Genomic DNA, 441,454 nt, shown 5'->3' on the forward strand with positions numbered 1-441,454 from the left:
TGTATAAGGCAATGGTCAGGCCACACCTTGAGTACTGCGTACAGGTCTGGAGGCCTCATTTTAGGAAGGATGTCGATTTGCTTGAGCCTGTACAGAGAAGGGCAACAAGATTGTTGAGGGGAATGAAGGGATCCTCTTACCAAGAGAAGCTAAAGTTCTGCAAATTGCAGTGGCTGGAGACTAGGCAATTGCGCTGTGATCTGATTGAGGTGTATAAGGCCTTGAATGGGTTGAGCACGCTGAATTCTGATGGGATCCTTCCACTTGTTCAGATTACGATACTAAGGGAGCATAAATTCAAATTAAGAAAAGACATGTAGAATAGGTGTGCGTAAATTTGCCTTTAGCCAGCGGGTGGTTAATTGTTGGAACAAACTTCCATCTGTCGTTGTGGAAGTTGATAGGTTGAATAAATTTAAGGAGGAACTGGACAGGCATTTGGAGGGAATGGTGTGATTTTTTTTTTTTTTTTTTTTGGCTGATGCTGCATAAGCTCATACACTTGCTTTCTTGCATCACATGCCACTACTACTACTATTACATGGAAACAGTCACAAAATGTCTGTGACTGTATCATCTGTTCAAAGGCAGGGCCCCATTTCAACTGCATGAAATCTATGGCAGTCAAAATGTATGTTAACTGTAATCTGGCTAAAGGATAAATTCTGTATAAGAAAGTGAATCTGAACTTTCCTCTGCAACTAGATCCAAAATTGTGGCTTAATTTCATAACAAGTTTTAATCATAATCCTGATCCAAACTCAGATATGGCTCTCTAATGGAACCCACCCAGTGTGAAGTGTTGAATACCATTCAGGTAACAAAACAATAGCTGATCATAGCCATTAATTGTCTACCAGCCTTGTCAACTGCTGCTGATAATGGAGTTCTCCAAATCATGCTTAAATGCCTAGGTCCATACATTATTCAGCCACTTTTAATTATCTTCAACCAGTTACTCCCAAACCAGATTTTCCCACAACAGTGGGAAAACTATCTCATCAGTCCTGTAACTAAAGTACAGTTGCCATCGCAACCTAAACCCATATCCAACTCCTCTATCCTGCTGAAGCTTCTGTAGAAGGTCTTACTCCCCATCCTCATTAAGCAATCTTGCCCAGCAATCAACCCCAAATTCACTATTCCCTTCAAAACAGATCAACGATCAGCAACCTACTAGCAGCCACTAGTATAATCTTGTCAGCATTTAAGCATAGACAAGAACTAGCTATTATATACTTAGACATTGAGGCTGCATTAGATGCCATCGAAGTAAACCAACTTCTAACCCTCCTGCAATGCCACTTCCTGATCAGAGGGAACATACCATGCTTCTCTCTTCTGCATGACAGGGTAGTAAAGCTTCATACAGGAAATTGCACCCTTACAAGATCCATCACTGCAGGAGTCCCACAAGGAGTCATCATCTCTCCACTAGTTGCACACACTCAGTGTCTATTGAGCTTGCAAATGATATCAAAATACTCACTCCCATTATCCTGTGAAGACCTAGATCTGGTAAGAGTGGAAATTACAACACACTCACTGCAGTTGCATCTTACCTCTGCCAGTTCATTCTCAAGATCAAACCTGCTAAGTTCAAATTCATGATGTATTGACCGAAACAAAATCCATCATCACTCCAGCCTTCAGGTTAGCATCCTCATCCCAATTGTGTCCAGCCATTGTGATCTAGAGGTTGTGTTTAACTCAAACTTCGATTTAAATCCCATTTAGACATGCCCCTTGCATGTGCTTCAAGACTCCGGTGGATAGCAAAGCAACATCTCCTACATATCACTAATAAAAAGACAAATTTTGTGAGGTACATTAGAACAGTTATCTTTCCACCTTTACGTTGCTGAAATTTGGGCCCCAAGGGCATTGTCAATAAAGAAAGCTCTCTTTGCAACAGAATTTTTGCTCCTAAAGTGGACTAACAGGAAGCACAACCTTCCAGCTATGATTTTCACCACGCAGCTTGCTGACTCTCTGGGGATTCCACGGCTTCCCACCTTAATTGACAACCAGTGTCTCCTAACAACAGTCAAGATAATAACAGGCATAATTGCCTGTTATTATCACCATAATTGTCTGTTATTATCACCTTTATACCTGTGGCTGAGGGACTTCCCCTGCTACCCTAAGGGCCAATTCCAAGCTCTACCTGCGTTCAGTACAAATCTATCTCCTGGACAGGTTTATCCCTCAGCAGATGCATCAAGCAGAATCTTGATGCTGACCTGAACAAATTTGTCACTGATTAGAGATATAGAAAAAAATTCTCAGTAGCAGGACTAATCAGCCCTAACTCAAGCTGTCTGATTGAGCTTGTGCTCTTATCTTGATGTTAAGCCAGCTCAATCCAACCTAACTATTGTGAGGAGTTCTCTCCTTTGTATAGTGACCTTTGTTTTCATGTTTTAAATAATTATTTTAGAATCTTGGACGTATTGGAAGGCTGTGAACCCCTGGATTTATGGCTGTGAAGGGCAACCAGCAATGTTTTGCAATAAGATTCTCTCTCTCTCTCTCTCTCTCTCTCTCTCTCTCTCTCTCTCTCTCTCTCTCTCTCTCTCTCTCTCTCTGATTATCCCATTGTATAAAGCAGTGGTCAGGGCACATCTTGAGTACTGCATACAGGTCTGGAGGCCGGCCTCATTTTAGGAAGAATGTAGAGCTGCTGGAATGAGTACAAAGAAGGGCAATGAAATTGGTGAGGGGCATAAAGAGGTTCTCTTACCAAGAAAGGCTTCAGTTCTGCAAATTGCAGCATCTGGAGCACCTGTGGGGTGATCTAATTGAGGTTTTTACGGCTTTTAATGGATTGAGCAAGCTCGTTGCTGATTGGATTCTTTCCATTGCTCAGACTGCACGAATGAGGGGTACAAATTCAAATTGAGGCAGGATGGTTGCAGAATAGATGTGCGGAAGTTTACCTTTGGTCAGCGGGTGGTTGATTGCTGGAACAAACTTCCATCTGTTGTTTTGGAAGTTGATAGCTTAGATAAATTCAAAGAAGAACTAGACAAACTATTGGAGGAAATGAATAGGTGAAATGGAAAGTGCTGTGTGTTGTTTTTTTTTGGCTGACACTGTATAAGCTTACGTTCTGCATTATTTGCCATTGCTGATGCTAATCACAGATATTACTCCATTTTCAATTGAAGAATGACTTGTTGTTGCAGTTATGGTTTCTTCAAATCACAACTGCAGCAAAAGGAACTTCTGAATCTCCCTCACATATGCAAAATAGTGATGGAGATTCAAAATGATTTTTGAGAATGGTTTGTAATGCAGTACAATCAAAGTTGAATTTTTGGGAGATGAAAGCGGTTTCACTCGGTCCATTACAAATATGAAGTGGAGTGGCAGACCCAGGTCATCTTTTACAACTGCCATGCATTGTGAAAAATCTGCCCCACGATTCCTGAAAAAAATCTGTTTGCTCAAGGATCAGCTGAATAAAAAAAAAAAAAAAAAAATAACCCATCAAACATTATATTGCACTATGGCAGAAGACCTGAAACTTGAGTCCATGCAAGACAACAGTTATTTATGAGTTGTCAGATGCAGATTATGAAAGGTGTAATGCTCGTAAAGCACTGTCATTCACTTTAGCATGCTTCCAAAGAAGTACCAGTTTCTCTTTAGTAATGAATGCACTATGCCAGGAATTCAGAGCCTTGTTTACTTCTGGAGTGATGTAAACCCACATTATATGGTGGAAATTTAGGATCATCCTCTGCATGTCATGGTGTGAGTTGCATTTTTAGCTCATTACCTCATTGGATCACACTTTGACAGACCAGTGAATCAGCACAGCTACTGTATTTGCACAAGTTGAAAAATTATTTAGCACTTTTGCTGTTGGCTTTTCTGACAATGGTTTTCACTTAGGATTGGAAAAAACCATGGGATTAAGTCAATGTGGATTGGAAAGGGCAGAAACATTTATGGGCTTTTTCTTCTCACCATGTATGAATTAATCAGCCTCCAGTGAAGGTTGCTTGACAAAAATATTCGGTTTTTCTCGTATCAAAGGGTAAGAAAAAGTTCTAAAAATAGGGTGGTTTCTCCCCCAAGTGGATTAAAATCTGAGCTGCATATTTGCATTCAGGAAGCAGTGAATCTGTTAATGCCAGAGTTGGATAAATGTAACATTGTTGGTGGCTTTTATTGTTAGGGCAGTGGGGGTACTGGCTCATCATGTAACTTCTGTTCACATCGTTTGGTCTTCACCTATATTACAGTTATCTCCATAGAGCCTGAATTTGACAACTTGTGATAAGTCTTTGTGGGATTGTATTAAAGAAAATTTTACAGCACCATCTGGCCTGATAATCTGAATGAGTATTTTGCATCTACATTCACACCTGAGCAGTTATTAAGGGAGGAAAATGCCAGACGTTTATCAAGCTGTAAGAGGGTCTTAATGATTTTGTAATAACTGAGAGTAAAGTGGAGGAGAAATTGTTGAAGTTAAACATAAGAAGGGCACCTGGGATGGATTGGAGCTATCCAGTTATATTAAAGGAGGTGGCAAAGGAAGTAAGCAAACCCTTAGCCATAATTATGAGGGCATCCTTGGACTTAGAAGTCCCTGTGGACTGGAGATGTGCAAATGTATCCCCAATTCACAAAGGGAGATCTAAGGGTGACACAAGTAATTACAGACCAGTTAGTTTAACTTCTGTTCCAGGAAAAATAATGGAGTTACTGGTTAAAGATGCATTGCAGGATTATCTAGACAAGACTGCAGTAATAACTCAGACACAGCATGGGTTTGTTGAGGGAAAGTCTTGTCTGACAAATTTGGGTACTATGATGTGGTTACAAAGGAACTGGATGCAAAAAATAATTTTGATATCATATACTTTAATATCAGCATTTAAACACTAATATAAATAATAAACATGATTTATTAAAAACATTTTATTTTTCAAATGAATAATAACAAAAATTACAGTAAGTTAGCATACTCACCAGTGCATGATGCATGCCTGAACATACTAAACTTGGCAGCATTGAGAGAGAAGATTGGATTTACTGGTAAGATGGTGGACCAGATTGTGATAGATCCTTCTTTTTGAAAAAGTCTTCAAGGCTGATTGATCAGCAACCACTCTCTTCATTTTAGTGCTGCAGTCAAAATTTGTGTAATTTTCAGCAGTGAGATCCAGGGCATTCATTGAGGTGGCATGTCAAAACTCATGTTGTAAGATTTATATCAGATACATTATCATTGTCCTCAGTAGAACAATGCTTTTCGGCTCTGGTGAGACTAGGGTAGCTCTTGCATGTTGTTGTTGATGCCAACTTCATTCATTCCTAGTTGATTGGCAAGCTCGACAGTGTCATTGGTAACCATTACTTCATTCTCTTCAAATCCTCTGAAGACATGACATGACATGCTACTGTCCATAGTGTCTTCCATCTACTGTTCATACAAATTGTTGTCACTTCCTCCCAGCCTGCAGTATAATGTTTATGATGCTCTTCATAATGTTGAAGTTCTTCCACCCATACCCTGATTGATTGCTTATCTTTATTATCTGTTTCCTTGACCAGTTCCTTAAAGGTGAATAACAGGTTTGCAGGTAGTAGAGCTCCCAAGTGATGTTCTTATCCATTGGTTGAATCAGTGAAGTCATGTTTGATGGAAGGAACACCTTTTCCACAGGAAGTAAAGATCCTAGGCTGTCCAAGTTCTCAGGGTGGCTAGAGGCATTGTTGAGCACCACCAACAACACTCTGGGTTCCAGGTCATTTTCCTTGCAATAATGCTGCATTGCTGGAAGATGTCTCTTATCCACCAGGCTTTTCTTAGACTTCAGATGACAATCAGGTCATTTGGAAGTCAAAAGGGTATTCCAGGTCTCCTTAGAATAAGGAAACCTGGAATACCCTTTGACTTTAATTGCCCAGTGTCATTGAGTGTTTCATAAGCATGGGCTTCAGCCAAATACTGTGCTTGCACCTTCACGATGGTGGGACTGTTAGTAATCCTGGGTATAACCTCCATGCACAAGCACACTATGGGTGACCACCCAGGTGTGAACCAACGTAAGCAGGGGGTTGAGGTGTGTTACCCACACCACATGGAGGAATGCCACCCCTCTCTGCCAGGCAATACTAGGTGATAGATGACTCTCATCAATCAGTGCAATACCACCACTTTGCTTATTGGAGGCTTGAAGTGGTGGAACCCATGTTTAGTCTCCAGAGCTAAGTTCCGGTCAACCCTTCCCCATCTCTTCCATCATGTAGTATGACTTTTGAGGTTATGATGAACATCATGGTGAGATCCAATCTTCCTTACATTTCGAGGGTACAGCTCTAAAATGGTGTTCACATTCCGTCTGCTAGTTAGTATACACTGGACCGAACCTATTGGTAACTCTTTAGGAAGCTTCTGGATCAGCTAGTATATAATCTTGTTACCTCTAGTCTGCCAGATAGTGACTGGAGGGAGTCTGAGTAGTGTGGGGACATAACGTGGCCTCGACAATGCGGGGAGCATTGTCGAGGCCACGTTATGTCAAGGATCTGGCTATATTCTTACCATGTGTACGCCATATCCAAAAATTTCATTACTTCATACAGCATGTCCCCCCCCCCACTTTTTCTTACTATTGAATACACCATGAATTGTCAAACTAATAGAGTAAGCTTATCTGTAAAAAAAAGATCTAAACCTCCCAAACACTTCCTAGTTCATTTCACAAATATACGTGGTCTCAATTCTAATCTCAACAATGTCCATTTTCACTTGCAGTCTGCCAAACCCCATGTACTTTTTCTGACAGAATTTTAGTTATTGGTTGATTCAACTACTGCTCACCTCAGTTGCCCAAATCTTGACTTGACTCGGTGAGTCAAGGAAGCTCCAATGCGCTAACTAAGGCTGTCATTCTGTGCTGAGAGGGCAAACTGGATTTCCAATTGGCCCACTTTAGTAGCCAATATTTAAATGCCATGAGAGGTTTTTTGGTCGTGGGGGGGGAGCCAAACCCCATACTTCTGAAGCATATAATAATGGTGGGTAGACAATGGTTCTGATGTATTTTTTGATGATTTCAGGGTCTTTAATATGCAGCAGATTTTATTTTGTTGTCAAATGCAGACTTGAGGCCCATGAGGTGAGGTTATCCATGTGAATACTAAAACAGAGTTCTGGGTTAAATATTACACTCCAGTTGGAGTGAGCACAACAACAGGGATTGGGTGTTAACCAAAGTGAGGGTGATCGCTGTACAACTGGTCTTCAGCGAGAATATCATCATCTTGGCCTTCTCGGGGTTTCATTGGGCCAAAGTGCTGAAGAAAAGATGCAATTTTCATTAGACTATTACTGATGTGGTTAGTGGTCAGGACTGGACCCAATTGGTTAGAATCTTCAGATCATTTTCATAGAAGATGATCTGTTTGTTGTTCCATATCATTTGAGCTATAATTTCCATGAATAACAATCCTGAGAGGATGCCACCTTGGGGGACTCCAGCAGTTACAACCCTTCTATAGCATCTAGCTTTTGTGTCCAACTGCAACAACCTCTTACCAAGAGGGAGAGATCTACAAGAACCTCTCCTGAATCCAAGAGTGCTCTCAAAATTATGCCAAAGATTTGCTTACTTCCTTTGCTGCCTCCCTTAATATAATTGGATAAATCCCATTCAATCTAGGTGTCTTTTTTACATTCAGGTTTAACAACTTCTCTTCCACTTTCTTCTCAGTTATCACAAAATCATTTAGCTACCTATTAATATATTTCCTCAATTTATTAAATTTCTGGTGTTCCCATGCCTAAAAAATCCTCCTGCATGAATATATATATGCAAAATATCTATTCGGTTTTCAGCAACTTGAGCTGGATCATCAACAGTTAAACCATTCATATCTAGTGGATTAATATGATTCATCTCCTTTATCCTAGTTTACATAAGTAATTTGCTGCTTCTTTGCATTCTAGTTTATATTTACTCTAAGACTTCTGTATCATCCAATAATTTAAATGCAACCCACATATATTTCTTCTCTGCCAAGAAAATCTCATCAGTATATCTGACACATTTTTAAGAACAAGTGAGGAAATAGCATCACGATCTGAAACTTTCTTGGCATCAAGACTGTTTAGAATTCCTCTTAAATATCCTTTTGTAGGAAGACTTAAGGGAGGCACTGGGTGGGGTGTATTTCATATGGCAGGAGGTGATTTACCTTGCACCATACCAAATACATGATATATCACATGAGTTCATTGTTAAAAATTTAGGGATTATCCAAGTCCAATATTAAAAAAATTAGTCTGACAAAATGTAACATACTACATTAATTAGGGATGTCCCTTAACTAAAATACATCAAGTGAGCTCATTGCTAAAAAATTGCAGCACACCCCTAAATGATTTTAGTGTTTGAGATAAACCTTACAATCCTATTGTGGCAGTAGGATTGGAAAAAAAAAAAAAAAGTCACAAAAGCATGCACTCTCTATGCTCATTCCTCAATATTTCTGGAATAATGACAAGAAATTGTGCAATTTAAAAGTTGCCTGTTCCCTATACTTCTGTATGTTGCCACAGTATGGTCCTCTGCCTCATAGATACCCATTAAACCGGCACAACCAATAAAGCTTGCAATCAAAGGTTGTATATGACAGATGCCACTTAATCAGGTTAAAGTTAATTCCTGAAATTTTCGGTGGAGAAATCAGAGAAAACATTTTCAAAAACAGCTATTAGGAGCTTCAACTGCGTGGACAGAGCAAATGAAGAGCACAAATCACTGAAATATTGTCTAGGGCTCATCGAACCCACAAAACAAGCTTGCAATTAAGAAATACATGAGCATGGAATACTGAATGATTTTATATAATACATACAGTATAGGGAATATGTAAAATAGAAAGAAATTGGTGTTTGGAAATTATTAATTGAATAAAACACATAAATCTGAAAAAAAAAAAACAAACAAACTGAAGTGCTCTGGCAAGCCCTTGTATGGTCGACTATCCTTGGAAAAATATTTAAGTTCCCGATTTTTGAGCTTTTATTGCCTAAACTTAAGGCAATAGGAATACTAAATCAAATTTTAAAAAAATTATATTCATCCTTCAAGGTACCATTTATTTGCTCACACATTCAGACAGAAAGTGCCTTTGTTCAGTCAGTCAATCAGAGGAATCCGAAGACAGCTGAAGAAGTATACTGTAACACTGCAGTGTACGTCCTCTGTTCAATATCGGTAATCAGAGTGCACAGATGGGAGCTAACTTTTAAGCATTTTATGCAGAACTCATGAGTGGCAAAGGCTGTCAGATGCAGTCCATATCCCTCTATTAATACTCAAACAAAGCTTTTTTAAAAATACTGTGGCATGGGTAGTAGCAAAAACTAGTCAAAGTCACACTATCATACTAGGAAACTTACCGCTCCCCAAGACGAACAAACTATAACACTGACATTTTTTTTTATGAAAACCCCAAACACGAAAGGTATCAAAACCTATAGTACTTAGTACCGTGCATGGGTTGAAGGAGAAGTATGGGGGGAGGGGGATGCCGAAAACTTTGCTCTAGAGACTAAACATGGGTTTCACCACTTCAAGCCTCCAATAAGCAAAGTGGTGGTATTTCACCGGTTGATGAAAGTCATCTACCACCTACTGATCTGGAAGCCTTCCACCTTACACAAGCAGACAGCTTGTCTATCCCCTTCCAGAAATAAGATTATTCCAAGAAGACTTACAACCTCAAACTCCAATCATGTCACCTACATTTAGCTTTCTTCCCATAGAAGACATTCAATGAAATAAAAGTCAGTGAAACAGCCGTCTTGGATAACTAAACAGGTCATATTCATTGCTGGAGAATGTTGTGCAAAAGCTATATGTTATCACCTCACAGTTATAGCCTGATGGGGAAGTCTAGGATAGTCTCAACAGTTAGTGTTAGTACTTGCAACATGATACAAGGACACAAAGTTTATAAGCACATATGGCAGGGGAATACACATCAGGTGGAAGTTTTATTCTACACATTGAGTATACTTTTTGACCAAATGCAACTTTCTGTACATCTACTCTGAAACCATCCTTTTTCAGTTTATGTCCCCTTTGTATCTGTTCACCTGAGAAATATTAAAGACGCCATTAGCATTTAGTTTACTTAACCTTTTAAAGCTTTACACACTTCAATTAAATTTAAGTCACCATGCAGATATAGTTTCCAGAACCAATCTTTCTTGATAAGAATCCTTTTGTGCCACAATTACTCTTGTTGCTCTTCTCTGATCCTTTCCAACAGATCTATGTCCAGAGCTGCACCAAAGATGATGCAACATGCACATCCAAGTAGCATCCATGCAGCTAACTATGTATAGTGCAGAATTGTAATTGGCAGCTAAGATTCGCTGACAATCACCATACCATACTGTTAAGTAGTTTATACAACTGAAAAAAAATTGAGAACTAAAATCAACAGATTTGTAATTTATGAATGTGTGGAAACGGCTTCTTTTTTTTTTTTTTTTTTTTTTATGTTCTTGTTGTAAATGAATTTATTGGGGATTTATTGGTACATTACTGATAATTATTATTGACATGTTTGTAAAATTTGCTAAAAGCTATGGCAGTGTAAAATGTGAAAATATCTGACCAGAAGAAACATATTCTAGAATGAATCTGATTAGGTGGTGGAGGCTGGGAAGAGTGAATAAATGTATTTTCTGTAAAATTAAAAATAAGTGAAATTAGCTCTAGATGTGAGTAGAGAGACTTAAGTCATTAATATTAACAGAGTAATTGTTGTTACTGTTGTAATATACTTATCAAAATTACACTATTCTCATTGTTTCTTCTTTTTTGAGATGGCCATCCAAGTATTCTGTAACTTTTAAATTATAAAAGCTGTTTTATTTGTCGTTACTTATTTCACTATTATCTTTTACGTAGTTTTATTAATAAGAGATCCTAATAGATGTCAGCTGAAAATTAAAAGAAATCTCAGCTTTCAAAATTTCGATGGTTCAACTGTTGATGATCCTGCTCAGGTAGGTAACAAACTGAATGAGTATTTTGCATCTACATTTACGCATGAGGAGTTATTGGGGGCAAGGATGCCAGTGGTGTATTAAACTCTGGCAGTGAACTAAATGATTTTGTAATAACTCAGAGCAGGATGGAGGAGAAATTGTTGAAGATACACATAAGAAAGGCACCAGAGGTGGATGGGATCTATCCAGTTATATTAAAGCAAAGGAAGTAAGCAAACCCTTAGCCATAATTATGAGAGCTACCTTGGACTGGAGGGAATTAGCCATTGATTGGAGATGTGCAAATTTGACACCAATTCATAAAGGAGGATCAAAGGTGACACAAGTATTTATAGACATGTTAGTTTAACTTCTGTTCCAGAGAAATTAATGAAGGTACTGGTTAAAGAAGCACTGCAGGATCATTTAGACAAGACTTTATAGTTCAGGCACAGCATGGATTTAAGGGGAACTCATGTCTGACCAATCTGATTGGATACTATGATGTGATCAAAAAGGAACTGGATGCAAGGAATAATTTTGATATCATATACTTGGATCTTAGGAAGGCTTTTGATTCTGTTGCACATAGAAGTCTGCTGCACAAATTGGAACAGTGTGGCATTGAAAGCAAACTGCTGCTATGGATAAAGGGATGGTTGAGTGGAAGAAGACAGAGTTGTAATCAATGGTCTCTGCTCTTCATGGACTAATGTTATTAGTAGAGTCCCCCAGGTTCAGCGTTGTTTTCTGTATTTATTAATGATATTATTGATGGAATATCAGGCTTAATGTCTAAGTTTGCAGATGATATGAAGGTTGGCAGGGTTGTTAATTACTAATGACATTACAATTCTGCAACAGGATCTAGAAAAGTTGAGCAGATGGGCTGAGAGATGGCAACTGAAGTTTAACATTGACAAATGTTAGGTACTGCATATGGGTAGCAGTAACCACAGAGTAACATATCAACTTTGTGGTACTACACCGATGGTGATAGAGAATGAAAAGGACCTGGGGCTAATTGTGCAGATATGAAGTTTTCTGAGCAGTGCAGATGGTCTGCAAGAGTAGCTCATGGTGTCTTGTCAATGATATACAGGAATTTTTCTAGCAGGGAAAAGGAGGTATCCCCTTGTATAAGGCAATGGTCAGGCCACACTTTGATACTGTATAGGGGTCTGGAGGCCTCATTTTAGGAAGGATGTAGAGCTGCTGGAACAAGTACAAAGAAGGGCAACAAGATTAGTGAATGGAACGAAGGCTTAAGTTTTGCAAATTACAGTGTTTGGAAACTAGGCACCTGCGAGGTGATCTGATTGAAGTGTGTCTTGAATGGTTTGAGCATGCTCAATGCTGATGGGATTCTTCCTCTTGCCCAGATTAATCGCCTGAGGGGTCATAAATTGAAATTGAGGAAAACAGTTGTAGCATAGATGTGCGGAAACTTGCCTCTAGCCAGTGGGTGGTTGACTGCTGGAACAAACTTCCATCTGTTGTAGAAGTTGACATCTTAAAAAAATTCAAGGCAGAACTAGACAAACATTTGGAGCAAATGGATGGGAAGGTGGCTGTGTTTTTTTTTAGGCTGATGCTATATAAGCATGCTTTCTTGCATCATATGCCTCTGCTAATGCTAAATCAATAATTAATATAAAAGAAAAAGCAAACGTTACCTTCAACAATTAATTTATTTAACTCAAAGCCTATTGATACTAATTATATTGCGATTTTAAAATGAAATTATCAAAATTTTCAGATATTAAAATTTCTTTACAAATTTTTGTACAAAGGAAATTCTTTCTCTGACTATTGCTACTGAATGTTATTATTCTAAATTAAAATTTATAAAAAAAATCATTTTTGGTTTTATCAGATTCAGCAATAATATCTACAGAAAATGAAATATATGGCCTTGATAATTATTAGCCAATAATTATTAGCCATAGAATTATTAGCCAAAGGCAGAAAACTAGTTTCCTTTAAATTTAGTTAATATAGTACTGCCCTTACTTTTATTTTTATAACCAAATATATTATTTATATAATTTTTTTTTCCATTATTGTTATTCTGTATTTTTTTGAGTAAGTGCATGTTTTTTTTTTTTCTTTTGTTTTTATGAAAACCCGAAACATGAGAGGTATTAGAATCTATAATACTCAGTACTGTTGGAGGTTGAGAAGACGAAAGAAGATATTTGTTGACATTAGACTTGAACTTCTGTAGACTGTAATTTTCAGGAAATTATTATTATTATTATTATTACCTATAAGGTGCAAGGAAGCCTGAGGCTTATGCTGCACCAGCCAAAAAAAAAAAAATTTCTGAATTTTTTTTTTTTTTTTTTACCCCTGAGAGAGAGAGAGAGAGAGAGAGAGAGAGAGAGAGAGAGAGAGAGAGAGAGAGAGAGAGAGAGAGAGAGAGAGAGAGTCAGAAGTAGAAGGGAATCACCAGGAAAGAGAAGAATGATGATATCCAGCTGAAGACCTGGGTGTACCAAGCCCATACTCACCAGATGTGAGCCCCTGTGGTTGATAATACGTATGAAGGAGAGGCGCCTCTGTAGCCAGGTGGGAAGGAGCAGCAGTGTGTAGCACACGCTTCTTGATTAGACGGGGTTCGAGCCCATCACCACCAAATACGGAGGATGCGAAAAGGTCAGGGAATGACCACCGCATATCCCGGAGCAATATGGCCTTAGTTGCTAATGCTCCTAAAATCCAAATAACAAACAAACAAACAAATGTATGAAGGAAGGTTGTCCCAGAAAGCGGCAGTTGAATGAATAAACGAGGAAGAGGAAAAGTTGGTTCTGTGAGTTTGAAGTTGGACAGTAAATGGATGTTGGCTGGTGACAGCACGTGTTTGGACTGCTTTGAAAGACAGAGCGGGAATTATAGAAGCCAATTCAGAAGAACAGTGCCCATGGAAGTATCTGTAGAAAAGGCATATGGCAGAAACAGTACTTCTATGAGATAGTGAGTGGAGAGATTCTGTTAGGGAGGAGCCATTAATTAACCTAACTGCCCTCTTCTGAATGGAATCTAGAAGCCTGAGAGAGGTTTTGAGTGAACTGCCCCAGATTTGGGAACAATATTCCATGGTAGGGCGGATTTGTGATTTGTACAGAGTGAACAGCTGTTTGGAAGAAAAGTAACGCCGAGAGCAAAAGAGAAAACCAAGTTTTTTAGATGCAGAGGAATCAATATTTGTAATGTGCTTGTGCCAAGAGAGATTAGGGGTCAGGGTAATCCCCAAAAGAGATATATCATTTTGCCTAGAAATCGGAGTGTCACCAAAGATAAGCATAGGAGCAGAAGAATCCTTTTTGTGAGATATAAGACAAGACTGAGTTTTAGAAGGATTGAAATCAACTAAGTTGTGTTTGCCCCACTGGAGGATTACCTGGAGATTGGCATTTAAATTCCTATAAATCATTGACAAAACCCCATGTGGTGCCCTGGCAGCTTGTCTGCACTGCCCAGAGAACTTCATATCTGGCTACACAGATTTTTCATTACAGTAATACCCCGACTTACGCAAACTCCGAGTTACGCGGTTCTTGATTTTTTCTTGCTGTGATACGCATTGGACGTGTTTCGCGTGAGCTCTACGTGCACAATTACGATTCTGCTATCAATGAAAGTTAAGATTGTTTGTTATATGTTTTCTAAACCCTTAAAAAAACTGTCATTCAAACGAAGTAAATCTGATTCTCCTGCACCTAGTAAGAAAAGGAAAACGATATCTTTGGAATGTAAACTTAACATTATCAAGGATTTTGATAGCAGAATGAAAATTTGTGAATTGGCAAAGACGTTTGAGCTACCGGAATCCACAGTAAGAACAATCATAAAAGATAAAGCAAGAATTCTCAAAGCGGTGAAAATTGCTCAATCCTTGAACTCAAGCATAATTCGTAAACATCATGATATTATTGCTGAGATGGAAACAATGCTGAAATTATGGTGTGATGATAATCAAGTAAAAGTGAACAATTGTCCAGTCGATCAAAACACTGTGTGCTATCAAGCCAAGTTGATTTTTGAGAGGTTGAAAGAAGAAGCTGGGGAGGCGGGCAAAGATTAAAACTTTGTAGCTAGTAACGGTTGGTTCAACTGATTTAAAACTCGCTGTAACTGGCACAGTATCGCGGAGAATGGAGAGGCGGCAAGTGCTGATAAAGAAGCTGCGTCTTCTTTTCCTGAGACACTGAAGGCTATGATAGAAGAAGGTGACTATAGCAGTGAAACTGTATTTAACATGGATGAGACTGGCCTGTTCTGGAAGAAGATGCCCAAAAGAACTTTTATCACGCGTGAAGAAAAAACTTTCCAGTCTTTAAGGTTTCCAAAGACCGATTGACAGTGATGGTTGGCAGGAATGCAGCTGGTGACTGCAAATTAAAACCTCCCTTAATTTATTGCTCCGAAAACCCAAGAGTTTTAAAAAATATATCTAAAATTAGTTTACCAGTGATTTGGAAGTCAAATCATAAAGCTTGGGTGACAGCTTTCGTTTTTGAGGACTGGTTTGGTCACCACTTCATATCCGAAGTCGAACGTTACTGCAAGTCTAAACAGATTCCATTTAAAGTGATGCTTCTTATTGACAATGCACCCGGTCACCCTCCTGCCACCCTAATTAATTTCGACCCACATGTGAAAGTTGTGTTTTTGCCTCCAAACACAACCAGTTTGCTTCAACCGATGGACCAGGGAGTCTTCAAAACATTCAAGGCTTACTACACGAGGCGTTCGTTTGCACGTCTGAATGAAGTTATGAGACAAAATAGTGAGATATCTGTTAAAGACTTTTGGAAACAATTCAATGTTTTAGATGCCGTAAGAATCATTGAAGAATCTTGGGATGAAATTCACAAAAAAACATTGAATGGTTTCTGGAAGAAACTTTGTCCATTTTTTTTCAAAAACGAGACGAAAACAATGCCAGAAACTGATCATGTCGCTCATGTGATAGAAGTTGTTAATCTTGCCAGGCAATTAGATTTGGAAGTCAATGGTGATGATGTCAACGAGCTGTTGGATTCAAATAGTCAGGAGCTGACAATGAATGAGCTCACTGAAGTATCTGACACTTCAGACCCAGTTCCACCATAAAAGCACATAACAATTGCAAGCTTGACAGAAGGTCTCAGCTTAATTGAAAAGGGCTTAAAAATTTTAGAAAACATAGACTCCAACGAAGAACGTGTTATAGCTACAAAGCAAGGAATAAAAAAATTATTAGCTTGCTACGAAGAAATTCAGCTTGAAAAAAAAGAAGGCGCTGTGTCGTCAGACAAATTTTTAGATTTTATGAAGCCGTCGACATCGAAATAACTTTTTTACGTAACTCATTTATTTTTTTAATACATATTTTGTATTAATATGTATAAAGAACTGCAATTTTATTAAACATTTTTCTTCTAAACTAGTGTTTTTGTTCTAAACTAGTCCTTGGTCCAAATTAAACAAAATTTATATGTATTTATATGCAAAGTTGTACCTCGACTTACGCGAATTCGACTTAAGCAATTTTCGTCGGACCTCCTATCGCGTAACTTCGGGGTATTACTGTAGTCACTACCGTGAGTGTGGTACCACACACTTGGTACATTAGTGTGGGATTACTACTACTCATATGCTGCACCTTGCATTTGTCAATGTTAAACTTCAGTTGCCACTTCTCAGTTAATCTGCCTAATTTTCCTAGATCTTTCTGCAATACCAAAACCTGATTACTCTCATTAACCAACCTTCATATGATATGCAAACTTAGACATCAAGCCTGATATTCCTCCATCATTATTATTAATAAACAGAGAAAACAATTATGAGCCCTGCACTGAACACTGGGGCACTCCCCTGATAACATTATTCCATTAAGAGCAGTGCCCACCCATTGATAACTATGCCTTCTCCCACCAAACTATCCCTTTAACCATAGTTGTAACTTGCCCTTAATGTCAGACTGCTCCAATTTGTACAGTATTCCTTTATATGGCACAGTATCAAAAGCTTTTCTGAAATGTAAGTATATTGTGGGGGGGGTGTGGAAAAGAATGATTGATAATTGTTTATATATTTAGTTATTGTTTTATTGTTCTTATTTCGTTTTGTTCCCTATTATGTGTTTGTCCACTTTATTCTTATTTTCCCCACTTATGCATCTGACTTTACTTCCTAGGAGAATTCCAGATTCGTGGGAACTTCTCAATCGTGTATAATTCCCTTCGGAAAGGCTGAGTGTTCAGGAATAACAAACTCACAAATTAATAAACAACAAAGTTTATTTACATATGTATATACAACAAAATATACAATTGAAATAAAAAAAACATGTAATATGCATACAAGGTTAAGTCAAGGATACCTTGCACATATTATTCTTATATTAACAATCAATATGCTATTTTCATCAGTATACTCTGTGTTCTCACCATTCGGTTACAATACACTGAAGACCAATCATAACTTTCCTAAAGTCTCTATTTGTTATTAGTCTTTCAGTTGGACCAACAATTCTTCACCAATACAACACTATTCAATTATCTATCCTTAAAACATAGTCCAAACTTCGCATATAAACTTTATTATCCTTCTAACACATTATAATCATTTGAACAACAATTTAATCTATTACTTATCTTTCGTTTCTCTTGCATTTTACAATAACCTTTTTTTTAAGTAATTAAACTCTGCTAGTAGATATATAATTTACTTAAGAGATAATTTATCTATCAATTTACTTCTAATGCTATCCTTTTTTTATTAATTAATCACTATACTGTTTCACTAACAGTCCTTCTTAACTTACAGTACTTACTGTTATCTTTTTTCTTTCCTTTGCTTTCCGGGGCGGTTTCAAACTTCCATTTTTGGCTCACTGAGGATCTCCTTCATCTGCTTTCACCTGAATTTGCTACAGATAATTTTTTTAGGAACTCTTGGCTGCATGGGACTGGCGTTCTTTCTCCACCTTATTCGGGCTACCATCCATTCGCTGCTTCCTTCCTTCTCGTCGAGCTACTAATTTTGCATTTTCGCTCCTTTCTCTCGAGCTACTGATTCTGCGGATTTCGCTCCCGTTCTCTCCACCTTATTAAAACCTATCACAAGAAAAACTCATAGGGCATCTCACTCTAACTCCTTCTCCACTCCACTTTATTAAAACTTATCACAAGGAAAAACTCATAGGGCATCTCACACTATCTCCTTCTCCACTCCACTTTATTAAAACTTATCACAAGGAAAACTCATAGAGCATCTCACACTAACTCCTTCTCCACTCCACTTTATTAAAACTTATCACAAGGAAAACTCATAGGGCATCTCACACTAGCTCCTTCTCCACTCCACTTTATTAAAACTTATCACAAGGAAAAACTCATAGGGTGCTACCCTCGTTTTTCCTCTCCACCTATTAAGAACTTTTTTAAGAAGAAAACTTCCGAGGGCGCTACCCTTCTCTTTTCCCACCACGTCCAAACACTCCAATGTTAACTGACACATATTTCCTATCACAACAGAACCCTCAACTGTCCATGTTACTAACTCATTTTACTTATCTCGACGAAAATCTCGACTGCTGTGTCCGCTGACTATTACATTTTCCCTAGCACCTACATAAACTCAACTTAGAATCCCACTAACTCATTTTCTTAAACACCCACATAACTCAACTCGGGGATCTGTCTATCTCATTTTCCCAAGCACCGACAAGAATCTCAACTTCGTCTCCCTCCTAACTCATTTCCATAAACACCCACATAACTCAACTCGGGGATCTGTGTCTAACTCATCTTCGCAAAACACTCCCAAATTCTCAACTCTGTGTCCTCTCTCTCCCCGTTCACTCACTTTTTGTTCATCTCCTTTTCTGTACCGCCTACATATGTCATATCCGCCCTAGCTTTCAGTTTAACCAATCCCACTCATTTCATCAACTTTCTCTCTCTTCTTATTTGCCCATTTTATTTTCTCAATCTGATTCCTTGTTGCTCGATCTAACTTCTTATTTTAAGAAATTTGTAAAATTTCTCAGGCTGTCAGTACCTTTGAAGTCAGCCGCTTATAGTTATACTGTAGCAGACTAATTTCCCACGATCTAAATACTTGCCATCACTGCCAGCCAGACAGACTTAAATCTAATTCCCAGCATTTGTTCTGTTTTTACTGTCCAGGTGTCACCGATTAAAGAAATGTCCCGATAGCACATGGTCCCCCGCTCTATCGTTTACCAGAGTTGACACCTTCTACTAATAGCCGTTGCTACTGGTTTCCATTGTTCTGGTTTACTTGTGTGAGCTGGGAGTCGAGTTTACCCAGGTCGCTAATAGCTTTTCACTTACCGCTCCCCTTGTATAGACGTTGTCTAATTTAATCCCTTGGCTTGTAAGGTTCGTCCCCCATATTGCCATATTATAAGTTTTACTTTAAATAAATCTCCCTTTTCTATAAAATATTATATTTGTAAGATTTTACATCTTACAAATATAATATTTGTAAGATGTAAAATGCTCTGTAGCCAGGTGGGCAGGAGCAGTAGTGCATAGCACACGCTTCTTGATTTGACTGGGGTTCGAGCCTGTGCCCACCAAATACAGAGGATGCGGAAAGGTCAGGAAATGACCACTGCATATCCCCGGAGCAATATGGCCTTAGTTGCTAATGCTCCTAAAAACCAAATAATAACAATAACTCCACACCATGACAGCTATCCCCATAAAAAAAGGTAAACTGCAGCCATTATCAACCCACTGCAGGATGGAAGCCTCCACAACGATTCATGCTGAGGGAAATAGACTATAATCTGCCACGCTGGTCCAGTGTGGGTTGGCAGATCGACTGTATTTAGCAGTCAGGGGCCTTAACCCCAGTCTACTCAAAGAGCGTGTGTTACTGCACTCCCGCTTCTGACCACTCGTCTATGGAGGCCGTTATTGGGGTGGAATTGCACAATCTGACTCAGTAATGCTTGCTGGGAAGCAGGCCTCTGCCGTAGGCTCCCCAGCAGAGAATCACTCGCTAACCCTTAGATGGTAGGATATCAACCACTCCGGGGACCCACCACTTGGTGGACTTGCTGACCCTTTCCAGGGTGGGATTGACTTATTGTCCATTACTACTATCTGTATTCTTTTACTACTCTCATCACTTAGTTTTCTAGGGAATGCCTTCTCCCATTCCCAAATTACTGTCCTCTTATCCCCCCCCCTCCACTCAAACATCCCAAACTTCTTCCACTATCACCAGCTCCTTTCACTTACTATTTGGGGGTTCCCAGCTACCATGGGGATGCCAGTAGCAGAACGTATTCTGTTGTTGACTGGAAGTAATGGCTTGGGCTCTGCCCAGTACTGAGGACTCAGCGGAGAATGGGGGGAAACCCTGGAGCCCACAACAATGATACTAGGCATGTGAATCTGATGCTTTAATCATATGCACAACTACTAATACTAATCTTACAGTTTTCCATCTGTTTTTTGCAATTGGGTATTCTTATTCAGTACTCACTGCAGTTTTGGTAAATAGCGCTCTTCCTTCTAATTTTTCTACTGACACTTGTTTTCCCTGAGTTTCACTTCTTTTCCACTATCTTCCTCTTGTATGTTAATGATCTTTCACTGAATTTTCAAATCCTATCCATGGTTTTGTTTATGGTAACACACTACGTTCCACCTTCTAGTTTCAGAAATCCTGCCTTGAACAAACACCTGAAACTTCTTGAATATCCCCCTTATAGTTCTTTAAATGCTGATCAAATATATGATATCAAAAGAATAATTTTGATATCATATATTTGAATCTTAGAAAGGCTTTTTATACTGTTGCATATGGAAGACTGCTGCACAAATTGTGGACACTGCTCTTCGTGGACTAATGCTATCAGTGGAGTCCCCCAGGGTTCAGTGTTGGGTCCATTGTTGTTTCCGTATTTATTAATGATAATGATGATGGTTTATCAGCTTAAGGTCCAAGTTTGCAGACGATACAAAGGTTGGCAGGGTTTGTTAATGACACTAATGACAATACGCTGTTGCAACAGGATCAGGAAAAGTTGAGCAGATGAGCTGAGAAGTGGCAACTGAAGTTTAACATTGACACGTTAAGTATGGCACATGGGAAGCAGCAACCCCAGAACAATGTATCAACTCTGTGGTGCTACACTGACATAGTGTGCATAGTATTAGGGTCAGGCACCACCTGTGGTTTCCCACATCTGCGCCATATGTTCGCTGTGAAGGAATACAGTACTACTGTAAATGCCAGAAAAGTGTTGTGCGTTGTATATGACATATTGCATTAGGTTCTGTTGTGTGTCCTGGCATTTGGCCGCAGGGCCCCTGGTGGGACTCCACATTGCCCGCACACACCACTAGGAGGTAGCCAGTCTGCCCATTATTCTCTGGCTTGTCTCCGCCAGGGTCGCCAGAGCTTCCTGGACGGAGACAAAAAAAAAAAAAAAAAAAAGGTAGAGTCAGGGAAGTACAGAGTGTACGCAAGAAAGGAGGGTATAGCTAGAAATATGGAGGATGTAGGTGAAGGTATCCTCCAGGTTATCAATGGAGCAATAAGTGCCATCAGTTGAAAGGGGAACCCGGGAAGGATGATAAATAAGACAGCAAGAGAGCCGTGTGCAAGTTGCCACTGAGGAATGAGGTGGTCCATACGCCAGTTGATCCTATCCAGGTTAAGATCGGTTGGCCAGTTAGGTTAGGATCAGATGTTTGGGTTGTTCCTATTTTGTGTTGGCAATAGGGTGCTCCATCTTGTGAAGAGGGCTTGTGCAAACTTGGTAAACTCATAGTAGTAGTTTTCTTCTGTGATGAATAAGTGTTCATTTCCTTGAGGGTTATCTTGTATACGAGTAAACAGGATGCATGCTGCGTAGGTCCTCATAGTGTTGACAGGTATATACTAGATGGTTCCGGTCTTCTATTTCACCACATGCACAGTAAGGGTTGTCAATGATTCCCATTGATGTTAATTTATGGTTTATTGATCCGTGTCCAGAAAGAGGTAGGTGTTATAAAGACCAGAAGAAAACCAATTTGGAGATTTAGGAAATACGGCATTCACATAAGGTATAAATTTCTTGGTGATTGGGCCCTTGTCGGTAGCAGTCCATCTGTCCTGCCAGGTCTGAAATAGTAGGATGGCAATTTTTTTCTTTTCCTGCCTGATTTCATTCAGGTTAATGATGGAGTGTCCAAGGATAGTTTCTGGTATACCCCTGGATAAACAGTAGTGGAGGCCCCTTCGAATAACCTCCAGATCAAGCGGAAGGACGCCCGCAAGAACTTGAAGGGCTGGGTTGCTAACTGTGCAGCATGCCCTTGTAATAGTAAGAAGGATGGTGCGCTGGATGGTTCCCAGTTTACATTTGTTGTTGTAAAGAGTTGCCCTGCGAAACCAGACCCCTGATCCATACATTATGAAGGGAAGGAAGATTGATTTGTACAGAATCTTAAAGGTGCGTCGGATCAATCCCCAATCACGACGACTCACCCGTGCAATGAGAGCAGTGTAGTTTCTCACTTTCGCGTGGAGGTGTGCAAGATGCGGAGAGAAAGTGAGCTTAGGGTCAAGTACTATTCCCAGTAGTTTTAACATAGAAACTAGCTTGACGGTTTGGCCTTGAAGTTTGATAGTGGGGTTTCTAGTAGGCTGCAGTGATCCCTTCAAAGTATGGCTTCAGGAGAATGGATTGTGTCTTTTGGGGTGAGAGTCTTAGTTTGTGTAGGGCTGCCCAGTTCTGAAGGATTTGAAGTGCCTGGTTTCCTCTGGCTTCCAGAGAAGTTCTGCTGTCAGCCTCAATCGAGATGGTCACATCATCAGCAAAGGCTTGTATAGCTACAGGACCTAGGTCCAGTCCAAGGAGCTCATCCAGGACAATGTTCCACAAAAAAGACCAATGACTGAACCCTGGGGGCAACCTCTGTAGATTGACTTGGTAATTCTTCGGTACGTTGAGGAGATTGTAATTTTCCTATTTGATAAGTAGTTTTCGATGCATTTGTATAAATTTAATGGAATATTTGCTTGCCTAAGTCTGCGAAGGATACTTGCCCACCAGAGCCTGTCGAATGCTCCTGCGAAATCTATTGCTATTAGTAGGTAGTATTTGGAGGTAGAAGTTGAGACTGCAGAGATGATCCTTTGCAGTGCATCTTTTGTGCAACGCCCCGGTCGAAATCCAAACTGGAAGTTGGACTGGAGCCCAGCTTTGGTGTAATGGTCTTGGAGCTGTACTAGAAGTAGTCGTTCAAACAGTTTACTGACCATGGATAAAAGGGCAATGGGTCGATGTGACTCTGGTTGTTGGAGTGGTTTAGACAGATTTTTTATGATCAGTTTTGCATTGGCGTTTTTCCATTCTTCTGGGAAAGATCCATGGGACAAGCACTTATTGAAGAGGTTGAGTAGAAACTGGATGTTTTTTTAAGGACTTCGGGTTGAATGAGGTCTGTTCCGGGACATTTCCTCTCTTTCATTTTGGTAAGAGCCTGCTGCAGTTCATCGGTGGTAAATTGGTCTTCTACAGCATTGTTGAAGTAGATGTTGTTTGCCTGGCATATTTCTTGCTGTTGTACTGTCAGAGGATCAGTATCTGTACCAAAAAGTGTGTCCAGAATATTGGCCATAGACTGCTCCCACGATGTAGTCATAGTGCCCTTTGGTGTGAGAGTGGATTGGATAACTTCACCCCTTGGGAGCTTGTTGGTGGTGATGTGGTACACCCCCCCTCCCCAGGATTCAGTATTGCCAGTCGTTTTCACGAGTCGTTCCCAAGATGATCTTTTACGCTGCCTTATAAGGGAGGTGTAGTCGTTTCTGACTCTTCGATATTCTTCACGGAGGGTGTTGACCTCATTTGGGGCCCAAGAGGTACAGCTCTCTGAAAGGCTTTTCTTTTGGAGTGTACAATTCGGCGAAGGTGCTCCAGCTCTGGGGACCACCATGGAACGGCATTAGGCATTGGTCTTTTCTTTCTAATTGATTGATTGCAGGCCTGGATGATGATTTCTGTTGTGAGCTTTTGATGTTAGTTGGGGTCCCAGTGCTGGAAGATCAGAAGAGTTGTGGTTCTGGATCATGGTCTGCAGCTTGGAGCAAAAGATTTCCCAATTGGCTTTGTTAATGGCATAGCGACTAATATTGTAGTGAGGTGGTGGAGTTGGATCAATGGATCTTGTGAGTTGAAATGTAATAGCTCTGTGATCTGACGTGGTCCAGGCCTCATTGACCTGTCACACAGAAATTTTGCTGGAAATGGATCGTGTAGCTATGGAGATATCTATTGTGGATTCCCACAGAGTGCTGGAATAGGTAGACAGGTTATTGGGCTTGTTCAGAACCAGGAAGGGAGAAGTGGCCAGGAAATCTTCAAGAAGCTGCCCATTGTGGCACCCAGAGCGATCAGTGGTCAGGCTGTACCAGGTAGGAGAGCGGCAATTTACATCTGCCCCAAGGATAATCTTGCTGTTGGGAAGTGTAGCAAGGACTGTACGTAGATAATTTATTGCTGGAGTGATATCTTGGCCAGGCCTGCAGTAGAGGGAGATGAGGTAGAAGGCTCCCAACGGGCAAATTACATGGGCACACACTGCCCATGCAGTGCATAGGGAGCAAATCCTTGTAACCATGATGTTAGGGTTACGGACAGCTATGGCAGCCCAGGGCGTGTCTTCATCTGTATGTATGATTTTGAAAGTCAGAGGGTATCCCCTGACTAGCTTTGAATGGGTATATGGCTCCTGTAGAATTAATATGTCATCATTTTCCTCTTCAGCCCTGATTCTAATCTGGGCACTTACTGCACGGGCTCGCTGGGCATTTAGTTGGATAAACTTTATGATATTGCTGTTGAATGATTTAGGGCTTGCTGCCATAATCGGTCTTTATTTGTTGGTTCCTCTTAGCTTTTAGATAAACAGGGCACTTACTGTCCCTGAGAGAATGTGATGTATCGTGCTTTGCAGTTTGCACAAACTGCATCTGTGGATCCGTTTGGGCAAGAATTATAGTCATGCCCTTTTTGGGCACAGTGCCCACAGGTAGACACGGTTTGCATGCATGTGTGGGTGGTGTGCCCAAAATGGCAGCATTGGAAGCACTTTGGAACAGGCACGTGCTCCTTGAAGCGGTGACTGCTCCAACCCATAAAGACTCTGTCCTGTAGTTTGAGGATGTTCCATGCCTGTGGAGAAAGCTCCACCACCCAATTGTATAGCTGGGGAGACTTGGAGCTAGTGTGATATTTTGGTTTGATGTGTTCCTTGGCATTACTGATGTCAGTTAATTCTTGGAAGTTTCTGTTGAAGAGTTCATCTGTAATGTTCTTTGGAGTGATATCCTTGCCCACATCAAATATACGTATGGATGGGCCTCTCTTTTTAGGGATTTCTGCTGTAAGACCTAGGGTATTGATTGTTGGATTGGTAATGATAGAGTGAACCTCTTGTTTAGTTGCTGTTTCAATGATTACTCCAACATTTGTTTTTCGGATGGACTTGATTCTTGTGGTTTTAAAGTCCTTGGCCAATTTCTGGACAACGGTAGTTTTTACTGCTTCGCTACTGTCTATAGTCAGATGTGGCGTGCTGAGTAGTGTTTTCTTCTTTGTTGATGGTAGTTTCATGCTTGCGGTTGTATCTGGAGTTGTCCTCAGCGCTTGGTCTTAGGATAGGGGGTGCTGTGGCATTTCTTTCCCACTTCCTTCAAGGTAAGCTTCTAGCTTAGCCTTCGTTCTCTCATGTTCTACATGAAGATTTACCAGAACATGCTCCATTCGTGACCATACTTCTATGATTTCTCCTCTGACAATGGTAGTATTACACTGACAGTGGTAGAGAATGAAAAGGACCTGGCGGTAATTATGCACGCAGATTTGAAGTTTTATGAGCAGTGCAGATGATTTGCAAGAGCAGCTCGTGGTGTTTTGTCAGTGACATACAGGAAATTTTCTAGCAGGTATAAGGAGGTGATTATCTTCCACTTATATAAGGCGATGGCCAGGCCACACCTTTAATACTGTATACAGGTCTGGAGGCCTCAATTTAAGAAGGATGTAGAGCTGCTGGAATGAGTACAGAGAAGGGAAACAAGATTAGTGAATGGAACAAAGGGTTGCTCTTATGAAGAAAGGCTTAAGTTTTGCAAATTACAGTGCCTGGAGACTAGGCACCTGTTTAGTGATCTGATCGAGGTGTATAAATCGGCATTGAGCATGCTCAGTGCTGATGAGATTCTTCTTATTGCTCAGAATAATTGCCAGAGAGGGCATAAATTCAAATTGAGGAAAGACAGTTGTAGGATAGATGTGCATAAGTTTGCCTTTAGCCAGTGAGTGGTTGATTGCTGGAACAAACTTCCATCTGTCGTAGAATTCGATAGCTTAAATAGATTCAAGGCAGAACTAGACAAACATTTGTATCAAGTGGATGGGTGAAATAAGGAGGTTTTTTTTTGTTTTTTTTTGGCTGATGCTATATAAGCTAGCTTGTTTGCATTATGTGTCTTTACTAATGCTAAATTTGAAATTTCTACAGTCAGTGGCCAGCTGCTTAAAAGAAAAATAATAAAGAGAGCAAAAAAGGAAATCATTTCTTTTTTTTTTTTTTTTCAATGCAGAAGCAGTATTTGTGATGCTATTATGCCAGGAGATTAGAAGTCAAGTAATTCCTGATAAATATAATCTTTTCCAGAAATATTACTGTCGAAGTGAGAATGGAAGCAGTAGACTTTTTTCCTTTTTTGAGGAGAAATGAGACAGGAGTGAGTTTTAAGATGATTGAATTTACCTAAGTTTTCTTTGTTCCATTAGAGAATTATCTCTCATAATTATGGCTAAGAGTTTGTTTACTTCCTTTGCTGCCTCCTTTAATATAACTGGATATATATTATCCACCCCAGTTGCCTTTCTTATGTTTAATTTCTCCTCCACTTTGCTCTCAGTTATTACAAAATCATCTAGCTCATTGCTAGAGTTTAATTCACATCTGGCATCCCGTCCCAGAATAACTCCTCATGTGTGAATGTAGTTGCAAAATACTCATTTAGTTTGTTATCTACCTGAGCAGGATCATCAACAGTTGAACCATCGATATCAAGTGGACCAATCGGATTCATCCTCTTCCTTCTAGAGTTTACATAAGTAAAGAACTCTTTGCTGTTTTTCTTTGCATCCTTTGCCAAAAATTTCTTGTAATCTTCCTTTGCCTGCCTAGCCTCCTTTGTGACTTGGTTCCAGACCAGCTTATATATATCATAGGCTTCCATGTCACTTGTTAATTAACAGGAGAGATTGCTTCTACAGGGATGGGATACACTTAAATAGAAAGGGTACAAGAATATTTGCTGATGCTATCGAGGCAGTGTTAGGTGGGTCGGAAAACTGCTAGCTTGGGGGGAGACAAAGACCAATAGATTGACAGTAGCCACTGGCAGAGGTGAAAGAGATTCTTGCACTGCTTCTATTAGAATGAGCAGAAGCCTGAAAAACAAGATGCATGGTATTTCAGAGACTGCTGGGAGCCATTGCGGTACAAGTAAACACGTGGGTTGTGTTAGGGTAGCTAAGAATAGAAACAGGTGCAGGTACACTTGCGTGTACACCAATGCTAGGAGTTTAGTAAATAAATTTGATGAATTTGAGGTATTGCTCAAAACATCGAAGGCAGATATTGTTGGGATATCAGAGACGTGGTGTCACACAGATATAAGGGATGCGGAACTGCAATTTGGGGAGTACAACGTCTACAGAAAGGATAGACAGGATAGGAAGGGGGGAGGTGTTATGCTATTAGTTAAGAAACACATAAAAACCAAGGAAGTGAAGCCAGTCGACATCGCTGGACAGTGCAGTGTGGAGTCAGTTTGGTGTGACATAAACATTGGGAGATCAAAATTGAGAGTAGGAGTGTGCTATAGGCCTAATGACTCTAATGAGTATAATAAGATACTGTACAGGGAAATAGTGGGCCAGTAAATCAGTCTTATAATGGGAGATTTTAATTTCCCAGATATTGACTGGAATTTGGCGGCTGGTCACTCCCACACACACTAGCAAGGCTTTTGTGGATTTATTGGATGATTGTTTTCTACCTCAGCATGTTCAGGAGGCAACTAGAGGGAAGAATACTCTTGATTTGATTATCAGCAGTGATTCATCATGCATTAAGAATCTGCAGATAAATGAACCACTAGGTGGCAGTGATCACAGTGTGCTGAAGTGGGATTTACTCAAAGAGGTAACTACCATTAGGGGTAAAGGGAAGGGTTATTGCTTCCGTAAAGGCGACTACGATGGACTGAGACAGTATTTAAATTCTATACAGTGGGACCAACTGATGATGTTACCAACAGCAAATTCAAAATGGGAAGCATTCAAAGAACTTATCTTGGAAGCTACTAGGCTTTACATACCAACTAAGAAATATTGTTCAAGGTTTAGGCCAAAATGGATGTCAGATGAACTAATGAGGCATATGGCAGAGAAGAAAAATGCATGGGATATATACAAATTAACACGACACAGAAGCCTATGATAGATACAAGTTGATACTCTTGATTTGATTATCCTATTTCAAAGGAGGTTAGGCAGGTGAAGGCAGATTACGAGAAATCCTTGGCAAGGGATGCAAAGAAAAACAGCAAAGAGTTCTTTACTTATGTAAACTCTAGAAGGAAGGGGATGAATCAGATTGGTCCACTTGATATTGATGGGTCAAGTGTTGATGATCCTGCTCAGGTAGCTAACAAACTAAATGAATATTTTGCATCGACATTCACACATGAGGAGTTATTCAGCGAGGGGAATGCCAGAGGTGTATTCAACTCTAGCAGTAAGTTACAGAATCTTGAAATAACTGGGAGTAAAGTGGAGGAGAAACTGTTGAAGATAAACACAAGAAAGGCACCCGGGGTGGATGGGATCTATCCAGTTATATTAAAGGAGGCAGCAAAGGAAGTAAGCAAACCCTTAGCCATAATTATGAGAGCTTCCTTGGACTCAGGGGAGGTACCCATAGACTGGAAATGTGCAAATGTGACCCCAATTCACAAAGGAGGATCAAAGGCTGACACAAGTAATTATAGACCTGTGAGCTTAACTTCTGTTCCAGGAAAATTAATGGAGGCACTGGTTAAAGAAGCACTGCAGGATCATTTAGACAAGACTTCAGTTATAGCTCAGACACAGCATGGTTTTGTTAAGGGGAAGTCTTGCCTGACCAACTTGATTGGATACTATGATGCAGTCACAAAAGAACTGGATGCAGGGAATAACTTTGATATTATATACTTGGATCTTAGAAAGGCTTTTGATACTGTTGCACATGGAAGACTGCTACACAAATTGGAGCAGTGTGACATTGGAGGCAAATTGCTGCTATGGATAAAGGGGTGGTTGAGGGGGAGAAGACAGAGAGTGGTAATCAATGGACACTGCTCATCGTGGACTGATGTTATTATTGGAGTCCCTCAGGGCTCAGTGTTGGGTCCATTATTGTTTTCTGTATTTATAAATGATATTGATGATGGTATATCGGGCTTAATGTCCACGTTTGCAGACGATACAAAGGTTGGCAGGGTTGTCAAGGAAACTGCTGACACTATGCTGCTGCAACAGGATCTGGAAAGGTTGAGCAGATGGGCTGAGAGGTGGCAAATGAAGTTTAACATTGACAAATGTAAAGTACTACACATGGGAAACAGCAACCCCAGAGCAACGTATCAACTCTGTGGTACTACACTGACAGTGGTAGAGAATGAAAGGGACTTGGGGGTGGTTGTGCAGGCAGATATGAAGTTCTCTGAGCAGTGCAGATGGGCTGCAAGAGTAGCTCATGGAGTATTGTCAATGATGTACAGGAATTTTTCCAGCAGGGATAAGGAGGTGATTATTCCATTGTATAAGGCGATGGTCAGGCCACACCTAGAGTACTGTATACAGGTCTGGAGGCCTCATTTCAAGAAGCATGTAGAGCTGCTAGAACGAGTACAGAGAAGGGCAACAAGATTAGTGAATGGAACAAAGGGTTGCTCTTACGAAGAAAGGCTTAAGTTTTGCAAATTACGGTGTCTGGAGACTAGGCACCAGCGAGGTGATCTGATAGGGGTGTATAAAGCCTTGAATGGTTTAAGCATGCTCAATGCTGATGGGATTCTTCCTCTAGCTCAGAAAAATCACCTGAGAGGGCATAAATTCAAATTGAGGAAAGATAGATGTAGGATAGACGTGCGGAAATTTGCCTTTAGCCAGCGGGTGGTTGGTTGGTGGAACAGACTTCCATCCCTTGTGGTGGAGGTTGATAGCCTAAATAAGTTTAAGGCTCAGCTGGACAGGTATTTTGAACGAACAGAGGGGTGAAGTGGAAGTGGTTTTTTTTTTTTTTTTTTTTTGGCTGATGCTGCATAAGCTTGCTTTCTTGCATCAAATGCCTATGCTAATGTATCCCATGCAATTTTCTTCTCTGCGCATGTCTCATTAGTTCATCTGACATTCGTTTAGGCCTAAACTTTGAAAAATATTTCTTAGTTATTATGAAAAGCCTAGTAGCCTCCAAGATTAATTCTTTGAATGCTTCCCATTTGGAATTTTCTGTTGGTAACATCATTAAATTTACAATAATAATTTTCTTGTTTAATACTGTGGTACATATTATAAATAAGATTATGCTATATTGTATTAGTAGAATTGCATTAAATGTTTAAACTTTTACTGTTTTGTTGCTGATTTTATGAATGATCTATATAACATCCTTCTGATATAATGACTGTTTTTCTCATTCTCCTAAGAGATCATTATATAACGCTTCAGCTGTAATTAATAATTATCATTTTTAAATTGTGGATACATACTTTTTCTAGTACTAGTCTCCAAAATTCAGTTGTTGAGTGTGGAATCATAATTGATTAAATCATCCTGAAATACATTTATAAGAAAGGTGATATGTGATTTTAAATTCTTCGCATCATCAAGCCTAACTACAAAATCGTCATACAATTCTTGTACAGTAGAGTATCAATAATTTGAACTAATTGGGACCGGGGGCAGTGTACCTGCCTGGCAACCCAAAGGTCGCGGGTTCGATTCCCGCCTCGGGCTTGGATCAAAGTACTGCAAAAACCTTGGGAGGTGCAATATGGCCACAGAAGCCGATGCGCCAACAACTACCAAAGCAAAAAAAAAAAAAAAACCGGGGCCAGTTCAGGCTTCTGATTTGTTCAGATTTTCGAACTTATCAAAAATACTGTTCTGGAGACTCAAAAAAAAAAAAAAAAAAAAAAAGAGGTTTAGGAATAAGAACACTAGCTTTAAAATCTGAGGTACTGCCTCATTTTTTTTTGTTAAAATCCAGCACCTTTTCGCACAACAAAGGTCCAGATATGGGTTCTCCTAAACTTCGTCTCTGTGTGAACGACAAATAAACGGCATCTTCGAGGGATGGGTCATTAGATATTCTCACAGTTTTTTTTTTTTTTTTTTTTTTGCACCATCTGAATCAAGTTTCGATGCAAACTAAAATTTTTTCCTTGTTTTTGATGTCTGCTATCATTGACTTTCCAACCTCATAAAATTTTTGCTAACGAAGACCTGCTTGCCATTTTGAAAGTGTTTAGAATTCCAATCTTGGATTCAGTTGTTAAAAATTTCTGCTTACTTTTATAAGACGAATAAAACTATAGTACAGTAAAATAAAACTCTGTTCAGGATCTTTATACTCCTTATCTCACTTGTGCGTATCGTGTTAATTGTAATTTCTGCATGCCATGTTCTTTGTTATTGATTGGCTCATCTTTTTTTTTTACTGTTTTAGATCTTACAACTCCCCAAAAAAAAAAAAAAAAAAATTGTCAGTGAACAAGAAATACAGTCAGTTCTGCTATAACACACATTTTAGCAACTCAAATTTGACATATATTAGGGAGCATAGCAACTCCAATGTGACATACATTAGGGAACAAAATCGAGTTACAAGTGTAACGCGATTTTCCCTTTGGCTCATGCGGAATTTCGTCTGCGAGTAACACCAGGTGAATGCAAAACCCAGCACCAAGCTGAATGTAGCAACCTGTGCAGCAATGCATAGTTCAGTTAGCATTAGCATTAGTAGAGGCATTTGATGCAAGAAAGCAAGCTTATGCAGCATCAGCCAAAAAAAAAAAAAAAAAACCCACTTCCACTTCACCCCTCTGTTCGTTCAAAATACCTGTCCAGCTGAGCCTTAAACTTATTTAGGCTATCAACCTCCACCACAAGGGATGGAAGTCTGTTCCACCAACCAACCACCCGCTGGCTAAAGGCAAATTTCTGCACGTCTATCCTACAACTGTCTTTCCTCAATTTGAATTTATGCCCTCTCAGGTGATTTTTCTGAGCTAGAGGAAGAATCCCATCAGCATTGAGCATGCTTAAACCATTCAAGGCTTTATACACCTCTATCAGATGACCTCGCTGGTGCCTAGTCTTCAGACACTGTAATTTGCAAAACTTAAGCCTTTCTTCGTAAGAGCAACCCTTTGTTCCATTCACTAATCTTGTTGCCCTTCTCTGTACTCGTTCCAGCAGCTCTACATCTTTCTTGAAATGAGGCCTCCAGACCTGTACAGTACTCTAGGTGTGGCCTGACCATTGCCTTATACAACAGAATAATCACCTCCTTATCCCTGCTGGAAAAATTCCTGTATATCATTGACAATACTCCATGAGCTACTCTTGCAGCCCGTCTGCACTGCTCAGAGAACTTCATATCTGCCTGCACAACCACCCCCAAGTCCCTTTCATTCTCTACCACTGTCAGTGTAGTACCACAGAGTTGATACGTTGCTCTGGGGTTGCTGTTTCCCATGTGTAGTACTTTACATTTGTCAATGTTAAACTTCATTTGCCACCTCTCAGCCCATCTGCTCAACCTTTCCAGATCCTGTTGCAGCAGCATAGTGTCAGTAGTGTCCTTGACAACCCTGCCAACCTTTGTATCGTCTGCAAACTTGGACATTAAGCTTGATATACCATCATCAATATCATTTATAAATACAGAAAACAATAATGGACCCAACACTGAGCCCTGAGGGACTCCACTAATAACATTAGTCCAAGATGAGCAGTGTCCATTGATTACCACTCTCTGTCTTCTCCCCCTCAACCACCCCTTTATCCATAGCAGCAATTTGCCTCCAATGTCACACTGCTCCAATTTGTGTAGCAGTCTTCCATGTACAACAATATCAAAAGCCTTTCTAAGATCCAAGTATATAATATCAAAGTTATTCCCTGCATCCAGTTCTTTTGTGACTGCATCATAGTATCCAATCAAGTTGGTCAGGCAAGACTTCCCCTTAACGAAACCATGCTGTGTCTGAGCTATAACTGAAGTCTTGTCCAAATGATCCTGCATTGCTTCTTTAACCAGTGCCTCCATTAATTTTCCTGGAACAGAAGTTAAGCTCACAGGTCTATAATTACTTGTGTAAGCCTTTGATCCTCCTTTGTGAATTGGGGTCACATTTGCACATTTTCAGTCTATGGGTACCTCCCCTGAGTCCAAGGAAGCTCTCATAATTATGGCTAAGGGTTTGCTTACTTCCTTTGCTGCCTCCTTTAATATAACTGGATAGATCCCATCCACCCCGGGTGCCTTTCTTGTGTTAATACATAATTTCAGTTAAACTTCAGTTAATACATAAGTTTACGAAGCTTAAAAAATATCAAATGTGTGAGAGCTATATTTCCCATTTACTGTAGTTGTATTTGTCAGAGACACACTGTTGTCATTGGCTATATTCACAAGACAACAGGTGATATTGTAGACGACTTATGTTTTCAGCAGCTCACATTTTTCTTTTCGAACAGAAATATCATGAGGCATGATACTGTTGCACATGGAAGACTGCTGTACAGGTTGGAGCAGTATGCTATTAAGGGCAAGTTGCTGTTAAGGATAAATGGATGGTTGAGTGGGGGAAGACGGAGTGGTAATTAGTGGTAATGTAAATAGTTCAAAATAATGTAAGTTGGATACCTAGTAATAGTAAAAGCTGAAACTAGTTATAAGACTCTGTGACCATGGGAAATTATGGAATGGTTGTTCAGGGAGTGTTGTACCTAATCAACTATCCAATTAGAAAATTCCCAGTGAAAGCACTCTTCCATACAAGTACATGAGATGTTAGAATTACCAAAAATTTAAAAAGAATTTGAATTATACTTTGAATGTTAACCTACAAACTGAGGTTTGTATGTTAACATTGAAAGTATACTTTAAAAATTTGAAGAAGCCAAACTACTAGTTAAATCATCAAATGCTACATAATGGGAGTATCAAAAACATGGTGCTATCTGATATGTCAGATGCAGAATTTAAATATGGTAAGTACAAATATACAGGAAAAGTTAATGTGACAAAGGGAAGAGAGGGTATTCTTCTGATCAGAAAGCACGTGGATTCAAGAAAGTATATTTAAAGAATTCAAGGAAGTATATTTATTGAACGAGGAACATCGTAATAACATTGAATCAGTCTGGTGTGTTGTAAAGTTGGAACAATAAAACTGGAAATCAGGATGTGCTACAAACCTGAGGAATGGATTGAGTATGATAATATATATACAATTAGAGTAGACAAGCAATTCAGAATGTCTTGTGGGAGGATATGAACTATTTGGACAGATTGGAACTTATTGATAGGATTGTTAAACAGAATTGAGTATTTCTGCAAAATTTTTCTTTTCGGGACCCCCAGCAATGAATCGGTGACCAATCCTGAAATTATTCAAGCTTTCGTCTCATCCCCTCCCTGCACAAACTGTCACCTTTCAGATTTCTCTATGCTGCAGTCATTACACTAAACCCACTGTTAAAATCCAAGGCCACTCTCCAGTTCAAGTTGTATGATGTAACATTCCAAGCTTGTTCTTCACATTCTTCAACTGTGGGACTACCGAGTATCCAAAGCCTTGCCCAACAAATACTGTCAGTCAGTCTTCTATTGCTTCTTCTTTTGAATGTGAAATTGTGAAAGAGTCCATCCAGATGGATCACACTGGCTGTATGCATACAGCCAGTGTATGCATACCATATGCAGAGTTCAGGCATTACAAGCAGGAGATTCATGTGCACATGAGCAATTTTGTTTATGGATACTTAATTGTATCAACAGCCTTGACTTTCTTGTCACTGTCTTGTGGACCAATGAGTCAACATTTACATGAGATGGAATATTCGATGTGCACAATTTCCACACATGGTCTGTAGAAAGTCTTCACACAATCCAGCAATCTCATTTACAAGTGGGGCTTAGTATCAGTATGTGGGCCAGCATTGTAGGAGAAAGCTTTATTCATCACAAGTTCCTTGCCTGCCTAAATGCTGATGAATGTCCTCTGCAAAAACTTAGTTTTTGCAGAGGATGTTGCCAACACTTCTGGAAGATGTTCCTTTAAGTGTATGTGCCAACATATGGTTTCAGCATGATGGAGAGCCTCCACATTTTGGGAGACAAGTAAGAACATTCTTAAGTGATTCTTACTGGAATCACTGCATTGTTCAGTGTCATCATGCTCTTCTGACCTTAACACATTGGACTTTTATGTGTGGAGTCACATGAAACAGTGTATGCTACAGAGGTTAATAGCCGAGATGACTTGTTGAATCGCATCCATGAAGCTGCTGCTGCTGCTGCTGCTGTGCTACTTGCACATGTATGGGATTCCTTCTCATGCTGTGTTGAAGCGTGTCTACTGTCACGTGGCACTCATTTCGAACATCTTTGCGATATTTCGATTATGCTTCAGTTTGATTGTAGTACTAATAAAATTCATTTACTCCTGCTGTACAACATTATTGAGTTTCTGACTGCTCTTCAATTCATAGCTAAATTTTAATCATTGAACATTTATTGTTCTGGATTTATTGATAACCATATAGAGTACAAGTAACATAGTCTTACACATCATTTGAGTATACAGATAATTCTAGATACTATGCACAGTTTTCATATCTTTAAAAAGATTTGGTGTAAACCGAAATGTATTACTAAATAATTAATGAAATTATTACCAACAAATTGCAAAGAAAGCTGCATGAGACAGCTACAGATTTTCAATTGACTGTTCAGTTTGGAATGCGTGTTGGTCGGTAATCAAGTTATACAGCCAATGGACTGTCTAAGGCAGATTATGAAAAGGATTTGGCAAACATTTCCAAGAAAAATAGTAAAGAATTCTCTGCACATTTGAAAAATGAAAGAGTAGAAATGAACCATGTTTGGCCACTACTTAGGCGGGGGGGGGGCTCAACATCTGGTGAGTATGGGCTTGGCAAACCCAGGATCCGGAGGATATCATCATTCTTCTCTTTCTTGGTGATTCCTTTCTACTTCTCTCTCTCTCTCTCTCTCTCTCTCTCTCTCTCTCTCTCTCTCTCTCTCTCTCTCTCTCTCTCTCTCTCTCTCTCTCAGGGGGTAATTCGGGAATTTTTTTTTTTTTTTTTTTTTTGGCTGGTGCAGCATAAGCCTCAGGCTTCCTTGTACCATATGGCTATTAATAATAATAATAATCAGTTGGTCTCACGGTATAGAATTAAAATACTGTCTTAGACCACTGTAGTTACCTTTGCGAAAGGAAAAAACCCATCTCTTTAACCCCGATGGTATCCCTTTGAGTAATTTCCACTTCAGCACACTAGATCACTACAGATAATCAGATCAAGAGTATTACACCCTGTAGTTGCCTCCCAAACATGCTGCTGTAGAAAACAATCATCCAATAAATCCCCAAAGGCCTTGCTAATGTGAGTGACCAACCCACAAATTTCAGTCAATATCTTGGGGAAATTAAAATTCCCCATTATAAGACACTCTGATTTACTGGCCCACTGTTTCTCTGTACAGTTGTTTATTATACTCATCAGTGTCATTAGGCCTATAACACACTCTTCCTCTCAAATTTCCTTTCCCAGTGCTTATGTCACACTAACTAACTCAACACTGCACTGTCCAGCCATTTTGACTGGCTGTACTTCCTTGAATTTTATGTTTCTTAACTAATAGCATAACCTCTCCTCCCTTTTTATCCTTCCTGTATACATTGTACTCCCCAAATTCCAGTTCTGTATTCCTTATATCTGTGTGGCACCACGTCTCTGATATTAAAACAATATCTGCCTTTCATGTTTAGACCAACACCCCAAATTCATCAAATTTATTTACTAAACTCCTAGCATTGGTGTACAAGCAAGTATACATGTACCTGTTCCTATTCTTAGCTACCCTAACATAGCCCATGTACTTAAAAGAGGCCTCTGGGGTTGGGTAAATTCATATTGTGATTTTAAATGTTTCTCACCAACCACATATTAAAATAAGACACGAAAACTGGACTTTTAGAAAAATTATGTGTTTACGTCTATATATTTACAATTAAAATAACTTTACAACTAAAAAGGATAAAATGCATAAAATATATATATACATCAAATAAAATACATTAAAACAACCGGGCTAAGAGCTTTAAAACCAACCGTAGCTTTCAAAGGCTTCCTTCTTCAGCGGTAGCTTCCTTGTACTGCAGTGCATCTTAAGTACCAGCAGGTTCATGGTCTAAATCACGTGTTTCATCGCCACGTGTACTATTTTCCTGTGTACTGAGACTGGAAGCGGCATGGGAACGTGTCATATGAAATCGTTCATCCCTTCTGAGGATTGTAGCCTCAAAGAGGGGATGAATCCACAAACCTTTTGTCCCTATTGATGTTCTCTGTCGAACTAATCTGCAAACTCTCGAGCCACTTGTGGTCCCAGAACCCATGTGCCCGATCAGTGATGATAGCTTTATCCGGGGAGATCTGATGTTGCTTCTCCCAAAAATGCTCGGCCACAGCGGACTTTCCATAATCTGTATTCTTTATTGCCTTAGTGTGCTCCCCCAGCCGTTCTTTGAGACGGCGCTTTGTTTCCCCCTACATAACATTCCCCACAATCCGGGCATTTAATACTATAAACGACCCCACTAACATTCTCTTTTTGCATGGGTTCTTTTACTTGTGACACGATTGTGTGCAGCTTCCGGCCTGGAATCTGCACACAACATGTCTGATAATTTCTTAGTACCCTAGTTATATGCTCAGTTAAGCCTGGATAGTAGGGAATGTATGCAGTGGCTATTGGAGTGAAGGGTTCACCTCTCCTCTGATTTTCTCTAATATACTTTTGTATATTCTATCCCCTCTGGGGGTAGCCACACTTTGTAAGATCTGCAGTGACATGTTCATATTCTTCTTTCCTATCCTCGGAGGTACTACAGTGCGATTTTGCCCTGTCTATTAACACTCTGACCACACTGTTCCTATGATGATTGGTCTGAGCAGAATTATAGTGTGAGTACTGGCCTTTACACATCGGTTTCCTATAGACTTTAGTTTTTAGTTGTTGGCCTTTTCTACAGACCAATACATCTAGGAACGACAAAATTCCTTCTTCCTCTACCTCCGAGGTAAATTGTAAGAATGGGAAGAAGCCATTTAAAAAATTTACCACTTCATTTTCACTCCCCTTTTGAATAATTGAGAATGTATCATCCACATATCTCTTCCATGGGAGCATAGGGAGATCTCGACCATTAAATATTCTAGCCTCGAGCTCCTCCGTAGCTAGATTAGCTATAACCACAGTAATGGGGAGCCCATGGCTGTACCGTTAACCTGCTTATACATGATATTACCAAAAATCATGGTGGTGCTTGAGAGGCATAGTTCTATACCTTTGCAAATATCTTCTAAGTTTAATTGCGTTCTACTACTCAAGGCGGTATCATTCTGTAAGGCCATGTGTGCACAAAGTACCCCATGGTCGATAGGGATACACGTAAAAAGCGATGTCACATCGATAGATATCATAGTTTCATTTTCTTCTATGTGCTGACTTCTTATGAAGCGCACAAAATCTTTACCATCTTTGACGCTGAATTTGGAAGTTCCTACTAATGGAGACAGTATTTTGGCCAGGAAACCAGACAAGGCATATGTGAGACTATCAATAAATGAAACTATAGGCCTAAGTGGGACACCCACTTTGTGTATTTTTGGTAAGCCATAAAATCTCGGTATCTGGCTCCCTGTAGCATGTAATGTCCAATACTGCTCTTTGGGAATTTTGTTGGACTTTAACCAACTCGGAACCATTCTATTTACCTGACGTTCCAAATTCATCAATGGGCTTTTTTGAATGACCTTATAAGTTGTTTGATCATTCAATAGATCTAACGCTTTACTTAGATATGCTTCTTTATCAAGGACCACCATTAGTCTACCTTTGTCCGCTGGTAAGACCACAATACTGTCATCTTGTTTGAGGCTCCTAAGTGCTAATTTCTGTTTCACACTAAGACTGAGGCATATGGGGAAGTTTGAGAAACTCAGAGAGCAAACCATGTTCAGAAACAATAGTGATAATACTGCTAATAATTTTATATTGAACATGAGCAGCAAACAACTAACCAAAGAACAGATAGAGGTTTTAAATTTAGGACCAAAATTTGCTATGATTCCGCTTAAAATACCCATTGCAGAAATAGCGATGGGTGTGGAAAGAGCGATAAATAAGTTGCCTGAAGATAGAGCAAATGAAATTTGAGTAAAAACAGCAGCCATTCTGAGTCAAGCCAAGAGAGCCCCCTGCTAATCTTAGTGTGAAACAGAAATTAGCACTTAGGTGCCTCAAACAAGATGACAGTATTGTGGTCTTACCAGCGGACAAGGGTAGACTAACAGTGGTCCTCCTTGATGAAGAAGCATATCTAAGTAAAGCGTTAGATCTATTGAATGATCAAATAACGTATAAGGTCATTCTAAACATGAATATGGTTAAAACAAAAGTAATGATGATTAACAAGTATGCCACAGAAATGGACATAATGATTGAAGGAGCAGTAATTGAAAAGATGGAGTCATATACTTATCTGGGACAAGTTATTAGCTGTAATAATGATAAATGGTTGGAAGTCAAGAGAAGAATACATTTTGGATAGCATTCAAGAAATGTGGTCACATACTGAGGAGCAATATCCCAATTTGTCTGAAACGTGAAATAATGATCCAATGTATACTATCCACCATGACTTATGGAAGTGAAACTTGGGCACTCACCAAAAGAATGGAAGAGAAGCTGAGAACTACACAGTGAAGAATGAAACAAATTATATTGGGAATCAGACTGTTAGATAAGAAGAGAAACATATGGATTAGGCAGCAAACTCAAGTAAAGGACATTCTTATCAAAACTAAAGAACTAAAATAGTCTTGGGCAGGATACATAGTTCGAAGACATGATGACAGATGGACTAAGAAAATAAATGAATGGTACCCAAGAGGAGCTAGAAGAAAACCTGGAAGACAACGGTGGAGATAGATAGATGAAATTCATGAGTTTGTGGGTAGTAAATGGATGGCCATTGCACAAAACAGGAGGAATTGAAAAGTTGCTGGAGAGGCCTTCATCCTGCAGTGGATTGAAAATGGCTGATGATGAAGAAGATGATGATATATATATTTAAAATATGTATATCAACTCCCGTTATAACACTCCTGTTTATGATGTTATGCTGTTTTGCACACTTTCTTTCTTTCTTTTTTTTTGATCCACTTTGTCCATGATCGATCCTGTTAAGTACAACGCATTTTTTAAAGTTCCAGGAAGGAATAAATCCAAGCATAAGTCTCCTTCCTCTTCAGATTTGCCATTTTGGAAAATTGATAATGGTGAATAAAGTGTAGGAATTGTTTTTTGCTGCAGTTTGAATACTTTATAGAAATAATTTCCAGTGTAGTTGACATTTGTTTATTTCATATTAAACTTAAACATTTGAAGGTAGAAAACCTGTTCTTTTTAACTTGGTGGCCTCCCATTTATCTTGACATTAAGCATGCTCTTTTTTTTAATGTAGTATTGTTTTTCTGCTCTCCTTGCTGATACAATAATCAGGGTTTTGTGTGTGTGTGTGTGTGTGTGTGTGTGTGTGTGTGTGTGTGTGTGTGTGTGTGTGTGTGTGTGTGTGTGTGTGTTTTCAACATTTCATCAATAAATTTCATTAATAACATTATTATTATTAGTATATATTAATATTACATTGACCACCCCTGTTTACACAAGTAGATGCATTCTACAACACCTAGGAGTGATATCACTGCCTTGCACAGCATATATAGTGATGGCATGAGTAGAGCCTGTCAGTTTTTTGGTGTACAAAGCTGTGCAATGGAAAAAGAGGACCTGATCGATATATAGGCGCCTCCGTAGCCAGGTGGGAAGGAGCAGCAGTGCGTAGTACACGCTTCTTGATTAGACTAGGGTTCGAGCCCGTCACCACCAAATACGAAGGATCCGGAAATGTCAGGGAATGCCCGGAGCAATATGGCCTTAGTTGGTAATGCTCCTAAAAACCAAATAACAACAACAATGATGGATATGAATTGGGTATGATTTTCAGTGCTAGGAACTGCAGGCATTGTCAGCTGTTACTGTAGTGAAGGTATGGTGGGAATGATCCAAAGAGTCATATACAACCACCCAGTGTACTGTGATGGTGAAGTCTGCTGGTTGACAGTTGAGGTGAAAAACAGATAGCATTTGCTGTCTGGGACAACAAATGGCTCACAATCCTCGAATTAATGGCAGACTATAACCAAGGCAACAGAGAAAAGAGTCAGCATGCAATCCAGTGGTTGCTCTTTTGGATATGCCTATTGAGTAGGCAGCCTGTTAATGTGCCCACTTTGACTGTCATCGACCTCTGCCTGCAGTGGGCATCAAAGCTCCATTCCTGGATGAAGAGAAAAGAGTCAACTGGTCTAATGAATCAAGGGTCCAGCTCCTCCATCATGCCAGTAGATGCATGCATACTAGATGGCAAGCAGATGACCAACTGCAACCAGGTGGATGAAAACAGGCTGACAATGGTAACATCATGGTTTGGGGGATATTTTCGTGAACATCATTGGGTCCCCTCATTCCTATTGAACACATCCTCACTGCCAGATTCTATCTCAGCATTTTTTCACACCAGGTTTGCCATGCGTGGTGACCATGTATTTGAATGGTACTGGGCTCTTTCAACAAGACAACGTCCTGTGCCACAAGGCTTACATTGTACAGGAATGGTTCGAGGATCACGTCCAAGCATTTCATTATGCTCTCCTGACCACTAATTGCCCCCCACCCCCACCCCCCGACATTAGTTCCATTGAGCATTTGTGGGGTTCAAAGGAATGCAACATTCGCCAATATATAGAAGTACCTTGCTCCATTGCCAAACTTTTGGACATCCTTCTGTCCAGCTATTCCAGGATACCCAAGGACACCTGCGGTTTTGTGGAGTCGATGCTATGCTGGGTGCAAGCAGTTATGGCGAAAGACAGCCCAACATGCTAATATTGTGGTTCATGAATGTACAATGATACTCAAGATATGTTTAATTTAATAAAATTTTTTTAAGTCTTCATTCTTTTTAACAACATTCAGTTTAGTGTCCTTAACTGCATGTTGTTAAAAATAGCCTTTAAAAAGGAGCAGTCCCACTTATTACATTTTCTCATATACATTGCTCTTTGAGGCTGATCCCCTTTGAAAGTGTTATAATGGGATTTACTACACACACCACACCATACAGGGTGTTTCGATTCAAAGAAATCATGGTCTGTTTTGCTTATTTTTTGTTAAGGCTGTTTGTTTGTTTTTGGGGATTTTGAAATTTTTCTGAAATATTTGAATCTGATATTAAATTTGAATTAGAGTGACTATTTAGATTATACAATTTTTAAATTAAAATTTTGCATAATCATTTGCATTTTTCTCATTGTCCATGTGTGTGTGTGTGTTCTCTTTCCCTAGTTTAATCTAAAAACATCATTGGCATGCATAATCTTAATCATTATATATGTCCAAACAAATTTTAGCATTAAATTAAAAGGGGTCTGTGTGTGTGTGACTTTATATAGTAATGATAATAAGAATTACATTAATAATAATTTATTATTATAATCTATAGCTGCAGATGACTGTTGAGAATATTTTTTATGACATCCAGGTTTAGCCATCAGTCAATATTTTAAATATTTTTTTACTTAGAATACAGTGTGTAACTTTGTCTTCCTCAGATTGTTCTGTTGGAGAAGTGCATTTGTTCTTGAAGTGCAGTCCATCAGCATGTAATGATAGACAACAAACATTCTTTAGATGATCTGGGGGGGCTAGAATAAGATACAAGTTGCTCGATAGGCAGTGTGAGTTTTTGTCTGCTGAGTTTTTCAGTGCCAAGTGGGAATGAGTGTGGTGGATGAACTTGTAGGTCATTCTGCCTACTATGGTGGCTTGTGGGACAAAGAAAAATGTGTGAGAAACACTTGACTAGATACTTGATAGAAGCAGAGTGTCATTATTATAAAATTTAAATAAATATGTGAATTATGTTTAATCAAATCTTCTAGTAAACAGTGTTTAGGTGATGTGGAACTAGATGCAGGTCTCTAATAGGAGTGCGAGGTTTTTGTCTGGGAAGTTTTTCAGTTCCAAGTGGGAATAAGTGTGGCAGATGAACTTTTAGGTCATCTTGCTTGCCACAGTATCTTGTGGGGCAAAAAGTGTGACGAACACATGTATAGAAACTCATTAGAAGGACAGTGCCATTGTTGTAAAATGTAAATAAGTATGTGAATTAAGTTTAATCTAATTTTCTAATAAGAGTAATTTATTTCTGTTAGGAGACAGAATATGAAGATGGCTTCATCATCATCATTTCTAAGTGACTAAAGAAATGGGAGAATTGCAGTGTACTTTGGAATTTTCTGTAGAAATACAGAGATTTATAAATGTTGATCTTTTTCAGAGAGGGTAAGTTACTAAGCTATTGATTGATAATTAATATTAGGTGAAAGTTTATGAAATTCATTGAGTAATGACATTTGTTATGGTGTAGGAAGTGGAGGGATGTCTAGGGAAGTAGATGTTAAAAGGTGTGAACAGTGTTCCACCAATCCATTCCTTACCAGCTTTTTACTATTAGCAATGGCCACATGGTGCAAGGAACCCTATGGCTTATGCTGCACAAGTCAAAAATAAAAAAATAGTAATAATAAAATAACAAATATTAATAAATAAAATAAGAAGAAAATGAAAAAATAATAATAATTAATAAGAGAAAAGGAAATAAACAACCTGTGCATTTCCCTCCTCCTGTAGGTAATTATCCAACTGACCTTTGAATTTCCCCAAACTGTCAGCCTCTACCACCCATGTAGGTAACTTATTCCAGCAATTTATAATTCGCTGGATAAAATAAAACTTCCTGCAATCCAGAACTTCCTACAATCCAAACATCTCACCCTGTAACTTGAAATTATGGTATGCCATAATTTCAAGTTACAGGGTGTTCTAGACCCCTTGTTCTAGAATCATTTATAACTGTGAAAATTTAATACTTATTCATTTTGCTTATACCTCTCAGAGCCTTAAACACCTGTCAAGCCTCCTCTAAGGTGCCTAGTTTCCAAGCTCTGCAACCCAGGTTGTAGATGACTCTCATCAACCGGTGAAATACCACCACTTTGCTCATTAGAGGCTTGAAGTGGTGGAACCCATGTTTAGTCTCTAGAGCTAAGTTCCGGCCAACCCTTCCCTATCTCTTCCATCATGCAGTATGATTGATGATTTTTGAGGTTATGATGAATGTCGTGGCGAGATCCAATATTCCTTACATTTCGAGGGTACAGCTCTAAAACGGTGTTCGCAGGCCGGCCGCTAGTTAGTACACCGGACTGAACCTATTGGTAACTCTCTAGGAAGCTTCCGGATCAGCTAGTGTATAATCTTACTACCTCTACTCTGCCAGATAGTGACTGGAGGGAGTCCGAGTAGTGTGTATGCGGGGAGCATTGTCGAGGCCATGTTATGTCAAGGATCTGGGTATATTCTTACCACATGTATGCCACATCCAAAAATTTCATTACTTCATACAGCATGTCCCACCCACTTTTTCTTACTATTGAATACACCATGAATTGTCAAAATAATAGAGCAAGCTTATCTGCGAAAAGATCTAAACCTCCCAAGGACTTCCTAATTCATTTCACAAATATACATGGTCTCAATTCTAATCTCAACGATGTCCATTTCCACTTGCAGTCTTCCAAACCCCATGTACTTTTTCTGACTGAATCTCAGTTATCAGTTGATTCAACTACTGCTCATCTCAGATGTCCAAATTATTTGCTGTATGATTCCTTTCGCCTCAAAGGTGGTACTTGTGCATATGTCCGTTCTGATATTCCCTGTCAGAGACTTGGCAATTTGGAATCTCCTCTCTTTCATCTTCTCTGGCTTAAAATCTCTCTACCTCATTGTGTAAAATTCATCTGTTGTCTCTACCGTTCTCCCAACTCCACTAATCACTTGGAGCTCTTTGACTTCCTCTCTTTGCAACTTGACTTTCTCCAGTCCAACTTTCCTAACAGTGAGGTAATTTTCCTTGGTGATTTTAACGTTCACAACTCCAGCTGGCTTCCGTTTTCTAGTCACACCGACCCAGCAGGTCGAGATGCTGAGGCTTTTGCAATTACTAATGACCTAGCACAGATTGTTCATTTACCTACAAGAATACCGGACAATCCTAATCATACAGCCAATACGCTTGATCTTTTTCTCACAAACAACCCTTCTAAGTACAAGGTTGAAGTGAGAGGTCCTTTAGGCACTTCAGATCACAACTTGGTGATTGTCTCTTCTCCAATGGAACCTTTATCTCATGCCTATTCCCAACCTCGTATTGTTTGGCATTACAAGAATGCAAAATGGGATGACCTGCGAGACTTCTTTTCTTCTTTTCCTTGGTCTGATTACTGTTTCAAAACTTCTGATGTCAACGTTTGCTCAGATCGTGTCAGTGAAATTATTCTTGCAGGAATGGAATCCTTTATCCCACACTCCACTTTAAAATCTCGTCCTTTATCTAAACCTTGGTTTTCCAATAAATGTGCTAAGGCTGTCCAAGAGAAGAACGTTGCATATCGTAATTGGCTTGTTTCTAATTCTTCAGTTTCATTTTCTGCCTACACCAAAGCTCGCAACAATTGTAAAGCAGTTATTAATCAGTCCAAACTAGAGTTTGAACAGGCTAAGAGTAGAAAACTTGCTTCTTGCCTTAATGGTAGCCAAGCATTCTGGTCTCTTGCCAAAGCTATTGGCCGCAACTTTTGCCCATCTCTGCTCCCACCTCTGTCCAAACCAGATGGTTCTGTTGTCACTTCAGCCAAGGATAAAGCTGACCTGCTAGCATCCCATTTTTCTTCGAGCTCATGTATTAATGATCTTGGTAAAACACCTCCCACCATTCCTAACACGCTCCATTCAATGCCTCCTGTGGTCTTCCGTCAAAAGGATATCAGAAGGATTTTGATGAATCTTGATGCTAAGAAAGCTCCAGGTCCGGATGGTATTTCTCCACTTGTTCTCAAAACCTGTGCTCCTGAACTTACTCCTATTCTTTGCCGCCTTTTTTCACTTTCTTATTCCAAAGGTGTTTTTCCTTCTGCTTGGAAATTTGCTCATATCCAGCCAGTTCCTAAAAAGGGTGACAAATCCCCCCATCCAATTATCGTCCCATTGCAATTACTTCTACTCTTTCTAAAGTAATGGAGAAATCAATTAATCGCCAACTCTTAAACTACCTAGAAACCTTCCGTCTGATCAACGATCGCCAGTATGGATTCCGTCAGTGTCGATCCACTGGTGATATTCTGGCTTATGTTACCCATTTATGGACTAATTCAATGGAAAGGTTCGGTGAAACACAAGTAGTTGCTCTTGACATCTCAAAGGCTTTTGATCGTGTTTGGCATAAAGGTCTTCTAAGCAAGCTTCCATCTTATGGTTTTCCAACTGTTTTTAGTATTTGGTTATCCAGTTTTCTCTCTGATCGCTCACTGAAGGTGATGGCAGATGGCTCTCTGTCTTCTAACTTCTCCACTAATGCCGGTGTCCCCCAAGGTTCAGTTCTTTCCCCCACTCTTTTCCTCTTGTATATCAATTCTTCCATTGACTGGAAATCCTATCCATAGTTTTGCCGATGATAGCACATTGCATTCAACTTTCCATTTTGAGAAACCTTGTCCAGCTCAATCAGCTTCAAGTTCTCGAAAATCTGCTGCCAATTCCTTAAATGCCGATCTTCAGGTAATTCTCCAGTGGGGCAAAGACAACTTAGTTGATTTCAACCCTTCTAAAACTCAATCTTGTCTTATATCTCGCAAAAAGGATTCTTCTGCTCCTATGCTTATCTTTAGTGACACTCCGATTTCTAGGCAAAATGATATATCTCTTTTGGGGATTACCCTGACTTCTAATCTCTCTTGGCACAAGCACATTACAAATATTGCTTCCTCTGCATCTAAAAAACTTGGTTTTCTCTTTCGCTCTCGGCGTTACTTTTCTTCCAAACAGCTGCTCACTCTGTATAAATCGCAAATCCGCCCTGCCATGGAATATTGTTCCCACATCTGGGGTGGTGCCCCCAAAACCTCTCTCAGGCTTCTTGATTCCATTCAGAAGAGGGCAGTTAGGTTAATTAATGGTTCATCCCTAACAGAGTCTCTCCACTCGCTTTCTCATAGACGCACTGTTTCTGCTGCATGCCTCTTCTACAGATACTTTCATGGGCACTGTTCTTCTGAATTGGCTTCTATAATTCCCGCTCTCTCTTTCAAAACAGTCCGTACACGTGCCGCCACCAGCCAACATCCATTTACTGTCCAACTTCAAACCCACAGAACCAACTTTTCATCTTCCTCATTTATTCATTCAACTGCCGTTTTCTGGAACAACCTTCCTTCATATGTATTTCCTGAAAATTACAATCTACAGAAGTTCAAGTCCAATATCAACAAATATCTTCTTTCGTCTTCTCAACCTCCAACCCAAGCACGGTACTAAGTACTATAGGTTATAATACCTCTCGTGTTTGGGGTTCTCATAAAAAAAAAAAAAAAAAAAACCACATATTTGAAGCCTTTCCTCATACGGACACTCTTTTACGAATCTCACCAGGCGAGTTACCTATCTCTGGACCCTTTCAAGAAGCACAATGTCTTTCTTTAGGTGTTGTCTCCAAACTTGAACACAGTATTCCAAGTGTAATAATAAGTGCCTTATAATAATGGGATTATGACGTCCTTATCTCTACTAGCAAATGTTCAATAAATCATCGATAGGACATCATGGGCCCCTCCTTGCAATCAGTCTACAATGCTTGGAGAACTTCATGTCTGACCGTATTGTAACACCCAAGTCCCTTTCCTCGACTACCAGCTTTAGTTCAACTCTGCCAAGTGCATACATTATTTTGGGGTTACTGTTCCCCAAGTGCAATACCTTACACTTTGCTGGATTAAAGCATAGTTGCCATTTTTCTGACCATCCTTAGTTTCTATTCCTACACTGCAGGTCCTGTCTGGCAAGTTACATGCCAGACAGGACCTGCAGTGAAAGCACATCACACCATCCTCCTGATAACCTCTAGGGTCTGCAGAACAGTTTCTACTCCTGCACTGCAGGTCCTCTCTGGCAAGTTACCCCTTCATCTCGAGGTGGCATACCATAAGAGATTGAACCTCCCCTGCAGCAACAACAACATAGCGTTGCACCTGAACAACACCATCCAAGAAGAGAAGAAAAGAATTAAAAGTGAACTGATCTCCATCTGGCAGAATTCCTGGGCCACCAACCCACTTGGAAGAACCACCCATGAGTACATGTCAACAGTGCAGGAGCACCCCAAACAATTCAAGAAATGGTTCATACCAAGCTTACACGCGACTTTTCTACTAACTGGACATGAAGCCTCAATTCAAAACTTCATGCGTTGGGCCTGGTACAAAACCTTGCCTGCACCTGTGGAATGCCAGAGACAGCCCAGCACATTACCTTCACCTGTCTGATTTACCAAGATCTGTGAATGCCTCTTCAAACTGTCATGGAGGCATATGCACCAGAACAGGCACCTCTACTTATACAAACAAAGGAAAACTTTGCAGCATTCAATGAATTTGCAGAACATGTATTCAAATGGCGATGACATCTGATGGCTCACCTGAACTAGGATCTGCCTGGACATGTCTGGCCTGTGGGTTCCATCATGTCTTAGCAGAATTCCTACAAGAGGAACCCACCGACAATGACTACCAAACTCAGAAGACATTCCAGACCACGACAGCTAAACCCATACTGGGGTGGGATTACACAATCTGACTCGGTGATGCTGAGTGGGAAACAGGCCTCGGCCTAGTAGGCTCCCTACCATAGAACCACTCGCTAACCCTTAGTGGGTAGAATATCAACCCATTCCAGGTACCCACCATTAGGTGGATTTGCTGACCCATTTACCGAGTGGGATTGACTCAGTGTCCATCACTACAATTTGTATTCTTTTACTACTCTCATCACTTAGTTTTCTAGGGAATGCCTTCTCCCATTCCCAAATTACTGTCCTCTTATCCCCCCCCCCTCCACTCAAACATCCCAAACTTCTCCCACTATCACCAACTCCTTTCTCTCACTACTTGGGGCCCTCCTGCTACCCTGGGACCCCGGTAAAGAGCCATCGATAGTCGAACTTGGTGTGCCTCTACTTGGCTAGGGATAGGGTCAGGGAGCGCTAGACCTAGTGTCTGGTGCACCCTGGCTGCTGTTGTACACCTGTTAGGTCTGGCCAATGGCAGAACATGTTCTGTTGTTGGCTGGAAGAAATGGCTTCAGCTATGCCCAGTACTGAGGACTCAGCAGAGAATGGGAGGAACCGTGGAGCCCACAAAAATGATACTAGACTTCTGAATCTGACTATCCTTGAAGTCTATCTAGGTCACTTTGAAGAAGCTCTGCTTGGCAGTGATCATTACCTACTCTAGCAATCGATGTCATTTATGAAATTCAAAAACAACAGTGGTCCTAATACTAATCCATGGGGGACCCCACTTCTTACAACAACCTAATCTGAGGAAGAGGAATAACCATTTATCACACCCCTCTGCCTTCTGCCCTGAAGCCATCCAGCTGTCCATCTAAGGATTTTCTCTGTGATTCTAACCTATTCCAGCTTATAAAGTAACTGCTCATGTGGGACTGAGTCAAGTGCTTTTCTGAAATCCAAGTAAACAATGTCGAAATTATTCCCTTAGTCCAGCTTGTGAATGACCCTGTCAAAATAGCTAACCAGATTAGTTAAACATGCTTTTCCCTTTACAAAACCATGCTGAGTATCCTTCAGAATTCCATTCTATCTAAATGATTCTGAATGCCACCTTTGATCATTGTCTCCATGATTTTCCCTACTACTTAAGTTCAATTAACCGGCCAGTAATTTCCCACTGCACACTTAGAACCATCCTTATGTATTGGAGAAAATTACTATTAGTAAGTCCAAAAAAATAAATAAAATAATACAAATAATAAAAAAAAAAACATAATATTCATATTATGCCCATTCTTGCAAAGTAACTATCCAATTTGCCCTTATGGGTAGCACAGTGGTAGGATTGCCGTCCTCCCAACACCAGGTCCAATTAAGAAATACTGTTCAAGGTTTAGGCCTAAATGGATGTCAGATGAATTAATGAGGCTAGTGGCAGAGAAGAAAAGAATGTATGGGATGCATATAAAGTATCAGGTGACACAGAAGCCTATGGCAGGTATAAACTATTCTGTAATCAAGTCACTAGGAGGTTAGGCAGGCGAAGGAAGATTATGAGAAATCTTTGGCAAAGGAAAACAGCAAGAAGTTCTTTACTTATGTAAACTCTAGAAGGAAAGGGATGAATCAGATTGGACTACTTAACATAGATGGGTTGGCTATTGATGATCATGCTCATGTAGCTGATAAACTGAATGAGTATTTTGCATATACATTCACACATAAGGAGTTATTCAATGAGGGGAGTGCCAGAAGTTTATCAAATGCTAACAGGGAACTAAGTGATTTTGTAATAACTGAGAGCAAAGTGGAGGAGAAATTGTTGAAGGTGAATATAAGGAAGGCACCTGGGGCGGACGGGATCTATCCAGTTACATTAAAGGAGCCAGCAAAGGAAGTAAGCAAACCCTTAGCCATAATTATGAGAGTTTCCTTGGACTCAGGGGAGGTCCCCACGGACTGGAGGTGTGCAAATGTATCACCAATTCACAAAGGAGGTTCAAAAGGTGACACAAGCAACTACAGACCTGTTAGTTTAACTTGTGTTCTGAGGAAAATAATGGACTCACTGGTTAAAGAAGCATTGCAGGATCATCTAGACAAAACTCAGTAAAAGTCTAGACACAGCGTGGGTTTGTCAAAGGGAGGTCTTGTCTGACCAATTTGATTGGTTACTATGATGTGGTCACAAAGGAACTGAATACCAAAAATAATTTTGATATCATATACTTGGATTTTAGGAAAACTTTTGATACTGTTGCACATAGAACACTGCTGTTCAAATTGGAGAGATATGGCATCAAGGGTAAGCTGCTACAATAGATGAAGGGATGGTTGAATGGGAGAACAGAGAGTGGTAATCAATGGACACTGCTCTTCGTGTACAAATGTTATTAGTGGAGTTCCCCAGTTCCCCAGAGTTCGGTGTTGGGCCCATTGTTGTTTTGCATATTTATCAGTGATCTTGATGAAGATATATCAGGTTTAATGTCTAAGTTTGCAGATGATACAAAGGTTGGCAGAGTTGTTAACGGCAGTAATGACAGTATGCTACTCTAACTGGATCTAGATAAGGTGAGAAAATGGGCTGAGAAGTGGCAACTGGAGTGTAACATTCACAAATGCAAAGTACTGCATATGTGTAGCAATAACTGAAGAGAAACGTACCAACTGGGTGTTACTACACTCAGGAAAGTGGGAAGTGAATACCGGGGGGGGGTATTTGTGCAGCCAAATATGAAGTTCACTGAGCAGTGCAGATGGGCTGCCAGGGCAGGCATGGAGTCTTGTCAATGATATATAGGAATTTTTCTAGCAGGGACAGGGAGGTGATAATCCTGTTATACAAGGCAATGGTCAGGCCACACCTAGAGTACTGTGTACAGGTCTGGAGGACTCATTTTAGGAAGGATGTAGTGTTGCTAGAACGAGTACAAAGAAGGGCAACAAGATTGGTGAGGGGAACAAAGGGGTGCTCTTACCAAGAAAGTCTTAAGTTCTGCAAATTGCAGCATCTAGTGAGTAGGCACCTGCGAGGTGATCTGATTGAGGTGTATAAGGACTTGAATGGGTTGGGTAAGCTGAATGCTGATGGGATTCTTCGTCTTGCTCAGACTAAGAACCTGAGGGGGCACAGTTTCAAAAATGAGGAAAGATTGTTGTAGAATAGATGTGTGGAAATTTGCTTTTAGCCAGCGGGTAGTTGATTGGTGGAACAGGCTTCCATCTTTTGTTGTGGAAGCTAATAGCCTAAATAAATTTAAGGCTGAGCTGGACAGGCATTTGCAATCAATGGAGGGATGAAATGGGCAGGGTTTTTTTTTTTGGCTGATGCTGAATAAGCTTGCTTCTTGCATCGTATGCCTCTAATAATGCAAATGCTAAAAGACCTCAGTTGGAATCCCCTTGATGATGGGTGGAATTTTTATGGGTCTTTTTCACAATATGACTGAGTTATTCAGTCTCAGGCTAGCATGGTATTTTCTTCCAGAAACTCTGATTTTTCGTCCAGCAAAAGAGAAAATCGACGTCAGAAACAAGCAGTTTACAGACAATATACATGGAGCAACATGGCCTTAGTTGCCAATGCTCCTAAAACCCAATAACAACAACAATCCTATTTCTCTGCTTTGAACTTTTCCACACTCACTACCTTTGCCATTTTGAGGCACTTATTCCAGTTTGACAACTTGTTGCCATAGATAAACTTGATGAGATCCAATCTTCTGTTATTTCCTGAGATTTTATATTTGTGTGCCTGGTCTTTCAGTATTCTGGAGGTAGGCTGAAGATGCCCATAATGAGACAATTATACCAGCCTATTCAATCTTCTAAAAGAGATTTTTGTCATATCCCACAGATTCATATGGCTTGTAACATACCCTACTGTCATCTTCTCTTTACTGTAAATCATTTCATACCACACTGGCTCAACATCTGCATTACCTTGGTAATGCAGATGTTGTGGTATGGGACAGTCATTGTGGTTTGGAATTCAACATCTGTATTTCCTTGGTAATACAGATGTTGAATCCCCTCCCCAGTCCCTCATAGTATTCAACAAAATGGAATTCTTCATTTCATATCTCTGAATGGCACTGTCTCAGTATGCCTAGCTACATTAGCATTAGTTGACTTGACCAAATGTTCAAATTCATTTAATTTGTTTACAGTACTCCTGGCTGTGTCTTAAAGATTTAGATTCTTAAAGTGCAATTTATTAGTATAATCAATTTTAGGGCAACACCAGGTTCACCTAAAATTGGAACTTACTAAAAAATCGAAGAACCAGCTGTGCTACTGGTATATATCAGCAGCACAGAACCAAATAAAACAAGGATAAAATAAACAATAATTCAAGCAACAGCTAAGCTCAGTGGTCAGATTTTGGTGCAGATATCTGCACTACCTAGAATCTGGTTATAGTGTTTTTCTATTAGGTCAGTTATTCGATTATCTTCAGTTAATACAGTTAAGTTCTGTTATGATACTGTCCTTTCACACCATATGGAAAAGGCTGGGTTTGAATTCCATCTCGGGTGTAACTTTTATTAGTCTGAGAAAATAATGCTACTCTGTGTTATGTTTTTCAGTCTTTACTGCTAGAGAATACTATTGTCCCACCATTGACAGTGATGGAGCGTGGGCTTATGCTGCCTAGAAATTACTGCATTTATCCATGAGTTGACATAAAGTAACTAGTATCATTTTTAATTGAATAACATCCAAGAAAGTGGATCTGTTATTCATTAAATTAGAAGGCACTGTGATGACTGGTTTCAGAATTTCAGGCAGTTTCTGATTTACATTGCCACCATATTATGTTGTTCAATATAAAAACATAATTTGGATGGCAAAATTAAATTATATTGCTTTTTATATCTTTAAAATTTGAAATTCTAAATTTAAAAACATTCACTTCTTATCTCTCCTCATCAAGAAATGTTGTAAAGAAGCAATCACAGCAACAGTGTTTTGTTTCTTTTTGACGTGACTGACCAATACTGTTAATAGTGAAGACCCGGAATTTTCATTGAAGACAACTAATTTTCACACCATAAATTACTCTTTGTTGCAAATGACAGACCCCACAGGGTGACAGTAACATTTGATTATTGCTGACAGACCTTGAAAAAATTGATTGCCAAGACAGACAGTGATGACAGTTGATCAGTTTGGGATTTCTAGAGGGAATATAATGTTAAGAATGCCACATACATATACATTGTGGGAAAAAGTTGCTTGGTCTACAATGAATGATGATGGCAGTGCTATAATATATATATACTTTGTTTATGTTTAACTTTTGGAGTGCCATGTACTGTTTGTGTTCATTAGCTAGTCCTTTTTAAGCTTTCATTTGTTAATTTAACTTTACTTTTTGGTTAACTTGTAATTCCATATTAAATGTTAATTTGTCATCAATACTTAATATTGGTGTTATTGTGACCTAAGCTACTCTATAAAAATTTTACCTTAATATAAATGGCTGCACCACTACATTTTCATTTATCTAAAAATCAAAAAAAAAAAAAAAAAAAAAAAAAGGCAAAATTAACACCAAAGTCTTAATACTCTTAGTTAAATTACTTAACTAAGAGTATTATGATTTTCACACTCATATAAAACAAGAGAATAACTGAGTTTATTTACATGTCCTTGTGTGTGTGACACTGAACACATATATATATATATATATATATATATACTGAAATACAACTCAAAAATCAAGAGAATTTTAGTCATCAGTACACCAGTATTTATTAATACACAAGTTGGAGGTCTCTTCACTTACACACACTTTATGTAGGTTAATTGATAGATGAATAAACAGTAACATACCAGCCAAAATGTTACTGCTTATGCAACAGTTCATAAGCTCTAATTTTCTGAAAATCTGAAATCCTCCAACTTTATTTTAGGATAGCATGAATGCAAACAGTTTCCTCTTGACTGTCTGCTCTAGAAAGCTAGTACCTCTGTAGAAAACGATGTTCTATCAGCTGAATTGTAGTTATTTCGAATACTGTAAAAAAGTGGAATTGTACCTGAAAGTTGAATACTTAGAATATTGTGTCCAGGTATGGAGACCGCATCTAAAAAAAATGGCAGTGAGCTTCTTGAAAGGGTCCAAAGATGGGCAACATGCTTGTTGAGATCTGTAAAAGAGCACCTGTGTGAGCAAAGACTTAAAATATTTGGGCTTACAGAACTGGGCAGCCAGCCATCTTAGAGGGGACCTGATTGAGGACTATAAAGCAGATTTATCTACTTATTATTATTACTTTTGTATTATATACAGTAAATTCTGTAAAATCTGGCACAGTTTACAATCTGTAAATATTAAGAAAGCAATATCCAGCACTTGCATCAACAATCATATTTATCTTTAACAATTCATGCAAAATAGAGTGACGTTTCTCTTTTTATAAGATGGTTCCAAGACTATCTCATCCCTCCCTTAATCGATTTTTGTGGCAGGTTGTTACAGCAGGATTTAAACTACACAAATAATGCAGTAGCATTAATTCTCACAGCAGAAAAGAACTCATCTTTGCATGGAGTTACCCTGGTATTACAATACTTTACAACAATGGTATTACAACTGGTATTAAACTGGTATTACAACAATGGCTTGCCAAAAGGTCAATTGACCGTTTCTTTAAATAATGAGTGCTATGTTAGCCTGTTTTAAGAGTATCTGATCTCTCATTAGATAGCAGGTGGTCTCTAATGACTAATATGCAAACATAATGGTTGTAAAGAAGTTTTGATGTGAGCTCCTGGTCAAAGTTGTAATATAACTAAAATTATCTTTTGAAAGTAGTGTGATATCAGAAAATCTCATTACAAAGGGAAGTTTGTTCTGCTGTGAGAATTAAGACCATTGCATTATTCATTTTTTTTTTTTTTTTAAATGAAAAACGCAACACAAGAGGTATTAGAACCAATAATACTGGGTTGATGGTTGAGAAGATGAAAGAAGATACTTGTTGACATCAGATTTGAATTTCTGAAGATTGTGATTTTCAGGAAATATGCATGTTTGGGAGGTTGTTCCAGAAAATGGAAGTTGGAGGAATAAATGAGGAAAAAGTAAAGCTGGTTCTGTGAGTTTGAAGTTGCACAGTAAAAGAATGCTGACTGGTTGTGACACGTGTTCAGACTGGTTTGGGAGAGAGAGAGAGAGAGAGAGAGTGTGTGAATTATAGAAGCCAACTCAGAAGAATGGTGTCCATTAGCAGAGGCATACAATGCAAGAAAGCAAGCTTATGCTGCATCAGCCAAAAAAAAACCCATTTCACCCCTCCATTCGTTCCAAATGGCTGTCCAGCTCAACTTCCACAACAAAAGATGGAAGTCTGTTCCACCAATCAACTACCTGCTGGCTAAAGGCAAATTTCTGCACATCTACAACTATCTTTTCTCAGTTTGAAATTGTGTCCCCTCAGGTTCTTCATCTGAGCAAGAGGAAGCATCCTCTCAGTATTCAGCTTGCTCAACCCATTCAAGGCTTATATACTTCAATCAGATCACCTCGCAGGTGCCTACTCTCCAGGTGCTGAAATTTGCAGAACTTAAGCCTTTCTTGGTAAGAGCACCCATTTGTTCCCCTCACCAATCTTGTTGCCCTTCTTTGTACTGGTTCTAGCAACTCTATATCCTTCCTAAAATGAGACCTCCTGACCTGTACATAGTACTCTAGGTGTGGTCAGTTGTGGCCTGACCATTGCCTTGTATAACGGGATAATCACCTCCCTGTCCCTGATAGCAAAATTCCTATATATCATTGACAAGACTCTATGACCTGCCCTGGCAGCCCCTCTGAACTGCTTAGCGAACTTCATATTTGACTGCACAATTACCCCCAGTGCTTTTTCACTTTCCAATTCCCTGAGTGTAGTACCACACAGTTTGTACATTTCTCTTTGGTTATTGCTATCCATATGCAGTACTTTGCATTTGTCAAGGTTTAACTTCAGTTGCCACTTCTCAACTCATTTGCCCAACATATCTAGATCCAGTTGGAGTAGCATAGTGTCTTTACTGTCATTAACAACCCTGCCAACTTTGTATCATCTGCAAACTTGGACATTAAACCTGGACACCCCTCCGTTCGTTCGAAATACCTGTCCAGCTGAGCCTTAAATTTATTTAGGCTATCAACTTCCACAACAAGGGACGGAATTCTGTTCCACCAACCAACTACCCGCTGGCTAAAGGCAAATTTCCGGACATCTATCCTACATCTGTCTTTCCTCAATTTGAATTTATGCCCTCTCAGGTGATTATTCTGAGCAAGAGGCAGAATCCCATCAGCATTGAGCATGCTCAAACCATTCAAGGCTTTGTACACCTCTATCAGATCACCTCGCGGATGCCTAGTCTCCAGACACTGAAATTTGCAAAACTTAAGCCTTTCTTCGTAAGAGCAACCCTTTTTTTTCATTCACTAACCTTGTTGCCCTTCTCTGTACTCGTTCCAGCAGCTCTACATCCTTCTTAAAATGAGGCCTCCAGAGCTGTATACAGTACTTAAGGTGTGGCCTGACCATTGCCTTATACAAGGAAATAATCACCTCCTTATCCCAGCAAGAAAAATTCCTGTACATCATTGATAAGACACCATGAGTTACTCTTGCAGCCTGTCTGCATTGCTCAGAGAACTTCATATCTTCACAATTAGCCCCAGGTCCTTTTCATTCTCTACCACTGTCAGTGTAGTACCACAGAGTTGATACGTTGCTCTGGGGTTGCTGTTTCCCATATGTAGTATTTACAATTATCAATGTTAAACTTCATTTGCCACCTCTCAGCCCATCTGCTCAACCTTTCCAGATCCTGTTGCAGCAGCATAGCGTCAGTAGTGTCCTTAACAACTGTGCCAACTTTTGCATCATCTGCAAACTTGGACATTAAGCTTGATATACTGTCATCAATATTATTTATAAATACAGAAAACAGTAATGGACCCAACACTGAACCCTGAGGTACTCCACTGATAACATTAGCCCACGGTGAGCAGTGTCCATTGATTACCACTCTCTGTCTTCTCCCCCTCAACCACCCCTTTATCCATAGCAGCAATTTGCCTCCAATGCCACACTGCTCCAATTTGTGCAGCAGTCTTCCATGTGCAACAGTATCAAAAGCCTTTCTAAGATCTAAGTATATAATATCAAAGTTATTCCCTGCATCCAGTTCTTTTGTGACTGCATCATAGTATCCAATCAAATTGGTCAGGCAAGATGTCCCCTTAACAAAACCATGCTGTGTCCGAACTATAACTGAAGTCTTGTCTAGATGATCCTGCAGTGCTTCTTTAACCAGTGCCTACATTAATTTTCCTGAAACTGAAGTTAAACTCACAGGTCTATAATTACTTGTGTCAGCCTTTGATCCTCCTTTGTGAATTGGGGTCGCATTTGTACATCTCCAGTCTATGGGTACCTCCCCTGAGTCCAAGGAAGCTCTCATAATTATGGCTAAGGGTTTGCTTACTTCCTTTGCTGCCTCCTTTAATATAACTGGATAGATCCCATCCATCCCAGGTGCCTTTCTTGTGTTTATCTTCAACAATTTCTCCTCCACTTTATTCTCAGTTATTACAAGATTATCTAGCTTACTGCCAGAGTTCAATACACCTCTGGCATTCCATTCACTAAATAACTCCTCATGTGTGAATGTCGATGCAGAATATTCATTTAGTTTGTTAGCTACCTGAGCAGGTCATCAACAGTTGAACCATCGATATCAAGTGGACCAATCTGATTCATCCCCTTCCTTCTAGAGTTTACATAAGTAAAGAACTCTTTGCTGTTTTTCTTTGCATCCCTTGCCAAAGATTTCTCGTAATCTGCCTTCGCCTGCCTAACCTCCTTTGTAACTTGGTTACAGATCAACTTATATCTATTACAGGCTTCTGTGTCATGTGTTAATTTATATGTATCACCAGCATTTTTCTTCTCTGCCATATGTCTCATTAGTTCATCTGACATCCGTTTAGGCATAAACCTTGAACAATATTTCTTAGTTGGTATGTAAAGCCTAGTAGCTTCCAAGATAAGTTCTTTGAATGCTTCCCATTTTGAATTTGCTGTTGGTAACATCATCAGTTGGTCCCACTGTATAGAATTTAAATACTGTCTCAGACCATCGTAGTCATCTTTACGAAAGCAGTAACCGTTCCCTTTACCCCTGATGGTAGTTACCTCTTTGAGTAAATCCCACTTCAGCACACTGTGATCACTGCCACCTAGTGGTTCCTCTATCTGCAGATTCTTAATGCATGAAGAATCACTACCGGTAATCAAATCAAGAGTATTACTCCCTCTAGTTGCCTCCCGAACATTTTGTATATTTATCAATATCATTGATAAATATACAAAACAACAGTGGGCCCAAAACCGAACCCTGGGGAACTCCACTAATAACATTTGTCCACAAAGAGCAGTGTCTATTGATTACCACTCTCTGTCGTCTCCTACTCAACCATCCCTTTATCCATTGTAGCAGCTTACCAATTTGTACAGCAGTCTTCTATGTGCAACAGTATCAAAAGCTTTCCTGAAATCCAAGTATATGATATCAAAATTATTTTTGGCATTCAGTTCCTTTGGTACTACATCATAGTATCCAATCAAATTGGTCAGACAAGACCTTCCTTTAACAAATCCATGCTGTCTTAACTATTAGTGCAGGCTTGTCTAGATGATCCTGCAATGCTTCTTTAACCAGTGATTCCATTATTTTCCCAGAAATACAAGTTAAACTAACAGGTCTATAGTTACTTGCGTCACCTTTTGAACCCCCTTTGTGAATTGGTGATACATTTGCACACCTCTAGTCCATGGCGACTCCCCCCCGAGTCCAAGGAAGCTCTCATAATTATGGCTAAGGGTTTGCTTACTTCCTTTGTTGCCTCCTTCATTATAACTGGATAGATCCCGTCCACCCCGGGTGCCTTCCTTATGTTTAACTTCAACAATTTCTCCTCCACTTTGCTCTCAGTTATTACAAAATACTTAGCTCCCTGTTAGAGTTTGATAAACATCTGGCATTCCCCTCATTGAATAACTCCTTGTGGAAGTATCTATAGGAAAGGCATGCAGCAGAAACATGTCTATGACATGTTTCTGCTGCATGCCTGAAATGGGTTATTCATTGCCTGATTTCTCTTTTGAATGGAGTCTAGAAGCCTGAGAAAAGTTTTGGGGCCACTGCCATATCTAGAAACACTATTCAATGGTAGGGCAGATTTGAGATTTGTACAGAGTGAGCAGCTGTTTGGAAGAAAAGCAGTGCTGAGTGCGAAAGAGAAAACCCAGTTTTTTAGGTGCAGAGGAAGCAATATTTGTGATATGCTTATGCCAAGAAAGATTAGAAGTCAGGGTAATCTCTAATAGAGATATGTGATCATGTCTTGAAATCTGAGTGTCATCGAAGATAAGCATAGGAGCAGAAGAATCTTTTACATGAGATCTAAGAAAGGTTGAGTTTTAGAAGGATTGAAAATAAGTAAGTTATCTTTGGTTCATTAGAGAATTAACTGGGAATCAGCATTTAAGGAATTGGTAGTGGATATTCGAGAAGTTGAAGCTGTTTGTGCAAGGCAAGGTTTCTCAAACTGGAAGGTGCATTGCAATGTGTTATCATCAGCAAAAGTATGGATAGGACTTCTGGTCAATGGTAGGAGGAAAAGGGTGGGAGCAAGAACTGAACCTTGGGGAATACCAGCATTAGTGGAGAAATTAGAAGACAGAGGTCTACTGTCACTTGCAGTGAGTGGTCAGAGAGAGAGAGAAAATTGGATATCCAATTATAAAAAAACATTTGGCAAACCATAAGATGGATGCTTATTTAGGAGACCTTTATGCCAAACATGATCAAAAGCTTTTGAAATGTCTGAGTTTCACCAAACTTTTCCATTGAATTTTTTTGTAGATGGGTAAAATAACCCAGTATATCACCAATATGCATGAAATTTGAATCTTTGCCTCCAAAAACAGATGAAAGGACATTATAGTCATTAAAATGTTTGCAGGTGTAAGTAAGGTTAGTTGTTTGTTCTTAATATTTAGTGAAATGCACTCCTCTAAAAGAATACTCAACTGCTGGATAAAATCCAGAAAATTTTAAAGAGTTTATTTTACTTTTTTTCCTTTTATATGTTTATTTACTATTGATTTAAAATCACTATTTCAGTAAAATAAAGTAAAATTTACTACTTATATATTTCAAAATTGCAGCAAAATTTATTTGAGCAAATATGAATTCTTTTGAAATAATTTTTGGCAGTATTTATTAGAACAAAATTTTAGTATTATTCATACACCTTGACAAATTCTATGTAACAAATTTATTGTGCATATAATTTTTGTGGTATTGAGTTGGGTGAGATTAGCTTTAAAGATTTTCTGTGTATTTTCTTTACACGAATAATACCTGATGGAAGACTATTACAGACAGAATATATTGCACTGCTCTACAAAGCCATGTTGTGGAAAACCAGTCACTAATATTCATGATATCACATGTGATATAACCAAGCATGTGTGCATGAAAGAGAAATGACTCATGAACAAGGAATAGAATTACCAGATTATTTAACAAGCATCATAATGGGATAAAATTAGGAATGGCATAATTGAATGATTTTATAATCAATAATCAAAATAATTGATTATATGCAGATTATATATATATATATATATATATATATAAAAACTAAAATGAAACTGCTGTTAGCAATTGGCCAGTAGTTCCATTCAATCACTTTATATATATAGAGTATGGCTAAATGGAACTATTTGATGAGTTGTAATGGTTTATCTTTAATTTTGAAAACATCAGATTGAATCTCTCCATCTCTTTTTTTTTTTTTTTTTTAATGTTGATTTTGTAATCACCTGATTTGCATATAATTGATTATTTCAATTATGGCTCTCAATTTTGCACAGTGTAAAAGTAGGTAAAACCCCTGACATTATGTATAATAAATACAGCCACGTTTTGAACCTGTGATACAGCTGCACGTTGAAACTGAAACAGCAAAAACCTTGGACTAAACACTGCATGACCTACAAGATGCTATTATTGTTTGCTTAATCACTTAAAAGAAATGCTCACTTTGTATGGCTTAACATCCTTAGCAAGTTGAGATATATTTGTATGTGTTGCAGCACATCAAGCTGTATGCGTGGAGATGTCAGCAGAGTGTGCAGGACCTGGTGGCCATTAGGTCCTGTACACTCCATTGCCTTAGTTTTACCCAAAGAAAGAAATCCATGAGATTAAGGGCAAAATATGTCGGCACCCCACAATTCTAGAACTGCAGCACACTGATCTGGCAAAGGTTGGTTGCCTGCTAACCTTTGCAGAGTGATGTTTAGAAATACATAATACTAGTTTTGCATTTAAGCTGCCTGGGAGCAGACAGAGACCAAATAGAATGTCATTAACAATTCCTGCCTATATGTTAATATTCAGCAGTATTTGATGATGTTTCTATATCTGTGATGAGAATTTCTGTGTGGCCATATGTGATTGTTATGCTAGTTTAATAAACTATTTATTGTTTGCTGTCATGTGTATGGTTCCTTTCTCCTTACATATTGCATGTCTACACCAAATGGCATCACAAATGCATGATTCACCTATTTATCTGAAGTCAAAAATGCCAAACTCAGTCTGAATTAGCACACATTGAACAGAAGGTGTTTTGTTTGTCTCATTTTAAAATGAGTGATTTTAATCAGTAGTGAATTTGCATCAGGGTTGTGTTTAAAATCAGGGAAAGTTCAGTGGAAATCCATAAAATGTTTAATTCAGCTTTTGGAAAAGGTGCTGTGTTCAAAGACTTTTCGGTGGTTAACAAAATTAGAGGACCGCTCTTGTCAAAAATGGGCCTTCTAGCTGCTTGTCAACTTCAAAAACCAGTAATTCAATTGCCTGCATTTGTGATCTGATCAGGAGCAATCAACATTTAACTAATCATGAAATTAACATCTGTAATAGAGCATGTCGGTCAGTTTTAACACAAAATTTAAGAATGTGATGATTTCTGCCAAATTTGTGCCTCATAGCCTCATTGATCTTTGTCAAAGAGCTGCTGCCAACCCACATTTTGTTGCTTCCATCATCACTGATGATGAATCCTGGGTGCATGTCTGTGACCTGGAAATAAAGGCGTCTTCCTCTCAATGAAAGAGAGTCTTCTACTCTGCCCATAAAAAAAAAAAACAAAAAAAAAAAAAAAAACGCCAATCTCAGTCAAATGTGAAGATACTTAGCTTATTATATTTTTTGAATCAAAATCAAAATGAATTACACTGGGTGTCATTCATTTTGATTTTGTCGTTAGCATTCCTAGTTCACTGCCAAACAGTGAACAACGAATACTAAGAAACAGTTCAATGGAAATTGCATGATGTGCTCTGAGAAAATAGCTGGGAAGGGAACTTTAGCATTAGTAGAGGCATACAATGCAAGAAAGCAAGCTTATGCAGCATCAGCCAAAAAAATAAAACCAAACCCTCCCATTGATTCCAAATGCCTGTCCAGCTCAGCCTTAAATTTATTTAAGCTATTAGCTTTCACAACAAAGGATTGAAGTCTGTTCCATCAATCAACTATCCACTGGCTAAAGGCAAATTTCCGCACATCTTTTCTACAACTATCTTTCCTCAATTTGAAACTGTGCCTCCTCAGGTTCTTAGTCTGAGCAAGAGGAAGAATCCCATCAGCATTCAGCTTGCTCAACCCATTCAAGACCTTATACACCTCAATCAGATCACCTCACAGGTGTTTACTCTCCAGGTGCTGCAATTTGCTGAACTTAAGTGGTAAGAGCAACCCTTTGTTCCCCTCACCAATCTAGTTGCCCTTCTTTGTACTCGTTCTACAACTCTACATCCTTCCTAAAATGAGGCCTCCGGACCTGTACACAGTACTCTAGGTGTGGCCTATAAAAATTGCCTTGTATAACGAGATAATCACCTCCCTGTCCCTGCTAGCAAAATCCCTATATATCATTGACAAGACTCCATAACCTGCCCTGGCAGCCCGTCTACACTGCTCAGCGAACTGCACAATTACCCCCAGGTCTTTTTCACTTTCCACCTCCCTGAGTGTAGTACCACAGTTGGTATGTTTCTCTTCAGTTATTGAAGAGAAACATACAAACATCCCATATACAGAACTTTGCATTTGTCAATGTTAAATTTCAGTTGCCACTTCTCAGCCCATTTTCCCAACTAACCTAGATCCAGTTGGAGTAGCAATCTGTCTTTACCGTCGTTAACAACCCTGCCACCCTTTGTATCATCTGCAAACTTGGACATTACACCTGATATAAACTTCGTCAATATCATTGATAAATGTACGAAACAACAATGGGCTCAACTCTGAACCCTGGGGAACTCCACTAATAACATTTGTCTACGAAGAGCGGTGTCCATTGATTACCGCTCTCTGTCGTCTCCCACTCAACCATTCCTTTATACACTGTAGCTACTTACCCTTAATGCCATACCTCTCCAATTTGTACAGCAGTCTTCCATGTGCAATAATATTAAAAGCTTTCCTGAAATCCAAGTATATGATATCAGAATTATTTTTGGCATTCAGTTCCTTTGTGACCACATCATAGTATCCAATCAAATTGGTCAGACAAGACCTCCCTTTAACAAACCCATGCCGTGTCTTAACTATTAGTGCACTCTTCTCTAGATGATCCTGCAATGCTTCTTTAACCAGTGATTCCAACAGGTCTATAGTTCCTTTATGTCACCTTTTGAACTCCCTTTCTGAATTGGTGATACATTTGCACACCTCCAGTCCATGGGGACCTCCCCTGAGTCCAAGGAAGCCCTCATAATTATGGCTAAGGGTTTGCTTACTTCTTTTGCTGCCTCATTTAATATAACTGGATAGATCCCATCCACCCCAGGTGCCTTCCTTATGTTTAACTTCAACAATTTCTCCTCCACTTTGCTCTCAGTTATTTCAAAATCATTTAGCTCCTTGTTAGTGTTTGATAAACTTCTGGCACTGCCCTCATTGAATGACTCCTCATGTGTGAATGCAGATGCAAAATACTCATTCAGTTTATCAGCATCCCTTTCCGTCTAGAGCCGTGGTGGCGAACCAATGACACGTGCGTCAGATACTGACCCACGAAGGCTTTGTAAGTAACCCACACGCACGCGTTTATTGTAATATTGTCCTACTTTTTTTAATTATAACAGAGAGAAAAGATTATTAAAAAATTATAAAATATAAATATGTAATGTCAGATTTATAAAAAAATATATAAATAAAAATAAAATATATAAATAAAAAATAACAAAAATGCAACTGGAATGTGGACGTCGCGCGTCGGCGAACAGTGTTCTATTGTATTAAACTACGCGTGTGGATGACTCATTACATAAACTTGGTGCGATTTGTCGTTGCATTGAAGAACGGAGATGTATCGGGCTAGTACAAACTCGCACTCTCGCAGTATTGGACTAAGAGGCAGACTTGATGTACGCGTCTAGATATGTTAATAATAAATTGATTATAACTTAATTTTTCTATTGTCAAATTTTCTCAGCTACATAACCGATGTAAGTATATTAAGTGGGCCTACGTTTATAAAAGTTCATCTAAAATTATTACATCCTACGTATATAATATATATGTAGGTTATAAAAATATATATATTATATATATTTTTTGCAGGCGTAGCCCTGAACTATGTCAGTGGTTAAAAAAATGAAAACTAACGGTACAAGCTCCAGACCATATCAAACAGAATGGTTTGATAAATATGGTGTGATTGAAAAGAATAAAACAACTCTGTGTGTTATTTGTAACGAAAAAGTCACCTCTTGTACATTGAATGTAAAAAGACATTTTGAAAGGTTGCATTCAAATCTCAGCTTCTCAACAGACGAAGAAAGGAGAGAATATTTTTTACAAAAGAAAAAACAGAATGATTCACAAACAAATGTTTTAAAAACTTTTTTGACTCCGAAAAATAATATTACAGCTGCTAGTTTTCAAGTAGCCCATTGCATTGCTCGCCATGGGAAACCTCTTTCAGAAGGAGAGTTTGTAAAACAAGCATTTTTAGAATGTAGTGCTACTCTGTTTTCAGATTTTAAAGAAAAAGACTTGATTATAAAGCGTATAAATGAGTTACCAATAAGTCGCAATACTATTAAAGATCGAGTAATAGAATTAGAAAGAAATATTTCTTCTCAAATACATAACGACTTAAAGTCTGTAGAAATGTATTCGATTGCTTTAGATGAGAGTATTGATGTAAATGGTTATGCACAACTAGCAGTTTTTGCTCGATATAATGCAGGCAATATAATGAAAGAAGAGTTAATAAAACTAATAACATTGAAAGGAAGGTGTACCGGTCTTGATATTTTTAAATATTTTGATAATACATTTAAAAAAATGGAAATTGACCTACAAAAAATTGTTTCTGTAACAACAGACGGTGCTCCCAATATGGTGCGAAAAAACATTGGTTTTATTCAGCAGCTTAAGAAAAATATTAGACATTCTCTGATAGAATTTCATTGTATAATACACCAGCAAGTTCTATGTGCGAAGCAAGGTTTAAAAACATTTTCTAATGTAATGCCAGTTGTAATTAAAGTTATTAACTTTATAAACGCAAGAGGTCTTAATAAGCGAGAATTTGCACAATTATTAGAGGAAATTGAGTGCCAATATTCTGGGATTTTGACATATAATAATGTTCAATGGCTCAGTTGTGGCCAAGTTCTTAATCGGTTTGTCATTTTATTAGACGAAATAAAGCTCTTTCTGAATGAAAAAAACAATAGTTATGACGAATTTTCAAATATAGATTGGCTAAATGATTTAATGTTCTTATGTGATATCACTCAGCATTTCAATGAACTGAATAAAAAACTTCAGGGACATGGACAAATTGCATTAATGATGTTTGAAAATATCAAAATATTTATGAAAAAACTTGACATCTTTACTAAAGATTTGGAAATGAGCACCATGAAATATTTTCCTCAATTACAAAAACATTTTCAAAACACTAAAGATTTTGAAAATATTCTTGACATTCAAGAAAATGCAATTAAAAAATATTTAACCATTTTGCAAGAAATAAAACAAGCTTTCCATGAGAGATATAATCAATTTAAAAGTTTGGAAAATACATTTCGCTTTATTTTATGCCCACATAAAGCAGAGTATGATACAATGCAGCTAAACGATTTTATGTGGCTAGGTATCACTAACTTAGAAATGGAATTAATTGAATTCCAAAGCAGCATAGTGTGGAAAAATAAATTTGAAAACTTGATTTTCGAAGTAGAAGGAAAAATTTCAGAAAGTAATGCAGATAGGCCTAATGAAGATCCCACACTGAAAGTTGAAAATATTATATTAAACGCATGGTATTCTTTACCGAACAATTTTACATGTATGAGGAAACTGGCTAACGCTCTTCTCACAATGTTCGGGTCCACATATTCATGTGAAAAATTGTTTTCCTCAATGAATTTTGTTAAATCTTCCAACAGGAATAAACTTGGAAATGAATTGACTGCAAAATGTATTAAAGTAATGAACACGAAGTATGTACCTAATATTAAGAAACTGTCTGAAAGTAAGCAACAACAAATTTCGCATTAAATATACTTTTATCAACTTTATTACACATACTGTATCTGTAATTATGTTAATTATTAATAAAGAATATTTCAAAATAAAAGCGTTTTCTTTTATTCCTTGCTCATTCAAATACTTTGTGCAGAGGCAATACTGGTGCCACCTGGTCATGATGTCACCTGGTGCAGTACAAGGTATCAAATCAAGCTTCAATATTTACTTTTTTTTTAGCTCTTCACTTGCAAAAGTTAAAGTTATAAATCAAAAAAGGAAACAAAAACCTTTTTTGGATTATTTCAAAAGTGAGAACCAAAAAGTGTCAACTTTATCTCTTAACAAAATGTTTGATGTTTCCAAATAATTGGCACCCTTTTTACCCCCCCCCCCCTTTCTAATTGAGGCCACTAACTTATGACTCATGGGCTAGTATTTAAAAAAAGAAATAAAAATAATTGACCCACTCTTCAAAAAGGTTCGCCATCACTGGTCTAGAGCATAGGTTTCCAAAGTGGGCGGTACCGCCCCCCAGTGGGTGCTGAAACCTTCTAGGGGGGCGATAGTGGGTTCAGAAGCAATTGGGGGCGTTCAGGTGGTCTAGGGGTTAGTGGCTCCTTATCCATATTTTTATCTCCTCGGGTCCAGTGGACTCAGTTTAAAAGTCAACTAATAAATTCTATAATTTTTACTCTTTGGACACAGCTGAAATTCGTTATAGGTGAAGCCAGAACTATTTTCTTCGATTTTCCCACTTCAGTTTTCAAAACCTTCTATTGAATTTCACGCAAATGACAAAAATGTGACATCAAGTGTGTATTTTTTTAGGCCTTTTTCTGTTATTTTTCTAAACCCACCCTAATTAGCCTAGGGCCTTTGAAACATAACAACGCGAGCTACTGTGAGTTGACATAAGAAGTAATAAAGTGAAACAGTAGCAACAACTGTTTTTTAAAGGTGTATTGCTCCTACGAACAGAAAATCAGGGAAATTCATCTTTTAGAAACGAGAAAAACTGGTGTAAAATTGATAACACTGCAATGCGCATTTGATAAAAAAAAAAAGTTTGCTTTATTGTAATTGCTTTTAGTAAATAATATCGGAACAGCAGTTTCCTGGGTTTGATCTTCTAACGAAATTTCGAGAAAATATTTCTATTTGTAACTGTGTTATAAACTTCGAAAACTGGTGTGCAAAAGAAGAAAAAAAATCATCCGCTATGAATAACGGATTGTTTCTTGAAATGTGTATTCTTCACAAAACTGCAATATTTTCTAACAGTACAAAGCTAACAGACTGCGACTAACGGCTGCTCAAAAAGTATTCTTAGAAGATATTTGCTTGTTATTCTTTGATGTCATCGCAAAGGGAGAAATTCTGTTTTAGTACAGAAGCCGAATAAATTCACTATCCATGATCATAATGTTGTTCTGAACTGCAATAAACAGATAAACCCCGCTGAAAAATAGATTTTCTCCCCATCACTTCTCTTGCTTTGCTGTGATTTTTGGCAAGCAATTTCACACAATCAAGTCAGTGACTGCTATAAATGCGATGTAGTTTCTTGTATTCTCTCTCTCTATTTCGGGATCTCTGACCGTGTGGTCATCCCGGAGTATAAACAGAAAATTTGTTAGTCGGAATGCTGTCCACCAATTATCAACTCTTTTACTGTCCTTCTAATTTTCAATATGTGCAGATAATCGACTTGGGCAAAATTCAAAAGTGCTACTTCAATTAGGAGCAAAAACCGTTTGTCCAAACATAACGAATTACTTTAGGTATAATAAAGGACGACTACTGATGATTTTTCTGACTGGAAGGAAGTGTCCACAACTGTACAAGGCAGTCACTCTGTAGTCATTTGTATTCAAGGACAAGCTATACGGTGATGTTTGAAATGTATAATGCAGTTCACTGGCTAATATTTCCAGGGGAATTATTGCAACATATTGTTCCGAAAAACAATTACAATAAAGCAAAGAGGGTTTTTTATCGAATGCACCCTGGACAAAAATCGGACTAATCTGAACTTAGGCATCCTACAATGAAGCTGACTTATTAGAACTTTAGCATCTGTTGTGAAACTGAATGCAATAAAGAAATACTTTCAAATCCACGATGAAACTGACCTACTAGAACTTCAGCATCTGTGATGAAAGTTACAGTTGTGGACCTTTGACAATCTCCTAGCCTTCTTCCCACCAAAAGAGTATTTTTATTTCTTTCTCTCTGTCTCTTTCCCTTAGAGTCAGACTAGAAAGGGTGAACTCCCTCCCCTAAGGAGTTTTTTTCCCCCAAGTGGAAATTTCAGGAAAATGAACCCCGTTTTCCTTCATTCGGAAAATAGCAGCTCTGTCAGCGCAAGGAAGTGAAATTACATATGCAGCCCAGAATGGAATTCAAGCAAGCAAACACGACACTTTATGGTGAATTTTTCGGGTGTGTGTGTGATAGTGAAAATTCAATTTTTCCCTCAAATTTTTTGATAGTATGAAATGCATATAAAACAACCCGTTACTCGTAGCATATATATATACACAGGGTGATTCACTACCAGTGCGACAAACTTGCAGGAGGTGTAGGGAGCACAAAGATGAATCGGAATCACATAGCATTGCAGGGTCCGAAATGCCTTCGTCAATGAGCGGTAGAGGATGTTGAATGGGAGGTCGCGTGAACAGCGATCTCGCTGGAAGTCAGCATTTGCAAACCGGTTCCCGAGGCAGTAGGATGGACGAGTATTCAAACGTTGAACTGGCCAACATGCACCTCGCGTATGGAGCTGCAGACTGTAATGGGCGTGCCGCTCTGCGCTTGTACCAGGAACGTTTCCCGCACAGGCATGCTCCTCATCATACAATTTTCGCACGTGTGCACAGAAGGTTACATGAGACTGGTTGTTTCACGAGAGGTACCATGAATCGAGAGTGAACGATGAGGACGCCAGACAATGAGGAGAATGTCCTACATCTTGCAGAAGGCAATCCGAGTACGAGTACTCGAGCGATAGGCCAACGATTGGGTATTTCCCAATCCACTGTATGGAGGATACGGTCAACAAACCAAATGAGTTCATACCATCTGCAACTTATCCAATCATTGGAGCCTGCAGATTATCCACTCCAGAGGACTTTTGCCACTTGGTTTCTTCAGCAGAAATGGTTTGGAAATGCTGACTTCCAGCGGGATCGCTGTTCGCGCGGCCTCCCATTCAACGTCCTCTACCGCATGACGAAGGCATTTCGGACCCTACAATGCTATGTGATTCTGATTCGTCTTTGTGTCCCCTACACCTCCTGCAAGTTTGTCGTACTGGTAGTGAATCACCCTGTATATTTCGTTTGCACACCAAGTAAGATGCATGTGAAGTTCCTTTGCAACATTTGGTTGCGAAGAATTTAAGTGAATGCCTGCATACGTCACTCCTTTATGTTATTAGAGCAGTCAACAAGATTAGAAGCAATTCATTGAGTGACAGATTGTTTAGCCAACTTTGTAGTGAAAATGATGAAGATTTCAATCGTTTGCTGCTTCACACAGAAGTTTGTTGGCTTTCAAAGGGTATTTGTCTGAATAGATTTTACAATTTGGTTGATTCAGTACTAGAGTTCCTAGAAAACAGAGACGACAGATTGCGGGCTAACCTGATTACATCCAAAAATGACATCGCTTATTTGACAGACCTCTATAAATATTTAATGAAGTCAATCTACAATTACAAGGTGATGAATGGAATTTAATTAAAACAAAAAAAAACGTTATTGCCGCTTCTGTGGGGAAACTTCTTCTGTTCAAGCGGAATCTAGGCCGAGGGGAATATAGCCACTTTTCAAATTTATCAGCAGTGTCTCTCAAAAAGGAAGATTTAACTCACATACTACCAACACTTGGAGGTTCTCCATGCTGATTTTAATGAGCGATTCAAGGATATTCTAAACATCAATATACCAAATTGGGTTATAAATCCTTTCTCACATGTTAAACACAGCAGGATCATCAAATTTAGAAGAGGAATTCATAGAACTCACAACAAATTAAGAACTAAAAGTAAAATTCAAAAATGGATACCAAGAGTTCTGGCTTCAGAAATCAATACCGATACTGTACCCTGGATTATGGGAAATAGTGCAGAAATTTTTAATTGCATTTCCATCTTCTTATTTGGCTGAACGTGGGTTTAGTGCTGTAGTGAATTTACTATCTAAGAAAAGGAACCAATTGCATATAACTGAGCGTGGCGATTTACGGCTGTTTTTAATGAAAGTTGAACCCGATATTAACAAATTTTTAAAAATGCATCAGGCTCATCCTTCACATTAATTTGTTATTTTTTCTTTGTATTTTTACTTTGTAAGTTCGAAATAAACAATTTTCTAATACATTTGATGGTGTTTTAATTATTACAATAAGATTCTTACTAATGTAATACAATCTCCTAAAATGTATTGCAAATTTTCATTTTTAAACCATTGTATTAATTTGTTATTTTTGCTTTGTATTTTTACTTTATAAGTTTGAAATAAACAATTTTGTAATATATTTGGTGGTGTTTTAATTATTACAATAAGATTCTTACTAATGCATTGGCAATCTCTTAATATGTATTCCGAATTTTCATATTTAAACCATTGTATGAAACTGCATAATGTTATTCGAGCATACACTTTACAATCTTTACATATGGGCTATGTTTCATCAAAATCGGTATAGCAATAACTGTGTTCAAGATGAAGCACATATTGCCCATTACTTTTTCAAAAATTTAACGGCATAAGCAGTAATGTATCATTAGTTGCTATTTACGTCGAAAATATCAAATGGCTTGAATGCAGAAAACTGTTATAATGGGGGGGGCGTTACAAAATTTGTCTTGCAAAGTGGGCGGTGGCCTGAAAAAGTTTGGGAACCTATGGTCTAGAGTTTACATAAGTAAAGAACTCTTTGCTGTTTTTCTTTGCATCCTTTGCCAAAGATTTCTTGTAATCTGCCTTTGCTCCCTAACTTCCTTTGTGACTTGATTACAGACTAGTTTATACCTGCCATAGGCTTCTGTGTCACCTGATACTTTATTTGCATCCCATACATTCTTCTACTCTGCCACGAGCCTCATTAATTCATCTGACATCCATTTAGGCCTAAACCTAGGCATTTCATTCCAACTAAACCTTATTAGTTGGAATGAAATGCCTAGTAGCCTCCAAAATTAAGTTCCTGAAGACTTCCCATTTAGAATTGGTAACATCATCAGTTGATCCCACTGTACAGAATTTAAAAACTGTCTGAGACCTCTGTAATCACCTTTATGAAAGCAAAAGCCCTTCCTTTTAGCCTTGATGGTAGTTAAATCTTTAAGTAATTCTCACATCACTACATTGTGATCACTGTCACCCAGTGGTTCCTTTATCTGCAAATTCTTAATGCATGAATATTCACTGCTGATAATCAGGTCAAGAGTATTACTCCCTCTGGTTGCCTCTCTAACATTTTGCTGTAGAAAACAGTCATCCAAGAAAAAGTCATTGAAGTGTGCGTGTGACCAACCCACAAGTTCAAGTCAGAGTCAAAGTTAAAATCTCCCATTATAAGATATTCTGATTTACTGGCCAACTCTATTTCTCTGCACAATGGCTCATTGTACTCATCAGATTCATTGGGCCTATAACACATACCTATTCTCATTTTTCCTTTCCCAGTGCTTACTTCACACGAAACAGACTTAACACTGCATTGTCCACCAACATCAGTTGGATGCACCTCCTTAGATTTTGTGTTTCTTAACTAACAGTATAACCCCTCCTCCCTTCCTGTCCTGTCCTGTCTATCCTTCCTGTACACATTGTACTCCCCAAATTCCAATTCTGTACTGCTTATATCTGTGTGACACCACATCTCTGATATCCCAACAGTATCTGCCTTTGATTCTGTCATCTGTCATTAGTTCATCTGTCATCAGATGAACTAATGATTGTCTCATTAGTTCATCTGACATCCATTTTGGCCTAAACCTTGAACAATATTTCTTAGTTGGTATGTAAAGCCTAGTAGCTTCCAAGATAAGTTCTTTGAATGCTTCCCATTTTGAATTTGCTGTTGGTAACATCATCAGTTGGTCCCACTGTATAGAATTTAAATACTGTCTCAGTCCATCGTAGTCGCCTTTACGGAAGCAATAACCCTTCCCTTTACCCCTAATGGTAGTTACCTCTTTGAGTAAATCCCACTTCAGCACACTGTGATCACTGCTACCTAGTGGTTCCTTTATCTGTAGATTCTTAATGCATGAAGAATCACTACTGATAATCAGATCAAGAGTATTACTCCCTCTAGTTGTCTCCCGAACATGCTGATGTAGAAAACAATCATCCAATAAATCCACAAAAGCCTTGCTAGTGTGTGAGTGACCAACCCACAAATTCCAGTCAATATCTGGGAAATTAAAATCCCCCATTATAAGTCTCTCTGATTTATTGGCCCACTCTATTTCCCTGTACAGTTTCTTATTATGCTCACAGAGTCATTATATCAAGGAAACTATTTCAAAGTGGCTAGTCATATTGACTAGTCATTAAGCTTCATCTCCCAAATTTATATTTCATTCTCCAAAGATTTTTGATCACAATTCATTAAGGCCCCCCGTAGCCTAGTGTCAGGCACCTGGGTGCATAAGTACACGTGCCTTGAGTGACCGGGGTTCAAGCCCGTGACTGCTGAATATGGTGCTGTTCCTTGTATTCTATGTATCTTGCAAACTTCTCTGACCGTTTGGTCGTCCCGGAGTATAAATAGAAAATTTATTTATTATTTATTTATATTTAGTGAGTTTAGATTGGCAGATTTAGTAGGCATTGAATGATGTGTTCGCTTTCTAGCTGGACTTTGATGTAAAATTTTGGAGATATTTTCTATAGAATTATACATTTAGTAATGACTTCTCTTGTACCACATGAATATTAAGATAATTTTTAAGTTAATAATTAAATTCCTATGCATTAAAGTGATGTTTCGGGAAACTTGCTGGCACCCCTGCCTGTTAGCCCCCTACTTGCTGAATGTGGTGATCCCTACTGTGTATTCTGTAGGAGGTGCTGGCAACAGGTTATTTATACTTGAGGATTTCAATCGTCCAATAGTAGAGTGCCAGGTAAGGCATTCTGAATACAGTGTTGGATTATAGCCTTGATGTGGATGGCCTAACCTCAATTTCAGGTCTTTGGGGGTTGTTTGGCTGACTAGTTCCAGTTCTGTATATGAGGAGGAGGGTGGTAATTGGCTGTTCTGTTTTTTGAGGTCTTCTTCTGCTGTTTTTTAAATAAGTTGAAGTATTGTGGATTAAATTCAAATCCTTGTTTTCTGTTAACAGATGTGACTTTGTACAATTTTATGTAAAATGCTTCCTTTTCTCTTGTTATATTGTTGGTCGGTGGAAAAAAACTCTGGTGTGGTTGAATTGCAATATATCTTTTCACTAATGCAGGATATATGTGGCCTGCAGATTGTTGGTTTCTTGATATTGCTAGGTTGTTTGAAGGTTTTATGGCCTTCAGCTATTATTTTCTTTATGATGTGTAGAGAGAATCCATTGTTTAAGGCTAGATTGGTTATATCTTCTAGTTCTTGTTGGAGGTCTTTTTTCTTGCAGATTTGGTATGCTCGTAGGATGAAGGAATTTATTACTCCAATTTTTGTTGAATTGGGTGGAAAGATTTGTAATTAAGGAAGATCCCTGTATCTGTAGGCTTCTTGTATACTTTCGTCTGTAACTCTATAGGTTTTCTGTTGATAAGGATGTCCAAGAAAGCTAGTATGCCATTGTTTTCCATTTTGATTTTGAACTTTATCTTGTGGCGGAAGTTGTTTAGAGCATAAAAAAATGTGTGAAGTTCTAGTATACAAGTACTTGATTTTGGTATTAAAAGGAAATTATTAGGTTGGCAGAACTTTGGGATATTTCTGGGTTGAAAAAAAAAAAAAAAAAAAAAGAGAGACATACAAATCAGTTTTTTCTTTTACTAAAGAACCAATTAAAAAAAATGCATTCATTTTTAGGAACGTTAATGGCTAAGTTTGTTGCTTTGATTTCTCCTTGCAGATATTATCAAGTTAGGACAGGGTTAAAGGTGAATCCAAAACTACCAGCCAAAATTGAAGTTAGTCTACCACGTAACTCCTGTAAGTTCAGTATGCATTACCATTTTGCTGCTTTTTAAGTATTATAATATGGTATTTTATATGGCAGTTACCCACCATAAGCAAACTTTTTTTAAGTCTCTTTTATGTTATGTGAAAGAAAATATACACTTCAAGGTTTATATCAATTGATTTACCTTTTGGTCTTTTAACTTAGCATGTTCACTGGTCTTTCCTGCATGCATTGTTAATGGCACAGCAGTCAGTAAAACATTTCAAATACTCTACAAAAATGAAGAAGTACAACTGGATGATTTGGTTGCATTCAAGCTACACTTGCTTGTGGATGGACACAGGGTATGTATTGAGTATTAAAAGGGTAAATATTTAGAAATTGCTTCTTTTGAGATGGTGTGATATCTTCAGTATATTCATCTACATGTCAAAACTTGACTCCTAATTGGATTTTCATGAAATTTTATATTTTGCTCCATTGGAAAGATTTCATAAGTCATCTCACAAATTTTACTGAAGTTGGACAAATAGAAATCCAACTTTTTATTTATTTATTTTTCATGCATGTTTTGAGTTATCCTTGTATTTAATTGAAAGTGTGTGTATGTATCATTATATTTAAATGAAAGTTTAGGTTCATTTCTAATTCCACAGTTTTCTGTAAAGTGCATACCACTTTTACAGGTATAGAAGGGGAAGGTTAAGGTGTATATAGGAAAAGGCTGTGAGATGTTCAATAAGTAAATTATTGAACATTTGGTTTCTTGCACCCTCCCCCACACAGAAATCTGTATACAAAATTATCTAATTAAAGTGAAACCCACTTTCATTTAAACAAGGTTTTATTAAAAACAAATACAGAAATTAATTGTGATAAAAACAGATCTTGTGTAGACATGCATTAATCTTTTGTGTGTGTGTGTGTGAGAGAGAGAGAGAGAGAGAGAGAGATGAACTCTATGAAGAATGTGTACAGGCCTGCTGGATATTTATTATTGAGTGTTTCTTTGCATTGCAAAAAAAATGATTTGGATAGGTAACATTCTAAAAAAATGCATACTTTTCTTGGGGTAAACTCACGTTATGCACTGTGCTGATAAATGATGTAGTACTCCACGAATATCTCTGCTATCACAGCAAAGCCACCATCTGCTGCCTGTCAGAAAATATCTTGCTGTGTATCCCATGACATCATGTATCTGTTGCCATAGTTATCCTGGTATATCACATTGGCCATTCACTTTAATAAATGAGAAACCTTACATAAATGAAAGTGTTTCAGATACTAGGTATTGCTCAAAGGAAAAGCCATTGACTCCAAATTTTCAGCATATGTGTTCTGTTGGTCCCTGAGATGTAAAGATGTGCTCTTAAGAAAGATGAAAATCAAATGACTTAAATTGAAATGCTGAAATTTTCCCTTAAATAGTTGGTATAAATAGTGGATATGCTCAGAGATGCTGTCTGTTCATAATTTGGGCATGTGGATTAATTTTCATCATTTGTTGGTGTTTTTTTTTATGAAAAGCCTAAACACGAAAGGTTTTAGAATCTGTAATACCTAGTACTATGTGTGGGCTAAAAGTTGAGAAGATGAAAGAAGATACTTGTTGACATTAGACTTGAATTTCTGTATAGCTCAGCTGAGATGAGCAGTGGTTAAATCAACTGATAATTGAGATTGTAACTCAGATCACATATATATGTGAAATGAATAAGAAAGTGTTTGAGAGGTTTAGATATTTTTGCAGATAAGTTTGTTCTATTAATTTAACTATTCATGATGTATTCAGTAGTAAAGAAAAGGTCTGGTGGCAGACATGTTATATAAACTGATAGAATTTTTGGATATGGCATACACACAGCAAGAATATATCTAATTCCCTGATATAATGTGGCCTAGATAATGCCCCCCCTGCATACACACTACTTGGATCCCCCTCCAGTCACTATTTTTTGGATGCTTCCTAGAGAGTTATGAATAGGTTTGGTCTGGTGGACTGTCTAGCGGCTGGCTTGCAAACACCATTTTAGAGTTGTACCTTTGAAATGTAAGGAAGATTGGAACTCGCCATGTTTCCCATCATAACCCCAAAATATATCAGTCATACTGCATGATGGAAGAGATGGGGGGGGGGTGTCAGAGCTTTGTTCTGGTGACTAAACATGGATTTCATCACTTCAAGCCTCCAATAAGCAGAGTGGTGATATTTCACCTGTTGATGATAGTCACTGCTTCCTAGTATTGTCTGGTAACACCACACCTTGACCCCTTTTTGCATTGGTTCACACCTGGGTGGTTACCTCCAATATACTATGTGCCAAATTTTGGGACTTGCATATGGTGCTTAACAGTCCCACCATTGTGAAGGTGCAAGTAGAGCATTTGTTCATTGCAGAATGACTGCCAAAATTCAGTCCACTTCTCACCATGGATAAGCTTGCTCTATTTTCATGTCATCTAAATATCAGTTCCATCAGCATTTAGGCTCCCATTTAGTAAGCTACAGCTTGTTATACCTGGGACAAGTCTGTAACAAGCCTCAAGGTCCAAGTTTGGCTAGCTAATGGTGTGGAGGCAGTAGCCACTGTCAAAATATGACAATTACTCCCAGGTACATTAGTTTTAGTATGAAAGTTGGTGTCAAAAACACAATGCAAACATTGTCAATTCGATTCTCCAAACTATGTGAATGTCTAGATGGGTTATCTAGCATGAGCAAGGATTTTTTTGTACTAGTTAGGTGTGGTTGCACATGCATAAAGCATCTGTTGTCTTTGCCATGTCTATTCATCTGTTTGCATGTAACAACTCAATTTCCAGTGGACTTAATTTTATGAAATTTTGTATTTGGCTCTTTTATAATGATTTGTTATATTGTTCCAAATTTTATTAAAATTAAACAAACAGAAATCCATTAATTCTTCTTCTTCTTATTATTATTTTTTCATGCATATCATATAGATTATCCATATACTATATATTCATCATCCATATCTATCAAATCTATAAATAGATTTGGATGATTATAGTATTTGATAATGGAAGTAATTATTATTTGATTTTTTTTAAATGTAAATAGTTGTGTGGTTGGTTGTGATTTTCATACCATAGTCTTTAAAAAACCTAAAGTGAAGCTGCATATAAATATTTCTTATTTTTTTTTTGTTATTTTTGTTTTCTAATCAGTAATATGGTAAACTTAAAAATAGTGAAACTTTCAAAAAATAATTGTTACTTTTGATTATAATTTTTATATCAAAAAGGACTTTGCTAAACTTCAGTTATATTTTATCAAAAAAAAAAACAACAGTATCACCACAGTGGGATAAAAATGTAGACATGTATTAGTGCCTTGCTTCATGGTCATGCTGTACAATAACCTGTTTGTATTTAACTGACAACTGCATTTCTTTGTATTTTCAAAATAATAGAGAAAAATTGGGAAGATTGAAAATTTCAGCCATTGATATAATACTTCTTTCATAAAAATAATTTTCTGTTCTATGTTTTAGTTGAAAAAAAGAAAGCAACCAAGAATTTAAACTAAAACATTGTAATGGCTGATAATGGGGAAACACCCTCCATCTGGCAGTTAGCATAATTTTTACATAAAATGTCAAGGGAGTGGGAATGCTTATTTCTTAATTTTTCATATCACAGTTTGAAAATGCATGCTATAGTAACAAAAAAAAAAAAATATATATATATATATATATATATATATATATATATATATATATTGTTATTGAAACTGAATCAAAATCATGCCTCAGAGCAGCAAAGCAAAAGGATCAAGCTAGTGGGAGTGCTGTGGCTCAGGGGAGAACTGAGGGGATTGGTTGTCCTCTAAATCACAGCCTTTTGAAATGTACTGCTTGTTTGATGTTTGTGGAACAATCAGGAACAGGCATGATATTGCCAAGGGGAATGTCTTTGTGTGTGCTCGATGTAAGAAGTGTGAGGAAATCAGGTGGAAACTCAGAGTTGTTATGGGCCTATATGAGAGCTTGAAGAATAGGGTAGATGCCTTCAAAGGATTTAAATTGAGGGGCCCATCAAGCTCTCATCTGCCACACATCAACGCTAGAGCTTGCAATTGAACATCAGGAAACACAGCAGCAATCTCCAAGGCAGAATGCACTGGTCCCACAGGAACTAGTTTTTGTTGGTGACTCTATTGTCAGGGAAATGGGGAATTTATTGTGCAAAAAGGATAGGTGGAACAGGACCAGGGTATGTCTGCCAGGGGGAAAAGGTTGATGATGTTGTTGTAGAGCAGATATCATCTTTTAAGGGCACAAAAGGTGATAATGTTTTACGAGTCGGCACTAATGGTATTAAGAATTAACAAGTACAGGTCAATGTTGAAGACAGAATTAACAAGTACAGGTCAATGTTGGAAAAAAGCCGTGAATTAGGTTGAATTTGAAAGTGTCTGCATTTTGCCCACACACTAGAGAAGGAAGTATGTGACGAGAGCCTTGTCATTCAGTTCGGCCCTGGAGAGATTGTTCAAGGTTCATGGGGTAGAATTTTTCTCAGCCTTGTCTGTGCTTGTTAACAGGAGATATTGCTTCTACAGGGAAGGGATAACTTAATTAGAAGGGGTGCAAGAATATTTGCTGATGCTATCCAGGCAGTGTTAGGGGAGTTGGAAAACTGCTAGATTGGTCGAATACACGGACTAATTGATTAACAGTAGCCACTGGCAGAGGTGAAAGTGATTCTTGCATTGCTTCTACTGGAATCAGCAGCAGCCTGGAAAACAAGGTGCGGGGGAATTCAGAGACTGCTGGGTGTCTTCATGGAAAGAGTAAATGCATGGGCTGTGTTAGGGTAGCTAATAATTGGAACAGGTGCATCTATACTTGTGTGTATACCAATGCTAGGAGTTTGGTAAATAAATTTATTGAATTTGAGGTGTTGGTCAAAACATCAAAGGCAGATATTGTTGGAATATCAGAGCAGATATAAGGAATGCAGAATTGGAATTTGGGGAGTACAATGTGTACAAAAAGATTAGACAGGATAGGAAGGGAGGAAGTGCAGGCAGTTGACATGGGTGCAGTCTCGAGTCAGTTTGGTGTGACATAAGCACTGGGAAAGCAAAATTGAGAGTAGGAGTGTGTTATAGGCCTAATGACTCTGATGAATATAATAAACAGCTATACAGAGAAATAGAGTAGGCCAGTAAATTGGATTGTCTTATAATGGGGAATTTTAATTTCCTAGATATTGACTGGAACTTGTGGGTTAGTCACTCACACACTGTAGCCGAGTGGGCAGGAGCGGGAGTGCAGTAGCACACGCTCTTTGAGTAGACTGGGGTTCAACCCCCTGACTGCTGAATACGGTCGATCTGCCAACCCGCACTGGACCAGCGTGGCAGATTATGGTCCATTTCCCTCAGCATGAATTGTTGAGGAGGCTTCCATCCTGCAGTGGGTTGATAATGGCTGCACTTTACTTTTTTTTACACTAGTAAGGTTTTTGTGGATTCATTGCATGATTATTTTCTACAGCAGCATGTTCGGGAGGAAACTAGACGGAGTAATACTCTTGATCTGATTATCAGCAGCGATTCTTCATGGATTAAGAATCTGCGTATAAAGGAGGCAGTGGTGGATGTTATCACAGTGTGCTGAAGTGGGATTTACTCAGAAGTAACTAACATCAAGGGCAAAGGGAAGGGTTTTTACTTATGTAAAGGTGACTATGGTGGTCTGAGACAGTTTTTAAATTCTATACAGTGAGACCAAGTGACGATGTTACCAACAGCAAATTCTAAATGAGAAGTGTTCAAATAATTAATCTTGGGAGCTACTAGGCTTTTCACACCAACTAACAAATATTGTTCAAGGTTTAGGTCTGAATGGATGTCAGATGAACTGAGACATGTGGCAGAGAAGAAAAATACATAGGATATATATATATTAATAGGTGACAGTAAAGCCTATAGTAGATATAAGCTGGTCTATAATCAAGTCACAGAGGAAGTTAGGCAGGCAAAGGCAGATTATGAGAAATCTTGGGCAAAGGATGCAAAGAAAAACAGCAAAGAGTTCTTTACTTATGTAAACTCTTCAGATTGGTCCACTTGATATCAATGGTTCAACTATTGATGATCCTGCTCAGGTAGCTAACAAGCTGAATGAGTATTTTGCATCTATATTTACACATGAGTTATTCAGGGAGGGGAATTCCAGAGGTGAATTAAACTCTGGCAGTGAGCTAAATGATATTTTGTAATAACTCAGAGCAAAGTGGAGGAGAAATCGTTGAAGATAAACGTAAGAAAGGCACCTGTGGTGGATGGATGGAATCTATCCAGTTATATTAAAGAAGGCAGAAAAGGAAGTAAGCAAACTCTTGGTGATAACTATGAGAGCTTGCTTGGACTCAGGGGAGGAAGTATGCATGGACTGGAGATGTGCAAATGTGACCCCGATTCATAAAGGAGGATCAAATGGTGACATAAGTAATTACAGACCTGTTAGTTTAACTTCTATTCCGGGGAAATTAATGGAGGCACTGGTTAAAGAAGCACTGCGCGATCATCTAGAGAAGACATCAGTTTTAGTTCACACAGAGCATGGGTTTGTTAAGGGAAAGTCTTGTCTGACCAACTTGATTTGATACTATGATGTGGCCACAAAGAAACTGAATGCAAAGAATAATTTTGATATAACATAATTGGATCTTAGGAAGGCTTTTGATTCTGTTGCACATGGAAGTCTGCTGCACAACTTGTGGCAGTGTGGCATTGGAGGCAAATTTCTGCTATGGATAAAGGGATGGTTGAGTGGGAGAAGACAGAGAGTGGTAATCAATAGACACTACTCTCTTTGTGAAGTAATGTTATTAGTGGAGTCCCCCAGGGTTCAGTGTTGGGTCCATTGTTGTTTTCTGTATTTATTAATGATATTGATGATGGTATATCAGGCTTAATGTCTAAGTTTGCAGATGACATGAAGGTTGGCAGGGTTATTAATGAAAATAATGACAGTACGCTACTGCAATAGGATCCAGAAATGTTGAGCAGATGGGCTGAGAGGTAGCAACTGAAGTTTAACATTGACAAATGTGAATTCCTCCATATGGGTAGCATATGCAGTATAACGTATCAAGTGTGTGGTACTACACCTGAGGGTGGTAGAGAATGAAAAGGACCTGGGGGTATGAAGTTTTCTGAGTAGTACAGACGGTCTTCAAGAGTAGCTCATGGTGTCTTGTTAATGATATACGGGAATTTTTCTAGCAGGGAAAAGGAGGTGATTATTATCTTGTATAAGGCAATGGTCAGGGCACAAATTGAGTACTGTGTTGAGGTCTGGAGGGCTCATTTTAGGAAGGAGGTAGAGCTGCTGGAACGAGTACAGAGAAGGGGGAACAAGTTAACTGAATGGAATAAAGGGCTGCTGTTAAGAAGAAAGGCTTAAGTTTTGCAAATCACAGTGTCTGGAGAATAGGCACCTGGAAGGTGATCTGATTGAGGTGTATAAAGCCTAATAGTTTGAGCGTGCTCAATGCTAATGGAATTCTTCCTCTTGCTCAGAATAATCGCCTGAGAGGGCATAAATTCAAAATGAGGAAAGACAGTTGTAGGATAGATGTGCAGAGGTTTGCCTTTAGCCAGCGGGTGTTGATTGCTTAAACAAACTTCCATCTGTCACTGTAGCAGTTGATAGCTTAAATAGATTCAAGGCAGAACTATACAAACATTTGGAACGAATGGATGGGTGAAATGAGAAGGTGTTTTTTTTTTGGCTGATGTTATATAAGTTTGCTTTCTTGCATCATGTGCCTTTGCTAATGCTTCTGCAACTTCTAGAAGCATTCCAGATAAGCTTATTTTGGTAATGCCTTTAGCAAACTTCCATCTGTTGTAGAAGTCGACACAAACATTTGGAGCGAATGGATGGGTGAAATTGATAGATTTTTTTCTTCTAATTCTAACATGAATGCAAAATGGTTATTCCACCCCAACCCCCAAACCAATGAAAAATTCATTGTTAAATTATTAGAATTCACTCCTCGTTTTTTGGTGTAAATTGATATAATTGGTATTTAACTTAGTGTAGGTGTCTATATAATGTCATTCATTAAAGAAGCTTTAGTATTTATTTAAAATGATTGTGCATATTAATTTACACAAGGTTTACTGTGGTTATAAATTTATATATATTCATTACTGTTGGTTTATTTAATAGACAAATTTATTGTATGAATTTCTTTCAGGTGAGAGAAATGCTCCATAAATCAGATATTCAACTTATTATTGAATTATGGTTTACTGATCAAAGCTTTGGGTAAGTGTAAGTTCATAATTCAAATATTTTTGTACTGTGGAAATACATGCTCCTATTATCTTGCATAATTTTTTAAAATTTTATATGGAAATTAGATCCATTAGTAGTGATTTATTAGTAGTAGCGCTATATTTTTCTTCCTATTTACCTCTACAGCAGGCATGCAAAAATAAATAGCACAAGCAGGCAGCGTATTACCATTTTCACTGTGTATTAGTATTAGCAATGGCCACATGGTGGAAGGAAGCCTTTGGCTTATGCTGCACCAGCCAAAAAAAAAATAATAAAATAATAATAATAATAATAAAAAATAATAAAAAAATAGATAAGAATAAAAATAAAATTATAAGAATAAAATAATAACAATAAGAAGAAAAAAAAAATAATTGATAAATAAGAGAAAAGGAAATGAACAACCTAAGCATTTCCCTCCTTCCGTAGGTAATTATCCAGCTGACCTTTGAATTTCCCCAATCTGTCAGCCTCTACCACCCATGTAGGCAACTTATTCCAGTAATTTATAACTCACTGGCTAAAATAAAACTTCCTGCGATCCAGTCTAAACATCTCCCCCTGTAACTTGAAATTATGGCCCCTAGTTCTAGAATCATTTATAACTGTGAAAATTTCATTCTCATTCATTTTGCTTATGTCGCTCATAGCCTTAAACACCTTAATCAAGTCACCTCTAAGGTGCATAGTTTCTAAGCTCTGCAACCCACATATTTGAAGCCTTTCCTCATACGGACACTCTTTTACCAATCTCACCAGGCGAGTTACCTATCTCTGGACCCTTTCAAGAAGCACAATGCCTTTCTTTAGGTGTTGTCTCCAAGCTTGAACACAGTATTCCAAGTGTAATAATAAGTGCCTTATAATAATGGGATTATGACGTCCTTATCTCTACTAGCAAATGTTCAATAAATCATCGATAGGACATCATGGGCCCCTCCTTGCAATCAGTCTACAATGCTTGGAGAACTTCATGTCTGACCGTATTGTAACACCCAAGTCCCTTTCCTCGACTACCAGCTTTAGTTCAACTCTGCCAAGTGTATAAGTTATTTTGGGGTTGCTGTTCCCCAGGTGCAATACCTTACACTTTGCTGGATTACAGCATAGCTGCCATTTTCTGACCATCCCTGAAGTCTGTTTAGGTCTCTCTCTGAAGAAGCTCTGCTTTGGCAGTGATCATTAACTACTCTACCAACCTTTGCATCATCTACAAATTTAGACATCACGCCGTCTCTCCTTCATCGATGTCATTTATGAAAATCAAAAACAACAGTGGTCCTAATACTGATCCTTGGGGAACCCCACTTCTTACATCAACCCAATCTGAGGAATAACCATTTATTACAACCCTCTGCCTCTTGCCCTAAAGCCATCCAACTATCCATCTAAGGATTTTCCCTGTGATTCCAACTTGTTCCAGTTTATAAAGTAACCTTTCATGTGGGACTGAGTCAAATGCTTTGCTGAAATCCAAATAAACAATATCAAAATTATTCATAGTCCAGCTCTTGAGTGACCCTGTCAAAATAGCTAACCAGATTAGTTAAACATGATTTTTCCTTTATAAAACCATGCTGAGTATCCTGTAGAATTCCATTTCTATCTAAATGATGCTGAATTCCAACTTTGATCATTGTCTCCACAATATTCCCTACTACTGAAGTTGGACTAACCGGTCGGTAATTTCCCACTTCACTCTTAGAACTGCCTTATGTATTGGAGACACATTTTCTAATCCAACGGAATCACTCCTGAGTCCAGTGATGCTCGCATAATTAGCCTCAATGGTTCGATGCACTCACTTTCCGCTTCCCTTAAGATTATAGGGCATATGCCATCAACCCAGAAGCCTTACTGGCCTGTAGGCTCGAAAGTTTTTTTTATTAAATAAACATGTGAAATTTCAGCATCATTAATTACATTTATTTCAACTTCACTCCCATAATTTCTCACTAACATAAAGGGTTTTTCTTCTGTAAATATCGATGCAAAGTAACTGTTGAGTTCATCTGCAACTTCAGCTGGGGTATCTAATACTATCCCAAATCCATTACATAAGGGTCCAATCTGGTTTGTTCTTATCTTCTCTTCTTTGCATTTATATATGTGAAGAATTCCTTATCCCCCCCTCTCTCTTTGCCAGCAGATTTCTCATAATCTGCCTTTGCCAGCCTAACCTTTTCTGTGGCACTATTACAGATCAATTTGTAGCTGTTATATGCTTCTGTACATATTTCAATTTTTTGTATCAATTTGTAGCTGTTATATGCTTCTGTACATATTTCAATTTTTTGTATCAATTTGTAGCTGTTATGTGCTTCTGGACATGTATTGCATATTAACAGGTGGAACAGGACCAGAGTATGTCTGCCAGGGGCAAAAGTTGATGACGTTGTAGAGCAGATATCATCTTTTCAGGGTGCAAAAGGTGATATTGTTGTACACGTTGGAACTAATGACATTAAAAGTAAGATATCTGCAGATTTACTCAACAAGTACAGGTCAATGTTGAAAAAAAATCGCGAGTTAGGGTTGAATGTGAAAGTGTCTGCAATTCTGCCCAGACATGATAGGAGGGAGTATACGATGAGAACCTTGTCGATCAGTTCGGCCCTAGAGATATTGTGCAAGGCTCAAGGGATAGAATTTTTTTCAGCCTGGCCTGTGCTTGTTGACAGGAGAGACTGCTTCTGCAGGGATGGGGTGCATTAAATAGAAAGGGTGCAAGAATGTTTGCTGATGTTATCGAGACAGTATTAGGTGAGTCGGAAAACTGCTAGTTTGGGGGGGGGATAAACAGACTAAAAGGTTAACAGTGGCTGCAAGCAGAGGCAAAAGTGATTCTTGCACTGCTTCTATTAGAATGGGCAGCAGACTGGAAAGCAAGGTAATGGAGATTTCCAGGACTGCTGGGAGTCATAGCAGAACAAGTAATTACGTGGGCTGTGTTAGGGTGGCTATGAGCAGGAACAGATGCTTGTATACTTGCATGTACAATGCTAACTCCTAGCATTGGTGTATACTTGCATGTACACCAATGCTAGGAGTATAGTTAATAAATTTGATGAGCTTGAAGTGCTAGTCAAGACATCAAAGGCAGATATTGTTGGGATATCAGAGACATGGTGTCACACATATAGGCAGTGCAGAGTTGGAATTTGGGGAGTACAATTTGTATAGGGAGGATAGGAAGGGAGGAGGGGTTATGCTGCTGTTAGTTAAGAAACATAAAATCTAAGGAATTAAAATCACCCATAATATGACATTAACGCTTACTTGCCCATTCCATTTGCATGTAGAGGCTCTCATCATAATCTTCACAATCACCTGGCCTGTAGAATACTCCCACTCTCATTATACCCTTGCTTCCAACTATCTCACACCATACAGATTCTATATTAATATGCGAAATGTCTTAATCCGTGAAGGCTTTTGTCGCACTCACGCTGCTTTTGATAAGAAGCATGACCCCACCACCCCTTCTATCTTTCCTATCCTTCCTAAATACATTATACATACCATACTGAAACTTGTCATCCCCTATCTCCAGCTGGCACCAAATTTCCGTAAGCCCTATCATGACAGTATTAATGTCCTAACAAGCAGTTTGAATTCACTCATTTTATTGACGACACTTCTGACATTACTGTACAAACAATTAAGACTTAGTGTTCTTGTATAGTTAACTACCCTGACACACCTCTTAAAGTTATTTAAGCTCGCTTCCCTGGTATTTGAAACGTTTCTGTTTGCCCGCTCATTTGAAACGTTTCTGTCCTCAGAACATCTTGCTAATATGTTCTGTTGCAATAACAAACAAGAACTCTTGAGGTATGTGCAAGCGTTAATTTGACCAATATTATCAGATAAACGTGTATCTATATTACCCTTGACTCCCTAAACTAGCAGTTTCCCTCAACCTTTAATATATCCTCAATAATACTGATAAAACTCTTGCACCACCTTTGTTTAAATGTATCCAATCTCTACAAAACAGATTCCTTCTCCCTACAAGTGTGGGCCAAGCTGATATAAATTTATCCACAAAAGCCTTGCAGAGTTCTTCAAGTCTTGAGTTAATCTACAAGGCTTTCAGCATATAATCCCTCCTGTCATGCCTGGGCAGAATTGCAGACATATAGACATTGTGATCTAGTTAGTACCCATTACCCAGTTAGTATATATATAATTGGAATAAAAACAAGACAGTTTAAAATTGTGTATTTTTGAATGCTGTTGTTTATTTTGGCATTATATATCATACATGAGCAAATAATATACAATAAAATCTCATAAATTTGGCATTTAAAACTCTGGCACTTTTAGAAAATTTTCCAAAATAAAAACTTCCTGGAACATGCGTTTCTCACTTCCTGGAGCATGTAATTCTCAGTGTTAATCAGACTTTGAGATGCATCACAATTTATTAAATTTTATTTTATTAGAGACATGCCAATGACAAGGAAACACTTATCCATTACAGGTCTCTGAACTTGATATAAACAGCTAGTTTTTTTTCTTTTTGGATTAAAATTCATACTGATATAACTTTTTTGTGGATTATAAATTCTAGAGGTTTATCTTTCTGTTTTCTACGACCCTAGTGTATAAATCTTTTATTAGTAATATGATTTCATTCTGAATTAATAATGATATATCAGATTAAACACTTTATCATCTATGGACATTGCTGCAACATATTGCACTTGTGAGGTGCTACTGTGTCCATGTGCACTCTGATCAGTAGTTGCACCTTATCTTTACAGGATTCCCTAGTATTGGTTCTTGCTGGCTAATGATAACTACAAAAGTAAAGAAATTTGATTTCTTTTGTTTTGTAGTTTCATTGTTGTTTTTTAAATTTTGTTTCTTTATTTATGAAACCAAATAGTTATGCAGGTTATTCCAAAAGTAATGCACAAAAGTGGCTAACTTAAAATGAATTTATTTTATAACATATTTGCATTAAAAATCTTAAATTTGGTCTCTTTCATGCCTTATGACTACTTTCCAAAATTTGGATAATTTTTGAATGCTCTTTAACTGCAAAATTACACTGCTATACTGCTACCCATATGCAAAGTACTGCATATGGGTAGCAGTAACCAATGAGAAATGTACCAACTGTGTGGTACCTACACTCAGGAAAGTGGAGAGTGAAAAAGACCTCGGGGTAATTGTGCAGTCAGATAGGAAGTTCGCTGTGCAGTGCAGATGGGCTGCCAGAGCAGGTCATAGAGTCTTGTCAATGATATATAGGAATTTTGCTAGCAGGGACAGGGAGATGATAATCCCGTTATACAAGGCAATGGTCAGGCCACACCTAGAGTACTGTGTACAGGTCTGGGCGTCTCATTTTAGGAAGGATGTAGAGTTGCTAGAACGAGTACAAAGAAGGGCAACAGGATTGATGAGGGGAACAAAGGGGTGCTCTTACCGAGAAAGGCTTAAGTTCTGCAAATTGCAGCGCCTGGAGAGTAGGCACAAGGTAATCTGATTGAGATGTATAAGGCCTTGAATGGGTTGAGCAAGCTGAATGCTGATGGGATTCAGCATTCAGCTTGCTTCCCACAAAAATTCATAAATTTGTATTTGATCACAAAGTTTCAAATTTGGTAAAAGATCTTTTATCTGAAACTAATCTGGCATGAAGCAATATCACTATCCATTTTTAAGTATATTAGCATATATGCATAATGCACCTATTGTCCATCCACACATAACTCCCATTTGACAGTTTTACATGAAATTTCTTATTTGGGCATTTTAAAAATACTTGTTAAGCCATTCCAAATTTCATTTAAATCGGACCAATCTAGCAATTATTTCTTTTTTTTTTTTCCATTCTAATATGATAACTTGACACCCAGTGGATGGATTTTCATGAAGTGTTATATTTGGGCCTTTTAGAAATATTTGTCAGGCTCTCCCAAATTTCATTATAATCAGACCAATAGAAATCTAGCCAATATTATTTCTTTGTCCATCTGTCTGCATGTAATAACTTGGCTCTTGTTGAATAAATTTTTGTGAAATTTTATATATGGCTCATTTGGAATGATTAGCTTTTGAAATTTAATTAAAATGGACCAATAAAAATCCAGCAATTATTATTTCTCCCCCCCCCCCCCAATTCACAGAGGCTATCCATATATGGTATATTATAGCCGAAGCACTGAATATTATGTTTGTTACTGTGCACTGGTTGAAGGAATGAATAGACAATGTGGAGAATGTACAGAGAAATTTTCCCGGTTCGTGCATATCTGGCTTTTTCGCTCCTTTTCTTTTTTGTTATAAATCATGAATTATTATTTGCTAATGCACCTGAAATGTAATACATTGCATACATTAACTTGTTAAAGGCCTCTGCACAAACGTTCAGTGCAGGAACTCTGTTTCAAACACATTACTATTGAGGTTAAACTTCACGTTATTATCCTGATCGTGTCAGTTGTGCTGGCATATGGAACGAGGAGCATGTGTGCAGTGTGCATTACTTTTAGGATAACTCTCCTATTTACTGTGGTTAGATTTTCAAGTTTTGATTAAACCTTACTCTGTATTTATGATTAGTTTATTTGTTGTTTATAGGTTTATACATTATAATTATGTGAAGTATATTTTTGAAAGTTCTTTATTTATTATAATTAGAAGGCTGAGTTAAATAATAGACTGAATTGGTTAATTTTTGCTGCTTATAAGTAGAATACAGTTTTTTATTTAGAATTACTTCATCATTTTTATAATTCTGTAAATGTTTTGTAATGCAGTTCTGTACTTAAAAGTACTTCATTATTTTATAATTTCAGTATATTGATATTTTTGTAATTTCAATTAAAATTTTATCTACCAGCAAATATGATTTACACTAGAAATGGTAAGCATAGCATTGTCCACTGACTTCTGGTCAAAAAAAAAAAGTAAGGATATATTGGTATCAGTTCTTAGGGGAACTAGTGGGACCACAGTTACCATGCAGGAACTGATGATGTAGAGCAAAATAGTGCTGAAAGCTTGGCTGCAAAATATAAGGTCATGCTGGACAGTGTTGCAAGATAGATCAAAATTTTATTGTCTGTAATTCTGTCTAGACTGCACACAGGTTGCATTTTATGATGAGAGCCTTATTGATTAACTCTAGATTTGGAGGGACTCTGCACTGCTTATGGAAGTAAATTTTTTTCAGTGTAACGTGCCCTAGTTAGTAGAAATAAATTGTAAAGTAAAGATAGAATTTGTTTGAACAGAGGAGGTGCAGGTAGTCTTTGCTGATAGTAGACTTTAAGGGTTCGGTAAAACTTTTAATTGGAGTTTGGGCAGTTGGCTGTTAGGAGAGTCATTGGAGTTAATGGCATGGACCAAGATAACTCTTACAACCTTTTTGAGTATAAGTTTATCTTCTGTTAGGTAGCTGGGTCATGGAATTTCATTATGGTGAATACATGTATATAGAAGAGAAAGGGGTGGCTGGGGGAAGTATGTCTTATCAAAAGCTGCCCAAAAACAACCAAACAGTATTTAAAATTTGACCCAGGTGGATATTGAGTCTGTGTGTTGCAGGGTGACTAGTGGTGAAGGAAAGGTGATAGTGGTGGTGTGTTACTGGCCAAACAACTACAAGGAATATGATAAAAAATCTCTTTAGGAAAACTTGATTGGGCAAGCAAGTGTGATTTCTTTGTTATGGAATCGTTTCCTCTAATTTACATTTTAATGACTGGCAATTGTGAACAAGTAGTACACTAAGTAGGATCAAATTTTTGAACTGACTAGATGACTTTTTCATTCCAGCATGTATGAGAGGGAACAAGGGGCTCAATTATCCTTGATATCATACTTACAAAAGGATCTGGGTATTTTCAGGGATATGATGGTGCAGGAGCCTAGTGACTATAAGGTTTTAAAATGAGTAGCATCCAAAATAATCACATTAGTCAAAAGAGGGACAGGTGAAGGCTTCACTTTTCTTGGGGTTTGTTATATCAAATTGAAGTATTTCTTGGGCTCTATTAATAAGGGGTGGAACTGTCTGCTATAGGATATGAATGCATATTATGGGAAATGTTTAAGGGATTTATCCAAAAAGTTACTAATACAGTTTCATCCCATTGTAGAAGTACCACAACAGAAAGATGCCAAAATGGATGGTTTAATGGAGAAAAATAAAAAAGCATGGGATAGTTACAAACTGTTATAATGCACAGTTATATATGACAATTGTAAGCATATTTGTAAAAAAAAAAAAATATATATATATATATATATGTAGGGGATTAAGACAGTCAAAAGCTAAGTACAAGATCTCCTTGACCAAGAAATCTGAAGAATAGTGACAAGTTCTATTCATATATGGAAATAAGAATGAAGAGAGTTAAGTCAAATAAGTGGTATTGTTAAAAGATAGGTTAGACTGGTGGTGGTACCCTTAAAAGATGGTTGGTATAGTGGAATCATAGACAATTTATACTAATGTGGCAAATGAGCTGAACAGATACTTCACAACGATCTTTGCAATTGAAAGCACATCTTAACTAGGAGGAAACAGTGAAGAGGACTTAGGTTCAAGCTTTCCTTGTAAATTTAGTGATTAACTATCTCTGAAAAGCATTCTTCAGTAAAGTTACTTAGACTGAAAGGGGATAAGACCCCAGAGTAAATAGAATATATTCAGTTATACTAAAAAAGGAAGCAGGTAAGTGTCTCAAACCATTAGTAATGACAAAGAGAACATAAAATTGTAGATAAACATTGAATGCATTTATTTGGGGATCAAAATCATTTATATAGAAAGTAATAATGTAGGGGAAGTTGGCATGACATTTAGGAGCTGCCTTGCTCATTTCTTCTTGAGACTAAGTAAATAAAGGAATATATAACAAGAAAGTATTTACCTTAAAAAATAATAATAACAAATTATTACACTTAGAATTAGAATTTAATGATATGGGGGGGATGAGGTTGTGTAACCATTATTGGGAACAGGTATTTATTTTAAACCCAGCCATAAAATTAATTTTAGGAGAATAGCTATTTCTGCACTTTGTATACTTAAAGAGTGAAGGAAACATGGTTGTCTGTATTCCATTATTAAGAAAAATGAGATATTTAAACATATTAGCCATAAGGTGAAATAGATCTTAGAAATAGTATGTTTGTGGGGGGGGGTGAATAGTTATCTGTGTTACATTAATCATGACAGTGGTTATTGGATACAGTATTTAATATAAGCTAGAGCAGGAGTGGCCAACTTAATTTGTGATGCGATCTACTTTTTTTCCTTCAAAATGTGCTGCGATCTACCATCTCAAAAATTTCATTGCACAAGGTGCACAAATCGAGGGATGACTGTATATTTAAAATTCGTCATGATCGACCGAAATTAAATCTGCAATCGACTCGTTGGCCATCCCTGAGCTAGAGCAAAAGCTGAATTTTTGTGGCTGGAAAGTACAAATGCTTCAGTACAGGGTAACGAGCTGCTGGAACTTGACGGTACAGGGAATAAAATATACAACTAGTCAGATTTTTAAAATTAAAGGGTGGCAAATGATGTAAAGAAGCAAACTCATTTATTATCACAAAAATAAAAACCAACCACCTCATCTGTACATTCCCTCTAATAAATTGACTGATTCTTCAATTTATTCAAACTACCCATAATACCAGATGGAAGTTTGTTCCAACAGTCAGCAACTTTGGCTGAAAGCAGAGTAATTGAAACAAATTTTTGCACATCTCCTGCAACCATTCATTTTCAGTTTAAAATTTGTCCACTTGTGCATTGTTTGAGAAAGAATAAGTATGCCCTAAGCATTTCACTTCTTTGGATGCCTAGTTTTCAGATGCTGCAGTTTGCAGAACTGAAGTCTATTTTGGTGAGAGTGCTACTCTTTTGTGTCCTCAATTAATCGTGTTTCTCTTTGCATCTGTTCCACCAAATTCACATCCTTCTTAAAATAAGGCTCTTCTAGACCTGTATGCAGTACTCAAGATGCAGCCCAATCATTGCCTTATACAATGGAATAATCATTTTCATTTACAGAACGGTGCAAAGAAGAACGTTTATGTACCACCAGCCAAATAATATATATATACATATATATATAAAAAAAAAAAAAAAAGAGTAAATCAAACTTAATTTAAAAAATAAAGTAAGAAATGCTGTATTCCTTCATTGCTTTCATTTATCTATTTCTTTAAGTGTTTATCCAATTCCAACCATAAATTTAGATACTCTTTGAACTTAAGAGTTTAATTTTATTTTTCAATTTTCCCTCTTTGATGGAGGGAAAATTTTTGGACATCAAGTATACAATTTTCAACTACTGCTCATTTCAATTGCCTAAATTATTTGCTGTATAATTCCTTTTGCCTCAAAGGTGGTACTTGTGCATATGTCCGTTCCGATATTCCCTGTTGGAGACTTGGTAATTTGGAATCTCCTCTTTTCGATCTTCTCTGGCTTAAAATCTCTCTCCCTCATTGTGTCAAATTCATCTGTTTTCTCTACTGTTCTCCCCACTCCACTAATCACTTGGAGCTCTTCGACTTCCTCTCTTTGCAACTTGACTCTCTCCAGTCCAACTTTCCTAACAGTGAGGTAATTTTCCTTGGTGATTTTAATGTTCACAAATCCAGCTGGTCGAGATGCTGAGGCTTTTGCAGTTACTAATGACCTCGCACAGATTGTTCATTTACCTACAAGAATACTGGACAATCCTATCCATACAGCCAACACACTTGATCTTTTTCTTACAAACAACCCTTCTAGTTACGCGATCGAAGTGCGTGAGTGTTCCTTTAGGCACCCCACATCACAACTTGGTGATTGTCTCTTCTCCAATGGAGCCTTTATCTCATGGCTATTCCCAACCTCGTGTTGTTTGGCATTACAAGAATGCAAAATGGGACGACCTGCGAGATTTCTTTTCTTTTCCTTGGTCTGACTATGGTTTCAAAACTTCTGATGTCATCGTTTGCTCAGATCGTGTCAGTGAAATTATTCTTGTAGGAATGGAATCATTTATCCCACACTCCACTTTAAAATCTCTTCCTGAGGTGCCTAAAGGACTACCTTGGTTTTACAATAAATGTGCTAAGGCTGTTCTAGAGAAGAATGTTGCATATTATAATTGGTTTGTTTCCAATTCTTCAGTTTCATTTTCTGCCTGCACCAAAGCTCGCAACAATTTTAAAGCAGTTATTAATCAGTCCAAACTAGATTTTGAACAGGCTACAAGTAGAAAACTTACTTCTTGCCCTAATGGTAGCCGAGCATTCTAGTCTCTTGCCAAAGCTATTGGCCGCAACTTTTGCCCATCTCTGCTCCAACCTCTGTCAAAACCAGATAGTTCTGTTGTCACTTCAGCCAAGAATAAAGCTGACCTGCTAGCATCCCATTTTTCTTCCAACTCATGTATTAATGATTTTGGTAAAATACCTCCCACCATTCCCAACACGCTCCATTCAATGCTTCCTGTGGTCTTGTCAAAAGGATGTTAGAAGGATTTTGACGAATCTCTATGCTAAGAAAGCTCCAGGTCCTGATGGTATTTATCCACTTGTTCTCAAAACCTGTGCTCCTGAACTTACTCCTGTTCTTTGCCACCTTTTGTCACTTTCTTATTCCAAAGGTGTTTTTCCTTCTGCTTGGAAATTTGCTGATATCCAGTCAGTTCCTAAAAAAAAAAAGGTGAAAAATCCCTCTCATCCATTTACCAATTATCATCCCATTGCAATTACTTCTACTTTTTCTAAAGTAATGTAGAAATCAATTAACTGTCAACTCTTAAACTACCTAAGCACCTTCCATCTGATCAACAATTGCCAGTATGGATTCCATCAGTGTCGATCCACTGGTGATATTCTGGCTTATGTTACCCATTTATGGACAAATTCAATGGAAAAGTTTGGTGAAACACAAGCAGCTGCTCTTTACATCTCAAAGGCTTTCAATTGTTTTTGGCACAAAGGTCTTCTAAACAAGCTTCCATCCTCATCATCATCATCATCATCGTCAGCCATTTTCAATCCACTGTAGGATGAAGGCTTCTCTAGCAACTTTCCATTTCCTTCTGTTTTGTGCAATGGCCATCCATTTTCTACCTACAAACTCATGAATTTCATCTATCCATTTCTGCTGTTGTCTTCCAGGTTTTCTTCTAGCTCCTCTTGGTTACCATTCTGTTTTTTTTTTTCTTAGTCCATCTGTCATCATACCTTCGAGCTATGTTTCCTGCCCAAGACCATTTTAGTTCTTTAGTTTTGATAAGAATCTCCTTTACTTGAGTTTGCTGCCTAATCCATGTGTTTCTCTTCTTATCTAACAGTGTGATTCCCAATATAATTCGTTCCATTCTTTGCTGTGTAATTCTCAGCTTCTCTTCCATTCTTTTGTTGAGTGCCCAAGTTTCACTTCCGTAAGTCATGGTGGATAGTATATATTGGTTCATTATTTTACGTTTCAGACAAACTGGGATATTGCTCTTCAGTATGTGACTATATTTCCTCAATGCTATCCATCCAAAATTTATTTTTCTCATGACTTCCATCCATTTATCATTATTACGGCTAATGACTTGTCCCAGATAAGTATATGACTCCACCTTTTCAATTACTGCTCCTTCAATCATTATGTCCATTTTTGTGGCATACTTGTTCATCATTACTTTTATTTTAGCCATATTCATCTTTAGTCCAAAATCCTTACTAACTGTGCATAACTGATTAAGATTTTCGTCTAATTCTTTGGGATCGTGGCTTATGACCACAATGTCATCTGTAAATGGTTTAGGTACTCTCCATTCACATTGACTCCTTTCTGCAACCAGTCTAATCTTCTGAAAGCTTCCTCAAGTGCAGCAGTAAACCGCTTCAGAGATATTGTCTCCCCTTGTCGAATTCCTTTCTCAATTTTAAATTTCCTACTGTCTTTGTTTAGTCTAATAAAGGAGGTAGTGTTCTCATATATTTTCTTCAAAATCATAATAAATGGGATATCTATGCCTGAAACATTGCCTTATGCTGTATGGAGTCAAATGCCTTTTCATAATCCACAAATGCCAGGCATAATGGTGTTTTATATTCATTTGCTTCTCCATTAGCTGTGATATTACGTGAAGGTGATCCATAGTTGAGAATCCTGTCTTAAAGCCAGTTTGCTCTTTCAGTTGATTCTAATCAAGTATTCTGTCTAATCTGTTAGTAATGACCCTTGTGAACAACTTGTAGATGTGGGATAACAAGCTAATTGGTCTATAATTTCCAATTTCTGATTTGTCTCCTTTCTTATGCAGCAAAACAAAGATTGCATTATTCCACTGCTTTGGCATCACACCTTTTCTAATGTGTGAAGAGCCTTGCCAGTTTTTGTGTTATGTCTCTTCCTCCCAATTTTAACAACTCTGCAGTAACTTCATCTTCCCCCTAGGCTTTTTGATTCTTCATTGTTTCAACGCATGTTCTACCTCATCAGGAAGAATATCAGGTATATCGTATGTGTTGCTAAGTTGCGATCCATCTTCCCCACTGCTGGCATCATTCCCTCGCTCTATTGTAGTCTTCTGCTATTTGAATTAGTAGTAGTAGTAGTAGTAGTAGTAGTAGTGGCGTGTGATGCAAGAAAGCAAATGTATGAGCTTATGCAGCATCAGCCAAAAAAAAAAAAAAAAAAATCACACCATTCCCTCCAAATGCCTGTCCAGTTCCTCCTTAAATTTATTCAACCTATCAACTTCCACAACGACAGATGGAAGTTTGTTCCAGCAATTAACCACCCGCTGGCTAAAGGCGAATTTCCACACATCTATTCTACATCTGTCTTTTCTTAATTTGAATTTATGCCCCCTTAGGTTCGTAATCTGAACAAGTGGAAGGATCCCATCAGAATTCAGCGTGCTCAACCCATTTAAGGCCGTATATACCTCAATCAGATCACCGCGCAGGTGCCTAGTCTCCAGCCACTGCAATTTGCAGAACTTAAGCCTCTCTTGGTAAGAGGATCCCTTCATTCCCTTCACCAATCTTGTTGCCCTTCTCTGTACACGCTCAAGCAAATCTACATCCTTCCTAAAATGAGGCCTCCAGACCTGTACGCAGTACTCAAGGCGTGGCCTGACCATTGCCTTATACAGAGGGATAATCACCTCCTTTTCCCTGCTAGCAAAATTCCTCTATATCATTGACAAAACCCCATGACCTGCCCTGGCAGCCTGTCTACATTGCTCAGAGAACTTCATATCTGACTGCACAATTACTCCCAGGTCTTTTTCATTTTCTACCACCTTAAGTGTAGTACCACACAGTTGGTACGTTTCTCTGGGGTTACTTCTACCCATATGCAGTACTTTGCCTTCTATTTATAAGTACACCATCGCTATTCTTCAGTTTCAGTATCATTTGTCTTTCTGTATTACTGCTCGTGGCTGCTGATTTAAGTCCTTTTTCCCCTTAATGCTTGTTCTACTTTTCTTGTGTTAAATCGTATGTCCTCTCTGAGTCTCTTTCTAATGGCTTTGCATAACCCAGTATACTCAATTTTCTCCTTGTCAGTGTTTATCACGCTCTTCATTTGTCGCCTTCAGTTCATCATCAGTGTTTCTTGACTAATTTTTTCTTCTTTGGATTTATTTTTCCCTATAGGTTTCTTGGGCTTTATCACTTTCAGAAAGTCATAATATTCCTTGTCGATATCTTGGTCCTGAGCAGTCTGCAGAAGCTCAAACTTGTTCTTAAGTTACTGTACATACTGCTTTTTCTCCACTTCTTTTATCTCAAAGACTTGTGTATTATTTACTCGAGTCGTTTTTTTTCCTTTCTTATATCTATATCAAGTGTGCATCTTACCATTCTGTGATCAGTTCCAGCATTTACCTTATTCAGGACGGTAACATCATTCACTATATATCTTCTGTTAGTGAGGATGAAGTTGATTTCGTTAGTTGTTAATCCCTTTGGACTCTTCCATGTTCAATTTCTGTTCACCCTTTTCTTGAAAAAAAGTGTTCATTACTGACAATCCTTGAGATTCTGCAAATTCCTCAAGTCGTTCATCTTATGGTTTGCCAACTGTTTTTTGTAATTGGTTATCCAGTTTTCTCTCTGATCGCTCACTCAGGGTGATGGTAGATGGCTTTCTGTCTTCTAACTTCTCCACTAATGCTGGTGGCCTTCTTAACATTAATGGCCTTCTTCCATTGACTGGAAATCCTATCCATAGTGTTGCCGATGATAGCACATTGCATTCCACTTACCATTTTGAGAAACCTTGCCCTGCTCAATCAGCTTCAACTTCTCGAATATCTGCTACAAATTCCTTAAATGCTGATCTCCAGGTAATTCTCCAGTGTGGCAAAGACAACTTAGTTGATTTCAATCCTTCTAAAACTCAGTCTTGTCTTATATCTCGCAAAAAGGATTCTTTTGCTCCTTTGGTGACACTCCAATTTCTAGGCAAGTTGATATATCTCTTTTGGGGATTACCCTGACTTCTAATGTCTCTTGACACAAGCACATCACAAATAATGCTTCCTCTGCATCTATAAAACTTGGTTTTCTCTTTTGCTCTCTGTGTTACTTTTCTTCCAAACAGCCGTTCACTCTGTATGAATTGCAAATCTGCCCTACCATGGAATATTGTTCCCACATCTGGGATAGTGCCCTCCAAAACCCCTCTCAGGTTTTTAGATTCCATTCAGAAGAGGGCAGTTAGGTTAATAAATGACTCATCTCTAACAGTGTTTCTCCACTCACTATCTCATAGAAGTACTGTTTCTGCTGTATGCCTTTTCTGCAGAAACTTCCATGGGCACTGTTCTTCTGAATTGCTTCTATATTTCCCACTCTGTCTTTCAAAACAGTCCGAACATGTGCTGCCAACATCTATTTACCGTCCAACTTCAAACTCACAGAACCAACTTTTCTGCTTCATTATTTATTCATTCAACTGCCTTTTTCTGGAACAACCTTCCTTCATATGTATTGCCTGAAAATTACAGTCTACAGAAGTTCAAGTCTAAAGTCACAAAATATCTTCTCTCGTCTTCTCAACCTACAACCCAAGCATGGTTCTAAGTCCTATAGGTTCTAATACCTCTTGTGTTTGGGGTTTTCATAAAAAAAAAAAAAAAAAAAAAAAAAAAACTGACCTTGTCACGTTTTTCTGTATCATTTTCAACAAGTACACAACTTTCCCGAAATTGGTCTCCAAGCCTGTATGCAGCATTCAAGTGTTGGTAAGGCCTGTATGTGGCTTGATCATCCATCTACAGTATATAAAGTATACTAGCAAAGTACCTACATATCATTATCAAAACCTGTCTACACAGTTCGGTAAACTTCTTATCAATTTGTTTAGTACAACCAAGTCTGTTCATTATCTACAGTCACAAGTTTGGTGGTGCCTAATTGGTACATTGTTCTAGGATGATTGCTACCCAGATGTAAGACCTTGCATTTTCTAGTATTAAATGTCAGCTGTCATTTCTCATCTCATCCAAATAATTTAAGTTGAAGTAGCATATCTTGATTACTGTTATTAATTACCATACCCACCTTTGTATCATTAGCAAACCTAGAGATTAAACTTGAATTAATGAATGTTATAAACAGTAAGGAACCAACCATGTTATATTCACTCATAACATTAGTCTTTGAAGAGCAGTGGTCATTTTACCTCTATACCATCTCTTTATCCATAGTGGTAATTTGCCTTAATGCCACATTTCTCTGATTTATACAACAGTCATTCATGTGGAAATGTATCAGAAGCTTTATTGACAACCTCATAGCAACTAATTAGATTAGACAGACATGATGTGCCCTTAATAAAGCTGTGCTATGATTTCCTTATAGTTCCATAACCGACCAGATGACCTTGTATTGCCTCTTAATCAGGACTCCATAACTGACAGGTCTACAGTTTCTCATTTTATCCTTTTGTAGATGGCTCAAAGGGATGAGAGATTTTTGCACATCTGCAGTCTGAGGACAGTCTCTGAATCCAAGAATGCTCTTATTAATACAGCAAAAAGTTTGCTTATACCTTCTGCTACTTCCTTCAGTATAATTTGACAGATTCTGTCAGCTCCTGGTGCCTTGTTCACTTAAAATTTTAATTTCATTGTTAATTAATTTCAGTGGTGCCTTGTTCACTTCTATTCCCTTCTCACTTATCATAAAATCATTCAACTCTCAATTACTATTAGCCAGACTACTGGTATCTTCAACTTTAAAATCTTCCTCACATGTGAATATGGATGCAAAATATTTCTTCAGCTTATCAGCATCCAGTTCAGGATTGCCAGTACTGTTACCACAAATAACAACTGGACCAATATTACTGCTTCCTTTCCTTTCCTTTCCTTTCCTTATATTGCTAACATAAGCAAAGATATCCTTGTAACTGTTCTCTGCTCTCTTAGCTAAGAACTCGTAACTTGCCGTAGCATTCTTCACCTCTCTGAGTAACTTGGTTATGGACTCATATTTACTGTAGGATTTAGGATTCCTTGATAATATATGTTCATCCTATGCATCTTTCTTCTCTGCTGCTAAGGTTATCAGTTCTTTTGTCATCTGTTTTTTTGTTGTTTTTTTTGGTATAAAAAGATTAGTAGCATCCAGAATAACTTTCTTAAACATTTCCTATTTGTATTTGTTAAAGTTTCCATTTGGTCCCACTCAAAAGAACTTATATGATATGTAAGATCTTACCTTAAGAATACTAAGGCATGGCTACATGACCTACAGATGCTGAAAAGTCATTACTGTCCTACTTGTGAGATGAAGAGCAATACAGATAAAGGCTTCGTTTGTTGAAGCCATGAGGCTGTCACTTAATTGTCTGGAGTATCCCTGCTGACCAATAAAAGCAGACAGCTGCCCTAAGGCAAAAGGTAGTGCCAAGAGCAGATGTGAGCCCTCCTGCAATGGGAGGTTGATTTTTCCAATAAACATCAGTGTACAGGAATATGAAGGATATACACACTCCAACATCACTGCCAGAGAGGGGGAATTGGTAAAGAGTGCAGGATCCACTTCTTTCTGAAGGGATCTCATCATGGGGTCGGTCCATTTGACCTCACTTCACTCTTCCCATACTCTGGCAGTGGTGCTGCAAACCATGTGCCCTGTCACTGCTGTTATCAGTAATGTCATCCTGCTCATTTATGGTCCAGAGCAGGGTAGGGGGCTCTGGATCATTGTATGACTGCCACATAACTTAAATGAACAGGAAGCCTTTATTTGTTTTACCCTGTCCACAAGTAGGACAGTAGTGCCTTTTCAACATCTCTACATCTTTGAAGCGATCCATACCTTAGGCTTTTTAAGGCAAAACCTGATTGTTTATATTTTTTATTTCCTAGACCAGAGATTCCCAAACTTTTATACTTTGTGCCTCCTTAAAATATTTCTTAATTTTCATCTCCCCCTCCCCCCAGTCTTCCAGAACAAATGCAAATAAACAGATCTGACATAATTTAGCTGTGGGTATACATACCTTTAAGTTTAAGTGTATTGAAGTATATTTTCATAAATGAAAATATACTTCAATACACTTAATCTCAAAAATTGATATAAAGTACACATCATGCCTGTATTAGTGGGATGGTTTGTCCATATTTTGTTCAATTGCTCCATAAAAATGTGCCCTCCCCCCAAAAGAAGTTCTCAAAGTGTGGAGTGTGCTCTCCAGGGGCCACACCCCACATTTTGAGAATCTCTGCTTTCGGCTTCATTTCCAGCAGGTTTGTAGCTCTCTAAACTGCACATACTTCAGTGTATATACTTTCCAGCCGAAAAAAAAATTGTTTTTTGATCTGATTCGTATGTTTAAATAACCATTGTTGGGATTAATGTAATATAGAAAACTGTTTCATGTTCTGACTGATAGGTTTAAATAACTTGTTTTTGTTAATGATGGAACGTAGAGTGAACAACCATATTCTTCCCCATTTCTTTGGTATTCCAAGGTATATACTTGAATGCAACTCAAAAATTATATAAATGGATTCTATATATATTATATAAATTATTTATATAGAATCCAATGGAAATTATATAAAAAATTTTATGAATGGATTCAAAAATACCTGTGTTGTTAATGATTCAATAGGTTGGCACCTTGATTGTTAGACAACCTCACTCTGATTTCTGATAATTTGAAGTTTGGGATTAAGAACCAGAACCAGACTATGCTGCTTCAAAGTGCCTTTGAACAAATATGGTCTGAAAAATGGCAACTAAAGTTTAATGCTACTAAAGGTAAGGTTTTACACCTGAGGAATAGAAACTTAGGAGTAACTTAGACTTTGAGAGGGGTGGGAGTAAAGATGTTTTAGGAAAAGCATGGCTTCTATTTTGTTTTCTGTGCACCGTAAGAGGCAATTGGGAATACATATAGTGCCCTTTTAACTGCTTTTCAGACCTTTGCAAACAGGGAAAAATATTGTTCCTTTGTATGGAATAATGGTGACTGTTGTTGGAAAATTGTTATCACATGTGGTGGCTGCATCTAAAAATAAAAATAAAACTTCTAGAGAGGGCTTTTGAACCCTCTCTAGAAGAAGTTTATTTTATTTTTTTCCTTTCTCTTTTTGTTTCAGAAGTTTATCAAAGTCTTGTTGGGGAATGTGATTAGCTTGTATAAGCCCCTGAAATGAGTGATTTAAATGAATGAAGACGGTATGTTCTCACAGCAAGGCAATTAATAACTGGGGGATGGAAAAATATAAAATATTAGAGTAACAAAAGCTTGAGTGATTGTGTTTTTTTTTTGTTTTTTTTTAATTTTAATGCAAAATAAGTTTGCTTTTTTATATTATTTGGCTATTTCAGTACTGATATCCTATGATATTACTACAGTATTAGATATGTATATTGCAGTTTGGTTTTAATTAAAACCCTCTTCCTGTAATCAGATTATTAATTTCTTTTTATGCATTGATTTGGAACTTGACCCTTTACAATTTAGTCTTGGGTTTGTAATTTGTCCAAAATATCACCCAGTAAAAGATACCATCATTAAAATACAACTTAACTAAACAGTGTATTTTTCAACAGCTAAACAGAATTCCTAACTCAGAAATAAAATACAAACCCAACTTAAATTTTTCACTATTACACACATTGAAAACACTTAGAATAACCAGGTAGTTTTACATACAAAAGATTGACAAAGGTGACAAATTGTCTTAATAGATGGAATCAATAAATTGGACCAAATCATCTAGGATTTGGGTACCTATAAAGTAGACTTTGTTTAGCATTAGCATTAGCATTAGCATTAGTAGAGGCATATGATGCAAGAAAGCAAGCTTATTCAGCATCAGCCATAAAAAAAAAAGAAAAAAAAAAAAAAAAAAAAAAACAACCACTACTCCCATTTCACCCCTCAATTCGTTTGAAATACCTGTCCAGCTGAGCCTTAAATTTGTTTAGGCTATCAACTTCAACAACAAGCGATGGAAGTCTATTCCACAAACCAACTGCCCGCTGGCTAAAGGCGAATTTCCGCACATCGATCCGACATCCGTCCTTCCTCAATTTGAATTTATGCCCTCTCAGGTGATTATTCTGAGCAAGAGGAAGAATTCCATCGGCATTGAGCATGCTCAAGCCATTCAAAGCCTTGTACGCCTCTATCAGATCACCTCGGCGATGGGCGCCTCCGTAGCCAGGTGGGAAGGAGCAGCGGTGCGTTAGCACACGCTTCTTGATTAGACCGGGGTTCGAGCCCGTCACCACCAAATATGGAGGATGCGGAAAGGTCAGGGAATGACCACCGCATATCCCGGAGCAATATGGCCTTAGTTGCTAATGCTCCTAAAAACCAAATAACAACAACAATAACAACAACAACCTCGGCGATGCCTAGTCTCCAGGCTCTGTAATTTGCAAAACTTAAGCCTTTCTTCGTAAGAGCAACCCTTTGTTCCATTCACTAATCTTGTTGCCCTTCTCTGTACTCGTTCCAGCAGCTCTACATCCTTCTTGAAATGAGGCCTCCAGACCTGTATACAGTAAAACACACCTGTAAAAAACACCTGTATACAGTTTAGTAAAACACTGATCAAAAACAAAGTTGATACCTTTCTTAGAGATTTAAGAAAACAAGGAAAAATTAGTTTATCTGTGAGACAAAACATTGGTTTATAGAATATGGCAATTTCCTTTTTGTTTAGAATCATGAAAATTCATAAACCAAGCCATCTGTTACATCCAGTCATTCATATATTTTCAGATTTTTTCAGTCTCTCTTTCTATCCTTTTAGTGGTAGCTAAGGGGATATAAAGAGACATGTTTAGAATAAGTAAATATGTAAACATTTACTAATGCTAAATGTGTAAATTCTAATTGTTATTTAGAATTAGAATAATTATTCTAATTATTCTAAATAAGATAATAAATCTAATTAGTTTAATTATTCTAATTAAAGTACTTATTTAGAATTAGAATAATTAAATTCTAATTCTCAATTAGAATTTACTAATTCTAAATGTGTAAACATGTAATTAGTAGTATACATGTTTAAAATTAAACATTTAGAAAAAATTGAATTTAATTCAATATTCAGTACCCACATTTAGAATTAACAACACAGAAGATGTCTTCCAGAAACTAATGCATGTCATGCTTAGTCCATGAGCTCATCTTGGCATGATACAAATGTCATTTTTCTCTATGCCATGATTTACTTTGAAGAAAATATTTAAGCTATTAAGATGATACCACTGTAAAATATTGTACGAAATTGACCCCAGAGGAACATTATTAGCATTACCAAAGGCAGATATGATGCAAGAAAACAAGCTTATATAGCATCAGCCAAAAAAAAAAAAAAAAAAAAACCCCTTCTCATTTCACCCATCCACTTGCTCCAAATGTTTGTCTAGTCCTGCCTTAAATCAATTTAAGCTATCAACTTCTACAACGACAGATGGAAGTTTGTTTCAGCAATCAACCACCTGCTGGCTAAAGGCAAACTTCTGCACCTACAACTGTCTTTCCTCAATTTGAATTTATGCCCTCTCAGGCGACTATTCTGAGCAAGAGGAAGAATCCTATCAGCATTGAGTATGCCCAAACCATTCAAGGCTTTATACACCCCAATCAGACAACCTTGCAGGTGCCTAGTCTCCAGACACTGTAATTTGCAAAACTTAAACCTTTCTTCATAAGAGCAACCCTTTGTTCCATTCACTAACCTTGTTGCCCTTCTCTGTACTCGTTCCAGCAGCTCTACATCCTTCTTGAAATGAGGCCTCCAGACCTGTATACAGTACTCAAGGTGTGGCCTGACCATTGCCTTATACAAGGGGATAATCACCTCCTTATCCCTGCTAGGAAAATTCCTGTATATCATTGACAAGACACCATGAACTACTCTCGCAGACCATCTGTTGGCGCCTCTGTAGCCAGGTGGGAAGGAGCAGCAGTGCGTGGCACATGCTTCTTGATTAGACTGGGGTTCGAGCCCGTCACCACCAAATACGGAGGATACCACTGCATATTCCCGGAGCAATATGGCCTTAGTTGCTAATGCTCCTAAAAAAAAACCAAATAACAAAAAAAAAAGCAGACCATCTGCACTGCTCAGAAAACTTCATATCTGCCTGCACAATTACCCCCAGGCCCTTTTCATTCTCTACCACTGTCAGTGTAGTCTCACACCCAGTTAATACGTTACTCTGGGGTTACTGCTTCCCATATGCAGTATTTTACATTTGTCAGTGTTAAACTTCAGTTGCCACCTCTCAGCCCATCTGCTAAACTATTCTAGATCCTGTTGCAACATCTTACTGTCATTAACAACCCTGCCGACCTTCGTATCGTCTGCAAACTTGGACATTAAGCCTGATATACCATAACCAATATCAATAAATATAGAAAACAGCGGACCCAACACTGAACCCTGAGGGACTCCACTAATGACATTACCCCATGAAGAGCAGTGTCCATTGATTACCACTCTGTCTTCTCCCACTCAACCATCCCTTTGTCCATAGCAGCAATTTGCCTCCAATGTCACACTGCTCTAATTTGTGCAGCAGTCTTCAGTGTGCAACAGTATCAAAAGCCTTTCTAAGATCCAAATATATGATATCAAAATTATTCTTTGCATCCAGTTCCTTTGTGACTATATCATAGTTATCCAATCAAATTGGTCAGACAAGACTTCCACTTAACAAACCCATGCTGTGTTCGATGTATAACTGAAGTCTTGTCTAGATCCTGCAGTGCTTCTTTAACCAGTGCCTCCATTATTTTTCCTGGAACAGAAGTTAAACAAACATGTCTGTAATTACTTGTGTCGCCCTTTGATCCTCCTTTGAATTTTGGGTTACATTTGCACATTTCCAGTCGATGAATACCTCCCCTGATTCCAAAGAAGCTCTTATAATTATGGCCAAGGGTTTGCTTACTTGCTTTGCTGTCTCCTTTAATATACCTGGAAAAATCCCATCCACCCCAGGTTCCTTTCTTATGTTTATCTTCAACAATTTCTCCTCCACTTTGCTCTCAGTTATTACAAAATCATCTAGCTCACTGCCAGAGTTTAATTCACCTCTGGCATTCCCCTCCCTGAATAACTCCTTGTGTGAATATAGATGCAAAATACTCATTTAGTTTTATTAAACTAACTTCTTTTCTTTTGCTAGAAAATTCCCTTTGTGCACAAATTCTTGACTTCTAAGTAGATTTGGGCGCCCATAGGCTTAGTGGTGTCAGCTCTGATTTCAGTTATTTTTTTTATTTTCAAGATTTTGTAAGATTTTTTATTTAAAAATTTCTCTCTAATGGAAGTTTAAATCCAAGCAGAATAAAGAGGTGAGTTACCTTTATAGAAGTTCCTAAATAATTATTATTTAGACTGGAATGTGTATGATAAAATTCTTTTGCTATGTAAATCAAATTGTTTGTGATTAACAGTAAATTGCGCATTGTTTTTTTTTTTTTATTTTATTATTATTTATTATCATTGAATGCTTTTTTAGCAGAAGTAAAGTAAAGATCTCTTTTTAGGCCTGATCAACATAATTCCATTCAGTGTGTTAGTACTCGCATACTTCAGTTACACTTGGATCCAGCAAAGGGGCTCCATCATAATCTTCCTATACTTTTTGATTATTTTCATCTTTGTGCTGTCACTCTCACCATCCATGCCTCCATCCTGGCCTTGTGTCAACCTTACCTCAGGTAAGCTTAGCATCACTATGGCATGCATAATGTTTCAGTAAAATATGGATTTAATCTAGTTATATAGTTACACCTAAAGCGATTTTCTGTAGTAGTATCATAAACAGAAGATTTATGATAATACTTGCATTACAAATCATTGAGATACATTACATGTGACTTTACCTTTTAATACTAGAACTTATTAAAATATTAATTAAATTTATGTTAAAATGATTGTGATGCAATGTAACTTCTAAAAGACATCACATAGGGACTTCTGGACTCTTCTGTAATAGATTTTATGGAAAAAATTTAGCATATTCAAATCATTTTCCTGGTTAATGTTAATATGAGACATATCTGATTATATCGAAATACCTGTGTATCGAAATCAGGCAACAACTCAGCGTTCTTATGGGCCTATATGAGAGCTTGAAGGACAGGGTGGATGCCCTCAAAAGGACTAAATTGAGGGGTCCATCAAACTCTCAGCTGCCCACATCAACGCCAGAGCTTGCACTTGGTCATCACGCAACATAGCGGCAACCCCCAAGGCAGAATGCCCTGGTCCCAAAGGAACTAGTAGTTGTTGGTGACTCTATTGTCAGGAAAACGGGGAACATGCTTTGTAAAAAGGATAGGTGGAACAGGACCAGGGTATGTCTGCCAGGGGCAAAGGTTGATGACGTTGTAGAGCAGATATCTTTTAAGGGCACAAAAGGTGATATAGTTGTACACGTTGGCACTAATGATATCAAGAGTAGGAGACTGGCAGAATTGCTTAACAAGTACAGGTCACTGTTGAAAAAAAGCCATGAAATAGGGTTGAATTTGAAAGTGTCTGCAATTCTGCCCAGACACTATAGGAGGGAGTATATGATGAGAGCCTTGTCGATGAATTTGGCCCTGGAAAGATTGTGCAAGGCTCAAGGGGTAGAATTTTTTTCAGCCTGGACTGTACTTGTTAACAGGAGAGATTGCTTCTACAGGGATGGGATACACTTAAATAGAAAGGGTGCAATAATATTTGCTGATGCTATCGAGGCAGTGTTAGGTGGGTCGGAAAACTGCTAGCTTGGGGGGGGGAGACAAAGACGAATAGATTAAGAGTAGCCACTGGCAGAGGTGAAAGGGATTCTTGCACTGCTTCTATTGGAATGAGCAGAAGCCTGAAAAACAAGATGCAGGATATTTCAGAGACTGCCGAGAGTCATTGCGGTACAAGTAAACACATGGGTTGTGTAAGGGTAGCTAAGAATAGAAATAGGTGCATGTATACTTGCGTGTACACCAATGCTATGAGTTTAGTAAATAAATTTGATGAATTTGAGGTATTGCTCAAAACATCAAAGGCAGATATTGTTGGGATATCAGAGACGTGGTGTCGCACAGATATAAGGAATGCAGAACTGGAATTTGGGGAGTACAACGTCTACAGAAAGGATAGGAATGGAGGAGGGGATATGCTATTAGTTAAGAAATACATAAAATCCAAGGAAGTGAAGCCAGTGGACATCGCTGGACAGTGCAGTGTCGAGTCAGTTTGGTGTGACATAAGCATTGGGAGATCAAAATTGAGAGTAGGAGTGTGCCATAGGCCTAATGACTCTAATGAGTATAATAAGATACTGTACAGGGAAATAGAGTGGGCCAGTAAATCAGAGTCTTATAATGGGAGATTTTAATTTCCCAGATATTGACTGGAATTTGGGGGCTGGTCACTCCCACACACACTAGCAAGGCTTTTGTGGATTTATTGGATGATTGTTTTCTACCTCAGCATGTTCAAGAGGCAACTAGAGGGAAGAATACTCTTGATTTGATTATCAGCAGTGATTCTTCATGCATTAAGAATCTGCAGATAAATGAACCACTAGGTGGCAGTGATCACAGTGTGCTGAAGTGGTATTTACTCAAAGCAGTAACTACCATTAGGGGTAAAGGGAAGGGTTATTGCTTTCGTAAAGGCGACTACGATGGACTGAGACAGTATTTAAATTCTATACAGTGGGACCAACTGATGATGTTACCAACAGCAAATGCAAAATGGGAAGCATTCAAAGAACTTATCTTGGAAGCTACTAGGCTATACATACCAACTAAGAAATATTGTTCAAGGTTTAGGCCTAAATGGATGTCAGATGAACTGATGAGGCATATGGCAGAGAAGAAACATGCATGGGATACATAGAAATTAACACATGACACAGAAGCCTATGATAGATACAAGTTAATCTGTAACCAAGTTACAAAGGAGGTTAGGCAGGCAAAGGCAGATTACGAGAAATCTTTGGCAAGGGATGCAAAGAAAAACAGCAAAGAGTTCCTTACTTATGTAAACTCTAGAAGGAAGGGGATGAATCAGATTGGTCCACTTGATATCGATGGGTCAACTGTTTATGATCCTGCTATGGTAGCTAACAAACTAAATGAATATTTTGCATCGACATTCACACATGAGGAGTTATTTAGCGAGGGGAAAGCCAGAGGTGTATTCAACTCTAGCAGTAAGCTAGAGAATCTTGTAATAACTGAGAGTAAAGCGGAGGAGAAATTGTTGAAGATTAACACAAGAAAGGCACCTGGGGTGGTTGGGATCTATCCAGTTATATTAAAGGAGGCAGCAAAGGAAGTAAGCAAACCCTTAGCCATAATTATGAGAGCTTCCTTGGACTCAGGGGAGGTACCCACAGACTGGAGATGTGCAAATGTCACCCCAATTCACAAAGGAGGATCAAAGACTGACACAAGTAATTATAGACCTGTGAGTTTAACTTCTGTTCGTGGAAAATTAATTGAGGCACTAGTTAAAGAAGCACTGCAGGATCATTTAGACAAGACTTCAGCTATAGCTCGGACACAGCATGGTTTTGTTAAGGGGAAGTCTTGCCTGACAATTTGATTGGATACTATGATGCAGTCACAAAGGAACTGGATGCAGGGAATAACTTTGATATTATATACTTGGATCTTAGAAAGGCTTTTGATACTGTTGCACATGGAAGACTGCTGCACAAATTGGAGCAGTGTGGCATTGGAGGCAAATTGCTGCTGTGGATAAAGGGGTGGCTGAGGGGGAGAAGACAGAGAGTGGTAATCAATGGACACTGCTTGTCGTGGACTAATGTTATTAGTGGAGTCCCTCAGGGCTCAGTGTTGGGTCCATTATTGTTTTCTGTATTCATAAATGATATTGATGAGGGTATATCAAGCTTAATGTCGAAGTTTGCAGACGATACAAAGGTAGGCAGGGTTGTCAAGGACACTACTGACACTATGCTGCTGCAACAGGATCTGGAATGGTTGAGCAGATGGGCTGAGAGGTGGCAAATGAAGTTGAACATTGATAATTGTAAAGTACTACATATGAGAAACAGCAACCCCAGAGCAACGTATCAACTCTGTGGTACTACACTGACAGTGGTAGAGAATGAAAGGGACCTGGGGGTGGTTGTGCAGGCAAATATGAAGTTCTCTGAGCAGTGCAGATGGGCTGCAAGAGTTGCTCATGGTGTATTGTCAGTGATATACACCTAATTCTGTTTTTACACGATAGATACGTTCCTGAAAAATACGTGTAAAAAAAAATTCGTGTAAAAAAAAACATTGTATTTATGAAAGAAAATAAGATTGGTTCCGGATCTAAAAAACCAGTAAAAATAATTTCAAAAAAACACATAAAAATATTAGTTTTAAGCTTATTATTTTATTTCAACAAATACACATGTAATAATATGTAATGAAAACGTATTAAAGTAAATTTGTATGCATATGAAATGAAAATAATTCCTCATGAACAAAAAAAATCTGTTTTACACATAACAAGATTTTATTCATTTTCACTTAATGATAATAAACGGCGCATACGTTTGCGCACAACTGGAATATCACTGCTATCACTAGAAATGTTGTGGACATCGTCTTCTTCCTCTATTAATGAAATTCTTTCTGTGATCTCTTGAGCAAAATCAGCACGAGTCTCCTCTGGTGCTGATGTTTCACCGGTTTTACGAACGAATTCAGTTATTAATCGTTGTGTTCGTGTTTTGGTTACGCCGTTATATAATTCTCTGTAAGAGGCTGTCAACAACTTCAGTTCACGTTGAAACTTCCCAGCGCGTTCCTCATTAGGGTCATTTTTGACAAAATGATTACCTAATTTTCTGCCCAGTTCCAGACCTTCTTTTATTAAATCTGCATTTAGAACAGGATCATTTTCTTCATTATCACTACGTTCTGTGGGATAAGGAGTTCCAATGACAACCTCTAATATTTCATCTTCGCTTAGGGCTTTGTCGGTTAACAATTCATCAATAGCCGACCGGGCTAGCCGGTTGGGTAAAGTACTTGCCTGGTAACCCAAAGGTCGCGGGTTCGAATCCCGCCTCGGGCTTGAATCAAAGTACTGCAAAAACCTTGGGAGGTGCATTATGACCACAGATGCCGATGCGCCAACAACTACCAAAAAAAAAAAAAATTCATCAATATCTTCAAACAATAGATCATCGAATCCTACTCTACCAATTTTGTGTGCCATTGTAATGATGTTGGGAAATTCGGTCGTATTAGGGATGATGGGATCTTTGCTTTTTACACATTGTGGCCAAACCGCTTTCCAATACGCATTTAAAGTTGCTGGTTTTAATTCAGTTAACGCTAATCCAACTTGATTGATACAATCCATAATTGAGAATTTCTTGCACACATCAATGACTGTTAGTGTTTCGTCATTCAGTTTGTCCAAAACGTGTTGGAATGTTCGTTTTACGTAGTATATTTTAATTGTCGCAATTATACCTTGGTCTAGCGGTTGTATCAAAGATGTAGTATTAGGTGGTAGAAATAAAATTTGTACATTTGGGTGTTCCAAGACAGGATGGCCGGGTGCATTGTCAACAATCAGAAGAACTTTAAATTCGAGACCTTTCAAATTCATATAACGTCTGACTTCTGGGACGAAACATTTGTTGAACCATTCTGTAAAGATAGTAGTGGTCACCCAGGCCTTCTTGTTTGCCATCCAGTGAACAGGCAGTTTATTGATATCTACACCTTTCATTGAACGTGGGTTTAGGGCTCGATTTACCAGCAGTGCTACCTTAAAACCACCAACAGTTTTCTGCGATTTGGCTACATACGTTCTGTTCGGCATTCGTTTCCAGAAGAAACTAGTTTCATCTACATTCCACACTTGATCAGGAGTGTATCCTCCATCTTCAATAATTTTTGCAAGTTCCTGCGGGAATACTTTAGCAGCCGATTCATCTGCAGATGCAATTTCAACTTTAATTTTTATATTATGAAGAGCATTCCTTTTAAGAAACCCTGTCATCCAACCTGTACTGGCAGAAAATTCATACTTTCTGTTTAACTGAGATGAAGTGCTTGGCTCCTTTTCTTTAATCTGTCTGTAAATTCTTAGTGCTGTTTGCTTGATGGCATTTCCATCTACTGGTACTCGTTTTTGTGACTGATCTTCTATCCATATTACCAGAGCCTTTTCCATTTTTTTCCTTGACAATATCTCTTGTATATGATGATGAATTAACATTTACTTTTGTTCCAGAACATACCGACTTCCTAATTGAAGCTTCATTTTTCTTAATAGTTCTTACGGTAGCTTCTTGTACACCAAAATGCTTTCCTACAGACGTAGCCCCTTGTCCAGTTGCAAGATGATCTAAAATTTGAATTTTAAGTTCCAAAGAAATCGCTTTCCTTTTCATTTTGGTAATAGGCGAATTATTCAACATTATATAAGGGCTACCGAAAAATATCTCAGTTATAATTAATAAAAAAAGGTATGAAAAATTTGTAAACGTACAATTTATTGACTATCGGCAAAATTAATAAATTTATGTGCACAAATTTCACTAAAGATTCTTTCACTTTGAAATAGAGCTTACTACTAAATGTCTTCCGAAGATACAATGAACGAATACCGTAGATATGCAAAAAAATTCAATAAAAACGTTGATGATTCATTGATACCTAGATGTACACATTGGTAAACAAAAGCACGCGTTTCAAACCGCACACACTAGCTGTTATCCAATCTATTGGTGCGTGTAATATACAAATGATACTAATATGCCACAAATAAAAAAAAAATTTCTTAGAATTTAGGCAAAAAAAAAATTCATAGAAATCGTGTTAAATCAAAATGACTCGTGTAAAAAGAGAATGAAATATTTATTTTGAATTCGTGTTAAATCAAATTCGTGTAAAAAAAGTTCGTGCAAAAACAGAATTAGGTGTAGGAATTTTTCTAGCAGGGATAAGGAGGTGATTATTCCCTTGTATACGGCAATGGTCAGGCCACACCTAGGGTACTGTATACAGGTCTGGAGGCCTCATTTCAAGAAGGATGTAGAGCTGCTGGAACGAGTACAGAGAAGGGCAACAAGATTAGTGAATGGAACAAAGGGGTGCTCTTATGAAGAAAGGCTTAAGTTTTGCAAATTACAGTGTCTGGAGACTAGGCACCAGCAAGGTGATCTGATAGAGGTGTATAAAGCCTTGAATGGTTTGAGCATGCTCAATGCTGATGGGATTCTTCCTCTCGCTCAGAATAATCACCTGAGAGGGCATAAATTCAAATTGAGGAAAGACAGATGTAGGATAGACGTGCGCAAATTTGCCTTTAGCCAGCGGGTGGTTGGTTGGTGGAACAGACTTCCATCCCTTGTCGTGGAAGTTGATAGCCTAAATAAGTTTAAGGCTCAGCTGGACAGATATTTTGAACGAACAGAGGGGTGAAGTGGAAGTGGTTTTTTTTTTTTTTTTGGCTGATTCTGCATAAGCTTGCTTTCTTGCATCAAATGCCTCTACTAATGCTAATATCTTCTCTAGGCACAGTGGTGGCCAGAAAAGTTTTTACAACTTCACAATAACTTTTATTGCAGTTGATATACCAGCACAAAGGACTTTACATTTTTTCTGCTAGCATATACACTTTAAGTGGGTACAATTTTTCTCTCTCTCTCTCTCTCTCTCAGTCGCCTCCGTAGCCAGGCGGGCAGGAGCAGCAGTGCGTAGCACACGCTTCTTGATTAGAATGGGGTTCGACCCCGTGACCACCAAATACGGAGGATGCTGAAAGGTCAGGGAATGACCACCGCATATCCCCGGAGAAATATGGCCTTAGCAATTTATTAGCAACTAAAAAATTTTAGTTGCTAATGCTCCTAAAAACCAAATAACAAACAAATTTTCTCTCTCTCTCTCTCTCTCTCTCTCTCTCTCTCTCTCTCTCTCTCTCTCTCTCTCTCTCTCTCTCTCTCTCTCTCTCTCATTGATGAGATGATAAATGTAGGGTGTGAAGTTTATTTGAAAACTTTCTGTTTGCCGTATGTATAAAGAATGAAGCATTGGTAGGTGATTATAATCAAAGTGGTTCCATACTGTATCCCATTGTGGTGACCTTTTGTAAAAAAGAAAAAATCAAATTAAAAGCACATTGCTCTCGGTGCCAGCATCGGAAGATGACGCTACAGGTTACAATATTGGGCATCTCCTGAACAATCTTAACAAGAACTTATGCATGTGCATAAGTTCTCTGTTGTGGTAGGCCAAAAAACTAGAGTAGCAAAGGTGTTGTGCATTTGATGGTAATAGGCTGTCCTTGTCTCCTAATTCATTTGGGTACTGAAAAGGGGACTGCATGTCATCCTCTGAAAGTGGATGAATACTGTCTAGAAAAAATTGCTAAGAGGAAAGATAGGTTGAAAGAGGAGTAATTAATACATGCCACTGAAGTGAAAAAAGGTTTTGAAGCATGTGTGTACACACTGTCTTTAGTTAAATGTGTAACTAGGCTGGTAGAAAAGTGGCAACTTGTAACAGGTCTATGAAGTTAGATTCAGAAATAATGTCTCTTAGTTAATAACCTTAGTCTAGGTGGCACCGAAAGTTAGTCAGGTGCTCTGTGTTGTTTATGATTAATAAATGGGCTTTAATGTTTCTGTGTTGTTATTTGTTTATGAGTTTGGGCTTTAATGTTTCTGTGTTGTTATTTGTTTATGAGTTTGGGCTTTAATGTTTCTGTGTTGTTATTTGTTTATGAGTTATGCTGTTTTATATAGAAGCATTTTTGAACACTGGGTTAAAATAGCATGCAGTTATTGAGCTTCTGACTGCCAAAAATGACCTATTATAAGTATTAGTTGGATTTAAAAGCTTGCCAAAGGTAGCAAATTTGGTTACACTATAGTCAATTCAGATCAGTCAAAGTCCACGCATCACTCTGGCAGAGTGATGTTGACTTTTGTATTCAGTGATATTATTCATATGAAATTTTTGGAAGAGAGACCACAATCAATTCAATCTGGTGCATTGAACAAGCTCAAAAAAAATTATCAAATGAATAAGGCGCATAAATTTAGCAATGTTGGTTTAACATAACAGTGTATGACCTTACTGCATCTATGGAACATTGGAAAGAATTTTGTCTCTGGGATTTTAAGTTCTGCATTTTCCTATAGCTGTGATTTAGCCCCAAGAAACTTTCTCCCCCCCCCCCATTCCCAAGCTTTAAAGAACATCGCTGAGGCAACAGATATTGCTGCTGAAGAAGGTAAAGTAGTTGTGAGAAGTTGGTTGGCCTCTCAGATGAAAGAATTTTACCTCTTATGGTATAAAAATTATTGAATGCTGGCTGGATGAAATGTATTGAGTTAGGTAGGGTAAAAAAAAAGAAGTAAAGTGCAGCCATTATCAACCCACTGCAGGATGGAAGCTTCCTCAACAATTCATATTGAGGGAAAATGGACCATAATCTGCCACGCTGGTCCAGTGCGGGTTGGCAGATCGACCGTATTCAGCAGTCAGGGGCTTGAACCCCGGTCCACTCAAAGAGCGTGTGCTACTGCACTCCCGCTCCTGCCCACTCGTTATGCATGCATAAAATTTGTAGGGAACTTTTTTTTATCTACTGATATATATATATACATTTTTTTTGCTTTTACTCTGTTCCTTGAGAAGTTAATTTTAAAGAGGCATTACTTTTTAGACCATCCTCATATTTAAAGGAGAGATAAAAGTGGCGAAAAAGCCACATGAACAATTTTAAAAGTTACTAAATGGAAAAGTACAATAAGTATTCACTAGTATTGGTACTGACTCATGTCAAAATCTGGTTTGTGGGCCAGAAGTCTTGAAAGAAGACAAACTGATGCACTCCACTAGGAAAAGAGGTTAGAATCACCAACTTCTGGTGCCATCCTAAACAATCCAGTATAGTTGGCAACTCTGGGCTGGTTATTCTCATGTGTACAGAAAATCTATTGATATTTGTCTTCTGGCTTGAATAAAGCATTTGGATTTTTTTCATTTTAAATGTTATGCCAACATTTAAAAATCCCAACATAACTCTTCAGTCAAATGTGTCTTCATCTGTATACTGAGGCTGTTACTCTTTGATATGTTAAAGTATGATGTGTAAATACATAAGTTGACTAGCAGTTGTTAAATCTTTCTATTTTGGAAGTTGATTACCATAGTAGACTAACAGGCCGGATGAACAATGGGCACAACATACTACATAGTACATGTCCCACACACTTTTAAATCTCTGGCTTGACCGATACAGAGAACATATGCTGAGATGGGAGAAATCCCAGGAACCGTTAGACCCTCAACGTACCAAATACCATAGTAGACTAAATCAGAAGGATGAGTCTAGTATAGTCACACACAAAACTTTGACTCAGCATTTCCGAAGAGGGTATAGTCTGCAGCGGTATCTTTGTTGAAGCAATCATAACCAGTTGTTAGTGTCTAACGGACAATCCAAGGGAATCAGAAGGAAATCCACAGACAGAAAAATCCTAGTGCTAATGCTAGAAAGCATACTGTACTGGTAAACAATCATGTAGTATCTTAATATAAAATATTTTCGGAGAAATTTAATTTCAAATCCAAAGTCTGGATTTTAAAACAATCTTACTTTTATAGGTAAAAGGTCGACAGCTACGTAAACAAAATTGCTGGAATCAGAAAATAATCTTGCTTGATTCAGTTGCAGATATATTTTAAAGAAGATATGTATTTTACGTATGCAGGCATATTTTTAATTAGAAATACATTTGTTTGTTTCTATTATAAGTCAGAAATAAATTTCTGACAAATCATTAAAAGTAAATTTGAGTTATACAAAATTGTTTTGGCACTAATATCTATTGCTTATGACTGACTTTACATATTCTCTTATGTAGTGATTTGTTTGTGATTATTGATAATCATGTACATATCTCTTAATATGCTTCAGGAAGGGAGTGGTTTCTCCACCCCAACAGTCCAGGTAAGCACATAATATATATATATCAAAATGATTTTTGGTGATGTGTTTATAGTAGATAAACGGTAATCCTGCACTTTAGTGTCGCGAGTCACGGTCAGCCATCCAGTCACCGCAGCTCGGAACTATCGTGAATCATATTATGACAGGCAGTTCCGACTTGACTGAGCATGTGCAACACCCACTCAATCTCCCGATTGCTGCTGTGTCTGCCAGTCTGCGTACTGGGAATTGTCACAGAGCATGCGCGACACTCTCCGTATCTGCCAGTCCATATATTCTGACGGAGAAGTTCCGACTTCACTGAGCATGCGCAACACTAACTATATCTGCTTGTCTGTGTGCTGCGAATTGTCACAGAGCATGTGCGTCACTCACTATACACTGGCAATGTACTACGTACGCGCAGTATTTTATTTTTATATTTTTCGTTTTCAATAAGAATAAAAAACAATTTTCTGACTACATAAAAGAATTTGATTTTAAAAATGAGAGTAGACAGCTATAAAACTATAAAGGAAATAAGTAATTATTGTTAATTTTTAATTATTATTTTCAGAACCCCCAGTGGAACACCACCTTGTCCGCCACCCCCGCTGGGAGATGAGCTAGGCTGTCCGCAGTACTCTGGCTGCTCTCCGTCAGGGATCGCCTGAGCTTCCTGATGGAGAACAAAAAAAAAAAAAAAAAAAAACAACAGACAGCATTAGTGAGGGAGATAGCTGAAAGATAGGGGTTAAAAGGCATCAACTGTGAACACTGTTTTTTCTTCACTTTAAACGTTTGAATTAACTCAATGCTTATGCTGCACCAGCCAAAAGAAAAATTTCTGAATTACCCTGAGAGAGAGAAGGAAATCACCAATAAAGCAAAAAAAGAAAAGAGTGATGATATCCAGCTGAATACCCTGGGTTTGCCAAGCCCATACTCACCATATGTGATCCCTGGGGTCTTCTTTGGCTTCCACTAAACTTGTGTGTCGTAAGAGTTTTGTAAAAGAAATGAAGGTGAGATGAAAAAGAAAAAAAAGTGAGACAAAAAGTGTTCCGTGACTAAAAAAAGTTTGGGAAACGTTGCCCTAATCAGTTCCCTAAGCTCTGGATCAAGTGAAATATTTTGAAGGGCTTGGCATAATTCCTTTCTTGGAACAGCCTTTTCTAAATTGATGAAAGCAAAGAAGGTATTGTTATTCTTTGCTTTTCTTTTCTCTGCTAGCCTAGAGAAAAACAGCATTCTGTTAATTCAAACGTTTAAAGTGAAGAAAAAACAGTGCTCGCAGTTGACGCCTTTTTATCCACATCTTTCAGCTATCTTCCTCAATAATGCTCTTTTTTTTCTTTTTTTTTTGTTCTCCATCAGGAAGCTCAAGCAATCCCTGAAAGAGAGAAGCCAGAGTACCGTGGAGAGCCTGGCTCACCTCCCAGCAGTGGTGGCGGACAACACGGAGTTCCATTAGGGGCTCTGCGGTCAAGAAGCCAGATCAGAACCCGACACAAAACTACACATAAAACACACAACACTTTTCTGGCTTTTACAGAAGTTCTGTATTCATCACAAGAGTGCTGATGGTGCAGATGTGGGAGACCACAGGTGGTACCTGACCCAAACACTATGCCACAACACACAGAACTGACTATGCTGAATTGGCTCAGCATATCCCTTTGAACTTAAATTTAATCGGCCTGTATACCCATTAAATTTAAGTACAAAGTACAAATTTAAGTATAAAGTTATTACTAGATTAATTTTCAGCACTCGCCTCACGAAAATTAAGCTAAGCTATACCTACGATCTAGTCATTACATCACAGCACATAAGGACTCCTTATTTTATCATCAGTATAAAGTTATGTGTTTTTTTCCTTCACAAGGACCTTATGACAGAAAGGTAAGTGTCGCTCACAGGACCTTACGATTGAAAGGAAAGTGTGTCTTTTATGTTAATTGGTAACCCTGCAATGTGCGATGTGTACAAATTATTACAAATAATCACAAAATATACTGATATTATTATTTTCAGGCAAAACAAAACATATTACCTGAAAATAATAATTAAAAATTAACAATAATTACTTATTTCCTTTATAGTTTTATAGTTGTCTACTTTCATTTTTAAAATCAAATTCTGTTATGTAGTCAGAAAATTGTTTTTTATTCTTTCTGAAAACGAAAAAAATAAAAATAAAATACTGCGCGTACATAGTACATTGCCAGTGAGTGGCGTGCATTCTCCTTGATAATTTGCAGCACATAGACCAGAGACCAGCAGATATAGTTAGTGTCGCGCATGCTCTGTGACAATTCCCAGCACATAGACTGGCAAACACAGCAGCAATCGGGAGATAGAGTGAGTGTTGCACATGCTCAGTCAAGTTGAAACTGCCCATCATAATACGATTCACGACAGTTCCGAGCTGCGGTGACTGGATGGCTGACCGTGACTCACGACACTAAAGTGCAGGATTACCGATAAACAGCCTTTATTGGTATTCATTGTGAAATCATAAACTTTGTGATACCCACACATTGTAAATATTTATTAGCCTTCAGATATGAAAAGTACAGTATTTATCCATTTATCAATCTTATTGGATAAATGGATAATCTATTCTAAATTTTATCCCTGTGTAATTTTCCATTTGTAAGACTTCAGAATGACAGTGTTTAATAATAATCATCCTATATGTACAGTCAGACCTCTATTTAACAAACTTCCATATAGTGAGAATTTTTTTGATTTCCTCTTGGTCATTATATTGGAAATAGTTTCTATATAATGAAGAAAATTTCCATATAATGAACTCTGGCCTTTAGGCAATAGAAATGATGCTGTAGAAAGCTCGAATTAAGAGCTAAAGGGATTAATTCTTAAGACACTAATTAAGAGCTAAAAATTCCACAATTTAGTGGTGCCTGTAAAACCTATACAGCTGCCTCTACTGTACTGCACAGTTTCACTGGTCAACTGCTATCTATGTGCCCACAGCCATTGGCAAAGATTAAGCCGTATTGCCAGTGCAGACATTGGCTCTGGTCAATCTGTTTTCTGCTGTAAGCACCCTATTAGAGAATTAGGAGATTATGATTTTCCTTTATCTGAGAAATTCATCTGTTATTTCCAGAAATGAGTCATTCACACTTTCAATAAATTTCAGTTGTCTCTGTTTACATGGTAGGTACAATGGTCCATAAATTAGTTTTTCTTTAGCTGCTATGCAGGCAAGCTTGCAATGTCTAAGAGAAAATATGTAGTGTAGTAGAAAAAGTGGAAGTGCTTAATAGCATAGATTGGGGCATTAAAAAAAAAAAAGAAATCTCTTTAAAATTTGGTATCCTTGCCAGTAGTGTGTCAACCATTCTGAAAAACTTTCAATTCTCAAACTGTTCCTCAAACCATTTGGAAGTGTGCAAAAATATGCTTGTATTAAGATGTAGATGAAGCCGCTTTTGAGTGGTTGAAGTTGATTTGAGACCAAAACATGCTGATATTAGGGCCATTAATAAAAGAAAAGGCTATGGAGTGCACATCTTTTCTGGGGCATAAAACATTCCAAGCCAGTTCTGGTTGGCTGAACAAATTTAAAAACTGCCATGGCTTACTCAAAAAAGTTATTTTTGGTGAAAGTGGGGTTGTAATTGAAGAAGACTGTACCTACCCATTGGAAAGAAACAGTTTTGAAAAAAATTATGGAGGATTATGAGCCTAAAGACATTCAATGTTGATGAAACAGGTCTATTTTTTAAAATTTTTCCCCAACAGTACACTGACTTTTAAAGGTAATAAATGTTAGGTGGTAAATATAGTAAGGAGAGAATTACCATCTTGGTTGGTGCAAATATGGTTGGTAAAAAAAAACTGAAGCTTTTGGTAATAGGCAAAAGCAACTAACTCCAATGTTTCAAAGGAGTAAAATCGTTAGAGTTGGACTACAACTACAATAAAAAACTTGGATGACAAGTGAAATTTTTGAACAGTGGATTTTGAATTTCGATAGAAAGATGACAAAAGAAAACAGAAAAATCAGTTTGATTGTTGACAACTGACCTGCCCACCACGTAATTTTCATGTAATTTTGAAACTTACATGTGAAGTTTTTTTCAAAATTAAAAACATGTGAAGTTTCAAAATTAAGAGACATGTGAAGCTTGTTTTCTTCCCTCCAAATTCTTCATCTAAACAAGGCATTAAAAAGATAATGCCTTGGTCAGTGGACCAAGGCATTATCAAGAATTTGAAAATGCACTACTGATAGCATATACTGAAAAAAAATTATACTGAGAATAGAAATCAACCAACCTATAGATCAGCATTTCCCAAACTTTTTTAGCCGCGGAACACTTTTCATCTCAGAAGATATTCATGGAACACTTACGAAACACAAGTTTAGCAGGAGCCAAAGAACTGTTTGCTAATATTTTATTACACATGATGCACTGTGCATCAGGAGCATCTTTATTTCCAACACATGTAAAGCTGAAATTCAAATAACTGTCATTTTACTTTCGTTTTGGTCTTTTATTAGTAGGTTCCTTTTTTTCCCCTTCGGGTTTTTGGGAAACAAAAGGCTGTGATGGTTCATCCTCACTTGGAAGTGTGACAATATTGTGTTCGTTTTCATCGACCACAGTTGCACTACAAGAAGTACTTTGCTTCTAGTTTTAAAGTTCCTTTTATCAACCACAAATCCATGATCATTTATTTTCGTAATAATATTTTGAAATACTAATAATTATCAAAAAAAATTTATACAAGGAATTGAGTTTAGTTATGATATCAGTTTGCTTCCTCCTCTCCTTCAACCCATGTACTGTACTCCAGGCTAAATCGCATACTAGATCACTATATTGCTACTTTTTCGTAGGTGTCATTACCTCTACGCATATTTCTTTACTCAAAGCCCACCAAAATAAAGTGTTCTGCAGTCTATTTGGTTATTAGTCTATGCCAGTATATTAATAATCAAAAAAATTATGTTAAATATTATAATGATACAAAAGTGGTGTATGCTACAAATATGCAAAATTTATTTATTTTATTTTTTTAATTAGTAATTACGATTTTTCATGCAATGCTTGTTCACATCTCGCTGTACACTAGTGTTCCGCGGAACACAGTTTGGGAAATGCTGCTATAGATTGTTATAGATTTGCAGATGTGCATACCAGAGTTGACGAAAGTGTGGAGTCAAGATGTGACAGAAACGATGATTAAGTATTGTTTCGCAAAAGCAGGTTTTGCTAAAATGCCAATTAACAGCGATAAGAGGGATGAACTACTACAAGATATTGAGCAATCTTGGGAAGAACTCCAAGCAAGAGGTTTGATCAGTGGAGAAATTATTATTGATGAATTTTTAGGAGTTGATAATTATGTCATTGAAGCTGAATATCTGAGTGACTCCAACATTTTGGAGAGTACTCAAAGAACTAGCAACAATATTGACGATGAGTTGGATGGAAATGAGGGCAATATTAAACCTTCCAAACAAGAAAAGTTGGCAGCATTTTTATGAAAGGCGTGCAGTAAAATCCAGTGTACATCAAAAAATAACCAAATATTTTACGAAATAATATGTTAGAAATTTTATTCGTTCCCATGTATTTCTGATTTATTTCCGTCTTTTACTATATTTCTGAATGTTGAATTGTGGTATTTTTCTTGTTAGCAAGGTCATATTTCTTTATAATGAAATTTCTGTTTAACGAATTTTTTCAAGCAGTTGATCGATTTTGTTATGTAGAGGTCTGACTGTATATACCGGGTGGTTATAAAATGTTTCCCTATTCAGGAGACCCTAATTTCAAAACGGTTAGAGATAGCACTGTGAAAATCGGTGGGTATGTCATTTAGGGTATGGAGAAGCGATTTGTAGAATTTAAAAAATTAATTCAGATTTCTGCCACCAGGGGAGAAATTGGCACTGTAAACATGAGATGGAATACTTAACCTAGGATTAGATTTTAATATCAGAACAGATATTATTCTATGTGCTTTCCTTCACTTGAGATGACATTCTGAAAACAGAGGACTGTGTGAAACCCAGTTTTGCATAGCATTTCATTGGGGATGTTGGCTACATGCTGTTTAATGCTTGCTTTCAAATCGACAGGCATCTGTATGCCACCACGGTAAACTCTGTCTTTCAGGTATCCCCATATTAACCAGAAATTGATTGGGCTGGCCAGAACTGTGGAAAGTCTCTAGAAATTATGCGATCATTTCCGAATATTGAATGTTCCGAATGTTCCCTCACTTGTCGACCAACGTGGGGAGGGGCACCATCTTGCATGAACACTACAGTCTCCACACATTGCCTTTCTGCAGAGTGGGAATAATGTGATCTCTTAGAAGAGTGCAGTACCGTGCACTAGTTACCGTACACCTTACGGGGCCATGAGATGTAGACTCTTCAAAGAAAAATGGTCCGATTATAAACTCTACTGTGAATCCATGCCATACTGTAACGTATGGACTTTGTAGTGGTCTTTCATGCGCAGCAGATGGACGAGAAGTTTCCCATATTCAGCAGTTTTGTGCATTTACAGCCCAATGAAGAGTGAATTGTGCCTTATCAGACCGCAAGATCATTCGAGCCCATGTATTACCAAGTTCCATATGAGCCAGAAACTGTAGAGCAAAGTTTATTCGTTGTTGCCGATCACAAGACTAGTTCTTGCACTACATGAATCTTGTATGGGAACCAGTGTAAAATTATTCGAAGCACTTTACATACAGTAGACTAAGGAAGGTTCAAGTCTCTTGACACACCTCTGGCACTACTGATGTAGTGTTTCGCATTCTGACCATTGCAACCGCCATTTCATAGACTCCCTCTGTTTCAATACATGGTGTCCCCTGCCCGGAATTACACCGAACTCCCTGGTCACTTCAGATTTCTTTATTAGTTTTCAAAGCCCCACTGACATCAAAGGTTCTTTACGCAAACCGTTAAGTTTCCGATATTCATGTAGTGCTGCATTAGCATTACTATTATTCTGATAGAACAGTTTTACTAAAAGAGCATATTCCCTTTTTGTAAGAGCCATAATGGTTATTGATGATGGTATTGGCCTTTCTGCTTTTATCTAAGAGGATGTCATTTGCATAAGCAACGTGTCTTGAAGTAAATGACAACTTTTACATATGTGCAGTGCCCTGCGCATATGTGCATTTCCCTTGGTGGTGGAAATTTGAACTAATTTTTTTCTTCTACAAATCGCTTCTCCATACCCTAAACGATATGCCCACCGATTTTCACAGCACTAATTCTTTGACACTAGGGTCTCCCAAATAGGGAAACTTATTTTGTGTGTGTGTGTGTGTGTGTGTGAGTGAGTGAGAAATAAGTATATTCGGTATATTCGGTGATGGAGAGATAGAAATAAAAAATAAAAGATATGACAAATGCACCTGAGCACACAAGGCAGCAACAAAGGATACAAAAGTGTATATATGCAAGGCGGAATTAATAGGTCTGTTTAAAAAAAATGAAGATGGGAGTGTAAATTACATAAAATGCCAAAAATAATAGAAGGATAGCAGAAAAGGAAGTATTGTAGGCATGAAAAGAGAATGTGAAAATTCTATTTGTTATAATGAATTAAGCAAAATTATAAGCCGAATTGAAAAGCTGATTAGAGAGAAGATAACTGTAAAGCAAAAAATTATTAAATTAAAATAAGCAGTGATAGCCGGCATCAGCTATGGGTGAATAATTTTGGTTAAGGTCCAAAAAGGGGTAGAGCAAATATAAAATTCAAATCTGATATTAGCTAAATGTAAAAATTGATACATTGAAACCCAGTCCTTGATACAAGATCGGATGTAGTCACCTGTTGAAGTACCTGATCGTGTATCAGTTTTTACTTTTAGCTAATATCAGATTTGAATTTTATATTTACTCTATCCTTTTTTGGACCTTAATCAAAATTATCCATCCATATCTGCTGCTGCCTATCACTCCTTATTTTAATTTAATCATATTTACTTAATTATTTTTTGCTTTACAGTTACCTTCTCTCTAATTGGCTTTTCAATTTGGCCTATAATTTTGCTTAATTCATTATAACAAATAGGATTTTCACATTCTTTCTCTTTTTCACTCCTACAATACTTCCTTTTCTGCTATCCTTCTATTAGTTTTGCATTTTGTGTAATTTATGATCCCATCTTCACCTCTTTTTTTTAATAGACCTATTAATTCTCCACCTTGCATATGTATCATGTAAAAATAGATAAGTCTGATAAAGTTTGCATAGATGGAGGTGAAAATTACACAAAGTGCCAAGGACTAGAAGGACAAGGATAGTAGAAAAAAGAAGTATTGTAGATTTGAAAAAGGCAAAAGAATGTTAATATCCTAAAAGTTATAATGCATTAAGAAAATTATGGGCTGAATTGCAAAGCCAAATTTGGAGGTGAAGGAACTGTAAAGTAAAATTGTTGATACCAAATGATTAAACAAAATAAAGTAAAACATAATAAAATGTGTCATCAGAAATGGGTGGGCAAATTTAGTTATAAGTCGAATACAGGGATAGCAAAAATGCCAAGTCTGATATCAGCTGAAGTAAATATTGGTACATGGTCAGGTAATTCAACAGGGGGACTACACCTGACAATGTATCAGGAACTGAGTTTCTATACTTATCCATAACGGTAGAAGAAATGTGAAATATAGCCAAAAAGCAAAAAGAATAAAATTAGCACATTCTTTTACAGTATGGACAAGGTAGTCCCAATGCAGTGTCAACTGCATTGGTTCGGGTTATGAAAATTAGTAAGGTAAAAATAAGAATAAGGCTAAAAAAAATATATATATATATATATATATATATATATATATATATTATAATTAAGTGTTTTCAGAGTGGGAACAATATGTAGAATTTTGGAAAAATATTTTAGTGTTGGAATTTTGTGGAAAATGAGAAGAATTAAAATAAATAGGAACAAGGAATATTAAATGGAGGATGGGGAAGGGATAAAACCATAGTTAAATAAAGACGAAAATAGCGATAGAATGAGGATAGTTGGAACATTTATATCACCTTCGTATCACACTCATAGCTCTACGAATGGGAAGAAAGGTAGAAATAGAAAGGTAAAAAAGTATAGAAAAAGTAATTAAAACATTCTGAGCTAGCTGGGATTGTAAAGCCCAACCTTTTAGTAAAGGCTCTGGCTTTGTAAGTGTTAGTATAAAAAGGAGATGATTACCAAATGCTTGTACTGCAGGGAAAAAGCAGGCAAAAAAATATGTAAGTCAAAACAGACCTAGAAACAAACCGAAAGTATAATAAGGGGAACGATGCTTGGAGTTTTCAAGGTATTACGGAGTGGAAGGAAGACAGTGGGAAAATAAAGTGCACCTATTTAGAAGAATAGATAACTGTATCTTTTAGATACATTTATCTATGTAATAGTAATTACGAGTTTTTTTTTTTTCAAACAGGCCTATGGGGCTGGGAAATTCTATACTGCAATAATTACACTAAAACACCAGCCAAGAGATTAAAAATTTTACTATAAAATAGGATAAAATACAAAAATATAATAAAATTCTATGATACAATATCGGGAGACTAAACTATTACAATAAAATAAAATAAGTTACGATAAAACAATTAAAAACAATACTAAAATCGTTAAAATTTTGCTAAAATATCAAAGCTTTCAGAGACTGCTGTCTCTTTCTTCAACAGCGTATACTATTACTGCAGTGACACATCCTTAAGTAGCAGACCCATGGCACTCAAACACGTGATTCACCAGGCACGTGGTCGGCATTCCCCACATGCACATCGGAAACGGAAGTGGCTCGGGACCGTGTCAAATGGAACCGGTCATCCTATCGGAGGACAACCGCCTCAAACAGGGAGTGTAAACACATACCCCTGTCCCTGTTAATAGTATTATGACCGGATGAACCGATTCACAAGCTCTCGAGCCACTTGCGTTCCCAAAATCCATGGGCATGGTCAGTAATGACCGCATCCTCAGGGGAGATCCAATGTTGCTTCTCCCAGGAATGTTCTGCCACAGCAGATCTCACATAGTTTGCAGTCTTAATAGCGGTCATGTGCTCCCCCAGACAGTCTTTTAAACCCCTCCCCGTCTCCCCACACAACACTCCTCACAATCCGGGCACTTGATCTCATGGACCACACTACTAGTAGAGTCTTGGGCTATGGGATCTTTGACTTGAGACACCACTGTGTGCAACCTGTGTCTTGGAAGTTGCACACAGTGGTGTCAGACCCGCAATGCCCGTAAAACACGTTTTGAAAGGCCCAGATAGTAAGGAATGTATGCGGTAGCCACAGGGGCAGGCGACTCCCTATGATTGGACTCTACCCTATTAATATATTTGTCTAAGACCCTCTGGGGGGGGGTACCCACACTTGCTGAGGTCTGCTGTGACTCTACAAATTTCCATTTCTTTATCCTCGGGGATACTACAGTGGGTCCACACCAACGCCCTGGCTACACTATTCTTATGTTGATAAGCCTGTGCCGAGCTGCAATGAACATACTGGATACGGCACATTGGCTTTCTATAGATTGTTGTCTTTATTCTAGGCCCATCTCTGCTAACCAGGACATCCAGAAACGGGAGGGACCCAGCTGTTTCCACCTCCGAGATAAATTGTATAAATGGGGAGAAGCTATTAAGTAAATTGAGCACTTCATCTTCCTTCCCCTTTTTTGTAATGGTGAACGTATCGTCCACATATCTCCTCCACTCGTGCATGGGGAAATCCAACTGATGGAAATTGGCCACAATGGCACTGATGGGGGAACCCATGGCTGTGCCATGGACCTACTTGTACATAACATTTTAAAAAATCATGGTAGTGCTAGCGAGGCAGAACTCTATGCCTTTACAGATATTATCGATACTTAATAAACATCTAGCACTTAAGGTATCATCCTGTTCCAAGGCCAATTTTACACAATGCGCCCCATGTCTAATGGAGATACACGTGAACAAAGATACCACGTCAAAAGAGATCACAAGTTCATATTCACCTATAAACTGGCTTCTGGGTAGAGTCCAATCGTAAGGAGTTGCCTGCCCCTGTGGCTACTGCATACATTCCTTACTATCTGGGCCTTTCAGAACGTCTTGTACGGGCATTGCGGGAGTGTCAGACCCACTGTGTGCAACTTCCGGGACAGAGGTTGCACACAGTGGTGTCTCAAGTCAAAGATCCCATAGCCCAAGACTCTACTAGTGGTGTGGTCTATGAGATCAAGTGCCTGGATTTTCAGGAGTGTTATGTGGGGGAGACGGGGAGGCGTTTAAAAGACCGTCTGGGGGAGCACATGACAGTACGTTTAAAAGACCGTACATGCTATTAAGACTGCAAACTATGTGAGGTCTGCTGTGGCAGAGCATTTCTGGGAGAAGCAACATCGGATCTCCCCTGAGGATGCGGTCATTACTGACCATGCCCATGGATTTTAGGAATGCAAGTGGCTCGAGAGCTTGCGGATTGGTTCATCCAGTCATAATACTATTAACAGGGACAGGGGTATGTGTTTACACCCCCTGTTTGAGGCGGTTGTCCTCCGACGGGATGACCAGTTCCATTTGACACGCTCCCGAGCCACTTCCGTTTCCGATGTGCATGTGGGGAATGCCGACCATGTGCCTGGTGAATCAGGTGTTTGAGTGCCATGGGTTTGCTACTTAAGGATGTGTCACTGCAGTAATAGTACACTGTTGAAGAAGGAGACAGCAGTCTCCCAAAGCTTTGGTATTTTAGTAAATTTTAACAATTTTAGTATTGTTTTTAATTGTTTTATCGTAACTTACTTTATTTTATTGTAATAATTTAGTCTCCCAATATTGTATCATAGTATTTTATTATATTTTATTTTTGTACAGGTGACCCCCGCTTAACGCTGATCATTCGTTCCGGAAAAACAGAGCGCTAAGTGAATCCGCGCTAAGCGAGCGCCGCTTTCCCATAAGGTAACATATGTATTTGTGAGCTGCGGTCGGTGCCATAGGATATTTCCTAATCAATAATAAACGGTAATGAAAAGATGCACAAATGTCGGTCAAAATATTTAATATTCAAATATTTGCACATATAAAATATTCTCCATTACATACGTATAATTATGTGGTAACTACTTGCGTCTCAAAAGTAAACAAAATTCCAATTAAAATAATGAATTTAATTGATTTAATGGATGAATTTAATCATGAAAAATGTGTGGATTTTGAGTTTAACTTTGGCCCTCTTCCAAATAAACTAAAAGGGGTATTAATTTTAAATGGCCCGCAGCGTTACCACCCAACAATAAAGTCAACCGATCCTTCGCCGCTTTGAAACTTGGCATGTTTTTTGTTCTTTCAATATGAAACTTCTTTTAGGCATTCGTTTCCACAAAAGTCCTGCTCGGCGCCTCCGTAGCCAGGTGGGAAGGAGCAGCAGTGCGTAGCACACGCTTCTTGATTAGACCGGGGTTCGAGCCCGTCACCACCAAATACGGAGGATGCGGAAAGGTTAAGGAATGACCACCGCATATCCTGGAGCAATATGGCCTTAGTTGCTAATGCTCCTAAAAACCAAACAACAACAACAACAACAAAAGTCCTGCTTCATCTATGTTAAAAACTTGTTGAGAAGTATAACACATAATACCCCTCTTCAATAATTTTAACAAGTTCTTTTTTGAAAGTTTCGGCTCCTTAATCTGCACTAGCGGCTTCTCCCGGGATTTTAAATCTATTCTACCAGTTTTAAATGGTTCCACATTTTTTTTTTTTAGGCGAGTTTTCTTCAGATCATCGTATTGGCTAATCTCTTTCTCTCCCTCTCTCTTTTTTTAATATTTAACTTAACTGAATTCTGCATTGGAATATTATCTTCAAAAAAATTAGTCTTTCCATTTCAATCCTAATAGCCGGTCTAGTCCTAGTTGCTTGCAGTGGAACAGCTATCTTTCCCGCTGCTAAAATTAATTCTTTATTTTTTCATAATTGTTCTTACAGTTAAATTTGCGAGTCCTAAATTATGGCACACATCCGCTTGTCGTTGACCGGAATCGATTCGCTTCAAAACGTCTAATTTAATTTTCAAATTCAGTCTTTTTCTTACATTTATAGTCTTCGTACTGCGCCCAGACGTTGTTGCATTTTCATTCCTGTCGGTCATTATTAGCTCTTCGAAAATATAACTGCGTTGGTTGAATTAATTATGATACAATGTTCAAGTAAACTGTCCGTTACGCACGATGTCTAATACTGTACTGAGTGATAACTAGACTTCGGATAAATGCATATAACGCAAATATTACAAGCAATATATTTGATCATTTTTTAAAATGTTGATCTCAGAACTACGTAACAAGTGACTGTACTTAAATTAGCGTGAGAGAAAATTTCACTGAGCGTGGGAAAATTGCTCAAGTCGGCGTGGGAAACGTTTTAATGCTGTTTTGCTATTCATTTTCAAGCTATCGACTCCATCAAATGAAACGATTTCGTTAAATATGTCAAAAATGTAATCTGTAAAAGAGCGTTATAGCGAATTAGCGTAAAGCGAACCGCGTTATAACGGGGGCCTGCTGTATTTTATCTTATTTTATAGTAAAATTTTTAATCGCTTGGCTGGTGTTTGAGTGTAGTTACGAGATCTGCCTTAAACACGTCACAGGGTATCGTGACTCACACGGAAATAGCCGATGGTGATTTATGGGTGCACCGATCTTAAATTACAATTTGGTGCACTAATGGAACAATTTGAGTCACTGAAAAAACGGGTGCTTGCCCTCGAGAATAATGCATCTGGGAGCTCGTCAGGGATTCAAGACTCCAGCAATTTATCAAGTGATGCACTCCCGATTCAGGCCTCAAAACAGAAAAACCAAGTGCAAACTACTCTGGTTCAAAAGGACTTGGTTTTATTAGGAGACTCTATTATCAGGGAAATGGGGAATATTTTTTGTAATAAGGATAGGTGGAGTAGAACCAGGCTATGTCTGCCGGGAGCAACTATTAATGATTACCCCCGGGGGCTCACATCTAGTGAGCATGGGCTTGGCACACCCAGGGTCCTGAGCTGGATATCGTCATTCTTCTCTTTCTTGGTGATTCTCTTCTACTTTTCTCTCTCTCTCTCTCTCTCTCTCTCTCTCTCTTTTTTTTGCTTGGTGCAGCATAAGCCTCAAGCTTCCTTACACCATATGGCTAATAATAATAAAAAATGTCACCAACAGATTGTCAGATTTTAAGGGGAGGTAAAGAGAATATTATTCATGTGGGGACTAATGACATTAAACATACACTATCTGACGATTTGTTGGAAAAATACAGGACCATGCTGAGGAAATGCCGTGAGCTAGATCACAATGTCTATATGTCTGCAATTCTGCCCAGGCATGACAGGAGGAATTACATGTTAAAAGCTTTGTGGATTAACTCAAGACTTGAAGGACTCGGCAAGGCTTTAGGGGGGGGGAAATTTCTATCAGCTTGGCCCACACTTATAGGTAGAAGGAATTTGTTTTGTAGAGATGGGATACACTTAAACAAAGGTGGTGCAAAAGTTTTTGCCAGTATTATTGAGGATACCTTAAAGGTTCAGGGAAACTGCTAGTTAGGGAGGATATGGGTAATACTGACATGTAATGCATTTATCTGATAATATTGGTCAAAGTAACTCTTGCACATACCTCAAGAGTTCTTATCTGTTACCCCAACTGACCCCAACTGGACATATTATCTAGATGTTCTGGGGGCAGAAACGTTTCAAGTGAGCGGGTAGCTAATGCCAGGGAAGAGAGCCTAAAAAACTTCAATGTTAAACTTCAGGGTTGTGTTAGGGTTGTTAAATATACAAGAACAGTAAGTCTTAATTGTTTATATATAGTAATGTTAGAAGTGTCATCAATAAAATGAGCGAATTCAAACTGCTGGTTTAAAACAAGTAACGCAGACATAATAGGGCTTGTGGAAACATGGTGCCACCCGGAAATAGGAGATGATGAGTTTCAGTATGGCTTGTATAATGTATTTAGGAAGGATATGGTAGATAGAAGGGGTGGTGGGGTAATGCTTCTTATCAGAAGCAGCCTGAGTGCGACGATAGCTTTCCCAGATTCAAACGTTTCATGTGCTAGTATAGAATCTATGGTGTGAGATAATTGGAAACAAAGGTATAATGTGAGTAGGAGTAATCTACAGACCAGGTGTTTGTGAAGATTATGATGAAAGCCTCTACTTGAAAATGGAAAGGCTTTCATCATGGTGTTTGTGAAGATTATGACGAAAGCCTCTACATGCAAATGGAATGGGCAAGTAAGCGTCAATGTCTTATTATGGGTGATTTCAATTTGCCTCTAATTGATTGGAGTAAATGGGAAGGAAACTTGACATGGGGAACAAAATTTTTAAGTCAACAAGATGACTGTTATTTGTATCAACATGTCAGGGAAAGTACTAGAGAAAAAAATATCCTAGACCTCATCATCACCCATGAATCAGATAACATAACAAGGCTGACAGTATAGGAACCAGTAGCAGGAAGTGATCACGGAGTTCTATTGTGGATGATGAAGAGAGAGGTAGCAGTAGTAAAAGGCAAAGGAATGGGTTATAATTTCAGAAAAGGAAATTACGATGCCTTAATGTGCTACATGGCCTCTATTAACTGGGTAGATATCACACAGAGAATGAATACAATTGAACTGTGGTATGCTTTTAAAACATTAATCACAGAAGCCTTGAATGCATATTTACCATTAAAAAAATACTCCACGAGAAGGGTTCCAAGTTGGATGAATATTGAAGTTGCCACATTACTTGAGCAGAAAAAGGTAGCATGGAAAAGTTAGAGCAATAAAAAGTATTGAAGCCTATAACAGCTACAAGATGATCTGTAATTGAGCCACAGAAAAGGTTCAACAGGCAAACAGAGCAAAGGGGGGGGGGGATAAGGAATTCTTCACATATGTAAATGCTAAGAAGAGCAGGACAAATCAGATCGGACCTTTACTTAAGGGAAAGGGGATAGTATTAAATACATCAGCTGCTGTTGTAGATGAACTCAACAGTTATTTTGCATCGATATTTACAGAGAAAAACCTTTTGTGGCAATGGGAAATTGTGGGAGATAAGTTGAAAAATATGTAATTAATGATATTGAAATTTCCCAAGATTATTTAATGAAAAACTTTCGAACCTACAGGCGAGTAAGGCTCCTGGAGTTGATGGAATATACCCTATAATCTTAAGGGAGGCAGCAAGTGAGTGCATTGAACCATTGAGGCTAATTATGCAAGCATCACTAGACTCTGGGGAGATTCCGTTGGATTGGAAAAGTGCCAATGTATCTCCCATACATAAGGGTGGTTCTAAGAGTGAAGTTAGAAATTATCGACTTGTCAGTCTGACTTCAGTGGTAGGGAAAATCATGGAGGCAATGATCAAGGGTGGAATTCAGGATCATTTGGATAGAACTGAAATTCTTAAGGATACTCAGCATGTTTTTGTAAAGGGAAAATTATGTTTAACAAATCTGGTTCGCTATTTTGAAAGGGTCACTCATGAGCTAGATTTAGGGAATAATTTCAACATTGTTTATTTAGATTTCAGCAAAGCTTTTGACTCAGTCCCACATGAGCGGTTGCTTTATAAGCTGGAACAGGTTGGAATCACTGGGAAAATCCTTAGATGGATAGCAGGATGGCTTCAGGGCAGGAGGCAGAGGGTTGTGATAAATGTCTATTCCTCAGATTGGGTTGATGTAAGAAGTGGGGTTCCCCAAGGATCAGTATTAGGACCGCTGTTGTTTTTAATTTTCATAAACGACATTGATGAAGGGATAGAGGGTGTGATGTCTAAATTTGCAGATGATATTAAAATTGGTAGAGTAGTTAATGATCACTGTCAAGCTGAGCTTCTTCAGAAAGACCTAGATAGACTTCAGGAATGGTCAGAAAAATGGCAGCTATGCTTTAATCCAACAAAGTGTAAGGTATTACACCTGGGAAACAGTAATCCCAAAATTACTTATTCACTTGCTGGAGTTCAACTGAACCCAGTACTGGAGGAAAGGGACTTGAGTGTTACAGTATGGCCAGACATGAAATTCTCTGAGCATTGTAAACAGGTTGCAAGGAAGGCCCATGGTGTCCTATCGATGATCAATCGAACTTTTGCAAGTAGAGATAGGGACGTGATAATCCCCTTATATAAGGCTTATGTTAGACCACACTTGGAATACTGTGTTCAAGTATTGAGACTGCACCCAAAGAAAGACATCGAGCTTCTTGAAAGGGTGCAAAGATGGGTAACTCGCCTGGTGAGATCGGCAAAAGGGTGTCCTTATGAAGAAAGACTTTGAATATGTGGGTTGCAGAGTTTGGAAACTAGACACTTTAGAGGAGATTTGATTGAGGTGTTTAAGGCTCTGAGAGGCATCAGTAAAATGAATGAGGACGAAATTTTCAAGATTATAAATTATGCTAGAACTAGGGGACATAAATTCAAATTGCAGGGGGGAGATGCTTAGATTGGACTGCAGGAAGCTTTATTTTAGCCAGCAAGTTATAAATTACTGGAATAAGTTGCCTACGTGCGTGGTAGAGGCAACAGTTTGATTAAATTCAAAGGTCACCTGGATAGTACCTTCACGTGAGGGAAATGCATAGGATGATAGGTTTAATTTCCTTTTCTTTTATTAATTATTATTATTATTTTTTTTTTATCATTGTTTTATTCAGGTTTTTTTTTTGGCTGGTGCAGCTTAAGCCATAGGCTTTCTTGCACCATGCGGCTAATACTAAATACTAATTCTACTCTTGAGAATTTATCTATACTTGAAAACTCCAGGTATCGTTCCCCTCTCTTATTATGCTTTCGGTTCGTTTCTAGGCCTGTTTTGACAAGTATAGAAACACAGTTCCTGATACATCGTCAGGTGTAGTCCTTTGTTGAATTACCTGAACTGCTGGTTCCCATGTATCAATATTTACTTCAGCTGATATTAGACTTTGCATTTTTGCCATCCCTATATTTGACTTATAACCAAATTTGCCCACCCATATCTGATGACAGCTCTACCACCTTTTTATTATATTTTACTTTATTTTGTTTAATCATTTGGTATTAATAATTTTACTTTACAGTTATTCACCTCCAAATTGGCTTTGCAATTCAGCCCATAATTTTCTTAATTAATCTTAACTTTTAGGATATTGACATCTTTTGCCTTTTTCAAATTTATAATACATCTTTTTTCTACTATCCTTATCCTTCTAGTCCTTGGCACTTTGTGTAATTTTCACTTCCATCTATGCAAACTTTATCAGACTTATATATTTTTGCATCCTTTACTGCTGCTATGCACGTTTTGGTGCATTTGTCATACCTTGCTTATTTTTTATTTTTTTCATCAACTGTAACTTTGATTTTAAATTACATTTAATATATATACATACAGGGTGCCCCAAAAGCCACTGCGTATCTTGGTGAAAGAGTGTGATTTTCAAATAAATTTCACTACACCAAGTATATTCTTTTTTACATGATAGAGATGTTATTATAATTTTTATTAATTTTTTAATGTTTTCTTTTCAGACCCATAATTCATGATGAATGTTCAAGAGCGTATTTTTGTTGTAACATTCCGCATTGGGATGTTACAACAAAAATACGCTCTTGAACATTCAACTTGGATTTCAGGAAATCTTTTGACACTATTGCCCATGGAAGACTACTGTACAAATTGGAGCAGTATGGTATTAAGGGCAAGTTGCCACAATGGATAAAAGGGTGGTTGGGTGGGAGAAGACAGAGAGTAGTAATCAATGGATGCTGCTCTTCGTGGACTAATCCCTCCCAGGATTCGTGTTGGGCCCACTGTTTTTTTGTATATTTATCAATGATATTGATGAAGGTATATCAGGCTTAATGTCAAAGTTTGCAGATGATACAAAGGTTGACAGGGTTGTTAATGACAGTAATGGCAGTGTGCTACTGCAACAGGATCTATAAAAGTTGGGCAGATGTGCTGAGAAATGGCAACTGAAGTTGACACTTCTCAGTTGACAAATGCAAAGTACTGCATATGGGTAGAAGTAACCCCAGAGTAACGTGCCAACTGTATGGTACTACACTTAGGGTGGTAGAAAATGAAAAAGACTTGGGAGTAATTGTGCAGTCAGATATGAAGTTTTCTGAGCAGTACAGACCGGCTGCCAGAGCAGGTCATGGGGTATTGTCAATAATATACAGGAATTTTGCTAGTAGGGAAAAGGAGGTGATTATCCCTTTGTACAAAGCAATGGTCAGGCCATGCCTTGAGTACTGCATACAGGTCTGGAGGCCTTATCTTAGGAAGGATGTAGAGTTGCTTGAGCAAGTATAGAGAAGGGCAACAAGATTGGAGAGGGGAATGAAGGCACAATCTTACCAAGAAAGGCCTAAGTTCTGCAAGTTACAGCATCCGGAGACAGGCACCTGCGAGGTGATCTGATTGAGATGAAAGACAGTTATAGGATAGATGTTCAGAAATTTTCCTTTAGCCAGAGGGTTGTTGATTGCTGGAACAAGCTTCCATCTGTTGTGGAAGTTGATAGCCTAAATAAATTCTAGGAGGAACTGGACAAACATTTAGAGTGATTGTATGTGTGAAATGGTTTTTTTTGGCTAATGCTACATTATTATTATTATTAGCCATATGGTGCAAGGAAGCCTGAGGCTTATGCTGCACCAGCTAAAAAAAAAAAAAAAAAATTCCCTTGTTAACCTGATAGAGAGAATGAGAAGGGAATCACCAAGAAAGCAAGAAAGAGAAGAATGATGATATCCAGCTTACGACTCTGGGTTTGCCAAGCCCATACTCACCAGATGTAAGCCCCTAAGCTTGCTTTCTTGCATCATATGCCTCTACTAATTCAAATCAAAAGAGTCTATGAAGCCCAATAAGTCCTATTATTATAATCATCTTAAATTATAGGTGAAAACCTCCTACATTTTTAGTAGGACTGTTAATCTCTCAACACTCAATTGCGAATGATTATAATATGAACTTACCCCCCGTGCATAGTCATAAATAAATCATGTTAAAATAGCTATTAATTAAAATAATATAATCATGCCTTACACTCTCATATCATGTCAAGGGAATCTGAAAGAATTACGGAAAGACTGTGGCCACCAACCTCCAAAAACCATGAGAATTGTAAAACAGTTGTCACAAAATTCTAAAAATGATGAAACAGATGAATTAATTGACACATAAATTGAACTTTAAAACTGTTTTTTAACTTCTTTTAAGAGACCACCTTATCCGGTTTGTTACTGTGTTCACAAGAAGTACAAAAGTGATTCACGAATGATGTTCTTCCCCCCCCCCCTGTTTTATATAAAATTAACGACACCTGACACAAGATTATGTATATAAACCAATGTATGAATTACTATTCATGCATGCATGTAAGCATCCATGAGTCCAAAATATAAGGTCTGCGTATATTAATAAAGTTAACATTTAATCTCATTTCTAATGTTTTGGCAATATAGGAAGCCAACAAATACTGGAAAATTTTTGCACTGTTCGAGCTACTACCCTTCATATAAAAGGAGCATTATTTTTAATCAGTTTCATAATGCATGTAGATACAGCTGTACTCAAGAATCCTTATCGGATGAGCTCATGGAACTGACAAAAAGATTTTTAAATAGTGGTTGTTCATCAGGTAGTATTATGCGGAGGTAGTCAACAGGCGAAATATAAATTAGAGACGGGTACAACAAATGACAGGCGGATCACAAACATTTTATTAACATATTTAAGAACACTGAATTTAAGATTATTCCACAACCCATGAGTAAGCTTCATGCCGTCTTGAAATATAGGGCATATGTAGTTCCTTTCATGGAAGCTCGCAATATTGTTTACAATATTTCTTGTGGTGGGTGCAATTCTATGTATATTGGCTTGGCCCAAAATTTACTTTTGGTAAGGATACAGCAGCATTTGACATTAGTTAGGGCAGGTAGGACAGGTGCCTTTGAGCTTAGGTTTCATGCGATCACTGTTGGACATGTGTTCCTTTTTAATGAATCGAAGATCCTTAATAAACAGCGGGAATATTTTAAATTATTAATTGCCGAAACATTAGAAATGAGATTAAATGTTAACTCTATTAATATACGCAGACCTTATAATATTTCGGACTCGTGGACGCTTACGTGCATGCATGAATAGAAATTCATACATTGGTTTATATAAATAATCTCATGTCAGGTGTCGTTAATTTTATATAAAACGGGGGATATCATTCGCGAATCACTTTTGTACTTCTTGTGAACATGGTAACAAACTGAATAAGGTAGTCTCTTAAAAGAAGTTAAAAAACGGTTTTAAAGTTTAATTTATGTGTCAATTAATTTATTTTTCGTCGTTTTTAGAATTTGGCCACAATTGTCTTCCAATTCTCATGATGGCTTGTGATGTTGGTTTTTGGAGGTAAGTGGCCGCTGTCTTTCCATAATTCTTTCCGATTCCCTTAATGTGATATGAGAGTTGAAGGCATGATTGTTTTAAGTAATAGCTATTTTAACTTTATGACAATGCACAGGGGGTAAGTTCATATTATAATCATTTGCAATTGAGTATTGAGAGATTAACAGTCCTACTAAAAAGGCATGAGGTTTTCACCTATAATTTAAGGCTAATTCTACTGCATCAAAGGAATGAAGTTTTGTGAAATTAGGGAAAGATTTTCAAGGAGATTTCATATTGTGTTCCATTAAGCTATTATTTTGGATTGATCAACAAGTTCTGCACACATTGCTGCTCGACATTGAAAATATTCAAGCAGGTCATGCAACAGTTGGATGTGGTAGGACTTTTTCATCAGTGTTGGAATGCAAAATTCTGTGAACTGATGTCTTGGGTATGTTCAGTCTTTGAGATATCTCCCTAACTGATAATTTTGGGTCCTCTTTGAACATTTCTCGAATTGATTCAATGCTTTCGTGTGCTGTCCTTGGGCTTCCACATCTCTAGTCGTCACGTGCAGACCCATTTCTTTTAAACTTATTCACCAGTGCAGGAATTGAATTGTCTGTGGGACTGGAACTATGAAAACTCCTTAAATCTTTCTTTATTTTCACAAACCTTCATTCCTCTGATGCGGGATGTTACAACAAAAATTCACTCTTGAATATTCATCATGAATTATGGGTGTGAAATGAAAACATTAAAAAATTAATAAAAATTATAATAACATCTCTAACGCATTACAAATACTTATGTTTTATGTAAAAAAGAATAAATCTACTTATCATAATAAAATTTATTTGAAAATCACACTGTTTCACCAAAATACGCAGTGACTTTGGTGTCCCAAAGTTCACTGCGTATTTTGGTGTTATATATATATATATATGTATATAACAGATAATTCATATAAAAATAAAAATAAAATTAATACATATGCCAGCAGCATGGCAAAACTGTAGAGCAAAAATTAACATAAAAATTAAATCAACAGGGAGGGGGAAAGTAAAGGTAACAAGACTGAACCTGTAGCCGAAAGCCTCCAAATAATTTAGAAATTCAGTTAAATCCAATTAATAGTAAATCCATATTAAAATTTAAAATATAAAGCCAATTATATAGAAATTTAACGGCAATCCCCTTGTAAAGTACCAGTTCCGAGAGACATGAAATATCACCAAAAAGGGGACTAAACAAACTACTAAAATAAAACAAAGTAACAAAATAATAGACTGACCATTATGCCACATATCGACGGAGGACCATGAGGCCCATAATGGTCATGAAATTGCTGCATTTCAATCACTAGACATATCGTTGCAAAGGCGAACTGATCAAAGGACCAAACCATCCCTTCATCCTCCGATCAAATCACAAATGCAGAGGATTTGCATAGCAGTGGTCCTTATGCAGCGAGAAATAAACTATAGAACAGACAGCATTCCAGAGCAGAGCCACACCACACCACCAACATAATATAAGCTTATGCAGTTTATTTCTCGCTGCATAAGGACCACCGCTATACAAATCCTCTGCATTTTTGGTTCGATCGGAGGATGGAGGGGTGATTTGGTCCTTCAATCAGTTCACCTTTGTGATGATATGTCTAGTGATTGAAATGCAGCAATTCCATGACCATTATTAGCCTCGTGGTCCTCCGTCGATACGGGGCATAATGGTCAATCTATTATTTTGTTACTTTGTTTTATTTTAGTAGTTCATTTAGTCCCCTTTTGGTGATATTTCACATCTCTCAGAACTGGTACTTTAAAATGGTAATTATAAACCATCATAAAAAGCTATTTTCTTTGCTTTTTACTTTCTAACTCTAAAATTGTATACCTCAAGATCTATTAGAGCAATTCGAGGGAAACTGAGGTGCTATTACTATACTTATTCTTACCTCCTTTCTCCTTATGTCAGCATAAGCTTTCTTTTGCACATGTATAAAATAAATAAAAAACACCACATCTGAAGTTAAAATTATGGTTGGCACTCTTTTTCTGTATTATATTCTGTATATTCGTTTCAAAGCTGTCTGTTGGACTAGCTGTTACCTTTTTGTTAGCTGTTAAATTTAAAGTTTAGCATAGATTGCCTTTATGTTTAATTATTTGGACCTAGTTAAACAGGCAGATAACAATCAAACAGATAGCCTTGCTAATTATTGGTGGGATATATTAAACGGTGTTAGCCCTCGAAAAAGTGCCATTCAATGTATGCAATTATCAATAATTAGCTGCATAATCATTATTTTATTTTATTCTGTTTTATGTATTTTTATTTTATTGCCAATTATATGTTTATTTCTAGGGTATAACAATGTAAACCAACACGGTCTATTGTAGTCTTTTATAGGTTCTTTTGGCCTTATGGCCTGCTGAGTACTTTTATGCCAATGTTTTAATGCACTTTGAATACCTATATACTGTAGTATTAATTATACTCTTACAATAGTAAGATTACAGACTGATGTAATGTTAAATCTACAGTTGATAGCATTAATCCGATCTGACATACCTTTTACATCTATTCCTATATATCATAATAGATTAAATATATATTTGAATAATGAAAAATAGTTGAAAACGGTAAATGGAAGAAAGTAAAATAAAAAAGGGGTATATTTATTATTTTTTAGTTTCATATTACTGTAGTTATATATGTATATATAATAATCGATGCTATATATTCTATATATATATATATATATATACACAGGGTGTCTCAAAAATACACAGCATAAATTCAGGAATGAGTTCCTCATATGTAGACAAAAAAAATATTTTATATCAACATAGTTCCGGAAATTCTTGGTTCCTGAGTTATTAACCGGAATGTCTTATCTCCCGCAGGTGATTTCCTTCATCAGTAGGTACTGACAGAATCTGGTGGTTTTCCATTCCGACCATGTACTCAAATCAGAAGCAAGCAGATATGCACTTTATGTATGGTTTGGCAGATGGCAATGCTCTGGAGGCTTGTCGTTTGTACTACAAAAGGTTCCCAGAATGAAGATGGCCAGAAATGTTCACGAAGATGGCCTTTGTGAACATGGGACCTTTATACCTCGTGCTGCCGACAGAGGACGACCAAGATCTATGACTCCTGAAGTAGAGTAAGAGATTTTGGATGTTGTGCATGCCACTCCTGGAATCAGCACACGCAAAATAGCAATTCAACTGGCTGTTCAACGTTCAACTATTTGGAGAGTGTTGCGAGAACACCAACTGTATCCTTACCATCTGCAACGGGTACAGGCCTTGTCACCAGCAAATTACCCTGTTCGAGTATTGTTCTGCCAGTGGTTCTTGCAGCAGTGTGGTACAACTCCTCACTTTCCTGCCTTAGTGATATTCACAAATGAAGCACAGTTCACACGAGACAGAATCCAAAACTTTCACAATCAGCATGTATGGGCTGAGGAAAACCCACATGAAATTCTTCCATCACATCACCAACAGCAGTTCAGCCTCAACATCTGGGCAGGTGTTTTTGGTGATAAGTTATTTGGGCTCCATGTACTTCCAAACAAACTCACAGGGCAGGCGTACAGAAACTTTCTGGAAAACAACATGCCTTTCATGGTATAAACAACGAGCCTCCAGAGCATTGCCGTCCGCCAAACCGTACATAAAGTGCATATCCACTTGCTCCTGATTTGAGTACATGGTCGGAATGGAAATCCACCAGATTCTGTCCAGTACCTTGTGATGAAGGAAATCACCTGCGGGAGATAAGACATTCTGGTTAATAACTTGGGAACCAAGCATTTCTGGAACTATGTTGATATAAAATATTTTTGTCTACATATGAGGAACTCATTCCTGAAGTTATGCCATGTATTTTTGAGACACCCTGTATATATATATATATATATATAAGAATAGGACCAGGAAAATTGTGCACAGTCAAGATATTTAACAAAGCTTGGTGGAAGACTAACAGTGTAAATAGGACAAATAGTGCTGCTCTGCAAAACTATGTTGTGGCAAAAAGTGGCTGGCTATTCATGATTTTGCATCTGATATTGCCTCCTGTGTGGGATAATAATAAGTTTAAAACTTGTATAGCAGAATTTTTAGTAGACTCCATCGGCAGTTCCATCACATATTAAGAACTGTCAAGTAAAGGAACCACTAGGTGATAGTTATCATAGGGTATTTATGAATGATTTATTCAAGGAAATAATCAAGGTTAAAGGGATGAATTTTACTTTTTCAAAAGAATAAATAAATGCAAAAGTAATTGTAATGGGCTCAGACATTTTTAAACTTTTTCCAGTTGGACTAACTGATGTTAAAAAAAAAAAAAAAAAAAAAAAATGCAAATGCCGCAAAAGGTAGGCATGTATGGAAATAAATTTCCTGTTATACTGTGGAGGGACAAAGCTAGAAGAGTTCACAACTTAATTATAACTGTTTTTTTTATTGTAGATGATCTTATAGTACAACAGCTAGGAATGGGCCATACACTTTTTTGTAGCAGCATATGGCCCTTAATATGCAAATTTACATCTGCATATGTTACCCCAGGATCACAGTCAGCACGTATGCACACACACACATACACACTAGGCTCTATTGAAAAAAAAAAAAAAAAAAAAAAGGGGGAAACAAAGTTTGAAATAGCATGAAAAAGTTACTTTGTGTGTGTGTGCTCATAAAAGCTATTTGCATTGGAAAATACTTTTAGTTGCTGGGACCTTTCTTTAAAAGTTGATTTCTTTGCATTAGTATTTAGTTAGTGTTGCCAACAGCATGCAAGGAAGTAAAGCTTACACAGCACCAACCAACAAAAAAAAAAAAAAAAAAAAAACACCCTGCATGTGTCCATGAAGCTTTTCCCACCTCCTTTAAAGCTTTGTACACTTCATTTAGGTAACCATGCAGATGCCTAGTTTCCAGAGGCAGTTACAAAACCCTAATCTTTCTTGCTAAGAATATCCTTTTGCTCTGCTCTTCTCTACACTCTTCCATAGATCTACCTCATTTCTTAAAACAAGGTCTCCAAACTTGTACAGAATATTCTAGATGTGGCCTAAACACTACCTTGTACAATTGGATAATGACCTCTTTGTCTTTGACAAAATTCCTGTATAGTAGCTTGTTTGCACTGCTCAGATAGTTTTGTGTCATATTGTGAAATTACCCATAGATCTCTTTCATACTCCACTGCTTTGAGTTTTTTTTTTACTGCTCAAATGATACATTATTCTGAGATTACCACCACATGCTTGCAGTTCTTTGCTTTTATCAACCTGTCTGCTTAGTTTTCTACTTTTTTTTTTTTTTTTGTTTTCTACCACTTCATCTCTTTATTGTTTATTTATCCATAATTTTTTTTTTTTTGGTAGTTGTTGGCGCATAGTCTTCTGTGGCCATAATGCACCTCCCAAGGTTTTTGCAGTACTTTGATCCAAGCCCGAGGCGGGAATCGAACCTGCGACTTTTGGGTTGCCAGGCAGGCACTTTACCTACCCGGCTAGCCCGGTCGGCTTTATCCATAATAATAAGTTGCCCATGAGAAATATGATTAAAGGCTGACTTGACACATGCCAAAGAAGACTGTGCAGATTGCAAAAATTATGGAATTTTTTTTTTATGAGCATAAGTAATGGAATTCTGGAGAACTGTTGCATGCAAGATGGTGACCACTGCTTAACAGGATATCGTGATATTATGAAAGTTTGAAGTTTAACTGTGGAACTCATTACACAGGTCTACAGCAGAATGTGATTTGCCATTAGAGCTAATCCTTTATGCAGAGACATTTATAGTAGACTGTTAATTTTTTTTCTCTACCTCAACAACAACTTGGAGGCTATCATCAGACTTGTGATCAAAAGGAATAGATTTTTCGGACACCGGGAAATACTCTCCGAGAAGTTATTTCTGATGGGTATTCACGTGAGAAAATTTAAATCGTGTATATTGAAGGCAAGAAGAATGAAATATCTTGAAATATGACATTTCACAGTACCGAACTAATCATCAATGCATCTGTCTGCAGCATTAACCTAATTACTTTTCCACATTATTGGAAAGCCCTAGGAAAAACACACAAAAAATTAAATTTTAAAAAAATAATAAATAAATAAAATGCTTTAAGTGAATAACAAAAGCCTGGCAGTAACTGAAGATATTGTCTGATATAAGTTAAATTTATCATTTATTCTTTGGGCTATGTAAGGCAACTTTTCCTTGCCCTTGGAAGCTCGAATTAAAAAAAAAATGTAATGTTGATAGAGCTGATTTGGATGGATCTCTAGAGTAGTCTCTTTCAGGAATTACTCCTGACAGGCTTCTTTTTGAATAGCTAATATTCCTGTATCATACAGGGAATTCGGCCTGCTGAGTATGATTACAGTGATGGAATGCTTCTCAAGAAATTCTTGAATGTAAAACACTGAGCATACATTGATGCTGTCATGATGCAAGCACCAATTCCCTTAAGCCCACTTTTACACTGTTTTCCCCAACTAGCATTGTGCAATCACCAGAAAACTGTCTTGTAGTATTCCTGGTTCATCATTTTACCATGTGTAACAAATTTGTGTTTTTTTTTTTTTTTTTTGATTTTGGAGAAGACAAACTTTTCCACTGAGAGAACTGGGCTTTTTTTTCTGGTTTATAGCTATATATCCACAATTTGTTATTAGTAAGGATGGAAGAAACAAAGTGTTGGTCAGCAGTAGCAATGTTGACAAAGCCTGATATGTGAAAACTTGCCACTTTCTGTGGTCATCAGTGAGGATGCAAGCACAAACTTGGCTAAAATGTAGCACACATCCAAATCTCATGTTAAAATTTATTTACATGTCCTGTTAGAGATACTAATTTCAAAGATAGTTAAACATTGATCACTCCTGATCAGCTCACTAATACAAATGATTGAATAATTGGTTTTTGAAGCTGAAGGACAATTGGACTGGGGTCATCTCTGATAGACTAGTAATCCATTTAAAACTTTTTGAACCACTGAAAAAGTTTCAAATGATACATAGCATCTTCTTTGAAAGCTGTTTTTAAGATTTAGGGGTTTCTTATAAATTTAAGAAACCCATGTATTCATGAATATTAATTAATGATATTGACTTACGTATTTCAAGTTTGATGTCTTAATTTGCTGATGATACCATGGTTAATGGCAGTATTTAGCATATACTACTTTAGAAGGATCTAGATAAACTCAGCAAATGGGCTGGAAAATGGCAATTGCAGTTTAACAGTGATAAATAAAAGGTACTGCATTTGGGTTCCAGTAATCCCAGAATCTATCTGAACATCTGTATATCTGAATCTATCAGAAATACTATGTGTGATTTTTCTGAGCAGTGCAAACAGGCTGCTAGAACAGCCCATGGGGTTTGGTCAGTCATACACAGGAATTTTGCCAGCTGCAACTAGGAAGTGATTCTCCCATTGTATAAGGCTATAGTTAGGCTACATTTTCAGTACTGCATACAGAATTAGGAAACTTTATGAAGGACATAGATCTGTTGGCAAGGGTGCAAGAGTTGGCAAGAATGGAGAAACAAAATTAAATGTAGACACAAAAGATATTCTTACCAAGAAAGATGGGGGTTCAGTAAATCGCAGTCCCTAGAAACTAAGCATTTGCATGGTGACCTAATTGAAGTTGGTTGCAGAAAAGATGTGTGAAAATTTGCATTCAACCAAATTATCTTCAACTAGTAATCACTTGTTGGAAAAAACTTCCATCTAATGTTGTGGTGGTGGATAGTTTGAATAAATTTAAGGAAAGTTTGGACAAATTATTTGAAGGAATGGGGAAATTAAGGCTTTTCTTTTTTTTTTTCTTTTTTTTTTTTTTTTTTTGCTGGAGCACTGTATAAGCTCTGTTTCCTTGCATCATGTTGCCAGTAATGCTTTTACTTAGAATTGAAAGTGAAGCATAGTTTAGTACTAAAGATGCTTCTTGATATTCATTCATGCTTTCTGAACATATTGTTCAGAAAGTGTGAATATAAATCTTTACATAAATCTGAACACAAGTCTTTATAGCATTAGACTTAACTACCAGTTACAAATACGTTTCTGGTTTTCAATATAATTTCTCATTTTTAAATATAATTAAATTTTGTTTGTTTTCTGAATATCAAAAATAAATGTTCTCTACCTCATATGAATTCTAGCAAAAAAATCCTTTTGCAGTACTGTCTTAAAATGATTTGGCCTTTCTTTCTTCTCCATGTAGAAACTGAAAGAGATGAACTTTAGGTCTGCCATTGTAATTTCCCTTGTGGTTTAGAACGCATTTATACATTTTCCATCTCACTTCTAATATCATAATAATTAGAAGAATATTGTAATAAATTATCAAGTAGTCACCTCCAGATATCTTTCTAGCAATTAAGCTAGTATTTAAGAAGCATTCTAGATGTCTGCATAAAATGATTGTAATTGTTTTCTGACCTATAGTACAAGATCTTGTATGGCCTGTGCCAGCTTGTACTGAAGTACTAAGTGAAGCTAAGTAAAGCTTCTACTGTTGGCCTCCACCTTGTGACATTAAAGAATAACACATGCAGCATCTTGTCCTTCTCATGTTACATTACCACAGTTTTGTGGTAATGTAACACGAGTTGTCATCACCTTGGGTTGTTTTTTGTCATTTGGACTTCTGACCATTGTTCCTAGAACAATGAATGCCATGTGTTACTTTGATAGTCTAGACAACTCTTGCTCTTTCTACACTGGCCTTTTTTGTTTCATGATGACATGGAACATGCACAGCCTGATGACTTGGTTTGAAGATGACATGGGCATGCAAATATTTTGTTGGCCAGCCCAGTATCTAACTTTAACCCCCATTGAGGACCTTTGAACTAGAGGAGGAACATTCCAAAAATACTTCTCTCTTGTTATCACAAATTTGGTATTTAAAGCCATCAATGGATTGACACATTATTAAATATTGCATCCATAAAAGGTTCTTTGAAACATGCAGAGGTTTGGCTACTTTTGGAAATATACTATTGCTTGTGTATACACACATATGCATTCATATGTGCACAGACTTTTGCATTAATTAATTAATTAATTTTTTTGAAGCATACAAAAGCCACAGAGGCAGGCATTTCTGACTAATAGTCCCCGCCTATCTGCCAAAAAGTCTCATTCATCTGGGCTTGAAACAGTTTTGTTTGGACCACAGGTATGGTTATTCATAAGAGTAAAGTTAAAGATATATAATATTTATTTATTTTTGTTAACATAACTTAAAACTTATGTCTTAAATTATGTCATATCACATGTTACCACTCATTTTGAGAGTGGTGGTGATGAATACACATACTTGAGTATAGGAGAATCAGATGTCTAGATGATAATGTCTAAGGAATTGCAAGTATCGGTATTTTATATCAGTTATTACACATAATTACATACTGATAGCCTCATATACAAGGTTGCACACAAAATAATTTCATTTAAAGAATCTAATATTTATCCATTAGATTAATAATAAATTGGAGATATACAGAGGGTGTACCATTTATGTTATGTAAGTGATGCTGGAAATGACTCTTTAGCCAAAAATAAACAGAAAATGTTCTGAACAGTTTTTCAATGTAATGCTTATGTCACTAGATATTTGTAATTAAAGACCGATGATGTCATGTGTTACTTTGATAGTCACATCTGGATTGAGTGATTTGCATAATATTGACAAGTTTTCAGAATAATGAAACACAAAAACCAGAATGTTAAAAGAAATGAGCTTATGGGTGGCAAGTGAAAATAACAATTAATTTATTACTTTTCATGCAGAAGTTGTACGCTGTAGACTGTATTGCCTGCGATGGTTTTCAGCTGCTGAAAGAAAGGGCTTGCTCCTAAAGCAGATGCCTTCTCTGCATGCTGTAGCAAGCAACAAGGCAGTGATGCACATTGCCATGTACACACTGTAATATGTGAGCATCCACAGTGGTGTTGGCAGCATGAAACTATGCAGCTGAATCTTAGCTTGAAGGCAAGTCAATGTAAATCTGTTCCTTCAAATGGCGTTAGAGAAAATAATCCAATGGATAAGGCTATCTGGGTGGCTAAGTTGTAGAACTGACGTGGAATGCATTATTGGATGATGGCAAACAGTAGCACTAAAATGTACAGATGTGCTGGAACACGTTGTATTAGCATTAATACAGGCATACGATGCCTCTATTAATGCAAGAAAGCAAGCTTATGCAGCATCAAACAAAAAATAAAATAAAATAAAATAACCATTTCACCCCTCCAATTGTTCCAAATGCCTATCCAGCTCAGCCTTAAATTTATTTAGACTATCAGCTTCCAAAACAATCAAACACCCGCTGGCTAAAGGCAAATTTCTGCACATCTATTCTACAACTATCTTTCCTCAATTTGAAAATGTGCCAACTCGGGTTCTTAGTCTGAGCAAGGGAAAGAATCCCAACAGCATTTAGCTTGCTCAACTCATTCAAGACCTTATACACCTCAATCAGATCCCCTCACTGGTGCCTAATCATCACGTACTGCAATTTGCAGAACTTAGCCTTTCTTGGTAAGAGCACCCCTTTGTTCCCCTCACCGATCTTGTTGCCCTTCTTTGTACTCATTCTAGCAACTCTATATCCTTCCTAAAATGAGGCCTCCAGATCTGTACACAGTACTCTAGGTGTGGCCTGACCATTGCCTTGCATACTGGGATAATCATCTCCCTGTCACTGCTAGCAAAATTCCTATATATCATTGACATGACTCCATGACCTACCCTGGCAGCCCATCTGCACTACTCAACAAATTTCATATTTAACTGCACAATTACCCCCAGGTCTTTTTCACTTTCCACTTCCACTTCACTTTCCACTTACCACACAGTTGGTAAGTTTCTCTTCAGTTATTGCTTCCCTTATGCAGTACTTTGCATTTGTCAAGGTTAAACTTCAGTTGCTACTTCTCAGCCCATTCGCCCAACTTATCTAGATCCAGTTGGAGTATCATACTGTCTTTACCGTCGTAAACGATCCTACCAACCTTTGTATCATCTGAAAACTTGGACATTAAACCCGATATACCTTCATCGGTATCATTGATAAATATAGAAAACAGCAATGGCCCAACACCGAACCCTGGGGAACTCCACTAATAACATTTGTTCACGACTAGCAGTGTCAATTGATTACCACTCTGTCGTCTCCCACTCAACCATCCCTTTATACATTGTAGCCACTTACCCTTAATGCTATACCTCTCCAATTTGTACAGCAGTCTTCCATGTGCAATAATATCAAAAGCTTTCCTGAAATCCATGTATATGATGTCAGAATTATTTTTGGCATTCAGTTCCTTTGTGACCACATCATAGTATCTAATCAAATTGGTCAGACAAGACCTCCTTTTAATAAACCCATGCTGTGTCTTAACTATTAGTGCAGTCTTGTATAGATGATCTCGCAATGCTTCTTTAACCAGTGATTTCATTATTTTTACCTGGAACAAGTTAAACTAACAGGTCTTAGTTACTTTTGTCACCTTTTGATTCCCCTTTGTGAATTGGTGATACATTTGCACACCTCCAGTCCATGGGGACCTTCCCTGACTCCAAGGAAGCCCTCATAATTATGGCTAAGGGTTTGCTTACTTCCTTTGCTGCCTCCTTTAATGTAACTGGATAGAACCCATCCACCCCAGGTGCCTTCCTTATGTTTAACTTCAACAATTTCTCCTCCACTTTGCTCTCAGTTATTACAAAATCACTTAGCTCCCTGTTAGTTTGATAAACTTCTGGCACTCCCCTCATTGAATAACTCCTTATGTGTGAATGTAGATGCAAAATACTCATAGTTTATCAGCTGCCTGAGCATGATCATCAATAGTCAACCCATCTATGTTAATTGCTCCAATCTGATTCATTCCTTTCCTTCTAGAGTTTACATAAGTAAAGTACTCTTTGATGGTTTCCTTTGCATCCTTTGCCAAAGATTTTTCGTAATCAGCCTTCGCCTGCCTAACCTCCATTGTGACTTGATTACAGACTAGTTTATACCTGCCATAGGCATCTGTGTCACCTGATACTTTATATGCATCCCATAGATTCTTCTTCTCTGCCAAAGCTTCATTAATTCATCTGACATCCATTTAGGCCTAAACCTTGAACAGTATTTCTTAGTTGGAATGAAAAGCCCAGTAACCTCCAAAATTAAGTCTCTGAAGGCTTTCCATTTGGAATTCAAAGTTGGTAACATCATTAGTTGATCCCACTGTACAGAATTTGAAAACTGTCTGGGACCTCTGTAGTCACCTTTATAAAAGCAAAAGCCCTTCCCTTTAGCCTTGATGGTACTTGCATCTTTAAGTAATTCCCACATCAGGACCTTGTGATTGTAATGTATTAATAATCACTGCTGATAATCAGGTCATGTTGCTGTAGAAAACAGTCATCCAAGAAAAAGTTATTGAAGTGTGTGAGTGACTAACCCGCAAGTTCAAGTCAAAGTTAAAATCCCCCATTATAAGACATTCTGATTTATTGGCACACTCTATTTCTCTGCACAGTTGCTCATTGTACTCCTCAGATTCATTGGGCCTATAACACACACCTACTCTCATTTTTCCATTCCCAGTGCTTACTTCACACCAAACAGACTCAACACTGCATTGTCCACCAACATCAGTTGAATGCACTTCCTTAGATTTTGTGTTTCTTAACTAACAGCATAATCCATCCTCCCTTCCTGTCCTGTCTATCCTTCCTGTACACATTGTACTTCCCAAATTCCAATTCTGCACTGCTTATATCTGTGTGACACCACATCTCTGGGGTGCCTCCGTAACCAGGTGGGAAGGAGCAGCAGTGCATAGCACACGCTTCTTGATTAGACAGGGGTTCGAGCCCGTCATCACCAAATACGGAGAATGCGGAAAGGTTAGGGAATGACCAACGCATATCCCGGAGCAACATGGCCTTAGTTGCTAATGCTCCTAAAAACCAAATAACAAACATAACCACGTCTCTGGTATCCCAACAATATCTGCCTTTGATGTCTTGACTACCACTTCAAGCTCATCAAATTTATTAACTATACTCCTAGCATTGGTGTACATGCCAGTATACATGCACCTGTTTCTGCTCTTAGTTACCCTAACACAGCCCATGTATTTATTTTTTCCACTATGACTCCCAATAGTCCTGGAAATCTCCATCACATTGTTTTCCAGGCTGCTGCTCATTCTAATAGAAGCAGTTCAAGAATCACTTTTGCTTCTGCCTGTGGCCACTGTTAACCTTTTAGTCTGTGTATACCCCCCCCCCCCCCAAACTAGCAGTTTTCCGACTCACCTAACACTGCCTCGATAACATCAGCAAATATTCTCCCACCCTTTCTATTTAAGTGCACCCCATCCCTGTAGAAGCAGTCTCTCTTGTCAACAAGCACAGGCCAGGCTGAAAAAAATTCTATCCCTTGAGCCTTACACAATATCTCTAGGCCCAAATTGATCGAAAATGCTCTCATCATCAAGTCACAAAGGAGTTACCCTAACACATCCTGAAATAGGTGGGTATATGGGATGTGTTAGGGTAACTAGGAATAAGAGCATGTATGCTTGCATGTATACCAATGCTAGAAGTATAGTAAATAAATTTGAGGAATTTGAAATGTTGGTCAAGACATCAAAGGCGGATATTGTTGGGATAGCAGAGATGTGGTGTCACACAGATATAAGGAATGCAGAACTGGAATTTGGGGAGTAAAATGTATACAGAAAGGATAGAAAGGGAGGAGGTGTTATGCTATTAATTAAGAAAAACATAAAATCAAAAGAAGTGCCAGTTGATATAGATGAGCAGTGCACTGTTGAGTCAGTTTGGTGTGACATAAGCACTGTGAAAGCAAAAATAAGAGTAGGAGTGTGTTATAGGCATAATGACTCGAATGAGTACAATGAACAATTATACAGAGAAATAGAGTGGGCTAGTAAATCAGAATGTCTTATAATGGGGGATTTTAACTTCCCAGATATTGACTGGAACTTGTGGGTTGGTCATTCACACATTAGTCAGACTTTTGTGGATTTATTGTATGATTGTTTTCTGTAGCAGCATGTTCGAGAGGCAACCAGAGAGAGTAATACTCTTGATCATTCGTGTATTAAGAATTTACAGAAAAAGGAACCACTAGGTGGCAGTGATCACAGTGTACTGATGTGGGATTTACTTAAATATTTAATTACCATCAGGGGTAAAGGAAAGGGTTTTTGCTTCTGTAAGGGTGAGTACAGTGGTCTCAGAAAGTTTTTAAATTGTGTACAGTGGGATAAACTGACGTGTTACCAACAGTAAATTCTAAGTGGGAAGCATTCAAGGAATTAATCGTGGATGCTACTAAAAGTTTCATACCTATTAAGAAATATTGTTCAAGGTTTAGGCCTAAATGGTTATCAAATGAACTAATGAGACTCATGACAGAGAAGAAAAATGCATGGGATGCATATAAATTATCAAGTGACTCAGAAGCCTATGGCAGATATAAGCTAGTCTGTAATCAGGTCACAAAGGAGGTTAGGCAGACGAAGGCAGATTACAAGAAATCCTTGGCAAAAAATGCTAAGAAAAACAGCAAGCATTTCTTTACTTATATAAAGTCTAAAAGGAATGGGATTAATCTGATTGGTCCACTTGACATTGATGGTTCAACAGTTGATGATCCTGTTCAGATAGCAAACAAACTGAATGAGTATTTTGCATCTACATTCACACATGAGGAATTATTAAGGTTTGAAAATGGCAGAAGGTTATCAAATTGTAGCAGGATACTTAATGATTTTGTAATAACTGAGAGCAAAGTGGAGGAGAAATTGTTGAAGTTAAACATAAGAAAAGCAACTGGGGTGGATGGGATCTATCCAGTTATATTAAAGGAAGCGGCAAAGCAACTAAGCAAACTCTTAGCCATAATTATGAGAGCATCCTTGGACTCAGGGGAGATTCCCACGGACTGGAGATGTGCAAATGTATCCCCAATTCACAAAGGGGTTTCGAAGGGTGACACGAGTAATTACAGACCAGTTAGTTTAACTTCTGTTCCGGGTAAAATAATGGAGTCACTGGTTAAAGATGCATTGCAGGATCATCTAGACAAGACTGCAGCAATTATTCAGACACAGCACGGGTTTGTTAAGGGAAAGTCTTGTCTGACTAATTTGATTGGTTATTATGATATGGTTACAAAGGAACTGGATGCAAAAAATAATTTTGATATCATATATTTGGATTTCCGGAAAGCTTTTGACACTGTTGCGCATGGAAGACTATTGTACAAATTGGAGCAGAATGGTATTAAGGGTAAGTTGCTACAATGGATAAAAGGATGGTTGAGTGGGAGAAGACAGAGATTGGTAATCAGTGAGTGCTGCTCTTTGTGGACTAATGTTATTAGTGGAGTCCCACAGGGTTCAGTGTTGGGTCCACTGTTGTTTTTTATATTTATCAATGATATTGATGAAGGTATATCAGGCTTAATGTCGAAGCTTGCAGATGATACAAAGGTTGACAGGGTTGTTAATGACAGTAATGGCAGTGTGCTACTGCAACAGAATCTAGATAATTTGGACAGATGGGCTAAGAAGTGGCAACTGAAGTTTTAACCTTGACAAATGCAAAGTACTGCATGTGGGTAGAAGTAACCCCAGAGAAACGTACCAACTGTGTGATACTACACTTAACGTGGTAGAAAATGAAAAAGACCTGGGAGTAATTGTGCAGTCAGATATAAAGTTTTCTGAGCAATGCAGACAGGCTGCCAGGGCAGGTCATGGGGTTTTGTCAATGATATATAGGAATTTTGCTAGCAGGGAGAAGGAGGTGATTGTCCTTCTGTATAAGGCAATGGTCAGGCCACGCCTTGAGTACTGCGTACAGGTCTGGAGGCCTCATTTTAGGAAGGATGTAGATTTACTTGAGCGTGTACAGAGAAGGGCAACAAGATTGGTGAGGGGAATGAAGGGATCCTCTTACCAAGAGAGGCTTAAGTTCTGCAAATTGCAGTGGCTGGAGACTAGGCACCTGCACGGTGATCTGATTGAGATGTATAAGGCCTTGAATGGGTTGAGCACGCTGAATTCTGATGGGATCCTTCCACTTGTTCAGATTACGAACCTAAGGGGGCATAAATTCAAATTAAGAAAGGACAGATGTAGAATAGATGTTCAGAAATTTGCCTTTAGCCAGCGGGTGGTTAATTGCTGCAACAAACTTCCATCTGTCGTTGTGGAAGTTGATAGGTTGAATAAATTTAAGGAGGAACTGGACAGGCATTTGGAGGGAATGGTGTGATTTTTTTTTTTTTTTTTGGCTGATGCTGCATAAGCTCATACACTTGCTTTCTTGCATCACATGCCACTACTACTATTACTTTCTCCTATCATGTCTGGATAGAACTGCAGACACTTTCACATTCAACCCTAACTCGCGACTTTTTTTCATCATTGACCTGTACTTGTTGAGTAAATCTGCAGATATCTTATGCTTAATATCATTAGTTCCAACGTGTACACCAACATCACCTTTTGTGCCCCTAAAAGATGAAATCTGTTCTACAACATCATAAACTTTTGCCCCTGGGAGACATAGTATGGCATGTCACTTAGCAAGTCTAGTAGTACAACAGTTAAAAATGAGATGTATTGCTCCCCAGTGAGATAGGAGTATATAATTTTAGTATTTCAAGAATACTTATCCTTGCACTGATGCCCCACTGAAGCTGAAACTGCTGCAGAATGGCAACATGTGGATTTATGCCTGCTCAATAATACATATTGTGGCAGTTCTAAATGCCTTTTTTATCAAGCCTCCTTCATTAGTCCACATAATACACTTTCAAACCTTTTTATCAGTGATCTGTTGTTGCAAGATCTGCTCACAATAGGACACAACATTCACAATCAATAGGCAAGAGTTCTTGAATGTAGGAAAGGTGATATGGGTGCAGACCATTTTCTCTCATAGTGCAGTAAATGGTGTTATGATTTACTCCCAGCTGTCAAGCTAATGCATGTTTACTAGTCATCAGAGCAGATGCCACTGCTGCTTCTGCATTATGCATTTCTGATGAGCATAACCTATTCTCATCTCACCAACTGTAGGTATAATGCTGTGGCCACTTTTAGACACTCATCATCACCAGATGACATTTGTGGTTGGATACTGTCAGCTTGGGTTTTGTTCTGCCTATGCACTGGTGGCACCTAGTGGTACAATATAGTTTGCATATTGTGACACTTCTCTGCATGTTTGATTTACATGGAAACACAATGTAAATCAAACATGCAGAGAAGTGTGATTTACATGGAAACAGAATTTCGAACTGCCTTTTTAGGGCAAATTACTGTCTGTATGTAACATCATGCTTTAAATACCAGTATCTTGTTACAAGAGCATATTGAAAAATTGTTCAGGAGGTTTTTGGTTTATTTTTGGCCAGTAAATTGTTTCCTGCATGAATTATATGGCATTAATGGTACATATGCTCTGTACAGAACACCAGTGATTCAGCAGCCAAATTTTCTGAATGTTGCAGTTAAATGAAAGAAATAGCTTATTGGTTCCTACGTGAGCAGAGTGTTCATTACTGAACTTCACAGTAAGTAAATCTTTGGTTAGTGTGAAATGGGCATTTCAGTGGAGGTTTCTTGACAGAACACCATCTACAATTGCAACAGTTAAGATGGTAAGAAAATTTCTAGAAATGAAATTATCTTAAATCTTAAAGGGAATAGTGATCATCTAACAACATGAATTGGCATCCGGGAAGTACTGGCAGCTCTAGTAATAAACGGAACAATTCAGAAGATCTTGCATGCTGACTGCCTCCTTTCCATACAAAATTAAAACCCTTCACTTATTAACCAGTGAGGGCAAAAGAAAACAAATGGAGTTTTGTGAAACAATATCTGAATTGTGTGACAGGGGATACTGTAGCTTTTGGTGATATGCTTTTCACAGATGAATGTCATGATTATTTTCTACTACTGAAGTACAAAGTGTTTTTAGGAAGGCCATGCTCACTGTTCAAGAGATTAATGCCGTACCACAAGAAACCTAAAATTAATTTTTTTTAGAATTTCAATTACTCCTTTTTAGAAAGGGTAATCGAAAGCACTGCTGTTTCAAAAAATTTATATGAATAAATGGTGACAATTTTCAATAGACATGTCCATCTATAAAAAAATCTAGGCCCTGTACCACTGGGTACTTCTTTCATTTGTGTAACTTCAGTTGTAATAATGATATTGAACTTTGAATATAATGCACTACTCTCTATATATTTTTTATTACATTTCATATCTGTTCTGCTAAAAATTGTTTTAGAGCATTTAGATGTAAATGCATTAAATGCAATTGCAGTTAGCATAATTACAATTATAGTTATGCCTTTGCTATTTGTCAAGAACAGACTTAATGTAAGCCTTCTGTTTACCCAAATAATCTTTTAGAATTACATGAATTTGTTTCTCTGCTAATATGAAGTCATTCCTCAGTCATATGAAAAGTCATTCTGTGATCAGATGCAATCAATGTGCAAACCCTTTCAGTCATTTCTGGGGTTTAATCCATTGCTGGGCATCCCCAGTGCCCATCATCGAGATCTTTTCAGCCATCCCAAAATCTTGCAAACCAGTGAAAAACACATTTGAAATAGAACATCATTACTCTATGCTTATTTTACTGATTCATAGGTTTAAATTGCCCTTTTCCCCAACTTCAAACAAAATTTAATGTTTGCTCTTTTTTCTATCACTTAACACAATGAAAAATAATTGACTACCATTATTTAGACAGAATGTCCCAAAAAGTGTGCACATTATTTTGGTGAAAAAGTTTGTTTTATTCTGATTATGTTACCTTTTTTTATAAATGATTTCATTAGTACAGCATGAAAGGGTGAGTACTGTAAAAGTTGAGTTTATTCCATTCTTACTTGTTGTGAATACTCAGTACTTGAGGTTTAATGATTCCACTTGTGAATACTCAGTACTTGAGGTTAATCATTCCACTTCCGAATTAATCACTTAATTCAGAAGTAAAATGATTAACTTTGCTTTTACTGTATTTTACAACATTACCACAAAAGAGCTCAAATATTTCACATTTGGCACTGGTGAATGTTTTGCAACAGTAGAAATTTCACTAATGAGCTTTCGTGTTAACTTATCACAGTGTGAACATATGAGGGCATGTTGTGTGTGTGTGATATTCAAGAATACTAATAATATTGTTCCAAAGTACAAGTTAAGATATTAATCATTTGAAAGGTTTATAAACTGCTTGGTTTTTTAAAATATTTTGGATGGATGAATTCCCACAAGCCAAGGACAAAGACAGCATTCATTGCATCATCAAAGTTGGGAAGTGTGGAAACAGAAAACATGCAGCTTGTGACGTCAGTTATAGAAATTTGCAATACGGCTATATTATTTCTTCTTCTTCTTCTTCTTCTTTGGTCCTTAGCTGGCAGCTGGGGGAGGCGGTTGGCCACGCAGCCAGTATGCTGCTGTAGGTGCCGCAGGGTTTCGGACTTGCTCTGTGATGTTCTTCCATACCTTACGATCCATGGCTTCAGTCCTGGCCTGGTTAAGGTCGAGACGTCGGCTCTTCAAGTCATCTTCCACTTGCTTGGCCCACGTTTTCCTAGGCGCGGTCCGTTGGATGCTCCATTGGGTGGGTCATTGTCTCCAAAGGAGTGTGGATGGTATTCTGTTCGTGCCCATTCTACATACGTGGCCAAACCATCTGAGCCTTCGCTTCTGGATTTGGTCGGCAATGGTTGGTTGCTGTTGGCATCTGGCGCGGATGGTGTCATTAGTGATGCGGTCGCGAAGAGAGATGCCCAAGATCTGCCGCAGGCATCGCATTTGGAATACCTCAAGTTTGTTCAAATCTAACTTGAGACAAATCCATGTTTCCGATCCGTAAAGAAGAATGGGCAGGATCAAAGTCCGGAAGAGTCGGATTTTAGTCTTTGTGGAAATGTTGGTCCTCTTCCACAGACACCATTTGAGCGAGGCGAACGCAGTGGCCGCCTGTCCAATTCTGCTGTGGATTTCCATGGTGGATGCAACTTTCTTCTCCTGGACCAGCGACCCAAGGTATTTAAAGTCCTGCACTTGCTCGATCTGGACGCCTTCGAGATAGATGGTGGCTTGCGACCCATCTGTTGTCAGGGCCTTTGTCTTACCAGCATTGATCTTCAAACCGTATGGCCGGGCAATGCGGGCAATGTCGTAGAGGATGTCCGTGGCTTCAGCGTCGTTACCGGCAAGGATAGCACTATCATCAGCAAACATCAGGTCAGTCACATAGTGATCCTTGTCATATTGTATGCCTTGTCTGTTTCTGAATGCTTGCCTCATAATGGCGTCGACCACGATGTTGAAAAGCAATGGGGAGGCAACATCCCCTTGGCGGACTCCAGTTTGGATGGTAAATTCCTCAGATAAATCGTTCTGGATGCGCACCTGGCTGGTTAAACCGTTGTATGCAGTTTGGAGGAGTGTGATGACTTTTCGAGGTACATGTTCAACCTCTAGTAGTTTCCATAAGGCAGGCCGGTGGACACAATCGAAAGCAGACTTAAAGTCAATGAAAACAATGACGGTTCACTGTCCACACCGGATCCTCTCCTCCATCAGCTGACGAATGGCAAAGATTTGATCACAGCATCCTCGCCCGGGTCTAAATCCTGCCTGTTCTTCTCGACTGGTTTGCTCGCGATGTTTTTGCAGTCTTGACTGGATGATCTTCATAAAGACCTTTCCGATGATGGAAAGGAGGCTGATGCCACGGTAGTTCTTGCAGTCCCGGTTATCACCTTTCTTGTGGATCGGTACGATAATGGCTTTCCTCCATGTTAACGGAATTTGTTCAGTGCACCAGATGGTTTTGAGGAGTGAGTGTAGTCGGCGAAGCAGTACATCTCCCCCGGCTTTGATCGCTTCTGTGGTGACTTGGTCCACTCCTGGTGCCCTGCCATTCTTCAGGGATTGTATGGCTGCTTTCACTTCTTCTACTGTAGGCTCAACATCGACCATGGAGACCTCAGGGGGGTCGATCGAGAATGCTGTTGCTGGCGGTCCCTGAGGTGGGTCGTGATTATACAAAGCTTTGAAGAATTCACTCCACCGTTGCAGGCGTTCGGATGGTGATCGCACGAAGGTCCCATCAGCATTCTTGATGTTGTCACTAGTCAATTTGGTCTTTCCACTCAGACATCTGAGGGTGCGGTAGAGAGTGCGGTACTCGTTTTTGGATGCCGCCACTTCAAGATCGTCTGCCACTTGGTTCCAGTATGCTTCTCTTTCTGCTGTCATTCTTTGTCGGACTTCTCGGTTTAGCTGCCGGTACCGTTCAAAGTCGACCAACTTTGCCTGTTTCCGTTTGTCCACGAGGTCGAGGCACTCGTCTGATATCCATGGTTGCGTTCGACGTCGGGTAGGTGGACATAGAGGCTTGGCACATTCCAGGATGGCATCAGAGATCTGCTTTTCTTCTTCATTTATATCCTCAGGCACAGCCAGCATCTCGAAGCGGTTGGATAGGGCGATCTGATATGCCTGTTTGTTGGCAGCATTCATTAGCTGCCTCCAGTCCAGCATGGCTGACCGAGATGATCTTTTTGCATGCCGTAATTTGAGCTGCACCTTAGCCCGGATGAGGTAGTGATCAGATCCGCAATCAGGTCCCCTCATGGCACGAACGTCCATGAGTGATGAGCGAAATCTGGCATTGATCAAAATGTAGTCCAGGATTGCTGAGTCCTTGCCAGATGGATTTCGCCATGTAAGTTGATGTTTTTGAGGGTGCTGGAAATGGCTGTTTCCAATGATCAGGTTGTTAGATGCGGCAAAGGACAACAAACGTAAGCCGTTGTCATTGATCTTCCCATGGCCAAACTTGCCCATTGTTGTTTCCCAACCAGATCTGTCCACGCCAATATGGGCATTAAAGTCCCCTGCGAGGATGATCACTTCTGTCTGCGGAATTGAATCCAGCGTATGTTGGAGCTGGTTGTAGAAGTCATTCTTGGTCGGGTCCAGGCTAGTCTCAGTTGGCGCATAGGCGGAGATAATATGTTATTTACTTGTGTAGTAGATATATAAGTTATATGATGAAGAGTATCCATAGAGAGAGCAACTGTGGGAAATAATGAAGGAATTTGGTACCCTTTCCATCCAGTATATAAAAATAATTTTATCTCTCTCTCTCTCTCTCTATATATATATATATTTAAGGATAGCCATGTATGGTCAGAGGAATTTGCAAGGGACATACATACTGAAAAAGATCTCTCCTAGTGTAGATTTATGCATTAATTTTTATACATTGGTTATACGTTACTGTACTATATATTTACTGTACAGTAACGTATAACCAATGTATAAGAATTAATGCGTAAATCTACACTACGAGAGACCTTTTTCAGTATGTATGTCAGTATGAAGGTAATGTGTACTGTACTGTACACATTACCTTCTTCTTCTTGGGAGGGGGGACTACACCTGTATGAAAATAAGTTGCATTATAAAAATATTTTTGCATGTTTTTTTTATAACTATGATAAGAACCTGAAGTTTCCAGAAAATTCCGAGGTCCAGAAGAGTCAGGTCCCAAAATTAGGACCTGACTGAGGTCCTCCAAAACGAGGCCGCCATAGCCTAGTGGTCAGGCGCACGGGCGCATAAGTACATGTGCCTTGAGTGAGCGGGGTTCAAGCCCGTGACTGCTGAATATGGTGCTGTTTCTTGTATTCTGTCTATCTTGTGAACTCCTCTGACCGTTTGGTCATCCCGGAGTATAAAAAAAAAATTACTGGATTTGAGAAGTTCTATTATGTATATACCTGTGCAACAGTATGGTAGTGACAGGACACCACACAGTGTTAAGTTTGTACAAATAAAGCTACTGCTAATATAGTATACCAAATCTGATTTAGCATTTATAAAAACATAAATCCATAATGTCCTGTTTTGGATAGTATGATCAATTGAATGATTAATTTGTATCATCAAAATATAAAAGTTACAAATTTAAGTCAACATTTTTTTTTTCTTTATAAAGAAAGCTGAAATTAATTGTACTTATTATTCCTCTGTGTAATCCTTCCCCAAGGGAATTTTTCATCCTGCAAACAGACAAACTGCTTTAGAACATATTTTACAGATATAATATGCTAGTGTCTAATAGCCCAAATTCCGTTAGCACTGAACCATGGCAACATAACCTAACCCAACAACAACAACAACAAATAATAATAATAATAATAATAAAATAAATAAAATTTTTAAAAAATCTGCTTTTAGTCTAAATTTATTTTTTTACTGTAAAAATAAATACATCATTTGGTGAAATGCCTTCCTGTATGGCAGGTGGAACAATGATCCTTTACCAATATTTCTGTGTGCCTGCTCTCTCTCTCTCTCTCTCTCTAAATAGGCTCTGTGTTAGTCTTTAATCTTCTAACGGCACCTCTGTAGCCAGGTGGGCAGGAGCAGCAGTGCGTAGCACGCTTCTTGATTAGACCGGGGTTCGAGCCCTTGACCACCAAATACGGAGGATGTGGAAAGGTCAGGGAATGACAACCGCATATCCCCAGAGCAATATAGCCTTAGTTGCTAATGCTCCTAAAAACCAAATAACAAACAATAATCTTCTAAAGGGGATCATTTTAATTCCACTTTCTTCTTTTGTCACTTTGCACTCAAAAAGCATTCTGCTTAGTCTACCCCAGTTATTTGCAGTGCTTTCCAAGATTTTGTTGCCACAATCAAAATGAACCTCCAGTTGTATTTTTTATATGATTTTACACCCATGTCAGGAGCTAAAAATCATGTACATTTTCTCACCATGTTCTACTCTTCTGTTTAGCTTGGGTTGTTCCTATTTAGATATCGAATAATTAGAGGAAAATTTTAATCAGTTATGCAGAGTTAGTAAGGATTTTGGACTAAAGATGAATATGGCTAAAACAGAAGTAATGATGAACAGGTATGCCACAGAAAGGGACATAATGATTGAAGGAGCAGTAATTGAAAAGGTGGAGTCATATACTTATCTGGGACAAGTCATTAGCTGGATAAAAGGATGGTTAAAGGTATGGTCAGAGGAATTTGCAAGGGACATACATACATTGATAAATGGCTGGAAGTCAAGAGAAGAATAAATTTTGGATGGATAGCATTCAGGAAATATGGTCACATACTGAAGAGCAGTATCCCAATTTGTCTGAAACGTAAAATAACGAACCAATGCATACTATCCACCATGACTTATGGAAGTGAAACTTGGGCACTCACCAAAAGAATGGAAGAGAAGCTGAGGACTACACAGCGAAGAATGGAATGAATCATATTGGGAATCAGACTGTTAGATAAGAAGAGAAACACATGGATTAGGCAGCAAACTCAAGTAAAGGACATTCTTATCAAAACTAAAATGGTCTTGGGCAGGACACATAGCTCGAAGACATGATGACAGATGGACTAAGAGAATAAAGAATGGTACTCAAGAGGAGCCGGAAGAAAACCTGGAAGACAATGACGGAAATGGACAGATAAAATTCATGAGTTTGTGGGTAGTAAATGGATGGCCATTGCACAAAACAGAAGGAACTGGAAAGTTGTTGGAGAGGCCTTCATCCTGCAGTGGATTGAAAATGGCTGATGATGATGAAAAATAAGACTATTATAGACCATGCTACCCAGAGAAGGAATGAATGCCATTCCTTCATATTTACTCATATGATAGAGCAGTTCATTTTTGTAGCAAAAACTTTTGTCTGATGTAAGATGATATCAGCCAGTTCTTTGAAATCTAAATATATGGGATAAATAATATATATTCAAGCACAAATATATTTTATAATTAAAAGTATCATGTATCAATATGTAATTTATGGTAACAACTACATATATTTTTACCATTTTTGATATGCACTGCCCTACCATTAATATCTGGATACCATATCTACAAATAATCTTTATTTACAGGAAAACTAATAACATATGCTGAAACTTTTAGCTTTTATGACAGCCTCTAGTCTCCGTGGAACACTCCACCAGTTTTTTTGTAAATGTCCTCCGATATTTTCTACCATTTGGCCTTCAAAGTGGCAACCAGTTCTGCTCTGTTTTTTTGACAGGCTCTCCTTGCATGGCCCCAACGTTTCAATTTATCCCACAGTTTCTCGGATTGAGGTCAATCTCTAGGATTTTGCTCTGATCTCAATCCTAGATTAGGTTGAATGGCCAATCCAACTTTTCAACACTCATATCCTCAAACTAGTATGTTACAACACGAGTGACATGGAGAATTGTCCTGCTGATACAAGTATGGGCCTTCCAGGATATCTAAATCTACACCCAGCATTTGTGGTTTTGTCCAAAACGACCAATGGTCTCAGATCAAACCACGAAAATGGACTCCAGACTTTCATGGTGCCTCTGCCAGACTTCATTATCAGGATGATAAGGGCTGGCAGATAACTTTCTCTGGGTATTCACACACCTGGCATGACTGTCAGATTGGTAGACCGTTTATGGTGACTTGTCATTTCAATGCATAGCTTTCCATTTGTCTGTGGTCCAAGAATGGCTGGCTTTACAATAGAAACTGAGACTAATGCCAGCTAGATGGCCAGCATTAGTCTCTGTATCCTGTTGGCTTGTGGATAGTTGCATGACTATGGTAACCTATATCATGTAGCATCCTGTGCACTCTGCTGGTGCGCTCACATGTCCCAATCATCTCACTTGGGCCCTGTTGTGATTCAAACAACATCGACCTGCCTTCTGAGCTGATGATTCTTTGCATGACTCTTCTGTCATATTCCATCAGATTCAGAGGTTTTTCCAATTCTCTGGTAGTTTTGTGTGGTTTAGCACCAGTCCTCCATGCAGATCACATCTTTGACCTAGAGATCTTCAGTGCTGTAAATGTTGTGTATGGACTGATTGTTTATGCAGCACTCTATTATTATATCACTCTGGTCTATTAAGCATCGATCACATCATCTTGCATTCACAATCATGTACTTGTCTCCCCAAAGGCCCATGAGCATATTTATAGTTGTGTCTGACTTGTGGTACTTGGTTAGGATATGCCCAACTATCAACAGAGTGTCTGGATATTAATGGTAGAACAGTGTGCACTCTTAAGATTATTCAAAGTTTAACATTGAACATTTGAATATACAAACTTAATATTATTTGCATTTCTTTGAATCCATGTATCTTTTTAATATATAATTCTTTCTAGAATTATTTTTAAGTATCTGGTGATTATGATAACATCATTATGTTATCTAATTCTACCAGATTGGTCACTTTAAAAGAAACTGCAATATTTATAGGAACTTTCTTTAGATATTTCTTGACTTAATTACTGTTTTATTCATTACAGTTGCCAGGACGAACTCTTCCACCAAGTGGTAGATTATATCGTGCCCGTCTAATACATTGGGAACTGTGTTCTCTTCTTTTATCAGCTTATCATAATTTATTTCATCGGTTGGTGGAATATATGAAATTATTACCACCATGGCAACAATTAAAACTTGGTAAGCTGCTGTAATAAGATAATAATATGCATTTATTGTTTTGTTTTTATTTAGTGATTTTATAATAGATATTCATGTTAGAATAACTTTAGAAATTAGTGTACAGTATTTTGTTCATTCTAATTTTTAACAGAGGTGCTCCTCATGAGAAGAACCCGAGTGCCAAATGATATTAATGACCATGCCAACCTTCCAGTGATCAACCAGCATACATAAATATTGAATAACTTAGAAGGGAAAGTCACCTTTCTCTAATCCATATTTAACCATTATTAACTTTTTCTGTTTGGTTCACCATGTGGTAGGACTGGAAATCTCAAAGGAAAAGCTTTCAGTTCCAAGTGAAAAAGAGCAGGCATGGAAAATCACACCAAAACACAGCTGAAACCAGTAAAAAGCATGAATTTTAATTATTCACTCTACAAATGAAAAAAAAAAAAAACTGTATGAAAACTGTTACTGTTTTTATAAGGCATCTGCAGTCAGGGACATACTGATAGAGATGGTTGACCAAAGGCAATCAGCAAAACTACAAATGGCAAAACACTGTGGACTAACCCTTATAACTGTCACATTTCACTTAACTACATGATTCAAAATTATCACAGAATGGGGCATCATTGGCAACGGATTCAGCAGGAAATAAAAAACCAATGAGTTATTCAGAACAAACAAATAATATTTGTTTGACTTTCTGTTCTGGGGAAAATAATGGAGTCACTGGTTAAAGAAGCATTGCAGGATCAGACTGCAGTTATAGTTCAGACCCAGCACGGATTTGTCAAGGGGAAGTCTGGTCTGACCAATTTGATTGGATACTATGATATGGTCACAAAGGAACTGGATACAAAAATAATTTTGATATCACATACTTGGATTTCTGGAAATCTTTTAATACTATTGCACATGGAAGACTGCTAAACAAATTGGAGCAGTATGGCATTAAGGGCAAGTTGCTGCTATGGATAAAGGGATGGTTGAGTGGAAGAAGACAGAGAGTGGTGATCAATGGACACTACTCTTCGTGGACTAATGTTGTTAGTGGAGTCCCCCAGTGTTCGGGTGTTAGGCCCATTGTTGTTTTCTGTATATATCAATGATATTGATAAAGTTATATCAGGCTTAATGTCCAAGTTGGCAGATGATACGAAGGTTGGCAGGGTTGTTAATGACAGTATGCTACCTGCAACAGGATCTAGAAAAGTTGGGCAGATGGGCTGAGGTGGCAACTGAAGTTTAACATTGGGAGTAATTGTGCAGTCAGATATGAAGTTTTCTGAGAAAGGATGATAGAGCAGCTCATGGAGTCTTGTCAATGATATACAGGAATTTTTCTAGCAGGAATAAGGAGGCGATTATCCCTATGTATAAGGCAATGGTCAGGCTACACCTTGAGTACTGGGTACAGGTCTGGAGGCCTCATTTTAGGAAGGATGTAGAGTTGCTAGAACAAGTACAAAGAAGGGCAACAAGATTGGCGAGGGGAACAAAGGGGTGCTCTTACCAAGAAAGCTTAAGTTCTGCAAATTGCAGCATCTGGAGACTTGGCACCTGTGAAGTGATCTGATTGAAGTGTATAAGGCCTTGAATGGTTTGAGCAAACTCAGTGCTAATGGGATTCTTCCTCTTGCTCAGATTATGCGCCTGAGGTGACATAAATTCAAATTGTGGAAAGACGGTTGTGGAATAGCTGTGTGGCAATTTGCCTTTAACTAGCGAGTGGTTGATTGCTGGAACAAACTTCCATCTGTCATGAAAGTTGGTAGCTTAAATAAATTCAAGGAAGGATTGGACAAACTTTTGGGGCAATGGATGGGTAAAATGGGAAAGTTTTTTTTTTTTTTTTCCCCCTTTTTGTTTTGGCTGATGCTGTATAAGCTTGCTTTCTTGCATCATATGCCCCTACTAATGCTAATTGAAAAATTCAGAATAGGCAGTATATATGCTAAGTTTATTTTTACCAGTCTGAAACCTTCCAGCATTACACAGTGGGAGTCAAGCAAGTAGAAAAGTACCAGTGTACATCAAGTGGTGGGACTGTAGAAGAGAATCAAACCAGAAAAATCAATCTTATAATTTTTGTTTTAGTAGATTTGGATACTGGAGAATATATTTAAGAGGGTAATGGTGTTAATTGATGACTCTTCTTTTACAGACTCTCTCTCTCTCTCTCAAAATGATGTTCAATTTCTGCTGCATGCCTTTTCTATAAATATTTCCATGGTCACTGCTCTTTCAGATTGGCATCTGTAATTCCACTGCTTTCCTGAGCCAGCCCAAACACATGATACTAGCAGTCTGCATGCATTCACTACCCAACTGCAAACACGCAGAACTAACTTTTCCTCTTCCTCATTTATCCCTTTTGCTTGGGATTCTTGCATCATATGCCTCTACTAATGCTAGGATCCCTAGCATCCCTCTACAAAGGAGGGATGCTTGAAAAATGTTTCAAGCATCCCTCCTTCACTTGTATTTCCCAAAACAATTACAATCTACAGAAATTGAAGTCTGGTGTCAACTGTTGTCTCTTTTCTTTTTAGTCTTCTATCCATACACAATTCTAAAGTACTATCGGTTCTTAAATCCTTTGTGTTTGGTATTATCATGGGGGGGCAGCACTCTGTGTGTATATGTACTTGTTAGAATTACACACTACAGAAAGTAATAAATAAAATCACCATTTTGAATTTGTACACACAAAACCCATAGGAATTAATTTCTGCAGAAACGACTTACACCAATATCCAGAGCTAAAGGTTGAGTTAGAAAACTAACCTTTTAAAGTAATCAAGAACAAACTGTGTAAAAATAAGCGACTGTCCCAAACATAGTACCCAGAAATAACTGGATATGATATATAGCACCAATTCATTCTGCCTAGCCCTTGGAGCATACTACACATCACCAGTACAGTTTGTATACAGAATTGTATGTATTGCACAACCAACCATATAGTATGGGAAACTGTGTGTGTGTGTGTGTGTGTGTGTGTGTGTGTGTGTGTGTGTGTGTGTGTGTGTGTGTGTGTGTGTACCAAAATGAGAAAAACAGCTTCCCAACCACTAATAGACCTACCAGATATACCTATCAGAACTACTACCCAACTGGTGATTAAACTCTGCGATTTAGCAGCCATCCTCAATCAATACCTTTCTCACCTTGTACTAGACCACCAGACTGTGGTCTCTTCTTTTTGACCGTGGGCCTGTCCCTTATATTGAAAAATGTCCACATTATATGCAGAAATAGCTCCTAAACTGACACCAGAGTTACAACACCAGAAATTATCCCAAATACCTTTGCATCATAATAATTTTCTATATGAGTGTAGTCATGTTTTCTGCAGAAATTAATTCCTGTTGATTTTTGTGCATAAATCTGAAAACCATTGTTTTTTGCAATTATAGTGACTTTATTTATTGCCCCTTGTAGCTGTAGTTCTATCATGCATACAGCACTGTTTTTTTTTTTTTTTTTTATGATAACCAAGCATTGCATTTAGCAATAACTCAGATGTAGTGCACATATAGTACAAAGGGTACTAGGAAAGTTTTGCAATATGACGCAACAATGAATCACAGGAAGCTGCTTGTTGCTGCATGTTGAGACATGTTCATACGTGCATAGTAGCCGCCGCACCAAGTCGATGGGCTCAGTTATTCATTAGTAGTGAGAGTGTAAAGTGCTTGCGATGGCATCGTGGTCACGAAATGAGATAAGGACAGTTTTGCAGTATAATTTCGTGCGTGGTTTAACCATAGACCAGTGCTTAGAAGAAATGACTCTTGCACTAGATGATGATTGTCCACATCGTACAATGATATTCAGGTGGTATAGAGAATTCCAAAGGGGAAATTTCACTCTGGAGGATTCTGAGAGGCTGGGAAGTCCACGAACATCAGTTACGGAGGAAAACGTTACTGCTGTGAGGAAAATGCTTGACGAAAACAGGCGAGTGACCTACCAACAGATAGAGGATACTTTGGGCCTAAATGCACCAGCAATTCGTTTGATTCTGCAAGATCATTTGCACGTGAAGAAACTTTGTTCTCTCTGGGTGCCGCATCAACTGACTGAAGAGCAGATGACACGACTTGTGACTTGGTGCCGGGAGATGTTAAAAAAGTTTGATAAGGGACAATCTCGGTATGTGAACAACATCGTGACAGGTGACAAGACTTGGCTGTACTATTACGATCTGCCGACCAAGGCTCAAAACAAAGTTTGGGTCTTTGATGATGACGACACACCCGTAATTGTCAGAAAATCTCGATCTGTAAAGAAGAAAATGATAGCTGTATTTTTCAAATCGAGTGGAATTGTGGAACGTGTCATTTTGGACACGCAGAAGACAGTCACAGCTAAGTGGTATACTGAACAATGCCTGCCTAAAGTCATTGGATCTATGAAGAACCTGCGGCCAAAGTCAAGAATGGACACCCGGTACCTCCATCACGATAATGCTGCAGCTCACCGTGCCAAAGCCTGCACCGAATATTTGACCACGACAGGACTGAAACTTCTCGAGCACCCTCCCTACAGTCCAGACCTTGCTCCCTGCGACTTTGCACTGTTCCCGAATGTGAAAATGAAGCTAAAAGGGAGGCGGTTTTCCAGTGATGAGGACCTTCTACGGGCTTGGGACAACGAGTGTGCTTTACTCCCTAGTGAAACTTGGCAGAACTGGTTTAAAGATTGGTTTCGGAGGATGGAGAGGTGTATTGAATGTAGAGGAAGTTACTTTGAAAAAATTAAATAAACAAAGCTGTATTGCAAAACTTTCCTAGTACCCTTTGTATAAATACAGTCTAATCAACAAAAGATTAGGAATTGTTTTCACCCAGTCTACATTCAAGACACACATTGCAAGAAAATTGAGTGACAAAACTAAATAATCAAAATTGTGTCTGATTTCAGGACACATAGGAATCAAAATAAACAAACAAGCTGAGCGTGTGGCAAAAGAGGCTCCAATCCTTGCTAACCTAACTCAAATTTACAAATACCATACAGACTACAAATGTGTCATTACACCAGTGAAAAGAAACAGTGACAGCAATTATGACAAAATAAACTCTGAACAAACTTTGATAAATCAAACCAAAACTGCACCATGACAATCCAGCATGAAAACAGATAGAAAAGAAGTCATTCTTGATAAAGATAAGATTAGGTGCACAGAAATGACCAACCCTGCAGGAGTTGTTCTCATTTACAATTGATTCAACATTTAATTGTTGACTATTCATTATTTACAGGAGAAAATGACAGCTATCCTTTAGATCCTGTTCCAAAGAAGAATTTTTTAAAAGATGGAACACCACCATACTCATATTTCAAAACAGTGTTTTTCTATATTTGAATTTATTTTGAGATCAAAACTGCATTATTCCATCAACTGAAATTTGCAGAAGTAAAATATTTAAGGTTTAAATAATTTTTATTTGTGAGGAGTTATATTATCAATCCAAGGTAGCAGATTATGATATAAGCATTGCTTATCTGATAATCTATAATGTGTAAAGTCTGTAAAAGAGCAAAGGTAAAGGTAAACAAATGCTCATATCAAAATTTTCTTATGATATGAGCATTGCTTATATCATAAGAAAGCTAGAAATAGCATTCAGAGAGTGCTAGAATGCAGTTTCAGAGCATTCAGCTAAAGCTTGAAGTTGTTAAATAAAAAAAAAAAGTTTTTTGACATTTAAGAGTTAACAGATATACACTTCCTTAAGCCTTTCTCTTAGTTAAGGTGCTGTTTTGTATTCTCGCCAGAAAAAACACAGCGGGAACAATATCTCTTTTGGGAAATAGCTTCTGTTCCCCTTTCTCTCTTTTGAAATTAAAACACCTGTGTGCAAATTGTACTAAAAGTGCACTGAAACTTTTTGATTTACTGTGCAATGTGAAAACTTAGTTTTGAACTTCTTTGTAATGCAAGACCTTCCCATGTTTCAAATACAATTAGTTCACTAAGTCATTTGTTTCATGTTTTTCACGGTTACTTTTTTTAAAGTTATATACAAAAGATATATTTACATTTTACTGAGGAACTGACATTGTTTAAATGTTATGAAATGTGATGTCTGTGAAGAACTTGGCATTGTGGTTGATTCAGAAGCAGATGGTACCCTGCATCCATTCTATGTTGTGTGCAAAAAGAGAAAGGCATGCGACTCATAGCTTTTTTTTTTTTTTTGAAAATAAACTGCCAAAAAACTGATGTCAAATTGAAAACTTCATGACCACTTTAAGTATTTTGCAAAAAAAAAAGAAAGTAGTCCTTATAGGTTGTATTTAAAAAGAAATCACTATAAAAACTTTTTATATGTATTTTCTCTATTTAAAATAGATCAACCACAGTACAAACTGTCAAAATTGTATCAGGAAAAAAAACTTTGCATTCGTTCTATGTTGTGAGAAAAAAAATAAAATGAGTATATTATTCATAACAGGTGCTTTTTTTTTTTGGGTTTCTTTTTTCTTTTTTTGAAATCCATATTTTTATAAAATTTTTCTTTAATATGTATATAGAAATATTTATTGCAATAATAATAGTAATACAATGGATACATTGCAATAAGCCCTTCACGGCCACAAGGCCAGGGGTTAAAAATGCATATGTGAACGAATAAAAGTAAATATACAGCTCAACACTCAAAGTATAATACAATTATAAACATCACAATGTACAAAGAATATGTAGGTGGAAAACTGCAAGGTTGGTTGGTAAGCCACCTTCATGTCATATTGCTGGATTGCGGCATTAAGGCGAGCTTCAAGGAGAAGGATCAGGGACAGGGAAGTACAATTTAAGGATGCGGCGTCTGTACTCCTTATCACAAGAAAACTTATTAAGGTCAGCATCCAAAGACTGGGCACATGAAAGTAGCTGATGTGGCAGAAACCTATCGGATAGGTGGAGATAGCTGAGATGTGGGCACAGAGTTGGAGTTGCTCTGAGGAACTCTCCAAGAGCACAGGTCCCAGAATGATTGGTGCCGAGATCTCGCCAGTGATCATTTTTACAGTTGTGGTAAGGCATTTCACCCTAATCAGTGTGAGAAGCCTGTGAATTTTTATCAAACTGGCCATTTCAGTTGTCCTTAACTGTGGAGGAAGTTTGTTTGTTTATGGCCCATTTTAAGAGCCAAAACTCAGTAGAAAAGAATGGTTGAATTGTGCTAGGGGCAGCAGATGCCCATACTTCTGCAGCATATAGGAGCAGAGAGTATACTGTGCTTTTTATATATCTTCATTAATATAATGCAAATGCTGCTTGGCCATCCATCGGAGTCGAGCTGCCTGGGTGAGCAGCTTTTCCATGTGGTTACCGAAGCAGAGCTTAGGATCAAAAACAACCCCCAAATCAGTATGTTTCTTGATGATGGGAATCTTGGCGATGAATATGACCTAGTAACAAAATTTCAAGGAAAATTATATGTGCCAGTTACATTAGAAATCTGCGGACTAATTGCTTTCTCACAAGGAAATTGTGATCACTACTCAATGGATTATTTTTTGGAAAAACTTTTTATGACAGTTCTACTACTTTCCCTAGACTTATAGTACCTTGGAGGCATATTTGGTATCAAAAATCAAAAGAAAAATATCCTCTTGCAGCCACATTATGAACTTCTAAAAACTAGTATAAAATCAAAACAACATTGAATAAATGTAACTTTTTAAAGAAAAAAAACTACACAGTTGTGAATAAGATAATTTAGTGCTTGCAAGCTAGATGTATTACTTACCAAGAAAACAAGATAAGAAATTTTCATTTTTTATGGTGAAATGTGCTATCAAATTTTTAAAATTGGGGTCTTTTTAACGGCATATGGCTAGATATATGAATACAGTCCAAATGCACAAGGATTAAATAGCAGTTCTGTGTCTCCTCTGCTCGAGTCATTTGTGTTATGACTGACTGACTGACCATTATAAAGCTATCTGAGGAATAAGTTCAAGTTCTGCATATGAAATTGAACTTTAGCTTTCTTATTTAATCGGCAGTTCTGTATCTGGTGCTCCCAAAAGCAGTGAATATAGAAATTTTAATCAGCTATTTGAGTAGTTATTTTTCTTTTTAGGTATTATTTAGAATTTCTGTATTACATAATTTACTTATCTGCGTAATATTATATATTTATCCCCTCCTTTTTTTTTCCCATATAGAATCTTCAGATTGTCCAAGTAATTTGGAAAATCTCAGTGAGTTTGCAAAAGTAAGCCTTTGTTTTCATTTTGGTTTTCACTCATAAAATGTTACTGTGGCACCTTAATTTTTTTATATTAAATTAATTTTTATATTTAAAATGAAGGATGTAACACGGCCATTATTTCCGGTATTAAGATTGTACTCACTTGGTAACTAGATTTTGGTAAAGTGCTTCTTTGTTTAAGTTATTTATATGCTGTGATCTTTGCTTGTGTTATTCTTATGTTCTATCTTAATGGGGAGGGATTCACTCCCTGGTACCCTATCATTTTTCTGCTGCTAATGAATATTTTGTTTAGCAGTTTGAACTATTTTAAAACCAGTTATTCTGAGTATTATAGGATTCTCAATGTTATGTTATTTCAAGATATAAAAGTAAACTTCAAGAAAAGATTACAATCATTGAGATAGATAAAACATTTCAGTTGTGCTATTGTACTGTATAGTGTATTGCATTTGATTATATATGGGGATGGATTCAAGAAAAATTTAAAAATTAAATTTGAAATAAGACAAATGGTGGCTTAAATTATTTAATTTCTAACTATAAATAAAAGCTATTTCTAACCCTTATGTCCCCCACCCCAATCTGTCTAAAAGAGTAACTTTTAGTGTTACCACCATGGTCATATTAACAATAATACCGAAAATTGCATAAGCTAAGTAATTGATATTTGATATTAAAGAGTAACTAACCCTGTATGTTATTTAACATTGCCATGTTAACAATAATATCATTGTAAATTAGACAATCCATGTAATTGACAATGATTGTAATTAACATCTGATGGCAGCTGTTATTATTATTCATTGCATTTCAGCTATATAGACATGATGACTCAATGGTTATTTATTGTAATTAACTTTTGACGCCAACTATTTTCTAACCTCCTCTGTAGGCTTGACAATATTCCTGAAACCACCAAATTGTTTAACTCATTCACTGCTTCATTATGCAAATATATAGCTTTGGCCTTTTGGAGGGAAACCACTCTACTTTTAGAACTTTCTTTTCCAATTTGACAGAAGAAAAGTGGATATTTTTGTCAAGCAACCTGGAGGCTGTCTAATTCAGTCATAGTGACAAGAAAGCCCAAAAATGCCTCTGTTGGCCCTCTCCAGTCCAGATTGACTCAGTTGGATTGTTTTCAATCATGGGTTAAAAAAGGTCATCAGAAAAAAGCCAGCAGCAAAAGTGTTAAGCATTGGTGTTGAGGTGTTTTCAGTTTAATTGCATCATTTCAGTAAAAACAACTTAATCTATCACAATATATATTAGTGTGGCTTTGTTAATTCATTCTCATGTGATAAATAATCATGTAGTACTCCTTTTCCAGTTAATTTCAAAGTAAGTGTAGTAATTGGATGAGTGCAGGAAGCACTCACCCAGTAAGTGCTTCCATCTCTTATCAGTATTTTTAAGTAATTGTAGACACAGTTTATAATAGATTTTAAAATTAGAGGAGGAGATTGCACCTGTCAGCTGTCACCGTTTGATTTTGACTTACGAAAGCCAAAATTCTCTGGAATTCAAATTCAAAAATTTATGAAATTGAATAAAATAAAACATAAATAGAAAGATGGTATTATATTGAAAATTTAAGTTACAATTAGTTTTTTAAGAATTTTTTTAATTTTAGTCAAATTTTTTTCCAAATTTTACAACTTTTTAAAAAATTATAATTTGATTTTTTTTAAAACAACTTTTTTTTAAATTTGGACAACCCAGTCAATATAAGAAAAATGAAGCACATTTAAATGTATTTATGTTAAAGTTTTCATTTTTACAATTTTTTAGGGTCCGAAGTCTACAAAGGACCCTTATAATGTCATTTGGTTGTCTGTCTGTCTGTCTGTCCATTCCTGTGTCACAGCATTGTATCTCTGGAACCACTCAGTCTATTGATTTGAAATTTTGCATGGGTTTATACATTATGTGGGCCAACATAATGCCATATTGATTATTGTTGACAAAAATTTGTCTGAGAAATGGGAAGGCAAATGTGGGGGGGGGGGGGTGACAAAAAATGTCGACAACCCATAGCTTATTATACACCATTGGAAAGAGCTTAAGGAGTAGGTTTAAAATATAATTTTAAAATTAAAAATGACAGCGCCAGACAAGAAAATGTAATTTTGTCCCCCCTCCCCTCAAGTGTATAATTTATTTTGGGATTGCTATTCCCCAAGTGAAAGACCTTGTTTAGCAGCATTAAAATATAGCTGCCACTTTTCTGACCATTCTTGCTGCCTGTTCAAGTCATCCTGAAGGGGTGCTTCTTGGTACTGATCACTAATTACTCTACCAAGCTTTGTCATCTGCAAATTTTGACATCACGCCTTCTATCCCATTGTCTGTGTAGTTTATGCAAATCAGAAACAACAGTGGTTCAAGAACCAAACCCTAGGGGACTCCACTTTGGAATTTACACTAATCTGAAGACTATCCATTAATTTCAATCCTCTGCCTTCTGCCCTGTAGCCACCCAGCAATCCATCCTAGATTTTTTTCAAAAGAGCTTATACAATAATTTCTTATGAGGGACTGTGTCAAATGCCTTGCTAAAATCCAAATAAACTATGTCGAAATTGTTCCTTACATCCTGTTCATGAATAACTGTGTCAAAATAGATAAACATGATTTTCCCTGAAAATAACCATTGTGTGCTTTCAAAATGACATATCTATCTAAATCTCCCTGGATTGCACTCTTAATCATTGTTTCTAAGATTTTCCCTACCACTAAAGTCAGACTAACTCGTTTGTAGTTCCAACCTTACTCTTAGAACCATGTTTATATATTGGTGATATGTTGGCACTTCTTCAATCCAAAGGAATCTCTCCCGAGTTCAAAGATGTCCTCATAATTAACTTCAATGGTTAAATACACTCCCTGGCAGCCTCCCTTAAAATTACTGGGTATATGCCATCTACCCCAGGAGCCTTACTTGTGCCTCTGTACCCAAAAGTTTTTCTAATAAACAGTCATCTGTAATTTCGAAATCACTAATTTCATATGACTCGGTCTCACTTGCACAGCAACTTTTCTCAGCATGAAGGAACTTTCTTCAGTAAAGATAGAAGCAAATTACCTGTTCAGTTCGTCTGCAACATCAGTTGGATTGTCTAAGACTTTCTCACACCAAGTGCACAAGGGTCCAGTCTGATTCTTTTTTTTTGAAAAATTCCTTTTCCCCATTTTTTATTTCTTGGCTAGTGCTTTCTCATATGTAGCCTTGACCTCTAACATTATCTGTGGTACTAAAGTCTTCTTCGACTAAAGAAGATAATGACAGTCTTCTTCAGTCGAAGCTGTTATTAGCCAATCTCAGCCAAGGGAAGTAGGGTTTTTGAGCCTGCCCAACCTGTGAATTGTCCATGAATACACACTCCTACAGACATAAACAAAAGTGGTTATGAGCAACAAGCTCAGTAACATTTGAAATAATAATTTGAGAATGTCCTCTAAAGTATAATTTTGATGGATACCTCCTTTGCATTCTTGGTTCCACAACAGATTATTCAAGTTTCTGTCTTTCTGCAGTCAGTTATAGAAGCATTAGCCCAGGAATTTGAAAGAGAAAATGATAGAATCTTTGATCAGCATTTTATACAATGAATTATATGACAGAAGTCTGAAAATGAAGTACTGAGACCTCTGTAGTAATAAATTGCAAAAAAATCAAACTTATTTGCATGAACAGATATTTCTCAGAGAGAAGAACCACTCTGAGATATCCATTTTTATTTATTTTTAGAGTTAAACCAACTTATTTTTAGAGTTAAACCTTATTTCATGGCAAATTCAGCTGGAAGAGAGTGCTTTAGCCACAATTTGTTAGTGAGAAAAATATATTTTTTTGATATTTTGGTTCAGGTTAATTCAAATAAGCATGTAGATGACTCTAAATATCATGTAGTGTGCTGTTTTTTGGATTTAGCTATTTATTTTATTTTAGGAGTGTTATAAACACATCAAGAATGATACTGTTATAGCTGCTAGAGATGAAGTGTTCACAGCCAAGGTATGTTTTTGTAGTTAACATCTTCAAAAATTCTTAGCTAATCCAAAAATGTTTATTTTAATAATATGTATTGAAAGTATACTCCTACCATTCTTCCATTTGTTATCCAAAAAGTATTGAATCATGTGTATTTTAAGTCTAAAATCACTCCTAACTAAAAGTGTTCTTTATTCGTTAAAGTATAAATTCATTATATTTATGGCTGATACTGTATAAGCTTGCTTTCTTGCATCATTTTCCACTGTTAATGCTAAAAAGTGTGTGTTCATATTGAAGTGAGCAACCCCTAACTCAGAACTGTGTTAATAAATGTGACATATAATAAAAATATCATGTGTTGCATAGAAAAAAATTCTGTCAATATTTCTTTGATCAGAGAAGAGCTATGTGTTGCCATTTGTAAATGTCACATGGAAATAATATCACTTGCAGGACTACTTACTGCTCCAAAATGGCCAAATAATTTTCGAATTTAATGGTGGTTTCAAAGAAGAATAGTCCAGTAATATGATCATGCATCTGGCCATATCTATTATTAATCTTTGGGTTGTTGCATGCATCAGTTGCCCTCTCATGGGGAGAGAAGTTGGGCACAAAGCTCTGAATCCTTACATTCTGTTTGTAAGCCATCCAAAGAATGTGAAAAGTTACCTGATTTAAAAGCAGAATATATCAGAGCAGTCCAGTATCATCATCAATGAGAACTCTGTAATGATTGCAGAGATGTCACTCACAAACATTTTACTGGATTATGTAGAAGTGAGATATGGATTTAAGTCATTGAAGTTAAACAAAATGATGGAAAGGATATTGCAGGATTAATTAATAGTTGACAGAGAGAACTTTTCTGTGTACGAGGTGCTAAAAGTTAAGCATTTATAAATAAAGGTTCCTTTAACTTAACTACTTTTCTTTTGTCAGACATGCCTCTATCTCCTGCAATTTTTGTCTTTGATTATCTCCTGCTATTTTCGTTGTTAAATGTCTTCTGCAATTTTTGCTGACTCTCCAAGACCAAAATTTTTGAATCTCCAAGAGAGACTTTGAGAGTGCAATATTTGATTCTCCAAGCTCAAAAGAAAGATTAAATCATTCTTTTTAGCTTCAGTTCAGTCTTTGCCACTAGAAGTCCTAGGGAGCAAGTTTTGGGAGACAAGGATTTGATTATTGGCCAGCACCTATTGGCAGACAGGGTGCCTTTGAAAATCATCTGTATGTGATTTTGATAAAGCATCTTTTCCAGTGGTTGCCTTTTATTGTTTGAACAACTCAAGTCAAAAATGATCACATGCTGTGCATGTTTTCACCTGGCAGTATTGCATGCATGGCTAACAACAAAGGATGGTGTTTGATGAGGAAAGTTACTGCAAAAGTATGCTCATTCACCATCTATCTGGAAAAATTTATACTATTATTTGTGGCATTGTTATATTACCATTCTCATAACTTTTGGACCAGCACCTTGTAAAAACATAGCTAAATTTATTCAAAAGATCTTGCAAAGCATTCTGTGATTGCAAACAGTTACAAAAATTGCATCATGTAATAGACATTCTAAACATCTCAGGATCTGCTAGCAGTATGAAGCATGTATATTGATGTGAAGGGAGAATATACAGCATCTTTTCAAAAGGCTGCCTGAACATGTTATTTTACTAAGCTTGAAACAAAAACTTTAAATTTTGCATCAGTTGTTTTAAACACACACACACACACACACACACACACACACACACACACACACACACACACACACACACACACACACACAAAATATGTTTTTGCTTTCTAAGCCTTTCATTTCTGCAGCTGGCACTTTTGTTGGGTTAACAGCTTGATTTGAGGCCTCTTTCTTAGTTTTTACTTTCAAAGACTGAACTGAAGATCACATACAGAACTGAATCACATACAGATGATTTTCAAAGGCACCCTGTCTGCCAATAGGTGCTGGCCAATAATCAAATCCTTGTCTCCCAAACTTGCTCCCTAGGACTTCTAGTGTCAAAGACTGAACTTTTAATTTTTAAGTACTTTGTTATTAAGTTGTCAAAGCACAGAAGCTCAACTGCTCAGATCTGTAGTGGGGTTTAAGGAGTATTGAATCTTCTGCCCTTTGTTTTTTTTCATTCACTGAGACTTTGTTCTTGACAAAATGATGTACAAATACCTTCTTTATATAATGATTTTATTGACTTTTCGGTAACGGTAACTTTTTTTTTTAAATTTTACAACGCAGCAAGCAATTGTATACTTTCATAAGTACTTTCCAAAATGTGGTCGCCATACTGAAATATTTCAAAAAAAAAAAATTTTTTTTAATTCTCATTTGCCTTTTTTTGGTAAAGAGATCTTAAATGAAATCCCATTCTAATAGAAATTTTTGTTTTTTGATTCCCTCTCTCTCTCTCTGGGATGGTGGGTGAATTTGGATGGAGTTAGTTACCTTCAGATGGGAGGCAAGGTATGTTTTATTTTTCACACCCAATGGCAGACAAACTAGTGTGAGAACTCAACATTTTATAAATTATATGCATTATACAGGTCCATTTCTGATAGTTTTCATGTAAATTTCTATTATCAGAATTATCATTGAATATCAAATGAAGTAAATTAATAACTGAAAGGCTGGAGTATGACACCAATTTATTTAGTTTTTATTTAAAACTGCATTTACAGCACTTCAGTTGTATATGCAATTACAGTTCTCTTCCTTTTTGCATTAAGTATTTTTGATTTCAAAAATTTCTTGAACAAGCAGTTCTTATGGATGTTGATAATATGAATTAGACTTATAGCAGTGAGAAAGATGAGAAACAAGGGTTAGGTGTCAAAAGTTTGTTGTTTTTGATCCATCAGAAGTGGTTAACAATAAGTAACAAAAAACATCAGTTACATCTGGTATACAATCATTTTGGATATGAGGTTTGACTAGAATTAACCTTATTTTTATTTAAATTTGAAAAGGAAATTTAAATCCAAAAAATTAAAATTTGAAACTGTGCTATATAAAAATGCTTGCTTAATAAAATAGTATGATTTTTTTTTTATTTGCTTTCCAGCAGTTTAAAAAAGGGATCTAACATGAAATTCTACTTTTAATGACAATATAAATCCAAAATTAAATTATTTTGCAGGATATGGAAACAGAAGAAGATTTATTGGTGAGTGCAAATAGTGATATTGCTCAGCTCTGTGGTGCTCTTATTCTTATATGGCATCAATTTCTGGAAATTGTAGTAGGCCGGGAAAAAATTAGACAACATTTATCCAAAGAGCGACATTTTCAGAGAGTTAAAAGGTTTGCAGAAGCTTTCTTCATAATTGAAAGAACACGTGAATCTGCCTTAAATCCCTGTGAGAGCAGGTAAATGCTTTAAGCTTTGTTATTCTTGTTAAAAATCAGATTGTCACTCGCCTTGATTAAACAGATTGATTGGTATAAATGATAATAATTTTGAAGATAATTGTTGGTTGATGTGAAAAGTTATACAATAAAAGTACGAAAATAATTGCACTAGGCATAGGACTACGATTGGCAATTCACTATACAACTGGCAGTGATAATTCACAATATTTTGTTTGTAGTGACCTACAAAGTACAGGTAACCCTCGTATAACACAGTACTTCTACAACATGGTTTTGCTCTAACACGATTGATAAATTGCAGCAATCCAACATGGTACTTGTATAACACGGTTAGAGAATTTCAGTAAACCTCGCATAACATGGTATTTTTGAGCTTTTGTGCTGAGGGGGGACCCTGCTATTATGTTGGATGTAATTTTTTAACATTTCCACCCTTTTTTGAATCCCCGCTTTTGACTTGCTAGTGAATAAAATTATTGAGAAATCCCTGTGTTTTATTTTGTTGGGAAATTCCTGTATTACATTCTGTGCTATTGAACTTGTGGAAAAATCTAGATTTGAAAGTTTTATTACTATTGGATAGCACACAAGGCCATCCAAAATATTTAAGTCATCCAAACATTGAAGTTATGTTCCTGTTGCTACAGTTGTACTGGGTTAATACAACTTCTTTCATTCCGCCATTAGATCAAGACATTATAACCACCTTTAAAACTTATAATATCAGAAAATCGTTACAATGGATTTTGGAAAAAATTTATTCTGAATCTATTGAAGTAATGGGGGCATGGAAACATTTCTCAGTTGTGGACTGTATCAGAATCGTAGCTTTATCGCTGAAAGAAGTAAAACTGTTAACAGTGCTTGTTGGAAAAATGGAAAGACAGATGTAGGATAGATATGCTGAAATTTGCCTTTAGCCAGCGGGTAGTTGGTTAGTGGAACGGCCTTCCATCCCTTGTTGTGGAAGTTGATAGCCTAAATAAATTTAAGGCTCAGCTGGACAGGTATTTCGAACGAATGGAGGGGTGAAATGGGAGTGTTTTTTTTTTTGGCTGATGCTACATAAGCTTGCTTTCTTGCATCATATGCCTCTACTAATGCTAATGTATGGCCAGTGTCAATTCATTCAGGAAATATGATTGAACGGGCAGAAAATAGAATTGGTGCAATAGTAGAACTTGCTACATTGGTAGGGAGGCGCCTCCATAGCCAGGTGGGAAGGAGCAGCAGTGTGTAGCACATGCTTCTTGATTAGACCCGAGTTCGAGCCCGTCACCACCAAATACGGAGGATGCGGAAAGGTCAGGGAATGACCACCGAATATCCCGGAGCAATATGGCCTTAGTTGCTAATGCTCCTAAAAACCAAATAAACAAACAAACAAACAAGCTACATCAGTAGGAGGGTAAGGATTTGATGATATGGCTACTGAAGCCCTCGTGAGTAGCATAGAATCGCCCTCCTCCCCACACCGGCTGGAAAACACCCGAGTTTGAATCCCGTCAATAAAAGGAGGAATTTTTATGGGTCTTTTTCACAATGTGGCTAAGTTAGTCGGTCTGGGGCAAGGGTAGTGTGGTTTTTCTCCCAGAAATTCAGGTATTTCATCCAGCAAAACAGAAAATCGACCTCAGGACACGCAATTTATAGACAATATATACAGAGTAACATGGCCTTCGATGCCAATGCTCCTAAAAAAAAAAAAAAAAAAAAGATATGATTACTGAAGATGTTCAAGAATTACTTCTAGAAAGAGAAGCCAGCGTAGCAGATTTGGTGCAAATGGCATCGGACATAAAATCAATTCAGATGATGATATTGTAGATCAAAATTCTAAACTTCCAAATTTTACACTAAAAAGCATAGGGAAGGCATAAAGTTAGCCGAGCAATTATAACCTTATGTTTTGAATGTAGATTCTTAATTGAAAAGAGCCCAAAGTTCAAAAGGGAGCTTCAAAAATGCTTAGTTCCATACGATGAAATTCATAAAGATTTATCAAGCAAAAGCAAACAAATAAACCCAGATTACTGATTTTTTAAAGGGAGTAGAAGATACACGAAATCTGGAATGGCGTATTTTTGTTAACATTTTGTTAACGAAATAGTGTATTTTTGTTAGCTTTTGGAATCCCCCTTTTGTACTTTTTCTTAGTCCCGTATAACACTGTTTTGCACAACACGACATTTTACAGGAACCTAATAACTGTATTATGCGAGGGTTACCTGTAATATAATGGATGGCATCGATTTAATTGCATCTTATATTGTGACTGCCTTCAAAACGAGTTACCATGATATTGCACTACCTCGAATAAGTAATGATTCACTAATAGAGAAGACTATTGTTGCTTATTCATGGCGGATACCACCACCCAGACGGCACCGTTTCAAGGCTTATTGGCCTGTCATCGGTGGGCAGGTAGGTGCCCCAGTGTCACAGTCATGGAAACTCAGTTATGAAGTATAACTCCACAATATGAGAGATGCCTGATGGTGTACATAGTGATAAACTAAGGAAATAATCACACAACAAGGCATAGGTCTACAATTGGTAATCCACTATAGAACTGGCAGTGATAATTCACAATATGTTATACTTCATAACTGGATTGGCATGATTGCAACGCCAGGGTACCTACCCATTCACCAATGGTACTGTTTCAAGGCCAGTAAGCCTTGAAAGAGTGCCGTCTTGGTTGTGACACCCGCTGAAAATAAGTAACAATAGTCTTCTCTATTAGTGAATCGTTACTTATTTGAGGTAGTGCAATATCATGGTAATATGTTAAGGCAGTTGCAATATGAGATACAATTAAATCAATGTCATCCATTATACTACAGTAGAGTGTCAGTTATCCGGAATAATTAATGTCAGACCTGTTCTGGATAGGAAAAATTTCTGAATAATTGAAGGAAAGGTAACATTTAAATAAATTATATTATAATGTATTAAGGTAAAAGAAAGACTAAATTGCCTGAAAAAAACCAAATTTATTTAATTTAAAAATAATAATAATTTATACATAAAAATTCACCCATTTACATATGTATGTATATTCGGATATGTCATCGTCATCATCATCAGCCATTTTCAATCCGCTGAAGGCCTCTCCGGCAACTTTTCACTTCCTTCTGTTTTGTGCAATGGCCATCCAATTACTACCCACAACCTCGTGAATTTCATCTGTCCATCTTCGTTGTTGTCTTCCAGGTTTTCTATTAACTCCTCTTAGGTACCATTCTTTTATCTTCTTAGTCCATCTGTCATCATGTCTTCGAACTATGTTCAGTTCTTTAGTTTTGATAAGAATGTCCTTTATTTGTGTTTGCTGCCTAATCCATATCTAAGAGTCTGATTCCTAATATAATTCATTCCATTCTTCACTGTGTGGGTTTCAGCTTCTCTTCCATTCTTTTGGTGAGTGCTCAAGTTTCACTTCCATAAGTCATAGTGGGGAGTGTACATTGGTTCATTATTTTACGTTTCAGACAAACTGGGATATTGCTCTTCGGTACGTGACTATATTTCCTGATGCTATCTATCCGAAATTTATTCTTTTCTTGACTTCCAGCCATTTATCATTATTACAGTTAATGGCTTGTCCCAGATGAGTATATGAATCCACCTTTTCAATTACTGCTCCTTCAATGATTATATCCCTTTCTGTGGCATACTTGTTCATCATTACTTTTGTTTTAGCCATATTCATCTTTAGTCCGAAATCCTTACTAACTCCGCATAACTGATTAAGATTTTCCTGTTAATTCTTTGGGATTGTGGCTTATGATCACAATGTCATCTGAAAATCGTAAATGGCTTAGGTACTCTCCATTCATGTTGACTCCTTTCTGTGACCACTTCACTCTTCTGAAAGCTGCTTCAAGGGCAGCAGTAAACAACTTCGGAGATATTGTCTCCCCTTGTTGAACTCCTTTCTCAATTTTCAATTTGCTACTATCTTTGTCTAGTCTAATAAAGGAGGTAGCATGAGGATGAAGTCTGTATCATTCATGAGGATGAAGTCTGTATCATTAGTTGTCAATCCATTTGGGCTCTTCCATGTTCACTTTCTGCTCACCCTTTTTTTGAAAAAAGTGTTCATTACTGACATTCCTCTTGATTCTGCAAATTCCACAAGTCTTTCACCTCTTTCATTTTTCATCAATTCCAAAATTTCCTATAGTTTCCCTTTCTGCACTGTTTTGTCTCTTTCCAACCTTAGCATTGAAGTCGCCCATAATAATGGTGTAGTGAGTTTTCTGTTCATATAGAAGTCTCTCAATTTCCATGTACATTTCTTCAACCTCTTCATTATCATGGCTTGATGTTGGTGCATATATCATTATAACCTTTAGTTTGTACCTCTTAGAAATCCTGAGTAGTCTTGAAATGCTTGATGTACTTTTGAATTCTAAAATGTTTTTTGTATCTTTATGGACCAGAAAGCCACTTCACTGTTTCCATTGTTGTACAGCAGATTTCCACTTGTTAAACTTATATAAGGGATTAATTTCTTCTTCTTGTTTCAGCCAAGTCGATGATATTCCAATTCACATTTTCTAATTCCTTTTCCAGCTCTAATATCCTGTCTTCACCGATGAGTGATGTTACATTTTAACAGGCCAAGTTCAGTTTCTGTGCATATCACCCCGGTTGTATTTAGAGATTCTTAGCACCCTCTGCTTCCACTCTGACCATCTCACTGCCTTAAGAGGGGGAGTGATTAAAAACCACTGGGGACTGAGGGCCATTTATTTTGTTGTGTTGTCATGTGCTGTAGGGTTTGGTCTTTTTCTCTTCACGCTGACCAGTCATCTTGAAGGGAACCACTCTACATATTCGTTGCCACCAAAGTGACGTAACAGGGCTTACCATCGAGAAGGTGTGCATGAGTGGATTTTAAGCAGGTAGGCCAACCAGACTTTTCCTAAATCTTCTAAAATAGAAAGATATTGGATCCATCAGTGTTTAGACTGAGTGTCTGATAACACACAGAATGCCTGTTCTCCTCTAAGCCCCCAATTCGGATTGGTATTTTACTGCAAAATTTTATGTGGAAAAAAATTTTAAAAAGTAATTTTTTAAAATGTTCAGTTGTTTTTTGTTTAGTTTGTTGTGGCTTTTTTTGTTTTTTTTTGCTGCAAAAGCTCTCAAGTTCCTTAATAATATCAATTTGATTATATCACATTATTCCTGTTTTTCTGCCCATTTCAGTGCTGTTTCTTTTCTTTGACATTTGTACCATTAAAAAACTGAGAAAAATAATAAATCACATAGTTCTGGGCAAGTATTATTCTTACCAAATCTGGAGCTAAACTAAACATAATATGAAATGAAGGGAACAAAATATGTCATGGAAAATTGGTTCAATGAAGTGGATGACTAAATTCTATCACTCACAGTTTCCAAGAAAGCCCATTATTTCTAATCCAACACTTCACCAGATGTACAACATAAAAAAACAGACAGAAATAATCTCGTAGCATAATAAATATTTGTCTCATATACTACCATTAATAAAAAAGAAGAAGAAGAAAAATCAGCCTTTCAAATTATTCCAGATAACTGACTTCTAAATAACTGACATTCTGCAGTACTTTGTAGTTCCCTACAAACAAAATATTGTGATGCTAATCGTAGTCCTATTCCTTGTGCATTTAATTTCCTAGTTTATCACTCTGTACACCCTCAGGCATCTCTCATATTGTGGAGTTATACTTCATAACTGGAGCGGCCTGATTGCTACACCAGGGTACCTACCTGCCCACCAGTGATAGGCCAAATAGCCTTGAAACGGTGCTGTTTGGGTTGTGTTATCTTCTGAGAAGAAGTAACAATAGTCTTCTCTATTAATGAAGCATTACTTATTCGAGGTAGTGCAATATCATGGCAATTCTTGAAAGCAGTCACAATATGAAATACAATTAAATCGATGCCATCCATTATACTACTTTGTAGTTCACTACAAACAAAATATTGTGAATTATCACTGCCAGTTCTATAGACAAAAGTACATATAAAAGATGACTTTGATAATGAAATTTAATCTCTTATTTCATTTCACAATTAATCCCACAGAAAATTATTTTTAACAAAATGCAGTACATGCAAGGGTAATGGCAAACAATTAATATTATGTAGGGGTTATAATATGTTAAAATTTATTAAATTGAGAGCAAAAGCTACATGAGCTGAAAAGGGTTTAGTAACACTAATAATAGTATTAATAGGCCATTTTACAATATTAACTGGAGATTTGGAGCTTCTTAAATTCTTTTAATTTGCCATCAAGTAATTTTATACCAAAGAATGAAAGGCATGCACTGAATTGTCTCCCTGTCCCCTTTGCTAGCACAATTATTAAAACAGAATATATTAGTCTTTTACAGTAAAGACAGTAATGTTCAGAAGGGAAGTGTTTTTTATTTCTAGTGAAATACCAAGGCACCTTCATGTAATGGCTCTACAATCACTTTAGGCTTTCCTTTAGTCCAGCTGTTCCCAACCTTTTTTAACTCAGGAACTCCTTTCAACATAATATTTTTTATCGCGAACCCCTTTCAATATAAAAAAATTTTTAGTGAACCCCTTTCAACATAATATTTTTAAAACGAATCACTAAGCCGATATTCTCTGAAATCGTATAATATTTCTGAATTTTTATTATAAAATATTTCCAGTACTACTTTTCATACTACTTAAATGGTAGTTTTTCATACTACTACTTATTATTTATTTCATACTACTTAAATGGTAGCCAAGCATTCTGGTCTCTTGCCAAACCTATTGGCTTCAATTTTTGCCCACCTCTATAAGCGACATTGCGTAATAATAAAAATTATTATTAAGTACTATTTATGCTTTGTAAAGCAGTGATTATTCAGTCTAAACTAAATTTCGAACAGGCTAAGAGTAGAAAACTTTCTTCTTGTCCAAATGGTAGCAGAGCATTCTGGTCTCTTGCCAAACCTATTGGCTGCAATTTTTGCCCACCTCTGTCAAAACCAGATGGTTCTGTTGCCACATCAGCCAAAGATAAAGCTGACCTGCTAGCATCCTATTGATGATCAATATTGATGATCTTGGTAAATCACCTCAAACCATTCCCAGTACACTCCATTCAGTGTCTCCTGTGGTCTTCCGTCAAAAGGATATCAGAATTCATATTTTGGATGAATCTGATGATAAGAAAGCTCCAGGTCCTGATGGTATTTCTCCACTTATTCTCAAAACCTGTGCCCCTGAACCTACTCCTGTTTTGTGTCTTCTTTTTTCAATTTCTTATTCCAAAGGTGCTTTTCCTTCTTGGAAATTTGCTCATATCCAGCCAGTTCCTAAAAAAGGGTGAAAAATCCCTCCCATCCATTATTGTCCCATTGCAATTACTTCTACTTTTTCTAAAGTAATGAAGAAATCAATTAACCACCACTGTTGATCCACTGGTGATATTTTGGCTTATGTTACCCATCTAGTGACAAATTCAATGGAAAAGTTCGGTGAAGTTGCTCACAGGCAGTTGCTCATGACATCTCAAAGGCTTTCGTTTGTGTTTGCCATAAAGGTCTTCTAAATAAGCTTCCATCCTATGGTTTGCCAGCTGTTTTTTTTTTAATTAGGGTATCCAGTTTTATCTCTGACAGTGCACTGGTTAATGGTAGCTTGCTTTCTGTCTTCTTACTTCTCCACTAATGCTGGTGTTCCCGAAGATTCAGTTCTTTCTCCTACTATTTTCCTCTTTATATTAATGGCCTTCTTCCTTTGACTGGAAATCCTATCCATCTGTATAGGTTATTATGTTGCACAGAGCGAAATGGAAAGCAAAATAAAATAAATGACAGGTTCAATGTTAAATAGTAAAGTTTTTACTATTTAACATTAAAGCTGTCATTTATTTTTTTTTACTTTCCATTTCACTCCGTGCAACATGATAACTTATACAGAATGAATCCAGAGTGCACAGGCCTCTTTACGTATAAATCCTATCCATCGTTTTGCTCACGATAGCATGTTGCATTCCACCTTCCAGTTTGGGAAACCTTTCCCTGCTCAAACAGCTGCAACTTCTCGAATATCCACTACCATTTCCTTAAATGCTGATCTCCAGGTAATTCTCCAGTGGAGCAAAGATAACTTAATTTCAATCCTTCTAAAACTCAGTCCTGTCTTATATCTCGCAAAAAGGATTCTTCTGCTCCTATGTTTATCTTCGATGACGCTCTGAGTTCTAGGCAAAATTTTGGGGATTACCCTGACTTCTAATCTCTCTCTCTCTCTCTCTTGGAATAAAGCACTTTACAAATATTGCTTCCTCTGCATCTAAAAAACTTGGTTTTCTCTTGGCGTTAATTTTCTTCCAAACTGCTGTTGACTATGTAGAAATCGCAAATCCGGCTTACCACAGAATATTGTTCCCACATCTGGGGCAGTGCCCTCAAAATCTCTCTCAGGCTTCTAGATTCCGTTCAAAAGAGGGCGGTTAAGTTAATTAATGTCTCATCTCTAACAAAAAAAAAACTCAACCAAATTATGATATTAGTGTCATCTGTAAATGATTACATCTACCCATATAGTTATTGTGTCTGAGACTGACTAACTCAGCCATGGAATGAAAAGTCAACATCCTTTTACTGTCCAAGTTCAAACTCACAGAACCAACTTTTCTTCTTCCTCGTTTATTCATTCAATTTCTGTTTTCTGGAACAACCCTCCTTATATATTTCCTGAAAATTACAATCAACAGAAGTTCAAGTCTAATGTCAACAAGTATTTTCTTTCAACTTTTCAACCCATGCATGGTATTAAGTACTATAGGTTATAAAAAAGAAAAAGTATCTGCACATAACAATGATCCTTGAGAATCAAAAAAAAATTTAGTATAGAAACCATATTTATTTAACATGATATACTGTAAGATAGTAAACTAATTATAAGGAATTGATTGAGATGTGGTTTTTCTTTCTTTGGCAATTCTTTACTTTTTATTTAATTTTATTTTACTTTATTGTTTATTATTTGTTATATTTTGTAGTTTATAATAATATACCTGTGTAAATCTAAGCAGACACCATTATAGAATTTTTAGTGCGAACCCTCAGGGGTTCGCGAACAACCGGTTGGGAACCGCTGCTTTAGTCTAATATGGTAAAAGTCTTGATACCATTAATGTTTATATATAAAGACATTGTATTGTCTACTTATGTGTTTTGTGGCTGGCAGACTTTCAACTGCAGTGAATGTGGCAGTGGTATTAGCACTTAAATGAGAGTAGACTTCTCCATAATTGAGTTGTCTGTGTTTTGCTCTGACATCACGAAAAGGATAATTTGCCATTTACTTAAAAAGTAAGTCACATGTTAAATGAAAATCTTAAATAATGAGACTAATCTGTTGAAAGATGTCTTATCTTTTAAATGTTAGAAAATGTAAGGTTAAGCTTGGAGCTGCATCTTAATATCACTTTTTATAATTTTCATTGATCAGAATAAAAGAATTTAAGTTACAGACAAGATTTAAGGTTAAGTGTGGGAAATGTAAACATTGGATTATTATTATAACTGGATGATGTTGTGCTAATAATTAGTAGCCTGCATGAATTTCTGAATAAAATATAGGTTGTAGAGAATTTTAGCATGAAAATTAGTTATACAATTATGAAAATTGGGCAAGGTAAGGAAAATTTAGATTGTAGATTTTAACCTAACAAAAAACTGGAACAATTTATTAAGAAGTAATTTTGTGTATTCAGGAACACTTTAATGAAGATGGGAAATGGGATGTGGAAATCAAGAACAGGATAAGTAGTAGGAAGACATCATTTGGAGAAAAAGAGAAATTAGCTAAAATACAAAATTAAATGTTTATAAAAATTATTATGCCTATTTTAAATTTTTATGGAGCTTAGAGCTGCATAAAAAATACAGAGATTGAACAGAAGTGAGAAATTTGCAAAAAAATTAATAGAACTAAAATATTGATAGATGGCAAAACTATATTACTAATGAAGAAATAAAAAAAAAAAAAAAATGTGGGAGGGAGGGTTAACATATCCAATCAAAGGTAAGTGAAGCAAACATAAATGGTATGGGCATGTAGAAATGATGGGAAAGTGAAACTCAACAAGAGATACAGGCAGTTGGATATATGCAGTTCTTCAAGAAAGTTTTGAGAACGGGCATGCAGTAATAGCATGAATTGTTCCATCTAGTTGGTGATAGTATATTTTTTCTCTAGTTTGCCTCAATGTATACCATTCTATAACATGTTAGTCCTGTATATCTTGGCATATATATGGGCGCCTCCGTAGAGGTGGGAAGGAGCAGCAGTGCATAGCACACACTTCTTGATTAGACCGGGGTTCGAGCCAGTCACCACCAAATACGGAAGATGCGGAAAGGTCAGAGAATGACCACCGCATATCCCAGAACAATATGGCCTTAGTTGCTAATGCTCCTAAAAAAAAAACCAAACCAAACCAAACCAAACCTGGCATATAAGTTGACTCAACACATAACTCTTAATTTTTGCCTTGGAAAATTTGTCCTTAGTGAATAAATCAACCTTTGTTTTAAAAGAAAGAGATTTGTCCTTCGGCATGAAAGAACTTTGCAAAGAATCACTCAACTTTTTAATTCAATTGTTTAAATAATGTTTAAAATAATAGTGCTTCTCTTTATTTTAAAAGTTTACATTGTGACTGTATTACACTGACAGTAAACTGTAAAGAAAGTGATAAGCATATACACTACTCCCTTATGTAGTTGGTCATGAGGTGCCTCCATAGCCAGGTGGGAAGGAGCAGCAGTGCATAGCACACACACTTCTTGATTAGACCCAGGTTTGAGCCCGTCACCACCAAATACGGAGGATGTGGAAAGGTCAGGGAATGACCACCGCATATTCCCGGAGCAATATGGCCTTAATTGCTAATGCTCCAAAAAAACAACAACAAACAAACAAACAACAGTTGGTCACAAAACCAAACCTATAGACATAGGTGACGATGTAACATTTCTCATTGAAGTTGTGTATACATCAAAGGTTTTGATTACGTAACGGAACTATTTCTTGTTTTGGTACTGCACTATTAATTGGTTTCTCTGTAAAAAGCACCTCAATTTGGAGGCAAATTTGGTTTACTTTTTGAGAACTAGGCAAATCTGAAAACAATGCCCAGTGAATTTCACAAGCTGTTTTCATCTGATGAATATATACAAATACTTTGGTTTTAAAAGGCGAGCAAATAGTGTATATTTTTTAGAAATATATATGTAATAAATCGCAGATATATTGGTATTAATTCATGTCTTTCTAACCTTAAGCATGTACTTTTAATTCAAGCTTAGTATATTACACTTGTTGGTTATAAGTTGATCTTAAAATTTTAGATGTTTTTAGTGCAATTTTTCAGGCTTATTAAAACAGCTTCAGTAATGTATGACATGCTACAATCAAACAGTATTTTGGATACAAAGGTAAAGATAAACTGCAGCCATTATATCAGTTCACTGCAGGATGGAAGCTTCCTCAGTGGTTCATATTGAGGGAAATGGGCCATAATCTGCCACGCTGGTTCATTGCGGATTGGCAGATTGCCCATATTTAGGAGTCGGGGATTTGAACGCCGGTCTACTCAAAGAGTGTGTGTTACTGCACTCCCGCTCCTAGGCGGCTCCGTAGCCAGGTGAGCAGGAGCAGCAGTGCGTAGCACACACTTCTTGATTAGACCGGGGTTCTAGCCCGTGACCACCAAATGCGGAGGATGCGGAAAGGTCAGGGAATGACCACCGCATATCCCAAGAGCAATATGGCCTTAGTTGCTAATGCTCCTAAAAACCAAATAACAACAACAACTCCCGCTCCTGATCACTCAGCTATAGAGGCTGTTTAAGATAAACTGCAGCCATTGTCAATCTACTACAGGATGTCAATCTACTGTAAGCCTCCACATCTATTCGTGTTGAGGGAAATGGACCATAATCTGCCATGCTGGTCCAGTGCTGGTTGGCTGATGAACCGTATTTAGCAGTCAAGTGTATGTGCTACTGCATTCCCGCTGCTGACTACTCTGCTATGGAGGCCTTGGATACAGTGCTCCTTTACAAAACTTTGTTTTTGTTAAAGTGCTACTTCTCTGGCCAAGAATTGAATGCCCATGATATCCCATCCTTTTACTCTCTGGACCTTACACTGAAAGGACAGGATTCATGAGGTTCCTGGGCAACGTGACACTGTCACCCCTCTCATTAATGGACAAAGCCACCGCTTGGCAGGTATATAGGTTCAATCCATTCACGTAGATGGTAATTCAATATCAGTATGGATAAACATTGTGAATTAACCGACTTTGAAAGAGGGATGATAGTGGGTGCCTGACGCATGGATCACTATTCGTGAGGTGGTACAGAAATTGCGCTATCCTCGTTCAACAGTATCAAGAGTGTGTCGAGAATATGTCATTTCCAGAATAACATCCCATCGTGGGTGGAGAAAAGTGGTAGATGAACATCGCCAGTGACGTCTGCCTTGCATTGTTTCAGCCAACTGGAGAGTGATGGTGGCACAAATTACTGCCAACCTTCAATGAGGGAGGTGCCAGAAACATCTCCACCAAGGCCATCAGGCGATCATTAGCTGTAATAGGTTATGGGAACCGCCGACCTACCAGAGTCCCGTTAGGGGTTCAAGCCCGTCACCGCCAAATAGGGAGGATGTGGAAAGGTCAGGGAATGACCACCGCATTTCCCGGAGCAATATGGCCTTAGTTGCTAATGCTCCTAAAAACCAAATAACAACAACAACCAGAGTCCCGTTGCTAACACCACAACACAGGACTCCACACTTCAACTGGGCAAAAGAACATCAGCACTGGACCTTGGATGATTGGAGATGGGTCTCCTGGTCCAGTGAGTCCTGTTTTCAGTTATTTCAAGCAGACGGGAGGGTGCATATCTGCACAGAGACCTGGCAGAAACCGCACAAAGCTATGCACCTGTCATATCAACAAGGAACTATTCAGGTAGGTGGATGGTTGGTAATAGTCTGGTGTGTATTCAACTGGCACACATTGGGATCTCTGGTACGTCTAGACGCATCTCTGAACAGTCCAGATTACGTGTCCATCCTTGCAGACCATCTGAATCCCTTTATGGTCATCGTGCACCTACAGGTTAATGGACTCTTCCAGCACGACAATGTGCCTCCCCACAGAGCCGTGGTGACTAGAACATGGTTTGAAGAGCATTCTGCAGATTTTACCACCATGGGATGGCTTCCTCATTCACCGGACATATGAACCCTGTGGAGCATCTTTGGGAATCTGTGGAACAGTCCGTTCTAGTTTTGAATCCTCCACTCAGGAATGCGTCGGAATTATGGACAGTGGTGAAGCAAGAATGGATGGAAATACCTGTGAACTGCTTTGGTGGACTAAATGTCTCACCATGTGATTGTCCTTATCCGGGCAAAAGGTGGCCTACCCATTACTAGGTAGGTATCCCATGATTTCTGTCCACTCAGTGTTACACCTGAATGTCTAGTATCTAAAAGAAATATTGGAGAATTTAAGTGTCTTAAGGTTCAACAAAAGTACAAGAGATATTTGACTATTATAAAAAAAATGAATTTCAAACATGCTTCCAATGATTGAAGAATTGCTGGTCTCTGCATGTTTCCTTAAATTAATATTGCATCATGTTTCTAACACCTTGTTAGAAATATGATGCAAAATTATTATAAATTATTAATATAATAATTATATTAATAATTATATATAAGAGTAATATAACCACCCTGTCCTCTTCCTCTTACACTCAGAAGAGACCTGAAAAGACCCATCAATAATGAGAGGAATTTTTATAGGCTTTTTTTCAGGTTGTGGTTGCTTTAGTCTGTCTGAGGTGTGATGGTCGTGTTTTCTTCTCTTGGAAATGGTTTCTCTTATGGTAAACAGCAAAGTGACCAAAGAACATAATGCAATAATATGCTGATGCCTCATAGCCTTAGTTGCTTTGGCACTCAGCACACTCCTAGCATCTTGTCTGTAGTTAGTTTGAATTGGCATGCATTAGAGCAGCATTTCCCAAACTTTTTTAGTCATGGAACACTTTTCATCTCACAATATATTTATGGAACACTTATGAAACAAAAGTTTAGCGGGAGACAGAATTGTTTGTTATATTTTATTATATATGGCACACTTGCATCAGGAGCATCTTTATTTCCAACACATGTAAAGCCAAAATTCAAATAACTGTCATCATACTTTCGTTTTAGTCTTTTATTGAATTGGTTCCGATTTTTGGGGAACAAAAGGCTGCGATTGTTTATCCTCACTTTGAAGTGTGACAATATTGTTTTTGTTTTCACTAGAAGTACTTGCTTATCGTTTTAAAGTTACTTTTTTCAGCCACAAATCCATGGTTATTTATTTTAATAATAATATTTCAAAATACTAATAATTATCAAAAAAATTTATACAAGGAAGTGAGTTTAGTTATGATATTGGTTTGCTTTCTGCTCTCCTTCAACCCGTGTACTCCAGACTAAATCGCATGTGAATGGCATATTAGATTACTACATTGCTACTTTTTTGTTGATGTCATTATCTCTATACAAAAGCCCGCCAAAATAATACTAGTCTGTGCCAGTACATTAATAACAAAAAAAAAAAAATAAATAAAAAAAAATAAAAATTATAATGATACAAAAGTGGTGTACGCTACAAATATTCAAAATTTATTTTATTATTATTTTTTAAAATTATTAATTACGATTTTTCACGGAACACAGTTTGGGAAACGCTAGAGGGTTGTATTCAGGCTCTGGCAATTTGCTTGTGGTTGATGAGGACTGCAATCATGGATCACCTCCCAAAAGTCACTGTGGTTGGCCAAGGGCCTCTGAGCTGGGAGCTCTCCCTTCAGCTGAGTGGTGATGGTGGGGGGATGCCCCTGGGTTCCCTTTTTGTTGGTTGGAAGATAGTTTAGTGACCATCCTTAAAGATGGTCAACCGTTGTGTGTGTGTGGGGGGGGGATGTATTGGCCTTTGTTTCTGTTGAATTTTGTGGTGGAGCTGGCTTTGAATCTACCAGGCCTCGCTGCATTTTTTATTATGTTGGGTTTATGAGTTTTGGGCTGCATCTCTGATATGCATTCAGTGCTGCATTTTGAATCCAATCACCCACTCAGTGTAAAAGCTGGAATAGTGAATGGCTATTGAGGGGCCCTACACACTTGCAGCTCCTCATAGCTAGACTCTGAATCAACACCATAAGAATAATTCAAATATGTACAGCTACTCCCCAGTTTTGCAGATAGAATTATCTCAGGTCTCCTCCAAATTCTGTAATCACCCCCCCCCCCTCTTTTCACCTTCACCTATCACCCAGGAATAAGCAAGAAAAAAATTGTCAAGATAGCCTGGAACCACAGTGCACTAAGGTATTCATCACCAAGAACAAAAATCTCTGTCTTAAAATCTTCCCCTTCCCCCATCACAGAAGTTTTTACTGGGTGGACTGAATGTTGATTAACCTGTATTGGGCAATACTACTAGTTCCTTGAATCACATGTGGGAATACTCCAGGGCCCTTAAGCTGAGTTGGTAGCCAGCAGTGACATCACACTACATTCCATACCAGAACAAGACATTGCTTAAACTCACTCATAATCCCCAAATTATAGCAGTCATCTATAATAAAATAATGCAAGGAGTTCTTGGGGCCTAATAGATTCAAGAAAGCCTCTTTGCTTGAATCATCCCTCCTGCATGCCCAGTGCTAGTTCAGCTCCAAGCCCAGGATATACTCCTTTACCTAGGCTCCAGGATTGTTATGCTATATTGGAAAACATATATTATATTATGTTATGCTGTATTGGAAGACCCAGAGCCATAAACATAAACAATAGCCACTGTAAATTGTAATATTTCCACTAATTTCCAGTTGTTTAATACATTTTCTCTCCTTTCCCCCCTTGTTTTTCCTGTACTCCAGGAGGGGGAGGTGGCAATGTGGCCCTTGAAACATTAGCAACCATCCACACTTTAATCACCATCTTTTCTTAATTTATTAGTATATTAAACTTATCTATCTCTCTCTCTCTCTCTCTTAACTTGTCATTAATAAACTTCTAATTTTTCTGCGTGTGCATGCATGCATGCGTGAGTGAGTGAGAGATAAACAAATAGTCACACCTTATTGGCAAGGGAATTCTCACATTAGAACTGTGTTAATAATTATGAAGAGTGGGAAAAAAGAAAATAATCTGTCTAGTGAATAAGATTATGCTTAATGAACAATTCTTTGTAGGTTCACAAAATGTATAAATTATTTTTCAATGAAAATAACTAGCCTGAGCAAACTTTGTAAGAATCAGAAAAGATAAATTTATTTGCATGAATGACAAAACTACTAAGCAAACAAAATTTAAACTATAATAAAGTAGCACATTTTAAATGTGCTCTTAAATTTCAACATGCCACAAAGTATATAAAATCTTTTCAACAAAAAGAAATGATAGCCCAAGGAAAGTTTGAAAGAATCAGGAAAAGTAAATTTATCTGCATGAGAGAAAAAACTACTATGCAAACAGAATTTAACTATAATAATGTAGCTCATTTTAAATGGACTATTAACTTGTACAACATGCCATAAATAAATGATTTCATAGCGTTGATCAAATAACAAGACATCAGATCATATTCAATAAGCAAAGGTTGCACTTAATTTCATCCTCCATGACAATAAAATGGAGTTGCTTGTTTGGAGAGGTCTGGTGTTAATTGCTGTTGGAGTTGTAATAATTTTTAGACTATCTTAGAGCCCCCCCAAAGTTTTTCTAGATTTTTCAGTCTGCTCAATGTGCAATTTGGCCTATATACATAATGAAAGACTATGTGAACTGATGCATTATAATAAAAGTAGTTGATATTCCAGAAACTCCCAAAACAATGAACGAGTTAAATTATAGTCAAACTAACAGCTTAAATAAATAAAATCAAAATTCTTAACTCACTGTTTCAGAATCCAACATCGTAAAAGTACTGTGGAAGTAACAGTATCTCCAACAAAGGTCATGGCATAAACATCACAGGGAAATAAATATGTATAATAGAACTGTTATAACAGATGTCACTTTTCCACAAGTGAAGGACTGCTACAAGTGAAGTCTGCAACTAAGTAACTATAAGCAAACCACACAAAATGTAAAAAGACAGGAACCTTCAATTTAGGCCAAAAGTATATGTATATAAAGAAATACAGCATAGAGTTGGTGCCTGGACAATAACATGGCAAGGAGTCTACATCCACAAACCTGATAATAGCAGGTTTACTTCTAATTTTTCTAACTTGATGAATTATTTTAAATATTGCATTTCTTTATATTATTAAATCATACCAATAGGGTGTATACAATTTCTTTAAATCATATAATATCTGCATTAGCTGTCATGTACTCATCTTTAGAGAATTCATCCTATTTCAGCACAGAAATGTATCAGGATGTGACAGAAGCGTTAAGACGATCACAGTATCTTACAATGTTGCCTCCTTTAGAAGTTGAATGTGCAGATGTGGATGGAGACCATAACACACTGCCTATCATTTACGAGGAACACTATCAGGAAACTGCTCGTCGAGGGTCAAGAAATAGTCACAGTTCACGTAAGTTCATTGCTTTCGCATAATGTAAGTGCATTGTACAGCTTACACTTCAGCAATTTTTGCACTTTTAAAATTTTTTTTGACTGCTCCTGTAAATTTGATTTTTTCCATTGAGTATTGTTCATTGACCATTAAATTTATAAGCATTTGCTGTTTAAGCATTCATGATATGAGCAAGCTTAACCCATGAACTATGTACCATTGATTCTTTAAGATATTAAGCAAGTAAATTTTCTTAGTATGGCAACAGAGAAGGGGATTACTGCTGAAGGAACTTTTTGGAACTTTCACAAGGGAACTGTCAATATTGTTATTTGAACATAATTTGAAAATTTTCACATTTTTTGTCAAGTAATACTTTGTAAAATTTTACCTACAAGTACCAAAATCCAGTATCTGCAAAATATGCCCAAATTTTAATTTCTGTTGGTGGCACATTGTAAAGCTGCAGTTTAATTTTCACAGGAGAAATCAAAGGTGAGAGGGAGCACTTGCATGTACATGAGATCTATATCAAAGGTTCCCAAACTTTTCGAGTCACCTTGGTTCCATTAATGTGTTCCAACACCCTCAGTCCTAACTTATAAAAATATTTTTCAGAGTGACAGACTTCATGACCCAATGAGGAAGATAATAAAAATATATAATTCTAAACAGCAATGATTAATTGCACATTTATTTCAAATCCAATAAAAGTTTTATTTTATTTAGCATTAGCATTAGCAGAGGCATATGATGCAAGAAAGAAAACTTATGCAGCATCAGCCACAAAAAAAAAACCACATCCATTTTAACCCCTCCATTCATTCGAAATACCTGTCCAGCTGAGCCTTAAATTTATTTAGGCTATCAACTTCCACAACAAGGGATGGAAGTCTGTTCCACCAACCAACTACCCACTGGCTGAAGGCAAATTTCCGCACATCTATCCTACATCTGTCTTTCCTCAATCTGAATTTATGCCCTCTCAGGTGATTATTCAGAGCAAGACGAAGAATCCCATCGGCATTGAGCATGCTCAAACCATTCAAGGCTTTATACAACTCTATCAGATCACCTTGCCGGTGCCTAGTCTCCAGACACTGTAATTTGCAAAACTTAAGCCTTTCTTTGTAAGAGCAACCCTTTGTTCCATTCACTAATCTTGTTGCCCTTCTCTGTACTCGTTCCAGCAGCTCTACATCCTTCTTGAAATGAGGCCTCCAGACCTGTATACAGTACTCTAGGTGTGGCCTGACCATTGCCTTATACAAGGGAATAATCACCTCCTTATCCCTGCTAGAAAAATTCCTGTATACCATTGACAAGACACCATGAGCTACTCTTGAAGCCCGTCGGCACTGCTCAGAGAACTAGGTGGCTCCGTAGCCAGGTGGGAAGGAGCAGCAGTGCGTAGCACATGCTTCTTGATTAGACCGGGGTTCGAGCCCGCCACCACCAAATATGGAGGATGCGGAAAGGTCAGGGAATGACCACCGCATATCCCGGAGCAATATGGCCTTAGTTGCTAATGCTGCTAAAAACCAAATAACAAACAAATAACAAACTCAGAGAACTTCATATCTGCCTGCAAAATTACCCCCAGGTCCTTTTCATTCTCTACCACTGTCAGTGTAGTACAACAGAGTTGATATGTTGCTCTGGGGTTGCTGTTTCCCATATGTAGTACTTTACATTTGTCAATGTTAAACTTCATTTCCCACCTCTCAGCCCATCTGCTCAACCTTTCCAGATACTGTTGCAGCAGCATAGCATCAGTAGTGTCCTTAACAACCCTGCCAACCTTTGTATCATCTGCAAACTTGGACATTAAGCTTGATATACCATCATCAATATCATTTATAAATACACAAAACAATAATGGACCCAACACTGAACCCTGAGGGACTCCACTAATAACATTAGTCTACGATGAGCAGTGTCCATTGATTACCACTCTGTCTTCTCCCCCTCAACCATCCCTTTATCCATAGCAGCAATTTGCCTCCAGTGCCACACTGCCCCAATTTGTGCAGCAGTCTTCCATGTGCAACAGTATCAAAAGCCTTTCTAAGATTCAAATATATATTATCAAAGTTATTCCCAGCATCCAATTCTTTTGTGACTGCATCATAGTATCCAATCAAATTGGTCACACAAGACTTTCCCTTAACAAAACCATGCTGTGTCCGAGCTATAACTGAAGTCTTGTCTGGATGATCCTGCAGTGCTTCTTTAACCAGTGCCTCCATTAATATTCCTGGAACAGAAGTTAAACTCGCAGGTCTATAATTACTTGTATCAGACTTAGATCCTCCTTTGTGAATTGGGGTACCATTTTCACATCTCCAGTCTATGGGTACCTCCCCTGAGTCCAAAGAAGCTCTGATAATTATGGCTAAGGGTTTGCTTACTTCCTTTGCTGCCTCCTTTAATATAACTAGATAGATCCCATCCACCCCAGGTGCCTTTTTTATGTTTATCCTCAACAATTTCTCCTCCACTTTCCTTTCAGTTATTACAAAATCATCTAGGTCACTGCCAGAGTTTACTTCACCTTGGCATTGCCCTTCCTGAATAATTCCTTATGTGTGAATGTAGATGCAGAATACTCGTTTAATTTGTTAGACATCTGAACAGGATCCGTAACTGTTGAACCCTCAATATCCAGTGGACCAATCTGATTCATCACTTTCCTTCTAAAGTTTACATAGGCGAAGAACTCTTTTCTGTTTTTCTTTGCATCCTTTGCCAAGGATTTCTGATAATCTGCCTTTGCCTGCCTAATCTCCTTTGTGACTTGGTTACAGACTAGCTTATATCTATCATAGGCTTCCACGTCACCCATTAATTTATATGTATCCCATGCATTTTTATTCTCTGCCATATGTCTCATTAGTTCATCTGACATCCATTTAGGCCTAAACCTTGAACAATATTTCTTAGTAGATATGTAAAGCCTAGTAGCTTCCAAGATAAGTTCTTTAAATGCTTCCCATTTTGAATTTGCTGTTGGTAACATCATCAGTTGGTCCCACTGTATAGAATTCAAATACTGTCTCAGACCATCGTAGTCGCCTTTACGAAAGCAAAAACCCTTCCCTTTACCTCTGATGGTAGTTACCTCTTTGAGTAAATCCCACTTCAGCACACTGTGATCACTGACACTTAGTGGTTCCTTTATCTGCAGATTCTTAATGCATGAAGAATCACTACTGATGATCAAATCAAGTGTATTACTCCCTCTGGTTGTCTCCCGAACATGCTGATGTAGAAAACAATCATCCACAAAAACCTTGCTAGTGTGTGAGTGACCAACCCACAAATTCCAGTCCATATCTGGGAAATTAAAATCCCCCATTATTCCACTCTCTGATTTACTGGCCCACTCTATTTCCCTGTACAGTTTCTTATTATACTAATCAGAATCATTAGGCCTATAGCACACTCCTACTCTCAATTTTGATCTACCAATGCTTATGTCACACCAAACTGACTCGACACTGCACTGTCCAGTGATGTCAACTGGCTTCACTTCCTTGGATTTTATGTGTTTCTTAACTAATACATAACCCCTCCTCCCTTCCTATCCTGTTTGTCTTTTCTGTACACATTTTACTCCCCAAATTCCAGTTCTGCATTCCTTTATCTGTGTGACACCACGTCTCTGATATCACAACAGTATCTGCCTTTGATGTTTTGAGCAATACCTCAAATTCATAAAATTTATTTACCAAACTCCTAGCATTGGTGTACATGCAAGTATACATGCACCTGTTCCTGTTCTTAGCTACCCTAACACAACCCATGTGTTTACTTGTACCACAACGACTCCCAGCAGCCTCTGAACTATCCTGCATCTTGTTTTCAAGGCTGCTGCTCATTCCCATGGAAGCAGTGCAAGAATCACTTTCACCTCTGCCAATGGCTACTGTTAGTCCTTGTATCCACCCAAACTAGCAGTTTTCCGACCCACCTAACACTGCCTCGATAGCATCAGCAAATATTCTTGCACCCTTTCTATTTAAGTGTATCCCATCCCTGTAGAAGCAGTCTCTCCTGTTAACAAGTACAGTCCAGGCTGAAAAAAATTGTACCCCTTGAGCCTCACACAATCTTTCCAGGGCCGAATTGATCGACAAGGCTCTCATCATATACTCCCTCCCATCGTGTCTGGGCTAGGTGCCTCCATAGCCAGGTGGGAAGGAGCAGCAGTGCATAGCACACGCTTCTTGATTAGACCGGGGTTCGATCCCGCCACCACCAAATACGGAGGATGCAGAAAGGTCAAGGAATGACCACCGCATATCTCGGAGCAATATGGCCTTAGTTGCTAATGCTCCGAAAAAAAAAAACCAAACCAAATCGTGTCTGGGCAGAATTGCAGATACTTTCAAATTCAACCCTAATTCACAGCTTTTTTTCAACAGTGACCTGTACTTTTTAAGTAATTCTGCCGGTCTCCTACTCTTAATATCATTAGTGCCAACGTGTACAACTATATCACCTTTTGTGCCCTTAAAAGATGATATCCGCTCTGCAACATCATCAACCTTTGTCCCTGTGAGACATACCCTGGTCCTATTCCACCTATCCTTTTTATAAAGCATGTTCCCCATTTCCCTGACAATAGAGTCACCACCAACTACTAGTTCCTGTGGGACCAGCGCATTCTGCCTTGGGAGTTGTCGCTGTGTTGTGTGATGACCAAGTGGAAGATCTGCATCATACTCAGGCCTTGAACTTTTCAAATGCCTCTTTAAAATTTAGTGGACACCATATAATATCTAATATGGGCAGCTGAGATCTTGATGGGCCCTTCAATTTAGATTCTTCGAGGGCATCCACCCTGTCTTTCAAGCTTTCATATAGGCCCATAACAACGCTGAGTGGTTACCTTATTTCCTTACACTCCTTACATCGTGCACACACAAAGACATCCTCCATGGCAATATCATGTCCCGTACCTGATTGCTCAACAAACATCATGCAAGCAATGCATTTTAAAAGGCCGTGATTCAGAGGGCAGTTGCCCCCCCCCCCTCAGTTCTCCCCTGAGCCACAGCACTCCCATTAGCTTGAGCCTTTTGCTTTGCTGCTGTGGTCTAAGTCATGATTTTGATTTAATTTCAATAAAATTTCAATTTCAGTACAAAATTATAACCCTAAACTTGTATCCCAACACAATTATAACGCTACATATATATTTTTCAGTATCGAGTATTATCTACGAGTTCCGTTTATATAATTTCCGTACCAAGTTATGTATTAATTAATTATGTTTCATTTGTAATCTAAGTCATTATATGTATTTAGTTAAAACGTACAATTTAATTGACAATGGAGTTTAACAAGATTAATAGATTTTACTGATTAAATGACAATATTATATTATATACTATACTAAGCTTACGCTACGTAGTTCGAGATATAACGTATCCTATAACAATGGCGGCAAGTTACGAACGGTAAATCTGCTGACACTTAAGTATTAATTAACTTCCAAATCTCGCTGTCTCAATTCAGAATAAACTAAGGATCTTGACTAGGTCTATAAGCTACTTATAGAAAATAATTTGATATAACAGTTGGTTAAGAAAGTGGCTAAATATAACTGAAAAACTTCTTGTTCAGCGGAGCTGCAACTTGTAACACATGGATTTGATACCCTTACTGATACTAACATACTGAAATTACTGGACTAGCGATTCCACCTTTTCAAAAATCTGACAATCATTTAACAAAAGTCTTAGATCTACATTTAGTAATAAGTTCATTTTTCTGTAATTTTAATGTGAGAGATGGGCTTGATGGCGTAATACCATTTTAACAATGTCTGGTTTAAAGTTGCTTAGGAGTCTTAAATCAGTAATCTGGTGTTGTTCAGTAATCTGGTGTTGATATCTTTGCTTGGAGATAAGTTGGATGACTACACTAAAACCACGTTCTACTAAATATGAAGTCGGAAATGGAATAAGTAGCTTCTTAACCACTGTCCATAGTGCAGAATAGATTAGTTTAAGATTTCTTAAACTTAGGTTTCAGCTCAATATCATTTTGTAATTCAATTAGTTCTTCCCCCTAAGTTTAATCCTCTAACTTCCTCAATATCTAAAAATGGATTCATCATCCAATCTGGAATTTCTATCAGAAGAAGATCCTTAAATTGTTCAGGCATATCTTTATGCAGTGAATCCAAATGGTCACAAAAGACTCGCGGATCCTGTATCCCACCAATATTTTCTAACTCAGACATAGAGGGAAATTGGTATAGCTTGTGACTGCCTATATTGCACTTGAATAAATTGAATACCACAGATTTGGCCTTAATAAGGTTGATATCATTTCCTTGCAACTGTAAATTCATTTCATTGAATTTGCAAACAGTTTGGACAGATATGCAATAATGCCTGATACCTTTAAGTTTATCACTTAGAAAGGCATCTTTCTCTTCAAAAAAACTCCACAACAGAGTCAAAAAGGTTATAAAGTGTCTTACGCAGTTGCCTTCTGATAGTTAATGAAATTCAGTATGAAGCAACAAACATTGAAACCTTTATCATTCTCAACACAAAGCTCCTGGAATAATCTATCATTGAGAGCATGGGTTTTGATTTTATTATCACCAATAATGACATTGTGTAATGACTTATGAAGGCAATCACTGATGTTTTTTGCAACCAGATGTTGGCAATGAATAACACAGTGAATGGTAAAAACATTTGGTATACAACATCAGTCATTGATGGAGTCTCAATCCTTCACAAGAGCAAGTATGTTAGCAAGTGGAATTTTCTTGTCTTTAAAGAACTTCTCAACAACACAAAATATTAACTCACCTTTAGTATCTGTTTCTAACTGCCTTGCAAACATCAACTCTTGAACTAAACTTTCACCTTTTATAAAGTGCACATATATGCTAGAAGCAAAGTTCCATTGCCTGGCAAAGTTGACTCATCTAGCTGTAATGCAAATTCTCTAGTCCTTAGTATGCTACACAACATATCTTCCACATTCTCAGCCATTTCATCTGTGTCTTTGAACTGAATTTTTGCTTAGAGAAATACCCTTAATTACTTCATGTGGTGACTTATGTAAAATAGTACTTCCTTATTTATATAAATGCCACAGTAAAATATTTCTTTCTATGTCTGGTTATTTTATCACTGTTGTTTTTCATTAAATATGGTGATCCTTGGCTTACAAACAAAAATAAAAGAATCTTTTACACTTGAAATAAAAAAATTGTCGCAGAGACCATCGTTCCTAAGGATGATAGTTCCTGAAGATGCTGTACTCAGACGTGGGTGCGTCTGAGTACAGCATCGAATTAGAGAAGGGAATCTTGTCAATTCTGCACATGCCATTCTTGTGACACCCTGTGTAATTACTATATGCACAAATATTTGTGCTATGTGCTAAACTGAATAAGAGTAAATAAGTGATCAACACACTTGGGAAGGTTGGAGATTGAGAAGATGAAAGAAGATATTTGTTGACATTGAACTTCTGTAGACTGTATTTTTAGGAAATATGTATGAAGGAAGGTTGTTCCAGAAAATGGCAGTTGAAGAAACGAGGAAGATGAAAAGTTGGTTCTGTGAGTTTGAAGTTGGACAGTAAATGGATGTTGGCTGGTGGCAGCACGTATTTAGACTGTTTTGAAAGAGAAAGCGGGAATTATAGAAGCCAATTCAGAAGAACAGTGCCCATGGAAGTATCTGAAGAAAAGGCATGCAGCAGAAACAGTACATCTATGAGACAGAGAGTGCAGAGACTCTGTTAGAGATGAGTCATTAATTAACCTAACTGCTCTCTTTTGAATGGAATATAGAAGCCTGAGAGAGGTTTTGTGGGCCCAACCCCAGATGTGGGAACAATATTCCATATTAGGGCGGATTTGCGATTTGTACAGAGCGAACAGCTGTTTAGAAGAAAAGTAAAGCCGAGAGCGAAAGAGAAAACCAAGTTTTTTAGATGCAGATGAAGCAATATTTGTAAAGTGCTTGTGCCAAGAGAGATTAGAAGTCAGGGTAATCCCCAAAAGAGATATATTATCTGCCTAGAAATCAGAGTGTCACCAAAGATGAGCATAAGAGCAGAAGAATCATTTTTGCTAGATATGACAGGACTGAGTTTTAGAAGGATTGAAATCAACTAAGTTGTGTTTGCCCCACTGGAGAATTACCTGGAGATCGGCATTTACGAAATTGTTAGCGAATATTTGAAGTTGAAGCTGATTGAGCAGGGCAAGGTTTCTCAAAATGGAAAGTGGAATGCAATATGCTATCATCAGCAAAACCATGGATAGTATTTCCAGTCAATGGAAGAAGGTCATTAATATACAAGAGGAAAAGAGTGGAGGAAAGAACTCAACTTTGAGGGATACCAGCATTAGTGGAGAAGTTAAAGATAGAGAGCCATCTACCATGACCCTCAGTGAGCGGTCAGAGAGAAAACTGGATAACCAATTACAAAAAACAGTTGACAAACCATAAGATGGAAGCTTGTTTAGAAGACCTTTATGCCAAACACAATCAAAAGACTTTTGAGATGTCAAGAGCAATTGCTTGTGTTTCACTGAACTTTTCCATTGAATTTGTCCATAAATTAGTAACATAAGCCAGAATATTATTATTATCAATTTATTTCTGCTGAAGAGAAATCCCTGGACAGACATTGGCTAGAAGGGTTAGAGTTACATTCTAAGGTGTGAAGTGGATCCATGAGCAAAAGGTTAGAAAGTCCATGGGAAGTTCACCCTGAAAGGTTGAATACAGAATTTTGGAATACATGAATAATTATGATTTTTTAATAGAATATATTTAAATTTTTGGTATCTTTGAACATCATAGAATATTTAAAATTTTAACATCTTAGGTGTTGGCATCTAGAATACCGAGAATATGTAGTTAAAATGGATCAAAATTAAATGCAGTTTTGAGCCAAGTGGCTGTTCACTACAGTTACAGGAGACAATAGGATTCAGCAAAGACTTGCAGTCTGTAGGCTTTTTTGTTACAGAGCTTTTCCAGTTCAATTCTTAGTTGAATGAAGAGTTCTATTGTGTTTGCTGGAAAAAAGTGGCTTAGTCTGTCCAGGTTTTTTAAGTTGCTTTGTAGAGGATGTCTTGTTTCAGCAATCCTGTTGGCTTCTCGATGAGAGTGAAACAAGCCGTCAATACTGGGAGCATCTAGTCTTCCTGTTAGCAGTTGGGCTAATGTGAAAATGTTTCTTTTATTAATTGTCTGTTTTCAGGGAGGAATGCTGAGATTAGAAAGTAGGATGGCTCTCTAGATAGTAAATGGTGATTCAGCCAACTCAAGAGCCAGTATTCAATACTTAGGAAAGCTTTCAGGTTGCTCGGTGGGCAGAGGACCAAATCTGTGAAGCATACAGTGGGATGGGAAGTATACATTTCAAGATATACTTTTTATTAAGATCTGGGTTTCTAATGCCAATTAACTCCTGTTTGGCAGTCTAGAGTGTTGCATATGTTTTAGCTTTGATGTAATCAAAGTGTTCGAAGAATGTTAGTCCCTCATCCCATTTTAGGCCAAGGTCTACGTGCCATTTAACCTTTGGAACTTCGCATCCGCTTACCACATACAGATATTGTTCCTGCTCTTTTTCTTTGTAATTGTCATCTGGGCAGATTTGCTTGGGTTTAAACGTAGCTCAATTGCTTGCTTGGGTTTAAATTTGCTCAATACGGTCGAGGTAATGCTCTAGTTCATTTATTGTGTTATTGGCTTGTTGATTTGTTAGCTTAACTTGTTGTAGATATTTAGATTTGATGAAGAATTTCAGATCATCAGCATATGTAATAAAGTTGTCTTTATGGGATGCACAAAATGGTTCCAGAGCTTCAGCAAATAACAGTGAGGAGAGAACGCCTCCCTGTGGCACTCCCTGCGAAATGGAGTGGTGGGCAATAAAATCGTCATTACAAATTATGAGGCATCTTTCCTTCAGAATGTTACATAAAATCTTCAGGAGATTGCCTTGTATTTTGAAGTAGAAAGATAAAATTTGTTCCAAAGCCATTATCGAGATATTGTCAAAAGCTGTGGATATGTCTAGGAAGATAATATCGAGCTGTTCCTTATTGTTGAGAGCTTTCTGCATCCCGAAAAGGGTCTCAAGGAAATTTGTGATGGTTGATCTTCCAGATAAGACGGAGTGTAGGTGCAGAGGACGATACCTGAAGCAGTGTTGGGTCTCCTCAAAAATTTTCAAGATGGTGCAACCTTATGGCTATGGGTCTATAGTCTTTGGCATTTTTTGGTTCCTTTATTTTGGGAATGGGCCTGACTATGTAGCTGTTCCCTATACAGGGGTGAGTACCTTTTTGAATGGTTTGATTGAAAGTGTGATGCAACACATCAATAATGTAAGGGCTGCTGATTTTTGTCATGAAAAGAGGGAAGTTATCAGGACCAACAGTTGCTTTATTAGGAAGTTCATTTATGGCCTTCATGAGGTTTTCTTTGGTAATTTATGGTTGTTAGAGGTGTCTTTCTTAGTAAGTTTGAAATGGATTCTTCTTTTTCTATGATTCGGTGAAGGGGGTCAGTTGTTCTCTTCCTGTTTTCTTCGATTGCTTGGTTGGGCACGGGTGGTTATCCAAATGTCTTCTTGGACCATTCAGTTAAAGACCTTGGCAGTCATGAGACCCTTTTTTCCTTGTTTGAGCTTTGATAGTACAGCTGCCTAATGTACTTGTCTTTTCGGCTTTATAAAGTGAGCACTCTTTTTTTGTACAGAATGTAGTCATGAGGATGTCCTGTCTTCAGCCACTTCCTGTAAAGTTTTTGCTTTTTACGAAAGACATATTTTATCTGGGGATTAAACTGGTTTTTGGATTTCTTGGTTATCCTTATGACCTTCAATGCTCCTTCTTTGGCAATTTTTGTGAGCTTTAGGGCCAGTAGCTGAAGAGCTTCCTCTGCCGGCTTTGTGCTTAGTTCTTGCCATTTGTATTCTCGAAGTTCTTTGAGAATGATGTTTGGCTTGATGTATTTTAAAGAAAAGGTCATTCTGTGCATGCCGTTAAAATTTCTGCCGTCCCTCTGATTGGTTCCAGCAACATTGAGTGTGGTCTCTACAGCTATGGGATTGTGGTCTGACTTAAAGCGAAACAAGTTATCTGCTAATCGAATGCTGAGTGTATTGTAATAGACAACATCTAACCGTTGATTCTCTCTAGTTGCTGAAGTAACCAGCTGTTTCAGATTTAGTTGTGCAAGAATAGAGTCAAGATTTCTTTTTGCGTCAGTATGTTTTCGAATTGGCATGTTAACATCTCCTAACAGGATCATATCTATAGTTGGATTGAGGTTAACGTTGTAACGAGGTTAATGTTGTAATGTTAACGTTGTAACGTTGTTCAAGAAATGAACTCCTTGCATAGTAAGCCATGCAAGGAGTTCATTTCTTGAATCTCTGGTGTGCTCAGGAGGCAGGTATATAAGACAGATTTGTAATTTTATTTTCCCATTGAAAAAAGTAGCATAGGTGGATTCAGAATTATCTGATTTGGAGAGGTGTTCCTTTGTAGACTGATATTCACCTTTATACAGGATCACGATTCCTCCACCCCGTTGTGCCAACACATTTGTATCCAAGCAGATTAGTGAGAATGTTTAGTTGTCTGTTATTGCGTAACCACGTTTCAACAAGGCAAATGTAATCAAAGTCAACCATCATCATGCAGGTTTGTAGTGCGGGAAGTTTGTTGGAAATGCTTCGAACATTCTGGAAAAAAACACCGCAGGCTGCCAATCTCCTGTCTCAGAGAATGGGGAGGATTTTGGTTGCTACTGTGACATTTCAGAAGGGCTATTTGATCTTGATTTTATCATCCATCTATCCCTGTATGGTTTGACCTGTGACCCTGCCTGCCAGTTCTGAAAATTCAGTAGCAACGAGGACTGTCCCATTGGGCACGTGACAACAAATGAGGCGTAAGCAGGATGCCTCGTTTTTAATTGTTTAACTTCTACTGTTAATCCAATCTCGGTTTTACACATGTCCTTGATGTTATTGGGCTGTGTTGCAGGGCCTAATCCGGAGATAAAGATCTTCTCTCATGTAGGAACGGCTGTAATATTATATTTGGCCAGCCTATTCAATTCTTGGTTGGATGTGTTACGAACGTCAGTACCACAACTCTTGCGATTAGAAAAGCAAAGTGCTGTACACTGCCAGACATTATTAGTAGTGTGGGTCCCATTCGAGGTGTTGCCACTTGTTTCTGGCAAAGGTGAATGCAAAATACTATTGGAACTGGGGGTCCTGCAGTCTGTAGGATACTTCTGCTATCCTGTTTTTCTCCCTTAAGTTTTTGCTGATTATTTGCTCAGCAGTGATTGAAATGAAAGCAGGTTGAGGATGATATGATGATGGGATATGAGGATTGTAGGTGGTAGATGACTTTCATCAACCGGTGAAATACCACCACTTTGCTTATTGGAGGCTTGAAGTGGTGAAACCCATGTTTGCTCTAGTGGTGAAACCACTAGAGCAAAGTTTCTGCACCCCCCCCCCTCCCCATACTTGTCCTTCAATCCATGCACAGTACTAAGTACTATAGGTTTTGATACCTTTCGTGTTTGGGGTTTTCATAAAAAAAAAAAAAAAAAAAAAAAAAAAAATCTCTGGACAAGAAAGGGACGGAGCCTCTGAGGCAGCAGAGCTCTGATGGTGTCTGCTCCATCTTCCTGTATATTCAGAGTGGCACTTGCCAAACCGCTGGACTGACAGCTGGCTTTGTTACGAGTGGCAGGAGTGTAGTTGACCTCATGATGCAGAGAGCAGTCGGCTGCTTTGCTAATCTTCACACCTGGTTGATCACTGGAGGACTGAGGGGAAGAATGGGGTCTGTGGCCCTTATTCTTCATGCAGGTGTGATTTTCCAGGTTATCCATGTTCTCCACCAGTCGCTTTACACTATGTAGGATTTTGAGATTTTGCTCTTTAAGCAGATCGTTTTCTTCTTGCAGGGCAGGTATGAGTTTATAGATGGGAAGTAATCAGTCAGAGAAGTTTGCAGAGATCTCAGCACTAAACTGCTGTAAGATAAATTCCATGGACTCGCTGAGCATCTTTCTAAGCTTATTTTTAGCAACTGTAACTAGAGATGATGTTTCAGCTTTGCTGCCTTGTGGGAGACGTCAGTATTCCATGCCCACAATTTTCTGGGCAAGCATCACAACCAAAAATGTCTTGAATTGAGTCTTCGAGTATGGAGGAGGTGTTTTGATCCGCAACCTTGTGAAAAGAGAGAGGAGTTTCAGTCACTTTAGACAAAATTTGCTCTGTAGTTTGAATGTCTTCAACTGCATTTATCAGGACATTTGATTCTTTCGAGCTGCCTTGTTGTTTTGCACACAAAAGGCAAATAAAGGTTGGTTTCTTTGCTTTGCTGAGCTTTTTAATATTCATAGAGGTGCAGCAACCTCCAAAAAACTTGTCACAAATAATATATTTAATTGTAAGAATCTCAGCTTTTAGACATATGCTACATATTTTTTCAATGGGCGTGCTGCTGGCTTCAGCCATTGTCGCTATGAGGGAGAAGGAAACACAATACTCACCCTTAGTTGGCTCTGTTGGAAGTGGGTTGCAACACACTGATTATTGTGTTATTTACAGAAGCTCTTTCTGTTGCCCAGGGCTATTAGCATTAGTAGAGGCATATGATGCAAGAAAGCAAGCTTATTCAGCATCAGCCAAAAAAAAAAAAAAAAAACACACACCACTCCCATTTCACCCCTCCGTCCGTTCGTTCGAAATACCTGTCCAGTTGAGCTTTAAATTTGTTTAGGCTATCAACTTCAACAACAAGTGATGGAAGTCGGTTCCACCAACCAACCACCCGCTGGCCAAAGGCAAATTTCCGCACATCTATCCGACATCCGTCCTTCCTCAATTTGAATTTATGCCCTCTGAGGTGATTATTCTGAGCAAGATGAAGAATCCCATTGGCATTGAGCATGCTCAAACCATTCAAAGCCTTATACACCTCTATCAGATCACCTCGCCGGTGCCTAGTCTCCAGACTCTGTAATTTGCAAAACTTAAGCCTTTCTTCGTAAGAGCAACCCTTTGTTCCATTCACTAATCTTGTTGCCCTTCTCTGTACCCGTTCCAGCAGCTCTACATCCTTCTTGAAATGAGGCCTCCAGACCTGTATACAGTACTCAAGATGTGGCCTATCCATTGCCTTATACAAGGGAAAAATCACCTCCTTATCCCTGCTAGAAAAATTCCTGTATATCATTGACAAGACACCATGAGCTACTCTTGCAGCTCGTCTGCACTGCTCAGAGAACTTCATATCTGCCTGCACAATTACCCCCAGGTCCTTTTCATTCTCCACCACTGTCAGTGTAGTACCGCAGAGTTGATACGTTGCTCTGGGGTTACTGTTTCCCATATATAGTACTTTACATTTGTCAATGTTAAACTTCATTTGCCACCTCTCAGCCCATCTGTTCAACCTTTCCAGATCCTGTTGCAGCATAGTGTCAGTAGTGTCCTTAACAACCCTGCCAACCTTTGTATCATCTGCAAACTTGGACATTAAACTTGATATCCCATCATCAATATCATTCATAAACACCGAAAACAACAACGGACCCAACACTGAACCCTGAGGAACTCCACTAATAACATTAGTCCACGTTGAGCAGTGTCCATTGATTACCACTCTCTGTCTTCTGCCACTCAACCATCCCCTTATCCATAGCAGCAATTTGCCTCCAATGCTACACTGCTCCAATTTGTGCAGCAGTCTTCCATGTGCAACAGTATCAAAAGCCTTTCTAAGATCGAAATATATACAGGCATACCTCGAATAACGAATAGGATGCGTTCCACGAAATTACTTCGTTAAGCGAAACTTCGTTTTCAGAGGTAAAAATACTATGGCCAGAATAGGGATACGTTCCTACGTAAAGAAAATGAAAAGCTTTTTTTTCGAACAAAGAAAAGTTTTATTAAATAAACAGTCAACTTACATACAAAGTGAAATCACATTTTAAAATATGAGTCTAAAGTTGATTGCTTATGCTTTTTTTCTCTTTCATTTAACAATTGCCTATACGGAGTTATTGCATTTAACACTGATCGCTTAACAATAAAACTTCTTCCTAAATCAGGATCATTTTCACTAAAAAAATTTAAAACGTTTTCAATGTCATTTAAGCACCTTTTTAAATCTTTGGTTGTTAACACTTTTTCGGCAGGAACTTCTTTAACTTCGTCTTCATTATCTTTGTCTTCGTTGCTAACAAGGTTTTCTAAATCTTCCACTGAAAAACCATCATCTTCTGCATTCAATAAATTTCTAACATCCTCTTCATCGACATTTTCGAAACCTATTGATTGAGCCATCTGGATAACTTCATTTCTAATTTCTTGGATGCTATTTTCTTCTTCTAGTACAACTTCTGGCCATATTTTGCGCCAAACTCCATTTAAGCATTTCTTAGTGACTTCTTTCCAAGAACTATCAATGTTTTCAATTGCCTTTTTAATGGTGTAGTTTTTCCAAAAAGTTTTAACTGTCATTTCCTCTTTATCCTCTAGTTCAGTTAAATTGCTTAATGTTCGACGCAGATAATAAGCTTTAAATGATGCTATTACTCCCTGATCCAATGGCTGAATCAGGGAAGTTGTGTTTGCTGGAAGAAACACAACTTTGACAGGAATGCATGTGTCCAACGTGTTAAGATCAGTAGGATGTCCCGGAGCATTGTCTAACAACAGAGCTTTTTCTTCAAAGTTGTTTTTTTGACAATACCGTTTTACTTCAGGACAAAAGTGGTTAACAAACCAATCAGTAAATAACTCCTTGGTAACCCACACTTTTCTATTTGCTTTCCATATTACAGGTAAATTCATTTTTATGTTACCTTTTAACGCCCTCGGATTTTCTGAATGGTAAACTAATAACAATTTTAATTTATAATCGCCAGAGGCATTTGATCCAAAGAGTAACGTTAAACGGTCTTTGGCTGCTTTGAACCCAGCAGCTGGTTTTTCTTCAATAGAAATGAAACTTTTTGTTGGTACAAACCGCTTTCGTCAACACTGAACACCAAATTTGGTGGATAATTTTCACGTTCAATTATTTCCTTTAGTTTTTCTGAAAACTTACTCGCGGCTTCTCCTGTTAATTTTATACTATGAACCCTGGCCCGTTTTTTAAATTTCTCGAACCAACCACGAGAAGCCCAAAAGGTTTCCGTAATTTCGTCAGTTTGTTTAGATTTCAGGTGATTAAACTGGAATTTTTTTTATATTAAATGGGGCTTGAAATTGCGGACTTCGTTATATCGAAGCTTCGTTATCAGAGGTAACGTTAACCGAGGTATGCCTGTAATATCAAAGTTATTCCCTGCATCCAGTTCTTTTGTGACTACATCATAGTATCCAATCAAATTGGTCAGGCAAGACCTGCCCTTAACAAAACCATGCTGCGTCTGAGCTATAACTGAATTCTTGTCCAGATGAGCCTGCAGTGCTTCTTAAACCAGTGCCTCCATTAATTTACCTGGAACAGAAGTTAAACTAACAGGTCTATAATTACTTGTGTCAGCCTTTGTTCCTCTTTTGTGAATTGGGGTTACATTTGCACATCTCCAGTCTATGGGTACCTCCCCTGAGTCCAAAGAAGCTCTCATAATTATGGCTAGGGGTTTGCTTACTTCCTTTGCTGCCTCCTTTAATATAACTGGATAGATCCCATCCACCCCAGGTGCCTTTTTTATGTTTATCCTCAACAATCTCTCCTCCACTTTCCTCTCAGTTATTACAAAATCATCCAGTTCACTGACAATGTTTACTTTACCTACATCATTCTCCTTCCTGTATAACTCCTCATGCGTGAATGTAGATGCAAAATACTCGTTTAGATTGTTAGCCACCTGAGCAGGATCCTCAACTGTTGAACCATCAATATCCAGTGGACCAATCTGATTCATCCCTTTCCTTCTTGAGTTTAAATATGTAAAGAACTCTTTTCTGTTTTTCTTTGCATCCTTTGCCAAGGATTTTTCGTAGTCTGCCTTTGCCTGCCTAATCTCCTTTGTGACTTGGTTACAGACCAACTTATATCTATCATAGGCTTCCATGTCACCCATTAATTTGTATGTATCCCATGCATTTTTCTTCTCTGCCACATGTCTCATTAGTTCATCTGAGGCGCCTCCGTAGCCAGGTGGGAAGGAGCAGCAGTGCGTAGCACACGCTTCTTGATTAGACCGGGGTTCGAGCCCGTCACCACCAAATACGGAGGATGCGGAAAGGTCAGGGAATGACCACCGCATATCCCGGAGCAATATGGCCTTAGTTGCTAATGCTCCTAAAAACCAAATAACCAACCAACCTAGTTCATCTGACAACCATTTAGGCCTAAACCTTGAACAACATTTCTTAGTTGGTATGTAAAACCTGGTAGCCTCCAAGATTAGTTCCTTGAATGCTTCCCATTTTGAGTTTGCTGTTGGTAACATCATCAGTTGGTCCCACTGCATAGAATTTAAATACTGTCTCAGACCATCATAGTCGCCTTTACAAAAACAAAAACCCTTCCCTTTACCTCTGATGGTAGTTACCTCCTTGAGTAAATCCCACTTCAACACACTGTGATCACTGCCACCTAGTGGTTCATTTATCTGCAGATTCTTAATGCATGAAGAATCACTACTGATAATAAGATCAAGAGTATTGCTCCCTCTTGTTGCCTCACGAACATGCTGATGTAGAAAACAATCATCCAATAAATCCACAAAAGCCTTGCTAGTGTGCGAGTGACCAACCCACAAATTCCAGTCAATATCTGGGAGATTAAAATCCCCCATTATAAGACTGTCTGATTTACTGGCCCACTCTATTTCCCTGTACAATATCTTATTATACTCATCAGAGTCATTAGGCTTATAGCACACTCCTACTCTCAATTTTGATTTCCCTATGCTTATGTCACACCAAACTAACTCGACACTTGCCTGTCCATCGATGTCGACTGGCTTCACTTCCTTGGACTTTATGTGTTTCTTAATTAATAGCATAACCCCTCCTCCCCTCCTGTCCTGTCTATCCTTTCTATACACATTGTATTCCCCAAATTCCAGTTCCGCATTACTTATATCTGTGTGACACCACGTCTCTGATATCCCAACAATATCTGCCTTTGATGTTTTGAGCAATACCTCAAATTCATCAAATTTATTTACCAAACTCCTAGCATTGGTGTACATGCAGGTATACATGCACCTGTTTCTATTCTTAGCTACACTAACACAACCCATGTGTTTACTTGTACGGCAATGACTCCCAGCAGTCCCTGAAATATCCTGCATCTTGTTTTTCAGGCTTCTGCTCATTTCAATAGAAGCAGTGCAAGAATCACTTCCACCTCTGCCGGTGGCTACTGTTAATCTATTAGTCCTTGTATCCCCCCCCCAACTAGCAGTTTTCCGACCCACCTAACACTGCCTCGACAGCATCAGCAAAAATTCTTGCACCCTTTCTATTTAAGTGTATCCCATGCCTGTAGAAGCAATCTCTCCTGTTAACAAGTAAAGTCCAGGCTGAAAAAAATTCTACCCCTTGTCCCTGGCAGACATACCCTGGTCCTATTCCACCTATCCTTTTTACAAAGCATGTTCCCTGTTTCCCTGACAATAGAGTCACCAACAACTACTAGTTCCTGTGGGACCAGCGCATTCTGCCTAGGGGGCTGCCTCTGTGTTGCCTGATGACCAAGTGCAAGCTCTGGCGTTGATGTGGGCAGCTGAGAGCTTGATGGGCCCTCAATTTATTTCCTTCGAGGGCATCCACCCTGTCCTTCAAGCTCTCATAAAGGCCCATAACAACACTGAGTTGTCGCCTGATTTCCTTGCACTCCTTACATCGTGCACACACAAAGACATCCCCCTTGGCAGTATCATGTCCCGTACCCGACTGCTCCGCAAACATCAAGCAAACAGTGCATTTTAAAAGACTGTGATTCAGAGGGCAACTGCCCCCCCTCAGTTCTCCCCTGAATCACAGCACTCCCATTAGCTTGAGCCTTTTGCTTTGCTGCTCTGGTCAGAGTCATGATTCCGATTTAATTCAGTAAAATTTCAAAACAAAAATTAAATCCTTAAGTTATATCCCAAAACAGTTATGTTATATATATTTATCTAGTGTTTTCTACGAGTTCCCTTTATACAACTTCCGTATCACGTGTACCACTATAGTTATGTATTAATTATTTGTTACGATTAAGTCATTATATATATATAGAGTTAAAAATACAATTTAATTGACAATAAAGTTTATCAAGATTAATAGATTTACTGATTAATTGACAATATTATATTATGCACTATACTACACTAAGCTTATGCTATCGTGTAAAAATGGCGGGAATTCTCGAACGGTACTTCTACGGACTCGTAAGTATTGATTAGCTTCCTAATCTCGCTATCTCAATTTAGAATAAACTAAGGATCCTGACTAGGTCTATAATCTACTTATAGAAGATAATTTGATATAACAATTGGTTAATAAATCGACTAAATTTGGTAAAAAAAAAAGACGTCTCGTTCAATTTGTAACAAATGGATTTGATACTGTTACCGATACTAAGTAATACCTACAAAATCTCTGTCTAAGTTAAACTTTAAACTAAGTATCGTAACTAGGAATATAAAGCTACTCTAGAAAATAAGTTAATATGACAATTTAAGCTAATAAATCAGAAAATAAATCAGGAAACACTTCTCTGTTCCAAGAGCTTCAAGGAGCTTCGCCCGCACAGGCTAACCTCGCACCCAGACTCCTGGCCTTGGCCTTGTAAGAGAATTATCTTAATAGTGGCTCTTATCAGCGATGGTTCAAGAGCTATGTGCAATGAGCCAAAGGCAAGCAATGTGCGATACTAAAAATGTAAAAAGGTGCTTTACCTGAAAGAGCAATCACCAGTGGATCAACACCGAAGGAATCCATACTGGCGATCGTTGATCAGATGGAAGGTTTCTAGGTAGTTTAAGAGTTGGCAAATAATTCATTTCTCCATTACTTTAGAAAGTGTAGAAGTAATTGCAATGGGATGATAATTAGATGGGAGGAATTTGTCACCCTTTTTTACGAACTGACTGGATATGAGCAAATTTCCAAGCAGAAGAAAAACACCTTTGGAATAAGAAAATGAAAAAAGGAACAGGAGTAAGTTCAGGAGCACAGGTTTTGAGAACAAGTGAAGAAATATCATCAGACCTGGAGCTTTCTTAGCATCAAGATTCGTCAAAATCCTTCTGACATCCTTTTGACGGAAAACTGCAGGAGGCATTGAATGGGGCGTGTTGGGAATGGTGGGAGGTGTTTTGCCAAGATCATTAATACATGAGTTGGAAGAAAAATGGGATGCTAGCAGATCACCTTTATCCTTGGCTGAAGTCTCAATAGAACCATCTGGTTTTGACAGTTGGGAGCAGAGATGGACAAAAGTTGTGGCCAATAGCTTTGGCAAGAGACCAGACTGCTCAGCTACCATTAGGGCAAGAAGCAAGTTTTCTACTTTTAGCCTGTTCAAAATCTAGTTTGGACCGATTAATAACTGCTTTACAATTGTTGTGAGCTTTGGCGTAGGCAGAAAATGAAACTGAAGGATTGGAAACAAGCCAATTACGATATGCAACATTCTTCTCTTGAACAGCCTTAGCACATTTATTGGAAAATCAGTGGGTAGATAAAGGGTGAGATTTTAATGTGGAGTGTGGAATAAAGATTCCATTCCTACAAAAATAATTTCTCTGACACGATCTGAGCAAACTTTGACATCAGAAGTTTTGAAACAGTAATCCGACCAAGGAAAAGAAGAAAAGAAATCTCGTAGGTCGTCCCATTTTCATTCTTGTAATGCCAAACAACACAAGGTTGGGAATAGCCACGAGATAAAGACTCCATTGCAGAAGATACAATCATGTGTTGTGATTTGAATTGCCTAAAGGACCACTCACTTTGACCCTGTACTTGACCCTGTTTGTGAGAAAAAGATCAAGTGTACTGTATGGTTAGGATTGTCTGGTATTCCTGTAGGTAAATGAACAATCTGTGCTAGGTCATTAGTAATTGCAAAAGCCTCAGCATCTTGACCAGCTGGGTCGGTGTGACTAGAAAATGGAAGTCAGCTGGAGTTGTGAACATTAAAATCACCAAGGAAAATTACCTCACTGTTAGGAAAGTTGGACTGGAGAAAGTCAAGTTACAAAGAGAAGGAGTCAAAGGGTTCAAATTGATTATTGGAATTGGGAGAATGGTAGAGACAACAGATGAATTTGACAGAATGAGGTAGAGAGATTTTAAGCCAGAGAAGATCGAAAAGAGGAGATTCCAAATTACCAAGCCTCTGACAGGGAATATCGGAACAGACATATGCACAAGTACCACCAGGCACGCGTACCATAGTGAACATGTACTGGAAGGTGCTCCTGAAATATAGCAGTTTTAAATAATTTTGTAACGCTATTCAGTGGTGATTTTTCATCTACCAATGCCTAAACTTACAGAGTATCTCTAGAACTGGACATGCCGCTTCGGCTCATTAGATTCAGGTAATTTTTATAATTTTTATTGTTGTTTCCACCTCTGACAAAGAAAATCACTTTTGCCAGCTCCAGTTGAAGACAAGGTCAGGCAAACCCCTCTCCTCCGCTGATTGTCTCCTGCTCCTTGCTTAATGCTAGCCATCCCAGGACACACTTTCAAAGCAATTTTCTTACAGTTTGTTTGTTATTTATTTGGTTTTTAGGAGCATTGGCAACTAAGGCCATATTGCTCCGGGGATATGCGGTGGTCATTCCTGACCTTTCCGCATCCTCCGTATTTGGTGGGCACAGGCTCGAACCCCGGTCTAATCATGAAGTGTGTGCTATGCACTGCTGCTCCTGCCCACCTGGCTACGGAGGTGCCTGATTTTCTTACAGTTTACTCAGTTTAATGTAAAAAGGTATTTTAATCTTCTACCGACCCTGTAAAGCCCATTTTGACATTACATTTCAGTTTATTTCGGCATGGGCGAAAATTTGGTGTCCATTGGATGTCTCAAGAAAAACAGATTTTCTACTTGTATGCTCTTTCTGCAAGCAGGTATGTCTCTGTGGACTTTGTAGCCCATATTCAGATGTAAAAAAGCTTGCAAAGAAGATTGAACTTGCTTGGAAATGTGATGCCTGCAAAATGATCAATAATGACAGTGATAAAGTTGACACAGCACATCCCACCTTTTATGGAAAACATTTTTATCAGACTGATCACATTGGTTATGATGAACTGAGAACCCTAGTGAACATAATCCAAGTCACGGTTACGGAAATGGTATCCGGACTAGATCAGTTAAAAGATGCTCATGTGCATCTGACAGGGGGTGTAATCGCAAAACTCAAACATCAATATAAAATGACAAAGGAAAGTAATTGCACAGTCATGCATATATCAGCAGTTTCGAAATTGTGATGTCAAGAGCCAACTTCATTGACGAGTTAAGGAACCTCCAGGAGACTTCATCAGATGTCATTTCGAAAATGGAATTCAGCTTCAGTTTGATGAAAGCGAACCTCACAGAACTGCATGATAACGTCACATTTCTGCACTGCTATAACAAGGACATCAAGCTTATTCTTCTAGACATCTACAATAAAATTGAACTGAATATGTCCGAGGATTGTAGAGAGCTTTCCAGCCTTCTCAATGAGCAGGACCTTATTAAGATTTATAAAAATTATGAAAAGACCAATAGCGTGTTAATTTTGTTGCCCTTCTTTGTACTGGTTCTAGCAACTCTACATCCTTCCTAAAATGAGACCTCCAGACCTGTACACAGTACTCTAGGTGTGGCCTGACCATGGCCTCGTACAACGGGATAATCACCTCCCTATCGCTGCTAGCAAAATTCCTGTAATTCATTGACAAGTCTCCATTACATGCCCTGGCAGTGCATCTGCACTGCTCAGCAAACTTCATATTTGACTGCACAATTAACCCCAGGTCTTTTTCACTTTCCATTTCACTGAATGTAGGACCACTCAGTTGGTACGTTTCTCTTCTATTATTTCTACCCATATGCAGTACTTTGCATTTGTCAATGTTAAACTTTGTTTCAACTTCTCAGTGCATTTGCCCAGCTTATCTAGATCCAGTTGGAGTAGCATACTGTCTTTACTGTAGTTAACAACCTTGCCAACCTTTGTATCATCCGTATCAATATCATTGATGAATAACCAAAACAGCAATATCCACAGCACCCTAATCCTGTGGAACTCTGCAAATAACATTTGTCCATGGTGTCTTGATTACCACTCTCTGTCGTCTCCCACTCAACCATCCCTTTATCCAACGTAGAAACTTACCCTTAATGCCATACCTTTCCAATTTGTACAGCAGTCTTCCATGTGCAACAATATCAAAAGCTTTCCTGAAATCCAAGTATATGATATCAAAATTATTTTTGACCTTCAGTTCCTTTGTGACCACATCATAGTATCCAATCAAATTGGTCAGACTAGACCTCCCTTTAACAAACCCATGCTGTGTCTTAACTATTAGTGCACTCTTCTCTAGATGATCCTGCAATGCTTCTTTAACCAGTGACTCCATTATTTTCCCCGGAATACAAGTTAAACTAACAGGTCTATAGTTATTTGTGTCACCTTTTGAACCCCCTTTGTGAATTGGTGACACATTTGCTCATCTCCAGTCCATGGGGACCTCCCTTGAGCCCAAGGAAGCTCTCATAATTATGGCTAAGGGTTTGCTTACTTTTTTTGCTGCTTCCTTTAATATAACTGGATAGATCCCATCCACCCCAGGTGCCTTCCTTATGTTAACTTCAACAATTTCTCTCCCACTTTCTTTCAGTTAGCTCCCTGTTAGAGTTTGAACAACTTCTGGCATTCCCCTCATTTGATAACTGCTCATGTGTGAATGTAAATGCAAATACTCATTCAGTTTATCAGCTACCTGAGTATGATCATCAATAGTCAATCCATCTATGTTAAGTGGTCCAATCTGATTCATCCCTTTCCTTCTAGAGTTTAGATAAGTAAAGAACTCTTTGCTGTTTTTCTTTATATCCTTTGCCAAAGATTTCTCATAATGTGCCTTCGCCTGCCTAACCTCCTTTGTGACTTGATTACAGACAAGCTTATATCTGCCATAGGCACCTGTGCCACCTGATAATTTTCATGCATCCCATACGTCCTTCTTCTCTGCCACGAGCCTCATTAATTCATGTGACATCCATTTAGGCCTGAACTTTGAACAGTATTTCTTAGTTGGAATGAAAAGCCTAGTAGCCTTTAAGATCAAGTCCCTAAAAGCTTCCCATTTAGAATTCAACATTGGTAACAGCATCACTTGATCCTACTGGACAGAAATCTGAGACCTCTGTAGTCACCTTTACAAAAGCAAAAGCCCTTTCCTTTAGCATTGATGGTAGTTACATCTTTAAGCAATTCCCATATCAGTACATTATGATCACCATCAACCAGTGGTTCCTTTATCTGCAACTTTTCAATGCATGAATAATCACTGCTGAGAATCAGATCAAGAGTATTATTCTCTCTGGTTGCCTCTCTAACATGCTGCTGTAGAAAAATGATCCAATAAATCCCAAAAAAAAAAAGTCCTTTCTAGTGTGCGAGTGACCAATCCACAAGTTCCAGTCAATATCTGGAAAGTTAAAATCTCCCATTGTAAGACATTCTGATTTATTGGCCCACTCTATTTCTCTGCACAATTGCTAATTATACTCATCAGATTCATTAGGCCTATAACACACACCTCCTCTCATTTTTCCTTTCCCAGTGCTTATGTCTCACCAAACAGACTCAACATTGCATTGTTTACCAACATCAATTGGATGCACTTCCTTAGATTTTGTGTGTTTCTTAACTAAAAGCATAACCCCTCATTCCTTCCTGTCCTGTCTATCCTTCCTGTACACAATGTACTCCCCTAATTCCAATTTTGCATTGCTTATATCAGTGTGACACCACATCTCTGGTATCCCAACAATATCTGCCTTTGATGTCTTGACTAGCACTTCAAGCTTATCAAATTTATTAACTATACTCCTAGCATTGGTGTACATACAAGTATACATGCACCTGTTTCTGCTCTTAGTTACCCTAACACAGCCCATGTATTTATTTGTTCCACTATGACTCCCAGTAGTCCTGAAAATATCCATTGCTTTGCTTTCCATGCTGCTGCACATTCTAATAGAAGCAGTGCAAGAATCATTTTTGCCTCTGCCTGCGGCCACTGTTAACCTTTTAATCTGTGGATCCCCCCCCCCAAACTAGGAGTTTTCTGACCCACCTAACACTGCCTCGATAGCACTGGCAAATATTCTTGCACCCTTTCTATTTAAGTGTACCCCATCCTGGTAGAAGCAGTCTCTCCTGTCAACAAGCACAGATCAGGCTGAAAAAAATTCAACCCCTTGAGCCTTGCACAATCTTTCCAGGGCCGAATTGATCGACAAGGCTCTCATCATATATTCCCTCCTATCATCATATACTCCCTCTTATCGTCTCTGTCGGCAGAATTGCAGACACTTTCACATTCAACAGTAACTCGTGACTTTTTTTTTTCAATATTGACCTGTACTTGTTGAGTAAATCTTCAGATATCTTACTCTTAATGTCATTAGTTCCAACATGTACAACAATATCACCTTTTGTGCCCTTAAAAGATGATATCTGCTCTATATCATCAACTTTTGCCCCTGGCAGACATACTCTGGTCCTGTTCCACCTATCCTTCTTGCATAGTATATTCCCTGTCTCCCTGACAATTGAGTCACCAACGATAACTACTTCCTTTGGAACCAGCACATTCTGCCTTGGAGATTGCCTTTGGATTGTCTGACACACAGGAGTCGGCTCTGCTGTTAAGCATGTAGTCCCCTCATATTAATTTCTTCGAGGGCATTTACCCTACACCTCAAGCTCTCATAGACGCCCATCAGAACGCTGAGTTGGCACCTAATTTCTTGACATTCTAGGCATGTAGTGCACACAAAGACATCCACCTTGTCTAGATCTTGTCCTGTTTTAGAAAGTTCAGCAAACATTTCACACATTTTTTGAGACTGTGATGCATTGGAGAATCAACCCCTTCGTTCCTCCCCCGAGTCACAGCAGTCTCACTAGTCTGCGATATTTGCTTCGCAGCTCTAGTCTGGGTCATGATTTCTGTTTAAATGCAGTTTAATTAACAATGGAATTTAATAAGATTAATAAATATTTTTGATTAATTGATAATACTATACTAATCTAATAGATTTCTAATACAGTGCTTCTTATTATTTATCTAGTTTTATGTTATACCTTACGCTATCAGTTCGAGATATATATATACGTTGTGCTATTTCTTGTCCTTTACAATATGGTGGCTAGTTCAACTATATTGGCGACAACACCAGGAGTTGTAACTTTCAAAGATCACTAGTTAAATTCCAAATAAGAAGCTAACGAACACTACTAAACCTATTTAATATCTTTGTAAAACACAAAGTAGTATGTTAATTAATGAGAAATATGGTAAAACTATCTAAATACTTATCCCTTTACAGCAGTCAAAAATATACTGACTGTTCTCTTCCGCGACCAGAGCACTCTTTCTATTTTGGGAATTACTGTGACTTCTTAAGTTGGACAGTAAACGGATGATGACTGGTGGCGGCATGTATTCGGACTGTTTTGAAAGATAGAGCGGGAATTATCGAAGCCGATTCAGAAGAACACTGCCCATGGAACCCCTAGACGTGGGCACCTGTATGTGGTGATGGGACCTCCCAGTAATGCTGCTGGACTTCCAGACTAGCATCACTGGGATCCAACGCCCACAGCCCAGGTTCCAGGCTTACATCAATGGAATCCGGTGTGTTTGCCGTGCGCTGCGACCCGTGGAAATTTGGAAAGGGGGATCCTGGTGGTTGAGGGGCCCAGCTTCAATATACCACTTTGGCCCCTGCTTCGACAAGACGGGAGGTCCTGGAAAGCCCGGCTAGGATCAATCGGCTAGTAGGCTCGCCTGCGAGGGTCAACCGTGTCAATGCCATGCCCCTACCCTCATAGTCCGAGGGACAGGATTCAGGCTGTTGGCGGTGCGGGTATGGTGTCTGGGTAGCCCTGGCGTTCCACTCCCGAGCGCATTTATTGCATGCCGGGTAGTGGGCGTTCCCTTGGGCTCCGTGGTGGGTGGGGAGCCTGATAAACTTACTTCTTCAGGGGCCCCAACCCGGTCCCTATCTGAAAATACAGATGGAGAGGCAGATAGCATTATTGCTACAAAGAGGCAGCGAACTGAAACATCATCAGGGCCTGTCCCAAGATTTTTAATTATACACTCTACCACCGAAAAACTGATTGGCAAAATGTCACCCTTTTTTATACAAAAAGGGTTAGATGGGTTAGCAGGTTCACCCAAATCAGTTAAGAGGCTCCGTTCTGGAGATCTCTTGATTGAATCTAAAAATGACAGGCAATCTGAACATCTACTCCGAGTAACATCAATCGGAGGAATACCTATAACAGTGACACCACACAGAACACTGAATTCATCGAGAGGTGTAATTTCAGAGTGGGACCTTCTCGACGTTACCGAGGAGGAAATCTGCTCGGAATTGAAGTCACAGGGAGTTATTGCCGTCAAGAGAATTAGTGCACGTAGGGATGGGAAACTTGTTAAAACCAGGAGCATTATCCTGACTTTTAACTCGCCCAAACCTCCTGATGAGATTAAAGCTGGCTACATCAACTGTCCAGTACGTCCATATGTTCCAAACCCTTTACGGTGTTTTAAATGCCAGAAATATGGACATTCTCAAATGGCCTGCCGTGGAGTCCTTGCATTCGCTCGATGTGGTGCAAAGGACCACGAAACAACAGCATGTTCAGCCACAAAACCCACCTGCATTAATTGTGAGGGAGAACATCCAGCCTACTCACGAGCATGCCAGAGGTGGAAAGAAGAAAAAGAAATTCAACGGCTGAAGGCAGAGCTAAACATATCGTACCAGGAGGCAAGGAAAGCGGTTAAACCTCTCAACATCAACAAGCCTACCTACGCCCAGAAGGTAGCAGGGAGGTGTTCCATTGGAACTCAGACGGACATGACCATTCCCCCAAAAGAATCATTCACTCCCATTGCACGTTATCTTTTAAATCCTCAAAAACCTGCACAGAAAGACCAATCAGCTGCCACTCCTATATCGGTACCTCCTAATGCCCCACATGTAACAAAAGCAATTGTGAAAGAAAAGAATAAGAAAGGTGAAGTACCCCCTAGTACCCAAGAAAACATGGATGTCGAGCAGAAGGAGGTACCCGAAGATTCAGTTTTGAAGCTCTTTGCTGAGGAGGAAATGGACACTGGTCAGCGTCCATACTTCCCCAGGAAGGATAAAGCCAAGACTGAAAAAGGTAAGCCCTCAGCACCTCGGAAGCCGCCTGATGGACCCACCAAGCCAAAATAATGTCTAAATTCCTACAGTGGAACTGTCGTGGAGTCAGGCGAAACAATGATGACATCAAGGCCCTTCTGCAAAAGCACGAGCCAGTCTGCTTTTGCTTACAAGAGACATACCTGAAGGCAAATGAAAACCCTTCGCTTTGTAACACCACTATCATCCGAAAGGACAGAACTGAGGATGGACCTGCTCATGGGGGTGTTGCTATAATTCTGGGCAACCATACCCCATATCAAACTATTGCGCTCACCACCAACATCGAAGCGGTAGGGTTCGCCTTACGGTAGGTTTTTTAATAACAGTCTGCTCAGTTTATTTACCACCTGGGGCTGATATCTCCCAGACAGACCTTGATGATCTCATTGTGCAGCTGCCTACTCCTGGGCGATTTCAACGGACATAACACGCTGTGGGGTAGTGCAAACGTTAATGGAAGGGGACGTATCATAGAGCATACGCTCAATGACAATGACCTATCCCTTCTAAATGTGGGAACTAACACCTTTTTCCACACGCCTACCCGTACGTTCTCTGCTATCGACCTCTCTATATGCTCCCCCTCTCTCCTTCCTTCAATCAACTGGGAGGTGGAGAAGAATCTTTATGGAAGTGATCACTTCCCCGTGATAACCAGCCTACTTAAAGGGATGCCATGCTCACCTTTTAGGTTACCGCGATGGAAGATTGATCAGGCTGACTGGAACACCTTTCAACACCTGGTAGACTTTAACATCAGTACAGTCAGTTGGGAGCCTATCAATGACGCAGTGGCATACATCACAGAAAGAATTGTCCATGCAGCTGCAGCTACAATTCCGAAAACATCTACCCGGTTTCCGCTATTTCCAAAACCTTGGTTTAATACTGAATGCACAGCAGCAAAAAAGGCACAAAATAAAGCTTGGGGGATATTCCGACGATATCCTACCACAGCCAATCTCTTAGCCTTCAAATGTGCACGCGCGAAAGCGTGATATATTCGTCGTCAGAGCCAAAAGGAATCATGGGTCCGCTTTACATCCACCATTACCCAGTCAACCAGCAGTAAAGCTATCTGGGACAAAATCTGGAAAATGAAGGGTAAATATACATTACACCCTTCATCGGTCCTGGAGTATAATGGATACGTTATATTGCAGACCCAACTGCAATAGCCAATGTACTTGGGGAGACCTTTTCTGCCATCTCGTCAACATCTGCTTACTCCCCAGAATTTCTGGTCTGGAAAGATAAATATGAAAAGCAGCCAATTAACTTTAAATCAAAAAAGTCTTATCCCTATAATGGGCCCTTTACCATGGAAGAGTTAGAAACAGCTCTAACTCTTACCAAGGCAAGTGCTGCCGGACCAGATCTTATCCATTATGATATGGTCAAACATCTGTCTGCAAAATCCACGGACCAACTGCTTTTTCTATATAACAGAATATTTCAAGAAGAGCAGTTTCCGGATTCCTGGCATAAGGCAATAGTGCTTGCCTTTCCTAAGCCAGGAAAGGATCCTAAAATCCCAACGAACTACCATCCTATTGCTCTGACTAGCTGTCTGTGCAAAATTCTGGAGAGAATGGTCAATGCCCGCCTTATCTGGTATTTAGAGGCTAATGGGTTCCTCTCCAGATTTCAGTGCGGCTTCCGTAGGAATAGGTCAACTTTAGACCATTTAATCAGGCTCGAAACTTCCATTCGAGATGCCTTCTTAAAACGAGAACACCTGGTGTCAGTGTTCTTCGATATGGAAAAAGCGTGACACAACTTGGAGATTTGGAATTTTAAAAGACCTCTACAGCATCTGCCTTAGAGGTAATCTCCCCAATTTTATTAAAAACTTTATATGTCACCGTTCTTTCCAAGTCCGTGTAGGATCTGCTCTCTCACGCTCTTTTAGTCAAGAGGAGGGAGTACCTCAGGGATCCGTTTTAAGTGTTACGCTTTTTGCCATTAAAGTGAATTCCATCACAGAACAACTTCCTCCAACTGTAAACTGTGCCCTCTATGTTGACGATTTTAGCATATTTTGTCATTCCTGCAACATGAGGGTAATTGAGAGGCAACTGCAACATGCCATTGACCATTTGAACTCATGGGCAACGAACAACGAGTTCAGGTTCTCTCCACAAAAGACTGTTTGCATGCATTTTTGCAGAAAGCGCAATCTTCACCCTGAACCTGAACTGAGGCTTGGACAAAACGCTATCCCAGTAGTACCTGAGACTAGATTTTTGGGGCTTATATTTGATAAAAAGCTGACCCTTCTAGAACACATCCGTCAACTACATGCGAAGTGCACGAGAGGCTTGAATATCCTACGTGCAATCTCCTCACATTCTTGGGGCGCTGACCGATGTACCCTTTTGCGACTCTGTCGTGCACTCGTACGATCTAAGTTAGATTACGGGTGCCAGGTATACGCATCCTCTAGACTCAGCGTACTCCAATGGTTGGATCCCATCCATCACCAGGCGATACGTATTTGCACTGGAGCATTTCGAACTTCTCCTGTCCATAGCCTCTATGTCGAAGCGAATGAGCCCTCGTTATCGCTTCGCAGGAAACAGTTGTCTCTACAGTATGCTTTAAAACTGAAATCCCTGCCAGACCATCCAACGTGGACACCCGTTTTTGAGCCACGTTGGGAAAATCTGTACAATATTCGCCAGACTGCCAATCAACCATTCGGTATTCGTATCCAAAGGCTACTCAATGATTTGAACATCACATTAGACAATGTTGCCCCATCACCAGGGCAACCTTTTCCACCCTGGCATGCTCGTGTCCCAAACTGCAACTTCTCGCTTAACAACTGGAGAAAGAGCAATACATCTTCCAACGTCTACCTGCAGCCCTTTTTAGCTGAGCGCTCGGAACATGCTGACTTCTTGCCCATCTACGCAGATGGCTCGAGGTCAGATATGTCTGTCGGATCTGCAGCTATTTTCCCAGACACGGTATCTGAGCAGATCTCCAACGAATGCAGTGTGTTCACTGCAGAGCTGCATGCGGTTGAGCTAGCCTTAGATTGTATACAAACCACCCACCACAAAAAATATATTATATATACCGATTCTCTGAGTTCATTGCAGGCTTTATCATCGATGAGGTTCAACCCTCATCCTGTCCTGACCCGGATACAGCAGAAGCTGCATTCCCTAGCAGAATTCAAATTTGATGTTCGTTTCTGCTGGATCCCAGGCCACATTGGGATCTCAGGAAATGATTTGGCAGACTCTGCAGCCAAATCAGCGAACCTCTTTAACTCTTGCCTGTCAGTCCCCTATACAGACTACAGGCAAGTAATTCGAAAGAAACTGATATCCCAATGGCAAAACTCTTGGCATGGACAGACTACAAGTTATATGAGATTAAGCCTGTAATTGAACATTGGCAGTCTAGTCTGCACAGGAACCGAAAAGAGGAAGTTGTTCTATCTCGGCTCCGCATCGGACATTGTCACTTGACACATTGCTATCTGCTGAGGGCAGACGATCGTCCTATGTGTAGAAATTGTGACACCATTTTAACAGTCCGTCATATTTTAATTGAATGTCTGTCCTTTTATAATGACTGCCATTTATGTTTTAGCCATCTGTCTGAACCTTATACACTCAGACAGGTTTTATCCGACAATGACAAAATGTCAGCAATTTTTAAGTTTTTACGACTTATTAATCTAAATAATTCAATCTAAAATATTTTTATCATTTTATGCTACATGAACGTTTTAGATCGTATATTCTTTTAAAATAATATACAAATAATTTAAATTTTATATTCTACATCTTTTTGACTTGGTGCATTATAGCCTTAGATGCTAATGGGCCATAAAACAAACAAACAAACAAACAACAACAACAGTCCATGGAAATATCTCTAGAAAAGGCATGCAGCAGAAACAGTACATCTATGGGACAGAGAGTGGAGAGACTCTGTTAGAGATGAGTCATTAATTAACCTAACTGCCCTCTTCTGAATGGAATCTAGAAGCCTGAGAGAGGTTTTGGGGGCACCGCCACAGATATGGGAACAATACTCCATGGTAGAACAGGTTTGTGATTTGTGCAGAGTGATGAACAGCTGTTTGGAAGAAAAATAACGCCGATTGTGAAAGAGAAAACCAAGTTTTTTAAATGCAGAGGAAGCAATATTTGTAATGTGCTTTTGCCAAGAGACATTAGAAGTCAGGGTAATCCCAAAAAGAGATATATTATCTTGCCTAGAAATCGGAGTGTCACCAAAGATAAGCATAAGAGCAGAAGAATCCTTTTTGCGAGATATAAGACAGGACTGAGTTTTAGAAGGATTGAAATCAACTAAGTTGCTCGACTGGAGAATTACCTGGAGATCGGCATTTAAAGAATTGGTAGAGGATATTTGAGAAGTTGAAGCTGATTGAGCAGGGTGAGGCTTCTTAAACTAAAAAGTGAAATGCAATGTGCTATCATCAGCAAAACTGTGGATAGGATTTCCACTCAATGGAAGAAGGTCATTAATATACAAGAGGAAAAGAGTGGGGGGAAAGAACTGAACCTTGGGTGTCACCAGTATTAGTGGAGAAGTTAAAGACAGAGAGCCATCTACCATCACCCTCAGTGAGCGGTCAGAGCGAAAACTGGATAACCAATCACAAAAGATAGTTGGCAGACCATAAGATGTAAGCTTGTTTAGAAGACCTTTGTGCCAAACACTATCGAAAGCCTTTGAGATGTCAAGAGCAACTGCTTGTGTTTCTCCGAACTTTTCCACTGAATTTGTCTGTAAACGGGTAACATAAGCCAGAATATCACCAGTGGATCGACACCGACAAAATCCATACTGGCAATCGTTGATCAGACAGAAGGTTTCTAGATAATTTAAGAGTTGGCGGTTAATTGATTTCTCCATTACTTTAGACAGTATAGAAGTAAATGCAACGGGACAATAATTGGATGTGAGGGATTTGTTACCCTTTTTAGGAACTGACTGAATATGAGCAAATTTCCAAGCAGAAGATTTTCCAAATTTCCAACCTTTGTAATAAGAAAGTGAAAAAAGGTAGCAAAGAACAGGAGTAAGTTCAGGAACAAATGTTTTGAGAACAAGTGCAGAAATACCAGCAGACCTAGAGCTTCTTAGTATCAAGATTTATCAAAATGCACTGCTTGCATGATGTTTGTGGAGCAATCGGGTACGGGACATGATATTGCCATGGGGGATGCCTTTGTGTATGCACGATGCAAGGAGTGTAACAAAATCAGGTGACAACTCAGCGTTGTTATGGGCCTATATAAGAGGTTGAAGGACATGGTGGATGCCCTCGAAGTATCTAAATTGAGGGGCCCATAAAGCTTTCAGCTGCCCACATCAACGCCAGATCTTGCACTTGGTCATCACTCAACACAACGGCAACCCCCAAGGCAAAATGCGCTGGGCCCACAGGAACTAGTAGTTGTTGGTGACTCTGTTATCAGGGAAACGGGGAACATGCTTTGTAAAAAGGATAGATGGAACAGGACCAGGGTATGTCTGCCAGAGGCATAGGTTCATGACGTTGTAGAGTAGATATCACCTTTTAAGGGCACAAAAGGTGATATTGTTGTACACGTTGGCACTAAATGATATTAAGAGTAGGAGACCAGCAGAATTACTTAACAAGTACACATCAGTGTTGAAAAAAAGCCATGAATTAGGGTTGAATTTGAAAGTATCTGCAATTCTGCTCAGACACGATAGGAGGGAGTATATGATGAGAGCCTTGTCGATCAATTCGGCCCTGGAAAGATTGTGCGAGGGTCGAGGGGTAGAATTTTTTTCTGCCTTGTTTGTACTTGTTAACAGGAGAGACTGCTTCTACAGGGATGGGATACACTTAAATAGTGCAAGAATATTTACTGATGCTATCGAGGCAGTGTTAGGTGGGTCGGAAAACTGCTAGCTTGGGGGGGGATACAAAGACTAATACATTGCCAGTAGCCACTGGCAGAGGTGAAAGTGATTCTTGCACTGCTTCTATTGGAATGAGCAGCAGCCTGGAAAACAAGATGCAGGATGTTTCAGAGACTGCTGGGAGTCATTGCAGTACAAAAAACACATGGGTTGTGTTAGGGTAGCTAAGAATAGGAACAGGCTAGCTTGGGGGGGGGATACAAAGACTAATACATTAACAGTAGCCTCTGGCAGAGGGGAAATTGATTCTTGCACTGCTTCTATTGGAATGAGCAGCAGCCTGGAAAACAAGATGCAGGATGTTTCAGAGACTGCTGGGAGTCATTGCAGTACAAAAACACATGGGTTGTGTTAGGGTAGCTAAGAATAGGAACAGGCGCATGTATACTTGCGTGTACACCAATGCTAGGAGTTTGGTAAATAAATTTGATGAATTTGAGGTATTGCTCAAAGCATCAAAGTCGGATATTGTAGGGATATCAGAGACGTGGTGTCACACAGATATAAGGAATGCAGAACTGGAATTTGGGGAGTACAATGTCTACAGACAGGATAGGAAGGGAGGAGAGGTTATGCTATTAGTTAAGAAACACATAAAATCCAAGGAAGTGAAGCCAGTCGACATCGCTGGACAGTGATGTCGTCTGGCTTAGTGTCGAGTCAGTTTGGTGTGACATAAGCTAATGACTCTGATGAGTATAATAAGAAAATGTACAGGGAAATAGAGTGGGCCAGTAAATCAGAGAGTCTTATAGTGGGGGACTTTAATTTCCCAGATATTGACTGGAATTTTTGGGTTGGTCACTCACACCCTAGCAAGACTTTTGTGGATTTATTGGATGATTGTTTTCTACATCAGCATGTTCGGGAGACAACTAGAGGGAGTAATATACTTTATTTGATTATCAGTAGTGATTCTTTGTGCATTAAGAATCTGCAGATAAAGGAACCACTAGGTGGCAGTGATCACAGTGTGCTGAAGTGGGATTTACTCAAAGAGGTAACTACCATCAGAGGTAAAGGGAAGGGTTATTGCTTTCGTAAAGGCGACTACGATGGACTGAGACAGTATTTAAATTCTATACAGTGGGACCAACTGATGATGTTACCAACAGCAAATTCAAAATGGGAAGCATTCAAAGGACTTATCTTAGAAGCTACTAGGCTTTACATACCAACTAAGAAATATTCAAGGTTTAGGCCTAAATGGATGTCAGATGAACTAATGAGACACATGGCAGAGAAAAAAAATGCTTGGGATACATATAAATTAACACGTGACACAGAAGCCTATGATAGATATAAGCTGGTCTGTAACCAAGTCACAAAGGAGGTTAGGCAGGCGAAGGCAGATTATGAGAAATCTTTGACAAAGGATGCAAAGAAAAACAGCAAAGAGTTCTTTACTTATGTAAACTCTAGAAGAAAGGGGATGAATCACATTGGTCCACTGGATATTGATGGTTCAACAGTTGAGGATCCTGCTCAAGTGGCTAACAAACTAAACAAGTATTTTGCATCTACATTCATACATGAGGAGTTATTCAGGAAGGGGAATACCAGAGGTGTATTGAACTCTGGCAGTAAGCTAGATAATCTTGTAATAACTGAGAGTAAAGTGGAGGAGAAATTGTTGAAGATAAACACTAGAAAGGCACCTGTGTTGGATGGGATCTATCCAGTTATATTAAAGGAGGCAACAAAGGAAGTAAGCCAATCCTTAGCCATAATTATGTGAGCTTCCTTGGACTCAGGGGAGGTACCTATAGACTGGAGATGTGCAAATGTAACCCCAATTCACAAAGGAGGATCAAAGGCTGACACAAGTAATTATAGACTTGTGAGTTTAACTTGTTGTTGTTCCAGGAAAATTAATGGAGGCACTGGTTAAAGAAGCACTGCAGGATCATCTAGACAAGACTTCATTTATAGCTTTGGTGTTGGCAGAAAATGAAACTGAAGAATTGGAAACAAGCCAATTATGATATGCTACACTCTTCTCTTCTACACTCAGCCTTAGCACATTTATTGGAAAACCAGGGAGTAGATAAAGTGTGAGATTTTAACCTGGAGCGTGGAATAATGATTCCATTCCTACAAGAATAATTTCAGTGACACGATCTGAGCAAACGTTGACATCAGAAGTTTTGAAACAGTAATCTGACCAAGGAAAAGAAGAAAAGAAATCTTGCAGGTCATCCTATTTTCATTATTGTAATGCCAAACAACACAAGGTTGGGAACAGCCATGAGATAATGATACAATCACAAGTTTGTGATCTGAGGTGCCTAAAGGACCATTTACTTTGACCCTGTACTTAGAAGGGTTGTTTGTGAGAAAAAGATCAAGCGTGTTGACTCTATAGTTAGGATTTTCCGGTATTCTGGTAGGTAAATGAACAATCTTTGTGAGTTCATTAGTAATTGCAAAAGCCTCAGCATCTCGACCAGCTGGGTCGGTGTGACTAGAATATGCAAGTGAGCCGGAGTTGTGAACATTAAAATCATCAGAGAAAATTACCTCACTGTTAGGAAAGTTGGACTGGAGAAAGTCAATTTGCAAAGAGAGGAAATAAAAGAGCTTCTAGTGATTAGTGGTGTTGGAAGAATGGTAGAGACAACAGATGAATTTGACAGAATGAGGTAGAGAGATTTTAAGCCAGAGAAGATCGAAAAGAGGAGATTCCAAATTACCAAGTCCCTGACAGGTATATTGGAATGGATATATGCACAAGTACCGCATTTGAGGCGAAAGGATCATACAGCGAATAATTTGGGCAACTGAGATGAGCATGAATCAACCGATAACTGAGATTTTGTTAGAAAAAGTATATGGGGTTTGGCAGACTGTAAGTGGAAATCGTTGAGATTAGAACCGAGACCACGTAAATTTGTGGAATTAACTAAGAAGTGTTTACGAGGTTTAGATCTTTTTGCAGATAAGCTTGCTCTATTAGTTTGACAATTTATGGTGTATTCAGTGGTAAGAAAAAGTGTGTTGGGAGGGGCATGCTGTATGAAGTAATGAAATTTTGGATATGGCATACGCATGGTAAGAATATACCCAGATCAGTGACATAACATGGCCTCGAGAATGCCCACTGCATACACACTACTTGGACTTCTTTCAGTCACTATCTGGCAGAGTAGAAGTAGCACGATTATACACTAGCTGATCTGGAACTCTCCTAGAGAGTTACCAATAGGTTCAGTGTGGTGTACTAACTAGTGGCTGGTCTACAAACACTGTTTTAGAGCTGTACCCTTGAAATGTAAGGAAGTTTGGATCTCGCCATGGTGTGCATCATAACCTTAGAAGACAGCAATCATACTGCATGGTGGAAGAGATGGGGAAGTGCTGACCGGAACTTAGCCCTTGAGACTAAACTTGGGTTCCACCCCTTCAAGCCTCCAATAAGCAAAGTGGTGGTATTGCACCGGTTGATTACTATTCCAAAGGTTAAGAACATCAGGATTATATATACTTTATTATAACAGAGATATAAACATGAGTTGACTGAAAGAAGTTGTAGTGAATAGTACAACCTCTTGTAGTAATCTTTTTTTTTATCATTTCAAATTGTGCAATCAGTTTATCACTTTCCTTTACCCTTCTACTTGAGATTCAGGCACAGTCATCCCCATTCTTCGGATCTCTCTTTTAATAGCCATTATTACAATCGTAGCTTCATAGTATTCCACAGACAAAAATTCAAATTTGGCCTCCTATACCCCATATTTGAGGTTGGTTTTGGCAGCAAAAATTTTGCATAAGATTATTACTTAACATGATATATGATCTATAAATGAGCAGAATTTCATACTAAAGTTTCATCTTGACAGCATTGATGGTTTCCTTTCAGTATTTGTTTGTTTGTTTGTTTGTTATTTGGTTTTTAGGAGCATTAGCAACTAAGGCCATATTGCTCCGTGAATATGCGGTGGTCATTCCTGACCTTTCCGCATCCTCCGTATTTTGTGGTGACGGGCTTCAGTATTTGGCTGTACAATCATTGTATGGTATAAGTTTGACACTCTGAACAGAGTAAAACAAATTTCTTTGTGTCCAGTTTATGTCAGCTTATTGGAAAAAATAAAGTTAATATACTTCAGTGAGATGGTAGCTGCAGAGTATATTATAAATGTTGTGACTATGAAATTAATTAGTTCAGAAAATGGGATGACAGTAGTTAAAATAATATAAGTAAAGAGAAATAATTCTATTTGATTAACCATTACAAAATTTAATACAACAGTGTCACTAATTAAATTCATGGGACTTTCATCAAGTTATGTATATTGTTATTATTATTATTATTATTATTAATAATATACACAAACCTAAGGGAGCATAAATTCGAATTGAGGAAAGACATTTGTAGAATAGATGTGCAGAAATATGCCTTTGTCCAGCGGGTAGTTAATTGCTGGAACAAACTTCCATCTGTCGTTGTGGAAGTTGAAAGCTTAAATAAATTCAAGGAGGAACCGGACAAACTTTTAGAGGAAGAGGTTGTGTGAAATTTTTTTTTTTTTTTTTTTGGCTGATGCTACATGAGCTCATATGCTTGCTTTCTTGCATCACATGCCTCTATTACTACAGGTCGACCATTACTAATCCGGCAGCGTTGGGACCTGTGGGGTGCTGGATCACCAGTGGTTATTTTAACACATACATTTTATCCAACAGCTAACCACCACCTCCTTCTACCTTTAATACGTTGACTGCCAAACTAGTTTAAGAAAAAAATCCCCAGGGGCCAAAAAATATTTAGGAAATAATTTGATTAGCAATTCTAAAATATATATTGTAATGTCAGTGTTGTCGTTTTTTTGCTTAAAATATATTAAAAAAAAAAAGTCTTTTTTTTTATGTCACATATATGTGGCCAACGTGGCCACATGTTGGTTACTTTATTTCTGGAGAAGCAGTGTCGGCCACATACGTGTAATGCTATTACGGCATACATATGAAGGTCGTTTGTGATTAGTTTATTGCACGCACGCCGAGCGCTGCAATAAAACTAATTACAATAAAATAAACTCTCAAACATCTCAGTAAGTTTGTCAGTATTGTTAGATATTTTGTGAAAACAAGTTCATTAGCACGCTGTGTTATCCATCATATTGTGTTGTGTTTTTTCCGCAAGTTTGTATAAATGTGTTGTAAAAAAAAATCTAAAAAGGAATGGCTAAAAGAAAATTACTAAGATAAGAGGAACTGAGAGAAATTGCTGGAATTTACAATTAAGCAGAGTTAAACTTCTCACAGACACACTGCTGTCGAGTTTTTTCAGAAGTTCAACTTTATCTCTTAATTAAGGACAATGTACAATGTTCACGCTTTACACCACGAGAGGCACTTCCTTTATGCATTGGAACCATGGCTGGGGCTAAATGTGAGCAGGTTATAATAATAAATGCAGAAAAACAAGTGGAAATGGCTTGCCGATGTTCACAAGTTTGCACCAACAGCTGATGCTGCAACCAACCACCAAAACAGTAGTGGCAGGTCAGTGTGCTGACCTAGGAAATTTGAAATTACGTTTGTGGAAATTATGTCCAAATTAGCGGTGGAACCGGATTACCGGTAGCCGGATTAATGATGGTCGACCTGTATTACTATTAGTTGTATGGTGCAAGGAAGCCTGAGACTTATGCTGCACCAGCCAAAAAATTTCTGAGTTACCCTGAGAGAGAGTCAAAAGTAAAAGGGAATCACCAAGAAAGGGAAGAATGATGATGATATCCAGCTCAGGACCCTGGATGTGCCTAGCCCTTACTCACCAGATGTGGGTCCCTCAGGTGAATAAGTTAGCAGAAGGAAAGACAAATGCCCTCTCATCCATAGTAGCATTGAGTTTGTTCTGAGGCAATCAGAATAAATAACCTTACTCTGTTCAGTTTTTTATAGGACACATAAACAGCACTTTTCTTAGAGGGGGAGAGAGAGAATGCCATTTGTTTATAACTCAGTACCCCTCTTGCCATTCCCTATGGCTGCTTTAGTAAGTGTGTGTATTGACACCTCATTAGTAGGGGGTCAGACACCCCACCAAGTTACATTTTTAACTCACAAAGTGAGAGATACTGAAAAGGGGTAGACACATCTAAAATCTCATAGCTGTCTATTGGGAAATTAATTAAATTCAGAGCAGCATCTAGAAATAAGACGGTTATTTCTACTTCAGGTTGTTTTTTTTTTTTTTTTTTTAAACCTTGTACTGTCACTTCCTTCATAATGATATGTGATATTCACATCCATCTTGAATAATTAATTCATCATGCAAGATCTTAAACTTTGGAAACATACTCTTTGTTAAAGGGTAACAGTTTTCTCTTTTGGTTATGGCATTGGCTATTGCTTGCTTGTTTTTTGACTATTTGCATTTGTGTTCGGAGTGGGAGAAGTAGTATGGATTTAAAATGTAAGTTTTTTAAAGATGTTTCTTTAATGTATTTTCATTTTTCAATTTTGATGACTCCATGCCCCTATGGAAAATTCCATGACACCTTCTTTGTCACTAAAGGCTGAAAAGCAAAAAGAAACTTGACAGTATTGGAGTTGAATTTCTGTATGTTATATGGTAATATGTATAAGTAAATAAACTTATAACTAACAATATTAGAATATGATCCTTCCTTAACATTATAAGGGTATGTTTAATATATCCATGAACAGTTTAAAATGCTGATGTAAACAGCCTGGGTGAAGTTGAATTTTCTAGATGAGGTTAAACCTGGCTGGTGATAGATCACTTCGGTTAAATAAAATTACTTTAATTTTTGGCTAAGGTAAAGAAAGCCAACACGAGAAGGACGAGAAACGTTTGGTAACTTACGTGGAAAATTAGTTTCCTGACACCGGACTCTAGCGCTGCTCGCTCGGTGAACAGACGGTAGGTGTTATCGGTCTGGAGCCGAAATCGAGAAGGATTTATTAATTGACAGGTAGGCGTGGCAAACGATGAAATGATTGGTATGGGTGCAACAGAAGACAAGCTACTGTGTAGTCATTGGTTGCCATTATAATGTAATTATGAGTGAAGAACAGTGCATAATAGTTTTATAATGAACGGTAAACAGGTAATAGTAGAGATGAATCTTTTAAAGATGGAAGAAATTTGTAAGGAAAATAAAACATTGGTCGATTTTTTGATGAAAACTAAATTAATAAAAGTTTCGTTCTGTTCATTTTTATGTTCTTCATTATGTTTTTTTTTTTCATTATTAAAAGCAGATTTTTGAAGTTTATGAGTGTTTTTACTATACTGTTAATTTAGGTTATTAATGTATATAGTGAATAGCTGTTGATTGACGTTATGATACGTGTGTATCTACATTAGTGTCTTTAAAAATAAAAGTACAGTAATAAAAAAATATTTTGTTAATAAACAATTTATGCGCTAGTCCACATGATTCTAAAGAAAAAAGGTTTGGTTACCCCCTCCATTTCGGGAGGGGATTCAAGTGGAGATAACCTGACCTTTTTTCACCATTAGGGCATATTATTGAACAAAAAATAAAAATACAGTCATTAAAAATTTATTTTTTTATGAATGTATTTCTAAATATGACTGTGATTGTAAAGAAAAAAAAAAAAGTTAGGCTACCCCTCCACTTCGTGAGGGATTCAAGTTCCCATGGGATTCAAGTGGAGGTAACCTGACCTTTTTTCACCCTTATGGAAGGCGTTCATTAGAGCACATTACCATTAGTGCTTCTGAATGCTACTAAAATGATACAAACCGGATGTTATTGTGTGTTGTGTTCGCACACCAATCTGCACATTGTTTGCCCCGCCTACCTGTCAATCAATATATCGTTCTCGACTTTGGTCCAGTCCGATAACACCTACCGTCTGTTTACTGAGCAAACAGCGCTAGAGTGCCGTATCAGGAAACTAATTTTTGTAACTTATTGGCTTTCTTTACCTTTGCCAGATTTTTTTCCTTTTTCATATTAGAATTCCTATTCACCTGAGATATGTTGATTACAAAATATTATTTATATTGCTATGTAATATGTAGTTTTAGTTAAATATGTCTTTTATTTTTTATTTATATTTTTTAGAATCTACAATAAGTCTATGTGATGTCAGTTTTCTTATGGATGAAAGCATTGATGCCATGCTAAATTCAGAAAGGAGAAGTTCACAAGGATCCTTAGGCCAGAAATCCAGATCTCCAGATATTTCTGCTACACCTACAAGTCCCTCTGCATTTTCATGGGGCCCTGAATCACTTTCTTCCTCATCATCATCATCATCATCAGTGTCTACAAAACAGATTACCTCTGTGAGGAAAGCTTCTGTTAAGGATAAGCTTCTAAATAATTTCAAAGCAGATGTAGAATTTGAAAGAGGAGATTATAATGTGTCAACAGGAACAATTTCTTCCAGAACAAATCATAAAATAACCGTTCGCTCAAAGATTAAACTCAGGTCACGGACAGTAAATTTTCTTCGTCAGTTTAAAAAGCCACATTTTAGTCATGGACCCAGTTCTGTTGTTCTTTTAGGTGTTAAAAAATTAGATGCCACTAGAAGTATGAATGGTAGTATCCCAAGAACTTCAAAATCAGCTTTTCCACTAGAAAATGGTATTCGCCATTCTCAGAGCACGTTATCTGTTGTAAGTACTCTATATGGGGAGGGTAGGACTTTATGTAACAGTGAGTCAATGCCAGATTTAACATCCGGAATCATACCACCTCCACCACCTCCTCCAAGAGGACGTTTTGCTAGCTCTGAGCTAGAATGGGCATCTTCTGATTTTAGGCAGTCTTGTGTACCTCCTAGTCCAGCATATGATTCACCAGAAAGGAGGAGAAGTAGCAGTTTAAGAAAACATTCCCACTCTCCTCTTTCTAAACTTAGCACTTCAGATAGTAGTAACAAAGTACTGATAGAAGAAATTCATAGAGGAAGAAGTTCCTTGTCATCTAAACATAGAATAGGAAGTTTACCGGTTGATATAGAAACTCACAGAAAACAGATACATAAATCTGAAGAAATATGGAAAGATCCTTATGATGAAGTATTTGTAAGTGGCTCTTTAGATAGCAAAATTCAACCTAGTGTATTTCCAATGAAAATTCAAGATATTAGTGGTAGTCCTCCAAAGAATTTAGATGAAAAAAATTTTAAATTAGTTCATTCAAATGCTAAAACTGTGCATTCTCGAAAAGTTGATCCACTTCCACCTTTAGTGCCAACAGGAAATGATGACATTTCTGCAGATAATGTTAGTGATCCGTCTGTTGAAAGTCACATATATGAAGAAATATGCCCTCCATCTCCTCCTGTTCAGTTTAGAGATCCTCCTGCTAAAGAAAAAGAGCTAGATGAAAGTTTCCTTAAAGTTAAAGTAGAAAGTGAACTCAAGAGTTCAGTTAGCAATTCTATTGTTACTACTACTGTTGCTGCTACTACTCCTACTGTTGCCACTTCTACTACCACCTCATGTGATACAGTTGCAACTACCACAAGCACTCTGATTTCTACACCTTCCTGCACTTCCACAACTAAAAGTGTCTCCACTGTAAAATTCACACAGGATAGTTGTCTTACAAGTCTTATTTGCCAAGGAACTTTGTTCTTCCCTAGACCACCCGCTCAGTTTGCTGGAGATGATCAAGAAGAAAAAGGGAAGGATATTGGTGATAAGCAGGAAGTGGAAAAAAATCCACTTACTAAAGCAGATTCTGTACAATTTGAAAATGCAGTCTCACATGAAGTACAAACACAAGGAACTTCAGAACAAGAGCCAGTAACTGGGGATAAGTTTCCTCAGAGTGTTCAGAAATCTGAAGAGAAAGCAGAGTTTTCATATTTTGAAACAAAGTGTACAATTCTTGAAATGTTAACAGATTTGTCTGATAGTGAAGATAATTACATTTCATCTCAGTTTGTTAACATTCCACCAGTGCATACAGGTACTGCTACAAATGATTTCCATTCACGTAGCCAAAGCCTTGTTACTCCGTCATCATCAATTGATGAAGAGCTACCACCATTACGGAGAGCATCTGTTATTGGTACAGAAATGATTAGGTAAGTGCCAAAAAACTATTTTATATTATTGATAGTGTTATTCTTATATGTACCTGTTGGTATATTGCATTGAATTAACATTTTATCCTCAGATTTAAATTATAGCTGCCCGACTGTTTTTCATTATCAGCAGGGGAAATATTAATTTTATTGATTGCAGAATTTTTGCTCTCAACATATTCTCCTTAATTCTTTTTTTTTTTTAAATTAAAGGAGGCAATTCTTTCATAATTTATGTAATATGTTATAAATTTTCCTGAATTGATAAATTAGGTAATCTAATGAAAATTGGAAATCTTAAGAAAAGTTGAAGTTTTCTGCTTGGCTTAGATCATATGGGATTTTTCATGAAAATTTGAAATATTGTCTGGCTAATTGTTAACATGGTATTGTGCATGCCTGTATAGCAAATAAATTAAATGTCACTGGTTCTCCCATTTTCTGGTTCTAAATTTAGAAATAATTGATTTCTGGAAGATCGTTTGTTAAATAAGAGAGCATTTTTATTTTTCTGAAAGGTGTGCGTAAAAATTTTCTCTTCAGTATGCTGTAGAATTCCAAGCAATCTATTTTTTCTGAGAAATATGCCATCTTCAATAACAATAACTGAGTTAATTCACTGTGAATGGCAGTACAATGTCATATAAACTTGTACTACTAAACCAAAATACATTCCTTTAATCATAAATTACTAGGGTTTTTTTTTTTTTTTTTTTTTTTACATTATTCCACCTTTTCACCAGCTGTTTTTGGAACAGCTGCTGAACCGTTAAAAGCACTATAGTCTATAGTCCATCACAACCATTATAGTACAGTGATAATGACTGTGGGGAGCATCCTCCCTTTTTTTTTTGCAAAAGGGGGGATGAATTGCATGCACAATTTCAAGAGCAGCATTAAATAACTGTGGTCTCAAAACTATGATCATATTAAATAGTGTACTTGCAACAGTTCCCTACAATAGGGATACATTAACATATATCAGGGCTATGATTGGGATCTTCAGTGCTACTAAATTCCTATAACATTCCTTTTGGCTCTCCAACACTTAAGAACTTTATTATGATAGTGCAAGTGTGTAATTAAGTTATATATGCTTTATAGCCATCCCCAGGAAAATGATGAATGATAACTTACTAGTAACTGTTACAGTTAATCAGCACCTTTGTAATGATTTCTTATTTATCTTTCAGTATTTTTTGATTTTAAGATTACCATCAGTTTATTTTGCTTTATTATTTCAGCCATTTTCATTATGATTTAATTTTATTAATGCATGCCTCCCTTTGTTTTGTCATGATGTTGTTTTACTTTAGTACATCCTCCCCTCTTTTTTCATTTAACTATAATTAAGTATGCTTACCTGAAACATAGTCATTATGATTAGAATGTGGGAACTGTTTACCATCTTTCACACTGTATGTGTGTATTGTTATGATCCTTCCCTCAGTTTAAAGCATTGCAACATTTGTATTCATTGCTATTATGAATTATTATTTTAAAAAATGATATTTAATTGTGTATTTTACTATTGAGTTTCTGAAGACATCTATTTGGCTTATGAGTAGGCTAGATAAGCTTAGCTAATAGTTCAACTATTTCTTTTAAAGTGTGAAAAAAAGTCAAAGTATTTGGCCTTATTTTTTTTTTTTATTATTATTTCAGCTTTGTTAAAGCAAAAGAAGATTTCAGACAGAGTTTGAGATATCCCTGGTTATGGTACAGGTAAGATCATTTTATATTGAATATTGCAAACTCAGAATGTTTGTTTGAAAAAGTTTTTAAAATGAAAATCTCCCACACGGCATGTTTCTGATTTCAAGAGCATCATTGATAGTCAGCTGTATCAATTTAAATATTTTAATGATGTATCAATTTAAGCACATTTATACCACATATGAAAAATGCCATTGACTGTAATAAATGGTACTTTAGAAGTTCAAACTGCTACCTGTAATCAATCAAATTACAAAATAAGCAAGTGCCACTACTCATCTTGTGAAGCAATGCCATGGGATCCTATAAAGATAAGACAACTGCTGCCCAAAGCAACAGTAAAAATCCCTACTCTCTACCATTCAAATGCCAACACCAACACTTACTATTAAAGTACAGCAACAACTTGATTATCAGTTGTGAAAATCCACAAACATTCACATTTCTTGCAATAATTTTGTGTTTTTATTCTCCCCCCCCCCCACATTTCAGTCTTCAGTACCCTATTCTTATTTAGCTTTATTATTATTTTTATTATTATTATTTAATAATCTTGGTTATTTAAGTAGATTTTATTAGGTACATCTACCTAATAGTAAGAGCCCTCTTTATCCCTCATAACAGCCTGGATTCATCATGGCATGGACTCAATGTGGTGTCATGAAGCATACCATGAGATTGCTGGTCCTCCACATTGACTTAATTTCTTCCTACATTTGTTGCAGATTTTTACTCTGAAGAGTTTGATCCACTTCATCTCACAGGTGCTCAATTGGATTGAGATTTTGTGACTGGAGAGGCTACTGCAATAACAACTATATTGAATCAATTCTGTATAATTCTGTTCAGTCCGCCTTGTGACATGGTGCATTATCCTGTTGGAAGAACTCATTTGCATGTGGATACACTGCAACCATAAAAAAATGTACCTGTTTGGAAACAATTTCTAGGTAACCTGTGACATCCAAATATTGCACCAATCAAAGAGCCTGACGTGCACCATAAAACATTCTTCGTATCACTACACTGCACTACCACTACCAGCCTGCACTGTTGACAACTTGCAAGATGGGATCTTGGACTTGCACTATTTTTGCCTTATTCTAATTCTCCCATCAGCGAGAAGCAGCAGTAACCAAGATTCATCAGACCCAGCAATGTTTTTTTCAATCCTCTGTTGTCCACTGTTTCACTTTTTATATATGACCGGTATTTGGCGCATTATAGCCTCAGTTGCTGATGCGCCAATAAACCCCAAACCAAACCAAACCAAGTTGTCCACTGTCGATATCAAGTGGACCAATCTGATTCATCCCCTTCCTTCTAGAGTTTGCATAAGTAAACTCTTTGCTGTTTTTCTTTGCATCCCTTGACAAAGATTTCTCGTAATCTGCCTTCGCCTGCCTAACTTCCTTTGTAACTTGATTACAGATCAACTTGTATCTATCATAGGCTTCTGTGTCACGTGTTAATTTGTATGTATCCCATGCATTTTTCTTCTCTGCCATATGTCTCATTAGTTCATCTGACATCCACTTAGGCCAAACCTTGAACAATATTTCTTAGTTGGTATGTAAAGCCTAGTAGCTTCCAAGATAAGTTCTTTGAATGCTTCCCATTTTGAATTTGCTTTTGGTAATATTAAGTACCATATTTCAGAACCTGCACACGGGAGTTATATGGTGGTGGGACTGTTAGTAACCCAAGGTTACTAACAGTCCCACCATTGTATATTTGCATGGAGGATTTCGTTGTTGCAGAGCAACCATACTTTGCTGAAATTTGGTCCACTTGACTGAATATGTTCCATGAGTGTTTTAAGACTCCCAGGTAGCAAGCTCAGCTTGTCATACCTAAGAAAATGTCTGTGATAGCCTCAAGAAGGCACTCTCCATTTCATAAAAAGGGTAGGTTTACCTAATAGAGTGTGGCTATCTGGTGTGATTTATGTCCTGCTTTTTATTGAGTTAATATGGTTTTATTGTGCATATTTGCATTATGTTTAGACTGGTTGATTGTAAAATTACATTTTGTCTTTTAGTTTGCTTGAGTTGTTTACAGGGTGTTAACCCTGTTTAAGCACACATTTTTAGGTTAACCCGGTTTCATTGTTTATGCCAATGTATCTATATACTCACTCTGCTGGTAATAAGCAGCTATGCAGGAAATTCAAACATTTGAATGGTTCAAGGTTGGGTTTCCTGGCATTATTTCTAGCACTTCAGTTGCTCCTTAGTTGAGTACTGGCTTTTGCTTGTTAATTTTGGTTTTCATTTTTCATTTTGTAGTTTCATAGTTTTATTTAATTTGTTTATTTTAATTGCTTGACTGCAGATAACATTCTTCATACATGGTATAAAAGTGTTTAATTTGAGATTGTTTCATGAGTTGTTTCATACAAGGTGTGGCATTAGTTTCTGGACTATTGCTATTGCAGTCATTTTCAATTAGGTTGAAATAAATGGAAGTGATATGTTGTAGTTCACACTTCATCCAACAGATGGTGTTACAGGTTTTGTCCACTAGGCTGACAGGTTGACACTACTAATGAACTGGTTGTTGCAAGTAACAATCAGTTTCATTAGTAGCATAAATGTTCCGTGTCACAATTTTCCAATGGAGCAATGAATGAATATCAAATTTTGCTTTAAACTGGTAAAATCTGGAACAGAGGTATGTGAAATGTTAACACCTGTTCACGGTGATGAAAAGTTAAGTCATTGAACTACTTATATCAATCAAACATACCAGTATGTTTGATTGATATAAGCAGTTCAAAGACAGATGTGAGGACGTTTGTGATGATCTAAGATTTGGGCCTCTGTCAACCTCTCAAAATGAGGACAGATTGCAAAATTTTGGGAATTTATGGCAGGAGATCATCTTTTGAATGGTGGCTGATGAGTTGGATATGAATAAGGAGACATGTCAAATTCTGTATGAAGGTTTAGGGGAAAAGGTTATATTATTTCTGATTGAGATTTAAAAAAAAAAAAAAAAAGTGAAAAATCCTTACTTCCAGCCCCATTATATGCATCTAAATGTTGGTTGAGATGTAAATTTTTTTAATTAATGTTATTGACATCTGGAGAAGGAATCCACCCCAAGTGACCACATTTATCTCAAAACTTGATGCACTACCATAGCATCAAGATGTAACAATCTAGGGTTCCCTACATTGATTTATTTTAAAGAGACCCAAACAACTGTCATCCTTCAAGAATTTCAGATATCCTCCCATGAGATTTCTGGTTAACAGTTTCTTTATCCCTCTCAACAGAATAGCCGCAACAACAGCCCCCATAAGCAACCCTGGTTATATGTGACATCTCCATGCCTCCAAATTGCAGTACAGTATTTACAGTTACAGTATTTGGTTTTTAGGAGCATTAGCAACTAAGGCCATATTGTTCCGGGGATATGCGGTGGTCATTCCCTGACCTTTCCGCATCCTCCATATTTGGTGGTCACAGGCTCAAATCCCGTTCTAATCAAGAAGCGTGTGCTACGCACTGCTGCTTCTGCCCACCTGGCTGTGGAGGTGTCACAGTTGGCAGGCCTATGGAAATTGCTTCAAATCATATTGAGGTAAAAGGTAAAAAAAAAGTAAGCTGCAGCCATTATCAATCCACTGCAGGATGGAAGCCTCCTCAATGATTCATGTTGACAGAAATGGACCATAATATGCCACGCTGGTCCAGTGCGGGTTGGCAGATCGACTGTATTTAGCAGTCAGGGGCTTGAACCCTTGTCTACTCAAGGAACGTGTGCTACTGCACTCCCACTCCTGACTACCCGGCCATATATTGAGGTAGATGACAGTAAATAACAGATGAACTTCAGCCAATCAGTCGTGTGAGAGATGGGGGAGTTGATCCCTGTGTAGCCCCCACTCACAACACCCAATATGACCTCCATCTAAACCAGCCCGAGTCTAGATCAACACAATTATATATATATATATATATTTTTTTTTTATGAAAAGCCCAATAGTAATTAGTACCGTGCTTGGGTAGGGTTGTGAAGATGAAAGAAGATATTTGTTGACATTAGACTTGAACACTATAATTTTCATGAAATGCGTATTAAGGAAGGCTGTTCCAGAAAACGGCAGTTGAATGAATAAGTGAGGAAGATGGAAAGTTGGTTCTGTGAGTTTGAAGTTGGACAGTAAATGAATGTTGGCTGGTGGCAGAATGTGTTTGGACTGTTTTGAAAGAGATGGTGGGAATTATAGAAGCCATTTCAGAAGAACAGTGCCCATGGAAGTATCTGTAGAAAAGGCATGCAGCAGAAACAGTATGTCTATGAGACAGAGTGGAGAGACCATTAGAAAGGAGTCATTAATTAATCTATTAATTACCTCAATTTTTAATTGAGGTAGTTAGGTAGCTCTAATAGAGGGGAACAGGTATCCTGTGTGTTATCAGACACTCAGCCTAAAACACTGATGGATCCAATATCTCTCTATTACAGAAGATTTAGGAGAAGTCCGGTTGGCCTGCCTCCCTAAAATCCACTCATGCACACCTTCTCAATGGTAAGCCCTGTTACGTCACTTAGGTGGCAACGAACGTGTAGAGTGGTTCTCTTCAAGACGCCTGGTCAGAGTGAAGAGGAAAAGACCAAACCTTCCAGCATATGACAGCATGACAAAACAAATGGCCCTCAGTCCCCAGCAGCTTTCACTCTCCCTCTTACGGCAGTGAGAGGATCAGAGTGGAAGCAGAGGATGCTAAGAATCTCTGGGTACGACCAGGCTGCCATACACAGAAACTGAACTTGGCCTGTTATAACGTAAGATCACTCATCGGTGAAGACAGGATATTACAGCTGGAAAAGGAATAGAAAATGTGAATTGGAATATCATTGGTTTGACTGAAACAAGAAGAAGAAATGAAACACTTATAAGTTTATCCAGTGGAAACCTGCTGTACACCAATGGAAACAGTGAAAGGAGTGAAGGTGGAGTTGGGTTTCTGGTCCATAAAGATTTTAAAAACAACATTTTGGAATTCAAAAGTACATCACAAAGGGTTTCAAGACTAATACTCAAGATTTCTAAGAGGTACAAGCAAAAGATTATAATGATTTATGCACCAACATCGAGCCATGATGATGAAGAGGTTGAAGAAATGTACACCGAAATTGAGAGACTTCTAGATGAGCAGAAAACCCACTATACTATTATTATGGGAGACTTCAATGCTAAGGTTGGAAAAAGACAAAACAGCGCAGAAAGGGGAACTATAGGAAATTTTGGAATTGGTGAAGGAAATGAAAGAGGTGAAAGACTTGTGGAATTTGCAGAATCTCAAGGACTGTCAGTAACGAACACTTTTTTTTCAAGAAAAGAGTGAACAGAAAGTGGACATGGAAGAGTCCAAATGGATTAACTACTAATGAAATCGTCTTCATCCTCACTAACAGAAGATATATTGTGAATGATGTTACCGTCCTGAATAAGGTAAATGTTGGAAATGATCACAGAATGGTAAGATGTACACTTGATATAGATGTAGGAAAGGAAAGGAAAAAACTGACTCGAGTAAATAATACAAAGGTCTTTGAGATAACAGAAGAGGAGAAAAAGCAGTATGTACTGGAACTTAAGAACAAGTTTGAGCTTCTGCAGACTGCTCAGGACCAAGATATCGACGAGGAATATTACAACTTTTTGAAAGTGATAAAGCCCAAGAAATCTATAGAGAAAAAGAAATCCAAAGAAGAAAAAATTAGTCAAGAAACACTGGTCATGATGAACCGAAGACGACAAATGAAAAGCAAGAAAAACACTGACAGGGAGAAAATTAAGTATACTGAGTTAGCAAAGCCATTAGAAAGAGACTCAGAGAGGACATAAGAAAATTTAAAACAAGAAAAGTAGAGCAAGCATTAAGGGAAAATAAAGGATTTAAATCAGTAGCCATGAGCATTAATACAGAAAGACAAATGATACTGAAACTGAAGAATAGCGATGGTGTACTTATAAACAGCAGAGAAGGCATAATTCAAATAGCAGAAGACTACTATAGAGAATTATACAAGGAGCAGGGGAATGATGCCAGCAGTGGGGAAGATGGATTGCAAAGTAGCAACACATACGACATACCTGATATTCTTCCTGATGAGGTAGAACATGCATTGAAGAAAATGAAGAATCAGAAAGCCCTGGTGGAAGATGAAGTTACTGTAGAGTTGTTAAAATTTGGAGGAAGAGACATAACACAAAAACTGGCAAGGCTCTTCACAAAGTGCATTAGAAAAGGAGACGCCTAAGCAGAGGAAAAATGCAATCATAGTTTTGCTGTATAAGAAAGGAGATAAATCAGAAATTGGAAATTATAGACCAATTAGCTTGTTATCCCATATCTACAAGTTGTTCACAAGGGTCATTACTAACAGATTAGAAAGAATACTTGATGAGAATCAACCGAAAGAGCAAACTGGCTTTAGGACAGGATTCTCAACTATGGATCACCTTCACATAATATCACAGCTAATGGAGAAAGCAAATGAATATAAAACACCATTATGCCTGGCATTTGTGGATTATGAAAAGGAATTTGACTCCATACAGCATAAGGCAATGTTTCGGGCACTGGAAAGACAAGGCATTGATACCCCATATATTACGATTTTGAAGAAAATATATGAGAGTGCTAACTCCTTTATTAGACTAGACAAAGACAGTAGGAAATTTAAAATGGAGAAAGGAGTTCGACAAGGAGATACAATATCTCCGAAGCTGTTTACTGCTGCCCTTGAGGAAGCTTTCAGAAGATTAGACTGGTCGCAGAAAGGAGTCAATGTGAACGGAGAGTACATAAACCATTTACGATTTGCAGATGACATTGTGGTCATAAGCCACGATCCCAAAGAATTAGAGGAAAATCTTAATCAGTTATGCACAGCTAGTAAGGATTTTTGACTAAAGATGAATATGGTTAAAACAAAAGTAATGATTAACAAGTATGCCACAAAAAGGAAAATAATGATTGAAGGAGCAGTAATTAAAAAGGTGGAGTCATATACTTATCTGGGACAAGTTATTAGCTGTAATAATGATAAATGGCTGGAAGTCAAGAGAAGAATAAATTTTGTATGGATAGCATTCAGGAAATATAGTCACATACTGAAGAGCAATATCCCAGTTTGTCTGAAAAGTAAAATAATGAATCAATGTATACTCCCCACCATGACTTATGGAAGTGAAACTTGGGCACTCACCAAAAGAATGGAAGAGAAGCTGAGAACTACACAGCGAAGAATGGAACGAATCATATTGGGAATCAGACTGTTAGATAAGAAGAGAAACACATGGATTAGGCAGCAAACTCAAGTAAAGGACATTCTTATCAAAACTAAAGAACTAAAATGGTCTTGGGCAAGACACATAGCTCGAAGACATGATGACAGATGGACTAAGAAAATAACAGAATGGTATCCAAGAGGAGCTAGAAGAAAACCTGGAAGACAAAGGCGGAGATGGATAGATGAAATTCATGAGTTTGTGGGTAGTAAATGGATGGCCAGTGCTCAAAACAGAAGGAACTGGAAAGTTGCTGGAAGAGGCCTTCATCCTGCAGTGGATTGAAAATGGCTGATGATGATGATGAACGCATAATTTATAGAGTAATACGCTTCACTGTTTCTATTAGATAGCGTAGTATTGACATTTAATTAATTTAATTTATTGATTTTATTAATTTAAAGTATCATGCCCCAAACTAGAGCAGCAAAGCAACGGGCACAAAGTGGCAGGAGTGCTGTGACTTGGGGGAGAACTGAGAGGGGTGATTCTCCAATGCATCAGAGCCTAAAAAAATGTGCAACTTGTGAAATATTTGCCGAACTCTCTGGAATGGAACATAATATTGCCATGGGGGATGTCTTTGTGTGTGTGCGAAGTAAGGAAATCAGGTGACAACTCAGCGTTGTTATGGGCCTATATGAGAGTTTGAAGGACAGGGGTGGATGCCCTCGAAAGATCTAAATTGAGGGGCCCATCAAGCTTTCAGCTGCCCACATTAATGCCAGAGCTTGCACTTGGTCATCACGCAATACAGTGGTAACCCCCTAGGCAGAATGCGCTGGTCCCACAGGAACTAGTAGTTGTTGGTGACTGTATTGTCAGGGAAACGGGAAACATGCTTTGTAAAAAGGATAGGTGGAACAGGACCAGGGTATGTCTGCCAGGGGCAAAGGTTGATGATATTGTAGAGCAGATATCATCTTTTAAGGGCACAAAAGATGATATAGTTGTACACGTTGGCACTAATGATATTAGGATTAGGAGACCGGCAGAATTACTTAACAAGTACAGGTCACTGTTGAACAAAAGCCGTGAATTTGGGTTGAATTTGAAAGTGCCTGCAATTCTGCCCATACACGATAGAATGGAGTATATGATGAGAGCCTTGTCAATCAATTCTACCCTGGAAAGAATGTGCAAGGCTCAAGGGGTAGAATTTTTTTCAGCCTGGACTGTATTGTTAACAGGAGAGACTGCTTCTGTAGGGATGGGATACGCTTAAATAGAAAGGGTGCAAGAATATTTGCTGATGCTATCGAGGCAGTGTTAGGTGGGTCGGAAAACTGATAGCTTGGGGGATACAAAGACTAATAGTTTAACAGTAGCCGTAGGCAGAAGTGAAGGTGATTCTTGCACAACTTCTATTAGAATAAGTAGCGACCTGGAGCGTGGGGTGTTGGGGAGTTTCAGGGACGGATGGCAGTCATCCTGAAATAGGTGGGTATATGGGATGTGTTGGGGTAACTAGGAATAGGAGTAGGAGCATGTATGCTTGCATGTATACCAATGCTAGAAGTATAGTAAATAAATTTGATGAATTTGAAGTGTTGGTCAAGACATCAAAGGCGGATATTGTTGGGATAGCAGAGACGTAGTGTCACACAGATATAAGGAATGCTGAACTGGAATTTGGGGAGTACAATATGTACAGAAAGGATAGAAAGGGAGGAGGTGTTATGCTGTTAATTAACATAAAATCAAAAGAAGTGCATCCAGTTGATATAGATGAACAGTGCACTGTTGAGTCAGTTTGGTGTGACATAAGCACTGCGAAAGCAAAAATAAGAGTAGGAGTGTGTTACAGGCCTAATGACTCGAATGAGTACAATGAACAATTGTACAGAGAAATAGAGTGGGCTAGTAAATGGGAATGTCTTATAATGGGGGATTTTAACTTCCCAGATATTGACTGGAACTTGTGGGTTGGTCACTCACACACTAGTCAGACTTTTGTAGATTTATTGGATGATTGTTTTCTGCAGCAGCATGTTCGAGAGGCAACCAGAGAAAGTAATACTCTTGATCTGGTTATCAGCAGTGATCATTCGTGTATTAAGAATTTGCAGAAAAAGGAACCACTAGGTGGCAGTGACCACAGCGTACTGATGTGGGATTTACTTAAATATTTAATTACCATCAGGGGTAAAGGAAAGGGTTTTTGCTTCCGTAAAGATGAGTGCAGTGGTCTCCGACAATTTTTAAATTCTGTACAGTAGGATCAACTGACGATGTTACCAACAGGAAATTCTAAGTGGGAAGCATTCAAGGAATTAATCGTGGATACTACTAAAAGTTTCATACCTATTAAGAAATATTGTTCAAGGTTTAGGCCTAAATGGCTATCTAATGAACTAATGAGACTCATAACAGAGAAGAAAAATGCATGGGATGCATATAAATTTATATGCATCATATATTTATATGCATATATACTCAGAAGCCTATGGCAGATATAAGTTAGTCTGTAATCAGGTCACAAAGGAGGTTAGGCAGGAGAAGGCAGATTTCGAGAAATCCTTGGCAAAAGATGCTAAGAAAAACAGCAAGGATTTCTTTACTTATAAAAACTCTAAAAGGAAGGGGATGAATCTGATTGGTCCACTTGACATCGATGGTTCGAGTGTTGATGATCCTGCTCAGATAGCAATCAAACTGAATGAGTATTTTGCATCTAGATTCACACATGAGGAATTATTAAGGTTTGAGAATGGCAGAAGGTTATCAAATTGTAGCAGGATACTTATGATTTTGTAATAACTGAAAGCAAAGTGGAGGAGAAATTGTTGAAGTTAAACATAAGAAAAGCATCTAGGGTAGATGCGATCTATCCAGTTATATTAAAGGAGGCGGCAAAGCAACTAAGCAAACTCTTAGCCATAATTATGAGAGCATCCTTGGACCCAGGGGAGGTTCCCATGGACTGGAGATGTGCAAATGTGTCCCCAATTCACAAAGGGGGATCGAAGGGTAACACGAGTAATTACAGACCAGTTAATATAACTTCTGTTCCAGGTAAAATAATGGAGTCACTGGTTAAAGATGCATTGCAGGATCATCTAGACAAGACTGCAGCAATTATTCAGACACAGCATGGGTTTGTTAAGGGAAAGTCTTGTCTGACAAATTTGCTAGGATAATATGATGTGGTTACAAAGGAACTGGATGCAAAAAATAATTTTGATATCATATATTTGGATTTCAGGAAAGCTTTTGACACTGTTGCGCATGGAAGACTATTGTACAAAGTGGAGTAGAATGGTATTAAGGGTAAGTTGCTACAATGGATAAAAGGATGGTTGAGTGGGAGAAGACAGAGGGTGGTAATCAATGGGTGCTGCTCTTCATGGACTAATGTTATGCAGTACTTTGCATTTGTCAAGGTTAAACTTCAGTTGCCACTTCTTAGCCCATCTGCCCAAATTATCTAGATCCTGTTGCAGTAGTACACTGCCATTACTGTCATTAATAACCCTGCCAACCTTTGTATCATCTGCAAACTTCGATATTAAGCCTGATATACCTACATCAATATCATTGATAAATATACAAAACAACAGTGGACCTAACACCGAACCATGTGGGACTCCACTAATCATTTGGGTAGAAGTAACCCCAGAGAAACATACCAACTGTGTGGTACTACGCTTAAGGTGGTAGAAAATGAAAAAGACCTGGGAGTAATTGTGCAGTCAGATATGAAGTTTTCTGAGCAATGCAGACAGACTGTCAGGGCAGGTCATGGGGTTTTGTCAATGATATATAGGAATTTTGCTAGCAGGGAGAAGGAGGTGATTGTCCTTCTGTATAAGGCAGTGGTCAGGACACGCCTTGAGTACTGCGTACAGGTCTGGAGGCCTCATTTTTTTTTTTTTTTTTTTTTTTTTATGAGAACCCCAAACACGAGAGGTATTATAACCTATAGTACTTAGTACCGTTCCTGGGTTGAGGTTGAGAAGACGAAAGAAGATATTTGTTGATATTGGACTTGAACTTCTGTAGATTGTAATTTTCAGGAAATACGTATGAAGGAAGGTTGTTCCAGAAAACGGCAGTTGAATGAATAAATGAGGAAGATGAAAAGTTGGTTCTGTGGGTTTGAAGTTGGACAGTAAATGGATGTTGGCTGGTGGCGGCACGTGTTCGGACTGTTTTGAAAGAGAGAGCGGGAATTATAGAAGCCAATTCAGAAGAACAGTGCCCATGGAAGTATCTGTAGAAGAGGCATGCAGCAGAAACAGTGCGTCTATGAGAAAGCAAGTGGAGAGACTCTGTTAGAGATGAATCATTAATTAACCTAACTGCCCTCTTCTGAATGGAATCAAGAAGCCTGAGAGAGGTTTTGGGGGCACCACCCCAGATGTGGGAACAATATTCCATGGCAGGGCGGATTTGCGATTTATACAGAGTGAGCAGCTGATTGGGAGAAAAGTAACGCCGAGAGCGAAAGAGAAAACCAAGTTTTTTAGATGCAGAGGAAGCAATATTTGTAATGTGCTTGTGCCAAGAGAGATTAGAAGTCAGGGTAATCCCCAAAAGATATATATCATTTTGCCTAGAAATCGGAGTGTCACTAAAGATAAGCATAGGAGCAGAAGAATCCTTTTTGCGAGTATAAGACAAGATTGAGTTTTAGAAGGGTTGAAATCAACTAAGTTGTTTTTGCCCCACTGGAGAATTACCTGAAGATTGGAAAGTTGAATGCAATGTGCTATCATCGGCAAAACTATATATAGGATTTCCAGTCAATGGAAGAAGGTCATTGATATACAAGAGGAAAAGAATGGGGGAAAGAACTGAACCTTGGGGGACACCGGCATTAGTGGAGAAGTTAGAAGACAGAGAGCCATCTACCATCACCCTCAGTGAGCGATCAGAGAGAAAACTGGATAACCAATTACTAAAAACAGTTGGCAAACCATAAGATGGAAGCTTGTATAGAAGACCTTTATGCCAAACACAATCAAAAGCCTTTGCGATGTCAAGAGCAACTACTTGTGTTTCACCGAACCTTTCCATTGAATTAGTCCATAAATGGGTAACATAAGCCAGAATATCACCAGTGGATCGACACTGACGGAATCCATACTGGCGATCATTGATCAGACGGAAGGTTTCTAGGTAGTTTAAGAGTTGGCGGTTAATTGATTTCTCCATTACTTTAGAAAGAGTAGAAGTAATTGCAATGGGACGATAATTGGATGGGAGGGATTTGTCACCCTTTTTAGGAACTGGCTGGATATGAGCAAATTTCCAAGCAGAAGGAAAAACACCTTTGGAATAAGAAGGTGAAAAAAGGCGGCAAAGAATAGGAGTAAGTTCAGGAGCACAGGTTTTGAGAACAAGTGGAGAAATACCATCAGGACCTGGAGCTTTCTTAGCATCAAGATTCATCAGAATCCTTCTGATATCCTTTTGACGGAAGACCACAGGAGGCATTGAATGGAGCGTGTTAGGAATGGTGGGAGGTGTTTTACCAAGATCATTAATACATGAGCTGGAAGAAAAATGGGATGCTAGCAGGTCAGCTTTATCCTTGGCTGAAGTGACAACAGAACCATCTGGTTTGGACAGAGGTGGGAGCAGAGATGGGCAAAAGTTGCGGCCAATAGCTTTGGCAAGAGACCAGAATGCTCGGCTACCATTAGGGCAAGAAGCAAGTTTTCTACTCTTAGCCTGTTCAAACTCTAGTTTGGACTGATTAATAACTGCTTTACAATTGTTGCGAGCTTTGGTGTAGGCAGAAAATGAAACTGAAGAATTAGAAACAAGCCAGTTACGATATGCAACGTTCTTCTCTTGGACAGCCTTAGCACATTTATTGGAAAACCAAGGTTTAGATAAAGGACGAGATTTTAAAGTGGAATGTGGGATAAAGGATTCCATTCGTGCAAGAATAATTTCACTGACACGATCTGAGCAAACGTTGACATCAGAAGTTTTGAAACAGTAATCAGACCAAGGAAAAGAAGAAAAGAAGTCTCGCAGGTCATCCCATTTTGCATTCTTGTAATGCCAAACAATACGAGGTTGGGAATAGCCATGAGATAAAGCTTCCATTGGAGAAGAGGCAATCACCAAGTGAAGTGCCTAAAGGACCTCTCACTTCAACCTTGTACTTAGAAGGGTTGTTTGTGAGAAAAAGATCAAGCATATTGGCTGTATAATTAGGATTGTCCGGTTTTTTATTGTAGGTAAATGAACAATCTGTGCTAGGTCATTAGTAATTGCAAAAGCCTCAGCATCTCGACCTGCTGGGTCGGTGGGACTAGAAAACGGAAGCCAGCTGGAGTTGTGAACGTTAAAATCACCAAGGAAAATAACCTCACTGTTAGGAAAGTTGGACTGGAGAAAGTCAAGTTGCAAAGAGAGGAAGTCAAAGAGCTCCAAGTGATTAGTGGAGTTGGGAGAACGGTAGAGACAACAGATGAATTTTACACAATGAGGTAGAGAGATTTTAAGCCAGAGAAGATCAAAGAGAGGAGATTCCAAATTGCCAAGTCTCTGACAGGGAATATCAGAACGGACATATGCACAAGTACCACCTTTGAGGCGAAAGGAATCATACAGCAAATAATTTGGACATCTGAGATGAGCAGTAGTTGAATCAACTGATAACTGAGATTCAGTCAGAAAAAGTACATGGGGTTTGGAACACTGCAAGTGGAAATGGACATCGTTGAGATTAGAATTGAGACCACGTATATTTGTGAAATGAATTAGGAAGTCCTTGGGAGGTTTAGATCGTTTTGCAGATAAGCTTGCTCTATTATTTTGACAATTCATGGTGTATTCAATAGTAAGAAAAAGTAGGTGGGACATGCTGTATGAAGTAATGAAATTTTTGGATATGGCGTACATGTGGTAAGAATATACCCAGATCCTTGACATAACGTGGCCTCAACAATGCTCCCCGCATACACACTACTTGGACTCCCTCCAGTCACTATCTGGCAGAGTAGAGGTAGCAAGATTATACACTAGCTGATCCGGAAGCTTCCTAGAGAGTTACCAATAGGTTCAGTCCGGTGTACTAACTAGCGGCCGGCCTGCGAACACCGTTTTAGAGCTGTACCCTCGAAATGTAAGGAATATTGGATCTCGCCACGACATTCATCATAACCTCAAAAACATCAATCATACTGCATGATGGAAGAGATAGGGAAGGGTTGGCCGGAACTTAGCTCTAGAGACTAAACATGGGTTCCACCACTTCAAGCCTCCAATAAGCAAAGTGGTGGTATTTCACCGGTTGATGAGAGTCATCTACCACCTAGTACTCCCTGGTAACATAGAGGGGCGGCGTTCCTCCATGTGGTGTGGGCGCCACACCTCGACCCCTGCTTACGTTGGTTCACACCTGGGTGGTCACCCACCATGTACTTGTGCATGAATGTTATACCCAGGATTACTACAGACCCACCATCGTGAAGGTGCAAGCAGAGGATTTGGCTGTCATAGACCGTCCAGACTTCGCCGAAATTGGGTCCACTTTGACTTGAGTGTCACCCGAATATCAGTTCCATCAGCGTTTTAGACTCCCAGGTAGCAAGAACAGCTTGTCTGGCATATCTGAGAGAATGTCTGTGACAACCTCAAGGATTTTAGGAATGATGTAGATTTACTTGAGCGTGTACAGAGAAGGGTAACAAGATTTGTGAGGGGAATGAAGGGATCCTCTTACCAAGAGAGGCTTAGGCTCTGCAAATTGCAGTGGCTGGAGACTTAGGCACCTGCACGGTGATCTGATTGAGGTGTATAAGGCCTTGAATGGGTTGAGCACGCTGAATTCTGATGGGATCCTTCCACTTGTTCAGATTACGAACCTAAGGGGGCATAAATTCAAATTAAGAAAAGACAGATGTAGAATTGATGTGCGGAAATTTGCCTTTAGCCAGCGGGTGGTTAATTGCTGGAACAAGCTTCCTTCTGTCGTTGTGGAAGTTGATAGGTTGGATAAATTTAAGGAGGAACTGGACAGGCATTTGAAGGGAATGGTGTGATTATTTTTTTTTTTTGGCTGATGCTGCATAAGCTCATACACTTGCTTTCTTGCATCACATGCCACTACTACTACTACTACTACTAGTACCACTACCTAACTGCCCTCTTCTGAATGGAATCGAGAAGCCTGAATGTTACATCGATATAAGGATGTAACAGACTTATTTGGACACCCCATCAGTTCAGTGACTTTTAAGAGCTGAAGCCCAGCTTAGAATCATGGTAGGTCCTCTGAAATTACTTCTAAATTGGAAATGCTTTTATTTTAAGCTTAGGCTTGTTATTTGTATATTTCACATGACAGTTATGAATATTCCAAAGTTTTCTCTCTAATTCAGAATTAAAAATTTTTCTGAGCAGTTATTGTTATATAATTGGTTTTTCACGAAATCCTCCCCAATGATGCAGTGCAATGTTTTGTATTTCATTACAGAGTTTTGATTGACATTAACAAACCTGCTGCTTTGGTTTGTAAGATATAACAAAGCTTATCATCTGGATCTAAAGTACGTAATTACTATAAATTGCATCACAACTTTGTCGAGTTTGATTGTATGTAACATACTATAGTATGTTACATACTATAGTGTGTAACCTCAGAAAAGTTTTCTGAGGTGAGCAGCATGTAATAATTGTCATAGTAGCAACGTTGTTTTGCCGCTCTGTCAGAACATTGCGCCCTCTTTCTATAGTAATTGATCTATGCACTTTATCACAGCAGTTGCATTTAATTAGAATTCAAAAATCCAGCATGGTCTCTTAGATTGCTGATTTATAATGTTTTACTACAGTTATATGAACCCCATTATTGATTCATGATCCTTGGGGTGCACACTTCGGTAAGCAGATGTACTTGAAAAGATTGTATGAACAGGCATTTATTTTATTTTTGCTCTCTCATTTTTTTTCTTTCAAGGGACTGTAAAAGAAATTTGCAATTTCAGAATTTCTTGCTTAGAATGGTACATGGCAAATAAATGGTGAAATCAGGCTCTTTATTTTCCTTAAAATCATTAGTCAGTTTTGTGGGCCTGCAGATATATTTTTCAACAAGTGGTACACTTCAAAGCCACTTTGTCATAATTTTTTGCTGAGAGGAGAGTTTACTCAGTAAGGGTCATCAGTGTTGTTTCCCCATTATATACCTCCATTTTAAAAGCGGAAAGCATTTCATTTCTAGAATTGCCTCATATTTGGATAGTTGCCCTTGATGTGCTGGGCATGTGCATCTCCCACAAAAGGATTTAGAATTTTCATCAATTCTTGCAAATTCACTTAGTGTATTTCTGGTTATAGTTTTCCTTGCTTATTAAATGTACAATTTATGAATAAATTGCTAGCCAGCAATTCTAGCTTTTTTTTTTATTTTTACGAAAACCCCAAACACGAAAGGTATCAAAAACCTATAGTACTTAGTACCGTGCATGGGTTGAAGGAGAAGTATGGGGGGAGGGGAATGCCGGAAACTTTGCTCTAGAGACTAAATGTGGGTTTCACCACTTCAAGCCTCCAATAAGCAAAGTGGTGCTAGCATATTAAAAAGTGATGAATGTCAAGGATTGGAGGCAGTTTTCCTTGGAATTTTGTAGTCACAATGGGAAGAATAAGTAAGTATTCATGTGTGGTCAATCTGGATTGTGATAGACTGCAACTAGGACCTATTGGTGTTTGGCTGTACATTGTACTGATATATCTTCATTCATTGGATCAAGGATTTTTTTTTTTGTGTATGATCTTTCCGATGCTGATGTCTCAGAGTAGGACTAATTTTCATTGTTGGCTGCAAAGATATTCAAAAAGTAGATATATTTAGGAAATAAAGGGAATACATGTTCCATTGTTCTGATGGAAAAATTTCATTAGGGGAAAAAACCTAATGAAATAAAAAATATATATTTATTTAAAAAATTAAAATCACCCAGAAGGATCAGTACCTTCTTTTTAAGACATTTTCCTCAGATGTGCATATCTCTCTCTCTCTCTCTCTCTCTCTCTCTCTCTCTCTCTCTCTCTCTCTCTCTCTCTCAGATGTCTTGTATTCCAATCTCTTTGTGTTTTTGTTATTTTTTATTCTTATTTCCTTTTCGATTTACTTTTCTCTGTTAATGGTTCATTTCTAAATGTCTTATTTTATCTTATGATCTTTATCATTAAAAAGGAGTGATGAATACTGTACATTAGTACAATATTCATCAGTCCCTCCTATAAGTACAGATAAATGTAATGTTTACATTTTATCTTATTTTTGTTGTAAATCATACAATTTCTGAATAAATTAAGTGTGAGTTTTTTCATGATAGAGACACTGTTGCAATATGTTTTTATTGTAACATGGCTATTTATACAGATATGTATAAATAGCCATGTATAAATAGCCATGGTATAAATAGCCAGGCTATTTATACAGATATGTTTTATCTGTATAAATAGCCTGGATCTTAAATAGACCTGAAAGTTCCTAGTATGCTTTTCTATTTTGTTTCAGTTAAAGCTTGTATGAAGAGATTACATTCTGTTTAGGACAGAGCCTCTTTACACAACAATTAAACTTTATATGAGGGATTAGTACAAATAAATTGAATTTTCTTTTTATGGTGATTTTGAAACATAGCTTCTTTACACAACAGTTAAACTTGATATGAGAGAATAGTATAAATAAAATGAATTTTCTTTTACAGTGATTTTGCAACACTGGCCTCCAGTGTTCCATACTTCCAGTGTGACAGTGACCTCAGAGCTTTCAGTCCAGAAGGGCTGCATTTGGTAATATGTGTCCATGGATTAGATGGTTAGTTATATTTTTTTAGTCAGTAAAAGTGTTTCATAGTTTTCTGTTTTTATTAAAAAATGTGTACCACCAATCATTGGATCTAAGACGTTAGGAACAGACCTTTTTTGGTTAGTAAAAATGTTTGTATCACACTGTATTTGTACACCAACCAATAAAACAGTGGAAGAGAAATCTTAGTATTAATACTAGTAGTGGAAAATTGTGCAAGGATGCAAGCTCATGCAGCATCAGCTGTGGGGCAGTGATGTCCTTCCACTCTAATAGTATGTCTAATTAATCATTAAATTTATTCAAACAAACCACCTCTATACTTCCAACACCAGATGGAAGTTTGTCCTATCAACCTGGTTAAAAACAATTTCCACACATTCATTCTTACATCCTTCCCTCAGTTTAAATTTATGTTGTCTTTGCAAGAGCAAGGATGCCATCAGCATTTAACTTATGCATTCCATGCATAATTCATTCATTGTTGCATTCATCTGCAAATTGCAGCATTGAGGACTAGGCACCTGCAAGGTGATCTGATTGAGGTGTATAAGGCTTTGAATAGTTTGAGCAAGCTCTGTGCTGACGGAATTCTTCCTCTTGTTCATATTATGTATTAAGTGTCAGCCAAAAGTTTATCGAACTGATTCTGTTTAAAAGGATCCCATGCTCAAATAGTCTAAATAATAATAATATCATCCGTGTTTTTTCCTAATTTCTATCAATGAACCTACTGCCATCTTAATGTTACCCATATTATTGTCACTCCAAGAGCGCTTGTGTTAGTCGACTTGAAAATTGCTAGAAATAGAACATATACCTCATTTTCAATGTGTATGTTTCATTTGATATCAAACATAGGATGTTATTTAAAAATGTAATTTTTTATTTTATTCCATTATCTCATTCCAAGCTAAAAATAGTTAAGAATTATTGAAGATTGTCCATTTAAAGACTATCTTCACTATTAGTTAGTTATTTACATCTAAAATGATGTAGCAAAAAAATTGGTTATGATGATGACATTAATGACTTTGCAGCCAAAAGGGCTAGAAATATTTTGTAATTATCTAAACAATGTTTGTGTGCAATAATTTCTTTAATAATGTGTAAATATGTGTGATTATTGGTTCTTATTATTATTTATTCATGTTCCTATTTTTATGAGATGACTGCAATTGTTAAACAATATTGTTGATTAATGTATTAAATATTATTTGTATTTAAAATTTTTGTTCAGTATAATAGAAAATTATTTCTTAGTTATTATAAAATTTGAAAAAATAAAAAAATTAAAAAATCACTATTACAGAAACACGCATTATAAGCTTTGCACAGGACCTCAGGGCCACCAAGTAATTCTTGAACATCATCAGCCATTTTCAATCCACTGCAGGATGAAGGCCTCTCCAGCAACTTTCCAGTTCCTTCTGTTTTGAGCGCTGGCCATCCATTTACTGCCCACAAACTCATGAATTTCATCTATCCATCTCCGCCTTTGTCTTCCAGGTTTTCTTTTAGATCCTCTTGGGTAACATTCTGTTATTTTCTTAGTCCATCTGTCATCATGTCTTCGAGCTATGTGTCCTGCCCAAGACCATTTTAGTTCTTTAGTTTTGATAAGAATGTCCTTTACTTGAGTTTGCTGCCTAATCCATGTAGTAGTAGTAGTAGTGGCAGCATGTGATGCAAGAAAGCAAGTGTATGAGCTTATGCAGCATCAGCCAAAAAAAAAAAAAAAAAAAAAATCACACCATTCGCCCCCAAATGCCTGTCCAGTTCCTCCTTAAATTTATTCAACCTCTCAACTTCCACAACGTCAGATGGAAGTTTATTCCAGCAATTAACCACCCACTGGCTAAAGGCAAATTTCCGCACATCTATTCTACATCTGTCCGTTCGTAATTTGAATTTATGCCCCCTTAGGTTCGTAATCTGAACAAGTGGAAGGATCCCATCAGAATTCAGCGTGCTCAACCCACTCAAGGCCTTATACACTTCAATCAGATCACCATGCAGATGCCTAGTCTCCAGCCACTAAAATTTGCAGAACTTAAGCCTCTCTTGGTAAGAGAGGATCCCTTCGTTCCCCTCACCAATCTTGTTGCTCTTCTCTGTACACACGCAAGTAAATCTACATCCTTCCTAAAATGAGGCCTCCAGACCTGTACGCAGTACTCAAGGCGTGGCCTGACCATTGCCTTATACAGAGGGACAATCACCTCCTTCTCCCTGCTAGCAGAATTCTTATATATCATTGACAAAACCCCATGACCTGCCTGGCAGCCTGTCTGCATTGCTCAGAAAACTTCATATCTGACTGCACAATTACTCCCAGGTCTTTTTCATTTTCTACCACGTTAAGTGTAGTACCACACAGTTGGTACGTTTCTCTGCAGTTACTTCTACCCATATGCAGTACTTTGCATTTGTCAAGGTTAAACTTCAGTTGCCACTTCTTAGCCCATCTGCCCAAATTATCTAGATCCTGTTGCAGTAGCACACTACCATTACTGTCATTAACAACTCTGCCAGCCTTTGTATCATCTGCAAACTTCGACATTAAACCTGATATACCTTCATCGATATCATTGATAAATACACAAAACAATAGTGGACCCAACACCGAATCCTGCGGGACTCCACTAATAACATTAGTCCACGAAGAGCAGCACCCATTGATTACCACCCTCTGTCTTCTCCCACTTAACCATCCTTTTATCCATTGTAGCAACTTACCCTTAATACCATTCTGCTCCAATTTGTACAATAGTCTTCCATGCGCAACAGTGTCAAAAGCTTTCCTGAAATCCAAATATATGATATCAAAATTATTTTTTGCATCCAGTTCCTTTGTAACCACATCATAATATCCTATCAAATTTGTCAGACAAGACTTTCTCTTAACAAACCCATGCTGTGTCTGAATTATTGCTGCAGTCTTGTCTAGATGATCCTGCAATGCATCTTTAACCAGTGACTCCATTATTTTACCCGGAACAGAAGTTAAACTAACTGGTCTGTAATTACTTGTGTCACCCTTCGATCCCCCTTTGTGAATTGGGGATACATTTGCATATCTCCAGTCTGTGGAAACCTCCCCTGAGTCCAATGATGCCCTCATAATTATGGCTAAGGGTGTGCTTAGTTGCTTTGCCATCTCCTTTAATATAACTGGATAGATCCCATCCACCCCAGGTGCTTTTCTTATGTTTAACTTCAACAATTTTTCCTCCACTTTGCTCTCAGTTATTACAAAATCATTAAGCACCCTGCTACAATTTGATAACCTTCTGCCATTTTGAAACCTTAATAATTCCTCATGTGTGAATGTAGATGCAAAATACTCATTTAGTTTGTTTGCTCTCTTCTTATCTAAGAGTCTGATTCCCAATATGATTCGTTCCATTCTTCGCTGTGTAGTTCTCAGCTTCTCTTCCATTCTTTTGGTGAGTGCCCAAGTTTCACTTCCATAAGTCATGGTGGGGAGTATACATTGGTTCAGTATGTGACTATATTTCCTGAATGCTATCCATCCAAAATTTATTCTTCTCTTGACTTCCAGCCATTTATCATTATTACAGCTAATAACTTGTCCCAGATAAGTATATGACTCCACCTTTTCAATTACTGCTCCTTCAATCATTATTTCCCTTTCTGTGGCATACTTGTTCATCATTACTTTTGTTTTAACCATATTCATGTTTAGTCAAAAATCCTTACTAGCTGTGCATAACTGATTAAGATTTTCCTCTTAATTCTTTGGGATCGTGGCTTATGACCACAATGTCATCTGCAAATCGTAAATGGTTTAGGTACTCTCTGTTCGCATTGACTCCTTTCTGCGACCAGTCTAATCTTCTGAAAGCTTCCTCAAGGGCAGCAGTAAACAACTTCAAGAGATATTGTGTCTCCTTGTCTAACTCCTTTCTCGATTTTAAATTTCCTACTGTCTTTGTCTAGTTTAATAAAGGAGGTAGCATTCTCATATATATATTCTTAAAATTCATAATATATGGGGTATCTATGCCTTGTCTTTCCAGTGCCCGAAACATTGCCTTATGCTGTATGGAGTCAAATTCCTTTTCATAATCCACAAATGCCAGGCATAATGGTGTTTTATATTCATTTGCTTTCTTCATTAGCTGTGATATTATGTGAAGGTGATCCATAATTGAGAATCCTGTCCTAAAGCCAGCTTGCTCTTTTGGTTGATTCTCATCAAGTATTCGTTCTAATCTGTTAGTAATGACCCTTGTGAACAACTTGTAGATATGGGATAACAAGCTAATTGGTCTATAATTTCCAATTTCTGATTTATCTCCTTTCTTATGCAGCAAAACTATGATTGCATTATTCCACTGCTTAGCCATCACACCTTTTCTAATGCACTTTGTGAAGAGCCTTGCCAGTTTTTGTGTTATGTCTCTTCCTCCCAATTTTAACAACTCTACCGTAACTTCATCTTCCCCCGGGGCTTTCTGATTCTTCATTTTCTTCAATGCATGTTTTACCTCATCAGGAAGAATATTGGGTATGTCGTATGTGTTGCTACTTTGCAATCCATCTTCCTCACTGCTAGCATCATTCCCTCGCTCCTTGTATAATTCTCTATAGTAGTCTTCTGCTATTTGAATTATGCCTTCTCTGCTGTTTATAAGTACACCATCGCTATTCTTCAGTTTCTGTATCATTTGTCTTTCTGTATTATTGCTCATGGCTGCTGATTTAAATCCTTTGTTTTCCCTTAATGCTTGTTCTACTTTTCTTTTGTTAAATCTTCTTATGTCCTCTCTGAGTCTCTTTCTAATAGCTTTGCATAACTTAGTGTACTCAATTTTTTCCTTGTCAGTGTTTAACTTGCTCTTCATTTTTTGCCTTCGGTTCATCATAAGTGTTTCTTGACTAATTTTTTCTTCTTTGGATTTCTTTTTCCCTATAGGTTTCTTGGGCTTTATCACTTTCAGAAAGTTGTAATATTCCTCGTCGATACCTTGGTCCTGAGCGGAAGGGACACTGTTCAATTCTTAAACAGTGTTCCACAAATTTTGGGCCAGTATTCACTTGAGGGGACATAAATTCATTTAGAGAAAAGACTGTTGGAGAATAGATGTATGCAAATTTGTTAGCCAAGCGAATGGTCAATTGCTGGAACAAACTGTCACTGTGGAAGTTGATAACTTAAATAGACACACTTTTGGAGGGAATGGTGAGGTGTAATGCGAAGTTTTTTTTTTTTTGCTGATGCTGTATAAGCTTTCTTCCATCATATGCCACTACTAATGCTAAGTTTCAGTAAATATCTGGAAAGTTAAAATCTCCTGTTATAAGATTTTCTGATCCACTGGGCTGCTCTCTTTGTCAGCAGTTTATTACACTCATCACAATCATTTTTCCTGTAACACACTCCTGCTCTCATTCCCCTCCCCAAATGCATTTCACTGGCCATCCATAACAAGGACGTTATGCTACTGTACGTTCTGTTTACTTCTTAACAAAGAGAATGAAACCCCCCCCCTCCTGTCTTGTCTGTGCTTTCTGTATATATTTTACTCATCATATTCAAAGAATTCCATATGCTGCAGTTTGCAGAACCGAAACCTATCTTGGTAAGAGCACCCTTTTGTTCCCCTCACAGTCACATTGCCCTTCTCCGTACCCATTCCAGCAGCTCTTCATCCTTCCTAAAATGCGTCCTCCAGACCTGTATGTAGTACTCAAGGTGTGGCCTGATCATTGTCTTATACAATGGGATAATCACCTCCTTATTCCTGCTAGAAAAGTTCCTGTATATCATTGACAAGACCCCATGAGCTGCTCTGGCAGCCTGTCTGCACTGCTCAGAAAACTTGATATCTGCCTGCACAATTACCCCCAGGTCTTTTTAATTGTCCACTACCCTGAGGGCGTCTCCGTAGCCAGGTGGGAAGGAGCAGCAGTGCGTAGCACACGCTTCTTGATTAGACCGGGGTTCGAGCCCATCACCACCAAATAGGAGGATGCGGAAAGGTCAAGGGAATGACCACCGCATATTCCCGGAGCAATATGGTCTTAGTTGCTAATGCTCCTAAAAAAAACCAAATAACAATAACACTACCCTGAGTGTAGCACCACACAGTTGGCATGTTTCTCTAGGGTTACAGCTACCCATATGCAGTACTTTGCATTTGACGATGTTAAACTTCAGTTACCACTTTTCAGCTCATCTGCCCAACTTTTCTAGATCCTTTTTGCAGTAGCATACTGTCCATACTATCATTAACAACCCTGCCAACCTTCATATTGTCTGCAGACTTGGACATTAAGCCTAATATACCTTCATTAATATCATTGATAAATGCAGAAAACAACAATGGAACTCTACTGATAACTTTAGTCCATGAAGAGCATGTCCATTGATAACCAATTTCTGTCTTCTTCCTCTAAACCATCCCTTTATCCCTAGCAGTAACTTTCCCTTGACAAAGTATCAAAAGATTTCCTGAAATCCAAGTACATAATATGTATATGATATTAAAATATACACAAGTTAAAGCATAAAACCCTTGATGAAGAGAAAACAAAGTTTGTCATCATTAGTGTTAACTTGATAGCCACTGTCAGGCCCTATCTCCGAACTGCAAACATTAATCTGCCTTGCCATAATGCCGCATAACAATGAAACCTTATTTTCAAAACAATGATGTTGGTAAGAATTGCTTAGTCAGCAGCACTTGACTTGCCAAAATTTGGTATGTTGAAATATTACTTTCTAAGGTAGGGTAGATAGTGCCATAAGCAGAGACTGTTGCCTTGGTCTCTCTCTCTTTATTGCAGCACAAACTGAACACATCATTACCTGTTTAAAGTTCTAGCTATTGTAACTTAATTTTTTTTTATTGTTTTTCATCTTGTATATTTTGTGGTTTTATATTTAACTGTGATTTTATTTGATATAGTTTTCAAGCCCCCAAAGTGGCTTTGCATGGCCCTGCACTTAACTGTGATATCTTATTTGCATTCCACAGTTAAATATCCAGTTCAGTTTTATTATTATGGTTTATTGGTTAGTGTGCAACTAGTGTATTATTGAATTAATTCAGAGTGATCTTGCTTTTTGACTCCCATTTGTGGCATAATAGAAACAGAGGTTCATGTTTTATATAAAATATTGTGTAGATATGCAAAATATTATTTTAATAATTAAAATTCTTATATAAAATTTAAGAAATTGATCCATAAAAAGGTTTATTTTAGGATTTTGAACTTACCAAACATTTGCAATATAGTTTGTGAAAACAGTGTTTAATGCTGACTGGGGAATATTTCTCTTAGGAAGTTCCCCCCCCCCCCCCCCCCATTCTGTTATTTTTATCCTTGGCAATATAAAACAGAAGTGTCATTTTGAAATATTTCAAAATATCTATTGAAAGAGTGGGTTAAACATCAAAAGTTTTTACTAGTTTTTTATATAATTGTCACATTTTCACAACATTCAAATGGCAATTTACATAATTGCAGTTTATTAAAAAAAAAAAAAAAAAAATCATAAAATGATTTTTCAGAACCTTGTATTCAAAAAATATACTGCAGCAATTTTTAAGTTTTAGGTTCCATAAAATTTTTCTCATTGTTGCTATATTTTGCATGTTGTTAAAATCTGTTAAACATCAAGGAGTGATGTCTGAGTTGCAGGTGAAACTATACCAGGTTGTTCCATAACCATAAAATCTTACTGTTTTTGTTTGCCTTATAATTAATGTATAATATCAATTATAAGAGGCAACCAAAAACAATTTCCTTTATTTCAAAATAATAAAAAAATAAAATAAATAAAATAACTATTAAAGTCAGCATGGTAACACAAGCCATGTTTTGAACAAAATTAAATAGTTCATTGATTTCTTAAAACAAATGCTCTTCATAAAAGATTCCACTCTAATCAGATTATTAAAATCTTTGTTTTATGACATTTCAACCATGCTTTGTAGGTCATTGTCTAGTCTGAGTAACTCTGAGCAAGGACCATGAACAAGATGACTAAACTAAGTGGATTGCACTAAAAAAAATTGCATTTTCTGTTTCAAGCAGCACACAACTGGCCAAATTCACAGGCCTGTGCAGTTTGGCCATTTGATTGCTGGATGCTATTTTTTATCATAAAAAACATCAATTAGTTTGTTTTTTTAAACTTCTCTTTTTAAGGTTCATTTAATTTTTATTTGAAGTGTTGGCTATACAAAGTTTAACCTGTGGTGAACTATATTTTTTGATAACACATTTCTATAATATTTTTTAGTTTTTGAATAAATAAATGGTGCTTCCCACAAATCCAAGTCCGTCATTGTTGTTTATGGAACATTAAAAACCACATCCCCTATGAAAACGTATTCGGTGGGATATTTTCAGATGGCATTACAGCTTCAGAGTGTTATAGAATAATATTAGAAAAATGCAAATGAAAATAAAATGCATCATATTCTATCAGTGACATTAGTAGGAAATTAATTTAAATTTAATTGGACTGAAAGTAAAAGAATTGTGGAGGCCCTTAGAAAAGGAAAAAGAAATTTCTGATGGGGGAAATTAAATAAAGGAGCTGTTCATTGGTTTCCTAGTGGATTTTTTTAGCTGAGATGAATTCTTGAAAAATTTCCTAAACTTGATCCTTTTCAGTCACTGTTAAGGGAAAAAATATTCGATTTCAGATGGGCTCTCCTCTGTAAGAAGAAAACTTATACAAGAGGAAAATATTAAAGCTTAAGGAAGCATTATATTGAATGCTAAAAAATCAAAATGGCTTTTTCATATATTTTTAGAACATAAGGGTATGCATTCAGTTTTGCTTTGTAGTCGTGTCATTTCTATAATCTTATTCATGTTTTTCATCACAAATTTCATTTCAATATTCCACTAAATATTATAGGTAACTTTAAATGGCATAGTTATGGACTATATCAGAGCTCATTGGCTGGTAATTCATTCACTCTATGAGTCTTCTACAAAATTGAAGTTTTACATTGTGTATACAGGCAACCCCCGTATAACACGGTTTCACTCTAACATGATTGATAAATTCTGGCAATCCTCGCACAACACAGTACTTATATAACACAGTTAGAGAATTGTAGCAAACCTCACATAACACAGTATTTTTGAGTTTTTGTGCTGGTTAAAACCTGCTATTATGTTGGATGTAATTTTTCAACATTTGCATTCTTTTTTGTTGATCCCCGCTGTTAACTCACTAGTCTTTATGCAAAAAAAATATTATGAAATCCTCATGTTAGGTTCTGTGCTATTGAACTTGTGCTTGTTTGAGACCATAAAAATTTGTGAATTTGAAGCATGCAGTTCGTAACTCTTAAGGTTTTTGTGAGGTTATTTTGGTGAACAAAATAACCTCACAAAAACCTTTGGTTTACCAAAATAACCTTGCAGTTACCCAAAAAGCAAGGTTCTATATTCAGACATTGCTTATAGATAAACTTATGTGCAGTACAGTACCAAAATGGAAACAAGGAATGGTGTGGTGGCATAATCAAAGCCTCCCACATAGGCATAGTGTGATATTGATAAGAGCAATGTTATGTTGTCAACTGTATGTATAGGTCATCAAAGTTTCTTGCGACGACTCACTAACTGGTTAAAATAAATTTATTAAAATAAAAATGATATATACATAAGATAAAACAGAAATAAAATAAGATAAAAGCATTAAAATACACTAAGATAAAAGAGTTAAAATATATATAATAAAATTTTTATTTGTATTTTAATGCTTTTATCTTATTTTATTTCTGTTTTATCTTATGTATATATCATTTTTATTTTAATAAATTTATTTTAACAAATTTATTTTAACCAGTTAGTCAGTCGTCGCAAGAAACTTTGATGATATAATGCAACCCAATGCACAAGGCCTGTTTTCTAATGTACATTTTGGTTTTGTGAACTTCAACATTTAGAATTGCATATGCTTACTACTTTCCTTATAATATTTCCTTATAATTAACTGTAAAATGTTCTAAAATGTCACAATGTAAACTTTTAAATGAAAGAGCAGAAATAATTGAATTAAAAAAGTACACAGTGGTTCTAGAGTATAAGCTTATTATTATTATTTTTTTTTAAGCCATTATTTGTAGTGATTAGTGGATTCCCCCAAGATTTTAAAGAATTGCTAAAAGCATATATTTCCTGCTGTACAGCCACTTGTTTTGATCATCTATTGACAGTTCACATTATGCTACACTTGCAGTGCAAAGCTTATTGCTACGTAAAATATTGTGCTTGGCCTGCTTTGAATCAATACAGCATCTGCAAAAATACTGGGACTGTGGTAAAGGCTTAGAACCTTGACTGATAGCCACAGCACTCTGAAATTAAATAAAGCATTATAAACTTACATGCATTTGAAAGGATTTGTGTAACATACGTAGATCTTGAAAAGAGTCAAAATGTATGTCTTTCCACATATCATTAGCACAGCCAATTGCCAAAGTTTTATTCAACAGAAACAAATTTACATGGGTTAGCATTAGCATGAGTAGAGGCATATGATGCAAGCTTATGCAGCATCAGCCAATCGGCATTGAGCATGCTCAAACCGTTCAAGGCTTTATGCACCTCTGTCAGATCACCTCACCAGTGCCTAGTTTCCAGACACTGTAATTTGCAAAACTTAAGACTTTCTTCATAAGAGCAACCCTTTGTCCATTCACTAATCTTGTTGCCCTTCTCTGTACTTGTTACAGCAGCTCTACATCCTTCTTGAAATGAGGGTTGGCAAAGGTATCAGTTGTATATGTAACAATGAGTAATCTAAGCTTATTAAAGTACAACAATCTCTTATTGGAAAGCAGGTAAATCATTACTTCGGCATTGTAGTTGTTCTTCAGATAAAAAGCACTGCTCCCTAAGGAGTAGTGAATTTTGTATATTTTATTCAGATGTTTTATTATTACTTGATGTAATAAATTTTGTGAATTGAAGGCAAAGTCAAGTTGACACTGAATTTTCAGTATTTGTTCAATTAGCCCTGGGAAGGTTTCTGCCCCCACTAACCCCACCCTACAGAAACATTGCAATAAATTTGGAATGGCAGCACCAACCCTTTTCAAAATATCTGAACTTATTTAGAATATTTTTATAGACCTTACTACCAGAAATCCTTGGCAAAAGATGCTAAGAAAAACAGCAAGGATTTCTTTACTTATATAAACTCTAAAAGGAAGGGGATGAATCTGATTGGTCCACTTGACATCGATGGTTCGACTGTTGATGATCCTGCTCAGATAGCAAAAAACAAACTGAATGAGTATTTTGCATCTACATTCACACATGAGGAATTATTAAGGTTTGAAAATGGCAGAAGGTTATCAAATTGTAGCAGGATACTTAATGATTTTGTAATAATTGAAAGCAAAGTGGAGGAGAAATTGTTGAAGTTAAACATAAGAAAAGCACCTGGGGTGGATGGGATCTATCCAGTTATATTAAAGGAGGCAGCAAAGCAACTAAGCAAACCCTTAGCCATAATTATGAGAGCATCCTTGGACTCAGGGGAGGTCCCCACGGACTGGAGATGTGCAAATGTATCCCCAATTCACAAAGGAGGATCGAAGGGTGATACGAGTAATTTCAGACCAGTTAGTTTAACTTCTGTTCCGGGTAAAATAATGGAGTCACTGGTTAAAGCTGCATTGCAGGATCATCTAGACAAGACTGCAGCAATAATTCAGACACAGCATGGGTTTGTTAAAGGAAAGTCTTGTCTGACAAATTTGATAGGATATTATGATGTGGTTACAAAGGAACTGGATGCAAAAAATAATTTTGATATTATATATTTCGATTTCAGGAAAGCTTTTGACACTGTTGTGCATGGAAGACTATTGTACAAATTGGAGCAGAATGGTATTAAGGGTAAGTTGCTACAATGGATAAAAGAATGGTTAAGTGGGAGAAGACAGAGGGTGGTAATCAATGGGTGCTGCTCTTTGTGGACTAATGTTATTAGTGGAGTCCCACAGGGTTCGGTGTTAGGTCCACTGTTGTTTTGTATATTTATCAATGATATTGATGAAGGTATATCAGGCTTAATGTCGAAGTTTGCATATGATACAAAGGTTGGCAGGGTTAGGTTGGCAGGGTTGTTAATGACAGTAATGGCAGTGTGCTACTGCAACAGGATCTAGAATATTTGGGCAGATGGGCTAAGAAGTGGCAACTGAAGTTTAACCTTGACAAATGCAAAGTACTGCATATGGGTTGAAGTAACCCCAGAGAAATGTACCAACTGTGTGGTACTACACTTAAGGTGGTAGAAAATGAAAAAGACCTGGGAGTAATTGTGCAGTCAGATATGAAGTTTTCTGAGCAATGCAGACAGGCTGCCAGGGCAGGTCATGGGGTTTTGTCAATGATATATAGGAATTTTGCTAGCAGGGAGAAGGAGGTGATTGTCCCTCTGTATAAAGCAATGGTCATGCCACGTCTTGAGTACTGCATACAGGTCTGGAGGCCTCATTTTAGGAAGGATGTAGATTTACTTGAGCGTGTACAAAGAAGGGCAACAAGATTGGTGAGGGGAATGAAGGGATCCTCTTGCCAAGAGAGGCTTAAGTTCTGCAAATTGCAGTGGCTGGAGACTAGGCACCTGCGCAGTGATCTGATTGAGGTATATAAGGCCTTGAATGGGTTGAGCACGCTGAATTCTGATGGGATCCTTCCACTTGTTCAGATTACGAACCTAAGGGGGCATAAATTCAAATTAAGAAAAGACAGATGTAGAATAGATGTGCAGAAATTTGCCTTTAGCCAGCAGGTGGTTAATTGCTGCAACAAACTTCCAACTGTCGTTGTGGAAGTTGACAGGTTAAATAAATTTAAGGAGGAACTGGACAAGCATTTGGAGGGAATGGTGTGATTTTTTTATTTTATTTTATTTATTATTATTTTTTTAATTTTTATTATTATTTTTTTTGGCTGATGCTGCATAAGCTCATACAGTTGCTTTCTTGCATCACATGCCACTACTACTACTATGTCATTTCCTTATGCACATTCTCTCTCTCTCTCTCCTAAGGAGTAGTATTGCTACACAAATCCCACCCCAAGATTACCCATCTCGTTATCATGAAATGGTGAAATTTTAGTAAACACTTGTTTGGAGCAGTATAGGATTCTTTAATTACTAAGATACTTCATTTTATAACCCCACTGCTAAGTTATCAGTAGTTGATATTGTTAAACATGTTAAATGTTATGTGTTCTCTAAATATTGGTATTTTCATGTATAGAAGTATTAAATATGGACAAGTTTTCATTTATTTAGATTTTTAAACATCTCAGGTTATATTCATTGAATTTTCATTAGATTTCATAATGTATCTACTTAGAATGCTACATGAAAATCAGTCATAAATAAAAGTTATTAATTTATAAAAAAAAATTGAGGTTCCTGAAATGTAGTGTGTATTACCTGACTTGTTTTTCTCTGAACTAGTCATGATCTAAATAACTGTTTAATAATCCTGTTTCCTTCTCTTTCTTGTAAGATATAAATAATAGCACAGAAAATACAAAAATATAATTTTGTATGCCATAAGAAAAAAAACTGACTAAAAGTAATTTTTATTGATATAAAATTACAGTACACTTCGGCATTTGTGGTTGGTAGACCATGAAACAAATTGTCTTCAAATAAAAAAATATGTTCTCTCTCTCTCTCTCTCTCTCTCTCTCTCTCTCTCTCTCTCTCTCTCTCTCTCTCTCTCTCTCTCTCTCTCTCTCTCTCTCTCTCTCTTGTAAACTATTTGAGTGGCCACATGCCATATATTTCTGCACATGCCACTTATGATTGCCATTGGTTTGCCATTGCTGGTCTATGGAATTTGCCTCTGCTCTTATTTTATTCTGTTTAATAAGTTTATACTATATTTATTTAAACACCTTGCATCAAAAGATCTATATTTACTTAAACACCTTGCATCAAAAGACCAATATAAATGATGATGATGCAAAGTGTTTTTTTACACAAAATTCTAATTTTTTGATGAATATCCTTAATTACGTGAATTTGATATTCTAAATCTGATGACTATTATGCATACCTTGTGCATACTTTAAAAATGAATTATGGTTGTGGACTTTTTAAATTTCTTTAAGGTTACCTAACCTTTTAATTGCATTTTGTAACATTAAAGTAACATGCAAATAACTGCTACTGAATGTAGTCTCAAGTTGTATATACTCTCTTTTGAACATTCTATTCTCATAAGAGTAGTTGAAGAAAAATAAATTAGTTTTATACCAGCAGAGGTAAACAAAGCACAATCATCCTTTAGTTTTGAAACTGATTCTTGATGCATTCTCAATTGGCAAGATTATGGAACATGTTTCTATTCCCTCTAACATTAGGAAAAGGATTGCTATGTGGTGGTGTTAATGGTTTGACTAATTGCCTGTGGAGGCATCTTCATGAATGGCCACACCAACTCTGCATTTTTGAGGAAAGCACTTTGATTACTCAAATATATTAGGAGGAAATCCTTGAGTAAGGTTTCTTTTCACAAGTGCCATAGTCCATGAAAATAATTTCATGGACTATAATGTTCTCTTATATAGAGCTCAGTTCACTAATTTTTTCCAAAGGGTGGCTATTTGAAGGTATTCTTTGGATGAAAATTTCAACTGGTTCTTTGGGCCTGAATCTGGTTCATCATGTCTAGGTTATTTTGATCACCTCCCAGAACGGCGCCTCCCTAGCCAGGTGGGAAGGAGCAGCAGTGCGTAGCACACGCTTCTTGATTAGACCGGGGTTCGAGCCCGTCACCACCAAATACGGAGGATGCGGAAAGGTCAAGGGAATGACCACCGCATATTCCTGGAGCAATATGGCCTTAGTTGCTAATGCTCCTAAAAACCAAATAACAACAACAACCTCCCAGAACATTTCATGTGTTAGATCTGTTCTTGAAAAGGAATGGGACTTATTCTCACCATAGCCTTATCATCAGTTTTTTTTTTTTTTTTTTTGTTTAGCTGTCAGGGAGTGATAATATTCCCTATTGAGGACTGAGAGACTGGTCCTCTCCAGAATTATGCAAGACTATCACGATTATGATTGGTGAAAATGTGGCACATTTCTTTTCAAACTCACTATAATAAAATCTTTATAATAAAACTCCACAAAATATTTGATAGAATTCCATCAAATGCATTTGTTTCCCTGTAGTTTAAAAAGCTTGTTGACACTTGTGCAGTAGGATTTCTGACTTCAGATATTACCTTGTTGTGAGTTTGTGCACAAACTTATAAACTGATAGGATATTATGATGTGGTTACAAAGGAACTGGACGCAAAAAATAATTTTGATATCATATATTTGGATTTCAGAAAAGCTTTTGATACTGTTGCGCATGGAAGACTATTGTACAAATTGGAGCAGAATGGTATTAAGGGTAAGTTGCTACAGTGGATAAAAGGATGGTTGAGTGGGAGAAGACAGAGCGTGGTAATCAATGGGTGCTGCTCTTCTTGGACTAATGTTATTAGTGGAGTCCCACAGGGTTCGGTGTTAGGTCCACTGTTGTTTTGTATATTTATCAATGATATTGATGAATGTATATCAGGCTTAGTGTCGAAGTTTGCAGATGATACAAATTTTGGCAGCGTTGTTAATGACAGTAATGGCAGTGTGCTACTGCAACAGGATCTAGATAATTTGGGCAGATGGGCTAAGAAGTGGCAACTGAAGTTTAACCTTGACAAATGCAAAGTACTGCATATGGGTAGAAGTAACCCCAGAGAAATGTACCAACTGTGTGGTACTACACTTAAGGTGGTAGAAAATGAAAAAGACCTGGGAGTAATTGTGCAGTCAGATATGAAGTTTTCTGAGCAATGCAGACAGGCTGCCAGGGCAGGTCATGGGGTTTTGTCAATGATATATAGGAATTTTGCTAGCAGGGAGAAGGAGGTGATTGTCCCTCTGTATAAAGCAATGGTCATGCCACGTCTTGAGTACTGCATACAGGTCTGGAGGCCTCATTTTAGGAAGGATGTAGATTTACTTGAGCGTGTACAAAGAAGGGCAACAAAATTGGTGAGGGGAATGAAGGGATCCTCTTGCCAAGAGAGGCTTAAGTTCTGCAAATTGCAGTGGCTGGAGACTAGGCACCTGCGCAGTGATCTGATTGAGGTATATAAGGCCTTGAATGGGTTGAGCACGCTGAATTCTGATGGGATCCTTCCACTTGTTCAGATTACGAACCTAAGGGGGCATAAATTCAAATTAAGAAAAGACAGATGTAGAATAGATGTGCAGAAATTTGCCTTTAGCCGGCAGGTGGTGAATTGCTGGAACAGACTTCCGTCTGTTGTTGTGGAAGTTTATTGGAGGAGGCATTTGGAGGGAATGGTGTGATTTTTTTTTTTTTTTTTTTGGGTGATGCTGCATAAGCTCATACACTTGCTTTTTTGCATCACATGGCACTACTACTACTACTTCAAATTCCTGAAAAACATTGACATTATCATGACATTAATTACATTCTTTTTATCCAACCATCATTTCTGATGATACAGGAATTCCCCGACTTACGTAAATCCAACTTTACGTAGTTTTTGCCACAAACTGAAAAAAAAAAACTATGGAAACGTATTTTGTATCTGTAAGGATAAATGGAGGTATTGTGAAAATATTGTAATGTGAACCCAATAACATATTGTGTTTTTTTTTTTTTTTTTTTGTAATTCATTCCAACTCCTTGGAAGTTGAAAATTTAACCATATTACTAAGCTATTTACCTCTCTTAAAGTTCATATTTATAATGGAAATTGCATTACAATTTCATCATTATCATATGTTCCTGTTATAAGGATTAATTTTGAACGCCTTTATAACGTTTCTGGAGGTCACAACCAAAAAACAACAAAAACAATATGCACTTTCTGGTTTATTGGGCTTTTCTGTTAGCACAATCTATTATAAATGGGTTTTTACGTTACGGTATTATGGTGAAATGAGATCCCTTTCACTGAAATCTTGAATCATATAAAAAATAAATTTTCAGAAACTTCTCTTCATTCCTATTTATGTATTACAATGATGAAGGGAAAGGAACCAACAGGAAGTGCAAGTGCTGGCAGTGCCAGGAAATGAAAAAAAAATTGAAATAGAAATGAAGATGAAAATGATTAAGAAGAACGAAGCAGGACAAAGTTTGTCATCTATTGCAATGAAATTAGGTTTCACTGCTTGAACAGTGAATACTATTTTAAAAGTCAGTGTGCATATAAAAGAACATGTCAAAAGATCAACGCACTTAAGATCAACAGGGATCACAAAAAAGTGTTCAGGTGCTATATCAAAGATGGAACAGCTGTTAATATTATTGATGGAAAATCAGATTCAGAAGCAACTGCCCCTGAGTCCAATGGCCATTCAAGCAAAAGCAAGAAGTATTTCTGAAGATATTAAGGATAAGCACGGCGAACCCCAGGCCAAGCTCATGGCAAGCAACAGGTGGTTTAATAGGTTCAAGCATCGTGCTGGTTTCCAAAACATTACAGTATGCGGTGAAGTCGCCAGTGCCGATTCTGCAGCTGCAGAGAAATTTTGTGATGTGTTGAAACAAATTATTGATAAACGTCGCTATTCAACGCAGCAAATTTTTAACGTTGATGAGACTACCTGGATCGAACTTACATTGCCAAAGAGGAAAAAAGACAATGCCAAGTTTCAAGGCTTCAAAAGATGGGGCCACGCTCTTGCTTGGGGCTGATGGAGCAGGAGGTTACAGATTAATATCACTGCCTGTGTACCCCATTCTGGAAATCCTCATGCATTTAAAGGCATCAATAAAGCCACCCTACCCGTTCATTTCCGATCAAACCAGAGAGCATGGATAACAGTATTTCTCTTTGAGGATTGGTTTAAATGCTGCTTCATTTCCGAGGTTGAAAAATATATAATGCTCCTGGACAGCCTACACATCTAAATGATTTCAATTCGAACATGAGAGTCATATTTGTACACTAAACATGACTTCACTCATCCAACCTATTGATTCAGGTGTTATTTTGAATTTAAAAGCATACTATTAGCATTAACATTATTTGAGGCATATGATGCATATGATACAGCATCAACCAAAAAAAAAAAAAAAACCCTTCCCATTCACCCATCCGGTCACTCCAGTCTAGTTAGCCTTAAATTTATTTAAGCTATCAACTTCTACAACAACAGATGGAAGTCTGTTCCAGCAATAAACTACCCCCTGGCTAAAGGAAAACTTCCACACTTCTAATTTACAATTCTTTCCTCAATTTCAATCTATGCCTCCTCAGGTTCTTAATCTGAGCAAGCAGAAATATCCTGTCAGCATTGAGCCTCCTCAAACCATTCAAAGTCTTACACACCTTGATCAGATCACTTCACAGGTGCCTAATCTCCAGATGCTACAACTTGCAGAACTTAAGCCTTTCTTCTTAAGCGCACCCCTTTGTTCCTCTCACCAATCTTGTTGCCCTTCTCTATACCCGTTCCAGCAATTCTACATCCTTCCTAAAATGAGGCCTCCAGACCTGTATATAGTACTCAATGGCCGGACCATTGCCTTATACAGAGGGATAATCACCTCCTTGTCTCTGCTAGCAAAATAGCTATATATCATTGACAAAACTCCATGAGCAGTGCAGATGGGCTGCTCTGGCAGCCCATCTGCACTGCTCAGAGAACTTCATATCTGACTGCACAATTGCCCTCAGGTCTTTTTCATTCTGCACCTTTCCGAGTGTAGTACTACACAGTTGGTACATTTCTCTTGGGTTACTGCTAGCCATATGGAGTACTTTGCATTTGTCAAGGTTAAACTTCAGTTGCTACTTCTCAGTCCATCTGCCTAACTTTTCTAGATCCTGTTAGGCGCCTTCGTAGCCAGGTGGGAAGGAGCAGCAGTGCGTAGCACACACTTCTTGATTAGACCGGGATTCGAGCCCGTTACCAACAAATACGGAGGATGCGGAAAGGTCAGGGAATGACCACTGCATATCCTGGAGCAATATGGCCTTAGTTGCTAATGCTCCTGAAAACCAAATAACAACAACAACATCTAGATCCTGTTGCAGTAGCATACTGTCATTAACAACCCTGCTAACCTTTGTATCATCTGCAAACTTTGGACATTAAGCCAGATATACCTTCATCGATATCATTGATAAATACACAAAACAACAATGGTCCCAGCACCGAACCCAGGGAGACTCCACTGATGACATAAGTCCACATAGAGCAGTGTCCATTTATTACAACTCTCTGTCGTCTCCCCCTCAATCCATTGCAGTAACTTGCCTTTAATGCCATACCACTCCAATTTGTACAGTGGTCTTCCATGTGCAACAGTATCAAAAGCTTTTGTGAAATCCAAATATATGTTATGAAAATAATTTTTTGATATCATATACTTGGATAAAACTATTTACACACAACATTTGCTCAGGCATTGTCTGCAGTAGACGGTGAGAAAAATTTTACATTAAGAGACTTTTGGAAATCTTACAATATTTACCACTCCATCTTAAACATTAATAAGGCCTGGGCAGAAATTACTAAAAGTTGCTTAACTGGCGCATGGAAGAAAATATGCCCACGGAACGTAAAAGGCTTCGAAGGGTTTGAAAAAGACGAGTCATATGAAGAGGTTACAGATAGATTGTAAAGGTTGCAGAGCTACTTCAGTTGGAGGTTGTTGCCAAAGATGTGGAGGAGTTAATAGAGGATGAAGAGAAGGAATTATCTAACAAAGAACTTATTGACTTGCAGGCAGCAATAGTGAAAGAAGAAAATGCTGACTAAGCTCAAGATGAACCAAATGAGACACCAAGATGCTTCATCACCAGAGAGAGATGGCAATGGCATTTCATGAAATTGCATCGGAAATGGCGAGGTTTGAGATGATAGATCCTGACAGTGAACGATTCTTAAAAGTTAACAGAGCAGTAAATGATATGCTTGCTTACTACAAATAAATCTGTTATGAAAAGAAAAGAGGCACTGTCCAGTCATCCATTAATATGTTATTACGTATGGTTGAGCAGCCGATCCCTTCTAAATCTCCACAGCCCTCAGTCTCTGCAGCAGCATACTTATCAGCTGAAGACATTGATTCTAGCAATGATGCTCAAGAGATAAAACTTTGATATTATGCCTGTCTCCTTTTTTTTGAAATTTTTTAAATTGAATGCTTTTGTGATTTTTCCTGCGCATGAGATAAAAAAAATTGAATAAATACAATAAATAATCCTATTCATGTTCATCGAACACTTTTTTAAATTCAATCAATTCAGCGAGAACAGTTGAATGCTGCATAAGCATGGAGGAAATTCCGACTTGCATAGAGTTCCACGGAACGCAACCTTTACGTTAATCTGGGAGTGGCTATATAGAGCTTTCATTACTTATCACTCATTTGAAAAGGTTTCAGTTGAAATCTTTCAGAGACTGGGAGAATTCTTAGTCTTCTTCTTCTATAAGGACTGCAGTTAGCTAATACAGGCAAGGGAAGTATGCATGAGGATTAATCCTCATGCATATTTTTGGTGCATCAGCTGTTCAGTACATAGTGTGCCAGTATTGTTGTGTATTATGTATGTATTATTCACAAATTAATTTAGGGACTGTTGCTATTGTTCATTCTTTTCCATATCCATTTCCACAAGTTAACATGATATTTGCATATATGAGGTTAAATATACATCAGGTATGTCAGGTTAAATATACTTTATTCAAACTTGTGGTGGCAAATTATATATTTTATTTTTATTATAATTTTTTAAATGTAGGTAACAGTGCAGATTTAAGGTTAGTAAGGACATATCTAGAATTGGGTTTGCCTACAATCAATTTTGAGTTCTTAATGTCAGAAAGGAATCAGGTAAGTCTTGGATTTTTCATCATAAATATTATGTATATATGCATGCACTTTCAAAAAAAATCAATCATGTTTTGAGATTGATTAGTCCCATTCAGAACAGTAAAGGAGAGGGCACTGATTAGCCCCTGTAATTTTGTCTTCCAGTCCTGTGGAGCCAACATAGACTTATAAATATGCTACCTTTCACTTTTGCATCAGACAGTTTCGGAAACATAGATTGTATATGCTTGAAGGTGTCATCTTCAGACTTTCAGGACTTAGTGCATTAAGAAATTGACCAGTACCAGTTTGGTAAGGAGTAGTGGAAGAAAGACTTTGTTTTGTAGAATTAAGGGATTGTTTACTATATTGTGTGCACCAGGCTGGTGCACACAAGGTAGTAAAGCATTAGGAATTGGCTAGTTTCATTGTGTGGCATTGGAGCAATAGATGATGATATGTTAAGATACATTGTGACTTTTTCTTCCTCAGACTTTTCAAACTGTAATAAATCTACCTCATAAAAGTAGCAGTTATCATGATGGTTTGTGAGCTCTCTCCATATTCAAGATAAAGTAAAAGGAATACATTTACAGCTACCACAAAAGCATCCCTAAATCTCTAATCTAAATCATCCATAAAACAAAATCATCCCTCTAAAACCTTTAACTGCTTCAGCAGAAATGAGGTGCCATCAATAATGTTACACATCACCAGTTTTGGACCTATATAATAAACAGAAATATAGCAGAATGAGTCTGGAGATAACTTACACCTCTTTTTGATAGTCATAGCAAACTGCAAAAAAAAAAAAAAAAAGTGGTACACAATGAATATGTATAAATGTCTCAAAAAGGTAAAACTTTTAATTGTTGCCCAAATATTATCACTAGAGAAAACCAATGACACCATTGGATTCAGCACACAAATTGCATATACAAAGGGTACTAGGAAAGTTTTGCAATACAGCTTTGTTTATTTAATGTTTTCAAAGTAATTTCCTCTACATTCAATACACCTCTCCATCCTCCGAAACCAATCTTTAAACCAGTTCTGCCAAGTTTCACTAGGGAGTAAAGCACACTCGTTGTCCCAAGACCGTAGAAGGTCCTCATCACTGGAAAACCGCCTCCCTTTTAGCTTCATTTTCACATGCGGGAACAGTGCAAAGTCGCAGGGAGCAAGGTCTGGACTGTAGGGAGGGTGCTCGAGAAGTTTCAGTCCTGTCGTGGTCAAATATTCGGTGCAGGCTTTGGCGCGGTGAGCTGCAGCATTTGGTGTCCATTCTTGACTTTGGCCGCAGGTGTCCATTCTTGACTTTGGCCGCAGGTTCTTCATAGATCCAATGACTTTAGGCAGGCATTGTTCAGTATACCACTTAGCTGTGACTGTCTTCTGCGTGTCCAAAACGACACGTTCCACAATTCCACTCGATTTGAAAAATACAGCTATCATTTCCTTCTTTACAGATCGGGATTTTCTGACAATTACGGGTGTGTCGTCATCATCAAAGACCCAAACTTTGTTTTGAGCCTTGGTCGGCAGATCGTAATAGTACAGCCAAGTCTCGTCACCTGTCACGATGTTGTTCACATACCGAGATTGTCCCTTATCAAACTTTTTTAACATCTCCCGGCACCAAGTCACACGTCGTGTCATCTGCTCTTCAGTCAGTTGATGCGGCACCCAGAGAGAACAAAGTTTCTTCACGTGCAAATGATCTTGCAGAATCGAACGAATTGCTGGTGCATTTAGGCCCAAAGTATCCTCTATCTGTTGGTAGGTCACTCGCCTGTTTTCGTCAAGCATTTTCCTCACAGCAGTAACGTTTTCCTCCGTAACTGACATTCGTGGCCTTCCCGGCCTCTCAGAATCCTCCAGAGTGAAATTTCCCCTTTGGAATTCTCTATACCACCTGAATATCGTTGTACGATGTGGACAATCATCATCTAGTGCAAGAGTCATTTCTTCTAAGCACTGGTCTATGGTTAAACCACGCACGAAATTATACCGCAAAACTGTCCTTATCTCATTTCGTGACCACGATGCCATTGCAAGCACTTTACACTCTCACTACTAATGAATAACTGAGCCCATCGACTTGGCGCAGCGGCTACTATGCACGTATGAACATGTCTCAACATGCAGCAACAAGCAGCTTCCTGTGATTCATTGTTGCGTCATATTGCAAAACTTTCCTAGTACCCTTTGTATAAAACCGTTAAATATAAACATAAAATTTTTGTTACATAGAGTTATATGCTGTAAGAAACTTAGCTCAGGGCTTACTGCATTTCAGTGACACATCCTCCACTGTTCCAGGCAGGGCAAATTGATTCTCATAAATAATTAAGACTTTCATCTTCAGGAGTATGGAGCAATGAAGATCAGGAAGCAAGGAGAGGTGTATTGACATTCAATTTGTAATTTTTAGGAAATGTATAAACAGGAAGGTTATATACCAAAGAACAGAAATATAAGGAATGAAAAAAAGAATAGTTAAAATAAAAAAAAACAAAAAACACTGTCATTGGCCTGTAGCTTGTTCCTTCTTACTGTTTGTAGAAGTTTGTTTATTATGTTAAATGTCATTTCCCTGTTGGATATCTTAAAAACATCAGTTTAATATTTAACTAGTTATTTCTCACTTTGTTTGGAATTACAAATACTGTTATTTATATCTCCATTTATACATCTCATGATATATAAATGGTCTGTTTTAAATCCAGTGCACAAATCTATTGTAGAACTGATGTCCTCCCTTCAGGTTAAAGTGGTGCAGAAAAATTGTGATTGTTTTCTTGCACTCCTGCAGGAATATTGAGACCAGGTGGTTTCTGCTTTCCCTTTACTTACACAGGTTTTCAGTCATAACAGATTAGTGAAAAATATAGTTTTATTTTTCTGTGAATACCTTTGAATAGAGGTATTCACAGAAAAAAAAAAATTAATTTTAATTTTTAAATTTTTCCTGGACTAAAAATCCTTAATTTAAACATTCTTAACTCAAATTCTGAACAACTTGTTTTAATAGAGCTTCTTAAAAAAGTAGATAAATGAAATTTTCCTTTTCAATGGATGTATCTTGAGAATAGGTATATTTGTAAAACTCCTTCAATTTTTAAGCATGTTAAAATATATGCATAAAATGCCTATTGCCTTCACCGTGTCTGTCAGTTTGCCTGTAGTAACTTGATTCCTAATGGATTGATTTTCATAAAAATTTCATATTTGGCTCTTTTTCAAAAAAAAAAAAAAAAATTAGCTATCCACAATTTCATTAACATTGCACTAGTAGAAATCAAAAAGTTATTATTTCTTTGTACATTCTTCTGTCTGCATGAGTTAATTGGATTTCCAGTAGATGGATTTTGATGAAATTTTATATTTAGTGCTGTTAGAGATAATGTCTGGTCATCCCAAATTTTATTAAAATCAGGATAATAGACAGCAATTTTTATTTATTTATTATTATTATTTTTTTCATACATATCAAATAAGCTGTTTATATACTGTATATTGTAGCTGAAGCACTGGATATCATGTGTGATGCTGGTTTGAGGAATGATTGAGCAGTGTGACAGATGTGTAGAAATAAAATGCTTTTGGTTAGTGCAAAATTTTTTTTTTTTTTTTTGAGAACCCCAATAGAAGCCTGTGAAAGGTTTTGGGGGCATCACCCCAGACATGGGAACAATATTCCATGGCAGGATGGATTTGCAATTTCTACAGAGTGAACAGCTGTTTGGAAGAGAAGTAATGCCAAGGGCAAAAGAAAAAAAAACCCATTTTTTTTTAGAAGCAGAGGAAGCAGTATTTGTGATTTGCTTTATGCTAAGAGAGATTAGAAGTCAGGGTAATTCCCATTAGAGATATATGATCTTGCTATGAATCAGAGTGTCATCAAAGATAAGCATAGGTGCAGAAGATTCCTTTTTGTGAAATATAAGACAGAACTGAGTTTTAAAAGGATTGAAATCAGCTAAGTTATCTTTGCTCCACTGGAGAATTATCTGGAAATCACCATTTAAGGAAACAGTGGTGGATAATTGAGAAGTTGAAGCTGTTTGTGCAGGGCAAGGTTTCTCAAATTGAAAGGTGGAATGCAATATTCTGTCATCAGCAAAACTATGGATAGGATTTTTGGTCAATGGAAGAAGGTTGTTAAAATACAAGAGCGAAAGAATGAGAGAAAGAATTGAATCTTGGGGAACTCCAGCATTAGTGAAGTTAGAAGACAGCGAGCCATATACCATTACCTGTAGTGAATGGTCAGAGAGAAAAGTGGATACTCAATTACAAAAAACAGTTGACAAACCATAAGATGGAAGCTTATTTAGAAGACCTTTATGCCAGACATGAACAAAAACCTTTGAAATGTTCAAGGGCAACTGCTTAAGGCAGAATGCGCTGGTCCCAAAGGAACTAGTAGTTGTTGGTGACTCTATTGTCAGGGAAACGGGAAACTTGCTTTGTAAAAAGGATAGGTGGAACAGGACCAGGGTATGTCTGCCATGGGCAAAGGTTGATGACATTGTAGAGCAGATATCATCTTTTAAAGACACAAAAGGTGATATAGTTGTACATGTTGGCACTAATGATATTAAGAGTAGGAGACTGGCGGAATTACTTAACAAGTACAGGTCACTGTTGAAAAAAAAAGCCATGAATTAGGGTTGAATTTGAAAGTGTCTGCAATTCTGCCCAGACACGATAGGAGGGAGTATATGATGAGAGCCCTGTCGATCAATTCGGCCCTGGAAAGATTGTGCAAGGCTCAAAGGGTAGAATTTTTTTCAGCCTGATCTGTACTTGTTAACAGGAGAGACTGCTTCTACAGGGATGGGATATACTTAAATAGAAAGGGTGCAAGAATGTTTGCTGATTCTATCGAATCAGCAAACTTCTGCTGATTCTATCGAATCGGAAAACTGCTAGATTGGGGGGATACAAGGAATAATAGATTAACCGTAGCCACTGGCAGAGGTGAAAGTGATTCTTGCACTGCTTCTATTGGAATGAGCCGCAGCCTGGAAAATAAGATGCAGGATATTTCAGAGACTGCTGGGAATCATTGAGGTACAAATAAACACATAGGTTGTGTTAGGGTAGCTAAGAAAAAGAACAGGTGCATGTATACTTGCGTGTACACCAATGCTAGGAGTTTAGTAAATAAACTTGATGAATTTTGGGTATTGCTCAAAACATCAAAGGCAGATATTGTGTGGATTTCAGAGATGTGGTGTCACACAGATATAAGGAATGCAGAACTGGAATTTGGCGAGTACAATGTCTACAGAAAGGATAGACAGGATAGGAAGGGAGGAGGGGTTATGCTATTAGTTAAGAAATACATTAAATCCAAGGAAGTGAAGCCAGTCGACATTGCTGGACAGTGCAGTGTCGAGTCAGTTTGGTGTGACATGAGCATTGGGAGATCAAAATTGAGAGTAGGAGTGTGCTATAGGCCTAATGACTCTGATGAGTATAATAAGAAATTGTACGGGGGAAATAGAGTGGGCCAGTAAATCAGAGAGTCTTATAATGGGGGATTTTAATTTCCCAGATACTGACTGGAATTTGGGGGCTGGTCACTCACACACTAGGAAGACTTTTGTGGATTTATTGGATAATTGTTTTCTACATCAGCATGTTCGGGAGGCAACTAGAGGGAGTAATACTCTTGATTTGATTATCAGTAGTGATTCTTCATGCATTTAGAATCTGCAGGTAAATGAACCACTAGGTGTCAGTGATCACAGTGTGCTGAAGTGGGATTTACTCAAAGAGGTAACTACCATTAGGGGTAAAGGGAAGGGTTATAGCTTTCGTAAAGGTGACTACAATGGATTGGGCCGACCAGGCTAGCCGGGTGGGTAAATTGTCTGCCTGGCAACCCAAAGGTCGCGGGTTCAGTTCCCGCCTCGGGCTTGGATCAAAGTACTGCAAAAACCTTGGGAGGTGCATTATGGCCACAGAAGCCTATGCGCCAACAACTACCAAAAAAAATTTAAAACAAAAACGATGGACTGAGACAGTATTTAAATTCTATACAGTGGGACCAACTGATGATGTTACCAACAGCAAATTCAAAATGGGAAGCATTCAAAGAACTTATCTTGGAAGCTACTAGGCTTTACATACCAACTAAGAAATATTGTTCAAGGTTTAGGCCTAAGTGGATGTCAGATGAACTAATGAGACATATGGCAGAGAAGAAAAATGCATGGGATACATACAAATTAACACGTGACACAGAAGCCTATGATAGATACAAGTTGATCTGTAATCAAGTTACATAGGAGGTTAGGCAGGCGAAGGCAGATTACGAGAAATCTTTGGCAAGGGATGCAAAGAAAAACAGCAAAGAGTTTACTTATGCAAACTCTAGAAGGAAGTGGATGAATCAGATTGGTCCACTTGATATCGATGCAGACAAGAAAAATGCATGGGCTACATACAAATTAACATGTGACACAGAAGCCTATGATAGATACAAGTTGATCTGTAATCAAGTTACATAGGAGGTTAGGCAGGCGAAGGCAGATTACGAGAAATCTTTGGCAAGGGATGCAAAGAAAAACAGCAAAGAGTTTACTTATGCAAACTCTAGAAGGAAGTGGATGAATCAGATTGGTCCACTTGATATCGATGGGTCAACTGTTGATGATCCTGCTCAGGTAGCTAACAAACTGAATGACTATTTTGCATCAACATTCACACATGAGGAGTTATTCACTGAGGGGAATGCCAGAGGTGTATTCAAATCTGGCAGTAAGCTAGAGAATCTTGTAATAACTGAGAGTAAAGTGGAGGAGAAATTGTTGAAGATAAATACAAGAAAGGCACCTGGGGTGAATGGGATCTATCCAGTTATATTAAAGGAGGCCGCAAAGGAAGTAAGCAAACCCTTAGCCATAATTATGAGAGCTTCCTTGGACTCATGGGAAGTACCCATGGACTGGAGATGTGCAAATGTGACTCCAATTCACAAAGGAGGATCAAAGGGTGACACAAGTAATTATAGACCTGTTAGTTTAACTTCTGTTTGTGGAAAATTAATGGAGGCACTGGTTAAAGAAGCACTCAGGATCATCTAGACAAGACTTCAGTTATAGCTCAGACACAGCATGGTTTTGTTAAGGGAAAGTCTTGCCTGACCAATTTGATTGGATACTATGATGCAGTCACAAAAGAACTGGATGCAGGGAATAACTTTGATATTATATACTTGGATCTTAGAAAGGCATTTTATATGTTGCACATGGAAGACTGCTGTACAAATGGGAGCAGTGTGGCATTGGAGGCAAATTGCTGCTATGGATAAAGTGGTGGTTGACGGGGAGAAGACAGAGAGTGGTAATCAATGGACACTGCTCATTGTGGACTAATGTTATTAATGGAGTCCCTCAGGGTTCAGTATTGGGTCCATTATTGTTTTCTGTATTTATAAATGATATTGATGATGGTATATCCAGCTTAATGTCCAAGTTTGCAGACGATACGAAGGTTGGCAGGGTTGTCAAGGACACTACTGACACTATGCTACTGCAACAGGATCTGGAAAGGTTGAGCAGATGTGCTGAGAGGTGGCAAATGAAGTTTAACATTGATAAATGTAAAGTACTACATATGGAAAACAGCAACCCCAGAGCAACATATCAACTCTGTGGTACTACACTGACAGTGGTAGAAAATGAAAGGGACCTGGGGGTGGTTGTGCAGGCAGATATGAAGTTTTCTGAGCAGTGCAGACGGGCTGCAAGAGTAGCTCATGGTGTATTGTCGATGATATATAGGAATTTTTCTAACAGGAATAAGGAGGTGATTATTCCCTTGTATAAGGCAATGGTCAGGCCACACCTAGAGTACTGTATACAGGTCTGGAGGCCTCATTTCAAGAAGGATGTAGAGCTGCTGGAACGAGTACAGAGAAGGGCAACAAGATTAGTGAATGGAACAAAGGGGTGCTCTTACGAAGAAAGGTTTAAGTTTTGCAAATTACAGTGTCTGGGGACTAGGCACCAGCGAGGTGATCTAATAGAGGTGTATAAAGCCTTGAATGGTTTGTGCATGCTCAATGCTGATGGGATGCTTCCTCTTGCTCAGAATAATCACCTGAGAGGGCATAAATTCAAATTGAGAAAAGACAGATGTAGGATAGACGTGAGGAAATTTGCCTTTAGCCAGCGGGTGGTTGGTTGGTGGAATAGACTTCCATCCCTTGTCGTGGAAGTTGATAGCCTAAATAAGTTTAAGGCTCAGCTGGACAGGTATTTCGAACGAACAGAGGGGTGAAGTGGAAGTGGCTATTTTTATTTATTTATTTATTATTATTATTATTTTTTTTTTTTTTTTTTTTTTTTGGCTGATGCTCCATAAGCTTGCTTTCTTGCATCAAATGCCTCTACTAATGCTAATGCTAAGTTTCACCAAACGTTTCCATTGAATTTGTTCGTAGATGAATAATTTTGTTCGTAAGTCAGTATATCACAAATGGATCAACATTCATGGAATTCATACTGGTGAACTTGATCAGATGGAAGATTTCTAGGTAGTTTAAGAGTTGTCAGTTAATTGACTTCTCCATTACTTAAGAAAGAGTAGAAGTAAGTGCATTGGATGATAATTGGATGGGAGGGATTTGTCATCCTTTTAAGGCGCTGCCTGGATATGAACAAATTTCCCAGCAGGGAAAGCACCTGGGAAATAAAAAAGTGAAAAAAAGCAACACAGTACAGGAGTAAACTCAGAAGCACAGGTTTTGAGAACAAGTGGAGATGTGCAAACTCGGACTGGAGATGTGCAAATGTATCCCCAATTCACAAAGGGGGATTGAAGAGTGACACAAGTAATTACAGACCAGTTAGTTTAACTTCTGTTCCGGGTAAAATAATGGAGTCACTGGTTAAAGATGCATTGCAGGATCATCTAGATAAGACTGCAGCAATAATTCAGACACAGCATTGGTTTGTTAAGGGAAAGTCTTGTCTGACAAATTTGATAGGATATTGTGATGTGGTTACAAAGGAACTGGATGCAAAAAATAATTTTGATATCATATATTTGGATTTCAGGAAAGCTTTTGACACTGTTGCGCATGGAAGACTATTGTATAAATTGGAGCAGAATGGTATTAAGGGTAAGTTGCTACAATAGATAAAAGGATGGTTAAGTGGGAGAAGACAGAGTGGTAATCAGTGGGTGCTGCTCTTTGTGGACTAATGTTATTAGTGGAGTCCCACAGGGCTCGGTGTTAGGTCCATTGTTGTTTTGTATATTTATCAATGATATTGATGAAGGTATATCAGGTTTAATATCGAAGTTTGCAGATGATACGAAGGTTGGCAGGGTTGTTAATGACAGTAATGGCAGTGTGCTACTGCAACAGGATCTAGATAATTTGGGCAGATGGGCTAAGAAGTGGCAACTGTAGTTTAACCTTGACAAATGCAAAGTACTGCATATGGGTAGAAGTAACCCCAGAGAAACGTACCAACTGTGTTGTACTACGCTTAAGGTGGTAGAAAATGAAAAAGACCTGGGAGTAATTGTGCAGTCAGATATGAAGTTTTCTGAGCAATGCAGACAGGCTGCCAGGCAGGTCATTGGGTTTTGTCAATGATATATAGGAATTTTGCTAGCAGGGAGAAGGAGGTGATTGTCCCTCTGTATAAGGCAATGGTCAGGCCACGCCTTGAGTACTGCGTACAGGTCTGGAGGCCTCATTTTAGGAAGGATGTAGATTTACTTGAGCGTGTATAGAGAAGGGCAACAAGATTGGTGAGGGGAATGAAGGGATCCTCTTACCAAGAGATGCTTAAGTTCTGCAAATTGCAGTGGCTGGAGACTAGGCACCTGCGCGGTGCTCTGATTGAGGTGTATAAGGCCTTGAATGGGTTGAGCACGCTGAATTCTGATGGGATCCTTCCACTTGTTCAGATTACGAACCTGAGGGGACATAAATTCAAATTAAGAAAAGACGGATGTAGAATAGATATGCGGAAATTTGCCTTTAGCCAGCGGGTGGTTAATTGCTGGAACAAACTTCCATCTGTCGTTGTGGAAGTTGATAGGTTGAATAAATTTAAGGACAGGCATTTGGAGGGAATGGTGTGGATTTTTTTTTTTTTTTTTTTTTTTGTTCTCGCTGATGCTGCATAAGCTCATACACTTGCTTTCTTGCATCACTTGCCACTACTACTACTACTAATACAATCAGGACCTAGAGCTTACTTAGCATCAAGATTGTTCAAAATCCTTCTGACATCCTTTTGATGGAAGTCCGCAGTAGGTAGTGAATGGCGTGTGCCAGTAATGGTAGGAGATGGTTTACAGAGATCATCTATACATGAGTTAGAAGTAAAGTAGGATGCCAGCAGGTCAGCTTTATCCTCTGCTGAAGTTGCAATAGAATCAGCTGGGTTTGACGGAGAGATGGGAATATAGATGGGCAAAAGTTACAGCCAGTGGCTTTGAAAAGAGACCAGAATGCTCCACTGCCATTTGGACAAGAAGCAAGTTTTCTACCCTTAGCCTTTGAAATATAGTTAGGACTGATTAATGATTGCTATACAGTTGTTGTGAGCTTTGGTGTAGGCAGAAAATGAAGCTGTAGATTTTGGATACAAGTCAATTGCAATATACAATATTCTTATCTTGAAGAACCTTAGTACATTTATTGGAAAACCAAGGTTTAGACAAAGGTTGATTTTACGGTGGAGTGTGGAAAAAGGATTTCATACTTATAAGAATAATTTCACTGACATGATCTGAGCAAACATTGACATGGTAGATTTGATACCGTAATCTGACTAAGGAAAAGAAGAAAAGAAATCTCACAAGTCATCCTATTTTGCATTCTTGCAATGCCAAACAACACTAGATTGGGAATAGCCATGAGATAAAGGCTCCATTGGAGAAGAGACAGTCACCAAGTTGTGATTTGAAGTACGTAGAGGACCACTCACCTCTACCATGTAATCAGAATGCCTCTTTGTGAGAAAAAGATCAAGTGTGTGTGTGTGTGTGTGTGTGTGTGTGTGTGTGTGTGTGTGTGTGTGTGTGTGTGTGTGTGTGTGTGTGTGTGTGTGTGTGTTGGCTGCATGATTAGGATTGTCTGGTATTCTGGTATGTGATTGAACAATCTGTGGGAGTTCATTAGTAATTGCAAAAGCCTCCTTACAGCTCTGGAGGCCTCGTTTAAGCAGGAATGTAGAGTTGCTAGAACGATGGGAACAAAAGGGTGCTCTTACCAAGAGAGGCTTAAGTTCTGCATATTGCAGAGTCTGGAGACTAGTCACCTGCAAGGATCTGATTGAGGTGTATAAGGCCTTGAATGGGTTGAGCAGGCTCATTGCTGATGGAATTCTATATCTTGCTGAGATTATGAACTGAGGGGGCATAAACTCAAATTGAGGAAAGACAATTGTAGAACAGATTTGCCGAATGTTACCTTTAGCCAGCAGGTAGTTGATTGCTAGAACAAACTTCCATCTGTCATTGTGGAAGTTGATAACTTAAATAAATTCAAGAAAGACCTGGACAAACTTTTGGAGCGAATGGATGGGTGAAATGGGAAGTATTTTTTTTTTTTTTTTTTTAATTTTTTTTTTTTTCTGGCTGATGCTGTATAAGCTTGCTTTCTTGCATCATATGCGTAATGTTAAGGTAAAAATGCTAATCTTGACCAGCTGGGTCCATGTGCCAAAAAAACGGAAGCCAACGGGAGTTGTGAACATTAAAATCACCAAGGAAAATTACCTCACTGTTAGGGAAGTTGGACTGAAGAAAGATAAGTTTCAAAGAGAGGACATGAAAGAGTTCTAAATGATTAGTGGGTTTGGAAGAACTGTAGATGCAACAGATGAATTGACAGAATGTGTTAGCCAGAGAAGATTCCAAATTAATAAGTCTCTGACAGGGACTATTAGAGCAGACCTTTGCACAAGTACCACCTTTGAAGCAAAAGGAATCATACAGTGAATAATTGAACAACTGAGAGGAGCAATGATTGTATCAACTGATAATAGGGATTTTGTCAGAAAAGTACACAGGGTTTGGCAGACTAAGTGGAAATGGTCATCATTTAGATTGGAACTGAGTCTAAATATATTTGTGAAATGAATGAAGAAATGTTTGGGAGTTTTAGATTTTTTCACGGATAAGTTTGTTCTATTATTTTGACAATTCATGATGTATTTAGTAGTAAGAATAGGTGGGAGGAGGATGGGGAATGCTGTATTAAGTAACGAAATTCTTAGATATGATGTTCACTTGGCTAGAATGTAACGCGCGCACGCACGCACGCACGCACACACGCACACACACACACACACACACACACACACACACACACACACACACACACACACACACACACACACACACACACACACACACACACACACACTCTCTCTCTCTCTCGGCCCCGGGTGCCAAGCGTTCCGTGGCCAAGCGATTCTAGTGCGTTTTCCAAAGCGTTTTTCTACAGAGAACATTTTAGCGAACAGTTTCTATTTTAGTTTGAAAAACCGTTTTCTTGATTTCTATAGCATAGTAGCTCTCTCGCACTACAAGAAGTAGGCAGAGGCCCAGAAAGGGAAACTACCTTTCTGTTTTTTTCTATTAGTACTAACTTACTAACTCAGCCGCTTGGTCACCTCGTGGCACTGCTCCTGCCTCCCCGTGGCGGGGCCGGAAACCTGGGCGGTAAAGATAAACCCCCAGGGCCAAAAGGAGCTATCATGGATTCAAACAATTTTCCACCCTTAGAGCCTTCAAGCTCAAGACATGAATCCTCTCATGATATTAATCAACCAAAAAGGCTTCGAACTGAAGCACAGCGTCCAGACATCCCTAATTTTCTTGTGATACACTCTCTGTCCACGCAGCCCGTGGGCAAGTTATCATCATTTATGATTCAAAGACATCTAGAATCTATTGCAGGATCACCAAAAATGGTGAAGCGACTACAATCGGGAGATCTCCTGGTTGAAACAGCCACATCCAAACATTCTGAGTGGCTATTAAAAACAACTACGTTTGGTGGATTACCAGTGTCTGTTACTCCTCACAATACCTTAAATTCATCTAAAGGAGTCATCACAGAATGGGACTTAATTACAGTGTCTGAGGAGGAATTAGTCCAAGAACTTAGCCATCAAAAGGTAATCGCTGCTAAAAGAATTATGACAAAAAAAAGATGGAAATCTCATTCCAACTCGTTCCATCATTTTAACTTTTAGTACTCCTGATTTGCCATCCTCAGTAAAAGCTGGATATTTAAACTGTCGAATTCGTCCATACATCCCAAATCCACTTCGCTGTTTTAAATGCCAGAAATATGGCCATTCACAGCAGGCATGCAGAGGTGATGCCATCTGTCCTATTTGTGGAGCAAAAGATCATACACAGGCAGATTGTCCAGCCGCAATTCCCATTTGCCCCAACTGCAAAGGCAATCACCCCGCCTTTTCTAAATCATGTGAGATGTGGAAAACAGGTAGGACAATACAAAAATACAAAGTAGAACATAAAGTCACATATCCTGAGGCACGCAGACAAATAATGTTGACCATGCCAAGTCCATCATACGCCTCTCGAACCCGCAGTTTTCATACAACTGCAATTCAAACAGATGTGTCAATACCGCCCAACGTCTCGCTAGCTAATTGGGTTACAACAACCTTATCAACCACTGGAAAAGAAAATTCTAAAACTAAAACCAGCCATGCCACCAACACCCCAATTAGTATCCCAACTGATACTCTGACAGTCTCAAATGACGCAGAAAGATTGAAACCCAATAAAGACTCTAAGGAAACTGATCCACCAACCAACACTATGGAAGTGGATATACACCAAAATGATGAAGACCCTATCCTAGAACTCCATGCCAATGACACTATGGATACTGGACGTCCATTATTCCCAAAAAAAGACCGAAAAAAATGCCCTGCACATAAAAAACAGTCAGATGAATCATCTTCAGCCAAACCAAAATAATGCCTAACATCATACAGTGGAATTGTAGAGGACTAAGCAGCCATTCTGATGACATAAGGGATTTAATCTCTCAGTTTAATCCCATAGGTATATGCCTACAGGAAACATTCTTGTCACCCCAAGTTTCGCCGAAATTCTCAAATTTTATGATATACAGACGAGATAGAAGCCCAGAGTCTCCTGCCCGTGGAGGAGTAGCCATTCTTGTAAATGCTAACATACCGTCCAGACCGATCCAATTAAGAACCAGCCTAGAAGCTGTGGCAGCTCGGATTGCAGTTGGTATTTCAGTTACCATTGTTTGGATTTATATTCCACCATCTCTATCACTTGCCCAATCAGAACTTGACAACCTCATTGCACAACTTCCAACTCCAATTTGTCTTTTCGGTGACTTTAATGGACACCATCCATTATGGGGATCAGCTACAATGGACAGAAGAGGCAAGTTGATCGAGGAATTTATAAATAATAATGATCTAAATTTATTAAACTCTGGATCTCCTACCTACATCCACCTACCTACAGGATCTACTTCTCAAATTGACTTGTCAGTTTGCTCACCTTCCATCTTTCCAATCATGACATGGTCTGTATTAACTGATCCTTTTAGCAGTGATCACTTTCCGATCATTTGCTCCCTACAAACAGGAGTAACACCAAATCCTGATAAACGATCCTCTTGGAACTTTAAAAAGGCGAACTGGGATGGCTATTCTGCTCAAATACTTTTAGACAGACTTTACGTTAAAAAAGAACCTATTGATGATGTAAATACTTACATCACCAATCAGATTCTGACTGCAGCAAATACCTACATTCCAAAATCCAAGACATATCACAATCACCAAAATCACTGGTGGAATGCAGATTGCTTCACTGCCAAACAGGAAAAAAACCGAGCTTGGAATAATTTCCGTAAGAATCCCACCACTAATAACCTCATTGCTTATAAAAGGTTTAAAGCAAAAGCAAGGCAAATTAGACGGAAAGCGAAACGAGACTCGTGGATCGCTTTTGCCTCAACAATCACAAAAGACACCGACACACGCCTCATCTGGAAAAAAATACAGGCACTAAATGGGAAATTCGCTCGTATGCCCTCTCCAATACTTCATTGGAAAGGGAAAGACCTATCTACAGCTGAAGAAGTTGCTAATGCACTTGCTGAATCATTTGCTACAATCTCTGCTTCTGCCTCCTATGGGTCCACATTTCAGAACATCAAAGCTAGTGCAGAACGATATAAAATCAACTTTTTCACGCACCGCTCTTTCCCGTACAACCAACCCTTTACATTCATAGAACTTCAAGAATCGTTAAACAGATCTTCAAACAGTGCTGCAGGCCCAGATGGAGTTCATTATGTTATGCTGAAGCATTTAATTCAAGAAGATTTGAGTACCGTGTTAATCTTTTATAATCGGATATTCTCCGAAAATGCCTATCCTTCTTCCTGGCGTCATTCTTTCATTATTGCTTTACCAAAACCAGGAAAAGATCATTCCTGTGTTGAAAACTATAGGCCAATATCTCTTACGAGCTGCCTGGGTAAAAGTTTCGAAAGGATGGTTCACACTAGGCTTATTTACATCCTGGAGTCACAAAATCTCCTTCCAGATCATCAGTATGGCTTTCGGAAGAATAGATCAACGCTGGACGTGCTTATCAAAGCCGAATCTCATATACGCAATGCCTTTATCATGAAACAACATCTAGTCATGGTCAACCTAGATCTTGAAAAGGCATTTGACACTACATGGCGTCATGGGATTATTATGGACCTTTACCACTTGGGGTTTAGGGGCCATTTGCTGAAAATAATTCAAAATTTTCTGCAATTGCGTTCTTTTCAGGTCCGATATAAAAATGTACTCTCTGCATCCCACATTCAGCAAGAAGGAGTCCCGCAGGGATCGATACTTAGTCCAACACTATTTTCAATCCGAGTTAGCAGCATAACACGAGACATCCCAAAAACTGTTGAAACTTACATGTACGCAGATGACCTTACAATTTCTTGTCAGTCTCAAAGTATGAACACCATCGAACGGCAGCTCCAACTTGCCATTACCAAAATACAATCGTGGACTTCACGGAATGGCTACAGACTATCAGAAAAGAAATGCACTCTCACCCACTTTTGCAAGAAACGAGCTCTCCATCCCGATCCGGAATTACAAATAAACAATATTCCAATCCCGCTTGTAAGTACCGTTAAATTCCTTGGAGTGATATTAGATAGCAAGCTGAATTTTCAAGCTCACATCTCTCATTTAAGAAATACATGTCTAAAGCATCTGAATATACTGCGATCAGTCTCGGCTATGTCATGGGGCGCTGATCGGTATACACTATTGCATCTTTATAGAACTTTAATCCGGTCACGGCTAGATTATTGTTGTCCGGTGTATGACTCTGCCAGGAGCACTACTTTACAACGTCTAAATATTGTCCAGCACAGTGCTCTCAGGACTGCGTTGGGCGCTTTTAGGACTTCTCCAATCCAGAGTCTCTATATCGAAGCACACGATCCTCCATTACATCTTCGTAGGAAATCATTACTGCTCCACTATGCTGCTAAGATCCAGAGTCTTCCATCTCACCCCAGTTGGGAGTATCTTTATAATACTCGGTGGGATTTGTTATATGACAGCAAGCCAAATGAAAACAGGCCTGCTTCACTCAGGATTAAAGAGCTTTCTCAGAGTTGGAATATCAATTTAAGCGATATTTTTCAGAACACAACTGCACCTGTTCCACCTTGGACATACGTTTCTTCCTCCCACGATACACATTTTTTGGAGTGGGGAAAGAATAATGTACCTTCCTTTAATATCAGGCAGTTGCACTTAGCTCACACTACTCAGAACTCCCATGCCTGTAAAGTCTATACTGACGGATCCAAAACAGCTACTGCGGTTGGTGCAGCTGCAGTTTTTCCTTCTCTAACGGTTACTGCCTCACTACCATTAGTCTGCAGCGTCTTCACAGCCGAATTATATGCCATCAAATTAGCACTCAGTAAAATTATTGAACTTTCCATCTCACCTGTCATAATTTACACTGACTCGCTCAGTGCTGTTTCTGCCATAAGGAAGAATTTTTCATCTTCTCATCCTACCTTGAAACACATTCATTCTCAGCTATTTTCTTGCAGTGTGTCTAATCAATCAATCAGTTTTTGCTGGATCCCTGGCCATTCTGGTATTCCGGGAAATGAAAGTGCGGATCTTGCAGCTAAACATCCTCAACCAGCTGTCCCAGAACATCCTCAGGTTCCTTACACTGATTATAAGCCTGTTATTCGCAAAGCAAGTTACGATAACTGGTCACAGATCTGGAAAAGTAACACCAACAATAAACTTTACCAGATAAAACAAGAACCAAAGCTGTGGCTCTCAGGCTTTCGACAAAACAGACGAGAGGAAGTAGTACTGGCAAGACTCAGAATTGGACACACTCATCATACTCATCTGTTCCTGCTACTGGGAGAAGATCCACCCCAGTGTTCAACCTGTGACAGTCAACTTACTGTTAGGCATTTCCTCTTTGATTGTCCCCTATATTCAACCATACGGTCAAGCACTTTTCAGTCGGACTCTAGGTTGAACCTCTCGCATGATTTTACTCATATCCTGGGAAATGAAGCAAACATAAATGAACTTGTAATATTTTAAAAACGTATTGGCCTATATAGGAGTATTTAATTTAACATCAACAGTGTTATATTTCGACTAAATAAACTATCAGCAGACACAATTTGGCCTCAGTAGCCCTTGTGTCGTTAAGCCAAACAACAACAACAACAACATCTCTCTCTCTCTCTCTCTCTCTCTCTCTCTCTCGACTTCCTTGAAGCAGTGAGATTACACATTAGCTGATCCAGAAAATGTGAATCGCATAGGAACCCATAACTGGAAACGTCACAGGAAAGTAGTAGCAGAGGCACAAGAAGCAGAAATGACACAAGACAGTAATTAGTGGCAAACATTTATTTGACATAATATTAACAATGGAGTACGAGATGGAAGCATTTCATGATGTTACAATAGATGCTCGAAGGTTCCACCATGAGACGTGATGCATGCGTGACACCGACGCAGCATGGATTGGCGGACTCGGTCGAACACAATTGGAGTTTCTTTGACAGTAGCAGCAGTGCAGTCGAGTCTCGCCACGAGATCCATTTTCATCTCCATACACAATAGATTTGAGGGCCCTCACAGAAAGAAATCAAGGCTCGATAAATCAGGTGAGCGTGGGGGCCAGGCAACGGGTCCACCATGGCCAATCCATCGATGCCCAAAACACCTGTTCAAATGGTCATGAACACGCCTTCCATAATGGGCAGGCGCCCGTCATGTTGAAACCAAATGTTGTGTCTCACATTTGCTGGAACATCGTCAAGTAACCCTGGTAGAACTTGTTCAAGAAAGATCCGATATTTAGCAGAGTTCATGTGGGATGGTAACAGGTATGGGCCGACTAAGCAGTCACCGACCATACCTGCCCACACATTTATTGCGAAACGATGTTGTGCCGCATGGGGTGCGCACTGTGTGGGTTGTTGTGAGCCCACACATGAGCATTGTGCTGATTGAATAAGCCTCATCCGTGAAGAAAACATAGGCTGGAAAATTCAAGTCTTGAACAGTTTCTTGGAGAAACCACTGCGCAAAAGCCACACGTGCAGGATGATCTTGGGGGAGCAGTAACTGAACCCTTTGGAGATGAAAGGGGCATAAGGAATTGTCGTGCCAGAAACACTGTACACTGCAATGAATCACTCCTAAGGCAGAGGCAACAGCACGTACCAAATACGGAGGATGCGGAAAGGTCAGGGAATGACCACCGCATATCCCTGGAGCAATATGGCCTTAGTTGCTAATGCTCCTAAAATCCAAATAACAAACAGCAACAGCACGTGTGCTGGTAGTAGGATTATTCTGGATGGCATTCAACACACTTTCTTCCATGGTGGAAGTTCGCGTCGAACGTGGTCTGCCCGCACTACTCCTGTTACCTCTGAATGACCCATAATTGCACAAATTTTGATGCACACGCGCAAACAAACGGTGGTCTAGTACATGTCTGTCTGGGAAGCGTTCTCCATAAATTTGTTGAGCGGCTCTTCCATTGCCCTCTGCTAATCCATACACTAGGTGCATGTCTGCCAGCTCACAGTTCGTATATTGATGCATGCTCTTTGTGCGGCGACTACTGCTTGAATGAGTAAACCAGAAATTTTCCCTCTCGCGAACTGATGAACAGTGCCATCTACCGACTTATGGTGACGTTTCTGGTTATGGGTTCCTATGCGATTCACATTCCTTTAGATGTTACCTACCTCCCCTAAACATTTGTACCAATATTTTTGAGACACCCTGTATAGTTGCTGGCCTGCAAACACCATTTTAGAACTGTGCCCTTGAAATGATTGGATCGCACCAGGAGGATGTCCATCATAACCTCAAAAGACATCAATCATACTGCATGATGGAAGAGATGGGTGGGTGGGGGGTTGCTGAACCTTTGCTCTGGAGACTAAACATGGGTTTCACCACTTCAGGCCTCTAATAAGCAAAGTGCTTGATGGGAGTCATCTACCTTCTAGTAATTTGTTAATGTGTCTGAAGTGTAATGCATTGGGCGCATTAACTTACTCATTAACATAACCATTTAAGATTGGAAAAGATAAATAAATAAAAAAAAAATCTTAGCTGTCTTGCGTCACTAACAGCTAGTAAAAATTAAACTTCTTCCAAGAGGAATTGAATAGTTACTTGCCATAATGGGTAGATCAGCAAAATGGGAACGGGCAAATTTGGGGATGGAGAGAAACATATGTGGCAAAAGCAAGGCCTCGTTCCCACACACCTCAACAAATGCATAGACATATTGTACTTTTCGAATTATCCATACTATACTATATATATATATATATATATTTTTTTTTTTTTTTTTTTTTTTTTTCCCTGGAGCCATCCAAGAGTTATATACAGAAACTTGTTGGCATCCACAAGCAATCAAAAAGTGTACACAGTATAGTGTACACTATACTGTGTTCAGTTTTGACCACAAGGAGATCTTTGCTTTTGCTGAAGGCTGAGGGTCAAGTTTTTTATCTGTTGAAGCTTGGACTTATGTTGAACTTACAGACATACACTATTATCCATAGCTCTGCCATAGTTGCTGATATCTTTTTAAATTATATAGCATCACCAGGAAAGATAAATGGAATCTTGCTGTACATTTAAAAATCTGAGACTACCAGGACAGCTGTTTCGAGGTTTGCTGGCTTCTTGTCAGCTAATGTGTGATCTCTGTTAGCTAACATATGCCAAACCATGAATAATTTATTATGTGTCCTGAACTATGAATAATGTATTTTTTGTCAGTTCAGTGTGCAATCACTTACACTCTCCACTGGCTTACAGTAAACCAGTAAGCTTCAAAACAGGTGTGTTAGATATTTAAAGGTATATTGAATCCACATTTTCTAGTGTCATCACGTAGTCTAAAATTAAACTGGTAACTTGGATGTAACTGTGGGTGTTAAATTTGAATTTAGGATTAAATTTGAAAGCATCAATTTTACCCAGACACAATAGGAAAGTGCATGATGAGAACTTTGTCAATCATTTTGTCCCTGGAGAGACTGTGAAAGGCTCATGAGGTACAATTTTTCTTCCCCTCGACGTGGGCACCTGTATGTGGTGAGGGGACCTCCCAGTGACGCTGCTGGACTTCCAGACTAGCATCACTGGGATCCAACACCACAGCCCAGGTTCCAGGCTTACATCAATGGAATCTGGCGTGTTTGCCATGCGATGCGACCCATGGAAATTCGGAAAGGGGGATCCTGGTGGTTGAGGGGGCCCAGCTTCAATACACCACTTTGGCCCCTGCTTCGACAAGACGGGTGGTCCTGGAAGGCCCGGCTAGGATCAATCGGCTAGTAGGCTCACCTGCGAGGGTCAACCGTGTCAATGCCACGCCCCTACCCTCATGGTCCAAGGGACAGGATTCAGGCTGGCGGCGGTGCGGGTATAGTGTCTGGGTAGCCCTGGCGTTCCACTCCCGAGCGCATTTATTGCATACCAGGTAGTGGGCGTCCCTTTGGGCTCCGTGGTGGGTGGGGAGCCCGGGCACTGAACAATTTAAAAAACTCCATGAATCCTGATAAACTCACTTCTTCAGGGGCCCCAACCCGGTCCCTATCTGAAATCAATGAAAAGGAAACAGATAGCATTATTGCTGAAAAGAGGCAGCGAACTGAATTACCATCAGGGCCTGTCCCAAGGTTCTTAATTATGCATTCTACCAATGAAACACCGATTGGTAAAATGTCGCCCTTTTTTATACAAAAAGGGTTGGATGGGTTAGCAGGTTCACCCAAGTCAGTTAAGAGGCTCCGTTCTGGGGACCTCTTCATTGAAACAAAAAATGACAGGCAGTCTGAACATCTACTCCGAGTAACATCAATCGGAGGAGTACCCATAACAGTGACACCACACAGAACACTCAATTCATCGAGAGGTGTAATTTCAGAGTGGGACCTTCTCGACGTTACTGAGGAGGAAATCTGCTTGGAATTGAAGTCACAGGGAGTTACTGCCGTCAAGAGAATTACTGTGCGAAGGGATGGAAAAATTGTTAAAACCAGGAACATTATCCTGACTTTGAACTGTCCTAAACCTCCTGATGAGATTAAAGCTGGATACATCAACTGTTCAGTGAGTCCATACATTCCGAACCCTTTACGGTGTTTTAAATGCCAGAAGTATGGACATTCTCAAATGGCCTGCCATGGAGTCCTTGCATGCACTCGATGCGGTGCAAAGGACAACGAAACAACAGCATGTTCAGCCGCAAAACCCACCTGTATCAACTGTGAGGGAGAACACCCGGCCTACTCACGAGCATGCCAGAGGTGGAAAGAAGAAAAAGAGATTCAACGGCTGAAGGCAGAGCTAAACATATCATACCAGGAGGCAAGGAAATTGGTGAAACCCCTGAATATCAACAGACCTACCTACGCCCAGAAGGTAGCAGGGAGATGTTCCGTCGGAACTCAGACGGACATGACCATTCCTCCAAAGGAGTCTTTCACTCCCATCGCGTGTTATCTCTTAAGTTCTCAAAAACCTGCACAGAAGGACCAAACAGCTGCCACTCCTATATCGGTACCTTCCTAATGCTCCACAAGTAACAAAGGTAATTATGAAAGAAAAGAATAAGAAAGGGGAAGTCCCCCCTAGTACCCAAGAAAAGATGGATGTCGAGCAGAAGGAGGTACCCGAAGATTCAGTCTTGGAACTCTTTGCGGAGGAAGAAATGGACATGGGACAGCGTCCATTCTTCCCCAAAAAAGATAAATCCAAGACTGATAAAAGTAAGCCCTCAGCACCTCGGAAGTCGCCTGATGGACCCACCAAGTCAAAATAATGGCTAAATTCCTACAATGGAATTGTCGTGGATTCCGGCGAAATATGATGACATCAAGGCCCTCCTGCAAAAGCACGAGCCAGTTTGCTTTTGCTTGCAGGAGACATATCTAAAGGCAAATGACGATCCCACCATGCACAACATCACAATTTTTCAAAAGGATAGAATTGCGGATGGCTCTGCTCATGGAGGAGTGGCTATCTTCGTCGGCAATCAGACCCCAGTTCAGCCCTTGCTAATTACAACTAGCATGGAAGCTGTTGCAATTCGCCTTTCGGTGGGATTTATATTAACAGTTTGCTCTCTTTATTTGCCACCTGGGACTGATATCCCCCAGGAAGACCTTGATGATCTTGTAACGCAGTTGCCTCCCCCTTACTTACTTCTCGGGGATATGAATGGACATAACACCCTGTGGGGTAGTGCTAACATCAACGGAAGGGGACGAGTCATAGAGCGTATGCACAATGACAATGACCTTTCCCTTCTAAATACTGGAACAAACACCTTCTTCCACATGCTTACCCGTACTTTTTCTGCCATTGATCTCTCTATCTGCTCCCCTTCTCTACTCCCTTCACTCACTTGGGAAGTGGAGGAGAATCCATACGGAAGTGATCACTTCCCCGTGATAACCTTGTTACACAGTGGGAGACGATGTCTTCCTTTTAGGTTACCACGGTGGAAGTTTGATCAGGGTGACTGGAATGCCTTCCAACATCAGGCAAATTTTGACCTCAGTACAGTCAGTCGGGAGCCGATCAATGATGCAGTAAAGTACATCACAGAAATCATCGTCCAAGCAGCTGCGAACGCTGTTCCAAAAACATCTGCCCGGTTTCCACCATTTCCCAAACCTTGGTGGAATTCACAATGCACAGCAGCAAAAAAGGCTCAAAACAAAGCGTGGGGGATATTTCGCCGATATCCTACCACGAACAACCTTATAGCCTTCAAACGTGCACGAGCCAAAGCACGCTACATCCGTCGTCAGAGTCAAAAGGAATCGTGGATCCGTTTTACATCATCTATTAATCAGTCTACCAACTCTAAGGTAGTCTGGGATAAAATCCGGAAAATGAAGGGAAAATATACATCCCACCCTTCTTCAGTCCTAGATTATAATGGATGCACTATTGCAGATCCAACTGCAATAGCTAATTCTCTTGGGGAAACATTCTATAACATCTCTGCAACATCTTCGTATTCCCCAGAGTTCCTGGTCCTGAAATATAAAATCGAAAAACGGGCACTTAACTTTAAATCTAATTGGATCCGTTTTACATCATCTATTAATCAGTCTACCAACTCTAAGGTAGTCTGGGATAAAATCCGGAAAATGAAGGGAAAATATACATCCCACCCTTCTTCAGTCCTAGATTATAATGGATGCGCTATTGCAGATCCAACTGCAATAGCTAATTCTCTTTGGGAAACGTTCTATAACATCTCTGCAACATCTTCGTATTCCCCAGAGTTCCTGGTCCTGAAATATAAAATTGAAAAACGGGCACTTAACTTTAAATCTAATTGCATTTATCCCTACAACGGGGATTTCACTATTCAGGAACTGAAAAAAGCCCTCGCTCTTTCCAAAGCAAGTGCTGTTGGACCAGATGGCGTCCATTATGAAATGATTAAACATCTTTCACCAAAATCTATGGATTGTCTACTCCTTCTGTATAACAGAATCTTTATTGAAGGGCAGTTTCCGGACTCCTGGCGAAAAGCAATCGTTCTTGCGTTTCCTAAGCCAGGAAAGGATCCAAAAGTCCCCACCAATTATCGTCCTATTGCTCTGACTAGCTGTCTGTGCAAAATCCTGGAGAGAATGGTTAAAAAGTTCGTGTGGGATCCTCACTCTCTCGTTTCTTCAGTCAAGAGGAGGGAGTACCACAAGGATCAGTATTAAGTGGCACGCTTTTTGCCATCAAAGTAAATTCCATCACAGAACAACTTCCTCCAACTGTAAACAGTGCCCTCTATGTCGATGACTTTAGCATATTTTGTCAGTCATGCAACATGAGGGTTATTGAAAGACAACTGCAGAAAGCTATTGATCGCCTCAACTCCTGGGCTCTTACTAATGGCTTCAGGTTCTCGCCGGAGAAGACCGTTTGCGTACACTTTTGTCGTAAGCATAATCTTCATCCTGAACCTGAATTAAAGCTCGGACAAAATGCAATTTCAGTAGCAGCGGACACAAAATTCTTGGGACTCGTATTCGATAAAAAGCTGACCTTTCCGGATCACATCCGTCAACTCCACACAAAGTGTACAAGAGGGCTGAATATTCTGCGCTCTCTTTCCTCAACATCTTGGGGTGCGGATTGATGCACCCTACTACGCATCTATCGTGCACTTGTACGATCCAAACTAGATTACGGGTCCCTGGTATACAATTTGGCCAGAGACAGTGTACTTCGATGGCTGGATCCTGTCCATCATCAGGCTCTCCGTATCGCTATTGGAGCATTTTGAACATCTCCTGTCCAGAGCTTATACGTCGAAGCAAACGAACCACCGTTATCACTTCAACGTAAGCAGTTGTCTCTAAAGTATGCCTTAAAACTGAAATCCCTGCCAGACCATCCTACGTGGCCATTCGTTTTTGAGCCACGATGGGAAAATTTGTACAACACCCGTAAGACTGCCAATCGTCCTTTTGGTATTCGTCTCCAAGAGCTACTCAAAGAACTTAATATTAAGGTAGACAAGGTTGCCCAAACACCAAAGCAACCCCTTCCACCCTGGCATGCTCATGTTCCAACATGTGACTTGTCCCTTAGAAATTGGGGAAAGTCGGACTCCATCGTCTGTCTACCTGCAGCTTTATTCAGCACACCGAGCTGAACATTCTGACTTCACGCCAGTTTACACAGACGGTTCGAAGTTGGAATTATATGTGGGATCTGCTGCTGTCTTTACAGACAGAACTACATCGGAGCAGATTCCCTCTGAATGCAGTATATTTACTGCAGAGCTGCATGCTATAGAGTTAGCCTTGGATCACATTAGTGAATGCCAATACCAACGGTTCATTTTATATTCCGATTCTCTCAGCGTGTTACAGGCGTTAATATCTGTGAGATATAATCCTCGTCCAGTTCTGTCTAGTATTCAGCAGAAGATTCACTTCCTCCGTGAACGTGAATATGATATCTGCTTCTGCTGGATTCCCAGCCACATTGGGATTAGGGGAAATGATTTGGCTGATGCCGCAGCCAAATCAGCAATTCCCAATAATAACTGCTGCCTGTCAGTCCCCTATACAGACTACAGGCAAATAATACACCAAAAGATATACTCCCAATGGCAGGATTCGTGGAATAGACAGACTGCGAATAAATTATATCGTATAAAGCCTGTAATTGAACCATGGCAGTGTAGTCTGCGCAGGAATCGTAAGGAGGAAGTTATTCTTGCCCGGACCCGCATAGGACACAGTCATTTAACTCATTCATTTTTGCTGAGGGCTGATGACCCTCCTATGTTTGTGTCCTGTGGCACAATTTTAACGATTAGACACCTTTTAATTGACTGTCCAGATTTTAGCAATATCCGTTTTACCCTATTTAACCATCTGACTGAGCCGTATACACTCAGTCAGATTTTATCTGACAATGACAATGTGTCTGCTGATTTTAGCTTTTTTAAATCAATAAAGGTTTTTACTCGTATTTAAAATTTTCACGTTATTGTTATTCTTTTATTATATATCTGGACATGGTGGCCTAACTACTTAGGTCACTGAGAGAATAAATTTTTATATATTACCTGGTCTTGGCGCATTATAGCCTTAGATGCTAATGCGCCAATAAAATCTAAATCAACAACAACAACAACGTACAATTTTTCTTAATGTGGTCTGAAATATTTGCTGTTGCTATCAAGACAATGTTGGCTAGGTTGAGAAACTGCTAGCCTGAGGGGGGGGGGAGATATACTAACTAATAGATTAACACCAACCAAAGCAGGGGTGAAAATGATTCTTGGAATGTGCAGCAATCTGAAAAGTGGGGTGTTGGAGATTAAATGGCCTGCTGGGGGGGGGGGGGGTCTTCATGAGACAAACATATGTTGGCTGTGTTAGGGTTACAAAAAAGCAAAACCAGGTGCATATATACTTGCTTTTACTTTATTACTTGTTTTCTTACTTTCTTTTATACTTGCTTACTTTCTATGAGTATAGTAAACAAAAATTTGATGAATTTGAGGTATTGGTTAAGTCAACAAATGTGGACATAATAGGGATATCAGAAACATGGTGCCAGTCAGACATTATGATGGGAAATTCGAATATAGTGAGTACAATATATACAGTAGGACAGGAGAGGGAAAGGAGTAATGCTCTTGCTTAAGAAGTTCATAGAACCTAAGGAACTGCAACCAAATCGCATCGACATTCACACATGAGGAGTTATTCAGCGAGGGGAATGCCAGAGGTGTATTCAACTCTAGCAGTAAGCTAGAGAATCTTGTAATAACTGAGAGCAAAGTGGAGGAGAAATTGTTGAAGATAAACACAAGAAAGGCACCTGGGGTGGATGGGATCTATCCAGTTATATTAAAGGAGGCAGCAAAGGAGGTAAGCAAACCCTTAGCCATAATTATGAGAGCTTCCTTGGACTCAGGGGAGGTACCCATTGACTGGAGATGTGCAAATGTGACCCCAATTCACAAAGGGGGATCAAAGGCTGACACAAGTAATTATAGACCTGTGAGTTTAACTTCTGTTCCCGGAAAATTAATGGAGGCACTGGTGAAAGAAGCACTGCAGGATCATCTAGACAAGACTTCAGTTATAGCTAGGACACAGCATGGTTTTGTTAAGGGGAAGTCTTGCCTGACCAATTTGATTGGATACTATGATGCAGTCACAAAAGAACTGGATGCAGGGAATAACTTTGATATTATATACTTGGATCTTAGAAAGGCTTTTGATACTGTTGCACATGGAAGACTGCTGCACAAATTGGAGCAGTGTGGCATTGGAGGCAAGTTGCTGCTATGGATAAAGGGGTGGTTGAGGGGGAGAAGACAGAGAGTGGTAATCAATGGACACTGCTCATCGTGGACTAATGTTATTAGTGGAGTCCCTCAGGGTTCAGTATTGGGGCCTTTATTGTTTTCTGTATTGATAAATGATATTGATGATGGTATATCAGGCTTAATGTCCAAGTTTGCAGACGATACGAAGGTTGGCAGGGTTGTCAAGGACACTACTGACACTATGCTGCTGCAACAGGATTTGGAAAGGTTGAGCAGATGGGCTTCGAGGTGGCAAATGAAGTTTAACATTGACAAATGTAAAGTACTACATATGGGAAACAGCAACCCCAGAGCAACGTATCAACTCTGTGGTACTACACTGACAGTGGTAGAGAATGAAAGGGACCTGGGGGTGGTGGTGCAGGCAGATATGAAGTTCTCTGAGCAGTGCAGACGAGCTGCAAGAGTAGCTCATGGTGTATTGTCAATGATATATAGGAATTTTTCTAGCAGGGATAAGGAGGTGATTATTCCCTTGTATAAGGCAATGGTCAGGCCACACCTAGAGTACTGTATACAGGCCTGGAGGCCTCATTTCAGGAAGGATGTAGAGCTGCTGGAACGAGTACAGAGAAGGGCAACTAGATTGGTGAATGGGACAAAGGGGTTCTCTTACGAAGAAAGGCTTAAGTTTTGCAAATTACAGTGTCTGGAAACTAGGCACCAGCGGGGTGATCTGATAGAGGTGTACAAAGCCTTGAATGGTTTGAGCATGCTCAATGCTGATGGGATTCTTCCTCTAGCTCAGAAAAATCACCTGAGAGGGCATAAATTCAAATTGAGGAAAGACAGATGTAGGATAGATGTGCGGAAATTTGCCTTTAGCCAGCGGGTGGTTGGTGGGTGGAACAGACTTCCATCCCTTGTCGTGGAAGTTGATAGCCTAAATAAGTTTAAGGCTCAGCTGGACAGGTATTTCGAACGAACAGAGGGGTGAAGTGGAAGTGGTTATTTTTATTTATTTATGTTACTTTTTTTTTTTTTTTTTTTTTTGGCTGATGCTGCATAAGCTTGCTTTCTTGCATCAAATGCCTCTACTAATGCTAATGCTAAATGATGGATGGCCAGTGCAATGTTCACTCAGTTTGGTGTGATATAAGCACTCGGAAAACTAAGCAGAGTAGAAGTCTTCTATAGGTCAAATGTCCATAAGTACAAGTGAAACCCATCATAACATAATGCTCAGGGTCCAAAGAATCACATTGTTATAAGCGGGATCGCATTAGAAAATTCTAGTTATTTTTTAGCATTCAATCTTCATATGTACTATCAATTTTGCTCGTCTTTTTTTTTTTTTTTTTTTTTTTTGTGTGTGTGATAATTGCAATAATATGGCTATTAAAAATCATGCAAAGAATAATAATGGAAATAATGGAAGAGTTATTCAGCGAGGGGAATGCCAGAGGTGTATTCAACTCTAGCAGTAAGCTAGAGAACCTTGTAATAACTGAGAGTAAAGTGGAGGAGAAATTGTTGAAGATAAACACAAGAAAGGCACCTGGGGTGGATGGGATCTATCCAGTTATATTAAAGGAGGCAGCAAAGGAAGTAAGCAAACCCTTAGCCATAATTATGAGAGCTTCCTTGGACTCAGGGGAGGTACCCATGGACTGGAGAAGTGCAAATGTGACCCCAATTCACAAGGGAGGATCAAAGGCTGACACAAGTAATTATAGACCTGTGAGTTTAACTTCTGTTCCAGGAAAATTAATGGAGGCACTGGTTAAAGAAGCACTGCAGGATCATCTAGACAAGACTTCAGTTATAGCTCGGACACAGCATGGTTTTGTTAAGGGGAAATCTTGCCTGACCAATTTGATTGGATACTATGATGCAGTCACAAAAGAACTGGATGCAGGGAATAACTTTGATATTATATACTTGGATCTTAGAAAGGCTTTTGATACTGTTGCACATTGAAGACTGCTGCACAAATTGGAGCAGTGTGGCATTGGAGGCAAATTTCTGCTATGGATAAAGGGGTGGTTGAGGGGAGAAGACAGAGAGTGGTAATCAATGGACACTGCTCATCGTGGACTAATGTTATTAGTGGAGTCCCTCAGGGTTCAGTATTGGGTCCTTTATTGTTCTCTGTATTTATAAATGATATTGATGATGGTATATCAAGCTTAATGTCCAAGTTTGCAGACGATACGAAGGTTGGCAGGTTTGTGAAGGACACTACTGACACTATGCTGCTGCAACAGGATCTGGAAAGGTTGAGCAGATGGGCTGAGAGGTGGCAAATGAAGTTTAACATTGACAAATGTAAAGTACTACATATGGGAAACAGCAACCCCAGAGCAACGTATCAACTCTGTGGTACTACACTGACAGTGGTAGAGAATGAAAGGGACCTGGGGGTGGTTGTGCAGGCAGATATGAAGTTGTCTGAGCAGTGCAGATGGGCTGCAAGAGTAGCTCATGGTGTATTGTCAATGATATATAGGATTTTTTCTAGCAGGGATAAGGTGGTGATTATTCCCTTGTATAAGGCAATGGTCAGGCCACACCTAGAGTACTGTATACAGGCCTGGAGGCCTCATTTCAAGAAGGATGTAGAGCTGCTGGAACGAGTACAGAGAAGAGCAACAAGATTAGTGAATGGAACAAAGGGGTGCTCTTACGAAGAAAGGCTTAAGTTTTGTGAATTACAGTGTCTGGAGACTAGGCACCAGCGAGGTGATCTGATAGAGGTGTACAAAGCCTTGAATGGTTTGAGCATGCTCAGTGCTGATGGGATTCTTCCTCTTGCTCAGAATAATCACCTGAGAGGGCATAAGTTCAAATTGAGGAAAGACAGATGTAGGATAGATGTGCGAAATTTGCCTTTAGCCAGCGGGTGGTTGGTAGGTGGAACAGACTTCCATCCCTTGTCGTGGACGTTGATAGCCTAAATAAGTTTAAGGCTCAGCTGGACAGGTATTTCGAACGAACAGAGGGGTGAAGTGGAAGTGGTTATTTTTTATTTATTTATTTTACTTTATTTTTTTTTTTTGGCTGATGCTGCATAAGCTTGCTTTCTTGCATCAAATGCCTCTACTAATGCTAATGTTAATATGAAATTGCATTGTTTCAATCTTTTATTGACGACCTCTACAATAAAGTATTTTAAAAACTAATATTCGTGTTGTTAAATATACACAAACACGATAAACACACACATTTTGTCAAAAAACACAGTACTCATAAAACTGCTTTTCCTTGTAGTTGTATTGACTGTTACATTTGTGTTTTGAAATTAACAAACAGTCAAAAATTCAGGATAAAAAGGAAAATCATAATGCACTCACAGTTCTTTACACTACTAAGTAGACAGCCGACAGGGCTAGCCGGGTGGGTAAAGTACCTGCCTGGCAACCCAAAGGTCGCGGGTTCAAATCCCGCCTCGGGCTTGGATCAGAGTAGTGCAAAAACTTGGGGAGGTGCATTATGGCCACAGAAGCCAATGTGCCAACAACTAACAAATAAAAAAACTAAGTGGACATTAGCAAATAAACTGTATCAAAGTTTGACTGTTTCATTGCATCTCTTTTGTTTCTTTTTAACAATTTCAGTAAGCCTTTTTAACTGTAAAATTGAAAGGGAATCTACCTTTTTTGTTTCAAGAAATTTAAGTTCAGTTTGCAAACCAGTGAGTGCTTCCCCAATACAAGTCAACAAGTAAAGTTACAAGTCGTTTACTGTTCTTATGGAAATCAAAGGATAATGCATATCGCAGATTCGTGTTAAACTGAAAATATCGCCATGTGTTCACAAGGAATCCAAAATGTTGATCTTCAGTGACTAAAAATGGGAGCCATGCTTGAAAGCATTCTAACAAATCGCTTTTTAACAGGTTGGGGGCAGGACTTACTTTATAGATAATGTATGGAACTTTTAGATTGGCCACTTGTGCAGTAAAAGAAATTTTCTGGATTTATTGGATGATGGATTTCTACAGCACCATATTAGAGAAACAACAAGAGAAAGCAATACTCTTTATCTGATTATCAGCAGTAACTCTTCATGCATTGAGAATACTATATAAAGAAAACAGTAATTGGCAGAGATCATAATATATTGATGTGGAATCTATTTAAAAATATAACTACTGTTGGTGGTGAAGAGAAGATATTTTGCTTTCATAAAGGCAACTACAGTGGTCTTGCACTCTTTTTAATTCCTTTTAGTGGAACCAACTGGTATTACAAACTGCAAATCTAAATGAGAAACATTCAGAGAAGCAATCATAGAGGCTGCTAAGCTTTTGTACCAACAAAGACATTATTCCAAGTTTAGACCCAAATGGATGTCAGATGAACTCATGTGACTAACGGCAGAGAAGTAAAATGAATGGGATGATTATAAATTAACCACATTGTGAGAAGTTTTTGGCTAAAAAATGCAAGCAAAAGTAGAAAAAGGATTGTTTGTTTCTGTTAATACTAGAAAGAAAGGGATTAACAACATTGGCCCACTAGATATGAATGGCATAACTGTTGATGATCCTATTCATATTATTGACAAACTAAATAAATATTTTGCATCCACATTCACTTGTTAAGAAGTTTTTAGGGATGGGAACACCATAAATACACCAAGTTATAACTGGGAGTTAAATGATTTTGTTATAATTGTGAAGAAAGTGGAAGAGAAATTGCTGAAGCTAGAATTAAATAAGGCACCTGGGACTGATTGGAATCAAATCCAGTTATATAAAAGAAGCAGCAAAAGAGGTAAGCAAACTCTTGGCCATAATTATGAGAGTACCCTTGGATTTTGGGAAAGTACCTGTGATTGGAAGTGTGCAAATCTTTCTTATTCACAAAGGGTGATGTGAACAATTATAGAAATTATATGAAAATCACAACATTGATTTGTTAAGGAGTCTGGGAATCCTATCTGGTCAATCTGATGTATGTGTGCTAGAGATCTTACAGAGAAGTTTTAAAATTAGCTAACGTAGCTACTATGATGCAGTAACAAAGGAACTGGATAAGAACAAGTTTGACCTCATTTATTTAGATTTCAGTAAAACTTTTGACATTGTTCCATATGAAAGACTGCTGTGCAAATTGGAGTGATGTGGCATTAGAGAAAAGCTACTGCTGTTGATAAAGTGGTAATTGATGTAGCAGAAAACAGAGGGTGGTTATTAATGGACACTGCTCCTCTTGGCTAATGTTATTAGTGGAGTCCTTCAGAGTTCAATGCTGGGCCCCTTACTGTTTATAGTATTTATTAACGATATTGATAAAGCCAATTTCCTAGGAATAAAACCAGAAGTTTTGCATGCCTCTCCTAGGAATAAAAACCAAAAGTTTTATCCCTAGGAGATTGCAGTTACCTAAAGTACATGTTTAAAATTTTTCAAAATTTTTTTCTCTCCATAGGAAATTGCTGAAGGATAATGACTATTATTTGTGAATATCTATATCTTTGATGCTATTTTTCATATTCACCAACTCAAGCAATAAAAGCTCATTTTCCTGTATATATTCAAGAGATTTTAAATAACTATATACTGATTAACTCTCTTAAAACATTCCATTAATTTTTGGAATTATATATCTCTTTCTAGGCAAGGTGAGTTTATTATCTTATGCTAGGAACATATCTGCAAACCATTTGGATTTATGATGGTGAATTCACCTTTTTACTTGATTTGATCCTTCTCCCTCTCACCCTTATAATATGCTTAGCAGCATAAACTTAGTTTTTCTCCATTTTTACTTTTTACTTAAAAAATAATAAAAATATGTTAAAATTGAGCTGCTTTTTTTTTTTTTTTTTGAAAATTGTTTATTTTCAAAATTTCATTAATGAGTTGGCCATCAGATGTGCTGTGCTAATTTATGTTGCAAAATAGAAAACATATGATAATAGAATTGTCTTCTGTCAGTGAGCAATAATTTTGTATTACTTGCATAGTGTAAAACTAATTAACAGTGTGTTCCAGTAAAATGCCAAATAAATACAATGTAAAATTTCACAAGACAAATATGAAAGATTTTCCACATATTTTAAAATCTGTAATAGGTACATTTTTGCCTTGTGTACTTTCTGAACTGTGTTACTGTCAGAAATGTGTTTCTTGCTAGCAAATAGCAATAAAATATGGTTGTGGAAGAAGAAAGACAAAAGGCATTGTTAGTGAAATTGCATGGATAGGGATAATGATGGCTCTGAAAACTAGGCTATTTTTTTTATTGCTACAGATGGCTGATTGATTTCGAGATGAGTGATTTTGAGCTATATTCCATTGTGATGATCTTTGTAACAAAAAAAAAAAATTTTAAAAAAATAATTGTAATTAAAAAAAAAAAGTAAACTAGAAAGCAGCTTGCTTCTTGCCAGCACTAGGAGGTGGCTCTGGAGAAAAAAGGAGGTTGAGCACTTGATGGATATAGTCCTAGTCATTTTTTAATTTGTGTGCTGAAAAGGGAGTTGCATGCCTTCCCAGAAAATGGATGAATATTTGGTAAAAATTTAGTAATATCTAGGAGGAAGTGTTAAAAAGGAAAGATAAATTTAAACAATTTCAAACTGATGCATGTTACTGAATTATGAGGGCTGTTCAATAAAGAATGATTTTTCATGAACAATACTGCTTGCTGTTTCTAACTGAGCTGCAGAATTTAAGAACAAACCAAGCTGCATCACATAACATTGCGCAGTTGACTCATATGTATAGTCAAGTTTATGCCTGTTCAGTTTTACCTACATAACAATGGGCATGACACGCAAGGAACAGTGTGCTGCTTTCAAAATTTCTTCTGTCTCAAGAAAACATCAGCTGAAGCATAAGAAATGTTAAAAGATACTTATGGTGAATCTAACTTCCATATAGTACAGGTGGTTTAAATGTTTAAAGATGGACATGATTCAATCACAAAAAATCAGCATCCTAGCTTCAACTGCTGCTGTTGCTGCAGTAACCATAAACACTGCTTCTGTAATTGTAAGAGAAGATCGTTGTATAACAGTTAGGCAACTGGCAGAGATGTTGAGAATGTCAGTAGGAAGCATGCATGGTATTCTCCATGACCATTTGCACATGACATATTTGTGCACACTAGGTTCCAAGACTACACATACCTGAGCAACATCTAGTTTGCATGGAGGTTTGTTATGAGCTGCAATGGATGGTTACTGAAGATGAGGTTCTGCGCAAGGTGGTAATGGCAGATGATTCATGGGTTCGTTATTTCGACCCAGAGAGCAAGCAACAAAAGCAAACGTTGTGGCTTCTGCAGGAAAGGTTATGGTCATCTCTTTTTCTACCAATTCTACCAATGTGTTGTGTGTATCGTACAACCATTAGAGAACCTTACTGCAGAACTGTACTGTATGCAAGTGGTGGATGCTGCATCATGACAGTGCAAGACCTCACATTTATCATACATACTATCATTGAGTACTTAGCCAACATTAATGTCAAACATATTTGTTATCAGCCCTACAGCCCTGACTTTGCACCCTGCAAGGTCAAGGCTGTAGTTTTATTGACAAAAAATGGCTTCCACCATGTTTTTGAAAATGGCAGTGGCCTTGGAGTAAGTGCATTTCATCAAATGGGGACTACTTTGAAAAGGACTGTCAAAATGTGGATGATTAATAAAGGTACTTTGTTAAAAATGGTGTGTGTACCCTGTACACATGAAAGATGTTTTATTTTATATAAAAACATAATTAGGAAACCTGCACTTGGGATTGTATTTTCAACACTTTTCACAATCGGATAGTAGACAGCAAAAGAAAATCAAAACTGTTACAATTTTTAAAATTGAACAGCTAGAACTGAAGTTATGGATGATGTAGCATTTTATGCTCATACCCACTACTGAATCAATGTTAGTGACTGAGTTAAGTCATTTAGGAAGTGACGTCATTTGTCTTGCATTTTTGTTACCATTCAGTTTTACTTCAGTCTGAAAAATTTAGTAGGTGCTGCCAAAGATGTTTTCACATCAAAAAAGTATGATCATTCTTTATTGAACAGCCCTTGTAAAACAGATTTTGAGGCATCTGTGTACATGTTGCTCTCTTTAATTAAATATGTAACTAGATTGGTAGAACAGTGGTAGTTTTTGACAAGTCTGTTTAAAGAAAAGATTAGAAGTGGTGGGAAAAGCAATATGAGCACGTTTCAAAGTTACCAAATTGAAAAGTATGTGATCGCTAATGAGTAGCATCTATTTCTTCTATTTCTTTATCTTTAATGACACCAAGAAGTGCTAGGAACTTGTTCACAGAAAATTCCAAATTTAAAAATGATTCATTGCCAATCAATGAAAGTTGTTTTTGGCTGTAAGTTACTACATGGTGCACTATTTCCTATTTAAAAATGTTCTTATAAATACTGAGGTAGCACAAATTTTATTTATTGGCAGTATATCATTTTTCAAATTTCATATTTTTTGTGGACAAGTTTCCAGCACTTCTGGTTGTCATTAAAGATAAATAAATAGATGAAGCAATGGATGTTTTGCATCATCAGTTCTATCATGGTTGGCATTTTAACAATTTCTCATAGCAGTGATGAGTGTGGGAGAATATTCAGCCAGGAGGAAAAACAAAAACAGTTTAGATCTCTTTCTGGTGAATCTTTGGAAATGCTCCTAATAGTCAAGTCTATACAGAAAGACCATTGTTATGAACAAACTTGGGCTCAGCATTTCTGAGGAGATGCAAAGTCTGGAGGGGTATCTTTTTTGAAGCAGTTGTAATCAGTTGATGTCTAATAGATAATCCAATCAGGAATAATAAATATAAAAATCCTAGGTAAGTTAATGTTTCAAAGCATAATATACTTCTAAACAATCCTATGTATGTTTTAATATAAAATGTGTTTTCAGTGAAATTAATTTCTAGTGCAGAGTGGACTTTAAGAAACCTGCTTTAAAAAAAAAAAAATCTGATTTTTTTTGGTCAGCATGTTAGCTTTTTGCAAAGAATCTTCTGTTTTTCAACTGATTTGTCCCAAAAACTCTTGGTTTCCTCCTGTGCTTACAAATGCCTAATTTTCAGCTTTTTAGAAGTTAAAAGTTGGTAGCTATGTAGGAAGAATGTTGTTTTGTAAATTACATAAATTCTAAAATATTAAAGGCTCTAATTTCTAAGTAATTTATAATTATTTTATTATATAGGGAGAGACATTTGATGATTTTGATACTATGACTGATCGGCTGGTATCAGAAATAACATACCATATTGAAGTTTATGGTTTAAGACCTAGTAAAATTAGGTAAGGCAACAACAAAATATTTTCATTTGATTATTTTATTATAATTGGTGTCATATATATATATATATATATATATATAATGTATGTATATTATTATTAACCACATGGTGCAAGGAAGCCTGAGGCTTATGCTGCATCAGCCAAAAAAATCCTGAGTTACCCTGAGAGAGAGAGAGAGAGAGAGAGAGAGAGAGAGAGAGAGAAATCACCAGAAAGAGAGGAATCATGATATCCATTTCAGGACCCTGGGTGTGCCAAGCCCATACTCACCAGATGCAAGTTCAGCCTTGATTATTTCAGCTGTCAACTTCCACGACAGTTGGAAGTTTGTTCCAGCAATCAGCCACCCGCTGTCTAAAGGCAAGTTTTTACACATCTATTCTACTGTCTTTCCTCAATTTGAATTTATCCCCCTCAGATGCAGAATCTGAGCAAGAGGAAGAATCCCATCAGGATTGTGCTTGCTCAAACCATTCAAGTTCTTATATACCTCAATTAGATCACCTTGCAGGTGCCTAGTCTCCAAATGCTGCACTTTGCTGAAATTAAGCCTATCTTGGTAACAAAAACCCTTTGTTCCACTAATCTCCTTCCCTTTCTCTGTACTCGTTCTAGTAGCTTAACACTTCCCTAAAATGAGGCCTGCATATTATATGCAGTACTCAATGTGTAGCCTGATAATCACCTCCTTATCCCTGCTAGCAAAATTCCTGTATATCATTGGCAAAACCCCCATGAGCAACTCTTGCAGCCTTTCTGTGTTGATCAGAAAGCTGCATATCTGACTGCACAATTACTGCCAAGTCTTTTTCATTCTCTACTATCCTGTGTGTAATACTGTACAGTTGGTATGTTACTCTGGGGTTACTGTTACCCATATGTAGTATGTTGCATTTGTAAATGTTATTCAGTTGCCACCTCTCGGCCCATCTGCTCAACTTTTCAAGATCCTAGTTAATGATCAGTAGGTCATTAACAACCCTACCAACCTACCAAAAAGCCGTGCATTACGGTTGAATTTGAAAGTGTCTACAATTCTGCCCAGATTCGATAGGAGGGAGTATGTGATGAGAGCCTTGTCGATCAATTCGGCCCTAGAAAGATTGTGCAAGGCTCAGGGAGTAGAATTTTTTTCAGCCTGGTCTGTACTTGTTAACAGAAGAGACTGCTTCTACAGGGATGGGATACACTTAAATAGAAAGGGTGCAAGAATATTTGCTGATGCTATCAAGGCAGTGTTAGGTGGGTCGGAAAACTGCTAGATTGGGGGGATAGGACTAATCAAAGGTGGTAGATGACGACTTTCATCAACCGGTGAAATACCACCACTTTGCTTATTGGAGGCTTGAAGTGGTGAAACCCATGTTTAGTCTATAGAGCAGTTTCCGGCATCCCCTTGCCCAATACCTCTCCTTCAACCCAAGCATGGTACTAAGTACTATAGGTTTTGATACCTTTCGTGTTTGGGGTTTTCATAAAAAAAAAAATAGATTAACAGTAGCCACTGGCAGAGGTGAAAGTGATTCTTGCACTGCTTCTATTGGAATGAGCACAAGCCTGGAAAACAAGATGCAGGATATTCAGAGACTGCTGAGAGTCATTGCGGTACAAGTAAACACATGGGTTGTGTAAGGGTAGCTAAGAAAAAGAACAGGTGCATGTATACTTGAATGTACACCAATGCTAGGAGTTTGGTAAATAAATTTGATGAATTTGAGGTATTGCTCAAAGCATCAAAGGCGGATATTGTTGAGATATCAGAGACGTGTCACACAGATATAAGGAATGCAGAACTGGAATTTGGGGAATACATCTACAGAAAGAATAGACAGGATATGAAGGGAGGAGGGGTTATGCTATTAGTTAAGAAACACATAAAATCCAAGGAAGTGAAGCCAGTCGACATCGCTGGGCAGTGCAGTGTCGAGTCAGTTTGGTGTGACATTGGGAAATCAAAATTGAGAGTAGAAGTGTGCTATAGGCCTAATGACTCTAATGAGTGTAATAAGGAATTGTACAGGGAAATAGGGTGGGCCAGTAAATCAGAGTCTTATAATGGGGGATTTTAATTTCCCAGATATTGACTGGAATTTGTGGGTTGGTCACTCACACACTAGCAAGGCTTTTGTGGGTTTATTGGATGATTGTTTTCTACATCAGCATGTTCGGGAGGCAGCTAGAGGGAGTAGTATTGTTGATTTGATTATCAGTAGGGATTCTTCATGCATTAAGAATCTGTAGATAGAGGAACCACTAGGTGGCAGTGATCACAGTGTGCTGAAGTGGGATTTACTCAAAGAGGTAATTATCATCAGGGGTAAAGGGAAGGGTTATTGCTTTCGTAAAGGTGACTACGATGGTCTGAGACAGTATTCAAATTCTATACAGTGGGACCAACTGATGATAATGTTACCAACAGCAAATTCAAAATGGGAAGCATTCAAAGAACTTATCTTGGAAGCTACTAGGCTTTACATACCAACTAAGAAATATTTTTCAAGGTTTAGGCCTAAATGGATGTCAGATGAACTAATGAAACATATGGCAGAGAAGAAAAATGCATGGGATACATATAAATTAACACGTGACACAGAAGTCTATGATAGATATAAGCTGGTCTGTAACCAAGTTACAAAGGCGGTTAGGCAGGCAAAGGCAGATTGTGAGAAATCTTTGGCAAGGGATGCAAAGAAAAACAGCAAAGAGTTCTTTACTTATGTAAACTCTAGAAGGAAGGGGATGAAATTGATTGGTCCACTTGATATCGATGGTTCAACTGTTGATGATCCTGCTCAGGTAGCTATCAAACTAAATGAATATTTTGCATCGACACATGAGGAGTTATTCAGCGAGGGGAATGCCAGAGGTGTATTGAACTCTGGCAGTAAGCTAGATAATCTTGTAATAACTGAGAGTAAAGTGGAGGAGAAATTGTTGAAGATAAATACAAGAGAGGCAACTGGGGTGGATGGGATCTATCCAGTTATATTAAAGGAAGTAAGCAAACCCTTAGCCAATTATGAGAGCTTCCTTGGACTCAGGGGAGGTACCCATAGACTGGAGACGTGCAAATGTGACCCCAATTCACAAAGGAGGATCAAAGGCTGACACAAGTAATTGTAGACCTGTGAGTTTAACTTCTGTTCCAGAAAAACTAATGGAGGCACAGCATGGTTTTGTTAAGGGGAAGTCTTGCCTGACCAATTTGATTGGATACTATGATGCAGTCACAAAAGAGCTGGATGCAGGGAATAACTTTGATATTATATACTTGGATCATAGAAAGGCTTTTGATACTGTTGCACATGGAAGACTGCTGCACAAATTGGAGCAGTGTGGCATTGGAGGCAAATTGCTGCTATGGATAAAGGGGTGGTTGAGGGGGAGAAGACAGAGAGTGGTTATCAATGGACACTGCTCATCGTGGACTAATGTTATTAGTGGAGTCCTTCAAGGTTCACTGTTTTGGTCCATTATTGTTTTCTGTATTTATAAATAATATTGATGATGGAATATCAAGTTTGCAGACGATACAAAGGTTGGCAGGGTTGTTAAGGACACTACTGATGCTATGCTGCTGCAACAGGATCTTGAAAGGTTGAGCAGATGGGCTGAGAGGTGGCAAATGAAGTTTAACATTTTGACAAATGTAAAGTACTACATATGGGAAACAGCAACCCCAGAGCAACGTATCAACTCTGTGGTACTACACTGACAGTGGTAGACAATGAAAAGGACCTGGGGATAATTGTGCAAGCAGATATGAAGTTCTCTGAGCAGTGCAGACGGGCTGCAAGAGTAACTCATGGTGTCTTATCAATGATATACAGAAATTTTTCTAGCAGGGATAAGGTGGTGATTATTCCCTTGTATAAGGCAATGGTCAGGCCACACCTTGAGCACTGTATACAGGTCTGGAGGCCTCATTTCAAGAAGGATGTAGAGCTGCTGAAACGAGTACAGAGAAGGGCAACAAGATTGGTGAATGGAACACAGCATTGCTCTTACGAAGAAAGGCTTAAGTTTTGCAAATTACAGTGTCTGGAGACTAGGCACCGGCGAGGTGATCTGATAGAGGTGTATAAAGCCTTGAATGGTTTGAGCATGCTTAATGCTGATGGTAATCTGCCTTTAGCTCAGAATAATCACCTGAGAGGGCATAAATTCATATTGAGGAAAGACAGATGTAGGATAGATGTGCGGAAATTTGCCTTTAGCCAGCGGGTAGTTGGTTGGTGGAACAAACTTCCATCCCTTGTTGTGGAAGTTGATAGCCTAAATAAATTTAAGGCTCAGCTGGACAGGTATTTCAAACGAACGGAGGGGTGAAGTGGAAGTGTTTTTTGGCTGATGCTGCATAAGCTTGCTTTCTTGCATCATATGCCTCTACTAATGCTAATCTTGGTATCATCCGCAAACTTGGACATTAAGCCTAATATACCTTCATCAATATTATTGGTAAATACAGAAAACAACAATGGGCACAACATGGACCCCTGGGGAACTCCACTAATAACATTAGTCCATGCAGAGGGAATGTCCATTGATTACCACTTTGTCTTCTCCCACTCAACCATCCTTTTATCCATTGTAGCAACCTGCCCTTATCGCTATACTGCTCCAATTTGTACAGTAGTCTTCCATGTGAAACAGAATCAAAAGCCTTCCTAAAATCCAAGTATGTGGTATCAAAATTATTTTTTCATCCAATTCCTTTGTGACCACATCATAGTATCCAATCAGATTGGTCAGAAAAGACCTCACCTTAACAAAACCATGCTGTGTGTGAACTATAAATTCCTTGTCTAGATGATCCTGCAACACTTCTATAACCAGTGACTCCATTATCTTCCCCTGAACAGAAGTTAAACTAATTGGTCTTCAATTACTTTTCTCACCTTTTGATCTGACTTTGTGAATTACGGATACATTTGCACATCTCTAGTCTGTGAAGCCCTCATAAATATAACTGGATAGAGTCCATCCACCTTTGGTGCCTTCCTTATGTTTAACTTCACCAATTTCTCCTCCACTTTGCTCTCAGTTATTAAAAAATCATTTAACTGCCTGTTAGAGTTTGATAAACTTCTGGCCTCCACTTCCCTACAGAATTCCTCATGTATGAATGTGATGCAAAATACTCATTCAGTTTGTCAGCTACTGGAGCAGAATCATCAACAACAACAACCAAACAATCGATATCAAGTGGACCAATCTTTGCATCCTTTGCCAAAGATTTCTCGTAATCTGCCTTTACTTGCCTAACCTCCTTTGTGACTTGATTTCAGACTATCTTATATCTACCATAAGCATCTGTGTCTCCTGATATTTATATGCATCCCATGCGAATTGTCTTCTCTGCCACGAATCTTATTACTTCTTACATCCATTTAACTTTGAATTTAACTTTGAAACCTTGAACTTTATTTCTTAGTTGGTATGAAAAGCCTAGTTGCTTGCAAGATTAATTCCTTGAATGCTTCTCATTTATAATTTTCTTTTGGTAACATCATCAGTTGATTCCACTGTATACAATTTAAAAACTGTCTGAGACCACTGTAGTCACCTTTACAAAAGAAAAAACCCTTCCTGATGATAGTATTTACATCTTTGAGTAAATCCCACATCAGTACACTTTTATCACTGCCACTTAGTGGTTCCTTTATCTGTAAATTCGTAATGCATGAATAATCACTGCTGATAATCAGATCTAGAGTGTTACTCCCTCTTGTTGCCTCTCTAACATGCTGCTGCAGAAAGCAGTCATCCAGTAAATTCACAAAAGCCTTGCTGGTGTGTGAGTGACTAACCCACAAGTTCTTGTCTATATCTGGGAAGTTAAAATCGTCCATATATAAGTATGTAAGAATAGATAAATCTGATAAAGTTTGCACAGATGGAGTTGAAGAGTACAAAGGGTCAAGGACTAGAAGGGTGAGGATAGTAGACAAAAAGAAGTATTGTAGGTTTGTAAAAGGTGCAAGAATGTTAATATCCTAAAAGTTATGGTGAATTAAGACAATTATGTGTTGAATTGCAAAGCCAATTAGAGGTGAGGGAACTTTAAATTAAAATGATTAATACCAAATGATTAAACAAATGAAATAAAATTTAAAAAAAGGTGGTGAGGCTGTCGTCAGATATGAGTGGGCAAATTTAGTTATAGGTCGAAAACAGGGATAGTAAAAATGCAAAATCTGATGTCAGAAGGAGTAAATATTGATACATGGGCAGCTATAATTGGCTTTGCAATTCAGCCCATAATTTTCTTAATTCATCCTAACCGTTAGGATATTAATATTCTTTTGTCTTTTACAAACCTACAATACATCTTTTTTTCTACAATCCTTACCTTTCTAGTCCTTGGCAATTTGTGTACTTTTCACCTCCATCTGTGCAAACTTTATCAGACATATCTATTCTTGCATACTTATATATACTTTTGCATACTTTATGTTGCTTTGCGTGTTTTGGTGCATCTGTCATACCTTGCTTATTTATTTTTATTTTCCGTCAACTGAAACTTTGATTTTATATTACATTTAATATATATATGTATACAATAGCTGTAATAATGATAAATGGCTGGAAGTCAAGAGAAGAATAAATTTTGAATGGATAGCATTCAGGAAATAGTCACATACTGAGGAGCAATATTCCAGTTTGTCTGAAATGTAAAATAATGAACTAATGTATACTCCCCACCATGACTTATGGAAGTTAAACTTGGGAATTCAACAAAAGAATGGAAGGGAGGCTGAAAACCAAAAAGCAAAGAATGGAACAAATTATATTAGGAATCAGACTGTTAGATAAGAAGAGAAACACATGGATTAGGCAGAAAACATAAATAAAGGATATTCTTATCAAAACTAAAGAACTGAAATGGTCTTGGGCAGGACACACAGCTCGAAGACATGATGACAGATGGACTAAGAAAATAACAGAATGATGCCTAAGAGGAGCTAAAAGAAAACCCCTGAAGACAGCAATGGAGATGGATCGGTGAAATTCACGAGTTTGTGGGTTGTAAATGGATGGCCATTGCACAAAACAGAAGGAACTGGAAAGTTGCTGTAGAGGCCTTTATCCTGCAGTGGATTAAAAATGGCTGATTATGAAGATATATATTTTATTTTACTAGATAGAAAATAAACATTATTAAATTAGAATTTTAATTACTGGCCAAATTTGTTAACTTGATTTCAGAAGGACATTGCTGTATATACTTGTTAAATTCATTATTGAATTATTTTGAACTATAATTTGTAAAATAATAAGAGGAGTTTACCTCAATATAGTACGTAGAACACTTATGGAAGTGTTCTACATACGATATTGCGGTAAACTCCTCTTATTATTTTACAAATATTAATATCAACATAGAACATATTGAGTATTACAGCTCTGATTCATACTATCTAATTTACGGAAGTGTTCTACGTACTATATTGAGGTAAACTCCTCTTATTATTTTACAAATATTAATATCAACGTAGAATGTATTGAGTATTACAGATAGTGTTCATACTATCTAATTTGAACTATAATGTATTTCAAAGTCCCTACCCATTTCCTGTCCAGTAACATACAGTTTGTATCTATCTTAGTATAGATTATTCAAAATATGCTTACATACAAATGAAATTTTAAGTCTAGATTAAGTCCTGTTACTTGGGAAAACTTTGCTATTTCTAAAAGCATGCTGAAATCAACTACAGACAAACATTTTTTTTTAAATGAAACTGAATGAACCTATAATGAAAATTTGTAAATTATTACTTGAAAATTATTACTCTTGAAGAATGATAGAGGCAACAGATGAATTTGACAGAATGTGGTAGAGAAATTTTAAGCCAGAGAACAGTGAAAAGCAGAGATTTCCAAATTACCAAGTCTCTGAGAGGGAATATCAGAGTGGACATATGAAGTGAATGGAATCATACAGTGAATAATTTGAATCAACCAATAACAGGGATTCTGTCAGAAAAGTACATGGGTTTTTACAGACTAAGTGGAAATGGACATCATTGAGATTGGAACTGAGACCATGTATATTTGTGAAATGAACGAGGAAGTGTTTGGGAGTTTTAGATCTTTTCACAGAGAAGTTTGTTCTATTATTTTTGACAATGCGTAGTGTATTCAGAAATAAGAAAAGGTGCCGAGGACATGATGTATGAAGTAATGAAAATTTTGGATATGGCATACACTTGGTAAGAATATACCCAGCTCCTTGACATAATGTCGTCTCGACAATGCCCCCACATACACACTAATTGGACTCCCTCCAGTCACTATCTGGCAGATTAGAGGCAGTGAGATTATGCACTAGATGATGATGATAAGGAAGCCTCCTAGAGAGTTACCAATAGGTTCGTTCCAGTGGACTATCTAGCAGCTGGTGTACGAACACCATTTTGAGCTGTACCCTAAAATGTAAGGAAGATTGGATCTTGCCATGATGTCCATCATAACTTCAAAAGACATCAATCATACTGCATGATGAAAGAGATGGGGGGGGGATTTTCCAGAGCTTTGTTCTGGAGACTGGGTTCCACCACTTCAAGCCTCTGGCGCCTCCGTAGCCAGGTGGGCAGAAGCAGCAGTGCATAGCACACACTTCTAGATTAGACTGGGGTTCGAGCCTGTGTCCACCAAATACGGAGGATGCGGAAAGGTCAGGGAATGACCACCGCATATCCCTGGAGCAATATGGCCTTAGTTGCTAATGCTCCTAAAAACCAAGACAACAGCAACAACTTCAAGCCTCTAATGAGCAGTGGTGGTATTGCACCGGTTCATGAAAGTCATCTACCACCTAGTATTGCCTGGCAACACAGAGGAAAAGCATTTCTTCATGTGGTGGTGTGGGCGTCACACCTCGGCCCCTTACATTGGTTCACGCCTGGCTGGTCACCTCCAGTATGCTAAGTGCCATATTTCAGAACTTGTACGTGGGGGGGGGTTATACCCAGGGTTGCTAACGGTCCCACCATCGTGAAGGTGCAAGCAAAGGATTTGGCTGTCATAGACTGACAGTACTTTGCTAAATTAGGTCCACCTGACTTGAGTGTCACCCGAATATCAGTTCCATCGGCATTTTAGACTCCCAGGTAGCAAGCATGGCTTGGCATACATAAGAGAATGTCTGTGACAGTCTCAAGGACAAACAAGATGTTTAAACTGTTCTTGAATCAAATTTTGTGCAAAGTAATAAGGCATTGTACAGAAATATGTTATGCCTTTTTAGGCTCAAGTCCAAAATATCTGGGTGAAACTACTTTGTTTACCAAATTTTTCCTAAATATCATTGATCATATTTATTAATATTTAATGTGTATCTTATTTGAAATGCAATTTATTTAAAATATACTTTTTTAAATTAATGTTCTAAAAAATATTTCCCCCGTTTTTTTAAGGTAAGCAAAAAAGAGGAAAGATGGAATTCCTAGAAATCTGAAATTATTTTCATTGTTATTATCTTGAGTGTTTTTTAACGTACAAATATTCTTATTTAGCCTACTTTGAAATATAGTTGAACTGTTCTTATTGGATTGTTTCACAATTCTTAGTTTTCATCATGGGGTGCAGAGCCCAGTTTCACTATTTCTGTGAAAAACAATTTCTATATATTGCAGTTAAAAAAATAATAATAAATAAACAGTAAACCTTCAGGTGGAAAGGTGGTATTCTGCTTGCTCATTATTTTTCTAAAGCATTTATTAAAAAAGAAATTGAATGTAATGATTAAAATTAATGAACTGTGTAATTATAAAACTATCAACATATTAAACAGAGAATTTTCTTTCAGTTTTATTGGTCACTCACTAGGAAATATTATAATTCGATCAGCACTTACCAGAGCAGAAATGAAGCCTTACTTGAACCGCTTGCATACATTTTTATCTTTGTCAGGACCTCATCTTGGTACTTTGTACAATAATAGTGGTCTTGTTAATATGGGTAAGCTTAATTTTAATCTTTCATTTTAAGTAAGATTGGTTTTCATTTAGTAACTATAAATTGGCTATTTTTCTTCAATACACGGTGAAGATAACTTTCAGATACCCTGTATTAGGTTGCAGGGTTTTTCTGATAGAAAACTGTTGAAAGAGACTCATCCAAAGTTATACAAGGTTAGACAATTAATTTTCAAGACTATTTTTTTATTTCTTGCCAGTCAGGTTGGTAATGCTTTTGTGCCAGCTGTGTATCTGTGTATTCGTGACATAGTACGAGACTATTCGGCCAAGATTTAACCCCCTATATTTATTAGTGGGTCAATAACAGTCTTCTTAAGTTGCACTTTGTCTAAATTTTTTAACTGTTAAAAATGGAAAGAGTGATTGAGCAAAGAACAAATGTGAAAGTTTGTGTTAAATTGGGTAAGACATCCATAGACATGTTGGAAATGATAAGACAAGCATGCGGTGAGTCTTCCACATCTAAAAGTAATGTTATGAATTGACACCAAAGGTTGTGTGAAGGGAGAGAAGCAGTTGAAGACAATGAATGGTGTGACATGCTGGTTGGCAAGTTGATGGACAAAAACATTGACAAATTTGCAACACTGGTGAGGTTTGATCATTGGTTAACATGTTCCATGTTGACTGCTGAACTTGATATGAACAGGGAAACAGTTCATCAAATTTTACACAAAAAAACTGAACATGTGAAAGTCGGTGGCAAAATTAGTTCTATGCATTTGGTTCCATTGTTGACATTGGAACAAAAACAACAGTGATTGAACATGTGCAAATAATTTTGTGAACAGATCAAAGAAAATAATTTTTTGACTCGTGTTATCATGGGGGATGAAAGCTAGGGTTATCAGTACAATCCTGAAACAAAACAGCAATCGATGGAATGAAAAACATCACGCTTGCCCAGACCTTAAAACCTCAGATGTCAAAGTGGTAAAATAGGGGCTATGTTGATCTGTTTTTTTTATATATATATATATACAGGCAGGCCTTGCATAACGCAAGTTCAATTAACGCGATTTTCAGTTAACGCTATTTGAAAAATTATACCACTTTTCACTTTACGCAATGCAAATTTCCAGTTAACGCGATCTTTTTTTTTTTTCACAGGCAATGCTAAACACTATGACAAAGGGTATCCTTCCTTAAGAGGCATTCTTCCTCTTAACACATGAGGGATAACAAATTCAAGTTGAGGATGGATGGTTGCAGGATAGATGTGTGAAAGTTTACCTTCAGCCAGCAGGTGGTTGATTGTTGTTACAGGCATGAATACAAGGAAGAACTAGACAAATTCTTGGAGGGTGTGGATGAGTGAAGTGTGTAGGTTTTGTTTTTTTTTTGGCCGATGCTATATAAGTTTGCTCTCTTGCGTAATTTGCTACTCCTATTACCTTTCAGGCTTGGCAACCTATGTACTCAACACTGCACCTTTTTACAATAATTCTTAAGTTGGATGCTTATATATACATAAGTTATATTATTATATTGAATTAAGTATGCATAAATGGATGTGAAAGTTACACAACAAAGTGCCAGTAACTAGAAATGTGAGGAAAGTAGAAAAAGAAGTGTAGTAGATTTATGAAAGGTGAAAGAATGTTAATATCCTAGAGGTTATAATGAATTAAGAAAATTATGGGTTGAATTGCCAAGCCAATATAAAGTGGGGGAACTGTAAAATTAATACATCAAAATACAGCCTGTTCCGGTTATTTGGGATACATCGGAACTAGTGCATTTTGGCCTGATTAAGCGGCTGCCCCAATTATGCGAAGTTTCACGTAAATAGTTATAAAATACAGTGGACCCCTGCTTTACAATTGGTTCACTGTACAATCAAATCGTGTTAAGATGAACTCACCATATTAAAGTATCATTCACTATACGATGTGTAGTAAGCACAGGTCATTGTGATCACGTTTGTGAATTGAATTTTAATTCTATTAAACAGCGATTCTAATTAGCGAGAATAGGAGGAATATTATCCACAGGCTATAAAAGTAAAGATATATTAAGCACAGATTTACCCTTTATTATTGTACTAATTAAATGATACGTGAAAATTGGAAGAATATATGTTAATCAGAACAATTAATACGTACAGTCAGTCCTTGTATAACACGTGTTTACATTACATGAATTATAAATAGGGGAACGATATCGTATATAACACGAACCGAATTCACTTATGCACGGTTCGCCTTTGTGTTTACAAGAAATAGCAGTCGAATGCGGAATCACCTGAACTGAACGCAACATGATAGGAATGTAGAGAAGATTCTGAAAATGTATTTGTTTTTTATATCAGTGAAGGGGAAACACATTTCACCATAATAATGTAAAAACCCACACAAATTCAGCTATTGGTATTATCGCAAATGCTATTACCAGTTTATAACATATTCCACTAGCAGAAACGCAACTGGAAATTGTTTTATGGTAGTAACCCCAGAAATGTGCTTTAGTAAAATGTGAGCTAGTGAGGTGTTAATAGTGTGTCTCTGCCTTTATGGTGTTGTTTATTCAGTTGCTACACATGCACAGCTTTGTTTATGTGTATCAAGCGTGCTTCCTCATTTTGTAATTGTGCTTTATTCCCTGAAAATGAGTAAATACTTAAAAGGTGTGAAAAGGAAGTGTCCTGGTGAAGACACTACAGATTCGGAGAGAAAAAGAAAAGCAATATTGATAGACAGAGGTGTACTAGGTCAAAAATCCTTTTCCCAGGAAAATTTGTAGTGGCCTCGTACTAGCATTTATGGCCAAAATCACACCGGCCTCCATCGTGTTCTGGCCTCCGGCCCACCGGGGTTTCCCTAGTAAGGCTTATGGCCAGTCTGTCTCTGTCGATAGAGAAAAAATATAAAATTGTGAAACACTTTTGAGCGAAATGAAAGACTGTGTGATGTTGCATGTGCTACAGGCCTAAATGAGGCAATGCTGAGAATTAGAAAGAATGCAGAGAAAATAAAAACTTTCATAGCAGGAACAACTCAAAGTGTAACAAAATCCATTAGAACAAGACACAAAGAATTGGAAAAGATGGAACGTCTGTTTGGATAGAGGAACAAACAAAGAACAAGTTTGCTTGCGATAGAAACAAAAGCATTAGCAATATTTTATTACGAAATAGTTGTAATAAAATACGTAAGTATTTTATTATGATTATTTATTGTGTTTCGTAATGTTTTGGTTACAAATGTGTGTTCAATCTTGGGTGGTCGGCACCTAACCTTATTTTTCCCATAGGGCCTGTTATTTATATTGCACAAGAGTTTCTAGGAACACAACTATCGTGCTATATGAGGACTGACTGTACTGTAATATGTATGTACTAACTAGTTGACATATCTGTTCACTTTGTGGGTGGGAGTTAAAATTTAAAACAGTAAAAAGATAAGCAATCAGTAACAAAGAACACTGCACACAAATTGCAAGTAACACCATACACGCAAGTGAGAACGGAGTAACAAGTTATGAAGTTTTAAAAATAGAAATGAAGAGAAGATTCTTAAAATTAATTTTTTTATGATTGAAGATTTCATAGAAGCGTAAACACATTTCACCATAATAACCCATAGAATTCCAGCTGTTGGTATTATTGCAAATTCAATAAGACCAAGTTTACTATCCGTTTATGATAGATTGCACTAACAGAAAAGCCCAATTAAAAGGGACTGCTAGTTGTTTTTATTGTTTTCTGGTTGTGACCTCCAGAAATCCGACAGAACCATGAGGTACGGTCAGAGACAATCATGGGGTAATCTCCAGTGCTGCGGTCTCCTGCCCCGATTAAACAGCATGTTGTCCCGATTAAGCGAAGTAAACTCTGACTATTTTCTTGACTGGGTTCTGTTCTTTAAGATTTGTCCCAAATAAACGGCTACCCGATTAACCGGTAGCCCAAATAACCGGAATCCACTGTACTAACAAAATGGTGTAGCTGTTATTAGATATGGGGGTGAAACATTTTTAGTAAATGGTCTAATATAGGTAATGCAAAAATGCTTGATCTGATGTCAACTGAAATAAATATTGATGCAACATCAGGTATTTCATCAGGGGACTACACCTGACCATGTATCAGGAACTGCGTTTCTATACTTGGCCATGGTAGTAGAAGAAAAGTGAATAGCCAAAACAAGTCATGATAAAGAAATTAGCACTTTCTAATATGGAAAAGGTAGCCCCAATGCAGTGTAATTTATATAAGTAAAAATAATTTAGGTAAAAAATAAATATTGAGTCGGGATAAAAATGTTTAATATAAATATGTAGAATTTTGTATAGATAGGAAATCAATGTATTTTAAAAAATAGATTTAGAACAAGCAAATGGTATAAATGTGAGGTATTAAATTGAGGATGAGGAAGGGAAAAAGACGTATTTTAAATAAATAAAGACGAAAATGAGCAATATAATTAGGATAGTAGGAATGTTCGTGTCACCCTCGCATTACACTAATAGTTTAACGAATGGGAAGAACCTTATAGTAAGGCCAGAGCCATTACTATGAGGTTGGGCTTCACAACCCCAGTAAGGGTTGTGAAGTGTTATTAGTGTTATTAAATAACACTAATAGCTTAGTGTTATTTAATAACATTTTCTATCCTTTTTATCTTTCTGCTTCTAATTCTAAAGTTCTTTCCCATTTGTTAAACTATTAGTGTAATACAAGGGTGACCGAACATTCCTACTACTACTATTGCAATTTTTCGTCTTTATTTATTCAAAATACTCCTTTCCCTTCCCCATCCTCAATTTAATACCTCACTCTTATACCATTTGCTTGTTCTAAATCTATTTTTTTTAAATACATTGATTTCATATCTATACAAAATTAAATCCTACACTAAATTCTACATATTTATATTAAACATATTGATATTAACCATTTTTATCCCATCTTGATACTTATTTTTACCTAAATTATATTTACTTATATAAATTACACTGCATTGGACTACCTTGTCCATACTGTATTAGAAAGTGCTAATTTCATTTTAATTGCATTTTTGGCATTTCACTTTTCTTCTACTACTATGGACAAGTATAGAAACACAGTTCCTGATACATGGTCAGGTGTAGCCCCTGATGAAATACCTGATCATGTATCAATATTTATTTCAGCTGACATCAGATCAAGCAGTTTTGTATTACCTATATTAGACCATTTACTAAAAATGTTTTACCCCATATCTAATGACAGCTACACTATTTCCTGAAAATTACAGTCTACAGAAGTTAAAGTCTAATGTCAACAAATATCTCCTTTCATCTTCTCAACCTTCAACCCAAGCATGGTACTAAGTACTATAGGTTCTAATACCTCTTGTGTTTGGGGTTTTCATAAAAAAAAAAAAAAAAAAAAACCTATTTTATTAGTATTTTGATGTATTATTTTATAGTTCCCCCACTTTATATTGGCTTGGCAATTCAGCCTATAATTTTCTTAATTCATCATAACCTCTAGAATATTAACATTCTTTCATAAATCTACTACACTTCTTTTTCTACTTTCCTCACCCTTCTAGTTACTGGCACTTTGTGTAACTTTCACATCCATTTATGCATACTTAATTCAATATATTAATATAACTTATACATATAGGTGGTAGATTGACTTTCATCAACCAGTGAAATACCACCACTTTGCTTATTGGAGGCTTGAAGTGGTGAAACCCATGTTTAGTCTCTAGAGCAAAGTTTCTGGCATCCCCCTCCCCCCCATACTTGTCCTTCAACCCATGCATGGTACTAAGTACTATAGGTTTTGATACCTTTCGTGTTTGGGGTTTTCATAAAAAAAAAAAAAAAAAAACCTCTTGCATCCTTTAATGCTGCTTTGCACTTTTAGGTGCATTTTCTCATACCTGATTTATTAATCCTGCATTCGTTGAAACCATTCATCAACTATATACCACTTTTCATATGCGACTCTTTAAACATTACCTTTAAGGAGTTACATTGAATACCTATATATATAAATATATATTAGGGTCAGCCATGAAATATACGTCAGCATTCCATACTTACCGCTGCCCTTATCCTGGCTTCCATATACGCTCAATCTATAACTTTGTTTCTTCGTGTCTACCATATGCTACGTATATTTCATGTTAGAAACAGAGGCCTTACTTCTTGCTGCATTTCCCTTTGTTTTAACGGCTGACCCTTGAAAGAAGACATTATAATCATTGAATTTGCATACATTTAATATGTTATTATTTTTATTTTACACTGTCCTTTGTTTTATTCCATGATTTCGACTTCCGGTTTTGTTAAATTACCTACTCTCCCTTTGCCACATTTCTTCAGAAGCGTAGCTACCCTTTTTTGGCCCTGGAGGCAAAGAACATGTTCGGGCCCCTACTTAATTAATGAAAATTGCAAAAAGAGGAGACAGCCAAAAATGCCAGGCCTGGAGGTAATTGTCTTGCCTGCCTACATGGTAGCTACGCCACTGCATTTCTTTATAGTCGTTGGGTTATTTCTGCTATATATAGTAGTACCCCCAGGTCTATAATCCTTCATGAATAGCTATTCTATACTATTCTTAACTGTATATACTACTATTATACTATATATAGGTATATCTTTTTTTTTTTTTTTTTTTTTTCCCTCTCCGTGTTAGGAATGTGGTTCATGCAGAAATGGAAAAAATCAGGGTCACTTCTGCAGCTCGCCATGAAAGATGCTACTGATATCCGCCAAACATTTTTATATAGACTTAGTCAAAAACCTGGTAAGAAATCTTTTTATGTCTTTCATTGTGTTTGTTTTCAGTTAATGTGCAAATTGTACTATTTTAAGCTAATAATTGCATAAATATACATGGTCAGTATTTGCTAAAGTTCCTAATACTCATCTTTCAGTAAAATGAAACAGCAGTAACAGCAATTTTAATATGTATATATTATGTAATTTTTAAAAGTGTTATTTTGGGTGGAAAAAATATTCCATGTTGTTAACAGATGTGTATTGTATCTTTATCTGTGTAGTTCTTGAGATTTCCTTCAATTCTGCAGGATTACTGTCATGTTGAAGTGGATGCCTCCATAGCCAGGTGGGCAGGAGCAGCAGTGCGTAGCACACACTTCTTGATTAGACCAGGGTTCATGCCCATGACCACCAAATACAGAGGATGCGGAAAGGTCAGGGAATGACCACCATATATCTCTGGAGCAATATGGCCTTAGTTGCTAATGCTCCTAAAAAACCAAATAACATCATGTTGAAGTTTTACTTCACAAAGCCAATGATATGCTAGTTATGTTGGTGTCGTGTGTTGTATCGAATGACTGGTCACTTAGCAACCAACCAGTAGTGATTGCATGGAATGCTGTAGCTGCTCTCTGGATTTACAATGAGAGTCTGTCTTCTTTTACTCTATTTTTCCCTTCTCTGCCTCACCTTTTTGTGATATAGTTGGTGACAAAGAATTTCTCCATCATTTTCTTTTAAAAAAAAAATTAATTTAAAAATTTTTAAAATGTAATTCTTTAAAATTTTGCAAAATTCTGCTTATATTTGTAAACGAATTGGCTACCAGGTGTGCTATGGTAGTCTACGTTGCAAATTAGAAATGCAGAATAATAATTGGTTTTTGTAATGTGTGATTTATTGAACATGTTTGGTGTGAAGTTAGTGTCGAAAACAGCAACAGTCCTTCAGTAAAGATGCTAAAGAAATATGATGTAAAATTCCAGAAGACATACGCTGGTGTTCAAAGAAAGTGCATCACCTAGGAATTTTACATTTTTAACCCTTTTTGCGATGGTATGTTACATTAATCACTAGCATCACAAATAGATATATAAACAAAAGATATTTATTAATAGTTAAGGCAAAGCTAAGTAATATTTGACAGGTGCTATCAAAATATTCCAAAATGAGCATTTGCAACCTTTATACAACAGTTTTGGTGAACACAACAATTATGGCTGAAATGTTATCAGAAGCCCTCAATTTGCTTCAGTTTATCATTTTAAATGGAAAACAAAATTAAAAGTTCACCAGGTGCAAACTAATATTTAGTTGACCGCCTCTGGCCCTGATGGCAGCACACTGGTGCTGACATCGACAAGATCAATTTCTGAAGATAATCAACTGATAGTTCCTGGTTCCAAACACGAATTATGGCTTCCTAAAGTTCACGAAGGGTCTTTGGTTTCTTTCTGGCAACTACAGATTCTATGCGATGCCAACAGTTTTCTATAGGATTCAGGTCTGGGCTGTTTCCTGGCCAGCTAAGAGTTGTAATCAACCGTTCTTCCAACCATTTTTTCAACTGTAACAAATGTAAACACATTACTGTCAAACCTCTAATGCAGAAATGAAGCTAAGGTAACTACAGAAGTGACTACTTACACTTTTCGCCCAATGACAAGGAGCAGAGTTGTCCTGAAAGATGCAGTTTCTTGGCAGGTTTAAATAGTCTCTAATGGTTGGCATCAGTTTGCCTTCCAATATAGCCTGGTATCCATTGCCCCAATTACGGAACCTTTTATAAAGTGCAGGTGACCTACTCTGCAATACAAAATGCACCCCCATATCATCTGGCTGGTAGGGAATTTCACTGTAGACACCATACAGTCTGGATGGTATTCTTCGCCATGTCTACGGCGAATCGTTTGTCTCCCATCAGAGCCATGCAGGTTGAATTTCTTCTCATCTGAGAAAATAACTGACTTCCACTGCTCACTGATCCATTTGACATCCTTCTTACACCAAATTAATCGGGCCTTTTCTATTTTTTGTGTGAGGAGGGGCTTCTCTTTAGGATGACGGGCTACAACTCCATTTTTGAAGAGCCGTCTTCTGACTGTTACTGCACTTGCTACCACTCCTGTATGTTCTTCCCATTCTCTTTTCAACTCAGACAAAGAAGCTGTACGATTTTTAAGGCATAAGAGGTTCAAAACGCTGTCATTTTTTGGCATAGAGACTCCTTTGCATCCGGTTCCTTTTTTCCTATCAGCAGAACCAGTTCTTGAGTTTGGAAAGAAATCTACTCACCTTTGACTTATTACAAGACTTAAATTAATTAATTTTAGATTACAAGACTTACTAACTTAGAATTTCCTTGTTTTGATGTTTTCTGGCTTAAAATCTCTCTACTCCATTTTTTCAAATTCATCTGTTGCCTTTATCATTCTCCCAACCCTTCTAATCACTTAGAACTTTGATTTCCTTTCTTTGAAACTTGCTCTTTCAAAGAAAGGAAGTAATTTTTCCCAATGATTTTAATGTTCACAGCTACGGCTGGCTTCAGTTTTGTGGTCATATTAATCTGGCCAGTTGATATGCTGAAGCTTTTGCAATTATTAATGACCTCACGCATTCATTCATTTACGTACCAGTGTACTGGACAATCTTAACTACACACCCACACACTCTACTTCGATTAAATTAATTAATTTTGGCAAAGTCCTATTTGGATTTTTAAATGGAATGGTAAAATACTATTTAATCTAAACATAAAGTAACCCATAAAATATTAAAACTTATAACAGAATATTTTAAAAAATTAAAAATTGAGGCATGTGAATAATAATGTGACTGGAACAGCACTATAAAATCAGTGTGAATACTGAAATACCAAATGCAGCCTGCAGAATTTGAAAACATTTGCAGTATTCATTTTTTGAGTATTTGAATCACAAATATTTTAAGGCATCTATTTAGTATCATGTGATTTTTTTTTTTTTTTTTTTTTGTCAAATGATGTAATATTGTTTTGATTTGAGCTTAAAAGACCCCACAGTAATGATCAAAGGCTGTTAGCAGAAGCATCTGATTTGATTTTGTTTTTTGTTTTTTTTGCTATTTTCAGGTGACTATTTAACAAATTTTACAGAAATTAAACGTGATTTTGGTACTTACTGTTTATCCACAGTCTTTCATAAAGTATTTTTATGCTTAATTAATAGTGAATATACTTATTTGCAATTATATTATGTAAGTATAAAAAGTGCTAAGAAATTTGATAGTTCACATTTATTTTAAACAAGGAATTATTACCTAATTTATATTCTTCCTTTCAGGGCTGGAATATTTTCATAATGTTCTTCTTTTTGGCTCTTCCCAAGACCGTTATGTGCCCCTACATTCAGCTCGAATTGAGTTGTGTAAGCCTGCCATTAAAGATTCATCTCTTCAGGGTATGTTCAGAACTGACTTAATAAAAAAAAAATATATAATAATAATAAAAAATAAAAAAATACATAAATAATAAAATCAGTGGAAATTAGTAGAGAACTTTCATGGTATGTTTACAGAAATGTTAATACAAGGTTTGTTCAAAATGTATCTAGATTACTATGGTACAATCACAGTAAGCATGCCTAACAGTGGAGGTGACATGTCCTATTTGAAAGTATCTTTCTGAGGTAATGCACTTTGCACAATAATTTTTCTGCTCTTGAATGCACTTCTGGAAAGCCAATTTTGAAATTGCCAGAAGCTGAGCCATTGTATTACCTTTTGTTTATATGTCATCAAATCAATGTCTTTTCAAGGTTGTTTTTTTTTTTTTTCCCAGCCTAGGAAACAAAAAGTAATATGGATCTGTATTTTGTGAATATGGGAGTTGCTTGTCATGAGTGATTCCATGTTTGACCAAAAAAAACTGTAAAGTAGCAAATGAATAGTACAGCTCTTTATTAATTGTTTGTTTCTCAAGCATATTCATGATGGGCAACCTTGTGGTCAAAAATGCTATGGTCTCTATTTTTCTGCATACTTGTTTTTTTTTTTTTTAACATATTCTTTTAGCAGCATGGTGCATAGGTATATCAAGAACTGGAAATTGGCATGTGAGGAAGTCTGTACAGGAAGTCTGAGAATAATCTATAATTCTTTAAGAAATTAAAAGCAGATTACACTCCATGCAGGTTTAAGGGCTCATTATTTTACCAATATCCACTTTTTTTTTTATGGTTTGGAGATGGAGTCTTCCATTGGGATAGTTGCTGCTTGATTTTGGGATCACACCCATAATACACTTTAAAATTTCTCATCATTGTTCACACATTCAAACAAATTGGAAGTGACTGATTGGTATTGTTCACATTGTTTTGCTGTTAACAGCCACAGCATAAATGTTGTAGAAACATACCTCAGGTTTTTGTAAAAATGGAATGACACAATCTGGCAGTGATTCAAATTTCTTTGGTGATTTCACAAACAATTAATCTTTGGTTGTTTCACACCAACGTTTGTGTTTAAGACACAATTTTGTAATTTGTTGAAGGCCATGCAGATTATGGATCACTTTTGACAGACTCCTTACTGGTACCAGTCAAACACCTGTCTACAGTCCATTGGAGTTTCTGTATGCTATTTTAAAGAAGAACGAATCCAGAAGATATTGCATTATGTTCAAGAATATTTTTATAGCCTTCTTTTCTTTAAATTTCTTCAAATCTGATGATGTCACCCATTTCAGAAATACAGAAGCAACCTCAGATCATGATGGAACTACCACTATGCATGACTGTAAGAACTAAACAGTATGGCATCATTTTTTCTTGCTTGTCTCAAATAAACTATGCTCGGATCCACAGGTTTGGATTCATCCGTCCACAGTGTATTTTTCCACTTTTGTCTAGCTAATGTTGATGGTGCCTAACCCAAGCCAATCATTTCTTTTGATTGTACAGCGTTATAATATGTCTTTTTTCAACACCCAGTTTCTTATTTCTTGCCATGTTTATCAATAAGCACAAGCCACACTAAACTTTTGATGTTACCAACAGCAAATTCTAAATGGGAAGCATTCATTCTTGGAAGCTACTAAGCTCTTCATACCAACTAAGAAATACTGTTCAAAGTTTAGGTCTAATTGGATGTCAGATGAACTAATGAGACTTGTAGCAGAAAAGAAAAATGCATAGGATGCATATAAATTATCAGGCAACACATAAGCCTATGATATATATAAACTAGTCTGTAATCAAGTCACTGACAAGGTTAGGCAAACGAAGGCAGATTACAAGAAATTTTTGGCAAAGGATGCAAAGACTTCTTTACTTATATAAACTCTAGAAGGAAGGGAATGAATCAGGTTGGTCCACATGATATCAATGATTCAACTATTGATGTTCCTGCTTAGATAGCTGACAAACTGAATGAGTATTTTGCATCTACATTTGCCGCCTCCGTAGCCAGGTGGGCAGGAGCAGCAGTGCGTAGCACACGCTTCTTGATTAGACCGGGGTTCAAGGCCGTGACCACCAAATACGGAGGATGCAGAAAGGTCAGGGAATGACCACCGCATATCCCAGAGCAATATGGCCTTAGTTGCTAATGCTCCTAAAAACCAAATAACAAACAACAACAGCATCTACATTCACACGTGAGGGAAGTGGAGGGCAGAAGCTTATTAAACTCTGACAGGGAGATAAATGATTTTGTAATAACTGAGAGTAAAGTGGAGGAGAAATTGTTAAAGTTAAACATAAGAAAGTCACCTGTGGTGGATGGGATCTATCCAGTTATATTAAAATAGGCAGAAAAGGAAGTAAGCAAACCCTTAGCCATAATTATGAGCGCATCCATGTACTCAGGGAAGGTCCTGACTAAAGATGTGCAAATGTATCCCCAGTTCACAAAGGGGATTGAATGGTGACATGAGTAATTACAGACCTGTTAGTTTAATTTATGTTCCGGGGAAAATAATGGAGTCACTGGTTAAAGAAGCATTGCAGTAATAATTCAGACACAGCATGGGTTTGTTAGGGGGAAGTCTTGTCTGACCAATTTGGTTTGATACTATGATGTTATCACAAAGGAACTGGATACAAAAAATGATTTTGATATCATATATAGTCATCCCCCGATTTGCGCAGGGGTTATGTTTCGGGAAAACTCCGCACAGTCCCAATCCGCGCAATGCAAAAATGTAGTTTATATGATATAATGAGAGTTCCGTACCTTTACACAAAAAAAATGTGCAAAAAAATTATTGAAAAAAATTGTCTTCATTCAGTAAGAAAAAAAGAAAAAAAATTAGAAACATGTCCATAAAATGAATCTTACTAATTCTTACCTCTAGATTTTTAATCTAAATTCATTGCTTCTTCGTCACAGATTTTCTGTGATAAACTTGCAACAGTATCTGGCACTTTTTGAAAAAAAATTGTTAAAATTGTTTGCTTAGAAGCATGCTGTTTTTCTCTGTAAATTTCTTCCTAAGGAACTAAAGCTAATGATAAGTTCTGCAAAAATTTAAACTCCTCTCCAAATTAGGATCCATATCCAGAGCTTTTTGGCTAAGCTGATTTGCAATTCTTAAAAACTTGGCTAGTCTCTTTGCAGTCAAATTTTTGTGTTCATCTTCTTCGTTTTTATCATTTTTGTTATCTTTTTCTTCTTCACATTGCGACAAAATATCGTCCAATGATATTGTCTATGAGATTTAAGGACTTCTGTGATATCTGCTGGTTCCAGTTCCTCAAATCTCTCTCCGCTAATCATTTTGCCAATTCTCACAATCTCAACTACCTCCTGCATTTTGACCATGGCTTCTTTAGTGCAGCTTTGTGGCCACAGCTTTTTCCACACTGCATTCATTGTTGAGTTCTTAACTTCACCCCATGCGAATTCAATATTTTTTACACAACCAAGAATGTTATAATTCCGCCAATAATCTTGAATTGAAAAACTGCCTATTCCATCAGTAACTTCTACCAATTGTAAAAAAGATCTTCTTAGGTAATAAAGTTTAAAGGAAGTTATAACACCTTGGTCCATCAGCTGAATTAACAAACTTGTATTCACTGGAATAAAGGTAACTTTCTGATCTGCACCCAATAAAGTTACCTTTATTGGGTGCAGATCAGACAAATGTGCAGGATGACTGGGTGAATTGTCAAGAATGAGCAAGATTTTGAATACTATCTTCTTTTTCAGGCAATATCTTTTTGTTTTGATGCAAAAGCAATTTAAAAACCAATCCTCAAAGATTTTAGCTGTCATCCAGGCTTCTTTGCTCAATTTCCAATGAACTGGTAAGGAGCTTTATGATATTCCTTTAAAAGCACAAGGATTTTCTCATGTATAAATTAGAAGCGGTTTACACTTAAAGTCACCCTCTGCATAACAAAAGTGTTAGCCTATCGTTTGCAGCTTTGAAACCTGGGGCAGTTTTCTTTTCTTTTGAAATGAATGTTTGGCTTGGTATATGCTTCCAAAATAAGCCAATCTCATCTGCATTAAACACTTGACTTGCTAGGTAGCCCTCAGTTGCAGTAACATCCTTTAAAGTTTATGGATACAAAGAAGCAGCTTGCGTATCTGCACTGACTGCTTTGCCTGTTAATTTTAGATTGTGAAGAACTTTGACGATTTTAAAATTTTCAAACAAACCCGTACTGTTCCGCATTGGATGAACCGGCTTCTTGTAAGCGATTAAAAGTTTACAGAGTTTTGGCACAAATAATATCCGAACTAAGAGGCATTCTCTTTTGATTAAGATCTTCTATCCAGAAAGAAAGTAATTTTTCAGTTTCTCTGTTAACGGATTTCTCACTTTTGTAGTGCTTTTTATAGCCAATGATGTGAAACAGATAACTGATCTTTTAATTTTCTCAGCATTTTCTCTAATTTGTTGAATGCTAGATTCATTTATGCTATATTTCTTAGCCAATGTCACAGCCTTTTCGCTATTTTCTAACTCCTTAACAATTTTTAATTTTTCCTCTAAATTTAAAATTTTTTTTATTGTAGTTTTCTTCATTTTAGGCACTAATTAAACACACACTTTATATAGACAAGAAATACTAAATCAGCAAAAGCAGTGCTTACCAATTAAAACACTTGACGTTGCACAAACCAGAAAAAGGTTCTGTCTGAACAGCTAATGTAGGATAACTGATGAAGGGGGTCTGGAATGAGGAAGTTGTTTCAAAAATAACTGGAAAAACACGCTACCATTGATTGCTATGTTTGGTTATAAGAATCAGTTTTGAATGCCTTTGTGATATTTTTCTAAAGCATGTTTCTAGAGGTTATGACCATAAAACAAAATCCATTTGCACTTTCTGGTTTATTGGGCTTATCTGTTAGTGCACTCTAATTATAAATGGGTAGTAAAGTCAATCTTATTGCATTTGCAATAATACCGACAGCTAAAATTCTATGGAATTTTATGTTATTATGATGAAATGTGTTTCTCCTTCACTGAAATCTTCAATCATGTAAAAAACATAAATAAATTTTCAAAATCTGCTCTTCATTCCTATTTTTGAAGTTTTGTAAACAAAATTCGTGCAGGTAGCGAAACTCACCTCACAATCTAAAATTTTGATAGTAAATACCTGACCATGCAATTGCGAAACTGCGCAAATTGAGGGATGACTGTACTTGGATTTCAGGAAAGCTTTTTATGCTGTTGTACAGGGAAGACGACTATACAAATTGGAGCACTGTGGCATTAAGGACAAGCTACTACAATGGATAAAAGGATGGTTGAGTGGGAGAAGACAGAGTGGTAAACAATGGACACTGCTCTTCGTGGACTAATGTTATTAGTGGAGTTCCCCAGGGTTCGGTGTTGGGCCCATTGTTGTTTTGTGTATTTATCAACGATAGTGATGAAGGTATATTAGACTTAATGTCCAAGTTTGCAAATGATGGAGAGGTTGGCAGGGTTGTTAATGCCAGTAATGACAGTATGCTACTGCAACAGGATCTAGAAAAGTTGGGCAGATAGGCTAAGAAGTAGCAACTGAAGTTTAACATTGACAAATGCAAAGTACAGCAATACCTCACTTAGCATGGCTTCATACAGCACGGTTTTCAATTAAGTTTAAGTTGAAAATTTACTGTACATATTAAAATTCATTCAATAGCCTAGACACATACTCTACATATATGCTGCGTTGTTGTAGCCTAGGTATGCATACATATATGCTGCGGTGCCAACTCTGTTGTCTCACATGCACATGTGCCATTAGCTCCCATCAGGCAGTCAGCGGCAACATGCAACGGTGTTCAGTATGTGTGTTATTGTTGTTGGTATCTGGTTAGATTGTGTTACTATTTGTAATAATATATTGTTAACTGTGTTCTTGCAGCCAATTTCATTCATTCCTTCACTCACTCCCATTTACCCTAATGCTCATTCACTCTCTCTCACCAGAACTAACATTCATTCCTTTTTACCACAATTCCTATTTCACTCTGTCATTCAGTGCCCAACTCACTCTTTCACACTCTTTCATTCTTTCCTTTCATTCATTCTTTTTTCTATCTACATTGCACCCCTTTCTGCTATCTTGCTAGTAATTTTTAGCTAAGCAGCTTCCCTGGCTGCCTGCACATCTTCCTCCCCTGCATTATTATTTAGTAGGTGTGGGACCCCCAGGGCCCTGCAAGGTGCTCCTGGAGGGGAATCTCAGTCAATTCGTTTTTGTCGAGTCAAGTATCTGATAGGGAGCTGGTACAGCTACCCTGTCAGATAATACCCTACTTTTTGTGTGAAAATTGTGAAAGCCTTGCAATTACATTCTTTTAGAAAAAAAATGTTCTTGTCTCCTGGGGAGGGGGGCCTATTTTTGCTATTAATTGGGTTCTTGGTATGTCTTAAATTATACATTTATAGAGAATGTTTCATAAGAAGTAATGAGATCTTCCACAAGCTGCCTGTAGTTGCTGGCTTTAACATTTCCTAGAAAACCAGTTGAAACATTTCGAAAGGCTTTCCACACTAATTTTCTCACTGTCACTAAGGACACATTCGAACTGTTCATCTTTGAAAAGTTGCCTTATTTATGGACCACTGAAAACATCTGCCTTAATCTTCTCTGTTCTAAATCTTGAGAAATTCTCTTGCAAGTGTATGTGAATGCAGGACTGTTCACTTCCAAAGCCTTCACGAAAATTTTCACAAGCCCCAGTTTGATGTGGAGTGGTGGAAGTAAAACTTTATTTGGATCCAGCAGAGGTTCAAATGCTACGTTCTTCATTCCAGATGTTAATGATTTTCGTTGAAGCCAGCTCTTCTCGTAGCATATCCTTGGCATGACTATCCCACTCGCAGAGAAAGTAACAATACTTAGTGTAACACTTTTGTAGTCCTAATAAATTGGCAATTACCTTTAAATTGCCACATATCTGCTACTCATACTTTTGGTAGTGTACACCTAAGAGGTTGTACACTATCAAAATTGTTCTCATTGTTTGCATATGTTTCTTTTTTTGTGGACGGCATATGCAAGAGGTATTGAAGGCAGCATATTTTTGTTGTGTAATAACACAGCCTTAAGGCTAATCTTAGAAGCATCTATAAATAGTCACCATTCTTTGGGAACGTGCCTCATGTTCGTTGCTGCCATTAGACCTTACAAACAGCGAGTTCACCTTCTGTTTGATAGAATTTATCATAGTCTTTATTTCAAGTACGAAATGTTATCAATTTCACAGAATGATCTAGAAGATTCCACTGTTGTTGTAGGCTCAAGGCCAAAAGATCTGCCTTATTCTTTGGCAGCTTGAGATCCCTGATGAGGTCATTAAGCTCACTTTCTGTGATCTGATGTGGTTCAGAAGGATAAAGGTTTGGACAAATTGGTGAATCCCTTCATGTAGACTGCTGCTGTACTTCTTTATGTATATCAAGTTGATGTTCATCAGTGTCTTCATCAGAGTGTACAGAAAAATGGTCAGGTGGTTCAGGAATAAGTAGTACTTCACCGTGAGGCACAGGACGAATTGCAGAATGTATATTTGGGTACGTCGCTATCCACTTTTTCTTTGTTGTTATTCCTTTTCTAATAGGAAACACCATACAGTCTATGTGACAATCTGTGACGTGATTTTTGGCTCTTCCACATCATGGGCACTGCAAAAGGCATAAAACATCCCTTTCGATTCACCCATGTGTTGTTTGATGAACAGGTAGTGCAGCATATGTGTGGAGCCCAGTTCTTTCCTGGTCACCTACTTTATACCCAAATTACAAGAAGTAGGTCTTTTTTATGTCTCAAGTTAAGGGATGCTTTCTTGAAGCTAACTTGACTTCTCCACATACATAACAGAAATCATCCCGACTATTGACTCAATTACGGGGCATATTATTCTTACATGACACAAGTACTATGCAAAAATTTGGAATCTCACAGAGAACAACCGTTAACTGAGAACAAATCACCTAGTATCTATCCGTATTCAAGGATTACTGCAACAGAATTGAAGACTCATTTGAGGTGACAACTTTTTCACATGATGAGCAAGGCGACAGTTGCTGATCATGTGATAAGAGCATGGTGGTATTGAAACCGTGGTGTTGGCATGCATTTTGCTGAGAGCTATAGTTGATAATGTAGAGTAACTCGCTAATAATGAGACCCCAACTGTACAGTTGTGCCCCCATATCTCCTGATTTGGTATCCACTGATTCAGTTACCCGCAGTTAACCACGGGAAAAAAAACCCGAAAAACTTAACATGTGCTACTTGCGTGTCCAATACGATGTTTCCCTTTACTTTTTTTACAATGTCACGTATGGTTTGGTCACCAACATTATAATGGTTCATTAGAGATTTAACGGATGCACCGTTTTCAAACTTTTGAATAATTTCAAGTTTTTGTTTAATTTGAAAGCACAACTCCTGCATTTGCCCATCATTTTTGCGATTTCTAAACAAAAATAAATAATGGTTACTATAAAAAAAAAAAAAAAAAAAAAAAAAAATTTCCGACATTCCTGACATAAATAACGAGACAAAAATTGTCCTTTTGCGGTGCGACGGAACACAACAATCGATGCGATGCACTAAATCAAACTAAACATTTGGTCTCTCTTTTTTTTTTGAGCGGTAGGTGTGAATCCAGCGGGGGTTGCAAGATAATAGGTACACTAATCTCATAACGACGACTTATAACGCCAGTTCTTGTTGCTTATTTACCACTTATCTGTTTATACCTATTCTAGTTATTACCTGAATTTTATGATTTCCGTTTGATTTTTTTTTTTTTTTTTTTTTTTTTTTTAATTTGAAGTCTTGAACTGTCCCGGTAAAACGAGAGTCTACTGTACTTTATTATTACCGAATTTTAATGTTCAGTTCTTGTTGCTTATTTACCACTTATCTGTTTATACCTATTCTAGTTATTACTTGAATTTTATGATTTCCGTTTGATGTTTTTTTTTTTTTTTTTTTTTTTAATTTGAAGTCTTGAACTGTCCCGGTAAAACGAGAGTCTACTGTACTTTATTATTACCGAATTTAATGTTGTATTGTCTTAACGTGTGTTTAATTTATCAATTAAACTTTATTATAAGTACGAGATAGACAACCGAATAACATTATTATGTATGAGTTGTTGAACCACCCTTGTGTGTACAAGAAAATCACATTATATTGTTCAAGGTTTAGGCCTAAATGGATGTCAGATGAATTAATGAAACATATGGCAGAGAAGAAAAATGCATGGGATACATATAAATTAATGGGTGACATGGAAGCCTATGATAGATATAAGCTGGTCTGTAACTAAGTCGCAAAGGAGATTAAGCAGGCAAAAGGCAGATTATGAGAAATCCTTGGCAAAGCATGCAAAGAAAAACAGAAAAGAGTTCTTTACCTATGTAAACTCTAGAAGGAAAGGGATGAATCAGATTGGTCTACTGGATATTGATGGTTCAACAGTTGAGGATCCTGCTCAGGTGGCTAACAAACTAAATGAGTATTTTGCATCTACATTCACACATGAGGAGTTATTCAGGAAGGGGAATGCCAGAGGTGAAGTAAACTCTGGCAGTGAGCTAGATGATTTTGTAATAACTGAGAGGAACGTTTTGAGGATAAACATAAAAAAGGCACCTGGGGTGGTTCAGATCTATCCAGTTATATTAAGGGAGGCAGCAAGGGAAGTAAGCAAACCCTTAGCCATAATTATGAGAGCTTCTTTGGGCTCAGGGGAGGTACCCATAGACTGGAGATGTGCAAATGTGACCCCAATTCACAAATCAAAGGCTGATCTGTGAATTGAGGTTACATTTCGCAGATCAGCTTTTGGATCAAAGGATCAAAGGCTGACACAAATAATTATGGACCTGCGAGTTTAACTTCTGTTCCAGGAAAATTAATGGAGGCACTGGTTAAAGAAGCACTGCAGGATCATCTAGACAAGACTTTGGTTATAGCTCGGACACAGCATGGTTTTGTTAAGGGAAAGCCTTGCCTGACCAATTTGATTGGACACTATGATGCAGTCACAAAAGAACTGGATGCAGGGAATAACTTTGATATCATATATTTGGATCTTAGAAAGGCTTTTGATACTGTTGCACATTGAAGACTGCTGCACAAATTGGAGCAGTGTGGCATTGGAGGCAAATTGCTGCTATGGATAAAGGGATGGTTGAGTGGGAGAAGACAGAGAGTGGTAATCAATGGACACTGCACTTCGTGGACTAATGTTATTGGTGGAGTCCCTCAGGGTTCAGTGTTGGGACCATTGTTGTTTTCTGTATTTATAAATGATACTGATGATGTATATCAAGCTTAATGTCTAAGTTTGCAGACGATACAAAGGTTGGCAGGGTTGTTAAGGACACTACTAATGCTATGCTGCTGCTGCTGCTGCTGCAACAGGATCTGGAAAGGTTGAGCAGATGCGCTGAGAGGTGGCAAATGAAGTTTAACATTGACAAGTGTAAAGTACTACATATGGGAAACAGCAACTCAAGAGCAACGTATCAACTCTGTGGTACTGCACTGACAGTGGTTGAAAATGAAAAGGACCTGGGGGCAATTGTGCAGGCAAATATGAAGTTCTCTGAACAGTGCAGATGGGCTGCAAGAGTAGCTCATGGAGTATTGTCAATGATATACAGGAATTTTTCCAGCAGGGATAAGGAGGTGATTATTCCATTGTATAAGGCAATGGTCAGGCCACACCTAGAGTACTGTATACAGGTCTGGAGGCCTCATTTCAAGAAGGATGTAGAGCTGCTGGAACGAGTACAGAGAAGGGCAACAAGATTAGTGAATGGAACAAAGGGGTGCTCTTATGAAGAAAGGCTTAAGTTTTGCAAATTACAGCGTCTGGAAACTAGGTGCCGGCGAGGTGATCTGATAGAGGTGTATAAAGCCTTGAATGGTTTGAGCATGCTCAGTGCCGATGGGATTCTTCCTCCTCCTCAGAATAATCACCTGAGAGGGAATAAATTCAGATTGAGGAAAGACAGATGTAGGATAGTTGTGAGGAAATTTGCCTTTAGCCAGCGGGTAGTTGGTTGGTGGAACAGACTTCCATCCCTTGTTGTGGAAGTTGATAGCCTAAATAAATTGAAGGCTCAGCTGGACAGGTATTTCGAAAGAACGGAGGGGTGAAATGGAAGTGGGTTTTTTTTTTTGGCTGATGCTGCATAAGCTTGCTCTCTTGCATTATATGCCTCTACTAATGGTAATATATGGGATCAACAGGTGTTCGCTTATATCCGCAGTTTCAGCCATCCATGGTTGGTCTTGGAATGTATCCCCTGCGGATATAGGGGTGTTATTGTAATTCGAATACAAGAGCCAATTGGCAAATTTTAATGTGAATTTTGTGTTCATCAGCATGAAATTAGTCTTGACTGAGTATTTTCATTTTTGTAACATTTTACGTGTTGACCAGTGATATATTTTCTGTTTCCCTGATAGTGAAGTTGCTGATGAAAACTAGCTTGTGTGGGACCATTGCATTCTGTCTTGGAGTTCCTGCTGTTTTGCCTGATCAAATGCAAGTGCTGACATTGATGTGGGCAGCTGAGAACTTAATGGTTCCCCAATTTAAATCCTTTGAGCACATCAACCCTGCTCTTAAGCTCTTGTAAAGGCCCATAATAATGCTGAGTTAGCGCCTAATAGCCTCGCATTCTTTTCATTAAACACACACGCAAATCCTCCTAGGCCAGCAGTTCCCAACATTTTTTGACTCACGAACCTCTTTCAACACGAACCTCTTTTACGAACCCCCCCCCCCCTTTTTTTATGTCAGCCCCAAACACGAGAGGTATTAGAACCTATAGTACTTAGTACCGTGCTTGGGTTGGAGGTTAGGAAGACGAAAGAAGATATTTGTTGACATTGGACTTGAACTTCTGTAGATTGTAATTTTCAGGAAATGCGTATGAAGGAAGGTTGTTCCAGAAAACGTCAGTTGAATGAATAAATGAGAAAGATGAAAAGTTGGTTCTGTGGGTTTGAATTTGGACAGTAAATGGATGTTGGCTGGTGGTGGTGGCACGTGTTCGGACTGTTTTGAAAGAGAGAGCGGGAATTATCGAAGCCAATTCAGAAGAACAGTGCCCATGGAAGTATCTGTAGAAGAGGCATGCAGCAGAAATAGTACGTCTATGAGAAAGCGAGTGGAGAGACTCTGTTAGAGATGAATCATTAATTAACCTAACTGCCATCTTCTGAATGGAATCAAGAAACCTGAGAGAGGTTTTGGGGGCAACACCCCAGATGTGGGAACAATATTCCATAGCAGGGCAGATTTGCGATTTATACAGAGTGAGCAGCTGTTTGGAAGAAAAGTAATGCTGAGAGCGAAAGAGAAAACCAAGTTTTTTAGATGCAGAGGAAGCAATATTTGTAATGTGCTTGTGCCAAGAGAGATTAGAAGTCAGGGTAATCCCCAAAAGATATATATCATTTTGCCTAGAAATCGGAGTGTCACTAAAGATAAGCATAGGAGCAGAAGAATCCTTTTTGCGAGTATAAGACAAGACTGAGTTTTAGAAGGGATGAAATCAACTAAGTTGTCTTTGCCCCACTGGAGAATTACCTGAAGATCGGCATTTAAGGAATTGGTAGCAGATTTTCAAGAAGGTGAAACTGATTGAGCAGGACAAGGTTTCTCAAAATGGAAAGTGGAATGCAATGTGCTATCATCGGCAAAACTATGGATAGGATTTCCAGTCAATGGAAGAAGGTGATTAATATACAAGAGGAAAAGTGTGGGGGAAAGAACTGAACCTTGGGGGGACACCGGCATTATTGGAGAAGTTAGAAGACAGAGAGCCATCTACCATCACCCACAGTGAGCGATCAAAGAGAAAACTGGATAACCAATTACTAAAAACAGTTGGCAAACCATAAGATGGAAGCTTGTTTAGAAGACCTTTATGCCTAACACGATCAAAAGCCTTTGAGATGTCAAGAGCAACTACTTGTGTTTCACCCAACCTTTCCATTGAATTAGTCCATAAATGGGTAACATAAGCCAGAATGTCACCAGTGGATCGACACTGGCGATCGTTGATCAGACGGAAGGTTTCTAGGTAGTTTAAGAGTTGGCGGTTAATTGATTTCTCCATTACTTTAGAACAAGTAGAAGTAATTGCAATGGGACGATAATTGGATGGGAGGGATTTGTCACCCTTTTTAGGAACTGGATGGATATGAGCAAATTTCCAAGCAGAAGGAAAAACACCTTTGGAATAAGAAAGTGAATAAAAGGCGGCAAAGAATAGGAGCACAGGTTTTGAGAACAAGTGGAGAAATACCATCGGGACCTGGAGCTTTCTTAGCATCAAGATTCACCAAAATCCTTCTGATATCCTTTTGACGGAAGCCCACAGGAGGCATTGAATGGAGAGTGTTGGGAATGGTGGGAGATGTTTTACTAAGATCATTAATATATGAGCTGGAAGAAAAATGGGATGCTAGCAGGTCAGCTTTATCCTTGGCTGAAGTGACAACAGAACCATCTGGTTTGGACAGAGGTGGGAGCAGAGATGGGCAAAAGTTGCAGCCAATAGCTTTGGCAAGAGACCAGAATGCTCGGCTAACATTAGGGCAAGAAGCAAGTTTTCTACTCTTAGCCTGTTCAAACTCTAGTTTGGACTGATTAATAACTGCTTTACAATTGTTGCGAGCTTTGGTGTAGGCAGAAAATGAAACTGGAGAATTAGAAACAAGCCAATTAAGATATTCAACATTCTTCTCTTGAACAGCCTTAGCACATTTATTTGAAAACCAAGGTTTATTTAAAGGACGACATTTTAAAGTGGAGTGTGGGATAAAGGATTCCATTCCTGCAAGAATAATTTCACTGACACGATCTGAGCAAACGTTGACATCAGAAGTTTTATAACAGTAATCCGACCAAGGAAAAGAAGAAAAGAAGTCTCGCAAGTCATCCCATTTTGCATTCTTGTAATGCCAAACAACACGAAGTTGGGAATAGCCATGAGATAAAGGTTCCATTGGAGAAGAGACAATCACCAAGTTGTGATCTAAGTGCCTAAAGAACCTCTCACTTCGACCTTGTACTTATAAGGGTTGATTGTGAGAAAAAGATGAAGCGTGTTGGCTGTATGATTAGGATTGTCCGGTATTCTTGTAGGTAAATGAACAGTCTGTGCTAGGTCATTAGTAATTGCAAAAGCCTCAGCATCTGGACCTGCTGGGTCGGCGTGACTAGAAAATGGAAGCCAGCTGGAGTTGTGAACATTAAAATCACCAAGGAAAATTACCTCACTGTTAGGAAAGTTGGACTGGAGAAAGTCAAGTTGCATTAGCATTAGTAGAGGCATTTGATGCAAGAAAGCAAGCTTATGCAGCATCAGCCAAAAAAAAAAATTAATAAATAAATACAGGCATACCTCGGTTAACGTTACCTCTGATAACGAAGCTTCAATATAACGATGTCCGCAATTTCAAGCCCCATTTATCTTAAAAAATATATTCCAATTTAAGGCCAACGCCCGACAATCATCCGATTGGTGACTGACGGCGACTCGTTACATACTCCCGAGTGCTCCCGAGCAGCGGGTGTGTCTGTTATAACAGTTTTGCACTTCATTCGCCTAATTTAGTTGTTGTTTACACTTCATAGGGTGTGTTTCATTGTGGTGCATTGCAGTGATCCGTATCTGTCAGTTTTCTTGGTATGCCAGATCGTGATTTTTAACTGTCCTCCATTTCCTTTACATGTTTGACGTTGTTTAAGTTTGGCGCATTGCAATAATCGACGTAGGTTCTTTGATAGCATTACATAACGTAGATTTTGTAAATTTTAATAGAAATATTTTTGTTTTAGTTAATTAAAATGTCAGAATCAAAGAAAAGAAAAGCAATTTCTTTGGAAACTAAACCAAATATCGTACGACGTGTTGAAAGCGGCGGAAGAAAATCCGATGTGGCACATTCTTTAGGATTAGCGCAATCAACTTTAACAACCTTTAACATACTAAGTCAATCAGAAAAAATGAAACAGTCTGCTCAGAATTGTACAGATGTTACAGCGGCAAAATTAACTCGCTTAAGGAATCCAATTTTATAAAAAATGGAGAAAATGTTAAGTTTCTGGATAGATGATATTTCACGTCATATGCCTTTAAGTCAAAAGGTGATTCAAGAAAAAGCATTATTTTTGTTTAATCACCTGAAATCTAAACAAACTGAATAAATTACGTAAACCTTTGGGGCTTCTCGTGGTTGGTTCGAGAAATTTAAAAAACGGGCCAGGATTCATAGTGTAAAATTAACAGGAGAAGCTGCAAGTGCAGATGTTGAAGCTGCAAATAAGTGTCCAGAAAAACTAAAGGAAATAATTGAACGTGAAAATTTTCCACCAAATTTGGTGTTCAATGTTGACGAAAACGGTTCGTTCTGGAAACGGCTACCAACAAAAAACTTCATTTCTATTGAAGAAAAATCAGCTGCTTGGTTCAAAGCAGCCAAAGACCGTTTATCATTACTCTTTGGATCAAATGCCTCTGGCGATTATAAATTAAAATTGTTATTAGTTTACCATTCAGAAAATCCGAGGATTTTAAAAGGTAACATAAAAATGAATTTACCTGTAATATGAAAAGCAAATAGAAAAGCGTGGGTTACCAAGAAGTTATTTACTGATTGGTTTGTTAACCACTTTTGTCCTGAAGTAAAACAGTATTGTCAAAAAAACAACTTTGAAGAAAAAGCTCTTTTGTTGTTAGACAATGCTCCGGGACATCCTACTGATCTTAACACGTTGGACACATGCATTCCTGTCAAAGTTGTGTTTCTTCCAGCAAACACAACTTCCCTGATTCAACCATTGGATCAGGGAGTAATAGCATCATTTAAAGCTTATTATCTGCGTCGAACATTAAGCAATATAACTGAACTAGAGGATAAAGAGGAAATGACAGTTAAAACTTTTTGGAAAAACTACACCATTAAAAACGCAATTGAAAACATTGATAGTTCTTGGAAAGAAGTCACTAAGAAATGCTTAAATGGAGTTTGGCGCAAAATATGGCCGGAAGTTGTAATAGAAGAAGAAAATAACATCCAAGAAATTAGAAATGAAGTTATCCAGATGGCTCAATCAATAGGTTTCGAAAATGTCGATGAAGAGGATGTTAGAAATTTATTGAATGCAGAAGATGATGGTTTTTCAGTGGAAGATTTAGAAAACCTTGTTAGGAACGAAGACAAAGATAATGAAGACGAAGTTAAAGAAGTTTCTGCCGAAAAAGTGTTAACAACCAAAGATTTAAAAAGGTGCTTAAATGACATTGAAAACGTTTTAAATTTTTTTAGTGAAAATGATCCTGATTTAGGAAAAATTGTTATTGTTAAGCGATCAGTGTTAAATGCAATAACTCCGTATAGGCAATTGTTAAATGAAAGAGAAAAAAAAGCATAAACAATCAACTTGAGACTCATATTTTAAAATGTGATTTCACTTTGTATGTAAGTTGACTGTTTATTTAATAAAACTTTTCTTTGTTCAAAAAAAAGCTTTTCATTTTCTTTACGTAGGAACGTATTCCTATTCTGGCCATAGTATACCTCTGAAAACGAAGTTTTGCTTAACGAAGTAATTTCGTGGAATGCATCCTATTCGTTATTCGAGGTATGCCTGTAAATAAATAAATAAAAACACTTCCACTTCACCCCTCTGTTCGTTTGAAATACCTGTCCAGCTGAGCCTCAAACTTATTTAGGCTATCAACTTCCACGACAAGGGATGGAAGTTTATTCCACCAACCAACCACCCGCTGGCTAAAGGCAAATTTCCTCACGTCTGTCCTACATCTGTCTTTTCTCAATTTGAATTTATGCCCTCTCAGGTGATTATTCTGAGCAAGAGGAAGAATCCCATCAGCATTGAGCATGATCAAACCATTCAAGGCTTTATACACCTCTATCAGATCACCTCGCTGGTGCCTAGTCTCCAGACACTGTAATTTGCAAAACTTAAGCCTTTCTTCATAAGAGCACCCCTTTGTTCCATTCACTAAACTTGTTGCCCTTCTCTGTACTCGTTCCAGCATCTCTACATCCTTCTTGAAATGAGGCCTCCAGACCTGTATACAGTACTCTAGGTGTAGTTTGACCATTGCCTTATACAATGGAATAATCACCTCCTTATCGCTGCTAGAAAAATTCCTATATATCATCGACAATACACCATGAGCTACTCTTGCAGCCAGTCTACACTGCTCAGAAAACTTCATATCTGCCTACACAACCACCCCCAGGTCCCTTTCATTCTCTACCACTGTCAGTGTAGTACCACAGAGTTGATACGTTGCTCTGGGGTTGCTGTTTCCCATATGTAGTACTTTACATTTGTCAATGTTAAACTTCATTTGCCACCTCGAAGCCCATCTGCTCAACCTTTCCAGATCCTGTTGCAGTAGCATAGTGTCAGTAGTGCCCTTGACAAGCCTGCCAACCTTCGTATCATTGGCAAACTTAGGCATTAAGCTTGATATACCATCATCGATATCATTTATAAATACAGAAAACAATAATGGACCCAATACTGAACCCTGAGGGACTCCACTAATAACATTAGTCCACGATGAGCAGTGTCCATTGATTACCACTCTCTGTCTTCTCCCCCTCAACCACCCCTTTATCCACAGCAGCAATTTGCCTCCAATGCCACACTGCTCCAATTTGTGCAGCAGTCTTCCATGTGCAACAGTATCAAAAGCCTTTCTAAGATCCAAGTATATAATATCAAAGTTATTCCCTGCATCCAGTTCTTTTGTGACTGCATCATAGTATCCAATCAAATTGGTTAGGCAAGACTTCCCCTTAACAAAACCATGCTGTGTCTGAGCTATGACTGAAGTCTTGTCTAGATGATTCTGCAGTGCTTCTTTAACCAGTGCCTCCATTAATTTTCCACGAACAGAAGTTAAACTAACAGGTCTATAATTATTTGTGTCGCCCTTTGATACTCCTTTGTGAATTGGGGTTACATTTGCACATGTCCAGTCCATGGGTACTTCCCCTGAGTCCAAGGAAGTTCTCATAATTATGGCTAAGGGTTTGCTTACTTCCTTTGGTGCTTCCTTTAATATAACTGGATAGATCCCATCCACCCCAGGTGCCTTTCTTGTATTTATCTTCAACAATTTCTCCTCCACTTTACTCTCAGTTATTACAAGATTCTCTAGCTTACTGCCAGAGTTGAATACACCTCTGGCATTCCCCTCGCTGAATAACTCCTCATGTGTGAATGTCAATGCAAAATATTCATTCAGTTTGTTAGCTACCTGAGCAGGATCATCAACAGTTGACCCATCGATATCAAGTGGACCAATCTGATTCATCCCCTTCCTTCTAGAGTTTACATAAGTAAAGAACTCGTTGCTGTTTTTCTTTGCATCCCTTGCCAAAGATTTCTCTTAATCTGCCTAACCTCCTTTGTAACTTGGTTACAGATCAACTTGTATCTATCATAGGCTTCTGTGTCGTGTTAATTTGTATGTATCCCATGCATTTTTCTTCTGTGCCATGTCTCATTAGTTCATCTGACATTCACTTAGGCCTAAACCTTGAACAATATTTCTTAGTTGGTATGTAAAGCCTAGTAGCTTCCAAGATAAGTTCTTTGAATGTTTCCCATTTTGAATTTGCTGTTAGTAACATCATCAGTTGGTCCCACTGTATAGAATTTAAATACTGTCTCAGTCCATCGTAGTCGCTTTTACGAAAGCAATAACCCTTCCCTTTACCCCTAATGGTAGTTACCTCTTTGAGTAAATCCCACTTCAGCACACTGTGATCACTGCCACCTAGTGGTTCATTTACCTGCAGATTCTTAATGCATGAAGAATCACTACTGATAATCAAATCAAGAGTATTACTCTCTCTAGTTGCCTCCCGAACATGCTGATGTAGAAAACAATCATCCAATAAATCCACAAAAGCCTTGCTAGTGTGTGAGTGACCACCCCCCAAATTCCAGTCAATATCTGGGAAATTAAAATCCCCCATTATAAGACTCTCTGATTTACTGGCCCACTCTATTTCCCCGTACAGTTTCTTATTATACTCATCAGAGTCATTAGGCCTATAGCACACTCCTACTCTCAATTTTGATCTCCCAATGCTTATGTCACACCAAACTGACTCGACACTGCACTGTCCAGCAGTGTCGACTGGCTTCTCTTCCTTGGATTTTATGCATTTCTTAACTAATAGCATAACCCCTCCTCCCTTCCTACCCTGTCTATCCTTTCTGTAGACATTGTACTACATTGCAATGTCTACATTTGCAAGACATTACAAAGAGAGGAAGTCAAAGAGCTCCAAGTGATTAGTGGAGTTGGGAGAACGGTAGAGACAACAGATGAATTTGACACAATGAGGTAGAGAAATTTTAAGCCAGAGAAGATCAAAGAGAGGAGATTCCAAATTGCCAAGTCTCTGACAGGGAATATCAGAACGGACATATGCACAAGTACCACCTTTGAGGTGAAAGGAATCATACAGCGAATAATTTGGGCATCTGAGATGAGCAGTAGTTGAATCAACCGATAACTGAGATTCTGTCAGAAAAAGTACATGGGATTTGGCAGGCTGCAAGTAGAAATGGACGTCGTTGAGATTAGAATTGAGACCACGTATATTTGTGAAATGAATTAGGAAGTGCTTGGGACGTTTAGATCTTTTTGCAGATAAGCTTTCTCTATTAATTTGACAATTCATGGTGTATTCAATAGTAAGAAAAAGTGGGTGGGACATGCTGTATGAAGTAATGAAATTTTTGGATATGGCGTACATGTGGTAAGAATATACCCAGATCCTTGACATAACGTGGCCTCAACAATGCTCCCCGCATACACACTACTCGGGCTCCCTCTAGTCACTATCTGGTAGAGTAGAGGTAGCAAGATTATACACTAGCTGATCCGGAAGCCTCCTAGAGAGTTACCAATAGGTTCGGTCCAGTGTACTAACTAGCGGCCGGCCTGCGAACACCGTTTTAGAGCTGTACCTTCGAAATGTAAGGAATATTGGATCTCGCCATGACGTTCATCATAACCTCAAAAATCATCAATCATACTGCATGATGGAAGAGATAGGGAAGGGTTGACCGGAACTTAGCTCTAGAGACTAAACATGGGTTCCACCACTTCAAGCCTCCAATAAGCAAAGTGGTGGTATTTCACCGGTTGATGAAAGTCATCTACCACCTAGTACTGCCTGGTAACATATAGGGGCGGCGTTCCTCCATGTGGTGTGGGTGCCACACCTCGACCCCTGCTTACTTTGGTTCACACCTGGGTGGTCACCCACCATGTACTTGTGCAAAGCGTATATTTTCTGAAATCGTATAAAATTACTGAATTTTCATTATAAAAATATTTCCTGCATTATGTTTTTATAAGAGACATTGCATAATAAAAATTATTAAGTATTATTTATACTTTGTAAAGCAGTTATTAATTAGTCCAAACTAGATTTTGAACAGGCTAAGAATAGAAAAATTGCTTCTTGTTCAAATGGTAGCCGAGCATTCTGGTCTTTCCAAAGCTATTGGCCGCAATTTTTGCCCATGTCTGTTCCCGCCTCTGTCAAAACCAGATGGTTCTATTGCCAAATCAGCCAAAGATAAAGCTAACCTGCTAGCAACCTATTTTTCTTCCAACTCATGTATTGATGATCTTGGTAAATCTCTTCAAACCGTTTCCAGTACACTCCATTGAATGAATCCTGTGGTTTTCCGTCAGAAGGATTTTGATGAATCTGATGCTACTAAAGCTCGAGGTCCTGATGGTATTTCTCTACTTGTTCTCAAAACCTGTGTCTATTTCAAAGGTGTTTTTGCTTCTGCTTGGAAATTTGCTCATATCCAACCAGTTCCTAAAAGGGCAAAAAATCCCTTACATCCAATTATTGTTCTATTGCGATTACTCTTTCCAAAGTAATGGAGAAATAAATTAACTGCCAACTCTTAAACTATCTGGAAATCTTTCATCTGGTCAACGATCGCCAGCATGGATTCTGTCAGTATCGTTCCACTGGTGATATTCTGGCTTAAGTACATGTATGCAAGAACTTCTAGAAGAGACAGAAAACGGAATGAAGACATAAGAGAGAAAATGGAAGTGAAAAAGAATATTAACACTATCAAAGAAAAGTGTTTCAGGTATGGACATGTAAAACAAATGCAAGAAACCAGATATCCAAAGGAATGTATACCTCCTGCAAGAAGAAGACATGAACAGATGGAGAACGGGTGTGCACGACAGCCCAAGGTTTAACTGAACAAGACACCTTGAACCGCACTTTATGGCGGGAAAAAATTCCTACCAAAAATAACTTGTAGGCTGAGGAAACCCATTGTAAATTGAAGCAATCCTCTTGAGGAAGAAGTTGTACATGTATGGACAAATTCAATGGAAATGGTTTTGGTGAAACTCAAGCCATTGTTCTTGGTATTTCAAAGGCTTTTGATCATGTTTGGCGTAAAGGTCTTCTAAATAAGTTTCCATCCTATGGTTTGTGAGCTTTGTAATTGGGTATCCAGTTTTCTCTCTGACTGCTCACTGTGGATGATGGTAGATGGCTCTCTGTCTTCTTAATTCTCCACTAATGCTGGTGTCCCCCAATGTTTAGTTCTTTCTCCCATTCTTTTCCTCTTGCATATTAATGGCCTTCTTCCATTGACTGGAAATCCTATCCATAGTTTTGCTGGTGATAGCACATTACTTTCCACTTTCCAGTTTGAGAAACCCTGCCCTGCTGAAACAGCTTCAACTTCTCGAGTATCCACTGCCAAATCCTTAAATGCTGATCTCCAGGAATTCTCCAGTGGGGCAAAGAAAACTTAATTTCAATCCTTCTAAAACTCAGTCCTGTCTTATATCTCTCAAAACAGATTCTTCTGCTCCTATACTTATCTTCGATGACACTCCGATTTCTAGGCAAGATCTTGGGGATTACCCTGACTTCTAATTTCTCTTGGCACAAGCCCATTACAAATATTGCTTCCAATGAGTCTAAAAAACTTGGTTTTCTCTTTTTTTACTTTTCTTCCAAACAGCTGTTCACTCTGTACCAATTTCAAATCCACCATACCATGGAATATTGTTCCCACATCTGAGGCGGTGTCCCATCTTTTGAATGGAATGTAGAAGCTAGGCACAAGCTTCTAGATTCCATTCAAAAGAGGGCAGTTAGGTTAATTAATGACCCATCTTTAACAGTCTTTCTCCACTCTGTGTCTTAGATTTTCTGTCACGTGTTTTCTTTCGATGGGTAGTGTTCTTCTGAATTGGCTTCTATAATTCCCACTCTCTCTCTTTTAAAGCAGTCTGAACACGTGATGCAACCAGTGAACATCCTTTTACTGTCCAACCTCAAACTTGCAGAACCAACTTTTCTTCTTCCTCATTTATTCATTCAACTTCTGTTTTCTGGAACACCCTTCCTTCATACGTCTTTCCTGAAAATTACAATCTACAAAAGTTTAAGTCTAATGTCAACAAATATCTTCTTTCATCTTTTCAATCTATGCACAGTACTAAGTACTATAGGTTCTTAAAAAAAAAAAAAAAAGTACCTATACGTAACAATAATCCTTGAGAATGAAAAAAAAATAATAATAAATAATATGGAAAACATATATTTATTTAAAAAATGTTGTTTAAGCATGGGTAATTCCCTTCCATCATTTCTACTACCCAGGTAGTATGAATGCATCATTTATTCATATCTCATATTGTGAATGAACCTATGGAACGAGTGGCCGAGGTATTGCACTGTTTTGAATAACTAACTTCACCAGACTAATGTTACTGATTCTCAGCGGAGACCACCGCCCAGATGGCACCATTTCAAAGCTTGTTGGCTTACTCATCGGTAGGTGGACAGGTACCCTGTTGTTGCAGTAGCGACAACTGGTTATGAAGTATAACTCTACAATATGAGAGATGCTTGATGGTGTGCGTGGTTTAATCTTATACTATTTCTTGACTAGAAATCCAAGAGTACGAAAAAGGTTGTTTATGCATGGGTAATGCACTTCCGTCATTTCTACTACCCAGGTAGTATGCATGCATCTGATTATATCTCGCATTATCCATGTGTAAACAACCATCTCCATACTCTTAAACATTTACTCAAGAAATAATTTTAGATATTTATTTAACACGATATACTGTAAGATAGTAAAGTAATTATGAGGAAAGGGAGATGTGGTTTATTTCTTTGGCAATTCTTTACTTTTTATTTAATTTTATTTTACTTTGTTTATTATTAGTTATATTTTGTATTTTACAATAATATACCTGTGTAAATCTAAGCAGACGCCGTTACAGAATTTTTAGTGTGAACCCCCTGGAACCGCTGCCCTAGGCAGTATCATGTCCCATTCGTGATAGGTCCACAAACATCAAACAAGCAGTACATTTCATATGGCTGTGATTTCGAGGACAACCACCCCGCCTGCCTTGAGCCTTTTGCTTTGTTGCTCTGGTCTGAGACATGATTCTGGTTCAAATTCAATATAATTAAAAATACTACCCAAACTTATATAGGCAGTTCTTGCTTTACGAGTTCCCCGGTTTACGAGTTTTTTTTTTCAAAGTATCAACAAAATCAAAAATATGAACATTAATTGCATAAAATGAATGTTAAACATTCATACGTACTGCATTCCAAACCACGCACATAGTTACACAATACAGTGTACCATGCTTTACGATATTAATCCGTTACCATCGTATTGCGAAAATATCGTAATGTAAATGCAATAACGCATTGTTTTTTGGTAATTTATTTCAAGACCTCGGAAGTTCAAATTTTTGCTATATAACTCCCCAAAAGGTCGTTTTTATAGTGTAAATTGTATTAGTTACCAATTGAAATCATTAAATGCACTAAACTTTCATATGATATGTTATAAGAACCAATTTTGAACGGCTTTGTGATATTTTTCTAAAGCACATTTCTAGAAGTCACGACCATAAAACAATAAAAACAATTTGCAGTTTCCAGTTTATTGGGCTTTTCTGTTACTGCAAGCAATTATAAATGGGTAGTAAACTTGATGTTATTGCATTTGTAAAAATACTGATATGTGGAATTGTGTGGGTTTTTACTTTATTATGGTGGAATGTGTTTGCCCTTTACTGAAATCTTCAGTTGTATAAAAAACAAATTTTCAGAATCTTCTCTTCATTCCATTTTTTTTTTGCTTTTTAAACTTGTTACTCCATGCAAATCGTGTTAGTTGCAATTTGTGCATTCCATTAAAAATGCTTATGCATGCTGTTGAAATTTATAAAGAAAAGAGAAGATTATCTTGAAAATAAACACCTCTTGAAGCATTTCTGAAAAAGATGGCTCATTGTGCAACTAGTGCCCAGCCAATAATGAGTGATCAACGAGTGTGCATTTAGTTGATGATGATGAAGAATAAACATTCTTTAACATTTGTAAGTCATAACTAAATTCTCTATTATTATAATTTGCTTGATTTTACAGGCTACGTTTTCATTTCTTTGGCTAAATCAATCATTGTTTAAACATAAACTAATTAGCTAATTAACTTCGTCGTTAGTGTAATAACGTAACCCCTATTTTTAACATTATGTCTATGGGAAATAAATTTCTGTTTTACGACTGCGCGCTAGGAATGAATTAACTCATAAAGTCGAAAACTACCTGTATCCTAATGCAGTAATAACACTATGCACCAGAGCTGGAACTAGGCAATCCTACACCTGGGGCAAAAGTGTTATAAGTATGCCCCCATTATATTCAAGCAGTCAATTTTTCAGTAGCGTAGCAAGGATCATCGATGCCCGGGGGCAACATATCTTCCTAGCGCCCCTAATTGTGATAAATAATTCCTTCAGTTTGCACCCCTGAAGCTCTGCGAACATGGGGAACCCCCCCCCCCACGTACCTCCCTTGCTATGCCTCTGCGATCTTTAGTAATTTATAAAAATTACTATTGCAGTGGTCTATGATTTGCATATATTTATTAATAAAATAATTTTAAAAATGCAATGAATATAACAAAACAAATATATCAAAGAAAAAGAAACTTACAAATATTTGTTTATATATACAGATAATTTAATTCTATATAAACTACAAAGAAAGGTTGGTTGTCTGCTGACGAGGCTACTAGAGACGGTCGTGTTCAAAGCCGCTAAGTGGATTTTTCTTATTTATTGATTTGAAATTATTGTTTTTCTAAAACTTTTGATTTAAATTTAGTAGTATAACATTATTTTGTGATTTTCTGATTAATTTGGTGTATTTATTCTTTACTCGGCCTTGTAATTGCATAAAAGTATCGGTAAAGGTTTCCACGTGTTTCAACTCCGGTACCGTTCGTAATTTTCCCGCCTTTGTGATACGATAGTTATATACTGTACTAGATAGCGTTAGTTGAACTTCGTTAGTAGTTAAATTGTACGTTTAAATAAATACATATAACGACTTAGATTACAAACGTAATATAATTAATTATATTTAACATAATTAATAACATAACATAATTAATTATAATTAATTAATAAATTAATAGAATCATGACTCAGACCAGAGCGGCAAAGCAAAAGGCTCAAGCTAATGGAAGTGCTGTGGCTCAGAGCAGAACTGAGGGGAGCAGTTGTCCTCTGACTCACAGCCTTATAAAATGCACTGTTTGCTTGATGTTTGCAGAGCAATCGGGTACGGGACATGATACTGCCAAGGGGGATGTCTTTGTGTGTGCGCGATGCAAGGAGTGTATCGATATCAAGCAACAACTCTGCGTTCTTGTGGGCCTATATGAGAGCTTGAAGGACAGGGTGGATGCCCTCGAAGAAACTAAATTGAGGGGCCCATCAAGCTCTCAGCTGCCCACATCAACGCCAGAGCTTGCACTTGGGCATCGCGTGACACAGAGACAACCCCCAAGGCAGAATGCGCTGGTCACGAAGGAACTAGTAGTTGTTGGTGACTCTATTGTCAGGGAAACGGGGAACATGCTTTGTAAAAAAGATAGGTGGAACAGGACCAGGGTATGTCTGCCAGGGGCAAAGGTTGATGACGTTGTGCGAATATCATCTTTTAAGGGCACAAAAGGTGATATAGTTGTACACGTTGGCACTAATAATATTAAGAGTAGGAGACCGGCAGAATTACTTAACAAGTACAGGTCACTGTTGAACAAAAGCCGAGAATTAGGGTTGAATTTGAAAGTGTCTGCAATTCTGCCCAGACACGATAGGAGGGAGTATATGATGAGAGCCTTGTCGATCAATTCGGCGCTGGAAAGATTGTGCAAGGCTCAAGGGGTAGAATTTTTTTCAGCCTGGACTGTACTTGTTAACAGGAGAGATTGCTTCTACAGGGATGGGATACACTTAAATAGAAAGGGTGCAAGAATATTTGCTGATGCTATCGAGGCAGTGTTAGGTGGGTCGGAAAACTGCTAGCTTGGGGGGAGACAAAGACCAATAGATTGACAGTAGCCACTGGCAGATGTGAAAGAGATTCTTGCACTGCTTCTATTAGAATGAGCAGAAGCCTGGAAAACAAGATGCATGGTATTTCAGAGACTGCTGGGAGCCATTGCAGTACAAGTAAACACATGGGTTGTGTTAGGGTAGCTAAGAATAGAAACAGGTGCAGGTATACTTGCGTGTACACCAATGCTAGTAGTTTAGTAAATAAATTTGATGAATTTGAGGTATTGCTCAAAACATCAAAGGCAGATATTGTTGGGATATCAGAGACGTGGTGTCACACAGATATAAGGGATGCAGAACTGCAATTTGGGGAGTATAATGTCTACAGAAAGGATAGACAGGATAGGAAGGGGGGAGGGGTTATGCTATTAGTTAAGAAACACATAAAAACCAAGGAAGTGAAGCCAGTCGACATCGCCGGACAGTGCAGTGTTGAGTCAGTTTGGTGTGACATAAGCATTGGGAGATCAAAATTGAGAGTAGGAGTGTGCTATAGGCCTAATGACTCTGATGAGTATAATAAGGAACTGTACAGGGAAATACAGAGAAGAAAAATGCATGGGATACTTACAAATTAACACATGACACAGAAGCCTATGATAGATACAAGTTGATATGCAACCAAGTTACAAAGGAGGTTAGGCAGGCAAAGGCAGATTACGAGAAATCCTTGGCAAGGGATGCAAAGAAAAACAGCAAAGAGTTCTTTACTTATGTTAACTCTAGAAGGAAGGGGATGAATCAGATTGGTCCACTTGATATTGATGGGTCAACTGTTGATGATCCTGCTCAGGTAGCTAACAAACTAAATGAATATTTTGCATCGACATTCACACATGAGGAGTTATTCAGCAAGGGGAATGCCAGAGGTGTATTCAACTCTAGCAGTAAGCTACAGAATCTTGAAATAACTGGGAGTAAAGTGGAGGAGAAACTGTTGAAGATAAACACAAGAAAGGCACCCGGGGTGGATGGGATCTATCCGGTTATATTAAAGGAGGCAGCAAAGGAAGTAAGCAAACCCTTAGCCATAATTATAAGAGCTTCCTTGGACTCGGGGGAGGTACCCATAGACCGGAAATGTGCAAATGTGACCCCAATTCACAAAGGAGGATCAAAGGCTGACACAAGTAATTATAGACCTGTGAGCTTAACTTCTGTTCCAGGAAAATTAATGGAGGCACTGGTTAAAGAAGCACTGCAGGATCATTTAGACAAGACTTCAGTTATAGCTCAGACACAGCATGGTTTTGTTAAGGGGAAGTCTTGCCTGACCAACTTGATTGGATATTATGATGCAATCACAAAAGAACTGGATGCAGGGAATAACTTTGATATTATATACTTGGATCTTAGAAAGGCTTTTGATACTGTTGCACATGGAAGACTGCTACACAAATTGGTGCAGTGTTGACATTGGAGGCAAATTGCTGCTATGGATAAAGGGGTGGTTGAGGGGGAGAAGACAGAGAGTGGTAATCAATGGACACTGCTCATCGTGGACTAATGTTATTAGTGGAGTCCCTCAGGGCTCAGTGTTGGGTCCATTATTGTTTTCTGTATTTATAAATGATATTGATGATGGTATATCAAGCTTAATGTCGAAGTTTGCAGATGATACAAAGGTTGGCAGGGTTGTCAAGGACACTACTGACACTATGCTGTGGCAACAGGATCTGGAAAGGTTGAGCAGATGGGCTGAGAGGTGGCAAATGAAGTTTAACATTGACAAATGTAAAGTACTACACATGGGAAACAGCAACCCCAGAGCAACGTATCAACTCTGTGGTACTACACTGACAGTGGTAGAGAATGAAAGGGACTTGGGGGTGGTTGTGCAGGCAGATATGAAGTTCTCTGAGCAGTGCAGACGGGCTGCAAGAGTAGCTCATGGAGTATTGTCAATGATATACAGGAATTTTTCCAGCAGGGATAAGGAGGTGATTATTCCATTGTATAAGGCAATGGTCAGGCCACACCTAGAGTACAGTATACAGGTCTGGAGGCCTCATTTCAAGAAGGATGTAGAGCTGCTGGAATGAGTACAGAGAAGGGCAACAAGATTAGTGAATGGAACAAAGGGGTGCTCTTACGAAGAAAGGCTTAAGTTTTGCAAATTACAGTGTCTGGAGACTAGGCACCAGCGAGGTGATCTGATAGAGGTGTATAAAGCCTTGAATGGTTTAAGCATGCTCAATGCTGATGGGATTCTTCCTCTAGCTCAGAAAAATCACCTGAGAGGGCGGAAAGACAGATGTAGGATAGACGTGAGGAAATTTGCCTTTAGCCAGCGGGTGGTTGGTTGGTGGAACAGACTTCCATCCCTTGTTGTGGAGGTTGATAGCCTAAATAAGTTTAAGGCTCAGCTGGACAGGTATTTGGAATGAACAGAGGGGTGAAGTGGAAGTGGGTTTTTTTTTTTTTTTTTTTTTTGGCTGATGCTGCATAAGCTTGCTTTCTTGCATCAAATACCTCTACTAATGCTAATGAAAGTACATATAACTACAAAGAAATTAGAAAACCTGATAGTTTGATTATATTTAGTTTGTTTACAGAAAGTGGTAATCAATGGGTACTGCTCTATGTGGACTAATGTTATTAGTGGTGTCCCTCAGGGTTTGGTGTTGGGCCCATTGTTGTTTTGTATATTTATCAATGATATTGATAAATATACAAAATATCAAGCTTAATGTCAAAGCTTGCAGATGATACAAAGGTTGGCAGGGTTGTTAATAACAGCAATGACAGTATGCTGCTGCAGCAGAATCTGGAAAAGTTGGGTAGATGGGCTGGGAAGTGGCAACTGAAGTTTAACATTGACAAATGCAAAGTACTGCATATGAGTAGCAGTAACCCCAGAGAAATGTACCAACTACGTGGTGTTACACTCAGGGTAGTGAAGAATGAAAGAAACCTGGGGGTAATTGTGCAATCAGATTTGAAGTTTTCTGAACAATGCAGACAGGCTGCCAGAGTAGGTCATGGGGTCTTGTCAATGATAAACAGGAATTTTGTGAGCAGGGATAAGGAGGTGATTATCCACTTGTATAAGGCAATGGTAAGGCCACACCTTGAGTACTGCATACAGGTCTGGAAGCCTGATTTTAGGAAGGATGTAGAGTTACTAGAACGAGTACAGAGAAGGGCAACAAGACTAGTGAAGGGAACAGAGGGGTGCTCTTATGAAGAAAGGCTTAAGTTCTGCAAATTGCAACTTCTGGAGACTAGGCACCTGTGAGGCAATCTGATTGAGGTGTATAAGGCCTTAAATGGATTGAGCAGGCTCAATGCCAATGGGATTCTTCCTGTTGCTCAGATTAAAAACATGAGGGGGGGGGGCATAGATTCAAACTGAGGAAAGTCAGTTATAGAATAGATGTGCAGAATTTTGGTTTTAGCCAGTGGGTAGTTTATTGCTGGAACTAACTCCCATCTGTTGTTGTGGAAGTTGATAGCTTAAATAAATTCAAGGCAAAACTAAACAAATATTTGGAATGCATCAGTGAAATGGGAAGGTTTTTTTTTTTTTTTTTGGCTGATGCTGTATAAGCTTGCTTTCTTGCATCATGTGCCTCTATAATGGTAATATTTAGTATAAAATCATAGAAACAAAATTTTGCAATATAATACTTTTAACATTATAACATAAATTAAAAATATGCAACAAAGGTGTATTATTTTAATTGAATTTTTCTCGCTGAATTACCTTTCACTAGAAGCTACTGTTACAGGCAGGGTAAGAAAAATTCATAGCTCTATTTCTATATTTAGATAAGATTCTATTAGACAATACTCATGAATGAATTGGAGAAGCTGTAAAGGGGTTACAGATTTTATATATGATGATTTTCAAACATCTGTTGAAATACCAACAGATATTTGAAAAATTGTTTGTCCTCCTATAGTAAGCACTGGAGGACAAACTACAGGTCCCACTGTAATTAAATCAAAAATGAAGCAATTTTAAAATATATAACTGGTCCAATGCACCCTTAAAATGCTGCATCTGGGCCTGGTGCCCCACTCACCCTACCCTAGTTCCGGCTCTGCTATGCATCGGTTGTGTTATGAAGTTTGTTATTGTATATATTGCAATGTATATATATATTACCGTATTTCCCCATGTATAAGACGCACCGTAATTTTGGGGGCCTGAAATTTGAAAAAAAAAATGTATTACATAAAGTTATTGAACTCAAGTTTTATTCATCATAAAATTCATACAACTCATCACTCTCAAAACTCCCATCCATTAGCTTGTCCTCATCTGTGTCTGATGACAAATCACTGTCTTCATGTATTGCCTTGTCCTCAGTTCCATCTATGGCATTTGAAATGCCACACTTCTTAAATGACTTGACAATGATCTTTTCACCCAGGTACAAACTTCTCCTATAGTTGGTTTCTTCACTCTTCCTGCTGGTGTCAAATTGTCCCCAGAAGACTTCATCCATTGGTTCCAATCGTCTCTCATGGCAGCTTTGAAGGGTTTGTTAATGCTGACATCAAGTGGTTGGAGCTGGGATGTCAAGCCTCCAGGTATGACGACAAGTTTTGTTTTTTGATCTGCAGCAATCTTCTTTGTATTTTTTGTTATGTGTGCCCTGAACTGATCAAGCACCAATATGGCAGGTTTGCATAAGAGCCCACCTGGTCTCCTGCTCTAAACTTTCTCAAACCAGATCTTCATCCCATCCTGATCCATCCAGCCCTTGTCATGAACATGGACAATCACTCCTCGAGGAATGTCTTCTTTTGGCATTGTTTTGCATTTGAAAATCAGCATAGGATGCAGCTTGGTTCCGCCGGCACAACAAGCTAGAACAACTGTATAATGGCTCTTTTCATGTCCACTTGTCTTCACAGTTACAGTTTTCACCCCCTTCTTATCAACAGTTCTGTTACTTGGGACATCAAATTGAAGGGGGACTTTGTCCATATTTGCAATCTGTCCCAACTCAAACTGATGTGTCTTCCGACATTGAATGACAAAGTGATGAAATTCAAGGACCTTCTGCTCATAGCTTTCGGGCATCTTTTGGGCAAGTCTGGTACGTGGACGCATGTTTAGTCCATTCCGTTTCATGAACCTGAAGCACCAATTGTGTCCTCCTTTGAAATTAGTAACTTTTTCATCAGCAAATTTTTCTTGCCTCATGCTGAACCATCTTTGTGGACACAGGAATTCCAATTGCCCTTTGCTTCTCATTCCATATCTTCAATTCCCTCTCTAAATCGGGCCATTTTGCTGACTTGCCTCTAATGGCCTTCTTCTGCCGTGGCGTTTTCAGTAGGGTTTCTTCTTCCCGTAGCCAGTCTCGGATTGTTTTCTCATTTGGAGAAGGACCAAACTTACGTTCAGCAGCATGATTTCCATTCACTTTTACAAACTGGATCACTTTTAACTTGAATTCAGCACTGTACGAAAATCTTTTCTGATCCATTTCTGGGCAGTATGTGGCAAAACATAACCTAATATATCGGTAACAAGTGCGAAACAATGAGTGCAAAGACAACAAGTGCGAAATGCAAGTAAAAAAAATCTACAACTACTGTATAAGACGCACCCAGTTTTTAGACCCCAAATTTTTCGAAAAAAGGTGCGTCTTATACATGGGGAAATACGGTATATATTGTATTTATTGCAATGTTGAGTCTTCTTTATGTGTATTTCGTTCCTAATATTGAGTTTAAGTTATGTGTATTTTGCTACACCATTATGTTTGTAAATTCTAAGTAATTATAATTGATAATAAATTTATCTATCTATAGCCAACCTACATTATTCAGACTCTCAAGTGACCTAGTTGTGATACCATATCTACACCGAATCACTGATACTAAAAGCTCTACAAATATTAATGTCATACGTTATGGATTATGTGATAAAGTTTAACTATTAAAACACATTATGTAGTGTATAAATTTTAGTTTATAAGCCTCGTCTAATACCGATTACACTACTGCAAAGCTACGTAGAAATCTCCAACTATCTCCTATATCAATATTAAAACAATGTTTGTTTATTTGGTTTTTAGGAGCATTAGCAACTAAGGCCATATTGCGCTGGGGATATGCGGTGGTCATTCCCTGACCTTTCTGCATCCTCCATATTTGGTGGTCATGGGCTCGAATCCCAGTCTAATCAAGAAGCATGTACTACACACTGCTGCTCCTGCCCACCTGGCTACAGAGGCGCCTCTAAAACAATGGTGGCAAAATTCAAACAGTCTTATTGATACAAGGCCAGCAAAAATTGACTGTGTTTGTTTAAGCAATTACAAGGGCTAAGTAAAGAATAAATACTACACTACTAATTTGAAATCAATAAATAAAGTTCGACTTAGTGGCTCCCGAAAAAATATCAAGTCAGCAGTTGAGTTAATATTCTTATTAATCTAAGATACACTATTACACAGTTACTGGTATTCAATTATATTGTATTGGATGAAATTGTGTTATCAAAAATAAATAAATAAAAAAAGAAAGAAATGCTTGTTTTTATTATTACATATATTTATTAACTAGACATGATTTTGATTTACACCTTATTTCACTGTTACCTTTTTTATTAATTTGAGGTATCTTTTGATTCTATTTCTGCAAACAAGGGATTGTTGACAAAAAATTCACATTACTTATATATATTTTAAATTGCTTATATACTCTGAAGAAAATTATTTAGATACAGTCTGCTAATTATTCCTTTCTCTTTTAAGGCCTTGTGTATCGGGAAATGGTGACAAATCTACTTCAGCCAATCCTGAAGAAGCCAGAAATTTCCTTGTTACGTTACGATGTTCATCATGCTCTTCCCAGCAGTGCCAATTCTCTAATTGGCAGAGCAGCTCATATTGCTGTCCTAGATTCTGAACTTTTCATTGAGAAGTTTATGTGCGTATGTGGACTCAGGTACTTCTCCTAGGTTTGAAGATATAGGTTGTGATAATCTACCAAATGTTCATAACTCACTAGAAAATTTTGACATAGAAACTTCAGAGACAGCACCAAGCTAGCTTTTCAGGCACAGTGAAAATTGTTGGACTTAATATATGTTTTGTGAATAAACATGTGAATATATTAGAGAACATCCTTTAGTCTTATGGATGCCATTATTCTGGGGAGAGCAAACGATTTTACAATTAGGAACATATATATATATGTGTATATATAGTGTGTGTACACACACACACACACACACATATATATACATATATATATATTTATATATATATATATATACACAGACACACATGTATACATATATATATATATAATCTGTGTGTTGTAAGTTCTTTGTTGAATATATGTGTCAATGTTTCTGTTGACAATGTGCCATTCCACTGCTTATATTCTGCATAAGGTGTTGTGATATAAAAAAAAAAGAGAAGAAAAATGTACTGACAACAGGTTATCTCCTAGATTTTTTTAGATGGCCTGACCTGACCAAATATTCCTGCCAAAATATTGCTGGCGGCTTGTACAGTTCTAATGTCTTTCACTGATCTGCCTGAACTCCTTTTATGAAAAACCCTTGAACTTAATGTCATGTTGAAGTGTTGTTTAGCACACTTGTTATATTTATTTATTTATGTGTACTATATTCATAATCACCATTGTTCCTATACCATGATGTAATCGAAATAATCAAAGAACAGTACAATTCATTCTCTGCTGGTCACAGAATACTGATCTCTTATGCATCTTTTGGGTCCACTTTTTATGAATAATGAGTCACTTATAAGATTTCATTATTAGAGTGAAGATCATTTCTCTGGTTACTTCATAAATCAGGACTCCTTTATGACATCATTCTGTACATTTCTCACTTTCCTGCATTAGTTTCTGCTTTTATCAGATTAAGAAAGCAGATTTACAGAAAGTTAGTTTTCTCACACATCCTTTTAAGAATCTGTGTATATGTTACATAATACATATATACACAGTAAATGATTTGTAGCAGACTCATAAAAGAAACTCGAGGTGCTTATTAATGGAAAACTTTATAATATGTATAAATATAGTATATCTAATAGAAGTAAGTGAGGAAGATATTTTTCCATTGCATTGGGGAATTTGCTAATATAAAGTATTAAAAATCTAAATGGAAATAATTTTTTTTTTTGCTAAATTTTTCCTTTCTAAAGAATTTGAATTTGTGCCAACTGATTCCTTTGAAATGTGTTGTGTTTAAATACTCTTTTTATAATTATTGGAAGAATATCCATTAAATTTTATGTATTATTAAATATATTATATATTCTCAGGTTTTGATGTGTATACTCACATATAAGGCTGAATTATAACACTGATTCCTCTAAACACTGCTTTTCTTTAAAATAAAAATTTTTATTAACTAATAGGGGGAAAAACAGTGCAAAACTGAATTGCTTAATTTGTTTATTTTAGTCATTACTCTGCTGATTATAAGTTTACATCTCAAAAGATACTGAAATCCTTATGATTGATAGATCAGTTTTGAAACCAGCACCACCTACACAAAGACAAACCTTTCAGTTTATCATGATTTAAGTTATCACTAAATTATCACTTGCTGCAGTGATGGAACAGTAACCATCAAATTGATCATCTGGATGATGGCACTGCAGTAACATAGCATTATATATCTCTTTAAAGTATTTATTTATTTATTACACTATTTATTTATAGTGTAATACCTGGGCAACTCATAGCAATAATAAATTGTGACTTTAAGGATTAAATCCTATTAAAGTTGCGCTGTAATGTAATTCTGTTAGCCTTATTGAACAGAAGTTAACTCAAGTTTTGCTGTGTACTTTTCTCACGGGTATTTTTAAAATTTTTTTTTTTTTTTTTTTACTCCTGCTTTCCAACCTCTAAGTTACTGCAATGGGGTTTTATGTTGTGTTTCTGCATGCTTCCAAGACTTTCTCAGCAAAGTGTACAGCATATGCTCCTAAACATGTTGAAATAGCTCATCACATTGGATGGGTTGAAAAAGATTTTTTGTGTTTGTTTTATTGTTCATAATTATTGCATCAGTGGCTGTTTATGGTTTCTACTAGTTTGAATTTTTTTTTTTTTTTTTTTTTTTCAAATCATTAAAATATACAATCCTATGCAGCTAAGCAAATTAAAAATCTTATCTTTTAGGTGATCAGAGAAGGTAAATGAAGGAGGCATTGTAATGTTTCATATTTTTCCTTAATTAAAATTGTTCGTGGCTCATCACAGTGAGGATAATTCTTGAAACTAGGAATGTTTGATGCATTAAATTGGCTATGCTGTCAATTTATAGAAATGAAAAAAAAAAGTTATTTTCTGCATTTTGGTGAATTTAAATTGAATTTAAAAACTTTCCCTTATAAAGGATAGGTTTTTAAATTCAGTTTATTTTAATATACCTAATCTAACATCAGAATCAAAAAGTTGTGTGAATCATGAATTTGATATTCAAAGGAATCATATCATCTGACTTTTTTTTTCAACTTTTTAACATATTTTGTTTATGTATTTGCAATTGTTCTTGATTTTAGTAATGTCATTAAAATAAAAGCAGCCTTATATGTGATTAAATTCTTTACCCTTTTTGTGTGTATACACATACAGCCACTCCCCGATTAACGTAAGGGTTGCGTTCCGCGGAACTCTGCATAAGTCAGAATTTCCCCCATGCTTGTGCAGCACTTGCAACTGTGCTCGCTGAATTGATTGAATCAAAAAAGAAATGTTCAATGAATGTGAATAGGATTATTTATTGTATTTATTCAATTTTTTATCTCATGCTCAGGAAATATCACAAAAGCGTGCAATTTAAAAATTTTCAAAATTATAAAATTAAAAAAACAGAGAGGAGACAGGCATAAGCGAGCATTTTGCCAGAATCGACATCTTCAGCTGATAAGTATGCTGCTGCAGAAATTTAGAAGTGCAAATTGTTTTTGTTTTTTGGTCGTGACCTCCAGAAACGTGCTTTAGAAAAATATCACAAAGGCATTCAAAATTGGTTCTTATAATGGGAACATATGATAACGAAGGAGTGCAATTTCTGTTATTAATATGACCTTTTAAACTTCCAGAGACTTGGAAAGAATTACAAAAAAAAAAACCACCATAATAAAAAAAACCACAAAAAGTATAAAAAAAAAACCACCATATCATAATGTGAACCCAATATGTTATTGGGTTCACATTATGATATTTTCACAATACCTCCATTTATCCCTACAGATGCAAAATAAGTTTCCATATTTTTTTCAGTGTGTACCAGCCGGCAAAAACGTAAAGTTGAATTTGCGTAAGTCGAGTATTATGTAAGTCGGGGAGTTCTTGTGTGTGTGTGTGTGTTTTTTTTTTTTTTTTTTTTAATTCAGAAATATCACTGAAGAAATTGAATTTTGGATATTAATTTGGATTTACCAATTCACTGCATTTTCACCTATTTTCCATCTTTATGCAATTTCCTTTGCCAGAAATATTGTAGCTTGCTATTTTTTCAATATCATAGAAGAACCAATCCTATTTTTGAAAATTAAGAATGAGAAGTAGAACTAAAGTTGATACACATTCAAACAGGTTATGTAATTGTTATTTAAGTGTTGTGTAATTTAGTTTGAGGTATTTATTAGGGTGTTTTTTTGTTTTTGTTTTTTTAACTGTTGTTATTAGTAGTGTCTTAAGAAGCAAATGCTGAATTCCTTGAGAGGTATTGCTCTTTTAATTGGATCTGATATAAAATATATGCTTAGGGCAGATGACAATTTTAAGAATGTTTTAAACAGCTGAAGAGTTTAAGAAATTTCCTTTATTGCATTAATTAAAAGTATAAGTAATATTGTGAATCCCTCTTAATTAAAGTATGTTTTTGAAGTTCAAATAGTTTTAATTTACGTTATAGATGAATGGTGCAACATAATTTGAAATCATTGCATTTATGGATATACTGTATTATTATTATCAAACTTGACCAAATAGCTAATTATAAATTTTTGAATTACAGTTTTGACAAGGGGTATTCATTGTATGGGAAAAATGACTGAATTACTGATAAAGATGTGCTAAATCACTACATTTGAAAATTACTTGTTAGAGCTAATTCGCTTGAAATATGAGCAGATATTGTCACGATCTAGGTATAGCTAGCCTTCATCAATGTGCAGAAAATGAAAGCAGAACAAGAACTTCAAGTTTTACATTTTCAATTCATCTACTATCACTTTCTTTGCAGCACCAGTGAAAACTAATGTATAACATATCCTCTTCATATACATTAATTCAATCGCATCACAATTGTAATGAAACTAGTATTTCTCACATTGGAAGAGGTGGAAATAATATATCCCTACATTCTCATATGAGCAGGAATAGGTCCATATATCTGCTCCCCAGGCTTCAGATTCACCGAGGTACTTTGATTTATCCTTATTGATATGTGTATAACTATTTCTCTTTTTAAAGTGTTTTCCTCTTTGAATATTAATTTTAGTTATTTAAGTTGGCTAATGAGATAGTACTGTGAGATAATATATTTAGAGAAAGGACAGATTCAGATTACAGTAGAACCTAACTGAGTAATTTTACAAGATTTCCTTAAGAGGATGAAACAACTTTTTTTCACTACAGATTGCATTTTGGGGGGGAAAAAATATCATAATCAGATCAATTGTGTTTGTTTTTTTTTTTTTTTTTTTTTTGTAAGTTTGTATACAGTAGCAGTGTTGAACAAATACAAGTAATTAAAGAAATATGCATGTGTTAGTAATCATTGTGCAACTACAGGTGACATAATTCTAAAATGTGTATCTGCACAGCCATGCAGGTAAGCTTAAATATAAAAGACCATAAAAAACGTATTGCATAGATGAGGTATAAAGACATGAAAAGGCTTAACATGCGTCCTAATTTTTTTTTTTTTTTTTTTGGGCTTAACTTTTCCTGTGTACAGAATGAATTGATAGTCACTATCTGTTTTTGAAGAGGTATTGTTGGAGTATTGTGGGACATTGAAAGATGTTTGTTAGATAGCACTTCTCAAACATTTTTTTGGCTGGAACCATTTTGCTGATCTAAATCTTCCCAGTAGCCTTAATTAAAAACAGTAATAATTAGCAACCATTTATAAACAATAAATACATGTGTACAAACTAAAAGCATCAGTGGTAAAAAATTAACAGAACATTTGCTGAGCTTCAGGGGTCTTTGAACACTCTTTGAAACCATTACTCTGAACATTTCTGAATCTTAGATATTAATAAGGTCTTGTTATTATATCTTGAAATAGTTCATTTCATGATGTTTTTCTCTGTTATCTGCCACCAAAAACAAACAATATTTAAATTCTCTTCTCCCTTCATTAAAAATTTCCATGAAACCCTGAGTTTCTGCAGAACCCAGTTTGAAAACTAATGAGTTAGACCATTCTATTCAGTTTACTTTACATATCTATCAACATGTTTCTCAATTTGGCCATTACATTTTCCATTGAACCTGAAAGAAAGTCCATGGTCAAATAATTTCAGCTAGTTAATCAACAGTTCTTGGCTTTCTCTTTTGAACTTTTTATTTGGCCCAGAACCAAAATGTTCTTTAGGAGAGCTTGCCATTCCTCCAGTTACCCAAACATGATATTGGCAAACAATATCATGTTTGATCACAGTCTTCTGGATAAAGTTCCTGTACATAGTGTGGTTTCTGCTTTAGTTCTGTTTTCAGAATTTTCTCTACAGAATAGTAAGGCAGTCTGGTTTCATATGCACACATGCCCTGCCAATATTTAAACACGTATAAAGTGTTTCAACATAAATAGCAGTGCATAGTAATTTCTTGCTTGCACCAACCAAGTGAAAAGAACTTTATTACTAAGCAAGAGAGTACACACACAGTAACACACAAAATGGAGATTGACACAAGGCACAGATATTCAAGAGATAACATACATTAAATTTAGCACAAATAAAGACCATAACATAGAAGCTTTTGGCTGCTGTATGTGGCCTTTGTCAACTAATTGAGCACCAGAACGCGGTGGTTTTTATGCGTGTGGCTGACCATGTACGTAAGTACGCGAGGTCACGGAGGAGGTGAGGGTGGTTTACGGGTATGTGCGAATGGTGATGTGGAGTATGATGGCTGCCTTCGTAGGCAGCTGCTGAGCTCGCGGACTATGAGTGGCTCAAAGATGGGGCATATGTGGGTGCTGCAGTCCCTTTTGATTGTACTTCTGGTGACACTAATGTGTGCTGATTCTAGCCAATGACAGATTTTGAAATTGCAAGAGAAGCCTATGATTTCAGTGTCATTGGGAGTGATATCATGTACCACCTGCCAACAACGAGCAACTAGTGCTGAATGGGCAAAGTAAACTCTAGTGATGGTAGTGTGGTGGTCCCTCAGGCAGTCTTCCCAACGATGGTCTCCCCGATGAAGCTTGTGCCACAGTCTCGGCAGGGTATGTGGTAAATGATCCTGCTCTGCTTCAGAGGAGGAATTGGTGTTTTTAGAGGAGGTATGTGGATTGCAGTTTCCTTCTGGGTGTTTGAATTTTGTGGATGTTGTAGCTATGAAGGATTCTGGTTATGCCATGCAATAGAGTAGGGTAAAATTGGATGTGGGCGATGCCTGCAAAACTGGAAGTGTCAAGTTGACAGGCATCGGATGAAGAGTGTCCAGTGTTGTGACGATGTGATGACCGTAGTCCCAATAGTTGGTCTGTTCAAGGTAGCTGCATTTGCTGAGGTTAGATTTGACCCTATGTATTTCTTCGCATGTGCCAGTAATGTTGGAACAACCTGTTCATTAGTGAATGGGTAATGCTATGACGGAGTAACAGGAATAACAGTTGACATATTGCCCAGCTCATGGGTTTCCGCTAGACTTTCATTGTGACCTGTGAACCCCCTCTCTTTGACCACATGTCTAAAAACGGAATGGCCTGGTCCTTCTCAGTTTCAATAGTGAACGGTAAAAAAAGGTGATTTGCTGTTGAGATAGCCTGGGGGGGGGGGGGTATAGTGTGTTTAGGGTCTAACGACACCAGGGGTTCCCCCATCTCCACGTAGTCTACATAGTTGTGTGTTGCAGTACACTGTAAAGGCCAGAGATTCAAAAGTGTAGTATCATGTATCGTTCATATGGCCATTAGCTGCTGGACCCCTGCTAAGACCCAACGTTGCCCACACTAAGCCCTGTGGAGCAGATCAGGTACATCAGTATTTTTAGATAAGTACTCTGGCAGATCCTGCCACCTGATTTCCTGAGATTTATAGTGTGTTTAGGGTCTAACGACACCAGGGGTTTCCCCCATCTCCACGTAGTCTACATTGTCGTGTGTTACAGTACACTGTAAAGTGTACTGTAACACACGACAGAGATTCAAAAGTGTAGTGTCATGTATCGTTCATATGGCCATTAGCTGCTGGACCCCTGCTAAGACCTAACGTTGCCCACACTAAGCCCTGTGGAGCAGATCAGGTACATCAGTATTTTTAGATAAGTACTCTGGCAGATCCTGCCACCTGATTTCCTGAGATTTCAGTGGCTAGGACCTATATTAAAAATAATTAAATAAAATAAGCAAACATGCGATTTATGGGGTAAGATGCTAATGAAGTCAAAAGCCGAAATGATACCCAGTTGGAACATTGAATTTGGAATTTAGATTTTGGATTGTGTGGGGCGTTTGCTGTGATGTATAGAGAGAGTGGGGGGAGACTGAAGGCTGGGGGGAGAAAGACAGAAGTATGGGGTCAATAGGGAAAACGACCCCAGGTATGTCAGTGGAGCGTGCCCATGCCCCACCGGAAGTAGGATGAGGGTCGTGAGGTAACAGGAAAGCTGTCACTTCCCCCTACTAGGGGATGGGATTAAAAGGGGAGTTGGGTTAGAGCCCAACTCAGATCTCCAAAATGGTGCCAGGCAGTGGTGCTGCCTTTTCAGGTGGGCTCTGCCCAGACCCAATTGGGTTCAGGCTAGTGATGTGGTTGTTCGTGGGACATGTCCCATCCAGTTTGCTCCAGTTTTGGTCTGTCTTGTTTGGTAAATCACTCAGGTCACTTTCCGTCCAGTCAGGATAAGGTGTCATTCATGGGGCAGTGATCCCGTCTAGGCATATGTGTTTCTCACTGTGGGATTCCTGTAACAGGCAGTGGTCCAGCTGTCAACTTGTAGGTATGGCATGTTGTCCTTGGTTTGGTATCCGTTTGGTCTGGGTAGAGGTATCATAATCAGTTGCATTTCGTGGGATCGTGATCCCGTCCATGTGTCTCTTGATTTTCTGTCTTTAGGGCACTTTGTTCCAGTGTTCAAGGTAGTTGATGGTATTTGTGCTTAATTTGTGAATGTATATGTCCTTTGCTTTATTTGGGATTGAGCAGTAGACTCTAGGGTGGTCGTGATAGGATCCTTAGTCTGGTGAACATCTCTTGATCAAAGTATGAAAGAACCCGGTAGTGATCCTCCTCCATCAGCATGAGGTGCACCCAGTCTTTTGGGTTGAAGTGAATTCTCAATATGAGATGGCGGCAAAGGTCTTCGAACAGCAGGCAGTCGTGCATCAGGTGTTTCCAGGTTTGGTCCTCACCACATTGGCAGTGGTGATTCTACAATACTGAAGGCAGACAGTTTCACACTGAATGAACCCCATGCCCCATGAGCAGAAATCAAGTGAATAGGCCCAATGAGAACCAGGGTGGTTGCCTTGGGTAAAATTGCAGGATGTGTGGTATGAATTTCTGGGTTATGGCACCCTTGGTTGAGTTCATCCATCTAGATTGCCAGATTTGTCCAAGGCAGGCTGTGAGACGTTTCTTCTCATTTCCAGTGTTGCTGGTTGGGTTGGTGGTGAAGCCAATGCAGGTCACTGTTCTTTCCTTTGAGAGGTGGTATAGTAAGCCACAGTGGACAATTTCCAGGTCTAGGGGAAGGCAGCCCAACAGTACCTGGAGCGCATGTGAGCTTACCCTTGCAAGCCCTTGAAATTGTTAGTAGGATGGAATGCTCTATCGTTTCTAGTTTATTCTTGTTGACTGCTGTGGTTGCTTTTTTGAACCAGACATCTGCAGTGTATGTGATGGCCGGGATGAATATGGCTTTGTAGAAGAACAAGTGTCTTCTTCTTTAGGCCCCAGTTCTTCCAGGTAACTCTAGCAACAGTACTGTAGCTAGAGCTTTTGCTGCCCAGGGCAGTCCCTGAGTTTACTGCCCCTCTCAATACACACCAAAAATACTACAAAAAGTCAGAACGACATATAGGGAAATAAATTAAAACACTAGTTTATTTTTGAAGTAAAACTTAATTCCAACATTCTAAAATGTTATTTATCTTGCTTTTCTGTTAGCAAAATCGTCGATGACATTGTCGCAGTCTATTTAATCACTCAGTTGCTGTTCTATAGACAGTATGGCAAGATTTCTTAAACGCAAGATACTCATTGTAGTTTTTAAGTAATTCTTAATCAATTTTAATTTAGAAAACTCCTCTCACAACTAGCAACACTTACAGCAATTGTGAGGAAAATTCGCAGTAGTATTACAATATTCGGAACTGAGTTCTCGAGACTGTATTTTAGAATAAACTGCAAAAGTTCAAGGGGACCATCTTTCCCTGTCTCTATTTCATCTTGCATACAGCAACAGAAATAAAACTCCGAAGTCTTTTTATCTCAACGAGGAACTCTTCCTTATTAATGTCATCGTGACTTAGTTGACATTCGTATTTATCATTCAAAAGATTCAATGGAGTAAGGAAGGCATATTTTTCAGCAAGAACATGAAGCTGTTGAAATTTCGTGGTGATTTCTTGGAACACTGTCCAGTGAAAAAAAACATTTCTCTCCTCAACTCAGTTTTGTACGGCAATTCAGCATCTCGTGATTCTTCACCTGCCATCAGTTTCTTCTTTCTACACCGATGATCCATGACTATCCCCAGATCATCACAAATTTCTTTGGCGTAAGCTACTGAATTGTTAACTAATTCTTCTGTATTTTTAATTAAAAATGCTTTTAAAGCCTCGAGTTTTATGTCACATTGTTGTATATTCAATCCTTTGGTTTGGAGGTAGACCTGTGTGTCGTTAATTTCTAGAAGGACGGATTCCCACAGGCCAAGAAAGCATAGGAAGGAAAATTATTGTAACGCAACAAGCAGCACGCCAGCATCTGACATGGTAACTCTATTTTCTTCTTCACCAGTTAAATGTTCTACAGCACTTAAGATTTTCGAGTAATTTTTTTTACAACACTCACAGCATCTCCCCATGCACGCCACAGACTTTCTACTACACGCTCAACACTTTGACCAGTGACTGAAGTCAATATCCCAACGATGGGTTGAGGAAGAAAAAAATGTGAACAAATGCTCCACAGTTCCAAAAAAAGTAACAGAATTCGCAGCAACAGAAGCTGCATGTACACCTGCCAAATTCAGCAGGTGATTTGTACATGCAACAAATTCTGCTTTTCCATTAATTTCCTTGATGCATCTCTGAATACCAGTATATTGACCAGCCATCACAGCAGCATTATCATATGCTTGTTTTCTACAATTTTGAATATCAATCCCATCGTTTTCTAATTTTTGCAAAATCATAGTTGAAATATTCTCAGCAGTTTTACCTTTTGTTTCAATGAAATCAACAAATGATTCCACGACCTTCACTTTATTTCCATCCATCATAACGTAGCGTAAAACTTGGCTTGTTTGATTCTTATGAGAAATATCAGGGATGCTGTCAAATATCATAGAAAAATACTTTGCTTCTTTTACTTGCTCGATAACTTTGCTTCTTACTTTTTCTCCCAAAATTTCTATAAACTCGTTCTGAATAGTAAGCGACATATAGGATATGGTTTGCAGGATCTTCGGGAAGTGTTTGCTGGAGATTTCTCTGATATATCTCTTCCCTGATGTTTGCTGAGTCACCATATTCAAATGGTCTTTGGCCATTTGAATATGGTGATTGATGGGCCTTTCCTCTTTGGATTTTCAGCCAGAAGGCCCAATGTTGAGATTGTTGTGTTATTTAAGATCCTTATTAAATCTGCTTCGGTCTCTGCTTCTATAATTCCACCAGTATTTCTGGTCTTTCTTATTGATTTTATTTTGGTCAACTTAAAATTGTCGGTCAGTTTGGCAATCATGGTCTCCTTGATTTGCTCACTGGTCTTGAGAGGTGTCAGAGGTTGCAGGTTTTAAGAGGACCAGATGCGGTGTAGGAAGGGATGTTTCCCCTTTGGTTGCAGTTGTGATTGTTGGCACTAGTTGGTTTTGTTTGTCTGTGTTCCTCAGTGCTTCAGCAAAGGGAGGCGCATGCTGTGGCATTTGGTTCACTCCTATGGCCATGTAGGTCTCCAGTTTGGCAGTGGCCTTTTCACACTAAGTTTGCCTGGAAGAGCACCAATTATAGTTTATTCTAGAGAGTTACAATATGTCCCCTCAGGCCAGATGACACCCTGTTTGATTGGTCTTTTAGTAGGTTTTCTAAGGCTGTTTTTCCTGGGCCTCCTTGACATTACTCTGACTTCTTGTCACCCATGTTGACTTAGGGAAAATTGTCTTGTTTTTCATTTTTGCAGTCGCTGGAGTTTAATCACCAGGATTACTGTCCATCACGTAATCAGTCGATTGCTGATCTTGGGGTTCTGTCATCGTCTCCATCAGTTTTGCACTTTCTTTCTTGATATGAACAGAATTCATCATATATCCGGTTTACCAAGGATATTCGGGTAAACAGGGTTAGAGGTAGATTGGTAGAGGCCGAAAGGAGCTGTAGTTTGTCGTCTGCCGCAAGTTCATAGGTTGCCTACATGCAGAAAAAAAAGCTCTTAAAATATTTGCTGCCTATCCACCACAGTCATGTGAGCATTAGCATTAGTAGAGGCATACAATACAAGAAAGCAAGCTTATGCAGCATCAGCCAAAAAAAAAAAAAAATTCCTATTTCACCCCTCCATTCGTTCCAAATGCCTGTCCAGCTCGGCCTTAAATTCATTTAGGCTATTAGCTTCCACAACAAAATATGGAAGCCTGTTCCACCAATCAACTACCCGCTGGCTAAAGGCAAATTTCTGCACATCTATTCTGCAACTATCTTTCCTCAATTTGAAACTGTGCCCCCCTCAGGTTCTTGGTCCGAGCAAGAGGAAGAATCCCATCAGCATTCAGCTTGTTCAACCCATTCAAGGCCTTATAAACCTCAATCAGATCACCTCACAGGTGCCTACTCTCCAGGTGTTGTAATTTGCAGAACTTAAGCCTTTCTTTGTTACCCCTCACCAATCTTGTTGCCCTTCTATGTACTCATTCTAGCAACTCTACATCCTTCCTAAAATGAGGACTCCTGACCTGTACACAGGCACATTATAGCCTTAGTCGCTAATGCGCCAATAAAACCCAAGAAACCTGTACATAGTACTCTAGGGGTGGCCGGATCATAGCTTTGTATAACAGGATAATCACCTCCCTGTCCCTGCTAGCAAAATCCCTATATATCATTGATAAGACTCCATGACCTGCCCTGGCAGCCTGTCTGCACTACACAGCAAACTTCATATTTGCCTGCACAATTACCCCCCAGGTCTTTTTCACTTTAAACTTCCCTGAGTGTAGAGGCACCTCCGTAGCCAGGTGGGAAAGAGCAGCAGTGGCAGTGCGTAGCACACGCTTCTTGATTAGACCAGGGTTCGAGCCCGTCACCAAAAAATACGGAGGATGTGGAAAGGAATATGGCCTTAGTTGCTAATGCTCTTAAAAAAAAAAAAAAACCAAATCCCTGAGTGTAGTACCATGCAGTGGTTACATTTCTCTTTGGTTTTTGCTACATATATGCAGTACTTTGCATTTTTCAATGTTAAACTTTAGTTGCCACTTCTCAGCCCATTTTCCCAACTTATCTAGATCCAGTTGGAGTAGCATATTGTCTTTACAACAACCCTGTTAATAACCCTGCCAACCTTTGTATCATCTGCAAATTGGACATTAATCTTGATATACCTTCATCAATATCGTTGATAAATATACAAAACAACAATGGGCACAACACTGTATCCTGGGAACTCCACTAATAACATTTGTACACGAAGAGCAGTGTCCATTGATTACCACTCTCTGTCGTCTCTCACTTAACCATCCCTTTATCCATTGTAGCAACTTACCCTTAATGCCATAAATCTCCAATTTGTACAACAGCCTTCTGTGTGCAACGGTATCAAAAGCTTTCCTGAAATACAAGTACATGATATCAAAATTATTTTTGGCATTCAGTTCCTTTGTGACCACATCATAGTATCCAATCAGATTGGTCAGACAAGACCTCCCTTTAACAAACCCATGCTGTGTCTTAACTCTTACTGCAGTCTTGTCTATATGATCCTGCAATGCTTCTTTAACCAGTGATTCCATTATTTTCCCTGGAACACAAGTTAAACTAACAGGTCTGTAATTACTTGTGTTACCTTTTGAACCCCCTTTGTGAATTGGCAATACATTTGCACTCCTCCAGTCCATGGGGACCTCCACTGACTCCAAGGAAGCTCTCATAATTATGGCTAAGGGTTTGTTACTTCCTTTGCTGCCTCCTTTAATATAACAGGATAGATCCCATCCACCCCAGGTGCCTTCCTTATGTTTAACTTCAACAATTTCTCCTCCACTTTGCTCTCAGTTATTACAAAATCACTTAGCTCCCTGTTAGCATTTGATAAACTTCTGGCACTCCCCTCAATGAATAACTCCTCATGTGTGAATGTAGATGCAAAATACTCATTCAGTTTATCAGCTACCTGAGCATGATCATCAATAGTCAACCCATCTATATTAAGTGGACCAATCTGATTCATCCCTTTCCTTCTAGAGTTTACATAAGTAAAGAACTCTTTGCTGTTTTTCTTTGCATCCTTTGCCAAAGATTTCTCATAATGTGCCTTCGCCTGCCTAACCTCCTTTGTGACTTGATTACAGACTAGTTTATAACTGCCCTAGGCTTTGTGCCACCTGATACTTTACAGGTGACCTCCGCTTAATGCTGATAATTTGTTCCGGAAAAACAGAGTGCTAAGTGAATCTGCGCCAAGCAAGCGCCGCATTCCCATAAGGTAACATGTATTTTCAGTTGCGGTCGGTGCCATAGGATATTTCCCAATCAATAATAAACAGTAGTATAAAGATGCAGAAATGTTGGTCAAAATATTTAATATTCAAATATTTGTACATATAAAATATTCTGCATTACATTCGTATATAATTATGTGGTAAGTACTTACATATAAAAATTAAACTTAATTCCAATTAAAATCATGAATTTAATTTATTTAATTTAATTGATGAATTTAATCATGAAAAATGTGTCAATTTTGGGTTGTACTTTGGCACTCTTCCTGGTAAACTAAAAGGGGTTTTAATTTTAAATCCCCCACAACGTTACCACCCAACAGTAAAGTCCAACCAATCCTTCGCTGCTTTGAAACCTGCCATATTTTTTTCTTCTTTCAATACGAAACTTCTTTTAGGCATTCGTTTCCAAAAAAAGTCCTGCTTCACATATGTTAAAAACTTGTTGAGTCCTACCATTGTTTGGTGCATAATTGCTTTTAGCATTAGCATTAGTAGAGGCATATGATGCAAGAAAACAAGCTTATGCAGCATCAGCCAGAAAAAAAAAAAAAAAAAAAAAAACTTCCACTTCACCCCTTTGTTTGTTCGAAATACCTGTCCAGCTGAGCCTTAAATTTATTTAGGCTATCAACTTCCACAACAAAGGATGGAAGTCTGTTCCACCAACCAACCACCCGCTGGCTAAAGGCAAATTTCCGCACAACTATCCTACATCTGTCTTTCCTCAATTCGAATTTATGCCCTCTCGGGTGATTATTCTGAGCAAGAATTTCCACACATCTATCCTACATCTGTCTTTCCTCAATTCGAATTTATGCCCTCTCGGGTGATTATTCTGAGCAAGAGGAAGGATCCCATCAGCATTGAGCATGCTCAAACCATTCAAGGCTTTATACACCTCTATCAGATCACCTCGCCGGCACCTAGTTTCCAGATGCTGTAATTTGCAAAACTTAAGCCTTTCTTTGTAAGAGCAACCCTTTGTTCCATTCACTAATCTTGTTGCCCTTCTCTGTACTCGTTCCAGCAGCTCTACATCCTTCTTGAAATGAAGCCTCCAAACCTGTATACAGTACTCAAGGTGTGGCCTGACCATTGCCTTATACAAGGAAATAATCACCTTCTTATCCCTGCGGCACCTCTGTAGCCAGGTGGGAAGGAGCAGCAGTGCATAGCACATGCTTCTTGATTAGACCGGGGTTCGAGCCCGTCACCACCAAATATGGAGGATGCGGAAAGGTCAGGGAATGACCACCACATATTCCCGGAGCAATACGGCCTTAGTTGCTAATGCTCCTAAAAACCAAATAACAAACAAACATCTTATCCCTGCTAGAAAAATTCCTGTATATCATTGACAAGACACCATGAGCTACTCTTGCCACCTGTCTGCACTGTTCAGAAAACTTCATATCTGCCTGCACAATTACCCCCAGGTCCTTTTCATTCTCTACCACTGTCAGTGTAGTACCACAGAGTTGATTTGCTCTGGGGTTACTGTTTCCCATATGTAGTACTTTACATTTGTCAATGTAAAATTTTTAATTTGTCAATGTTAAACTTCATTTGCCACCTCTCAGCCCATCTGCTCAACCTTTCCAGATCCTGTTGCAGCAGCATACTATCAGTAGTGTCCTTAACAACCCTGCCAACCTTTGTATCGTCTGCAAACTTGGACAATAAGCTTGATATACCATCATCAATATCATTTATAAATACAGAAAACAATGATGGACCCAACACTGAACCCTCAGGGACTCCACTAATAACATTAGTCCATGATGAGCAGTGTCCATTGATTACCACTCTCTGTCTTCTCCCCCTCAACCATCCCTTTATCCATAGCAGCAATTTGCCTCCAATGCCACACTGCTCCAATTTGTGCAGCAGTCTTCCATGTGCAACAGTATCAAAAGCCTTTAATATGTGTTACCTCTTGAATATCTGTGCCTTGTTGTGTGTAAAAATATAAATTTTATTAACATCCCCGTTTTCCTGACCTAATTTAATCTAATAGTTTTGTTGAGATTAGTTAGTTTATGGGAAGTGAGACACTAGGGAACTCTATTACAAAAACACAAAGGCAGTAGAAGCTTTAAAACAAACTAACTTGACATGAAATTCATAATATTTACAAGATTTTTCCAACTTATTAAGGATACTTAGGTACTGGGGAGAATATGCAAATACTAATTTCTAACTTAACTTTCAACTTTGTAAGTCATTACTGATCAAGAATAATATAAATGTATGATATTAGTTAAATAAGTTGCCGTCAAGCATGGCTAAGACTCACAGCTTGGGGAAATTCAAAGATCTTCTGGATGACCTTTGAATTTCCCCAAGCGCCGACATGTGTATATGTAAAGGGCGGCTCCTAGAACGTCAGTTCAACTCCACCTCATATCTCTGTGAAGAACAGTATCACTACGAATGGGCCAGACGTGTGTGATGTAGGTTTGGGTGTGTTCTGTTGTGCCTGTTTGGCTACCCAGAAGCATCAATCACCTGGAAAGATTATTCTGGATACTTGTCTACACCATGGGAAGGAGGATCAGTTCCAGTAGTGCTCGTACTGTCCCAATTCGAGATGCTGTCCCACCTGATGTACCCAAAAGTTGGGCCAGATCCCTCTGGGGGGCTCCAGAAGGAAGAAAAACACTTTTTTTTTTTTTTTTGTTCAGTTATACATTATATACAAAATTAAGACAAATGAGGTTACAATCAGTATAAAATTAGGTCCTAATTGAGATCCAATTTCAAGACCATGAAAACAATTATGAGGTAGTGATCCCAATCTCAGATGAAACTGTAGATAACAGCTGCCATTTCTGACAAAAGTTTGAAACGGCCAAAAAATCTCAGCATTCTGGACAAGCAAAAATTTGTGGCCAGGCTGTAGAACACAATAATTTGTGAGAGTTCTTCTCTGATCCTCGTAGTTATTACATGAATACAGTACTTGATCCCAACTCTGTCTCACCGCAAAGACATAAATCTGTGGTAGCCTGGGCGCCTCCGCAGCCAGGTGGGCAGGAGCAGCAGTGCATAGCACATGCTTCTTGATTAGAGTGGGGTTCAAGCCCTTGACCACCAAATATGGAGGATGCGGAAAGGTCGGGGAATGACTACCGCAGATCCCCGGAGCAATATGGCCTTAGGAAAGACTGAATATGTGGGCTACAGAGTTTGGCAACCAGGAACCCGAGAGGTGATCTGATTGAAGTTTATAAGGGATTAGTAAAATGAATGAAGATAGAATTTTCACTGTTATAGAGAATTCCATAACTCGTGGGCATAAATTCAAATTACAAGGGAAAAGGTTTAGACCAGATTGTAGGAATTTTTGTTTTAGCCAGAGAGTCATTGATCGCTGGAACAGGTAGTTGAGGCTGACAGTTTGAATAAATTCAAAGATCAACTGTTATAGTTACCTGTGTAGGAAGGCACTGTATGCCTATTACTATTACAGTTATCCAATAGACTATAAAGTGATACCTTAATTGTTTTGATCAATTTTTCCAATTGCTACATCCACTGATCAGTAGGACACTGCAAAATGAACATTGTATTAAAACTGCTGCTTTTGTTGATAGTGAAATTATGCAGAAACATGTATAGACATTCTTTGGCCTCTGTGTTAACAATTAATTTGTTATAGATATTGACTCGGTCATAAAGATGCCCTTGAAGGTCAAGGCACTATTTTTGGAAATGTACTTATTGTGAATCATGCCGTCGTTACTTTGTTTCTTCCAATGAATTGTAATAGTCAAAATTAAGCAAAACTGTAAGGAATATTTTTACCTTGAAACCTGAAGTACACAGATAAAGTTGGATACCTTGTTTGAATTCTAGAATTATGAACAATGTCTATTTTGGCTGAAAATTAAGTCAAATAAATAGAATAGAAATTACTTAGCTTAGATCATTACTGTGCATTTCTCTTACTGCCAAATAAACTCAAATAATAATAAAATTATTATTGCCATTATTTTCATTATTATAGAATATACAGTAATTAATGATATCAATAAATAGTAAAGATATAAAAAAAGTTGATACAGTCTTTAAAAAAAATGCTCTCTTCAGAGGGGGAAAAAAAGAATTTAAGTCTGAATTTCACTAATGGGAAATAAAATTATAATGATTCTGTGTTATTGAAGCTTCTCTCTCTTTCTTCCTTGTTGCTGATATTTTTTTGTGTTCCTGTGTAAAAATACATAACTGTTAGCATAAAAACACTCAGATTATTGAAATTCCTTAAGATATTTGAAGCCTCAGTGGACAATCTCTATGCATTTTACAGCTCTCATTTTTCATAGATAATAGATATCACTTCATAACTTTTTGAATATCTTCAGAAGATTTTATGAATAATATGGGGGGCTAGTGAGTGTGCACATGCAATTGTGCAAGCACACCAGAAAGGTCACTTTTTTCTTTCTATTTTTTTTTTTTTAAATATATATATATTTATATATATAGTCACATATTTTGATCATCAGTTCTCCTGCCACAAAACTGTATGGTGAAAATTTTGTACTATTTCTATTAATAGAATGGCTACTTGCAGGTGGCACATTTTCTGTATGTGGTCCTTTGTAATGTGTAATAGGAAGAGTGATGAAGTGAGAAATAAACTATAAAGTTTGTAACTGGTTTTTATTTTAATTTAATTTTCTTTAAATTCATATGTCATAAGGAAGACATTGTATGATGATAACTTTGAATTATTAATATTATGATATTTACCTTTTTTTATGCTTTAAGTTGAGTTAAGAATACAAACCTCCAACAGAAAATTAAATTTACATTTCCAAAGAAATTTTAATGATTAACATTATGTATTGTATTACTTGCTGATGCATTTTGTGAAAATAAGCTTTAAAAGACAAGTGAATATATGACCTCCTGCACAAATACTGTTGTTATAACTTACAATATATGATGCTACCTTGGACAAAATTCCTTTTTGTCCTGACACAGCATCCATATGCAAGGAGGGCTTTTAAATTCTGTTCATTTCATAAAGGTCTGTGAAGATCGAAGTGGCTGACTTTTTTTGCAAGTGCTGAATATCCTTTTGTTACAAATGGTTTTCTGGTGGGAAATTTTATCTTTTAGGCCTTGATCTAGGTGAATGAGGATAGCTGTGGATGAAAATAATTTTATTAGAATGTTTTTGATGGAAATGGTTTGATTAAAGAAATTTTCCAGCATCAGTTTTTCTACAAGTTTTCCGGAATTATATTTTTGATAGATCATCATTAAAACATATATAAACATTGGGAGCAGTCAATTGCAATGTGGTAGGATTCTGCTTCAGCTTTGAGGTTACTGTTCATGGTTCTGTTTTGTTAAGATGGTAACTGTGGAGATTGTCCAAGCTGTAGTACCAGATGATGAGTATATATATTTCTCCAAAAAGCTATAGCATTGACCTCTGCAACATGCATTATGATTTTTGCCAATAAAAAAACTGCAGAATATGAGTTCAAAATGCTTGTGTTCTTATATTGAGTTAGTTTGTATTGTGTCTAGTATATATTAAAATGTTCTTGCTGATAATATAGAGAAAATATATACAATTTCCCTTAGAATAGAATCATATTGGACAACTAGCATTGCATAAATGAAAATATGGATAATACGTACCACCAGTCTTCTGATTTTTCTTGATCAAAAATCTTTTGCACAGCTCTTATATAAATTATTCCATAAGAGCTTTACAAAAATTTGTAATCTGTAATCACTTGAATGGCATTAATTGGTAATTGGAATGCCAAAGTATTTTATAAAATCAGTGAAGTCTTTAATATAGGTGAATACTATGAATTAATTCAGACATTAACTCATCTCTATGTGATTAAGAAGAAATAACATTTAATTAAGAGCAACCAGACCTCAACAAATATGTTCAAGACCTTGGGTGCCACCAGTTGGGAATGGGTAGGGGAGAAACAGCATACTAAAGAAAGGTCTTCTAGAACAGCCATTACACAGAAACTTTCCTCTACATGACGAGGTTAAAATACCCATGTAGCGTCTGTATCAAGAATCCATTGTACTGTTTTCCAATCCAATCTTTGGATATAGACCACACTGATCATAAAAAAAAAGAACTTATAGTTCAGCCCAACAGTTGCTAGACTGGTTTTTAAAATACTAGTCATCACATCAGATTTATGATATTTGTTAAATAGTTCCTCAGTCACCAAATTCGTCAAGCCCTAATAGCAATTTAGTATTAGTATTAATGGTGGCAAATGATGCAAGAAAGCAAGCTTATACAGCCTCAACAAAAAAAAAAAAAAAAAAAAAGAGAGAGAGAGAGAGAGAGAAAACACTTCCCACGACACCTGACCATCCCCTCTAACAGTTTCTTTAGTCATTCCTTGAATTTATTCAAACTGAAGACAAATTTCAAACAGAGGTAAAGGAGCAAAATCTTTGATCTTGCATAGGATACAAAATTTGCTATCTACGGCTCTTAAAACCAAATCAGAAATCATTATAAGTTTAGTTTTTTCAAAGGCTTATTAAATTTTTTGCATAAACAGAGCAGTTTAACAGAATATTAAGCCTAGCATTCTATTAATTAAATATATTGTTTAACCTGAGAGGAATAAAGATGTTTATTTGACCTGCAATTGTCTTTTCTGTTTAATAATAATAAGGGTCTTTTATTGAGTACCACAACATTACATAATGATGTCAGTTTTCTTTATATGTTTGTAATTGGACTATAGTTAGTGGTTACAATATGAGAAATATTTTTAAAAAAAGGCGGTATGATCATTTGATATATAAAATGCCATATTTAAACTTCATATACACATTTATATAGTGCCAACACAGTGCAGTCAAACTGCCATCTGCATTATGCAAGTAAACTAAAATGCTCTGTAGTCCTAAATTTATTTCCCATGGAACCTTTTCTCTCACTAGTAACAATTTTCACATAAAATATCAATTTCCATTTTTTCCCTCCAGGTGGCTGAGACCAGAAGTTTTCAAATTCATTGTGACTGCATATGCACTGAATTAAGGGCTGCCAGATTTTCAGCTGGCTTCACAGCAGGCTGTGTATATTTTGTGATAGCATATGAGTTCAAACTCACAACCTCCTTACTTGTCATCTTGTTGCTAACCACTAGACCACAGACAACCCAAATTTTTACCTTGTTAGTATTGTGCTACTCAAAGTAAAATGCATTGCTCTAATGGAAAAGTATATTGCTATTCATTTCAAGTGTATGCCATTACTCATACCTGGGTTTCAATTAGTCCTTTTTTTGGGATCTCATTGGAGGGTAGATAGGTAGGCAGGCAGGCACTGTATTCCAAGTTTCTTCAGAAAATTAAAGTGAAAAAAAAAAAAAAAAAAAAAAAAAAGACTTTACAGTAGGCATATTTGGTCGAGAAAAACAGAACTGGGAATTTTAAATATAGTAAATGTTCATTATAACAATTTCAAGGGCCTACAGAGCACTAAGTGGGAACCTGCTAACTCCCCCCTTTTTGGAGGCTATTTTCATCAATATTTCATGGGTAGTTGATTTTTTTTTTTTTTTTTTTTTTTTGCATCAGGCACTTTCAACAAATTTTATTAAATTAAACTGAACAAATCTTGAGTATTAAAGTAAATGTGATAATTGTAGTATTAATGTAATAATAATTCTGCCATTTATGAAATTTTAACAGAATTCTAGAGAGCAAACAAACCTGCTTGATTAATGATTCCTAGAATTTATTCCTCTTCCCTTTATTAAATCCAAAAGTCAAGAGGAAAGAGGGTCATATCCCAGTTTATTCCTTCCTAGAACCTTAAAAAAGAATGACCTGTGGGAAAATATTTAAATAGGAGCACTGCACCTGCTTAAAAAAAAAAATGTAGCATTATAGTTCATAGGATTGACCATGGTACCAGAAGTAAACGTTGTGTTAAAAGTGGGATCATTAATAAGCATGAGTGTTAAAAGTGGGATAGCATTAATAAGCATGAGTGTTAAAAGTTGGATAGCATTAATAAGCATGAGTGTTATAATGGGAATTTACTGTAGTTCCTTACATAATAATCCATTAAGTTAAAATGTAGTATATTTTTAGAATTATAAAAATGAAACCTACCTTTAAATCTGATAATTCAGAAATCTGAACTATCAAAAGGTTTAAAGACAGGTGAAGTAAGATTTTCATAAATTCACAGAAATGTAATAAGGTTCATTTATTTTCTGGTGCACTATGGCCATAGTTGCCGATGCGCCTAAGAAATCTCTAAATCAACCAATCATTTATTTTCTTAATCCTCTCTTTATAAGCAAAGTTGGCTAATGATGATACCATTGGATGGTAAAAAACCTACTTTGGGGGGGGTATTAACTATACAGGCTGTTAAAACTAAAATTAGGTGAAATAAATGTATTTTTAAAAAATAGTACTTTCTTCTTCACCTTCAAGGATGTAGTAGCTTTGAAAACTTATTTTCCACTTTCAAAACTATTAGATATATTACTGAAGGGCTAGGAATCTACAGTATGTGATGTGCTACACATCACATTGTGGATTCTGCTCTTTTCTTGCTGCAGTATGTAGAATCATTCCTTTTTTTAGGTTGTTTTTACTCTTTTATTATTGTTATTCTTATATTGTTTCTCAATGGTTGGAGGGTTCCACCCTGTGATGGGTACTGCTACCAAGTACACAGGGTGGTTGTTATGTCGGGTGTTACTGTTGGTCGAGGAACTCTGAATATCCCACAGATGTTTAGGATTACGCCTTCCTAGAATTCCTTATAGGTGTTCTCCTGGAGATCTATTGCTGTTAGGCTGTTATGTAGGATCTTTGGCACCATATTGGTGGTTGACATGATGATTGGGATGGTTGTTACTTTTGCATATGCCACATCTCTTTGATCTCCTGTCTTAGGAATGTGTACTTCCTCATCTTTTCCTTGTGGGTTTTCTGGAAGGTTCCAGTGTTGGGCACTGCTGTGTCAATCAGATAGATAGCCTTTTCTTTCTTGTCGACAACAGTTATCTTTGATCTATTGTGCAGGATTGTCTTGTCCATTATTATGGTGTGGTCCCAGTACAGCTTGTGAGTTGGGATCTCTAGTACTGCCTAGCGTTCGTACTTGTAATACAGTTCACTTTCTTTGAGCAACTGGTATTTCCTCGCTAGCTTCTGGTGTATTATCCTGGCTTCCTGGTCTCATGTCTACAAATGTACTCTGTCTGGGTGATCAGCTTGAATCTTGTGATGTGTTGGATCATTTCTGATGCCAGGTGGCATCATCGACATGTCATCTGGCACTCCAGGCTCCTTTTTGATATATTTTCTATAGTTTCTGGTGTTGATTACCTGGTCTTGGATGTCGAGCATGAATCCTTCAGTCTTGGGGAAGAGCATCCCGCTCTTAGCCATACATTGGAAGCCATTTTATCTATGGGATCTTGATGGAGGTCATTGTAGTGTCTACCATGGAGAGTCTTCTTTTGCCCATCATCATCATTATTATTATTGTGTGTCTCCACAAGTAAATTTCCCCACTTGTGTTACTTTAGTTTTGTTTTTCTTCTCTCTATCTCTCTTATATTAATATTATAAATTTCATCCTTATATATATATATATATATATATAGTGTTCTTATTAAAGCTTATGATTTAAATTCTGGTAAATTGTATATGATTATTTCTTTATCACGTGCTGCGTTAATGCTATTGTCATGTGGCAATTTGACATTATACATGCATGAAATAATACTGGTCAATTGATTTAATGCTTCAATATTGGTCGATTTAATCTATTTTCTGGTGTTTATTTATTAATGTTATTTATTTATTATAGGTATTTAAGTGTATATGGAACAGGTTAACAAGTTAGCATTTGTGGGCTAACTTTAGAAACACCAGAAAATAGATTAAATTGACTAGTATATGCATATTAATTATAATGCAAAATTAATAAATAATATGACAGATCACCAACAAAGCAGCATTAAAGGATGCAAGAGTAAATATAAGTTGTATTAATATATTGAATTAAATATGCATAAATGGATGTGATAGTTATACAAAGTGCCAGCAACTAGCAGGGTGAGGAAAGTAGAAAAAGAAGTGTAGTAGATTTATGAAAGGTGAAAGAAGAATGTTAAAATCCTAGAGGCTATGATAAATTAAGAAAAATTATGGGCTGAATTACCAAGCCAATATAAAGTGGGCCAACTGTAAAGGAAAATTAGTACATCAGAATAATAATATAATGCAAATAAAATGAAAATGTTATAGCTGTTATCTGCTATTGGGGGAACATATTTAGAAAATGGTCGAATATAGGTAATGCAAATATGCATGATCTGCTGTCAGCAGAAATAATTATTGATACATGATCAGATATTTCATCAGGGGACTACACCTGACTGTTTATCAGGAACTGTGTTTCTATACTTGTCCATAGTAGTAGAAGAAAAGTGAATAGCCAAAACAAGTCATGATAAAGAAATTAGCACTTTCTAATACCGTATGGACAAGGTAGTCCCAACACAGTGTAATTTATTGAGGTATAAATAATTTAGTTAAAATAGAAAAATGTTAAAATGAATATGTAGAATTTATTGTAGGATTTAATTTTGTGTAGATAGGAAATCAATTTAGAACAAGCAAATGGTATAAGGATGAGGTATTAAATTGAGAAAGGGGAAGGGAAAAAGGAGAATTTTAAATAAATAAATAAGAAAATTAGCAATAGAAGTAGGAATGTTTGTTCACTTGTATTTCACTAATAGGTTTTGAACTTGAAATGGGAAGAAATTAGAAATAGACAGCAGAAAGATAAAAAGCATAGAAAAAGTAATTAAAAGACATTAAGCTTGCTGGGGTTGTGAGACCCAACCTTATATTAAGGGCTTTGGCATTTTTAAGCATTAGTATAAAAGGGAGCTAATACCAAAAGCTTGTATAGAAATATATGTGTTGCACATGCCAATAAACCGAAAGTAAAATAATAAAGTGAACATGTACAATACCTGGAATATTACAAATAATGCGAAGTAAAAACCAGTCTGGTAGGAAAAAGACGGGGAGATGAAGTGCATCAGTTCAGAGGCTCGCATATGGTGAGTATGGGCTTGGCACACCCAGGGTCCTAAGCTGGATATCATCATTCTTCTCTTACTTGGTGATTCCTTTCTACTCTCTCACTCAGGATAACTTGGAAATTTTTTTTGGCTGGTGCAGAATAAGCCTCAGGCTTCCCTGCATCTTTCTCAGGCTAATAATAATAATTCAGTAGAGTAGCTGAATGCAAGCAGATTTCAACCAAGTGAACAATATATTTACATGATAGAGCAATTTATAGCAGTGAAGCGGACTTAATAGTAAGCAGCATGGAAATTCAAGAAAGTGGGAATGTAGTGACCTCTATAGTTGTATTTAGAATACAAGTGCATGGAGATAATTTATAATAAGCATTGTAAAAGTGAGAGACAATTGGAATAGTATAGCTTTAAATGTTATAAATTAAACATTACCGTTAATGTTGTGTTAAAAGCCGTATACACAGACCAAAATATAGGGTTATGTTATTATAAGCTGAATATTAAAAGTATCAGAGAAAGCCTCTTTCCCGCCAGACTGGTTTTCACTTCGCATTACTTGTAATATTCCAGGTATCGTACATGGTCACTTTCTTATTTAACTTTTGGTTTTGTTTTAGATTTGTTTTATTGGCATGTTCGACACATATATTATATTTCTATACAAGATTTTGGTATTAGCTCCCTTTTATACTAATGCTTACAAATGCCAAAGCCCTTACTATAAGGTTGGGCCTCACAACCCCAGCAAGCTTAATGTCTTTTAATTACTTTTTCTATGCTTTTTATCTTTCTGCTGTGCAGAACGGGAAGAAATTCCCATTCGTTGAACTATTAGTGCAATATGAGGGTGAAACAAACATTTCTACTATCCTACTTCTATCGCTATTTTTCTTCTTTATTTATTTAAAATACTCCTTTTTCCCTTCCCCTTCCTCAATTTAATACCTCACCCTTATACCATTTGCTTGTTCTAAATTTATTTCCTATCTACACAAAATTAAATCCTACAATAAATTCTACATATTCATTTTAACATTTTTCTATCTATTTTAACTAAATTATTTATACCTCAATAAATTACACTGTTTTGGCCATTCACTTTTCTTCTACTACTATGGACAAGTATAGAAACACAGTTCCTGATACATGGTCAGGTGTGGTCCCCTAATGATCATGTATCAATAATTATTTCTGCTGATATCAGATCATGCATATTTGCATTACCTATATTCGACCATTTTCTAAATATGTCCCCCCCCCATATCTGATGACAGCTATAACATTTTAATTTTTATTTGCATTATATTATTATTCTGATGTACTAATTTTCCTTTACAGTTGGCCCACTTTATATTGGCTTGGTAATTCAGCCCATAATTTTTCTTAATTTATCATAACCTCTAGGATTTTAACATTCTTCTTTCACCTTTCATAAATCTACTACACTTCTTTTTCTACTTTCCTCACCTTGCTAGTTGCTGGCACTTTGTATAACTATCACATCCATTTATGCATATTTAATTCAATATATTAATACAACTTATGTATACATGTACGCACACACATGCAAAATTGAAATTAATTCGACATTGGTGGCAAGGCACCTAACAGGTGTCTTTCAAAAATAATACTTTTTTCTGTTTGCTTGCCAAGTACCATGGGAACTGACTTTGCTATGGCATTGCAAAGTCTGTGCTTGTTTAAATACAATATTCAAATTAGTCCACATGTTAAGTAAACATCTGCAATCACATAGGAGTTGTTTTTGAAAGATTTTGTTTTCACATACTATTCACATTCTTCCTCTTGCTCAGAATAATCACCTGAGAGGGCATAAATTCAAATCGAGAAAAGACAGATGTGTAGGATAGACGTGAGGAAATTTGCCTTTAGCCAGCGGGTGGTTGGTTGGTGGAATAAACTTCCATCCCTTGTCGTGGAAGTTGATAGCCTAAATAAGTTTAAGGCTCAGCTGGACAGGTATTTCGAACGAACAGAGGAGTGAAGTGGAAGTGGTTATTTTTTTATTTTTTTTTTTTTTGGCTGATGCTACATAAGCTTGCTTTCTTGCATCAAATGCCTCTACTAATGCTACTAAAGATGCAGAAAATATAACATGGTATTCAATTCACAAGGTGGATTGTACTGTAGCAAGATAAGTAGGTATCGCATATAATACACTGTGAATTGCACTGAACTTGAAATAAATTTTGAAAAAAAATATGAAAATTGTAGTGTAGAATTGTAACTGATATTTACATATGTTTTTAAATTTTTTTTAGAAGTATTTATACATATTTGTACATATAATAAGCAGAAATATTATGCACATACATGTGTTTAAAATTTCAAGCGCTTAAGTCTTTAACCAAAAAAATGGATCAGAATAATAGAATAATCTATATTTTTTGACTGTTGTTTTTTTTTTTAATTTTCAGAAAAATTTATATTTTTTCCGATTTTTTTATTTTGAAAATAAGTGATAAAAAAACACTACATTTTTTTAAAATATTTTTATTAAAAATCAAGAAAGTCCATGCAGTAAGTATTGCAATCCTTTAAGAAGAGCTGAAATATTGGTGTAATCTTTGGCCAATTCGAAAACACTCAATTTTTATATAAAAAATTAAGGTGGGGAAACCTGTCAGGTGCCACACCACTGGTTGTGTTACATTATTTGCACCACCACTACCAAGTAAAAAGTAACTTAAAGACTACTGAAGAATAATAAACTAATTTAAAAGTAACAAAGGACATACTGGTTGCTAACAAGAGTAAACAATTGAAAAACGATGAAGGAATGAGGAAACAAAATTACAAATAAAGGTGTTTTGTAGTGTTGAATTTATTCATAATTGGCCTTATAATTTCTATATTATCATGCACAATCCTTCAATGCCCCATTGTTAATTTAGTCCACTCCTTCTCTTCATTGTTTTTCTGCATATTTGTACAGGGCTTTCCTATTCTGCTGACCTATTAATTTAATTTTCATTCCTAATTTAATTTAACTTGTGTGCATGCATGTGGGTTACCATTAAAGTATAGAAACCATGCAATGTATAAAATTTTGGCAAAGTATAAAAAAATAACCTTTTCTTACTAAATTAATACTTTGATTATTATATAAAATATCTAGATAGTATGAACCAGAGCTGTAATGCTCAATACGTTCTACGTTGATATCAATATTTGTAAAATAATAAGAGAAGTTTACCTCAATATAGTACGTAGAACACTTCGGTATGATACTCTCCAGAAATTAAAACGAAAAAAATCTAAAAACTTATATTAGAGTAACAAATAGTTTAAAAAATAATTAAAAATCAATTTAACACAATAAAACTCAATTTAACACAATTAAAAATAAGAAAATTAATTAAAAGAATTTAACAAAAAAAATTGCAAAACGATTTTCCTTTCTGAAGCTGACAACGCTTTTCGACTGTATGTTGTGATCATAAGAATGAAAATTACGGAATAGGGGTGAGTATGAAACTTAAATAGGAATTATTTGTCTTCGCACATGGGCTTAAAGGCTCACGAATCGGAGATGAGATATGGCCGATGAACATTAACAGAATTTTCGTCTAATTTAATTTCTACGGTTTCTGCAATTAATAGTCGCATATAATTATGTTGGACACTAAGTATTTTGGCCTCATTAAATAAGTGTTTTTCAATTTTTTGCAATATTTTTCATTAAATTCTTTTAATTAATTTTATTTTTAATTGTGTTAAATTGATTTTTAATTATTTTTTAAACTATTTGTTACTCCAATGTAAGTTTTTCGATTTTTTCTTTTTAATTTCTGGAGAGTATCATACGGAAGTGTTCTACATACTATACTGAGGTAAACTTCTCTTATTATTTTACAAATAAAATACAGTAAACCCCCCGCGAATAGCGGGGGTTACGTTCCTGAGAAATGCCACGAAAACGCGAATACTGAGTTATGGCTCCCATAGTAATAAAAGGGTTCCGTTCCAAAGTATGAAATATATAAGAAAAACTAGTCTCAAATTTTGTCTATGTATGTATTATATGTACCTTCATAATATGACTATGTACATAGTGAAATGCAAGCATATGGCATCGAAATGAAAATAAGAAACAATTTAATATTAAATGTAATATTTATTAGAAATTTCAAACAAATCTTTCAAACTGGCTAAAAAATTTATCCCGCCAGTGCTATTGCCAGTTTTGCTAAAGTGTTGATAAAGGAGTTTTGACTTTTCACGAATGACGAGTGAACTTAACGGAATTTTATTTTGAATTCGGTCTTCTATCCGCAGATTTAAAGCTTTTTCCATTTTTTCTAATTTAACATCACGAGTTACAGAGCAACTTTTTGAAGCAATTAGCGCGTTTTCACGGACACTACGGCGGATTTTTTCTTCCAATTTCTTGATTGATTGTATCGTTGACTCATTGATTTTATAATGTTTTGCCACTGAGGAAACACTTTCACCATTAGAAATTTTATCTAATAACTCAATTTTATTCACTAATGTCATCACCTTCTTTGAAGCACTTTATATACATATTTCCCTTGTTATTCGTAGCCATATTTTTGTACGGATTAGAAAGAACTTGTCCAAAATAAAGTCACTTTCTTCCGTTAACACACTCGAAAAAGTCTGTTTTACACTGCAAAACGGTAGATTTATCACTTTTGTAAGCATATCAATTGATAAATTTATAAATTGATATGCTTACAAAATATATAAATTATATATATATATGAATACAAAATTTATAAATTGATAAATTTATTCAATTTATAAGCATATAAATTAAAAGCAAACGACGAAACCTTCCATGACAAGCGCATAACACAGACTGAATAAGGATTAGCGAGAAACATCCACACTCGCGATTTTGTTACCCCTCTCCCCCCACCCACTGAGCACTGTTTTGACTGGGAAAGATAATTTTAGCCACGCCCATGCTTTTTTTTTTTTTTTTTTTTTGCCGGAAAATGTTCACGGCGCTTTAAAATTCACTTTTTTTTTCTTTCTTTTTTTTTTTTTGTTTCATTTTATATTAAATCGGCGACCGTGAATAGCGGGGGTTTACTGTATCTAGGTATTATTATTGTTTTTATTTAATTTTATATTTTTTTTTATTCATTATTATTTTATTTTATTTTATTTATTTATTTTTATTTTTTTAAGGTCCTAGCCACTGAAATCTCAGGAGATTAGGTGGCAGGACTTGCCAGAGTAAATAACTATAATAGTGGTGTACCTGGTCTGCCTCCACGAGGCAGAGTGTGGACAACGTTGGGTCCCATTAGGGGCCCAGCGGCTAAATGACCAGAGGAACAACGGTACACGACACTACACATGCACAAAATCCATACACTTTTAAACCTCTGGCATTGACAGTGTTCTGTTTCACACCCACAATATATAGCACGTGGAGATGGGGGGTGCCGTTTGACACTAAACACACTCTACACTCTATCCAGGCACTAGATTTCATATCAAAATTAATTTAGGCAGTGTTAGTAAGAAACATTTACTGACAAAATATCAATGGGAAAAAAAAATAATAAAATATATATATATAATAATTATTTGTTGTCAACATATTAACTTACAAGTTTACTTATTGCAGCAAGCTGAACTTAGTCATTCTGAAACTGCTTTCTACTATGTTAAAATTAAATTGGTAGTTTCCAAATTTTAATCACACCATAGAAAAAGTACCCTCTGATCATAAACTTAAATTCTTCATGCAAGCTGTGATATATTTAGCCTTAATAAGAATTTTTATTAACTTAACTCAGTAACCATCTATATTGCATGTTTCAGAATAATACTGTGGTACTACACTGACAGTGGTAGAGAATGAAAGGGACCTGGGGGTGGTGGTGCAGGCAGATATGAAGTTCTCTGAGCAGTGCAGACGAGCTGCAAGAGTAGCTCATGGTGTATTGTCAATGATATATAGGAATTTTTCTAGCAGGGATAAGGAGGTGATTATTCCCTTGTATAAGGCAATGGTCAGGCCACACCTAGAGTACTGTATACAGGCCTGGAGGCCTCATTTCAGGAAGGATGTAGAGCTGCTGGAACGAGTACAGAGAAGGGCAACTAGATTGGTGAATGGGACAAAGGGGTTCTCTTACGAAGAAAGGCTTAAGTTTTGCAAATTACAGTGTCTGGAAACTAGGCACCAGCGGGGTGATCTGATAGAGGTGTACAAAGCCTTGAATGGTTTGAGCATGCTCAATGCTGATGGGATTCTTCCTCTAGCTCAGAAAAATCACCTGAGAGGGCATAAATTCAAATTGAGGAAAGACAGATGTAGGATAGATATGCGGAAATTTGCCTTTAGCCAGCGGGTGGTTGGTGGGTGGAACAGACTTCCATCCCTTGTCGTGGAAGTTGATAGCCTAAATAAGTTTAAGGCTCAGCTGGACAGGTATTTCGAACGAACAGAGGGGTGAAGTGGAAGTGGTTATTTTTATTTATTTATGTTACTTTTTTTTTTTTTTTTTTGGCTGATGCTGCATAAGCTTGCTTTCTTGCATCAAATGCCTCTACTAATGCTAATGCTAATCTCTCTCTCTCTCACACACAAACACAACATCCATCTATTTATACTGGCAGTCTAGTCACTTGCCCATGGGATAATTTCAAGTAACCCTCATAGGGATTTTCATAAAACTGAAGGGCATCACTACTTTCTCTTTACCAAAACAAGCAAGTTTGTGTAGTAGAATTGATATTCCACTGAAGTCCAGTATAAGCATAGAATTAATTACTTCAAAATTAGCAATTGGTTTAATATTTTCAGTGCTGTGGAAATGTTTCATACACCTGTAATGTTTGCAGATACATTTAATTAAAAATAAAAGGAAAATCATGTCCCAGCTAGTCATTCAAATGACTTTCACTCTTGTGATTTCTGAATATATCCCAGACTATAAAATATCCAGCTTTTCTAACCCATTCAGTTAAATTAAAAAATGATTAGGCATATATTTTTGCATTCAAGTTGCTAGTTATTCATTTCATGTATTATAAGCAATCATCCTCTTGTATAATCTGTTAAAAACTTGGAAGAAAAACTTCAATTATTTACTCAGTACTAATAAAGTATTTCAGATGATTATTTTTTTCTTTTTTCATAAGTAGCCCTCCATGTTGATGCAGCTCTAAGTAGCCAGGTGAAAATGTTCTTATCTATATATATAGTTTGGTTTACTTTATTGATTAATAAGATTTATCAGTCAGCTGTTGCACAGGCTCCGTTTTATAATTTTACATTTTTCTGTTTTTCGGTTAATCAGTTCAGCATTTCAGATAAACTCAACCTATTCTGGATTTAGAAAATTCCAGTTCATTTGTTATTTTGTTGCTAGTTATTCGTTTCAGAAAGTGATGTTTATTAACAAAAAAGTTATAACTTTTTTGTTAATTTATTTTAAGAAATCTTCACTATGTATTTTATAATTGATTATTTGCTTTAAGCTGTTTGTTTTTAGATAATTAATATGCATGTGTTTATTTAATTTAGTGTAATTGTGGTTATGTATGCCTTATGCTCAGACAATCAGGCCTCTTTTCATGGCAGGTATATTATAAGCAATCATCCTTTTGTATAATTTGCTAAAATCTTGGCAGTAAAACTTCAGTACAATTACTGAAGTCTATATTACTTACTTGTCAACTGCAGTCAGTCCATAAAGTTGCCATGAACCTGTTAACATTTCTAAATGTGTGCCTTATCTAACAGTCAGATAGCAAATTTGCTTTTATGTCCTGTATTCACTGTACTATATTTGCACTGATCTTATAAAATACGCTTAGTATATAATGTAATACTCTTGTACTTTTAATCTATTTTTAATATATTTCATATTAAATAAGTTAATTCGTGTCAATTTTTAGGTAAAAGTGAACTTCTAGTAGAATAAAGATGCAAACGGCTTGTGCAGATATTCCGTGCAATTTGAAAAAAAGCTACACGGAATCCATTATTACATGAAATAATGGAAACATGTTCAAGTCATAATTGTTTAATGCTATTTCTACTTTACATTACTTTAATCATGTGGTATGAGTGTGTACTCTTAGTTTTCATATGTGGTACCGTTAGTTTTCATATGGTACTCTTATTCTTCATTGTTTAGTTTATTATGTATAGTTAAAAGCTGTAGATAATAATTAAATAAATATTTAGTGTTTTAATGAAATTTTATCATTTTTTTATTTCAATTTATTTTCTACACAATGTCTAATAATACCATATTAGAAAATATGCTAGGCATGTAATATAGATGCACATTACAAAATTAAATGAGATATATAAGGATTTTAAATTTAAATAATACCCTCATGGTATAAAATAATTTCAGAATTTCCATCTGTTTTAACCAGAATTTTCACAAGCAGTAATCAAAATGCTCAATTGCATTATTATTCAACATGCTGAACTGCATCTCTATGAAAGACACAGGCGATCCAAAATTTGCTTAACTGTATATATATAACCATAAGCTTTAAAATTCCATTGTCTTTTACATAGGGAGGAAAAGCAAAGCAAGTAGATTCTGCAGTATGTTTGTAGAAATTATTCATTACATTTCAGGTAAATTGCTATTACATGTCCGTAGCAATTACATTTATTAATTATCCATTATAATAACATACATATTCACTCAGTATATATATATATATATATTTCTAATTCAGGAAAAATTAAAATTAGTTGTACATTATTAATTATTGTTTAAAAGTGAATTATCCATAAATTTTCTATACTTTATGTATGGTAGGGTCGCAAAGTGTGAACTCAGAGTACAGTGTACTCTGCTCATATGCAGCTGATCCCCTAATTCATACTTATGTTTGTGACTTGTTTGTTTTCACAGTGACAGTTGATGATTCATGAGAAAAAAAGGAGGAAGCTCAGCATCATAGCAGATGTGCAGTGTTGGCTTTTCATTTTGTTTGGATGAATAAGAATTGAATACTTGAGCTGGATGACACCTTATGGGTTAATAAGAATGATAATGCAGTAGTAGTAGTGGCAAATGATGCCAAAAAGCAAGCTTATATAGTATCAACCTGAAAAAAAAAAAAAAAACAATGTGCACACTTCACCCATTCTTACTCTCCAAGAATTTGTCTTGCTCTTCCTTGAATTTATTCAAACCATCCACTTCCACCACAACAGATGGAAGCCTATTCCAACAGTCAACTACTTGCTGGCTGAAGGCAAACTTCCACACACACACATCAATCCTGCAACCAACCTTTTTCAACTTAAATTTATGCCTCCTCATATGTGTAGTCTCAGCAAGAGGAAGAATGCCATTCACCTTCAGATTACCCCATAGGTGACTAGTCTCAACAGTTTGCAGAACTGAAGCTCTTTCTAGGTAAGAGCATCCTTTCACACAAATCTGGTTGCCCTTCTCTGCATCCATTCCAGCAGATCTGCTTCCCGACCTGTATACAATACTCTAGATGCAGTCTAACCATGGCCTTGTACAAGGGGATAATCACCTCCTTATCCTTACTAGCAAAGTTTCTGTATATTGACAAAACCCCATGAGCTGTCCTGGTAGCAAGACTGCACTGCTCACAGGATCTCATATCTGACTGCACAATTACCCCCTGGTCTTTTTCATATTCTACTTCCCTAAGTGTAGTTTCACACAGTTGATAAGTTACTCTGAGATTACTGCTACCCATATGCAGTAGCTTGCATTTGTCAACGTTAAACTTCACCTCCAATTTCTCAGCTTATTGACCTAATTTTTCTAAATCATGTTGCAGTAGCATACCATCATTACTGTCGTTAACCACCCTGCCAAAATTTGGTATCATCTGCAAATTTTGACCTTAAGCCTGATATACCTTCATCAATATCATTAATAAATACTGAAAACAACAATGGGTCCAGCACTGAACCCTGGGTAACTCTACTAATAACATTAGTCCACGAAGAACAGTGCCCATTGACAACTATCCTCTGGCCTCTTCTACCTAACCACCCCTTTACCCATAGCAGTAACTTGCCCTTAATACCACATTGCTCCAGTTTATACAGCAGTCTTTTATGTGCAAATGTATCAAAATCCCTCCTGAAATCCAAGTATATGATATCAAAATTATTTTTTGCATCCACTTCCTTAGTCACTGCACCATAGTAACCTATCAGATTGGTTAGACAAGGCTGGCTCATAACAATTCTATGCTCTGACTTCAATATAATTGCATTCCTCTCCAGATGGTCCTGCCTTACTTCCTTAACTAGCGATGCCATTATTTTCCCTGGAACAGATGTTAAGCTGACAGGTCTGTAGTTACTCATGTCACCATCTGATCCCCCTTTATGAATTGAGGATACATTCACACATCTCCAGTCCATAGGGACCTCCCCTGAATCCATGGATGCTGTCATAATTATGGCCAAGAGTTTGCTCCTTTCCTGACCCCCATAATATGATTGGATAGATCCCATCCACTACTGGCACCTTTTTTATTCAGCTTCAACAATTTCTCTTCCACTTTCCTTTTGGTTATCACAAAGTAATTTAGCTCCTCTTTGGAGTTTGGCAAACCTGTAATGTGATGTCTCAAACTTCCTAAGGGTGCTGCACCCTTTATGAGGATGGACTTGTCTTGACAGTACATTATTTAACATTTATGTACATTGTTTATACTAATAAAGTTTATATACATGGTTATATGGGCATTCTAGTTTTACTTTAGTACAATAGTTTTCTATAGGGAGAACCCCAACTTATGCAAATTCTTACTTGTGTAGGGGTAATTAAAAACGAAACCCTTGCATACTTTTATTGCGTATGTGTGTGTGTGCACGCATTTGCTTATCTTGCAACTGGCTGCAAAGATAGAGCTTGTTAGTATAACCTATATATATTTTATATATATTTATATTTTTGTGTATGTTTTGTGGTTACAGATAATTGTATAGCAGTTTAGCTCACAGGAGGCAAAATTAGGTAAGTAATTAGGATAGAAATACACTCCTACCCTTGTACTGCATTAATAGCCCAGAGTGGAAAATTTTAGTTGTAGCAAAGTGAACAGTATATGACTGAACAATATAAAGTTGGTGCTCTGGCTATCCGGCAGCACTATTTCCTGTCTGTTCTAGTAACAGCCCTTTAATTTCGTTTAAAATTAAATTAAATTTATTGGTTACACTACAAGGGTATATGTGCAGGAAACTATTGAAATATTATAGGCTGCATATTTGGACTATTTCAGCATATTTTGCTGAAATAGTGAGGCATCCTGAAAAGATATTGTTCACGTATATCAGCCAGTTTAAGATTGTAATAGCAATAGTTTAAATATAAGACAGTATTGTAAGTAGTTGTATGTATACATACAACTACTTATAGATACACATATTTGCCATGTCCAGGGCCGTTACTAGCACAGGCAGGAAATTGCACTCCTGGATGACCCCAAGCACGAACTTTATATTCTTCAATCATATACTGTTCACTTTCCTACAACTAAAATTTTCCACACTCTGAGCAATTAATGTAATATAAGGGCAGGCATGTCTATTTCTATCCTGATTACTTAACTAATTTTGCCTACTTAGCTAAATCACTATACAATTACCTCTAACCATAAAACAATGTGTACACAAAAATATATATAAATAAAATATAAAAAAAAGAAAAAATATTCATGGATTAGGGCCACTGACAGAGAAAACCCCATGACCACAAAGAATATTAGTGTGGATATAAAAATAATGGAGTAGAAGAGAGAAATAGAAAAGGAATAAAGGAGTATGATTTTAAAAAAAAAATACAAATGCATACATATAAAAATATAATAATAAATACAAAATACTCTAGAAAAGAATTCATTTTAGAAACTTGAAAATAGAAAAAACTAATAGTTTCCTGTTTATATATATATATATTCCCCCCCCCCCCTTTATAATGTTCTTTTTGTTTTTGGCTCAATAAAAGTTTTATTAATAAAGAGAGATATAAAAAATGAAGAAATTTTAAATTATTGCATTTTTTATTAAAAAAAAAAATATATATATATATTTAATAAGTATTGCAGTCCATTAATAAAAGTCAATGGTATATTCCAAGCAGAATTCAATAAAACCAGAAAGTTATTTCAGAAATAAAAAAATTTTAAAAATGTGTGATCGACTCCCATGCCACCATTTTTGTTACAACTGGTGGTGTCACTGCTGCCACATTAATGTGTTTTGGGACAGGTTTATTGTTTGCAATTTGTTTTTGATCACCACTCACCAATCTGATAATATGTTAGCTGAAAACAAAGCTCAGGTCCCAACTTATCATATTTAATATACCAGTGTATATTTACAACTCACATATTTTTAATAGTCCACACTCATGCTGTTTTCAGTAGTTATGCTTGCATGCAAAAATGAAACAATCAATTTTGAACTGATTTTTCATTATAAATAAATTTTCCAAATTCATATACATTTATTCCAGAACAAGTATTTTGTATTGTCCAGTGCTATCTCAGGATCACATTCCATTTTTATTCTGTGGTATTTTACGTAGTCTTACTTCTCCTTAGAGAAGATTTTCTGTTGCTAAATGGTGCATGTGGGCGCACACACACACACACAGTTCAGTGAGAGCATATTGTGTAAATGCTTTACAATGGTCAGTTATATCATTGTTTTTATGCAGCTAGTTACAGAAGAGAACTTCAAGGACCTCCACATATTTTTTTACTCTGTGTTTTGACTCCTGAATTGTAATATGAAAGCAAACTGTAAATTTGGTGCTTCCCCATCCTCTGGGGAACATTTTTTTTTTGTAAAAATTCTAATCCCCACCACCACAAAAAAATTGCATGCCTGGCATGCCACTCCATCTCCTTGCATCTTGTATCATCAGAGTCATGCATGCATGCATACGTACATAGATACATACATTGTATTACATATTTTTCACTGAATATGTTAGATATTGTACTGCTTAATGAAATATACTTGAATATCTGCCAAAACTTAGCATAGTTTCTTATACTTTTCAGCATTGTAAATTAAAGGAAAAGTAGAGTGGTTTTTCTTCATGTGAAGCATTTAATGATTTTTTTCAGATCAACTTTGTATGTATCCCACTTTCAGAAATGCTGAATTAATTTATGAAGTACTAGCTCAAAGTTTTTATTTGATAGCAAATATAAGTAAACAAGTGATTTCTTAATTTTCAAGTTGGAGTTCCTCAAATCTGTTTCTTTAATTAAGATATGCAGTATTAAGATATGCAGTATCTGCAATTTCATAGAAAAATGGTGGAAGGATCATAAGCATATTTCAGAAATTAATATTTATTCTGAATAAATATGTAGATTAAATATTTTCAATTGATATTAAACATTTTTACTTGAATAAAGAGCTGGGAGTGCATGTGCGAACATGCAGTTTCGATAATATCTCTGAACTTGTTTGCTGGAGCTGTATTTATACATTTTACCCACATAAAATCTTTTTTTTTTTTTTCTATTTTGTAGGCAATGCTTTGTTATTCCATCTTTTATAAATAAAATTATGGTTACATTTTTCTTTCATTATTAAAAAGATAAGGTTCTTTATAGCATACTTAAAATTTAAATTTTAATCTTAATATAAGAGATGTTACTGAAATTTCTGGAAAGGTAATGAATAAAGATGGCATGATTTTTAAATATCAGTGCAAATTGCTATTGGTTTAATAAGTGTGGAATTCTTGTGCAGCTAGTGTTTAACTAGCTTTAAAAAAAAGGCTATCCTCCCTTAGTTCCAAACCCTTTGTTTCATATGGTTCAAAGTAGTTCACATAGTAGGTACATCAGCAGTATATTTTTCTCATATTTAACTTGACTGACTTGCCAAAATCAACATTCCTGTTTTATTATTACTGATGTTACTTTTAAATACTTTTGAGCTTCTATCACATTAAATCTGGGGTCCAAGGATTAGTTCATCAGAGTAGTGAAGATATTTGTTATAAGTGAACGTACAGTAAATATTTAGATACATACAACTGTTACTATGTAGATAGTCTCTGTTTGCTGTGTCAGCAACTATAAATACTTGCTACCTTTCGAATTTTGTTTTTATTATTATATATAGTGAAATGTCATGTAAATATGATTTATTTCAGTGTCAAAGATTTTGGTTCTACTTACTATTATATTTTAGAACTGTAATGATATAGAACTCAGAGTACTGTGTTCTACTTGTTTAAATTGCAAGCTAGCCCTCTAAAATTTTTATGTAGCCGAAAAAAACGTTCCATGTTTAGTACTGCAATATGTCCATTGTAATTTTACAGAATAATTTATGTAATGAGACAGTTATAAGGAGTGCTTTTTTACTCCATTTTTAATAAACATAAGCAAATTATTGGTGCTTATTTGTTTTTGAATGCCTGATTCTTAATTCCAGGCAATTAGCATTCATTATTTATTATTTTTTTACAGATAGTGTACTTAATGTTTTGTGAACTAATAAACTACCACTATTTAAATACTCAACCTGTTGTTAATATCCTGGTATAATGTGAATGGGCTTTCCCCCCCCTTCCCCCCTCAAAAATGCTGAGGATTTGTTTAATATGTATTTACTGAATCAGAGTATGTTTAACATTTCAGAAATATACGTAGGCAGCAATTTCAGTTGCAGCTTTATAATTATTGTAGATTATTGATAGAAGGTAGGAAATTGCTGTGCTGATACATTTACCAAGACCTGTATTTTAAAAAAACGATTTGATTGTGTTGTTGCTGACAAGCCCACCAACCTGTACAGTACAGATGTTTATGTAATCTTGAATGTTTATTGTACTTGTTAATGGCTGGCTTGCCTAGAAGAAAACTGTGTAGGCCTGATGTGCATATAATAAAACAGAAAAGATTTTTCAGTTTTAAACATTTTGTATTTGTCTGTCTTGTAATTTAGTGTTAGTGGTATACCAAAGTTGATTGAACTTTAGTATAGACTCTGACAAGTTAGAACATTAAAAGTGTAATCCTGCACAACCACTGAGTCAAAGGAGTTTACAACTATTTATTGTCAAAAAGGTTACAGCTAATAATTTTGACAGTGAATACAATTGTTAATCATATTTAGCAGTCATATGGGCTTGAACCACAATCAACTGTAACATACATGCTACAGCACTCTCATGCTTGACCACTCAGCTATGTCGAGCCATATTTAAATATTAATAACTTCATATGATGTTTCGACGAAAATCTAACCGATTCATTTTTATTTATGCTGTCATTTAGTGCAACTTCCACGCATTAGTGATGGTTGTATCTAACATGTATGTAAATAGGACCCACCACCATTTCTTGCCTCTTATTGCTATCCCATACAAAGATATACTTTGGCCATGGGTATCTATGACACCCATTCCACTATTACAATGCAAATGATGCAGGTTGTACATTGACTTTAGCTTTTGCAGTTTTTGACCAAGTTTTACGTATTGTAATGGTTCAACAAAATCATAATTGGTAAGAATAGAACATATGTTGTTATTTTTCCATTTTATACATAATATGCTGTTGATGACATCAAACCTATAGTCATGAGTACCTCTTTCCATTTTTTTCATTTATTTAGATGCCATAATAGGACAGTCTTGAACTCTATTGTCTCTCACAGTTCCTGTGGCTTTATTTTCTTCTTCTTTTTCAAAAATATCATCAACAAGTACTTTAAAATAATTGTCAAAGAAAACTACATGGTTTGATGGATCCGGCACATGTTCCAATAAATCAATAACCACCCTTGCACCTACAGGTATACTCTTCACATTTTTGGTTCTTTAGTTGGTTTTCTGCAATAGACGTCAAAAGTGTAGCAATATCAAGAACTACTTACCATCCAAATTTTGCAACCAAACCTCACTGGTTTCCCCTTAATAAATTGTTTGGTTGATTATGTCCAAAATACTTCATCATCACTCACTCGTCTATTGGCAGTTCCTTGTGAAAAAACTCCCACTGGCAAAACTGTTTTATGAGCATATTCATTATTGGCCTAACTTTGTACACTCGATCTTGACAATTTCCAATTTCATTATTATCAGCCAGATGTACAAATCTCTTTATTTCTAGATATTGATCCCTTGACATGGCATTATAGTAGCAAGTTTTAAACTACATTAATGAACTGTTATGTAAAGTTTATCTAATAGTTCTTATTGTTTAGGAGTGTCTTTATAGTTTCAAGTTAAAACAAGTAAAAAGAGTAACAGTTCCATTGAGCTTTTACTAGAAATGTTTTAATTGAAAGAAGAAAGGAATAAAATACACAAATACTTAAGTGTGAAGTACACCGCATCTAAAATCCTGGAAGAGATCAAATTTGAAATCTGCATGTCCATATCATGGAGATTTTTTTCCATGAAATTAAAACACTACACCTGACATTACTGTACAAACAGTTTAATATGTCAAGTGTAGCATCACTGAAATAGATGAATTTAAGCTGTTAAGTCTACATATGTTGATAAGGATTAGTGTGAATGTGACACCCTGTTATAGGGAATTTTTCATTTTGGAATATATAGTGCATATAGGAAGGATATGGCAGAAATGGGGGTGGGGTGGGGTGGTTATGCTTTTGATAAAAGCTGTCTGAGTCTGGTAAGACTACTTTGTATCAAAGCAACTTCCAGAAAGCATATCTGTGATATGGAATGGTTAGTCACAAAGGAAGGTTGAGAGTAGAGATGTGCTACTGATCTTCTGAAAATCATGGGTGCAGTATAAATCTATATAAATAAAATAATTTGCTGTTTATACTCTAGGACATATGGTCAGAGGAGTTCACAAGATAGAGAAAATACAAGAAACACACAATGCTTTTTGGTCTAAAATTGGCAGTTTAATTTATTTTCTAGAGTTGCTTTATATTCCTAATAACAATACTTTAGTTTAATTTGAACTTAGAGATTCTCTAGGTTATTTTTGGTAAGTGGTAAAACTTAGTATTATATTGGTAAAGGGTATCTATTCCACGTGTTAGACAAATTTTGCAGCTCCCACTAATGCTAAGTTTTTAATTATATTTAGCCGATTTATTGACTTAATTGTTAGATTAAATAATTTTCTATAAGTAGCTTATAGACTTAGACAAGCTCCGTGGTTTATTTTGAATTTAGATAGCGTGATTTTGAAAGTAATTAATACCTTGTGTTTGTAATTTGCCGCCATTGTTATACTATACAACTTTTATCCCGAACTAGATAGCGTAAGGTTTAACAAAAAATTAAATAGCGAATATAGTAGTATCAATTAATCAGTAAAATTTATTAATTTCATTGAATTTCATTGTCAGTTAAATTGTACTTTTTTAACTAAATATATAAATGACCTAGTTTTTACAAACGTAACATTATAAATTAATAATAGTAGCAAGTTTTAAACTACATACTTATCATATTTTAAACTACATATATAACTTGAGAGGAGATAAGAAAGTCATATATAATGTAACTCAGAGATAATATTCGATACTGAAAAACATATATATAGTGTTATAACTCCATTGGGATATACGTTTAGGGTTATATTTTGTACTGGAATTTTATTTGAAATTGAATAGATATGCCTCAGAGCAGCAAAGCAAAAGGCTCAGACTAATGGGAATGCTGTGGCTCAGGGGAGAACTGGGGGGGGACAGTTGGCCTCTGAATCACAGCCTTTTGAAATGCACTGCTTGTTTGATGTTTGTGGAGCATTCAGGAACGGGACAGGATATTGCCAAGAGGAATGTCTTTGTGTGTGCACGATGTAAGGAGCGTGAGGAAATCAAGCGCCAACTCAGTGTTGTTATGGACCTATATGAGAGCATGAAGGACAGATTGGATTCCCTCGAAGGATTTAAATTGAGGGCCCATTGAGCTCTCAGCTGCTAACATCAATACCACAGTTTGCACTTGAACATCACGCAACACAGCAGCAACCCCCAAGCAGAATGCACTGGTCCCCAAGGAACTCGCTGTTGTTGATGACTCTATTGTCAGGGAAATGGGGAACATATTGCACAAAAACGATAGGTGGCACAGGACCAGGGTATGTCTGCCAGGGGCAAAGGTTATTGACGTAGAGCAGGTATCATCTTTAAAGGGCACAAAGGGTGATATTGTTGTACACGTTGGCACTAATGTGTGATTAGTAAATAAGAATAGGAGACCGGCGGAATTACTTAACAAGCACAGGTCAATGTTGAAAAAAAAAAAAAAAAAAAAAGCCGAGGGTTAGGGTTGAATTTGAAAGTGTCTGCAATTCTGCCCAGACACGATAGCAGGGAGTATATGATTGAGAGCCTTGCCAATCAATTTGGCCCTGAAGATATTGTGCAAGGCTCAAGGGGCAGAATTTTTTTCAGCCTGGTCTGTGCTTGTTGACAGGAGAGACTGCTTCTTACAGGGATGGGATACACTTAAATAGAAAGGGTGCAAGAATATTTGCTGATGCTATCGCAGCAGTGTTAGGTGGGTCAGAAAACTGCTAGCTTGGAGGGGGGGGGGTACACGGACTAAATAGATTAACAGTAGCCACTGGCAGGTGTGAAAGTGATTCTTGCACTGCTTCTATTGGAATGAGCAGCACCGGATAAAACAAGGTGCAGAGTATTTCAGAGACTGCTGGGAGTCATTGCAGAACAAGTAACTATATGTGCTATGTTAGGGTAGCTAAGAATAGGAACAAGTGCATGTATACTTGCGTGTACACCAATGCTAGGAGTTTGGTAAATAAATTTGATGAATTTGAGATATTGGTCAAAATATCAAAGGCAGATTTTGTTTTGATATCAGAGACATGATGTCACACAGATATAAGGAATGCAGAACTGGAATTTGGGAGTACAATATGTACAGGAAGGCTGACCGGGCTAGCCGAGTGGGTAAAGTACCTGCCCGGCAACCCAAAGGTCGCGGGTTCGATTCCTGCCTCGGGCTTGGATCAAAGTACTGCAAAAACCTTGGGAGGTGCAATATGGCCACAGAACCGATGCGCCAACAACTACCAAATCAAAAAAAAAAAAAAAAATGTACAGGAAGGAAGGAGGGGTTATGCTATTAGTTAAGAAACATAAAATCCAAGGAAGTACAGCCAGTCAACATGGCTGGACAATGCCGTGTCGAGTCAGGTGTGACATAAGCACTGGGAAAGGAAAATTGAGAGGATGAGTGTGTTATATGCCTAATGATGAGTATAATAAAAAACTGGACAGAGAAACAGTGGGCCAGTAAATCAGAGTGTCCTATAATTTTGGGATTTTAATTTGCCATAGATTGACTGGAATTTGTGATTTGGTCACTCACACACTAGCAAGGGTTTTATGGATTTATTGGATGATTGTTTTCTACACTGATCTGATTATTAGTAGTGATTCTTCATGCATTAAGAATCTGCAGATAAAGGAACCACTAGTGGCAGTGATCACAGTGTGCTGCAGTGGGATTTATTCAAAGAGGTAACTACCATGAAGGGTGTATGGAAGGGTTTTTGCTTTCATAAAGGTGACTATGGTGGTGAGACAGTATTTAAATTCTATACAATGGGACCAACTGATGATGTTACCAACAGCAAATTCAAAATGGGAAGTATTCAAAGAATTAATCTTGGAAGCTACTAGGCTTTTCATACCAAGTAAGAAATATTGTTCAAGATTTAGGCCTAAATGGATGTCATATGAACTAATTAGACATGTGGCAGAGAAAAAAAAATGGATGGGATACATATAAATTAACAGGTGACACAGAAGCCTATGATAGATATAAGCTGGTCTGTAACCAAGTCACAAAGGAGGTTAGGCAGGCAAAGGATGCAAAGAAAACAGCAAAGTTCTTTACTTATGTGAACTCTAGAAGGAAGGGGATGAGTCAGATTGGTCCACTTGATATCGATGTTTCAAGTGTTGATGATCCTGCTCAGGTAGCTAACAAACTAAATGAATATTTTGCATCTACATTCACACCTGAGGAGTTATTCAGGGAGGAGAATGCCAGAGGTCTATTAAACTCTGGCAGTGAGCTAGATAATCTTGTAATAACTGAGAGTAAAATGGAGGAGAGAAATTGTTGAAGATAAACATAAGGAAGGCACCTGGGATGGGTGGGATCTATCCAGTTATATTAAAGAAGGCAGCAGAAGTAAGCAAACCCTTTGCCATAATTATGAGAGCTTCCTTGGACTCAGGGGAGGTACCCATGGACTGGAGATGGGCAAATGTGACCGCAATCCACAAATGACGATCAAAGGGAGACACAGGTAATTACAGACCTGTTAGTTTAGCTAACAGCAGCATGTTTGGCTGTTATAGGGAAATTAATGTACGCACTGGTTAAAGAAGACAAGATTTCAGTTATAGCTCGGACACAGCATGGATTTGTTAAGGGGATGTCTTGTCTGACCAATTTGATTGGATACTATAATGTAGTCACCAAAGGAACTGGATGCAAAGAATAATTTTGATATCATATACAGTATTTGGATCTTATAAAGGCTTTTGATACTGTTGCACATGGAAGACTGCTGCACAAATTGGAGCAGTTTGGCATTGGAGGCAAATTGCTGCTATGGATAAAGGGATGGTTGAGTGGGAAAAGACAGAGAGTAGTAATCAATGGACACTGCTCTTATTATTATTAGCATATGGTGCAAGGAAGCCTGAGGCTTATGCTGCACCAGCCAAAAAAAAAAAAAAAAAAATTCTGAATTACCCTGAGAGAGAGAGAACAAGAATCACAAGTAGATGGGAATCACCAAGAAAGAGAAGTTCGTGGACTAATGTTATTAGTGGATTCCCCCAGGGTTCAGTGTTGGGTCCATTGTTTTCTGTATTCATTAATGATATTAATGGTATATCAGGCTTAATGTCCAATTTTGCAGATGATACGAAGTTTGGCAGGGTTGTTAATGACAGTACGCTGCTGCAACAGGATCTAGAAAAGTTGAGCAGATGGGCTGAGAGATGGCAACTGAAGTTTAACATTGACAAATGTAAAGTATTGCATATGGGAAGCAGTAACCCCAGAGTAACGTATCAACAAGATTAGTGAATGGAACAAAGGGTTGCTCTTACGAAGAAAGGCTTAAGTTTTGCAAATTACAGTGTCTGGAGACTAGGCACCTGTGAGGTGATCTGATTGAGGTGTATAAGGCCTTGAATGGTTTGAGCATGCTCAATGCTGATGGGATTCTTCCTCTTGCTCAGAATAATCACCTGAGAGGGCATAAATTCAAATTGAGGAAAGACAGTTGTAGGATAGATGTGTGGAAGTTTGTCTTTGGCTAGCAGGTGGTTGGTTGCTGGAACAAACTTTCATCTGTCGTAGAAGTTGATAGCTTAAACATATTCAAAGCAGAACTAGACAAACATTTGGAGCGAGTGAAATGAGCAGGGTGTGTGTGTTGTTGTTTTTTTTTTTTTTGGGTGATGCTATATAAGCTTGCTTTCTTGCATCATGTGACCTTGCTAATGCTATTTACAAAACATCCATCAAAACCACAAGTTCATCCATTTTGTTTAGGAAGTACTATACTAGGAAGATTCCCAAATGGAAGAAAAAGGATTTAACAAACTTCATCAGTATAGACAACCAACAGCTCTGAAGCTGCTATGATCACCTATATTGATGTTAATGCCTTTCTAGAACTAAGGAAATAAAGCATCCATGTAGTTCTGAAAAGCATTTTCCAGCCCTTATAACAAAATAACAGGTCATTTACTCAAGCAAAATATGAGTATAAATCAGTAGACGTGAATGGAGAAAGGAATTTTATTTATACAAAGGGGAAAAGAGTGAATGATATATAACCTTTGCTGAATGGAAACAGTACAATCATGAATAATCCAGCTGGTGAGTTGAATGAGTACCTTGTGTCAATCTTCACAATAATGATCTTTACCTTTTTGGTCAGAAAATATTGTGCTTGTGCAGGGGTATCCCTTAGCCCTTAACCTGTAGCCCTTTGAACTAATGCCACAAATTATAGTTTCAAATTGACCAGTTTTTATTTGTATTGGTAATACCACCAATATCCCGGAGCAATATGGTCTTTGTTGCTAATGCTCCTAAAAACCAAATAACAACAAGTGGTCATGTGTGAAGGTGCATAAGTACACATGTCTTGAGTGACCGGGCTTCAAGCCGATGACTGCTAAATACAGTGCTGTTTCTTGTATTCTCTCCATCTTGTAAACTCCTCTGACTGTGTGATTGTCCCGGAATATAAACAATTTATGTTATGTATCCTCAGTATTTAAAAAATTAAATGTCATGTAATAATTTGGGGATTTTCATATTTAATTATTAAAAGTAAATAATAAATATAAAAGTTGATAACAAAAATTTAATTCTCTTTCAAAAAATGCATAATTAATGATATAGAAGTGTTCTTGTGGCCTGCTACCCGTGAGACCCTACTGTCCCGTGACCATCATTTTATCTGTTTCAGCCTCTAACTAAAATTGTTGGATACCCCTGTGCTAGTGTATTTGAACTCTGGAATAAGTGATGTTATAGAGGAGACCCTAACAATAAAACCCAAGTGTGAATGTTGTGAAGGCTGCAGATACTAACGGTAGTTATTTACCCAGTCATGTGAAAAGAGGCTGCAGATGAGTGCACCAATTACAGTTAATCATGACTCATCATCATTGGACTGGGAATCCCTTTGGATTTTGAGATGTCGCTGGCTTGCCAATTGACAAAGAGTGCTCAAGATAAGTGGGCAACTAGATATGTTTAATCTCGGTAGTGGAGAAGGTCATCATCATCCGTGCTCTGCCAAGGGTAGGTTCAAGCATACACTTGGCAACCACTTCTGCATATTTCCCTATCCTCAGCATTTCTCTTCTCCTTATATCCACCACTTCCTCTCAATTCATATATAATTTTTTTCAGTCTTCCTCAACTTCCCTCCACACCATTCATAAACCCTTCATCTCCCAACCCATGTCCAATCCAATTTCTCTTTTTCACCTGATTAAGTCAAACATCTGTTCTTATTACCACCTCATTTTTCATTTTAGACTCATTTTATCTTTTCCACTGCCCACATCTCCAAACTTTCCAATTATTTTTAATATCTTCCATTCTTAGTGTTTGTCTCACCCTATCCAACCGCTTCGAGATGCTGCCCGTGCCCGAGGATATAAATGAAGAAGAAAAGCAGATCTCTGATGCCATCCTGGAATGTGCCAAGCCCCTATGTCCACCTGCCCGACGTCGAACGCAACCATGGATATCAGACGAGTGCCTCGACCTCGTGGACAAACGGAAACAGGCAAAATTGGTCGACTTTGAACGGTACCGGCACCTAAACCGAGAAGTCCGACAAAGAATGACAGCAGAAAGAGAAGCTTACTGGAACCAAGTGGCAGACGATCTTGAAGTGGCGGCATCCAAGAACGAGTACCGCACATCTCTACCACACCCTCAGATGTCTGAGTGGAAAGACCAAATTGACTAGTGACAACATCAAGAATGCTGATGGGACCTTCGTGCGATCACCATCCGAACGCCTGCAATGGTGGAGTGAATTCTTCAAAGCTTTGTATAATCACGACCCACCTCAGGGACCGCCAGCAACAGCACTCTCGATCGACGCCCCTGAGGTCTCCATGGTCGATGTTGAGCCTACAGTAGAAGAAGTGAAAGCAGCCATACAATCCCTGAAGAATGGCAGGGCACCAGGAGTGGACCAAGTCACCACAGAAGCGATCATTCGGGGGAGATGTACTGCTTCGCCGACTACACTCGCTCCTCAAAACCATCTGGTGCACTGAACAAATTCCGCTAACATGGAGGGAAGCCATTATCGTACCGATCCACAAGAAAGGTGATAACCGGGACTGCAAGAACTGCTGTGGCATCAGCCTCCTTTCCATCATCGGAAAGGTCTTTGTGAAGATCATCCAGTCGAGACTGCAAAAACATCGCGAGCAAACCAGTCGAGAAGAACAAGCAGGATTTAGACCCGGGCGAGGATGCTGTGATCAAATCTTTGCCATTCGTCAGCTGATGGAGGAGAGGATCCGGTGTGGACAGCGAACCGTCATTGTTTTCATTGACTTTAAGTCTGCTTTCGACTGTGTCCACCGGCCTGCCTTATGGAAACTACTAGAGGTTGAACATGTACCTCGAAAAGTCATCACACTCCTCCAAACTGCATACAACGGTTTAACCAGCCAGGTGCGCATCCAGAACGATTTATCTGAGGAATTTACCATCCAAACTGGAGTCCGCCAAGGGGATGTTGCCTCCCCGTTGCTTTTCAACATCGTGGTCGACGCCATTATGAGGCAAGCATTCAGAAACAGACAGGGCATACAATATGACAAGGATCACTATGTGACTGACCTGATGTTTGCTGATGATAGTGCTATCCTTTCCGGTAACGACGCTGAAGCCACGGACATCCTCTACGACATTGCCCGCGTTGCCCGGCCATACGGTTTGAAGATCAATGCTGGTAAGACAAAGGCCCTGACAACAGATGGGTCGCAAGCCACCATCTATCTCGAAGGCGTCCAGATCGAGCAAGTGCAGGACTTTAAATACCTTGGGTCGCTGGTCCAGGAGAAGAAAGTTGCATCCACCATGGAAATCCACAGCAGAATTGGACAGGCGGCCACTGCGTCGCCTCACTCAAATGGTGTCTGTGGAAGAGGACCAACATTTCCACAAAGACTAAAGTCCGACTCTTCCGGACTTTGATCCTGCCCATTCTTCTTTACGGATCGGAAACATGGATTTGTCTCAAGTTAGATTTGAACAAACTTGAGGTATTCCAAATGCGATGCCTGCGGCAGATCTTGGGCATCTCTCTTCACGACCGCATCACTAATGATACCATCCGCGCCAGATGCCAACAGCAACCAACCATTGCCGACCATATCCAGAAGCGAAGGCTTAGATGGTTTGGCCACGTATGTAGAATGGGTACGAACAGAATACCATCCACACTCCTTTGGAGACAACGACCCACCCAATGGAGCATCCAATGGACCGCCCCTAGGAAAACGTGGGCCAAGCAAGTGGAAAATGACTTGAAGAGCCGACGTCTCGACCTTAACCAGGCCAGGACTGACGCCATGGATCGTAAGGTATGGAAGAACATCACAGAGCAAGTCCGAAACCCTGCGGCACCTACAGCAGCATACTGGTTGCGTGGCCAACCGCCTCCCCCAGCTGCCAGCTAAGGACCAAAGAAGAAGAAGAAGAAGTGTTTGTCTCTGCTCCGTGAAGTACCAAACTCCATTCCAAACATCTTATTAATCTTTTCCTTAAACCAATCCCTAAATCACCCATATAATATAATTGTTCACTTCTCCAAAGCTTTTTTATCCATTGTTATTCTTACTCTCATTTCTTGAAAGGTATAATGCTCTAAAGCAGATAAAATTGCTTTGTAAAGAGTCAATCAGTGAAAGAAAAAAAAAAAAAAAAACATAAACTAAGCAAAACCTTTCCTGACCAACTTAAACTACAGGGTGCCTCATAAATCGGAATACAAAATGGAACTGTCACAAAATATGTTTTATATCTGCTACTATTCACACTATGTGTAACCGTAAAAAGCAGCTTTGTCACCTTCCTGGAAAACCATTCCAATTACACAGCTTGCATAAAGACATCTCCTGTGTCTATGTTTTGGAAGAAAAGCAAATATGTGGACCTTCCAGAAACCCCAATATGCTACTACCTTTCTCCTTTAGCTAATCTACATCCTCCACACAACAAAATCTAGACACTTGTCTTCAGTAGGCAACTGAAGGAAAAAGGAAAAACTAAAATGTCATAGTCTGTGGTTTCAGGCTTATTGGATATCTTGTACTATGATGAGGGTACATAAGTTGGATTCAAGAAACAGTTTCAAGATATACAGGGTGTCTCAAAAATATTGCTACAAATGTTTAGGGGAGGTAGGTAAAGGAATGTGAATCACATAGGAACCCATAACCGGAAACGTCAAGGAAAAGTAGTAGCAGAGGCACAAGAAGCAGAAATCACAAGACTGTAATTAGTCGCAAACATTTATTTGACATTAACAATGGAGTACGAGATGGATGCATTTCATGATGTTACAACAGATGCTCAAAGGTTCCACCATGAGATGCGATGCATAACTGACACAGCATGGATTGGCAGACATGGTCGAACACACCTGGAGTTTCTTTGACAGTAGCAGCAGTGCAGACAAGTCTCGCCACGAGATCCATTTCCATCTCCACAGGCGATTCATACACAATAGATTTGAGGGGACCCTACAGAAAGAAATCAAGGCTCAATAAATCAGGTGAGCATGGTGGCCAGGCAACGGGTCCACCACGGCCAATCCATCGACGCCCAAAACACCTGTTCAAATGGTCACAAACACACCTTCCATAATGGGCAGCTCCCCATCATGTTGAAACCAAATGTTGCGTCTCACATTTGCTGGAACATCGTCAAGTAACCCTGGTAGAACTTGTTCAAGAAACATTTGATATTTAGCAGAGTTCATGCGGAATGGTAACAGGTATGGGCCGACCATACCTGCCCACACATTTATTACGAAGCGATGTTGTGCCGCATGGGGGCGCTCACCATGTGGGTTGTCGTCAGCCCACACATGAGCATTGTGCTGATTGAATAAGCCTTCCCGAGTGAAATAAGCCTCATCCGTGAACAAAACATAGGCTGGAAAATTTAAGTCTTGAACGCTTTCTTGAAGAAACCACTGTGCAAAAGCCACACGTGCAGGATGATCTTGGGAGAGCAGTAACAACCCTTTGGAGATGAAAGGGGTGTAAGGAATTGTCGTGCCAGACATGATGTACACTGCAACGAGACACTCCTAAGGCAGAAGCAATGGCACGTGTGCTGGTAGGATTATTCTGGACGGCATTCAACACACTTTCTTCCATGGGGGGAGTTCACGTCGAATCTGGTCTGCCCGCACTACTCCTATTTTTTTTTTTTTTTATGAAAACCCCAACACGAAAGGTATTAAAACCTATAGTACTTAGTACCATGCATGGGTTGAAGGAGAAGTATGGGGGGGGGAGGGAGATGCCAGAAACTTTGCTCTAGAGACCAAACATGGGTTTCACCACTTCAAGCCTCCAATAAGCAAAGTGGTGGTATTTCACCGGTTGATGAAAGTCATCTACCACCATCGAATTTACCTCTAAATGACCCATAATCACACAAATTTTGATGCATACGCGCAAACAAACGGTGGTCTCGTACGTGTCTGTCTGGGAAGCGTTCTCCATAAATTCGTTGAGAGGCTCGTCCATTGCCCTCTGCTAATCCATACACTAGGTGCATGTCTGCCAACTCACAGTTCGTATATCAATGCATGCTCTTCGTGTGGCGACTACCGCACCGTCTACCGACTTACGGCGACGTTTCCGGTTATGGGTTCCTATGCGATTCACATTTCTTTAGATGTTACCTATCTCCCCTAAACGTTTGTACCAATATTTTCGAGACGCCCTGTATACACCGATGAGCCAAAACATTATGACCACCTACCCAATATGATGTTGGTCCTCCACATGCAGCCAAAACAGCTCGTACCTGACAAGGCATGGATTCTACAAGATTTCTAAATGTCTTGTGGTATCTGGTTCTAACATGTAACCAGCAGATCCTTTAATTTCTGTAAGTCCGTGGTTGGGACTCTGCAGATCAGAGTTGCTGTTCCAACACAAACCACAGTTGCTCAATGGGATAGATTCTGGGGAATCTGGAAGCTAGGGCAATACCTGAAAGTTTTCTTCATGTTCTGCAAACCAGCCTCGTACAATCTGGGTGGTGTGGTATGGCACATTATCCTGCTGAAAGACGGCACCGACAGAGGGGAAGACTGTTGCCATGAAAGGGTGTACCTGGTCAGCAATGATGTTTAGATAAAGCGTAAAGTGTATTTAAGGTCAGACGGCACCAGGGGTTCCCCCCCATCTCCATGTGATGTTCATTGTGGTGTGATGCAGTTTGCTGTAAAGGCCAGAGATTTAAAAGTGTGAATATTGGAATGTGTGGTGTCATGTACCATTGTTCTTCGGGCCATTTAGTCGCCAGACCTCTATTGAGGCCTGACGTTGCTCGGACTTCACCCCATGGAGGCAGACCAGGTACCTATTAGTTTGTATTTACTCTGGCAGGTCCTGCCACCTAATTTCCTGAGATTTCAGTGGCTAGGACCTTTTAAAAAAATATAATAAAAAAAAATAAATCTTTATATACATATGATTAATTAATATTGATCGATTGCTTGGGGAGAGCGCTTGAAATCTGAGAGGCCAAAATGTGAGCGACAAATAATTTGGACAGTTAGATTTTGACATGTAGGGCGTACGCAAGTGTGAAGACAGAGAGGGAAGGGAACTGAAGGCTGGAGGGGAGAAAGATGGGATCAATAGTGAAAACGAAACCAATCAGATGTCAGTGGGGCATGCCTATGCCCCACTGGAGGGGAAAAGTGGGGTAGCGAGGAGGGGACAGGAGGACCGTCAACTCCCCCCACAAGGGAGGCTAAAGTGGGCCAGGCAAGGGAGCTGGCACAGATCGCCAATAAGGCTCAGTGGAAATATGGTTGTTATTTGGTCAGATCCTTGGGTCAAGTCCGTGATTATCACATTGAAGTGTTTAGTACAGTCCGTGATTGTCACGTAGCAATATGTCTGCTTTTGATCAATTCCTTGGGTCAAGTCTGTGGTTGTCACATCCAGGGTCTGGTCGAGCCCAATAAATGCTTATCTTTCATGGGATGTGGTCCCATCCTAAGTAGTTTGGTTCAGTTGGCTGAGTGTCCATCCATGGACATTGTCTAGTGGTTTACATGGCCAGGTTATTCATGGTCAGGTTTTGTAGATTCTGGTGACCTTTGGTGGTTTCATTGAGGGAATTAGCCAGGGTTTACGTTGGTTGTGGTTGCTGGGATTGTTGTACAGGGAAGGTTCGTCTTCTGTCGAAGAGGTTCTGTGAATATTTTGTTAGTGCCCTGGAACAACCCTCCTCCTCCAGTATACAGTTCTCTTGGTTCTGTAATACATATTGGATTTCAATAAGGTGGCATCGAAGGTCGTCATATAAATGACAGTGGTGCATAAGATGCTCTCATGTTTCAATCTTTCCACAATAGCATGGGGGGGGGGTTTGTCACTGAGTCCAAAGTTTGATAGTTTGTCTGATGGCGCCATTACCGGTAAGCAGGTACGTAACCAGCAGTCCTGGGGAGAACTACTGCGGATATTCCGGGTAGACGGCTTGTAACATTGGCACAAATTTCCTTGTAATTTGTCCTTTTGAAAAGTTCTCCCAGTGTGTTTTGGCACCTCCATAACCAGGTGGGCAGGAGCAGCAGTGTGTAGCACATGCTTCTTGATTAGACCAGGGTTCGAGCCCATGACCACCAAATATGGAGGATGCGGAAAAGTCAGGGAATGACCACAGCATATCTCCGGAGCAATATGGCCTTAGTTGCTAATGCTCCTAAAAACCAAATAACAACAACAACCCAGCATGTTTGCCAGATTTGTTGAAGATGAAAGGCGAGTCTCTTCTCTATTTTGGGGTCATTGGTTAAGTCTAGTGTGAAATCTTGACATGTAGCGGCTTTGCCTTTGGAAAGGTTGTAGAGGAAGCCACAGCAAACTATCTTGAGGTTCAGGGGGAAGGCCCCCCCCATAAGGACCTGGAGTTCATGGGTGCTGACTGCATTGCAGGCTGAGGAAATCGTGAGCAGGATGTATCTCTGTACAGTTTCAAGCTTTCTTCTTTTTTGTTGCAGTTATTTGTTTTATACCAGACTCCCGACACATACAGGATGACTGGCAGAAAGACAGTTTTGTGGAAGAGGGCAAGGGTCGTTTTCCTCAGATCCCAGTCAGGGGTGAGATCCTAGTCATTCTTGCAAAGAGAGAGGAGAAATTTCTAATTTTGTTCCGGAGGTAGTTTATATGGTGGTGAAGGATAAATTTCTGTCCAGAATGACACTGAAGTGCTTCATTTCTGTTGTGAGCTTGATAGTGGTCCCATTTACTTTGATTTGGGGAGGTCTCCTGATGTCAAGCCCCTCCCCGGAGTAGAATCGGGCTTGTTTATGCTAAACAAATTGCTAGGTTGTTTTTATCGGCCAATTGTTGTAGGGTAGCAAGCGCCCGGTTTGCTGTAATTTCCAAATTTGCTCTGCTGTCCTCAGCCAGCATCAGAACGAAGTCGTCTGCATAGGCTTGGGATGTGACATTTCCGACATTGAGATTTAGAAATTCGTCCAGGACTACGTTCCAAAGAAGTGGGCATCCTCTGTAAATTGATCTTGTTACTGTGCAGTATGGAGCAGTAACTTTGACATATCTATCTGTTGGATAGATATGGACTTATGCACTTAAATAGGTTGATTGGAAGGTTGGCCTGCCAAGGACACTTGGCCACCAGAGGGAGTCAAATGCCCCGGCAAGTCGATTGCAATTATGAGGAAGTATTTCCGATCTGTTGTTTTGGCAGCATTGACAATTTTTTGCAGGGCATCAGTGGCAGAGTGTCCTTTCCAGAAGCCGAACTGATTCGAGGACTCTAGGCCTGTATTTGAATAGTGGTTTTTCTATCCTATTTCTTAGCAGGCATTTCAACAGTTTGCTGAGTACTGTCAGGAGTGTTATGGGTTGGTCGGACCCCGGGAGGTCCTGCCGCTTTGTTGGATTTTTTAGGATTAGTTGGAGCGTTGCCACCCTCCAAGCATGGGGGAAGTATCCTTTTAGGCATTTGTTGTATAGTTTTAATATTTCCTCCAGAATGGTCTCAATTGTCTTCTTAATAATCTCTGGTTCTAAGAGATCTTTCCCTAGGGACATCTTGTTCCTCAGGTGGGGCCACAATCTCCAGCTCAATCCTGGTGAAGGGTTCCTCCTCCTGTCTTGTGTAGGATATTTTGTTGGCAAAACTGTTTGCTCTAGGGTGGATGGATCCAGATGTTCTGGAAACATGGCGTCTAGGACATTGTTAATTGATTCTTGCCATGTCTTTGTGTATTCTCCTTGCGGTTTCCTGGTTGCAGGGATGACTTCTCCTCTTGGAGTTTGTTAGTGGTCACCCGACAGACCACTCCCCAGGAGTCTTCATTTCCTGCCATGGAGACTAGATCCTCCCATGTGCGTTTTTTTCTTTCTCGAATTTTGGCTGTGTATCGATTCCTTGCTGTACGATATTGCTTTCGTACCGCTTCGACTTCTGCAGCTGGCCAGCTACTTCTGGCACGCTGGAAGTTTTTCCGCCAGGCGTTTCCTGTCTGTCTGAGTTGTTGCAGCTCGGGGCTCCACAGGGTACAGCTCCTGGAGACGGTTTCTTCCTTTATATGGATTTGCAGCCTCTGCGATGAGCTTCACCAGTTTAGTTTAGTGTTGGTCTGGGCTTGATTCTTCCATTTTGAGTGTATGTGCAGTGGTCTGGATGAATAACCAGAGTTTTCGAGAGAAGAGTCGCTAACTAAACCAGATAAAAGTCATAAGAATTCATTCCATCAATTGACGGGATTCGAACCAAAGACCTCTTCCACCCGGTGTGGAGGATGATTATTATATCCATTGTGCCACTAGAGCGGTATCCTTCTCTAGTTGTTGTTGTTGTTGTTGTTGTTGTTGTGCAGTGGGGTTTTAGGAACATCAGCGACTAAGGCCATGATGTTCTGTGTATACTATCTGTAAACTGCATGTGATCTGTGTTTGGTTTTCTGTTTGCTGGAAGAAAAACCCGAGTTTCTGAGAGAAAAACCATGCTATCTTTGACCGAGACCGACTAACTCAGCGACGTTGTGAAAAAGGCCCATAAAAATTTCTCATATCATCGACGGGACTCGAAATCACGTCTTTTCCACAAGGTGTGGGGACGACGGCGATTCTATCAATTGTACTAGCCACGATGGCGCCTCCCCCAGAGACGACAGTTGCTGGTAGCACAGTGATTATTATCACTCTCCTCCCCATACTGGGTGGAAATCGAATTCGGTGAGTTCGAATTCCATTACTGACGTGAAAAATATTGATTCGCGTTTTTTTTTTTTTTTTTTTTTTTTTAATTTCATGGCTGAATTAATCGGACTCAGGATGGAAATGGGTCCCTTTTGGTCGTAGACCTCAATGAACTGCATTGGTTGTGTTGGCACAGTTACGCCAATGGAACTACCCCCATGAAAACTTTGCTGGTTTTCCTTCAGCAAAACTGGAAAATCAATCAGATAACACAAGCAATTTATGGACATAATACTCATCAGTGGACTCTGGTGGCTTTAATATCACAGCATATTAAATTTATTTATTTATTTTTAATTTTGTTTTGTGTGTTCTCTAGGGGTTGTTATCGGGAATTCTAGGACCAATTTAGGCTATATTGCGCCATATATATATATATATATATATATATATATATATATATATATATGATTAAATTGCATGTTTTCAATGGTTGGTTTGCTGTTTGTTGGACAAAAAACTCAATGGTAAACTTTCTGGCAGAAAAACCATACTGCCCTCGCCTGAGACTGATTAACTTAGCCATATTGTGAAAAAGACCCATAAAATTTCCTCATCTCATTGAAGGGATTCGAACTCGGCTCTTCTCCACCTGGTGTGGGGGGAAGACGGTGATTATACCAAATCTGCTACCCAGGAGGGCCGCCCTTAGAGAATTAAACGTAATTGTTTCATTCATTGGTCACAAAAACTGCAGATACGAAATTGTATTCATATGCAGGAACCCAAATAATTTTGTCTAGTGGGCTTAATAAATTCTGATTAAATTCTTATATAGCGTGTTATTCTGAAAGTTTTATTAGAAATATTTGACAACAATTTTGATTTCTACTTCTAGTGGAACTTGCAGAATTCATTTTTCATTTTGAATGGAGTCGGACTAAATTAGTGAATACCGAGAAGAACCTCAAGGGAGAAGACTGCGTCCTCCTCCGGGTACACCTTGAAGCCATCAACATATTTAACAGATCCAAACTAAAATACTTTTATTGTCTTCAAATTTTTAATTTAATAAACTGAAACACAACTACACACAGTAAATTCATTTTTATTTACCACATGGTTATTTGTATGAATAGTCTCAACTACTTCAAATCATTGCAACAAAACAATGAATTCTTAAATTAACACTAACAAATTCTATTTATATGAATTCTAGCCTTTAGATTCATTCTTCATTTTGCAAACTTTCTACACTGCGTATAAAATAACATTGTTCTATAATTTTTTTTGGTAGGAAATTCGCACCACCTACATTCTTTAAATTCCAATTTAATCCATAAATATACTGTTAGGTTACATTGCTCATAACTGCCAGTGTCAATCACAGTACTATTTTTGGTGTTCAATAGAAATATATACAAAATATTGCTACATTGTAATGCACTGTTTATAATACGTTCTTCCGATCCTCCCCTATAATTCATTATTTTGATATAAAATAATGAATTACAGTAAAAATTAGTATTGTCCAGAGGCCGACACTGTAGCTCACAAATAATCTTGCAGAGGTTCGTCTGCGCGTAAAATTTGTTTATCGAAAGAGTTTATAACAAATATTTAGTGAATACAGTTGATAATGAAAATGTCTCTTAAAAGTTTTAATATCAGGTAAAGTAGCATTTATTCGACAATTATAATAAACATAATATATATATCATATGCATATAAATGAATACATGATGTATACATTGTGTAAATAAATGAATGTGTTCTTTATTCATGTTCTTGTGTCCACAGGTTACAACCATGGAAAATAATTTCGTAGTGATAATTAAACGTATTTACAATTCTGGTAAGTACATTTTCTTAATTCAATATAAATTCTAAGTCAAGGGTTGGCAACCTCCCTGTTGCCCGGCACTTCAGTTTTGATTTATACTGGCTTTCGCTAATAATTAAAAACAAAAATATTGCGATAATTTTCATGAATATATCTCCCTATTTTGTCAATTTATATATTTTTTCCTATTAGTTTTGTATTTAATTTTATGGTTTAATCCAGCTGTGGGGGGAATTTCTACATGTAAGCAAGACATTTATAACTCATAAAAATGGTCTCCAAGCCACTTTTAAATAATAAGGTAAGGTAAAACATTCAGTCACAACTTTTCATTTCTTGATAATATTTTAGTATTCTGTACTTATTTTTTGTTTCACATAAAGAGACTCACAAGTGATGACTTAAAATCCGCTGTATATTGGTATTCATAAACTTAAAAAAAAAAATAAATAAAATAAAAAACCTGGAATTTAATGTTATCAATAAGTAGTGTGACCTAAATATAACAAAACAGCAAAAAAAAAAGATTAAAAAAATCAAAAATTTAGGCTAATACAATAAAGAAAAATATATTTTTGATCTTATTATATATCGACATCAAATATTCATAAACATTGATTATGCGTATCAATTTAAAATGCTGTCTCATACGCTTTCGCTAGGCTGAGTAATATCTGTCACAAGTAGTTCCGGACATAATCTAGAGGTCATTATCGATTATTTGTATTGTACTAATATTGGAATGATTCAGTCGATTATTGATAATAATTCGATTATATCATTCGAACGATATAATTGAATTATATCATTCTAATGGTATAATCAAATTATATCATTCGATTATTTCATTCGAATGATTAGTAGTTTTTTAACTAATTCGATTTAATTTTCACTACTTAATGAAATCATTCGATTTCCTTAAGTAGTACTAATCGAATCATTCTATAAATCGATTAGTAGTTACATACTAAGTCGATTAATGGATTCATTAGTAGTTAGTAACTACTAATCATGCCATTATTTTGATTGTTGAAATCTCTCGATTACTACTCATTCGATTATGGATTATGCCCAACACTTCACACAATCCCCCATGTAATCTGGGACCGGCTCTTAGTTCTATCCACCGTCTGCCCTAACCTAGTCTGAGTCAGCTTGTTTGAAGACGAAACATCAACAAAGATTGAAAAAGGGAACCCGGATTTAGATTTTTAGGCGTGTTCGCAAATGCATATGTCGCTTGTTGTCTCTATGTACGTTTGTCCGTCCGTTCGTCCGCATGTGACAACTGGATTCTCATTATATAGATTTTCATGAAGTTTCGATCCATGAAGAATTTGCAGAGACATCCCGGTTTCATTAAAATCTGACCACTAGAAATTAGACCCTTTTTTTTTCCCTTCAAATTTCGAGTTATCTCCATTTATGTGCTTTTTAAATTTTTTTCGGATTTTAGCGAGATGTGCGTAATGATGGAATAGTTTTGGAGAAACTCATTTCAATGAATATAAGAATTTAAAAAGGGAATTTACTTGTAAAATTTATAATGATTAAAAGATAGTACTAGTCGTTAAAAAGTAAATAACAGTTAATTTTGTTAAATGTAAATTAATAACGATAAGCATAGTCACAGCAATGTTGTCATGTACTGTAATGTCAGTTTTAAATGCGTGATTCGCACGGTATCGGACAAAATACCAGTGAAACTGTTCAGAAAAATAAAAATATTTTCATATTGGAGAATAAGAAAATATATAACTATTCCAAGAGCAATAATTATAACGAAGTATGTGCAGCGTTTATCAATTTGCATGGCATTTTGATTAGTGTACTATGGAGTAATGGTATTTTGATTAATGTACTATGGAGAAATTCACGTACGTAATAACAAAGATCGTTAAGTTTCGTTTTTGCTGCCATTACAACTACAGCATAGGATATAAAAAAAAAAAAAAAAACAGGCGTCATAAGGTTATTCATAGGCCTTCTCTTCCATAGCATTAGTGCGAAGTGGAAATCTGCATGATTTTGAGCTGCCTGTTATTTTTCTCTCTACTTTAGTCATACACCTGAGTTATATAACTAGTTATAATGGCGAGAAAAACTTCAGTTGTGTGGAATTAATTTTCTTTGTACGCTTTCGCTGTTTATAGAAGAGATTGAGCATAGATTTAATCAAGCATAAAATTTTCCAGCTATACCCACACTGGGCATATTTTGTCTGTCTGTCTCTCTTTACTCTCAGGTGACATCAAATTAGCACCGGCTGATGCAATCCTTATATGACCAGCCACATAATTGTGGCTGGGAATTTCGCAATAAGCATGTTGCAAGGGCAGTTCGCAATCAGTTACGAAGTTTACTCAATAAGAGATAGCACTAAAAGAAATTTCATCTAAAGCTATATGGTCAGGGGGAAGTTAAGATATAATAAAGAGTTCTTCTTCTTCTTATATTTGCAGGATTATCTTTTCCTTTCAGTTTTTGCGGCCAGCAAAGTTTAAACTTCATAGATAATGCAATGGTCTTAATTTTTAGCAGAACAAACTTCCAGTTGTAACAAGTTGCTCTGGTATTGCGCTACTTTCAAACATATGGCCTTGTCAAAAGAATAATTAGCCATTTGTTTAAAAGATGAGACTGCTATGACAGCCTGTTTTAGGACTAACTGGTCCCTCATCCTATATTCTATTGCTGCTCATATCGAACAAATTCTTTACAACTGTTTTGTCTGTGCGTTGTCACTGCCCTTGCTGCAGCACAGTGGATATCTCCGCGTGGAAAATGCCTGGATTCGAATCCCATTAATAACGCGATATTTTTTATGGGCGTCTGAGTTAATCGGTCTCAGGCGAGCGTTGCATGGTTTTTCTTCCAGAAATTGAGCTGTTTTTTTGCAGCAAAACAGCAAAATCTACCACAGAATGCATGCAGATGACAGAATAGCTTAACACACATACACACTCGTCTTGCCACTATAGCACACCTGTGCTATAGTGGCAAGACGAGTGACTATGTGACGATGAGGGACCATTTAGTCCTGAAAGAGGCTGTCATGACAGTCTCGTCTTTTAAATAAATGACCAATTACTCGTTTGGCGAGGCCATCTGTTTGAAAGTAGTGCAATACTAGAGTAACTCGATGCACAGGCAATCTTGTTTTTTTAGACTTAAGACCATTGCATTTTCTCTGCAGTTTAAATCCTGCTGGATTGCAAGAAAAGATTAGCCCTGCAAGCATCTTAGAAAGAGAGAAATGTCACTTTTTTTTGCATGAATGCTTAAAAACTTATACAATCTTTGATACGAGTGTCCAATTACTTTCTTAGTACTTCCTTATTTTTGATTTTATAAAATAAATGAAATTATATTTCAGATATTTTTGAGCATTACTCGACGGGTAAAATCAGATCTACAGTTTTAGCGTATATTATTCTCGGGGCAGGTTTTTGGGATCATTTCCAATTCGATATCTTTCCCTTTATTTACTACAAATTTTTAATCTTTGTTTTGGTGGTCTCCAGGAGAGATTTTAGGCCTAATTTTGACATCCCCCCTGTTTCTACCCCATCTCTCTCTCTCTCTACAGAAATTTATGTTTTGGTTGTCTGGGTTTTTGGCGCTTATACACACACACACACACACACACACACACACACACACACACACACACACTCTCTCTCTCTCTCTCTCTCTCTCTCTCTCTCTCTCTCTCTCTCTCACGTCTTGCCGCTATAGCACACCTGCTATTCGATGAAGGACCAGTTAGTCCTGAAAGAGGCTGTCATGGCAGTCTCATCTTTTAAATAAATGGCCAGTTACTCGTATGGTCAGGCATCTGTTTCAAAGTAGTGCAATACTAAGAGCAACTCCAAAAAGAAAAAGTCCAGACGATCGACACCAAATTTTCATATATTTTGCTAGCCTACAGAGAAGTTTTACTTCCAATTCCATATTCCTCCAATTCCCCTTCCCCTTCAGAAGCATCGCGAGAAATTTGGAAGAGCACCACGGATCCTTTTTAAAATTTCTGGTCTTATTTAGAATATTCTTTGGGATTTTCGTACTAAATTTTGTATAAGAAGGTCGGCCCATATCTCTTGTAGCTGCGAACGATAAGATATACGAGGTTCATATAACTTATCTGATTTAAATAAATAATTTTCATTTCCCCACCCTTATTTTTCTGGAAAACAGAGATCTATTCAGGTTACTAGTTACTACTTATGCGAATTGCGCAAACATGTCTATTAACGCATGCGCACAATCATACTACAAATTTCACTGTCAGACTCCATGCGACGGTGAAAATCTTAAAATTAAATTTTTTTTTTTTTTTAATGCATTCCAACTCACGAAATTTGTTCACCTTGAATCTAAGTTCTTATGGCAGTTTTCGTGCCTATGTTTAAGAAATTTAGCAGTTCCATCGGAATATTTAATTATTTGTATATTCTGCGTTAAAAGTTATAAATATCTGCGTTAGTATGTACTACGTTGCTACTTTTAAAACTAACTACAAATCTAGTTTTATATAATTACTTATTGCGGGAATTCCACAAAAATATCTATAGCTTTCCATAAGTTGTGTTCTATAATAGGTTTCGATATAAAATATTCCATCATAAATAGTTGTTACAAATATACACCTGAATTGGGTTTGGTCCACCTTGTTGACGTAACCGCTTAGTAAGAGTAGAAAATCGCATTTTTATAAGGCTTTGTCTGTACTCATTTTGTTTGAGTTGTGTGTGCATATATACACATACATGTGTGTCATATATATGCACCACAATTAATAGCAATAGGGAAATTGTTATTAGAAAATCAATTTACTCAATCAGCGTATTTCTAACGTTCTGTGGATTACCACTTAATTGTTATTTTATGTTGTTTTTTTTATTTCAAAAGCTTAAAAATGCGTATAATGTTACAGAATAAAAGAAAATTAAGCTATAAATACACTGGTCAAAACAGTTAAGCGATCACTGCATACTATTGGACAACACACCTGCTAATTAACACAGTGAAAGGTCAAAAAATGCCATCTATGACGTAATCTCGCTTGCAGATTCATCTCGAAGCTGGAAGCGGGATAGTTACAATGTCAATTTGTGCTTCTTGAGTTTGTCATCAAGATCTTGTGGAATCGGTTCCAAGAAACCCAGACTACCCAGGTCAGGGTTGGAGGCCAGGTGGACCACCACGTCAAGAAATAAGATCTCTCTCTCTCTCCCTCCCTCTCTCTCTTATGACTATCGACGCTTGAACTCTACCTAGCTCTTTGGACTCCTTGCAGAAGCAATATAGAACCGGGTGTCAACCGAATCCATTCAAAATGGTCTATACAGATATGCACTTTATGCGAGATTTATGGTGTGTGTCTTATTAAGTGTCCGACATTGCAGGATCAGAAGAATATGGACACTCGAACATCGTAATTGGACTGAGAAGGAATAGCGCTCTCTTTTCTTCGCGGGTCAGTCTGGATGCTGTCTGTAGTGGAATCTTTGTAGGATCCTGCTGTGGCATAAAAGCGGAATCCGAAACAACCCTGTGAACTTAGAGGAACCCAGTAAGTTCGATGGAGATGGATTTCTGTACGTGGTGGTCTTCACGTCATCAATAACAGGACCCCGACTGCACGCAGATGGATATGATATCCATCCATATGGTGGTGCTGCAGACGAAGAGTTCCTTCTGATGGACTACAACGTTCAAACTTATAGGGCAGAGGTTGTCAAGAACATTTTAGAAGCTGCTTCCCCAATACGTCTTCCTAGGGCTTCCCAGACTTACCGTTGAGAAGTCTGGGAAGCCCTAGGAAGACGTGTTGTATCTCATCATGACTCTCCAGTGATACTTAACTAGCTAAATATAGCGCTTATACGTCAGTGCTAACTGATTCCACAACAACTCATCAGAACCTTAATTTATCAAAACACCGCATGTAAGAAACATGTCTGGTGGTTTCTAGGAACCCATATCCCATACTAAAGCCATTTCTCTAGAAACGGGACCCAAAAAGCGGTTCTACAAGCTTACTCCACTTTGCTTCTGATAAAAGCAGCAGCGTCGAGAGCTAACGCGTTCCCTAGTGCAAAGTGCGGGACGCTCCCCCCCCCCTTTGTGTTTGTATATGTGTGTCCATGTAGATGTGAGGGTAGAAAAGCAAGAAATCGATTCTAACGTATAATAAATCAATAAGAAAGAAAATTTATAAAATAAAAACGTTTTTATTATTTTAAGTTTGTAGAATTTTTCTGCTGATTATTAAAAATGTAATACAGTATTAAAGTCTTGGCCAGGCCCATTGACTTATTGCGAGCCTGGATAATGTAGACCCCTAATTTCACGCCCCTCTCTACCTCCGAGGCCTGGCAGCAATTGCCGCTTACTATGGAGTTTCTCTGAACATTTTCAACATACACTATTCAGAATTTAGTTTCAATTATGTCACGAGGTTATTTGCGTATGCTGCAATCCCCTTACTGTTTTGACCAGCGTGGA

General features: G+C 37.8%; 3 protein-coding genes across 3 annotated transcripts; 2 read left to right on the plus strand and 1 right to left on the minus strand.

Annotated features, from left to right (window-relative positions):
- Window positions 1-14,672: 14,672 nt before the first annotated feature.
- On the plus strand, window positions 14,673-15,122 carry LOC150087463 (putative CENPB DNA-binding domain-containing protein 1). The gene has a single exon (XM_090372495.1). The coding sequence runs from the start codon at window positions 14,673-14,675 to the stop codon at window positions 15,120-15,122; it is 450 nt and encodes a 149-aa protein (XP_090228621.1).
- A 23,577-nt stretch (window positions 15,123-38,699) lies between these two features.
- LOC150087464 (uncharacterized) lies at window positions 38,700-39,470 on the minus strand. The gene has a single exon (XM_090372496.1). It carries the CDS (start codon window positions 39,468-39,470, stop codon window positions 38,700-38,702), a length of 771 nt encoding a protein of 256 aa, XP_090228622.1.
- Window positions 39,471-43,846: 4,376 nt separating this feature from the next.
- On the plus strand, window positions 43,847-375,844 carry LOC150087465 (protein FAM135A). The gene is made up of 20 exons (XM_090372497.1): window positions 43,847-43,923; window positions 76,008-76,096; window positions 76,263-76,402; window positions 84,303-84,373; window positions 108,417-108,590; window positions 149,477-149,579; window positions 166,839-166,995; window positions 175,174-175,223; window positions 179,176-179,241; window positions 182,376-182,605; window positions 200,099-200,277; window positions 242,788-244,768; window positions 246,434-246,493; window positions 264,479-264,588; window positions 285,409-285,500; window positions 322,121-322,218; window positions 332,033-332,184; window positions 338,842-338,952; window positions 342,254-342,370; window positions 375,639-375,844. Exons 1-20 carry the CDS (start codon window positions 43,847-43,849, stop codon window positions 375,842-375,844), a joined length of 4,263 nt encoding a protein of 1,420 aa, XP_090228623.1.
- Window positions 375,845-441,454: the final 65,610 nt, after the last annotated feature.

The sequence above is a fragment of the Mastigoproctus giganteus genome, chromosome 4 (assembly GCF_048544385.1).
Source record: "Mastigoproctus giganteus isolate SK-2022 chromosome 4, ASM4854438v1, whole genome shotgun sequence".
In the NCBI taxonomy this organism is placed as follows: Eukaryota; Metazoa; Arthropoda; class Arachnida; order Uropygi; family Thelyphonidae; genus Mastigoproctus; species Mastigoproctus giganteus.

Bases quoted from the DNA above. Each gene is read 5' to 3' on its own strand.
- LOC150087465 (XM_090372497.1), top strand. From the start codon at position 43,847: ATGGGAGAATTGCAGTGTACTTTGGAATTTTCTGTAGAAATACAGAGA. The intron at 76,403-84,302 runs GTATGTATTGAG...AATTTCTTTCAG, and splicing joins TGCTTGTGGATGGACACAGG to GTGAGAGAAATGCTCCATAA. The intron at 200,278-242,787 runs GTAAGTTCATTG...TATATTTTTTAG, and splicing joins AAGAAATAGTCACAGTTCAC to AATCTACAATAAGTCTATGT.
- LOC150087464 (XM_090372496.1), bottom strand. From the start codon at position 39,470: ATGGTTTGCTCTCTGAGTTTCTCAAACTTCCCCATATGCCTCAGTCTT.
- LOC150087463 (XM_090372495.1), top strand. From the start codon at position 14,673: ATGAAAGTTAAGATTGTTTGTTATATGTTTTCTAAACCCTTAAAAAAA.